Consider the following 576716-nt stretch of genomic DNA (forward strand, 5'->3'; position numbering starts at 1 on the left):
TCCTTTATTAATATAAGCATTTACAGCTATAGATTTCTAAGCTCTGCTTTAGCTACATCCTGTAAGATTTGGTATATTGTGTTTTCATTTTCCTTCACCTCGAAGTATTTTCTAATTTATGCTATTTCTTTCTTTGATCCATTGGTTATTTAGAAATGGTTTTTCTTTTTAATTTCCATACAGTTGTGAATTTTCTAAATTTCCTTGTTATTGATTTCTGATTTCCACTGTGATTAGAAAACAAACTTATGATTTACATCCTTTTAAACTGTTTTGAGACTTGTTTTATGATTTCATATATAGTCCATCCTGTAGACTGTTCCATGTACACCTGAGAAGAACATGCATTCTGCTCTTTTGGGGTACAGTGTTTTAAAGTTGGCCTTTAATTTACAGTGCTGTTCATTTCTTCCATTTGTTTATCTTCTGCCTAGTTATTCAATCCACTATTAAACCTGAGGTAACAAAATCTCCAATTGTTACTGTTGAATTGTCTATTTCTCTCTTCAATTCTGTCAAGTTTTGCTTTATATATTTAGGACTCTGTTGTTAGATGTATATATGCACACATCTTTGTGATGTATTGACTTTTTTCCATTACAAAATATTTTTTATCTTTAGTAATAATTTTTGCCAAAGATTATTTTGTCTGATATTAGTGTAGGCACTACAGTTCTTTTGGGTACTGTTTGCATGGTATATCTTTTCCATGTCTCTACTCTTAATCTATTTGTATCTTTGAAACTAAATTGGGTCTTTTAAAAAAATTCTAATTCTTTAATCAATGTAATATATACTGTATATATTTTTTATATATATATGGAAATGACATTAATAAACTATATGTGCAGTTTTCTACCTCATGTACAGGAAAGGAAACGTATAAACGTTGCACAGGATTTCATAGTCTGTTTAAAAAGCAAAGGATAAAGCCAGGTTTCCATTCTCTCTCTCTCCTTCTCACACACACACACACACACACACACAAAGTGATCCAGTAGTTCAAAGGACTCCAAACCTTAGAAGGGTCACAGGTAGTAGTGCTGAATATCACTGATAGACAAGGAAATATGTGCTCATTGTTAATATTGAGCCATCTGATATAGTGTGAAATTTAGGGTCTTGCCTAATTTATTTTTTCTTCTAATCAAGGAAGCTCTACCTACTAACTGTATAATGTCTTAAAAAGAAAGCATAACACTTTAGCTTATTCATTTTTTTAACCAATCATATTTGCATCAGAAACTTTACCCCACTTGCTTACAATCCTTCTCTAAGGCTGCCAAATCCTCCCCTGGTGTCTGAGAACTCCCACACCTCTTCTGATATACCGATGTAGAAACGCCCTCTTGGCATACATGTGGTCAAACGTGTGGTCTAGTAGGGTTAAGGCCTTCACAACTGCTGTGCTGTTGCTCAGCATGCAGATAGCCTTCTGGACTTCAGCCAGGTTAACTCCTGGCATCACCACGGATGGCTGATTGTTGATGGCCACCTTGAAACCATTTGGAAGCCAATCTATAAACTGAACAGAGCTCCTTGACTTTATGGCTGCAACTGTTGCATTCACACCCTTGGGAACAACATCCCCTTTGTATAGCAGGTAGCAGGCCATGTACTTCCCAAGTTGAGGATCACACTTAACCAGCTGGTTGGAGAACTCAAAGCAAGCAGTAGTGATGTCTGAAATGAAGAGCTGCTCCTGGTAGGTTCTGTCAGCAGACATGATGGGGGAAAGGGTTGTCATGGGGAAATATATTCTCAGATAAGGTACTAATTTGTTCTGGAATTCAATTAGGTACCCATTCAAAGGCCCTTCAAACCAGAAGCAAGCAGTAACAGAAGACCCGTCAGCCTATTAACGCTAACAGAAGAGGTAGCATTATACACCAAGCATATGATGGCATATGTCACAGATGGCTTCATTGTCCACCATGCAGCTACAGTCTGTGTGCTCTTAGAGCTGTAAGACTCTACAGCAGTGAAGATACTGAAGGCTGAATATACAGATAACTCAATTTAGTCTTCCTGCTACATTCTATCATGAGCCACTCTATTAAGAGAGATGTAAATCCTGATTCGATGCTTCCTCCAAAGCTTCAGAAAGTCAGAAACTGTTCTGCCAGCTTTCTGACGCTCTCTAGTCAAAGGCAGACAATCTCTGACCCCATAGTGACCTCAGACATAGTTGTTCCCACTACCCTCCTTTCTGCTAACATGCTGCTCTGGGTAAAAGAGTGACTGGTACTTCCCTGTATGAATCCCATCTCTAACAGTTGGTTCTAGGTTGGGAAGAGCGCTCTGGGCACATGATTCCCAGCTCTTGTCTCACAAAAGATGCATTCATATGCTCTATTTTAGCATTTTCCTACTGATCCTTTTTACTGCCAAGAATGACGCCATCTGGCTGAATTCCATACTCTAGGCAACAGAGTTTCCAGCACGTGCCCTCAATCTAGATGTCAGCTTGGCCAATATGAATGCAAAGGCACTCACTCCCTCATGCTGATCTGAAGGTGTCAACACCACTCTGTGGTTATGACATTAAAACTGCATCTCTAGGGCTTCCCTGGTGGCGCAGTGGTTGAGAGTCCGCCTGCCGATGCAGGGGATGTGGGTTCGTGCCCCGGTCCAGGAGGATCCCACATGCCGCGGAGCGGCTGGGCCCGTGAGCCGTGGCTGCTGAGCCTGCACATCCGGAGACTGTGCTCCGCAACGGGAGAGGCCACAACAGTGAGAGGCCCGCATACCACAAAAAAAAAAAAAAACTGCATCTCTTATAGACAGCATATAATTTGATCATATTTTAAAATATATTTTTCCAGTTTCTATCTTTTGACTGGAAAATTTAATACACTTGTACTTAATGTAATTACTATAGCAGATTTACAGCTTTCATTTTGCTGTTTGTTTTCTGTATGTCTTGTATCTTTTTTCTCTGTATCTCCACCACTGTCTTCTTTATTGTTAGGTATTTCTAGTGTACCATTCCTTTGTTGTTTCCTCTACCATACTTCTGATTTTCTTAATGAACCATACTTCTGATTTTCTTAATGGTTGCACCAGTTATTACAATTAAAATCTTAACTTAAATCAATCTAGTTTGGATTAATACCAACTTAATTTCAATAGCAAACAAAAACTTTGCTCCAATATACCTCCATTTTCTCCCCTCTCCTTTGTCAGAAAAATTACATCTTTCCACATTATAAGGTCATTAACACAGTCTAATGATTAATGCTTTATGCAGTTTTCTTTTAAATCAGATAGAAGAAAAGAGTTACAAACAAAAATACATTAATACTGTGTTTTATATTTACCCATGCATTTTCCTTAACCAGTGCTCTTTGTTTTTGTGTGTGAACTGAAGTTACCATCTAGTGTGCTTTCATTTCAGCCTGAAAGACCCCTTTTTTGTTTTTGTAGGGCAGATATTCTAGTAACAAATTCTGTTTATCTAGGAATGGTTTAACATCATAAATCTAAATCTTAATAACTCCTTCATTTTTGCTGGATATACAATTCTTGTTTGACAAGGCTTTCTTTCTTTTAATGCTTTGAATACATCATCCAACTGAATTCTAGCCTCCATTTATTTCTGATGAAAAATCAGATGTTGCTCTTATTGAGGATGCCTCGTGGTCAGTAAATCATTTCTCTCTTGCTACTTTCAAGATTCTGTCCTTGGTTTTAGCTTTCAGTAGTTTGATTATGATGTATCTAGCTGTGAGTCTCTTTGAGTTTATCCTACTTGGAATTTGATGAGCTTATGTAGATTTATGATTTTGTCAAATTTGGAAAATTTTCAGCCATTATTTCTTCAATATTCTTTCTGGCCCTTTTTCTTCTCTCCTTCTAAGACTCCCCATTATGCTGTTGGTATGTTTGATGGTGTCTCATAGACCTCTTTAGTCTCTTCATTTTTCTTCATTCTTTTTTCTTTCTGTTCCTCAGTCTAGATGACTTAAATTGACCTACCTTTAAGTTCACAGATCTTTTCTTTTGTTAACTCAAATCTTCTGTTGAGCCCCTTTCATGATTTTTTTATTCCGGTTGTTGTACTTTTCAGCTCCCTAATTTATATTTGGTTCTTTCTTATAATTTCTGTCTCTCTATTGGCATTCTCTATTTGGTTAAACATTATTCTCACACTTTCCTTTAATTCTTAGAAATGATTTCCTGTAGTTCTTTGAACATATTTTAATAGTTGATATAAAGTCTTTATGAACTTAAAGTCGGACATCTAACTTCCTCTAGGACAGTTTTTATTGGTTGCTTTTTTTCCTTGCATACAGACCATACTTTCCTGTTTCATGCCTCACCTTTTTTTTTTGCACAAAACTGGACATTTTAAACAGCAATCTCCAACTTTGAAAATCATATTCCCCACACACACCAACACAGAGATTGTTATTGCTAGTTGTTATTGATGACGATGATGATGTTTGCTTAGTGACTTTCCTGGACTAATTCTGTGAAGTCTGTATTCTTTTCATGTGCAACTTAGCTTCGTTTGACAATTTTTGCCAGTGTTCTTGTTGCTTTTATGGAGGAGTAGATCTTCAGAGGTCCTTACATTCCAGAACTGCTTCCACATGTAGTTTTGATGGCAGAAGATATGGTTATACTAACAACTAAGAAATGATAAAGCATGTCATTTGTTGAGTTAAAAGAGAGATGCTAAAAGGAAACTTAACAAATACTGACATTTAAATATACACTGAAATGACTTAGCACTGATACTATGAAATCTATGAAATGGACCAGAGGGTCCCCATAAATTTCTTTTGAGGAACAGTTTATACTCTTAATTCTCTCCTTTTCAATACTTTGATCTAAAACAAGATGTTTTCTTTGCCTCAATTACTTTAATGAAATATGCCATCCTTGACTTTTCTTTATTTCCATTATTTCCCAAATCATTCTCTCTAGTTAGCTATTTTATTCTAAAATAAACATGACTGTGTGATTCAGCTGCTCATACATTTATAATAGAGTCCCATCTCTTATAAGCAACTCACGACCCTCTATGATCTGCCCCCAAAATACCTTAAGCTTTTTTTCTCAGCTACCCCATGAATATCCTATACTCTAGCCAAATTCTTGCCCTTTCCCAAATCTACCCTTTGAGCTTTCTTAATTTCCTTTGTATGGAATACCTTTTTCCAGTTCTAAGTAAGCAGAATACTACTGCACCTCTAAAATGAGTCAAACAGCTATCCTCCAAACTCATATTCCACTCTTCCCTTCCTCTTCTTTGTGAAGACATACATTTCATTCTTGTAGCTTATTACATACTGCATTATTCTCAGACTGCCCACAGGGCCGTGAACACATTTTTTTGCCTCTGTATTGCCCTTATACATATATACACATATCTCAAGAAACATCTGTGGCATTGAAGAGACACATGAATTTGTCTCTTTCCGCCACACGTTAATACTTGCCATTTTAAAACAAGAAATAAAAATAAGTACTATCTAACTTGGTATGCCACAAAATCTGAAACTCTAGTTTCACAAGAGAGAAGTTGCTAGGTATTATGTGAAAAAACGGAGGTCTCATTGTCAATTTTGGTATATGCTGGCTAAATAAAACTAAACAGGTTTCCTTTCTGGAAAACATTTTAGAACCTTTACCCTCTAATATGCATGATCAATCTCCAATTTAGCATTCATTATTTTCCAAACAACTAATCACAGAATTCTTTTTGTAATGAACATCCCAAGGGACTAGTGTTCATTCAGCAGAACACATTTGGAAAATGATAATCTAATTCTTTATTTAAAATAGTGAGTATAAGTAAAGTGATCTATTCTTTGCCCTTTTAAATTATCCAGGTTTATTTTAAACCTAACTGCTGTGTCTTTATTACTTAATCAGGTAGAATTAAGTTCTGCTATAAAACAAGAAACCCAAAATGGAACAATAGCTTGACCGTGTGGCAACAGTTCTCTTTCGTATGTATTACAATGACTTAATAGTGCTTGTTAAAACACAGATTGCCAGGCTCCACCCAACCCCAGAGATTCTCATTTAAAAAATCTGGAGTGGAGCTGAGAATCTGCATTTCAAATAAGCCTCCAGGTGATACTGAGGCTGCTGATATAGGGATCACACTCTGATGTAAGGGTTTATTCTCACAAATAACATGAAATCTTGAGACTAGTACAAAGGCTCCAGAATTATTAGGAACATCAGTTCCTTCTAACTTGCTGCTCCATCATCTTAGTTTCATGAGTTTCCTCAAAGTCACCTCATGATCCAAGAAGACTGCTCAAATTCTAACCACCATGTTAACTTCTAGGCAATAGGAAAGGGGTAAGGGTGAAAGGGCACATCTCCAAGCTAAGTCAGCTCCTTTTAAGGAGTCTTATTTGCAAAAATTTAGTCAAAAAGCTTCAACTAATAGAGAAGATGCTAAATGTAGTCTTTTAACCAAGTACACTGCAACCCTGAATAAAACTGCTATGTACTACTAAGGAAGAAAGAAAGACTAGATTTTGAATAGGCATCTAGAGACTCTAACATATTACTTTAGTCTACATACGCTTCAATCACCAAGTCCGACAGAACTGCCTAACTATTTCATAAATTGGACCCGTATGTTTCATCACTGTTTCTTTCTCCTCTGTACATCTTATTTTCATTGCTGCTCACCTACTTTATCATAATATCCTTCTGATCAGTCTCTCTACCACTTAACCTGGTAGTAGGTATAAGACAGATTTTGAGGGAGCTAAAGCTGTTTAAAATTCTTCAATGGCTCCACATTTCCTATAAAATTATAAGGTATGAGCATTTTATTGCTTCATATAAAGCCCTCATCTACCTATATGACTATTCCCTATTAAACACACAAACTGTTTCTCCCTTCAGTGCTTTCATCATGCTTTCTCTGCTAGTAAGATACTCTTGATCGTCCTTCACCTTCACCACCCATCCTTTATGATTTAACTAAGGTAGTATCTCCTCCAGAAAGCTTTCCATGACACCCCTCTTCCATAAGATGAGTATCCCTCCTGTGTAATCACATAAAAGCTCTGTCCAGAACTATCATTAGATATTCTATACTGTATTATGAAGATCTGTTTAGATCTCTAACTTTCTCAATAGATTTATGTGCTTTTTAAGTGTAAGGACCACGTTTAACTTATCTTTATATTCCCAAAACTGGGTACAAAGCATATGCCAACTATCATCTGTTAAAAGTATTACCCTTCATAATGAGCTGGCCTACATACTGAAAATCTGTGTAGGAGCTGTCCAACAATCTAATAACCTTTTCTATTACAAGTAACACAGTTGTACTATACAATTTCAAAAAGTAACTACAGACAGAAAATCCTCCCTTAACAACTCTAGTTAAATGAAATTTCAAAGTATACAATTTTTTTGCATAACCAAACATCTTTTATTTTCACAACTGGAATACCAAAGACACACCCAACTAGCTCCAGAACACTCCCAGATTTTTTTCTGTTTATTTAACCAAACTAAACAAAGTTTTAAAAAGGAACATCTGCAACAACAAAAGAATATTAATCAATCAAAGCTGGCTTCACCATATCTTGTCTTTTCCTTATCTTTATCCAAGTTCTCCACCTTTAATTATTCTTCCTCTTTTTTTGGGGTGTATTCAGTATCTTTTTCTGAGTTTGGAGTTGATTTCCCCTTTGGTAGCAAGAAACATTCAGCATTGAAAACTTGCTCAGCAGTCATTGAACTTCTACAATAGATCAAGCTACAGAGGAGGGATTTGACATTATCGTCCTGTAAGAAAAAAGATGTTACAAAACAAAAATAAAATCAAACCAAATGAATGAAAGGACAAACTTGTAATAAGTAAGGAGTATCCAATTCAAAAATACTTTTAATCAATGATACAGAGCTAAAATCAATTTTTCCTATTTAGGTTTTTAAAAAATTTTTACCAAACTCAACTGGCTTTTATTGGAAAGGGATTAATCCAGTATTAAAACAATGGAATCAAATTACAGGGAAATAATATAAAAGGAAAAAGAAAAGAATAACAACTGAAATTGATCAAAAACAAGTGAAATTTTTTTTAAAAAACTGTATATTTTCCTTCTTTTTTAGGGCACTAGTCAGAATTTGACACTATGAAAATTTTACACTGAAGCTCCTCTGTCTGGAAGGGTAGCCTAACCTTTACTTTGTCAACTGCTTCTGGTTTCATCTGTGAAATGATCTCCTCTTGAAACATTTCTACCACCCCTAACACATTATCATCATTATTACAGAAGCCATATTTTATTATGTACCACAACTTCGAAGAATGTTATTTGTGTTATCACATGTAAATAACATTATAATGTTCCTCTTCCACTAGTTCCACCTCCCAAAGTATGCTTTTTTTCTTGCTCCCTATGATGAATCCAATCAGAGCACATTTCACACTGAATAAAAATCACCTATTTATTGGTAGTGTCCTCATTAGACTCTAAGATGCATAAGACCAGAAACCTTAGTTTCTCACTTCATCCCCAACAACAAGCACAGTGTCAGGGATATAGCAGGTATTCAGTATACATTTGCTAACTGAATGAATGCCAATGCCCATACTGAATTCTACAGAATATGTTTTTAAACATATTTAAAGATAATACCTTTAGTAAGTATAAACTGACTAAAAATTACAAAATCTAAATGAAAAAAACTAGCACACACTCTTGAAAGCCACAAAAATAGATTTAGAACAAGTAGAAAATCATATCATGTTCTTGGACAAAAAGGATCTCATCAGTAATGAGCCAATTTTTAAGTTAATTTATAAGCTTTACCTGATTCCAATAACATACAATCAGTTTCTCCCTCTTAGAACTAGATTAGTTAACTGTATAGATCTTTTGTAAGAATGGTGAGAACAGACATGAAAGTTCTGATAAAAAGTATCAAGAAGGAAGAAACTAGCCTTTCCAAGTATTAAAAGATATCATACAGTCTGTAAATTAAAGGAATATGGCAAAAGAATACGAATAAACACACCAATGGAACAAAACAGAAAAACTAAAAATACACTCTTGTACAAATAAAATTTTATTATAAGAAATACAACATTTCTAATGGGAAAAGGGGATAACTTTTTAATAAAAGGTACTGGGACAAATGGACCCAATGGAAAAAAATAAAATCAGATCTATTCCTCACACCAAACACCAGGATAATTACAAATGTATCAAAAATCTAAATGTATAAAATAAAATTATCTGATTACTAGGAAAAAAGTTTTCTCAATTCCCAAAAGTAACTATAGACAAAAAATTTCTACCTTAAGGTTATCCCTCTCGCAAATTATAAAATATTGTAAAATTATAAAACACAGCTAAAGAACAAAAACAAAAGCAATCTCTAAATGTCAAAATTAAACAAATGAACTATGTATCAGGTAACATAATCACACAGAAAATTATTTTAACTGACTTTAAAACAAGTATTTTGGCTATACAATCATAGTGGGATAAGGATCTAGTGAGATACATCCTAAAGAAAGACCTTCAAAGAAATGTTAAAGTGTACTCAATAACCTTACTGTTTCTAATAATATCACTGTTATTTTCAAACTATCAAATTTATTTCAAGATGAAGCAATTATGTAATTGTTAATATCATAAAAATGAATATTAGTATAAAAGGAAAGAGTGAATTTGTAATTAAAATTAAGTAAAAAGCCTATAATCTTGAATTTTATTTGGAAATACCTATACAAAATATGCATTCATTTTTCTTTTTCTAAAACAAAAATGAACTTCCAATAACAATTAACAACCTTTGCAACCCATATTTTTGTCTCTAAATTTCCTGCTAAAAGGATACCAGCTTCCTTGGGAAAATGGCTAATTCCAGTCATTGGGCAAAGAATGTACAAGATAATAAGGGACATCTTATGCAAAAAGCAAGTTATAAAAGACAATTCAATTTGCGACAAAGGTCACAGGATCCATCTTGAATAGGGTTCTCAACAAATTAGAATTTGAGCAAAATACTTTTTTAAATGACTTCAACAAATTGAGACACATTAAAATATGTTTAAATCCACAAGACTATAATCATACCATTAAAACAAAATTTTAAAATTTGATTGATACCTTTTAGAGGTTGCCAAGACACCAACTAATTTTTCTTAAAATTTCTTTCCCTGAACGAACTAAAATGTAGGGTAACGCAATAATTGTTGAGACAAAGTTTATCAAAACATTTCAATTAATAAACACAGATGCAATAACAGAACTGGAAAATCACCAGTATTCAACAAAACGAAGTATCTAGAGGACCATCACTAAATGATGCTAAAATCACTAGGCAGTGAATGGAAAAATTAAATAATGAATGGAACAGTTTAAGAAATAATGAATGAAACAGTTTAAGAGATCTTTGAGATAATATGAAGCATACCAACATTTGCATTATAGGAGTCCCAGAAAAAAAAGAGAAAGTGAAATGAGTTGAGTTGAAAATATATTTGATGAAATTATGGCTGAACACTTCTCAAACCTGAAGAAGGAAACAGATATACAGGTACAGGAAACACAGAGGGTCCTTAACAAAATGAACCCAAACAGACTCATACCAAGAGGTATCAAAATGTCAAAAGAGAAAGAATTATAAAGGCAACAAGAGAAAAACAAAGCATCACATACGAGGGAACCCACATGAGACTATCAGCTTATTTTTCTGCAGAAATTTTTCAGGCCAGAAGGGAGTGCAATAGCATATTCAGAGTAATGAAAGGGGAAAATCTTGAACCTAGGATACTCTACCCAGCAAGATTATCATTTAGAATTGAGGGAGAGATAAGGAACTTCTCAGATAAGAAAAGCTAACAGTTCATAGCTTAAAGATTTTTCTCTAAATGGAAAAGAAAAGGCTGTAACAAGAAGAAAGAATCTACAGGATAGGAAAAATCCCATCAGTAAAGGCAAATATATAGTAAAGGCTGGGGATAAACCACTTAAGCTAGTAAAAAGATTAAAAGACAAAAAATTCTAAAAGCAACTGTAACTACTAAGAGTTAAGGGATAAACACAAAGATGTAAAATATGACATAAAACATACAAAATGTGGGGGAGGGAAATAAAAATATAGATCTTTTAGAACCTGTTTGAACTTAAGTAACTACCAGTTTAAAACAAGTAGATATAGTTATAGGTCAGCATATATGTACACCATGGTAACCACAAATCAGAAACCTTCAACAGATACACAAAAACTAGAAAGAAAGAAACAGAAGCAAACTACTAAAGAAAATCATCAAACCATAAGGGAAGAAACAAAAAGAGAAGAAATAAACAGAAAAGAACTTCAAAAGTAACCAGAAAAAAGTAACAAAATGGCAATAAGTACATACCTATCAATAATTACTTGAAGTGTCAATGGACTAAATGCTCCAATCAAAAGACACAGAGTAGCTGATTGGATAAAAATTAAGGCCCATCTGTATACTGCTTACACAGAACTCACTTCAGAGCTAAAGAAGCACACAGACTGAAAGTAAGTGGATGGAAAAACGGTATTTCGTGCAAATGGAAACAACAAAAAACTGGTGGTAGTAACTCTCATATCAGACAAAATAGACTTTAAAACAAACTCTGTAACAAAAGACTAAGAAAGGCATTATATAATAATAAAGGGATAAATACAAAAAGAGGATATTACACTCATTAACATATATGCACTCCACACAGGAGCACCTAAAGATATAAGGCGGGAGAAACTGACAACAATACAGTAACAGTAGGGTACTTTAACACCCCACTTACATCAATGGACAGATAGATCATCCAAACAGAAAACCAAGAAGGCCACAGTGGTCTTACATGATACAATATATCAGTTAGACTTACTAAATATCTCCAGAACATTCCATCCAAAATCACCAAAATACATGCTTTTCAAATGCACATGTAACATTCTCCAGGACAGATCACATGCTAGGCCACAAAACAAGTCTCAACAAATTTAAGAGGACAGAAATTATATCTAGCATTTCTTCCAATCACAAAAGAAGCTAGAAAAAAATTACAGAAAAAAAAATGGGAAAAGTACAAATATATGCAGACTAAACAACATGCTACTAAAAAACCAAGGAATAAAAGAGGAAATCAAAGAATAACTCGAGAAGTGAAAATGGAAACAAAACTTTCCAAAATCTATGGGACGTAACAAAAGCAGTTCTAAGAGTGACACTTATGGCAATGAAGACCCATCTCAAGTAACAAGAAAAATCTCAAACAACCTAACCTACAATCTAAAGGAATTAGAAAAAGAACAAATGAAGCTCAAAGTCAGTAGAGGAAGGAAATAATAAATATCAGAGAGGAAATAAATAAAATTTAAAACTAATTAATGAAACCAAGAGATGGTTTTTTGAAAAGATAAACAAAACTGACAAACCTTAAGCCAGGTACATGAAGAAGAAAAGGGAGAGGCCCCAAGTAAACAAAATGAGAAGTGAAAGAGGAGAAATAACAACCAATACCATAGAGACACAAAAACAACAGAATACTACAAACAGTTTTATGCCAGTAAATTGGACAACTAGAAGAAATGGACAAATATCTAGAAACATAAAACCTAGGAAGACTGAGTTGGGAAGAAATAGATAATCCGAACAGACTAATCACCAGGAGTGAAACTGTAATTTAAAAAACTCCCCATATACAAAAATCCAGGAGTAGACAGCTTCACAGGTGAATTCCACCAAACATACAAAGAAGAGGTAATAACTGTCCTTCTCAAACTATTCCAAAAACTTGAAGAGGATGGAACACTCCCAAATTCATTCTACAAGGCCACCACTGCCTTGATACCAAAACCAGACAAACACTCTATGAAAAAAGAAAATTACAGGCCAATATCTCTGATGAATAGAGATGCAAATATCCTCAATAAAATACTAGCAAACCAAATCCAACAATATATAAAAAGGATCATATACCGTAATCAAGACAGATTTATTCCAGGTATGCAGGGTGGTTCAATATTTACAAATCAATCATTATGATACACCAGATTAACAAAAGGAAGGATAAAAATCACATGATCATCTCAGACACAGATAAAGCATTTGACAAAAATTCAACATCCATTCAGGATAAAAACTCTCATCAGAGTTTGTACAGAGGGAGCATATCTCAATGTAATAAATGCCATTTATGACAAATCCACAGCTAACATCATACTCAACAGTGAAAAGCTAAAAGCCTTCTAAAATCAGGAACAAGACAAGGATGACCACTCTCACCACTTCTATTTACAATAGTATTGGGAATCCTATCCATAGTAATCAGACAAGAAAAAGAAATAAAAGACATAAATTGGAAGGGAAGAAATAAAACTGTCACTATTTGCAAATGACATAATACTATATATACAGAACTCTAAAGTCTCCACCAAGAAACTATTAGAACTAATAAAGTAATTCATTAAAGTTGAAAAATGCAGGATTAATATATAGAAATCTGTTTATTTCCTACACACTAGTAACGAAGTATAAGAAAGATAAAGCAAGAGAACAATCCCATTTAAAATCACATCAGGGACTTCCCTGGTGGTCCAGTAGTAAAGAATCGCCTTACAATGCAGGGGATGAGGGTCAGGGAACTAAGATCCCACATGCCACGGGGCAACTAAGCCCACGCACCACAACTACTGAGCTTGTGCACCTCAACTAGAGAGCCTGCATGCCGCAAACTACAGAGCCCATGCACTCTGGAACCTGCGCACCACAACAAGAGAGAAGGCAGCATGTCACAACAAAAGATCTCGCATGCCTCAACAAAGATCCCACGTGCTGCAACTAAGACCTGATGCAGCCAAAAATAATAAAATAAATAAATAAATAATAAATCTTTTAAAAATAAATAAAGAAAACCACATCAAAAAGAATGAAATACCTTGAAATAACCTTAACCAAGGAAGTGAAAGACCTATACTCTGAAAACTATAAAACTCTGATGAAGGAATCTGAAAATAATACAAAGAAGTGGAAAGACATACTATGTTTTTGGACTGTGAGAATTAATATTGTTAAAATGACCATACTACCTAAAGCAATCTAGAGATTAAATGTAATCCCTATCAAAACACCTATGACGTATTTCACAGAAATATAACAAATAATCCTAAAATTTATGTGGAACCAGAGAATAACCCAAATTGCCAAAGCAATCTTGTGAAAAAAGAACAAAGCTGGAGGTATCACACTCCCTGACTTCAGACTATACTACAAAGCCTCAGTAATCAAAACAGCATGGTAATGGCACAAAAAACAAAGACATAGGTCAATGGAACAGAATAGAGAGCCCAGAAATAAACCCATGCACATATGATCAATCAATCTACAAAGGAGGCAAAAAAAAAAAATACAACGGAGAAAAGACAGTCTCTTCAATAAGTGGTGCTGGAAAACTGGTCAGCTACATGTAAAAGAATGAAATTAGAACATTCTCTAACACCATATACAAAAATAAATTCTAAATAGATTAAAGACCTAAATGTAAGACCTGAAATCATTAAACTCCTAGGGGAAAACATAGGCAGAACATTCTGTGACATAAACCCCAGCAATATATTTTTTGGGTCTATCTCCTAAAGCAAAGGAGATAAAAGCAAAAATAAGCAAACAGGACCTAATTAAACTGAAAAGCTTTTGCACAGCAGAGGAAATCATTGACAAAATAAAAAGACAACCTACTTAATGAGAGAAAATATTTACAAATGATATGACAGATAAGGGATTAACATCCAAAATAAACAAACAGCTCATACATCTCAACATCAAAAAAACAAACCCATTTTAAAAATGGGCAGAAGACCTGAAAAGACATTTTTCCAGAGAAGACATACAGATGTCCAAGAGGCCCATGAAAAGCTGCTCAACATCACTAATCATCAGAGTAATGCAAATGAAAACGAGACATCACCTCACACCCATCAGAATGGCCATCATCAAAAAGAGCACAAATAACAAATGCTGGAGAGGGTGTAGAGAAAAGGGAACCCCCCTACACTGTTGGTGGGAGTGTAAATTGGCACAGCCACTGTGCAAAACAGTATGGAGGTTCCTCGGAAAACTAAAAATAGAACTACCATATGATCTAGCAATTCCATTCCTGTGTATATATACAAAAAAATGAAAACAATTCAAAAAGATACATGCACCCCAATGTTCGTAGCAGCATTATTTACAATTGCCAATATATGGAAGCAACATAAGCGCCCACTAACATATGAATGGATAAAGAAGATGTGGCATATATATTCAATGGAATATTACTCAGCCATAAAAAATAATGAAATTTTGCCATTTGCAATAACATGGATGGACTTGGAGGGTATTATGCCAAGTGTAACAAGTCAGACAGAGAAAGACAAATACTGTATGATATCACTTATATGCGGAATCTAAAAAAATAAAACAAATTAGTGAATATAAGAAAAAAGAAACAGCATCACACATATAGAGAATAAACTAGTAGTTACCAGTTTATTGGAGAGGGGAGGGGGGAGGGGCAAGATATTGGTAGGGAACTCAGAGTTACAAACTACTATGTATAAAATACATAAACTACAAGGTATATTGTACAACACAGGAAATATGGCCAACATTTTATAATAGCTATACATGGAACATAACCTTTAAAATTGTGAATCACTATGTTGTACACCTGAAAACTCATAATACTGTATATCAAATATACCTCAATAAAAAAAATAAAGTGAAAATGCAACCCACAGAATGGGAGAAAATATCTGCAAATCATATATCTAATAAAGGACTTGTATCTAGAATATAACTCTTACAACTCATTAATATAAAGATAACCCAATTTAAAAATGATCAAAGGTTCTGAATAGACATTTCACCAAGAAAATATATATATATATATATATATATATATATATATATACACACAAACAGCCAATAAGGAAATGAAAAGATGCTCAACATCGTTAATCATCAGGGAAATGCAAACTGAAACTACAACAAGATGCTACTTCACACCTACTAAGATGGCTAGAAGCAAAAAGTCAGGTAAAAAACAAGTGTTGGGGAGGATGAAAACTTGGAACCTTGCCTGATACACTGCTGATGGAAATTTGAAATGGTTGCAGCCACTTTGGGAAACAGTCTGGCAGTTCCTCAAACAACTAAACACAGAGTTACAGCTTGACCCAGAAATTCCACTCTGAGGTACATACCCAAGAGAAATGAAAACATATGTCCACAGAGAAACCTGTATACCAATGTTTACAGCAGCATTATTCGTAATAGCCAAAAGGTAGAAACAACCCAGATGTCTATTAACAGACAAAAGGATAAATAAAATGTGGTAAATCCACACAATGGAATATTATTCAGCCATTAAAAGGAGTAAGTACTGATACACATTAAAACTTGGATAAACCTTGAAAACAGTATGCTAAATTAACGAAGCCAATCATAAAAGTTTACGTATCATATGATTCCATTCATATGTATGTCCAGAATAGAAAAAATCTAGAAAGACAAATAGTACATTAGTGGTCATTTAGGACTGGTGTGGCTGGATAGTGACACAGAGTGTCCATAACTAAGGAATATGGAATTTCTTTTTGAGGTAATGAAATGCTCTAAAACTGACTGTGGTGATAGTTTGCATGCATCTTTGAATATACTAAAAATCACTGAGTTGTAAACTTTAAATGTGTGAACTGTAAGGTGTTTAAGTTATTTCTCAATAAAGCTATTTTAAAATGATTATAAAACTTCACTGAAAGACATGCCATATTTCATTTAACATAAGGGACATTAAAACACTAAGGAATTAAAATATTCCCAATAAAACTATGAACCATGATAAAAAGACTTCGATTATGAGAAATAGCCTAACTTCAGAGATAATAAATTGTTTTAAAAATAGTAATACTGGGACTTCCCTGGTGGCGCTGTGGTTAAGAATCCACCAATGCAGGGGACACGGGTTCGAGACCTGGTCCAGGAAGATCCCATATGCTGCGAAGCAACTAAGCCCATGTGCCACAACTACTGAGCCTGTGCTCCTAGAGCCCGCAAGCCACAACTACTGAAGCCCGCACGCCTAGAGCCCATGCTCCGCAACAGGAGAAGCCACTGCAATGAGAAGCGCACGCACCGCAATGAAGAGTAGCCCCTGCTAGTCGCAACTAAAGAAAGCCAGAGCACAGCAACAAAGACCCAATGCAGCCAAAATAAATAAACAAATAAATAAATGTTTCTTTAATAATAATATTGTATTTATATTTGAAAGTTCCTAGAAGAGTAGATCTTAAAAGTTCTCATCACACACACACACAAAAATTTGTAACTGTTATGGTCATAGATGTTAACTAGACTTACCGTGGTAAGCATTTTCACAATGTATATAAATATTGAACCATTATGTTGAATGCTTAAAGCTAATATAATGTTATATGTTAATTATACCCCAATTTTAAGAAATGAAAAAAAGAATCAATTTTTGCTACATGATATATGTACCTTTGAATATAATTAAAACTACTTATGTAATTAGTTAGAACAAAAAATATTAGTAATAATAATAAAATCTATCTTACAATCAATACAAGTAAAATAATAATGTCCTAAACAAATGGAGAGCTATTATTTTCCCAATCACAAAAATAGTGTATCATTAAGATAGCAATTCTCCTTCAAATTAACCTATAAATTCAATATACTTTCAAAGTCTCAACAGTGTTTTTCGGAAGAGTTATTAACAAGTTGGTGCCAAAATTCATATGGAAAAATAAAGTGACAAGAATAGCCAAGGCAATGTTAAAGAAAAATGTGAGGAAGGAAAGCCAAAGCCCTCTACAAAGATACAGCATTTAAAATAGTGTAGTGCCAGCACAGGGATCAATAGTCAAAGAACAGAATAGGCCCAAAATAGGTTCATGAATACATGGAAATTTGATACAGCATAGACTGGCATTATTAATCAATGGGGAATGACCGATTATTGAATAAATGGTGCTGGGTCAACTATCTGTCCACATATAATAAGATAAAATTAGATCCTTAACTTCATATCATACACAAAAACTGATTTGAGAAGGATTAAAAATATAAACGGGAAATGGAGGGAAAAGGCAGGTCCAAGAAACAGCAGATGAAGATCATTTAACCAGAAAAAATATAATAAAGCAAGATTCATTCATTCAAAAATATTTATTAAGGTCCTACTATGTGTAAAGCAGTGCTACAGACACTGGGGATACAATGATGCATAACACAAAGTCCCTGCTTTATTGAGCTTACAGACCAAATATAAATTTTTTTAAAACTTAATGAAACAATTATCTATTTTTAAAAGGATACATACACAGACTTTTATAGAAAGATTCACAAGAAACTAGCAATAACAAGTGTTTCTAGGGAAGGGACTTGGATAGCTGATGGAATACAAATAGAGAGATTTCTAACAGCATGTGCTTCCTCTTGTAACTCTTGAATTTTGCATCATACACGTTATGTGAAGGAACAACTATTTGAAGGAACTAACCTTATAATAAATATAAGAGTTGTACAATAGTGAAATGGGTTGCTCCAAACTTAAAGGTATTTAAGCAGAGAATGAAGGCCATCTGTTAGGGATATTATTGAAGAAATTCTCCCAGGAGGCTGGGGACAAGTGAATTAATTATCCTCTCATACCTCTTTCATTGCATAATTCCATGATTTCTCTCCATTTGTGACATGGGCCCTGCAAAGTCCAGACAAGAGCTCCCTCATTTGTTTGATAACTATGCGGGATCACAAAATGTGGGTAAAGACAACACCATTCCCAGCACTAATGGCTGCCTCAGATAGAAGCAAATACTGCACATGCCAAGTATTCTTCTAATTTAATGTCCACACATAGCTACCCACATTAAAGAGAGACTTCTTGTGTTTATTCATCTTCCTTACACATACAGCTAGCAGAGTGTCTAGCACATGGCTGACAGATTACAACCTGTCGTAGGCAGACCTCTAAGATGTCCTCCAGTCAGCCCTACTTCCCAGTATTCATTTTGTTACATTATCCCATCCCTTTGAGTATGGGCTTGACCTAGTGAAATGGCTCTAACAAAGAGGAAAAGTGATGGATATCACATCCATGAGCTGGTTATGAAAAACTGTGACTTACGTCTAACTAACACACTCTTTTCTACTGCTTTCTCTGCTTATGCACTTTGATGAGAAAAGTTGCCATGATGGAAATACGGCAAGCTCTGGTCAACAACTAGAGAGAAACTAATTCTGCCAACAACTATGTGAGCCTGGAAACAGATCCTTCCTCAGTCGACCTTTAAGATGACTATAGCCCACCCAACAACTTGACTGCAGCCTGTGAAAGGACATGAAGTAGAGGATCCAAATAAGCTGCACTGCTGGCTCACAAACTTTTAAGACAATAAATGTGTGTTAAATCACTAAATTTCTGGATAATTTGTTACACGGTAATTTTTCTATCAAACCTGAAAGAACATGAGTTTCAAGTGTTCGCTTTGGGTGAAGCTGTAACCTGTAACTGCTAGTTTTTTAATGGCAAAAACTCTGTATCATACATTTTTCAAAAATGTAAAACATTATCAACCTTCTTCGTTATTCCATTCTATAGAGATGGCCGGTAGGTGTAATGAATAGTTTCATAATCTCCCAAAAGTTGTCTCCAATGTTTTTTACTACTGCCCAAGAAGTGGGGCAAAACTCCTTAATAATCATTCTTAATGTGTGTTTAAAAATTAATTTCATGGGCTTCCCTGGTGGCGCAGTGGTTAAGAATCCTCCTGCCAGGGCAGGGGCCACGGATTCGAGTACTGATCCAGAAAGATCCCACATGCCACAGAGCAACTAAGCCCGTGTGCCACAACTACTGAGCTTGCACTCTAGAGTCTGTGAGCCACAACTACTGAAGCCGGCGCGCCTAGAGCCTGTGCACTGCAATGAAGAGTAGCCCCTGCTCACCGCAACTAGAGAAAGCCCGCGTGCAGCAATGAAGACCCAATGCAGCCAAAAATAAAGTAAAAAAAAAAATAGATAAATTTATTTAAAAAATTAATTTCATGGGATAATAGTAGGTACTACAAAACAAAAACTTTTTGGTCAAATAAGAGACCATACAGAGTTAAACAAAACTATGTGTGTTCCTTCATTGCAGTTCAAACTACCAAAAGAATATGAGGTCATGTCAGCTGGAAGGAAGAAATAAAACTGTCTTCGTTCATAGATGACATGACTGTCTATGTAGAAAATATGAAAGCATCCAATAAAAAACTCCTAGAACTAGTTGAGTGACTATAGAAAATTTGTAGGCATAAGGTTAATATACAAAATTCAATCATCTTCCTATATACCAGCAATGAACAAGTAGAATTTGAATTTTAAAACACAATACCATTTGTATTTATACCCTCCAATATTAAATACTTGAGTAGAAATCTAACAAAATACGTACAGGATCTATTTGAGAAAAAAATTATAAAACTCCGATGAAAGACATTAAAGAACTAAATAAATGGATATTCCATGCTCATGGAAAAAAACACAACATTGTCAACATATCAATTCTTCCCAACTTCATCTATAGATTCAATGCAATCTCAATCAAAATCCCAGCAAGTCATTTTGTGGATATCAACAAAATGATTCTAATGTTCACACTGAGAGGCAAAAGCCCCATAATAGCCAATACAAAATTAAAGGAAAAGAATAAAGTTAAAGGACTGTTACTATCCAACTTCAAAACTCACTGTAAAGCTAGAGTAGTCAAGACTATGTGGTATTAGTAAAAGAATAAGCAAATAGATCAGTGGAACAAAACAGACCCACATAAATATAGACTGATCTTTGACAAAGGAGAAAAGGCAATACAATGAAGAAGATAGTCTTTTCAACAAATGGTACTGGAACAACTGGACATCCACATGCAAAAAAATGAATCTAGACACAGATCTTATACCTGTCACAATAAATAACTCAAAAAGGATCACAGACCTAAATGTCAAATGCAAAACTATAAAACTCCTAGAAAACATAGGAGAAAATATAGATGAAGCTGGGTTTGGCAAAGATTTTCAAAATACAATACCAAAAGCACAATCCATGAAAGGAAAGAATAAACTGGACTGCATTAAAATTAAAAATTTGTTCTGCAAAAGACACATTCAAGAAAATTAGAAGACAACCACAGATTGTGAGAAAATATCTGCAAAAGACGTATCTGATAAAAGACTGTTATTCAAAATATACAGAGAACTCTTAAAACTCAACAATAAGAAAACATGATTAAAAAATGTGCCAAAGACCTTGCCAAATACCTCACCAAAGAAGATATACAGGTGGCAAATAAGCATATGAAAAGATGCTCCACATCACGTGGCACCAGGGAAAAGTAAATTCAAACAATGAGATACTAGTACACATCTATAAGAATGGCCACAATTCAAAACACTGACCGAATGCTAGTAAGGCTGTGGAGCAACAGGAGCGGTTACTCATTGCTAGTGGCAATCAAAAACAGTACAGCTTAGAAGACAGTTTGTCAATTTCTTTAAAAACTAAACTATTTAAATATATTATTACCATACAATCCAGCAGCTGCACTCCTTGGTACTCACCCAAGGAAATAAAAAACTTATGTCCACACAAAAACCTGCACATGGATGTTTATTGAAGCTTTATTCATAATTGTCAAAACCTGGAAACAACCAAGTTGTCCTTCAGTAGGTGAAGAGATAAATAGTGGAACATTCAGACAATGGATCAAGGCTAAAAAGAAATGAGCTATCAAGCCACGAAAAGACATAGAGGAAACTTAAGTGCATATGATTAAGTGGAAAAAGCCAATATGAAGAGGCTACATACTGTATGATTCCAACTATATGACATTCTGGAAAAGGCAAAATTATGAAGACAGGAAAAAGATCAGTCTCCAGGTGTTTGGAGAAAGTAGAGATGAAAAGGTAGAGCACAGAGGATTTTTAGGGTAATGAAAATACTCTGTATGATATTATAATGGTAGATACATGGCATCATACATGTGTTCAAACCTGTAAGAATGTACAACACCAAGAGTGAACCCTAATTTAAGCTATGGACTTTAGGAAATAATGATGTATCAATGTAGGTATCAGTTGCAACAAATGTATAACTCTGGTAGGGGATGTTGATAATGGATAAACTGCATATGTGGAGGAAGGAAACCTATGGGAAATCTCTACCTTCTCATTTTTGCTGTGAATCTAAAACTGCTCTTAAGAAAATAAAGCCATAAAAGCAGTTGTAACATAAAATAGTCTCTTAAAAAAATGGCAAGAGAACTTTTACAGCCTGATCATTATGACTTTTTTAACATCTTTATTGGAGTATATTGCTTTACAATATTGTGTTAGTTTCTGCTGTATAACAAAGTGAATCAGCTATACATATACATATGCCCCCATATCCCTTTCCTCTTGCATCTCCTCCCAACCTCCCTAACCCACCCCTCTAGGTGGTCACAAAGCACTGAGCTGATCTCCCTGGGCTATGCAGGTGCTTCCCACTAGCTATCTATTTTACATTTGGTAGTGTATATATGTCAGTGCTACTCTCTCACTTTGTCCCAGCTTGCCCTTCCCGCTCCCCCAGTCCTCAAGTCCATTCTCTACATCTGTGTTTATTCCTGCCCTTCCCCCAGGTTCATCAGAACCATTTTATTTTTTTAGATTCCATATATATGTGTTAGCATATGGTATTTGTTTTTCTCTTTCTGACTTACTTCACTCTGTATAACAGACTCTATGTCCATCCACCTCAGTACAAATAACTCAATTTCATTTCTTTTTATGGTTGAGTAATATTCCATTGTATATATGTGCCACATCTTCTTTGTCTATTCATCTGTCGATAGACACTTAGGTTGCTTCCATGTCCTGGCTATTGTAAATAGTGCTGCAATGAACATTGTGGGACATGACTCTTCTTGAATTATGGTTTTTTCAGGGTATATGTCCAATAGTGAGATTGCTGGGTCATATGGTAGTTCTATTTTTAGTTTTATAAGGAACCTCCATACAGTTCTCCGAAGAGGCTATATCAATTTATATTCCCACCAACAATGCAAGAGGGTTCCCTTTTCTCCACACCCTCTCCAGCATTTATTGTTTGTAGATTTTTTTGATGATGGCCATTCTGACCGGTGTGAGGTGATACCTCATTGTAGTTTTGATTTGCATTTCTCTAATGATTAGTAAAGTTGAGCATCCTTTCATGTGTTTGTTGGCAATCTGCATATCTTCTTTGGAGAAACATCTATTTAAGTCTTCTGCCCATTTTTGGATTGGGTTGCTTGTTTTATTGATATTGAGCTGCATGTATATTTTGAAGATTAATCCTTTGGAAACACAAAAGACACTGAATAGCCAAAGCAATCTTGAGAAAGAAAAATGGAGCTGGAAGAATCAGGCTCCCTGACTTCAGACTACACTACAAAGCTATAGTAATCAAGACAATATGGCACAAAAACAGAAAATATAGATCAATGGAACAGGATAGAAAGCCCAAAGATAAACCCATGCACATATGGTCACCTTATCTTTGATAAAGGAGGCAAGGGTATACAATGGAGAAAAGACAGACTCTTCAGTAAGTGGTGCCGGGAAAACTGGACAGCTACATGTAAAAGGATGAAATTAAAACACTCCGTAACACCATACACAAAAAATAAACTCAAAATGGATTAAAGACCTAAATGTAAGACCGGACACTATAAAACTCTTAGAGGAAAACACAGGAAGAACATTCTATGACATAAATCACAGCAAGATCTTTTTTGACCCACCTCCTAGAGAAATGGAAATAAAAACAAAAATAAACAAATGGGACCTAATGAAACTTAAAAGCTTTTGCACAGCAAAGGAAACCATAAACAAGATGAAAAGACAATCCTCAGAATGGGAGAAAATATCTGCAAATGAAGCAACTGACTAAGGATTAATCTCCAAAATATACAAGCAGCTCATGCAGCTCAGTATCATTATACTTTTATAGACATGTTGCTGCCATATTTAACTCCTTAATATCTAGTCACACTGGGGACTATTCCATTTCAAAAGATCAACGTTGAAGATTCACCTCAAATAACTATTTGGTGGCATTTTTGAACAGCCTCTTCCCTCCCCTTTTTTCTGCCAAATTAAAGATCAGCTCCCTCCAGAGTACTTTCTTAATATTCTATATATAAATATTGGTTGTTTACTTGTTCACATTTCTAAATTATTAACTCCTTCAATGCTGTAATCCTATAAAGCAGCACCTAGTTCAATTCCTGATATAGAAGATACTCAAAATAGGTTGTTTGTATATCTATATCTATCTATCTATCTATCTATATATATATATCAAAGCAGTATGAATGACACAGATGTACGACAAAGAAAAGATACAACCAGGTACTTATAAAAAGTAGTAAAAACACTAATTTTAATATAATGTGATCTTTGAAGATATAGCAAAGACTGTTTTTCCTTAATTATTACACAGATTACACATACAATTTGTGTGACAAACATACAATCCAGTAGTACTCTCTAGCAGTAGTTTTCTGGCAATAGTGTAAGTTCTGCACTTAAATTTTTTCAATACTTCTTTACTGTGAATGCTATTTTGTATTCTTACAAAAATAAGAGGACATCTTCAGTCAAATATTTAAGTTTATATTACTGTTACACACCTGTATCACAGGTTTCCAACCAGTAAATGACAAAAAGGTAACATACCAAATGAAACTGATCCACCTTTGGGATTCCATCCTCATTTGTCTCAAATTTCTGATTTTGAACAGAGAGCTGTTAAAGAGAATGAGAATGAATAAGTTCCCAATGTACCAAAATACTGATCCTATAGCAGAGGCAAATCTGGAACTTTTTAGGTTCTAGAGAGAAGAGCAGAGCTCAAAGAAAGCACATTAGTTCTTGCAGGATAAAAAAACTTCCATAATAACAACTACCAAACAGTCCCTGGGGCTCCTAACATATCAAGCAGAGTTGATGTACACACTATAAGCACTTTTAATACTTCCTCACTTTATAAGCAAATATATTAAAATTTTGTAGCACTCCCATTCATGGTTCTACTTTATGTCCACAACCATTTTCTTCTTTCTTCTCATCTTCAATTTATAATATCTTGCTCTGTTTTCAAGTACCCCTGCGAACTGCCTTATATCCTTTCTGGAACAAGATAAGGTATTTAATAAATTAAGGTAAAGTCAGCCAAAAGGAAGGCATATATACACAAGGCTGAAACTCTGGCAAGAGGACTAGATTACTCTCATAAGTGTAAGAACTGCAACAAACAGGTGGTACCAGAAGCTATGAGAGTAAACAACAACACCCAAGGAAGGGCTGTACAGTGAAAACTTTAGTAGGATGTGGGCTAAATCCTTCGGAACACTAACATTTAACAGATAGGTAGTAAAGAGGAGTAAAAGAAATGCCCAGTCACAGAGGCAAAAGAAGAACTTAGAAGGTATTGTGTCACAGAAAACAATGGGTAAAGTAATTACTGTGGATATTTTTTTCCTGATAGATCAGACTTAACCATATTTCTAGGCTAAAGGAAAGGTGAAGAATAAAAAGAAAAGAAATAGACTAAAGATACAGTGAAGACAGAAGAATGGTAAAAGTGAGGTATTGGAACAGGAGAGAGAATGGGGTCAAGGTCACATGCAGATGGCTTACACTAGAGAAGGAGCACTTTAATTCTCTGAGATAGGAGTAGAAGACAGAAGACCAGGTAAAGAGGTGACCAGTTTGTAGACAGAAGCACTGAAATTTTATGGAAAGCACATATCTCAGTTTAAAAAAAAAAAATTAAGAGGCATGGTCTACTGAGAAGAACGGGTATAAGATTTAGGTAGGGGCTTGAGGAAAGCAGTAAAAGGTTTAAAGTAATCGTTGAGGGAAATATGAGAATGAACTGACTGTGGGCAGGTGAAAGGACTAAAAGAAAGCACTGAGGACCTAACAGAAGTAAGACTGATATGGTGGTGACATTCTGCAAAAGCATTCAGTTCCCAAGGTGTTCAAGGGGTCCCATTCCATACCAGTCTCCCCTCTTAAAATAAAATCTAAATATAACATAACCAACAAACCTAAGAAGACTCTGAAAAGTGGAAATAAGAAGCTAAAGAGGAAAGAAGAAAGTGAAGTGGCTAGGAACCTTGGGATTTAAGAAATGACACAAGGGTGAATTCCCTGGGTTTTATTTCTGACTCTCCTATATCCCACAATGGATGCTAGAGAAGCTTGCAACCCAGAAATGGCAAGAGTCACAGACCAAAAGAGCCCCAAGAAAAGCCTGCTCCATCTAGCTAAAGGACTGTGAATAGGGTAGTCTAGCAGAACAGAAAACCTTTTTGGTAACAGCCTCTACTCCAGCCAAACACCAAAGGAAAAACTGTCAGCGGGGCTGTGGGTACGAGTGGGGAGCTGAACTCCCACCCGTACTCATCAGCGAAAAGGCAGAACAAGGTTGTATGTGATGGCACTAGTTGGCAATCTACTCCAAGGGTTACTGTCAGTGGGACCCAGTGGAGAGCTATCTTCTACTACCACTCAACAGCAACAAAGTGGAAAAAGCAGTGTGAGGCAGTGTTAGCCAGCACTCTATTTTTCCCTCTCCACTCCCCAGGTGACAGGAGGACCCAGCGGGAAAGGAAACTTATATCCTCACCAGGTAGCAACAGGTACACGGAGATGGAATAAGGCAGTGGTGAAGCAGTAACAGTTTAACACTCTGCTCCTCCTGCTCCCTGCACTCTGTTAACAGAGAGATGAATTTCCATTCCCAACCATCAGGAACGAGAAGAGGCAAAGTAGTACAAATCAGCATTCCACTTTTGCTGAGGTGGTGTCAGCAGAGCTCAATGGGGAGCTGAAGATCTAAAGTCATCTGAAACTGTACACTACACCTAAACAAGGTAACTGTCTGCAAAAAAGGAAGATTAAATAGGATGCAGAGTCTCAGAACATAATACCCCAAATGTTCAGGCTACAATCAAAAATCACATGTCAAGTTTAAAACCAACAAAATCTTAAATGACAAAAAGACAATCAACAGAAGACATCAAGAGGACACAGATGCAAGGATTATCTGACAAGGATTTTAAAGGAGCCATCATAACAATGCTTAGAGATCAATTAGAAACATGCATGAAAGAAAAAAAAAGTAGAAAGCCTCAGCAAAGAAGACAGAAGATATAGAGAAAACCAAATAGAAATTTTAGAAATGAAAAACAACAACAGAACAACAGAAATAACTCACTGGATTGGCTCAACATTGGTAGAATGAATATGACAGAGGAAAGCACTGATGAAACTGAAGATAGAAAAACAGAAAATATCTGGATTGAACAACAGAAAGAAAATGAACACAGCCTCAGGAACCTGTGGGACAATAACAAAAGATCCAAAATTTGTATCATCAGTCTCAGAAAAAAAGGAGAAAGAGTGTAGGATTAACAAAATAGTTATATGAATAACAGCTGAACCAAATTTCACAAATTTGCTAAAAAACAAAAACTGAAGAAACTGAGCAAACCCCAAACACAAACTGAAGAAACTGAGCAAACCCTAAAGAAATCCGTGCTAAGACACATCATAATCAAACTTCAGAAAACTAAAAACAAAGTCTTAAAAACAGGTGGAGAGAAACATCACATTACCTATAAGAGGAATAATGATTCAAATGACAGTGGAGTTCTCATGAGAAACCATGAAGGCCCAATGAAAGTGGCACAGCATTTTTGAAGCACTGAAAGAAAAGAACTATAAACCCAGAATTCTTTACGCAGCAAAAAACATCCTTCAGAAATGAAGGCGCAATTAAGATGCTCTCAGATGAAGGAAAACTAACAATTTGTCACCAGCAGACTTACCTTGAAAGAATGGCTAAAGTAAGTTCTTAAAATAGAAAGGAAATGATAAAAGAATACTGAAACATCAGGAATGAAAAAAGAATTGAAAAGAGTAAAAATATGGGTAGATGTTATAGATGATCCTCATAAATAACACACTTTGAGAAGTGAACTCCAAGCTCTCTGCACTTGGATCCAATAAGAAAGGAATAGTGAGTCTGAGGTTCTTGGGTGGGTCTCAAAGGAGGTCCAGAAACACATGAAATTCCTGCACAGAGGAGGGCATTAGAGATGTTAGTGGCTCCATCCAGCCTGGAAGCCTTAATCCTCCTACATACAATTCGGTAATAATGAGATCCATTCCACTCAGTCTGCTTAATTATGATATTAGCATCACTTCCAGATTTTAGGGGGCTGCCACCCATTTTCCTTCTCTTGAGATTTCTCTTAATTGGAATATTTGTGAAAGGCACTCATCATAGGCCACATCAGCTGTATCTAAAGGAATGACAGATATGGAATATTACTTTTCCCCTTGTCTCTTAGTTGGGGATTAAACATCAAAACGAAGCATAATGTATAAAAAGTACACCTGACCTCTAAACAGAAGTGTTACTCACATCCATGTAAGGCTTTCTAAAAGGAGGACTTCTCACCAAAGAGCTCATAGAAGACAAGGTTAGAGATGCCTTAATAGGGCATTGTAAAATATAAGAGACTTCATTGTAATCAGTGCAATGACACTTATTAGTAACTTATTTCCAAAGCCTGGGCCCCTTCAGCAATTGTTTATCATTGGCTTCAGTGAAGACTGCACCTTCAAGGCTTAATATGTGATGTGAATGCAGAAGGTGGTCTTGAATGCAGCCTCAAGACACTGAAATTCTGAGATGGGACGTTACTTAAGAAGTGATGTCCTTCTCTGACTTTCACATGCCTCACGTCTACACTTAGGATGATGATGTGCTCCCTCACATGGTTGTTTAGGAGGATGCAATAAGATGAAGTTCATAAAGCACTTATTAACTAAGTTCCAAACATGCACTATGTGTTCCCAGCAAGGGATGTTATCACCATGTTATAAATACACATAATAATGTCCTTAAATTAATAAATATAATGTTTGGTCACACTCTGGAGAAAAATCAAATATATGTGTCTTTTATAAAAATTAGTCTCACAAAGAAATAAAACCTTAAAAAAATAGAATATTTTTAAAATCATATATAGCAGACCACAAAACATATCTAGAAACGAGGTTTGTCTAAACAGGCTAAAGAGATGAATAGGAGTCAAAGGGGATACAGGGTAGCCTAGATGTTATATGATGGGGTCCAACGCTGAAGAAGAAAGGAAGAGAAGCTAGGAGGTTGCTGATAGACTAGGGAGAAAGGGAAGACAGTGGACAAAACATATTGGAGATTTAAGAGCAGTTATAGTAAAATGAGAGGGTAGGAAGTCCTGTCCAGATAAAAATATACTGGATTGGATTCTTTACTTCTGTAAAAGAAAAACTATAGGGAATCACAAAATCCTGGTTTCGGAAGGTAACTGAAACTGCATGAAGGTATGGGTCTCAAATTGTTAAGGAGGTCCAAAAAATGCATACCTAAGAGAATGGCTAAAACAGAAAACAATGGCAATAGGAGGTATTAACAATCGTGAGAGTCTGAAACTCTCATACAGTGCTGGTTCTGAGAATGCAAAATGGTACAGCCACTCTGGAAAAGTTTGGCACCCCCTTATAAAGTTATATATACAATTACAGTCTACTCAATAATCGTCCTCCTATTTATTCTAGAGAAGTAAAACTATGTTCACACAAAAACCTACACACAAATGTTCCTAGCATCTTTATTTGTAATAGCCAAAAACTGGAAACCCAAATGTCCTTCAACAGATAAACAAAGTTGGTACATCCATATAATAGAGTACCACTCAGCCACAAAAATGGAATGAACTATTGATATACTAAACAACCTGGATGAATTTCAAAGGCATTATGCTGAGTGAAGAAGCTAGTCTCAAAAGGTTACATACTGTAAGATAACATTTATATAACATTCTTAAAAAGACAAAGCTGTAGTGATATAGAAAAGATCAGCGGTTGCCAAGGGTTAAGGGTTAGGGAGAGGGTATGACTACAAAGGGACAGCACATAGGATTTTTTTTTTTTTTAGAGTTAGGGAACTGTTCTGTATCCCAGCTGTGGTGATGGGTATACTAATCTATACATATGTTAAAATTCATAGGACTGAACACCAAAAACCAATCAACTGTACTACATGGTAATTTAAAAATGAAATTTTTAAAAGAACTCAGTCAACATTAAAGAAGAGCAGGAATTCAGCACAATAGTGACTTTACTCATAAAGCTCTTTACTACCAGTTAATGAAGAAAGGAAACTGGTGGAATAAAGACTGCTATTACCATACTTAAGTGATATTTTATGATAGCTCTCAGGAACATAAGAACATCTGAGACATTCACTTTCGTCCTGATGTAAAGAATAAAGAGATTACTAAAGCAATGACAAAAATGATGCCAGTACAATAATTTCTATGGCTATGATGGTTCTATGAAACCACACAAATTTAAATACATATGCCAGCATAAGGCTAAAACTTGTGAATAATTAATTGTTGAATGGGATTCCCACTGATCACCACTTGGGTAGGTATAAATACTCTTTTTATAACAGTTTTATTGAGGTATAGTTGATATACAATAAACTACATGTATTTAAAGTATATAATTATCCATATTTTGATATATGTATCCTGCTACAAAATCATCACCACAATCAATCTGGTGAACATGGTGATCATGCCAAAAAAATTTCCTCATGCCCCTTTGTAATCTATCGCTCCCTTCCTCTCTGCCCTCAAACTCCAGAGCACTCCTTTCTATCACCATAGATAAGTTTGCATTTTTTAGAATTCTATATAAATAGAAACATAAAATATGTACTCTTTCTTTCCTTTGGCTTTTTTTAGCTTGGCCGAATTATTTTGAGATTCCTCCATATTACTGGGTGTAGAGACATAACCTGAGAGATACTGAGGATTCAGTTCCAGACCACTGCAATAAAGTGAATACTGAAATAAAGTGAGTCATGCAATTTTTTTTGGTTTCCTGTAACATAACAGTTATGTTTACACTATACTGTAATTAAGTATGCAATAGCATTATGTCTAAAAAACAATGTAAGGGGGGGGACCTTCAAGATGGCAGAGGAATAAGACATGGAGATCACCTTCCTCCCCACAAATACATCAAAAATACATCTACATGTGGAACAATTCCTACAGAAAAACTACTGAATGCTGGCAGAAGACCTCCGGCTTCCCAATAGGCAAGAAAATCCTCACGTACCCGGAGAGGGCAAAAGAAAAAACAGAGACAAAAGAATAGGGACGGGACCTGCACTTCTGGGATGGAGCTGTGAAGGAGGAAAAGTTTCCACACACTAGGAAGCCCCTTCACTGGCAGAGACGGGAAGTGGGCAGGGGGGAAGCTTCAGAGCCACGGAGGAGAGTGCAGCAATGGGTGCAGAGGGCAAAGTGGAGAGATTCCCACACAGAGGATCGGTGCTGACCGGCACTCACCAGCCTGAGAGGCTAGTCTGCTCACCCGCTGGGGCAAGTGGGGGCTGGGAGTTGAGGCTCAGGCTTCGGAGGTCAGATCCCAAGGAGAGGACTGGGGTTGGCTGCGTGAAGACATCTTGAAGGGGACAACTGCACCACGGCTAGTGGGGAGGGAGTCTGGGAAAAAGTCTGGACCTTCCTAAGAGGCAAGAGACTATTATTTCGGGGTGTGCGAGGAGAGGGTATTCTTTCCCTGTCTGTCCACAGAAAGCAGAGCAAAACCTAAACGAGCTCCAGAGATGGGTGCGAGCCACGGCTATCACCTCGGACACCAGAGACGGGCATGAAACGCTAACTGCTGCTGCAGCCACCAAGAAGCCTGTGTGCGAGCACAGGTCACTATCCACACCCCCACCCCAGGAGCCTGTGCAGCCCACCACTGCCAGGGTCCCAAGATCCAGGGACAACTTCCCCGGGAGAACATACGGCGCGCCTCAGGCTGTTGCAACGTCACGCCAGCCTCTGCCACTGCGGGCTCGCCCTGCATTCCAATTACAACTACCGTACCCCTCTCTCTTCCCGATCTGAGTGAGCCAGACTGCCCTAATCAGCCGCTGTTTTAACCCTGTCCTGTCTGGGTGGGAACAGAGGCCTGAAGACAACCTACATACAGAGGCGGGGCCAAAACCAAAGCTGAACCCCAGGAGCTATGCAAACAAGAAGAGAAAGGGAAATTTCTCCGAGCAGCCTCAGGAGCAGCAGATTAAATCCCCAAAATCAACTTGAAGTACCCTGAATCTGTGGAATACCTGAATAGAAAACGACTCATCCCAAAAAGAGCTTGTGGACATTGGGAGCAACTGTAGACTTGGGGTTTGCTCTCTGCAACTGACTTCTTTCTGACTTTTATGTTTATCTTAGTATAGTTTCTAGTGCTTGTTATCATTGGTGGGTTTATTGAGTTGATTGCTCTCTTCTTTATCTTTTTTTATTATTACTACTTTATTATTCTAATAGTTTTTTAAAAAATTTTTTATTTTCATAATTTTTTTAACTTTCATTATTTACTGGGTTTTTTTCTTTCTTTTTTTCTCCCTTTTCTTCTGAGCTGTGTGGATGAGAGGGTCTTGGTGCTCCGGCCTGGTGCCAGGCCTGAGCCTCTGAGGTGGGAGAGCCAAGCTCAGGACACTGGACCACCAGAGACCTCCCAGCCCCACATAATATCAATTGGCTAGAGCTCTCCCAGAGATCTGCGCCTCATCGCTAAGACCCAGCTCCACCCAACAGCCAGCAAACTCGAGTGCTGGATGCCCCATGCCAAAAAACTATCAAGACAAGAACATAACTGCACCCATTAGCAGACAGGCTGCCTAAAATCATACTAAGTTCACAGACACTCCAAAGCACACCACCGCACACGGTTCTGCCCACCAGAAAGACAAGATCCATCCCCACCCACCAAAACACAGGCACCAGTCCCCTCCACCAGGAAGTCTACACAATCCACTGAACCAACCTTACCCACTGGAGGCAGACACCAAAAAAACGGGAACAATGAACCTGCAGCCTGCAGGAGACCCCAAACACAGTAAGTTCAACAAAATGAGAAGACAGAGAAATATGCAGCAGATGGAAGGAACAAGGTAAAAACCAACCAGACCAAACAAATGAAGAGGAAATAGGCAGTCTACCTGAAAAAGAATTCAGAGTAATGACAGTAAAGATGATCCAAAATCTTGGAAACAGAATGGAGAAAATGCAAGAAACATTTAACAAAGAACTAAAAGAAAAAAAGAGCAACAAAACAATGATGAACAACACAAGAAATGAAATTAAAAATTCTCTAGAAGGAATCAATAGCAGAATAACTGAGGCAGAAGAACAGATAAGTGACCTGGAAGATAAAATAGTGGAAATAACTACCACACGGCAGTATAAAGAAAAAAGAATGGAAAGAATTGAGGACAGTGTCAGAGACCACTGGGACAACATTAAACGCACAAACATTCGAATTATAGGGATCCCAAAAGAAGAAGAGAAAAAGAAAGGGTCTGAGAAAATATTTGAAGAGAGGATACTTGAAAACTTCCCTAACATGGGAAAGGAAATAGTCAATCAAGTCCAGGAAGCGCAGAGAGTCCCATACAGGATAAATTCAAGGAGTAACATGCCAACACACATAGTAATCAAACTATCAAAAATTACAAAGAGAAAATATTAAAAGCAGCAAGGGAAAAGAAACAAATAACTACAATGGAATGCCCCATAAGGTCAACAGCTGATCTTTCAGCAGAAACTCTGCAAGCCAGAAGGGAGTGGCAGGACATATTTAAAGTGATAAAAGGGACAAACCTACAACCAAGATTACTCTACCCAGCACGGATCTCATTCACATTTGACAGAGAAATTAAAACCTTTACAGGCAGCAAAAGTTAAGAGAATTCAGCACCACCAAACCAGCTTTACAACAAATGCTAAAGGAACTTCTCTAGGCAGGAAACACAAGAGGAGGAAAAGACCTACAAAAACAAACCCCAAATAATTAAGAAAATGGTAATAGGAACATACATATCGATAATTACCTTACACGTAAATGGATTAAATGCTCCAAGCAAAAGACACAGATTGGATGAATGGACACAGAAACAAGACCCATATATATACTGTCAACAAGAGACCCACTTCAGACCTAGGGACCCACAGACTGAAAGTGAGGGGATGGAAAAAGATTATTCCATGCAAATGGGTATCAAAAGAAAGCTGGAGTAGCAATTCTCATGTCAGACAAAATAGACTTTAAAACAAAGACTATTACAAGAGACAAAGAAGGACACTACACAATGATCGAGGAATCAATCCAAGAAGAAGATATAACAATCGTAAATATTTATGCACCCAAAATAGGAGCACTTCAATACATAAGGCAAATGCTAACAGCCATAAAAGGGGAAATCAACAGCAAGACAATCATAGTACAGGGCTTTAACACCACACTTTCACCAATGGACAGAGCATCCAAAAAGAAAATAAATAAGGAAACACAAGCTTTAAATGACACATTAAACAAGATGGACTTAATTGATATTTATAGGACAATCCATCCAAAAACAACAGAATACACTTTCTTCTCAAGTGCTCATGGAACATTCTCCAGGATAGATCACACCTTAGGTCACAAAGCAAGCCTTGGTAAATTTAAGAAAACTGAAATTGTATCAACTATCTTTTCTGACCACAACGCTATGAGACCAGATATCAATTACAGGAAAAAACTGTAAAAAATACAAATGCATGGAGGCTAAATATGATACTAAATAACTAAGAGATCACTGAAGAAGTCAGAGGAAATCAAAAAAATACCTAGAAACAAATGACAATGAAAACACGACGACCCAAAACCTATGAGATGCAGCAACAGTTCTAAGAGGGAAGTTTATAGCAATACAATCCTACCTCAGGAAACAAGAAACATCTCAAATAAACAACCTCACCACACCTAAAGCAATTAGAGAAAAAACAAAAAAAAAACCCAAAGTTAGCAGAAGAAAGAAATCATAAAGGGCAGATCAGAAATAAATGAAAAAGAAATGAAGGAAACAATAGCAAAGATCAATAGAACTAAAAGCTGGTTCTTTCAGAGGATAAACAAAATTGATAAACCATTAGGCAGACTCATCAAGAAAAAAAGGGAGAAGACTCAAATCGACAGAATTAGAAATGAAAAAGGCAGAAATACAAAGGGACACTGCAGAAATACAAAGGATCAGGAGAGATTACTACAAGCAACTATATATGCCAGTAAAACAGACAACCTGAAAGAAATGGACAAATTCTTAGAAAAGCACAACCTTCTGAGACTGAACCAGGAAGAAATAGAAAACATAAAAAGACCAATTAAAGCCCTGAAAATGAAACTGTGATTAAAAATCATCTAACAAGCAAAAGCCCAGGACCAGATGGCTTCACAGGCAAATTCTATCAAACATTTAGCAAAGAGCTAACACCTATCCTTCTAAAACTCTTCCAAAATATAGCAGAGGGAGGAACACTCCCAAACTCATTCTACGAGGTCACCAACACCCTGATACCAAAACCAGACAAAGATGTCACAAAAAAGGAAAACTACAGGCCAATATCACCGATGAACACAGATGCAAAAATCCTCAACAAAATACTAGCAAACAGAATCCAACAGCACATTAAAAGGATCATACACCATGATCAAGTGAGTTTTATGCCAGGAATGCAAGGATTCTTCAATATACAGAAATCAATCAATGTGACACACCGTATTAAAAAACTGAAGGATAAAAACCATATGATAATCTCAACAGATGCAGAAAAAACTTTCAACAAAATTCAACACCCATTTATGATAAAAACTCTCCAGAAAGTAGGCATAGAGGGAACCTACGTCAATATAATAAAGGCCATATAAGACAAACCCACAGCCAACATCGTTCTCAATGGTGAAAAACTGAAACCATATCCTCTAAGATCAGGAATAAGACAAGGTTGCCCACTCTCACCACTATTATTCAACATAGTTTTGGAAGCTTTAGCCACAGCAATCAGAGACAAAAAAGAAATAAAAGGAATCCAAATCTAAAAGAAGTAAAACTGTCACTGTCTGCAGATGACACGATACTATACATAGAGAACCCTAAAGATGCTACCAGAAAACTACTAGAGCTAATCAATGAATTTGGTAAAGTAGCAGGATACGAAATTAATGCACAGAAATCTCTTGCACTCCTATACACTAATGATAAAAAATGTGAAAAAGAAATTCAGGAAACACTCCCATTTACCACCACAACAAAAAGAATAAAATATCTAGGAATAAACCTACGTAAGGAGACAAAGACCTGTATGCAGAAAACTATAAGACAGTGGTGAAAGAAATTAAAGATGATACCAACAGATGGAGAGATATGCCCTGTTCTTGGATTGGAAGAATCCACATTGTGAAAATGACTCTACTACCCAAAGCAATCTACAGATTCAATGCAATCCCTATCAAATTACCAATGGCATTTTTCACAGAACTAGAACAAAAAATTTCACAATTTGTATGGAAACACAAAAGACCCCGAATAGGCAAAGCAATCATGAGAAAGAAAAATGGAGCTGGAGGAATCAGGCTCCCTGACCTCACACTATACTACAAAGCTACAGTAATCAAGACAGTATGGTACTGGCACAAAAACAGAAATGTAGATCAATGGAACAGGATAGAAAGCCCAGAGATAAACCCATATGGTCACCTTATCTTTGATAAAGGAGGCAAGAATATACAATGGAGAAAAGACAGCCTCTTCAATAAGTGGTGCTGGAAAACTGGACAGCTACATGTAAAAGAATGAAATTACAACACTTCCTAACACCATACACAAAAATAAACTCAAAATGGATTAAAGACCTAAATGGAAGGCCAGACACCATCAAACTCTTAGAGGAAAACATAGGCAGAACACTCTATGACATAAATCACAGCAAGATCCTTTTTGACCCACCTCCAAGAGTAATGGAAATAAAAATAAACAAATGGGACCTAATGAAACTTAAAAGCTTTTGAACAGCAAAGGAAACGGAAACCATAAGCAAGACAAAAAGACAAACCTCAGAATGGGAGAAAATATTTGCAAATGAAGCAAACTGACAAAGGATTAATCTCCAAAAATATACAAGCAGCTCATGCAGCTCAATATCAAAAAAACAAACAACCCAATCCAAAAATGGGCAGAAGACCTAAATAGACATTTCTCCTAAGAAGATATACAGATTGCCAATAAACACATGAAAGGATGCTCAACATCACTAATCATTAGAGAAATGCAAATCAAAACTACAACGAGATATCATCTCACACTGGTCAGAATGGCCATCATCAAAAAAATCTACAAACAATAAATGCTAGAGAAGGTGTGGAGAAAAGGTAACCGTCTTGCACTGTTGGTGGGAATGTAAATTGGTACAGCCACTATGGAGAACAGTACGGAGGTTCCTTAAAAAACTAAAAACAGAACTACCATATGACCCAGCAATCCCACTACTGGGCACATACCCTGAGAAAACCGTAATTCAAAGAGTCATGTCCCACAATGTTCACTGCAGCACTATTTACAATAGCCAGGACATGGAAGCAATCTAAGTGTCCATTAACAGATGAATAGATAAAGAAGATGGTACACATATATACAATGGAATATTACTCAGCCATAAAAAGAAACGAAATTGAGTTATTTGTAGTGAGGTGGATGGATCCAGAGTCTGTCATACAGAGCGAAGTCAGAAAGAGAAAAACAAATACCATATGCTAACACATATATATATATGGAATCAAAAAAAAATGGTTCTGAAAACCTAGGGGCAGGACAGGAATAAAGACACAGACACAGAGAATGGCCTTGAGGACACGGGGAGGGGGAAGGGTAAGCTGGGACAAAGTGAGAGAGTAGCATTGACATATACACTACCAAATGTAAAATAGCTAGTGGGAAGCAGCTGCATAGCACAGGGAGATCAGCTTTGTGCTTTGTGACCACCTAGAAGGGTGGGATAGGGAGGGGGGGAGGGAGATGCAACAGGCAGGGTATATGGGGATATATGTATACATATAGCTGATTCACTGTGTTATACAGCAGAAACTTTACAACACTGTAAAGCAATTAATACTCCAATAAAGATGTTAAAAAATAAAAGAATAAAAAACAATGTACATCCCCTAATTTAAGAATATATTTTATTGTTAAAAAACGTTAACCATCATCTGACATGCAGGGTTGCCACAAATCTTCAATATATAAAAAAACACAATATATGTGAAGTGCAATAAAGTGAAGCTCAATAAAACAAGGCATGCCTGTATTAATAGTTCATTCCTTTTTACTGCTGAGTAATATTCCAATGAATATATAGCAGACTGTTTTTCCATTCATCTGTTTATGGACATTTGGGTTGTTCCCATTTTTTGGCTCTTACAAATAAAATGTCTTTGAATATTTTTGTACAAGTCTTTGTGTGGACATATGCTTTTATTTCTCTTGGCTAAATATCTAGGAGTAAAACAGCTGGGTCATATAATAGGTATATGTTTAACCTTTTAACAACTGCCAAGTTGTTTTCCAAAGTGGTTGTTACATTTACATTCCCCTCAGCAATATATGAGAGTTCTAGTTGCTATACATCTTAGCCAACACTTGATGTGGTTAGTATTTTTAATTTTAGACATTATAGTGGGCGTGTGGTAGTATCTCCTTTTGCTTTTAATTTGTATTTCCCCAATGACTAATGATATTGAGAGCATGTTTTCACATGCTTATTTACCATCTGGACATTTTATTTGGTAAGTGCCTATTTAAATATTTTGTCAATTTTTGAGTTGTCTTCTTATTATTCAGTTGTAAGAGTTCACTGTAAGCTGTATAGAAGTCTTCTGTCAGATATATGTTTTGCAAATATTTCCTCCAAGTTTGTGTATGACTTGCCTTTCATTTTTGTAACCGTGTCTTGTGAAGAGCACAATTTTAAATTTTGATGAAATCCAAATTATTTTCTTTTATACTTGATGTTTTTTGTGTCCTATTACAAAAAATCTTTGCCAAACTCAGTAAGATTTTCTCCTGTATTTTATTCTTGAGTTTTAGAGACTTAGGTTTTACATTTTGGTCTAATATACATTTAGAGTTAATTTTTATACATTGTGCAATGAATGAGTCAAAGTTTATTTTTTATGTACAGATACCCAATTGTTATCCATTTGTTGAAGACTATCTTTTCCCTCATAGAACTGTCCTGGTACCTTGGTCAAAAATCAACTGACCATATTTTAGTGGGTGTTATTTCTACTGTCTCTATTCTGTTCCATTGATCCATGTCTAACTTTACATCAATATCACACTGTCTTGATTTACGGTAATTTTATTAAGTCTTAAAATCAGTTAAAATCCTCCACTTGTATTCTTTTTCAAAATTGTTTTAGCTATCCCAGATCCCATGTATTTTCATATAAACTACAGAATCTGATTGTCAATTACTGTCAAAAAAAAAAAAAAGTAAGCCTAGAAGGAGTTTTGTTGAAATTGTATCAAAACTATGACCAATTTGAGAAGAACTCACATCCATACAACACTGATTCTTCCAGTCCATGAACATGGCGCATCTCTCCATTTATTTACACCTTCTTTAGTTCCTCTCAACAATCTTTTGTAGTTTTCAGTATAAAGATCTTGCAAATCTTTTGTCAATTTAGCTCTAAAAGCTCCATATTTTTTATACTTCTGTAAATGACTGTTTAATTTCAATTTCCTAGTATAAAGAAACCCAATTAATTATTATACTTTGTATCCTGCAACCTTGCTAAATTTGTTGGTTTTAGTAGCATTAATGTATGTAACATTCATAAAGATTTTCTACATAATTAATCATGTCACCTGCAAATAAAGATGGCTTTACTTCTTCATTTTCAAACTGTATGCTTCTTGTTTTGCTGCCTTATTTGACTAACTAGAACCAGGATTAGCAAACTACAGCCTGTATGCCAAATCCATCCCACTGCTTGTTTTCATGCAGCATGCAAGCCAAGAATGGTTTTCACATTTTAAAATGTTTAAAAGAAAATCAAAGAATAGTATTTCATGACACATGAAAATTATATGAAATTCAAATTTCAATATCCATAAATAAAGTTTTATTGGAACAGAGGCACTCACTCATTTATGTACTGTCTATAGCTGCTTTCAGGCTAAAGCAGCAGAAACCGTATGTCCCACAAAGCCTGAACTATTTACCATCTGGCCGCTTATGGAAAATTTTGCTGACCCCTGGGCTAGAACCTCCAGTACAATGTTAAACAGAAGAAGTGAGAACAGACATCCTTCCCTGTTAACACTTAACCCCTCATATTTCACAGAAAGAACGGGTTTAAACCATGGATTAGAAATAGCTATTTGGTTTACACTCAAAGCAGGAACTTTTACTCAAGGCTTATTTAATATCATTTAATATTTATTTTCCATATATGCATGAATTACTTCCAGATTAATATAGGACAAAACCATCCTCACTGTTAATCTTGACTTCAATAAAACTAAGACAGTAGCATGCTATGTAAAACATATTATCAAGCCAATTTTTAGAAAGTACACAACAGATGATAAGAAGTACAGCTGACTCTTGAACAACATGGAGGTTAGAGGTGCCGAAGCTTGGCACAGTTGAAAACCCGCATAGAATTTATGGTTGGCCCTCCATATCCCTGGTTCCTCTGTACGTGCGCAACCATGGATGGAGTGGTACTATGGTATATACTTCTGAAAATGAAACTGCGCTTAAGTGGACCCAGGCAGTTCAAACCCATGTTGTTCAAAGATCAACTGTAGAGCAACAGTTTATGACAACCTTTTAAAAACAAGTGGGAAGAAATTTTTTTCTACTAAAAATCTACCACTATTTTTTATTCAGAGTAATATACTGAGGAAAGCCACTTCAAACCATCACTTTCTATACTGAAATATATATAAATGAATGACTTATCTGTTTCAATAAAAAAATAACATACCCACAATAAAAGGCAGCCATAAGCATATAAGTCAGAACTTGGAGAAGCAGGTTTTCCCATTTTCAATTCAGGTGATAGCAAACTCAAGTCACCAATCATCATGTTCACTGAGGCTCGCTGACTCTACAAAAACAGTAGGTTAAATATTTTAAAGGCAACACAGTTGAGGCAGCATTCTGTGAAGTAATCTGCATTTAATCAACACAAAAAATATTCATTTGAAATATTTTATTCTCTCTTGCTTTCAAATATTTTTACCTAATTTCCACTATTATAAATTGCTCTTAAAATCAGTCTCATGAAATTAACAGTGAGACTATGGTTACATTTCACATTGTAGATTCCAGCAGATTAAAAACTAAGAACTAGTGATTCTTTAAGAATTTGGTACTCTTTTGTAAAAAAAACACACTTCATAAGGGCTAGAGGCAGTGCTATTTTCTAATTCTGAAAATTCTAAATAACTTTTAAAAACCACAAGTCTACAAAGTACTTCCTTACTGACCATTTTCTAAGTACACCATTTCCAATGTGCCAAAGGATGATGAATGACAAGAACATGAACCCTGGATTCAGACAAACCTTGACTGCAATTCCCACTCTGCCATTTATTTGCTATGTGACCTTGGGCTTTAACCACTTTGAGCCTAAATTAATTAATTTGTAAAAAGGAAATTAATTAATTTGTAACTACTTTACAGAGTTATTGTAAAGGTAAAGGTAATCAGTACAATAATTACCCAGTACATATCACTACCATCATTATCCTTGCTTCTCAGAGTGTGGTCCAAAGACCAGCAGCTAGAGTATCACCCAGGAGCTTGTTAGAAATACAAAATCTCCATCCCAGAAATGCTGAATAAAAATCTGCATTTTATGTACACCTGAAACATATAGTATCATATACTAGTTTTAACTCAATTTCTAAAAATTGCATTTTAACAAGATCCCCAGGAGATTCACATGCAGTATGATGTATGAAAAGCAGTGTTCTTGACTACAGTCTGCTTTTCAAATTACCCTTCCTGATTAGTACTTCAATCTGAGAGTGGGTGAAAAATGCAGCAAAAGGTGAGTTTAATCAATATTTCAAAGTAAATAATTTTAAATAGAGATTAAAAACAATGTTTTGTTGGATAATAACAGCTGACAAATCAGTATAAAACAGGAAGAATTCTTTGGAGTCATATCTATAGTTGTGCAAATGGCATGTTCAAAAGGTAAACTAACCAGGATCCCTATGAATTGAGAACTTTTTAAAACTCACAGTTCAGTTATTTTTCTTAAGATGTTATCCTAATTTTCATTAAAATAAACATTTCAGCAAATCTACTATGTATAAATCCTCTATAACCCAGCATTTCATTATAGTTTCACATTTTTATTTTCTCTTCTTTTTGGGGTACCACATGAACACCACTGAAACTGTATACAGACAGGTGGCATTATCCTATAACTTGCAGACGACCAACAAATAAAGCATTATGGGGACTTCCCTGGCAGTCCAGTGGTTAAGACTTTGTCTTCCAATGCAGGGGGTACAGGTTCGATCCCTGGTCAGGGAGTTAAGATCCCACAGCCTCGCGGCCAAAAAAACCAAAACATAAAACAGAAGCAATAACTGTAACAAATTCAATCAAGACTTTAAAAAAATGGTCCACATCAAAAAAAACTCTTTAAAAAAAAATTAAAAAGCATTATGACTTTTACTAGTCAAAAGGGAACTCCTCAGACAATAAAATATTGGCAGGGATGTTGAAAAACTGGAATCCTCATACATCGCTGATGAGAATGAAAAACAGTGCAGCCATTTTGGAAAACAGTTTTGTTCATTAAACGGTGAAACACAGAAGAGTTACCATATAACCCAACAATTCCACTCCCAAGAAAACATATCTCCACACAAAAACTTGTATACTGATTTTCATAGCAGCATTATTCATAATAATCAAAAAAGTGGAAACCCAAATGCCCACAAACTGACGAAGGTAAAAACAAAATATGGCATAGCCATACAACGAAATATTATTTGGGCATTTTTAAAAGGGAATGAAGTTTAGACACATGCTACAACATGGATGAACTTTTAAAACATTATGCAGAGTGAAATAAGTCAATCACAAAAGGCCACACATAATTCCATTTATAGGAAATGTCCAGAAGAGGCAAATCCATAGGGACAGAAAATGGATTAGCGGTTTCCAAGAGGCTGAGTAGAGAAAGAAAGAGGGAGTAACTGCAAACCGGTATGGGGTTTCTTTTTGAGGGTGATAAAAAACGTTCTGGAATTAGACAGTGGTGACTGATGCAGAACTTTTTGACCATATTAAGATTAGTAGTGAATTATACACATTATGGTATGTGAATTATATCTCAATAAAGCTGTTATTTTAACAAAGAGAACTGCTCCCTCGTGATTGTATATATATATATTTTTTTTGTGGTACATGGGCCTCTCACTGTTGTGGCCTCTCCTGTTGCGGAGCACAGGCTCCGGACATGCAGGCTCATGGACCTAGCTGCTCCGCGGCATGTGGGATCTTCCCGGACCAGGGCACGAACCCGTGTCCCCGGCATCGGCAGGCAGACTCTCAACCACTGCGCCACCAGGGAAGCCCCTCGTGATTGTATTTTGAAACTGCCCATTCTACCAAAAAGAAAAAAAAAAAAAGATCACAATATGCTCTTTAATTGTCTGATATTGTTATTCCCACAAATTGCCTCTTCTGAGGTAACATGACACCAAAATTCACAGGCAATGTCATCAAACTCGAACTTGAATTAAGTGGAAAAGTCCAAGGTTCCCAAGTTTCTAAAAATGCCCATTAATCAAAAAATAGCAAAGTATGTATATCTAAATTTAATCTATCGAGGGGAAGGGCACCAGTAGACTGGGAGACAGGAGATGGCCACCTAGTTTTCCTTGTGTACTTCCAGCAACTAAATGTTTCTTGATGAATTAACTGATTAATGCTAATGCTGTCAATGCCATTGACTGTAATTTCAGGCTGCTCCTAAGACTTACAGTTAAAAAATATAATGCACAACTTTAGAAACTCTTGTTCCAGCACCCACCTGATAACACATAATTGCTTGCACTATATGACACACCTTAACTGAAGGCAAAGGTCTTATAATAAATTACCATATGATATAAAAGTGCTGAACTACTGCCTAATAATACTAAATGAAGTCTAGAACTTATTTACAAAACCACTATATTTTACCACAGATTTGGTGAAGTCAAAATCTCCAACAATTCCCTGTTGACGGTTTAAAGCAAATACATTGTTCTGATGAAGTGATCCATGAATTATGTCAGCCTTGTGCAATGTATGCAGGCCCTGGGCAACACCTTTCATGACCTTTAAAGCTTCCTACAGACAAGTACATACAAAAGAAGTCAGGAAGTAGACAAATCATTTTAACAGCTGAACATTTTCTCTAATTAAAAGACTTTTCCAGAAGTGACTAAGCTTCCTCCAAATGAACCTTTAAAAAGAATACAGCAATAGAGAAAGAATTAAAGGACAGAAGTCCTGATTATGTAACTGGTAATACCGTGTGTGTGTGTGTGTGTGTGTGTGTGTGTGTGTGTGTGTGTGTGTGTGTGTGTGTGTGTGTGTGTGTGTGTGTGTATGACTTAGAGACTACAGTCTCTAAGAAGACTTGGATTACAAATAATGAGCAGAAGGCATCTAAAAAAGAAAAAGAGACTGAAAAAGTGTTACTGGGTAGCAAGAATCTGGGCATCCTTTATTGTTATTACTAATATAAATTTACAATAGAAATTAAAGCTATTGCTTAAAACTTAAAATACCAAGTGCTATACTACACAATTTACATACAGTACAACTTAATAGTTATAAGGATGGGCTTTGGTGCCAAAAAGACCCAATTCCAAGTCCCAACTCAGCCACTGGATGAGGGACCCTGTGCAAGTCACATTAATCTCTGTGAGCCTCATTTTTCTAATCTGTATATAATAGGATAACTCATATCACAGGGCTGATATGACAATTAAACAAAATGAGTCAAAACTGTACACTGTATAAAGCATGTAGTATATCCTCAATAAACTTTAGATGTTATTTTTCTCATTTAATACATCCATGGAAATAAGGTTTTTTTACTTACTTCTAAAGTTAAAGGCATGCTGGATTGAATAGCACTCAGGTTTGCCCTAGGATAGTATGGGACCATCAGATAAGCCATAGGATCAGACTGAGAAGCAAAACAGAGAACGAGAATCTAAGTGAAAAATTCTTCAATATATTTTTAGTATACAATGACTGTACAAAATAACTTTTCTGGAAAGAATTACTTCTGTGCTGTGCAAAAGCTTTTAAGTTTAATTAGGCCCCGTTTGTTTAGTTTTGTTTTTATTTCTTTTGCCTTGGGAGACAGATAGGAGAAAATATTGCTACAATTTATGTCAGACTGTTTCTTCTACGTTCTCTTCCAGGAGTTCTATGGTTTCATGTCTTACATTTAGGTCTTCAAACTATTTTGAGTTTATTTTTATATATGATGTAAGGGAATGCTCTAATTTCTTTGTTTTACATGCCTAGCACCACCTTTTGAAAAGACTGTCTAATTAAACTTAAAAGCTTTTGCACAGCAAAGGAAACTATCAACAAAATGAAGACAACCTACGAAATGAGAGAAAATATTCACAAATGATGCGATTAACAAGGGGTTAATATCCAGAATATACAAAAAGCTCATACAACTCAATATCAAAAAACACCAATCAAAATATGGGCAGAAGACTTGAATAGACATTTTTCCAAAGAAGACATACAGATGGCTAACAGGTACATGAAAAGATGCTCAATATCACTAGTTATTAGAGAAATGCAAATCAAAACCACAATGAGGTATCACCTCACACCTGTCATAACGGCTATCATCAAAAAATCTACAAATAACAAATTCTGGAGAAGATGTGGAGAAAAGGGAGCCATTATACATTGTCAGTAGGAATGTAAATTGGTGTCGCCACTATGGAAAACAGTATGGAGGTTCCTCAAAAAACTAAAAATAGAACTACCATATGATCCAGCAGTTCCACTCCTGGGTATATATCCGGAAAAAACAAAAAAAACTTATTCTAAAAGATACATGCACCACAATGTTCATAACAGCACTATTTACAATAGCCACGACATGGAAGCAACCCAAATGCCCATCAATAGATGACTGGATTAAGAAGATGTGGTAGATATACAATGTGATATTAGCCATTTAAAAGAATGAAATACTGCCATTTGCAACAACATGGATAGAGAATATCATGCTTAGTGAAATAAGTCAGAGAAAGACAAATACTATATGATATCACATACGTAGAATCTAAAAAATAATACAAATGAACGTATATACAAAACAGAAACTCACAGACATAGAAAACAAACTTGTGGTTACCAAAGGGGAGAGGGAAAGTGGGAGGGACAAATTAGGGGTATGGGATTAACAAATACAAACTATTATATATAAAATAGGTAAGCAACAAGGATTTACTGTTTAGCACAGGGAATTATACCCATTATCATGTAATGGAATATAATCTGCAAATATACTGAATCACTGTGCTGTACACTTGAAACTAACACAATATTGTAAATCAACTATATACTTCAATTTTTAAAAAGTTAAAAGGAATTAATTACTTCTCTAAAGCTTGGAGCTAAAACGCACTTTAAATAAAATGTTTTCTGCAAGAGATTAGCATAAAAACTTTACCTTACACAAAAATAGGAATATCAATGGTAGCAACCCAGACTCTTCTTTAGCTTCTCTCCAAGCTCTGTGATACGCGGCTGCTCTCTGAATTACCCTGGCTTCTGTGTCGACATCCACAGAATAGCCCTTGTACCAAAAAAAAAAAAAAAAAAAAAAAGAGGGATTGGCAATTCCAAGATTAAAAATCTCACTCTAATTATATATCATTTCAACTTAAATTAGATTTTTATATAAGTTAAAATATAACTAAATTTATTTTTTTAATACTTTTTCTATCTGCTTTAAATGATATGATATAGAAAGAAAAGAACATTTCTACCAGTAGCTTAATATACACTCTACAATATGCATTCACTAAAGCCAAAGTAATTATCCTACTATCATGATTAACAGTTTTCCAGGTCAATGAAGAGAAGAAATCAAAGAACAGAAGACTGTGTTGGCAAAATAGTTGAGATTTCAAAGAGAAATGTAAGAAAAACAAGAATTTTAAAAGGCTCTTGGCTAGAATGTAATAAGTTCACCCGAAAAAAGGAAAGCAAGTATATTCTATTAAAGACATACATTATTTAGGGAAATGAGAGAAACTTTAAATTCAAAATTAGTTCCGGCAACCACACTGGAAGCATAATCATCATACCAGTCAATTCACATAATTTAGAAAATAAACAGTGGGTCTTTACTTTCCTGAAAAGTACCACCACCACTCCCCTTTGTACTTCTGAATCTCCCACAAGACCAAAGAACTTACCTTTAAAAGAATTATCTGCCCGTTAACCTCAGAACATACCAAAGGACGCTTCCCGCTAAGTTCCTTCATGGGCTCAGCATCAAGAAGATCCCTTTCCAAGCTCATTGTAAGAAGACCACCAGAGTTCTAGGCACAAGTTTTTGTTACAGTTGAAGAATCCAAATAATCCCAGCACTTTTAAATAATCAACAAAATTAGTTACATACTATTAGATGGACTGGACATCAACCCTACTGGAGACACCAATAAATAAAAAGATTTAAAGTTTCATATTTTTTCTATTTCCTGACTCTTGAACTCCCACCCAAAATGTAACGACCATACGTTTAATCATTGCAACAGCTCTCTAACAGATTCTTAAGATGACTGGGAGGAACCAGACGTGCTTCCAAGGGACCCTGATGTTTACTTGGAAAACTTCATGTGTTTCCTAAAAAATATTAAAATGATGACAAATAAAAAGGAAACTGTACAATGGGAATGAGATGTCTAAAAATTATGACTACTGTGAACTCTAACACCCCTGCCTCTGAAGTGGAATCCTCAAAAGTGAAAATGGCTTTTAAATAATTTAACTCTACTAGGTATTTCTGCTACTTTTTAAAAGGAATAATTTTTTTGCACTAAAACATGACTATCAACATTTTAAATCAAGCTGAGTTTTACTATGGTAGAGTTTTAGTAAGAGGGGTTGTGAAATTATTTTGTTTTTTTTTTTTAAGTGTTGTCAGCATATTTAAGTAAGCCACAATACATAATCCACAGGGGTTTCCTAAGGATACATCACAGGAAAACATCTTAAAATAATTAAAGGCATCCATAAGCCACAATTCGAACCTTTTATAATCTTCCACAATAAAACAGATTAGCATATTTTTAAAATTAATTTTCAAGTCCTATATAGCACCACATATTCACTCACCCATCCTATAAGAGAGAGTCTCTAAGCAAGAGTTAAATAATTGCAAGGAAAACACTACATTATTTTAAAGTTCAGTCTGAAAAGATTATACAGTAATTGCTTTAACAATTTATGGGACTTATTAATCTTACATATTTATGAGTTCACAAGTCTATGTGAACATCCCTTTATGTACTGTATTTAAGCTATTATCATGGACTTAATGACAATCTTAAAGAATACACATCTTGGGCTTCCCTGGTGGCGCAGTGGTTAAGAATCCGCCTGCCAATGCCGGGGACACGAGTTCGAGCCCTGGTCCAGGAAGATCCCACATGCCGTGGAGCAACTCAGCCCGTGAGCCACAACTACTGAGATTGTGCTCTAGAGCTTGCGAGCCACAACTACTGAAGCCTGCGTGCCTAGAGCCTGTGCTCCACAACAAGAGAAGCCACCACAATGAGAAGCCCATGCACCGCAACAAAGAGTAGCCCCCACTCGCCGCAACTAGACAAAGTCCCACGCGTAGCAATGAACACCCAATGCAGCCAAAAATAAATAAATAAAATTAAAAAAGAAAAAGAAAAGAATAAACATCTCATCTAGTCCTTCATCCCTAGCAGACAACATAAAACACAGAGCTAACAGATTCTGCTCTGAGAGCCGAAGTTTACCAATCCTGCTCCACAGAGTCCTTCTAATACACTGATCTCCCAGACTTTGAATCCTGCCTGCTTTAACTTAAAAGATAAATTCTGTTTAAATTCCTCATGACTATCAGTGTCCTGCTTTTTTTTGTGTGTGGTACACGGGCCTCTCACTGCTGTGGCCTCTCCCGCCGCGGAGCATAGGCTCCGGACACGCAGGCCCAGAGGCCATGGCTCACGGGCCCAGCCGCTCCGCGGCACGTGAGATCTTCCCGGACCGAGGCACGAACCCGCGTCCCCTGCATCGGCAGGTGGACTCTCAACCACTGTGCCACCAGGGAAGCCCAGTGTCCGTCCTGCTTTTATTCTAACCTGGAACAGAAGCTAAACTGCTTCATCACTTCAAAAAATAAACACCTGTAATTCAAATAAGTGCCATGCAATGTATTGAGTGGGTATGAGGAAAAGAGAAAACAAAGGAAAACATGCAAATTGATATAAAAATTGACATAAAAAACAGGCAAATTGATATAAATATAGTATGCAAGTATTAAAGACAGTCTTGAGAAAAGTTCTAATAATACCTAAAAACCACTCCTCAGGAACATTTTCATAAAGTAAGGATATTATAAATTTAACACTAACATATAATGTTAACGTCATCACTTTTCAACACTCTCTGCAGAATAGTAATTCTCAGGGGAAACAAAGCTTACCATGTACTTAAGTAATCCTATTTCAGGATAAAGTAGAGGAAGCTCAGGGAACCATTTCTGTACCAAGCTATTCAGCTTCTCCTAAATTTAAAAAATATTTTTATTATAGATCAATATATATTCAATTGTGACATGTTGGTAACTCCCTTATTATATATCTAACAAGATATATAATCTAATAATATATATAACCTCATAAAATATATAATCACTGATTTGGCCTTCTGCTACAAGAAATATTAAACGAAAACCAAGAGTCATTTGGTTCTAAATTACCATCTTACTAACAGAAGAAAAACTTAATTACCAATTTTAAGCTTAATATACATATACAGGCACAAAAGCTTGCCTAAGGTCAAAAGTCCATACTCATTCACAAGCTAAAATGAAAAAGTGTCATGAAAAACCAATTTGAGTCATAAAATTGTGACTATTTCTCAAAATAGTAGAACACAGTACAAACACAGAACAAAACAGAACACAGTAACATTTTAAAACAATGGCTATTTCATGTTAGGAAGAAAAAAATCATAAAAGCCTTGAAAGAAAAAATTAACATGTAGCTCTGCAAAAGCTACTTTGAAGCAAATGTGTAAATTGAGAATCCTTAGAAAAGTCACATCACATGTTTATTCAGTAAAACTTCTAGATACTTATCAAGTTCCTGGGAGATAGCTATTTTATCCAAGGTTCATAAGGTGAACAATGAAGCACACACTATCAGATAAGTTTGCTAAATAATGCATAACACTTAAAATGCCTATTATTTTCATAGTATTTTTATTTTTCAGAGGCACTGTTTCTTATCTTCTTTCCCATAACATCCCTGAAACATAAAATACAATATTCTTTCCATTTTAAAGACAAAATATGCTGACTAACTCTTCCAAAGTCACAAAAATTCATGGTAGAACTTTCCCCCAACCCAGTAGTTTTATTTTGTTATATTCTTCAACTAAATTATGATGCCCTATTAATGTTTTCATTGCAGTTTTAAGCTAAAATGATGTTCATACAGATTTTAATAAAGGAAAAAAACTTTAGGCTTTATCTTCAACAGAAAACAAGCAATATGCAAAAGTGTCTGTTATGATCTCGATTCTTGTAAAAAGAAGCAGAAAGCAAACTAAAAGGAAGTAAACTCAAAAGTTAAATGTGATTATACTACTGTTACCACTGAGTGAGAACATTACAGATGATGTTTCTTCTTCCTTATACTTTTCTGTAATTTTCACATTTGGCACAATGGTTATGAATTATTTTGTCATCAGAAATTAATTTCTAAATTCACAAACATTACTATACCAACTTAACTATGCCAATATAATCTCTGATCTTTTGATTATAGTACACTTCATAAAAATGGATATTTGAATTCAATTTTTACAGTAGAAACTAATTCAAAATTTCAAAGCATCAAATACTTACATATTCCTCCCGCTCATGATAAATTTCCTGAAAGACACTATTCTGCAACTGAGTTATTTCTTGTTTTATTTCCTCAATCTCAGATCCATCATGGTCATCGGACTTTAATCAGAAAGAAAAAAGTGACCTTATAGACTTATGAAAGTAGACTCAAAACAAGTCTTCCTAGTAAGAATTAATGCAACTTCTACAGCAAATCACTCTGTCTGATTTCTATTCATCCTTCTATACCTAGCACATAACAATCTCTCATAACACTTGTCGAATTAATATTTATTATTCTAATCCTGACTTTTCCAAAACCTACAAAAAGGAATTATAAAAATAAAGTCATAAAATTAATTACATAGATTTTTCTTATCTCTTAATTTGCTGTACATTTTCTCTAAGATGACCAACTGCCACCATAAAGTAAATGTCAAGAATAGGAACCAGAATACAATTAAACTCCCTGGAACCTTTTTCTATGTAAGATTTGATTTTTAAAAAATTAGTAAACATGTGGCATGTCTACTACAAGAAAGACAATGTAGGACTCACAAAGACTCCATAAAACTCTAAGATAATTAACAAGCCTCCTTAAAAGGTACATGTTTTCAAAGTTAGATGTTTCTATAAAAGTTAAAAAATTAAACTAAAAAAGACCCCATTCCCCACAGCCCAAAATAGGATAAAACAAGAAAAATTTTAAACTATTAAATTAGCTCTACTCCATGCTTAAATGCTCCAATGAGGAAGAAAGCTAACTCAAGTTGGATTAAGATATAATGTAAATCCCTTTGACAAGTAAATTCTTTGTTCAAGGAAACAAAGAATGCCAGTTTATTCACAGTTTCAAGCCTAAAGAAGGAGGTTTAGTCCAGTTTAAAGTGTCCTAATTCTTCCAGTTCTATTATAATATGAAAACAACTTAAACTATTTGCAAGAAATAGTATGTCCAGCCATTAAAAAGAGAGCTAACAAAAGACATCCTGATCTTTACAACAAAATTCTGCCTTTGGGGGAGTACCCCATTGCCTTGCAGCATGTAGTAGGCTTGTTTTTAATAGACATTATAACAGTCCATTATCAACAGTTTTTTAAATTATTCGAAAATGCTTATCTTACTAACAACCAAGGCAAAGATGTAAAATGTATTTTTAAAGCACTTCATGACATGGGAAAATGTTTACACTATTAACGTAGTAATTTTATTTAAACACAAACACAGAAGGGAAAAATAAAACAAAATGTGAATAATTTTAAAGAGTGTATTTATGCATTACTCTTACGCATAAATAAAATGAGGTACACACAGAGTTCAGTAAGAACCAACTGTTTCCTTACTTCTTCCAAATTATTCTTTTCAACCAATTTCCATCTCAGTCGAGCCTTTAAGCTTTTCAGTGTCTTTTTAATGGACAGCAAGTGATCCACATTGGGGCTCTTATTTAAACATTCAATAATCTGTTTCTTAAACTAAGTGAGAGAAAGAGTTGTTATATTTTCAACACACAGACAACAATATTAATCGAACAGTCGCTTCCTGACCACTCATTAATTTTCTATTAAGATTCAACTAGTATTTACTGAGTTCAGATTGAAATAAGAAATTCTTCAATTTTCAACAAGACAATTCTACCCACTGATTTCTTAATTATCCACATATCTATTTAGAAGAGTATCATTCTAGCAATCAAAGAAACAACGGGAAAAAATATTTCAAGCTGAGACACGCAGTGAGACACACTTTGCTACAGAAAATGCAAATTGAATTTCTAGTGAGGATGTAAATTGAAATTACCCTTCCCAAAAGTAGTTTGACAATATGTATCAAGTTTTAAGAATGTTCATTCCTTTTGACTTAGTAATTAACAATTTTTAGGAATCTATTTGAGGAAATACACACAAAATTATGTACAAAGATTATGTACAGGGCTTCCCTGGTGGCGCAGTGGTTGAGAGTCCGCCTGCTGATGCAGGGGACATGGGTTCGTACCCTGGTCCGGGAAGATCCCACATGCTGTGGAGCGGCTGGGCCCGTGAGCCATGGCCGCTGAGCCTGTGCGTCCAGAGCCTGTGCTCCGCAACGGGAGAGGCCACAACAGTGAGAGGCCTGCGTACCAAAAAATAAAAAATTTAAAAAAAAAAAAAAGATTATGTACAGTGTTATTTATGGTAAAAAAAAAAATGGAAGTAACCTTAACATCTGATAGATGAAAGGTTAAATAACACTGTACATCTATGCAAGAGATGATGTTTTAATCACTCAAAATGACCGTATACAAGAATTATTAATCATATGGGCAAATGTTTATAATACACAATTAAATGAAGAAAACATTTTCAAAACAGTTTACAAAATGATGCAGTGTACATAATATTCATACATACATATAAGTCACCATTCACAAAGGAAATACTCTGAAACTAGCAGTAAGTATCTCTTAAGCAAAAGGGACTATAATCAATGTTTTTATTTCTTATCTTTCTGTATATAGCAAGTTTTCTACTGTAAACTTGTATAGGCAAAAAGAAAATGAGGGCTTCCCTGGTGGCGCAGTGGTTGAGAGTCCGCCTGCCGATGCAGGGGACACGGGTTCGTGCCCTGGTCCGGGAAGATCCCGCACGCCGCGGAGCGGCTGGGCCCGTGAGCCATGGCTGCTGAGCCTGCGCGTCCGGAGCCTGTGCTCCGCAACAGGAGAGGCCACAGCAGTGAGAGGCCCGTGTACCGCAAAAAAAAAAAAAAAAAAAAGAAAATGATAAAAGTTATGTTTTAAAGGACATAAGAAAATCAAAGATTTAAGACAATAAAAAAATCTCAATATATTTATATCAGTGAAATGTCATTTCCACTACAGGATGAATTTAATTATATACCAGCTAACAATGGCTATAGTGTTTTTCTAGCAATAGTAAATAATTTATCTACACACTGGGTATTAAACTACTTGAGAAAAGTTTAAGTATTAAAAATTTCAAAGCATCAGTATATAAGACCAATAATATAAAGCATAATCCAACCTCAACACTGTCCTTGTACTTGGATTGTACTGTGGCAATAAGCCTTTCCTCTGAACGGATCTTTTGTACTACTTGACTATATGCATTTAAAGTGATCTCCTTGTCTGCATCACCTTGCTCCTAAATGAAATCATACACACAGATTTATATACAAAGGAATACAAAATAGTTAAAACCTTCGATAATAATGGATACACTTTAAAATGATATCCTTAACGAATTTCTATATCTATTTCAAAGTATTTCTTAAACATAGATATTTTTCTAGGGAGAAGAGAGATTGATATCAAAGATGTTCATACAGGAAATTTTATTCCCATAACGCGATTATACTTAAAGCTGTCTGAAGTAGAGTGTTAAAGGAAATCAGGGATACTGTTATGCTAAATGTAAGAACTAAACAATATATAGAACTTCAACACTTTATTTTTAGATATCTGTTAACAACCACTTCTAAAATCAAGCCTGACTAAACCATCTAAATAAGGACAATTTGACAATAGGGAAATATAGTAATGCGTATTTTTTAATGCCAATCTTTATAAAATCACAAAAGGTAAAGAGAAACAAGCAAAATAAAGAACATAACCAATGAGACTTTGGTAGGCAGCCTGAGAAACTGGTTAAGAGTTCCAGTGAGCAATATTAACATTACAAAATACACTAATTTTTTTTTTTTAACATCTTTATTGGAGTATAATTGCTTTACAATGGTATGTTAGTTTCAGCTTCACAACAAAATGAATCAGTTATATATATACATATATTCCCATATCTCTTCCCGCTTGCGTCTCCCTCCCTCCCACCCTCCCTATCCCACCCCTCCAGGCGGTCACAAAGCACCAAGCTGATCTCCCTGTGCTATGCGGCTGCTTCCCACTAGCTATCTACCTTACGTTTGGTAGTGTAAAATACACTAATTTTTAACTTTACACAGCAAAAGAGAGTATACACAGTAGGGAAAGGGAGCTACTAATCAAACTTGTGTATCCACTTCCAAGAGCTGTTTCAGATTTTATTTCAAGTTTTCACAAACTCTAAAGAGTCTTATCTTACACTTACAGTCACTGGGTATGACGGACTCAAGAATCAAGTGCTAACGAAAGCTGACACACTCAGATTAAGAGTTGTTTTCCTGGGGCTTCCCTGGTGGCGCAGTGGTTGAGAATCTGCCTGCTAATGCAGGGGACACAGGTTCGAGCCCTGGTCTGGGAGGATCCCACATGCCGCGGAGCAACTAGGCCCGTGAGCCACAACTACTGAGCCTGTGCATCTGGAGCCTGTGCTCCGCAACAAGAGAGGCCGCGATAGTGAAAGGCCCGCGCACCGCGATGAAGAGTGGCCCCCGCCTGCCACACTGGAGAAAGCCCTCGCACAGAAACGAAGACCCAACACAGCAAAAATAAATAAATAAATCTGTTAAAAAAAAAAGAGTTGTTTTCCTGGAATTAAACATTAGATTTTTTTTTCATGTGAAATATCCTACTAAAATCAAAATACCAACCACCCTGTGGAAGAATAAGACTTCACACTGTATTTGGATTAGAACTTGACGGTGTTACTATCTCAAATAGGCCTTTACGAGGAAAGCTAAGACTAGTCTTAACACTCTACCTAGTAAGGAAACCACTTTGCTTCAAAGGAAGCAGTAATAAGACTATCAATACTCACAATCAGAGATATCTCCAGCTCTTTGCAGACACTTGACCCAGCCTTCTCTAGGATTTCATCAATATTACCAATTGTGTCTTCAGAAGTCAGTGATTCTTCCACAGATAGATCAAAGGCCTCGTGTGCAAAAATAAAAAACATGAAGTATCTCATTTAATTATTTCAATTAGTATTGTGTCCTTATACCTGGAGCAGAGCATTAACCTATGTACTGGGCAACGAGGGGGAAATAAACACAAGAAACTTAAAGTACAACCCTCACAAAACTTATGCACCAGAAAGAAAAGGTATACACACCTCACATGCCTAAAGAAAACACAGATTTTTGTTTAGGTAATTAGTGATTAAGAGAGATGAGAGGACAATACAGAGGAAAATTATGAAAAAAAACAGGGACAAGACCAAGATGTTTTGGGGGAACAGTAAAAGAGGCAGTCTGACTAAATACTGGTAAAGAAACTTGACTGCTCAGGTAGCAAGTTTAAATCTGACAGGTAGTGGGCAGACAATATCAGCATTTATACAAAGAAGGGGTATGATTATACCTGGTACTTAATGATGACCCACTAGCATTAAGGAATATGAAGATTCAAAGTTAAAAATTAAACCCTGATAGTTTCCATCTCATTAGGAAAACTAAGGTGCTTTCTATCAGGAAACAGACTTTATAATAAGGTGTTAAATAGAATAGACATCAGGGGCCCAAACTATAATACAGAACATAAATGTCATAAGCAGTCACTCGGCTTTCAGAGGTTCAGATTTGTGTTTATGGAGGTCTAGATTTGGGAAACGGATACGGAAATGAAAGAAAAGGATAACAGATAATTAACCTAAATGGAAAGACAATTATGATCAATAACAAAAGAAGACAAAGAAATAACTTAGTTACATTAATGTATCCATAAGAAAGTACCAAAAATGAAGAGTTCTAGAAGTAGCAGGAGATTAAAGATTTTTTTTTCCCCAGACAAAGCTAGAACTGCATATTTGGAAATCATTCACACCGAGAGATAAATGACACTATAGGTGTCTTTCCCTTTGCTCAGGAGGATGTAAAGCACACAGAAGAACACAGAATCAATAACAAAATTAGGCCAAAATTTAATTAAGGTTCTGAGTACACTACACAACGCCACATGCCTCCAAGCCTTTTAGAAAATTACATGGTGTTTTCACAATAATTAAGAACTAAAAAAACAAAAAGATATGCAAGATACCTTTTCTAATATCTAATATCAAATGAGACTAATATTCCCCATTTACTTTAGATATCTTTAGGATATTTAAGATAACTAAAACTTAAAAGATTTACACTGCTAAACAACATTGTAATCATGGCTAGTTAGCCAACTAATGTTAAAACACATATGTCTTGCTAAAAAAGAAACCAAAAAGAGGAAAGCTCTACTACCCTCAAAGCACATACCCTTATCTCTATACCATAGCTGTAAAATATACACTAGACTTGTAATAAACTCCACTGACATTATCTTACACCTGTAACTTGACTGAAGTTGTTTTCATATATGTCCTAAACAGAGAATGTAAATGTGTAAATCCCTCACTCTTCTATCCCAGCATTCTCATTCATATTCTCATTAATATTTTTTCTCTTTTTTATCTCTCTCTCCCTCCCTCCCTCACTCTCTCTCTCAGAAAGAAGTAAATTACATGTGGACAATTTAAAAATAAAACATTCCCTGGTTTATGCTACGACACCACTCGGCAACAGCTCGTTACCTTTAAGGTACTCTGAAACCATGTTACAAGATGTTGTAGAGAAACCTCTGTTTCACTTCTAACGCTGGTGAACAACTCTCTTTTATTACACTTCCAGTCATAAAATTTCTTCAGTATTTCTTCAGAGTTTGTCCCTTCTTTGGCCTGTCCATATACTGCTTCTAAAGACGCTGACAAATCCTGCAGAGAGATACTTCTGTTTTTTAAAGTTTATTAATTTTATATTAGGATTCAAGCACCATATTAGAATCTGAGAGAAAAGTAGTATGTTGAATCCCTATCTTTGAGCATTTTATAAATAAAACTTAGAATAATTAGACATAAAAGCATAAGACTACGTATAAGGTGATTTATTTGGACTGTAAGAGTAAACGTTAAGTGAATTAAGGTTATAAATAGAAGGTTTTATATTCTTAGGTTTTTAATCAAGTAGAAATTATCCTTTTTTCTCTGACTTTACATAAGAATCACTACTATTTTGTCCTGATATGGAAGTTTCTAAGAGCTACTGCTAAGTAAAAATAAACATACCAAAACATTCAAATAATTCCAATTAAGGAAAGACATTAAGCATATATGTGTGTGTGTGTGTGTGTGTGTGTGTGTATGCACTTAAAAGCATTTTTAGAAAGGCTTAGAAGAGACAAAAGAGCTTGATGGCTCTCTCTAGGAATCAGACTCTAGAAATGTCACAGAGACAAGAGGAAAACTTAATAGACCCCAGAAATTTTTATCACAAAACTCTGAGAAACCCTTGGAAAGAGAGAGGATGGCTGGTGCTTGGCATTGAATGAATACGGTCATACCAAGTGGGAGAAGGCCTGTACCACAGCAGAGAATATCCTGTGGGACAAGAACTGTCTTCATACGCCCTTCTTTCTCCCTCACATTGGGCAGGAAAGCAGCAGCACAAGCAAGAGGCAAGGATTTATACAAGTACAGTATAAGAACCTAGATGAGGCAGAAACTAATAACCAATACAAAAGGATTGGCCAAGCACTCTCTTTTCTTCCCTTTTGCCCTGAATACCTGGTAGCATTTACACCCATGGGTAGCAGCCCCTGGAAAAGAGCAGTGGCTCTTTTCCTCCCAGGACTGGGAGGTCCTCTGAAGAGTAAGATCACCTAGAAGAAAAGCCAATAAGAAGTAGTTGAGCCCAGACTGCAACCCTAGAAGTTCTGAGTAACAACCCCATCCTATTCCCTAAACCCATGTGAAATTACGGTCCAAGCTTTCACCCCTCCCTAGGTCCCATTACCACACTATCACATATGTATACAACAGCACACTAAGGCAGTTTATAATTCTCAAGAGAATATGAGGTCCTGAGGGGAAGTACAGGGGAGGATGAAATGTGTGAATAATACAAGCATTCCGAAAGAAATATAATAAACTAAGCCACCTTATAAAAAGGAAGCAAAATCAGTAGCCCAGATAATAGTAAGAACTCAAAATAAACATAACAAATATTCTCAAAGAAAGAAAATTGGAAACATAAAGCAAAACCAAGTAGCTATGAATAACAACTGAAATTATTAAGTATGAAAGAAATAATCTTTGAAATAAAGAACACAAGGGATTGGTTAAGTGGCAGAAGAAATACAGCAAAAGAACCAATTAGTGACTAGGTGGTTAAGTCAAGGATCCTTCCAAAAAGACACAGAAAGGGATAAAAAGATAGAAAAAAATGAATGAACAATTAAAATATGTAAAGAACAGAAGTTTAAACACCCATCTAACAGAAGTCTCAGAATCAAAGAAAATGTAAATGAGGTGGGGGGGGGGGAGACAGTATTTTAAGAAATAATTATCAAATATTTCCTAGAGTTAAAGAAAAACCTCAAACTGACTTGCCTCAGATTAAATCTAAACTTATATATGTTTCAGTGCAATTTAGGAAATAAGTCAAGAGAAAATGTTCAAGCTCCAGGAGGAAAAAAGGTAACAGAAGAACAAAAATCAGACTCATATCAACAACTACTGAAATAAGAAAACAATGGATTATTATTGTCAAAGGTCTGAAGAGAAAATGGACCTAATATTTTGTAGCTCATTAAACAATTATTTAAAGAGCTTAAATGTAAGCAATTGTTTAAATATTTAAATTGTTTAAATACAATATCCCGAGACATTCAATACGTCACAAAGTCAACCACTCAAAGCCCTCCTTGAAAGTACTCTCAAAGAAAGTATTCCAATACAGAGTAAACCAAAAGATATCCAATAATTTACAAAATAAATAAGAGTGAGAAAATAACTCTAAAGTCTGTTACTTGAGTTATCATATACAGTATCTGTAACAATCTGTAAGTAAAATCCTAGACAACAATTGTGGTTGTTAGATTCATGGGAGGGAGGTACAGACAGACAAAAAGGCACACCAGAGGCAAGTGAAAATGTTCTAAGATATCAGGGGTAGAAGGTGAAAAAAAAGGGAGGAAAAAAAAGAAACCATGATAAACAGAAACACAAAAATAATCACAGAAATAAGTTCTAATAAAACAGTAATTATAAATATATAAATCAAGCTACCCATCAAAAGGCAGATTTACACGTTGGATTCTTTTTAAAAATGATCTGTTAGTGTGTTGTCTCAGAGAGACATTTAAAATAAAGGGAGAAAAAAAGAAAAAATATATAAAGCAAATATTAACCAGAAAGACAGGTGGGTAAGAATTTTAAAAGAAAACAAAAATAAAATTTTATCCCAAAACATCATAAGGGAAAAATAATGTTACATAACAGCTTAAAATACATAACAATCACAAATTCATTAACACTCAACAATACAGCAATGAAATATTCTGAACAATTTAAAGAAGCAGAATATATAACAATATATTAACTAGAATATATAACAAAAATATCCCCAAACTGATCAGATAAAAAAACTAAGCAAAGATACAGAAGATTAAAGCTTAAAATAATAGCTATAGGTCAGAAACTGCACACAAAGAAAACCTAGAATATACTTTCTTTTTGAACTTAAAAGGAACGGTCATGAAAAATTAACCATGTATTGTAGGCCACAAAAAAAATCTCAATAAATGCTGAGGAAATCAAAATCATGACATTTCACTTCTTTGACCCTCATTATCAAAGTATATTTCTTAAGTATTTACTTGAAGAATATAAAAAAAAAATCTAACTATTTTTCAGCAAACTAAAGAGAAGCTTAAAGAATAATCCGGTGCCCAGGAGTGGAATTCCTGGATCACATGGTAACTCTTAGTTTTACAAGGAACCTCCATACTGTTCTCCATAGTGGCTGTACCAATTTACATTCCCACCAACAGAGCAAGCAGGTTCCCTTTTCTCCACACCCTCTACAGCATGTATTATTTGTAGACTTTTTGATGACGGCCATTCTGACCACTGTGAGGTGATATCTCATTGTAGTTTTGATCTGCATTTCTCTAATAATTAGTGATGTTGAGCATCTTTTCATGTGCTTTTTAGCCATCTGTATGTCTTCTTTGGAGAAATGTCTATTTAGATCTTCCACCCGTTTTCTGACTAGGTTGTTTGTTTTATTGATATTGAGGGGCATGAGCCATTTGTATATTTTGGAGATTAATCCCTTGTCAGTTGCTTTATTTGCAAATATTTTCTACCATTCTGTAAGTTGTCTTTTCATTTTGTTTATGGTTTCCTTTGCTGTGCAAAAGCTTTTAAATTTAATTAGGTCCCATTTGTTTATTTTTGTTTTTATTTTCATTACTCTAGGAGGTGGATTGAAAAAGATCTTGCTGTGATTTATGTCAAAAAGTGTTCTGCCTATGTTTTCCTCTAAGAGGTTTATAGTATCCAGCCTTACATTTAGGTCGTCAATCCATTTTGAGTTTATTTTTGTGTATGGTGTTAGGGAGTGTTCTAATTTCATTCGTTTACATGTAGCTCTGGAGAAAACCATAATTCAAAAAGATACATGCACCCTAATGTTCACTGTAGCACTGTTTACAATAGCCAGGACATGGAAGCAACCTAAACGTCCATCAACAGAGGAATGGATAAAGAAGATGTGGTACATATATACAGTGGAATATTACTCAGCCATAAAAAAAGAATGAAATAATGCCATCTGCAGCAACATGGATGGACCCAGAGATTGTCATACTGAGTGAAGTCAGAGAAAGACAAATATCATATGATATTGCTTATATGTGGAATCTAAAAAAAGGGTACAAATGAACTTATCTACAAAACAGAAACAGAGTTACAGATGTAGAAAAATATGATTCTGGGTGGGGGGACATATACACACTACTATATATAAGATAGATAACTCATAAGAACCTACTGTATAGCACAGGTAACTCTACTCAATACTCTGCAATGGCCTACATGGGAAAAGAATCTAAAAGAGAGTGTATATATGTAACTTATTCACTTTGCTGTACACCTGAAACTAACACAACATTATAAATCAACTATACTCCAGTAAAAATTTTTAAAAAAAGAATAAACTGGTGACCGAGGGGAATAGTAGAAAGAGAGACAAACCAGATTTGGCAAAACTTCTTTTAAGATTAAACTTTAAAAAGAAAAGAGCTTTAAAAATGACCTTGTTTGCCGATCCTTCACCTCTGTTTTCTAACAGTTAATGAGAAGAAATAAAACTTTACAGGGTAAAGCAGAAGCTGCAATGCAGAGAGGTGAATTCTTTCAACACTATCCTTTTATATGAAAAGCTCACTTCACCATTCTGGAATAACCTGTACTATTTATGCAATTCCATTTAAGAAAATGTTTCAAACCAGGGCTCCAATGGCTCCTGAACCATACACAGTAATATGAAAACTACACCTTCATCTACGTGGACAAAAAGAGACCATGCCCATGTCCTGGCTATTGTAAAAAGAGCTGCAGTGAACATTTTGGTACATGACTCTTTTTGAATTATGGTTTTCTCAGGGTATATGCCCAGTAGTGGGATTGCTGGGTCGTATGGTAGTTCTATTTTTAGTTTTTTAAGGAACCTCCATACTGTTCTCCATAGTGGCTGTATCGATTTACATTCCCACCAACAGTGCAAGAGGGTTCCCTTTTCTCCACATCCTCTCCAGCATTTATTGTTTCTAGATTTTTTGATGATGGCCATTCTGACCAGTGTGAGATGATATCTCATTGTAGTTTTGATTTGCATTTCTCTAATGATTAGTGATGTTGAGCATCCTTTCATGTGTTTGTTGGCAATCTGTATATCTTCTTTGGAGAAATGTCTATGTGTCCATCATCGGATGAATAGATAAAGAAGATGTGGCACATATATACAATGGAATATTACTCAGCCATAAAAAGAAACGAAATTGAGATATTTGTAGTGAGGTGGATGGACCTCACTAAGAAAATTCCGTTTCCTTAAATGGAATTGCATAAATAGTATAGGTTATTCCAGTCTGTCATACAGAGTGAAGTAAGTCAGAAAGAGAAAAACAAATACCGTACGCTAACACATATATATGGAATCTAAGGAAAAAAAAAAAAGGTCATGAAGAACCTCGGGGTAAGACGGAAAAAAAGACACAGACCTACTAGAGAATGGACGTGAGGATACAAGGAGGGGGAAGGGTAAGCTGTGACAAAGTGAGAGAGTAGCATGGACATATACACACTACCAAACATAAAATAGATAGCTAGTGGAAAGCAGCCGCATAGCACAGGGAGATCAGCTCGGTGGTTTGTGACCACCTACAGGGGTGGGATAGGGAGGGTGGGAGGGAAGGAGACGCAAGAGGGAAGAGATATGGGAACATATGTATATGTATAACTGATTCACTTTGTTATAAAGCAGAAACTAACACACCATTGTAAAGCAATTATACTCCAATAAAGATGTTAAAAAAAAAAAGAGACAGTGCCCAGATGTCCCTGAATATCCTTTTCTCCAATTCTCCAGCAACCTTATTCCCTACAGTATAAAACAAGACAGCTATTATTCAACTTGGTATTAAAGATACTGACAAACAGTAAAAATTCTAAGATACATAAAAGGTAGAAGGAGTAGAAGAGGGTTATTGTATTCAAATGATATGACCACACAGAAAGCTCAGAGTATCAACTGACAAAAACTAAAAGAGAGTTCAGCAGAGTTGCCAGAGAGACATCAATATATAAAAATCAGTAGTATCCCTCTACACCATCAAAAATAACTAGGAAATGGAAAATAAGATAACATTCACAAAAGCAATCAAAAGTATAAATGTCTTGGAGTTAAATGAAGAAAATGCATGAGGCGCTATGGAGAAAACTTTTAAACATCATTAAAAAACATAATAAAAGATGTGAATAAGTAGAAAGACTATGTTAACAGGCGGAATGACAACATTGTCACACTCATTCACTCCAAATTAGTCATTTCTGAGCTGAAAGGATAGGACTAAAGACAAGGTTCCACAACATCATACAGCTACTGTACTCTATCCCCTATCACAAATCTTAAAAGACCTATAACTCAAGGATCAGGATCCCTCTCCCTAACTCTAACATATGGCTTTACTAGATTTTCTGCTAGAATGCAGTGGGTAACAGGGACTCACCTGCCTGCTACTGCTCCTGTCTCTGTGAGTTTTCCCAAAGAATGCTGCTCTAGCAAGCCTGACATGCCTGATCATTTTACCTTATTTGCAGGATAAATACATATACATACATAAACACGTTAAATATATCAATATAAAATTTTAACACCATTAAAAAGAAACTAGGATTTATCAGAGAAAAACTTTTGCAGCCATCAGTACTATCTGAAGTCTAAAGGTAAATGCTAATTTCACCTCTCAAACAATAAACATATTTTAATGTATATTTAATGTATATTTAGTATCTTTTAAAATTCCAACCTGTAATGTTTTCAAGCGTTTATTAAGAGGTAACTCATCAACTTCCAGAATAAAAACTTCTACTGCCATGTACAGCTTCTGTTGTACTTCATTTCTTTTGGCTATCAAAATATTCCCTTCATTCTGGAGGAAGGAGAAAAAGAATAACCATCATTAATATATCAGGTGTTTTTTTCTACACACTGACCTCTATGAAAAAAACTGATCTCTTAAAGTTAGTAAAATTTAACATTACATTCTCCAAACATAGTAAACACTTCAGACAAACACCTGTCTCCTTAGATCACCAAAATGACAGAGTTTTCTCTCCCTTAATTAGAAATAAGATTTACGTTCAACAATTCTTCTCTGTTAATCTTCATCTTTTCCTATCATTTCTGCAACAATAAAATTTTTCCTTTTCTTAAGAAAATTATACAAGTATCTATGGCTAATTACACACTGTCTCCTTCCTACTCTCAGCCCACCCTCAATTCCTTCATCTACTTATCTTTCAAGATTCAGTTAATCTCCACCATGATAAAACCTCCAATTCACCCAAAAGGCTATGTTTGGAAATAGATATGAGAGATATCCAAGAATGCTGTGAATTACCTCTGTTATATATAGTACTTACCAAACTATATTAAAACTATCTATTTATATATCCGGCCAATACCCAAGGTAGATAGAGGGATAGGACCACGTCTTAAACAAATGCATGTGTCTACTGCCTGTAACAGTGTCTGGCACATACACTTAAAAGCCTGAATGTTAGAATACTCTTTTTTGTGTAAGCTCAACCAGACCATTATATAACTAATTATAAAGACAAAAGAAAAGAATCTCTTTCATCAAAAATACACCTGGTGGGCCTCCCTGATGGCACAGTGGTTAAGAATCCGCCTGCCAATGCAGGGGACACAGGTTCCATCCCTGGTCTAGGAAGGTCCCACATGCCACGGAGCAACTAAGCCCGTGCGCCACAACTACCGAGCCCACGTGCCACAACTACTGAAGCCCGCGTGCCTAGAGCCCGTGCTCCACAACAAGAGAAACCACCATAATGAGAAGCTCCCACACAGCAACGAAGAGTAGCCCCTGCTCACCGCAACTAGAGAAAGCCCACTAGCAGCAATGAAGACCCAACACAGCCAAAAATAAATAAATAAGTAAATTTATTAAAAAAAAAAAAGTACACATGGCAATCAAGTTAAGGAACTGTGCGAAATATATAAATGAAAATAACAATACTGACCCAAATTACGTACAAGCAGGGAAATAAAATGACAACTTTATCTGAGGGACAATTATGACTCTCTATTTATCCAATAATCTACTCTTCAGTCTGTCAAATGAACTTTAGGGTAATAAAGCCTAAAAGTAAGTCCTGAAACATCAGCAGTAGCGGAAATAAATTGCTTCAAAAAAAAAAAATCACATTTGTTCTACTAGAATACCAAGTCCTAGGTATATACTAAGCCCTCTCCCTCCCTGTGATAAATCACTTTCCTATGCTCAAATGACAAAAACAAAACAAAAATTAAAAAGTAGTCCTTTTTCATCTTTTCATCTTACTACCTGAAAATACATGATGAAGTATTTTAATACTGGCAGTATGGTTTAAATGGAACTAGAATACACTTTGTAATCAGACATACCTGGGTTCAAATTCCATATTAACATTTAGAACTACGTAATCTTGAGCAATTTCCTTAAACCCTGTGGGCCTCAGTTTCCTGAGGAGCAAAAGTGCCAAGTGCCCTTTTTTTTTTTTTTTTAATTTCGCAGTACGCGGGCCTCTCACTGTTGTGGCCTCTCCCATTGCGGAGCACAGGCTCCAGACACGCAGGCTCAGCGGCCAAGGCTCACGGACCCAGCCGCTCCGTGGCATGTGGGATCTTCCCGGACTGGGGCACAAACCAGCGTCCCCTGCATTGGCAGGCGGACTCTCAACCACTGTGCCACCAGGGAAGCCCCAAAAGTGCCCATATTTAAAAGTTAGTGTACGAAAAGTTTATAAAGTATCTATAACACTGCCTGTGTTTCATAGAGATTCAAAAATTATTACTTCTGTCACTTTTTTTCTTCCATAATCAGAAGTAACCAGTAACCAGGTCTAATATGTAAAATAACCCAAATCGAATCCTTTATCCAAATTAAACATTCCTGGCATTTTCAGAGGCCTAGTTATTCTGTTTACTTTTCTCATTCAGAGCCAGTTACGCTGCCAACTGGCCAACCTAGAAGGAATAGGAAATAAGACTTTCAGGGTACAATCCCCAGAGGCAGAAACCACCGATACTTAAGATAGGACAACTCCAAACACAAGTTTAGGGCTCATAGGTACTATGGAAAGCTATGATTGTTGTACCAAATATCTTTATATGAAAAAGAAGGAGTTCCATTCAGCTCAATATAATAAACTAAAGAAAATTCCAAGAGGAAATAAATATATTTTTACCTACACTAATGAAGAAGTCACATGAAATATTCCATTCTTCATATCCCTCCCCTACCCACACATGGATGGCTTAGATAGCATTTAACAGTAAGGCAGAGTCCTATAATGCAGCATAAAACACGCCACTCAGACCAGAAGACAAGATCCACATTAGCAGTTGTGGGAGCCACTCTGGCTTACAAGCCTCATGCCCCTCAAAAGCCACCATCTCTTATAGGTATAGCTGCCAGGGTCCCTCAAGGGGTATGCCCAGTTGCAAGTATTTGTAGTTTACAGTTCCTCCCAGTCCAGATACAATTTACCAATCAGGGGTTTTATTTTTACCTAAACAATGTTGCCAGTAACATGACTGAAATACCATTTCATCAAATTACCAAGGGAACAGAGAGAGGTAAATTCTCATGCAAAAGGGACTGCAAAAGGGTTAACTAACCCTTTTTCCACAATCACTACTTATCTATCCTACCTTTCTTACAAGGCAACAAAAGAAATCAAATTATTAATATGAAAATATGTAAAAGTTAAAGATTTCACATAAAGTATCATTCCAATATCTGCAGTCCTTCTGCTTTCTTGAAAGTGATTATCTTCTTATGTTCAACAGATAAAAATCATCATAGAGAAAAATTCTTAACCCACCATATTCTGACAAGCTTGAATCTTCCCCTGAGCCAGACAGTATTCTGCCCAAATTATCTCTAATTCATTCAGAGAAGCTGGGAGAGTAAAGCAGCCTTCATCCAACACTTGTATAGCATCTGACAGGTCATTTCCAAAATGAGCATTGATATTGACACATCTATTAAAACAGCAAAAAGGAAAAGATCAAGAAATTTTTAAGGTGCTGTGAGAAAAAAAATTACACTTAAATACTAATGGTCTAAAGTTACTATTTACAACACTGGCTATGAAGAGGTACTTTTTAAAATCATATAAAATCATAAATAACTTTGATACAATTAAAAACATAATTGAGAAAAAAATTTAAATATCTTTTTCAGAAAGCTTTATATAAAAAGACAACTTCAAAAGTCTGCAGATTTTAAATGATATTAAATTAGATTTATAAATAATTCTGTAAAATTTTATACTTAAGCCAATCTTGCTTACCAAGATGACAGGCACATAGTCCTTGTACCTTAATAAGCAGACTAGCATTTGCAGAGTTTTTTAAAATATCCAAAAAGAAAAAGCAATGTGAAAGACCAAATAGCAAAACAAACAAGGCCCATCATTTTCTTTTTTCTAGCTTCCAGTTAGACTGCCACCATTCTAACAGCACATTATTTCCTCAAATATGGGTTAAAATATTTTGAACTGTTTTGGTCCAAAGTCTGTCTCACAGCTTTGCAAGTGTAGTCACCTGAATTTTTGGTTATGCATTAAAAGTTGATTAAGCTCTAGAGAGACTTACTCAAACTATTTAGAAACTTATAAACCAGATACCGATTGATGGATTTATACTGGAGAATATAAATTCCCACTGGACAAAAGACGAACGTGCACGATTAATTCAGGGCAACATCTTCTTAGTGTTTCAAAGTACATGAGAAAATGAATTACTGATTTAAGTTGTATGTATAGCACAAAAAGAGAACTAGGTTGTTCTGAGAACTATTTTTTCCACATTGCAGAAAAGGGTGAAAAATTATCCCTAACCAATAATAAAACAATCCTCTATAAAGTACAATACCTATATAATTCATATATAGAGTCTGAGATATGCTGAATAAACTCTGCACAAAACTTGCTAACCAATTTCTTCTGACTCCATGAAGATCACTTTTCTTCTAACTCCATGAACACTACTTTCTTCTTTCTTTAGATGGAGTATAATTAAGTTATATTACTGAAATCTAGTTTCAGTACAGGACTGAAAATAACCCCAAGCAAAACAAGAGGACATAGTAGTTTCTCATCAAACTACCACTTAGAAGTTGTGTTGACTTTTTAATTTCATTCTCATAGATGACTTTTAGGACACTATCATGCCACACAATGTCAACAGAACACTAACAAAAACAATAGAAAATTTGTCTCAGGAGTAACTATTTTTAGTTTCCTTCTTTAAAGTAATAAAAATACAAAGATTAAGTTACAAAGCAAAAATGTCAGGCATACAAAACAAAGCACCAACTAATTAGCATTTGTTTTAAAACTATCCTTCTTAAAAATATGCTTTTACCTACCTAATTTCTTTCAATATTTCAACCTTAGCTGCTAGATTTTTCATTCTGGTACCTACACAAGTCTTAAGAGTACTTTCTAAATGTTTAGTCAAATCCATGGTAGTTGCTTTCTCTTGCTGAAGCAAAGAACAAATACATCTTAGTTAGACCCAAATAGGAAACTGTATTTCTACTGTTATTTAAATGATTTTTAGGCGTAATTAAAATTTTAAAGGCTAAAAAATACTAGGCGACAGGATAACAAACACTGATTTCCCTACTAGCTAGGATCTGAAAAAGATAAACTATTCCAGTCTTCTGCCTTCACACAGAGACACTCTTATATTGCATCCTAATAAGAAACCAAATAAAAACAAAATTTCACATATTATATGTCTTAATACTTAGATTTTAAAAAGAAAAATAAAAGATACCCTTAAAAACCAAATGATAATCAATGACAATTTGTTTTCTGATGAAGTCTGATATCATTCTGCATTTTAAAAGAATCAAAAACATCATTTCCTTGACCCAAGCTACATTAAACTGCTTGATTCTGGTACCTTAACAATATGTCTAATATAATTATTCAAAATAATGCATAGAGCAGTAATATGGATAAAGACCTGCAATTTTATTCCAATTATACTACAAACCAGGTATTACACAGTTAAACACAGAACTTTTACTCAATCTTTAAACACCAGGCTCTCTGGTGTTCACATTCTCTCCAATGCTTCAGTTAAATAAAAAGAGAGCCAATACTGAATGCTGATTAATAGTAAGTTACATTTGGGAATGCTCATGCCCATCTGCTCCCATTTGCTGAGGAGGATGACCATGAAGAAGCAGTTATGTTTGTTCTTAAATCTGTTTATATCCACTGTAATTGCTATGATAATTCCTCCAAAAATTACATAAATCTAAGAAACAGAAGTGGGAAAATGAAAAGTTGCTGAATCTTTGAAAATGTGTTTAATGCTTTACAAAGACTCGATAAAAGCAAATTTTTAGTACAAATTGCTAATGAAATACATGTGGATGAGAACTATAAAATTCTGAAGAATCATTTAAATCTAAAAGAAATGTCAACTCAGTTTATTTATCAACTGTCTTAAACTTATTGTTAATCCACCTGTAAAAAAAAAAGAACCAGAGCTCAGATGAAAAATAATTAGTATTGTTTTTAAGACAAACAACAAATAAAACAAATAGAAAAGATGCCAAACTTAAACCCAACCACATTAATAATTACATTAAATGAAAATTAGCTAAACACTCCAATTAAAAGATGTGAGATTATCAATCTGGACAAAAACAGCTTAGACTCAACCATATAAGCTGCTTATTAGAAACACTTATTAGATATAAAGAGACAGATAAAAATTAAAGGATGGAAACTATATACAAGGCAAACATTGCTATATTAATATCAGGCAATGTGGACTTCAGTACAGGGAGCACTCCCAGCAATAAACTGGGATATTTCATAAAGACAAATGAATTAATTCATCAAGAAGACACAACAATTCTAATTGTGAATGCACCTAATAACAAAGCTTCAAAACCACAAAGTAAAACCTGACGGAACAAAAGGAAGAAATACACAAAACCACAATAATAACTGGATATTTTAACACTCCTCTCTCTGTAACTGAAGGAACAAGTAAACAGAAAATCAGTCATGATACAAAAATCTTAAACAATACTATCAACCAATTCGACCTAACATTTATGAAACACTCCACCACACAACTGTAGAATACACATAATTTTTAAAAGCATATGGAACATTTCTAAGGACAAACAATATGCTGGATAATAAAACAAATATCAATAAATGTGAAAGGACTGAAACCATACTGAGTATGCTCTCTGATGCTAAGAAAATAAAATATCAGTAACAAAAATATACTGGAGGGAAATCTCCAAATCTGTGGAAATTAGGCAACACACTTCTAAATAGCTCATGATTAAAAAAAAAATAAATAATGGGAAGTTTTTAAATGTTTGATTAAATAATAAAAAAAAATATCAAAATTTGTGGACTACAAGTAAAGTGATGCTTAAAGGGAAATCTTTAAACATTATAAAAGAACAAAAGATTAAAAACAATTATATGATAAAAAATAAAACAATGATACAAATTTCCATCTAAAGAAGCTAGAAGAACAAACTGAAGGAAGGAAATAATAACAATAAGTAAAGAAATTAATAAAGTAGAATAGAGACAAACAATAAAGAAAAAAAAAATCAACAGAAGCAAAAATTAGTTCTTGAAAAATGTTAAGAACTTCCAGTTTCCAGTCCAGCATGTAAGAAGAAAAGTCACCAGTCCATCCTAACAAGTAAAAAGTTGAGCAACTGAAAAATCAACAATTTTTCTTAGATTTGTCACAGAGGTAAGGTCACAAGGCACAACTGGAAAGACAAGACAGGCTAATAAAGGAAACTCAAAACTTTCTGGAGCAGCAATCCCCACCGCCCAGGGAAGAAGTCTGGAGTAGGGAAGCTGCAACTGTAACTGACATATTGCTAGAGGCTCAGTATGAACAACTGAAAGTTAAGAACACCAGGGGGACCCCATCATCAGGATGCCCCCACATTTTTGTGAGTTTTACCTCCTCGATCTCCCGCAGGTTCTCACAGTAAATCCCCTCAAGCTTCCAGCAGGAGGAGGGGAAAAGGAACCATTTTGAAATATGTTAGAATATTCTGTACTTAACAAGATCTGCCCTCAGTGGAAACCATTTAAACAGAGCCTACCTGCTAGGATTTTATCCAAGCCTAATTAACCTGGGGGAAGGGAAATACCCAAATCCAGCCCACTCTAGCCATCCTCCTTTCTAAAGGGAGTGGGGGAGAAAACTAGTTGCAAGTGCGAAATTCACAGTCCGGAGGCACAGGCTCACTAAAAGACCTTCTTAGTCTTTTCAGACTATAAAACGCTTCTCCTTCCCCCACAACTAATCATCACATTTACTAAATTCCTATTTATAGAAGTTCCTTTCACCAAACACATCATGCCTGGCTATCAAAAAAAAAAAACTTCTAAGACATGTTAAAAGACAAAAACACAGTTGGAAGAGACAAAGCAAACATCAGCATCAAATTCAGATCCGGCAGGAATATTGGGATTATCAGACAGGAACTTCAAACATGGTAGGACAAATATGCTAAGGGCTCTAACAGATGAAGTAGACAGCATGCAAGAACATACAGGCAACGTAAGCAGAGAGATGGAAATTCTAAGAAACAAACAAACAGAATATGCCAGAAATCAAAAACACTGTAGACAAAAATGAAAAATGCTTTTGATGGGCTTATCAATAGACTAGATATGGCTGAGGAAAGAATATAATCCAAAATACGTGAATCCATATATCCACAAAAAGACCTGTAGAAGAATAGTCACAGTGGCTTTATTTATAATGGCCAAAAACTGAAAACAACCTAAATGCCCATGAATAAGAAAATGAGTAAATAAACTGCGGTATATTCATAGAATGGAACACTACTTTGCAATAAAAATGAACAAACTACTGATAAACACAACCTCAATAAATCTCACAAACATTATTCTTTAAGTGAATGAAGCCAAACATAATAGAATACGTATCAGAGGATTATTCCATTTATATGAAGTATAGGACCAGGAAAACGAAACTGTGGTTATATGTAAATCAGCAGAATGGCTGCCCTGAGTGGGAGGAAGAGAGGATAGGCCAGAAAGAGATACCAAGGAAATTTCCAGGGTTGAAAGAAAGGCTTTATATCTCCAACAGGCAACGCCGTTGGCCTATAATCCATTTACTCTCTTCATGGAAGGGGACGAGGACACCCATAGAGAAAATAAAAGGCAGGTGACTAGTCTAATCTCCTTGTCAACTAAACCTTTAAAAAGAAAACAGACTGTTTTCTAAGAGGAAGAGACCTTATCTCTGAAATGCACTTAGCGAGATGTTCCTGGCTATAGGATTAGTTATAATGGATAAAACCCACAGTTTATGGATTTATGAATCAGAGTTCCCTGAAGAATGCCACATATGAATCTAGGGGCTGGAGATTGAGTTCAATCACCAATGGTCAGTGACTTAACCAGGCCTATGTAATAAAACCTTGATTTAAAAAAAACTCAGAAAAAAATTTAAAAGTTCAGAATGATGAGCTTTGGGGGAGCTTCCAGACTGGTGAACAAATCCATGTGCTGGGAGAGTGGCAGGCCCAGAGACCCCCCCCCCAACCCCCTTCATAACTTCCCCTATGCATCTCTTCCTTCTACTTGGCTGTTCCTGAGTTTTATCCTTTATAATAAAACGGTAACCATAAGCATAGCACTTCCCTGAGTCCTATGAGTTGTTTTAGAGAATTACTGAATTGAGGGCAGGGGGTGGGGGTGGGGTCATAGGAACCCTCAAATTTATACTCAGCCAGACAGAAGTGTGGGTAGCCTGGGACGTGATTTGTGGCTGGTACCTGAACTGGGCTAAATCTTGAGGGACTGAGTGCTTACCTTGTGGAGTCTGAGATAACTCCTGGTATTTAGTGTCAAAAATGAATTGGTGGACATCCAGTTGGTGTTAGAGAATTGGAAAATAATGTTGGGATAACATATTTAGTATCAGAAAAAGCTACATATTTGAAAACCACAGTATTCTTGGGGGGGAAAAAAACTGCCCCAAATGTGAGCAAACCTCGAGACCTAACTACCATAAAAGGAAACACATGGAGATACAGGAGCCTGTTAAGCAACACAAGGATGCAGATGAAGCAATTTAAGAGATCTATCAACCAAAATTCAATGTGTGGGCCTACAGGAATTCTGATTAGAAGAAACCAACCGTAAAAGGACATTCACGGGAAACCTGAACACTGACTGGATATTAAATGATATTAAGGAATTATTGTTAATTTTTAAGTATAACAGTATTATGGTTATGTCTTTTTTTTTTTTTTTTTTGCGGTATGCAGGCCTCTCACTGTTGTGGCCTCTCCCGTTGCGGAGCACAGGCTCCGGACGTGCAGGCTCAGTGGCCATGGCTCACGGGCCCAGCCGCTCCGCAGCATGTGGGATCTTCCCAGACCGGGGCACGAACCCGTGTCCCCTGCATCGGCAGGCAGACTCTCAACCACTGCGCCACCAGGGAAGCCCTGGTTATGTCTTTTTTGAAGTTCTTTTCTATTAGAGAGACATACAAAAGCACATACATTAAAATATTATGAATGGGATTTGTTTTAAAATTAGTAGATTTTAAAAAAGACTGCTGTGTATTTAATAATTGTAAAAACTGGGTGATGAATACATAAGTATTAATTATTCAATTCTCTCTTTTTAAAATGTTTGAGGGACTTCCCTGGTGGCTCAGTGGTTAAGAATCTGCCTGCCAATGCAGGGGACACAGGTTCGATCCCTGGTCCAGGAAGATCCCACATGCCACAGAGCAACTAAGCCGGTGCACCACAACTACTGAGCCTGCACTCTAGAGCCCGCGAGCCACAACTACTGAAGCCCACGTGCCTAGAGCCCATGCTCCTCAACAAGAGAAGCCACCGCAATGAGAAGCCTGCGCACCACAACGAAGAGTAGCCCCCGCTCGTCGCAACTAGGGAAAGCCCGCACACAGCAACAAAGACCCAACACAGCCAAAAATAAATAATAGATTAAATAAATAAATAAAATGCTTGAAAATTTCCATAGTTAAAAATTTTAAAGAACATAAGAGGAAATGTAACTGAGAAATTATTAATCTCTCAAACATCCAATGAAATCCAAAGATGATTAGCTTGTAGCATAAGAAAAATATCTATAAACAAATATAAAAAAAGGAGAGAATAAAGAATGGGGAGATGAAGGGAAGGAAAGGAAAGGAGACAGAAAATTAAACAAAAAATAAAAGCAAATGAATATAAGGATTTCCCAGTTCATCATTCTTTACCTTACACCATTGAACATACCATACCTGAAGCTCCTGGACAGTCTGTTCTACTTTCAATTCTAATGCCTTATACCTTTCAAGAAGAACCTCCTTCTCTGTTTTAAGCCTTTCATTTTCTTCAATCAGTTTCTGGTCCTGCTTAATTTTTGCCAGGCTGACATTCAACCCAAAATTAAAGCCACCAACAGCCAAATTTTCCCTATTAAAAACAAATTCACTCATTGTAAAAAACAAACTGTGTAAGTGTTACAGGGATCAAACCCTAAAATTCTCTTGGGTTTTTTTTAGCATGATATACCTTAAAGTTAATTTTGGAAACTAATCTAAAACCTTTACCTAATTCAACATTAAAAAATATTTTTAATGCAAACTAGATTTTATAACTGAAGAAACACTTCAAAAACAATCCCTCCAAATCTCAAAGAATACATATTCCAACTTCTTCATAGCAATATCAACTCCAGGAAATACAGTAAAAAGCATTTCTGTATCAGTTTCTTCCAATCCCTCCTCCCCATCACCTCCACTCCATCTGACAGTTTAGTTCCTAGAGCACTGATAAGGTCCCAAAAAACAGCTATATTACCCAAGACATGGCATCATGGCCTAGATCATGATACAGAAGTATAAGAATGGTTTGGTAAACATCAAACCTGGCTTTTTGCTTCAAGTTTATATTTCAAAATTATCTAAAAAGTGAACACCTTTGGTAATAATCAAATTCTATCACAGTACATTTTCACAGGAAGAACAAAGAGCCTCTCTTTTGTTAAAAAGGAAAGGCAATTCCCTAAAACTCATTAAAATATTCTTAAAGCCAAAGGAAAAACTTCAAGTTTATCTGAAATTCTGGCTCTTGGCTGAATCGTTTAGATTTAGGGGTAGATTTTTATTTTTAATAAATGTATTCGAAAGAGTTGGAATGAAGAGTTGGTATGTGAACTTCAAACAATTCAAGAATGATTTTTCTTTCAAAATGGCTTTTAATTAAAATATTCCTGCTAAAGAGGAGAGGAATACCTGCTTGAGAAAAACAGAAATAATCAGTATCATCCCTCAGAATCACTGACATAGTTGAGGACTCCAAAAACATAAGCCTTGACTCCTACTATGACAAGGGCTTACACCATACATCAGAAATTAGTTAAGACTAAAAATTCCAACGTAGTCTTACTTTGGAAATGTCACATGATTTCCTGCATCATTTTCACTCTTCAAGTCAAGAGACAGCCTCCCACTTAAGTGGTCCTTTGGCCTGATGAAAGGTGACTGGTTTGAGCTATGCCCCCACAAAGGAATGGGGCTTTTGAGGTTCCTGAGGACAAGCTGACCAGGATCCGATTTTTTTTGCTCACAGATGTTAGTGCTGGAAGTAAGTTTGCATTTTTCTGCAAATCCTTTCTTAGCCACCTCTTCCCCTATATCCACACTGCCATACTCAGCCTGAGCAATAACTGTTCCATCTTGATAGGTTGCTTTAATTCTCATTTTTATTTGCTTTTCAAAAATCAAGCTCCCCAAAAAGATTCTGCCCTAAGAAAGATTAAAAAAAGAAGACATAAACCAGCTACACCAACATGTTTTTCTCCACTTATTTTGTTTCTACCTAGTTTTTCCAAAGATCGTATTTCCTCATTCTGAAATCTCTGTAAAAGTGGTCTTACCTTGTTGTTGGCTAAATGCAAATATACTTCTGCATGTGTATGACTATATTCCAATTACACACTTGCTAAAATCCTTTCCAGAAGTAGAGCTGAGACCAGTATAGGCAGCCATATTTATACGTTGTTAAATGTGTACCAATTAAATACCCTAGAATAATTTTTTTAAACCAAGCAGATTCTGTTGACACTTTGGCCCTAACTACATATAATGGTGCCCTGAGGAGCTACACCACATAAAAATGAATTTTGGTATCTAGAAAAAATGCTCAAATTCAACAAAACTTTAAAAATCATTTTATAGGCCTAATCAGGTACTCTCATTTCAAAGTAAGACAAGAGCAGAAGCAGAAAACAGAAACTCAAGGCATAAAACATCAACAATTTTTTTTAAAAATCAACAAACTGCAATTATGAAATATGAGATGTTAGAAATTCCTAAATTAAAACTCTCTTAAATAGAATTTTGTCTGAGGGAGCAATACCTGTATAACTGGCATATGAGAAGACGTGAGTAATTAGGTACTTGATAACATTTAGTTATAGATTATAACTAAATTATAGTTATATAGTTATTATATAACTATAATTATATAACTAATTAACTATAACTATTATATAATTAACTATGTAATAGTTTAACTAATTAACTAGTTTAATTAACTATAACTATTATATAATTATATAACTATAATTATAGTTATAACTAAATTATAACTTTGCACAGCACTGAGCAAAGACATACCTAAAACATATTTAGAATTGAAGATATCTTGAGATTTAATTTTAATAAGAACTTGCTTACATCTCCAGAAATCTGAACTCCTAAAATTACTTTGATATGATCCAATTTGATAACTATTCCTCTCTTCCCAAATTTCTCTAAATTCCTTACCTAACTTTCATCCTATAGAGGAAATGAATCATTTCTCAGAATATATAAAGTATAAATTTGAGACAAAAATATCTTGTTTCATATCTTCCTTGGAATCCCTGATGTAATTAATCTTATGGGCCATAACTCTCTTAGGGAGAAGCTTTATTTTTAGCTATATTCTCACTAGGTAAATATGACAAACAATAAAGCTTATGCAAATAAAACCGAATAGGTAATCATACCAATAATAATCCAGGCAACACGAGCATAAAGAACAAATTAAAAACCAGAAAATACAAGCTAGTCACATTTAAAAAAAAAAAGAAAAAAAATGTTCAAGGTACAAGTAACTAAATAATATTGATAGGGAGTAACTATTTCCTTTTTAACTATATGGTAGTATAGTGGGTAGAAGGGAGATCTATGTAGGAGTTCTTAACTTTTTCCATGCCATGGGCTCCTTTATCGATCTGGTGAACCCTTTGGAATCCTTCTTGGAAAAATGTTTTTAAATGTATAACATAAACATAAGGAGAACTACAAAGAAAATTATTTCACCATGATATATTTTAAGCCCAGGTTAAGAACTCCTGAGCCTAAAAGGATGCATCTGAAAGGGTACAGGAGATTCAAACTACACAGACTCAAGGATCACCAACCATCACTACCAAAAAGAAAAAAGAATTTTTTTAATCCGTAAACCAAAATGACAAAGTATTCTAAGTTACCAAAAACACAGGTTTAATAAATTTTTCAAATCATAAAAATTTTAAATACACACATATTGAGATACTTGAATTCACCAAGAACACCAATATACAAAGCAAAGACGGTCCAGAATGTATCACCAAAAAATGAGATCAAGCAGGCAAAGCTAACAAACTCAAAATATAATTCACTGAAATATATCTAAGATTTTGATCAATCAGAATATAGTTTTTAGTTAACCTCTTTCATTAAAAAAACCTTAATTTCAACCCTTAATGTTGAAAGTCTATCTAAAATTCAAGTATAACTTCCACCCCTAACCAATCTTAATGGAAGTGACAGTGTCTGAAAATTATTGCTGCAATATGTGAAATTCTTAATACTTAACACTTCAAGAAACTCTGTCCTTGGGCAACATATGAATTTAAGTGGAAATAAATCTACTTTTTACAAAAGTTCCAATTACCTAATGCTGAATGTTCTAAAGGTATACTGTTTATTTAGAAATTTTTACACATAAACCTGATTTTCAGACTTTTCTCTGAAGTCAAATTCTTTTTAGTTATGGTCATTAATCACAATTAGTACAAAACTGTTCAACCAGATTCTCCCTGAATCATATATAATTACAGGTAGAACCCTGAATTTGGAATAAAATCTGAGTTCTCCTAAATACTAACAAAAAGCTTTATTCAGAAATAGGAAAGCATCACTTGCTTTCTTAGTCTACCCAACCTTGTCTGGATATATTAGAAAACAGGTTAAAAGACCTTTAAACTGTTAAACCCATATTCCAATCTCTACCTCTCACTGCATGATTCTACATGAAAATTTTCAAAGTAAGAAAGGCATTTAGGACATAATTTAATCTTCTTTGATCTTCAGCAATTTTTACCACCATTTTGAGTTACAGTTTCAACTGTGCTTCAGCATAGGTGTGAAAGTGTTGGTTTAAAATGTGTTGAAAGTATTTCAGTGCCCAGGACACCCTCTGGAAGTCTCTTTTTTTAAAATTTTTTTTATTTTAACTGAATCCCTACTTATCCATTCATCCATTCAAATGCTAGATAAACTGGATGCTCATCTAACACCTAACAGGCAGAAGCAGGGAGATTAGGCATAAAAAATGAATAAAATACTTGTCTCTACCAAGACAGTCTTGTCTCTACCAAGCTCACCATCTTGTGGGGGGAGGAAAAAAATTACACCTCTACATGCCTATACACTGAACTAAAACAGCTGCAGGAGAATGAATGGTGGGTATCAGCAAAGACTTCTTATAAGAAATTACACTTGAACCTTCAGCTGAGAATTAATGGCTAAACATGGACTTTCTAAGCAGAGGCACTCAAGAATAACCATTTCTTTCCAGAAAACATTCAGTTTGCTAATTAGTTCAACTCCAATGAATAGCCTTTTTATTGAATGTAAGCATGCAAATACAAATAATACCATCTATTAAGAATCTATGAAGCACATAAAACATTCTCAATACTGAAGTTTATTTCTTCAGTTCCAAAAATAAATTTTGAAAATGACATTTTCTTTGATTCATGTTTGTTTCAATCTACATAAATTTTATATCATCTTACTACGAGAACAGCAATGGACTTGAGTTCTAGCCCTAGCTCAGCCCTAATTAGCTTTACGACTTTAAATAACTTATTTAATTGTTGTAGACCCAATTTCTTTATTTGCAAAACAATAAGATGAGAGCAGATGAATTCTAAGGTCTGTAAATTTAAAATTCCAAGGTTCTAGGCATGCAAGAAATTCAAAACAAGCCTCTACCTTGGTCAAGGTATTTTAATATTTATATTAAAAAAAAAGTAATAAATTTTAGATTTTAAACCAAAAATTTAGGGTATAATTTTACAATAATATCTATGCTTTACTCTATTTATGAGAGTCTAAAGTACAGAAACATTTCTTATAAGTAACTATAGTGCAGACAAAACTACACCCAACGGCCTAAAAGATTCTAAAAACAACAAAAAGAGAAGGTTTTCAAATTTTACTGTTCCTGGGCTTCCCTGGTGGTGCAGTGGTTGAGAGTCCGCCTGCCGATGCAGGGAACACGGGTTCGTGCCCCAGTCCGGGAAGATCCCACATGCCGCGGAGCGGCTGGGCCCGTGAGCCATGGCCACTGAGCCTGCGCGTCCGGAGCCTGTGCTCCGCAACAGGAGAGGCCACAACAGTGAGAAGCCCGCGTTCCACAAAAAAAAAAAAAAAAAAAAAAAAATTTCACTGTTCCTTCTAGTACTGATTAAATTATTTCCAAATAAGTCATTTGAGCTGCTAAATATACAATACAAATCTGATTACTTTGCAATGTGATATTCCCTCAATGGCAGTATCAGCTACCAAAAGAACATCACTGTTGCACAGATTTAAAAGGAGGTAGGATTCTTGTTAAGACTACCGCTGAAATTATTAGAGGTCTTCCAGAATTAGGTTGCTAACCCAAAATTTAATGGAAACGAATACAAACAGTAGTCTAGATTAGCAGAACATCACTGCCAATTACTATATCGAACAGTATGAGCCTCTGCCAAAAAGATACAACCTAATTAATTTACAACTCCACTAATTTCAAATTTGTGATATTTATCGCCAGGGCTAGATTAAAGAGCACTTTTATTTAATAAATACTTTCGCAAAAGCAAAAAACAAAATAATTAGATTCATCATTCTCTCCATCATAAAAGAGACTATCCTTTGAAGCTTTCACATCAGAAGGAACTACTTACATTTATTATATGTGTGCACATATACATACACACACACACACACACACACACACATCAGTCTTATCTGATCAAGAATGTTTACCTAGCAAAGATGAGCACAAATAAATGTCTGTGAATTATTCTATAATTTCATATTTTTCATTAATTTATACAAGCTTTTACATCAAAGAAAATTAATGGATTTTTAGCACACTTATACTGCATTTCCAGCACATAGTTTTACTTTCATTAGCAAAAATATTTACAATCTTTGACTTGCCTGATCAAACTGGGTAACTTCTTGGCCAGAAGGAATCTGTAGTCCCCAAAGTCTATACTTTTTGGCAACACTAGAAAACTGTAGATCTAAAGGAATCTCAGCTATATCAGATCGACTTAGAATTTCACTATTTCCATAGTCAATATATCTCACCAGATACTGGAAAAAAATGAGAGAAATGCTAATACAGAACTTAGATTAAATATCTCCAAAGAAACTACCCATTTGCTGCTTTCTGTTAACTACCTGTAAATCATGATAGCATTTTACCTGAAACTGACAAAATGCATTCAGAAATGAGAGCTCCAGCAATATCCTCAAAATATAGAAAATCCATAGTCCATGAGATCCCAAGGATTTCTATATTTGGTACTAGTTCAACCAGTACCAAACTACTATTTCCAACAGTACCATTTCTCACTTTGATTTTTTTTAAACTATAGTATTTAAATAAAACATAAATCTGTGAAACTTATGACTCTCTCCTATCTCAAATGTTAAAATCAATCAACCTTCAAAATCAATCAACCTTCTTAAATTCAAGTTGGAAACAATAAAATCTGAAAATAAAGGCAAAGTTATGAAACTTTCTTTGATAAACTTAAGCCTACTCTAACTGTTAGATCTTGGAAATGAATCAAATTCACCCTTACCTCCAGCTCTATATCTGTGTGAAAGGTAAAAAAGAAAAATAGTTTATTACAAGGTCAAAAGCCGTCTCGTCCTTTAATTTAAAAAAGTTACAGCCAAACCAAAAGCAAACACAAAATATCATCTCCAGTTGTCAAACTGTGGAGAAAAGGTCTATTTCACTAAGATAAACCACTACCCATGACAGTAATAAATCACGAGATTTTTTAAAGATATTTGGAACATTACTCAAGGTGTTTCACCTTACCTTCTTATTACACCAAGAACAATATTTACAAAACATACATATTATAAAATATTTTAAGTCCAGGAAAGTAGACACAGAAAAAAACAGTAAAAGAAACCCTACAGAGATGCTTTTACAGAGCCTGCAATGTGCAATTGCCAGCAAACAGCTACTCAGAATCCTATCTCCACAAATTCCCTTAAAAATCTCCCACAATTTCACAACGTAAAAAACAAAATAGCTAAATGCAAAGAAAATTCATCACATTTAACCAAGGCATGAGAAAGTGGCAAGCCAATCTTCATTATTAACAATATGCATATCAACTAAGTAAAAGATAACCATAACTTCAGGATCAATCAAATATTCTCTTCCTACTCAACCTTAATAGAATGAACTTTTAAGTTACTCAGCAAGAATCAAACATAATTATTAAGAACTGAGGTACAAAGGACCAACTGGTCACCAAAAATAATCACAAATTATGTAATCTATACTTGGATAATCTGGGGTGATTATACAACAACTTAAAATCAGAAGAATATTCCTGAATCTGACTTGTATTTTTTTAAGCAATTCTTTTGTGTTCTCTACGGGGAAAAATTTATGTTTTAATCAGTTTATAAGTTCATTCAACCATATTTTATTACTACTATGAATAAGCAATGAAGAACTAAATAAGCATCAAATTTTGGAACCAAAATAAATATTCCTCAGAGCAAAAAAATTGAACACTTGTTCCTGCCTTTTCATCACTGATTATTTTCAGTACTTTGCATCTGTACCAACATTTATCTTCAGAAAATAATCCTCCATAAATCTACAAAGAGAAAAAGAAAGTAAAATTATTTGGCATTTTAATGAATTTAATGCTAAGTAGATCAGAATAATAATTAGCGTTTATTAAGGACTTACTATACACAAATAAGCACGTATAGATAACAACCCTATGAGGCAGGTACTTTGTTTTCACCATTATATGCCCAAAGTCATAGTAGGCAGCAGAACCAGGATTCAAATTCAGGCAACTGACTTCAGAGTTCATTATGTTTTTCTGCCTCTCCAAAAAACAGGAGAGAGAAGACGAAAGACATAAAAACAGAAAACTCAAAAAAAGGCCCAAGCATCAAAGACTTAAAGTCATGCTGTTTTGATGTCTGAAGACATAACTGGTACAATTAATTGTTCTTAAAACACAAACATGCCAAGTACATGCCACTTAAGTCTAATTCTCAACCATGGTAGGATCCCTATGTCCAACCAGACAAGAAAGATTCTTACACTTTTTACTTTATACAGAAAGACTTCAGTGTTATTGTAAATATAAGTAAATAAATTACATTAGATAATATCCTTCATACTGAACCTTCATATATTTTAAATTTATATTTTAATTTAATTATGTTTAATAGAGAACAAAGAGAAAAATTTACATACTTTAAGTCAGTGTCTCAACCTCAGCACTACTGACATTAGAGACAGGATAATTCTTTGGTCGGGGGACGGAGGCTGTCTTCTGTCATATGCGTTGTAGGATGTTTAGCAGCTTCGCCCCCTGGCCTCTATGTACAAGATGCCAATAACACTCCCTCCAGTTGTGACAACCAAAAATGTCTCCACGCATTGCCAAATGTCTCCCGGGGGTGGGAGTGGAAGATACAAAGTAACCCCAGGTTGATAACCACTTTAAATCATACATTCTCAATGGGAGAAATATTATCCCCATGGGAGTAAAAACTGGTTCTTGGAGCATGGAGGAGAATCTTAGATATTACAGTGGTTTGTAGTCCTCCAAAGTTCAACCCTACCTGACAACATAAACAGATATCCAGTGTATCTGTGGTGTTAAAATGTCTTGCAGAGAGGAGACCCATTAGGGAAAAAAATGCCTTAGAAGGGCATAATGAAAAAAAGGTTGAGGAGCATGGCTTTAAGTGATGGAGTATAAAATTAATTTATCACTCTGAACTAGGACAAATTCACAGATTTTAAAGCAAAAGGAATACAGAGGGTGAAATGTAAAAATCCTCAACTCCTCAAAGCAACAAAGTACAAATCAACTTAGACACACAAATGGATAGCTAAGAAAGCAAATGCTACAAAGGACAGGTGTGTTCAATTACCACTTAACTCTGGTTCCCTCAGCTAACACTCAACAACTGAAGGGCAAGAGACAGCACAAGTGGCATGGTACCCTCTCCTAGCCATCTTACTTCATTTTTCAGCAAGCAAACAGGTTTAGTAGCAGAAATACCTGATCATCAACCGTCCTATCCAATTTCAAACCTTGCAAAAGATCACATTACCGTTAGTTACGATTTTGTAATATATACCAATAAAATTAACAATTCAATACAAGGCAAGTGACAGAAATGGTATATCATTGTAACCCAGTCTAGGTAGGGGTGGGGATACCTCTAGAAATAGAGCTCGAACCCAACCAAACTGAGCAATCTAAGGTCCTTGCCTCTGTTAGTGTGAATAATCACAACCACCATCATAAATACAAATCTATCCCAAACAGGTTTGTCTTGAGAGCACAGTCAGAACTATATAGTCATTCCCACTGTGCCTAGTCCCAATCTTCTCTCACGACTCCACAATTCACACCCCATGTCCTGACTACATGGTAAGAGGAAGAGAACTACTCAATCACTAAAGAAAATTTACACAGTATAATCCATTCACAGATAATCAGAGGTGGCTAAGTAATCATTTATAATGAGAAGTCTATTACTGACAATAGGTTGAATTTTTTGTAAAGTAAGTAATTTATTTTGCATTCAACAGAGGAAAAACGGATATGTCTTAACTCATAATACTATTAAACACAGTCACAGACTACAAGGATGTTTAAAAAAACCCCTAAAATCTTTACAAATTGCATTATCTTATCCATTCTGATGCTCAGCTCCAAGCTACAATCCTTTCTTCCTTCTAAACTTCTTTTTATACCTTTTTATATATGTCATTGGGGTTTAAAATTATTTTTAAATAAAACTAAATAAAGGCACATTATTAAAAGAAAATCAAAGTATACCCAAAGAGGTAAAGAGTAAGACTTCCTTCCCAATACTCTTCCACTTCCTGAAAATTTTTTGGAATGTTTTTGATCCACAATTGGATGAATCCATGGATGTGGAACCCATGGATATGGAGGGCCAACTGTACAGAACTTCCTACAAATCAATCTAGACAAACAACCTTGAAAACTGGGAAAAGATCTAAATAGGTACTTCACAAAACAGGATATCCAAATGGGTAATAAAACCTGAAAAGCATGCTTAAGCTTAGTACTCCTCAGGAAAATGAAATTAAAATCACAAAATAACAATACACACCCACCAAAATGGCTAAAATTAGAAAGACTGACAATGAGAAAGGTTGGTGAAGACACTGAGGAACTGGAACTCTCATACTTTGCTGGTAAGGATGCAAACTAGTTCAATACTTTTCCAAACTGATTGGCCAGTACCTACTATAGTGAAACATGCCTACCCCATGACTTGGCAATTTTACTCCTAGGTATATACAAAAAAGAAATAAGTTAAAATATCCATTAGAAGGCTTGTATAAGGATTTCACAGCAGTTTCATTCACAGTAGCCAAAAACTACAAACACTCCAAACGCCCATCAAAGGAGAACAGATAAATTTTGGTATATTTATACAGTGAAATACTGCATAGCTTGAAAAAGAACAAACGCACAATAATATAGATGCACACAATAATATGGATAAATCTCAGAAATTACGTTGAACAAGCCAGACATATACAAAAGAGTACATATTGTATAATTTAAGAACAGGCAAATGAACCTATGGTGATAGAAGTCAGAATAATGATTACCTTTGTTAGGGGACTACTGACCAAGAATTGACTGAGAAGGGGCCTAAGGGAATTTTCTAGGGTGATAAAATTGTATCTTGATCTGGGTGGTGATCACACAGATGCATAGATATGAAAAATTCATCAAGAGATTAAGAGATACACTCTTCACTGTAAGTTATATGTCAATTAAAAAATATATGTACATATATATATTGTCCAACTGTTCTCCATAAGTATGTCTCTTACAAATTTTTATGAATCAGTGTCAAGGGCAAGGATTCTATTTTGTTCACCACTGTATACTTAATGCTTAACACAGTGCCCAGTACCTAGCAGATAGTTCATAAGTATTTTTGAAAAAGTAAACTTATTATGACTGTAGTTTATACAAATTCTAAAAACTTGCCTCTTCCTTTCAAATATATTAAAAATTCCAAAAACTATAAAATCTGAGACACAGGAAAGCTAATAAGAAAGATAGAATAATTATACCCAAGAATATGGCTCACCTTCTTTGGATCAAGTTTCCCAAAAACTGAACTGGCATGGGGACAGACTTCAGACAGTGAACAACCAATCTTCATAATATCCTTGTTTCTACTGATACTCTAGAAGGAAGAACAGATATAGTATAAGATTCAGTAAAATATTATTTGACAGTGTTATGCAAATGAGGGTTCTACTATGCATAATACTTAAAAGGTTTTGGAGCATTAGAAATTAAATCAATTCTTATGTCATTATTTTTTCATAATTCAAAAAAGTTCTTTGTAAGAAATGGAACTAGGCTATAGAAAATTTTTACTTCTCAATGAGTTCAAATTACTTGGAATTCAAACTAAGATACCAAATATTATTAATATCATATTAAGAGGTAACTTTAAACAATTGTCTCTGGGTTTTACTTTAGCTCTAATTGCTCAAAATAGATACCATATTTTGGTCAAATGACATGGATCTTCTCACATATTTGTTGTTGTGTAAAGGAAACAGATGTAAAAACAATTTCAAAATGTACAGGTTCTCTGTATATAAATACTGTAATCTAGTTAGTAAATTTATTTCTCACAGGGGCATGGGCTAACAATTTTGAAACTACTTTAGGTGTATACTAGGACTGAACAAGTAAGTAAATATGTTCTAGATAATGAAAGCAGGGAGAGAGAAATTACAAATAAGGAAAGAAGGCTAGAATGAACCTGCAGTGTTAGATTACAATTGGAAAGTATCAGTATGAACTCGTGTGTGTGTGTGTGTGTATACATACACACACACATATACACAAACACACATATATATGTGCAAGTGTATACATGTTTGTGTGAATATATGCATATATGAAAGAGACACACAGAGATACAGATGTGTATATGTGTTAGTTATATATTTGTACTTATATAGTATATTTATAAATATATATATAGTTCCTATCTCTGTCCACTGAGAGAGCCTAGAAACAATGACACTCAAGTAGCAATAAGCACACCTAGTGCCCAGATCTTGATTTTTAAACACCATTCTCCAATAAAAGGAACAAGAGTTCTTTGGAGAGTGGTTGAATCCAGGGCTAGGACAGGGAAATAAAAGATGATCCTGGAACATCTGGTGATGCCAGAAAGTAAAGTAATATTCAAAAAAAGAATGGGTGCATTTTAAAGGATACAGTAGCTAATGTAAACAATCTCCTATTGGCCAAAGCTGGAACAATTTAAACAACAAAATAAATGATAGTATGGGATTATAATCCATGGAATAAATACCCATGGATTTATATTAATATAAATAATTGAATAAATAAATACATAAATGCTGGAGAGGAAATAGCTCTTCCTTAAAGAGGAATTCCAATTAATAAATGTAGAAGGAATGAGGAAAATAGAAAACCATCATTAGGCAAAGCCCATAGCAATAAATAAAAAATTCGTGGGTAAAAAGTTTAAGAGAAACAAGATTAGATAGTCTCAATGCATCTCCCTCTAAAACACTTATTACTTACAAAAGGAAACACAGTAACTTTACAATTAAGAAACCCAGCAGTTACCACCTTAACCAAGTGGATCAAGGTTAACATCATCAATAGTGAAATATAACAACATCATAAATCCCCAATATGACATACTTTCAGTACACATCACTTCTGTAGTATTACTGCCAATCTATGAGAAATCATAAACAAATAAAAACTGACCAGAATTCATTAAAAATGTCAAAATCATGAAAAATAAGTATAAATAAAGGAACTATCAAAGGTTGGAAGAGACTAAGGATACATGACAACTAAATATAATGTGGGATCCTGAATTAGATCCTGGAATAGAAACAAAAAAAAAAAAGCGAGGCGGGGACGGGGAACTGGTGGAATTTGAATAAGGGCTGTAGTTAAGATTTAACAGCATTGTACCAATGTTAATTTCCTGACTTTGACCCTTGTACTTTGGTTATGTAAAATGTTAGCAACAAGGAAAGCTAGGTGAAGGGTATAAAGAAATTAATTTTACAACTTTCCTGTAAGTCTAAAGTTATTTCAAAGTAAACTGTTAAATATATATATATATGTTCTTTAAAAATATATCAATAACGTGAAGTCAGAAAGAGAAAAATATTGTATATTAACGCGTATATGTGGAATCTAGAAAAATGGTACAGATGAACTGGTTTGCAAGGCAGAAATAGAGACACAGATGTAGAGAACGTATGGACACCAAGGAGGGAAAGCAGGGGGGCGGGGGGGGGCGGAGGGTGGGATGAACTGGTAGATTGGGATTCACATGTATACACTAATATGTATAAAATAGATAATAAGAACCTACTGTAGAAAAAAAAGTAAGTTAAATAAAATTCAAAAAAACAAAAAACAAAATATATATATCAATAACATATTCAATAAGACTAGAAAGAACATGGTTATCTCTGTAACAAAATAAACTCTGAAAGAGCAGTTCAAATGACATCATGATGAATATAAGTACTGATAAACAGTAAAAATGGGAAGTGAATTTAAACTGACCCCAAGACACACTTGAAGCAGCCTTTGTAAATAAACTCCTGGAATGAGCTCGCTAAAGTTCAAAATACACCAAAGTACTTTACATAATTAGATTTTGTAGGTATATGGACTAGCATAAATGGAAGCTCTTTTTTTTCAAAGGTCAAACACTTAAGATTCCTTCAACTGCCACTCATCAAACTAGGCCTACCAAAATTTCTGAAGTGTTTTCATGTAAATGGCTTAAATGGCAGAAATCCATAGTGGTAGAAAAACAGAGACTATGTGTGAGCAAACCTTCAACTTGACCTGCCTCCACGTGTTTCTAAATCTCTATTTACTCTTCATCTACACCCTATCCCAACCTAAATAAATGTTAAAATTTGCATCTTTTCTCTCCTGCCATATTCTTTCTGTAGGATTACTATTTTATTGTCGCCCTTCCTGTTACACAGGATGTACACAACTGGTGTTAAAAAGTACAATACATTCTACAGCTGAGCACCACTTTCTGTAACTGAACAGGCAAAGAAATTATACCGAACATCAGCATCTGGCAGTATTTTTCAGAAAAAAAAAGTGTCTAAAGTGGGTTTAAATTGATTAACACTATTAAATCACTTCTAATATTTGATATTATATGATTCAATACAGCCATACAATTACATAAAATGTGTTAACATCAAAGAATACAACCAAAATTAAGATAGCAAACAAAGCCTATATAACTTTTTTTAACAGAAAATACTCTTGAAACTTGCATGTAACTGCCCATTCTTTTAAAGAAAACCTACTTAAAGCAAAATTATCAACCTCCAGAAAAATCACACACAGTAAGCCTATCCCCACAAAGTGTACAAAATGCACACTTGAAAAATACAAAATTAAAACAACTGTAAGCAACAGGTGAGCTGCATATTTATAAGAATGTGAAAAGAAGTCCTCCCATTTTTAGCGCTGTTGTATAAAGAACTGTCTTTTCATGTGAAATTCATGAATTGTCCTGTTGGGACCACACTTTACAAAAATACCATGTTTTTGAAATGAGATTACAGAGCAAGATAGAGCATCTTAGCAATGTCACCTTACTAAAGTTTTTTTCTTTGATTTTTACTACTTTATCAAAATATATCAAAACTTTATCAAACATCAAAAGATGTTCCTTAGATATGTAGGATTCATTTTTAAAATTCTTGCTTAGAAACAATATACAAAGGAGAAGCATATTTACTCCCAATCACACTCCTGAAAGATGCTTCTCAAGGTTGAGAAGGGTCTTCTCTCTTTTTCTCACTGGTTGTTTTCGGCCTTAGCATGTGTTAAGATGTGAGATTTCAGGTTAGTCGACTGAGCAAACTTCTTATTACAACCGTCGAAGGGGCACATACAGGACGTGGCTCCGGTATGGATTCGCACATGTGTGCACAAACAATTTGCTTCTCGAAAAAAATCATTCGATTCATATGGACGCCTTATCAGTTTTCACTTAATCTTTTCATCCAATTAAGATATTTTCCCTCACTTTTTGAAATATGTTTAAATTTCTACAGGGGCCTCAACTTCATGGTTGAAATCAGAGGTTGGCAAATTATGGGCTCTCCTACCTGTTTTGGTAAATAAAATTTTAATAGATCACAGCTATACATATTTATTTATGTATTGTCTATGGCTGCCTTTGCACTACAATGGCAGCTTTTGTAGAGCTGAACAGTTGCAAAAGAGACCCACAAACCTTAAAATATTTACTATCTAATATTTCACAGAAAAAGTTTGCTGACTCCTGGTGTAAATCATAGTTCCAAATTCAAGCAACAGCTTCACATAAAGGTCAATAAAAATCAAAGTCTAGAGCTGCAATGACCAATACAATAGCCAATTCTTACTTGAAATATGGCTAGTCTGATTTAAGTTGTGCTGGAAATCTAAAATATACACTGGATAGGAAAAAAAGGAAAATAAACTATCTTGGTAACATTTGTATTTATTATATTTTGAAATGGTATTTTGGATATGCTGAGTTACATAAAATATATTTATTAAAATCAGTTTTGCCCATTTCTTTTTACTTTTTTATGTGTCTACTAAATTTTAAATTACTTATATGGCTGACATTGTATTTCTACCAGACAGTGCTGGTCTGAAAATCTTATTTAAGATAATAAATGTTTTTCCTACATAATGAGCTTAAAAATATCATTTATCATCCAACCTGGAACACTGTTGAGAGGGTCACAGGTGCTATTAATGCAGAGACAATGGGCATTGAACCAGAACATTGTGGGTAACCTTTAGAAAATATGTTCATAAGCAGAGATACAAATTTGCCAAAATTTTTCTATGACTATCACCCTTCTAAAATGTTTTCTATATAGATTTAAGAACACTGAGTTAATCATATGTCTTCTATAACCTTTCTTCTCATAAATCCTATTTCCCACATTGCCAATTCACTCTACCCGTACAAAAAGGAGTTCTCAGGCTGTAGAAGTACAGAGAAATGTTATTCCCTTCCCTCCTATATCATGTAGTTCACAAAATTAAAAATTAGTGAGTAATTGTGTACCTCTGAGGGATTCACCTTTTAAATTCTGGAACATAAGCACTTTGGTGCCTTGCTTTGTATTTAAAACTGAGTAAACTTATCTGTCCTGACGCATGCCAATGTAAAATTATAAATGTTCCATTAGTACTTCCAATTATATGATGAGAAAAACATTGTACCTCAAATTCAAAATTAAGCCAATAGAAAAAAATGACTGAAATTTTAAAACTTAGTATCACTTAAGAAACAATCTTATCAGAGACCTCTAGATGGGGCTGTAACTTCAGAAATACAACAGTTTTTCAGCATCTTCAGTAATTTATGCAGCCTAGATGTGTTAAATTGAATGTAATTCTAAAACCACTACAATTTTGCTGTTTTCTTTTTTAACTCAGGGTATTATGAGCATACTACTCATAATTCTGGTATTAAGTTCCAGCTGTAGCCATTTGTCTTCTAATACTGCCCTGTGTTAAATAATGTTCAATAAAAATTAAGCATTGAGAATAACAATGATATATATACATTACAGGGTTTTTATTTTTATTTTTGTTGGGGAGGACTTGGATTAGTGGAGGAAAGGGTGGGAGAGGAAATCAACCAGGCTACTATTTACCTGGGCCCAAAACGTTACTGCATCTTCTACATGACTTCCAATCACATCTTCAACTAAAACCAAATCACAATGCAAAGAAAATTAGAAATTAATCAAGATCATCTAGCTCTTACAACCAAAAATAATTTTTAGTGTCAGTACCTTTACTGTAATGTACTTCTTCATCCATTTGCACAATTCCTGAAAAACTAAAACAATTCAATACTTTGAATTAGGTTCTATTAATCTGTCCATTAACACTGAATAAAGACTAAACCATATAATGTCCGAATTCCTCCAAATACGTTTTGTCCTAAGTTATCAAAATTTAAACTCTATATTAAAAACAACCCCAAAGATATTTTCTTCAATAATTGTTTTCAGTATATTGTATTTTGCAATTTCATCATACGCAATTTCTATCTTTGAAATTATCTCTTTAGCCAAACCTTTACAAATTTACATTGAAGTGTATAATTCATGCACACTTTGATCAGTTAAATAAATACTTCAGAACAATGTGCATACTCTTTTAAAATAATTGATGCCCTCCCCAAACATGAGTAGGACTTCCATAATTTAAACAAAAAGAAACACTACAAACATATGTAAAACAAATGCTTCCGACTGGTATTTAATTTTTAAATAAACATATCTATTTTATTTAAAAGGCATAGTTGTTTCTGCTTTTGAAGATACCCTGCATTTAAAAACTGCAAAATGAATCAAACTTTATACATACCTTCAAAAATAATTTTCATTAATTTGCTTTCCCAACTGCAAAATATTTCAAGATAAATGTCTACAAGTTTATAAATTTATCCTTAAAACACCAGAAGATTGCACTTTACATGCATAAATGTTATTTTTTTAAAGGAAATGGAAAACTATAAAATTTTTTAAAGAAATTTAAGAGTTAACTAAACATCACTACACCAAAGCTCCAAATACTCTCCCAACTATGGGGGGAAAAGTTAACCCTATGGGGGGGCAGGGGGGAAGGTCGTAAAAATTTTTTAAACTTTATTCTTATTTTCGTTACAACTTTAAAAAACATTTTTCGCATACACTAACACATCTTTAAAAGAAAGATTCTTCCTCAAATACTGGCCAAAAGTAATTTTTAAATTGAGCAAAAACTTGTAAAACCAAGTTGGAATCTGTTCAGGGAAACTATATTTCACTGGAAGACACTGGCTTAAACTTAGTAAAAATGAAAATGTTTACTTTGGAAATCGCACCACACGATCTAAAAAGCCACAGCTAGAACAACGTTTAAATGTTACTTTTAAAGGGGTCAAAAAAGACTTTTCCACATGGTTATGAAGGAAGTGATGCTGCACCCACTTTCTGCAAACCTGGATTACCAAACGGCACTTCCAATTCACATCGAGAGTTTCGAATAAGTTAAGTCCAGGTCGCTCCTTAACACCTATTTCAGGAGGGATTTCGAAGCTTAAACGGCACGTAGTTTGCGGGAAGAGAAAATTCCACCCGACAACAGGCCTGCAGGTCCCTGTCTTCACCCAGAACACGCAGGCCTCAGTTATTTGCAGGCCGGCTTCGCCTCCCGGCACCACACTCAGCAACTGGGGTGCCTGTCACCCTCAGAAGTGCGCCGGCGGCTCGGAGACCAAGAAGGCCAGGAAACGGGCCGTGCCCATACTGGTCAGCCCTAAAGACCACCAGAGGTGAAAATACGGTCCCTGAAGCAGCCACCATCGAACCTACCAAAAAGGCTCCTACTGACCTCGCACTTTTCGCCAGAGAAGTTCTAGAAAAGTGCCCCCGGCCCACACGCTAGGCCCTCAGCCCTCCGTCCCTAGGCCGTGGCTCGCCGTCAGCTCGCCGTCAGCTCGCCGTCAGCTCGCCGTCAGCTCGCCGTCAGCCGGACGTGACGCAAGTGCAGAGGCTTACCTCGCGTGCCCCGGCCATTCTGGCCCCACACTGCGCTTGCGCGATCTTTGCTGCGCCTTCATACTGGCTCAGCGCGAGCCAGAGCCTCGCTCACGTGACCACCAAGGCCTGGGGGCCTAGGGCGGGGCGTGATGGCTGAGGCCAGGCACCCGGCAGGCAGTGTGCGGAGACTGCGCCTGCAAAATTTATGGGCGGGTATTCCCAGCACCTGCGGGCTAATGGCTACTTCTTTAACAAGCCATCAAATAATGATATAAGGTGGTGGCTTGGATTTTGTGGCCTTTCCTAATTTGTACGCAGTGATTAAAATTTTAAAGCAGCCAAGTTACAAGAATCCCGGCATTCTTTTTTACAGGTGGAAAGGAGAAAATGACTTTAGTTAATGAAAATGTGGTTTTCAGATCGGTAGCGTTACAAGCATTTCTCGGTCCAGCCTAGCGTCAGATCCCTCTCTTGTGTTGCAGCGTTTTTCACATTAAGGGGGAAAAACTAATATAGCTTATCTATCCGGTTATAAGCAGATATTACCCTTTGTGGCAAACCTTTCGTAACAGTAGAAAATTATCTGCATTCTTTTTTTTTTTTTTTTCTGGTACGCAGGCCTCTCACTGTTGTGGCCCCTCCCGTTGCGGAGCACAGGCTCCGGACGCGCAGGCTCAGCGGCCATGGCTCACGGGCCCAGCCGATCCGCGGCATGTGGGATCTTCCCGGACCGGGGCACGAACACATGTCCCCTGTATCGGCAGGCGGACTCTCAACCACTGCGCCACCAGGGAAGATCTCCATTAATTTTTTTTTTTTTTTTTTGGCAGTACGCGGGCCTCTCACTGCCGCGGCCTCTCCTGTTGCGGAGCACAGGCTCCGGACGCGCAGGCCCAGCGGCCATGGCTCACGGGCCCAGCCGCTCCGCTGCATGTGGGATCCTCCCGGACCAGGGCACGAACCCGCGTCCCCTGCATCGGCAGGCGGACTCTCAACCACTGCGCCACCAGGGAAGCCCCCCTCCATTAATTTTTAACTGCTTGATTGAAGTATAATTAATATACAATAAGCTGCAGGTATTAAAAGTACATATTTAGATGGCTGGACATATTATATACTGTTGCAGTCATCCTCACTGTTAACGAAGATAACAGTCATTTCCTTTACCCCCCCAAAAGTTTCCTCATGCCTCTTTATAGTACTTGGCTCCCCATGTCTACCCCAAAGAACAGATTCTGCTTTCTGTCACCATATGTAAGTTTGCATTTTCTAGAATTGGATGTTAATGAAATCATACAGTATGTCCATTTTCTTTGTTCTCTTTCATTCAGCATAATTATTTTGAGATTCATCCATTTTTTCACATGTATCAATAGTTCGTTGCTCCTTATTGCTAAGTACTATTCCACTGATACCAGCTGTGGGGTTTTAGTAGATACTCTTTATCAGATTGAAGAAATTACCTTCTATTCTTAGTTTGCTGAGAGCTTTTATCATGAATGTATGTTCAATTTTGTCGAATACTCCTTCATCTATTGTGATGATCATGTGGTTCTTTTTTAATTAGTTAATTGATTAGTTAATTAATTAGTTAATTTAATTAGTTAATATGATGAATTACACTGGCTAATTTTCAAATGTTAAACCAACCTTGCATCCCTTGGATAAAACCCACTTGGTCATGATGTATTATCCTTTTTATATATTCTTATATTAGATTTGCTAAAATGTTAAGAATTTTTGCATCTATGTTCAAGAGGGATATTGGTCTGAAATTTTCTTTTCTTGTAATGTCTTTGTCTGGTTCTGATACAGAGCAAAGTAGATGACCTTCCTTCTGACATATCTTTAGGAAGTCAGTAGTAGCCCAATGCTACATCACAATGCCTATGCCATTCACTTCACTTCATCTAATCATGTAGCCACTGTATCATCTCACATCATCACAAGAAGAAATGTGGCTACAGTAGAAGATTGTGAGAGAAAATTTTTATCACATAATTTTTTATAGTATATTGTTATAATTGTTCTATTTTGTTAGTTATTGTTAATCTCTTACTGTGCCGAACTTATACATTAAACTTTATCATAGGTATGTATGTATAGAAAAAATGTAATATTTATAGGGTTTGGTACCATCTACGGTTTCAAGAATCCACTAGGGGTCTTGGAACATATTGACCAGGAATAAGGGGGGACTACTGTATTCTGCTGTCATTTGGCTGAGTGTTCTATAAATGTCACTAAGATCAAGTTGGTTAATAGTTGTCCAGGTCTTCTATATCCCTACTGACTTTATATCTACATAACCCATTGGTCAGGGAGGCCCTTAGGTCATTAACTCTGACTCAAGCCTGCAGCACCTGAGAAGCATCTAGGGCAAAAAGCAAGAATTATCAGCTTCTAAGTTGATCTATCCCAATTATATATATTTAAGGACTGTAGAAATAAACAAAGAGTGTGGCCAGACCCACTGTACCCACTGAGATGGACTTCGGCCAGGACTTCATTTATCATTGGGCTTCCATAAAACCAGAGGACCATAATGGTGTTTTGGGTCCTTTGGGATCCGTATCAGCTCAGATCCTGTCCAATAGTCCTTGGTTTAAAATCTTAATATTCCTCTTTCTCTACTGCATAGTTACCCTGGTAAATGGTGTTAAATGACTGACCCTTTGGGGAAGCATCAAGGCGATGTTAATCATATATACTTGAGAATCCTTCCTCAAAGGGATCTGGGCTTGCCCTTCCATCAATGGGCTCTAGATCTGAACTGCCTTAGATTCAGAAATTGAGTGAGGAACCATGGTTATACAAGTCAAATAACATCCTAATCAGCCGTGCTTCTATCTTTCCCCTTGGAACATCATGATCTTAACCTTCTTCACCAATCCATGCCTTCGTACCTATTAATTATGTCCATTGGGCCTCTGACAGTTAAGTTCCACAACCTGGCCTTTGACATTTCTGCATCCCATCATCTACACTTATATAAAGGAGCCCAGTATCATGGCAGCATCTTCTACCATCAACTCTACCCTGCAGAGGTTAGCCACTGCTGAACTTCTGTGTTGCCAGTATATTCTTCACCATTACATTTCTTATTGCCTTAGTTACAAGCATCATCTGAGCCTTCCCAAAGAAAACAGTCAAGTGGTAGCTTCTCCAGTTTTAAACAACGAATCCATTCTAACATTGCTGTTTTCTTGAACTTTCTGACCCCCTCCTCAATACTATGCCAAATAACTTCTGGCATTTCTACCATATCTTCCATATGCTATCCTAGCAATGTGTTAGGACCAACTCCAGATACCCTTGCCAGGACATTAAAGCCTGAGTCATGAGTAAGTGCTACTATGTCACTCTTTCCTGTCAAGCCTTATATTCCACTCCCTGATCCAACACCCTCAAGATCTATTCCCAAACATGTTTCCTAGGTTTCTTCCAGTACATTTAGACCAGAACCTGCAGTTCATGCAAATTGTAACCTATCCTCCTATAGGAAGGACTGTATATCTGCTCTAAGGGTATGCTGAGATCTGATCCTAGTTACCAGTTCAGAGTCAATGAGGCATAGCAGGGATGGGTCTTAAGGAGAACAAGTATTATCTTGCAATGCAAGTGCCTCAAATAGTCTTTGCAGGATCTCCAGGCAAGGGCAGACTGCTCTCTAGCAACGTGGAGGAGACTGCTTCGGCCAACTCAAAGGTTCAGGAAAACCTGAGGGTTCAATATTTCTCAGGCTCACCAACACACATGTCCCCATTGCATGTTTCAGGGTTCCTTTTCCTGTAGGCATGCTAACGTTGGTGGAGGAAATGATCAAGGCTGTGCATTCAGTTTCCTTTGCAGCCTTGCCACCTTTACTATTAAATTTGGGCTGGAATGTCAGCACAGATGGCCTACATCCGCATGAGATGAGATTTTTCTTGAAAGGTGCTATTGAGGCACTCTGGTTTCCACAGCATGCCTTAAGTAGCTAACATGAACCTATGCCATTTTCTTTTTTCAAGGTTTCCAAAGCAGTTAACAACGGCTAAAGAACACCTCCATCTTTATAATTTCCGTTAGTCCCATTCCACAGTAATGTCACGGCTACGGTATAACCTAACACTTCACCTTCCACCTGCTATTCACGCAAATCCACTACAGTAACTGTGGTGCATCTACATGCCAGGAGTTATCGCTACCCCACTTATCACCAGCTATGGGTCTTTACTGTCATCTATTCAATGAATATTGCAGTCACAGAATCCCATCCTGAGGGTTTGCTTTTTAAGGCCATTCCTGATACCTGTCATAGGCTGGGTTTACCCCTCACAAAAAAGCAAAGCCTAAGACAAATGTTCAAATACAGGTAAGTATATTTGGGAAGTTATCTGAGGGAACCAGAGGAAGGAGTCAGGGAGGGGAAAAGGGGAAAAGAGAAAGCTAACATAAGGATGTGGGGTTGACCATTGCTATGGGTGACTAGTGCTCAATCCTATTTTCTGAGAAAGATTATGAAAGGCATCTCAGAACTGTCTTCCCAGCAGAAGGAAGGGGAACTATTTATCTATCTATTGGCTTCCACCTCCCATTAGTCAAGTCTGGTCCCAAGGTCATTAACCCACCCGTGTATTTCATACATGTATGATGCAGAAGGGTTCCAGTGGGCATCCCAAGCCACAGTGTCAGAGGATCTTTAGAGAAGACAGCAAGACAGAGTGCCATCAAATGGCTTCCACGTGAAGCTGTCAGAAGCCTGCTTGGAAGTGTCTCACAGCAGTACTGGAGTTAGAGGTGCACCAAGAGAATGTGAAGTGGCACACGGGAGGCATCAATACAGTTATAAACAATGCATAGTTAACAAAATGACTTAAAAATCATTAGATACCACTAGAAAATGATTATATCATTTTAAAATACGCTTTTTTATTTTAAAACAAATCAACATTACAAAGTTTGAAAAATAAAAATTAAGGATATTCATGTAACTATTTTGAATGAAATATATTTGTTCAAAACCCTCAATAACATCTTTAATTTTTAAAATAGCCTGAAAAAGTTAAACTATTATAAACTAAAAATATTTACCGTGCTTTAAGCTTTTGGCTAATATAAAAATAACCTCATTTGTTAGGAGAGATAAAAAGTTTATATAAAGTAATAAATCATGAATTTTGACAGAAGTAGTATAAGGTATTTTCACTTAAATAAATTAAGGAAACATTCAAAAAGATATTTTTACACAGAAAAAGAAGTAAATTATTTGAGGAAAAATAAATTGTATTATTATACTTAAATAATTAACACACAAAAGACATATTCGGATGCTGGTTTTAATTTCCCCAGTAGTCTTCATGAAGATTTTGTAGTTGATGGCAATGGTGCTTTTCCTTTCTGCTTAGCAGCCTTTTCCATTTTTATCTGAAAATTTAAAATATTTGTTGATATAATAATTTGTAAAGCATCCTAAAGAAAAAAAAGGTTGCACATACCTCATTTGGGTTCATGTCTTATTTATCACAGCCATTTTACACACCTAGCGGTTATTAAGCTGCTAAATACTAAAGCCACAATCTGATTGTTGAAGGGACCTAACTGCATTTTTAAAATATGATTTGTTGGGGTATGCAAGCTCCCAACTCCTCTCCCTCCTGTGTTTCCTCTCTTCTTCTCTCTCAGAGACAGGGCACACTTCATTAACACCTTAGAGACAGAGAGAGAATGGGTCAGAGGGAGAGGGAAGAGGCAGAGAGTCTCACATACACACACACACACCCCTTCACACACATAGCCCAGCACACGGGAGAGATTTGAGGAGTGCTGACTGAATAGGGGACTCAGAGAATGAGCACAAAAGCGAGAACCCTGCAGAGAGGGGTCCTGTCAAGGGCTCTGTCTCTATCTCAGTGTGTGAGTGTGTGTGTGTGTGTGTGTGTGTGTGTCTCAAACACAGTCAAAGAATGACAAAATTTTTTAATTAAAAATGTACTCAGGGACTTCCCTGGTGGCGCAGTGGTTAAGAATCCACCTGCCAATGCAGGGACACGGGTTCGAGCCCTGCTCCAGGAAGATCCCACATGCTGTGAAACAACTAAGCCCGTGCGCCACAACTACTGAGCCTGCGCTCTAGAGCCCGCGAGCCACAGCTACTGAGCCCACGTACTGCAATTACTGAAGCCCACGTGCCTAGAGCCCGTGCTCCGCAACAAGAGAAGCCGCCACAACTAGAGAAAGCCTGCACACAGCAACGAAGACCCAACGCAGCCAAAAATAATAGTTTTTTTTTAAAAAGTCATCTAGTACTGTTTGATTTCAACTTTACAAAAGCATTTTAACAAAAATAACATATAATGAATATTGCTTTGGAGAAATGATTAAATTAATTTTAATTGCCACTAAAGTTAAAAAAAAGAAAAGCTTAAATGCCTAACCTTACATCCAGCCTATGCACATTCCCTACAGCATTACAGGATACACCTAATCCAGTTGGATTATCTCTGGAACACATACTGCTTAAAGGACAGTTACCTATAATTCTGATTTCTACATTTCAACAGTTACCTTCCTGAAGGTTGTCCTTCTCCACTGTAACTGAAACAAAGAAGAAGCCTGCATACCCTAAGCAGCAGCCTTCTGATCTTTCAGAAACATATAAATCCTTTCCTTGGGAAAAAAAAAAAAGACTCCATAGAACACAAAACCCACGTTCCTTTTACTGCCACTCACACTCACACACACCAATTCCAAGGCAGCACCACTGCCTTACCCCTGCAAAAGAAGGGGAGAGAAAATATGGGGCATGGTGGGTGGCGGTAAGGCCTCTTACTTCCTAATATGACGGGAATAATACAAAGAAACCAGAAGAGGCCTGGCAAAACCAGTCTACCCAATATCACCAAACTGCAAGTAACCTCCTAAAAATAAAAGTGAATGAATCTCACCTCTGTCTCTTCCCCATTTTCTCCCTCTCTCTCTCTCCTCTTTGAGTTCGCTGGGAACCTCATTCAAAAATCATACACTCGGGACTTTCCTTGCAGTTCAGGGTTAAGATTCCACACTTACCTGCAGGGTGCACGAGTTCGATCCCTGGTCAGGGAACTAAGATACCGCATGCTGCACAGCACGGCCAAAAAAATAAATAAATAAAAATCGTACACTCATATCACTCTTGTACACTGTAAAGGTCAACAGGTCATCTGGAGGACCCCCAAAGAACACTCTGTTCTGAGGCAAAGATTATGGGCCTCGGAGTCAGAAGAATACCTGAATCCTACCTCTACTGTTGATTAACCATCTGAGGCAAACTACTAACCAACAGTTTTGTCCTTTGTAAAAAAGTCATAGTAATAGGCACTATGTAATAGGGTTGTTCTAAAGGTTTAAATAAGATTTTATATATATATACACACACATACATATACACATATATATATATACAGACACACATACACACACACACACACACACACACATATATAAATCTAGGTACTTAATAAGCACTCAAATGCTAATCCCCTTACCCCTCTCATTTAGGGCCAAGTGTTACATTTGCAGTAACATCAAAAAAGATCAAATATGCTAAACAAACAACAAAAGCTAAAGCAGTGTTTACTCATTTCAAATAGTACTTAGCAAACACATCCACCTAATACATTATCCAAAGAGCAAAAACACCTCCTCTTTCTCTTCCCTAATTTTTTTAAATTCTTTTATACAGCAGGTCCTTATTAGTCATCAACTTTATATACATCAGTGTATACATGTCAATCCCAATTGCCCAATTCATCACACCACCACCCCCACACCCCCGCAGCTTTCCGCACTTGGTGGCCATACATTTGTTCTCTACATCTGTGTCTCAATTTCTGCCCTGCAAACTGGTTCATCTGTACCATTTTTCTAGGTTCCACATATATGAGTTAATATACGATATTTGTTCTTCTCTTTCAGACTTACTTCACTGTGTATGACAATCCCTAGATCCATCCACCTCTCAACAAATGACGCAATTTCGTTCCTTTTCATGGCTGAGTAATATTCCATTGTATATATGTACCACATCTTCTGTATCCATTCGTCTGTCCATGGGCATTTAGCTTGCTTCCATGACCTGGCTACTGTAAATAGCGCTGTAATGAACATTGGGGTGCATGTGTCTTTTTGAATTATGGTTTTCTCTGGGTATATGCCCAGTAGTGGGATTGCTGGGTCATATGGTAATTCTATTTTTAGTTTTTTAAGGAACGTCCATACTGTTCTCCATAGTGGCTGTATCAATTTATATTCCCACCAACAGTGCAAGAAGGTTCCCTTTTCTCCACACCCTCTCCAGCACTTGTTGTTTGTAGATTTTCTGATGATGCATATTCTAACTGGTGTGAGGTGATACCTCATTGTAGTTTTGATTTGCATTTCTCTAATAATTAGTGATGTTGAGCAGCTTTTCATGTGCTTCTTGGCCATCTGTATGTCTTCTTTGGAGAAATGTCTATTTAGGTCTTCTGCCCATTTTTGGATTGGGTTTTTTGTTTTTTTAATATTGAGCTGCATGAGCTGTTTATATATTTTGGAGATTAATCCTTTGTCTATTGATTCGTTTGCAAATATTTTCTCCCATTCTGAGGGTTGTCTTTTTGTCTTTTTTATGGTTTCCTTTGCTGTGCAAAAACTTTTAAGTTTCATTAGGTCCCATTTGCTTATTTTTGTTTTTATTTCCATTACTCTAGGAGGTGGATCAAAAAAGATCTTGCTGTGGTTTATGTCAAAGAGTGTTCTTCCTATGTTTTCCTCTAAGAGTTTTATAGTGTCGGGTCTTACATTTAGGTCTGTAATCCATTTTGAGTTTATTTTTCTATATGGTATTAGGGAGTGTTCTAATTTCATTCTTTTACATGTAGCTGTCCCGTTTTCCCAGCACCACTTATTGAAGAGACTGTCTTTTCTCCATTGTATATCCTTGCCTCCTTTGTCATAGATTAGTTGACCATAGGTGTGTGGGTTTATCTCTGGGCTTTCTATCTTGTTCCATTGATCTATGTTTCTGTTTTTGTGCCAGTACCATATTGTCTTGATTACTGTAGCTTTATAGTATAGTCTGAAGTCAGGAAGTCTGATTCCTCCAGCTCCAATTTTTTCCCTCAAGACTGCTTTGGCTATTCGAGGTCTTTTGTGTCTCCATACAAATTTTAAGATTTCTTGTTCTAGTTCTGTAAAAAATGCCATGGGTAATTTGATACGGATTGCATTGAATCTGTAGATTGCTTTGGGTAGTATAGTCATTTTCACAATATTGGTTCTTCCAATCCAAGAACATGGTATAGCTCTCCATCTGTTGGTATCATCTTTAATTTCTTTCATCAGTGTCTTATAGCTTTCTGCATACAGGTCTTTTGTCTCCTTAGGTAGGTTTATTCCTAGGTATTTTATTCCTTTTGTTGCAATGGTAAATGGGAGTGTTTCCTTAATTTCTCTTTCAGATTTTTCATCATTAGTGTATTGGAATGCAAGAGATTTCTGTGCATTAATTTTGTATCCTGCAACTTTACCAAATTCATTGATTAGCTCTAGTAGTTTTCTGGTGGCATCTTTAGGATTCTCTATGTATAATATCACGTCACCTGCAAACAGTGACAGTTTTACTTCTTCTTTTCCAATTTGTATTCCTTTTATTTCTTTTTCTTCTCCGATTGCTGTGGCTAGGACTTCCAAAACTATGTTGAATAATAGTGGTGAGAGTGGACATCCTTGTCTTGTTCCAGATCTTAGAGGAAATGCTTTCAGTTTTTCACCATTGAGAATGATGTTTGCTATGGGTTTGTCATATATGGCCTTTATTATGTTGAGGTAGGTTCCTCCTATGCCCAGTTTCTGGAGAGTTTTTATCATAAATGGGTGTTGAATTTTGTCAAAAGCTTTTTTTGCATCTATTGAGATGATCATATGGTTTTTATTCTTCAATTTGTTAGTATGGTGTATCACATTGATTGATTTGCGTATATTGAAGAATCCTTGCATCCCTGGGATAAATCCCACTTCATCATGGTGTATGATCCTTTTAATGTGTTGTTGGATTCTGTTTGCTACTGTTTTGTTGAGGATTTTTGTATCTATATTCACCAGTGATATTGGTCTATAATTTTCTTTTTTTGTAGTATCTTTGTCTGGTTTTGGTATCAGGGTGATGGTGGCCTCATAGAATGAGTTTGGGAGTGTTCCTTCCTCTGCAATTTTTTGGAAGAGTTTGAGAAGGATGGGTGTTAGCTCTTCTCTAAATGTTTGATAGAATTCACCTGTGAAGCCATCTAGTCCTGGACTTTTGTTTCTTGGAAGATTTTTAATCATAGTTTCAATTTCATTACTTGTGATTGGTCTGTTCATATTTTCTATTTCTTCCTTCAGTCTTGGAAGGTTATACCTTTCTAAGAATTTGTCCAGTTCTTCCAGGTTGTCCATTTTATTGGCATAGAGTTGCTTGTGGTAGTCCCTTAGGATGCTTTGTATTTCTGCAGTGTCCGTTGTAACTTCTCCTTTTTCATTTCTAATTTTATTGATTTGAGTCCTCTCCCTCTTTTTCTTGATGAGTCTGGCTAATGGTTCATCAATTTTGCTTATCTTCTTAAAGAACCAGCTTTTAGTTTGGTTAATCTTTGCTATTGTTTTCTTTTTTTTTTTGCTATTGTTTTCTTTGTTTCTATTTAATTTATTTATGCTCTGATGTTTATGATTTCTTTCCTTCTGCTAACTTTGGGTTTTGTTTGTTCTTCTTTCTCTAGTTCCTTTAGGTGTAAAGTTAGCTTGTTTACTTGAGATTTTTCTTGTTTCTTGAGGTAGGCTTGTATAGCTACAAACTTCTCTCTTACAACTGCTTTTGCTGCATCCAATAGGTTTTCGATTGTCATGTTTTCATTGTCATTTGTCTCTAGGTGTTTTGTTATTTCCTCTTTGATTTCTTGAGTGATCTCTTGGTTATTTAGTAGTGTATTGTTTAGCCTCCATGTGTTTGTGTTTTTTACGTTTTTTTCCCTGTAATTCATTTCTAATCTCATAGCGCTGTGGTCAGAAAAGATGCTTGTTATGATTTCAATTTTCTTAAATTTACTGAGGCTTGATTTGTGACCCAAGATGTGATCTATCCTGGAGAATGTTCCATGCGCACTTGAGAAGAAAGTGTAATCTGCTGTTTTTGGATGGAATGTCCTATAAATATCAATTAAATCTATCTGGTCTGTTGTGTCAATTAAAGCTTCTGTTTCCTTATTTATTTTCATTTTGGATAATCTGTCCATTGGTGTAAGTGAGGTGTTAAAAGTCCCCCACTATTATTGTGTTACTGTCGATTTCCTCTTTTATAGATGTTAGCAGTTGCCTTATGTATTGAGGTGCTCCTATGTTGGGTGCATATATATTTATAATTGTTATATCTTCTTCTTGGATTGACCCCTAGATCATTATGTAGTGTCCTTCCTTGTCTCTTGTAACATTCTTTATTTTAAAGTCTATTTTATCTGATATGAGTATTGCTACTCCAGCTTTCTTTTGATTTCCATTTGCATGGAATATCTTTTTCCAACCCCTCACGTTCAGTCTGAATGAGTCCCTAGGTCTGAAGTGGGTCTCTTGTAGCCAGCGTATATATGGGTCTTGTTTTTGTATCCATTCAGCAAGCCTGTGTCTTTTGGTTGGAGCATTTAATCCATTCACGTTTAAGGTAATTATCGATATGTATGTTCCTATGACCATTTTCTTAATTGTTTTGGGTTTGTTTTTGTAGGTCCTTTTCTTGTCTTGTGTTTCCCACTTAGAGAAGTTCCTTTACCATTTGTGGTAGAGCTGGTTTGGCGGTGCTGAATTCTCTTAGCTTTTGCTTGTCTGTAAAGCTTTTGATTTCTCCATAGAATATGAATGAGATCCTTGCGGGGTAGAGTAATCTTGGTTGTAGGTTCTTCCCTTTCATCACTTTAAGTATATCATGCCACTCCCTTCTGGCTTGTAGAGTTTCTGCTGAGAAATCAGCTGTTAACCTTATGGGAATTCCCTTGTATCTTATTTGTCGTTTTTCCCTTGTTGCTTTCAATAATTTTTCTTTGTCTTTCATTTTTGCCAATTTGATTACTATGTGGCTCGGCGTGTTTCTCCTTGGGTTTATCCTGTATGGGACTCTCTGTGCTTCCTGGACTTGGGTGGCTATTTCCTTTCCCATGTTAGGGAAGTTTTTTACTATAATCTCTTCAAATATTTTCTCTGGTCCTCTCTCTCTCTCTTCTCCTTCTGGGACCCCTATAATGCGAATGTTGTTGCGTTTAATGTTGTATCAGAGGTCTCTTATGCTGTCTTCATTTCTTTTCATTCTTTTCTCTATATTCTGTTCTGCAGCAGTGAATTCCACCTTTCTGTCTTCCAGGTCACTTATCCGTTCTTCTGCCTTAGTTATTCTGCTATTGATTCCTTCTAGTGTAGTTTTCATTTCAGTTATTGTATTGTTCATCTCTGTTTGTTTGTTCTTTAATTCTTCTAGGTCTTTGTTAAACATCTCTTGCATCTTCTCGATCTTTGCCTCCATTCTTTTTCCGAGGTCCTGGATCATCTTCACTATCATTATTCTGAATTCTTTTTCTGGAAGTTTGCCTATGTCTGCTTCATTTAGTTGATTTTCTGGGGTTTTATCTTGTTCCTTCATCTGGTACATAGCCCTCTGCCTTTTCATCTTGTCTGTCTTTCTGTGAATGTGGGTTTTGTTCCACAGGCTACAGGACTATAGTTCTTGCTTCTGCTGTCTGCCCTCTCCGTAAAATTTTTTTTAAATTTCCGGGCATTTACACAGTGTCTTGCACCTAGCTGACCTTTAATAATTGTTTCCTTAATAAAATTCTCTTTTATTGAGGAAAAGAGACCAAAGGCCATCCACAATGGAAGAAAATAATTTGACCTGATATATTACAGAAGCTAAGAAGCAACTCTTTAATATGTAAAAGTAGTTAGTAAACTATGTTACCACAAAGGCTTCAATTATCAAAACCAATTCACACTAACCATGGATTCTTCCCCACACCCAATGATACCAATGAGTAGCAAAGGATACAACCAAAACCAGATTCAGATGTAGCGCTGCTTTCAAATGGGGCCCTGAAGCCATCAGATTTAGTTTCCTAATCATCCTTTTTCCCTCAATGGTGCTTGTCATAGTTTTTTGGAGTAAAAGATGAGTACTAACAATGTGTATGATACACGTCAGCTCAGAGGAAGTTGTTTAGGTTTGAGTTTCTTAGTTTTTATACTCCATTCATCACAAAGGCTGGAGAGGTTATAAGCTGTATCTCATAAATCCATAAATCACACAGGCTGAAGAGTTATAAACCACATCCCATAAATCCATAAATTCTAGGTCTATTTATAATTAGTAGTCTGGATGGGCCAGGTATATCCCCTAAAACATTCACAGATGAGAACTACCCCCTTTACTTTGCCACAAGCAAATACCATCAGCATGTTTTTCAAGGCAGTCAACACTACCCAAGCTCCTGGAGGAGGGAAGGAAGGAGTTCTAGAACCCTGTCCCTCATAAGCCTATGAGGAAAAACTAAAGTTCAGCTGGGAACGTGTGTGTTCTAAGAACACAGATTGATCTGATTAAAAGTCTATCCTTGGGCTTCCCTGGTGGCGCAGTGGTTGAGAGTCTGCCTGCCAATACAGCGGACACGGGTTCGTGCCCCAGTCCGGGAGGATCCCACATGCCGCGGAGCAGTTGGGTCCATGAGCCATGGCTGCTGAGCCTGTGCGTCCGGAGCCTGTGCTCCGCAACGGGAGAGGCCACAACAGTGAGAGGCCCGCATACTGCAAAAAAAAAAAAAAAAAAGTCTAGCCTTGATGATGCTGCAAACATAGCCTCTTCTTTCCTCACTCTATTTCATCCTCCCCCCCGAAATTCTACCACCACCTCTTTCTCTTAGATCAGAGCTTTCCAAAAGAACTTTCTGCACTGCCCAACACGGTAGCCACTAGCCACATGTGGCTACTGAGCCCCTGAAATATGGCTAGTGTGACTGAGGAAATAATTTTTAATTTATTTAAATTTAGACATACATAGCCACATATGATGAATGGCTATAGCACAGACAATATTTATCACTGCCTTAAGTCATACCAAGGACTGTCCCCCTATACTTTAAAGTTCTTCATTAGGAAAGACATGCTAATCTCTCTGTCCCCTACTCACTTCCTCTGCCCCTGGATGGTGAATTTATTTAATGGTCTCCTTTTCCCACACCTTTAGTTACTCAACAAGCTCTTGTTTAAGAGTTGTAGAGAATACAACAAAAAGTGATGAGTGTCTTTACTTTCATGGCACTTACTACCTAGTCAGAGAGACAATGAATGCCCACAAAGCAACTATGAAATAATCCTAAGGAAAGCACTTTGGGGAATGTACCATATGGCTGGATACAATCCCCCATGCCTCATCAAGCCAGCATCCCCTCACCTGGCAATAAACAAGAACAAAACAAAATTTTCAAATATGAACACTGACATGAAACACATCACATGTGCAAGTAGATGACGTGTGAAAGCAAATATCAATTATACCTGTATTTATCTTTTCAATTTTCCATAAATATTTATTGAAAACATGTTATGTACAAGGCACTGTACTTAGTTCCGGGGAAAATACAGATAATAAAAAATACTATACTTATCCCCAAGGAGTTTATGGTGTGGTGGTGAACTGATGAAAATTATCATTACTGAAAGCAGGGAACACATCAACACTGTAGTTGTTGAGCCCTGAAAATTGTTAAAATATGTTTATGTTTAGTGTTCTGCTTCTTAAAGGCTATTGGGTAATTCTAACTTGAGTCTGCCTATACCTAGAAGCCACTAAGGAGTAAAAATACTATACATTAAGAATTCAATATACAGGGACTTCCCTGATGGCCCAGTGGTTAGGAATCCGGCTGCCAATGCAGGGGACATGGGTTCGATCCCTGGTCCAGGAAGATCCCACATGTCATGGAACAACTAAGCCCATGCACCACAACTACTGAGCCCGTGCTCTAGAGCCCACAAGCCACAACTAGTAAGCCCACGTGCCACAAATACTGAAGCCCGCGTGCCTAGAGCCTGTGCTCTGCAACAAGAGAAGCCACTGCAATGAGAAGCTCGCACACTGAAACGAAGAGTAGGCCCCACTCACTGCAACCACAGAAAGCCCGCGCGCAGCAATGAAGACCCAACGCAGCCAAAAATAAATAAATTACTTAATTTTAAAAAACGAATTCAACATATATATAATTTACAAATCTGCCCAGGTTGTCTTTATTATTGACAATTTTATGTGTATATTTAGTCAATCTTTATGACCTCCATAAATTATCATATTCATTAGTCCTGCTTCTCTCTGAATTGTTCTAAATAAGCCTCAAAGCCTAACACTAGCTATAAGTAGACGTTATAAATTATTTTTAATGATGATCCACAATCAATATATAGTTGCTCTACAGTGCCTCTGTTACAAGTAAATGCTTAATGTAAGCAGGTTTTCCTACAGACTTACCCTTTCCTGGTATCGTCTTTCAAAGAAAGCCATATCGTCCTCTTCAGGTTTCCTTAAGGAAGAAACTTGACTGCTTGTACCTACTAGTAAGGAAAAAGAAAAATCTAAGTACAGTTGACCCTTGAACAACATGGGTTTGCACTGTGTATCCACTTATACTCAGATTTTTTTCAAAAAATACCTACTACACTACTGCATGCTCCTGGGTTGGTTGAATCTGCAGATGTGGAGGAACTGTGGTTACAGAGGAACTGTGGATACAGAGGCCCAGCTGGAAACTTATACGAGGATTTTTCAACTGCACAGGGGTGGGGGGTCCCTAACCCAGCTGTGTTGTTCAAGAGTCAACTGTACTCATATAATTACAAATTCTTCTGAAATAAAAAACAGAAAAAAAACTTTCCTCCTTCTGAGTGATTATTTTGTGTTTTTCAAACCAGAAATGATCTAAATGAATCATTGATCCTACTCCCTCTTTTTCAGAAAGCAGGGCATCATAAGACAAAAGTAATGTTCATTGGTAAACATTCTCCAAATATTCAAGTGGTTCATATTAAATTACACCATATAGCTATTTCACATCAGAGCTCATTTAGCTTTGTTCAACTACTTTTTAAATTTTACAGCTAGAAATTCATGTACCACTGTAACAGATAATGCGCAGAAGTAACTATTGAAGGTTTGCACTAAGGTCTGAATGTTTGTGTTCCTGCCCCCTCCCCCCACCACCCAAAATTCATATGTTGAAATCCTAATGCCCAATGTGATGGTCCTAGGAGGTGGGGCCTTTGGGAGGTACTTAGATCATGAGGGTGGAGCGCTCATGAATGGGATTAGTGTTCTTATAAAAGAGATCCCATAGAGAGTCCTCAACCCTTCTACCATGTGAGGACACAAGGAGAAGGCACTGGCTGTGAATCAGGAAGAGCACTGTCACCAGAACACAACCATGCTGGCACCTTTATCTGGGACTTCCCCACCTCCAGAAATGTGAGAAATAAGTTTCTACTGTTTATAAGCAACCCAGTCTATGGTATTTTGTTACAGCCACCTGAACAGACTAAAAGAGTTTGTGTAGGCAACCAAAAGTGATGCTACTTCCTGCTTTGAAATTTTTCAAAACGAAAATAATTTTAACCATTTCCATGGTATTTACTCTTTTATACCTTGTCAAGAACTAGTTTATGTGCTGAAAGGAACTTAAAATCGCTTCAGGAAGGAAAATCTGGTTTTCCTTGTAGGTAAGCCAAGCACCTAATTCCATGGAAAAGTTCACCTTCATTTCAGGTGAATGTCTTGGTTGGGTCCCTTCACATCCAAAATAGAATATCAACCTCAACACCTGTTCTTGTTTTTAAAGCATATGAATTCACCCTCAACCAGCAACACAAAAATCATATGACTCCAGATGATCACCACAGAGTATAACCACACTGCCAACAACTACCTAATACAAATCTTTTGAGAAAAACAAGAAAAATTGCTTAGAATATATGCTCTCTATCCATTCGTCTGTAAACCCTGGGTCTTTCCCTGGATCACACTGGACCACCTGAGCTAAGCTTCTTGCAGAATCACCTTCACTGAGCTACATTTTAATAAATGGTATGTTACCATTTATCTGGTAAAATGGGATATTACCACTTTTTTCAAAGGTAAGTATCAGAATTAACCAACCAGAGGCTGCATTTGCTGAAAAAAAGTTTTTAAAAACCTTGGGCTACTGCATCATTGAGGGTCACTACATAAATTTCTTTAAAATCCAGCATTGGGGGGCTTCCCTGGTAGCGCAGTGGTTAAGAATCCCCTGCCAACGTAGGGGACACGGGTTCGATCCCTGGCCCCGGAAAATCCCACATGCCGCGGAGCGACAAAGCCCGTGCGCCACAACTACTGAGCCTGCGCTCTAGAGCCCGCGTACCACAGCTACTGAAGCCCACGTGCCTAGAGCCCGTGCTCCTAACAAGAGAAGCCACTGCAATGAGAAGTCCGCACACCACAACGAAGAGTAGCCCCCGCTCTCCACAACTAGAGAAAGCCTATGCGCAGCAACAAAGACCCAACACAGCCAAAAATAAAAACAAATAAATAAATAAATTTATAAAAAAAAAAATCCAGCACTGGTACAACTTTCATGTGCACCGAGGAATTCATGGCTCCTCCTTTCTGATAAGGAAAAGTATTTAACTGATCTCACCTTCCTTTTTGTACCTTGGCTACCACTACAACTCAGTCAAAACTGCAGCTTAATGTAATAGTTACATCAACTTTGAAAGTTGACACAACTCACAGATATCGAGAATGAACTAGTGGTCAGCAGTGGGAAGAGGGAAATTGGGGAGGGGCAAGATAGGGGAAGGGGATTAAGAGATAGAAACTACTGCATATGAATAAGCTACAAGGATATATCGTACAGCATAGGAAATATAGCTAATATTTTATAACAACTTTAAATAGAGTATAATCTATACAAATTCTGAATCACTATGTTGTATACCTGAAAGGAATATAATACTGTAAATCGACTATACCTCACTAAAAAAAAGTGACCCAATTGTGTCCTTTTGTTTTGATTTCTTACTTCTATCTACATCTTATAATTACTTCATTGTGCAAATCCCTTGCGCAAAAACTCAGTGTACGTGAAAAGGTTGTATGAAAACACAAATAAATCAGAGAAAATTCTCATTTCAGAATATTTTAAAATATTAAATACCTCATAAATCATACAAATTCCTTCTTCGTTTTTATTCTTGTTTTCAATAAAGGAAATAGAATACTTAAAATGTATAAAAATGAACTTTATTCATTTTTATATGCAATTTATAAATGGTAAAACCTTGCTAATCTATAATTATCAAGGGATTACACCTTGTCTGGGAGAGCCTAAAGGATCAAGGCAATCAGTCCACTAGAGGGCTCTCTTATTCAGATCAAAGCAATAACATGTCCCAGAATAAGGTTTTAAAACTCCAAATTTTTGTATTATCAGAATCCTCATAATTCCAAGATTTAACAATTTTTTCCCAATTAAAATGAAGATTATTGCTTTTTCTCAGTGCCTGGACAATATAAAAGTGAAATGATAATCAAATTGTGGTAATACTGGAAAAAAAGAGTAATCTGGAAAATGTATCAATCTATATTCTTGACTACATCCAAAAATATTTCTCAATTTAATTTCATTACCATCTGTTAGTGTTTCTGGAGAAGAGCTAGATGATGCTTGAAATGCTTTTAGAAATGGGTGGTCCATGGCTGTAACTGGAGAGTCTAAAAATTCACCTGAAGGTGCACCTGAGAACAAAATATGTGAAGAATGAAAATTAAATCTTTATTTGTTAGGATACAAAGAAGTTATTTCAAATGTGAAATAAATTAGAGCCCCAAGCAGAATCATTATAAAAATCCTTTCTGTACAATGAAAATTTTTGTTTATATAAATTTTTGCCATATAAAGTAAAGGCAAATGGATAAAAGTACTTCTGCATTTCTCAGAGACCTTTCTCACAGAAAAAAAAAAATGCACGAATGTAATTGTATGTCAGCAAAGAAGTATAAGACCTTAACATAATCACAAAACATTATCAAAAGCAAGACATTCAGAATTTAAAAACCTCTAGTTAAAGAGGATAGAATAAGTGCATTTTTCCTCTATTCCTTACTGGGAAACCATCTAAAAACAAAATATGAAAAAATAAAGAAAACTCCTTCAATGAAATGGGGAAACAATCATAATCCTAAACCACAAACTACAAAGACCAACTGCTACATTCACTTTTGGACCGAAAGGAAGGAAGCTGCAGAAGAAATTAATAAGTCCTCTACTTCTTCACAAACCAGCCCTCCCCCACATGCCTATCCCCATCCACGGGTAGAGAGAAGGAAATAAACTCTTAGTCCTTTCCTATAAAGTGAATAGTGTGGGACAATTGCTCAGCCTTTCAGATTCCTGCACCCCTCCTTCCCCAGCTCCTCCCTCTTGTGACCTGTGGGAAGATCAGAGAAGGGGGCTCAGGTCCAGCCAGGTCCTTGTGTGTTCTCTGGTGGCCGTGTGCGCTACTGATCTCAAACGCTAAAGACTGGCAAAAGTTGCAATTTAGTCTCTCAGCTTGGTAGGGCCTGGTAGCCTCACACGCTCTCACTAGAAGTACAGACCTCTCAGCTGCCTGCCACTTTTTCTACCGAATCCCCCAGAGCTCAGGGGAACCACATCTAGCTCTGCTCTGCAGTCACCTTTGGCCCCTTGCTATGACAGATGCTATGGCAGGCCCACTGCCTCACAGCTCACCTGCCTTCCAAGCACCCCACAGGAGCTGGGAATTACTACGGGCTCCTTCAGTATCACAAAGGAACAAATTCCAGCAAAAGATCATCTCTGTCCAGGACTCTACATGGCTAATGGAGCAGACGTCCCTCTGCTCTGGGCTCCCCTACATCTAAAATCAAGACAAAAACATCTTATGTTTCCTCTCCTCGTTCTCATCTTTCTTCACCCCACCTTCCAGCAGAGGCCAGAAGGAAAAGTTTTTTTTTCTTTCTGTGATAAAGATACTTAAGTGATAAAATACCAGAAGTCACAAAAAGGCAAAGATGCCGGCTACTAACACTATTACTTAGCATTGTTCTGAAAGTACCAGTCATTCTGATTGGTCAAAGAGTAAGAAGAGTCATAAACATTGGAAAGGAAGAAGCAAAACTATCATTACAGTTGACCTTTGAACTGTGCAGGGGTTAAGGGTGCCGACCCTTCACGCAGTCAAAATCCACATATAACTTTACCATCAGCCTTCCGTTATCCACGGTTCCACATCTGCAGATTCAACCAACTACAGATTGTATAGTATCATAGTGTTTGCTACTGAAAAAAAATCCATGTATAAATGGACCCTTGCAGTTCAAAGCCCTGTTGCTTAAGGGTCAACTGTATATGCAAAATCAACTAAAGATATACATTTAAAATCTTAAGATTAAGTAATAATGATTGGTAACAAAAGCAGCATACAACATTTCCTTTTTCATAAGCAAACAATAATCAGCTAGAAAATATAAAGGAAGGGAAAAATCCATATATGATAGCTATAAAAACGATGAAGTATCTAGAAATAAAATTAAGAATTGTGCAGGACTTTCATGAAGGTAACTTCAGAATTCCACTAAGCTACACAGAAGAAAAGAAATGAAGAGACTCAATATTTTAAAACAGCAAATCTTCCTATATTAATCTACATATTCAACTAAAATAATAGAAAGTTTTGTAATAATAGAATGTTTTTAAAAAACAATGCCAAAGGTCTGAAAGAATTAAAAGGGAAGAATAGGTCAGGAAAATTCTAAAGTAAAAAAATGAAGTCATACATATTAATTTATTATAAAGCTGTAGTAATGAAAACAATAAGGTAGTCGCACAGAAATAGACAATAATGAGTCTGACTAATGAGCCCATAACAATTTTGGGGTTGAACCCAGTCCTACCACTTACTAGCTGAATAACACAGAACAAGATGTTTTACTACTCTGTGCTGAGTTTCCTCATCTGCAAAAAGGATTAATAATAGCACCTAACTCAGAGCTGTTGTGAGGAATAAATGAGGTAATAGATATAAAGAGGCTGGAACAAGCCTCGCAGTACAAAGTCGTAATTATCATCAACAACATCATTACCATCACTTTTGTTTGCCACTGATAACTGGGTTTTCTGTAACTGTTGCATGAGCCTAATACAATCATGTATTCATAAAAATTGAAAAAGGATTTATTTATGGAATTTAACAAGCTAGTTATAAAATAACCTAGAAGAGAAAATGCACAAATATATCAAGGCAATCCTGAAAAATGAACACAAACAGGAAGAATTTACCATATCAATTATCAAAGCACACTATGAAGAACAATAATTAAAAATACGAAATACTGGCACAAAATATGCAATTAAGGCCAATGGCACAAAATAGAAAGTACAATAGAATACGGTAAAGGTAAAGTTTCAAATTACTTGGGAAAAATGGTGTTTGTGTAACTTGCCATTGATTTGGACAAAAACCAAAGTTATACACACCTCACACTTTCACAAAAAATAAATTCCAGATACATAAGAAAGCTAAACATAAAAGCAAAAAAATTAAGCATTAAAGTAAAATGAAGGAGAACATATTTATAAAATTAGAGTAGGGAAGGCCTGTTTCCTACATTTAAAAACTGTAAAACAACAATAAGAAGTAAAAAACCCAAAAGACAAATGACATATTGGAAGAAAATATCTGCAAAATAAATACAAAGGATTAGTATACAGAATATATAAGAAGACTTCTTATAAATCAATGAGAAAATAGAAAAACATAAAAATAAGCAAAGTATATGGACAGACAATTCACAGAAAGTAAAATGGACACTAAATATAAGAATACTCTCATCTCACTAATAATGAGGGAAATCAACTGAACTGAAACAATGATAACATTTTCACACATTAGACTGGCAAAAAAACTAAGTTTAATGACATCAATGATCAGCATAAATGTTTGGAAATAGGTAAGCTAAAACATCACTAAAGGAAGTATAAACAAGTACAGCATTTTTGGAGGGCAATTCGACAGAACGTATTACAATTTCACACGTGCACACTCTTCAACCCAACAATTCTACTTCTCTCCATCTGCCTTAGAGTCAAATTCACATAGTACACAAGGAAGCAAGTTCAAGGATTTGGGGGGCACGATGTTTGTAAAGGCAAAAAAATAAAATGGAAACAATCTAAATGCCATGAACAAGGAAATGGTTCAGAAAACTGATATATATCTATAATGTGGAATACTACGAAGCAGTTAAAATATAAGTAGATTTGTATATCCTGATATAATAGGCCTTCAAAAATTATTCTAAGTTAAAAAAAAGTAAACTATAAAAATGTACGTTAAAAAGAGAAATACAAATCAATTGATGACAGCAAATTACACTCTAGGAAAGAATCTGGGGTTAAGAAAAGTGTTCAAGGGGGACTTGTTTGAATCTGTTTTAACAAGAAAATATTGATTTATGTTTTTGTAATCTTTGTAATGAAAAAAATAATAGTAATACAAGCTTTTTATGAAAAAAAAATCCACACACATAGAAGTATTTAAAGTAGATAGGAACCATAGTTCTTTTTCCCAGAAGGATCCAGCTACCTTCAATAGTTTGAGATATATCCAATTAAACTTCTCTGTATATTACTTTAAGTTTTTATATATGCAAGTGGATATATTTGTGTGCATACATGTAGACATACATGCATATGATCATATATTACTACAGATGTGATAACATGTACACACATGCATGTACATACACACATGGACAAAAGCCTATGTTTCCAAAATGAGATGGTTATAATGGCAAAAATTACATACAATAGGATAACAGGTAAACTGTATCATATCAAATAAAACAAATTATTATTCCGCTATTACAAACAATGGGGTTGTGAGTTGGGATTTCGGTATGAGTATTGGGGTAGGAGTGATCTTTTATGTTTTCTAATTTTTCTGTAATAATCATACATCAGATAGTGATAATAAAATATTTTTAAAAAAATAAAAATCAAATGAGAGAATATTTTTTGAAAATAACATGAAGAACTTAAAGTGCAAAACAAATACAAGGCTTCATTATTGTTAGCACACATAACACATATTGTGTTAGCACAATATGACAAGCTCACAGTTCATATATCGTCACTTACCAATTCCACTGTCATCTAATCGCATGTAGTCTTCTGCCAGCGAGCTAAAGCCAGTTAATCCTCCCATTGCTGCGTAAGGAACGTCCCGTCCCACTGGTTTTCTCTGAGCCAGTCTTTCTTCCTTAGTTTCCACTACTGTGTAATGGGTATATGCAGGCTGACCACAAGCACAAGTGAAGGAGCTATGGAATCCTGAACACTGAGAACCTGAATCAAGATGTAAACCAAGTTAAACATTTTAAAATATAGGTAATGAGCTGTATGCCCTATAAACCACTTAGCTTGGCCAAAATCACCTGAATCTGGATCCCTCATACACTGTGCTCTGGCCCCTGTACCTCTTACCCCTGGCCCCTGAACTCACTCCCTCCCAGCCACTGCTCTTACTTTTAAAAGCTGCTAAAATGGTAAGAGAGTCCATAGCAAAAAAAAAAAAAATTGGAAAAACCAATCAGGACTAAAGGAAACTGAGGTAAACATTGGAGAGCCAGGAAATACAGGCCCTCTCCTCAAATACTGAGTTAAAAGCAGGTATGGGGGGGGACAGCCCAGTGGTGAAGAAATAATGTGGAAACGTCTCTGTGGGTCAATTCCCCATAAAAGCCATATTGGAAGGCCAACCCAAAGACATAGAAAGATGCAACAGAATACTGTTTAACAACAAAAAGGAAAGAAGTACTGATGCATGTTACAGCATGGATGAATCATAAAAACATTACACTAAGTGAAAGATGCTAATCAGAAAAGACCACATACTCCATGATTCCACTTATATGAAATGTCTAGAACAGGCAAATCCACAGAGACAGAAAGTAGATTATTGGTCGTCTAGAGCTGAGGGGAGGAAGAAATAAGGAATGACTGCTAATTGATATGGAATTTCTTTTTGGGGTGATGAAAATATTCTAAAATTTATTGTGGTGATGGGTGCACAATTCTGTGAATATATTAAAAACCATTAGGTTGTACCCTCAAAATGGATGAATTATATAGTATGTGAATTATATCAATAAAATTACTGTTTGTAAAAAAAAAAAAAAAGCCACATTGAAATGGAGTCCAGAATACACCATTAACAAAACCTTTACACACTCACACTTCTGACAGATGTGTACGGGAACCAAGGCACATAATAAATAAGTTTTATTCAAATACTTCCATACTTCATCAGTGAAACATATTTATTTCTGCCACTGTCATTAAAAATGTTTTATAACATATTTCATCATAAGATTTCAATTCAAGATACTACAAAAAGAACTGGAAAAACTATCTCCTGAAGAAATATATTTTACCCATTTTTTAAAAAATCCTACCTACGGCTTCCTTGGTTGCACAGTGGTTAAGAATCTGCCTGCCAATGCAGGGGACATGGGTTCGAGACTTGGTCTGGGAAGATCCCACATGCCGTAGAGTAACTAATCCTGTGCACCACAACTATTGAGCCTGCACTCTAGAGCCCGTGAACCACAACTACTGAGCCCGTGTGCCACAACTACTGAAGCCCGCGTGCCTAGAGCCCGTGCTCTGCAACAAGAGAAGCCACCGCAATGAGAAGCCAGCACACCGCAACAAAGAATAGCCCCAGCTAGCCAAAACTAGAGAAAGCCAGTGCGCAGCAATGAAGACCCAATGCAGCCAAAAATAAATAAGTAAAAATAAAATAAAATTTTTAAAAGAATTTTAAAAATATATCCTATCTATTTCAAAGGGTTTCTAAAAGGACGATGAAGAGGAAGGGTATATGGGATGGTGGCTGGGATTTGGGTACAGGTATCGAGATAAGGGTGCTATTGCCTACAAAGTGTTAAAAGCATCATGTTACATTTTGCTTTTCCCATCAATCTATGTCTTAGGCAATAACATAATAATCTGCCAGCAAATTATACAAATTTTTTAGACTTATAAAATCCTTTTTAAGGATTATTATTCTGTAAATCGAATTCAGTTGGTAAAACGTCCACGATTCAAAAATTTGAATCAGATCACATCTAGTGATTCTTTAAAATCTATTACTATTACTTATTTGAATTACATGAGATTAAGGTTGAGATTAGAGATTAAGGTTGATGACTGCAAAGCATATAAATAACTGAGATTTTCCACAAAAATAAAATTTTAGAGTAGATATCCATCATCCTAGTTGTTTAATGTCGCTGTAGCTGAATGAAACTGGCACAGAGACACATTTAATGTCGCTATAGCTGAATGAAACTGGCACAGAGACACATTTAATGTCGCTGTAGCTGAATGAAACTGGCACAGAGACACACATTCAATAAGGAGATAAAAGCATTCTGTTTGTATGTTTATCATAATGTAACTCACAGGCATTGCACATAAAGCCAGGCCCAGCACTATGCTGATCAGCAAAGTGCTTGCACCTGCAGCGAATGGGCTGCCTGCCATTCAGAGGCACGTAGAGGTAAGCCCTGCATGGGCAGCCCGTCACTTGACAAGGCAGGCTGATGGGGCGCTGCTGAGGAATCGTTTCAAAGTCAGTTTTATGTTGCTTATACCTAAAAAAAATAAAAGAGAAGAAATAAAAGCACAATGCAGGTACTGCCAGAAATGACAACTGCTGTTCTGTTAAATGCAAAATGATTCTTTTTCATTTTTATTTTTGTTTCATTGTTCTTATCAGTAAGGTTGAAAATACACTCCCCTGCATGCAGTATTTGTCAGCTCTGTTGCTTTGGTCAGAAAAATCTTCACCCATCTAGATTTTTATTTTTAATTATTTAAGAAGAATTTTCACAACAATATACAAAGAAATAGCAAATAATTATCTTAAAATACCACTACAGATTCTTTAATAAAGAAGCACAACCCAAGAGCATGAAAAAACTTCTTCATGAAAATTCTTTCTATCAAAGTGCATTATTTACATTTATTTTCACAGGTTTGCTACTTAAAATTGAAATAAGTTCAATAAACGTATAATAATGCTATTTATTTTAATATAATTTAATTTTTAACTTTAAACTTCAAAATAAATTATCAACACCTTTCAAAGCCAAAGCTCTTTGTTAAAATGCTGTACCTAATTTTCTCAGGCCACTGGCTTCCTTCTCATTAAGTGATACTCAGTAAAATAATATTAAATTTATTATTCTCAATATTATCCTAGGTAACAGAAGTTAAAATAACGAGATACCATTTTTCACTTAGCAAAGAGAGCCAAAGTTTTCTTAACTGTACATATTTCACAGTGCTGTCAAGAGTGTTACAAAAGAACCAATCCCATTTAATAGGGTTTCAAGAAACATAAAAAGATGCATCCTTTAACCTACATGGTTCATTTTTGAAGAATATACCCTAAGAAAATTATTCCATGTATATAAAGAGCTTTGTGCATAAGAATAGCATTAGCAACAGTACTTACAATAGCAATATATATAAAGCATACTCATAATAAGGGAATGGATAAGTATATTACTAGAAGACAGTTTTCAAACTCTTTTACCAGTGAAAACTTTTCTTTAAATAAAATCTTTTACAGAACCATAATACTATACAAAATAGATTAAAGCAGAATTGGTTAAAGCAAGGCGAAGAGCCATAATTGGAGTCTGTCCTTCCCCTAACTTGTCCTTCCACCTGGTACGCCCCTGAGACTCCGTCATAGCTCTGGGGAAAACACAGTGAACACCACTGGACTAGCTGGAATATCAAGCAGGTATTAAAAATCTTGTTTGCAATTACTATGAACCATGTGGAAACATTTCTGTGACTCTGTAATGAAAAACTGGTTCAATATTCATACATACATATAATTAACTAAATGAACTATGTAAAGAAAAAAGTACATGAACATAGTAAAACATATTAACAGCAGCTGGCTTTAGGTGGTGAGTCTTCTTCCTACGTTTCTATATATCCCTCATTTTCCTTAAATAACCAATGTTTCACATCCATAATAGGGAAAAATTAATTCAGACAGAGATCTCACTGAGTGACTGGTACTAAAGAACTTTTCCATCCAAGTGGGGTTGGGTCACTTTTGAAGGTTAATTCCATGTTGTACAATTATACATAGATATGAAACTGGCACTAAATTTTTACAAGGATAAATGATAAAACTAACATAAATTTACCAAAGTCCTCTTCATTTCTGAAAGATATCAACATAACCCTCATCCTCCATTCCTCCACAGTGTTTTTATTTGGGGTTGCTAAATAAATTTCAAGTCAATCTATACACAACATTACTTATCCTAGCAACTGCCTAACAACCTCCAGCAAGCTGCAAGTCTGTAAACAGCAACTACCTCAGGAAAGAGCCCCAGAAACTATCAGAACAGGGCGGCTCTCCCATGGTTCCTTTGGAACAGAAAGTTGAAGTCGTTACCTAAAACCACGTAATAGTTTCTGTGATTTTTCCTTGAAGCAGCTTTGTCCTTTTGAGCTTTACAACTAAGACCTGTGACAGTCATAAAATTTAAAGTAGAACAGGATAAACACAGCAAAATGCAAACCTCAGGTATCAGTAACACACATCAATGGTTGGAGCCTCATGTATTTCCTTTCCTCCATGTGCTTTTCTCAGAAGAGGACCACTTGTAATAAAAAGCTGTGTGCTTGTATTTTTGTTTAAAGAAAGGTATATATATATATATGTACACACACACACACACACACACACACACACACACACACACACACAGAGAATTGACCCCTGAACAATACAGGTTTAAACTGCAGATTTTTTTTTTCAGTAAATATGCAGTAGGCCCTCAGTATCCATGGCTTCCTCATCTGGGCATTAAACCAACCACATATTGTGTTCCTACTACGTTTATGATCTGAGGGTGGCTGAATCCACATCTGCAGACAGGAGGGCCCAGCTATGGGACTCGAGCATCCCCAGATTTTGGTGTCCGCAGTGGGTCCTGGAACCAATCCTTCACAGGTGTGTATGTGTGTGTGTGTGTGTGTGTGTGTGTGTGTAAATAAAAGAGAAAGGTATTCATACAACACACTTCTTAAAGTGTAAAGGGAGATTAGTAAATGTGAGGAGAAATGCTTCTATTTGTAGATTGGTAACCTGTTCAGTGTAGCTCAACTCAAGCAACTCTAAAATCAGTTCTGCATAACTTATGTAAGCTGAAGAATGGCTATGTGGGGGTCGATTACACCATACTCTCCAATATTGAGTGTGTCTGAAAATGTTCATAATGAAAGGTGAAAATGAATAAATAAAATAAACTCTTTCTGCAGAGAAAAAAATAAAAATAAAATCAGCTCTGCAGTCTGATGACCCATCCTCTACTACCTTGTCCAGTGGTGGGAGAGGCAGACTCTGCTCCCCAGCCTAACCGAAAGACCCCTGACAAAGCCACAGGGGCACCAATATCTTTCTAACCAATGGTAAGAGAAAAGATGCTTAAGGTGATAAACTCCATAATGAGTTCTAATCTGATACAACAGAAATTTTTCAAATATAGCCCCCAAAAACCTTAAATAATTTCTGGCATATTATTGGTATATAAAAGCCTGTTTTCAAATGTTTTCCAATGATCACCAATAATGGTATTTATAGAAGGAAGATATGCTCTGCTACAGTTTTATACTTCCTAATCACCAGAAACCTTAGCAATAAAATATCTTACCTATGGGTACAAAAACACAGTGTCTCTGGACCCACAAGTTTACAATCCATTCCAGTTGGTGATCGCCAGCTCACGAATAATCTGTTCTGTAAACGCATAGGTAAGACTTTTCTTTTGTATTCTTCATATTCTTCAGGAGTAAAAAGTTTCCCTCCATCATCCTCACCAACAATTCTATAACAAAAAAATACTTCTCTTAAGCCTTGTGGATTTATTTTCCAGGTTAAAAATACTAAAATTAAGCTATACTTGTATAGTCAAAGGAAACGCTGCTTCGGCTTTTTTTACTTAGGCTCATGTTAATAGCAAAATTACACACAATAGTAATAATAAAGCTTTTGCTTCCCATATAAAAGAGAATTATGAATAAGAAAGTCAATGAATCCATAACATCTGACTTCAATGATCCATGTTTACCACTAGAGAATTACCACATATTCATCTCAGTTTCTCCTTTGATTCTGAAGCAAACATGCTCATTTTTCCCGTTAAAAGCCGGAGCCTAAACTGCTAAAAAATTCTAATAGTTTCCTCCTTAAAAAATAGCCCCCCCCAAAAAACAAATGGTACAAAAAACATCGATGCTGAAGACAACATGACTAATGCCCACACTTGACTCCAAACCCTGGCCAGGAGTTTAAACTAAGATGGGACCCACAAACACCCTTGGATCTGCACCAGCTCAAACCCAACATATGCATTGAGTAATCAGGTGCAACACTGTTTAATTCCAGAAGACCGACCTCAAAATTTTATGGGAAAAATTAAGCCAACACTATTTCTTAGGAAATTAAGAATTGGACTCCCTGGAGGAAAAGGAAGCACAATTAAAATTGAAGAAATAGCTCCTTGAAAATACCTCCTTAAAAAGTCATGAAAAATGTTGTTTGCAGAATGCTACATAATTTTTGGTGGAATCCATACTCTTTTCCATACTTTCAAGCCTTTAGCTGAGGTAGATAAATAAAACCAACTCAGAGGCTATGAAACCATTACAAGCTTCTTCCTTACTTAAATAATTTAGATACACAATAGTAAAAAAAATAAAAACAAAGGGCATTTTATTCTGCGATAAATTTTGGGCCACTTTACTTTATTATAGCTACCAAGAAGTATACCAACAGGTACTAAAAAGACCTTAAGATCAATGCAGATCTTTAAAGAAAGAGATCATTTAATTTTAAGTTCTAAACCAGTGTAGCTCAAACTTTATTTACAGAATCCCGAAGAAATCTAGTTCAAATGCAGATTAAGATTAAAATGCCTGAAGAGGGCCTGGTGATGCTCCTTGGTGATGCCATGACTGCTACACTTTGAGCAGCAAGCCCCTAACTTTTAGAGAATTATTCCAGGTAGTTTATGTTTGAAAAATAATTTCCTCCCAGGCCCTAACATTTTCTGGGCCAGGCAAGAGACTACAACTGAAGGCCCACATTCCACATACCTGAATATCTAAATATCTAAGTTATCAGTCAACATCAGGACCCAGCAACTTGCTCCCAAGGAAATGTAAGACTTGGAGCCTCAAAGAGCCCGCTCTGCCCTACATGAGGGCTGGGTGGAAGCTGTTCTGGGCACAAGTCTCCTTGCGTTACCCGAACCAGGAATGAGGCCTGACCCATCAAGCTTCTCACCCTCACTTTTTCTGGCTCAGAATTACCAAGACATTTCTAGGCATTACCCAAAAGTATGTCACCTAGACAGCCAGAGGGAAGTGCAGTCAGATAGGAACTCATTTGCCCAAGTAATTTGGGGCGACCACCTTTAAGCAGAGCAACTCCTCTGGCTTGGGTTTCAGGCCGCTCAAGCTTCCCAGGTGAGGATACGATCGTCTCACTTCTCCTTTATACACACACACACACACACACACACACACACACACACACACACACACGCGCCTCAACTCCCCTTCCTCCTGCCTGTCCCTCTCCAGTAATTCCCACTCACCCAGTTTCCCAACTGTCAAAAACAAATACCGTATGCTAACACATATATATGGAATCTAAGAAAAAAAAAAGGTCATGAAGAACCTAGGGATAAGACGGGAATAAAGATGCAGACCTATTAGAGCATGGACTTGAGGATATGGGGAGGGGAAAGGGTAAGCTAGGACAAAGTGAGAGAGTGGCATGGACATATATACACTACCAAACGTAAAATAGATAGCTAGTGGGAAGTCGCCGCATAGCACAGGGAGATCAGCTAGGTGGTTTGTGACCACCTAGAAGGGTGGGAGGGAGGGAGACGCAAGATGGAAGAGATACGGGAACATATGTATATGTATAACTGATTCACTTTGTTATAAAGCAGAAACTAACACACCATTGTAAAGCAATTATACTCCAATAAAGACACACACACACACAAAAACCTTTCTTGGGAGACCGGAAAAACACATCGCTACAGGTGCATCGGTCTTTGTCAGGGCCCCAGGCAGTGAATCACTCCCTAAAGCCCTAGGAGCGGCTGCACTTCCAGTTTCCAGAGAAGAGTTTCTCCAGAACCACCAACACTACACCAGTGTCTTTCTCTTAAAACCTGCCCCTCGGGGTTGGGAGCACGTTTAGAAGTTCACAACTTACCCTATTACTAAGTTAACATGCAAACTTGATGTCTGCTTTTACAGGCCCCGAGTACTAATGTGTAATCTACACTGGCAGTTTAGAAGAAAACAAAAAAAAGGATCTTTGCATAAATCTAGTTAATAATCCTTCCTCAAAGAGGTCAGAGCGGGAGGCCTTTTAAATTGCCTCGGAAGAAACTTATTAGAATAGAACTGCGTGTCCGTACAATATTTAATTACAGAAAGAGAAAACCTGCAATCAATGTAAGCTTCCCCCACCAGCCCGGGAAGGGATTCCGGGAGCCCAAGCGAGCCAGCGCTGGGCCCCTGCCTGCGCCTCCAGCGCTCCTCCCGCGACGGGGGCCGGGCCCGCCCGCGCCTCCAGAGCTCCTCCAGCGAGAGGGACCGGGCCTGCCCGGGGCCTCCTGGCCCCGCGGAGCCACCGCCTCACCTCCGGTACTCCATGTACTCGTCCACGGCCGCCGCGCTGCCGGCGGGCAACGTCAGCCGCTCCATGGCGGTCGGGGAACCGGGAGGCGCCGGCTCTGGGGCCCCAGCCCCCCCTGCGCACGTGAGCAGAACCCTGAGGAGCCAAAACCGGTCCTGCCCCGGCCGGCCGCGCCCCCTCCCACCCGCCTCCCGATTGGCCCGCAGGAAGACCGCGGTGACCACGCAGGGCGCGCGCTGCCACCTGGCTGCCCACGAGAAACTTGGCCTCCACGCTCAACCCCGCCGCGCTGGGGATGCTGTTTACCGGCCTCCGCAAACCTTGTCCCTCTCGTTTTCCCTGGTCTGGCAGGTGTCCTTGTAAAATAACGAGTGACGAGGGAGTGCAATGCCTTGCATGTAATGGATGCACAGAACATGGGTTATTTCTTTGTGCAGCGTTTTTCTCTGGTTGTGAGAAAGTTCTGGAACGTGTGAGGCCCACCTCTCCATAATCCCCAGCCGTGTTTTCAAATTTGGCGTTTAAAAAACTGTGATGTAAAATCAGTAGTCCTGAGTGTCTGCGTCCAGTTTGGTTGTCGCTAAAGCAACATGTTCTTCAAAGAAATTGAGTAGCGGTTTAAGCGGAAACAAAGAAACACAATTCAGTTAAGATTTTTTTAAACCTTTGGAAATATTCTCCACAAAATTCTTTTCAAGGTTGAATTACAATGCGATTGGTAATTTGCACAGAATCTGGTTTATAACCTGGAAAAGAGGTAGGGAATCCATCATTATTGAGTCAAACTCTGAGGCTCCCTAGGGGTCAGCTTAAGCGCCCTCTATAAATTATCTGGGAGGGAGAATCCACAAACAATAAGACAAATAATTCGTTGAGCTCCAATACTTTATTTCAAAAATACTTCCCTGGATAGTTCAGGTCCCAAAGGCAAAATATGATATAGACAGATTGCTTAAGTGCCCCCCTTCCTTTTCACTGCCCTTTCTTCCGTTCTAGAGTCGGTCCTCCTCCATAGGCAGTCAGGCAGGTCTGTTCCGAACTTTGACACCCTTACTACTTTTTGTTAATTACTCTCTACCCAAAGCGTTACCTCCTAACTCAACCTTAGCCAATAAACTTTGAAGCCTCCCAGCCACATTTGCATTTTTATAGAGACGTTTTAAGGTTAAAATGCTTTCAACAGTTGGGTCAAGGAGTGATCCTGAAATTAGGGTTATTTTAGGGGAAGGAGCCCTGCTCAGTACTCTCTCCAATCACACCTATGGGCTGCTACTGCCAGCTTTTATCTCTTTATGAACACCTAGCCCTGCTTTTAGGCAGCAGCTAAACTAACAAAGATTAAATAGCATAAAGTGCCAGGCTATGTGAGCTTATAGAAAGGTGGCAGGGGAATGGCTATGCAGGCAAGTACAAGTTAATGAATCTAGAGAGAAAAAATTAAAATAGGCTTAGTGCAGTTGTGGACTCTTCCAGGAAGATTCTGGAGCAGAAAACTCTTCTGACCAAAAGAGTCAACAAAAATATTAGGAATGACAAATAAGAGTTCGGAACAAAATAGAAAATGTTATCCTAACCTTGGAGAAAACTGACAACTTTGCTAATTAGAATATTGTATGTGTTTTTGACCTCTGCTTTAATTTTTTTTAAGTATAATTGAACTATAATTTATTCCCAAAGGTATCTAAATTGATCTAGGATATATGACGGACCTAGGGACATGAAATAGGGACACTTGCCTTGGCAAGTATTAGACATTTTACATAGTAAGTCCTCATAAAATGAGATTGGAAATATCAGCATTTTGCAGTGATGTATAAGTTAGGAATGCTTTCTTCTGCAAATGACAGAATAATCTAACAGTGGCTTAATTAAACACTAGGTTTTTGTTGTTGTTACTCTAAAGAAGTGTTGGGGTAGGTGGTTGCTGGAGTTTGTTCAGGGCATTTTCCCCATAGTTTCAAGAACCCCTGAAATTATATCCAAATTCAAAGAAGAAAGAAACGGGGCAACCAATATCAGCTATTCCTTTTATCAAGTACGAAAGAGTTTTCCTAGAAGCCCCTCTAAAAAATTTTCACTTATGTATCATTAACCAGAACTATGTCACATGGCCATCCCTGGTTGTACAAAGGAGACTGGGAAAGCAAATACAGGACTAACGTTTCCCAGGGTCTATGATGGAGGTGGTCAAGAAGAGAGTTAGAAATGTGTGTTTCGTTAGTCTGCCCAGCTCACCCCTTGAACTGTTAATACCCATGCACACCCTTCTCCCCAATGTAGGCATTTTACATTAAATGTAGTCGTCAGACCCCTAAGGAAGGCAACCCCAAAGTCTCAGCCAGCTACTGAAACTGGTTTGAAGTCTTCTCTGTCATTCAATTTTTTTTTTTTTTTTTTCTTTTTGGCCACTCCGCGCAGCATGCGGGAATTTAGTTCCCCGACCAGGGATTGAACCGGTGCCCCCTGCAGTGGAAGTGCGGAGTCCTAACCACTGGACCACGAGGGAAGTCCCACTATCATTCACTCTTCACGGTTTGGCAGTTGAGAGCTAAAGGACAAGAAAGTCGCTTCTCCCCCATCACAAAATACCTAATATTATAGTAATGAGGGTAGAATAGGATAATTACAATACAAAGTTCTCCGAAAAGGAAAGAATGGGAAATACATAGAAGACAAGAGTCCATGGCACATATCAAATACTGCTGGGCAGGTGGTAATGACTCCCACTTCCAACAGTGGAGAAAGTTCCTTGCAGGGCCGGTGAGATTAGGCAGCCTCTGATTCTGTTATCTGGAAGGATCTCCCTTACCTATCCCCTCCCAGCTCTTGGTGTACCTCTTTTGAAGAAGTTCTTATTCCAAAGCCACGTATGGCAGCATCTCTTGTGGGCTTTGGGGAAAATGTCTTTTTTGGGGGATAGGCACAACTTTCATAAGCCACTCCCGGTTGGTACAAATACAGAATCCAGGGGACAGTAAGTGTTGAAGAATCTCGAGTTTTCCAGGCAAGCTTAAGATTTTTGAGACAATTTTCCCCCAAAATTTAGTAGCTTTCAAGTGTTTTTCTTTCTTTTGATCAACTTTTTTGTATGAGTGTCCACAACCAAACACCTGTTTAGACAAAATCAATGTTTCTTCTTTTTATTTAACTATATTATTCATACAAAAGCACATATAAACATATATGCAGTTTAGTTTTTTAATAATAACACCCAAGTAGTCATCAACAAGCTTAAGAAATAGACCAATACCAGTCTTTTTTTTACTGTTTCCTTTCTTTTTTACAGAAAATTTATCACTAAGTCATATGTTTAATTTTGCACGTTTTTGAATTTCATAGGATTTGTTCTTCTGAAAATCGTTGAAATCTTTATGTTTTTGAGATTCATAAACATTGATGTCTGTATTAGATTGTCCTTCATTTATGAATAGTAATTAAGCAATTATATAAAATTTACTCATCCATTCTACTGTAATGTACATTTGGGCCCTTTCCACTTTTTATAAACATTGCTATTATGAATGTCCAAAGTACATCTCTCCTGGTGCAAGTGTTTCTCTAGGGGGCGCTTAAAACAATTTTATGATATGTAAATTATACCTCAATAAATTTGCAAATATAAATATAGATATATATGTATATATATACATATATATTGTCTTAAAAAGTATCTCTAGGACAATCATTTTTGAATTTTAGTGTACATTAAAATCACCTGGAGGGCTTGTTAAACTAGATTATTGGCCCCATCCTCAGAGCTTCTGATTTAGAAAGTCTGGGGTAGGACTGAGAATTTTTATTTCTAATGCTTGTTCTGCTGGTCTGGAGACTCCTCTGCAGTATCTATAGAGGTGTGGAATTGCTTAGTCATATGATATGTGAGTGCACTCCTTTCTAGATAATGTCAAATTGTTTTCCAAAGTGATTGTGCTCCAAGCAGCAGTATAAAAACATTCAGATTGCTCTGTATCCTCACCAGCATTTGAAATTGTCAGACCTTTTTTTCATGCATACCAACATCATTGTATTAATTTGTATCTCCCCAATAATTAATGACATTGAGCACTTCTTCATCTTTATTAAGCATTTCTATTTTCTCTTCTGTGAAATGCCTATTCACCAATTTCTCCCATTCTGATTGTTTCTTCCATTGATTTATAGGAGTTCTTTACACATTCTGTATAATAATCTTTTGTTGGTTGTACATACTATAAATATCTTCTCCAGGTTCTAGCATAAATGAACAAAAATTATTTAATGTTGTCAAATTTATCCACCTTTTTGTTTATGGTTTGTGTTTTGTGTCCTCTTTCAAAAATCATTCTCTAACCAAAGGTCATAAATATAGCCTTCTACATTGTTTTCTAAAAGGTTGACATTTAGAGTGTTAATCCACCTATAATTGACTTTCCTTTATGGTGTAAAGTTAAGGACCTAGCAGGTATGTTTCTGCTAAATAATTTCTGCTGATTCTCATTCATGTACAATTGCTCCTTAAAAACAACTTTTGAGGATTCTTAAAGGCCTAGTTTGAAGTTGCTTTCTTCCAGAGATGTTTTGCATTTGCTTCTGCCAGGTGCTCAAAGGAACTACTAGTCTGGAACTATTTTGTTTCTTACAAAATTTTATAATAGAGGGCTTCCCTAGTGGCGCAGTGGTTGAGAGTCCGCCTGCCGATGCAGGGGACATGAGTTTGTGCCCCAGTCCGGGAGGATCCCACATGCCGCGGAGCGGCTGGGCCCGTGAGTCATGGCCGCTGAGCCTGCGCGTCCAGAGCCTGTGCTCCGCAATGGGAGAGGCCACAGCAGTGAGAGGCCCGCGTACCGAAAAAAAAAAAAATTTATAATAGAAATTTTAAAACCTGCAAAAGTAGAGAAAATAGTAAAGTGGACCTGTCACCGAGCTCCAAAAATTATCAACATTTTGCCATTCTTACTGTCAGAGAGGTAATTGAAAAGAGATAACCACCAGTTGACCCTGGAGCTGGACCCAGGCAATTGGAGGCCCCTTGCCCCCTCCCCTTGTTAGTACAAGTTTGTGCACCTGACACACAGTGAGGCCAAACAAACGGAAATGTCAGAGTTTGGAGCAGAGAAAGGTTTACTGCAGGGCCATGCAAGGAGACAGGTGGCTCATGCCCCTCCAAAACCTGAACTCCCTGAAGGGTTTCAGCAAAGCATTTTTAAAGGCCAGGTGGTGGTGGAGGGCAGTCTGCAGAGTATGTGATCAGCTTGTGCACAATTCTCTGATTGGCTGATGGTGAGGTAACAGGGCAGTGTCACAGGGGTTAACGTTATCAATCTTTAGGTGTCAGTAGGTCTGGGGGCTACATGCTCATATGATCATCAAGTAGTTAACATCTTCCACCTGGTGGGGGGTTTCCACATTTGTAAAAACAACTCAGGAATGTGCATTAAGATACTGTTATCTAGGTACTTCAGAGAGGAGATAAACCAGAGGATATGAGGGAAGGGCCCATCCTGGGAAGCCCAGTAGGTTCCTGCTCAGTTACACCCTGTCCTTGGAATGTACAGTTCTACCCTCCATTCCTGCAGTGGGAGCTGTTTCAAGGCTGCAGCCTTAAGAGAGTTGTTGAGACCTTCTGGATAGTATATGTGACTGAACCTACTTAAGGCCTCTATGTAAACGTTAAGATTCTATAAGGCTGGTGCGGAGACCTACCTGTCTTGTGGCCACTCAAGACAAGCCTTGTAAGGAAGTTCCCTTGCTTATTAAACCTGCCACCTGCAATCTGGAGTGGTCTGCCTCTTTCTTTAGTCTCTCCTTGCCCTCTGTGTATGGGGGCCAGTTTGTGAGTAAACAATTTACCTATGCTCCTCCTAATATATTTTTAAGTGTTTTATGTCATACATTTTTACTCATAAATATTATACGTCGGCATGTATCTTTAACAAATGACTTTTTAAAAAATCCACAATATCATTATTGTAAGGCCAACTGGCCCGAGGCAGGAGAACGCAATCAGACTCACAGGTTGAAACTGACCTGGAGACTTTCCGGACCACCCAGTTCCAGGAACTGACCTGGGGACTTTCCACCCGGCCCAGCCTTCCCGCCTTTCGAGGGGCGGGACTAACGGTGCCAAGACTGATGCGACCGGCACCAGATATTGCCACGATACCCGAAAAGACCACCAAATAAGGAATACCCTGTGCCCGCCTGGATTCACCACACCCTTTTCCCTTCTTCCCCTATAAATTCTGCCCAAACCTTCGCCCGGGCGCGACTTCTCTGGCCCCTTTCTCTCGAACCCGTGAACCTCGCCCGGGGGCGTTCCCAAATAAAGCTTGTTTAAGCTCTCCTCCGTTTCTTGGTGCCGTTCCTTACAATTATGATACCTAATAAATTAAGCAATAATTCCTTGATATCATCTAACAGCCAGTCCTTATTCAAATTTCCCTGATTTTTTTCTTATTAGAATCCAAGTAAGGTCTACACTTTGCATTTGGTTTATATGTGCTTAATATATAACAAGTCTTTTGTAATCTTAAACAGTTCCCTGTTTCCCACTCTGACTTTTTGTGCCATCTATTTGTTGAAAAAAACTGGGTCATTTTTCTTGTAGAATATCTTTCTGGATTGGATGGTTTACCAAAAAGTGTCATTTAATATATTCTTCTAGCCCCTATCTCCTATAAATTCATACGTAAATCTGAAGACTTCACTGGGTATTAAATTCAGAAGTTCTTTTCAAAGGAGTACTTCACTGATGATGCTGTGTCCTGAATTCATGACTTTTGGGGACAGGCTTGCCTGCATAAGGCCCACATAAGATGGTGCTGTATACTTAGGAACCAGTTTCCCTCCTTTCCCCATCCCTCAACCCAGCTCAGTGCCAAGGCCATTTTCTCTGTAGTTCTCTGTGGATGAGGGGGAGATTTTCGATATACGTCATTCACCCTTACTCTGGGCCCTTTGGTGTCCCAGGTTAATGTGGAGAGGGTCTCCTATTAGACTTCTCCTCTTGGGCTTTGACCTCAGTCCCCCTCACTGAGCTAAGCCATCAAAACCAAAGTTCCGGGACTTCTCTGGTGGTCCAATGTTTGGGACTTCGCCTTCCAATGTGGGGGTGAGGGTTCGAGCCCTGGTTGGGGAGCTGGGATCCCACATGCCTTGCAGCCAAAAAGCCAAGGCATGAAGCAGAGGCAGCATTGTGGCAAATTCAATAAAGACTTTAGAGATGGTCGGCATCAAAAAAAGAAAGAAAGAAAGAAAGAAAGAAAGTGACTTCTCTGGTGGCGCAGTGGTTAAGAATCCACCTGCCAATGCAGGGGACACGGGTTCGAGCCCTGGTCCGGGAAGATCCCACATGCCGCAGAGCAACTAAGCCCGTGTGCCACAACTACTGAGCAAGCTCATGCTCTAGAGCCCGTAAGCCACAACTACTGAGCATGCGTGCCACAACTAATGAAGCCTGCATGCCTAGAGCACATGCTCTGCAACGAGAAGCCACCGCCTGTGCACCACAACGAAGAGTAGCCCCTGCTCACCACAACTAGAGAAAGCCTGTGCACAGCAACGAAGACCCAATGCAGCCAAAAATAAATAAAATAATAATAAAAGAATTGAACTGTAAGGAAAATAAATTAACTATTAAAAAAAATCTTAAAAAACCCGAAAAACAAAGTGCAAGTTTGCCTGGAACGGCTAATGTTCTCAGGACTGTTTTATTAGCGTAGGAAACTGCTTGTTCTTCATGTACGGGCAAAACCCAGAAGGGTAAGTTAATGCCCTGGGAGCAAACTTTGACCAGTGGGGAATGTGAGCCGATAAATTTTCCCCTCTTTCTCCCCTAGGATGTTTCAGAAATGTGTTTCATATGGCGCCTCAGAAGATCCCATGGGATTGAAAGATTTCCTGATCAGTAACCTGTCTTTACTCTTTTTCTTTCTCTGTTTTACTTCCTTAATCTCTGGGTTCACACTCCCACGTAAAATATTCACTTTCAGGAGGACCCAGGCTAAGACAGTGTCCTAAATCTATTTTAATGTATACATTTGTCCTTTTCTCCCCTTTAAATGTATTTATTGAAGACACTGGGCCCATTTGTCCTGTGTTTTTCCACATTTTACTGATTACCTTCCTGTGGTTAGGCTTTCAGGCTTTATCTGTTCCTCTGTACTCTGTATTTCCCATGATCTAGAGCCTTGATCAGATTGAGGTTCAAATTTTTAGCAAGAATACCTCATAAGTGGTGGTGTATACTTCCATGTGCAATGTACAGATGCGGTTTGGTTGTCTCTGTAATGTTAACATTGATCACTGATTTCAGTTCTTGCCAGCCTGACCCATAATATTCCCCTTCCACTTTTCACCTAATCATTTCCTTCACTTTCTGCTTTATACATTTTGAATACTAAACTTGTTTTAGGCAAGTATTAGGCAATACGAGTTTAGAATTGTTATAATTGTTACAACTGGTGCATTAAGCTATATATCCATATGAAGTAAATCCATTTCTAGTGAGGTTTTTTTTTTTTTTTTTTGCGGTACGCGGGCCTCCCACTGTTGTGGCCTCTCCCGTTGCGGAGCAACAGGCTCCGGACGCGGAGGTTCAGCGGCCATAGCTCACGGGCGCAGCCGCTCCGCGGCATGTGAGATCTTCCCGGACCGGGGCACGAACCCTGTCCCCTGCATCGGCAGGCGGACTCTCAACCACTGTGCCACCAACGAAGCCCTCTAGTGAGGTTTTTTTTGGGGGGTTCAAAGTCTATTTTACTTGACATTAACAAAGCTACACCAACTTTATTTTGATTGTATATTTTTTCCATCCTTTTATTTTCAACAACAAGAAGTAGTCAACACACATGAAAAACCTGAGATTTTCCAAACATTTCTCCCAAAACTGTAGCCTTGTTCCTTAGTCCCCAAACACAGCAGATGATAATTTGACCAATTCTTCCACTGTTATCAGCAGCCTAGGAAAGTTGTAGGTCCTCACTGCCCACTATCCTAACCCCTCTACCCAACCAGTTCCATATTTTAAAGCCTCTTGCTTTTAGTACTCCGTTGTGGTATTGGATTCTCTAGAGTTAGGAATGCATTTTATTAAAAATAATAGAAAACTCAGCTGAAGTAGCTGAAACAAATTCAGCTGGTTCAGCAGCTAAATGATGGCATTGATGACATCTGTGCAGTGTTTGGCCTTTCCTTCACCATCACACGATGGCTAATGCAGCATCAGCCCTCCTTCCTGACATCTCTACTTATCCAACTCCCATCCTCAGGACTCAGCTCAAATTTCCCCTCCTCTGGAAAGGAGGTAACTCTATTTCCCCGCCCTGCAGTATTAGGACTTTTAAAAACATAGAGATAGCTAAGCATATGAAAAGTTTTCACTAATGTTTAGAATTTTCAAATTTCTAGGTCCTACTGCTTGTGCTGACAATATTTCTGGAACACCCACCTTTTTCTTCCCTTGTCCATCATACAAACTCCTCCTCACCTCTAAAATTCAGGATGAACATTCAGTCTTCTATGATGTCTTCCTTGATTTTTTTAAACCATTTCAAAATTGAAGTATTATTTACAATTTTTTATTAGCTTCAGGTGTATAGCAAAGTGATTGTTATATATATATAACTTTTCCATTGTAGGTTATTACCAGATATTAAATACAGTTCCCTGTGTTATATAGTAGGTTCATGTTGTTTAACTATTTTATACCAAGTAGTGTGTATATGTTAATCCCAAACTCCTAATTTATTCCCTCCCAACCCTCCATCCCCTTTGGTAACCATAAGTTTGTTTCCTATGCCTGTGAGTCTATTTCTGTTTTGTAAATAAGTTCATTTATATCATTTTTCTTTAGCTTCCACATAAAAGTGATATCATATGATATTTCCCTTTCTCTGCCTGGCTTACTTCACTTAGTATGATAATCTCTAGATCCATCCATGTCGCTGCAAATGGCATTATTTCATTCTTTTTTACAGCTCAGTAATATTCCAGTGTGTGTGTGTGTGTGTGTGTGTGTGTGTGTGTGTGTGTGCACGTGTGTGTGTGTATACATACACCATATCTTCTTTTCTTTTTTTAAAATTTTTATTGGAGTATAGTTGACTTAAAATGTTGTGTTAGTTGCTGCTGTACAGCACAGTGAATCAGTTATACATATACATATACACTCCTTAGATTCTTTTCCCATATAGGTCATTACAGAGTATTGAGTAGAGTTCCCTGTGCCATACAGTAGGTCCTTATTAGTTATATGTTTATATATAGTAGTGTGTATATGTCAATCTCAGTCTCCCCATTTATCCCTCCTCCCCTTCCCCCATGGTAACCATAAGTTTGTTTCCTACATCTGTGACTCTGTTTCTGTTTTGTAAGTAAGTTCATTTGTATAATTTTTCAACATATAAGCGATACCATATAATATTTGTCTTTGTCTGACTTCACTTATTATGATAGTCTCTAGGTCCATCCATGTTGCTGCAAATGGCATTATTTCATTCTTTTTTATGGCTGAGTAATATTCCATTGTATATATGTACCACATCTTCTTTATCCGTTCATCTGTTGATGGACATTTAGGTTGCTTCCATGTCTTGGCTATTGTAAATAGTGCTGCTATGAACGTTGGGGTGCATGTATTTTTTCAGATTAGAGTTTTCTTCCGACGTACGCACAGGAATGGGATTGCTGGATCGTATGGTAGTTCTATTTTCAGTTTTCTATGGAATCTCCGTACTGTTTTTCATAATGGCTATACCAATTTACATTCCCACTGACAGTGTAGGAGAGTTCCCTTTTCTTCACACCCTCTCCAGCGTTATTCTTTGTAGACTTCTTGATGATGGCCATTCTGACCGGAGTGAGGTGATACCTTATTGTAGTTTTGATTTGCATTTCTCTAATAATCAGTGATGGTGAGCATTTCTTCATGTGCCTGTTGGCCATCTGTATGTCTTCTTTGGAGAAATGTCTACTTAGATCTTCTGCCCATTTTTTGATTGCATTATTTGTTTTTTTGATTTGAGTCATATGAGCTGTTTGTATATTTTGGACATTAATCCCTTGTTGGTTGCAACATTTGCAAATATTTTCTCCCATTCTGTAGGTTGTCTTTTCATTTTGTTTATGGTTTCCTTTGCTGTGCAAAAGCTTTTAAGTTTAATTAGGTCCCATTTGTTTTTCGTTTGTTTGTTTTTATTTTCATTACTCTAGGAGGTGGATCCAAAAAGATATTGCTGCGATTTATGTCAAAGAGTGTTGTTCTCCCTATGTTTTCCTTAGGAGTTTTAGAGTATTGAGTATTACATTTAGGTCTTTAATCCATTTTGAGTTCATTTTTGTATATGGTGTCAGAGAATATTCTAATTTTATTCTTTTACATGTAGCTGTCCAGTTTTCCCAGCACCACTTATTAAAGAGACTGTCTTTTCTCCATTGTATATTCTTACTTCCTTTCTCATAGAGTTATTGATCATAGGTGCGTGGGTTTATTTCTGGGCTTTGTATCCTGTTCCATTGATCTATATGTCTGTTTTTGTGCCAGTACCATACCATTTTGTTGTTTTTTGTTTGTTTGTTTGTTTTTAGCGGTACGCGGGCCTCTCACTGTTGTGGCCTCTCCCGTTGCAGAGCACAGGCTCTGGACGCGCAGGCTCAGTGGCCATGGCTCACGGGCCCAGCCGCTCCGTGGCACATGGGACCTTCCCGGACCAGGGCACGAACCCGCGTCCCCTGCATCGGCAGGCGGACTGTCAACCACTGCGCCACCAGGGAAGCCCCATACCATTTTGATTACTGTAATTTGTAGTATAGTCTGAAGTCAGAAAGCATGATTCCTCTAGCTCATTCTTCTTTCTTCAGATGGTTTTGGCTATTTGGGGCTTTTTGTGTTCCCATAAAAATTTTTAAGTTATTCATTCTAGTTATGTGGAAAATGCCATTGGCAATTTGATAGGGGTTGCATTGAATCTGTAGATTGCCTTGGGTAGTATAGTCATTTTAATGATATTGAATCTTCCAATCCAAGAACAAGGTATGTCTTTACACTTGTTAGTGTCATCTTCAATTTCTTTCATCAGAGTCTTATAGTTTTTGGAGTACAGGTCTTTTGCCACCTTAGGTAGGTTTATTCCTAGGTATTTTATTCTTTATGATGAGATGGTAAATGGGATTGTTTCCTTAACTTCTCTTTCTGATATTTCATTGTTGGCATATAGAAATGCAACAGATTTTGGTATATTAATTTTGTAATCAGCAACTTTACCTATGTGCTCTGGTAGTTTTCTGGTAGCGTCTTTAGTATTTTCTATGTAGCATCATGTCACTGCCATCAGTGACAGTTTTACCTCTTTTACAATTTGGATTCCTTTTATTTCTTTTTCTTCTCTGATTGCTGTGACTAGGACTTCTAAAACTATTTTGAATAAAAGTGGTGAGAGTCGGTATACTTGTCCTATTCCTGATCTTAGAGGAAATGCTTTCAGCTTTTCACCTTTGAGTATGGTGTTAGCTGTGGGTTTGTCATATATGGCCTTTATTATGTTGAGGTAGATTCCTTCTATGCCTACTTTCTGAAGAGTTTTTATCATAAATCGGTGTTGAATTTTGTCAAAAGCTTTTTCTGCATCTATTGAGATGATCATATGGTTTTTATTCTTCAATTAGTTAATGTGGTGTATCACATTGATTGATTTGCAGATATTGAAAAATCCTTGCATCCCTGGGATAAATCCCACTTGATCATGATGTATGACCCTTTTAATGTGTTGTTGGATTCTGTTTGCTAGTATTTTGTTCAGGAGTTTTGCATCTATGTTCATCAGTGATATTGGCCTGTAACTTTCGTTTTTTCGTGGTATCTTTGTCTGGTTTTGGTATCAGCGTGATGGTGGTCACACAGAGTGAGTTTGGAAGTGTTCCTTCCTCTGCAATTTTTTTGGAACAGTTTTAGAAGAATAGGTGTTAACTCTTTTCTAAGTGTTTGGTAGAATTCACCTGAGAAGCCATTTGGTCCAGGACTTTTGTTTATTGGGAGTTTTAAAATTACTGATTCAATTTCAGTACTGGTAATTGGTTTATTCATATTTTCTATTTCTTCCTGGTTCAGTGTTGGGAGATTGTACCTTTCTAAGAATTTGTCCATTTCTTCTAGGTTGCCCATTTTATTGGCATATAGTTGCTTACAGTAGTCTCTTATGATCATTTGTATTTCTGTGGTGTCAGTTGTAACTTCTCCTTTTTCATTTCAGATTTTATTGATTTGGGCCCTCTCCCTCTTTTTCTTGATAAGTCTGGCTAAGGGTTTATCAATTTTGTTTACCTTTTCTAAGAACCAGCTTTTAGTTTCATTGATCTTTTCTTTTCTTTCTTTTTTTTTTAGTCTCTATTTCATTTAATTCTGCTCTGATCTTTATTTCTTTCTTTCTTTTTAGTAACTTTGGGTTTTGTTTGTCCTTTTTCTCTAGTTGCCTTAGGCATAAGGTTAGGTTATTAACCTGAGATTTTTCTTGTTTCCTGAGGTAGTCTTGTATTGCTATAATCTTCCCTCTTAGAACTGCTTTTGGTGCACCCACAGATTTTGGATCATTGTGTTTTCATTTTCATTGTCTTTAGGTATTTTTTGATTTCCTCTTTGATTTGTATCTGTGGCCACAGTAGAGTCACAGACTGTTCTACCCATGAGTTATTGGATCCCACTGACCTCTGATCTTCTGAACCAGCTCCCTGGAGCAGGGTGCTTATAACTTCTTATAACAAGGAGGCAAGTGGAAAGCAGCCTTCCAGACAAGTCTCAATCAGTATCAACATATTGCAATGTTGTTTGGGTTGTAAAATACCTTTACTTCTTTAAGTGTTTTATGGCCTGCATCTTGGAGGACTTCATACTGACAAGATTGTTGGGTTCCTAACACTGCACTCTTTTCAATCTGACATCTTATGGGTTTCTGACGGCTTATGGCAGCATCACCTGCAAGCCAAAATTGATACAAAATCAAATACAAAAATCAATTTCATTTCTTTACATTAATAATTAACTCTCAGACAGAGAAATGGAGAAAACAATCCCACTTACTATTGCATCAAAAAGAATAAAATAACTAGGAATAAGTTTAACCAAGGAGGTAAAAAATGTGTACACTGAAAACTATAAAACATTGATGGAAGAAATCAAAGAAGACACGAGTAAATGGAAAGGTATCCTTTGTTCATGGATTGGAAGAATTAATATTGTTAAAATGTCCATAGTACAGATTCAATGTAATCTGTATCAAAATTCCAAAGACATTCTTCACAGAAATAAACAAAAAAATCCTAAAACTTGTATTGGACCACAAAAAGTCCAAATAGCCAAAGCAACATGGAGAAAGAAAAACAAGGCTGGAGGCATCATACTTCCTGATTTTAAACAATATTACAAAGCAATAGTAATCAAAACAGTAGAGTATTGGCATAAAAACAGACACATCGATCAAAGGAAGAGAATAGAGAGCCCAGAAATAAACCCATGCATATATGGTCAATTAATTTATAACAAAGGAGCCAAAAATATACAATAGAGAAAGGACAGTCTCTTCAGTAAATGGTGTTGGGAAAACTGGACAGCCACATGAAAAAGAATGATACTAGACCCCTATTCTAAACCATACACAAAAATCAATTTAAAATGGCTTAAAGACTTAAATGTAAGACTGGAAACTTATAACACTTAAGCCTAAGACCTGAAACGAGGAAACATATGGGATAAGCTCCTTAATATTGGTCTTGATGATGACTTTTTGGAATTGACACCAAAAGCATAGGCAACAAAAGGAAAAATAAATAAGTGGGACACATTAAACTAAAAAGCTTCTGTACAGAAAAGGAACCCATCAACAAAACGAAAAGTCAGCCTTCTGCATGGGAGAAAACATTTGTAAATCATGTATCTGATAAGGGATTAATATCCAAAATATATAAAGAACTCATACAATGCAATAGCAAAAAAACAAAATAAAACAAAACACAAAAAATAACAAAAAACCCCACAAAACAAAAATAAAAACCCACAAATAATCCAATTAAAAATGGGCAGAGGAACTAAACAGACATTTTTGCAAAGAAGACATACTTTTTTTGGCTCTGTGAATGAAACCTTAATAATGTATAGCAGAAACTGGACAGACTTATTCTTATATGAAAACAAAGGTTTCCTACATTACATCTTATTTATATTTGCATACTGAAGAGGTGAAGTGTCTAAATGGCTATTTTGTAGTTCTTTCTAATAAAATGTACAAAAACAAACAGAAGTAGTGAGAATGTCTTTTGGGGGCCTTGATGGTGACATAAGAATGGGCTTGGACTTGATCTGTGAATCGAAAATCCAGAGGTGCAGGTAGCCTTATGAATCAGGGTTAGCCTCAGGGGGTCAAAAACTATGGCTTTAGTTTCTCTCCAAACCTGTAACTCCTAACTCTTGGTGTGGCGGGGCTGGAGTGGAAGCTTCCCCCCAAACTGCTGCAGCCCCATGTTCATTGCAGCGTATTCACACTATCCAAGATGTGGAAACAACTGAAATGTCCATCAACAAATGAATGGATAAAGGAATAGTGGTGTGTGTATATATATTGGGTTGGCCAAAAAGTTCGTTCAGTTAGGGAATACGTTGTTCAATAAAGTTCTTCATGAAAATGAAAAATGTGTCTTATTTTTACTTAAAACGGAACGAACTTTTTGGCCAAGGCCATATATATATATATATATATATATATATATATATGTGTGTGTGTGTGTGTGTGTGTGTATGTGTGTGTGTGTGTGTATCTACACACACACACACACATACACACACACACACACACTGGAATATTATTCAGCCATAAGAAAGAAGGAAATCCTGCTATTTGTGACAACGTGGATGGACCTGAAGACATTATAAGTAAAATAAGTCAGACAGAGAAAGACATACTGCATGATATCACTTATCTGTGGAATAAAAAAAAAGTAAAACTTATAGAAATAGAGAGTAGAAACATGGGTACCAGAGGCTGGGAATGGGGGAAACAGAGGTTGGTAAAAGCATGCCAACTTTCAGCTATAAGACGAATAATATCTGAGATCTAATGTAAAAAATGGTGACTACAGTTGATAAAAACGGTATTAAATAGAGATTTGCTAAGCATAGAACTTAAATATTCTCATCAAAAAAAAGAGAAATATGCGAGGTGAGAAATGTGTTAATGAACTAGCTAGTGGGAATCAAATGAAAGAAGAAAAACAGCAAAATTCCCACAACTATGTAGATATATATATGAAATAGGAAAGATGTTGCCCGAAATGCACTACCTTCCAAGAGATTCAAAGGAGATTGTGTCCCTATAGGATGGGATGCTGTGTTTTGAAGTGCTACTGAGACAAGCTTATTCCCACTCCTCTGCCCCCATAACACATTGCTTGGGAAACTGTAGCTTAGTGCCAGAGGAATCTTCTCACTTACCTTGCCTCTTAGGAGGTCCATTCTGTCCCAGGGAGATGGAATGGTTTAAAGGCATGTATTTATTACATTTAAAAAACGTGCAAACCCTGTGAACCAAGCAATTTCTTGTTTTGGTATCTGCCTTAGAGAAATGCTCACAACACATGCGCAGGGAGGCATTGCTCGTAACAGCAAAATATTTAAATTTAAAAATTGTGGGGTATACTTAGAGAAGCAGAACAGTTACAAAACCTGTAAAATTAATTCTCCCAACTGAGAGAACTGGGGTAAGGATTTGGGTCCATAATGCAGGGAATGAAGGTAAAGGGCTTTTCCAGGCCCTTGGGTTCTAGTTTTATTTTACTGTAACTATTATGGAAACTTCTGCATCAAGGTCTAAAGTGTACTATTGAAATTTCGTAGTCCTTATTCAGGCTTCAGTTGCATGTCATATATAGAATTCCTAAGGGTCTCATTAGTTGAAGATTTGGGGGAAATTTTTTGAAGTGACAATAAGCTCAGTGAGATGTGGTTACTGAAATATGATAGATTTTTCTCTTAGGCAAGAATTTAGGATAACAGAAAAAAGAGTCCCTCTCTACTGTTTGCTTGGGAAACCATGTCTAAGTTGTATTTAATTCTGGATAACACAATTGGGCTGGGACACTGACACACCGGAGAGTATTTTCAAATCACCATGATGGTGCATGGACTTGAAACCATGTCAATAGAGGCAGGGACTAAAAAAAAAATTCTTCCAGGGAAGGAGGAAAACATCTCTGTACTGTACAAAACGGTATTCACTCAATATATCTGACAGCAGTTGCCTCATACCCGTGTCCTTCACTGTTGTGTCCCTTGCTCTTGTCAACTGCCATGCACATAGTAGGTGCTCAAACAATGTTTGTTGAATGATTAACTTACCATGTACTCTTGAGGGCATGATTGCCTGGTAATAATTTAAATTAACTACTAAATCTGCAGGAAACATTATTACAGTTCTTTGGGGACGCAGTGTCTGAATCCCGGCTCCCGCGTCGGCGCATTCGGGCATGCTTGGTGCCCGGAGGCCTTGCCAGCGATGACCTTTCTTTCTTTCGACCTTTTCCGCCCTCCCGTCTCCAGTTTGTAGATGACCCTGTGCTCACGAGGTCGCGACAGTCCGCGCCGTCCTGGAGATGAGCGGGAAGTGGAGAGAGAACTACATTTCCCAGCTGACTCTCGTGCGCGCGCCCCTGCCCGCGCACGGAGGAGAGTGCACCCGGCGCTCGCTCCCCGCCGAGCTCTCGTCGCCCGCCGGAACCTCTGCCAGGGGATGAGGTGGGTGGCGCTAGAAACCACTTAGCTACAGCCAACCGCCCAATGCAGCACTCGCTCGCTCCCCCCGCCAGCGGAAGCTCCCGCGGAGCACAATGCAGCACTGAGGCAGCGCCGCGGTGGAGGCTGCAGCGCCGCGGTCGCCGCAACACCGGCCGAGGCTGGGAGGGGGCGGCCCAGGCGAGCCGGGGCCGCGGGGCGCGGGATCCGGACGCGGCTGCCCGGGCATGAGGAGCTGAGCGTCTCGGGCGAGGAGGGCTGACGGCTGCACCATGCAGGCGGCGGCGGCTGTATCCGTGCCCTTCTTGCTGCTCTGCGCCCTGGGGACCTGTCCCCCGGCGGGCTGCGGCCGGGCAGGTAAGTTCGCCGCCCTCTGTGGCTCCAGGACGTACCATTTCCCGGGCATCTTTGCAGCCCTCAAGCGCATTTGTAAAGAGGCATCCCCATTTCCCGAGTGCGTAGGGAGATTTTTTTGTTTTTTTAGAAGGGTGGAGAGAAGTGAAGCAAAAATACGGTGTGGATGCATTAGAAGCTTTAGGTCAAATGCCTGTTTTTCTTCTGAAGTAAAAGAGGAATGCGGAGGATGGGAGAGGGGTGCTCTGCTTCTGGGCCCCGATCCTGGATGCTGTCAGATTAGCTGGTCCAAGGCTCTGCGTCTTGTGTCTCTGCATCCTTACCAGATGGGGTCCGGGAGGGAGGGGGAGGTGGGATCTTCATAAGGGAGACGTTGGACCGCAGGATGGACGATTGTGGGTCAGGGTCATTATTTTCGCCTTTTCTCCCCAATTCCTCCTTCCCCCTTTCCTGCCTGGAGGAGACGCCTCGTTGACGGAGCTGGAGAGGAGGGAAGAAAACCGGTTCCTGGAGCGCCAGAGCATCGTGCCACTCCGGCTCATCTACAGCTCGGGCGAAGACGAAACTGGGCACGACGCGCTCGATACGCGGGTGCGGGGCGACCCCGGCGGCGGGCAGGTGAGAGGCGTGGTGCTGGGGGTGGTCCTCCGCGCGGCCCGGCCCACCCCGACCCCGCGTTTGCTCTCCGTTGCCCTGGAGATGCAGTGTCTTGGGTGAAACCAGTGCAATTCTAATGCGAGTCATGCGTGGCGCTCCCTGTGCAAAAAAGAAGAGAGAGGGGCAACAAACCCCAAAAGAGCCACAGGCCGGGGGCTTTGCTGGAGAGGAGTTTGTGCGGGTTGCCTCCAGTTGTGTGGCAACCTGAGCGAAGGGGCGGAGACCCTCTCACCTCTGCCAGGCAAAAGCCATGCATAGGCAAGAAGGGATATAATATTTGAGCAGGATTTGCATCATCATTATTGTTGTTGTGGTTGTTTTAATTTTCAGAGAGAAGACTTTATGTGATTTAAGCCAAGATTGGTACTGTAGGAAAATTGGAAAAACAAGCCTAGACATCCCTAACTAAACTCAAACCTTAAAATTAAGCTGAACTGCAAGGTTCTCAGCTCACTCAATTTGTGGACATCAGAGATGTACCCATTCACCTCCACCTTCCAGAAAAGGTGTCCGGCTCCCCCCTTTCTTCATTGGTAGCAGTCCTCTGGGTGTAATTAGGGCCCTGTTGCTTATTGGGCATTTATAAAGTATGTTTTTAAATAAAAATCTAACTGCCGTTTACCCATATTTAGGTCAATATCACACATCCACAGATATACTTGAAAATTATTTTGAATTTACTGGTTAATTTAAGTAAATATTTGGGGGCTATGTAAGCATTTTTTGTATTTACATGTATCAACCTGGCAACCAGTTCACCCACCTGTAAGTACATATTAAGGTAGAACTTGTTCATGTAGTTGAAAATTTTGCACACTTCACTGAAGCAAAGGCAGGCTGAACACTTTCACATGTATAAATATATTCTTAATATTTTAAGATGTATCTTGATGATGTGATACTCAGTAATTTATCTGTAAGTGTAAAATAAGTAAAAATAGAAAAATACTACTTAAATCTGTATTTGTAGCCAAGTACTTAGTTCTGTTAACATTTTAACATGATAGAAATTAATTTAAAGGGCTATAGTAATATCCATTAGTTACATTATTATAGTAGAAAATCTAATATGCCAAGCATTAATGAAGAATCCCATCATTTGAATTGTTTGGTAAATACCTATTTTATTTATTTTTTATTTGAATTTTATTTACTTATTTGAATTAATGTTTGAATTAACCTTTTCCATTTTGACTTTTTTCCATAGTAAGACTGAAAAAGCATAGGACACTGTCTTATTTTTCAATACATTAGAATTATTTCTGTAGGGGAATATTCTCGTGCTCAGTTACAACTTTTGATTATAAAAAATTTCAAACACACACACAAAAGTAGACAGACTATTATAATGGACTCCCAGCTTCAACCATTAGCATCTCATAGCCAATCTCATTTTATCTACATCCTACCTATTTTTTCTCCCTTTCTGTATTATTTTGAAGCAAATCATATCATTTCAGTTATAAAATTTCACTATGCACCTCTAAAAGATGAAGATTTTTTAGAAAATGTAACCATGATATTATCATAGCTAATATGTATTAAATATATAAATGTGTTAAATATATGTAAATATATAAAATATATAAATATTATATATATATTTAAGTTTGTTTGATCTGGGACCCAGATAATGTCTATAAACTGCAATTAGGTTTTTTTTTGTTTTTAAAGTCTCTTTAATGCATGGTTTCCCCCTCCATTTCCTTGCTTTTTTCCATGCAATTTATTCGTTGAAGATGTGGGGTCTTTTATCCAGTAGAGTCTTTCACAATCTGAATTTTTACTGATATAGACAGTGCTTCCTCAGAGAGGAAGAAAGTAGAGATGCAGAAAATGCTGCAGGATTGCACCTCTAAACTCCGGAGTCTCTGTCTCATGCTGCTGATGTCTTTAGGTACCCTCTGCCCTTCTCTGTGTTGGTAAAGACCACCACTCTTGGACAACAGGCAGTCAGTCCTCCTTTTTCTCCCCATTTCTGAAATCCCACTTCTGTAGATTTTTTGGTTCCTAGGCCTCTCTACTTGGGGCAGAAGATACTTGGGGCCTGTGCAGCTTCTACTTCCTATAAGAATAAACCTCACTATTGAGAAGAATGACTCTGGCTTTTGGTGAGGTGTGAATGAATCGGTAGGATTTAGGTTAAACAGTGTGAGTAGATTATTCATTCAAGTCAGAAATGACAGTGAAGATCCTGTCTTATCATCAAAGTAATTATGACAAGCAATTATCTCACATGGTGAGGTATACATAGTGCATCTGGTTGGATGCCTGGATCACCTGGGAGCTGTAGCAGTTTACCATGCTCCTCAACTACAGTTAGTGATTACTGACTAGTAGGAATGAATCTGGCAGTTAGAGTTGTAAAGACTTAGTTGTCATAAGCCAACACTTTCTACAGTTAGGAAACTAAGGAGTGGTCCTGCAATTTGTCATTTCTTGTTTCGTTGAGAGCTGTCAATGAACCCCAAAACATAAGTTAATTCTGTATGGACCTTGTTATTTCTTTGGTGATTAAAATAGACATAATTTATACTCATAAATATGTTTAGCAACTTCCTTTCTACTTCAGAAATAAAATTAGGATGTTTTTCTATCAGCTCACAAAGGTATATACTGATTTGTTTATTTGTTTATTAAAAAGGCATTTATATACTTGAGCTCATACTGTGTACCAATTTTTGCAAGACCCTGGGGATTAAGAGATAAAAGACGCAGTTCTAGCCTTTAAGGAATTTACAGACAGGTAGGAAGATGGATGAATGGATAGGCAATTACACTCTGTACTTGTGTGTGATTTTCTGGAGGTGATCACAGAGAGCTGTGGAAGAGAGAAGACAGTGCTTAACCCAGGTGAGCCGTCAGGGCTCTCAGAGAGAGGTGTTACCTGAGCTGTGTTTTGAGGGTGAGTAGGAAGTGGCCAAATTAAAGGGAAGGGGTGGGCATATCAAACAGAAGGGGCAGGCGGTACATGGGCATGTGACATCAAGACACATTTTAAACTGCAAATAGTTAGGATTTAAGGGACAGATGAAACAAAACAGGAAACCAGAAAATAGATGCTGCAGCACCTTCATGACTTGCTGAGGAATTTGGACTTGTCCTGAAAGCGATTCAAGGATTTCAGTAAGGAGAGTTACCAGATTCATGTTGTCGTGGAATAACCGTAATTGTTAGAAATGAATAATCTTTTTGTTTTGCTGCATTGGATCTTCGTTGTTGTGCGTGTGCTTTCTCTAGTTGCGGCAAGCGGGGGCTACTCTTCATTGCGGTGCATGGGCTTCTCATTGCGGTGGCTTCTCATTGCAGAGCACAGGCTATAGGTGTGTGGGCTTCAGTAGTTGTGGCACGCAGGCTCAGTAGTTGTGGCTTGTGGGCTCTAGAGCACAGGCTTAGTAGTTGTGGCGCGGGTGCTTAGTTGCTCCGTGGCATGTGGGATCTTCCCAGACCAGGGATCGAACCCATGTCCCCTGAATTGGCAGGCAGATTCTTAACCACTGCGCCACCAGGGAAGTCCCAGAAATGAATTATCTTAATTTCAAAGGCTGAGTGAAAGTGGTTGTTCACTTTAATTCATTGTTAAATGCCAATTCACATACTCATTAAGCTTGTAAGAACTTAGTTACTAAGTATACTTAGCTGCTTAGTATAAATGAGTTAATATTTATAAAGCACTTAGAACAGTGCTGCATATTCTGTAAGCACTATATGAGTTTTTGTTAAATAACATTAACTCCCCCAGGCTGCTTGAGTACTGTTTAGAAATTTTATGACATGGCCTTAATGCAAAATGGTGCCCTAATTACCTGAATTTAACACATTCCCAGAAGTTACAAATTACTGGAATTTACATAAGTGGCATCTTAACAGTTGTAGAGATGGAAGAAATGTTATAAGTCATCTAATCTCATTCAAGAATCACTTCTCACCAGGTAAGATAGAGCCATTTACCTAGAACTGTGATGGTATAAGACACCTTAATTTTACTTTTAATGTGTCCTTACTTCAGTTTTCATCACTAAATGGAACTGCACAGTTATATTTTTGGAAAAAATTTTAATATTTTAGTTCTGTGGAAATACTGGCAGTTTGATTGGTGTGAAATAATCATTCTGTTTGCATGAGTCCATATTGTAAAAGATTTCTGTACTATCTGGCCAGTTACTTGAACGCATACTTTATTTTTATCCTGAATCAGATGATCAGCCCATACTGAAAGCTTATTGTGCCATGAAGGTCTAGAAATGGTAGTCAAAGAAATTATATTTGATTGTGGGTAACCTTGCTGTACTTCGTCTGCCTAGTCTGAAGTAATTTCAGCCCTGTAAAATAGCACTCAGAACTAGAATATTCAAAGTATTTCAGTCTTCCTTTCCTCTGACTTGAAATGTTTTGTGCTGAAAAAATTGTATGTTGCAGATAATAGGATAAAATATATTTTTAATTGGACACCCATGTGGCCAAGATATCACCTACTGAGTCCTACTGTTGGTTTGATACTGATGATCACATAATTTCTGTTTCTAAGAGTGAGCACCTTAGTTACTCCTTCTTTGCTAGCCAGGCATGATAGTTTTACTGTAGCATCAGAGGTTATTTGGTGGTTTACTTTGCTGTGTGGTCACCCCATACATTTTCAATAATTTGTTTTGCAGCCAGTAATTGCTTTTCTCTACAAGTAGCAGAATTTCTTTTTGTCAGAAGTCTTTATTGCCGGTGAATAGAGGGGCTACTTATTTTTCTATCTCATTCCCTGGAAAGTGTTGTAAGCTTCTCAAGTAGTCAAGTGCCAGGAACATAGATCTACCATTTATTATAGTTTTGGTAATTAGTAATGAATGGGGAAATGCAAGATGGTCGCAGGATGGCAAGCAGTAGCTGTGCTCCATTCATTTTTTAAATAATTAATTTTTGGCTGCGTTGGGTCTTCGTTGCTGTGCACAGGCTTTTCTCTAGTTGCGGCGAGCGGGGGCTGCTCTTTGTTGCAGCGCGCGGGCTTCTCATCGAGGTGGCTTTTGTTGCAGAGCACAGGCTCTAGGCCGGGGGCTTCAGTAGTTGTGGCACGCAGGTTCAGTAGTTGTGGTTCACGGGCTCTAGAGCTCAGGCTCAGTAGTTGTTGTGCGTGGACTTAGTTGCTCTGCAGCATGTAGGATCTTCCTGGACCAGGGCTTGAACCCATGTCCCCTGCTTCGGCAGGCAGATTCTTAACCACTGTGCCACCAGGGAAGTGCCTGTGCTCTGTTCTTATGAATATAATTATCCATATGCCTAAGCATGGATGAGCTGTACTTAAAATTGGGTTGTTTCACTTGGGAGCACTGAGTCAACTTAACCATAAGTTGTCTGCAGTACTGCTTCCCTGGCGGAAAAGGACTCCTAGGAATTACAGCTTTAGAAGTATTTTGCAAGGATAGCACAAACATCTTCTTTTTTCCTTAATGTGCATTTGTTAAACCTAAGTAGCTCAATATTGATAAAGTTTGCCACCAATCAAAACTTTGTTCCACTGACATTAATAGGAAGGAGACATTTCCCAGCACGTTTTTATTCTCCTGTCAACCTTCTCTTACAGTTAAATAGTTAAAGGAAAATAAAATTTAGAATTGTAGGAGTTTTCCTTACATCTTGCTTTTAGTCTATGAGATCCCAATTTGTATATATTTCTTTTGGGCATCTTTGAAATTCTGCCCAGTGGTTTTACCATGCATTCTGTGCACAGAAGAATCTTGTCTTTCATTGCTTCTTTACAGCTACACATGGAAAACTATGAATGACTCTAAAAGCTTATGGGATGATACAAATTGTCCTTAAGTTTTATTTCTTTCCTCTTATTTCAAAGAATGCCAAGTGTCCTATCATTTTTAATGATTAAAGCCCCTTCTAAAAGTACATGGAGGGAGGTCTGCTTTCTTGTCATATAGGGTTAGTAGTACTCTATAACTCCAGTGGGGCCCAGATATTGCCACATTTATCATTGAGGATTATGCATAAGCCCCAAAGGGAAAAAGGATGTTATTAAAAAGAGTGGGGGAGGGCAGAAGAAGAGGAAGAGACCTTGAGAATGGCAAGAAGGAGGAAGGAAAGAGAAAACCAGGAAAAGAGAAATACTTATAATAGTGTTGTCATGTTATAGTATACACTAAAATATTTAATAATATTTAATAAATGGTAACTCATGTGGTTACTTTTTATGTGCTGAACAGTTTTCTGAGTACTTTTGATCTGTACAGTCTCATTACATCCTCACAAGAATCATGTGACAGGTAATATTTAGCTGCAAAATCACAAAGCTGGTAGGTAGCAGAGAGGGTATTTGAACCCAGACACTTCAGCTCCACTGCACTGCCTATGTGCTGAAGCACTCGGCTAACCTGGCCTTAGCACAGGAGGTCACCAACATTTCCTTAGATATCTTTCAATGGCACTGGGGTAAAAGATGTCTTACATCTGTCCCATTGGAACTATATATTTCTTGCAGCACTTGAAAATGTTTTTAAAAGTTGTATAGTAGTGAAGAAACTTGCGGAACACAGTAGGAATGCTTCATTTCTACTACCTTGAGAATGAGAATGGAATATATAAAGATATTTAACATTTAAAAGGTTAGAAACACCTCTCAAAGGATGTATGTTTTGTTTTGGAACTGCATGTGAACATTGATTGTTATAATCTTCCTTCGTAAATCAAAGATTTCAGGATCCAGTTGTCAGTACCAAAATTATACATGCTCTTCTTCTGCTTTAAGTTTCATAAAGCAGAAACATGAAATGTTAAAAAGGAATCCGTGTTTGTGTATCCTTCTCCAAATGAAAAGATACAAAATATCTTTTGTGTCTTCATAGAACAAGTAACTCTAGAGTCCCAGATGTCAAAGCATTCAGGTCAAAGACAGATGTAATAATAACCAAAATGATAGCTTCTGTGAACATCTAGCTGGATGTGTTTACTTTGGTAGTAAAAGCATTAGAAAGCAAATATTGAGGGAAAGAGTTAAAAATAAGAATTAATATTTACTGAATATTTACCATGTGTTAGACACTGTGCTGAGCGATTTAAATGTGTTATCTCTCACTATGAGGTAGATATTATTATACCCATTTTATAGATGAGGAAACTGAGGCTTAAGGAAGCTAATTAACCAGCCCAAGGTCATACAACTGACAAGTAGTAGAATTGGGTTAAGAATTCTCAAAGAAAATGTTAGAGATCCACATAAAATAAGCCTCTTGTAATCTTTCTTATTTAACATGTGGTTACTGTGTCATCTATGTATTGGAACAGACCTAACACTTCTTTAAAACTCTTGGCCCTGCCCTGGTCTCCTCCCTCACTAGCTTCATTCAGGGGTGAATTGATGTCCTGTTTCACACTTGTTATATGTCTTCATTTCTAGAAATGGGTATAATTTCTACCTCTACCTCAGATATTCTTTTAACCACATGGAAATATCTGAATCTTCTTCTAAATGGCAGCAGAGAACATCTGCACTCTGAATACTTGTTGGAGGTTAATCTGCCAGAAATTCACTTAACAGAAACTATTTATGGAGAATTATCATCTATTCCTCCATAGTGCATTCCGGGGTGGGAGTATTTTAAAAAGTCTCTCCAGGGGATTCCAGTTTGTACCCAGGGTCTAGGAGCTCTTTGTATTCTCAAGGTTTAAGATATTTTTTCTTAAATCTGCTTGGATTTCAGTTAGTCACAAGGGAGTTTGGTATCTGAATTGGTATCAGTTTTCTCAGTCACTTCCCTGACCTCTTCAATCACCTTCCAGGCTTTTCTAAAGGATATTTTGAAGGATATCCTGTAAGAAATTGTAAGAAATATTGTAAGAAATATTCCTGAGAAACCAGTTACATTATTCATTGAAGTCTTGGAGAACATTACACATGGTGTCTCAGCATGACCAACAGGAGAGATCTATCTTGTAACTGTGTTTCCTTCCTTGACTTGGATGCCAAAAGTTTCAAGGCGAATTGTGTCCTCCTCCAAAGCGGAAGTCCCAGCATAAGTTTTCATAGCAGCTTCATTCCTAGCTCATTGTCCTGTTCTTTCTCATCATCCCTATTTCAATGCAAAAGTCATCTGAAATCTCTCTCGACTAGTGATAATTTATCAACCTGGGAAGTCATAACTGTGCACATTTTCAAGCGCACGTTAGACTAAATTAATATTAGGCTTAAAAAAAGTGATCTCAACAGGTTTCCTCTGTCCACTTTTCTAAAGTATTCCCATTCCACTCCCCTCCTTGTCACCATTAGTCTTTTTTCTTCCTAGCACTTGACATTCTTTTTTTTTTTTGCGGTACTCGGGCCTCTCACTGCTGTGGCCTCTCCCGTTGCGGAGCACAGGCTCCGGACGCGCAGGCTCAGCAGCCATGGCTCACCAGCCTAGCCGCTCCGCGGCATGTGGGACCTTCCCGGACTGGGACACGAACCCATGTCACCTGCATCGGCAGGCGGACTCTCAACCACTGTGCCACCAGGGAAGCCCCTGACATTCTTTTTAACGATTGACTTGTTTATTGTCTTTCTTTCAGTATGCCATCACTGGATGGTAAACTACATGAGAATAGTGATCTTGTCTGTTCCGTCACCACACATCTCCACTGCCTAGAGCAGTGACTGGCACAGAGTTGGTGCTTAATAAATATTTATTGAATTAAAGAGTTTTCCGTCTCCCCTGGGTTCCTCATCTACTTAAACATTTTATTTTATCTTGTAATTGTCCACATAAAACAAGCTGAAATCTTTTTTGGAATAAGGTTGGGCTCCATATGAATAAATGCATGAATAATTTTAGTCTTTTCAAATATTGAATTTACAACCCCTTTGATAATTACAATTATTTGACATAGAAATGAAGTTCAATATGCTGTATTTTTAAAAATATGAAAACATCATATAGAAAAACTGATTTTAAACTTCTAGGTGTCCTTTACTTTTTTTTTTGCAGTACGTGGGCTTCTCACTGTTGTGGCCTCTCCCTTTGCGGAGCACAGGCTCCGGACGCGCAGGCTCAGCGGCCATGGCTCACGGGCCTAGCCGCTCCGCGGCATGTGGGATCTTCCCGGACCAGGGCATGAACCTGTGTCCCCTGCATTGGCAGGCGGACTCTCAACCACTGCGCCACCAGGGAAGCCCGGTGTCCTTTACTTTTTGATTTTACCTTCTGGTTGCTTTTAAGACAGAAATCTGTTTTCCCTAGAGCAGAGTATTATATATAACTTGATTTTGAAGATAAAATTTAAAATGTTGTACCATGATTCAGAAATATCAGCAGTTCTAAAGCACGACAGAGAAAGAGTAAGGAGCTTTAATCCTTCCCTCCTGCTGCTCCATCCTGTCTCACAATCTATTTGTTGTTTGTATTGAAACGATGTTTCAGAATCATATTCATCTGTAAGGGTAAATCAACATTTTTATTCTCCTTTTTAAAAATCAATTTTGTATGAGGGGATTTTAGCACTTAGGAGTAGTTGCTCTTTTGCTGCATTTTTTTTTTTTTTTGGTCCCAAGTAAGGAACATTAGATGACTCTTCGAAGATGGGAAATCGATGATACTTCCCTGAAGCTAGACCTCAAGAGCTCACATTTTGCAAGTCGTTTTAAAATTTTCTGCCCAAGGCAGTAGAACCGGTTGACAGTTTTCTTCGACCTCTTATTCTGTTTGGCACTGAATCATGCCCCTAGCTGGTCAATTTCTATTCTTATGTATTTTTTTGTTTTAATTTGCCTTTTAAGCAGGGTTCTTTGGGAGAAATTGCCTTCATTTCCTCCTCTAGTGAGGTGAGGATTTTGGGGTCAGGCTGGTACACACCAGTTGCTACTCCTGGTCAGAGCTCAAGCTTTGCTCTCAGTGGTTTCTCTTTCTTTGGATTTGATAGCAAGATGCTGCACAGAGAGCTGCCCCTTCATAGACCTGGTGTCCATGAATTCCCTGGTGGATTTTGAATGCCTTTGGACTATCCTGTCAGGAGTCTGGCCTGGAACCTAGCTGTGGATCCTTAGCAGTCAAGGTCATGCAGGGTAGTATTAACCTAGGGTAGGCTGGAGTCGTAGCAGTTTGCAGAAGAGTAATCTTGGGTCATCAGGCCATGGGGCAGGAGCAGGCTATGGGTAAAAGGGTAGTGGAAGGCGAGGCTCAGGGAAGTAAAAAAAAAAAATCAGGTCTAGAGAGGGTCCACTGGGTCCACTGTGCCAGCTCAGTCCAGTATCCTCCTGGCTCAACTAGAGAGAGTAACCTGAAAAATTCTGAGAAACTTTCTGAGTTTTTGATCTCAGCCCATTGAGGTTTCAGGGGTTGGCTCCACTCTTGACTCAGGTCTCGTGTTTTTTTTTAACCGTGTGTGTTTTAGCCAGACTCGCTCTAATGGCCCTTGGGATTGTTTCCACGCCCTCAGGAGCTTTAAGTGTTTGGTTCAGAGGGAGGGACCACTTTCTCCTCCTTCTGCCCCCCTACTCCTGTCCCCCTCCCTCTTCCTCCACTTCATTCTCTTCTCCGCCTCCTCTTCCTCCTCTTCTTCTCCTCCTTCCTATTCTTCTTCTTCTTTATTCCTTATTTTCCCTCCTTCCTTCCTCCCCCAAGATCATATTCTTCACTGGTCTTGTCTAAGGCTCTGCAGGCTAGTGGGAGGGGGCTTTCAGGGGCCCGCTCTTTTCCCCACTAACGTAGTTCAGACTGCAGACTGTGCCTGCCCTGGATCAGGAGATGACACTTACATAAAGATTGATTTCCTAACTCATGTGACAGCTGATGCTCTGAAAAATCACACTTAGTTTGTGCAAAATGGGCAACAAGCTCATTTTACATGGCATGTGGTACGTGTTTAAAAAAAATGTATGTTAATAATGGAAGAGTGTTTGTAAGTGGGAGTTTGGAAAATTTGTTCCTATTGAGATGGATAATTTTGGTGTCAGTCTCCATTTGCTATAAATAGTGGGTTATTTTCAAGATTAGTTTGGTATCACCTGCAGTTTAGCAGTAGTTAGGAGTACTTTGATGTGCTTTTCAAGAAAACTTTAGGGAAGTGTTTAAGAAGAAGAATGGGAAATTTTTTTTTACAGATACATTAACAAATTTACCATTGTGTTAAGTAATCAAGCCATCATTTCTTAGAAAGAGTTTTATTGACTATGATAGAAACTTAAACATCTTTTAAGGTAATGGAAGTTTTGATGCAGGACAGGAAAATCGTTCTTATGTTTTACAAAAGTATACAGCTTGTTTAGCTATAAATAGCACATTGCTTTTTTTCAAACTGATTTCTTCATAAAAGTACCTGAAAGCTTGGACAGATACTGATTGATAAGAAGGTGGGCAAAATTCAAGTTGTGTTCATTGCTATCACCAAAGGTGAAGCCATTTCTGACTGGATGAGTGACTAGAGACGAGGCTATTTCACCATGGTGTGTAGCAACTTTTGTTGGTCCTCAGCATCCTCCAGGGTAAAAAGAGGTGCTGAGATACTATGAATTTTTCATTTAATTTAATTTCTGAGGTAAGTTTAGCATGATGTCCTTAGAGTTCTTAATGATCTTGCATGGACAATGTTCTCTCATAATTAATGAAGGGAAGGTACTATTCATTCATAACTTAACCAATTTAATATGAAATCTACTTGAGGTCATTGACTAATGAGTTTTTTAGGACTTTTTTTAAGTGTTCTGATTATGAAATCATGAAGTTTGCAGTTGTCCCAGGGTGACGGGGTAAGAATTATTTCATTTTAATTTAGGGAAAAACATGGTGTGAGGGCATAAATAAAAAAATACCCATTTTTATTTCTTCCCAGCGTTGAGCTCAGAGCCTTGTACATAGCAAGTGCTCAAAAAGCAAATGAGAACTGGATGACATCATTGATGCCATGACTTAGAGAGCCCTGTTCCATTCTTATGCCTCTAGACCCCTGTTGTTATATCAGGTTTTCCCTGGTCGATTATTTTTTTTCTTTTCTCTCATCTCTTTCTGTTCTCATTTCTCAGTTCAGGCTCTGTCACGTTCCTGTTGCCTCTTTCCATTTATCGTTTTCCTGTGAACATAGCCTTGCTCTGTTCACTTTCCCTATGACCCTTGGTTTATTTTGTATTTTTTCCCCTACTCTCTTTCTGTCAAATGCCTCTTTTTCTCTTAGCAACTAAAGTAAAAACAAGTCTCTGAAAGGTTATTTATATTCAATGTTGGGAACCATCCCTGTTGCTGGACTGACTTATTTTGGGATTTGCAAAATGTGTTACAGTTCAACAAGCTTCCCACTCTACTACTTACCTTTAAGCCTGTTTTTAATGTGGTTTTTCTTTTTCATTTGTTGTTTCTTTTATTCCCCTTAAATTGTCCCTCATTCATTCCCTTCTTTGGGTGTGGATTGCAGTGAGTTTCACTTCTGCTCTTTGCTGTTGGAATAGTCGCCTTCCGAAAATCATTCTCCTTGTTCTCTCTGCTCATAATCCCCTGGACTTAAACTCTGAGTTATGTGTCTGGTCCATCCTCCACAATTTCTGAGCGTGTCACTTCTCAGAGTCTTCCAGAGGGGTCCATTGCTCCATTGCTGCAGGATTCAGACTCAGCATTGAGCAATGACGAGGCACTTTTACAGGTATACTAATAGTTCAACTTGCCTCACAGGCTTGGCATAAAATTATTCCTGCTCGTGTGTGTGTGTTGGTGCAGGGGTATTGGTGCACTGATCGTTTGGGTGGGTTAATAGAAGGTGTCCCCATGAGATGGACCCTAATGTTGGACTGGAGCTTTGTCATTCGTTTTCACCATTATTTGTTCACTGCTTAACACTCTGCCTGATGGATAGGTGGTACTTAGCCAATATTTATGGTCTGCCTTTGTTTCAATTTTCAATCTCAAAGATGCAGAAAAAGTGTTCTGTGACCATTTATGTTCTTCTGATGTATTTCCAACCATCACAGTATTTCTTTCCTCCGGATTGTTAAAATCTTTTGTTGGGATGGGTTCAAGAGGAGCACGGGCCTCCTTCCACATTTATACCTTATCCCTGACCTCTTTCTTCCCCTTCCCTCCGTGTACATTCTTTTTTTATTATTATTGAAAAAAAATTTTTTTTCCCTCCGCGTACATTCTTGCCGGCCCGACAGAGCCACCCTGTCTATATAGAACGCCCAGGTTCTGTGAGGATCCCATCACAGTGAGCACCTGAACTGCAGTAGCTGTCCCCCTTGCTTCACGTGTGAGGCAGGGCCACGAGGATAGGAGAGAGAAGACTGGAGAAAGCAGTGGGAACTTGGACAATGATTGGCAGACTGATATTCTACCATATAAAGCCGCCTTGCTATCTCCTGGCTGCTTTAATCACTGTGACAAAATCATTCATGTCAGTTTCTAGCCCTGTCTCTCCCAACACAAATAAATCCAAGCTATTTAACCTTTGTGTGTGACTTTATTCATCAGACTTTGCCATTTGCTGCCTGGAGCTGCATTTTCTTTAAGACAATGATGTCTGTCTTCTGGGAAAGTGACATATAGTATTTCTGATAGTTCTGAACTCGTATGACATATTTAGCTAAGGAGTTTTTCTGATATTTGTTCGTGGAGTTTTGATTTTTTTTTTGAACCAAGGACAGCATCCTCTTTTTCTCCCTGTAACTAAGCCTCCAATACTTTCTTGTCTAATATTTTGTTTTATTTTTATTTTTTTCTCAATCTTTACCTCCCTATCGTGGACTAACAAGTTAATATAAAATATTTACTTTCTGGAACTTCCCTGGCCATCCAGTGGTTAAGACTCTGCACTTCCACTGCAGGGGGCACGGGTTCAATCCCTGGTTGGGGAACCAAGATCCCACATGCCAAGTGGCAAAAAACAAACAAACAAAACTCCAGGGAATTATGCTGAGTAAAAAATATTTGCTTCCTTTATTTCTTAGGTGGTAGATACTACTCTTATAGAACTATTACTCTGTGAAACCTCCATGCTTTAAAAGATATGCACATTTGATTTAAATCAGAAAACACACCACTTGAGAATAGCCACTTTGGTATAAGTAGAGACCCTAGAGAGGGATGGCCCTCTGAGCTGTTTTCAAGCATTAATATCATAGTGTGAATGAAGGATTGATCTGAAAGTAGGTTTATGATGAGAAAATAAAGTAAGGGCTTGTGTCAGGAAGGGGGTCCCATGTCAAAATGTTAAGATTAAGTAACTGGCCCACAAAAATGAACTCTTTAACATGGCTTCAGCTGATTTAGTATAATCTCAGGAACAAAATAATTCATATTTTCATTATATATAGTTATAAGGCCATTATTGAAGTATAATTTGCGTACCGTAGAATTCACTCATTTAACATTAGTGTACAATTCAAAGTTTATTAGTATATTCAAGCAATTGTGCAAGCATCACCATAGTCAGTTTTAAACATTTTCCTCACCTTAAAAAGAAATCCCATACACATTCCCCAGACTCTCTCCTGCCCTGCCTAGCTGCACCCCCAGCCCTGGGCAACCACTAATCTACTTTCTGTCTTTATAGCTTTGCCTATTCTAGACATTTCATAAAATGGAATCATAGACTATCTGGTCTTTTGTGACTGGCTTCTGTTACTTAGCATAATGATTTCAAGGTTTATCCATGTTGTAGCATGCGTTTTTACCTCATTCCTTTTTTAAAAAAAGTTATTTATTTTATTTATTTATTTTTGTCTGTGTTGGGTCTTCGTTGCTGCGCCCAGGCTTTCCCTAGTTGTGGCGAGTGGGGGCTACTCTTTGTTGTGGTGTGTGGGCTTCTCATTGCAGTGGCTTCTCTTTGTTGTGGAGCACAGGCTCTAGGCGTGTGGGCTTCAGTAGTTGTGGCATGCGGTCTCAGTAGTTGTGGCTCGCAGGCTCTAGAATGCCGGCTCAGTAGTTGAGGCACAGGGGCTCAGTTGCTCCGCGGCATGTGGGAATCTTCCTGGACCAGGGCTCGAACCTGTGTCCCCTGCGTTGGCAGGCAGATTCTTAACCACTGTACCACCACGGAAGTCCCCCCATTCCTTTTTATTGATGAATAACATCCATTATTTATCCATTCACTTTGATGGAGATTTGGGTTGTTTCCACTTTGGGGAAATCATGCATAATACTGCTATGAACATTTGTGTTAAAGTTTTCGTATGAACAAGTGAAAACACACACATACACCAAAGATCAAAACAAGTGTGTTGTGAAACAATACTTATCCTTGAAGCATGCAGTGTATGCTTCTCATTCTACTCTGTTCTTTGACATTTTCTAAAAAATCCTGGCATGGTTCATTAAAGTGATCTCAGAGCCTTCTAATGGGTCATGATCTGATCCACAGTTTAAAAAACTGTTCTACAGGATTCCTTACAGGGGAGCCTAGCAGTACCTGTGAGGCAGCTCAGGCTAAGGTTTTAAAGATTGAGTCACGTGCCTCCTGGCAGCTTCCAGCTGTTAATTTTTGTTTCTTATAGTTTTCTTGGCAACAGTATTAAAGACATCTCTGTGGCTGTGTTACTCACCCCTGAGCTGTTATGTGTGGCATCAGTGAAATCAGGCACGTGAAGGTGCATATGAAAATTTCTTCAAGACAACTTTTGTTACTTTTTTTAATTTTAAAAAGCTTATGTTTTGAAATAGTTTAAATATACCAAAAAATAGATAGAATAATGTGACAGACTTTGATTTTCAGTCTCTTATCTTGATGCAGGTAAAGTAATTGAATTCATTCCTTTTTATTGCTGTCTGGCTTACCATTTTATAAACCTACCCTCATCTATGTATTTATTTTCCTGTCAATGGCATTTATAGATTGACCCTGTTTTTTTTTTTTTTTTTTTTTTTTTTGCGGTACGTGGGCCTCTCACTGCTGTGGCCTCTCCCGTTGCGGAGCACAGGCTCCGGACGCGCAGGCTCAGAGGCCATGGCTCACGGGCCTAGCCGCTCCCCGGCATGTGGGACCTTCCCAGACCAGGGCACGAACCCGTGTCCCCTGCATCGGCAGGCGGACTCTCAACCACTGCACCACCAGGGAAGCCCAACCTTGATTTTTTGATGTTATAAGCAGTGTATGCCATAAATGCATACATGTGCATGTGTTTCTGTGGGGCATATATTTAGAAGTGAAATTGTTGATTCTTAGGGTTTGTCCCTTCTCAACTTCTCCACATATTGACAAATCACACAACGATATACCAATTTATACTCCACCTATGGTGCATGAGAATTTCTGTGTATCCCCATCTTTATCATCATTTGGAATCATAAGACTTTAAAATTTCTAACAATATTATGGGTGTGAAATAGTGTCTGATTACTTTGCTTTCCATTTCCCTGATGACTAATGAGGTAGAGCACCTTTGGTAATCTGTATTTCTTCCTTTGAATGGCCTAGTTATATACTTTCCCCATTTTTCAAGTGTCTTTTTCTTATTGATTTACAGGCATTTTAAGTATGTTATGGATTCTCTCCTATTGTTTATCTCTGTTGCAAATACTTAAAAAATTGTGGCTTATCTATTCATTCTCATGGTATCTTTTGTTGTAACAGATTAAAAAAAATTTTCTTGGTGTTATCCATATCGATTCTTTTCTACATGATTGTGTTTATGTATTACTATACTACTGCCGAATCTACTATAGTTTTAGAATAAGTCTTCATTTTTAGTAAAACGACTCCCTGATATATAGTTTTCTTCTAAGAAGGTATTGTAGGATGGTGATTAAGAGTTTAAGAACCTGGAATTAGAGTGCATGGATTCAAAGCCCACCTTTGCCACTACACTTAATTTCTCTAATCCTGAGTCTTTACACCAATAAAATAGGAATAAGAATAGCGCCCAGCTTATATGTTGTGAGGATTAAGGAGATAAAATGCATAAAGTTTGTAGCTGAGCATTTGGCCTATGGTAAGGGCTCCATACATGTTAGCTCTTTTTTTTGTTGTCGTTTTTTTAGCTCCCATAATGATTATATCTTGGTATAAAACTGTTTGCCCAGTTTCTTGTGTACACAGATCACTGGATTTCTTCGATTGTTTTCACAAGAGCTGTGATTTGCATCAAATGTTCCAGGAGGGTAGAACAATTTGGACCCTCATTCTAATTCTGGGTCCCAGCTTTGGTCTCACTGCATTTTTTCCAGGAATTTAACAAACCAAGTTAATCTTGTCCTCCTACTCCCCCAACCCCCAATATAATATTGGTTCAAACATCAGGTGGGATTTTTTTTTTTTAATTAAATGAGTAACAATGCAGCTCCATTACTTTGGGATGGGAAGCATCTCTGCCTTAGTTGAGCCCTCAATAGTCTGTATCCTCATAGGGCTGCTCCCAGCTTGGAAGTGAGGAAAGGAAGGGAGGGCACAACATGAAGAGATTAACGGGCAGTGAGATAAAGCTTGGACTCATAGTTCCCAAACTAGGCTGAGTGTTGGAAGCTATATTTTTAACTTTAGTAGAGGATAGGATGCTCCATTTAATAGCTTGTTTTATTTTATTTTTAAAAAACATGTTCAAAAGACAAAAATCGGGCTTCCCTGGTGGTGCAGTGGTTGAGAGTCCGCCTGCCGATGTAGGGGACACGGGTTCGTGCCCCGGTCCGGGAAGATCCCACATGCCGCGGAGCGGCTGGGCCCGTGAGCCATGGCCGCTGAGCCTGTGCATGCGGAGCCTGTGCTCCGCAACGGGAGAGGCCACAACAGTGAGAGGCCCGTGTACTGCAAAAAAAAAAAAAAAGACAAAAATCTAAGAACTTCAAAAGACAAAAATCTAAGGGAACAGACAGTTGAGGAAGAAGGGCTCCCAGAATTTTATAAAAGGTAGCAGTTATTATAACAAAGACCATTCCTCTTCTGCATTTGAATTATGTTTATGACCACAATCTTAATTTTTAATATAGTTTTTTAATAACAGCTTTATTGAAATATAATTCATGTACCATAAAATTCATCCTTTTAAAGCATACGATCAGTGGTTTTTAATATAGCTTTTAATGAAACTTTTAGTCATCCTCAGTTCTCAGTTTTCCCTTTCTCTTTTGGCTCTCTACTTTTTGTCATTCTATTGTTTTTGGTCCCGTTGTAAACCAGTCATGATAATCAGTTCCTTTGCTCAGCTCTTGCTAAGCCGACGCAGCCCAGCCTTAGATGTGGCCTTCAGCTCCATGGAAGAACTTCCATTTTCTCGTAGTGGATTCCCGTATTTAATAAATATTTTAACACTTAATCAATCAACCATGTGTTCCTGAATATCCAACAGTTTTCAACAAACAGTCTTTCCAAAATCTGTTATTCCAAAGTTAATTGTTTGTGTTATTTCTCTTTCTCAAGAAATAATTGGGTTAGAAGAAGCCCATATGCTTTTCTTTTAGCATCATATGCTCACTGCAGAAAGTGTTCAGAAAGAGCAGCTCCAGGTGCAGATATTATTGTTGCTGGTGGGGTGTGTGTGTGTGTGTGTGTGTGTGTGTGTGTGTGTGTGTGTGTATCTGTCTGGAGAGTCTTCGTGGAATAGCGCATCTCCATAGGGCCATTGAGTCTGTTTTAGTTCTCACATTTCGCTCAATGAGAGAAAAAGCTACACTTGTCTCTGCACCTTCTGGCCCTTGTGCAGTTGGGTATTTTAGTTATGTTTGAGCTATTAATCATGCCTTTTTATAGCTCCTGTTCTCTGCAGCGTGTTTTCACTAGAACTAGAGATTCTTGATTTCTCTTTTCCTTGTTCTATCTTTGAATAATGAGGGAACTGAGAAGACTGAAAATATTTAATAGACTTAGATTCCTGTTCCTTTTATGATAAAGTTTAAACTTGCCAGATTTGCAATTAAAATTTTTCCATTGGTTCTTTTATTTTTCAGATTAAGGCTCAATAACTGTTTTGGGCAATTTTAACATTGTGTGTGTGTGTGTGTGTGTGTGTGAGAGAGAGAGAGAGAGAGAGAGATGGAATTAATTCCTGTGATTTGGTTTTTGAACTGATGTTACTCCCCAAATATTTATTGAGGATCTACTACAGGCAGGCAGTATCTGACTTCTTATGATACATCAATGAATTAAAAAAAAAAACAAATTTGTTTCTTCATGGGACTTATGTTCTAGTAGATAGACAAAAACATAATAAAGGATAAATTATTTAGTATATTAGAAGGTGGTAAGTACTATGGAAAAGAAAAGAAAAAATTATAGCATGGTAATGGACATTGGGAATGCCGGGGTTGTAGGGGACATAGGTTGTAATTTTTAATAGGGTGATCCAATAGGCCTCACAGAGAAGGTGACATTGGGAAAAGCTTGAAGGGAGTGGGAAGTGAGCCAGGCTCTTCTGTGGAAGAGCCTTTCTGGAGGAGAGAACAGTTGATACAATGACTCCAAGGCTAGAGCATGACTGTCAAGTTTGAGTAACAAGACTACTACTCCAAAGAAGGTGGGTGATGGAGGATCTCAATGAAAACTGTATTGGGGGCTTTCCCAGTGAAGTTATTTGAAAGTATCCATATCTCTGGCGGTATTTTCAGTTTCATTATATGTTCTCAAAGGATTGTATTATCTTACCAAAGAAGACCACAGAAATTTTCACTTGAGTGGCTGAATGTAATTCATCTGCCACCCCCAATGTATTGCACTTGGATTCTTCTTTGCAAGAGGGTATTACTTTGGTGCACTTAAATGTACTTCTCTTTTATGTTTATACATGCATGGCTATAGATCAGTCTTTCTGCAGGATGTTTTATCCTATGTAGTTGGTAGATATTTTTAGTGCTAGCCTGCCATAAAGCTTACAAAGTAACACATAGTTTCTACTGTGCCTAACAGATGAGAGGCATACTTTCAAGTCATCTTTGAACGTATCCTATTTCACAAATGGAGGAAATAGGTCTAAATTGCATTAAGAGAGTTCTGTTAGCTATTGAAGAGGGGAAAGAAGATGATCCAGCATTGGGACAAACTACAATTAGAGGTTGAGGAACTGTCTCAAAAACATACAAAATAGGCTCAGCAATCGTTTTTTCAAGATGGTTTTGAGTAGATGTTTTCTCACAGGTGGGAACTGAATCACATAACTCATTGAGGTTCCCTAAAGCTCAAAGTTCCATCCTTCTCCCTCTGAACTATAGATAATACACATTTCAAGTCATGTAGCCAAGTGGCTACAAACTCACCAACAAATGTTGATTGAATAAAATGAGCACAGGGACACAGATAAGAAATTTTTTTTTTTTTTTTAAGAAATTTTTAAGGAATAGAGTGCATATGCTGGTAAAGGTTTTACCCTCTGTAACAGTGATAGTGTTTATAAACTACTGGAGAACTAACAAAGAAACCAATAAAATAATTGGTTTAACTGACGGTATGAAAGCAACCTTTGTTAGGGTTATATTCCTGAGAACTAGCAATGCTTCCCATTTTGGGCTAATTTACAGTTTGCAAATCCATCTTATTGTTGGGTAAGAGTCGTCAGATTTGTTTTAAATTTGTAAGTGAGCATGTGCTTTGTGTCACACGAGGTACTGAGTGCTGGGAATACAGAGGCACTTGGTCCAGAGTTGAGAATGGAGGGTGGTGTAGCTGTGAGGAGTGGACCTCCAGGAGAGAGGAATAGAGGAACTGTCGTCTGGAAGTGACAAGGGGGAAGCAAGAATAATTCTGACCTCTGGACGTAACACAGAATTCTTGTCACGCACCCTCAGACTTTGGCCGCTCATGTGGTGTAATAATAAATAACATTGAGGGAACTAGACTGTTCTATATACTTTACAGGTATTCAGTCTTCTCAGCAATCCTCAGAAGTTGATACTGTTGTTCCCATTTACTAAATGGAGAAACGGAGGCACAGGGAGCTTAAATGACTTGCCCAAGATTGTTCAGTTTGGGAAGGGGTGGAATTTGAAACAGAATCTGGAATCTGGAGTCTTAGCCACTACCCTCTGCCACTTTTCATAAGTAACTGCTCACGGTTCTAAAAGAGAGGGAAAACTCTTTAGGACAAAAGAGTTTAGTACTACTGGATTACGTTACTGCCTTGTACAAGAGTAACATGTTTTACCAGACCATACAGATCTGTGGGCAGGGGTTGTATCTTTCATAGCATCCGCTATGGTCCTCATGGAGTCCTGAGCACAGGTAGGGTTCAGGACGTGATGGTGGTGAGGGAGGGGATGGGACCCGCAGGGGAAGCCAGAGAAGGACAGAAAGGATGGCTTGGCGGCAGTTTGCTGAGGATGCTGATCTAGGGAACATTTTGGTCAGGAGGCTTTGCCAGGAGGCAGCTTCCCAGAAACTCGGTGGGGTAGTTCAGAGTGACGACGTACACACTTCTCAGAAGTAAAGACATTCTCCTATTTTCTCCCCCAAAGACATTTCAATTAATAAATGAATTGAAAAGTGACTTCTGTGTTACTTCAAAGTATTCATTTGCTTCAGAGCAACAAGAAGTAAAAAGAAACAAACAAACAAAAGCTATTATAAAACGAACAGAAAGAAAGGCTGTGCCCAGAATTTTTCCTTTATAAAAGAGAATCAGGATATCTTGTAGGAATCCTTTCTTTAACCCAGTGTGTCAGAGGCACAGAGGCCTCATTAAACTGCCGTAATTTGCCCCCGATAGAGGCAGCAACTATAGAGTTTGGTTTATTCAGCTTTATGTCAAAACACATCAACAGCGTAGAAGGCTGAGTCATGTATGGAACATTGAAAACAATTCAGTGCCCCTGCATGCTTACTCCTTTGTTAAGGCAGAGAGTTTAAACAGAGGGAAGTATGAATGGCTCTAATCAAGCTATTGGCTCCCAAGCTCCACCGACGCGCCTTCACAAGGTCGTGGCTCCCTGTGATCCTATCTGTAAACCTTTTCTGTTTTTTGGATCATTTTTTTTGGTGGTGTTGTTTTGGTCACACCACACGGGTTGTGAGATCTTAATTTCCCGACCAGGGATTGCATCCAGGCCCTCAGCACTGAAAGCACCAAGTCCTAACCACGGGACACCAGGGAATTCCCTACCCTTTGTTTCTAACACAGAGGAGGTCAAGTTCCATCAACCTTTGACATGATATTGTTCCTATCAAGAGCCGAGTTCATGCCAGTGAAGAAAAGAGTGGTCAGACCTGGATTTTCTTTCTTTTTATTCAGACACAAAGTCATAACAATAGTTAGAAATCTCTGAAGTTTTGTCTTGGTTTTTTCTTGTAATGAAGACATATTTCAGGCCTAAGGGATAGTCTACATTTGATTCTGACTTAACATCACTAGACACTGTTACCTTGTCCTAGGTCTAGAGACCCTCCAGTGAGGATTTATATCCTGTCTCCATTTTAGAGCAGCAGTTATTCCTTCTATTAGATCTTTTTAGAGTTGAACTCACCAGCACTGCAGAGTTTACTTGTTTTAAGTAGTAATTATTTTCTAGGTTACAGCTGACTACAAGCTATTCCTGCCATGATGTGTACACAGGTATGCACACACATGCACGTGCGAGCATTATTGGATGTACAATGGATAATGTGACTTGGTTTGGTGAGGTTTTCTATCTCTCTCAATAGCAGTATCTCTTAGAATTCCTGCTTTTAGAGATTATTTCCAGTCAATGTATTTTTAAAAGGCATTTCACTTTTCTAGGGAAAGTGTTTAGCGCTAAGGATTAAGTAACACGATTGATCTACTTATTGCAAGGGGCAGTAGTCACTAGTGCCAATAAATAATGGAAGTGCAAGGAAAAGTAATGTCTAGAGTTTTTTCATTACTCTTGTCCAACAGAGTAATTTCATTATTTTGCTACCCCTTAGATATTTCCTAGTAGCGTGTTTGAAAATTTTTACTCTTTAATTTCTTTAGATTCAGATGCTTTTGAAGTCCATATCCCAGAAAAACTATAGATCTGATACATGTAATGCAGCACATTTAACAAAAATTTTCTCCTTGGGTATTTGTTTTCTAATAAACATGCATCATGAATGGATTCTTTCAATTTCCCTATAATTTAAGGGCAAGGAGTTACCCTTCAAAGCAGCTTGGAGACACCAGCTGGTAGTATGCGGAAGCCCATCAATTTAAGAATTTGGGGGGCAGATTCATGTCATACTAAATCTCTGTAGCAGATTCTTGCTATGTTCTAACCTATGCACGCATTGAAAGATTCCATATTTCTGAGACATGGTTTCCTTAGGGATGGCTGGTAATCTGCATGCTTGCTCTTAATTGGTCAAGTTCCCTCTCTCTTTCTCTCTCTCCCCCTCTCTCTCTCTCTCTCTCTCTCTCTCTCTCTCTCTCTCACACACACACACACACACACACACACATATCCATGCCTTCCTTCATTTCATAATTGTGGTAATTGAGATAACTGGTGTGTTCTTCCAACCAATCTTCATTCTAGCTACTTGGGAAATCCCCAAAAATAAATAGATATTTTTGCAAGGTTTGTGTCTCATTTTGTGTCCCAGTCTTTCTTTACTGGGACACAAAACCTTGGTGGGTGACTGTCAAGTTACAGATAAAAAAACATCTTTTGAAGCGTCTTGATATTAGAGACTTACTGCCTTTTCCTTCTTTTTCTTTTAAGCAGGAGCTTTGCTCTTGCAGTATTTTACTAAGATTATTTCTCGACTGTGTTCTTGGAAAACTCTTGGACAGTTGAGATACTAAAGAAAGAATCTGCTCCTTCTAAAGTTTAGTATGCATGTGTATATATGTATATGTGTGAGCAGAAAGTCTTCTATAATTAGTAGTGTTAGTCTTTAGTTCTAGGAGAGAAGAAACTTTCTTACCCTATGTAAATTTGTTTCTTAAAGAAGATACTATGGAATTCTTACATGTCAGCTATTTATCATGGCATTTTGGTCAGCGATAGCCATGATTTTTCTTTCCTCAAACACTGGGAGCTGGCCCTTTCATGGAAGTGAGCCTTAACTCTCAGATGCCTCTAATATCTATATAAGGAAGGTGAAATTAAGCAAGCAAGCAGACAAAAAGCCATTGCCTTGACGACTGGGTGAAGTGAATGTTGATGTGAAGAACTCACCATTCTTAATTTTCTTCTTTAGACTTGGCCTATTTCTGATGTTGCCTCCAGGAAAGACTGTGACCCAGCTGGCAGAGATGACACTTATTTCCAGGCCTGCTTTTCTTTTTCTTTTTTTCAACAAATTTTATTTATTCATTTTATATCTTTTGGCTGCGCCGTGCAGCATGTGGGATCTTATTCCCTGAAAAGGGATCGAACCCACGCCCCCTGCACTGGAAGCGCGGAGTCTTAACGACTGCACCACCAGGGAAGTTCCAGGCCTGCTTTTCAAATCATCCGATTTAGAGCGGAACTGACTAGTTATTCATTTGATAATATAATAGCTTAACTGCTTTTCCCCTCCTCTGTTCTTTTTACCTGTGTTTTATTTAACTCTCAGTAGTTACATTATTCTTTGCAACAAGATTTTATATACTCTTTCACCATAAACAAAAATATAAGGTGTTTTTCTCACAGCATTCTATAATTCATACTATTTTCAGGTCACCTTTGGGGAAAAGCAGGATGAAGCATAGAAAGTTTTAGTAACTCCAAAAATCAAATGTCAAGTCAGCAGTGAGGCCAGGAAGACCTGTAATTTTTCTCCCAAGCCTTTCTTGCATTAAGGTAGAGTATCTGTTTCCCAGGGCTGGTTCATCTGAGGGATTTTGTCTGCTGATTTTGTTGCATCCAAACGTTGGAGTTCCTTGCACTCAGATTAAATTACAGCTCAATATGACTACATATGGTATTATTCTCAGGATGCTAAAGATCATAAAGGTCTGCTCCGACTTTCAGGCTTCTGAGAGAAAGTGTTTTCTTGTTCAGGCCCGAAATGAAGGCCTAGTAATGGGCGGTTAATAGCCAAGATGATGGAGAGACTGATGTATCAGAAGATAGCAGAGCATAAATAGGTAATGAGGCTGCCTGACTTCCTGAATGGAGAGGAGAAAATCAGAGCTGAAGCCAGTGTTGGCCCAGCCCCTCCACCTCCATTTTGTTGGAGCAGGGGCCACTGGAGAGAGGGGTCCTCTGCCGCTAGGAATCACAGAGTCGAGGGCTTTCAGTGACGTCAGAACTGGAAACTCAGCAAGGCAAATTCACAGAATGCCTCTCAAGAACTCACCTAAGAAAAGCCTTTTTTTTTTTTTTTTGGCAGTGTATGTGGCTTCACCTAGGGCTCCTGGCTGCTGAGATCTATATGACATAATCCCTGGCCTTGGGTAATACATCCCCAAACAGGCACATGTCCACAACAGTGGAACACGTTTACATCAATTGTAAAAATTTTTGCTTCAAATAATAGCAAGAACCAGCATTTGAATTATAGAGCAAGTGTGACTAGAGAGGAATTCCATGGGAATTGGTTACTCATTAGGCCGACATGGTTAGCTCTTTAAAAATTCCCGTGGGAGTTACAATCCATTGCTCCTTGTCCTTCCTTTTTTTTCTTGTAGTGTGTTGAGAGTCTGCTGTGTGCAAAATAGTGTGCTAAGGTGCTTGTAGAGATATTTCTTGGCCCTCACTTAATTTATCTGGGGAAACCACCAGATGGAATCCCTTTTACCTCCGTTTTTGGCCTTCTCTTGCTCTCCCGCTCCTTTTTTTTTCTTTTTTTTAACTTTTTTTTTCCTTTTTTACATCTTTATTGGAGTATAATTGCTTTACAATGGTGTGTTAGTTTCTGCTTTATAACAAAGTGAATCAGTTATACATATACGTATGTTCCCATATCTCTTCCCTCTTGCGTCTCCCTCCCTCCCACCCTCCCTATCCCACCCCTCTAGGTGGTCACAAAGCACCGAGCTGATCTCCCTGTGCTATGCGGCTGCTTCCCACTAGCTATCTATTTTACGTTTGGTAGTGTATATATGTCCATATATACACTCTCGCTTTGTCACAGCTTACCCTTCCCCCTCCCCATATCCTCAAGTCCATTTTCTAGTAGGTCTGTGTCTTTATTCCTGTCTTACTCCTAGGTTCTTCATGACATTTTTTTTTTCTTAAATTCCATATATATGTATTAGTATACGGTATTTGTCTTTCTCTTTCTGACTTACTTCACTCTGTATGACAGACTCTAGGTCCATCCACCTCATTACAAATAGCTCAATTTCATTTCTTTTTATGGCTGAGTAATATTGCATTGTATATATGTGCCACATCTTCTTTATCCATTCATCCGATGATGGACACTTAGGTTGTTTCCATGTCCTGGCTATTGTAAATAGAGCTGCAATGAACATTTTGGTACATGACTCTTTTTGAATTATGGTTTTCTCAGGGTATATGCCCAGTAGTGGGATTGCTGGGTCATATGGTAGTTCTATTTGTAGTTTTTTTTTTTTTTGCAGTACGCGGGCCTCTCACTGCTGTGGCCTCTCCTGTTGCGGAGCACAGGCTCCGGACGCGCAGGCTCAGCGGCCATGGCTCACAGGCCCAGCCACTCCGCGGCATGTGGGATCTTCCCAGACCGGGGCATGAACACGTGTCCCCTGCATTGGCAGGCGGACTCTTAACCACTGTGTCACCAGGGAAGCCCTATTTGTAGTTTTTTAAGGAACCTCCATACTGTTCTCCATAGTGGCTGTACCAATTCACATTCCCACCAGCAGTGCAAGAGTGTTCCCTTTTCTCCACACCCTCTCCAGTATTTATTGTTTCTAGATTTTTTGATGATGGCCATTCTGACTGGTGTGAGATGATATCACATTGTAGTTTTGATTTGCATTTCTCTTATGATTAATGATGTTGAGCATTCTTTCATGTGTTTGTTGGCAGTCTGTATATCTTCTTTGGAGAAATGTCTATTTAGATGGTCTTCCCATTTTTTGGATTGCGTTGTTTGTTTTTTGGATATTGAGCTGCATGACCTGCTTTTAAATTTTGGAGACTAATCCTTTGTCAGTTGCTTCATTTGCAAATATTTTCTCCCATTCTGAGGGTTGTCTTTTGGTCTTGTTTATGGTTTCCTTGCTGTGCAAAAGCTTTGCAGTTTCATTAGGTCCCATTTGTTTATTTTTGTTTTTATTTCCATTTCTCTAGGAGGTGGGTCAAAAAGGATCTTGCTGTGATTTATGTCATAGAGTGTTCTGCCTGTGTTTTCCCCTGAGAGTTTGATAGTTTCTGGCCTTACATTTAGGTCTTTAATCCATTTTGAGCGTATTTTTGTGTATGGTGTTAGGGAGTGATCTAATCTCATACTTTTACATGTACCTGTCCAGTTTTCCCAGCACCACTTATTGAAGAGGCTGTCCTTTCTCCACTGTACACTCCTGCCTCCTTTATCAAAGATAAGGTGACCATATGTGCGTGGGTTTATCTCTGGGCTTTCTATCCTGTTCCATTGATCTATATTTCTGTTTTTGTGCCAGTACCATACTGTCTTGATTACTGTAGCTTTGTAGTATAGTCTGAAGTCAGGAAGCCGGATTCCTCCAACTCCGTTTTTCGTTCTCAAGATTGCTTTGGCTATTTGGGGGCTTTTGTGTTTCCATACAAATTGTGAAATTTTTTGTTCTAGTTCTGTGAAAAATGCCAGTGGTAGTTTGATAGGGATTGCATTGAATGTGTAGATTGCTTTGGGTAGTAGAGTCATTTTCACAATGTTGATTCTTCCAATCCAAGAACATGGTATATCTCTCCATCTATTTGTATCATCCTTAATTTCTTTCATCAGTGTCTTATAATTTTCTATATACAGGTCTTTTGTCTCCTTAGGTAGGTTTATTCCTAGAGATTTTATTCTTTTTGTTGCAATGGTAAATGGGCGTGTTTTCTTGATTTCACTTTCAGATTTTTCATCATTAGTGTATAGGAATGTCAGAGATTTCTGTGCAATAATTTTGTATCCTGCTACTTTACCAAATTCATTGATTAGCTCTAGTAGTTTTCTGGTAGCATCTTTAGGATTCTCTATGTATAGTATCATGTCATCTGCAAACAGTGACAGCTTTACTTCTTTTCCAATTTGGATTCCTTTTATTTCCTTTTCTTCTCTGATTGCTGTGGCTAAAACTTCCAAAACTATGTTGAATAAGAGTGGTGAGAGTGGGCAACCTTGTCTTGTTCCTGATCTTAGTGGAAATGCTTTCAGTTTTTCACCATTGAGGACAATGTTGTCTGTGGGTTTGTCATATATGGCCTTTATTATGTTGAGGAAAGTTCCCTCTATGCCTACTTTCTGGAGAGTTTTTATCATAAATGGGTGTTGAATTTTGTCAAAAGTGTTCTCTGCATCTATTAAGATGACCATATGGTTTTTATTCTTCAGTTTGTTAATATGGTGTATCACATTGATTGATTTGCATATATTGAAGAACCCTTGCATTCCTGGAATAAACCCCACTTGTTCATGGTGTATGATCCTTTTAATGTGCTATTGGATTTTGTTTGCTAGTATTTTGTTGAGGATTTTTGCATCTATGTTCATCAGTGATATTGGCCTGTAGTTTTCTTTCTTTGTGACATCCTTGTCTGGTTTTGGTATCAGGGTGATGGTGGCCTCCTAGAATGAGTTTGGGAGTGTTCCTCCCTCTGCTATATTTTGGAAGAGTTTGAGAAGGATAGGTGTTAGCTCTTCTCTAAATGTTTGATAGAATTCGCCTGTGAAGCCATCTGGTCCTGGGCTTTTGTTTGTTGGAAGATTTTTAATCACAGTTTCAATTTCAGTGCTTGTGATTGGTCTGTTCATATTTTCTATTTCTTCCTGATTCAGTCTTGGCAACTTGTGCATTTCTAAGAATTTGTCCATTTCTTCCAGGTTGTCCATTTTATTGGCATAGAGTTGCTTGTAGTAATCTCTCATGATCTTTTGTATTTCTGCAGTGTCAGTTGTTACTTCTCCTTTTTCATTTCTAATTCTATTGATTTGAGTCTTCTCCCTTTTTTTCTTGATGAGTCTGGCTAATGGTTTATCAATTTTGTTTATCTTCTCAAAGAACCAGCTTTTAGTTTTATTGATCTTTGCTATCGTTTCCTTCATTTCTTTTTCATTTATTTCTGATCTGATCTTTATGATTTCTTTCCTTCTGCTAACTTTGGGGGTTTTTTGTTCTTCTTTCTCTAATTGCTTTAGGTGCAAGGTTAGGTTGTTTATTCGAGATGTTTCCTGTTTCTTAAGGTAGGATTGTATTGCTATAAACTTCTTTCTTAGAACTGCTTTTGCTGCATCCCATGGGTTTTGGGTTGTCGTGTCCATTGTCATTTGTTTCTAGGTATTTTTTGCTTTTCTCTTTGATTTCTTCAGTGATCACTTCGTTATTAAGTAGTGTATTGTTTAGCCTCCATGTGTTTGAGTTTCTTACAGATCGTTTCCTGTAATTAATATCTAGTCTCATAGCGTTGTTGGGGGAAAAGATACTTGATACAATTTCAATTTTCTTAAATTTACTTTATTTTTGACCCAAGATATGATCTATCCTGGAGAATGTTCCATGAGCACTTGAGAAAAATGTGTATTCTGTTGTTTATGGATGGAATGTCCTATAAAAATCAATTAAGTCCATATTGTTTAATGTATCATTTAAACCTTGTGTTTCCTTATTTATTTTCATTTTGGATGATCTGTCCATTGGTGAAAGTGGGGTTTTAAAGTCCCCTACCTGAATGTGTTACTGTCGATTTCCCCTTTTATGGCTGTTAGTATTTGCCTTATGTATTGAGGTGCTCCTATGTTAGGTGCATAAATATTTACAGTTGTTTTATTTTCCTCTTGGATCGATCCCTTGATCATTATGTAGTGTCCTTCGTTGTCTCTTATAATAGTCTTTATTTTAAAGTCTGTTTTGTCTGATATGAGAATTGCTACTCCAACTTTCTTTTGGTTTCCATTGGCATGGAATATCTTTTTCCATCCCCTCACTTTCAGTCTGTATGTGTCTCTAGGTCTGAAGTGGGTCTCTTGTAGACAGCATATATATGGGTCTTGTTTTTGTATCCATTCAGCCAGTTTGTGTCTTTTGGTGGGAGCATTTAATCCATTTACATTTAAGGTAATTATCGATATGTATGTTCCTATTCCCATTTTCTTAATTGTTTTGGGTTTGTTATTATAGGTCTTTTCCTTCTCTTGCGTTTCTTGCCTAGAGAAGATCCTTTAGCATTTGTTGTAAAGCTGGTTGGGTGATGCTGTTTTTTTTAACTTTTAAGACTTTTATTATTTTGGTTGAACTCAACAACAAAATTCAGGCAGTAAATTGTCAAAAGAACATACATTTTACTTGCAAGAAATATAGGGGGATTCAATGAGTAGATCATCAGTTTCAAAGCTAAACATATTTTGTCGTAAATTGTGAAGATAAGGGAAAGGAGCTATTGTTTATTGAACATCTATCATCTCAAAGCCTTTTACATCCGTTTCTTATTGTTTCCAGGGTAAGGAGTACATTTCTTTCATGGTTTTATACTAGTGGTTCTGAACCCTTGGCCACCCCTCAGAATCACAGCGTAGCTCTTTAAAAAATATTGATGCCCAGGATCCATCCCAGACTAAAAGAATTAGAATCTCTGAGTTTGGGGCCCAGGCAGTGGTATTTTTTAAAAGCTTCCTGAGCAAGCCTCATATGCAATGAGGATTGAGAACCACTGGTTTGGAAGTTCTATGGCATTGGGGTTCCAGCCTGTTCTCCCACAATAGATGCCTCACATCTTCTGTCTCAAGAATATAGCATTTCCTACAATCCCTGAGTGTGTTGAGTTTCCCATTTTTGTGCCTTTGTCGGGTCTTTTACCAGGAGTGCTTTCCCCTGCATTCTTGGTCTGAGGAGCACCTCCCCAACTCTCTGTAATCCTATAGTCAGACGGCTGCTGTTATACCTTGTACATATATCTATTGTTGGACTTTCAAATATTTTGTAATAATTTGTGTAGCAGCTCCCCGTTTTGACTGTGAGTTTCCTGGGTGTAGGGGCCATGTCTGACTGTTCTGTGTATCCCCAGAGCCTGGTGTATTTCCTGAGGTATGGTCAGTTCTCCATAAAGGTTGAATGGATTGTAACTTGTCCTTTAGTTTTCACAATAAAGCTACAGAGTGTGTATTATTATTTTTGGTCTTTTAGAGACAAGGACTTTCAGTTCAGAGACATTAAACAATTTGCCCTAGTTTGTTCCATTAATAAATGGAAGACCCAGAATTCAAACCCAGTTCTGCCTGGCTTTAAAGGCTATGCTTTTTTGTTTTGTTTCATTTTGTTTTAAAATGTCCTGTTGCTGGACACTGTTTGGTTCTTGCAATACTAAATATAGAAGTTTGGATTTTAAGAGCCTTTTGGTTAAAGGTAATATGTAAATTAAATGCAATATATGATACAGATTATGACAACTATGGACATGATTGAGTTGACCACATGAAAAGAGGGAGGCATTTAACATAGAGTCATAGATATACAATTATGAATAGAAAACACTAATGCTCTTACATATGTATTGTGCTAATTTATGTATTAGGTAGATCTATTTGGTAGAATCCTGTGTTAAAAAAAGCCATTGTTATACAATTCTGCTTCAGTAAGTTCCATATCATGAGTAACAGACAGGGGAAAACAATATTGTTGATGTGGCTACAGGAAATTCTAGAATGAGGAATCTTAATAGGTTGTAGTATCAGTCTTTTTGAACTGTTTTGTCAGAAGTCCACATAAGGCAATGGAGTAATTACAGTCAGGTTATGGTGATTCTTCAGTTGCCTTGTCTGATGTAGAAGACCAGGGAAAAAATAGTTAAAAGTAATTATTGGTATTTTGTTTTTTACTGAGCTCAAAGTATTGGATACCAGGAATTACACTTGTATTTTTTAAAAAACTAAATAGAAGCAATCAAATGGCAAAGAAGAACGTAGGATGCAGAATAGCTAAATATTCTGTTACATACATTGAAGACTTCATTTTAATTATGTTAATTATTTTCAGAATTATCCTGTTGTATAATACTGTTTGACTGGTAATACTCCCACGCCACTGATATTCATTGATTCATTATTCAGGTTGGGCTTAATTAAAAACCCAAACTACCTGTCTTTCTCCTTGTGTCAAAGTTCTGATTCTACCATGACAGTTTTAGTGTCATCTTTGCTTTAAAAAAAAGGTTGTAAGGACTTCCCTGGCCGTCCAGTGGTTAAGACTTCGCCTTCCAATGCAGGGGGTGTGGGTTCGATACCTGGTCGGGGAGCTAAGATCCCACATGCCTGGCAGCTAGAAAAAAAAGCCAAAAACGTAAAACAGAAGCAACATTGTAACAAATTCAGTGAAGACTTTAAAAATGGTCCACATCAACAACAACAAAATCTTTAAAAAAAAAAAAGGTTGTAAGTAAGACAAGCTTGAAAAAATCATTTATATCTGCTCTTTGTAATATGTAGGGTTGCTCTAGTTCATGGCTCTAGGAGATGTGAGGAGAAAAAGACAGGTTGTCAAGAAGCAAAATGCATAAGGAGCTTGAGGGTTATATTAACTTCACATTTAAATTTCAGTTATTGCCCATGGATAATAAACAGGCCTCAATCTGGGGATTGTATCAGGTTCTTCTGGTCCTAAAATTCTATGATTCATTTTTGAAATTTAAATTATCCTTATGTAATTATATTGATTTATTAAGTTTTCTTGCCATCTCGATAGTTATTTTATATTTTTGCCTTTTTCTCCCTCAGTCTTTTTTCACAGCTATGATCAAAATCAGCCTTACTGCTTAAAACACACACACTTTACCATACCTGTGTAATTTTTTCCCTTAAAAAATGGATTTCCATGTGTATTGTGAAGTATAATGCTTAATTTCTAAGGTTGTGCTTTGTGTCAGATGTGATAATGTTATTGACTTTTCTGATGAAGTCAGAGTTCCAAAGATTGTTTTTCGTGGTTTGATTTTCTTCTAAATGCTCTAGAAGTGCTCTTTAGAACCCAGTAAAACCTGCAAGCCACCTCCAAACTGCAGAATGATAGCAAAGGTGAAGCATGATGGAAGAGGCCTGCCAGGAGGTGAAATGCTGCCCTACCACCAAACAGGGTGATTTGGAAATGACATTTACTCACATGCCTCAGTTTCCTTATTTGTAAAATAAGGATGTATATTATATGAGCTCTAGGTTATTCTAGGGTAACAAAGCATTTGGTTAATAGATTTTAAAATCACAAGTCATTCTTATATAGTAATTTGAAAAAATGCATTTCTGCAAAATAATAATAATTTTCAAATGTCTCTAAGAGCCATTACTACCTTTTAATCTTCTTAATAATCTTCTTAATAAAAATAATCTTCTTAATAAATATTAGATATCAAATAATAACTAATATTAGTTAATAAATATTAGAATTTGGGGGGTCAATATATGTTAGGCACTCCCCCACCAAAATAAAGAGGAAAATCCTGATTAGACTAGTTCTCTCTTCTTAAACATTTTCTTTTCTTTTGAGCTAAGAAGGTAAGGTCTAAGATTAAGGTGTTGAATAATAAGCTGGATTGTTAATTGCATGAGTTCAGTGTAATTCTACTTAATTTATAATTTCTCCAAGATAACCTAAAGAAGTAAATATGTTTCTTCTCTTCAGCCTACTTGTTAAGTCAGACATTTGGGGATGGCAGGTGCCTGAATGGTAGATGACCATCCAGAATGCAAGGAAACCAAGCTAACATGTATTTTCGTGATTACTACTGCAAATTTGTTTTGGCTGGGAAGTCCTATGTTTGGAGTTTGATCCTTTTGCCTTCATGAGTGTCAGTTCTACTGGTGCAGGTGCCTTGGTTTTAACCCAGCCACGGAGGAAAATGACATTGAACACTGATACAATCCACTCGTTATTGGAGTTGCTTTTCTAAATGTTCAGGGACATTGCCAGTGATGCTGTATTAGTTTCCCATTGCTGCTGTAACACGTTATACCACAAACTTAATGTCATAAAACAACTAACATGAATTTTCTTACAGTTCTAGAGATCAGAAGCCTGAATTAGGTCTTAAAAGGCTAAAATGAAGGTGTTCTCAGGGCTGTGCTCCTTTTGGGGGCTTTAGGGGAAAATTGTTCCTTGTTTTTTCCAGTTTCTGGGGGCTGCCAACATTCCTTGGCATGTGGCCTTTTCCTAACCTCATTTTAATCTCTACTTCCATCATCACATCTCCTTCTCTGACTCTGATCCTTATAAGACTCTGGTGACTACATTGGGTCCACCTGGATAATCCAGTATACTCTCCCCATCTCAGGGTCCCTAACTTTATCACATCTGCAAAGTCCCTTTTGCTGTGTGAGGTAACATGTTCACAAGTTCCAGAGATTAGAGTGTGGTCATCTTTGGGGCCGTCAGTCTGTCTGCCATAGATCCCTTCTAATCATCCAGATGTCATCTCCTCAGAGAGGCCTCCATACCACCTAGAACCCTGTCTACCCTGGTTACCTGTTTACCCTGTTTTATTAAATCTGAGAACAGTGTATTTATATTCTAACTTTATTTTTTATCTAATTGTTCATTTTCTGTCATTTTATTTGTCACTTTCTATCTCCTTCCACTAGAAGATAAGCCCCACTAGAGCGGAAACATGATCAGTCTTCTTCATCTTGCCCCCCAAATCAGAAGAGTTCCCAGCACTTGGTAGACTCTCAGAAGATGTTTGTTGAATGAATCAATCTGTATACAGTCTAAGGAAGCCTTCCTTACATTAAAACAATATTAATATAATCCCGTTCCTATTACTATCAATAATGCAAACATTTTTCACTAACGGCAGTTAAACATGCTGTCAATAGATTTTCTGTTGAATTTACATAATGGGTTTCTCCTTGGGACATGGATGAGATCAATAAAGTAAAATACCAGTTGTAAACTGAAGCTGCAGGAAAAAGAAAATATCAGAATTAGACAGAATTAATGCAAACAGTAAATATTCTGCTAAAAAAGAATAGTAATGTTATTTTGATCCAGGCTGTAATCATGATGCCGTGATGAATAACATGTGTCCTCTGCCATGTTCACAATAAATGCTGAGAAAGAATGGAGGAGAGAGAGGTTCTTTTTAATTGAGACAGAGCTTTCCCCAGGCTGTTCCCCAAACATGGTTGTTAGCACTTCAGGAAACTCAAAGAGCTTTTAGAGAAAAGAAATTATCCATCGAGGTAGCATTAAGAACAACTTGATGGAAGGATGTCATTTCTGTAAGCAGGTAATTTATAGCTGTGTAATTGTTGTTCATGTGTGCATCCAGGTGATTGATCAAACAAACCCTCAAATGAGTCAGTCAGTCAGGAAATACTTATTGAATACCTGATGCTGGTCAGTACTGAGGCCCTCATATCAAAATGAACCGTATTGGGGAAGAGGAGAGAAGGAAGCTAGAAGGGTTTGGGAAGACTTCCTGGGAGAGGAAAGTTTGGATTGAATTATCCAAACTGGAGGGGACTCTCCAGAATTTATATATTGAAGCCCTAATGCTAATGGGACTGTATTTGGTGACAGGGTCTTTAAAGAGGTAATTAGATTAAATGAAGTTGTAAGGGTGGATGCTAATCCAATATGACTGATATCCTTAGGGGGGGGGAGAGAGAGAGAGAGAGAGAGAGAGAGAGAGACACCTGGGGTACACATACATAGAGAGGAAACCATGTGGCCATCTGCAAGCCAAGGAGAGAGGCCTCAGGAGAAACCAAATCTGCCAACACCTTGAGCTTGGACTTCCAGCCTCCCGAACTGTGAGAAAGCAAATTTCTGTTGTTTACATCATCCGGTCTGTGGTACTTTCTTATGGTAGCCCGGGTAGACTAATACAAAAAGGAACTTGATCTAAGTCTTGAAGGATGAATAGGGCCATTTCTGGGAAATGGCCATGGTGAAGATCACTACCCCGGGTCTGGTTTGGAAAAGCACAAGTGATGAATGAAAGCTATAGAAAGAGTTGGAATGCACATAGTTTGTGGAATTAAAGAGTAGAAGAGAGAACTGAGTGTGAATGGGATATGGGTGGGTCCTTGGGAACTTGTGTGCTGTGATGTCTGGGGTGCGGGGAGGTGATTGTGGAGGATCTTGATATGCAGAGGGAGAAAGTTTCTATTTGATGTAGTAGAAAATATACGACTTACATTTGGGGTTTTGGTAAGGAGTCAGTTTTAGGAAAATCAGGGAGGATATGAACTGTGGCAGATATGAAATGAAGAGTAAAGTGTGGATCCAAGAATCATCATAAAAAGAAAAAAGAAGCCAGAATTTGGTGATAACCTGGGTGTTAATTGGGAAGAGTGAGGAGTTAGGGTTGGATGTTTAATGAGGCTGAGAAGTATCCAGATAGTTCTTCATTCTTGCGGTTTCACGAGGATTGGAATGTGTTAGCAGCTGAGGTGTGGCATTCTCCCACTCCCACTTATTTCAAAGATTTTTAAATGGAAAGGTTATCCTTTGTTTCCAGAAAGCTTTATGATTATTAAGCACTGTCCTTTCTCCTGATACCATAGGTTAATGAGTGTGAAAATCCTAGGTATGATTGAGGTGCCCTTTGTGCCCCACAGAATCCTAGAATGTCCCTTCCTAAGATGCGCTGGTTCTCAGGGAGCAGCACGACCATCTGCCTCACTTGCTACATAAATACAGTTGCTCAGATGGTTTAGATCTCTAACATAGTGTATGTTTGCTTTTCTCACTGCAGGAATTATACATGTTTATTGTAGAAATTTTGGATACTATAGACAAATATGAACCAAAAAATCAAATAATTTATAGTTCTACTGCTCAGGTATAGCTACTGTTAATATGGGAAGTCAAAATAAATAGTTCTGCTTCCTTCCTCCTTTCTTTTCAGTTATTACATGTGGTTATTCAATACGCTAATATTAATGTTATTGGTAACACTGTATGTTTTTTAGAGTCCCTTGTGATTTTCTCTGGGAGTCCCTAGATTGGCATAGGAAATAGTGATTTTTTTCCCAATAAACTTTTGATGGGTGATGTTTGCAGTAGATGGGCAGAGGCTCAGTTTTTCTCTTAGGAAATTGTGGAAACCTCTATGAAATTACATTTGGTAAATTAGAACTGAACTATTACTTCGAAAGTATGTATTTGAGATAGGATGAAAAGGGTTTTTTAGACGTTCAGATGTCTTCCTTGTAAATAGATCACATTCATCATCTTAATTTACTCTTGTATTGAACATATTTTTCCCTATTTCTTTTTTAATGTACAAAGCTTAATTTTAAAGGAGTCAGTCATCTAAAACAGAATGAAATGTAGTTCAGTCTTCTTGGAAATGAAATGTTTAACCACTTGAGATAAAGCAGAAAGGGAGGGTACTTGCCCTCCTTGATTAAGTGGTACTTTACTTTAGATTAGTGAATAGCTTCTAAGAAGGTGCAAATTTTACTCTGTTTTTATTTAATTTCTATGTTGAACTGTTTTTCTAATTTATATTATAAAACTTTCAAATGATCATGAGACGTGCTTATCATTTGATCTCTATGGCTGAATAATAAATACCTTTTATCTTTCTGATATTGCAGTTGACTCACGTTGACCAGGCAAGCTTCCTGCTGGGTGCCTTTGGAACATCCTTTATTCTTGATGTCCTGCTAAATCAGTAAGTTTTTCTTGAGCTGCACTCACTGTTTTCAGATACACATTGAATCCAGTTTCTTATCCTGCTGTAAAATTTTTTTTCTTAGTATATTTTACTTTGTTTTCTAATATCAGTTAAATGCTATATTTAAAACTATTGTATCTACTGACTGTAAGTTATAAAGTCTGGTAAATAACAGAAAATGTGTATCCGCTTGAAAGTGAACAACTGTAACAGCTTTAAGAATGTAAAATTGAGGGAAAGATTTACTCCAATATTTTGCATAAAGATATAGATGACCTAAGTTCCTATGAATGACAATAAATTATGAAAATAATACCTTGAGTATTAAAACATCTTTCTTAAGAACAGCAGAAAAGGTAAGTTACCCTTTTTGCTCAGTGAGTCAGGGGACTGGTTGCATGATAGTGTGATTCCAAATAATGCCATTAGATGCTTTGATTTGGGAGTTGAGTTTTGTAAGGTTTAAGGTACTGGAATTATTCTGTAAATACTATATAATTTTGGAAATTGTCATTACCTAGAATTTTAGGTTTGGGATAGTAGAATTTTAAGTTTGGGAGTGGCTTTTGATAAATCACTGGATTTAAGCTCTTCCCTCTGGGTTAGTATCTAAGAAGTCTTACAGGACATTTAGTTGTCTATTCACTTTTTAAGAAAAGCATTAGTATCCCACTTCTTATCCTGGGCAAGCAGGAAGAGACCAGGGCTCTGTCAGCCAGTGTTTCTGAGCTGAGCAGCACTGGACCACAGCTTTGCTGAAATCAGCTATGCAACAACTTAGGAAGAAAGTTTGAGGCCAGGAGGACAGTATGGTAGACCGAGAGTGAGAAGTAGAGCCTAGTTTGTCTACAGTGGGGAATCAGCCAGGTGGAAGACTCTGAGTTAATTAAAAAAAGGATGCAAGAGGTAGTTCTTAGAGCTGTACTATCTCGGTAGGTAGCCTCTAGCCTCTTGCGGCTGTTTAAATTAAAATTAAATAATTAAAATAAAATAAAAAATTCTGTTTCTTAGTTGCATGAACCGCATTTCAAATGCTCAGTAGCCATGTGTAGTTAGTGGTTACCTTATAGGACAAGGCAGAACATTTCCAACATTGCAGAAAGTTCTGTTGCACAGTGCTGGTTTAGAGATTTCCTTTGAGGAAAGGGCACATGTGCACTGTTAAGATTATTGAGCGAGGTCAATCAGTATTCAGGAGAATTCACTTCTTCCTTTTAGATTTTAGTCTATGTTTAATAGATTAATTTAATAATTAATTTTACTAGTATCCTGATTTTTCTGGAATTTATTTACAAAGTTGTCATCATACCATAGTTATTGTTTTAGTGTTTAAGTTATATATTAGTTTATTTTTTAATTAAGCTGCCTTGTAGGTAGGTACATTTTGTAAGTAGTGCTTCCCTCTCCCCACATTTTTGTTTCACAAACAATTTAAATACTGAAAAGCATGTGTTAGATGGCAGTCTGTTATTTGGATGATCTAACAATGGGAGTGTTTTGTTCTTTGATCATGCACATTTAAAAAATGTAACATAAGTTGTATTTCTGCAATACTCATTAAAATAGTTTCTTTCTTATTTTTAAAATTTATGGCTTAGAACATAAATATTAGATGTTTTATACCACACTGTATTTTACCCTAATTTCATAGGGCGTGAATAAGATTGTGTTAATATGATCTGTATCTTATATTCCTGCTTGATGTAAATACCCTAAAATTTACATGTTTGTATGACTCATTTCAGTTTTTCAGCAATTGTAATGTCATAAAGTTTTAAAAAACTCATTATGAAGGAATGCATGCTCCTTTGAAAAATAATGAAAGAGTAGAAAAACAATCTCATATAATTCTACCACTTAGACACTGATTGCCCTGTTTTAAGTTGTAACCCTCTCTGTGCTCACTTTCCCATACACCCTACTACCTATTCTCCCTTGCTTAATTTTTAAAATATTATCACAATTTAATATAAAGGTTGACTCATGAAATTACCATTTTTGCAGGTCAAAAATTTGATGACCATCATTGTCATATGGTCAACTAATTCTCTGTATTTTAATTTTTAATTTATTAAAAAAATTTTTAAATTTATTATTTTTTTATCTTTTTCCTCCATCTAGAATTTAAGCTCATTGAGGGCTGAGATGTTTTTTCATTTATTGTTGTATCCTTAGCCCAGAATAGGCACTAAATTCTAGGTTGGGAAGTCATATTGACTTAGAAACTAAAGGCTGGAATAGGCCAGGAGACAGAGGAGATGATGGATGAGGGTGGAGGCTGTCAACTGGGGAAGAGTGAAGCAGCAAAAAAGAAAGAGGGCAAATGTTTGGGGCTGGCTTCTAAAAAAGCTGAACGTACACATCTAGGTATGATTTGGAAAGTCAGGTTCCTAGGTCTCTATTTCAATGACTCCTTTCCATTCCTTCAAATCATGGTTCTGCTAGATACCCGCTGCCTTGTTTTCTGGTTTCTGACATTTGTAATGCCTTGACTTTCAGTACCCCAAAGAAGAAAGGATATTTATTCATTCTGCCCAAGCCATCTCATTTCCTCTGGAGGAATCCAAGCACTATAGTTTTCTGTTCCTGAAGGGGAGACACATATGGCCATACTTATCAGAGCATGAAGCTTAGAATACTAAGGGTGAAGCAAAATTTCTTTCTAGATACTGGCAAGAACCTCCCTTCTTCTTATTGCAGTACAAAGAAGCTCCATTCTTCTTATTGCAGTACAAAGGATAAAATAATAGCATAAATAGAGATTTCCTGGGCTGAGAAATATGCAAAGTTTTTTGTTTTTTGGCCTGGGATCTATATTAAACATACATGTCAGGTATCTATTTTCTTTATGCTTTATGGTCTAGGATGATTTGATACAAAGGTTTTTTTTCTTATTTTTATGGAGAATGTTTTTATTTCATGGTTTCACTTTATATATTGTCTAGTGGTTATATTGGTTAAGGAGCAGAAAGATGAAAAATCGATGATGCTCTTTAAGTTTTCCTTCCTTCTTTCCTCCCTCCCTCCCTCGCTCCTTCCCTCCCTCCCTCTGTTCCTTCCTTCCTTTCTTTTTTTTCCTCACTCATATGCTTACTAACATCTATTTAATGTAGTTTGTTGATTGTTTTTTTTTACTTTTTCTTCTTAAAACGATTTTTTTTATTGAGGTATAGCTGATTTACAATATTATAGTCGTTTCAGGTGTACAACATAGTGATTCAAAACTATACTCCATTTAATGCTATTATAAAATAATGACTACACTCCTTGTGCTGTACAGTATATCCTTGTAGATTATTAATTTTATACATAGTCATCTTTACCTCTTAATCCTCTACCCCTGTGTTGCCCCTCCCTGCTTCTTCCCTAGCCCCACTGGAAACCACTAGTTTGTTCTGTATATCTGTGAGTCTGTTTCTGTTTTGACATATTGATTCATTTATTTTATTTTCTGGTTCCACATATAAATGACAACATAAAGTATTCGTCTTTGTCTGACTTATTTCACTAAGCATAATACCCTCTAGGTCCATCCATGTTGTGGAAGATGCAAAATTTCATCCTTTGTATCTGGTAGGTTGGTTATGTTTCCCAGTGTTAGAGAAGTGGCCTTTTGTAGGAGATATCTTATACGTTCCAGCAGGTCTGCTCACCAGAGCTATGTACTCTAGGGGTTCCCCCATGTGGGCTGTGTGGGTCCTTCTGTTGTGGTGGGTGGACTACTGTGGACGTGCTGGTCGGCATGGCTGGCCCCCTGTTCAGCTGGTTGTCAGGCCCTGCCTTGTGTGGAGGCTGCTGGCCACTGGTTGGTAGGGCTGCGTAACGACAAGCCTGGCTGTGGAACCCCAGCGAGTCCCAGGGCTAGTGCTGGCTCACTGGTGGGTGGAGCTGGATCCTGGAGACTCTGACTGAAGGGCCCTGGGGGGTCCCAAAGCTAGTGGGTGGGGCTAGATCCCAGGGCCACTGGCTGAGGTGCCCAAGGTGTCCCAAATCTGGAGTTGACCTGTTGCTGGGCAGGGTCTAGTCCTGGGGTCTCTGGCTACAGGGTCCAGGGTTCCCAGAGCTGGTGTTGGATCACTGTTGGGTGGGGCCAGTTCCTGATACAGCTGGCTGCAGGGTCCAGGGTATCCCGAAGTTGTGTCTCCCTGCTGAAGAATGGGGTCAGATCCTGGGGCAACTGGCTAAGGGCCCTGAGGTGTCTCAGGGTTGGGGCTGGCCTGCTGGTGAGAGGACTGGGCCCTGCCATGGCAGGCTGCAGGGCTACAGTTGTTTGGGCACAGATGTCCACCTGCTGGAGGGTGAGGCTGGTACCAAGGCTAGAACTGGCTGGCTGATGGGCAGGGCTATAGCCCAGGGGGTTCTGGGATTGGTGCCTGTGCACTGCAGGTGGAGCAGGCTCCCCATGTCTCTAGCTGAAGGACCCTGGGGGGTCCCAGATCTAGTGTTTGCACCCTGGTGTGTGGGGCCATGTCCTGGAATCTCTGATGGATAGGGCTGTATCCAGGATTGGCTATGGGCTCAGCAGGTGTTCAGGCAGCTGGCCTGCTGGTGGTGGGTCTGTGTCCCCTCCCAGCTAGTCGCTTGGCTTGTCTAGTCTCAGTACTGGTGCCTGCAGGCTGGTGAGTGGGGACGGGGCTGGTTCTTGGAGCTAATAAGCTAGAGGGAGGGTTCCAGAATGGTGCCCGCCAGCACCAGTGTCTCCGTGGTAGAACGAGCTCCCCAAAATGGCTGCCGCCCATGTCTCGGTCTCCAGTTTCCTCCTGCCTCTCTGGAACACTTTCCAATATCAGCAGGTGGGTCTGCCACAGGTTCCTTTCAAATGACTACTTCTGCCCTGAGTCCTAGAGTATGTGAGATTTTGTGTGTACCCTTTAAGAGTGGAGTCTCTATTTCCCACAGCCCTCTGGCTCCCCCAAAAGTAATCCCTGCTGGCCTTTAAAGCCAAACATTCTGGGGGCTCATTTTCCTGGCACTGGACCCTTGGGCTGGGGAGCACAATGTAGGGCTCCAACCCCCCACCCCTTGGGAAGAATCCCTGCAGTTATAGCTATTCTCCCGTTTGTGGCTCGCCCACCCATTGGTATGGGTCTGGACTCTGGCAATTTTGCCCCTCCTGTCTTGCTGTGGTTCCTTCTTTCTCTCTTCAGCCGTAGAAGGTCTTTTCTGATAGGCTCTGGTCTTTCACATTGGTAGTTTCTTGTATATAAATTTATTTTCATTTTTTGGCTGCATTGGGTCTTTGTTGCTAGGTGTAGGCTTTCTCTAGTTGCGGCAAGTGGGAGCTACTCTTCATTGCAGTGCGCAGGCTTCTCATTGCAGTGGTTTCTCTTTGTTGTGGAGCATGGGCTCTAGGCATGCACGCTTCAGTAGTTGTGGCATGCAGGCTCAGTAGTTGTGGCTTGTGGGCTCTAGAGCACAGGCTCAGTAGTTGTGGCACATGGGCTTAGTTGCTCCGCGGCTTGTGGGATCTTCCCGGATGAGGGCACGAACCCATGTCCCCTGCATTGGCAGGTGGATTCTTAAACACTGCACCACCAGGGAAGCCCAGTTTCTTGAAAACAGTTGTCATATTGGTGTGAGAGACCCTGAGAGAAGGTGAGCGCGGGGTCTTCCTACTCCACCATCTCGGGAACTCTTTAACCTAAGCTTTTTTCCTTATGAAGCAATTTATAGGGCTATGGAACAGGTACAGTTTTTTGTCTTGTTTGAAACTGGGGACAAATTAAGTAAGTCCTTGTGTAGCTGGATTCCAGTTGCAGGATGGATCCAATAATACATATTTTTAGATTGGAAGGAAGGAAAAGTATCATTATATAATATTCCTTCTGAATGTTCAGTAAACAAGGTTATCTGTAACCAAATTATATACTAATTCAACCTTTAGGTTGTAACTTGTACAGGAGGCAGATAAAGACTATGGGATGATTAAAAATGAAAAGCACAGCCAGTTCCTGTGTTATTAAGACTATGAAGGGTGGGAAGCATTTCTCAACTCCTTCAAGGGGTCACACAGGTGTGAAATTTCACTCTTTGTGACAGATATGTTAATAAAACCAATCATATGGCCTGGCCTGGTCAAACTAGTCCTGCGGCCACATTGGATCTTTCTAGAGGTCAAGAACTGGTGTTATACTTTATTGTGAAAGATTCCTCAGAAGGAAAAGGCTCAAGAGGGCAGACAGCAGGAGCGAGAAGAACTACAATCCTGCAGCCTGTGGAACGAAAACCACATTCACAGAAAGATAGACAAAACAAAAAGACAAAGGACTGTGTACCAGATGAAGGAACCAGATAAAACCCCAGAAAAACAACTAAATGAAGTGGAGATAGGCAATCTTCCAGAAAAAGAATTTAGAATAATGATAGTGAAGATAATCCAGGACCTTGGAAAAAGAATGGAGGCAAAGATTGAGAAGATGCAAGAAATGTTTAACAAAGACCTAGAAGAATTAAAGAACAAACACCAAGAAGAATTAAAGAACAAACAAACAGAGATGAACAATACAATAACTGAAATGAAAAATACACTAGAAGGAATCAATAGCAGAATAACTGAGGCAGAAGAATGGATAAGTGACCTGGAAGAGAGAATGGTGGAATTCACTGCCATGGAACAGAATAAAAAAAAAAAAGGAAATGAAAACAGTCTAAGAGACCTCTCAGACAACATTAAACGAAACAACATTTGCATTATAGGGGTCCCAGAGGAGAATAGAGAGAGAAAGGACCAGAGAAAATCTTTGAAGAGATTATAGTTGAAAACTTCCCTAAAATGGGAAAGGAAATAGCCACCCAAGTCCAGGAAGTGCAGAGAGTCCCAGGCAGGATAAACCCAAGGAGAAACACGCCGAGACACATAGTAATCAAATTGACAAAAAATAAAGACTAAGAAAAATTATTAAAAACAACAAGGGAAAAACGACAAATAACATACAAGGGAACTCCCATAAGGTTAACAGCAGAAATTCTACAAGCCAGAGATAGTGGCACGATATATTTAAGGTGATGAAAGGGAAGAACCTACAGCCAAGATTACTCTACCCAGCAAGGGTCTCATTCAGTTTCGTTGGAGAAATCAAAAGCTTTACAGACAAGCAAAAGCTAAAAGAATTCAGCACCACCAAACTAGCTCTAAAACAAATGCTAAGGGAACTACTCTAAGTGGGAAACACAGAGAAGAAAAGGATCTACAAAAACAAACCCAAAACAATTAAGAAAATGGTCATAGGAACATACATATAGATAATTACCTTAAACGTGAATGGATTAAATGCTCCAACAAAAAGACACAGGCTCTCTGAATGGATATAAAAACAAGACCCATATATATGCTGTCTACAAAAGACCCACTTCAGACCTAGGGACACATACAGACTGAAAGTGAGGGGATGGAAAAAGATATTCCATGCAAATGGAAATCAAAAGAAAACTGGAGTAGCCATACTCGTATCAGGTAAAATAGACTTTAAAATAAAGAATGTTACAAGAGACAAGGAAGGACACTACATAATGATCAAGGGATCAATCCAAGAAGCAGTTATAACAATTATAAATATATATGCACCCAACATAGGAGCACCTCAACACATAAGACAAATGCTAAGAGCCATAACAGAGGAAATCAACACTAACACAATAATAGTGGGGGACTTTAACACCTCACTTACACCAATGGACAGATCAGCCAAACAGAAAATTAATAAGTAAACACAAGCTTTAAGTGACACAGTGGACCAGGTAGATTTAATTGATATTTATAGGACATTCCATCCGAAAACAGCAGATTACACTTTCTTCTCAAGTGCACATGGAACATTCTCTGGAATAGATCACATCTTGGGTCACAAATCAAACCTTGGTAAATTTAAGAAAACTGAAATCATATCAAGCATATTTTCCGACCACAACGCTATGAGATTAAGAATCAATTACAGGGAAAAAACCGTAAAAAAACACAAACACATGGAGGCTAATTAATACGTTACTAAATAACCAAGATCACTGAAGAAATCAAAGAGGAAGTCAAAAAACACCTAGAGACAAATGACAACAAAGATATGATGATCCAAGACCTATGGGATGCAGCAAAAGCAGTTCTAAGAGGGAAGTTTATAGCAATACAAGCCTACCTGAAGAAACAAGAAAAATCTCGAAAAACGATCTAACCTTACACCTAAAGGAAATAGAGAAACAAGAACAAACAAAACCCAAAGTTAGTAGAAGGAAAGAAATCATAAAGATCAGAGCAGAAATAAATGAAATAGAAACCAAGAAAACAATAGCAAAGATCAATAAAACTAAAAGCTGGTTCTTTGAGAAGATAAACAAAATTGATAAACCATTAGCCAGACTCATCAAGAAAAAGAGGGAGAGGACTTAAATCAATAAAATTAGAAATGAAAAAGAAGTTACAACAGACACCGCAGAAGTACAAACCATCCTAAGAGATTACTACAAGCAACTCTATGCCAATAAAATGGACAACCTGGAAGAAATGGCAAATTCTTAGAAAACTATAACCTTCCAAGACTGAACCAGGAAGAAGTAGAAAATATGAACAGACTGATCACAAGTAATGAAAGTGAAACTGTGATTAAAAATCTTCCAACAGGGCTTCCCTGGTGGCGCAGTGGTTGAGAATCTGCCTGCTAATGAAGGGGACACGGGTTTGAGCCCTGGTCTGGGAGGATCCCACATGCCACGGAGGAACTAGGCCCGTGAGCCACAACTACTGAGCCTGCGCATCTGTAGCCTGTGCTCCACAACAAGAGAGTCCGCGATAGTGAGAGGCCCGTGCACCGCGATGAAGAGTGGCGCCCGCTTGCCACAACTAGAGAAAGCCCTCGCACAGAAACGAAGACCCAACACAGCAAAAATAAATAAATTAATTAATAAACTCCTACCCCCAACATCTTCTTAAAAAAAAAATAATAATCTTCCAACAAACAGAAGTCCAGGACCAGGTGGTTTCACAGGCGAGAAGAGCTAACACCTGTCCTCAAACTTCCAAAAAATTGCAGAGGAAGGAACACTCCTAAACTCATTCTACGAGGCCACCATCACCCTGATACCAAAACCAGACAAAGATACTACAAAAAAAAGAAAATTACAGGCCAATATCACTGATGAATATAGATGCAAAAACCCTCAACAAAATACTACCAAACAGATTCCAGCAACACATTAAAAGGATCATACACCATGATCAAGTGGGATTTATCCCAGTGATGCAAGGATTCTTCAATATATGCAAGTCAATCAATGTGATACACCATATTAACAAATTGAAGAACAAAAACTATATGATCATCTCAATAGATGCAGAGGAAGCTTTTGACAAAATTCAACACCATTTATGATAAAAACTCTCCAGAAAGTGGGAATAGAGGGAACCTACCTCAACATAATAAAGGCCATATACGACAGACCCTCAGCAAACATCATTCTCAATGGTGCAAAACTGAAAGCATTTCCTCTAAGATCAGGAACAAGACAAGGATGTCCACTCTCACCACTATTATTCAACAAAGTTTTGGAAGTCCTAGCCATGGCAATCAGGGAAGAAAAAGAAATAAAATAATATAAATTGGAAAAGAAATAAAACTGTCACTGTTTGCAGATGACATGATACTATTCATAGATAACCCTAAAGATGTCACCGGAAAACTACTAGAGCTAATCAATGAATTTGGTAAAGTTGCAGGATACAAAATTAATGCACAGATATCTCTTGCATTCCTGTACACTAACAAGGAAAGATATGAAAGAGAAATTAAGGAAACAATCCCATTCACCATGGCAACAACAACAAAAAATACCTAGGAATAAACCTAGCTAAGGAGGTAAAAGACCTGTTCTCAGAAAACTATAAGACACTGGTGAAAGAAATCAAAGATGACACAAACAGATGGAGAGATATACCATGTTCTTGGATTGGAAGAATCAATATTGCGAAAATGACTATACTACCCAAAGCAATCTACACATTCAATGCAATCCCTGTCAAATTACCAATGAGATTTTTTACAGAACTAGAAAAAAAATCTTAAAATTTGTATGGAGACACAAAAGACCCCAAAGAGCCAAAGCAATCTTGAGGGAAAAAAACAGAGCTGGAGGAATCAGACTCCCCAACTTTAAACTATACTACAAGGCTACAGTAATCAAGACAATATGGTACTGGCACAAAAACCTGAATATAGATGAATGGAAACGGATAGAAAGCCCAGAGATAAACCCACGCACCTATGGTCATCTAATCTATGACAAAGGAGGCAAGGTTATACAATGGAGAAGACAGTCTCTTCAATAAGTGGTGCTGGGAAAACTAGACAGCTACATGTAAAAGAATGAAATTAGAACACTCCCTAACACCATACACAAAAATAAACTCTAAATGGATTAAAGACCTAAGTGTAAGACCAGACACTATAAAACTCTTAGAGGAAAACATAGGAAGAACACTCTTTGACATAAATCACAGCAAGATCTTTTTGACCCACCTCCTAGAGTAATGGAAATAAAAAGAAAAATAAACAAATCTGACCTAATGAAACTTAAAAGCTTTTGCACAGCAAAGGAAACTATAAACAAGACGGAAAGAGAACTCTCAGAATGGGAGACAACATTTGCAAATGAATCAATGGACTAAGGATTAATCTCCAAAATATATAAACAGCTCATGCAGCTCAATATTAAAAAAACAAACAACCCCATCCAAAAATGGTCAGAAGACCTAAATAGACATTTCTCCAAAGAAGACCTACAGGTGGCCAAGAGGCACATGAAAAGCTGCTCAGCATCACTAATTGTTAGAGAAATGCAAATCAAAACTACAGTGAGGTATCACCTCACACTGGTTAGAATGGGCATCATCAGAAAAATCTATAAACAACAAATGCTGAAGAGGGTGTGGATTGTTGGTGGGAATGTAAATTGATACAGCCACTATGGAGAACGGTATGGAGGTTCCTTAAAAAACTAAAAATAGAATTACCATACGATCCAGCAATCCCACTGCTGGGCATATACTCAGAGAAAACCATAATTCCAAAAGACGCATGCACCCTAATGTTCATTGCAGCACTATTTACAATAGCCAGTCATGGAAGCAATCTAAATGCCCATCAACAGACGAATGCATAAAGACGATGGGGTACATATATACAATGGAGTATTACTCAGCCATAAGAAGGAATGAAATTGGGTCATTTGTAGAGATGTGGATGGACCTAGAGACTGTCATACAGAGTGAAGTAAGAAAGAGAAAAACAAATATATTAATGCCTATATGTGGAATCTAGAAAAATGGTACAGATGAACCACTTTGCAAGGCAGAAATAGAGACACAGATGTAGAGATCAAATGTATGGACACCAAGGGGGGAAAGTTGGGGGGTTGTGGTGGTGGGAAGAATTGGGAGGTTGGGATTTACATATATACACTAATATGTATAAAATAGATAACTAATAAGAACCTGCTCTATAAGAAAAAAGAAAAGAAAAAAAAAGATAAGGGTCAATAAAGATATTTAACTCTATTATTGAAGTAATTCAGGCCAGGTGTGTTCCTGTAACTTTCTCCTGTCTTCTTCATGAAGTGGATAATTAAACTGCCCAAAGTAATGCAAGAATATTGAAAAAATTTCTTTTCAGAGCTCCTTGATTTTTTTTACAACTGGTGACCTGACAGAAATAAACCACATATACACATACACACACCCCACACAACACACCATGCAAAGAAGCAAATACTCCACGTGGACTGTAGTTGGTTGTTTTAGAATGTGAAACACATACGATAAAGAGAGAACCCATCTTTTTTTGTCAATAATTTATAAAAATATTTATTTTATATTGAAGTATGGTTGATTAACAGTGTTGATTATCTATTTTAAATATAGTTGTGTGTATGTGGAAGGGATTCTGCTGTCCAGCTATCAGATCTTGAGATGATCCAATGCTTAAATTTTGGCTTTTTAAAAAATAGATTTTTTCACTTTTATCTTATTTCAATAACAACAAAAATAGTTTCTCTCACTCTGTGATTCTTATATCAGTCTCTTTTTTTTCCCTACTTCACAGGGGCACAGGGATGTAGGGAGGGCATCCAGGGACTCAGACGTGACAGCTGTTGGGAGATGGGTTGCCCGTGCAGATGGGAGGTGATGTAGAGCCAGGGGTGGGAGATGAGGATGGGTGGGAGGAGAAGCAGGAGCCAGGTCAGACAAGGAACACCCAAATTCTATTCAAATGAGCAAGTCCATCTTGTCTTCTTTCATTTAGGGAATCATCTGCCAATTAGTCATCTTTCGCGTGCTTTCCACTGGGACTCTTGAATTTGCAAGGAAAGTAGGAATCACAATAGGTAAAAGGCAGGGAATGAATTCAGTTGGAATCGAAGGTTAAGTTTGGAAGAGTCTCATTTACTTAACCATGCCCTATTTTCAATGTGGTAAATAGAATGCTTACAGTGTAGATAAAAATAAGTGACGAGGATAAGATTATAATTAAAAATGATGATGTTATGTGACGATAATGAAAAGCATGAGATCTTTCACTGTTATTAATGAATCTGTAACTATCTTGCTGTTTAAATTCATTATGGTATTTGTTTATACGTACGTTTAACACAAAATTTTTGTGTAGAACACAAATCTGTGTTGAATAGGTCTTATCAATAATCATGTGCCCATATGTTTATACACGAGGCACACACATGTATGTACACAATGCATATGAATGCAGACACACATGTACATACATACATACATATGTATACATATATATTCATTTCTTAAGCCTCTAGTAATTTCTAAGAGTTCTTCTACACCCTGAGGTCTCAGGACAAACAAGGAAATAAGTACCCTAGTCTTAGGGAGTTTGCATTCTAGTCAGAAAAACAATGAACATGTAAACAAAGAATTTCAGAGTGATAGTGCCATTAATAGCAAGTGCCTGATATGGAGGTGAGGGTGCTATTTGAGCAGTGGTTGTCAGGGACAGGCCATCTCTGAGGAGATGAGTTTTGACTGAAGGGGCAGAGAGAACAGCAGGTGTCAAGGCCCTGAGGCAGGAACAAACAGTATATTTGAGACACAGGAAGATGGCTTAGGAGGTTGGAATGGAGCCAAGAGGTTATTAAATGAGGTTGGAAAGGTAAAAGGGCCCAAATCATGTAGAAAGTTAGAAGGATCCTCTTAGGCCACAGGAAAGACTTTGGATAACAGTCTAAGCAGAGGTAACTGGTATTTTCTGCACCATAAGTTGCGTTATTCATTCTTTTCTGCACTGACTTATGATCCTTTATTCATTGTATTTACTTATTGTGTATTTTAATGTCTTCTCAAAGCAATCTCTTGTAAAGTTCTATTCATTAGTTATTGGGCCTAGTACCACCATACTATTTATTGTAGCTATATAACTGTTTCAGTATCTAGCATGGAAAACTCTCGTTATTTTAGTTTCATTTTGCAAAATTTCTTAGATATTTTTGCCTTTTCTTAGGTGGAAATTTAGGGTAATTTTGTCACTTTCTTTTTGGAATTTTAATTGGACTGTCACTAAACCTATAATTTAATTTGAGAAAAGTCCACCTTTTATGGTACTAAGTCCTTCCATCAGTATCGTGGTTGTTGTTGGGTTTTTTTAATTTAAGCAACTTTTTTCTGTCTATCGATAAAATTTAGTACTTTGGTTTTTGTAGGTCCTGCACATTTTATGTAGAACATATTCATGGGAATTGTATTTTTTTTGTTGCTACTGTGGATATTGTTTCCATCATATTTTATAATTAATTATTGGTGTCATTCTTAATATTGCTAATGATTTTTCATTGTTTCTTTTGGGTTTTCTAGTTTGACAATAACATGACTGGAAAATCATGAGAGCTTTATTTTTCTTTTCAAGATGATACTTCTTATTACTATTGTGCACCTTAGTGCGTTTTCTAGAAGTTCCTGAACTCTATTATTTGATGATAATAGCATTTTTGTCTTGGTCCTTTTGGTAATAGGACAATCTCTAGAATTTATTGTTAAGTAGGATGTCGATTCTTGATTTTTGAGAGCTAGTCTTTATGTAGTTTATCTAGTTTAACTAGTCTTTAGCTAGTTAAACCAGCATCCTATATCTTGTTTAAATTTTCTCTTTTTTTGAAAGGAATGGGTATTAGATTTTATTGAATGCCTTTTTAATCAATACAAGTGAACATATGGATTTTCTTATTTGACTTATTGTGATTTAGTACAGTAATGTTTCCTGTTATTAGAAATTATTCTTGACTATAGGGGATAAACTCTATATTGTTACGTTAGATAACTCGTTGTTCTTGGCCTCTCTCCTTGTGATTATCAAATGGAATCACACCTCCTGTTTTTATCTAAATTACTATGGCACAAGTCCCAGCTGGCCTTACTTCTGTAAATTACCTCCATCTCCAAGTGTTTTTTTCCCTCAACTGTTTGTGAGGTTTGTTCTCTAGTCTTTTATCTTGCCACTGTATTCTTGCCTCCGGTAGATCCCCGGCATTGACCCTCATGACAGCTGCGCTGCTGGGCACAGCTGTCCTCCACCAGTGATGGCTGCTTATATCTGCCAGGAGTGGTCCCGCTAAGAACCCACAAGTCCAAACCCATCCACAAGCCTTCTTGAAGAGGTCATTGATACCACTGGGAGCACACAGACATATCCTCTGCTCAGAGCCAGGCAGAGAAAAGGGAAAGTCCTTACTTTTCCCGGTCCAAGGTACCTTACATTTTCTTTCAAGGTGAAAAGCAATGGGGACATCCACTCTCAGAAGGTGAAACTGAACCCCTGCTTTCAGGGTTATGATCTGACTTGACTCCCATGGCTTGACAATACCTTTCCCAAAGGATGGCTTATTTAACTTTAAACAATATCCCATGTGGGGTGCCTATAGCTCAGAGCACTGAATACATTTCCTTGTCACAGTTGTTCCTCCTGCATTAAGTGAAGAAAAGATCAGGATTGCACAGCCTTCCTACTTTAACTCGGGCCCCTAATTTCCTCTGCTCCAGTGCTTAGACAAGGACAGACAGTTTTTGGGAGTGGAGCAGTCTGACAAGCAACAGACCTGTAGTGGCTTAACTCTGCAATTAACACCTTGAGGTGAGTGTAATTGGTTTTCTCTACTGGTTCAAGCTTTCCCCACAGTTCAGACAACTCTGAGGGTTTTCTAGGGGGACCTGCCCCTCCAAAAAGGGAAGGTTGCCCAATCACAAATTCTAGTTTTCACTTTAGAATGCTGCAACTGACTTTAAGGAGTTTTATAGCTTAAAATTACAAGATCCAGTCTCTTTAGGTACCCCATTACTAGCTACTAAAATAATTTTGCTGTTACATTATTTAGAATTTTTGCATCAGCAATCATAAATGAGATTGGCATTAGTCTTTTTTTTTTCTTTTTTGGTATCAGAGTTAAAAAGCCGTAAAAAATGGTATTTTTCACTTACAAAAAATTCCCTGAAACATTATCTTGTGTGTATAGGACTCATACATATATATTTTAATGTTTAAAAGTCCTTATCTTTATCCTGACTGGTCCTGTAACACTTTTAATAGATAAGACATTGATAAGCTATTTTTTGATGGGTATTGATGTATTCATCTACTTCTTGTTAAGCCAACTTTGGGAAATTGCATTTTCCCAAAGAATTTTCCACATCATTGAGCACGGCTTACGGGATCTTAGTTCCCCAACCAGGGATTGAACCTGGGCCCCTGGCAGTGGAAGTGTGGAGTAGCCACTGGGAAGCCAGGGAATTCCCCACACATGCTTTCTAGAAAATAATTTCTAAAATTTCTTCTGTATCTATTATTATATCTTCTTTCCCAATGCTACTTTTATTTGTGCTTATCTTATCAAATATAACCCGATATGCACAAACTTTTAGAAACATTTATTGCATAAAATTAAAGACTTTTCATTAAAATTTTTTATTGAGGGACTTTGCTGGTGGCTCAGTGGTTAAGAATCTGCCTGCCAATGTAGGGGACACGGGTTCGAGCCCCGGTCTGGGAAGATCCCACATGCCGCGGAGCAGCTAAGCCCGTGCGCCGCAACTACTGAGCCTGCACTCTAGAGCCCATGAGCCACAACCACTGAAGCCCTCGTGTCACAGCTACTGAAGCCCACACGCCTACAGCCCGTGCTCTGCAAGGGAAGCCACCACAATGAGAAGGCTGCGCACCACAATGAAGAGTAGCTTGCGCTCGCCACAACTAGAGAAAGCCCGTGCACAGCAACGAAGACCCAACACAGCCAAAAATAAATAAATTTTTTTTTTAAAAAAAAAAGCTTAAAAAATTTTTGTTGAGGTATTTTTACTTGTCATAAAATTCATCCATTCCACGTTATACAATTTAATGATTTTTTAAAAGTTACTTTACTGAGTGGTGCAACCATTACCATAACATCAGTTTTATTTATTTATCTATTTATTTAAATTTTAATTTAATTTATTTTTTTATGGCTGCATTGGGTCTTTGTTGCTGTGTGTGGGCTTTCTCTAGTTGCAGCGAGCGCGAGCTATTCTTTATTGTGGTGCCCGGGCTTCTCGTTGCGGTGGCTTCTCTTGTCGTGGAGCATCGGCTATAGGTGAGCGGGCTTCAGTAGTTGTGGCTCGCGGGCTCTAGAGCGTAGGTTCAGTAGTTGTGGTGCATGGGCTTAGTTGCTCCGTGGCATGTGGGATCTTCCCAGACCACGGCTCTAACCCGTGTCCTCGGCATTGGCAGGTGGATTCTTAACCACTGTGCGTGCCACCAGGGAAGCCCTACCATAACATCAGTTTTAAAACACTTTTCATCTCTCCAAAAATATCCCTCATTTCCATTTAAACTTAATCCCCATTCCTATCTCTAGCCCCAGGCAATCACTAATTTACTTTTTTATAAATTTGCCTTTTCTGTACATTTCATATAAAGGGAATCATACAACATGTGTCTTTTTTCTTTTATTTGGCATGTTTTTGAAGTTCATCTCTGATGTAGATGTGTCAGTACTTCATTCTTTTTATTGTTGAGTGTTACTTCATTGTATAGATATACCACATTATATCTGTCCATTGTTGTTTCTAGTTTGGGGCTATTATGAATGATGCTGCTGTGAACATTCACATGTAAGTCTCTGTGTGGATGTAAGTTTTCATTTCTCTTAGGTAGATACCTAGAAGTGGAATTTTTGAGTCCTGTGGTAGGCTTCTGTTGAATTGTTTTGAGAAATGCTAAACTGTTTTCCAGAGTGGACTTTTGAGTTTTTAATGGTGCAGTTAACAGCTGTTTCTCTGTAAGCTCTATTTCATGGGCGGGGTGGTGTCAAGTATAAACAGTTGCTAAGCTTTCAGGTTTTCCATTCCATGTCCGTGGTGAATCTGGAAAGAGTTTCATACTTCTCGTGATTATGATCTTAAGCTCTTTGGTTCATAATAAAGCTCTACCTTTGAAATATATCTTGAACTTTTGACACTTTTTGAAGGGTAGGATTCCACTATTGGTAGAATACCCTAAGGAACTTTAAGTAGACCTCACAACTCTTATGCCTTAGCTAAAGCATATTTCATTTCCTCTTGTTTATTCTGAGTTGAAAAGTGGTAGTTTTAATCTAGGAATCCTAAAACTAGACTTTACAACTTCCTCTCACAGGCAGAAAGTCTCCTGAGCTTAGCCCAGGGTAGCCTCGGTTGTTAGTGGGACAGCTGCGAAGCCCAGAGTAAGGGGGAACTGGGTTGGAAGTCACTGGAAGGGCCATTGGGTATGTCTGACAAAGAGCCAGAAAGTGACCCAAGGCAGAGAGCCAATCCTAAAGCTAAGACATGAAGTTGTTTTGGAAGGGGCATCTGGAAGGAATCCTAGAGGCAATCGGACCCTAGGGGCTGGAGCCTTTTATAGGGTTTAGAAGGCCAAGCTCATGGGTGAGGAGGAAGCTACTGCAAGGCTCAGGTCAGCCCTTTTATAAGGAGAGATCGGAGCTGAGTAGTGGAGTCAGCTCCCTGTGCATCTTCTTATTAAACTGGTCTATTTAAGCTTTCTGCTTTCTGGCTGGCTTTTTAAAGTACAGCCTTAGTGCAAACACATTGTCTTTAAAATATGATCTTGAGATGTTTTTAGCATTATCTGCTCTTTTAATAGGGGAATCTGGAGATTTCAGCATACTTGTAAGCACATTATTTAAATTGTAAATAAAATAATTACAGAATTATTCAATATAACCAAGACTATTTATGGTGTTAGTTCTTCAAGGAAAATACCATGTAAATACTATTTTTATAGTTAAAATGATTAATGTATATTTTTGTATTACAGATTTATTAGATGAGCTGAAAATGTAATTTGCTAGATATAGTAAATAGTCTTAATGTACAACAGTGAAACGTGTAATGTTTTTGCATAATTGCATAGAAACTCTTTTGTGCTTTTATAGTGATTAGGAGACATGTTGGAGATTAAATTATCAGCTCACTGCTGTTTTTCTCCCAGGTGCCAAATTACTGAACTCTGTTAAATTATCTAGCAGTGATAGTGGTATAGCCCAACCACAGGGAACTGTGACAGCAGGTACAGCAAATAGGATTCCCTAGATTTATTTAATATAATTTAAGTTTATGATACGATTGTTAAAATATTGGGTGAACAAAATCTTTGCAGTTTGAGTAACGGGACACCTGTTCTGTAATAGCGATATTTGTTTTATAGTAAAGAGTATGTAGAGTGAGGTGTAAGGTACATGCTTACCCAGGTGACACCATCTGCATAGAGCCTGCTTGTTGCTCTTTGTCTCTGAAATATTTTCTCACACATACAAAAGACATGTAAGAATCTGTTATCACACCCTGTGAAAATACCTGTTGGCATACGTTCTCAGCCAGTGAGATCTGATGTGTCAGGTTGTACTGTATACTCTTGTCCCGTGAGTGTTAACCTTAACTATTCTCAGGCAGAGGGTAATATCTATTGTGTGTCCAGAGGACCAGTACAGACTGGGTACAACCTTTTATAAAGTCCATATTTATACCATTATATAGTTTTACCCCTTATATATGGATCCCTAAACACAAAGGTACATCTCTCTTTTAAAAAATTTGAACATAGGGTGGTAGACTTGTGCATTTTTATTTATGAAATGTTTACATTCGATCACAGTCATTAGTCTTTGTGATGCTCAAATTATCCCAAAGTTGGCTAGTGGGAACGCTTTCATTTTGGTTCCTATGTCCTTTTGACATGAACCGATTAATGTTTAAGTGCTTCTTTGCCTTCTGGGCCAACAAGAAAGACTTCTTGGGGCTTCCCTGGTGGCGCAGTGGTTGAGGGTCCGCCTGCCGATGCAGGGGACACGGGTTCGTGTCCCGGTCCGGGAAGATCCCACATGCCACGGAGCGGCTGGGCCCGTGAGCCATGGCCGCTGAGCCTGCGCATCTGGAGCCTGTGCTCCGCAACGGGAGAGGCCACAGCAGTGAGGGGCCCGCGTACCGCAAAAAAGAAAGAAAGACTTCTTGCCTTCTGGGACAACCAGGTTCACTTTTTAATTTAGAACTGATTTCTATTTGTTAATAGACTGATCCTTATCTTCATTTTGCTAATTCAATTGTATATCATCATCACCTTATTACATAAAAAAGCCAAGGACTGACAGCTATCACTTATTCTTATTTTTAATCAAATATTGAACCAACACATGAATCAGTAACAAAAGCATTCCAGTTACTTGTCTTTCGGGAGGATTGCCTTACACATAATAATTAAATTAGGTGAAATACAGGATCTCAGATATATCTGCTTTAACAATATTATAATAGTTAGCCATAAGTAGGGTTTGAGGTGATAATCAGGATTTTAAAACAACATTAGAATTCTAAGGGAATAAGTTCTTAATATCCTTAAGGTTGAAACAATCAATTAAAAAAGAGCTACATTTGTTTCCCTACCTACCAGTGAAATTCTTCATGTCTTTTTCTCTTCTAACCAAAAGAGATTTGATTAGAAATCTGTAAACCCTAATCAGATTCAACTCAGATCAGAGAAATGATCTTGGTGTTCAGGTTACTCTTGACTGTGTGGAGGAAACGAATACCTATCCAGTGATCTATAGTGCAAGATGATCAAAGCTGATTCTAGTGGTATCAATCCAGGGAGGGAATGAATGATCTTGCCCATTAAAGGGCTTTTGATAAAACTTCACAGAAAAATTGATATTTTATTCTGAATATTAAGCGGTGTAAGACTTTACTAGGACATGGTTTATCTAAAGCAGAGAAAAGAGAACAATGATGTGGTCATGTGAAAGTGCCTTGGGGCAGAGTTGTATAAAGTTCAGGCAGCTGGGGAACTAGGAGATTAAGCTATTGTATTAGGTTGGGGGCCTGACAGGTATGTCTAAGTGAGTTCTTGATTGCCATACTATCTGGACTTTATCTGGTTGGCAATGGAGGACTGTCAAAGTTTTTAAGCGATTAAGTTGTAAATTCAGAAAGATAACTTTGATAGTAGTATGGAAATCTGATTAATCGTGAAAACAAAAACCTGGTGTGCTTTGAGCTACATATTAAGAAGCTTCTTTTATTAGTGGCTTTGATTCTCAAAAATAATTCCTGAATCCCATAGGCAGTATAACTTTTTAGGTTTACTGTAGGCGGTGATTTTATTCATATTATGAAATTGTTTACCTATAGCACATTTTGATAATGAATTAGTTGGGATTTTTTGGGTTAAAAATGATGGAAAAGTCTGACTCAAAGAATCTTACATAATAGGAGATTCTTATCTCACACAACTGTTAGTCCAGAGGTTGGGCAGCCCCAGGCGTGGCTCCAGCTCTGCTGCTTTGCCACTCTCATGGCCAGAGGAGACAAAAAGACCTCCTCCCCTCTGTCTCACTCTGGGGATCCAGGAAAAGCTTTTTTACTGAAACTTCCAAAGTCTTGTTGGCCAGAATTGAGTCAAACCGCTGTTAAACCACTCCTTGGCAAAAGGAAAGTTGTCTCTGTGATGAGTTGATAATAATCAGGGTTACCCTGGAGATGGGTGAGTTCATCTTTCTCCTGTCATATGGGAGAAGGGAGGATCTCTGACCCATTCAGGGTTCTTCTCTTAGCTAGTGGCATATGGAGTGGATATTGAGCGGTAGCCAACAGAGTCTGCCAAAGAGAACATTGGGTAAAGGTGACCTTCAAAGAATAGATTGGAGTGCTATTGCAATACTGAGGCTGAGTTCATTCCACAGACTTGCTGACATGAGAACTCTCTGATCTGCCAAATGCACATCCCTTTATCCTTGATCCGAGAGGGACTGCCTTAACCAAAAATAACGAGTCATGTGACAATAAAACCTGGGAATTCCTACTGAATTTTATTCTTTGGCTTTTGTAATCCCATGTACATCTTCTTCTTATTCATATCCACTGAAACCCTGTAATAAATTGCTTTAACTTTTTTTCATTTTAGTAACTTCTGCTGTAAGTAGGTGAGTGATCAGATTAGATGTATCAAATGTCAGGTTTCCTCAGGAAAGCTCTACGAATGCTGTGAAATTCAGCCTTGCGGCTGCCTGACTCTGAACCCCACCAGAGCCCATCACTTCCCTCTGTAGGAAAGTCAGTATGCCTTAGGCCTTTCCAGCCCTTGCTTTACCCTTTCCATTACCTCACCCATCAAGTACACTCTGTCTTGTCCCCTGCTGGGTATCACCCAGCTACCTTGGTCCTGTTAAGAACCTGTTCTCTGATAAATTATTCCATGATGATGTGTTGTTGCCTGGTTCGAGTCCCCTTCTTAGCCCATGTATGTGACTTTTCAGCCTCTTTGGAGTGACTCCAAGGATTGACTCTAAAATGTGGTATTTCAGGCCACCTAGGACTACACAGAAGGATTTTAAGCACTTTGATGTCTCTTAATTTTCACTGCACAAAAAGCATGGTATGCATAGAAGTTGCCCTATTCAAAGGATGATTTGAGCCCATGAACCCAGATTTACACTAGAGAGATTCTGAGAGAATCTGAGAGATTCTGAGAGATTCTGAGAGATTCTGAACACTTAAGCAATAATCATTTAGAGAAAAAACAAAATCAAACCATCTTAATAATGAAAGCTTCTAAGTTTTCTGATATAAATAACATACTTAAAAAAAACCCTCTCCTCTTTTTACAAAAATTATTTTGAGGGCTTCCCTGGTGATGCAGTGGTTGAGAGTCCACCTGCCGATGCAGGGGACACGGGTTCGTGCCCCGGTCCGGGAAGATCCCACATGCCGCGGAGTGGCTAGGCCCGTGAGCCATGGCCGCTGAGCCTGCGTGTCCGGAGCCTGTGCTCCGCAACGGGAGAGGCCACAACAGTGAGAGGCCCACATACCACAAAATATATATATATATATTTTGAGTAGTTTTGTATTAATTCAAGTCAATTCCACAATGAAAATGATTGATTGTCATTCTTCAGCCAAACTTCATTGCAGAGATCAGGTACCCTGCTGTCGCTTGTGTAATTCTTTCCCCCAGTACTTTCTGCCTCTCTGGATCTAATTTTGATGCGGATGTAATCCATATCTCTTTTTTAAAAATATTTTTTTCTCACTCTGGTCCCACCCCAATTCCTCTTCTAAAGCTTGTGGCTCAGATTGTAACAGACAACAAAGCTTAATAGAGGTCACAGAAAATCCCATTTCTCACTTTGCTATGTACCTTGCATTTAAAGTGCATAATCACATAAACTTCCTAATTAAAGTTTATCATGCGAATAAATATTCTTCAAAGTCAAAGTGGTGAAATGGCTTTGAAACAGCCCTCTGGTAGTGGTTTTTTAAAGGTCTTTTATTTAACTAGTAACACATGGCCATGGATATGAATACCAGAGGATTTTAGAGAAATAGCAGATGTGGATTTACTCCTCCCTCTGCAAAATTGATCTTGGAAATTCCAGTGCCTGGATGGAGATGCTTAGGGTTTTCCCTGAAGTACACTGCTGATTGCTACTGGGCAATGTCCAGAAGGGCACTCCTTTTGATTCCAAAAGGACTCTTCTCACAGGCCATGAACTAGCCTGCAAGCCCACCCTCAGGGACATCTTACCTTTTTCATCTTTCCCAGTCATGCAAATTCATGCAAAATTTCTACATTAATGTCTTCCTCATTAACAGTTTTCCTAGCCCAGTGATCTCAACTCTGGCTTCATATTACAGTTACTTGGGGAATTGTAAAAACTACCAATGCCTGGGTCCTATTCTAGACCAGCTAGTGGTTTCCCAGTTTCGTCCCTGGACCAACAGCATAGCAGCATCCACATCATCTGGGAACTTGTTAGAGAGGAGCATTCAAGATCCTCACACAGACTTACTGAATCAGAACTTCTGGTGGAGTAGGACTCAGGAAACAGTGTTTTAACAAAAGCCCTCTGAGTGATTTTGATGTGTGTTCAGATTTGAGAACCACTGATCTAGTCTATTTTCCCTCTGACACTCACCTCCTGCTATCAGTTTTATTTCTCATGATCTTGATATAGTCCAGACCCCAACCCTGTATCTGTGTGCCACCCATCTCCTTATGTATATTTCAATAGGAACTTTCTGTTGTTATTGTTCAAGGTTCAATAATTTAACTGTTCTCACTCATATCATAATAAACATAGCGTCTTGTGGATAAATCCTGTTGAAACCTATGAAGATTTCTTGCTGTTGCTGTTGATTGATTTTTATTTTTATTTCTTTGGCGGTACGCGGGCCTCTCACTGTAGTGGCCTCTCCCGTTGCGGGGCACAGGCTCCGGACGCGCAGGCTCAGCGACCATGGCTCACGGGCCTAGCCGCTCCACGCCATGTGGGATCTTCCCGGACCGGGGCACGAACCCGTGTCCCCTGCATCGGCAGGCGGACTCTCAACCACTGTGCCACCAGGGAAGCCCGTGTTGATTGATTTTTTAAAAAAATATGCTTGGTTATTCCAAATTAGGTGGAAGAAGACTTCCTGCTGGGCCTTGTATAGCTTGCTTTGACCTGAGGTGTTGTATCCTTGAGCTGGAAGATTGTGAATTGATTCCCATGGTGAACTCAGCCAGGCACCATGAGTTTATTTTGCACGTCCCTATTATTAATAAGGACACAGCCGTGACACAAGGTAATCTGGGATTTTCGATCCAGTTGTAGGCATGGCTTTGCAGAATTTCACACTGTGATAGGAGGAAAGGCAGCAGATTATGCTGGTTGGTTGGTTAGTGTACTGCGCTTCCTAGAGGAAATATTATTAGGACTTGAGGGGTCAGTGCGAAAGTTTGTGTAGAGAAAGATTTAGCCTGTAGATGCCAGGGGAGCAGGTACTTTGTACTTACTGTGCCAGCTGTAGGTGTGTGATTAAATGGTGCCTGTGCCAACAGAGAGGCAATGTAGCCAGGTGGTTAGCAGCAAAGCCTTTGCAGCTGGACTGCGTGGGTCTAGAAACTGTTCTGCTTCCTAGCTGTGTGACCTCGGGCAAGTCAGTTAGCTGCTCGGTACCTGGACTTCTCCACCTGTAACATAGGAAAGGTAGCAGTACTTTTCTCATGGGGTACTCGACAGGTTCAATGGGCGAATGTATATGAAGAATCCAGAACAGTGCCTGGCTGTCGAGGTGTTCAGTAAGTATTGGCTATTATTAGCTAACAGAGGCACTGTCCTTTAAAGAGCTACTCTGAGGCCAGCTGTCTTGAAGGGACTGGCTAACATTGAAAGCTTTACAACTAAAAGGGACTTAGGTATTGAGATTATCATTGGAGTGTTTTTCTTTTTTAAATGCATATAGAACAAGGTTTTATTGAAAGTTTCAAAGCCTAGTTAGTATTTATTAACTTGGTAAGCTCACTGAACATATTTAAATCACAGAAGTCAATAGTTCTGAATCCCTTCTGTGCAATTCTGAAACCCCAGAAGCTCTGAAAACGGAAAGGTTTTGCACATTTCCAGCAACTCATTTGGACTTAAAAATCTCACTCGAACACACACATATTAGTTTTGTATTGCTGCCATGACAAATTACCCTACATTTAGCAGCTTAAAACAACAAAATTGGGCTTCCCTGGTGGCGCAGTGGTTGAGAGTCCGCCTGCCGATGCAGGGGATGCGGGTTCGTGCCCCGGTGCGGAAGATCCCACATGCCGCGGAGCGGCTAGGCCCGTGAGCCATGGCCGCTGAGCCTGCGCGTCCGGAGCCTGTGCTCCACAACGGGAGAGGCCACAACAGTGAGAGGCCCACGTACGGGGAAAAAAAAAAAAAAAAAAAAAAAAACAAAATTGATTATCTCACAGTTTCCAAAAGTCAGAAGTCCGGCTCAGCTGGATCCCCTGCTTAGAGTCTCACAGGCCTCTGTCAAGGTGTCATCCAGGCTCTGCTCCTTCCTGGAGGCTTTGGGGAAGAATCTACTTCAGGCATTTTTAGATTGTTGGCAAAATTCAGTTCCTTGAGATTATAGGATTGAGGTCCCCACTTCCTTGCTGGCTTTTGGCCATGGACTCTTCTTCTAGGGGCTGTCCACATTCCTTGGGCAGTGCCCCCCTTCCTACACCTTCCAAGGCAACAATGGCCGGTCCAGTCTCTCTCTCTGTCCTCCCTTTCTGCTTCAGCCTTGCTTTGCCATTCTCTTCCACCATCCCCCTTCGACTGACTTCTCAGCCTTCCTCTTCTTCTTTTATTTAAGGGCTCTTGTGATTACATTGAGCCACCTGGATAATCTAGGACAATCTAGGGTATCTCCGTATTTTAAGGTCAGCTGATAAGTAACTTTAATTCCATCTGCAAAGTCTCTTCATGTAGTACCTAGATTAGTAGCATTGACCCTTGAACAACAAGGGATTGAACTGGGCGGGTCCACTTAAGGCGGATTCTTTTCCAATAAATATGCAGTCTGCCCTTTATATTTATGGTTTCCCGTCTGCGGAACCAACCACCACGAATTGAAATTTCCATCCACAGTTGGTCGAACCTGAGGATGTGAAACCTGTGAATATGGACGGCCAGCTGTATTCATTGTACTATGACTTTTATGTAAGGGACCTGAGCATCTGTAGGTCTTAGTACTCGTGGGGGCTTCTGAAACCAATCCCCCGTGGATACCAAGGGATGACTGTATTCGACTGCCTAATCAGAGAATGGGAATCCTAGGGGGACGTCTTGAAAACTGTGCCTATCTCAATGCAGAAAACTATTTAATAGTCTTTAGCCCACTTTGTGTGACTCTCATTTGGTACAGGAATCCCAAGCATACCTCAGAGATATTGTGGGTTTTGCTCTGGACCACTGCAGTAGAGCGAATATCAAAATAAAGCAAGTCATACAAATTGTTTGGTTTCCCAGTGCCTGTAAAAGTTATATTTAACTATACTGTAGTCTGTTAAGTGTGTAATAGCATTATGTATAAAAAACAATGTATATATCTTAATTTAAAAATAATGCTGCTGGAAAAATGGTACCAATAGACTTGCTTGACACAGGGTTGCCACAAGCATTCAATTTGTAAAATACAGTATCTGGGAAGCACAATAAAATGAGGTATGCCTGTATCAATATGTTAGATAAAGGGTGTTGTCTTTGATCCTTTCATCTTGCTGGGAGCATTATGTAATATAGGATATATGCACATTGTTACCTTTCTAAAATTAAAACATTTCTAAACTCCAAAACACGTCTGGCCTCAAGGGTTGTTGAAGGGATTGTGTTGTAAAAAGTTACAGGTAAAAGATATTTTTTAAAGCATTTATATTTATATTTTAAACTACTGTGAAATGGTACCTGTGTAACACTAACTTCTTGAGAAAACAGATATTAATGTGTTCTCCAGATTCATACTTAGAGAACTAGAAGGGACTTTCAGACAGACTCATTATTTTGAAGATTCAGAAGGGGACATCAGTATTGTAGATAAGAAGGGAAAGTTTGGAAGAAAATAACATGTAATAAACACTATGCTATTGGTTTTATGTACATTCACACAAAGTCTTTGTGTGTGTGTGTGTGTGTGTGTGAGAGAGAGAGATTTAATGTTTACTACCTGTGTGTGTTGTTAGTTTTTCATTTTACACGTGCTGGAGTTAAGAATCAGGGAAAGTGAGTAACTTGCTCAGGGTCACATGGCTGGTAGGTGTGGAACTGGAATTTGAACTTAGTTCTGACTTCAAAGTCTCCATTCGTCAAAGAAGCTCCTATTTGGAAGCTGATCTGGGATTTAAACTCTAGCCTCCTGCTTCACCCTGTTAAGGTAATTGTTTTTAATATATAACTATTGATTTACAAGTGCTTTTTGAAATATTTAAAACGTTTTAAAACTTCTTACAGGGGCAATTTAATGATGCTTGGTTTGTTACCAGAATTAATTTGTATTTAGGATTATCAGTTATGTGGGATTACAAATTTCCTTTTTGTTAGGATTTTTTTTTATCAGTTAAACCTTGAAATTAGAGTTGCAATTGAATATTTTATTCCTGGATGAATTCTCTGTTAAAAATGATTTGCTGTAAATTGCCATCTCTTAAAATGAGACAGTTTACCAATTTAGCAGCCATTATTAAACGCTGGAAACATTATTAAATGTTCCAGTACTGGAACATTTCTGTACATTCATTGTTGTTAAGTAATCCCTTATTGTTCCTTGGATATCTAGTTTGTTATTCCTTTGATGTAAAGTATTCTCTTTTGAAAAGTAAACAGCTCCCCTGCTGATTTCTGTTTCATTTCCTCCTTGCTGTTTTGGTCTCTGTTTTCTCTATATAGTAAAGTGTTGACGGAAAGCAACTGTACAGAGAGATAAAAATATGCATCAGTTAGAACAGCAAATCACAGTGTAGTTTTCAAGAAAAGTATTTTAGCTAAGATACGAGAAACACAGCTGTAATAAGTATCTGAATAGGAATTTCTTCCGAATTGTTACTAAAATAATCTTATTGTTTTTCATTTTATAATTGTCACAGGATTAAAAAAGCTGGAATAGGCATGCATATTCAGGATTGTGCGCTGTTTTGAAAAATAAATGTGAAATGAAGACTAAAGATTTTTCTGGTGTCTTCATTGTGTTCCTGTTATTTTGTTTTCATATCCACAAAGAAAATATTCTAACTTAGCATGATTTATTATGATAAAATATTTTAAATCTTGGCTGTTAGGGAACAACTTTATGATTCAAAAAATAAATTTCATTTTACATAACATGGATTCCTTAACAAAAATAACTTTACAAATGAAGCTTTGTGATAGGTGCCTATACTGAATATGATTATTTGAATATTTGTCCATTTAGACTAAAGGTTAGGAAAATTCGTATTTCTTTCAGTAAGAATAAATACAATTTTAATTAACTGTGATATGTTGGGAAGGTAAGAAATGGAATAGTTAACAAGAGACAACTAGGTTTTGTTTTTATCCTGGTCTTAAGGAAGGTTGCTCTCCATTTCTTTTGTTTGTTGTTTATAATTTGCTTTAGCTTTATAGACAAAATGCAGGTCAAGCACTAAGATTATATTATTTTGGAATTGCTTCTATCTTTTTTGGGCTCAGACAAATTGAGATTGGTTATATTTTATGCGATATCATCCAAGGAAGGCAATTTTTACTCTGGTACCTGCTTATCTTTCAGTGACAAGGTATAGAAACATATGCAGAAAAATAATATATAAGCTTTGGGCCAAGATGGCATGACAGACAGCAGAAACTCAAAGATTAAGATATTTAGGAATAAATAATTCCATCTTCTTTAGAGATCTATTATATCATTGTCTCTTTAGAGAGAGGACCGAGGCTCTCTGTTTTCCTGGTTTTATAGTCTTGTGTTTATACCTGGGGAGTCTGCTGCTCACTCCAAATCCTGAGGAGATATCATTTTGAGCTTTAACGCTGGAATTGATGTGTGGCACACCATGTACTTTCACTTAATAACTTTGTATTTTCAAGGTCCAGCTTATAGTATAGAAAACAGTGATCATTTCCCCTTTGTTTCCCATGGTGCCTAACAATGTCTGTGATTCTCTTAATTACCAACATGTTAGTATTACAGGATCTAGCACTTGGAGAGAGAGCAAGCAGGGTGAGACAGGTGAGAGCAAGCACACTGGAAGTTTCTATAAGAAAAATTATGACAGAGCAGGGACTCAGAAGACCCAGGTTTGAGTTGTAGCTCTGTAACTTACTAGTGATGCAACCGTGGCCATGCTGTATCATCTCTGTGGAGATCAGGTTCCTTGGCTTTAAAATGGTAAGTGTTCTTACTGTACTTGACCTGGCAGAGTTGTTGTGAAAGGCAAATGTTTGTAAACTTTGCTGTGTAGTCAAATGTGATGTGTATCAGTTGGGAACCTTTCATTTGCAAGTGACAAAACTTTAACTCATCTGTAAAGGAAAATGAGATTTATTGGCTTATGCAACTGAATCCAGGGGCAGGCCTGGTTTTCAAGTCTTGGGACCCTGTCACTCTCCACTCTCCACAGAGGAGCTCTGCTCCTCTCCGTCTTCAGTTTCCAACTCAATGTATACCTCTGGCCACAAGCCCTGATGTGCCTCAAGTTTAGTCCAGTAGGGAGGACTGCCTGCCTCTGTCCCAGTGAGTCTCATTGTCTTCCAGCGGCTTTGATTGACTCACATGCCCATCCCTAAACCAGGTACCAAAACCAGGAAATAGGATGTAGCCATTGCCTGAGGTTAGTCTGGACCTACCCCTGGAGCTGGGGATCCTTCCCAAACCACAGGAACTGAATGTGGGGGTAGGTGTGATTCCCCGAAGGACTTTACCAATGTCAGGGAATTCTGTCACAAGAACAACTTTCTGCTGAACAAGATACTGTTGTTTTCTTCTCTGTGAAGAGAATATTTAATGGCTTAAAAGAAAAGCTAAATAGTTCATGTGCATTTATGAAAGCCAAGAAAGGACACAATTTCGAAGGGAAATTTTATTTGATAAACCAGAGAGGAAAAAGACCAGACATGATTGAGGACAGATAAAGTCAATGAGCTGGGTGAGGCAGGACCCTCTCCTTTAGGCAGCTTGGAAGAGGTGAATCATCATACCTAGAGAAACTGACCTCCACCCTAGTAGATGACCATTTTTTGAGACCATTTCCACTTCCTTCTTGATCCTAACCCAAGAAACAATTCATTTTTAGGGAGGTTGAGCTCAGTCCAAAGGAGTAGGATTAGGAAAACTTCACCCTTGGCTGAAATAAGAGGAGGATGTAATTTGTGAAGTGTTGGAAGCTTTAGTTAGAACTAGTAATTCTTTGTGAGAAAAGCACACGTTATTGCCAGCAAAGTAGCTACACGGATTGCAAAATTGATTCTGATTTTCAGTGACTAAGTGGGGTCAGAATGAAAAAGAGTTGTAGCAGGAAATTATGAAAACGAATAAAATTTTCTTTGGGAAAGGCAAACAGCTGCAGGAGGCATGCTGTTGCTGTCCCTGTGGAAAACAAGGAGTCTTAGGAGATCTGGAAGAAACAAATTTAAAGGAGCAGTAGGGAGGCAGAAAATTAAACAACTATAACTCAAGAAAGAAACTGACCATTTAAAGTGGTCTTCTTTGTGGATTTCCCTGGTGGTCAGTGGCTAAGGCTCCACGTTCCCAATGCGGGGGGCCGGGGTTTGATCCCTGGTCAGGGAACTAGATCCCACATGCCGCAACTAAGAGTTCACATGCCACAACTAAAAGATCCCGCATGCCGCAACTAAGACCTGGTGCAGCCAAATAAACAAACAAACAAATATTTAAAAAATAAATAAAGTGGCCTTCTTTGTTCCAGAAACTTATGTATATACACCATCTCATTTAAACCTCATGATCATTTTCTTTTACAGATGGGGAAACTCAAGCTTAGGGAAGTTAAATAACTTGCTCAGTTATTACAACTATGAATTATTACATTTACAGCTGCTCAAGGTTAGACATGTGGCTTTACCTGGGAATCAAGTGGATCTGTGGTGCTACCGCTGTAGCTCAAATATTCTATGCAGCTTCCAAAGGATTAGAATGAACTTCATTCATTTGGATTTTCCTTCAAATTAGATGTATCCTGAAAATCATTCTTTGAATTTTTCCAAGACAGAGTTGTAGGCCAGAATTAAATAAGATATTGTAAAATATTTGACTATTTTAAATTTGGGAAACAAATAGAAGACAGATTATCGTGTCCAAAAGCAGAGGAATCTTGTTCAAGGTAGAGAAATCTTGTTCAAAGTAGGGAAATCTTGTTCTTTAAGAAAAGGAGACTCTTTGAGTCAAAAGACAAGTATTTTCAGAAACTTTGAAAAAAATCTTATCACTGTTTAAGGGCAACTGATATTTCTGGAGATGATTTTCAGTGTTCCTAAAGAAAAGTTTCAATGGTCAGAGAAATTTGGGAAATTCTCTGCACTGTATCTGCCTCTTGGATTTGTATACAGATGAGCGTGTGGTGCCTGGGGAATGACCTTGATCTACCTGAGAGTCTCAAATGAGCACTCAGCAATGTACAGGATTGTTTTTGGTTGCTTACATCTATCTGGTAGACAGGCAGACACAAGGCCTGAGACACAATAGTTAGGAGGGTCTGGGAAGAAAATATAAGAAAGACTTGAAAACCTAAATGAATCTTACACCATTTAAGCAGCACTGCAGCAGCTGGGGCTTTCTTGGAGATTTGAGGGCCTGGGAAGCTGATTTTTCTTCCTAGGACATATAAAGTCAATGAGCTGGGTGAGGCAGGAGAAGCCCTGAGGTAAAGAAACTTGCTTAATTTAGCATTTCTCAAACTTTCTTGGTCATGTGTTACTTTGGGAGGGGCAGGCAGAGGTGGTGAAAACACCTATTAACATATTCTGGACCACAGTTAGGGAAATAAAGGCCCAAGATATCTAGGATCAAATTATGAATTTTGAGGCCGGAGGCACTGAAGAGAGGATGGTGACCATGTAAAATGTCATTTAAAATAATAGAACACTAAGCTGTAAAATAAGGAGGTCCCACAAAGTTCTAATTTTCTAAATGATGAAAGCACTTACCACTTACTGTGTGCCAGGCACTGTTCTAAGCATTTCATGTATATAAATGTGTTCAAAATTTACAATAATAAACCGAGGCACAGAGAGATTAAGTAAATTTTATAAGGCCACCCATGAAGTTGGTGGTAGAGCTGAGATTCAAAACAAGACAATTTAGTGCCAGAGTTTATGCTCTTAAGCAATATATATTCTGCTTCTTAGATTAACAGTTTCAATGCTTTTGCAAACATAAGTTGAATTTTTAGTAAAATATTTTTTTTCTCTATGGTGGGGGGGTGTCTTGCTTTCTAGAGCCGTCGTAAGCATCAGCATAGATTGACTTTTGGTTAATTTAGTACTGAATGTGGGAATTTTATGCTCTATTACTATAAAGCAATAATTACCCACTCGCTTCCCAATGCATTTGTATATTATAAGGATAGGAGAGTGCCTGGTTGTCCGGTTGGTATTGCATTTTGTTCTGAATGAAGGAAAATGAATCAGCGTGTTCTGGGGAAATGCCAGAGCAGAAGAGAAGGCCACTCTGGAGGGAAGGCCAAGTCTACATTTGGGTGGATCATTCCCATCTTCAATTGAAAGTCATTAACCAATAGTGTATAATTCAAGGCTTTGGGGATTGTGAATGGTAGGCTCAGATTAAACTGATGACTTGGTGTTAATGAGGAAGTTATTGGTGACAGTGTGACAAGGAAACGGGGCTTGGAGGAAGGAGATACAGGAAGGGCGCAGCTCCTTAATGTATAGGAATACAAGGCTGCCACCTTCTGCATGTCGGGGCCTGGGGAAGCAGGGAAGCTTCTGGGCATTGCAGGAGGTGTAGAAACTGTCTAAATAAGCAGAAGTTTCCTACTGAGGAGGGAGATTTTGGAGCCTGTGGGCCCAATGCTGTTGCCATCACCATGGGATCTATTGCCTTTGAACAATTTGACTTTTAAGGCACTAGAAAAGTACTCTTTCCAGACCTAACTTGCTTTTGGAGGTTTGTATCAGAATATTAACAGGCTCAGATCTTGATTCTTGGACTGGATGGATATGAGATCATGGGAGCCAGAGGCACTGCCTAATTAAACACAGATGCCAGATTAGGTGGGTGAAGGGATCAGGCAGAGAGAGATATTAAATCTGCCACATTAACCTTGACTCATGTAGGCTTAACTTGGAATTTTATTAATATGATACAGGTCTGGATCCATGGTTGGCTGCAGGTTTCCTAAGGCCTGAAAGTTACATAATTTTGATGACTCTTTTAAAGAAAAAAGATACAAAATGATAAATACAAAGTTAGGTATGGATATGAACATTTATATAGAATGAGAAAAGAAATTAATATTTTTAAAGGCCAACAAATATAGGAAACATCACAAAATATGGAAAAATAACATTAAAAAATTAATTGCCTGACACACCACTTTACTACTTTATTTTAATTCTATGTACAGTGGCTGCATACTTTCTAATTATCTCTCTTCATATGATAATCATTTTGAAATATAATTTTCTATAGAGAGAATCTAGAGATAATTCATTCTTTCCAGTAGCAAGGTTGATTGAAATTGACTTTCAATTATTGGTAATTTAGAATATTTTCTTTCAGCTTTCCGTCTTGTCATTAATAATGTCTTGTAAATTTAGGGGACTTTGGACCAAATTTGGGAAAACCTCTGTCATAATAAGCAGCAAGATTTTATGGCATTTCAAGTTCTGGGGGGACCATGACTTATCTTAAATACTCTGAATTAATGACCCTAATTAAATGGTTTGTCATCAGTGTCTTTTTTTAGTGACATACTATGAGTTTTGCATTATCTTCACTCATGTCAGTATTTCGTATCAAATTAGTAAGATATTTAAATCTTTTTCTAGTATGATCATATGATTAACTCCTCTTCATAATTATAATTTTTAAACAACTCAAGGACTTATTCATTATTTTTATTTCTTTTTGATGGATTGCTGCCTTTGTTACAATACGAAAAATTTATAACATTTCCTTATCAGTGTCAAGATAATTTCAATTGGTTACATGGCTGTTCTTGGTCGCTTTTGTTTCAGATTCCATTAATTTTTTTTTGCGGTACGCAGGCCTCTCACTGTTGTGGCCTCTCCTGTTGCAGAGCACAGGCTCCGGAGGCGCAGGTTCAGCGGCCATGGCTCACGGGCCTAGCTGCTCCACGGCATGTGGGATCTTCCTGGACTGGGGCACGAACCCGTGTCCCCTGCATCGGCAGGCGGACTCTCAACCACTGCGCCACCAGGAAAGCCCCATTAATTTTTTTAATCTAAATTTTCTTTTAGTTGTTTAATAAATTTAAAAACGACAAAAGAAGGTACCCTTTGTATATATACCCAAATCAAGCATCATAATTTTCTCTAGTTTTATTGAAATAGCTTTCAAATTGCAGTTAAAATGATGTATTCAAACTTTATAAAATATGCCATTTCCCGTTAAAAAAGAAAAAAGAATAGTGCATTTGTATTGAATATATTTCTGACAGGAGAGCACTTTGAATTTTGACTAGGCATCAGTGATAATGGAATCCTCTGCCTGTAATTTTAGACCTCGGTGACTGGAAAAATTTCCCACAGATTAGCTTTTATTTCAAACCTTCCATCTCCACCACTGGTATCCTTCAGTGTCAGCTGTCACAGGGCACATCCTTTCAGTGATATGACTTTGGCCCTGCACCTTCTTGTCATATTGATGACTGAGTCGGCATAAGGCTGTGGGAGTGTACCTGGATGCCGTCTCTATACCACTAAGACTAGCAATAACTTAACCCTACACGAAAGTGATGGGAACGACATAAGTGTTTTCCCAATTCTACTTTCCCTTTATCTGGATGCCAGAAATGCCCACAGCTATTCCAGCCCATTGTGGTTAAATATCTTTTGCAAATACAAAAAAAATATAAGACCATGTGAACGTATTGCTGAGGTCTTCTGTAGGACTTGGAAGAAAACTGTGCTTGGAAGGGGTTCTTAGATTCAGGATAAACCTGCCTCTGGCTGTACTTCACTTTGAACAAATCGTTTAGGGTAACCATGAAAGGACAGCCAGTGGGACACTCTGGCTCGAGGGTGCCAGAAACTGACCTACTTTCAAATATATCTCATGTGAAATGATCAGAGATCTCTTGTCTGAATTGTATGTTTATGAATTTGGCTCAAGCCTCTTTTGGTTGCATGTGACAGACACCCAAATTTAACTAGTCATGGCTTTGGTGGAAAGAACTTACTGTGCAAGATAACAGAACACTGAAAGGTACACAGGTTGGAGCTAGCTTAAGGGTCATCTGGATATAGTGATTTGAATAGCTTCACATCTATTCATTCTGTTTTTCTTTTCTTTTCCAATCTGTTTCTCTATGTTAGTTTTTTTTTTTTTTTTACGGTACGTGGGCCTCTCACTGTTGTGGCCTCTCCCGTTGCGGAGCACAGGCTCCGGACGCGCAGGCCCAGCGGCCATGGCTTACAGGCCCAGCCGCTCCACGGCACGTGGGATCTTCCCGGACCGGGGCACGAACCCGTGTCCCCTGCATCGGCAGGCGGACTCTCAACCACTGCGCCACCAGGGAAGCCCCTCTATGTTAGTTTTATTCTTCACTCCTGAAAATGATATTTTTCTAAAAAATGATTGCAGGCAGCAAGGGGTGGGGCATTGTGATTGACAAGTGATAGTTGGGAGGGAGGAGCAGGTCCCCTATAGAAGCAGGGTACCATTTTGGTCAGACAAAACCATAATTGTCACTGCAGTAGCTCAGGCTAAGGCTTGGTGTGGGGGTGGGCATGGAAGTCGTACAACTGATGAAGCCCACTGCATGGAGTGTGCCATTCCTCATGTAGAACTGTAACTTATCCCCACTTTGAAGATAAATTTAGGCACAAAATTCACTAATTCTCAGAAAGTGACTTCTCTGTGTTTGTTAGGTGTGTGCCTTTTAAAGCGTGTCATAGTGTTTTAAGAGTTAATTCATATAACCTTTCCTTGATGTATAGGTAAAATGGGATGAAATTAGTTCTAAAAATGATTCAAGGCTCAAACTCATATAATTTGGAATATAGCAGCTTGGTTGGCAGTTGGGAAACAAAGAGATTAGGGGCCAAGGGACTTTTAGAAGCAGCATTGTTAATATTTATACTAAAATGGTTAAAAATGGAGTGTTTACAGAAACATAGACAGGATGAAAAGGCAGAGGGCTATGTAACAGATGAAGGAACAAGATAAAACCCCTGAAAAACAACTAAATGAAGTGGAGATAGGCAACCTTCCAGAAAAAGAATTCAGAATAATGATAGTGAAGATGATCCAGGACCTCAGGAAAAGAATGGAAGCAAAGATCGAGAAGATGCAAAAATGATTAACAAAGACCTAGAAGAATTAAAGAACAAACAAACAAAGATGAGCAATACAATAACGGAAACGAAAATACACTAGAAGGAATCAATAGCAGAATAACTGAGGCAGAAGAACGGATAAGTGACCTGGAAGACAGAATGGTGGAAGTCACTGCCATGGAACAGAATAAAGAAAAAGAATGAAAAGAAATGAAGACAGCCTAAGAGATCCCTGGGACAACATTAAATGTAACAACATTTGCATTATAGAGGTCCCAGAAGGAGAAGAGAGAAAGAAAGGACCCGAGAAAATATTCGAGGAGATTATAGTCGAAAACTTCCCTAACATGGGAAAGGATTAGCCATCCAAGTCCAGGAAGCAGAGAGTCCCATACAGGACAAACCCAAGGAGAAACACGCCGAGACACATAGTAATCAAATCGGCAAAAATTAAAGACAAAGAAAAATTATTGAAAGCAACAAGGGAAAAACGACAAATAATGTACAAGGGAACTCCCATAAGGGTAACAGCTGATTTTTCAGCAGAAACTCTACAAGCCAGAAGGGAGTGGCATGATATACTTAAAGTGATGAAAGGGAAGAACCTACAACCAAGATTACTCTACCCAGAAAGGATCTCATTCAGATATGATGGAGAAATCAAAAGCTTTACAGACAAGCAAAAGCTAAGAGAATTCAGCACCACCAAACCAGCTCTACAACAAATGCTAAAGGAACTTCTCTAAGTCTGAAACACAAGAGAAGAAAAGGACCTACAAAAACAAACCCAAAACAATTAAGAAAATGGTCACAGGAACATACATATAGATAATTACCTTAAACGTGAATGGATTAAATGCTCCAACCAAAAGACACAGGCTCGCTGAATGGATACAAAAACAGGACCCATATATATGCTGTTTACAAGAGACACACTTCAGACCTAGAGACACATACAGACTGAAAGTGAGGGGATAGAAATCAAAAGAAATCTGGAGTAGCAATATTCATATCAGATAATATAGACTTTAAAATAAAGAATGTTACAAGAGACAAGGAAGGACACTACATAATGATGAAGGGGTCATTCCAAGAAGAAGATATAGCAATTATAAATATATATACACCCAACATAGGAGCATATCAATACATAAGGCAACTGCTAACAGCTATAAAAGAGGAAATCGACAGTAACACAATAATAGTGGGGGACTTTAACACCTCATGTAAGCCAATGGACAGATCATGCAAACAGAAAATTAATGAGGAAACACAAGCTTTAAATGACACAATAGACCAGATAGATTTAATTGATATTTATAGGACATTGCATCCAAAAACAGCAGATTACACTTCCTTCTCAAGTGTGCATGGAACATTCTCCAGGATAGATCACATCTTGGGTCACAAATCAAGCCTCAGTAAATTTAAGAAAATTGAAATCATATCAAGCATGTTTTATGACCACAACGCTATGAGTTTACAAATGAATTACAGGGAAAAAAATGTAAAAACCACAAACACATGGAGGCTAAACAATACACTACTTAATAACCAAGAGATCACTGAGGAAATCAAAGAGGAAATCAAAAAATACCTAGAGACAAATGACAATGAAAACACGACAATCCAAAACCTATAGAATGCAGCAAAAGCAGTTCTAAGAGGGCAGTTTATAGCAGTACAAACTTACCTCAAGAAACAAGAAAAATCTCAAATAAACAATCTAACCTTACACCTAAAGGAACTAGAGAAAGAAGAAGAAACAAAACCCAAAGTTAGCAGAAGGAAAGAAATTGTAAAAATTGGAGCAGAAATAAATGAAATAGAAACAAAGAAAACAATAGCAAAGATCAATAAAACTGAAAGCTGGTTCTTTGAGAAGATAAATAAAATTGATAAACCATTAGCCAGACTCATCAAGAAACAGAGGGAGAGGACTCAAATCAATAAAATTAGAAATGAAAAAGGAGAAGTTACAAGAGACACCGCAGAAATACAAAGCATCCTAAGAAACTACTACAAGCAACTCTATGCCAATAAAATGGACAACCTGGAAGAAATGGACAAATTCTTAGAAAGGTATAACCTTCCAAGACTGAACCAGGAAGAAACAGAAAATATGAACAGACCAATCACAAGTAATGAAATTGAAACTACAATTAAAAATCTTCAGCAAACTGAAGTCCAGGACCAATTGGCTTCACAGGTGAATTCTGTAAAGCATATAGAGAAGAGCTAACACCCATCCTTCTCAAACTCTTCCAAAAAATTGCAGAGGAAGGAATACTCCCACACTTATTCTATGAGGCCACCATCACCCTGATACCAAAACCAGACAAAGATACTACAAAAAAAGAAAATTACAGACCAATATTACTGATGAATATAGATGTAAAAATCCTCAACAAAATACTAGCAAACAGAGTCCAACAACACTTTAAAAGGATCATACACCATGATCAAGTGGTATTTATCCCAGGAATGCAAGGATTCTTCAATATACGCAAATCAATCAATGTGATACACCATATTAACAAATTGAAGAATAAAAATGATATGGTCATCTCAATAAATGCAGAAAAAGCTTTTGACAAAATTCAACATCCATTTGTGATAAAAACTCTCCAGAAAGTGGGCATAGAGGGAACCTACCTCAACATAATAAAGGCCATATATGACAAACCCAAAGCAAACATCCTTGTCATTGGTGAAAAACTGAAAGCATTTCCTCTAAGATCTGGAAGAAGACAAGGATGTCCACTCTCACCACTATTATTCAACATAGTTTTGGGAGTCCTAGCCATGGCAATCAGAGAAGAAAAATAAATAAAAGGAATACAAATTGGAAAAGAAGAAGTAAAACCATCACTGTTTGCAGATGACATGATGGTATACATAGAGAATCCTAAAGATGCTACCAGAAAACTACTAGAGCTAATCAATGAATTTGGTAAAGTTGCAGGATACAAAATTAATGCACAGAAATCTCTTACATTCCTATACACCAATGATGAAAAATCTGAAAGAGAAATTAAGGAAACACTCCCATTTACCACTGCAACAAAAGGAATAAAATACCTAGGAATAAACCTACCTAGGGAGACAAAAGACCTGTAGGCAGAAAACTATAAGACACTGATGAAAGAAATTAAAGATGATACCAACAGATGGAGAGATATACCATGTTCTTGGATTTGAAGAATCAATATTGTGAAAATGACTATACTACCCAAAGCAATCTACAGATTCAATACAATCCCTATGAAATTACCAATGGTATATTTTACAGAACCAGAACAAAAAATCTTAAAATTTGTATGGAGACACAAAAGACCTTGAATACCCAAAGCAGTCTTGAGGGAAAAAAATGGAGCTGGAGGAATCAGTCTCCCTGACTTCAGACTATACTACAGAGCTACAGTAAACAAGACAATATGGTACTGGCAGAAAAACAGAAACATAGATCAATGCAACAGGATAGAAAGCCCAGAGATAAACCCACACACCTGCAGCTAACTAATCTATGACAAAGGAGGCAAGGATATACAATGGAGAAAAGACAGTCTCTTCAATAAGTGGTGCTGGGAAATCTGGACAGCTACATATAAAAGTATGAAATTAGAACACTCCCTAACACCATACACAAAAATAAACTCAAAATGGATTAAAGACCTAAATGTAGGACCAGACACTATAAAACTCTTAGAGGAAAACATAGGAAGAACACTGTTTGACATAAATCACAGCAAGATGTTTTAACCCACCTCCTAGAGTAATGGAAATAAAAAGAAAAATAAACAAATCTGACCTAATGAAAATTAAAAGCTTTTGCACAGCAAAGGAAACTACAAACAAGACAAAAAGACAACCCTCAGAATGGGAGAAAATATTTGCAAACGAATCAACGGACAAAGGATTAATCTCTAAAATATATAAACAGCTCATGTAGCTCAATATTAAAAAAACAAACAATGCAATCCAAAAATGGTCAGAAGACCTAAATAGACATTTCTCCAAAGAAGACATACAGATAGATGGCCAAGAAGCACATGAAACGCTGTTCAACATCACTAATTATTAGAGAAATGCAAATCAAAAGTATAGTGAAGTATCATCTCACACCATTTAGAATGGGCATCATCAAAAAATGTACAAACAACAAATGCTGTAGAGGGTGTGGAGAAAAGGGAACCCTGTTGCACTGTTGGTGGGAATGTAAATTGATACAGCCACTATGGAGAACAGTATGGAGGTTCCTTAAAAAACTAAAAATAGAATTACCATATGACCCAGCAATCCCACTACTGGGCATATACCCAAGGAAAACCATAGTTCAAAAAGACACATGCACCCCAGTGTTCATTGCAGCACTATTCACAATAGGCAGTTCATGGAAGCAACCTAAATGCCCATCAAGAGACGAATGGATACAAAAGATGTGGTACATATATCAAATGGAATATTACTCAGCCATAAAAAGGAATGAAATTGGGTCATTTGTAGGGATGTGGATGAATCTAGAGACTGTCATACACAATGAAGTAAGTCAGAAAGAGAAGAACAAATATCGTATATTAACGCATATATGTGGAACCTAGAAAAATGGTACAGATGAAATGGTTTGCAGGGCAGAAATTGAGACACAGATGTAGAGAACAAACATATGGTCACCAAGGAGGGAAAGCAGCAGGGGCCGGAGTGGTGTGATGAATTGGGAGTTTGGGATTGACATATATACACTAATGTGTATAAAATGGGTAACTAATAAGAACGTGCTGTATAAAAAAATAAAATTAAAGAATTTTAAAAAAAAGATTTAAAAAATGGAGTGTTTAAATTAAATTATTATTGATTTAAACTAATTAAATAAGACAACTGATATTGAATATTGAAATGATAGACGCAGCATTTTTGTTCTAGTAAGTCAACCTGGTAGGGAACATTATTAAGTAATATTTGTGTTTGAATGGAAGGTGATCCCTGCAAATAACCTTCCTTCTATATCAAATATGACTTAAGCTAGACTGCATTATAATTTGTTTACATTATTAGTTTATAATTATCTCTTAATTATTTGATATTCTTTAGTAATAACATGGTCATACATTCATTTAAAGAAGTGCAGTTGACTTTGAACAACGCAGATGTTAATCTGAGTATAATTTATAGTCGGCCTTCTGTATCCTTAATTTCTCCATACCCATGGATTCAACCAAGTGCAGACGGTGTAGTACTCTAATATTTACTATCGAAAAATATCCTTGTATAAGTGAACCCAGTGAATTCAAACCTGCATTGTTCAAGGGTCAATGTATAAACTTCATGAAAATATAACATAAATTAAACTTCATTCTTCATGTATTAGATCCATACTCTTGTTCTGGAAGAAATATATTATTCATTGGATGATACCTTTGTGAGAAACATTCTCAGTGGTAGAATGTTATAATGATATTGTCTTATTCTAGTAGAAGAGAAATAGTTTCATAACTTTGAATGAGGTGACATAATTTAGATTTTGCTGGGTGTTATGCATTGTCAAAATAGAATATAAAATGTCAAAATTTGATCTTGAAAAAGCATATTTAACACTGTGTATAGATAATTTGTATACTTAACATTAAAAAATATAACTGCTCTTATGGGGGAAAACATGTTTTTGAGTTATTATATTTTACTTAGAGAAAGGGGTTTGTGAAATAGCAGTTTTAGCAGGATAGACCTTGGAGGGGTCATGAAAGAAGTTGAGTATTAGTAACTAGAAAGACATAATAAAATTAATAATAGGCAGCATTTGTTGAACTTTTACTATGTGTCAGGCCCTATTCTAATAGTTTAACATGTACATATCCTAGTTAATGTAATGCAATAGGTACAATTATTACCTCCATTTTGGAGAAGAAAAAATTGAGGCTCAGAGGGGTTAAAAAATTTACTCATCACCCAACTAGTAAGTGGTGGAGCTGTCTTTGAACTCAACTAACTTGGCTCCAGAGCTCTTAACTATGCATTGGAAATATCTAGAATGAAAAAGATACTTATTTCTAGATTTAAAAAAATACATTTAAATTTTGGCCTTATTGTAATATGAACATTACTATATATAATATGGTATATATTATATAATTATTATACAATATCATTAATAAATATTGTTTTGAAATAGTTAATTACTTCTCTGTTGTTGAGTATTTGAGTTTTCTTTTTTTTTTTTCACTGTTAAGAACAACTCTGATGAATATCCTTCTACGTAAATATTTGTGCCATCCCTAAAAGTTTCCTCAGGATGCATTCTTAAATGTAGGTTTGCTGGTTAAAGAGTAGGAATGTTTTAAAAGTTCTTGACGGGGCTTCCCTGGTGGCGCAGTGGTTGAGAGTTTGCCTGCCGATGCAGGGGACACTGGTTCGTGCCCTGGTCCTGGAGGATCCCACATGCCGCGGAGCGGCTGGGCCCGTGAGCCATGGCCGCTGAGCCTGCGCGTCCGGAGTCTGTGCTCCCCAACAGGAGAGGCCACAACAGTGAGAGGCCCGCGTAAGGAGTAAATAAGCTGCAGAATAGCTGGCTTTCAGGGCAATATTAAGGGTTGGCTAAATAGAGCAATGCAAGAAATAAATGTTTAAAAAAAAAAAAAGTTCTTGACGGTTGCTGCGATGTTCTTCAGAAAAGTACAATGAGAAAAACACCACCACAACTTATATGTGAGGAAGGAGGGTGAGAGAACATTCCATGTGTGTCCTTTTTGTACAGATACTTTTTACAGTAGAGAAATTAATTAGATTCTTCACCAATATTTAAAAGACAAAGACCAAAACAAAACCCTCCTAAGGAAGAGTCGAAATGATAGTTCTTTAGCTAGAAGAAAATAAAATTGAGAAAATGTGGTTGAAAAATTTTGTTAAAAATTTATTTCAAAAGATTATAAACATTTGTTTTTGTTCAGAAGAATCCTTTTTTTCGTTCTCGCGTTTAGACAAAAAGTATGATTTGTGGGAGAATGATGATGATTAAATTTTTCTTAATTCCAGCCTGACATGCCTTGCTTTTCTAGGCACTGAGGCTTTTATTTCTCTCTTATTCACCATTAATGATGATATTTTAAAATGGATTTCTGGAGGGTAAGAATCACTGTTTTTTAGGCACAGTTGCTTCTTATTTATTTTTCAGCCATCAGGAAAGGACTGTTAACGAAACAAATTGGTGGATAGGTTTTCTCCATCCCTTTATTTTTAAAATATCTGTGTCTTGGGACTTCCCTGGTTGCTCAGTGGTTAAGAATCTGCCTGCCAATGCAGGGGACATGAGTTCGATCCCTGGTCCATGAAGATCCCACATGCCGCAGAGCTGCTAAGCCTGTTTGCCATAACTCCTGAAGCCCAAGCGCCTAGAGCCCGTGCTCCACAGCAAGAGAAGCTACCGCAATGAGAAGCGCGTGCACTGCAACGAAGAATAGCCCCCGCATGCCACAACTAGAGAAAGCCCGCGCACAGCAACAAAGACCCAACGCAGCCAAAAATAAATAAATAAATATCTGTGTCTTTATATGTAAATTGGGTTTCTTGTATACAACAACTTTTTTTTGTTAACGCAGATGATTTCTGTCTTTTAATCAATATATTTAGACCATTCACATTAAAAGTGATTACTGACATAATTGGATTGATATCTATCATGTTTCGAATGTTCTATTTGTTGTACTTATTCTTTGTTCCTTTTTCTCCTTCCCCCCTCCTCTTTTTTGTCATCTCTGGTTTTAATTGAACTTTTTATATAATTCCATTTTCTCTCCTCTGTTAGCATATCAGTTATACTTATTCAAAAAATTTTTTTTGGTATTTCTCTAGAGCTTACAGTATATCTTTACAACCAGTCTAAGTTCACTTTCAAATAAAACTATATCACTTCTCCAGTAGTACAGATATCTTAGAGTATTTCTAATTCCTACTTCCTGTCCCTTATAATGTTGCTGTCATTCATTTCATCTATCCATATGGTATATATTGTTATCATTATTACTGTTAGATAAATTAAAAATAAGAAAAATTGAAGATTTTATTTTACCTTCACTTATTCCTTCTCTGACACTCTGTCTTTACATAGAGCTGAGTTTCTGGCGTATATCATTTTCCTTCTCTCTGAAAAATCTCTTTTAACGTTGTTTGCAGGACAGGTGTGCTGGTGAGGAATTCCTTCAATATTTGTCTGAGAAAGTCTTTATATTTCTTCTCTACTTTTAAGAATAATTTAGCTAGATATAGAATTCTAGTTTGCTAGTTTTTTTTTTTTCTTTCAGCTTTAGATATTTCATTCCACTCTCTTTTTGCTTGCATGGTTTCTGTAGAAAATTCTACTATAATTATCATCCTTGTTTCTCTATAGATAAGGTGGATTTTTTTCCCTGTAGCTTCTTTCAAGATTTTCTTTGTCTTTGATTTGCTGCAGTTTGAATATGAAATGCCCAAGTATAGATATATTGGTATTTATCCAGTTTTATAGTCTCTGAACTTCCTAGAGCTGTGGTTTGGTGTCTGTCATGTTAATTTTGGAAATTGCTCAGCCAACATTTCCCAAGTCATCATTCTATTGAGAAATGTGATATTCCAATGACCTCCAAATGCTGATTCTCAGACTGACTGCAGCAGAATCACTTGGGGGACTTTTGGAGAAATGATTCCCAAGCCGTGTTCCACCCACAGAGGTTCTGATTCAGTAGAACTGTTGGGGAGGACCTGGGAATCTTCTGGCTTGTAGAGCTCCCCAGGTGATCCCCATATAGAGCCATGACTATATATGCTCAGGTCTATGTAGCGATCATTGGTATGGGGTAGAAACATTATCTAATAGTTCAACATATAGTGTGAAACTTCTGACTTCTCATTCTAAATAAAGTACCAAGGATGTAATTAAAAAGAAAAAGAAATCGATTGTGGGTACTGAATATACCATTCTTCTGGAGAGCAAAAGAACTTTAAAAACCATCTCAGAAGGAGTTAGGGAGTTAAAGTTGGTTGAGCTGATTTGAACCCTAATAAATGTTATCTGCAGGTTGGTATTATGGACTGAATGTGTCCTCCCAAAATTCATTTGTTGAATGCTTATCTTCCAGTGTGATGGCATTAGGAAGTGGGGCCTTTGGGAGGTAATTGGGTTTAGACGAGGTCATGAGGATGGAGCCTCTGGATGGGATTAGTGCCCTCATAAGAAGAGGAAGAGACCAAAGCTTTCTCTCTCTCAGCTATGAGAGGATAATCAAGAAGACCACCATCTGCAAGCTAGGAAGAGTTGTGCTCACCAGACACTGAATCTGTGGGCACCTTGACCTTGGACTTCCCAGCCTCCAAAACTGTGAGAAGTAAATTGTTTAAGCCACTCAAGCTCTGGTATTTTTTTTATAGCAGTTTGGGCAGACTAAGACATTGGGAGGCCCTTAATAAACGGTGATTAGCTATGAAGTAGAAACATCTTGATCTCCTTTTAAAGAGCTAGAAAGATAGTAGTAAAATACCTAAACAATTTCCCCATATCATAGCAAAGTAAAGCAACTGTGGATTCTTGCTCTGTCCATATAACTCGGCTGTCTCTGCCATCCCTGACACCCTTCTCTGTACATTTGGAATCAATCATCACAGGCGTGCATAGCTGCAAGCATTTGGTTTCAGGAAAGAGGTTCAGAGAAGCTAAATGGTAAAAGGAATATGTTGGATCAAATAAAAAAAGCTGCAATGATGCAACTTAAGGAGGAAATGGAACCACACCTCCAACCATCACATTTCATCTTAGTGCATTAAATCTTCTTACCAAAGCCAAGCAAAGCCCAGGAAGTATTAAGAGCTTGACTTCTGAAGCTAGACGGCTTGGATTTTTCCTTGAGCACATGTCCCGGCAAATGATGAGGTTTAATATTCTCATGTATTGTTCTTTTATTACTAATCTAAAAATCTCTGTGATTCATTTTGCTCTTTGTGGGGTGAAATTTGTGGGGTGGAGCAGAGGCATTTATTGTTTTTTCCCTTGGAGTTTTTATTTTTAATCAAGTTTATATATATGTAAACACACACACACACACACACACACACACATATTTTTTTGTGGCACCACATGGCTTGCATGATCTTAGTTCCCCGACCAGGGATCGAGCCTAGGCCTCTGAAGTGAAAACCCCAATCCTAACCACTGGACCACCAGGGAATTGCCCAACATATATGCACTTTAAAATGAATTTAATAGTTGTCCACTTTCCCATGAGGCAACCACTTTCAATTCTTCCTTTTTCCTCATATATAATAAATATAGAAGGAAAGATAGAACTAGAAAATGTCTGTTATGCTTTCCCCTAAAACTGTGTTTTTCAAACTCAGTTCTCTGATCACTGTCATCAGTATTAGCTGGGATGATCGTTAAAAATGAGGAGTCCCATTCCAGACTTACTAAGTCAGACTTGCTGGGTTGTGGGACCCAGCCATCTGTATTTTAAATAGCCTCAAAGTGATCCTTACGCAAATTAAAGTTTGAAAGTTACTTTCCTAAAGCTTCTTGATTTTTGCCAGGGGATGTGATGTTTTCTGATTTTATTTCTGTCTTCTTATCTGTTGTCATGTGGGTAGGGGCCTTCCTAACAAAGATTATGGCTTTCATGTATGATATTAACACAAACAAGACAGAATAGGAAGTTCACCCCTCCTAGAGCAACGGGAAATGGCTCTGGAGACTGAAATCTGGATCCTGTATGTGTTTATTGCTACTGGGGTATTACTTCTAGGCTCTTTTATGGGACAGATTTAAAAATTGTGAGTTATTTTAAAATTAGAATTATCAATAGGTACTTTACAGTGTATTAAATTCTATATAGTACATCTTTTTTCTTATACTAAAATTCATAGTTCCTTAAAAAAAAAGTAACCTAATTACTTCTTGCTAATCATAAACTGCTGAATTATGTTTAAAGATTACTTTGTATCTTCTTTGGGTTTTAGATTTCCCAGTAAGGAAGTACAGTCAAAGTACTATACTTTAAATTTACTTTAAATACTTATTTTCTCTGTTTAGTTGTATTACCAATTTGGCATATACAAGTTATCTGTTTCAGTTTGTTTTTGGATACAGCCAACATTTTCTCTTCTGATTTAGTTTTTGAAATATCTAAGACATATACATGTTAAAAACTAGGTAAAATATATAAAGTGTATACTCAGAGCAGTTTCATCTACATCTGTTTTTTCCATCCAGTTTCCACCTCTTCCCTTCTTATAGGTTACCATTTTTTAATTAATTTCTCACTTATCCTTTCATTAGTTCTTTTTAAAAATGCAAGCATATATATATATATATAAAGAAGAAAATTGCATAATTACTTTGCAACAAACGATTAGATATGTAATAATGTTTACATAAAGCTTGTTTCTCATACCTTTTTACAAAAAGTACAAATTATTGCTCTGCGCTTTTTTCCTCACATTTTTCCCTCCATATATATCCTGGAGATCAAGGAGAATCCTTGTGAACTACCAGTTTCTCCCAACTCCCTAAAGATTCTGAGATGGTCCCATTAAGTTAATGGTTCATTTTGTTCGTAGATCTTCTCGTTTCAGATCTCTAAACTAGACCTTTACTTTATAAAGAGTTGTTGTCCAGGGTCAGCATTTACTACCCATGCCAATGAAAAGGACTTAAGAAATAGCACAGTGTATCTTGTTTGTGTGCTATCTCATACGTAGATTATCCAAACAATATTGTTGTCAGGTGGCCAAGAAAGAAGTGGTTTTACTTACTTTTGTCCTCTGAAAATAAAAGATCCAGATGTAGCATCCAGAAACCACCATATTACCTGTTGTTTCAGTTTTTTCTAGATCCCACAGTCTATTGTGTGGCTTTTCTTCCTTAAAACATTGTTGAGAACCATTACAGAGCAGTGCCATTATTTGAGTCCTCTATAAGGGACCTTTTATTTTGTAAATAAATTATATTAGGTAATCTATAGATTTTTTTTTTTTTGCCCATCACTAGACTGTTCTACTAAATTTGCATATTCACGTTAAGTAGAGCAGAAAAACGTGAAAAAATAAATAAGCCAAATCTAATAGAATACCAATATGATTGGGATTTGGGTAGAAATACAAAGCATTGCCTTTTTCCTTATTTGCAACATGCATTGACAATAAGGCACATTGTAAAGAAAGAAATCTTTCCAAAAAAAGATTTTCCAATTGAACTCGCTGAGACTCCCAATGGTATGTTCGCTTCCTGTTTTCCTGTTTCAGGCACACAAACTTGGAACATGAAAACCCCTGGAGGTCAAATGTTATTTGAATGGTTTCTTAGCAGTGAATAATGGCTCCTTAGCAATAAATAGCTCTGATTCTTACATAGTAATCTTAGAAAGAAAACTGCATAATTACTTTGCAACAAATGATTGGATATATATAATAATGTTTGCATAAAGCTTTAGACAAAGGTGGTATCATTGCACATTCCCTTTGATAGATGGCTTACGAGCTCTAAAACTTTTTGATATAAAAAGATTGAGCTTATTTATAATATCAAAATATATATCATGGTTTATATCAAGGTATACTATATACCATGATATATCATACATATTGATTTTCTTTTCTGAAATCTATTAAAAATGTGTAAAGAATTAAACTAGAAAAAATCATTAACTTTATTCCATTAACTAGCATTCCATTTTTGTATGGTGGGAAAAAACTCAGGCAATTTAGCATTGGGCTAAGGGCAAGATATATTAGCCCTTTTTAAAGTTCAGCATGCTGATTTTGAAATTTTTGTGGGGGAAACTTACTTTTAATTATATTTTGTTCTTGGGGCTTCCCTGGTGGCACAGTGGTTAAGAATCCACCTGCTAATGCAGGGGACATGGGTTGGAGCCTTGGTCCGGGAAGATCCCACATGCCATGGAACAACTAAGCCTGTGCACCACAACTACTGAGCCTGCACTCTGTAGCCTGCGAGCCACAACTACTGAGCCCACGTGCCACAACTACTGAAGCCCGCATGCCTAGAGCCCGTGCTCTGCAGCAAGAGAAGCCACTGCAATGAGAAGCCCGCGTACCACAACGAGGAGTAGCCCCCGCTCGCCGCAACTAGAGAAAAGCCCGTGCGCAGCAAGGAAAACCCAACGCAGCCAAAAATAAAATAAATAAAAATTAAAAAAAAATTTCCTTCCTTTAAATAAATAAATAAATGTATTTTGTTCTTAAAAAGAGGAAACCTTAAACCATGAAAAACTAGTGTTGTCATCTTCCATAATACTGATGACAGTGGAATAAATGTTAAGTTCCTGAAGTTGACAAAGAATTTTGAAAGCCATCTCTGATGTGGATAGTAAGTTTTTTCTGGGGAATACTAATGATTAATCAGAAAAGGCTGTGCTGTGATACCTGTGACTTGACTGCATTCTCATGACAGCTGGTATGGTATTAATGAGCAAGCATTAAGCATTACCCTTGGTGGGCTCTCCAACTACCAATGGGAAAGAAATTGACAATGAGAATGACAAGCTTGTTAGTATCTTTTCTCCTGGGGCCTCATTCAGGCCAGACCCATAGTGCGCTTTAAACGGAAGTTGGGACTTGCTGGCGAAAGCCTCATAAGTCTTTAAATGCTCAGCCCATGGTGTGCAGAGCACGTGTAACACTCTTCAGGGGGCGCTATACCTCACAATGCATCTTCACCCAGAAAGGAGTGTTCTTCTCTGCTAAGTGGGTGGATTTGTGATTGTACTTCCCAGCTGTCACTGGGAGAGCAGAAGCAACACTCTTGTCTTCTTGTCTGGTTTGTTTCCTCCAATTTGTATGGACCTTGGCCTCACTCCATCCTTCCCTATTCCAAACTACCTTGGCAGTACTGCTGAAATTTTACCAGGTGACTTCTCATTAAATCTTTAACTCCTTCGTCTGCCTCCCAGTGCGATAGGCCCAGGTAGTCACCAAGTCCTGCAGATTTTTTACTCCAAGATAGCATATATTAAAAAACTTTTAAATTTATTTATTTTGTCTTCACATAGTATATAATTCAAAATATGAAAAAGAGTGAATCAGTCAGGGTCCCAGCAGGAAACAGATGGCATTCAAAATAGGTTATTCTGGGAGGGTTAACTTATGATGAAAACTTTTACAAAAGCAGGGGGTAAGGGAACTTAAAGGGATGATGCAGTAACCTGGCAGTAACCTGGTTAATACCAAACCAGTTGGGGATGAGGGGAGGGAAGGGTATCAGAGCTAAGGGGGTAAGGGAACTTAAAGGGATGATGCAGTAACCTGGCAGTAACCTGGTTAGTACCAAACCAGTTGGGGATGAGGGGAGGGAGGGGTATCAGAGCTAAGGGGGCAAGTCCTATGGTAGAGTGGTCAGCCCTTGAGGAGCTGTAACCTGTGGAGAGATGGCCAACTTCACGGAAACTTGAGCGGGAGAGCCCAGAAAAAATACTCTGTCCCTACTCTACTCCCTCCCACTGACCTTCTGTCCTGCTTTCCATTGTCCAACCCAGCCGAATCCAGAGGGCAGGAAACCCTTGATGCTACCCCTGCAGGTCAGCCTCCTGGGGCACAAGCACTGTGGCAAGTGGGATCTCAAGGAGCAATTAGAAGATACCTAGCACACAAGCTATATGGGGAAAGTCTCTTTCCTGCCCTGGTGCCCAGTTCCTCAGTGCAAAAGCAACCATTTACCCAAACCTTCCAGAGATCTTAAATCTTGGTATTTTGTAAGTAAACTGAGGGGTGGAGATTCTTTTTACAGATTTGAAAATTTGCCTAAAGCAAACCTTATTGCTGGGAATGATCCCCCTGATGTGTGCCAAAGGTTTGCTGAGGGTTACTTCAGACAATATGACACATATCCTGTTCCTGTGTTCTGGGTGCTTTGAATGGTCCATTTTGGCCTTAAAAATGCTAAATAGGTTAAGGATTTGTGTTATTGCCTTATGTTTCCTATTAGTGATCTGGCTCAGAAATAAAACACGTAAAAATATATTGGCTCTTTTCAGACAAGTGGTTATAGCATTTTTTTCTTAAACAGACTTTTTAATGGATCTAAAGCACAGTTTCATAACCTGCTGTTTAGATGGACTCTGACTTTCTGGAACTCCTAAAATCACATATAACATGTGACATTCAGGACAGCAGGGCCACAGCTTTCATCAGATTCTCACTGAGGACTTTGTGTCATGAAAGACTAAGAACATTGATCTAAAGGAAGTTTTGATTCATTTGGAATTTCTTCTTCCTCTTATTACATATTTTTAATGTGACCTCTGCATTCTTGGGTTTCAGTAGCCTGGACAAAGTGAATGATACCAGATGTTTCCTCTTTTTTTTTTTTTTCCTTTCTTTTTTTTTTAAATTTTTTTATTTTTTAACATCTTTATTGGAGTATAATTGCTTTACAATGGTGTGTTAGTTTCTGCTTTATAACAAAGTGAGTCAGTTATACATATATCCCCATATCTCTTCCCTCTGGCATCTCCCTCCCTCCCACGCTCCCTATCCCACCCCTCTAAGTGGTCACAAAGCACCGAGCTGATCTCCCTGTGCTATGCAGCTGCTTCCCACGAGCTATCTATTTTACATTTGGTAGTGTATATATGTCCATGCCACTCTCTCACTTTGTCCCAGCTTATCCTTCCCCCTCCCCATGTCCTCAAGTCCATTCTCTAGTAGGTCTGCATCTTTATTCCATTCTTGCCCCTAGGTTCGTCATAACCTTTTTTTTTTTTTTTAGATTTCATATATATGTGTTAGCATACGGTATTTGTTTTTCTCTTTCTGACTTACTTCACTCTGTATAACAGACTCTAGGTCCATCCACCTCACTAAAAATAACTCAATTTCGTTTCTTTTTATGGCTGAGTAATATTCCATTGTATATATGTGCCACATCTTCTTTACCTGTTCATCTGTCAGTGGACACTTAGGTTGCTTCCATGTCCTGGCTATTGTAAATAGAGCTGCAATGAATATTGTGGTACATGACTCTTTGTGAATTATGGTTTTCTCAGGGTATATGCCCAACAGTGGGATTGCTGGGTCATATGGTAGTTCTATTTTTAGTTTTTTAAGGAACCTCCATACTGTCCTCCATAGTGGCTGTATCAATTTACATTCCCACCAGCAGTGCAAGAGTGTTCCCTTTTCTCCATACCCTCTCCAGCATTTATTGTTTATAGATTTTTTGATGATGGCCATTCTGAATAGTGTGAAATGATATCTCATTGTAGTTTTGATTTGCATTTCTCTAATGATTAGTGATGTTGAGCATACTTTCATGTGTTTGTTGGCAATCTGTATATCTTCTTTGGAGAAATGTCTGTTTAGATCTTCTGCCCATTTTTGGATTGGGTTGTTTTTTTGATATTGAGCTGCATGAGCTGCTTGTAAATTTTGGAGATTAATCCTTTGTCAGTTGCTTCATTTGCAAATGTTTTCTCCCATACTGAGGGTTGTATAGTTGTCTTGTTTATGGTTTCCTTTGCTGTTTTAACTTTCATTAGGTCCCATTTATTTTTGTTTTTATTTCCATTTCTCTGGGAAGTGGGTCAAAAAGGAGCTTGCTGTGATTTATGTCATGGAGTGTTCTGCCTATGTTTTCCTCTAAGAGTTTAATAGTGTCTGGCCTTACATTTAGGTCTTTAATCCATTTTGAGTTTTTTTGTGTGTTTGGTCTTAGGGAGTGTTCTAATTTCATTCTTTTACATGAAGCTGTCCAGTTTTCCCATCACCACTTATTGAAGAGGCTGTCTTTTCTCCACTGTATATTCTTGCTTCCTTTATCAAAGATACGGTGACCATATGTACGTGGGTTTATCTCTGGGCTTTCTATCCTGTTCCATTGATCTATATTTCTGTTTTTGTGCCAGTACCATACTATCTTAATTACTGTAGCTTTGTAGTATAGCCTGAAGTCAGGGAGCCTGATTCCTCCAGCTCCGTTTTTCGTTCTCAAGATTGCTTTGGCTATTCGGGGTCTTTTGTGTTTCCATACAAATTGTGAAATTTTTTGTTCTAGTTCTGTGAAAAATGCCAGTGGTAGTTTGATAGGGATTGCATTGAATCTGTAGATTGCTTTGGGTAGTAGAGTCATTTTCACAATGTTGATTCTTCCAATCCAAGAACATGGTCTATCTCTCCATCTATTTGTATCATCTTTAATTTCTTTCATCAGTGTCTTATAATTTTGTGCATACAGATCTTTTGTCTCTTTAGGTAGGTTTATTCCTAGATATTCTATTCTTTTTGTTGCAATGGTAAATGGGAGTGTTTTCTTAATTTCACTTTCAGATTTTTCATCATTAGTGTATAGGAATGCAAGAGATTTCTGTGCATTAATTTTGTATCCTGCTACTTTACCAAATTCATTGATTAGCTCTAGTAGTTTTCTTATAGCACCTTTAGGGTTCTCTATGTATAGTATCATGTCATCTGCAAACAGTGACAGCTTTACTTCTTCTTTTCTGATTTGGATTCCTTTTATTTCTTTTTCTTCTCTGATTGCTGGGGCTAAAACTTCCAAGACTATGTTGAATAATAGTGGTGAGAGTGGGCAGCCTTGTCTTGTTCCTGATCTTAGTGGAAATGGTTTCAGTTTTTCAACATTGAGGACGATGTTGGCTGTGGGTTTGTCATATATGGCCTTTATTATGTTGAGGAAAGTTCCCTCTATGCCTACTTTCTGCAGGGTTTTTATCATAAATGGGTGTTGAATTTTGTCGAAAGCGTTCTCTGCATCTGTTAAGATGATCATATGGTTTTTCTCCTTCAGTTTGTTAATATGGTGTATTACGTTGATTGATTTGCGTATTTTGAAGAATCCTTGCATTCCTGGGATAAACCCCGCTTGATCATGGTGTATGATATTTTTAATGTGCTGTTGGACTGTTTGCTAGTATTTTGTTGAGGATTTTTGCATCTGTGTTCATCAGTGATACTGGCCTGTAGTTTTCTTTCTTTGTGACATCTTTATCTGGTTTGGGTATCAGGGTGATGGTGGCCTCGTAGAATCAGTTTGGGAGTGTTCCTCCCTCTGCTATATTTTGGAAGAGTTTGGGAAAGATAGGTGTTAGCTCTTCTCTAAATGTTTGACAGAATTCGGCTTTGAAGCCATCTGATCCTGCGCTTTTGTTTGTTGGAAGATTTTTTTTTTTTTTTCTTTGCGTTATGTGGGCCTCTCACTGCTGTGGCCTCTCCCGTTGCGGAGCACAGGCTCTGGACGCGCAGGCTCAGTGGCCATGGCTCACGGGCCCAGCCGCTCCGCGGCATGTGGGATCTTTCTGGGCCGGGGCAGGAACCCGTATACCCCTGCATCAGCAGGCAGATTCTCAACCACTGTGCCACCAAGGAAGCCCCTGTTGGAAGATTTTTAATCACAGTTTCAATATCAATGCTTGTGATTGGTCTGTTCATATTTTCTATTTCTTCCTGGTTCAGTCTCGGAAGATTGTGTGTTTCTAAGAATTTGTCCGTTTCCTCCAGGTTGTCCATTTTATTGGCATATAGTTGCTTGTAGTAATCTCTCATGATCGTTTGTATTTCTGCAGTGTCAGTTGTTACTTCTCCTTTTTCATTTCTAATTCTATTGATTTGAGTCTTCTCCCTTTTTCTCTTGATGAGTTTGGCTAATGGTTTATCAATTATGTTTATCTTCTCAATGAACCAGCTTTTAGTTTTATTGGTCTTTGCTGTAGTTTCCTTCATTTTTTTCCCATTTATTTCTGATCTGATCTTTATGATTTCTTTCCTTCTGCTAACTTTGGGATTTTTTTGTTCTTCTTTCTCTAATTGCTTTAGGTATAAGGTTAGGTATTTTATTTGATATGTTTCTTGTTTCTTAAGGTAGGATTGCATTGCTATAAACTTCCCTCTTAGAACTGCTTTTGCTCCATCCCATAGGGTTTGTGTCATTGTGTTTTGATTGTCATTTGTTTCTAGATATTTTTTGATTTCTTCTTTGATTTCTTTAGTGATCTCTTGGTTATTAAGTAGTGTATTGTTTCGCCTCTATGTGTTTGTATTTTTTACAGATTTTTTTCTGTAATTGATATCTAGTCCCATAGGGTTGTGGTTGGAAAAGATACTTGATACGATTTCAATTTTCTTAAATTTACCAAGGCTTTATTTGTGACCCAAGATATGATCTATCCTGAAGAATGTTCCATGAGCACTTGAGAAGAAAGTGTATTCTGTTGTTTTTGGATGGAATGTTCTATAAATATCAATTAAGTCCATATTGTTTAATGTATCATTTAAAGCTTGTGTTTCCTTATTTATTTTCATTTTGGATGATCTGTCCATTGATGAAAGTGGGGTGTTAAAGTCCCCTACTATGATTGTGTTACTGTCGATTTCCCCTTTTATGGCTGTTAGTATTTGCCTTATGTATTGAGGTGCTCCTATGTTGGGTGCATAAATATTTACAATTTTTATATCTTCTTCTTGGATTCATCCCTTGATCATTATGTAGTGTCCTTTGTCTGTTGTAATAGTCGTTCTTTTAAAGTCTATTTTGTCTGATATGAGAATTGCTACTCCAGCTTTCTTTTGATTTCCATTTGCATGGAATATGTTTTTCCATCCCCTCACTTTCAGTCTATTTGTGTCCATAGGTGTGAAGTGGGTCTCTTGTAGACAGCATATATACAGGTCTTGTTTTTGGATCCATTCAGCTGGTCTATGTGCTTTGGTTGGAACATGTAATCCATTCACATTTAAGGTAATTATCGATATGTATGTTACTATTACCATTTTCTTCATTGTTTTGGGTTTGTTATTGTAGGTCTTCTCCTTCTCTTGTGTTTCCTGCCAAGAGAAGTTCCTTTAGCATTTGTTGTAAAGCTGGTTTGGTGGTGCTGGATTCTCTTAGGTTTTGCTTGTCTGTAAAGGTTTTAATTTCTCCTTTTTCATTCAGTCAAATTTCAGTCAAATCTGAATGAGATCCTTGCGGGTAGAGTAATCTTGGTTGTAGGTTTTTCCCCTTCATCAATTTTAATATGTCCTGCCACTCCCTTCTGGCTTGCAGAGTTTCTGCTGAAAGATCAGCTGTTAACCTTATGGGGATTCCCTTGTGTGTTATTTGTTGTTTTTCCCTTGCTGCTTTTAATATTTTTTCTTTGTATTTAATTTTTGATAGTTTGATTAATATGTGTCTTGGCATGTTTCTCCTTGGATTTATCGTGTATGGGACTCTCCGTGCTTCCTGGTCTTGATTAACTATTTCCTTTCCCGTATTACGGATGTTTTCAACTATAATCTCTTCAAATATTTTCTCAGTCCTTTTCTTTTTCTCTTCTTCTTCTGGGACCCCTATAATTCAAATGTTGGTGCGTTTAATGTTGTCCCAGAGGTCTCTGAGACTGTCCTCAATTCTTTTCATTTTTTTTCTTTATTCTGTTCTTCAGTAGTTATTTTCACTATTTTATCTTACAGGTCACTTATCCATTATTCTGCCTCAGTTATTCTGTTATTGATCCCTTCTAGAGAATTTTTAATTTCATTTATTGTGCTGTTCATCATGTTTGTTTGCTCTTCGGTTCTTCTAGGTCCTTGTTAAACCTATCTTGTATTTTCTCCATTCTATTTCCAAGATTTTGGAACACCTTTACTATCATTATTCTGAATTCTTTTTCAGGTAGACTGCCTATTTCCTCTTCATTTGTTAGGTCTGTTGGGTTTTTACCTTGCTCCTTCATCTGCTGTGTGTTTTTCTGTCTCCTCATTTTGCTTAACTTACTGTGTTTGGGGTTTCCTTTGCAGAGGCTGCAGGTTCGTAGTTCCCGTTGGTTTTGGTGTCTGCCCCCAGTGGCTAAGGTTGGTTCAGTGTGTTGTGTAGGCTTCCTGGTGGAGGGGACTAGTGCCTGTGTTCTGGAGGATGAGGCTGGATCTTGTCTTTCTGGTGGGCAGGTCCATGTCTGGTGGTGTGTTTTGGGGTGTCTGTGACCTTATTATGATTTTAGGCAGCCTCTCTGCTAATGGGTGGGGTTGTGTTCCTGTCTTCCTAGTTGTTTGGCATAGAGTGTCCAGCACTGGAGCTTGATGGTTGTTGAGTGGGGCTAGGTCTTGGCCTTGAGCTGGAGATCTCTGGGAGATTTTCACCATTTGATATTATGTGGAGGTGGGAGGTCTCTTGTGGACCAGTGTCCTGAAGTTGGCTCTCCCACCTCGGAGGCACAGCCCTGATTCCTGGCTGGAGCACCAAGAGCCTGCCATCCACATGGCTCAGAATAAAAGGGAGAAAGAAAAGAAACAAAAAAGAAAGAGGAAGATAAAATAAAATAAAATAATTAAAATAAAAAATAATTATTAAAATAAATTTTTTTAAGTAACAAAAAAAAAAAAAAGGAAAGAAGAGAGCAACCAAACCAAAAAATAAATCCACCAATGATAAGAAGCACTAAAAACTATACTAAAAAAAAACAACAATAAAAACGGATAGACAGAGCCCTAGGACAAATGGTAAAAGCAAAGGTATACAGACAAAATCACACACAGAAGCATACACATACACACTCACAAAAGGAGAAAAAGGGGAAAAAATATATATATTGTTGCTCCTAAAGTCCACCTCCTCAATGTGGGATGATTAGTTATCTATTCAGGTATTCCACAGATGCAGGGTACATCAAGGTGACTGTGGAGATTTAATCTGCTGCTACTGAGGCTGCTGGGAGAGATTTCCCTTTCTCTTTTTTGTTCGCACAGCTCCCAGGGTTCACCTTTGGATTTGGCCCCGCCTCTGCGTGTAGGTTGCCTGAGGGCGTCTGTTCTTTGCTCAGACAGGACGGGGTTAAAGGAGCAACTGCTTCGGGGGCTCTAGCTCACTCAGGCCGGTGGGAGGGAGGGTACAGAGTGTGGGGTGAGCCTGCGGCGGTAGAGGCTGGTGTGACGTTGCATCAGCCTGAGGCGCGCCGTGCATTCTCCCGGGGAAGTTGTCCCTGGATCCCGGGACCCTGGCAGTGGCGGGCTGCACAGGCTCCCCAGAAGGGAGGTGTGGAGAGTGACCTGTGCTCGCACACAGGCTTCTTGGTGGCGGCAGCAGCAGCCTTAGCGACTCATGCCTGTCTCTGGTGTCCATGCTGATAGCCGCGGCTCGTGCCCGTCTCTGGAGCTCCTTTAAGCGGCGCTGTTAATCCCCTCTCCTCGCGCACCAGGAAACAAAGAGGGAAGAAAAAGTCTCTTGCCTCTTCGGCAGCTCCAGACTTTTTCCCGGACTCCCTCCTGGCTAGCTGTGGCGCACTAGCCCCCTTCGGGCAGTGTTCATGCAGCCAACCCCAGTCCTCTCCCTGGGATATGACCTCCGAAGCCAGAGCTTCAGCTCCAAGCCCCCGCCTGCCCTGGCGGGTGAGCAGAGAAGCCTCCCGGGCTGGTGAGTGGTGGTCGGCCCCAATCCTCTGTGCGAGAATCTCTCCGCTTTGCCCTCCGCACCCCTGTTGCTGCGCTCTCCTCCGTGGGTTCGAAGCTCCCCGCCTATGCCACCCGCAGTCTCCGCCCGCGAAGGGGCTTCCTAGTGTGTGGAAACCTTTCCTCCTTCACAGCTCCCTCCCACTGGTGCAGGTCCTGTTCCTATTCTTTTGTCTCTGTTTTTTTCTTTTGCCCTACCCAGGTACGTGGGGAGTTTTTTGCCTTTTGGGAGGTCTGAGGTCTTCGGCCAGCATTTGGTAGGTGTTCTGTAGGAGTTCCACATGTAGATGTATTTCTGATGTATTTGTGGGGAGGAAGGTGATCTCCACGTCTTACTCTTCTGCCATCTTGAAGCTCCTCCCCAGATGTTTCTTGACATGGAAATTCAAATGCTCTCAGTAACCTGCAAAGTAAAATTCTCTAATGTGATCAATTATGTGCTGAATGGTCCTTGAAATAAAACAGTGTGATCTTGGTCAAGAAATCCCACTATGGTCAATTTACAAGATGATTTGTGTTCAGTGAGAATACTTCATTTGCATTTATCCCAGAGAAAAATGTTTTGCTTACGTGATAGGAAAGAGGATTTAGATAAATGAAAAAGTTGCATACTATTTTTTTCTACATGAAATTGTCTAGCAATTTTATAGTATATTCTGTTGTGTGAAAATTGTCATTTTCTTCATATGCATATGTAGACTTGATAAATTCAACAAAGACTTGATAAATTAAACATATTTAAGATGTTTATCATAAAATTATCATTGCTTTCTCTGAATGATTTCAAAGGTTTGCCATATTTTGGATTCTTGCTTTATGTACTCTGTCCTCTGGCCAAATATTTTTCTGAGAAGAAAAATTCTAATTTAATATTGAAAATCTCTTAGTGAGTTCAAGATATGATTTTCTAACAGCATTTAAAGGGATGAAACTGTTAACGGAGCAATATAATTCCTATTACACTGTAGCACATCGTTAGACTAGATTAGATGTATCAACCCCTTACCTTCCTTATTGCACTTTTCATTTGCTTAGGACTTAGACTACAGATGTCTGAAACCTTACTAACTTAAACAAACCAGGGAATTTCTCTTTATTTACAGGAATTATATTCAGAGCAATGGAGGCCAAGCTGGAGTCAGGCACGACAACCAAAGTCCCAGTTTCATCAAGTCTCTTCCTTTTTATTTCCTGGCTCTTCTTCTGTCTGTATCAGCCTCATTCTCGCTCTCTCTCTTTTTTTTAAAAATACATTTATTTATTTAGTTATTTTTGGTTGCGTTGGGTCTCCGTTGCTGCGTGTGGGCTTTCTCTAGTTGCAGCGAGCGGGGGCTACTCTTCGTTGCAGTGCGTGGGCTTCTCATTGCGGGCTTCTCCTGTTCCAGAGCATGGGCTCTAGGCACGTGGGCTTCAGTAGTTGTGGCACGTGGGCTCAGTAGTTGTGGCTCACGGGCTCTAGAGCACAGCCTCAGCAGTTGTGGCGCACAGGCTTAGTTGCTCCGCGGCATGTGGATCTTCCTGGACCAGGGCTCGAACGTGTGTCCCCTGCATTTGCAGGCAGATTCTTAACCACTGCACCATCAGGGAAGTCCCAGCCTCATTCTCTTTTAATACAGTTCTTCTTCATGCTGAGAAAGACATGGTTATAGAAAGATCCAGACTTGTAGCATTCCAGGAGCCAGCAAACAATGTAGGAAGAAAACTTCCTACATTGTCGGAAGAAAACTTTTCTTTCCTCACTTAAGTGTATATAAAAATCCAAGGGAAAGAACTTTATCAGCCTAGCATGTGTCACATGTCCAATTGTTGGATCAAGTGATAGTGCCAGCAGCTTATCCCATGATTAGTAGTCCATTCACTGAATGGTGGAGCCAGTTCCCAAAGGAAGGGGAGGAATACTATTAGCAGAGTAAGGGAATAAGGTTGCTGGACTGACCTAACTAGCATATGTCCAGTGAGTTAACATATACATGTGTCAGAAAATCCTGCTGCTGAATTAGTAACTAGAATGCCATCCTCTGGGCTCTGTGAGCTAAGAATTAAATTGCTTGTTCTGTTTTAAGTATAAAAGCACAAAGTCTGGGAAAATAAGGATCTGTTTCATCTCCACATGTTGTTGATCTTACTGTAGAAGAATGTTAAGTAGATAATACTTAAATATAATCACCACATAATCTTTATTGTCACAGAAGGCTTTTAAGTTGCTGACTAGCTGGTAAAATCAAATATGAATGCAAATGAAAAATAAGTAGCACATTATGTCTTATGCTTCTGAACACATTTGGAAATAACTCCTGCATGAGTATTTTGAATACGGTAGGCCTTCACTGCTCATTTTTCCGTATAATCTTCCTTTTTTTATTTTTGAAAATTGAGAAAAACCTTCACTAAAGAATGAAAAGAATCAAGAGTCATAATTGATGCAAGGTTTATTGCCCCTCCCAAAGTTCAGAAGTCCTCTAGAGTGAATGTCTTCATTCCCTTAAGTATTTTGATGGAAAAAATCAATAATACCTTTCTTATGTGTAGCATTCTACTTAGGGCTAGACACAGACACTAAAAGGAATAAAGATACAAAATATGTTTCACAATCCCAGTTTCAATATATTAATTCATTTCCTCATTATATTTATTACAGTTTATTATCCTTGTGATACAGTAGCAATACATTAACAGTACAACCAGCCATATACACCGCCACCATGGACTAAAGCTGTGAGATAGTTTTCTTGCCACTATTTTGCAGTTCATTGGAGCAAACAAAACTGTATCTTTTCCTCTTCTTTGATGTAAAGATCTCTGAGGCCATCCTTTGTCTCTTTTGATTTTAATAATTGTTCTTTGTCATCCCTCCTTCCCACCTGAATGATGAGAAGTGAATTACAATAAAATGAAAAATTCTCCTGATTTAGTCACCCTTTTTTTTTTAAACATCTTTATTGGAGTATAATTGCTTTACAATGTTGTGTTAGTTTCTGCTGTATAACAGAGTGAATCAGCTATATGTATACATATCTCTCCATATCCTCTCCCTCTTGCGTCTCCCTCCCACCCTCCCTATCCCACCCCTCTAGGTGGTCACAAAGCACCGAGCTGAACTCCCTGTGCTATGCAGCTGCTTCCCACTAGCTATCTATTTTACCTTTGGTAGTGTATATGTCAATGCTACGCTCTCACTTTGTCCCAGCTTACCCTTCTGCCTCCCCGTGTCCTTAATAGTCACCCTTTTTTGAATGATTGTTTTATAAAAGATGCCTACAATTTATGACAACAATAACAGAAATAAAAAGAAAAAAAGACCTCTTATACAATCTTACTATCCAAAGAAAACAACTGGCTTTTCCCTCTTTCTTTCTTTCTTGTCCTTTTCCAGTGAGGGTTTGTGTGTGTGTGTGTGTGTGTGTGTGTGTGTGTGTGTGTGCGCACACACACACATATATATAGACACACACATAAATATATATATGTATACATATATACACAGGTATTTTATGTCATTGTCATCATATTTAGTTAGAATTTGTATTCTGCCCATTTCCTTTAACATTTGTTGTAAATGTTTCCATATGTTGCACATCCAGTTTGGCTACATATGATCTAATTTGCTGATGTTCCATAATTTGCAAAGGAATTAACATTTTATTGGACATGTATATTATTTCTGGACTTGAACTTATAAATGATGCTATTATGAACATATTTGTGTATTAGAGCCTTTTGGAGGATTATTTCTTCAAGAAAAATTCTAAGTAATGGGGTTACTGGATCAAGGAGTAGAGCACTTTTTATAATGTAATTTTACAGTGAATTTGAGATATTTTAAAAATTGGAAATATGTAGCTACCATTACAGTGTTTTAAATTGAGGTTCATGTGAGTGTAGTTTTTATTATTCATTGACTCCATCCCACACGTTCTACCAAATTACCTGTTTTAACTCTGTTAATTATGTGGGGAAACAATGAAAACCTAAAGCATAGATTCACATGTGAAAGAAAGAAAAGAGAGAGAAAGGTGAGGGCCATGTATTGATTTTTCTTTTCACCCTGCTGTCTAATTTCCATTAGGTCTGCCCTGATTTCTTTTATCCTTTTTTTGCCCATTGATAAGAGCTTATTTCATGACTGTATCTATGTGTTAACCTTTCAACCCAGTCATTGGTCAGTGAAGAATGATGATTTAATATTTCCCCACCATCTTTCTCTTTAAAAGAAGCTTTTGGATGATTACCCTACCCCTCATCCTTACCATACATATACACACTCTTCTGGGATTTTTTTATGAAACTAGGTATTTTTAATTTTTTGTGTGTGGTATAATCATGTATTCCATCTCTCTAAGGCTTTCAGTGGGAAACATTGTGCCAGTATTGAGAAGTCTTCAGTGCCTGTTGGACAACTTGGAAAACCAAGATAATGGATTAATTCTGAACACTGTACCTCATTAGCAGTTTTTTTCACCCTGTGGACATTGGATGTTGTGACATACTTCATCTGACATGGAAATGTTCAGGAGTTGTGAGCCACCTGATTGCAGGCTTGGGAAATCAGATATCATCTTGTATTTCATTTTAGCTCAGTCCCTGGCAAGTATGACTTTTAGCATTCTCCACATCTCTTGGAGAGATAAGTATATTCCATCTCATTCTGTGAGAGAGAATATAGACTATAAAGGGACAAGTCCCATGAACAGTTGGCTTATTTTGACTTAGGATAAAAAATTATTAAAAAATTAGTTCATTCTCTCAACATTTTTAATATACAGTATAAATTCCAGAACATGTTATCTTATGGTTGTCAGACATATTCATTGCCTTGTAAACTACAAAGTCACTGGATAAAAACGTAGGCTAGAGTCTCCATTTATAAGCAAGGTCCAAAAATTTACATGAACAGAAAGATACCATCTTTGTTATTCTACCCAGTAATTGCATGCATACATTTCTTAATCCAACTGGCCATTTCCAAATTTTTTCCCAAGACTATAGATCTTCAGAGGATGGTAGCATAATCAACTTTATGAGAAGGAATTCTAAATTAGAAAACAAATAGTTTCCCATAGGGTAGCTATAATCCCACATCTTTCCAAATATTGAAGAATTCAAGAACAGGAACAGATAATAGGATTACACTTGAAATGTTTTTCATTCTTCATACATATGTGTATATTCATTTATAGAATGGTTGTGGTGATTATTATCCAGTATTTATTACCTCTCTAAAAAAGAAAAAATAATGAACCACTTTTTCCTTTTCTGTCTGGTTTCTGCCAGTATTATTCTACTGAATCTGCTCTCTCCCACATTACCAGTAACATACTCGTCTTCTAATTTGATGCCCGTTTTTGTCCTTGGCTTCTAAGTACTTGAAAAGGTTGATTCTCTCACCCTCAGAACTCTTCTTAATACTAATTCATGGACTTCCCTAGTGGTGCAGTGGTTAAGAATCCACCTGCCAATGCAGGGGACACGGGTTCGATCCCTGGTCCACGAAGATCCCACATGCCACGGAGCAAGTAAGCCCATGCGCCACAACTACTGAGCCTGCGCTCTAGAGCCTGCAAACCACCACTGCTGAGCCCACGTGCTGCAACTACTGAAGCCTGTGTTCTCTACAGCCCCGTGTGCCACAACTACTGAGCCCATGCACCACAACTACTGAGCCAATGTGCCACAGCTACTGAAACCCACGTGTCTGGAGCCCATGCTCTGCAACAAGAGAAACCACCACAGTGAGAAGCCCGTGCGCCGCAACGAAGAGTAGCCCCTGCTCACCGCAACTAGAGGAAGCCCATGCGTAGCAATGAAGACTCAATGCAGCCAAAAATAAATTAATTAATTAAAAAAAATACTAATTCATCCTTCCTTCTCTCCTACTTCTTTAATATCACTTCTTTCTCTAACTGTGGGCATATCCAAGCCTGAGTCAATGTCCTTTTTATTCTCCCACTTATGTTTCTGAGGATACTTCCTGAACCTGACCTCTTTCATGAGTTTTCTCCCCACACCTCCAGTTCTTATTGCTACCTCTCAACAGACCAGGTTTTCTGTAATCACTTCTGGATCAACATGTTTGTTGCTGAAATCGTCTTTTTCAATATTTTCATATATCTGTACATGGTTCTACTACTTCCCCAGACATCCAGGCTTATTAGATATCTGTTGCAGATGATTTGGTAAAGAGAAAATTTGAATTTTGATTAGGGTTAGCTTTCTATTGCTGTGTGACAAATTAAACGTAGAGGCTTAAAAGAGCACAATTTATTATCTCATCGTTTCTGTGGGTCAGGAGACCATTTTCAGATTAGCTGGGTCTTCTGCTCAGGTTGGAATAAAGGTGCTGGCTGGGGAGGTCATTGCATCTGAGGCGCAGGGTTCTCTTCTGAGGTCATTCAGGTTATTGGCAGAATTCAGAATGAACTTGAGATTATATGACTAAGGTCCCTGTTTTCTTGCTAGCTGTTGTCTGGAGACCTCTCTCAGCTCCTAGACATCACCCTCAGGTGCTCGCTACATAGTCCCTTTCATTGGCAGTTCATAGCATGGCTGTTGCTCTTTCCTGGCCTGCAGGAGACCTTCTGCTGCTGCTTCTCGACCTGATTAAGTGCTCACCTGATTAAGTCAGGCCCAAGGCATATTATCTCCCTTTTCATTAACTCAGAGTCAGCTGATAAAGAACCTTAATTACATCTGCAAAATCCCTTTTTCCATATAACGTACCATAATCATGAGAGTGATGGCCCACCCTATTCTCACTTCTACCCATACTCAGGGGGAAGGGATTATGCAGGGTGTACACATCATGGGGTAAGAATCCTGGGGGCCAACACAGAATTCTGCTTATCTCGGGATAGGTGGAAGCAAGCATGGTCATGACTGCCATCATGTTATTTAAATGATGACCTTAAAATAGTTACACTAACATAGGTGGTGCCAATATAATACCAGTTTAAGATTTCATTTGTGTGTGTGTGTCTGTTTATGAAAAATTATACTATTTATATATACATATTGATATGTATTTTTAAAAAGCATACCTAGAAAATGTTTTAATATGCATGCATCGTACATTACACTGTACTAATTTTATCTTCAATCTGTCTTTAATGCTTATTGGTACACATTTCCCACAACTCAACCATATTTGAATGTGAAATTTAAGATTACTTTTGGAATTATTATGTTTTTACTGAGAGATACAAGTGAGTACTTTTCACCCTTATTCTTTGTTATAAAATTCTGGAAAATTATACGTGTTTTTTTCCCTAGCTAACCTGGGTAAAGTATGAGGTGACTGTCTTCATCTATTCTTCCAGATAAGGCTAATTGCTTCTGGTGAATAAGCAGAGTGTGGCTTTCATCCTACTTCACCCTCTGACCTTTGGAGGAAAAACATTCCTCTTATTTTCAGTTGTTTTGCATGTATGTGTGTGAGCCAAACTACATTTGAAATGTTTTTTTTCTTAGCAACACATCTGTTACGAAAAGAAATAAAAATGTAGATTTCTTATTTGAATAAAGAGAATAGTGTTTCTGCTCTGGTTTCCCAAAATATATTTATAAATAACATCTGTTTCTACATAAATATAGCAATTTGTTGTTACTTATTTTTTGCTTGTGTTGCTAAAATTGGTGGTAGAGCCTTTCTTTGAGTCATATCTATTTTGTATCCTTTGCTCTGCTGTCTAAACCATTTCCCCAATCTAAGAAGAAGTACCTCTTTAGGGAAGCCACTGTTTTTTGTTGATTTTGCATAAATCAGAGCCTATTGCCAATTTTTGCCTATTTATTCAATAGGCTCTGAAAAAGGAGGTATTCAAACTTACTTCTGTTTTACAGAGGCTGGGATTCAAAAATTTATATGATTTTTTACAAATATGGTATATTAGCCAGAGTATTTTGCAGGAAAAAAGAGGAAGAAGTAAACTTTGTTTTATTTTCAAATCAGTGGGTTATGCTGATAAGGTATTTTGCTGAAATGAAATTAAATACTGATACTTGAAGACCTGTTTTGTTTGTTTAATTTGGAGCTTCTATAGGTATCAAAGCCACTATGTGGAACATTATTTTACATATGTATTCATAGATTACTCTGCTGTAGTCCCTCTAACTTTGTACTTGATCTGAAGGCTTTTAAAATGACACTGGAAATTAATATGCTTATCTCTACCCACATACACATTCAGTCCTCATTTCTCTTGATTGGTTTTGCATTTCTCCTCTCTTAGGGAAGAAAAAAAAAGAAAGATTCATGGCTCCATCAGTAATTGTATTCATCTTCAAATTCAAGTCTTTCTTGAACTTGTTCAGGTCAGGCTGACATTTTGCCACAATTAAGGAAGTCTTGATGATTTTAAGATAATGTCTTGTTCTTGAATGTCACTAAAATGTGTTTCTAACCCAATCTCAAGGTGTTTGATGTGTTTTAGGCCCTGGTTACCTTGTTCATTCATCGGTATTTCTTCCTATTTTCTGAGTGTTGTACCAGATCTAATTTTGAGGATATTAATAGCCTTCTAAGGAATGGAATACACCACAGCTGTAGAAGGGAGAATTTGTTGCTACTGGTAGCAAGAAGGTGGATGAAACACACTTCTTGGTGCAGTGGTCACTTTTCAAGTAGCTTACTTGTTTTTTCTCTTTGTAAATGTTTGGTGCTGGTTGCATTTTTCAAATCTGCAGTTTCAAACAATAGTGCCATTTCTTATCTGAAACATGCGTATTAGGGAAGTAACTGTTGGGAAAGTAATGAGTAATTTAGTCGTTATTTTATTAAATGTGTACATTAGCACAGATATATGAAAATATGGATAAGGAATGTTCTATTCTTCATGGTAAGGTTGTAGTATTCCATATTATAAAAAATGTACACTTAGAAGTGTACATTCCTTTTCTATTTGAATAAAGATATACGCAACCTACTAAGGAGAGCATTTATATTATTTCAGATATATCCGTGCACATCTACACATATTGACACGTGGGTGGACACTGTGGAAAATTTTTCATCAGTATGTGTACAATTTAGAAGTACAAGAGATCCCAGGGAAAATAATTTCATCCTTAGCATCAAAGATACTTCTTTTCATCTATTTTTATGTATGTGCATTATATAAATCAAATATGCCATTCTTTTCATCGCTACAATATGGCTTATATTAAAACCAAAGAGAAGTACTTCTTTTTGAAATTGGAATAGGGAAGTGAAACAATATGCAACCTATTAAAAAGTAAATATTTTAAATATTTGTCAAAATTGTAGTCATATTATGGCCGTTTATAACTCTTAGATATTAAGCTGCAGTTTCATTCTTAGTTAAGCTATTGGTACTTACATTATTTAAAGAAAGTGGTTTAAAATTAATGTAGAAGTTATTCTTCTCTTTTAGATTATAGATAGTGCATTCACATATCCTCTGTGACTATGATGATAATGGCACTTTTTAGGATGCTCATGAGCTACCATGTTATCTTCTCTTTTAGATGTTCTCATAATGATAATACACAGATGAATATGTGGAATTCCACTAATCTACCTTAAATTGGAGAAATTCATTCTAATGCATGTAATAGAGACTTTTTTATCATGAGTCTCCTTTGCTAACCCTCTAGCTACTGCAGTTAGGTTATTTTTAATAGGACTTTCATCTTGAAGAGTCCTTTCATGTTCATTGGCCATCTTGTTGCTAGAGGATAAAACCCTCAGTAGCCTGTTTTTACCCTTTTCCATTAATAGAGGGATGTGGTTGTTCAGAGTGTGGACTCAGGAATAAGACCTACTGGAAATGAATCTGGTGCTGTCATTGACCAAATGGGGAACTTTGGGCTTCCACTTGACCTCTCTAGGCTTCTGCTTCTTACCTACCAAAAAGGATCATATTTATACCTACCTTATTGGTGGATTATGTACTTCAGTGAGCTACTAATGAATGTAAAGCACCTAGCATAGTACCTGGCACCCAGTAAGCCCTCCACAAACACTAGCTGTTAGTATTATTTCCTCAACTCTAGTCCTCAGGTCTAGGCAGGCTTATCTTTTCACTACCTCTGGAGTTACTTGCAGTCTTGTCTTTCCCACAACTCCACTTTTGTTATTCCTCTCATTTGAAATGTCTTTCTCTGCTTCTCTCCATCCTACTAACATTCTGTCTATCTTCTAAGAATGAACTCTTATCCCCTTGGTGAATCCTGAAATGATTGTTCTAATTCACCGAGATCTTTTCTTTTTGTGGATTCCATGTGCCTACCATCAGTTCCATTTACCGTGACTCTCAATACATAGTGCTGAGATCTGTTCTTTGTATTTTCTTGCTTCCATAATAAGACTTGAAGTTTCATGGGTTCAAGTGCCCTTTAAATTCTCACATCTTCCTGAGAACTGAACATGCAGTCATGTTGCTGAACTGTGTTTTGTCTTAAAAAAAAAATAGTTTTGTGTTATTTACCATTAACTGTATATATTTGCAAATGAAAACTGAATATTCTACTAAATATTTTAATTGTTAACAATTTTATTAAATATGTGAGTTTGGAATACATTCATGTAGAAATTTCCTTTGTCACTTATTTTGGCAGGGTCTTTCACAAAGATTTATTTAAAAAGTAAAATTTTAGATTACACATATGTAGGGCACTATGTATTTATAAATAAATCAATGGATGAAATAAATACATCAAATGTATACATTTAAATAAAATTATGTGTAATACATAAGAAAAAAATTAAATGTTTTTTTTTCTTTTTTTTTTTTTGTGGTACGCAGGCCTCTCACTGTTGTGGCCTCTCCCGTTGTGGAGCACAGGCTCCGGACGCGCAGGCTCAGCGGCCATGGCTCACGGGCCTAGCTGCTCCGCGGCATGTGGGATCTTCCCGGACCAGGGCACGAACCCGCGTCCCCTGCATCGGCAGGCGGACTCTTAACCACTGCGCCACCAGGGAAGCCCTAAATACATTTTTTAAAAAGTAAAAGATAAAAGTGGGACTAAGAAAGGTTAGGGTTTTATTTTAGATTCCACATAAAAGTGATAGCATGCAGTATTTGTCTTTCTCTATCTGACTTACTTCACTTAGCGTAATGTCCTCAGGGTCCATCCATGTTGTTGCAAATAACAAGATTTCCTTCTTTTTTATGGCTCAATAATATTCCATGGATACATTTACATTTTCTTTACCCATTCATCTGTCAGTGGACACCTAGGTTGTTTCCATGCCTTGGAAATTTAAAATAATGCTTCAGTTAACATGAATATATTTTTGATATTCTGTTTTTGATATTTTATTTTAATAAAAGTGAAAATGGAAGTCCCTTGAACATCTCTGCCTCCTGGTATTCTTCTTCTGCTATGTTTTCTCAGTTTTCTCCTCATGTCCTGCCCTGTTTCTGGACTGCTGCCAACTGCTAAAACAGAATAATGGTGTTCCTTGTTACATGTGTAAAAAGGACAATATTTGTGCTGTTCTGTTGCCTTTTTTTTTACTAACTTTATTTTATAAATATTTCCATATTAAAAGTAGATTCATATCATCATTTTTAGTGGTTAAATAGTATGCCAATATATGATTGTTCTATAATTTATTTAATAAGCTATTAGTGGATATTTTGATTGTTTCTAATATTTTGCTATTATAATATGAATATCATTATTCATGTATATTAGTGTTCTTGACCAATTATTTTATTCAGATACATCCTTTATTTATGATGCATATTGTCAAACTTCTATCTATAAATGTTCCCTGGAGGTCCAGTGGTTAAGACTCTGCACTTCCAATGCAGGGGGCGTGGCTTCGATCCCTGGTTGGGGAGCTGGGATCCCACATACCATGCTGCATGGCCAAAGAAACAAAATTTTCTCTCTCAATATTAGTCTGTGTTCCTATACCTTCATTAATCTTTCAAAATCCTTGCCTATGATAGGTTACTTTTTTTTGTTCTTTTAATATTCTTTTCTTTATTCTTTGATTCTGGAAAGGTTTAACATATCTTTTGATATGTTTATTGACCATTTGTAGGCATTTTATGAATCACTTCTTCATGTAATCTGCCTGTTTTCTATTGGGATGTTCACCTTTTTCTTGCTGACTTATACATTAAGAATATTAACTCTTTGTTTGATATACAGGATTGTCACCAAGTCTGGAAACACAGAAGAATATATGATGAATTTTTTATAGGTATTATATTATAATTCATGATCAAATAATATTATCTTTGTTTCCATATGTTGTGGCCATCCTGTATCTTCTACAAAGAATTTACCTTTCACTCTTTACCCACCAGTGTGTCATTTATCATTAACTGAGTTTGATGTAGCTTGTCAAAAGGACTACTTAAATTTTTATGTAGCAAAATCTATTAGATGTTTTATTTTCAGTTTTGGTTTTAGAAAGGTCCTCTTCATTGAGGAAATTGAGGAAGTAGTCATTCAAGTTTTCTCCTACTACTTTATGTTTTTATTTTTAATAATTGTCGGTTTAACCCATGTAGAATTTATATAGGTATTAGTGTGAAGTAAGTCTCCAGTTTTACTTTTTTGAAAGGCCTGCCAATTGTTCTCATTGGAGGCCTCTTGAAGTTTTTTTTTTAATTAATTAATTAACTTTAGGCTGCATTGGGTCTTCATTGCTGCATGCGGGCTTTCTCTAGCTGCGGCGAGCCAGGGCTACTCTTCGTTGTGGTGCACGGCTTCTCACTGCGGTGGCTTCTCTTGTGGAGTTCAGGCTCTAGGCGTGCCGACTTCAGTAGTTGCGGCTCATGGGCTCTAGAGCTCAGGTTCAGTAGTTGAGGTGCACGGGCTTATTTGCTCTGTGGCATGTGGGATCTTCCCGGACCAGGGCTCGAACCTGTGTCCCCTGAATTGGCAGGAGGATTCTTAACCACTGCACCACCAGGGAACCCCCTCTTCTTGACATTTTAATGGCTACTAACAGGTTACGAGTTCTGGGAAGTTTGACTCTCAGTTTTCTTATTTTAATATGGGGAGCTAGGTTATTTCCCATCTTAAATCGAAGTTCATGGAAGGTAGATTACTTGTCCAGGGTCTGACATATCATCTATTCTGGAACAGAACTTTTCCATGTATACTCTTCCATGTGCCATTTGGATAACTAAAGTTTGGGGTGAATGGGATTTGTCTATCATGACATTGATCATAAATTGAGAAATCCAAGGTTAGAGTTGGTGAGTAGTTGGGACGTTGGTGATTTAATCCATCCAACACATTCACTTTATAAAGTGAAAAACAAAGTTTTTCATCTTAATGTTCTAAATTCAAAAGCAGCAATTCATTGCTTTACTTTTCTTTAAGGGAAGAACTAAAGCCAGTTGTTTTTTACTTGCCTCTGACTCTTTTTCTCTGGATTCAAATCAGTACCCCAGTACTACAGCCCTTGATGTGGAGGGTTTTTTATAATGAAATATGCTATTGTTTCTTCAAACTCAGCTAATATCAAAGACCTATCTTTTGCTTCTTTCCATTTTTTTTATTGCTCAATTATCCTTTGTTCTCCAGACCTTATTTGGAACAAGTTTCCTAGGACCTACCCAAGTTTGGAAGCACTGAGAGATAGACAGGAAGCTGGAGAGCAAAGAATCACTGTTTTTTTCTGATAAAAACATCATGTATTAGTGAGAAGGCCAGATGATCCTATTAATGCTTCCTGTCTCCATGTCCTCCAGTAACGTCTAGACTCTGGTATTTAGGACAGATTTTGGTCTGTGGAGTGGACACAGTTTCTCAGAATCTCCATGTTCACATTGGTTGGAGCAGAGAGGAAAAGAAAAGAGAGGAGGTCCTCAGTGTTTACAATCTTTTACAAGGTTAACGTTACCCAAGTCAGAAATGTGGACCAGTGTATACCTAACCAGGTCAACTCATTCCTTCAAGACAGGGAGAAGGGTAGGAATCCAGGAAAGAACCCAGTGCTGAGCCCTCACATGAAAATGAGGAATATGGGAGGGAAAGTGAGGCTCCCAACATGTTTCTTAACCACTTCCCATGTTTAGTTATGGCTCTTTTTTTTTGCCCATACCTTTTTTATGTGTTTTGAGTTTTCTCTGTTTGAACTGTAATAACCCAGTTTTCTTAGTCTCCAGCCTCTCGCCATGACAAATGTTTTACCTACTGTTTGAATTGCTAGTCATCTTTACAGGTTTTCAAACCCTGATATCATTCCTCATGGCCCCTATGTATAAGAAAAACCCCACATGACTCTCAAGCATTTTGAGAAATGTCCTGTGCAACCTCTAATTCCCACTTCAATTTCATTTAATTGCAATTTTTTAATATTTATGGAGTCCCTGCTAACTGTTACAGTTTTATACTTCTTAGTAGATCTGAATAGAATATTCATAGATTCTTTCTTCTCCACCCTCTTTATTTAATAAGCAAGAGAAATGCTTAAGTTTTATTAAAACATTCCCTCCAAATGCCTAATTCATTTGATACTGAAACCTAAAATTAGAGCAAAAACAAGACAGTGCCATGTGGGAGATATGTCAGCCTTGTGGATATATGTTGGGTCTTTTTCATTTACATATGGGTATTAATAGAGATTATTTTGTTTCAGGATCTCTGCTTATTCCCCAGTAACTGAACATGAAGCCTACCGTTATGCATTGAATTCTCTTTTATAAAAACATAATTTGAAATTTATGAATGAAAAGCAGCACTGAAAACACTCTTTTTCCTTTTCCTGGGTTGGTGGCTGAATTTAGATTGAGAGGCATACAGTGGTTCATCAGATAATCGTGAAAAGAGGCGCCGCATACAAAGGCCTTAGATAATCAATCCCTCTGTGTTTGGAGTATAGACATGCACAGCTGATATATATGACACTTTCTCCTTGGCTTTCTTATCTCCTTTTGCATATTTTCAAATGCAAAAAGTTCAGTAATTTTCCACAAGATAATGCACTCCTAAAAGGTTTCCCTAGAGGTTATTTTCTAAAATCTAAGAGAATAGGAGACCAAAACATCCTTAACTTTTTTTAAAAAAATTAATTAATTAATTTTTGGCTGCGCTGGGTCTTCGTTGCTGCGCACAGGCTTTTTCTAGTTACGGTGAGCGGGGGCTACTTTTTTTTGTGGAGTGTGGGCTTCTCATCATGATGGCTTCTCTTGTTGCGAAGCGTGGTCTCCAGGTGCGTGGGCTTCCGTAGTTGTGGCATGCGGGCTCTAGAGTGCAGGTTCAGTAGTTGTGGCACACGGGCTTAGTTATTCTGCAGCATGTGGGGTCTTCCTGGACCAGGGCTCGAACCCGTGTCCCCTGCATTGGCAGGCATATTCTTAACCACTGCACCACCAGGGAAGTCCCCATCCTTAACTTTTATGTTCTCAGTTTTGTGTTTTGATTGTTAGCTCTTAGAATATAGACACTAACTCTGGGTCAGGTCATAGTGTCAAGATCCTGATTAGTTTTCTTTTCATTTATTGCTCATTTAAGCCAGTTTGAGGAGTGACTATGAGATGATGAAGCTCTTTTGAAATAAGCTTTTCAAAACTTGTGCAGCCAGGTGAGTTGTCCCATTCAAAGTTGTCACCACAGGAAGGCATTGCACTTATTACAATAACAGCTTTATTGCTCAAAGCAATGTTAGATCTTTTGAGGAGGATTGCTATAAAAGTCTATAGCACATTTTGGGAATCTTTTTAGTGGTGACATAACATCAGTAAGTACAGGTAAATTTGAATCTCCAAAGTAGCCAACAGCCACTCACAATCATCTCTTCAGTAGGATGGGTGATTGGCCTATTTATTATTTTGAAGATATGGTTAGGAAATAATGAGACTGGTTTTCTTATGTGTCACATAAATCATCTCTGAAGGCAATTCCAAAAGGGAAAGCTTAACAAAGTTTTCAACCGTTGCAGTATTACTGGCATAAGTGAAGAGGATCTCAAGAAGACAGTTTGGAAAGTGACAGCATTCAGCTGGTTATTTAGTTCTGCTACAATTTTTAAAAACCACTCACACTCATTATTAATTGTAGCATTCTGGTATTGTGAAGAAACAAAGGCATTTTGGTGGAACCAAAACAAAGTAGTTTGACTTGGTGTGATTACCATTTGCACGTTAGCTGGAAATGGCCCTTGGAATTGAAAGATAGGTAAGGAAATGACAGCTAATGGAATAGAATGAAATGTGTGAGAGCAGAAAGGGCACCTTTTAAGGACTTATTGCTAGAGTTTTGAGACATGGAGAGATATAATTTTCTATCTTTGGTGTCAATTTCATACCCATATGGCCTAGATTTCCTTAGCTCAGGTTTACTCTAATAATTTTCCATCATAACAATTATATGAGCATGATAGAAAAAGAAACATTTCAAATGCCCTGCATATATATCCGGCAGATTCAACCCTTACATATATCTTTCCTCCGTTATAATGACAGTGAGGGTGTAATAAGCTTACAAGAACAAAGCAGACAAGAGACATCAATAAAATTTTGGAAGATGTAACAAAAATGGACAAGTGGTAACTGACTTAACCAAGTGGAAAAAGCTGACTCCTAATTGCAGTGGGAAGCAGAACCTGGGAAAGACTCTGGAGATGTAGGCTCCAGATAGCTCAGAAAACTGGGGTGTGGTGTGGGGCTGAAGAAGGTAGGTTTACCAGCTTAAAAAGATATTAACTCTACAACTTTGTTTTATAGTGGCAAGTCCAACAGTCATACTTTTATGTTGTTTTACATCTATAAACATATGGAAGAAGATGGAAGTGCCAGAGATATTCTTTTGGCTTAACAATTATTTGTGCTTTACAGAAAACAGATATGTCTGTTAAATATTTTAATAGGATAACAGATTATTAAGTAAAGCAACTAAATAGAATTACTGACTTGTTGTTTCTCACAGAATATTCTAGATATTGGATATTGGCAAATTCTGAACTCACAGCACAAGCATGAGTTGAGATGGCAGTGCTTTTCCCACTGCTTACAAGAAATACAACTCTCTCCTGCCCCAAGAAGTTTGTGTGGCTAGTAAGGAATTCCTGCCTGATGTTCTTCCCTCAGAAGCAGGGCTCCTGGCCTGGATTCTAAAATAAAAGTCTGTCTCATGTTCAAAAAAAAAAAAGAATTACAGACTTTTTTTTTTTTTTTTTGGTGGTACTGGGGGCTCTCACTGTTGTGGCCTCTCCCGTTGCGGAGCACAGGCTCCGGACGTGCAGGCTTAGCGGCCACGGCTCACGGGCCCAGCTGCTCCACGACATGTGAGATCTCCCCGGACCGGGGCACGAACCCGTGTCCCCTGCATCGGCAGGCAGACTCTCAACCACTGTGCCACCAGGGAAGCCCTAATTACAGACTTTTTAAAGGTTATACTTACTTTTATAAGACATAGCAACACTTTTTCACGTCTGGATTCTGGATAAGAATCTATTGTTGGAAATCATGTTTTCTAAGACTATTCTATGACTTAGATTAGTATTTGCTTTCCTACTGCTCTAGAAGAAGGAATGTTTTCTTTTCATCTTGACAAACTTTCTTTCACCAATAGTTGGAAGAGCCTATCTTGTTAAAGCTGAGTGTTGGAATTCCAGTAGTTAGAAAAAAGCAGGTTTGAAATGCATGAAGCTTATAATATGGATTACCAGATATTTAAGGAGAATATCTAACAAAAAAGGAGGCGATCAAAACAAACAGATGAAAAGAATTCAGTTGAAACAAAGCAAATGAAGGGAACAGAAGAAAATCTTTAAAAACTAACTCAATAATAACATATTCAGAGGTATAAGTACTGCATCTATGAAACAAGAAAGTGCTATTTAAAAATACAAAGAAAAAAATTAGAAAAAATATTAGAAACAATAAAAATCAATAGAAGTGTTGAATGATAAAGTTAGGGGAAAAAAAGTCTCTCAGAAAACAGGACTAAAGGTGAAGAAATAGAACATAGGAGAGAAAAGATAAAAATTGTGAGAGGATCAATCCAGGAGATTAAACATCTGACTAGTAAGAATCCCATAAAGAGAGTAGAGAGAAAATAGAGAAAGGAAATTATCTAAGATTATTCTTCATAACTGAAGGACATGAATTTCCAGATTGAAAGGTCTCAAGTGTCCAGAATAATGAATGAATGAAGACCCACATAAAGACATATAATTTTGAAGTTTTAGGATAGTGGAGATAAAAGAGAAGGTCAAAAAAGCTTCTTTAAACAAGAACTAGGTCACATTGGAAGGAACAGAATCAGAATAACATCCGATTTCTCATTAGTAATACTAGATGCTGGGAGACAGTGGAGCAATGCTGTGTCAATTCTGAGGGATCTCTGTACTTACAAGTCCAAACCAGCAATCAAAGGTGAGTTCTCAAAAAATGTACATGCAAGGTCTGAAATAAATGAACATCATGCATTATTTATTTGGAAGGCACTGGAGACTGAGTCCCACCAAAATAAGGGGGAGAAGATCAAGAAAGATGAAGATGTGAGATATGGAAACAGGTTTACAATGAGAGAATCAAAGAGGATTCCAAGGATCATGGTGAATGAGAGATATCAGGATTACAGCTGTGCAACGAGCTTAGAGTCCATTAGTCCAGATATGAGCAGGAGGATGGAGGGCCACAGGCGGGATGTAGCTAAGAAAAAAAATGAAATTGATGTAGTTCCTGACGTGTTTGAGCACATTGAAGGCTTTGCGGCTCTGTGGGAAAGTTTGGGCTGATTTAGTAACATACGTAGAAAATTAAATAAATAAGAAGAGAAGGGAAAGTACATGTTGGGGTTGGGTTTCACTGGGCAAGAGGATGAACTCTGGAGTCAGACCATCTAAATTTGAATCCTGTCTCTACCACTTATCACACTTGAGTATCCTTCAGTAAGTTACTTATCTCTCTGTGCTTCCGTTTCCTCATCTGTATGGAAATACTAATGATACCTACTTAACAGGATTGTTGTGAAGATTAAATGAGTTAATGCCTGTGAAGCTGTTAGGTCAGTAGTAGTAGTAATAGTAGTAGTAAGGGCTCAAAATTATAACCATTATTTTATTATTGCTATTAATTTTAAAATTAAAAAAAATCCAGACATATAAGTTTAAGCATACTTCTTTTTGAGAAATGTGGTGATAAATACCCAGAAGAAACTGCTTAACAAACTGAAAACAAAACAAAAAATTTTAATATCCTATAGGGCCATCACTCAAAGGTGAATTTTTTAAACATTTGGTTGCATTTCCTTCCAATTGTTTTTTCTATGCATTGTTTTATTTATATAATTGTTCCATTCTTTCTGTATAATTTCATGTACTGCTTTTTTGTGTGTGTGTGTGGTACGCAGGCTTCTCACTGTTGTGGCCTCTCCCGTTGCGGAGCACAGGCTCCGGACGCGCAGGCTCAGTGGCCATGGCTCACGGGCCCAGCCGCTCCGCGGCATGTGGAATCTTCCCGGACCGGGACACGAACCCATGTGCCCTGCATTGGCAGGCGGACTCTCAACCACTGCGCCACCAGGGAAGCCCTGCTTTTCTTTTTTAACTTAAGAAGCATTCGCCTGTTAATACAAACTCTTATTAAAACATTTTGTTGAATTCATTATTTTCCACTAAATGGATGGAAAAATAATTTGCTCAACCAATCATCTCTTTTTGTATGCTGAGGTTGTTTTGTGAATAACTTTGGGATGATGGCTTTGTGAAATACATTTCAAATTTAGTTTTGTTTATTTCCATGAAATTAAATATGTAACATTACTTTAGTTTCTTAAATGTAAAACATGTTTATTGTAGATGTTTTAGATAACATGTAGAAGTAAAACAAGTAAAATAAATGTAGCAGTTAACTAATTACCTGGAGATAAACACTGCTAGCATCTTTTTTTTTTTTTTAACATCTTTATTGGGGTGTAATTGCTTTACAATGGTGTGTTAGTTTCTGCTTTATAACAAAGTGAATCAGGTATACATATACATATGTTCCCATATCTCTTCCCTCTTGCATCTCCCTCCCTCCCACCCTGCTAGCATCTTAATGTATGCTTTATTCTCTTTTTCCTTCATACATATATATTTTTCTTTTTTTTTGCAAAATTTGGAACTTTTCTTAAGTAGACATTATGAAAAATCTTTTAATACCTTCAATGACATGTTAGTGTTAGCAGAATTTTCAATTCTAAATTGTTGTACCCTATTTACTTAATTGCTTTTCTGCTATTTCCAGTGTTTCTCCATGATAATGTTGTATTGACAATCTTTATAACTAAACATCTGTACACATTAAAAATTATTTTCCTAGGTTACATTCTTAGAAACAGAGTTGCAGTTAAAAAGGATACACATCATAAAGCAGAAACTAACACACCATTGTAAAGCAATTATACTCCAATAAATATGTTTTAAAAAAAAAAGGATACACATTTAATATGTAGTGTCAGACTGTCCTCCATGAAAAGTCTACAAAACTATGCTCACAGTTTTTGTGCTAGTGGTTCTCTAGTAGCCTTTCAACACTAGGTTTTCTAATAAAAATTATTTATAAAATGGCATAAAACAACTTCTATGTAGTTGTTTTCCTTCATTAGATTCCTGGGTACGAAGAATATCAGAATTTTAAGACGTTTACTAAATTTTGAAAGATTGCTTTCTCAAAAGATGGCAGTAATTGACCATCATTAACAGTGGGTAATAATGCCTATTAATCTGTGTTCTCACTAAGGATGAGACTGTTCTATTCCTTGCACAGATTAGTAGGAAAACATTGACGGGTTGACAGAAAAAGGCATTGTAATAATCCAGGCAAGATACCATGGTGATTCAGAGCAGAGTGGTAGCAATGAAAGTGGTCATATTCTGGATATATTTTGTAAGAGAAATTGAGGAGACAGTGACCACTCCTTGGTTTTTGGCCAGGGTGACTGGAAAGACAAAGTAGCCATTTTTGAAGATGGGAAGACTGTAAAAATCCTGTTTGTCAAGCCAGATCAGGGGCTCAGGTTTGGACGTATTAAGTGTGATATGCTTATTTGGTAAACGGGAGGAGATGTTGAGTATGGAGCTGGACATATGATTCAGGAATTCAAAGGAGAATTCTAAACTGGAGACATAAATCTAAGGGTCATCAGAATATAGTTGTTATTCAAGGGGAGACATTAGATGAAATCACCAAAAGAGTGAGAGCAGGATCAAAGACTGAACCTCCAGGCACTACAATGTCTAGAGGTTGGGGGAATGGAAAGAAACTAGCAAAGGGTATGGAAAAACAGCAGCAGGAGAAGTAGGAGAAAAACCAGGAGAGTGTGGTGCCTGGTAGGAAGTCTAAGGAAATATTTCCAAGAGAAGGGGGCGATCAGCTGAGTCAAATGCTGCTTATAGGTCAAGTAATATGAAGATTGAGAAGTGACATTAGATATAACAACATGGAAAGGTAATTAGTGACTTAAGAGTGGTTTTGGTGAAGTGGTGTGATGAAAATCTGATTAGATGGGTTCAAGAGATAAGGGAGGAGAAAAAGGAAAGATAATGACTATGGGTAATTCTCTTGAGTGGTTTTGCTTAATGGACAGAAGGATATATAGCAGTCGTTGGACAGGAAAATTGTGTTGATAATTGTTTTGTTTGTTTTTGGAAATGGGAGAAATAACAGAGTTCATACAGTTAATAGGAAAGAGCTAGTAGAATGGGAGAATTTGATGATGCAGGAGAGGGAGGGATATCTGGTGCCATGTTCTTGGATAGGCAAGAAGGGATGGATTGTGGTGACCAGTGTGGGGACTGGCTTTGAATAATTACATAGACAGCTAATTCCTAGGATGGGAGGAAAGGCTGAGCATATGAGTGCAGATGCTGGTGTAGAGAAGTGGTGATGGGAGTCTATGGAACTTACCTTTTGATTGCTTTTTTCTCAGTGATGTAGGGAACATAATCATCTACTCAGAACGGATGGGGAGTAGATGTTAGAGGTTTGAGAAAAGAGGGAGAAGGTGTGAAATGGTATTGAGACACAGTTGGGGGAGTAAATGTCTTAGAAAAATGGAGTATAATTGCCAGGCAGCTTTAAGGGACGCCTTGAGGTTAGTGGTTTTCCGTGTAAAGTGAGCACAGTCAGCCTGATGATATGCTATTCTTCAGCCTCATTCAACTGCACTGAGCGGGCATGAAGCCAGTAAAGAGTTTGTTTCAACTAGGCTTGGTTTAGGGAAGGGAGAATCAGATGTTAGGAGATGGGTAGGGAGATTTGCAAAGCACTGAATATTAAGATTGAATTTAATCCGAGCAAGGAAGGGAGTGAGACATGAGGGAGGTGAAGAAAGTGAAATAGTAGTAAGTTTGTGGGTTATGGGTCTTATTGGGGTCTGAAATGGGGTTTTGAAAGAGAAAGCTAGGATGGATGGAGTTGGTCAGAGAGTGAGATGCTTGAATTTGAGAATATGTTGGGTGGGTGATGTAGGGGTGATGTAGAATGGAGAAGATCATTGGAGGAGATGAGTTCAAGCGGCTGAGAAGACAGAATTGGAACAGTCGCCTAAGTAGATATCAAAATCACCAATAATTGTATCAGGGGTAGCGCTGGAGAGTGTGATTGTAAACTAGAAGTTAAATCTTTAGGGAAATGCGGGGAAGTGACCAGGAGGCAATAAATTACTACAGGAATCAATGATAGGTGGTACAGTCTGATGATACAGGATATAAAGTGGGGTTGTTTTTAGTGGAATGAGGGAGAATGGCATGACATGGCAATGAGAAGCAAGAAGGATACCCCACCACCACCACCAAACGTGCAGGGTTTGCAGGAGAAGCATTTCCTCCACTGGAGAGCTGGTTCTCAGGGTAAGATGGTGAAGGAAATATTCAAGGAAGAGACTGGAGATAGGGGATTTTGCTAATGGCATGTGTGAGTTCCAGAAAGCATCATCAAAGGGTATCTGGAGATGGTTGGAAAGGGGGACAGAACCTTATGTGGATTAGGGAGCTGGAGATGAAGGATGATTTGGGAGCCTGAGCTTCTTGAGGTGGCAGACATGAATGAGGATAAAGGGCCTCATTAAGTTAATCTTGATGATTTTAAAGCATATTGCCGTGATGAGACTGAGTTTTGATGGTAGGTAGATGTTCTCTTGCCAGGAACTAACAGAATTTGGGACTCCCACTTGACTCCATCTCATAAGGTCATGAAGATGGGGGTGGGGAGCAGTCTTATTTTGAGCCCTGGGCTGTTGATCTCTGAGGATGGAGTCTGGCCAAGGGATATGGTCTCACTCCTAGAATGTGGATGTGGAGAGGAAGGAGATAAAGAAGGTAAAGATGTTTATCAGTCAGATGGCAATAGAGAGAATTTGAGGCTAGCTCTGCCTTGCTGATTTTCAACTAATTAATATTATAAAAATTTAATCTTTAATTAATATAAATAATTTATTTGAACCACACCTAAAATTTGCAACTTTATGAAAATACCAAAATCTCCCATTTCTAGGGTACTCACACAAAATTTAAGTAAGTTTTGAAGTAAGTCTGGCAATTGTCTTCTTAAGAAATTAGTTCTTGATTAGGTTGTAATGGAGAGGAACATGTCTCCCTCTGTTGATTACGTGCCGTGAGATTTATCACGGACTTCTTTTAATTGCTTTGCTGTAATGTGTTCCCTGATGTCTTTGGCTTTCAGTGTGGTAATGAGTCACAATGATCAGAATATGTCAACACACCATTATATTAATAGAATTTTACTAGAATGTTTGTAGACTTAATGTGATTATACTTTCATGTCCTGGTAACATTTTTTATATATCAGAATAAACTCAGGAGATTCTGATTTGGTAGGTGTGGGGATGCCCAGGCATAAGGAATACGGGTTTTATAAATAAGAGCTAATGTTAATGATAGTGCCTATTTCAACTTTCATAACCACGTTTACTTTAAGTGCCCTAGTCCTGGCATACACACTGAAAGCTCCCTGAAAATTCTCATCAGATTATGACTTCCTCAGTAGAATATAACTAAAATAGCTTCCCCTGTAGCCACAAGGGTGTACAGAAAATCTCTTGTGTGTGTATAAACAGGAAAGGAATTTTCATGTTTATAAATTGGAAAACAATAAAATGAAACTTTCATCTAAAAGGCAAATTTTGGAAAAGCTTTTAAATCACATTTGTAGTTTCCCTTTAATTTAGTTCAAACAAAATAGGAATTTTAAGTACTAGTTATTACATACTGAGGACATAGATATCAGTTTTTGCACAAAACAAAGCTAAAAACTGGATGATTAATTCTCAGTGGTATGAAAGTTCAAGACATTTATCCATTTTCTGTAGTGAGGATTCTCAGCAAAGACTAGTTTGCCAAAAGGATCTGGAAGGTTAATGCTTGGCTAGACAGAATAAGAAAATAAAGAGAGAGAAGATGAAATGGGGGGAGCGATGCATAGAATGGAGAGAATGGGAAAAATGTTTTCTTTCAAAAAACTTTCTAAGCTTGTAATTTTTTATTCCTCTTAAGTAAAATAAAATAATGAAATTTGGGTCCTTAAATTTTTCCTTTTCCCAGTTCTGTTCTTCTGAAAAGCTTTTCATGACTTAAATACCTAATGAAATCTCTTAATTTTCCATTGTGACCCATGACCTATGGGAATTTTTACTACTTCACTGGGTGGATTATAGTCATATTTGAAGCTTTTATGATTCTGTTGCAGATCTTCCTCGACTTATGATTGGGTTATGTCCTGATAAACCCATTGTACATTGAAAATATTGTAAGTTTAAAATGCATTTAATACACCTAACCTACTGAACATCATAGCTTAGTCTAGCCTACCTTAAATGTACTCAGAGCACTTACATTTGTCTACTGTTGGGCAAAATCATCTAACACACAACCTGTTTTATAATAAAGTGTTGAACATCTCATGTAATTTATTGAATACTGTATTGAAAGTGAAAAACAGAAAGGTTGCATGGGTATGGAATAGTTGTAAGTGTATTGGTTGGTTACCATCGTGATTGCGTGGCTGACTGGGAGCTGCTGCTCAGTGCATCATGAGAGAGTGTCACACAGCACACTGCTAGGCCAGGAAATGATCGAAATTCAAAATTTGAAGTATGGTTTCTACTGCATGCATATAGCTTTCGTACCATCATAAAGTCGAAAAATCCTAAATTGTATGTTAATATTATCCAAAACAAATTACATTGTACTCATTTGGAGGCTGCTCTTTTTTTTTTTTTTTTTTTTAATGGCCTTGCCATGTAGCTTGTGGAATCTTAGTTCCCCGACCAGGGATCGAACCTCGGCCCCCCGACAGTGAAAGCGCCAAGTCCTAACCACTGGACTGCCAGGGAATTCCATGTAGACTGCTCTAAGGAAAACATGATGTTGTGCAGTAAAACAATCATTGAATGTTCTAATAAGAAGGCATGATCAACCTATTGCCTTACAGTGTATTATTTTGTACAATTCTGTGCGTTGACTGGGCAGTTTTGCTTCATGTGGTGTTAGCTGGGGCATTATCACATCTGGAAGTTCCAAAATGGCTTCAGTCACATGGTTGGAAATCAGTGCCAGCACTGGCTGGAAATTCAGCTGGGTCTATCAGCTAGGGACTTTGGTTCTCCTCTACAAGGGTCTTGTTACGTGGTTGCTTAGACTTCCTCACAGCATGGTGGATGGATTCAAATATTCAAAGATGGAGAGTTCCATATGCATGGAAGTGGAAGTTGCAGATCTCACATGTTATGCAATATTACTTCTGTCTCATTGTGTTTGTTATAGGACCAGCTCAGATGCAAGGAAAGGAGAAATGGTCTCCACTTTACCATGAGAGGAGTCACAAAGCATTTTTAGACATTTTTGTTCAACCACAGTCTATCCTTTGACCACAAATTATTTACATTTCCCATATATGTAAAATGCACTAATTCCTCCAAAGATTTCCTGAAAAATCTCATTCCATTATACTATCAGGCTCAAACTCAAGGTTCAAATTCTTATCATCTCAATCTGATTAAGGCTTTTAGATGAGGTAACACAGGTACAGACCTTCGAACTAAAATGACAAGTTATCTCTTCCATATACACTCAGTATACAGTGGGGAGATAAGGACAGGATGATTGCAGTAGATATTCCTATTTAAAAATGGGAGAAATAGGAGGTACCTAGATATCACTGGTCCTCTGAAATTCTGATATTCAGCCAGGTGTATGTCACCAGTTTCCTCGTTTTGGGAAAGGGAATGTATGTTGAGTAAAGCTCTGTTCTACTTCCTCGTACTGGTTGCCTACGGTTCTTGGTTCCACCCTTTGAGTCACCATTTCTTTTCCATGAGAAATCACGCAGGCCTTAATCTAAGTATATTTCTAGGTCTGCTTCCTGACAGTAAAAGGTTTGAATTGACTTATCCATTTTAATCCAAGCTGGTGGTGTTTCCATTGGTGGGTTTCATGTGAATCTGAGGGATTTATCCCATCAGAAAAAAACACATCCACAAATCGTCTTGAGATAGGCCTTTCTCTACTTTGGACTGTGAGTTAAGATGCCCTTAAGATTCTGAGAAGTCTTTTGTTTAGGTGAGAATATCTATGAGTCATACCTTAAGGTTCTTAGAAACTTTATGGTGTCGCTGAGGATCTATCAATAATAGGCAGGCTCTTAAGAATCTTAGAAACTTTTTTAATATAGATGATATAGTCTAGGCAAAACAGCATTAAAAGTCCTTCTGAGGTCTTAACAAAGTGTCTTACAACCATACCCTTGATTTGATCTTGACCTTGAGGTCACATTTGAATGGCAGCACTTTGGATTAGATCTTTGCTCTGAGGCTATTTCTTTGAAAAGCTATTGCTGATTCAGGTTTCTCTATTCATTTGTTTCTTTCTTTCTTATGCATTTTTAGTGGGAATACTGTAAATGATTTATCCTTCTCAGTGCATCACTTTGGGAGCCCATGATTTTGGTTTCTTCCATTATTGGCAATGTTAACTATGATCACTCAGTTAAGGTGATGTCCCCCAGTTTTCTTCACTGTGAAGTTACTAGTAGGATACATTTTGAGTAGGGAATTGACTATTGCGATTTGGCTGAGAGAGTTATGCATTAACCATGTTGAGTTTGAGATGTCTGGCTGCTCGCACCTCGAAAGCCAATACTGGAGAGGCAAGTGTTGCTAGAAAGAAAAGTTTGTTTTACTGCGGAGGCTGGCAGCTGGGGGAGAAGGCAGAATCATTTCCAAAACCCAACTCTCCACTGTTGATCAGTGGGCAAGAGCTTTTAAAGGGGAGTTTCAGGGGTGTATATGCAGAGGGAAAGGGCTACATGCAGAACAGCACAGTCAGCTCTGATTATCATCTTGAAATTAGCCATGTGGTGGTCTGATCAGCATCATCTTGATTGTTTTAGGTACAGTTCATCTTCAGTTGGAGCGTTGGTTTTCTTGAGTCCAGTGCTCAGAATTGTGGCAGCTCATGTCATGGCTACAGTCTGGTCATCCTGTAGTTAACTTCTTCCCCCTGGTGGGGGTTTCAGTATCTGCAAAACAGCTCCAAGGATGTGGCTCAGAATATTATTTATAGCCCTTGAGGATGAACTAAAGGTCCTTGACTTTTCTTAATGACTAAACTAGTATTATTTGGTATTATTTGACTGTTTTCCTTTGCTTCTGCATTTTCTCATTTCTCTCATTAAATTTATTATTTGGCTAAAGTTTTTCTACAGACAAAAGGCGGGCGGTGGACGTGGAGGAAGTTCTGTCCTGGGAAGGCCCCATAGTGTCTTGCTCTGTTTCAGAGACTGGTTCAGAAAACAGGGGTGTTGGTGGATTGGAAAGATGAAGCAGCCCTTTTCTGTTTCCACTTTCTCAGTGGATACAGAAGTGAGGTCATCAGCAGGGAGTGATGATCAAGAAATGCCTTGGAGATTTTAGGAGAGAAAAGTTTGGAGGGGTCTTCTCAGAGTAAATTGTCTAGTAAAATGGACTAGTGGATTTATGGGCAGTATTGTGTTAAGGGGAACCACTTGACATTGTGGTCATAAATTACGTGGTTCAATGTACGACCATTCAGGATGTTCCGCTTCTAGGGGGTCAGACATTGATTCGTAGAAGAGTTAAGTTTTAGCATGGTTGAGGTTTGGCCAATGAGCATAGTGGAGAGAGAGAGGAGGAAGGGAGTGATTTTCATGATGAATCATGGACTGTAAGCTAGATTAGGGGGGTCAGAGGGAGGTGAAGGACAGTGAAAAAGTAGTAGGTAGGGTCAATGGTTTAAAAGTCTCCAAATGAAATGGAGCTGGACCCCGTGGGGCCCTCCTAGGTATAAATCCTTTCTGTTTCCCCATTTCTTGTTTGTAGGTGATGGGTTTCATTCAGCCCCCTTGACCTTCCTCAAGTTCCAAATGGCAAACAGTTGCTTATCAGGGAATGAACGGAGGGAATGAAGAAACAAAGGAGAAGTAGTCAAGAAACAATAGTGCAGCAATGCAGGAAGGTTCTGGTTCCTCCTCAAGGAATATAATAACCAATACCTTTGAGTTCTTTTGTAGGAACTAAGGGCCCACGCAGGTGGAGGATGGTAACTTCAGGCTGAGCACAAGATTCCTGGAGCACCGCCCTGTTACCTCACTACCAACCAATCAGAAGAAAGTTTGCACACAGTGGAAGATAACGAAGACTCTGACCCCCTCCCCAAATGATTCTCTCTTTAAAAACTTTCATGGTCAAGCAGAATCTTCGGAGTTGGTTTTTGGTCACAAGTCTGCCTTCTCCCCAGGTTGCTGGCCTCCTGATTAAAGCAGGCTTTTCTTTCCAACCAACACGCATCTCTCAAGTACTGGTTTTCCAGCTGAAGCTGGGTTCCGTAACACAAACAGTTAAAGTGCGAGTTCTAGAGAAAGATGGATAGGAGATGATGAATAAGGAGTGGGATAATTGAAATCAGGATTTGGGAGGCCTTTCACATATGTTCTGATTTAATACCGTACCAACTTTATAAAGAAATTTTTATTATCTTCATTTTAGATATGGGCAAATTGTGTTCATAAAGATTAAATAACTTGGCCAAGGTCACATAGTTAGTAAATGGCCGCGTTTGGATAGGAAATCAGAATATTTGCTCTTTTGTTTTTAAATTCCAAAACCTTTGTACTATACCAGCTGCCTCTGATTCAGTAGCACAATAGACAAAGGATAATCATTATTATGACTGAAAATGTTTACATTGTATTTGTTTTGCTTATTCCAGGCATATTATGGCACGCAAATAAATTTTAAAAAAGGGGCCTCAGAATACATTTCTAATTTTTAAAACATCTCCTTATTTCCTTTAGAAAATGAGAGGGTTTAGAATTTGACTGAAAATGATTTTCACTTCCATCTTTCAAAATTCACAAAGAAGCATTCACACATTAGTTTTGAGTTAGCTGTTAACAGGAAGCAAATTCTACCCGGTCAGATAAAATTTCCCATGTGTTAAGAAGATCCTTCATTTTCCCACACTTAAAATTAAGTAGATTCCTACTTAATGATAAACAATGATCTTAAAAAAAAAAAAGAACTTAGGGTAATTTTGATTACCTCTACTTTAGGAGGCTTCAGAAATTTTTACTGAGGTTCTAAGTTGGTGGTAGTAAGGATTTTATGCTTCAGTAGAAGAAAAAATGACTTTTTTTTTTTACACATCTTTATTGGAGTATAATTGCTTTACAATGTTGTGTTAGTTTCTGCTGTATAACAAAGTGAATTATCTATACATATACATATATCCCCATATTCCCTCCCTCTTGCGTCTCCCTTCCACCCTCCCTATCCTACCCCTCTGATCTCCCTGTGCTATGCAGCTCCTTCCCACTAGCTATCTATTTTACATTTGGTAGTGTATATATGTCAGTGCCACCCTCTCACTTAGTCCCAGCTTACCCTTCCCCCTCCCTGTGTCCTCAAGTCCATTCTCTATGACTGCAAACAATGACATTTTAAATAGAAGGTTTTTCAGCCCAATAATTAAAATAACAATACTTAGCAGACTTCCACAATACCGCAAACAAACAAAACCAAAAATTGCATGGGCTGATTTTGGTTTAAATTACAGACAGCCCTTTCTAGCAATACTTGTAGGTATAGAGGCTTGATTGAAATAGCTGCATAATTCCTGAGCAGAGGCTTTTCTTTGCTGTAATTCATGTGGTGACTCATACTCTCTAAATTCCTAGATTTTATAATTCAAAGAAAAATATTCCCTTGAAATTTGAATACCTGGAAGACTCAAAAGCTGTTTGTTTTTTTAAAAAAATTATTATTATTATTACTCCTACTACTATACAATTCTAACCGCCCCCCCCCCCGCCCCCCGGCCCCGCTTTTTTTTTTTTTTTTTTTTTTTTGCGGTACGCGGGCCTCTCTGTTGTGGCCTCTCCCGTCGCGGAGTACAGGCTCCAGACGCGCAGGCTCAGCGGCCATGGCTCACGGGCCCAGCCGCTCCGCGGCATGTGGGGTCTTCCCGGACCGGGGCACGAACCCGTGTCCCCTGCATTGGCAGGCGGACTCTCAACCACTGCGCCACCAGGGAAGCCCCCTCCCCCTTTTTGATCTCACTCCTGCTGGCTCCAGTAATGGGGGTTTACTCACAGGGCAGTGAAGGAGAAAGGTATCCAACATCACGGCTGGGCTGGAGGAAAAGACTAGATATAGGTTTTTGACATAGAAGCCATTTATGATCTAAGCCTGACCACAGTGCTTACCCTTGAATAGATCTCAGTAATAATGATCTTAAGGGAACAAAGAGTAAGCTGTTTTCAGGCAAGAGAAGTAACAATAGCAAAGATAATAAATCAGTTGTAAAGACTCCTAGTTCTGTTTCAGTGGTAAAGATTAGCCTCAAGCACTTTCTTGAGCTGTTTTGAAGAATTTAAATCCCCCTGGAGCACTCAACCACCCGATCAAATGGAACCGAAGGAATGATGATATTGACCTTTTCTGACCCTCATGACTTCAATCAACTAAAGTGTGGACTCTGTTGACCATTGCCCCAATTCTATGCTGAATTTTCTTCACCTCAAGCCCTTTCATGAATATGCATGTAACCGTAGCTTAAAACTTCCCCAGTTTTGCTCTTGGGGGAGACACTGCTTTGGGAAAGATCCCTGGTGTTCTCCTTACTTGCTGCAAGTAATAAATTCTTCCTTCTCCCACTCTTTGGCTTGAGATCCACCAAGAGAGGAACCACTCTTTGGGTAACAGGATTCACCACTGGCACAGCCCAGTTTCTCTCAAGTGACTGCTTATTTTTGACTTTCTGTTTCTCTTTTCTTCATCCACTGAATGATTCTTTTTTTCTGAATTTACTAGTTCAGATTCCCAAGAGAGGGAATCTGGCTGGCTCTGCTGATAAACGCTGACTCTGTAGGGTAATTTTTCGCTCTCACTGCTGGAGAAGTTGTTGGAGACTGATAGCAAGGTTAGGGGGCAGTTTTTTGCAGACATCTTTCTGGTACCTCTCCTGTTGAGGGTATGGTCTTGGATAAAGAGTGGGATGTGGATGGTGGAGCAATGATAGGTTTTGCTTCAGCATATCTTGACCATGAAGCTTCACTATTTTGTTCGAAACCTTGGGAAATTTGTGAAGTATCCAACATACTCATGATAAAAATTATATTAAAAAAAAAAAAAAAGACAGGGGCTTCCCTGGTGGCGCAATGGTTGAGAGTCCGCCTGCCGGTGCAGGGGACACGGCTTCGTGCCCCGCTCCGGGAGGGTCCCACATGCCGCGGAGCGGCTGGGTCCATGGGCCGTGGCCGCTGAGCCTGCGCGTCCGGAGCCTGTGCTCTGCGACGGGAGAGGCCACAACAGTGAGAGGCCCGCGTACCGGGAAAAAAAAAAAAAAAAAAGACAGCTGTCTGTTGGCTATACAACACCTATTCTCTCCACCCTGTAGTGTTGTTCACCTCTCTCTGAGTAGCCATGATGTTCATGGGAGGAGGAGAGAGGGGGGGAGGAGAATCTTGATTGTTCAGAGACAAATGTCCTTGTCAAAAGACTGGCTTTGGGGGCTTCCCTGGTGGCGCAGTGGTTGAGAGTCCGCCTGTCGATGCAGGGGACACGGGTTCGTGCCCTGGTCCGGGAAGATCCCACATGCCGCGGAGCGGCTGGGCCCGTGAGCCATGGCCGCTGAGCCTGCGCGTCCCGGCCTGCGCGTCCGGAGCCTGTGCTCCGCAGCGGGAGAGGCCGCAACAACAACAACAAAAAGACTGGCTTTGGCAGGGCCAAGTAATGTAATCCTGGCAAAACATACTTGAGAAGATGAATGCTAGAGGCTTTTCGTGGAGAGTTTGCTGACTTGTAAAGAAATACGAGGCTTTTTTACCTTGGGATATCTTTATCTGCATGAGATGCTTAGATCTGCAGCAGCCATGTTAGGGTCATGAGAGGAGCCAGTTACAAGTACACGTCACCCACCATTCTAATGGCAGAGCAAAAGGATGGACATGCTCCTGGTCTCATTAATGGTGCTGAGATACCACATGAACCAGCCCTGGAACCGCTGTGATGTCCAGTGGAAAATTACTCTGCTGCAATGGTTGCCTACAAGTATACTAGCTAGCAAGCTATCCCAGAAGTAAGGGAACAAACAGCAAGCCCTCACAGACCAAATTAAAATCCTCAAATCACATAATTTGCTAAATCAAATTAAAGCACACAGTGAGAAGCAAGAGGAAAGAAAAGGGTAGGTTAGCACGCTTAGGATAGGGTGCAAGTGGGGTGGAAGGACCACTCTAGCTAATGTGTACTGGGATACCCTGTATTCTTAGGATCTGCTTCTCTCTCTGCTGCATCTGCCTTCGCTGCTGATATATAGTTACAAGGACCAGAGATGAGGTTTGGGCAAGCTCCACAGATGCAAGGTGGCCTGAGCTAATGACACCCACGTGCTGTATCTGAGAGACACAGGGACAAATATGCTTGATCAGGAGCTACAGCCTGCCAATTAGCTTGATGAACAACCATGAATTCTGTTGGTTCGGAGAAAACATGGGGCAGGAATGGGTGTCAGTAGCAGTTCTTAACCAGGGTAGTTTTACCCCCCAGTGTACATTTGGCAATGTCTGGAGACGTTTGTGATTGTCATGGCTGGTGTGTGTGTGTGTGTGTCTGTGTGTGTGTGTGTGTGTGAGATGTGGCATCTAGTGGGTGGAGGTCATGGATACTGCTAATCATGTGACTATGCATAAGATACTCCCCAAGACCAAGAATTATCTGGCCTGAAATGTCAGTATTGTGGAAGTTGAGAAATCCTGGGTGTTACCAATAGGTGGTTGAAATAAGACCTCATAAATATTAACTGTTTATGTATAAGCATATCTTGCATATATAGCGTCTTTTATATATTTGTTATATCATGAACACTTATTACCCAGGTGCCTTAAAAATGTTACGTATCTTTGGTCATCCATCCCTTTCTATCAGTGTGAGGTACACATATGATCTTCTTACTTATGCTTTACACATCTTATGCATTCTGCCCACATCTAACAAAATTTTGCTTAGTAGCTACTTATCTATATTTAAAACATCTTAAAAAGTGTTTTGCCTATATTTTGTAAACTTTAAATGTATTCACCTACCAGAATTGAAGAGTTGCAGAAGCAAATTCACATCACACCTGCCCTGGAATTTCTAACAAGAAATGATATCAATGTCCTGATTATTTAAGCCACTTTTAGTTGTGTTTTCTACAACTTGCAGCTTAGAGTATTCTAGCTGTTTCCCCGTAAAGTCAATAGGAAAATGTATTCCAAAGACAAATGAAACAAGGACTTAGACTATAATTATAGGTTACCTAGATAGAGATGCAAGCATCAGATACTATAAGAAACTGACTCTCGTGCCTGCATTAATGTAATGCGTGTTTGATCTTTCTGTTTACATTCCAAGCAACTGTAGGCATAGTGCTTATCATGGTAGCTCTTGTGCTTAGAAATTCACCTTCTTTTATGATTGGGACAATTTTGGATGGTGACCTTCAGAGCACTGTGAAACACAGTTTTTTAGTTGGGTGAATGTTTATTAATAGAGGGGTAGATTTAGAAGTTTATATTTTTATTAATGTGAATTTTATCTACATTTTACTGCTTTAAAAATTTAAAGACTTTAAGACTGTTTATTGGAGTTGTGCCTTGAGGTGCCTCTGTTAAAGGGGAAATTTTTTCCTCTTATATAGAATTAAAGAGAAGTATATTTAAGATGATGTAAACATTTAAAAATTATACAAGAAGGTGGTGGTTGTTTAGGAGAGATTTCAAAAAAGCTTATGTTAAAAGGCTGAAAGTATATTCTTTTTCATTTCTTCTAACTTTCTTTGCCTCTGTTTAATTTTTTTGTGGGGGAAACTAATATTTTGTTAGATAAAATATCACACGTAATATATGAGAAATGGTAAAGTATGGTAGTAAATCAAAAGTGTTTGATAAAAAGCTAAAACAAGGATGTGGGGTGTGAGAAGAGTCAATAATTTCAAAGTTCTGGGGAAAGCAGTTGAAATGATGGTGTTGATGTTAGCTGTAGTGGAAGGCTGTGGGCTGAGCAGGTGGTGGGAATGGGTGAGGGTCAGAGAATTCAGCCTTGGCATGTTAAGTTTGAGATGCCTATTAGATATTTAAGCAGTGATGTCCAGTAGGCAGTTACATCTACAGTTTGAGAAAAGGTCTGAATTGGAAATATATATTTAGAAATTGACAACATCTTAATACTTAAAGACATGAGATAGGAAAAGAGCACCAAGGAATGTAGGGAGACTAGCCTCCTAGGAGTACCCCACTATTCAAAGGTTAGGGGAGAGAAACAGCAAAGAAGGATGTAAGGTATAATAAAAACTTTTAAAATCTTCACACACAAAAAAGCTAAAGTAAAAAAGGGAAGAATAAGGTGTCTTAAAAATAATGGTAGTTTCCTAGAATTGCTGAACTAGATTGGTGGAACTAGCTCTGCTAAGCAACGGGGTGACAGGTGATTTAGTCAGTTTAGCCTCATATGCTTTTACAAGTACTAGGCTGTGTGTGTGTGTGTGTGTGTGTGAGAGAGAGAGAGAGAGAGAGAGAGAGAGAGAGAGAGAGAGAGAGAGAGACACGTATAAAGTTTTATTTTTGTTTTAAAATCTGGATTAAAGAATCATTCAAGCTGGGCTTCCCTGGTGGCGCAGTGGTTAAGAATCCGCCTGCCAATGCAGGGAACACGGGTTCGAGCCCTGGTCTGGGACGATCCCACATGCTGTGAAGCAACTAAGCCCATGTGCCACAGCTACTGAGCTTGCATTCTAGAGCCCGCGAGCCACAACTTCTGAGCTCATGCGTCTAGAGCCCGTGCTCTACAACAAGAGAAGCCACCGCAGTGAGAAGCCCGCCCACTGCAACAGAGTAGCCCCCACTCGCCGCAACTAGAGAAAGCCCACGCCCAGCAAAGAAGACCCAACGCAGCCAAAAATAAATAAATAAATTTATAAAAGAAAAAAACAAAACAAACAAAAAGAATCATTCAAGCTGGAATGTTGTAAACTTAATGGTGATTTTCAAGGTCCTCTTTCATCATCATTTCTTTCTGTTGCAGTGATTTGCTGTCCTCTGAATATGTGGAGAGACACATTGAACATGGAGGGAAGACTGTGGAAGTGAAAGTAAGTAAAATTTTTCTCTTGGGGGAAACTTTTGAGAATCTTTTAAGTACTGATTATGATTTTAATCTTCAGTGATACTTCCAATGTAGTTTTGGGGTTTTTATATTTCAGAATTTATCAAGAGAGGGTGTCACTGACTTAGGGAAAAATAATTAGTTACCAGAAAATGAATTCTTACTGTACTACCGGAATTGTTGGAGTTATGCTTTGTGGGATTAATATTACTGCAAGTAGTTCTCTTTTAGATTATGTCACAGAATATAATTTCTGAAATTTGCTTTTAAGGTTAGCGCTGAGAATCAAGAGATGAAATCTTGGGTCCAGGGTAGGTGCCTGGCTTTGCATTCATTTGGGAAAGATTTCTCTGGTAAAATTATGAACTTATTATGTCAACAGGGATGTCCCAGGGAGTTTTAAATCCCTGGAGACAAATCTCAAGATATTGGTTCTTGTCAGGTAAGTTCTGAAAAAGATTACATACCCCAAAAAAAAAAAATTTCTCCAGTTATAGGCATAAGAATGTATGTGTCTTTCATATCAGTGATGATGTTGTCTGAGGTATATGAGATCAAACCCCACCCAAGAGTTTCTTTAGAACCAATGTTTAGTATAAAGAGTTTTAGCTAAGTGTTTATTTTCTTCTGAACAGCATTCAGACTGTCTATTCTGCCTTATCAGAATTATAACGCCATATATATATATATATATATAAAAAGAAAGCAAATATGTATATTTGCTTTCTTTTTCTGATATTCATTTAATTTGTACTCATTTTAGAAAACTTGTTAGTGGAGAAAAATGTATCAAAAAAGGAAAAATCATCCATAAACTCATCACTGACAGATAAACTTTGTTTTCATTTTGTTGTATTTCCTTCTAGTATTTTTTTTGTCCTGTGCATGTATTTATATTTTCATATTTTACAGAGTTGGTGTCATATATATTTACAATATAGTATCTTGCTTTTTAACAGTAAACATTATATTGTAAACATTTTCTAAAGTTACTTTCCTTTAAACTTATGTCTACTGCTTTTCAATTTAAATGTATTACTGTAACAAAGTGTTTTATTTAAATTAAACTCTGTTATCAATAACCAAAATAAATTACATTGTCCTAGTCCAGTGACAAGTGAAGGGGATTGGATTTTGCAATTATATGTTAACTAAAAAAAGAAAACTTTTTATTACGGAACGTCTCAGTCATATACAGAGGTAAAAAGAATACTACAATGAACTCCTACATACCCATTATCCAGCATCAACAGTTATAAACATTTTGATAATCTTTTCACTCTCTACGTGTGTGTAGTATTTTAAACTATCAAGAGGAAGAAATTTTTCTCTACCCTTCTATATTCTTCTAGCTGCTCTGTGAATTAAATATACATGAGACAAATTAACAGGACAAAAATCAAGCAAAAGTTTGATAACATGTATACATGGGAGAGACCAAGAACTGAGTAATTTGCCAAAAAGGATGAAATCCTCACCTTAAATACCATCTTCAGCTAAAGACAAAAGATGTTGAGGGTAGTGGTTTGGTTTGGGACTTCAAAGAGGGGGAAGGCAATTCACATGGAGATGGAAAAGCAAATGTTTGGTAACCAGATGTTTGCTGGGTCACATAGAGACAATGGGACACAGAGAGGAGTTTTAGGAACAGACTTTGCTAGGTTCCTCCCTGTCTACACACCTAGTTCATCCTGTAGTCATCTGTGGTGATAGCTCCCTTCCTGGAACAGGTCCTCTAACCACACTCTTCGGGTAGTTTTAAGGAAGGTCCAAGTTTCTTCCTGAGTCAGTTGGGGTCTTGATTATTTTCAGCTCCAAATAATCCATATGCCAAAGAGACATTTTGGAGTGGCAAATTTTGTTCCTCTACAAAAGCAAATTCCAGACATTGGGACATTTTTCCCAGGAAATAAATCTTCACACATCTATACATCTCTAAATGATAAACACTTAAAGCAAAATGTTAATTTTTAAAAGTGATCTAGATATAATAATTATGCCAGTCCCTCTACAAGGTTATTCTAAACTTATTTGAAAACTGACTAATTGAATGTTTGATTGATTTATATCACTGTGTTACATCAGAAAGCATATTAGGATTCTTCTTAGTATGACATAAGAAAATGGAGCCATTTTGCTTATAGTTGGAAAAAATATTTAACTAGATTTAGAATCTCTGGACCCCTTTTAATCTCATCCTTGTTTATTTGATTTCATTTTCTATTTTGTATGATGCTTTTCAGAATGCAGAGTATATCTTATTCCTTTGCTAAATTAGAGAAGAGAGGAAACAGGCAGTTCACAATTTATTTCCGTTTACGTCTGTCAGTGGAATGATGAAATGCAAATATAAGCATGGAAGTTTGGAGGGTGTATCCAGCAATAGCTATCTGCTGTCTCTACAGTAGTATCCCTTTGCAGGAAACTTATATTAATCAACAAAGCATAGTCCACTCAGATCATTAGGCTCCATGGGTATATATAACACGCAGAACACGGGCTTCACCACACAACCACTGCTGATTCTCCAGCCTGAGAATTGCATTTTCTTCCTTGATGGTTTGCCTAACTCCCAAGCCTATCCAAACAGGGAAATGTAAATCCAAACTTCATCCAAACCCTAGAGCCAGAGGAATTTCTCCCATTAAGAAAACCACTTTGGGGCTTCCCAGGTGGCACAGTGGTTGAGAGTCCGCCTGCCGAAGCAGGGGACACGGGTTTGTGCCCCGGTCCGGGAAGATGCCACATGCCGCAGAGCGGCTGGGCCCATGAGCCATGGCCTCTGAGCCTGCGCGTCCAGAGCCTGTGCTCCGCAACGGGAGAGGCCACAACAGTGAGAGGCCCACGTACCGCAAAAAAAAAAAAAAAAAGAAGAAAAGAAAACCACTTTGATCTCACCCATCACCTCAATTTGTTTTTAGTCCATTTAAAACTCAAAACTCTCCTCTGGGTTTTTTCCAGAAATCATATTGAAAGCATTGAGTCCTGTCCCATCAAATCAAAGTCAGTAGCCAGTTATTTTCCTGCTGGTTTCCTCATGTCTTGCCCTCTGTGCTTAGCTCTTTGGGTGTTTCTTTTTACATGGAGTCTGTTAGGTCTCCATTCTTTACTAATGACTCAGAACTTTCTTAAGTTTCTCTATTTACTATACATTATGAGTCGAGTAAAACTGTAAAATTATAACATTTCATATTTTTCTTTTTCTTCCCTCTACTACTTAAAAAAAAAACCCAGAATATTTTATTCCTCTTTTACCTTCTACATTAGTTTGCTAGGGCTGCCATAACAAAGTCCCATAGACAGGGTGGCTTGAACAGAGAAATTTATTTTATTTTCTTACAGTTCTGGAGGCTAGAAGTCCAAGATCAAGGTGTCAGCAGGGTGGGTTTCTTTAAGCCTCTCTCTTTGGCTTATAGATGGCTGTCTTCTCTCTGTGTCTTCACATGATCTTCTTTCTGTGTGTATCTGTATCCTAATTTCTTCTTAGAAGGACACCAGTCCAGTCATATTGGATCAGGGCCCACCCTAATGACCTCATTTTAACTTAATTACCTCTTGAAAAACTCTATCTCCAAATATAGTTATAATCTGAGGTACTAGGAGTTAGGACTTCAATGCACGAATTTTAGGTGAATACAATATAAAATTCAGCCCATATCACCTTCCCTAAGAGGCCTATGAATGTTTTTCTAAATTGGCTTTTCTCCTGGCATTGAAGTGTTTGAAAGGGTATATGGGATCAAAGCAAAACTGTAGGTAAGAACTTTTTGTTTTTGTCAGTTGGCACAAACATCATATTGATCTTTTTTTCATATAAATTTATTCATTTTATTTATTTATTTTTGGCTGTGTTGGGTCTTTGTTGCTGTGCACAGGCTTTTGTCTAGTTGGGGCGAGTGGGGGGCTACTTTTCCTTGTGGTGTGTGGGCTTCTCACTGCAGTGGCTTCTCTTGTTGCGGAGCATGGGCTCTAGGTGCTTGGGCTTCAGTAGTTGTGGCACACGGGCTCAGTAGTTGTGGCTCACGGGCTCTAGAGCACAGGCTCAGTAGTTGTGGCGCATGGGCTTAGTTGCTCCACAGCATGTGGGATCTTCCCGGACTAGGGCTCGAACCCGTGTCCCCTGCATTGGCAGGTGGATTCTCAACCACTGCACCACCAGGGAAGCCCAATCATATTGATCTTGAGGATGCAAAATTAAAATCAAAATAATTATCAAGTCTGATTTAAACAATGGCTAGAAACCAGTCTGGTAAATGACTCTGCTCAGGTGTCATGGAACCTTTATTTGTGAAAATTCAGGTGCAGTGCATTTGATTTAAGGGTGTGAGTATGTATGTAGGAAAAGGAAGACATTTTCATGAAAAAAAAATACTTAATAGCTACTTTGGTGAATCTTTTAGATTGCAATTTTATTTTTAAAATCTTTTTAATTGTAAAATATAACACTGACACAAAAATGACTAAAGGGTGAACACCCGATAACCACTATCCAGTTTAAGAAATAGACCTTGAAGGGCTTCCCTGGTGGCACAGTGGTTGGGAGGACGCTTGCCGATGCAGGGGATACGGGTTCGTGCCCTGGTCTGGGAGGATCCCACATACTGTGGAGCAGCTGGGCCCCTGAGCCATGGCCGCTGAGCCTGCGCGTCTGGAGCCTGTGCTCCGCAACGGGAGAGGCTACAGCAGTGAGAGGCCTATGTAGCGCAAAAAAAAAAAAAGACCTTGGCCCACTTTTCCATGTGCTGCTTCCCAAGCCCAAGTCCCTCCCTCCTCCTCTTGTAAGACATGTAAACACTATCCTGACTTTTGTGGTTATTTTTTCCTTAATTTTGTTTATAGTTTTATCACCCAAGTGTGTCCTAGAGTTTAGTTTTGTGTGTTTAGGTTTTTTTTTTTTTTTTACTAAGTTTTTAAAAGTCTCCTTTAAACCATTGGTTTCCGCTTATCTTTCTCTTTTTATTCTTCCTTACAATTTATTGATATTTGTTGAAGGAATCAGTTGTTTATCCTATACAGTCTCTCACAGTCTGGGTTTTGCTCTTGATTGCAATTTTATATTTACAGTAAAAGGAAATATATTTTAGTGATCTTTCCTTAAGATAATGATTTGTATTATCTGCAAGACATTCTATGTCTCATGGAAGGTTGTTTTATTCCAATCATAGAGGTGAATAATCCTGATCTTGAAGTTCTATGTAAACCTTTTTTTTTTTACCCAAAGTTTACAAAGAAAGGCTTTAAGCAGAAAAAAACATGATAGATACTTTTTATTTGTTCCTTTAATAAAACATATTAATATCATCTTTCATTTCATTTATTTCCAACTCATTTAAAAATTAAATTTGAAATTTGCCCCTTAGTTGAGGGAGAACTTTTGTGTGTTTGACATAAACTTTAAAAAGAATTTAAACATAAAACCTCTATTAATGAGAATACCCTGGGAACAGAATCTTTTTATTTTGATTGTGGCCAACTATGGTTCTGGCTTCTTAAGACAAAGGAAACTGAAATTGATGAGTAGCAGTGAATGAGTCTAAACCATGCAGTTTGCTGGTTTTTTTTTTTTTTGCGGTTCGCGGGCCTCTCACCGCTGTGGCCTCTCCCGCCGCGGAGCACAGGCTCTGGACACACGGGCCCAGCCACTCTGCGGCATGCGGGATCCTCCCGGACCGGGGCACGAACCCGCGTCCCCCGCATCGGCAGGCGTACCCTCAACCACTGCGCCACCAGGGAAGCCCCAGTTTGCTGTTTTATTGTTAGCTAACTTTTTTATCTTGAAGTTGACAACTGCCAATATCTGGTCGGTCTAAGTCTCCCATTATATAGGCTCTGGTTAATCAGTATTATAATCCTAATAATAGTAATCACTAACATTTATTGTTCATGATGTGACAGGCGTATGAATTTACATATATTCAATCCTCAAAACAACCTCCGATTATAAATATAACTATTATCCCACTTGACAGGAAACTGAGGTACAGAGAGGTTACATAACTTGCTGAAACTAGCACAGTAAGGAGGGGTAGAGCTGCAGTTTGAATCTAGGTTATCTAACTCCAGAGCTGACTCTTAAACCATATTATCTATATACTATAGTATGTAAAATAGGATAGCTATACAAATTGATAGGTATTTTATGTAGGCTTATTATATACATATCTCATTTTTTGGAGGTCCCTAACAATTACTCCTTTATAGTCTTCTCTTTAAACTGAAATGGTGGTCTAAGTGAAGAGCCTTTAGGTATCCCTCTTAAATTTGGTTATGCAGTTGGGTAGCTTTTTTTTTTTTTTTTTTTTGCGGTACGCGGGCCTCTCAGTGCTGTGGCATCTCCCGTTGCGGAGCACAGGCTCCGGAAGCGCAGGCTCAGTGGCCATGGCTCACGGGCCCAGACGCTCCGCGGCATGTGGGATCCTCCCGGACCGGGGCACGAACCCGTGTCTCCTGCATCGGCAGGTGGACTCCCAATTACTGCGCCACCAGGGAAGCCCGCAGTTGGGTAGCTTTTAGATAACGTCAGTTGCCTTAGGCAAAAATGGTAAAGACACACTCTAGTACAAAGTCTGTTTTATTTTTCATATCTCAGGAAAATAGCCATAGTAGGAGTTTTAGAATACTAGGAGAGGAATGGTAAATCCTCTAGATATGTATGGATGGGGGAGGAAGTGGATTTCCTTGGAGTCAAAAAGTAAAAATAGACATCTTGGTAAAGATATGATTAATTGTATTATTACCAATGAAAGATCATGACCAGTCATCAATATTATTAGTTCTGATAGTGTTTTTTTGGTTAAATTATTTGATCTGTTATGATAATAATCAAAAGTAATAGCTGCTGAGTGTCTTTTTTTTATTCAAATTATTTCTAAACTGTATGTGAGCACTCCCAACTCATCCTTGAATCAGGATACCAATCGTTGAGGATGGATATGTAGAGACACACATTTTCCAGTATTGACTTTTGACTGGCACTTAACTGGTTACTATCCATCACTTAATTGAATTGAGTGCACTCAAGGATCATTGTCTCAAAGTCTTAATTATGTCCATAGTGGCAGTAAGAAGATGGATGAGAAGTCAAAAGCAAAGGGTCAAGGTTGAAGTCTGGAAATGGGTGAAGGAATTGGAGAGAGTGTTATGTGTTGGAGAGCAGGTGTCAGGGGAGAAAGTGTCTGCTTAATGGGTGGGAGAGGTTATTGTGACTCTAGAGAACCTTTTACTCTGATGGAATGGTGGTGTAATTTTCCTTAAAAATATTGTTTAGGCAAACTGAAATGGCCACAGTCACTTCTGGAAACAGAGTATCAGGGATGTTGATATAGAAGCAAGTAGAAAGCCTGAGTGTTTTTTACAAGATAGTTTTTCTTCTGGTGGTCACATCCATCTCCCTTCCCTGACGTTGGAGGTCCATGAAAGATTTTTAGCTCAGCACCATATCATCTCCCAGCAGGTGGTTGTGCTACCAGTAGCCTCTCTAGGAATACAAATTCCTTTTGCATTCATTTTTCTAAGTCAGATTTCCATTTCAATTCTATTTTCTTAGAAAAAGATATACCTTTGTTTTTTTTCAAATCCCACCTTAATTTTTTTGTCTTCCACAATGAGTGTGTCAATAACAAGCAAAAAATACTAGTAGAGGACAGCTATAAGAAATCACTTAGAAAAATTTATGTATGCTGACTGTCAGGATAACAGATACCTTCCTGGCTCACGCTAACTCTCTAGCTTCTATAAACCTAAAAAGCATCCATAGAAAATTGCTTGTGATCTTGAATTGTATTCACACTTTCTCATACTGTTTTCTAGATTTCTCCATGAGGACTGTAATTCTCAATACTTGAACACTTCAAATGTGCACAATGTGTTAAAAGAATAATGTTTCTTAAGGTGTCTTTTTTTAAAAAATTATTTATTTATTTATGGCTGCATTGGGTCTTCGTTGCTACGCGCCAGCTTTCTCTCGTTGTGGAGAGCGGGGGTTACTCTTCGTTGCAGTGCGCAGGTTTCTCATTGCGGTGGCTTCTGTTGCGGAACACGGGCTCTAGGCACGCAGGCTTCAGTAGTTGTGGCACATGGGCTCAGTAGTTGCAGCGCCCAGGCTTAGTTGCTCCACGGCATGTGGTATCTTCCCAAACCAGGGCTCGAACCCGTGTCCCCTGCATTGGCAGATGGATTCTTAACCACTGTGCCACCAGGGAAGCCCCAATTAAAGATCTTTAGTTGGTTCTTTGAGGGGCTCCTGCTGCAATGATAGGAATGTTTGGCAGATGCAACTACCCATATGTTAGAATCTGTATTTGTTTTCTTCTGCTGCACTTTCTGGGAGATTTAGGTTAAGGACTCAGAGCACTGAGCCTAAACTCTGAGAGCAGAACCTCTGGTGCAGGATGAAGGAAAACTTCAGATGCAGGTGACACAGGTTGTGGGATGGGCTGCAGGTACCTCACACAGGTTCTTTTGCCAGAGCGAAAATTTCGGATGTCATAACTATGGACATGATATCTTTTTACACTACTAAAAATCAAATTAACCACAAATATACACATTTTAAAATTAGATGACTTGGAGAAATTTCTTAAGTCCATTCTCTGAAACAGTTTAGCCATGACTTAACATCAGTATAACTAGTAATAAAATTAGAATGATTAAAAAATATTGATCAATGTATTTTCCTTATACACAATATTTACTTATTAGCTGTAGCTAAACTAGTTTTAAATTGTATTATATTTAATGACTTCATTAGCTCCTAACTGCTGACGTAAATGATTTTTCTTAAACCTCAGGATATAAGAATCCTACAAGAATGAGATCTAGACTTTCTAAAAATAAATATACAAATAGGGTTAAACTTCTAGTAATTTGATAAAAAGTTATTGAATTGAATTTTAGGGATGGTGGGATTCAATTCCAGGATCTTCTAATTTAGAGATGACCAGCACAGGAAACCTTGTCCTTTGGGTCCTCTGGGTTTGAGCTACTGTCCATTTTTAAATACTTTCATTTTTAAGTGGTGAATTATATCAGAAGGAGGATTCACTAGTAATTTTCTCTATTACTATTAGAGAAAATAGTACTCTACTAATAGAGAAAATAGTAATTTTCTCTATTACTATTGCAAGACCCATGATATCCTCACAATAGTATTAGAAAGTATTTTAAATGCTGAACAGAAGTATAGCGGAAGGGCTGGGCTTCCCTGGTGGCGCAGTGGTTGAGAGTCCGCCTGCCGATGCAGGGGACACGGGTTCGTGCCCCGGTCTGGGAGAATCCCACGTGCCGCGGAGCGGCTGGGCCCGTGAGCCATGGCCGCTGAGCCTGCGCGTCTGGAGCCTGTGCTCCGCAACGGGAGAGGCCACAACAGTGAGAGGCCCGCGTACCGCAAAAAAAAAAAAAAAAAAGTATAGCAGAAAAACCATATATTTGATGGTTGATGTATGGGAGTCCTAGTGAGCTTTCACTGGTTGATAATTACCATATGTTACTGTGTTACTGTACTGTGGAAAGACTAGGCTTTGCTATCTATTAACTCCAAGGCTACATCTTATCTTAGAGGCAAATAACAGCTGCCAGTGGTTTAATGCTAGTCACTTGGAAGAGTTAACCACTTCTCACAAAGCCAAACTCATTTTGGTTCCTTAAGACTATTGGTGGCATGTTCTCTCCAGCTAATGAAACACTCACTTTAACTGAATTTTTAAATATAATGACTTGCTATGATGACTTTATATCATTCTCAAAATTTTGTATTTTTGCAAATAAATAATTATTATACCCATAAGTGTTCACTTTACCATTCTGGATTTCCCATTTTGTACAATCTCTACCTCTTTGAATAATGTTCATATTTTCGATGGGATCACCGCTTGTAACTGGACTGAGGAGTCCTAAGAGTAGAATTACTAGTAGCAGTTGGAGAAATAGCAAACATTTGTATGGTACTTACTATGTTCCAGGCACTAGTCTAATAAGTGTTTTGCATATTTTACGTCATTTAATCCCTCAGTAGTACCATTGATATCCTCATTTTGCAGATGAGGAAACTGAGCACATAAAGTTTAACTAACTTGCCCAGGAATTTGTAGCCAGGCAGCCTGGTGCCGGAATTCATGCTAATATCCACTGTAGTCTATCCTCTCTGTGGAAACCAATAATTATAGTAGCAGAGGAATCGAAACGCAAATATTTAAGTTACAGCACTTCATTTTACCATTTGCAATTATATCTTCCTTAGTAGATGTTTTAGTAAGACATGAATTGAAGATGTAACTGTTTGGTTCAGGTGAGTCTCTTATTCTAAACATAAAATTTCCATTATCCTAAAGAAAAGTAAATGCCTTGTAAGGAAGCCCTGTTTTTTCAACTGTTTTCTCTTGAAGTTTATTTTTAGCTCTTCTCTGTACTCCTTAGAAGTTAGACTGAGTATTGTTCAGTAGAGGGAATTGCTGTGGCTTTTAAACTGTAGCCATATGAAATATGTGGCCATTTTGCACATGGCAAACACATGGCTCAATTCTAATGCCCATCGTACGCTTATGTGTACATTTGTCTGCGTGTGGAGGAAATGTGAAGTTTTATGGACAAGAGTAGCGAAGCTGAAACATGTCATCATTCTGCAAAAAGACTAGAAGATGTTTGGTTGTATCCCTGCCAAGGTGCTTCAAAATGCCTGTCCCCCTTCCTTCCCCGCCCCTCCCCCCCCCGGCACCCAGGGAAGAAAGTAAAAGATCTGCACAAATCTAATAAACAAACTGATAAAATATTTGTTTCTTCCTCACATGCAACAGTTATTCCAGGTATGTCTCCTAACTTTACTTTTTATCTGCTGGCAATCATCCATTTAGCATCTTTTTGATGAGCTGGACACTGTGCATTTTTCCCCTGGCAGGCTTGTGCAGACATATGTTCCTCTGCCATCTTGTAATCAGTGTGGTTTCAGGGAGGTCTCAGGTTTCATGATTTAGTTCTCTTTATATTATTGGAAAAAATTCTTTGGGGATTAAGTAAATTTTGCTTTCCCTTGGGACCAAAGCAAGGTTGCTCTGGGTCCATCACCATGAATAATGCATCAGCTGCCTTAATGGCATTGTTAAGATTGCAAGTAGTCTTGACTCTGTAGCCTGAAGAAAATATATTGGCCCATTACCAGTTTATACAGGTCAGGTATCTTAGTGCTGGGGGTAAGGAGAAATGGAATGTGACAGCTGGTGTCAGCATGAGTTCTGTTTCTAAGCTCTGTAACCTATTTCAGTAGGAAGTCCTCTTTATTTTCTTTCCAGTGTAAGTTTTTTTTTCGGTTAAATATCTAAAGAATTATTTCATCTGTTAATATTCAAGATGTTATCTATAAACTTAAAAAGACATGTTCAGCCATAAATTTAAAAACATTTGAAGTAGCACTAATAGTATTTCTATATATGGAGCCAATTAACTATTTTATAATAGAATATTGTTCCTATTTTAATTCTAATTACAAAACTAATCTTTGTATTATATAATGTCTTATACAAATATACTGTCAGAAAATTTTTTGAAATTAGAGTGAACTATGATTGAGCAGGAAATTGCGGAAATGTTGTTTTTGACGAGTTTGAAACTGGTTTGAAGCACCCCCCCCCCCAAAAAAAATCACAAATTATTCCCTGGGTGTTGTCCCAAACTAGTATTATTTTCTTTTTCATTTATAAAAAATTCTTATTTTCTGGTGAATAAGTGGCCACTGTAAAAATAAGAACAGGTAATAAGGACCAGAGAATTAGTACCTTGGTATTGAGTAGTTTGGGTGTTTTCAGCCATGTTTGGGAGTAATTGATTAGATTTCCAGTTGATGTTTTATCATAGTAAACTTTTTATTGCATCTATGAAGTACAAAAGGAGGAAGGTGTAGGTGCACTTGATTATCCCCATAGGAACTCCTAAAAATTTAGGCATGTGGAGATTAAGTGACATTAGACACTTAATGGAGACAGTGGTACAAGAGGGAGAAAAGCTACACTGTTGCTGGGAATGTAAATTGGTGCAGCTACTATGGAAAACAGTATGGAGGTTCCTCAAAAAATTAAAAATAGAGCTACCATATGATCCAACAATCCTACTCCTGGGCATATATCTGGACAAAACTGTAATTTGAAAAGATATATGCACCCCTACGTTCATAGCAGCACTATTCACAATAGCCAAGACATTGAAACAATCTAAATGTCCATCGGCAGATGAATGGATAAAGAAGATGAGGTGTATATATATATATATACACACACACACACACACACACAATGAAATATTATTCAGCCATAAAAAAGAATGAAATAATGCCATTTTCAGCAACATGGATGGGCCTAGAGATTATCATACTAAGTGAAGTAAACCAGACAGAGAAAGACAAATATTATATGATTATCACTTATATGTGGAATTTAAAATATAACACAAATGAACTTATCGAAACAGAAACAGACTCACAGACATAGAGAACAGACTTGTGGTTGCCAAGGGGGAGGGGGTTGGGGGAGGGATGGGTTGGGAGTTTGGGATTAGCAGATGCAAACTCTTATGTATAGGATGGATAAACAACAAGGTCCTACTGTATAGCACAGGAACTATATTCAATACTCTGTAATAAACCATAATGGAAAAGCATATGAGAAATTATTAATTCTTCAATTTTATATATATATATAATTGAATCACTTTGCTGTACAGCAGAAATTAACACAACATTGTAAGTCAACTATACTTCAATAAAATGAATTTTTTAAAAAAAGGGAGAGAAAGCAGGAGTATAACATTTGAGCAGAGCCTCGACCTGAAGAAATCAGGTATGACGTAATGGAAACATGACCAAGTATGCCTTTGGACTTCATATACTGATTATTTTCTTCCTTTGTTTTCTCTTCTCTCCATATTCTCAAAAATCTGAAAGTGTACCTCTGTCTTTAGAAGGCAGAGTGGTTTCTTGGGTAATTCTGAGTGGGGTCAACAGGTATCCCACACAGCAATGTGATCTTTGGACAGAGTAAGTGCTGTCTTCTTGAGGTCACTGCTACCTTTCTGATTTAAAAAAATTTAAAAAAAAATTTTTTTCCACTAGTGTTAATAAATGAAACTAGTCATTTCTTTTGTTTCTAAGTCCAGGATAAATCTGTAGTTTGAAGGCAGTAAACTTAGAGACCAAGGATATTGTTAGGGATAGATAGACCTAAATTCAAATCCTGACTATGCCAATCAATTTTCATGTGACCTTGGACAATTTACTTATTTCTTCCATGGTTCATTTTTCTCATCTGTTAAATGAGAAAGACAGACATGTAGCTCAGAGCTTTGGGTATGGGAAATGCTCCATAAATATTAGTGTTGAAATCATTATTGAGGTAAAGTGGAAATTTGTAAAGAATTTCTGGCTAGGTCTTTGGTGGCCTGTACTTCTTACTGCTAGTTTCTGATTCTGCTTGAGATACAGGAAGCACGTCAGGATCACCCACAGCACTTCTTCATGCTCTGCTTCATATGAAGACAATCTTCTATGCCCCTAGACTATGTATAGTAACTCCTATGAGAAGTTACTCCAAGAGTAGACTCCCAGGGGGACTTGTACTGAGTTCCTAGCTCTTAGCATAATATATGTACCTCGAAAACAATAATTCAACAATTTTTGTTGTTGAACAGAAAAATTAAGTGAGTGAATTAAGCCGCATGTTAGGAAATTGGGTAGTTTCTTCTGTTCACCCAACGCTATGTGGGGAGAAGTCCAGTTTGGACAGGTCTGGGAGAGCAGATTATTCCCCCTGCTATGAAAAGATGCAGTGAATATAAACAGGAAAAATAAAAATGTTCCATCTGCTTACCTGATGCTAAGGTCATCCTGTGTACTGAGGCTCATATTCACGTGCTGTCTTTGGAAGGTATATTAGAGCCACTTCTAAATCAGTTTTAAATTTCAGGTCATGAAATACCAGCAATTGACCTATGATAAAAATTTCAGTAACTTTGAAATATTCCAAACATTAAAAATTCTATAAAATGTTGTAAAAGATACATGTGTAGATACATGTTAGCATTTTATTAAATTTGCTTCAAGTCATTTTTGGTTTTTAAAGTCTGATAATTCTGTATCAGAGTATCTCCTGTTTCATTTCTATTATACTTTATTTGTGCCTTTACTTTTACTTGGTTAATCTTGTTTGAGTTTTTTAAGATATATTTTGTTCAAGGAACTAGCTCTACTTCTGTTATTAATGTCTACTTTCTTTTACTTAAAAAAATTCTCCTTTGTTCTTTTCATAACTCATTGAGTTAAAATTTAACTTATTCATTATCAATCTTTCTTTTCTATCAGCATCTAGGGATGAAGAATTTATTCTTAAGTACCATTTTAGCAGCATCCTAAAAGTTCTGATACATACATTTTTTCACTGCCCATAAATATGTATATTTTGTAATTTATACTATGATTCTACATGACTCGTTAATTATTTGAAATTTTAGAAATAATTTTTAAACTGTTTAAAATTTTTGTATGTAATATTTAAAAATTTTCCAAACACATGAGTATCTTTTGTTGTTGGTTTAATTTTTTTAATGGTAAATGCAGTGTAAAAGATATTAATTCCTTGAAAGTTGGCCTGATTATTTAAAAGAAATAAAAAGTTGGTAATCTTTGAATTTTTAAAAATAGATTGCAAATCGTAGAACCAGAAAGAACTTTAAAGACCACAAAATTCAACTCCTCCTTCATTTTACAGGAAAATACCCCCAAAATGGCAAATGACAATCATGCGCTCATAGAAACATTGCTGAAAGAAAAGCACTTAATTTTTTCAGGTTTAGCATCACTTCTTGTCAGATACAACCCTTAAATACTACTTTGCCTCCCTGAAGGAATCGTTTGAGAAGTTCGTCCGTAGTAAGCCAACCCTTTGTTTGTACCTTTAAATTAATCCTGGGCTAATGCAGAATCATCCACTGAGGAATAAGAGTGACCACTGGATGCTAGTGTTGAGTTCTTGAGCACAGTGTTTAAGGTTCAAGTATAACAGGAGAAAGAGATGCTGCAATGCAGCCTTCTTTTGGCAGCTAGAAGTTTTCCCTGTTTATCCTTCCTTTTCAAAAAAAGAGTGGATGGGAGGATGATAGAATGGAAGTGAAATTAAAGGAGAATAAGTTCTTGGTGGTAGTGGGAAAAAATGTCTTTTTTTCTTTACCTCTAACCCTCATATAGTTACACCTTCTGAAACAAAAACGGAAGAGAAGAAAACAACAAAAATATTTTTCGTTTCAGATGGAACAGAAATGTTTTTCTTCCTTTATTTTAGGGATGCCAAATATGTTTTCGTTTTCTGTAACTGTCTTCTAGACAATTATATTTTTCCCTATTGATATTCAAACACCAACTACAGAAGAAGGTTTTAGGTAATACGCATGTCTTATGCTAAAGCATTCATATAGAGCAATACATTTAAGCGTCTATTATTTGTTAAAAAGATACAGTAATGTAGTAATTTCCTGGAAAGAGTTATAATTTCATGAGTTTATAATTATACAGTAACTGTATGGGGTCCTCATTGACTTTCCATTCTCTCAATTTAGAACTGCAACGTAGAGAACCTGCTAAGTACCCTCTCTGCATTACAGTAATTAGTTGCTGAGGAGCATTCTGTGGGAACCTAAAATGTTTTCGTAGTCTGATCAGACATTGTTATATTAATAGGTCTGTAAATGATTACCTGACAGCTGAAAAATAATTTTTCTTGCCTATTTTCAGGTTAAAAATAAGCAATTTTGGAAGCTCTGTTCGACTTAATAAAAGAACTGAAGATCAGGTTTACCGTATTATTTGTGTAAAATAATGATGAGTATTGTTAAATTAAGCTATGGGAAACTAGAATGTCTGGCTAGAGGTAATTAAGATACGGGTTAATCTTTTTAGATGAGGGCTGCTGTAGTAGATACCTGCAGTTTATTTCACTGAGCCAAGCTTCTTAGAAGCAAAATCTCTGGATTAGGAATATAAAAATTCAATTGGTCACATTGAAAGAGATGAGAAATTGTACTATGTTGAATAGTGTCCCCTCAAAAGTCATGTCCCCTGGTACCTGTGAATGTGACCTTTTTTGCAAACAGGGCCTTTTCAGGTGTGATCATGTTAAGAGGAGGGCCCTAATCCAATGACTGGTGTCCTTATAAGAGGGAAGTGTAGACACAGAGATGCAGAGACAGACGCAGAGGAAGAATGCCATGTGAAGAAGGTGGCAGAGATTGGAGGTTGCATCTCCAAGACAAGGAACACTTAGAATTGTTGGCAACCACTGGAAGTTAGGAAGAAGCAAGGAAGGATTCTTGTCTAGAGGGAGCACGGCTCTGCCAACACCATGATTTCAGACTTCTCATCTGCAGTACTGTGAGAGAATAAATTTCTGTTGTTTTAAGCCTCCCAGGTTTTGGTAATCTGTTATGAGAGTCCTAGGAAATGAATACAGAAGGCATTTTTATTATAACTGATGTAAAAACAATTAGAGCATGTGCTGGAGGTGCCTGAGCCTACATACAAGAGGAGAGGGAGTAAGTCTTTAACTTTTAAAAATGGATTGCATCTCAAAAAGACTTTAACAATTGTTCAGTTAGGATACTTGTGAGCTTTAACTCCTGGAAACCTATCATCATTTTTATGTTTTGTTTTCCACAGCTGACAATACCCAGGGGAAATCAGTATAAGGAAAGATTCCTGCACAACAATAAAAATAGATTTTAAGTTCACTGTGTCTCTAGTGGACTTTTTTTTTTTTAAAACTTGAGAGCTCATAAGACATTTATGGTTCCTATTTTCTGTGGTGTTCACCATTTTCCAATAAGAAACTTTTGCTTATCACTTTTATTTATATCCAATGGCTGGCTTTCTAGTTCTGTCTCTTTTCTCCTTTCTTGTAGAAACTTTCGCTACAATAATATTCAAGAATATTTGCTGCAATGATATTCTTATATATCTTTCCTCTTCAACAGGAACCATGCATATTTTTAAATGAAATTATTTCCTTTTTTGTCAGCTAGATTTGTCTTCTTTTAGTTTTTAAAATGTTTTTCAGTTGATGACTATGCTGCAAGATCCTAGTGCTTATTGATGAGTATTAAAATAGTGGAGAGTTTTTTTTTTTTTTTTTGCGGTACGCGGGCCTCTCACTGTTGTGGCCTCTCCCATTGCGGAGCACAGGCTCCGGACGCGCAGGCTCAGCGGCCATGGCTCACGGGTCCAGCTGCTCTACAGCATGTGGGATCCTCCTGGACTGGGGCACGAACCCGTGTCCCCTGCATCGGCAGGCAGACTCTCAACCACTGCGCCACCAGGGAAGCCGTAGTGCTGAGATTTTGAAGGACCATTTAGCTTTCGATGTTGAAATGAGGTGATAATTTTGATACTGCTTGAACGCTTGTATCCTGGAATGGGATGGCGAACACAAATGTCCAAAGGTGTCAACTAGTGGTATAAATGAGAGACAGGCTAGCTGTAATAAGATGGACAATGTGTATCTTATTCTTATCTGCAGCTGATTTGTATCCTACAGCAAAATGCAGATGTGGGAATGGAGGCTCACTGTTAACAAATCTAATCTTCAGGGGAAAATGGAAATCCGAGTTTCAGCAACTGTGAGGGTCTAAGATTTTATCCTGCTTGCAAGTTAACAAGTTAGCCTGTTGCAGTTTCATCTATGCTGGCGGAAGACAGGAGATCCTGGGTCAAAGAAGTAGCCAGAATATCTGCATTTTCATATGCTTGTATCGTGAGCCTCAATCCCCAGAGGGTGACAGAGGAAAGGGCCGGGTGACACCTGCACACACAGCATGTTGTGTTACTAGAGAAATTCTGAATTTAAAAAACTCGAATCTTTTATCGTAGGAAGTAAACATGCTTCTTTTTTGCTCTAGAGGGAGATAGCTCTATCTTCAAAGGCTTTTCACTCTGCAAACATCCTTGAAAGGACAGTCCAGAACAATTTCAGGCAGTGAGGAGTCCTAGATTATTGTTATAGAAAAGTGTTATTGAGTAACCTTTCAGAAATTATCTCTATGGGTTATATTAAAAATTACATTTTAATAAGTCGTTTAAATTAAGCTTGTTTACATAAGGGTAGTTTTTAAAAAAACTTATTTTGAAACCTATAGTGCTCAGTTAGAGTCTAGGAAATATTCATTCATACTCTTGATAATGGACTTGCATTTCATAGCCCAGTATACTAACAAAACAAATTTTAGATCAATATAGGGTTGCCAGTCTTTTTATTTTACTGTATATGGAAACAGCCCCTTCAAAATACCTAAATTCTATTTACTGTTGCTCCCAGTGCAAAAAGAATGACTGTGACAACTAATGCAATATGGTAACCTGGACTGGATCCTGGAACAGAAAGAGGAAGTTAATGGAAACACTAGTGAAATCTAAATGTTCAGAGCCTAGTAATCGGTAACATTCTGATATCAGTCTTTTAGTTTTGACAAACGTACTCAGGTGATGTAAGATGTTAACAGTGGGAGAAACTGAGTGATAGATATACTAGAACTCTCTGTACCATCTTTGCAACTTTTCTGTGAATCAAAATAAAAAAGCCTATTAAAAATTAAAAATGGATAATTTTAATAAAAAAGGCAAGAATAAATCTCAAAACAAAGGACAGTTATATGAAAATTAAATGCATTTAGCTTTATGAAAAACTGACTGAATTGCCCTTATTTTTCTTATTTTGGCATGAACTGGTAAAGACTTTGACATGCATAGTGTAGATCCATGGATCATCGACCATGTGATAGCTTTATTTAATTTAATTTACTGTAAAATAAGATGAGATTGCTTTTCTGTCTATTTTCCTTGGAAAGCCTGTAGAATCAGATAAGCTTACATTCTGTAACTGAACAAATGTTTAAAATATGTCCCTTTTATGAATCCCATCTGATTCTATATAATTCCAGGTTATACATTTTAATCAGGGTAGGTTGCTGGATCCTCTCCAAAATAAGATTTAGCTTTTCTAGGAATTTCCTTGATGCAGATGACCCTAGGGAGACTTGGAATATTCTTGACTTTAAAATGTCATTTCTCACTATTGGGAGGGAGAGGCGCGTCATGTCAATGCCAATCAGGAGGAAATTGGGAAGAGGCTATTGTAGACAAATGCCCGGCAGAACAGATTCCAGCCATGCAGCCACAAACAGAAGTCTGGCCAGTGCACGTGCCTGGGTGCAGAAGAGTTCAGGGACAGGTCTTCAGTTCCTGCAAAGGGGAAATTGCCTAGAGCATAGCTTCTCAACCTAAGGCAGCATGTTGGAATCATCTGGGCAGTTTAAAATAATGTTCGGGTTCCACCCCTAGAGGTCCTGATATAAATGGCACGGAATAAGCCTTGATCTTTTTTAAAAAAAACTTCCCTCGTGGCAGTAACATGACACTAATGTGCACCCAGGGTGGCGAACTTCTAGAGTGAGCAAGGGTCTCACGTATGGAAGAGGATGACTGGCATGAACCCCAATCTGCAGGGCAGAAGCCAGTCCTGGGACTGGTGCCCACAGAGGGGTAGAGAGCTATGACTCAGGGAGCAGAGCAGGAACACAAGGGTTACAGGCTGGTGTTTGGGTCTGGAAGTGTCTGCAGTAACCCTGTCCCTTTTGGGGTGACCAAACTCACGGTGATTTGCCTGTGACTTTCATGGATGGAGCACTGAATGACCTGCATCCTGGGAGACCCCTTAGTTCCAGGCTAATGGGATGTTGACTGCTCTAGTCCCTTGAGTCCTGGCAAAGCATCCTGTATGGTACCCTCTTACCAGCACCTACAAAGAATAGCTCTGCTCTTCCTGGCTCTGTACATGGTAAAATTCTCACATAATCTTTTTAAAATATTTTTATTTATTTATTTGGTTGCACCAGGTCTTAGTTGCAGCAGGTGGGCTTCTTAGATGTGGCATGCATATGAGATCTAGTTCCCTGACCAGGGATCGAACCTGGGCCCCCTGCATTGGGAGTGCAGAGTCTTATCCACTGCGCCACCAGGAAAGTCCCTCACGTATTCTTATTTCACCTTTTGCCCTCAATTCTGTTTCTGATAAAACCAGCTGGCTTTGGGAGAAAAAGAGAAGTGGAGAAGAGCTATGGCTGTTTATATCTTTTATGCTTCAGTTAGACTTTGCTCAGGAACTGGTGTAGGATTTCAGGGAGCTCAGCAAATGAGGAGCTTTAAAATGCAGAGGCAGATGTAGCGAAAAGCAGTTGTTCTTAAATTTTGAGTGCCTGGAAGTCACTGGAGAGCTTCCAGAGCCTCTGATGGAGTATGTCTGGGGAGAGGCTTAAGAATTTACATTTCTAATAAGCTGATGCTTTGGGGCTGGACACCACTCTTTGAGAACCACCAACGTAAAGAGACTTGACTCTGCATCAGGCATACCTGGGTGTGAAGGCTCACTTTAAATCTACATTTTCTCACTTGTGAAATGGAAAAATTACTATTCACTTCATCAGTCATCATGAAATAGTACATTCATCACGAAGCAGAATGCCCAGGATGTGGCAGACACTTTCATTCTCTGAAAGATCTCAGTCTTTCTGGGATCCTCTACCTGGGGATGGTTTGGTATTGGGTTGCATATTTTTAGGTTAATAATTCCAAATATGATCATCAAAATCAGCTGGGGAACTTTCTGCAACCCTCAAAAGCCTAGAGCCCTCTCTCCTTGGAGATTTGGATCCAGTAGGTCTGAGGGAATGCCTGGGAACCAGTGGGTGATTCTGGGAGTCACGGTGATTCTGATAGTCAGTTTTGAGAACCCCTGCTGTTGAGCAATATTTCTTTAGGGCAGGGACTCTCAGACACTGTAGCTTCATTGAATCATCTGGAGCACTTAAAAAGATGCTGAGGCCTGCGTCCCGTCTCCAGAGAGTATGATTTAATTGGGTTGGAGTACAGCCTGAGCATTGGGATTTTGAAAGCTCCCCAAGGTGTTTCTGATATGCAGCCAAGGTTGAGGACCACTGCTCTAGTGTATTCTTAGAGTAAGAAAACCATGGGATATTTGTTAAAATGCAGATTCTTGGGTCTAACCTCAGAGCTGCCTAAACAGACTCTCTGGGCGAGAGACACAGTAAGCTGCATTATTAATTAGCTAATGCCCTGAATTTAACAGTTTGTTAGTCTTAACAAATAAAGTATGAGAATCATAGCTAGAGGGACATATAGAATCCCTCACTGAGTAAATATTGCCTGACTGCACCTAATTATATAGCAGTTTACAGTGGACTTGACTTTGTATCTCATGGATTCCACTGCATCCTTTTGTGAGGCAGTGTGGGTTGTTATTTTCCCCATTTGATTGATGAGGAAGCTGAGATTCTGGGAGACTCTCCCCCTAACAGCACACTTGGGGATGTAAATCAGGCACCTGTGCTTCCCTGAAAGGAGACCATAGTTTAGTGGGGGCATGGGACGGAAACAAGAATGCAGGTAGAAGGAGATAAAATATGAAAATTCAGAGAAAGAATGGTTAGCAAGGTTAATTTTATGAGGAGGAGGGAATCTGAGAAGGCTATTTGGAAGAGGTGGCCCTGGTCCATCTTGGAGCTGATAAAGTTGTAGTTTCCTTTGAGGGTCTGGATGGAGAGCAAATGACCATGGCCTTGCAGCTGTGCTCTAATTAGTTTCTTTTATTGGGTTTTCATAGTTTTATAACCCAGGCTGTGTAACTTCCTTTGCATTATCATCTCAGCATATTTGTCATAAATTCTGCTTTTCTTTTGAATGCTTAATAAAAATGTGGTTTGTGTTTGAATTTTTCAAATAAATGATTATTTCGACTCCCCTAGAATTAAATCTCAGTAAGCTTTTTTTCCACAGGGAAGATAAACCAATATGACATGTGAATTATCATATAGTTCATTTTTATAGAGGTGGGTAGTTTTTTTAGCTACAACTATCTAATTAGCTAAAAATAAACATCTGTACTGTTACGACTGTGTTATTAAATCAAGGAGTATGAAGAAAGCTTTAAGGACAATGGATTTATTTCTGGAACAAGAGACAGTAAGGAATAAAGCCAAGACTGGCAGTTGGATAAAGAGCTAAACTCTGTTGGGATGTGCTGGCTTTTTTCTTTTCCTACAACATCTGTCTTAGGTTATTTTTTATAATACCTACTTCCATAAAGCATCTCGTTCCTTAAGAAAGTCGTGAAGATATGGAGAATCTTTATTATTGATAAGATTTGAGAAAGTTGGTTTAAATGGTAGTCTTTATTAAAATATGTAATTTTTAATAAAATGCAATTTAGGGCTTCCCTGGTGGCGCAGTGGTTGAGAGTCCGCCTGCTGATGCAGGGGACGCGGGTTCGTGCCCCGGTCCGGGAAGATCCCACATGCCGCGGAGGGGCTGGGCCCGTGAGCCATGGCTGCTGAGCCTGCGCGTCCGGAGCCTGTGCTCTGCAACGGGAGAGGCCACAACAGTGAGAGGCCCGCGTACCGCAAAAAAAAAAGCAACGGGAGAAGCCACAACAGTGAGAGGCCTGCGTACCGCAAAAAAAATAAAATGCATTTTATTATTTTAAAATGCCATGCATCTTTTAAAACAGATATGTGTAAAGAAATACAATTATATTTGTCTTTTAAACTATCCACTAAAATTTTAAATGCACATATTCTTTGACCTACATATCTGGTAATCTATCCTACATATATACTGACAGAAGTGCACAGAAATATATGAAACAATGTTTGTTGCAATAACCTCAATGTCCATTTGTACAGGATTGTTTAAATGAATTGTGGTTCACCCCTGTGGTAGAATATTCTGCCACAATTGAAACAATGAGGTTGATGTTAAGGTTACCTTAAGGAAAAAACTCAAGTGGCAGAACAGTATGGGTAGTGTAAACTCATTTATGCACTGAAAAGGATATATGCATATTTATGTATATATACATTTCCTTAAATATGCATAGACAACTCCTGATGTGGTACACAAAATCTGTCAAAAATGCTTACCTTTTAGGAAGCAACTGCAGCCTGGACAATGTGTAGGAAGGGGATATTTTCACTCTTTACCATGTACCACCTGAATTCTTAGGATTTTTGCCATAAGCATTTATTATTTTAAAAATAATGTGTGAAAATACTTATTTAAAAGCAAAAATCTATTAAATTTATTTTGTCTATTTATTTTAATAATTTAAGTATAGATTTATATAAATTAAAGAAGCCCTTTAACATTAAGGCCTCTATTCTGGACTAAAATATTTCCAGGCATGTCAAAGGAAAAAAACAATCTACTTTAGCTCTAAGTTGAAATAATTATTGATTTATGGCAAATAATTCCTGAAAAAAAACTTAAAACACAAAAATTAATTTCCACCATTATTTAGAAGAATTACATATAATGCCAGTTGAGACCCTCAAGATTTGAATTACAATAGTCTGAATTGAGGAGATGTCCCCCCCCCCCAGTGTTTGTGCTTCTCTTGAAGTGTCATGGAAACATGTGATAATGATTCAGCCATATTGAGCTCTTCACTTCATTTGCAGTGTTAGGCTTTTGTGCACATGGATCATGATCATATGCTGTTTTTGGATTGACTCCTATTTATCAGAATCAGAAATTAGTGAAAGATTGTTTTCTATTATCTAATCATCTATTTAGCCCCTATATAATGGATTGTTTCAAAACATGAATTCTTTGTCCTTTTTTATGATTTAAGATAACATGTTTCCAAAGTTGTTTTTTTTTTTTTTTTTTTTTGCGGTACGCGGGCCTCTCACTGTTGTGGCCTCTCCCGTTGCGGAGCACAGGCTCCGGACGCGCAGGCTCAGCGGCCATGGCTCACGGGCCCAGCCGCTCCGCGGCATGTGGGATCTTCCCGGACCGGGTCACGAACCCGCGTCCCCTGCATCGGCAGGCGGACTCTCAGCCACTGCGCCACCAGGGAAGCCCCCAAAGTTGGTATTTTAAAGAAAACTTTAGTAATTTATAAAACATGTCTTGTATGCCTTTACCTCTGATGTATTTTCCCCACATACAATGACTTGTCAGCTTCCATTGTTTCCTAACCTGATACCGTAATTCTTGTGATTATCTTCCTGGTTTCTGCTTCTCTTTGTTTCTACTATCTTTCTACCTACTCTTCACTGTGAGTTTTAGACGTCTGAGAGAGATCTGATTGGGTCTGTGTCCAATTAGTCTGTGTCCAATTTAAAGAAATGCTGCTCTGTCTTTCCAGGTCACCCCATTGACTGTTGGCTTTTTGTGTCTGGCCAATCAAATGCTAGAGTTTTGATTGGTCCAATCAAATGTGTCCAGGAAATCAAGGTCATTTGAAACATAGTAACCTGTCCTCCACTAATCTTTTGGATAGTTCACCAATCCAACGGAGGGAATTTTAAGTCCTGTTAAATTTACCCCCCAGCTTTACTCCAAAAATTAAAAACAAACAAACAAACAAAAACAGCCTAGGGGAAGCTTGCATTGCATAACTCACAGGTTCTAGGTCCAACTCATAAGTAATGTAGGGGGAAGGACACAGGCCTCGCATTCACACATTCACACAAAGTCTGCACCCCTACTTGGCAACTTCCCAGGTGGACAGCCTTGACTCTCAGAGATTGTGACCTCCTATGTGAAATAGAGACGACAATATTTCTTTGTAGAAGCGATGTGAGGATTTAAGGAGATTGTGTGTGTAAACTGAGTAGGGCAATAAGAGACACACAGTAATCATAATGGTAGCAAACATTTACTGAGTGTGTACCAAGTGCCATGCATTATTCTAATCCCTTTATGCATGTTAGCTCTTTAATCCTCTGAACAACCCTATGAGATTATTACATAGGGAGGCTCTGTGATTTGCTTGAGATTACACGGCTAGTAAGTGAAAGAGCTAATAGCTCACACTGTTAAATCCAAACCAACGCTACCCCGGAAGTCAGGAACTGGCTTTGTTTCTCCCCTTAAGTCTATGGCCTTCTGGGTTCCACTGCCTGTCAGAATTACGTGTGAAGTACCTCCCTATCTTATCCTCCATCCGATCCAACCCCAGTCCTCAGTTCATGATTCTCAGTGACTCCCTTGGGAATTTGGAGGTGTCAGAGCGTCAGGGCTTGTGCTGCGAGCCATTTTGCCTGCTCTCTGCTCCCTCAGCAAAGCTGAGCTTCACCCTGTCCTGTGGGATTATCTCATGAGGAGCAGCAGGCTCCGGCCAGGCTGCCTTCCTTGGAATCCCAGTGAAGAAAGTGTCTTCAACCTTGTTCCATCATTATGTCTTCCTGTTCTCTCCCCTGCCCTTGTCAAGCACTGAGTATTTTAAGTGGGGTTAGTCCTTAAGCCAGACTGTGAAGTAGGTAACATTTGCCCCTTTAAACCACCCATTCCTTCAGTCCTTCCTACATTGCTCTTTCACATATCAGTGAGTCAGGTGAATTAAAAGCTTTCAGCTTCTGAGGAATTGGGAGATTAGTGGGGGAATGGGAAAGGTCATTTAGACCAGTGCTTCTTAAACTTAAATGTGCGCTATGAATCACCTAGGTACCTTGTTAAAATGCTGATTCTGATCCAGTAGGTCGGGGGTGGGCCCTGGTATTCTGCATTTCTGACATGCTTCTGGTGATGGCAGCGCTGCTGTTTTCTAGACCACAGTCTGAGTAGCAAGCATCTAAAGACTGGGGTACCACCTTGAGATGCCAGAGGCTCTACCCTGTTACCTTTTCCAGGAACATTTAATCCAAACAAATGAGTCTCTTAGTGGAATTTCATTAATGTGGCTCACTTCTAGAAGAAACTTCTCAATTTCAAACCCTACCCTAGACTGCTTACCAGTAAAGCCATTCCTGGTTGGAGAAAAGACTAGTGTAAATTTGTCAAGTTTTGATAACTGTAAAAATAGGCATTTTTCTCCATCAACTTAATTTAGTGACTCTCAGATGATTTATATTCATCTTACTTCACTTTATGGGAAAGCACACCATTTTGCTGCTACTCAAGGTTGAGTTTCTCAGGACTGGGGAAATCGCCGATTGAACTTTTCCTGGTGCTGGGGGCCACATATGTATTTCAGAGTCTGTTTCTTTGTTCCGTCTATCATCATCTACATAAAAGGAAAGTTAAGTCAACTTTTATTTCCCTGTCTGTTGATTTGCAGTCAGCTCGCTGGGAGTGTTTATGAATAATTCTGTTAGAAATGGTTTGATAATACTAGCCTGGATAGTGAAACATTGTACAGAGCTTTGCACATGGAGGTGCAGTGTGGGCAGAAACCTGTGAAACGCTGTGGCAGAGTCTCTTTGTGATGGCAAAGGCTTATGTTCTCTATTTCTGCTTTCAGGGAGGAGAACACTGTTACTACCAGGGCCACATCCGAGGAAACCCTGCCTCATTTGTGGCATTGTCAACATGCCATGGACTTCAGTAAGTGTCCCCCAATTTTTTGTATCATCCATTTTTTTTCCAATCACTTATTTTCTTTATTTTTAATGCACCGTGGTCAAATCTCTATTTTATATCAAAAACTAATTTTAAATCAGTGGTGGACCAAATCTTTTTCTCCTTTGTGGTTTATAAACCAAGCAGATTGTTAAATTAGAGATGCGGAAACCAGGGGCTCTGTGATTGTAATATGCATCCTTAGTGGTATTTGAAACATTTTTCTAGTTTCATCCAGATGGAGACAGGAGTGGTTTGGGTAACTTTGTTCTCTGTTTCCGTGGGTGTTTAGCCCCTTGGTACCCGTTCTACCCCTCATACTCCTTGATGTTCATTTTTACATTTGTATGGAATAATAGAGATTTCAGGAGGTAGAAACTCCTGACTCCTTGCACAAAGACAAGGGCTGCAGGTGACCTCAAGAGCTCATGTGTTTTAGCCCTTTATTCAGCCAGAATCCCATCTAACTCACAGCAAACTCGTGGGAGGGTTCATTTGTTCTCAGAAATCTCTATGGAACGAAGTTCATCCTTCCTCAGGGCCTTGCTTCCTTTTACATAACCTTCACTATCAAAGTAGGTTTGCTGATGTTTACTGTGGAAATAGATCAGCTTCCTCCATCCTGTCTATGATGGTGATACCCAGGTGGCTGTCTGTCTCTTACTTGTCTTGTGACCCCTTATAAAGATACTGTGTCAGCCCTCAGCATTCTACTTAGACTAAATCATCCAACCTCCTTGTTACTTTTTAGGGCCCAGAACCAGCTAGCACTTTAGTTTTGTGAAAGTTTTGTTTGGAAGCTTTAAAATACTTCCTGTCTGTTACCAAGTTAGAGACGTGGATTTTTCATCTAACAAACAGTTATTGAGCATCTGGTGTGTGCCAGCCACTTGGAATATTAAGGGGATTAGAACGTGAGCCCTGCCCGCAAGAGCTCCCAGTCTAGTGGGGAAGCTAAATCTAGCCCAGCTTCGTGCTATGGAATGTGGTAGGTATATTTGTTTTCTTTGAGAGAGAAAAAACCTGAGAAAAACGCAAGCTGAGAGTGGGCACTGAATGAGGTCATCCCTGAGGGCTCCAGAGAGATGTCACCTGAAGAAGGTGGAGTGGGCCCTGGAACAGGCTTTGATAGAATCTTCCAGGAGGAGGGGTTCGACTGACAGGTCCAAAGAAAGTGAGGAAAGAGACCTAATGGGAAAGGCTGGGAAATCTAGCCAGTCTGCCTAAGTGGTGCCTCTGGTCAGGTTCTGGCAGTAGGTACGTGAGAGGCAGGAAGGAGAGAGCACAGGGATCAGATAAATAGCCAGAGAAAGGAGGTCACATGCCTGAGAGCAGGATAGACCTCCATTTGCTTATTGTTTTCTTCTAAAGGACAATTTTACTAATTTTAAATAAATTCTTTGAATAAGGAGACATTTTTACAAACATGGAATCCGTTCCTAATATCTGAGAGCCTCAGCATTCTTAATCTGGAAAAAGAAACGTCGATATCCCCTTCAGCAGTAAAATTGTCATCTCTGATCTCAAGATGAGCACAGCTGTCAGCCAGGAATAGTACACTGGGCTTGCCGACTTTTGTGACAACAAATGTCTGTTCTAGGCTTTTTCCTTCCTCTCTCTTCCTCCTAAAATCTCAGTCCAAAGTCACAGTGTAAGTGTCTTGCCCAGTACATGTTCCAATTCCTCCTTGCCCCTCCCCTCCCCCACCCCCCAGTTTTCCAAATGGACACAATATTGTGAAAATAAGAGAGAAGGTATTACTGCCTTCTAAGGACCCTAACAGACCTGAGACCCTCAGACCAACAGCTACTAATCCTACACAGTTCTAAGGATGGAAAGGGAACTTTAAGGATGTTTTAGTGACTAGTTGAGGAGTTGAACTCAGAGCCTGATTCTGTTGTTTTAACTAAGTTAAATTTATTTCTCCCTTTAGAAACTTTTTCATTTAAGACTAAACAAGAAGAAACAAACAGAAAACCCACCATGTGTAGGGATACTGTCAGGACTGTGTACAAGTGTATTTTGGTGTTCTTAGACTTTTATGAGCATGTTGAATAATTCACTCTTGTTCCTTTTTGTTATTTATTATTACTTTTCATCTTGATTTTACCTTCTGAACAAACATTGCTGACAGAAATATTTGGGGGAGCTACTTCTAAATATTAAATAATTTATGTTGTCTCAATTGCAGTGACTTAGATATGAGATATATTATTTCATCCATGACTCATCTTCTATAAATGACCAAGTACATGTTGAGATTTTTCATTTTTCTTGATTTACTGAATTCCATTAAAGAACATAAAGGGTAAAATAATCAAACTCATATCTTTTCCATAAAGAACCTGCAGGAGCACATTTTTTTTTCAAATTCGAAGGACTGATGGGCAATATTTTGGTCCTGGTATGTCTGATGTTTTGACAAAATCCTCTAACTATGGGAACATTAAAGAATGGAATCAAATGTAAGTTTATTGCCCTCTTGTGGCAATTTGTATGAATGACATTTCCTTTCAAAATCTTGTTTTGATGCAGCCTTTTAAAATTTTAGCTCAATCAATTGGCCGGTAATGACTTGGTCCTAGCTATAGGATTTTATCAATTATAAACTCTGTGATGGACTCAGTATACTATTTGGAATTTATATAAATGTAACAGAAAGCTTTCAGTCCTCAAACAAAGTAAATGAAACACACATGCTTTTTAATTGTTAAAGAATCAAAAATGGCATATCTTCGTTTAGGGAACCAGGACTTCCCTGGTGGTCCAGTGGTTAAGACTCCACACTTCCAGTGCAGGGGGCATGGGTTTGATCCCTAGTCCGGGAAGTTCCACATGCCCTGGGGACAAAAAAATAATAATAATTCATTTAGGGAACCAGAATCTTCATGGATGGTGTCAGAATCTGCTTTGTTTATACCATGTATCATGATGTTTAAATCCAATAAAAAATAACTGATTTTTGCATTGGATACTAACCTAATTCAAGAGGAAATAGTACCCAATACTATTTAAACAAAACAATCTGCTTGCTACTTAATCAGTGTATCCATGTGAACTTTGGCAAAGGGTGATGGTTTCGTACAGCTTTCTGGTTGGGTCTGGCCTGTTATCAGCAGAATGTTCACTGCCATATTTGGTGTCTACTGTTCTGAAAATGCTCCCTTCACTGATTCCTTAGGCATATATTGTCAGTAATATCTTACAAACTGCATCTGTTTATCTTTAAATTCCAAATGCAGTGTCATCCAAATTCAGAAAGTGCACTTTGGGTTGAAAACATTACAGATGTGAAAAGGGCATTTCTAATGGTATATGAAAGTAGAGGACATGTGGAAGATGTTACTGCAGGAGTGAATAAATTTGGATAGACACGGAGCTGGAGGCCATTATAATTATAGCTCAGGAAACCAGCCGATTTCGCTAAGCGATCAATGAAAGACACATACTATTCTATGGTTAGCAGCTTGGGTATAATGCAGTCATTTCCACCTAACGCTGGAACGTGACTGCAGAAGATCACAGCTTCACCCCCCTCAGACACCTGAGTGGTAACACAAGTTCCTTCAGTATCCGAAGGGACATGATCTTAATAGAAAAACCACATTACTCTAAAAGGGACGGCTATCGGATCTCTCCGAGTGGGAGCTGAGGCCATATGTAGCTTAAGATGCCCTCCAGAGGATTTCCCAATTGGCTGACAATCATCTCTAGCCAGTGAGGTCCAGAATTGAACTTCAGATTTGCGCCCTGTTCCCTGCATCCTGCTGCCTTGTGCCCGCCCTATTCTGCTCTTCCTGCAGCTTTTGTCATCTTATTAAATGTATATGATGTGCGTGTATGTATGTGTGTGTGTGAGATACGTGGAGTGAGGTGTGTGTCTTGTGTGGTGTGTGTGTGAGTGTCTGTGGTATGTGGTGTGTATATGTGTGGGGCTGTGGGGTGTAATGTACGGTATAATGGTGTGTGTATGTGGTATGGTATGTGGGTGGTGTGTGTGTGTGTATGATGTGTGTGTGGTGTGTGTGTGTGTGTGTGTGTGTGTGTGTGTGGTATGGGTAGTGTGTATGAGTATGATCTGTGGTGTGTGTGGTGTGTGTGAGTGTGTATGATGTGTGCTGTGGGTGGTATGTGTGTGTGTGGGGTGTGCTATGTGGTGTGCACCCCATGTGATGGGTGGGACTGGGAAGTGGGCATTGAGAAGTAAACTGGTCCTCCGGCTGCTGCTGACTTTAAAATGATCTTGTTCTGAGGCAAGAGTCAATTGCCAGCCCTAAGTATTTTCTTGTCCTTGGCAGTGGGATGTTCTATGATGGGAACCACACCTATCTCATCGAGCCGGAAGGAAATGACACCTCCCAAGTAAGTGCTCCTTCTGTTTGCTGTGGCAAATGTAAATGTTGATGCTGGGAGCTTTTTTTCCCTCTTTTTTCTCTCTATTTTCATTTTTTGGGGTCAGGAATATATGTATACATGTATACGTGTAATATGTACACATATACATTTAAATTAAATAGTGAATAAGGCAAAATCACAGTGATCTTTTATAAAAATATCTGCCTGTTACTCTTCCATTCAGTCGGAAATACTTTCCTTCTGAGGTGTTCTGAAGCCTTCATTTCTATCTCCACCATAATGTGCTGTGGTCTGTCTTAGTCTGCTCAGGCTATCATTATAAAATACTGGGTGGCTTAAACAACAGAAATTTATTTTTGCACAGTTCTGGGGACTGCAAGTCCAAGATCAAGGTGCCAGCAGGGTCAGTGTCCATTGAGGGCTCTCTCCCTGGGGTGCAGACAGCCACCTTCTCACTGTGTCCTCACATGACAGAGAGAGAGTGTGAGGTCTGGTGTCTTTTCCTCTTCTTATAAGGGCACAAGCCTTATCAGATTAGGACCTCACTCTTGTGACCTCTGTTAACCTTTATCACATCCTCAACAGGGCCTGTCTCCCAATATAATCACATTAGGAGTGTAGGGCTTAAACATGAATTTTGGGAGACACATAGTCAGTTCATAACAGATCGAATCCATAGATAATGTGATTTTCCAACCTTTTTCTTTTCTAGATTCCAGATTTTTCTCTATTGCCCATTTTCTTTAAGGCCCCGTGGTGATGAAGTTTAGAGAAATCTGGGTTTTCTCAATTCTCTCTCTCACTTTAGTTGAAACATTCATTTTTCACAAATTAGAAAAGGGTTACTATTACTGACTATAGAGAAACATAATGCACTTCCATCCTAGCTCTGTACACACAGATATTCTTCCATGTATCATGGAACATTGATCAAACACTTAGAGAGGCAAATAATTTCAAGAAACACACATTGTTTTGCCACTCATAAACAGTCTTGTGTGGGAAACTATCTGTTTTGTGTGTTATTTTCTGGGTACCCACTGAGAGTTGTCCTGTCACTTTGCTTGACAGTGTGATTTTTTTTTTTAAATACATTTAGTTATTTATTTTTGGCTGTGTTGGGTCTTTGTTGCTGTGTGTGGGCTTTCTCTAGTTGCAGTGAGCAGGGGCTACTCTTCATTGTGGTGCGCGGGCTTCTCATTGTGGTGGCTTCTCTTGTTGCAGAGCACAGGCTCTAGGCGCACGGGCTCAGTAGTTGTGGCTTGCGGGCTCTAGAGTGCAGGCTCAATAGTTGTGGCGCACGGGCTTAGTTGCTCTGCGGATCTTCCCGGACCAGGGCTCGAACCTGCGTCCCCTGCATTGGCAGGCGGATTCCTAACCACTGCGCCACCAGGGAAGCCCGACAGCGTGATTTTTTTAAAAAGTAATATGAAACTTGACTCTTCATGACATTCTTTCTTTGGTAATTGAAGGAAGCCAGATGAAGTTATTTGAATGTTCATTAAGTTTTCTTAGATGAAACATGGCTTTTTATCTGTTGGTTTTTCGCAGAAGTTTATGTGACACTTGAATGTTGAGGCAGGGTCTGCTTTGGGCGTTCTGCTTGTTCCAGTCATCTGGCTCCCCAGTACAGGGAGACTGTGAGCTCTGCAGTGTGCCTAACAAAGCTATCGGGCTCTAAAAGGGGGCAGGGCTCCGTGGAAAGGAACCAGTTGTAAAAAACATTCACCCATTTCCCCAGGCGTCTTGCTTCTCCTTGGGGGAATAGGTCCATTCATTTCTTTTTGATTACTGCAGGCTTTGGCTTCTCTGTCTGTGAAGGTGTTTTGCTTTTAATGGGCTGCCACTCTGATGCTGGGAGAATACAGGAGTGAGCTGGAGGGGTTGTGCAATGGCTCTTCGCCTTTCCAAACCCAAGAGAATGCGTAGTCAAGCGACGGTTCTTTTAAGGTCTAAGCTCCTCCAGCTATGATTGCCTGAGCCTGGAGATATCTGGTTGTCCCTGCCTCATCTCTCTTGTTTGTGTTGTTTCAGGAGGATTTCCGTTTTCATTCGGTTTACAAATCCAGACTGTTTGAATTTCCCTTGGATGATCTTCCATCTGGTATGATCTTCTTATAGTGATTTAAAAAAAAAAGACTTTAGTAATTCATTTTAATGCTTTAGAGCTAATTATATGTGGAATATCATCAGCCTGTGACTGCTCGTAACAGTTTTAGAAAGTCAAGTAACATCAAGAGAGAGAATAAAATGCAAACCTACCTCATGTTTATAGTGGATGAGTTTGGAAAGATACAGCTTGAACATGATGAAGGAAAACTTCTTAAAATTATAAGACTCAAAGTAAGGTATTCCAGGAGAAATAATGTTAAAGCAAAAATGGGTCTGCATACATAGAATATATAAAATTCATTCTTGGTGAAATACTGAGTTTGTAAACATAGAGATGCACCCTTAATTATTTTCCCGTTTGTTGTTTCCTCATCTCTTTTTGCCCCAGCATTTTAAGAAAGAACTATTGTAGATTAACATTTATTATGATGATGTGCTATTTGTGAAATTGGTCTTCCTTCCCATGTGTGTTTATGGGTCCATCTATTTATAGATTTGATTGGAGAGTTGCATCCATGTCTTGTCTTGGCAAGAAAGGCAGAGTACTCAGGCTTTGGCCTCATTAGTGGAGCAATGATTATGCAGAGTGCATTTATCTTTGGCTATGCTAGACTCATTCATGTTCTCCTTCTAAAGATAGGGCACACTTTGAATATCTGACGTGGAGATGCTTCCTCCCCTATTTAGTGAGCCCTGACTATGACCATAGTACATTCTAATTTTTAAACTCTTTTTAATCTTTGCAACAGCTCTGTGAGGTCAATATTATCATTCCCATTTTATAGATGAAGAAACAGAAGCTCAGCTAGTTTGTTTTCTCTAGGGTCCCACAGCTAGTAAGGGGCTGAGTGGGGGGTTGGATTATGGCACTACGAGAATGTACCCTGGGAGAGAGGCACAAGGGCAAATGGAAAAATTACTAGACTAAAGCAAACCCTAAACTACTACTTAGGAAAATGACTTAAAGGCTGCATTGTCTTCTCATTGGAAAATGAGATAAGTGTTTTCTAATGTTCCTTCCTCTCTGAAACAAACTTGTAACTCCTTGACCTTCTGCGGTTACCCCGAAGAGAAACAGAACTCACCCCCTTTTCTCCTGCTGCCAAAGAAATAGAAGATCCTATTTTATAGAATTCACTATTTGGAAAAATCTGCAAATGAGCATATAGCTAGCTGATTTTACTTTACATGGAAACTTTAGACTGTTCCTTCGTTATCTTATGAAACTTATTATAATCCCTATTATGGGAAGAAAATAAATCATGGTTAGCTGCCTGAGAACAAAGTTACAATCTTATATAGACATTACTGGAAACAATAAACATTAATTAATATTTAAAGTAATAAATAAAGAGTCCCCCCTAAGGACTTTATTGTAGGCTTGCTTTGATACAATCTTATAATTTTTTAAAAACTTTGTTCAGGGTTTCTTTACAACAGAAACTTTGGAAGTGACTCAGCAGTTTTGCTGTTATTAAAAATGAGTTTTGAACATATTCTTTGAAAACTCAAGTCTGTCTCAGTTTGTTACTGGTTTTCTTTTCTTATCAGAAGTTTACAGTGTTGATTTTGAGTGTCATTTGTCTCTCAACATATTTAGATTTACTATGACAAATTAGAAGGAAACAAAAAATAGACAAATGTTAAAACTACAATTTTTGTGATATAAGCTCAAAAGGAAGCTTTTTTATTTTAGATTTAATAGTGTCACTGAGTTATGGATTATATTATGTCTTTTTTTTTTTTTGCTATGCATTATGTATTTGCCAGAGATAGAAATATGATCAGGTGCTCCTCAAACGTGTTTGACTGTGGAACGTTTTGTTTCATTTGACACATCTCTCAGGACTAGTATTCCTAAGAACACATTTTGAGAACAGCTTATTTATTTAAACACTGACCACTTAGCCCTCAGTGTTTTAAAAATTACTACAATAAAAAACAAAACAAGCAAACAGAACAGAAATAGACTCATAGATACAGAGAACAGTTGGGTGATTGCCAGAGCAGATGGGAATGGGGGCCAGGTGAAATAGGTGAAGAAGGTGGTGAGGTACAAACTTCCAGTTATAAAATAAATACGTCATGGGGATGTAATGTAAAGTATAGGGAATGTAGTCAATAATATTGTAATAACTTTGTATGGAGACAGATGGTAACTAGACTTACCTAACCATTTCAAACTATATACATTCTATAAATATCAAATCACTGTGATGTACACCTGAAATTAATATGATATTGTATGTCAATTGTACTGCAATAGAAAATTACTATGATGAAATACACAAAACTAGTATACTGTTTGCTGAGTTTTGACACCCATATTCTCCCCTGGTGAGATATAGAGCATTTCTGTTACCCCAGTAACTTCCTTTGTGTCTGTTCCCTGTCAGTGCCACCACTTCTGCAGTTCCTTTTCTGACTTTTTCACCATAGATTAGTTTCTCCTGTTGTAGCTCTTCATACAAATGGAATTATGCATCATGTTCAGTTTCTTTTGCTTAGCACATGCCTGAGATCTATGTTGTTGAGGGTAGCAATTGTTCTTTCTTTTATATTATTGAGTATGTTCTTATTGTATGAATATACCACAATTTTTTATCTCTTCCGTCGATGGACATTTGGATTGTTTCCAGTTTTGGGCTATTATGACTATAACAACTATGAAAATTCTTGTCAAAAATCTTTTTTGTGGACACACGTCTACATTTCTCTATCAAATACCTGGGAGTGAAATCACTGGGTCATAAGGTAGGTATATGTTTAACTGTATAACATTGTTCTGAAACTTCAGCATGCATCAGAATCACCCGGAGGGCTTGGTAAACACAGATTGCTGGCCTCGTCTTTAGGGTTTTTTTTTTTTTTTCAGCTGCTTTATTATGGTATAATTGACATGCAAAAAGCTTTATATGTTTACTGTATACAACTTGATGAGTTTGGAGATAAACATACACCCATGAAATCATCATCACAATCTCTGCCGTAAACATATCCATCCATTCCAAAAGTTTCCTCCAGCCCTCTTTATTTATGATGATGATAAAAACACTTAACATGAAATCTAATACAATACAGTATCCTTAACTATATGCACTAAGCTGTACAGTAGATCTCTAGGACTTACTCATCTTGTATGACTGAAACTTTGTGCACTTTGACTAATAACTCCTTATATCCCCCTCCCCGCAGCCCCTGGCAACTACCATTCTAATCTCTGTTTCTCTGAGTTTGACTATTTTAGATCCCTCATATAAGTGGTATCATATAGTATTTGTCCTTCTGTGTCTAGCTTACTTCACTTAACAAAATGTCCTCTGGGTTCATCTGTGTTGTCGCAAATGGCAGGATTTCCTTTTTTAAGGCTGAATAATATTCCATTGTATGTATATATCATATTTTCTTTATCCACTCATCCACTGATGGACATTTAGGTTGCTTCTGTATCTTGACTGTTGTTAATAATGCTGCAGTGAACATTAGAGTACAGATATTTCTTTGAGATCCTGATTTAAATTCCTTTGGCTATATACCCAGAAGTGGGATTGCTGGATCATATGGTATTTCTCTTTTAAATTCTTTCATGAACCTTCATAATGTTTTCCATAGTGGCTGCACTAATTTCTACAGCTTTTGATGAAGTATACCTTGGGTGGGTTATGAGAAATTGCTTTTCCAAGTTCCCAGGTAATGCTGATGCCACTAGTCCAAGGATCACAATTTAAGAACTACTGTTGGAAGAGAAATGGCAGAACGTTTTCCCAAAGTGGTTATACCATTTTATACTCTCATCAGCATTATATGAGAGTTCTAACTGCTCCGCATCTTCACCAGCATTTGGTGTGTCATTCTTTAGTGAAGGTCAGTGGTGGAAGTGAAGGTCAAGTGGCTATTCAGACAGTTCCCCATAAAAATGTGATGGTATTTGTAGGAGAATTTGGAGAAAAATTTTGAGATAAATTAGAACAGGAGTAATGTTTGAGATTTTTTTTGAATTGTATTCCTTCGTGGTATGTTTATTTAGTATTAATATGAATGCAGTTACTTAGATCAATGTTTTGTATTTTCCTTAAGCACAATATTATATATTATAAAATTCATAATTAGTTATAATTCTGTAATTTATAAATTATAATACTCATTGATGATTAAAGTACAGTTATATAATTTGTACTAAGAAGGGCTAGTAAAACTTTGATTACCCTTCGTGAAAAAAACCTGGCAAATGCACTAAGTTAAATTTAATTTATTTTTATTTCCTTTTAGAATTCCAACAAGTAAACATCACTCCACCAAAATTTATTTTGAAGCCAAGACCAAAACGGAGTAAAAGACAGGTATGTATTCACAGGTATATGTCATGATGTTTTAAAAACATTTGGCAACTGCCAATCAATTTAATCTACATGAAGTCTGTGAGGGATAAGAATTAGTTCAGGCATTTGCTATAGTGTGGTAAACAAGAAGGGTGACACATTCGTAGGAGCAGTGGAGTTGGGGCCATATTATTTCATAGACTCAAAAGCACTCATAGGGGTGATAATATGGTCATTCATCATACAGACGGATTATGAGGCCCCTGCTGTGGCATCTCAGGTTCTTTCTACCATAGGCTTCTTTCCTTGCCTGGGGGTACACCACAACATGGAGTCTACTTGGGTGGTACACGTCCTTGTATTTATCCCCTTAAAGATACCCCCTTAAGAGTGACTCCATCAGGTTTTGAAGCCACAAAATGGTATTTTCACACTTGAGCTATCAATACTTTGTGGAGTCTAGGATATAAAATCCGAATGTCTGCTTTATGAATGTTCAAAGGGTATTGAACTTAATAATAACAACAGTTCATACAGTGCTTTTAACCACGTGAAGTAGGTGCTATTATTTCCCTTTCACAGCAAAAAAAAAATGATGTGTCTGAAATGTGCAAATGACTTGCCCAGAATCGTAGAGCTGGTAAATAGTTTAGACAAAATAAGAACTCTGGTCATCAGAATTAAGATATTATGACAGTTGTGGTGGTGGTTGGTATGAATGTGTGTGTATGGCATAAAAATAGGATGAGAGAAATAGATCTCTAATAAGATAAAGCCGTTGAAGGAATGAAGTATCTTCTTTTTAATATGTGTTTAGTAAGTATGAAATAAAATGTGTTTACATACAGATTTCTAATATGAATGATAATTCCTAAATTTTATTGAGTACTCACCATGTTCAATTGTATTAACGTACTTAATCCTCATAACAATCTTTTGAGGAGGGGATTATTATTAATATTATCACTGATTTACTGATAAAGACATTGAAGCATAAGAGGCTTAAGAAGCTTGCCCAGGGTTACATTGGGTTACCCAGTGGTGGAGCTGGGATTCTGACCTAGAAGTCTGGTCTCAGAGCAGTGCTTATAACCATGTATGCATTACATACTGCCTCTCAGAAGCTGTTGTGTCCCATGAATTACTACTATGAGCTCTATATGTTTTGTGAATGTACACATATATTGAAGCCCAGTTAAATAGATAAAAGTAATTGCCGTCAGGATTTAATTTGAATCAGTATTTACTTTCATGACTTAAGAACCAAGAGAATGGGATGATTTTCTTTTGACATGATCCTTGAAGTTCTTCATAAACATCTGCAACATCCAGTCATTTGCTAAGCAGACAGACCCTTGATTTCTCTTTATGAGAAAGCTGTGGACCCTGGAGGCGAGGTGTTATAAAACCGTGTGGCCAATATGGCAACTCTCTGACACTAAGAAAATACTGGGACTTGTTATAAGTCTACTTGTTAGAAAGGCTCAGGTCTCTACCACAATTAACAAAGCAAATACTATCATCCTAACAACATCCTTTTCTTTTTTTTCTAGGAATGTTTTATTATTTATACATTTGTGAATTTGATTTCTAATAATTGATATAAATTTTATTTTAGTATTACATGTGTAAAAAATCCATTAAGAAAACTCTTGTCAGTGGATGCAGTTTATGTTATTTTTTGGATTCCAAAACCAGAATTATAGTCTATTATTTCCTATTAATTTGATGTTTTAAGGGATTTTGAAAAGTAAAGTTTTTTAGAATTTGGGAATGCATTAGCAATGAAACAAAATCCATGTGGCAGAAATATTTTAGTTTAAATGCAATACTCGAACATTCATGTATTTTTTTAGGTTTGATTGTATACCCTTATGACAAAAATGGCCCTTGGGCAAGTGAACAAAAAGGTTTATTGAAAAACTAAATGTGTGTCAAAGTATGGCACAAAGGAAGAAGTTAATTTTGCAGATCTTGTTAAAGATTGTGCTATAGACTAATTTCAGAGAACCAAAGGATGTGGCTGCCTTCGTGACTCTTGACAGTACCATTCATTGGTCATGATTTTGAAGGTGGAGAAAATTTGTGGTTGAACAGACAGATATAGCTGTACTGGGGTAACCAAAGACTGCCTGAGAGCTCTCCAAACTATCCCAACAGAGCTCCTATATATCACTTGGGGCATCCTCTGAAGCCTATCAGCAGAAGGGGCATGTCTCAGAGCCTGATTTGGAGATTATATAGTAAAAGTGTCAATCATTCCACTCCCTATGTAGAACTCTCAGAGATTCTCAGGAGCTTAAACCATGTGTTATTGCCGGGGACCAGCCCCAGCTGAACAGGTTTCACCGAAAGGGGAGACGGAGTCGGCGTGGACAGAACACAAGACACCTCAGAGGATGCAAGGATCTGCCAAATTTATTTTCATAATTCCGAAGCTTTTATACTGTGAGGCAATCTCACTTTCAATCTTAACAATTTAGTTCCCTAGCCAAAAACCCCTTACAAGCCATAAAACAAAGATCAAAAACAAAGGTACAAAGCCATAAAACAAAGGTCGTTTTCGTCAGCAGATTACATCAACAGGTTAAACAGGTTTTTATGGTCAAGTAGTCTTCTGATCTCTATAGTCTCTTTCATCCCCTGTGGTTAGGTACATCTTGGTCACATCTAGGTCAGGAACTTTATCTGCGGTTCCATTATTCTTCCCAGAAGTAAATGTTCTTATACCTGTAAGTTCTGTTTAGTTAGCTGGTTACACAAAACACAAACTCAAACACATTACTCTTTTACAATCTGTAAATGCCTTCAGGCCGTAACATTTTACCTTTAACATCAAAACAAGGTGCTATAAACGTACTAACCCTAGGGGGTCTTTGTGGAGGGCATTGTACCTTAAATCTGTCATCAAGGTCCTTTGCAAAATATTTACAAAATATAATTTGTCCCTTATATCTATTCTTATAAAAAGAGCAGTAAAGCTTATATATATTTGCCTTAAAGCTTACCCTATCTAATTTCGCATATACCCATTGTAATAAAAACCTTCCCCGCCACCAAACCCAAGAATTTCCTAGTATATCTTTAACTCCCCAGGGAGGCCATAACTCATCCAATTTACTTTGTAAAGTAGGTTCTTGCCACAAAAACATTCCTGTCGTACTTCCCCGAGCCCAATGCCCTGGCCTGGGAGTGGGGATCTCAGGTGTAGTCATCAAGGGAGCCGGAGTGATTACAATCTTTCTTGGCTTTTCCCTCGTTTGGGATCTTTCCTTAAACCCTCCATCGGAACTGGGAATATTTCCCAACCCCAATAGCAATCCTACAAAATCACTTTAGGCAAAGGCAGGGGAAGACAAGGGGAACCACACAGAGCAAAGCCTTGCTACCACACAGAGGAAAGCTGTGGTCCACGGAGGAAATGGGAAACAAAGCCCTGCTGCGGCGGGAGAGCAGTTGCCATTGGCCAGGTCTCTTGTCTGCTACCTGGGTTCCCATCTGAGCTGGGCGTGGGAAGCGAAGCAGCCATGGGGACAGGGTTCAGGCTCCTGCAAAGTTGGGGGGTGAGGGTCTATGCCCCACCTCTGTTGGCCCCCAAGTTCTCTCCTGATGGCCCCTCTGCGACTGTGCCTGTCTTAGGTTGTTCCTTCCCTGAGGAATCTTACCCGTCTCTGGCTAACCAGCCATCCTCCGGGGCCAAGCAGGGAGATGTGAGGTGTGCGAGGTGCAGTGCCCCCAGAGAAGGTCAGTTCTCTGTCACCTTGGTAGCCTATGCCCCCGTGGCCTCCACGCCCAGCACCTGCCCTGGGATTCCCTCGCCAACTGGCGGGGCCCCGGCTCTGGTCACATGACTTCGGGAACCCAGGTTTCTCCTCCAGAGAGGGCCCAGCTTACAGCACTGGGCAAGAGAGACCAATTGCACGGCACCAGCCACCAGGAGGCCTCAACAGGGTAGGGGGAGTGTAAAAAACCCTATGTTCAGGAAGCTTTGCTTTTCCATATATGTGTCTGACAGCATCAGCTTTGCAGAGGAGAACTTTGCCTCTCCATATTTGTACCCGATAGCATCAACTTTGCTTGACACTACGGGTCTCGTCTGTGCTGTAACTCAAAGGCACTTCCTATGTGGCTCCCGACATGTTATAATCTCCAAGATATACTGTTAAATGAAAATAGACTGATGCAAAAGAGAAGGAGATAAGTGGAAGTACAAAATAAAATATATCTCATATTTGATTTTATATGCATAAATATTTCTGGAAGAAACCAGTAACTGTGCTGTACCCATTGTGGGGGAAGGAGTAGCAATTGGTAGATGGGGGACAGAGGTGAGAGGAGAACTTTCATCCTATACCTTTTCATAATTCTTTAATTTTTGAACCATGCAAATTTATTACTCACTCAAAAACTAAGTAAGTTGATGAAAATGAAAAAAATACTAAATAAATAAAAGGGGAGGGCTTCCCTGGTGGCGCAGTGGTTAAGAGTCCGCCTGCAAATGCAGGGGACACAGGTTCGTGCCCCGGTCTGGGAGGATCCCACATGCCGTGGAGCAGCTGGGCCTGTGAGCCATGGCCACTGAGCCTGTGCGTCCCGAGCCTGTGCTCCGCAACGGGAGAGGCCACAACAGTGAGAGGCCCACTTACTGCAAACAAAAAAAAAAAAAAAAAGGGGAAATTTTGTTTTGTTTATTTCTCCCATATTTAAAATTTTTTTAATTAAAAAAATTTGTTTCAGCTTATTGAAGTATAATTGACAAAGGTAAGATATTTAAAGTATACAGTAGGATGATTTGATATACATTATATTTGTGAAAGGATTCCCCCCATGGATTTAAATAACATATCCATCACCTTATGTATTTCCTTTTTTTTTTTTTTTTTGGTGAGAGCATTGAAATTCTACTCTATTAGCAAATTTCAATTATACAATATAGTGTTATCAATGTAAGTATCCATCAGTGGATGAATGGACAAAGAAAATGTATATATATATACACACACACAGACACACACACACACAATGGAATATTACTCAGCCTTAATAAAGAAGGAAACCCTGTCATTTGCGACAACATGGATGAACCTGGAGGGCATTATGCTAAGTGAAATAAGCCAAACAGAGAAAGACAAATATGGCATCGTATCACCTACATGTGGAATCTAAAAAAAAAAAAAACCTCAAGACAGAGTGAAAAAGCGGTTGCCAGGGGCTAGGTAGTGGGGGAAACTAGGTAGGGAGAGGTTGGTAAAAGAGTACAAACTTTCAGCTAAAAGAGGGATAATATCTGAGAATCTAATATGTAACATAAGTTTCCCATAGCCAAGATCAGAGGCTTATTTACGAGTTATTTCCTTTATTATATTGCAGCTTCGTCGATATCCTCGTAACATAGAGGAGGAAACCAAATATATTGAACTGATGATTGTGAATGATCATCTCATGGTAGGATTTGCTGAATTTTGTGTTGTTTGAACTTGTCTGTGCCTGGGGTGAAACTAGTGGGTGCAGGAATATGTTTAGAAGAAAGAAGTCCGTAAAGTTGTAAGTTGGAGAAGGTATATGTATAAAGAAACATGTCTGTTACCCAGCAACAACCTGTAAGTAGGAAACACTCTTAGGTAAAGCAATTAACAGTATTTTGTGAGGTTCCAAAAATATTTCTGTGACTCATAATGTTAACTCTTTGGATTCACTTAGTTAATGTAGGGGCTAATATCTTCTCTTACAAAAATCGCAAGGTTAGAAAAAAAAAGGGAAACTTCTGTTTTATATTGAAAAAGTGAAGCAGCAATAATGTGATTCTTTAGTTTGCAATGTACAGCTTTATCCTAATAAATGGAAAGCAATTTTTCTATTTCTGTCTTGCTATGTAGTAAACCATTTGGAAAGGTTTATAAACTTATTTACAAAACAGAAACAGACTCACAGTCTTAGAGAATGAACTTATGGTTACCAGGGGAAAAGGGTGGAGGGGAGGGATAGATTGGGAGTTTGGGATTGACATGTACACACTACTATATTTAAAATAGATAACCAACAAGGATCTACTGTATAGCGCAGAGAACTCTGCTCAATATTCTGTAATAACCTAAATGGGAAAAGAATTTTAAAAAAAGTAGATACATGTATAGTATAACTGAATCACTTTACTGTACACCCAAAACTAACACAACATTGTTAATCAATATATGCTGCAATACAGAATAACACTTAAAAAAAAAAAACCTTATATAGCCAAGCAGTGAAGATTTTTAGGATAAAAACCTAGCCAAACTTCCTTTTTTGTTGAGTCAGGTTTTTTTTAATACTCAATTCATGGGCATGTTGTATATTCAGTTCATGAGCACGTTGTATACTCAATTCATGGGCAGAGTTTTAAACTAAAAATATTCAGTGATGCACGTTGCTGAATTTTACTTAATTTCAGGTACACATACATTTTAATTTACTTTGAATTATTTATTTGGGGGAAAATGTGTCATTTATTTAAATATGATTAAACTAATAACATTGATTATTAATTAATAATAATTATTATTATTGAGTGCTTCTTCCTTGTTCAGGGTAGGACTAAGTTCTATCTTCCTACCGATTTGATTTTGTGAATGTTACTTTTTCCTGAAATTTTTACAGAATAAAAATAAGTTGCAAGAACACATATTTTAGACATTTTAGGATATCATAAATTCAGATGTCTGTAAGGATCTGTAGCAGATAATTCAAATAAAGTGAGCCAGGTATAAAACAATAGGGAGGGGTGAGGCCTGTGGCAAAAGAGAAGTCACATGGTCTGCCCAACGGGAGAGTCTGCTTCTCAGCCCTTGCCAGTTATTACCATGTGGGGATACTAATTTTGAGTGAAGCCAGAAATCATGATATTTCCTGATTTTTAAAACAGCACTGAGGCCAAACCAAAGATATATGTCATTCACATCAAGCCTATAAGCCACCTCCTCGTGACCATTAGGGCTTTCTTCTCTTTACTGAGTAAGTCTTGTGGAACTTTTTATACTTTCAGCATTATTCACATGCAGTTTTTCTGGCTTTCACCCTACCTTTATTTGTATGTCTTGCAATTTATCAACAACTTTCATATGTTTTATCATTTTGAATTAACAGTCTTGTGATGAAAAATAAACTTTTGAAATGGATGGAATGGGTGTTTTCTACTTTACCTCAAAGTGGGGTAAGGCCTCAAACTTTTAGGAGGCCTCAAACTTTTAGGAGCGTTGCCTCAGGCTACGCAGCATCTAAAGAACTAGGTGTCAACTTGCAGTTTTTACAGAAAGCTTTAGAGGCCTTTCAATTACACCGTATTTCCTCTGCTGAGATGAGTGTTTGCTGATGATCTTGAAGCCCTTCACTTGTTTTCTTTTGCTTTCAGTTTAAAAAACATCGGCTTTCAGTGGTACTTACCAATACCTATGCGAAATCTGTGGTGAACCTGGCGGATTTAGTAAGTATGAACCCGATTCAGTATTGCCACAGAGGAAGTTTATCTCCTGATTGCTAATAAATCGGATAATGTTCTTATATTTTCACTGCTCTAAATTGCACTTTAGCCAAGGTGTCCTGTTAAGTCCCTGGTAACTTTGCCATGAACTTTATTGACTTTGATCTCTGGCTGGGAAAATGATAAAAGGAAGTGGTCAGAGTTACAGCTTTATGCCTGAAGTTTTTTATGCCTGTATTTTTGCCTGTATTTTTATGCCTGTATTTATGCCTGTATTTTTATGCCTGTATTTTTCACACTGGAAAAGAAAAGGTTGAGTCGTAGCCCCTAACAAAGATATTCACAGTGTAGTTCTAGCAATGGAGAAACAGTTGTGCCTCTTCAAAAGAGTGCCTGGTGCCGTTGGAAAGTTGCAACTAAATAATTCTACTGAAACTGCTTTCCAAATCTTCCCGACAAGGCAATGCCAGTACCTTCCCCATGAGTTTAATTAGGGCCAGCTAGGGTGTACAGAAATTATCTCCTTCATGAGTGTTCCACTTTTTGCTAGTGTGAATCTTATAGGGTGCCAGAAAATGGACTCTGGGGGAACCTTGAGCAAGGGTGCAAAGATTTGTCAAAAAGCAATATTTTGTTTCTACCAGTACTCTATTCTTTGGTTATGACTTGGTAAACAATTGGATTCTCTATTACTCAAGGGAAATGCATGTAAGTTAGAAAAACAATTATCTCCCCTAAAAACAGTGGAATTTCTCACATTTAGCTAAAACTCGAGGAGTTTCCATAAAAGGAGCTTTGTAGTCCTGTTCATAAATCAGTTGATTTTTACCACATGTATAGCTGTGTGTTCATTTTGTTAATATACTAGATATATAAAGACCAACTTAAGACAAGGATAGTATTGGTTGCCATGGAAACCTGGGCGGCTGACAACAAGTTTGCCATATCTGAAAATCCATTGATCACCCTACGTGAATTTATGAAATACAGGAGGGATTTTATCAAAGAGAAAAGTGATGCAGTTCACCTTTTTTCGTACGTAACTTTTGTAATGATTTATTACTTTTTTTATTCCATGTTGAATACTGTATTACTTGTGGATGAGATGTATTCTTTCTACTGCATAATGCAATTAGGATTTGATGTGGCAGATATATTTGAAGGAAGTTTTAGAGTACAGATTGTTTGAAACTGTCATGAATATTCAATAGATTTAATTCTGAGTTATTTTATTATTGCATGTACATTTCATATAATTTTTTTCAAGAGATTTAATCAGAGCATTTACTGAATGAAAGTACTATTAATTCTCATAAAGAGTATTCTTAACAACAGATTATTATATATTCTTTAAAGTTGCTGTCTTTTAAATGTTAATGTTATCTTTGTTTTTGGTTTAAGGGGAGAGCTTAGTATACCTAGGGTACATTTTGTTTTTTATTTTTTCTTACTCTTATGGTTTTTCTGGGGGGTAACCTGCATATTTGATGTAAGAGCAAATCATAAATTGCAGCAATTTAAAAACCTACCATCTAAAGCCAGAGCTGTTGAAGAAAGTTACAAATGGAAGTAAAAGAGTATTTTTGAGGTAACTTTTTATTTTACACAATTCCAAATTTACAGAAAAGTTGCAAGAATAATACAAGGAAATACCATATGCCCTTTACCCAGATGCATCAATTGTTAACGTTTTATCCCATTTGTTTTATGATTTTCTTCTTTCTATCCTTCTTCCTTCCTTGCATCTATCTATCTATCAGTGTCTTTTTTTGTTTTTTTTCCTGAACTATTTGAGAGTAAGTTGGAGACATTTACTTACTGGGCCTTTACTACTAAATACTTACATATATATTCCCTAAGAATAAAGACATTCTCTTATATAACCACAGTAAACTGTCAAAACCAGAAAATTTAACATTGGTACAATGTTTTTATCTAACCCACTGTCTATATTCAGATTTCACCAATTGTTTCAATAATGTTTTATAGCTACCCCCCAACCCTTGCCCAAATCCAGGATCCAATCCAGGATCACACATTACATTTAATCGTCACGTCTCTTTACTTTCCTTTAATCTGAAATATTTCCTCAGCCTTTCTTTGTCTCTTTTGAGGTTAACATTTTTGAAGAGTATAGGCCAGTTATTTTATAGCATGTTCCTCATTGTGAGAATGTCTGATGTTTTCTCACTGTGAGATTCAAGTTATATGCATTTTTGATGGAAATACCACGTAAGTGTACCTCATGTTAGAGATCCTTTTTTCATAGGTATAGTTCTATTTAAGATATTTATTGATCATGTGGGGAAACATTCCTCAGAAACCTTTTCCTTTGGTTATGCGTGCCAACAATTTTCATATTCCTCCCTTACCTCAGGAGTATATAGTAGAGAAATGTATGTGCATTGAGAAAATAAATGTGGTAACTTAATAATGAGAGGTGCTATGATATGTGGACTGTCAGCAGTAAGCCTTTTTCATTTCCTTTTCTGAAAGGGGAAGTCAATTTGAGAGTAGCCGGAGCGGGGCAGCTTATATTGGTGGGATTTGCTCGTTGCTGAAAGGAGGAGGCGTGAATGAAGTAGGTGTGAACATCTGTAAGATACAAAGTGATATGATGGCTGATGATGTTTTCCTAATATTTAAGGGACAGTTTCTCAGTATTCCACATACTCCAGATATTGTTATTTTATTAACAACCAACATGGTTAGTGCCAGAGGCCGGAATAGGGAAATAAGGAAAGATAATATCGGATAATTCTGTTCATGTTCTACTTAGAATAATTTCCAGGTTTAGCTATATACAGATTAGATAGAGAAAATCTTTACCTTTACCTTTATTGAAAATAAGGCCCTATTTATCACGTTGACTCTTTTTCCAGAGAATTGAGTAATTCCCTGAAGCACTGGGTTACTACTTAAGAACTCAATTGAAAATTGTCTTCCTCAATATTTGGCAAATTTTTGGAGGAAAAAATAGACTAGGTTTTCCAAAGGGTTAACTTCTACCCCTAGGGCACTAAACCTGATGGAAGTGATCTAAAAGAAAAATACCTGAATCTTTGGGAGGCTGCATATCGAAAAAAATATCCCTAGGTCTTTTCAAGTTTCTTGTGGCCAAAGATCGTCACCATTTCCTATGACTCATACCATTGGTTTTCTGAAGCCAAGTTCTATTCAGTTTGGGGATTTTAGGAGTGCTAGTGGACACACAAGGATGAACAAGTTCCAAATAAATTATACATTTATTTTATTTTCTCTTATCTGAAAGACTGGCTTAACTGTGGTACAAGTATTCAGTTTTTCAGGAATGTCACCAGTGAAATTTGGGCTCAAAATTAGATGTAAGTTTCCATATCTGAAAGTCGATGATTCCCTGGCTTCTAGTCTTCTCTGTAAGACTTAGTCAAACATGGATTTATTTCTTACTACTTCTTCCCAAATGCTTAGTAGTTCAGCACTAGCTATTATGTGTTTAACCTCTGCTAAATAAAATGCTCAGAAATTACTTATTTTCAATTATATTGTGACATTTTCTCTGGCCCATCTTAAATAAAAAATAATTTGCATTTACAAGTATTTTATTTTTGTCTTTCAGTTTGGGAAAACGGATTTAATGGCAGTTACACTTGCCCAGTCGTTAGCCCATAATATTGGTATTATCTCAGACAAAAGAAAGTTAGCAAGCGGTAAGTTTAAGTACATGTGTGGTTTAGTTGTATTTAAAGTAGACTATCTGAAAAATATTTTAGAGAATGAAATTCTTTAATTCAGTTGATAGATCAAAAGAGTTTAAGTGATAATATAAAGATATCCAGGACACAAAATTTTTTTTTTCCAAAAGTAATACAAATGTTAATATTTACATTACAGATGAATTTTCTCCATGTATAATAAACATTTAAAGCCAGGTGATGTTAAATTCACAGTTGAATTTAATCTAAAAAAGGACATAATTTCAGTTTGGTAATTTTAAATGGTCTGGGCATAAAGGTTTAAGGCATACTGTTGGTTTTTTTTTCTGTATTTTTGTACCATATAAGTCATTTGCTTTTCAGGTTTATTATTTATTGACTATCTCCTGTGCTAGAATGTGAGCTTCCTGAAGAAAGGGCCCTTTATTTTGATTAGTTATGTATCCCAGTGCTAAGAACAGAGCCTTGCACGTAGGAGGTGTTCAAACCAGTGTCGTTGAATGAATAAACTTAGAAGTAAATTGCATTAAGTTCACAAGGTGGGTTATAGAGGTGGGTCTGTGTAACTCCAAAACCCAAGCATTTCCACTAAGCCTATGCTAATATAAGTTATTCATAAGGCATACTACTTTATTACAGTTTATTTAAAACATCTTTTAGTATTGCCACAGAGGTAGAATTTGCCTGCCAGGATCAGACCTGATAAAGGGCTTAATACAATATGGGGCTAGTAAAATATGCTAGGTTTAGCATCTATGATGAATATATTTTCCCAAGTAGGTAAAGTTACTTTACCAGGAATGGATAAACACTATATATTTGGAGTAAGTTGATTATAATCATATTTATTGTATTATTTTAGTAATAAATATGATCGTTTATATTAACTACAACTATTACCATTTATGAAGTACCCATTATGTAACAGATAATTGAATGCCAGAATTATATACATCTAGATGCTCATTTAATCCTCAAGATAATCCTGCAAGATATTCATTATCAGCTCCCATTTTACAGATAAAGTGACTAGATCTTAAAAGTGTAATGTCTCCAAGATTACACATATATTAAGTGGCATACCCAGATTTTGAACCTAGGTATTTCTGATTCTGAGGACCTTTTGCTTAACCAATATACTATACTGCCTTCTACCAGAAGCCTTGGGTGCAGAGGTTTTTTTTTTTTTTTTTTTTTTTTTAACATCTTTATTGGGGTATAATTGCTTTACAATGGTGTGTTAGTTTCTGCTTTATAGCAAAGTGAATCAGTCATACATAAACATATGTTCCCATATGTCTTCCCTGTTGCGTCTCCCTCCCTCCCACCCTCCCCATCCCACCCCTCCAGGCTGTCACAAAGCACCGAGCCAATATCCCTGTGCCATGCGGCTGCTTCCCACTAGCTATCTACCTTACTGCGTTTGTTAGTGTGTATATGCCCATGACTCTCTCTCGCCCTGTCACAGCTCACCCTTCCCCCTCCCCATAACCTCAAGTCTGTTCTCTAAGAGGTCTGCGTCTTTATTCCTGCTTTACCCCTAGGTTCTTCATGACATTTTTTTCTTAAATTCCATATATATGTGTTAGCATACGGTATTTGTCTTTTTCTTTCTGACTTACTTCACTCTGTATGACAGACTCTAGGTCTATCCACCTCATTACAAATAGCTCAATTTCGTTTCTTTTTATGGCTGAGTAATATTCCATTGTATATATGTGCCACATCTTCTTTATCCATTCATCCGATGACGGGGGTGCAGAGGTTTTAAAAATGGATGAGAAATTGTTAGAATTCCAATAAAGGCTTATGAAACCAGAATCCTGTAGTGGTACATCACTATTTCATTGGTATTTGATTGTTAAGCCATTTTAAGTGAGTGCTTTACAAATATGGCCACTTGTTAAAATATGAAAAGATTTTATTTTAGTAAAAATGATATAAGCTCGATAGGGTCAAAGTACAATAGATTTTTGTTGCTATGCTTTACATAAAACAGAACATATACTTTTTAAAATAGTAACTACTCTAATGCATCTGTTTTCACTTTGTAACAAGGCATGTGTATTCATTTTCTCTTAGGTGAGTGTAAATGTGAGGACACGTGGTCTGGATGCATAATGGGAGACACTGGGTGAGCCACTTCTATTTAAAAATAACTCACTGTTCCTTTCTCTGCTGTGCTGTTGTCTTAGGAGGATGACACTCAATAACTTAGTGCCTGGAACCTTACCACAGGCATTTAAAATTGGAAGTAGATATTCTCAATGGCTCTGTAGGGAATATATTTTCACGAAATAGTCTCTTATTTATGAAAACAATTGCTGTTCTTTAAGCTAGTAGGTCAAAGTTTTTTTTTGGCTGGGGGAATTTGAAATGTGGTAAGTCAGGGGCATGCAGGATATATGGTTCCACCAACTTCAGGTAAATATAATAATTGTTTTAAAGCATTTCTTTCTTTTTTAAAAATTTATTGAAGTATAGTTGATTTACAGTGTTGCATTAAGTTCTACTGTACAGCAAAGTGATTCAGGTATACATACATATATACATTCTTTTTCATATTTTTTCCATTGTGGTTTATTACAGGATATTGAATATTGTTCTCTTTGCTATACAGTAGGACCTTGTTCTTTATCCATTCTACATATAATAGTTTGCATCTGCTAATCCCAAACTCCCAATCCATCCCTCCCCCCGGCAACCCCAAGTCTGTTCTCTATGTCTGTGAGTCTGTTTCTGTTTTGTAGATAAGTTCATTTGTGTCATATTTTAGATTCCACATATAAGTGGTATCATATGGTATTTGTCTGTATCTTTCTGACTTACTTCACTCAGAATGATAATCTCTAGTTGCATCCATGTTGCGGCAAATGGCATTATTTCGTTCTTTTTAATGGCTGAGTAGTATTCCATTGTATATATTACCACATCTTCTTTATCCATTCATCTGTTGATGGACATTTAGGTTGTTTCCATGTCTTGGCTATTGTAAATAGTGCTGCTGTGAACATTGGGGTGCATGTATCTTTTTGAATTATACTTTTGTCTGGATATATGCCTAGGAGTGGAATTGCTGGATCATACGGTAATTCTATTTTTAGTTTATTGAGGAACCTCCATAATGTTTTCCAGAGTGGCTGCACCCATCAACAGTGTAGGAGGGTTCCCTTTTCTCCACACCCTCTCCAGCATTTGTTATTTGTAAATTTTTTAAAGATGGCCATTTTGACCAGTGTGAGGTGGTACCTTGTTGTAGTTTGATCAAAGACTTTTTAGCCTTGAATTTAGTCTGGAAATATAAGAAATGAGCAACAACTTTGTTCTTGAAGGCTTACTTTCTAATTCCCTTTCCTTTTATCTTCTTCTATTCTAATTAAATGAGTTATAAACAGATGTGTGTCTCAAAAGCAAAAACAAGAAGAGAGCCCTGATGAGTAGTTTTCTCAGATTTCCAGCAGCCTTCTACCTTATGTAGAAGCCTATGGTGTAAATGCTCCCACAGTGGCTGATTTCAAGCTACCTGTGTGAATTAAGAGTGGGAAGTGGTGTGCTCAGTCCATTTCCTAAGAAAAGTTTTCATTTTTATACTGTTATACCCTTGACACACTATCAGGCATCAATCTTTTATTCTTTCTAAATAAATTTTACAGCCATCCCTTTCATGCCAAGCTTATCATTACCACCTTACTTTAAACTTTTATTATCTTGTGCTGTTATTATTTTGATAACATTCCAGCTACTTACACAGCTTTCAGGCTCCTTCTCTCCCCTCCTGAACTCCACTTCCATCATAATTGAAAGGTATAAAGAATAAAAGAGTATACACTTGTATACGATCACCTAGATAAAAACAGAACAAGACACTGTCTGCACCGTTAAATCCCCCTGTGTTCTGTCTTATCGGTTCCCAACCCCGGCTAAGGTAACCACCATCTTGAATTTGGTTTATATCATTCACAGGTCAAATTTGGTTTACATCATTCACAGGTCAAATTTGGTCTATATCATTCACAGGTCCTTTTTTATACTTTTACTGTATATGTGTGTGTGTGTTGGAGTAATACATAGCATGGCTTTGCATGTTTTCAGTTTATATGAAAGGCATCATACTATATTTATTTTTCTGTGACTTACTTTCTTGATCAGCTTTATGTTTGTGGGGTTCATCCATGCTGATGTACATATATATATATATATATATAGCTCTAGTTCATTGAATGTGTACAGCACAATTTCTCCATTCTTCTTTTAATGCACATGAATTTTTATGTCAAACAGACGAATCATGTCATTTTCCTGCTCAGAACTTTTGTGTCTCCATTGTGTAAAGAATAAGGTTCACATTCCTTCCTTCAGTATTTAGAGGTCCATAATCTTTCTTCATACTCATTTGCAATCTCATTTTCTACTACTATTTATGCAGTTTGTTTACCATAATTGTATATGGGTTTCCACCTTTTCTGATTTGTTAACCGTAATCCTACATGGATGTTCAGCCTCTGAAAAATATGCTCATCATAATTGTACATGAATTTCCAGCTTCTTTTGATTTCTTTAATATATTCTCTTCATCTGGAATTCTCAGTTTTTTTTCTATCTAACCACATTTTTAACCACTTGAGATTTATTATAATTTTTAACTCCTGCATTATAATTTGATTCTGTATGTCTTTGTTTCCTCTCACCAATTAAAATTTGTAAATTTTTTAGGATTATATATTGCACTAATTTTTATTTTTGTCAGACCTCACACCATACTCTCTTGTACAGACTTGTTTTTCAATAAATATGTATTGATTGCATTTGAAATGTGAACTCCCAGCATATGCATGACAAGAAGAATAGATGATGGATATATATATATATATATATATATAAAATATATATATTATATATATATTATATATATATATATAATATACATGCAAATATTTTTCAAAATATCTTTGGACTTTTTGTGTTTAAAATATTTTTCAAAATATCTTTGGACTGGGCTTCCCTGGTGGCGCAGTGGTTGAGAGTCCGCCTGCCGATGCAGGGGACACGGTTTCGTGCCCCGGTCCGGGAAGATCCCAGATGCCGTGGAGCAGCTGGGCCCGTGAGCCATGGCCGCTGAGCCTGCGCGTCCGGAGCCTGTGCTCCGCAAGGGGAGAGGCCACAGCAGTGAGAGGCCCGCGTACCACAAAAAAAAAAAAAAAAAAATCTTTGGACTTTTTGCTTAGTATTAAGAAGAAATGATAAAAGTCTTTGTAGTTGTAATTTTCTAACAATTACTAAATTCCATGCTAGAGGTTCTTGTTTTTTAATCTTGTCTGATTATTCTGATTAACTAAAAGAATTATACAGACAATCTGCTTAGCACTAAGCATAATATGCAGCAAAATCAATGGCTACACTTGAATATGCGTAGCTCTTTGCATTGGAACTCCTTACATCAAATAGCTGCATACAAGAGAAAAGCTCTTTACATAAAACATTGTCTGGTATGATGCCAGATATGATTTGATCTGTGCCAAACATCACCTATCAGCACTAATTATGGACATATATTTCCCATGGGTAAATTCCCTCCCATTTCTACTTTCCGAAGTTCCTCTGTATTGTTAAATGTTGGAAAGCATTGTTGAAATGAAGACTGTCGGTCCTATTTAAAGGTATAAGAATTAAAAATGTAAGAATGCATTGAATAGATTTGTTACCCTGCAAAAAAGAAGCTTTGGGGCCAAGCTTAGGGAGAGAAATGGTATCTGCTTTCAGGTATTGGAAGGGCCATGGTATGGTAAAGAATTAGTCTCATTGATATAGTTAACAATACAGGACTGTGTGCGGCAGTTATAGGAAGTCAGATGTGGCATAGGGAAGGTAATTGCAATGTACAGATTTCAACTCTTCATGTGTAAAAAGAGCTTCCCTATCTGGGAAGAGTTTCTTGTCACTACTGGAGAGCAGACTGAGCTCCCAGCTGTGTAGTGGGCAGGAGGCTGGGCTAACCTGAACCCCCTGATGGTGCCTTTGCAGGGCAGGGGCTGAACTAGACTTTGACTTCTAAGGGTCCAACACTGAAAATCAGTGACTTTCTTCTATAGCAGTAGAGAACCACCTCCGATTTTGACCAGTAGAATAAAGAGGGAACTTGAAGAAATTCCTGTTTAAATTCCATAATCCTGACAGGGATATATACAATGGATTATAGATAAGGCGATAAAAACATTGGCTGAAGTGTAGGCACTGAAAAGCAAAAAGGAAGTAATATATATAAGAAAATTTTAAAATAATAAAGTTTATGACTTATTAGGAAAATGAAGCAAAGGAAGTAAAGTAGTTCAGACAGTTTAAACCCAAGACAACTTTATTTGGAGAGTTTGGCATGAAATACTTGGTAAATGAGTTTAGGGTAAATAATCGTAAATTCCATTAGTCAGTTCACTTAAGCGTTAATCGTTATGCTAGGAAGAAGTAGGCATATAAACGGACAGGCTAGTGGGAGAGACTTTCCATTCTTATCTTAATTGTGTTTTCACTTTTATACAAAGCTCAATGTAAAATAATTTTTGAAAAATACAGAAAATAAAATTTGTATCACCTCTTTTCTCACCATTGGGTGACAACTGTGGTTAATGTTAAAATACTGCTGCTTAAATCTAGCAGTTTTGGGACTTTGCTAGCGGTCTAGTGGTTAGGACTCTGTGCTTCCACTGTTCAGGGCATGGGTTCGATCCCTGGTCAGGAACTAAGATCCTGCATGCCGTGTGGCGTGGCTAAAAAATAAAATAAAATAAATCCAGTAGTTTTTTCTCTTTACATGTTTACTGTTTTATAAAATTTGGATTATGTTGCATATAACAGTTTATTCATTTTTTACTTAACATTATATATAGTCAGCATTTTTCTGAGCCTTCATTCTTTAACACTACCATGAATACTAATAAGTACATGGTATTCTATTTTATTAATATATCACAGTTTAGTTAACAGTTTTCTACTGTTGAACATTTAGATTATTTTCATGTTATTTGCTACTATAAATTGTGCCACCATAAATATCTTTATTCAGACATCTCTGCACACATAGCAAATCAACTCCTCAAGAAAAATTTCTGAGAGTAAAATTACTAGATTTAAGGATATTTCACATTCTGAAGATTCTTAATGCATAGTTCCAAATTGCTCTACCGCGAGGTTTCTTTTTTCTATTGACCCTTGATTATTTTGGGGGGGTATAATTTTTTTTTTTTTTTTTTTTTTTGTATTTTGAAGCAGTCTGAAACTTGAAGAGTTAGAAGAATAGTTACAAAGAACCTTTTTGTCTCTGAATTGCAAGTTTTTACATGGTGCCTATCACCTCCAAATACCTAACTTTATGTGCCTTTCTGCAAACAAAGGCATCTTCCTATAGGACCACAATACCACCAAGAAAATCATCTAATTCTTATCCCTCATTCAAGATCAGCCCTGTGTTTCTTCCATGTCATTTTAGCAAACGCTTCAGAATCAGGCATCACAGTCAGTTTTTGTTCTCTTCAATCTGGAATAATTCCTCAGTCTTTCTTTGACTGTCATGGCTTTGACACATTCGGAGATTATAGGTCAGTTATTTTGCAGAATGCCCTGCAGTTTGGGTTCCAGCCCAGGTTTAATATTTAGGAAAGACTCATTGTGAAATAAATTATTTCTAACTCTCTTTGATGGAAATTACAGGTACTATAGGTGTGTTTCCTTTGAATGGATATGCAGATAATGAGCAAACCGTAGTTACCATTAGCCACCTAATGAAGAATTTAGAAAACTGCTTGTTGAATAAACTCTTACGGATTGAATGCAAATGTTATACATAAGTGGAATTTATTATTTATTTATTCTTTTTTTGTTTTTTAGGAATAATGTACAATGTTAACAGTGTTCAGTTTTAAGACTAATCTACAAACAAGGGAGACTAAAATTGTACCCAGCTATTGCTTTTCTTCTCTTTTATAGCTATTATCTTCCTAAAAAGTTCACCCAGTGTAATATTGAAGAGTATCATGACTTCCTGAATAGTGGAGGTGGTGCCTGCCTTTTCAACAAACCTTCTAAGGTAATAAGTGTGATCAGAGTTATTAGTTATTAATCTTTCTAAAGTATTGTAAACACAGATTTTCATTCATTGTGTCTTATAGAAGAAAGCTTTTCAACTAGCTTATATATACACATTCTAGATACACTAAATATCTACATTTCTAAGTTCAATTAATCTTGGGCATTTGGGGTTATTCTGATGGGAATAAAAAGCAGGTAGAAATTAGTTTTGCTTTCTGAAAAATGTCCATTTTCTTTTTATATGGCCAAATGAGGATTCAGGGTTAGCTTACAAAAATGGTTTCACTTTGCCTTTCTTTTTCATGTTCTTGATACATTCCCCCTCCCCTGCCTTTGGATACCGAATCACAATTCATACTGGTAGAAAAGGACGCCTGTCTCCCCTCTTTACTCCCCACCACTGCCTTTCAGAATGAGCAGTATGATCAAAATTACAATACTTCTCAATATAAAAACTATCAAAATTACAACACTTCTCAATATAAAAACTAAGTCTGCTCAAAAGGAGAAGGTCTGTACTGAGACTGTCAGAGGCTTTCATAGCTTGCTGAGCATGCTCTGGTTACTGACTAGAAAACAGGTCTTCATCATACATTTGGAAGACTTCCCATGTTAAAGAAGAGTGTTTTATCCTCAGTAATTATGTGAACTATGAAGTGCTTCCCTACATCACAGTGATACGTGGCATTGCCTTTGTAATCATTTACCTGGTTTCATTCTCTGTTCACTCCAGTGAAATTTAGGAAATTTCATACTGCACTGAAAAGCAAATTGACAATTTTAAGACTCTTTCCAAAAGCTTCAGAAGGGATATTGGAACTAAATTCCTGCTTCTATAAATGAAAAACAATTCAAGTCTTTTAACCAAACTAATTGATTATTCTGAGCCCAGAGTAAGAGAATAACTGTGTTTTTTCAGCTGGAGAGTTTTAGTTTTGGCTTTCAAAGCTGCCTCATTCATTATGATCCTTTCAACTAAAAATGAAATCTAGAGATGAGCTGATTCTTTTGTAGGAGAGGAGAGAGTATTTGAAATTAGGTGGGGACTTTTGTTGTTGCTTTCTTGATTTTTTTGTTTGTTTGTTTGCTTGTTTTTTCCTTCTAGTTGGTTAAGAAAGTGTGTGTGTGTGCGTGCATGCATGTGGGTGTGTACTCACTTCCATTCTATAATATGTAAACTTGTATTAACTTTTGAATGAATATTATATATCTGGAACATAGCAGCTATTTACTATTTACTAGTTTTACCTATCACCATAAGATAAATTATACTCAAAAGATAATAAAATCAGCAGAAAGTTAAAAAATATAAAAGTCTCAAAATATACTCTTGTACAGGCCAAAAACTGCTTCCATCTCTGGGGCAAATTATTATTGCTGTTCTCTGCAGAGCTATCTTAATAGGAAGAGTTGTATTTTATATTAAATAAATCAGTAGATTTATTAATTTTTGTGATGTTTTCCTTATTGTCCATGAAAAAACTTTGTTTCACAAGGAAATAACAGTTAATAAAGGGCTTTTCGCAGGTAATTGAACTTGATCCTCATAACAATTCATTAAGTAGATGGGAAGCCAATATTATTATTATTCCTGTCTTAAATACGAAAACACTTGGGCACTGAGATGGCAAGCCATTTGCGCAAGATAAGTAGCTGAGCCACAATTTGAATCCAGATGTCTGACTCCAAATCCCTTGCGTCCTGTTTGAAATGAAATTTCAGGAGTCCATCTGGCTTGGTTTTAGTCAATGCCAAGATCATCTTTTATTTTGATGACACTTATCAGACCCTGCTTGATAGGTATGTTATATATGAAAATATGATTAAATATGAAATGGAAACAATATTAGACACTATGTTCTAAAGTTTCCAGTTCTAAAATTCTGAAGTCATACTTTGCAGTTTAGGAAAATAAAAATATATTTTGGAATGACTGACAGATAGGCCAGAAGTGTAGGTGTGGCACTTGTGGTCTCTCGTAAGGTCTTTGATGTTGATTTTTCTGCATTTTAGTGCCCTTTTTGGTTTTCATTCCACAGCTTCTTGATCCTCCTGAGTGTGGCAATGGCTTCATTGAAACTGGAGAGGAGTGTGACTGTGGGACCCCGGCAGTAAGTCTCTGGGTGTTGGGATGATTTCTTTAGGTTGTTCGGGGTTATTCCAGGTTCACACACTGAAACATGAAGAGCAAGTGTTATGCCTAGAAATTTCATAAGATTTGTGGAAGAAAGATGCTTACTTTGAGGCTGTACATTGGTTTTAGAAAATATCCTGGTACTTTCAGGAAAATGACACCATTCTCTGACGTTTTGCAAATGTTTATATTCCTTAGGAATGTGTCCTTGAAGGAGCAGAGTGTTGTAAGAAATGCACCTTGACTCAAGACTCCCAGTGCAGTGATGGTCTTTGTTGTAAAAAGTGCAAGGTAAATAAATGTTGAGTAATAACCAGCTGAAAGAAAAGAGGACATATTTGATTAAATTGTTAAGGCTAGGTAAATATAACCAAATAACAATAGTAAGACCTAACATTTGTTGAGTGACTAAGTGCCAGGTGCTTTACAGGAGCCTCCCAAACTTTGTCAGGAGTAGTTACTATTTTTATTCCCATCTAACAGATGAGAACACAGAAGCTTGTAGTGATTAAGTAGTTTTCCCTGGGTCTTATACCAAGTCAGGAGCTAGGGCCTGAATGTTTGTAATCCCCAGAGTTTGTCCTCTCTCTACTGCCTCTCTGAGGAGCATGCACATTAAATGAAACCATTTAATGTGCTATCATATATATGTAATAACAATAATAAAAATCAAATGTAATATAATTTAAATGAAACTATTTTTTGAATGATGTGTTTCCTTTATTGTAAAGCCAAGTGGATATTCAATAGATCCTTCCCTTCTTGGTGCTCAGCTTGGTATTTCTCTTGCATTAGCTGTTGAGGGAACAAAAGAAATCCCTTTAGACATTAAAACACCTTTCATGTGTTGTGCATGAGAGTTTAATGCATCGTTATCCACCTTGTCTGTTTTCATCCTCCCAACAGTATCCTATACCTGCCCCCAAATATTTAAGCCTCTCCATCAAGACTACAGTTACTTGGGGCTTACCTTGCTCAAAGAAATCTATCTTTTTTCTCTTCTCATATAAAATCTGGTACAATATTCTACATTATTTCTGAGGTTCAATATCTCCCTCTCCCTCAGGTCTGTACATTTTATGGAGGCAGAGCCAGGCACTTACACTGTAATTGGTACAGGTCTTCAGTAAATAATTGTTGAATGAATGAATAAATATGCACAGCACTCTCTTACTGATTATTTGCTGATTGACTAACTTTAATGAGTTACGAGAGGGTGAAATATGAACCTATCATATTAAATACCCTACTGTGTGCCAGAAACTGTACTAAGCACTTTCAAATTATGTCATCCTATATCCAGGTTTCATAACCCTGGCACTGTTGACATTTTTGGCCAGATAATTCTTCATTGTGAGGGTGTGTCTTACGTCTTGTAGGATATTTAGCAATATCCCTGACTTCTATCTACTAGTTGCCAGCAGCATCCTTCCAAATCATGACACGGCAATGTCTTCAGACATTGCCAAATGTCCTCTTGTTGAGACTGCTGTCTTAGATAATGCTCATGGCTACACTTTGGGATGGGCATTATTATCCAGATTTTTCCAATAAGCAGTGCCAGTCTCCAGGAAGTGAAATAACCTGCATAGGCTCCCTCAGCAGTAAGGAATAAATGTGCAGTTACATCCCACATTTGCTGGCAGCAATTTCTGTTGTTTCCACGTTACCACTGTGTCTCTGGCAGCGTTTTAATAGAAGCAAAGCGCAGGCAGAGATCTCTGAAAGCGCTCTCTAAAAAAGGAAGATTAAACCAAATGTTAAACAGACATTCTTTCATTTTGGCTACCTCAACTGTTTATTCTCTCAGTTCCACCAACTGCTTTCCAGGGATCCCCAATCATTTATTTTAATTCTCAGTGTTTTAAGTCTGCCCATCCATAAAATGCATTTAATTATGCCATTTTTTCTTGGATTTCTACAGTTAGACTCTTTGTGATATAATCATTGACAGGAACAAGTACAAAATAATAAAATTAAAATATACAATAAAATGGCAGGGTTAACTATCCCAGAATATAAGTTACAACTTTACCAGTCAAGTAAGATCTCTTCTGCCACTTTCTCTACACCACACCCCAACCCTCGTCCCTAAAGGAGTCAGGCAGAAGAGTGAATGGAAAGGAGGGAACGGAAGAACAAGATGAGAAATCATATGTATCTCTGTTTTCTTCTGTATGTATTTATAATAATGTATCTGTAAGTCAGAGTTGGCAAACACTTTCTGTAAAGGGCCAGATAGCTAATAGTTTAGGCTTTGTGGGTTATAAGGTCTCTGTTTCAGTTACTCAACTCTTTCTTTGAAAGCAGCCATCGAAAATACAGAAGTAAATGGGTGTGGCAGTGTTCCAATAAAACTTTATGTATAAAAACAGGTAGCCGGGCTTCCCTGGTGGCGCAGTGGTTGAGAGTCCGCCTGCCGATGCAGGGGACACGGGTTCGTGCCCCGGTCCGGGAAGATCCCACATGCCGTGGAGCAGCTGGGCCTGTGAGCCATGGCCGCTGAGCCTGCGCGTCCGGAGCCTGTGCTCCGCAACGGGAGAGGCCACAACAGTGAGAGGCCCACGTAGCGCAAAAAACAAACAAATAAAAAACAAACAAAAAAAACAGGTAGCCAACCAAAGTTTGTCCTCAAGCCATAATTTGGGGACTCATTGGTTATTTACTTCTTTACTCTTTTTCTCCTTTTATTTGTTTGTAAATTCCAAGAGGGCAGGGATTTGGGTTGATTTATTTACTGCTTTATCCCAGCAGTTAGAACAAGTTCTCCTTTACTATGCTTTCTTTCAGAGGTTTCCTGACAGTTCTTGAACATTTACACTCTCACATAAACTCTACCTTAAATCTGCTCGAACTTCTACCTCAGAAGTTCTAGAATTGTAGCTTGCACCAGTCCCAAGGAGGAAGAGAACCAGAGTTTATGAAATTAACTTATCTTGCTTATTTCCTTATTTTTATGGCTTATGTACTCCCACAGAAATGTAAGTTCCTTGCCAGCAGGATTCTTGTGTTTTCTTCTCCACTGAGTCTCCAGTGGCTAGAGAGTCCCTAGCACATTTTAAGTGCCTAGCAAACATTTGGTGAATGAATGAATGAACACAAGTTTTGTTCTGATCTTCTGAAAAATGTCTGTTGAACTCCTGCTTGCAGTTGGCAGTGTGCTGCTCATGTTCTATGGACAGCAGGAAACTGAAATGCCTGGAGGGTCGTGAACAAGGGAGAGAAGATGAAAGTTGTATGTGTGTGTGTGTATGGATGGGTGGGGAGGGGTCCCAAATACTGTGTATGTTTGTGTGAGCAGAGATAAAAGCATGGAAGGATCCCTCCCCAAATAGTAACGTTTTGGAGCAGGAAAGAGAGTGGGATTAAAGAGGGAAGGAGAAGGATGATAATTTTATAGATCTCTTTGTTTTGTTATAATGAATACTCTTGCAATTTATGAATCCAACAAGTATAAAATTTAGTTGTACAACTCCCACACTTACAAAAAATACTTGAGTTGAAAACAGACAAAAAACTCTCATACACAAATACAAATAATAGAAACATTAAAAAAGGAATAAAAGACCAAGCTATAGATCTGTATAAAAATTAGGCAGGAGAGAAGATGGTAAAGGAAAGCATGGGAGGAAACAGCTTTGCCAGAAAATCTAACTTTTACAATTCAGTCCAAAATGTAACTTCCAAATTCTTGGCTGATGAGGTAAAAAAGAAAAATATGATAAAGGTGCCAGTAAGAATGAAGGGTAAAGTGTAAATCCAAAAGCTCTTTGGAAGGAAGAATTACTAGAACTTGGACTGACTGTCCTTCTGGTACAGATGTACCATCAAGCACATCCTATTTTAACAAGATCTTGTAAAGCTTATGTGTGATGACTATGCAAATTACTTTATATGTGAGAAACTCTGAGAACAATTAAGTTGACATTTCATGCAGTAACTGTGGTTTTCACAGATTTCCATCTTAAACTAGTTTAAGCTATTCCTATCCAAAAAAATATTCATTTCTCTTTTTTTAAAGATGATACTGTGAGAGTTTTTTTCCTTTGACAGCTTTGCACATTGATTTTTGTTCATTTTAGTTTCAGCCTATGGGAACTGTATGCCGTGAAGCAGTAAATGATTGTGATATTCGTGAAACATGCTCAGGAAATTCAAGCCAGGTAATTTACGAATAATTTCTCTAAACCCGATGGGGGAAAAGTAGGAGTATGTTTAGTGTGCTGACCCCCAGGTGAAATGGAAATGGACAAGATACTCATGTTTCTCTTTCATGTCAACTCTCACCCTCCTTTTATTAATTTTTTGAGAATTGAAGTTTCAGTAATCAAAGCTTGAGCAGATGTTCGGCGTGATTTTGTCTTAATGTTGAACTAATTTAAGACTGTATACATACGTGCCTTAACTATTTTGTTTTTGTTTAAAGTAGAGGGTAAAAGGCATTTGCTTTTTGTCTAGTTAGTGAAGGAGGAATCAAAGAGACTCTTTCCCTTCAGCTGGTTGAAACAGGAGTCAGCCAAGGCAGAGAGACCCACGGGGTATTGGGTTCTGAAAAGGGACCTGTCTTGACTCTTGTTTATCTGACAGAGGTTGCCACTAATAGCTGCTCTTGAATTTAATATCATTTAGTTGTCAATAGGGAGGATAGGGAAGTTGATAAACTTTGTCAGGGGTTCACAGATTTCAGTGTACATGTATGTAGGCAGTCTTACTTTGCATATTAGTGCAGGAACACAAATGACCATGCAAGCTGAAACCACGTAAAGTTATTCTAGTAATCAATGGAAAAAGTTACAGTTGTTCTGCGATCTTTAAAAAATGTCAGATGATTAAAAACTCTCTTACTGTTGGTCTTAAATGAATAGGGAAACAAAAAAAAATCCTAACATTTATTTAGCATATTAAATTAAAACAGAAACACTGAAAATTATAGTATTTTATTTCTTTGTTAAAAAACTTACCAAGAGTAGTTTGAGCTGTGCTTACCTTCTCCTGGTCATAAACCTTATGACACTTGGTGGGCATCTTTTCTATGCCTTGTTGAATTGCCACACTCCTTTCTAAGTTTGTATCAGCTTTTGACATTTTATCCTTTGTGCTTTCAATGTCCTGAAATATCTCCAAGAGATGTGAAGTTGTGAATGGGAAGTTTTTGCTGAACAGTGGTATCAACATTCCATTCCCATAGTGATTTTTTTCTATCACACCATTTACATTTGACTTGAATTTCTCTTCCAATGTCATCACTTTTCATTTCTTTGGTGCACTTTCATCTTTGTTGGCCAGTTTCCTCTTGCAATTATTCGATTTTGTAAGATGTCACATGGTATCACCCAGAGAGAGAGAGGTAACAATCTACATTCTCTGTTGTCCGTGCATGAACTGAATGAACAGATGCTCAGCGAGCAATCACCAACAGACTTTGAAAGAAGTGACTAGATGGGTTATTGACTGTGATGGGCATCTCTTGTTTACCTAGTGATCAGTGGACTGAAGAGCTAGTAGCAAAGTTTGTACTTCATGCAATTACTCACAGTTAATCTATTGTGGTAACTGAAATTGGAACTGTGTCCTTGGGGTACTGGTGTTGTTTAACAAAACCACGGTGAGTGAAATTCATGCTCTAGTGTGAGTGAAATTCATGCCAAATGAAGACTGCCCACATCTTTTTTTCTCTAGAGAAGAGGGATTCAGTAGTGGTATATCTACTTTAACCATTAAAAATGCTTTATTTTAAAGGTAGTCATCCTAAGGGATTAAAGATCTTTTGTGTAAAAGTACTTTCCTTTCCTACTATCTAATTAGCATTATGCTTCTAAGCTAACACCTAGTGATGATGGAGATACAGTGAATGGGCTCTGGGAATGAAAGTATATTAGAGCAACTTCTTTGAAATGTGATTATATGATAAGCAGGGATTTTAAAAGAATTCTAAATCCGAAAATGATGTACGTACAAAGATGCTCCTGTTCCGTTGGTTGTAACAGCATAAATTGGAGATAGTTATAACTAAATATTTTAGTACATTGATTATATGGTTTGTTAGCTCAGGGCAATGTGTTACAGCTATCAAGATGATACCTTCAAAAAAGTTTGTTATGATGTGAGGAAACTTGTATGATGAAAGTAAAGGGCTGAAACAGAATATAAAACATTATCTATAACTTGATTACACTTATGTTTAAATATATCATATTTTGGGCTTCCCTGGTGGCGCAGTGGTTGATAGTCCGCCTGCCGATGCAGGGGACACGGGTTCGTGCCCCGGTCCGGGAAGATCCCACGTGCCGTGGAGCGGCTGGGCCCGTGAGCCATGGCCACTGAGCCTGCGCGTCCGGAGCCTGTGCTCCGCAACGGGAGAGGTCACAGCAGTGAGAGGCCCGCGTACCGCAAAAAAAAAAAAAAAAAAAAAAAAAAAAAATCACATTTTGTAGAAAATGGTAGAGGAAAAAAATGTACCAAAATATAAAAAATAGTTGTCTTTGGGTGGTAGGAAAATGAGAGACTTTAATTTTTCACATTTTCTAACTTTTCTCAAATGAGTATGTAATTACTATAATGCTAGAAAAGAGGTATAATAAATTTTAAAATTACACTCTGTTTCTATCCACATAAGAATGCTTTGCAGTCTTTTCTGCAAGTGCTACAAGGAAAGAAAAGGGGTGGGTGGGCTCTAAAGCATGTCTTTTTCTAACATGTCCAGGGTAGACCTTTGCTTGAGAGTCATTTTAAGGGTAAGGGCGATGTTACTTCTCATGGTGAAAAAGAGGAAACCATACCTATGGCTCCATCTGTTGTCATCTTCCTTGCTTTTGTCTTGTGCTCTTGTTTTTCTTGCTCTGAGGAATAGTGTGTCTGTGTAAGTTAGCTGAGTCATTGCTGTCAGTTCTTTTTATTTGTAAATAAGGATTTACAAATCAACTACTTTTGCCTCTGGTCGATCCCTATTTTTAGGGGAAAGTGCACCAATTGTTACATTTCCTTTTGATTTCTCTTGATCTTGTTTGTTTTTATTTTCAGATGGTTTGGGAGACTATCCTATATTATCAGACTTTATTTTTAAAATGAAAATATTTATAAAGGGATTAGCTCATCTTGATATTTTGCTGTGCATTTGGTTCATACTTCTGTTTTCTTTTCCTAGTGTGCCCCCAATATTCATAAGATGGATGGTTATTCATGTGATGGTGTCCAGGTAAGTTACTTCATCTTTACCTAAATGTTTCACGTGTACCAGCGTGAAAGAAATACTGAAGTCTTATCAAAGTAGGAAGATCATATTAAATGTTTTGTAATCAACTCTGAAGATAAAAGGCCTTTATAATACTCATCTACTAGTTTTCCTAGTCATATTTTCTTTTTCAGTTATCTGACAGAAGGGGACGTCGTGTCGCTAATGGGTATGCTTTTCCATTTTAGGGAATTTGCTTTGGAGGAAGATGTAAAACCAGGGATAGACAATGCAAATACATCTGGGGGCAAAGTGAGTAAATAGTATGGCTTGATCCTTTTCAAAGTATGGTATCTGGCCCAAAGACATGTGAGCTGGAAATAATTTTTCAACTACTTTATGACTAGGGGATTTTCAAAGCCACTGCAGGTCTTAGCAGGGGCACTTTTGTGGAAATTAGAGAAAAGCACCTTCTTTGAGAAGATACAGCTCCACACCTCTTGGCTAGCTGGCAGTGTCTTTGGACAGAAAGTGTCTTTGCTTCCAGGCAGGTAAAGTCCACTCTAGTGCATGCAGCTTGGAGAATAGAGCAAACCTGGGTTTTAGCTCCTCTTATGCTGCCTTTAGCATCCTTAGGCAAAACCCATCAACCACATGGAATGGACATGGACCCTTGGATAAGAACTGTAGCATTTTAGCTAGAATTGCTTTTTCTTCCTTAACTCTCTTTCTTAAACTCCAGCTGGTTTTCCTAGTTATAGGTGAATTTCTGTTGAGGTATTTCTGCCATATCATAAAGATATTTTAATGTTATTTCTTTCAAAATTCATCAGATTTTCAGGGGGAAACATATAACATTTATATCTAAAACATATTTAACTTGAATGTACATTTAAATGTGATATATTTTCCAGAAGTATTACTGGCCCTTTTGAAAGCAGTTTTTGTTTTAAACTCTTCCGAGAGATGATTTGTATTAGAAAGCAAGCTATAAATATAATGATAATCCTTAATTGTCACAAACAGTGGCTATAATCCTTTTGGGAGGGGAAGTGTATGCTCTCTTTGGAACAACTAGAGAAACATGGGGATGGGAGAAAAATTTAGTTATGTAGGTTTATGCTCTGGACAAAGAAATATGGTTTGTGCTTCTTCCCCTTAAGAAAAATTAGTGGCTGACAGCAAGAAGTAGGAAAAGAAACTACCAATATAATTAGTTTAAAATATATCTATATATACATACCGACAATCATCTTTGAGTAATTTGCAAAAGTCGTTTTGATCTAACTCTTGGATGGCTCCATCTATCAACCTTGGCTTTAGCAAAAATAATCCTGACAAAGATGCTGACATGACTTAAAAATGTGATTTGACTTTCAGAGATTTAACCGGAATTCAAGTTTGTTTAAAAGTAGAGTAACATTTTTCGATAGCTGTTAAGAATTAATAAACAAGGTGGAAATACTGCTGTATCTTGAATCTTTAATTATAGTACATCACTCGTTTAATAAAATTGTCTTTATGATTCATAAAACTTGCTGAGTGAGAAATTCGTGCTTTATATTTGGCACTGAGATTAAAGCATTGAGTATTTATTCAATGAAATATTTGGTAGCATCTTCCCCTAATGACTGGCCAAATTCTGAGGAGTGTTGTTCTTAGAACCTATAGCCTGAGTCCTGTCAAAGATCTAAATAGATTTGTTTTCCAAGTTTCAAAGGAGCAGTTGTGAAAAATGTACCTGAGTGGTGGATGCTTTTGATATAGGGAACTCTTGTGAACTATAGCTACAATTTTTGGAATTGATAACATTGTAGTGAAGGAGAGTCCGTCGTGCGTGTTTTCCCCTTACTGCAGACATGCTGAACAACTCGTGGTGTATCTCTCACTGATAGAAAACTCTATTCTGCTTCAGAGGTGACAGCATCAGACAAATACTGCTATGAGAAACTGAATATTGAAGGCACCGAGAAGGGTAACTGTGGGAAAGACAAAGACACATGGATACAGTGCAACAAACGGTGAGATGGAGAAATTAGCTAGAGTTTATACCTCAGTTGCAGGCACTACTTTTTGAACGACCAGGACTTTCCTGTTTTCTGCATCCTGTAAAGCATTCTCTTCACCTCATCTCTTCCCACAGTTCCAGCATCACCTTTGCAGAAAGCTCCCAAATCTTAACACGCGTTCTGACCTCTCCCCTAAGGCTCAGGCCATGCCTATAGCTGCCTCAGGACTTTCTCACCTAGAAGGTACCTGTCAGCATCTCAAAGGCAACAAAAATGAAAGCCAACAGAATATGTCCTCAGTGCTGGTAGATTGAATTAACTGGCTCTGACTTTTATAAAGGCCTATTTTGCCAAAGGTCTTAATATCTCACTGTCCTTCTGTCTAGAAGCCTCAGGGTGATCCCTGATGCCACCTGCCCTCTGGCTCCTTGTCCAAATGCCCAATCATGTTCATTATTCTCTTTTACTCCTCTACCCTTTGTCTTTAATTCATCCCTTCATTTCTACTTCTATTGTATTACCCCAACTAAGACCTATATCAACCCTACAACTATTACAACAGCCTGTTACTAGTTTTCAATGCCAGCAGTCTCTAGCATGCTCCCATCAGAATAATCTTTTCCTGAATCTTTTTGACCATGTCAAAAATTCTTTGTTCAAATTTCACTGGTTCCACATACCTAATTAATAGTAAGAATAATACCCAACATCTATTGAATGCGCACTATGCGTTAAGCACTGTATTACACTTTACATAAGCTATATCATCTAATCTTTATGGCAGTTTGCCCTGTTTTATGGAGGAGAAAACTGAGACACAGTTAATTAATTTGACCAAGGTCATGTAACTAGGATATAACAGAAGCAGAATTAGAATTCCAGCAGTCTGATTTTAGAGCTCCCTCTTAACCACTTTGCTGAATGTCGTACTGTCCTGCTTAACAAACAAAATCGAACCTTAGCTTGGCTCTGTACCTCTTCCTCAATTTGGCCCCAACCTACATATTTTGTTTTTTCTGCTCTTCCAAAGTCTAGCAAACCTGGCTATTTCTAATACATTTTATTGTCCTACCTCCACGCCTGTGTGTGTGCTATTCATTCCTTAGGAAGCACCCTCTATACTCACTCCTTTACCAGCCAAAAATTTAGCCATCCTCAAAGCCCCGCTTGGACAATGCTCTCTCTGTAAATTATTTCTGGATTTACTCTGGAAATAAATCCTCTCCCTATTCTCCACTGAACTCCCACAGCCCTTTGTACTATTTTTATGGTCCTTTTTGCCAACTCTATGTTTTATAAGTGTTTAATGTATATGATTCTCTTCTCATGCAGAGTATAATTTCCTTGGGGATAAAAATCATGTCTAATTTTTTTATATATCCTAAAGTATTTAGTAAACTCCAACAAAAAAATGTTCAGTGCATATCTCTTCTATGTTAAGAAAGCATTTTCATTTATGATAGATATAATAAAATGACATAACTTAAAAAAAATATCTTTTAAGAATGAAATAATACATATTTTTCTGTGTTGGTGATAGATACAAGTCTTAATTTTTCTCTTTTTCTATCTGGTAAAGCCTAATATTTCCATATATAGTCTTGCTGGCCTGCTGATCAGTCTTTGTAAGATATTTATTAGAACATGTGTTTATCATTATTCTATTAACAATTAAAATGTGTTAAATATAGAGAATAAGTAAGATAGTATTTAGCACAAATGAAAATATTTTACAAGTTAAACTAGAATTGTATGTGATAGCTGGGGGAGTAGTGACATATATTGAAAAAGGGATCATGAGCCTATGTTGTTGAGAATCTACAAAGTATATGAAATGTGTAATCTCTTCTTTAATTCTGGTGCCACAGGTTGAAGAAAGCACTGTATTCTAAAAGAATACTCATCCAAAGATCATTCATTCACTTATCAAATATTTTTATAAATGTTTTAGTATATCCAGTGATGTGTTATGGGGAAAGAGATTTGGATATAAAAAAAGTCTATTTCATGGGTAATTTCCTTTAGATAAATACTAAATGGACAATAAAGGAAAGGCTAGAACACAGTTGGGATTTTGGTGCACCAACAAGAGTTTCAGAGAAGACACTTTTTAAAGCAGGGGTAAACTAATTTGAGCTCATTTTATTTTGCTTATAATTGGAGGAAATAGTATAGTTGATAAAAAACAAATGCTAAAATTAGATAAGGTTATTGTTCTAACTTTACGTTATGTCTTTGGAGAAAGAAGTAAAGTAAATACTTCATACTTTTTTGACACAGGGATGTGCTTTGTGGTTACCTTTTGTGTACGAACATTGGTAATATCCCGAGGCTTGGAGAACTCGATGGTGAAATCACATCTACTTTAGTTGTACAGCAGGCAAGAACATTAAACTGCAGGTAATGGTCTAACCATTCTATGAGAACATTAGTCATCTTATTTCCCAGGAATATAGCTTAGGATTACTTCTGTTTTCAGTCCATGTGTATCTTAGTAAGATGAAATGGACTCTAGTCCATAGAGGTGATTAAGGAAATCTTGACAGAAAAGATATGAAAAGAAGAGAATTAGTTGACTGCGGAATGTTATATGGTGGCTAGAGTTATGTTTAATTGGTCAGTAAAATCTTTCAGGGTTTAGTTTGCATTTCATTCTTACTAAGGGAAATGAAAGAGGATTTCTGGGTAAAATCAGTAGATTAAATATATGCATCTTCTTTTGCTCCCTTCTGAAATCCCACTAAAATGACACCAAATGGATCTTTTTTAGAATTCATTTATCCACAGGGAAGCAGAGAAAGGGAGGGGAAACAACAGCAACAAAATTTTGGAATGTGGAGAGCAAATGGATGTGTGGTAGATGATTATCAAAACTAAGAAAGACAAATATACGATATCGCTTATATGTGGAATCTAAAAAAAGGGTACAAATGAACTTATTTGCAAAACAGAAGTAGAGTCACAGATGTAGAAAACAAACTTATGGTTACCAGGGGGTAAGAGGGATAAATTGGGAGATTGGAGTTGACATATACATGCTACTATATATAAAAAATAGAGGGCTTCCCTGGTGGCGCAGTGGTTGGGAGTCCGCCTGCTTATGCAGGGGACACGGGTTCGTGCCCCGGTCCGGGAGGATCCCACATGCCGCGGAGCAGCTGGACCTGTGAGCCATGGCCACTGAGCCTGTGTGTCTGGAGCCTGTGCTCCACAACAGGAGAGGCTGCAACAGTGAGAGGCTGCAACAGTGAGAGGCATGCGTACCGCCAAAAAAAAAAAAAAATAGAGAACTAATAAGAACCTACTATATAGCACAGAGAACTCTACTCAATACTCTGTAATGGCCCATATGGGAAAAGAATCTAAAAAAGAGTGGATATATGTATAACTGATTCACTTTGCTGTACACTAACACAACATTGTAAATCAACTGTACACCAATTAAAAATAAAATAAAATAGATAAACAACAAACAAACAAAAACTAAGAAAGCTGAAGTCCTAAGTCAGTAATGGGGAAAACCAAGAAATGACCCAATACATACTGTCAGTCCCGAAAAGCTCAAAAATGGGCAGTGTCATCTACTTCTGGAAGAGGGAGTAAACGAGTTGGAGATTGGGAAAGGATCTAAAATAAAGAAGATAGGTGAAGTCTGTTAGAGAAGCTGCTAGATCCACAGATTGCTTCCCTGACTCAGCTAAACTGGGGATTGCTCACCCTCCCATGAAAGATTTGAGCGTTACAGTCTGCAAAAAATAAAACAGAAGGTTTCCAAACTGAAGGACAGCAGGAAATATCAATATCAGATTTGTATAGAAGTGGTCCAGCCTCATTGGTATTCAGTCAGAAAGTCCTAGAATTTCTAATCATCTGTCTGGTTCCCCAACTCAAATATGAGCAGATTATCAGATTTGTGAAGAAAGACTCTAACATGAAAAAAGAGAGAGAGAGGGAGAGAAACCAACAACAGAAAATACAGCAACCAGCTATCAACATTTATCAGAGATAAGACATTTCTATCATGAAACAAGAATAGAGTGCTATTTTTAAAAATGAGGAACATTAAGAAAAGAAAAGAAAGGCTGTTGGAAATTAAAAACACGATGGCAGAAATTAAATTCAATAGTTGAAATTATCTCCCAGAAAATAGGGCAAAGAGGCAAAGAAAGGGAACATAGAGCAAAGCTCCCCATTTTGGAATGGAAATAATAAAGAACAGAGAAAACAGCAGGGAGGAAATTAGCAATGAGTACCTCCAAGAGAATTATCTAGAACTGCTGGACTTGAATTTCCATATTGCCAGGCTCACCAAGTGCAAGGTGCAATGAGCGAAAGTAGAGACACATCAAAACTTATCGTTAGGAAATTTCAGAACCTTAGGACAAAGAAAAGGATCCCAACTGTTTCCAGAGAGGAAAGAAAGAAAGGATCAGGCATTAGAATGGTTTAGGGTCTATCAACAAGAGCCCTGGGATCCAGAAGACAATGGAGAAAATGATTTCCAAACTAGAATTCTGTACCCAGGCAAAATATGAATCAAGTGTGAGGGTAGAAAATAAAGTCACATTTAAATATGCAAGTTTCCCCCGAGTTTACTCCCCTATGTCCTTTCTCAGGAAGCTATTAGAAATTGTGCTGCACAAAATGAAGAAGTAAACTAAGAAAGAAACACAGGGAATTTAGGAAACAAGATACTCACCATGGAGAGAGATATGGCAATCCTCCAATGAATCGTGAGGGGAAATCCAAGATGTCCAGCTCTGAGCCATTTACAGGAGCAGAGCCAACCAAATCAGATAGGAGCAGAGGAAACTTCAGGTGGAAACTGCAGGAGAGATTATTTCAGGAAGGTGAACTGATGTTCAGACACATCTTAAGTGGAGATTTTGACAGCAGAATTGGACTAATTTTGAAGTAGTGATACTTCAACAAACAAATAAGAGACTTGCTAATCTGAGGGAAAACAGAAAGTTGTACAAGGAAAAGAAAGGGGTTTAATTATGGCGTACTATATCACTCAACTAAATAACATTTACATAATCATAATAATGCACAATTTGTTATTGATTTAACTATCGATCAACAAAATATGTGATGGAAGGTAGGGGAGAGAAGAATTCTCAAATTCCATAGAGGGAAGTCAATTGATAATACTTAAAATGGAAAAATTAAAAATAGTGATACAAACTCATTATTTAAAGATATGTACATAAAAAACAAATGAGTCAATTAAGAGTAGAAACTGGTTTCCTTCAGGGAGGGAAATATGGAGCAGTAGGGGGCAGTGGATCACTTTATTGCATTTTAAAAACCAATTTGTCTCCATGTGCATGCATAATTTTGCTAAAAATAAAAAGAATGGAGATTTTTATAGTAGCACTGACATGGTACCATATGCATAAATTGATTATGAATATACATTTTCATTTCCCATCCTGTTTATTTATTTATTTTTATCCTGTTTATTTTTTTTTCCTGTATATGTGGGCTTGCTATTTTAAATAGCTGTTGCAGTAGTATAGTCTTCTCAAATATACAGTTGATCCTTGAACAACACTGGTTTGAACTATGAGGGTCCACTTTTACGTGGATTTTTTTCAATAAATATGTGCTACAGCACTACACAACTCCCCATTGGTTGAATCTGTGGACGTGGAACTTGGATTTCCAACTGCGGGGGGGGGGTGGCACTCCGAAACCCCACCTGTTCAAAGGTCAGCTGTAATTTGTTAATAGAACAATCTTTTTTGGGAAATGTAAACCCAAACCAAAAATTCTCATCCTTGTTTGAAATATATTTGACATCTTGAAACCTACTTATTTATCAAGTCAAATGCTAGTAATAATGGCTTACTTGACTTGTACGTGATAGCCAAGGCAAAATGATAAAACCATTTCAATTCAGGCCCTTGTTATAATAATTATGTTTAAATCTTAAGATATATCAATATCTCTGAAAGGAATTAGATCAAAAGATTCAATTTCTGTCTCCATTTAAAGGTTGAAAATGTTTATGCTACTGTTTTTTATTAGTAATAAAGAGAAAATAGAGAAAGTGATATTGCCTACTTTTAAGTTTTTAAGCATGTTCTCAAGATGAATGAATTCACGGAATCCCATTTTCTTTTTGCTCTCCATTTATTTTTAGTGGTGGGCATGTTAAGCTTGACGAAGATGTAGACCTTGGCTATGTGGAAGATGGGACACCTTGTGGTCCCCAAATGATGTGCTTAGAACACAGGTGTCTTCCTGTGGCTTCCTTCAACTTTAGTACTTGTTTAAGCACTAAAGAAGGCACTGTTTGTTCAGGAAATGGAGTAAGTATTCAGTACCTCACCATGGGGAACTATTCAGTCCTTTTATATCACAGAAACAGACAAGACCCTAAACTGCTTATTTCTGTAATGATCGAAAACATGCTTGTCCATGTTTCTCTAGCTGGTATGTGAACCGTCATGTGGTCATAGTCATTTGAATATGTCTGCCGTGTAATCTGTGAAAGCCTGGGGATATGAAAAACTTTAATGTTCCTGACCAAATTCTTCCATCTTCCTCTCCTATTAGGTTAAATTGATCTTTAATATAATGCTAGTTTTCTACAAGTGACTTAGGAGACAAATTTTAACAAACTATAATGGGATAAAAAAGGGAGTGCAAAGCAGGGGCAATGGCCACAATATTTAACAACTGGTATGATCCAGGCACTGACTGGTTAGAACAGACCATAAGTAACTGCCTTGGCCACAACAGTAGGTACCTGCTGAGGATAACTTCTAGAAATAGAAGCAGAATAATTAAGGAAATGTTTCTCAGAAATAAATGGAAAGAATGGTGGTATTTAAAAGACCAAATTCTATATGTTAAGTCATATATCTGATAATGTAGGTCCTGTATAAGTAAATTTATAGGTTAAATAAACATGCTCTATTAGTGATTCCAGTTTTGACATTTTCAGTTAGGAATTCGTACACTAACGAAAACTTCCTCTTCTTTTTCTTTTGGCATGTGCTATGATTTTCTTTTTATTCTCCTTCTGGATTCTTTGCTTAAACTGGTTATACTATCCAGTTGAGGTAAAGGACCCCTGTCCTGGAATTGTAAGCCTTCAATCCTGGTCATTCCATGTATATCCCTAAGGGATATGCCAAGAATTTCCTTAGGGAGGTATTAGTAATTGTTACTTTTTGCCAAAGGATAGGGATTCTGATGGCACAGGAGAATAGAGAAGACATGTAGTAAGTTGTTCTGCTCCTATAAAGAGATCTGCTAAGTCTTCTTTCCTTAATAAAGAAGAGAATGCTAGGGAGAGATGCTTTTTGGGGGGATGGGAGAAAAGAATAATGGAATTCTTTCTTGATCATTATGCTAATGAATAACTGTATCTTATTCATCTAGAAGTCCTGAGTGTGAAACACAGTTGTGTCAATTAACTATTTGTTTATGGAATGAGTAAATGAGTGATAGACACAAATAAATCAGGTGGCAAATAGCATCCAATAATTTTTAATAATTATGCATAATTATTATAAAAGTTATATTCTATGTATTTTTAATATAACTCTGTATATGTGACAGAAATTAAAATGAGAAATACAGTAGATATTCTCTATATAGTATACATCAGGTAGGTTAAGAGTATGGGCTTGGAATCAGTCTGAGTTTAAATCCCAGCTCTACTCCTTACTAACTGGGTGAGATTGGGCAAACTACTTAGCCTCTCTGTGACTCACTTTCTTCCTCTGTAAAATGGGAATAATAATATTGCCTAGTTTACAGGATTGTTGTGAAGCATCAATGAATTAACACCTGTAACTTATATGTAATACTTAAAACGATCCTTGTGACATAGTGAGTGTCCAATAACATTAGCTATGACTGGGTTTATTATGATCATTGTACATCGGTGTCACTGTTCTTGTCACTATGTCACTGGTGCTGTTGTATGATATGGAAACATACTTGGAGAAACCAGTTGGCCTCGTTATGGTCTGTTGAAAAGATAGTGGTGAAGTGGGGTCTCAAACCCAGGCCTTTTTTTTTCTTCCTGCATGTTTGTTAATCTGCAGAAATTTGCTAATCTGAATTAATTTGAAATCTGCACTTTGTTAATCATATTTTATAGTTACATTTAGATCTGCATGTATGTTGTCTTCTGGCAAATTCAAGCAGACAAAAGACAAACCTATCCAGTCAAAATCTGTCTCCTGAAGCGCTTCTCTGATCTTAACCCTAACTGAATTCTCTCCTACTTCCCACTCCTTTCAAAGTTGCTTTGAATCACAGGATCTTAGGTATAGATTCTGTTTCCTGGCTATATAAATGAAGACATTATTGTCTGATAATTTTTAAAAATTTGGTGCCATTTTATGTGAATTTTTTTCCTAGGTTCTGTTTGAGGGAATTCTCAGTTTCCATGACCCTGAGGTAGCTAATCTCTAGAGCTTGGGCTGAGGTGCCCAGGTTACGGTTTTGTGAAGCTTTCTTCTCAGACCACTGCAAAGCCTCAGGCCTCCCCTCTTCTTTGTCAGATTTCTCTTTATCTCATCTGCTTCCTAAAAGATGAATAAAATTTTGGTATAAAGATCCTTTCTTTAGAAGAAAGAAAACTTTAGGGACTTCCCTGGTGGTGCAGTGGTTAAGAATACGCCTGCTGGTGCAGGGGACACAGGTTCAAACCCTGGTCCGGGAAAATCCCACATGCCGTGGAGCAACTAGGTCCATGCTCCACAACTGCTGAGCCCACACGCCGCAACTACTGAAGCCCATGCGCCTAGAGCCGGTGCTCCGCAACAAGAGAAGCCACCTCAATGAGACGCCTGCACACCGCAACAAGGAGCAGCCCCCGCTCGCCGCAACTAGAGAGAAGCCCGCACGCAGCAACAAAGAAAGACCCAACGCAGCCAAAAATAAATAAATTTATTTTAAAAGAAGAAGAAGAAGAAGAAAGAAAACTTTGTATTGGATAATTGGCAAATGATTATAATTCTGCTTAGTTTTTTAAATCTCCCTCATAAAATTTCAGTTAATGAAATTCAAACCAATCATTTCATTGATTTTTGTTTTAGACGTATAAATTCATTCCTCTGTTAAAATTCACTGTTCCCTCTGGGTCAACTGTTGATCTCTAGAAAATATTTTTTTAAGTACTTGAGTAAGATATAAAGTAGTAGTAGGAAGCAAGTACCAATAAATTTTCAGGACCATCAAATTCTAGGCATATAATAATTAGAAATTAATGTTTATTTTTCATGCCTCTGCACCAGAGACTTGGCATTGACTCTAGGTTGATTTTGGATTTCAGGTTTGCAGTAATGAGCTGAAGTGTGTGTGTAACAGACACTGGGTAGGTGAGGACTGCAGCACTTACTTCCCTTACAATGATGATGCAAAGGCTGGCATTACTCTGTCTGGCAATGGTAGGTACTTAATTTGGTCCCATTATGTTGTCGTTATGCACAAGGAAGGAGAAAACTGCCCTTCTGAAAGTTTCATTTCGATTATTCTTATATAACTCAAATATAAGTTAAATCCGCATAATAATGAATTACGATATACACTTGGGGCCCATATTATGAAACTGATTGTTTCCATTAACTTGTAATGATATGAAATATTGAGTATAACTTAGTCACCTGATTTAGCTGGATCTTGTCCTATATCAGACGGAGATTTTCCAAGTATTGTACTCATTTGGTGCTGACAACAAACCCTACCATTTCTTTTCAATGAAGAAAGTAGTCAAAATTCTTAAGTGTCTGATTTTATATTTTATATATTTTGTATGTTTATATATTGGGACTGAATAAATGAGGAAAAATTAGAATTGATTTTAAAATATTTTGTTGACTTTAATATTCTTTCTTAAAGAACCTCATCTATATTCAACTCCAGTTCTGTAGCCTGAACTGTAGGTAATTCTAGAAGTAGTAACCTTGGCCAAGGTGCCTGGAAGGGGTTCGACATGTGTAACAAACAGTGGGTGCAGTTCTAAAAGCTAGAGTGGCCCAAATGGAGAAGTAGAAATTAAATGCAGATAGATACCTTGGAGATGAATGTCCCCTTTTAAACTATTTTTATCATTTCGTTATTGAGTATTCTTCTGCATAAAATAATGCTGAAATCCTGATGTCCATTCACCTCCAAAGAATGAGAAAATGATTATTTTCATTCTAATCATCCATACAGGTTAAACATCTTAGCCAATGTGACTTTAATAATGAAACTCACAGAATGATTAGGGTTTTGGCATCCTCAGTCTTAGCAATAGTAGTGTGGTTCCAGCAGTTAAAACAGAGATGAAGCTATTCACGTCCGTGGATTTAAGTAACTCGTCAAAAGTCATACCATTGCTTAGAAGTAATCAGGAATAGCATTCAGGTTTATTGATCCCTGTTAAATCCCTGGAAGGAAAGGAAGGGTACACAGATAGGCTAGGTCTTAGAGTAGGAAAATCCCAATGTCCCGGCGTGCATCTGTACCCACCCATCCCACAGAAGACCTGGGCAGAGTGGAGTTGGCCAGTCTCCTAGATGCCCGAGCCATGCTATCCCCCGTGACTACTGAGGGCTCCCAGATAGAGAGGCTGCCATTTCTGTCATGGGGAATTGGAATCTGCTCCAGTCACCCATGATTACTGACCTTTGATGTCCAGAAGGACTCCTCAGGAGTGCAGCAGACAATGAGATGTATGAGCTGCTCTGGGTGAGAGCCCTGAAATTTAACATGGGGTATAAGTCATTATCAGCAAAACCGGTCTCCTGGTATCAGAGCCAGGCCTTTTCTGCTCTTGGGCTCTCACTTGCACTTATTGTCCAGGCCTTTGACTCACTGGGCCGCTCTCACTGCTGTGATCCCTTAAAGATTGCAGCGCAGCCTGCCTGACAGTGGATGCTGCCAGACACAACAGTGCCATTGCCCAGTCCTGAGCTCCAGCCCTGCCCTGGCTTCCTGTTAGTCTGGTGTAGCCTCGCTCTCACACCTCACCAGCACCAACCTCCAGCTCACCAGACTCTATCTTACCTTTGGTTTTTCCTTCTCTAGGATGCCACAGCCATTACTGTCAAGACTGGGAACTACAGTCTTCTATCATCTACACCCCCTGAGCCCTGATTCTGTTCATCTGTAGGCATGTTTTCCCCCTTTAGAAGCTTATATTTACATAGACAAAATATCACACAAAATAAGGACCTTACACTGGTTGTCAAAATGGAGTGATAGGAACAACAGCATTTCTAGAATTTCTGAGAAAGAGGTCAGGGTCAAAAAGAACATGGATTTCTAAATATTCCTCCCGAGAGGATGCTACGCTATATGGTGATACAGTAGTATCACCCCTCCTTTCTTCCCCTTAACTTTACTCTTCTTTCTTTTAGTTCAATGACCTTATTATATTTTCCAGAAAAATACATGGAAAATAAAACTGTGCAAAATGCACTTGGACAAGAATTAACAGGGAACATACAGAAATAACTATTTATTTTAAAAAAACAATGGATATGGATTGCTAAGTTATGGTCGATTTTTCTTCCCTTGAAAAATACCTACTTTTAATTTCAAGGTATATACGAATATCAGAGCATTGTCATACACCTGAAAGTAATATAATGTTATGTGTCAATTATATCTGAATAAATAAATAAAATTTGAAAAAAAAAGTTCTCTAAAATTAAAACTGTACAAAGAAAAAAATACCCACTTTTTAAAACAAATAATGTTATTAGTGTGATGATTACAGATCTGGAGAATGAAGTTCCTGAAAGAATTTTATATCAAAATTTCAATTATATACACTGATCTTCATTGTTTCTTTTTTCCCCCCAGGTGTTGCTGGTACCAATATTATAATAGGCATAATTGCTGGCACCATTTTAGTGCTGGCCCTCATATTAGGAATAACTGCATGGGGCTATAAGTAAGTGAAATGGCTCAGTATGTTACTGTCAAACTATACTTTAAAGTATTTATCTAAACGAATTAAACATCTAGAAAGTTTTGTATCATTGGATAAATATACCTGCAGTGAAAATAAGTCTGGCTTAATATTCAATCAATGATTATTCTTGGCATGATTAGAGGTAATAATAATTTATCATTTTTTAGATTTTGAGATAACTCCCTTCTATTCTAAAAATACTGAGTATTTCTTAAAACCATTGCATGAAGTAAAATCAATCTAAATCGTGTCTCATACAAAGGCCGTGTTGGTTTGCTCTTTAGTGATGCAGGTTCTCTTGACTTAAACCCATTCCCCCAAATCTAGGCAAGATAGTGAATTAGAGAGCATAGCGCTTTAATAACAAAGGTCATATCAACAAGAACAACAGCAGGATCTGCTCCTGAGTGCTTTCACTGTGGCCATGCATCCTGCAAAGAGCAAAACCTCTCCACAACCAGTATGAAGGAGGCATTGTTATTTGTTACATATGTGGGTGTTTTTGTGTGAAGAAAAAACTCCTCAGAGATGTAATTTATTAAAATTGAAATTCAACTGTAAGTTACAACTTTTAGAAACCTAATTCTTAAGCTTCAAAGTTCAACTTACAATTTTTTGGTTCTATTTATAAACTTGAAAAAGTTACACATTTTATAACTTTTGAATATTGGATCCCCTTAGCTAGGCATTTAGCTAAGTAAATGACTTCACACATTCCAAACTTATTTGTATACTTAATATGTTCATTTCCCTTTTCAAGTACTTCAATCTTACGATGTGAAAAATTTCCTTAGTATTCAAATAGCTTATTTATGTTTAATAAAGTAAAACTTAAATGTGACGCACCTTAAGTTTTTAAAATATTTCAAGTTAAAATCATAGTCCTGCTGATCTCTGAAATGTTGTATCAGGTCCCCAGGCTTGGGGTGTTTCTCCTTTTGGAAAGAAGTCCTGCAAATTTTGCTAGACTTTCTGCCTATTAGCCCATTTTATAGTTTTTTTTTTTAATTCATAGATCAAATTTGGCTTACTAAAAGACTTGGGAATTAGACTTTTTTAGACTTTAAAATTACCCAAAACCTTTCAATAAACTAGGCATTATATAATCATTTGTTGCTGTTGTTGTTATTATTATTATTCCCTGACATGGTTTTAAGCCAACTGAATTAACAGAAACTTCCTTAAAAGTGTTTGTGGCTCTTGCTTGTTGTGAGATCAAAACCCGGAAAGTTTCTTTGGCTGAAAGGAGAGGGCAATTAGTTGACTGCCAGGATAAACTTTGTATGTTATAAGTATTAAAATGCAGAAAGACATTTGTGCAAGGTTGTATTAACGAATAGCACAGACAGCAGGGTAAAGTTTAGCGTAATGTAGTTAACGTGGCATAGCACAGCGAAGGAGGGCACAGCGTAGTGGTAATGCTTTGCCCTAATTAAATGGGTACCTAGCTCTGTACCAGCTCATAGATACTCAGTACCTATATGCCTTTTTAATGTGCAGTTCGTTAGGCACATTGCATACTTACATTTGCACAGGCTGATTTCAGCATAGCGTTTGGAGTATAAAATTACATGTCTGAAAGAAAGGCTTTTCTGTATATATATTGTTTGAGCTCTTCTCACACCTCAGGTGAATTAACCCCATCTTGGAGTCACACTATTTCCTTGACTTCCCTGATACAAGACTTATGTAGTAATTGCCGTCACAACCTTGCTGTTTTGAAGTAGTTCAGTGGTTTCATTTGGTCATGTGAGAGGGAAAGCAAAATTGTTAGTTCTGTGGTGTGTGATTTTCTGCCACCTACTGATGCAAATTGATATTTCATGTTTACAATTTTGGAAAAAATTACCCTTTCAGAAATATGAAACCTAAACATCTACTCCTACTGCTAATGAAATTACCTGTGTCTGTTTGTTTTAATGATTAGAATGAAAAGTACTTCTTTCTGTATATCATTTCTTAGTTTTACGATATTTAAGTGGTTTCACTTTTTTCATTTCTGAATGTATGTACTTTGCAGATTATTAAGGAAAAAGACAAATCTTGTTCATACCACAGTATTCTCTTCATAAATAATTTGAACCTGACTGATGAAAGTTTTAGTGTTACTAAATTTATTCAAATATGTGTAAAAATAGAATAAGGATGTAGAAATTTTAATACATGAATTAAATTCATGAATATGCTGTTACACATATTCTATTTCAAATTCCAAAATGAATTTAGGACCTGAGAACTCATTTTTTCATTAATCCTTCCAATTAAACTTTCTACCCCTTCTCCAAGCCTTGGGGGAATGGCAGGAATAGGAAATGAGGAATACTCATTTGGAACTGGTGGACCACTCAGGTAATCAGATTGAGAGAATAAAAAGTAAAACATGTTGAATAGAAAGATTTTGGCTTATTTTTCTCTTCTATCTTATGGTTTCAGGAATTAAAAATATTAAGTATCAAATTGACACTTTTACTCTCATGAACTCATTATTAAATGAGATAGACAGTGCATGGAATAGATTGGCAGGTGAAAGTGCTACAAACGAAATCCATATGGAAACATTAGCCTTGATCTTGGAGGAAGGAGCCTACTGCTCAGTTGCTTGACCTTCCAACACGTCTTCAAAATATTAACACCTAATTAGGTCATGATAGAAAGTTTTAAATGGACTTTTTTGATTTAAAAGTTAAAAATCATTGGCACCTCACTACCACACTCTCTAGAACACATTTTTGTTTCAGAATGGTTTATTCTGAAACTAATGCAATTTTATTTTAGGAGATGGCCAAATAAAAAACAGAGACTTTGAACAAAGTGTTTCCAATGTAGCTTTCAGTGAAGCTTCAGTGAATAAGTAGTGATGACTTGGGAGGTCCATAACAGTTGTGAATTCTATTATTATTCTTGTGTATGATAAATTAATTACCTGTTTAGCTGTTATGATAACTAATTTATCATATACAAAATGTTCTTGTGTCCAGTTATGTTTTCCTATTTGAAATTCTTAGGAAGAGCTTAGTTTGGGGTATGTATTCCAAAAAGAATGATTGTAATTTTTATTTGTATGAAAACATAGTTAATATATATAAGTAACTTGACTAATTTCCTGATTTAAATCAATGTACATGTCTGAAAACCTGTATTTGAAATAGGGTTGACTTTAGGACATTACTAAATGTTTAATATACAATTGACATTGAGGAAACAATTACTTTTTAATAACTGAAGCTTTATGCTTTTAAACAATGGTTACTTGAAGATACTGTCACTAACCCTTTGGTGTCACTTCCTTGAAAGATGAAGTGAAATTTGTGTGTGTGTGTGAGAGAGGGAGACTGTGTTTTTATTCCCCATTTTAATTCTGCAGTTAGAAATTCTAGTGGAGACCTTTCAACGAATGCTAGAGCTCTTATGTTTACTGGTCTCTCTTAATGTACTTTTGTAGGTAACTAATTCTCTCTCTCTCTCTCTCTCTTTCTCTTCTTGTCCGTAAAAAGAAACTATCGAGAACAGAGGTATGTGATGAGAATAATCTGAACATAGAACTGAAAACTGAAAGGTTTAAATCCTGTTAGCATCTTTGGAATTCATATATACAGTTGTAAATCAAGTTCACTTTGTTTTTATGCTGTAGTGGTCATAAACTAATCTTGATTTTTTATGACCTTAAAATGATAATTTTAGTAATGTTGCTGTGGAATGTATTAATTTAAAATAGATCTGTCATTATTTAGTTTTCATGGTTCTGTCATCCAACAATAGTATAATTAATAGTTCTTATTTGTGTTACTTTTATAGTAATATATATTTGGAGTTGATTTTTTTTTTTCTACCTAAAACAAAATTCCTTTATGTTAAGGTGTCACCTTTGTTTACATTGGTTGATTGGCTTTTGTTCATGTTTATAACACCCTTATTACCTAACACTTTCTGAGGGAACTTATTTTTTGTTACTGTTGTTATATTAGTAACTTTCATTCATAAATGATAAAATTTATACGGGCACAGTGCTGTGGTCAGGAGAATGTCTTGGCATTTGAAGAGTCTGTTTTAGCGCTGCATAAGAAAATATTTTTTTGTATGGATTAGGTAATTGCACAGGTAGTGAAAGAAATAATTTGCATAGTTGGAATCTCTGATTGCCCAGTGCACTTTTTTTTTTAATAAAAAAGCCCCTAAAGTCAGGCACTCCATTCATCATAACCTTAAAATCTATGTTTAACCAGCAGTGTAAAAAGAGATACAAAGCATTCATGTAGTCCTGTAAGACTTGCCTATTTTTTCTAAATCTAAATTAGCCCATATTGGGGTACATCCTTCACTTTTTACATTTAAAAAATTATGAATACTATTAGCTATTGCTATAAAAAATTAAAATATCCTGGAAATTGATAATCTAGACCATATCATATGGTACTAGTTTTGTACTCAGGATACCTATGCAGGTTCCTAACTTACTTACCTTTTCCAACTGTTCCATTAAATGCCTGAGGCACATTAGGAATAAGACATAATAAATGTGGTGACGCTTTTTCAGGACCCAGCCACGGCTTTAATTTTTTTTCAGAAATTAGAACTTTAAACTTGTTCTATTTCTTTCTATGTTGTAATTTAAAATCCCTGTAAGGTTTTATCCGTAAGAGATACCTACAGGGTACCCATTGAGATCCTGGTCAGTTAGCCATAGATATTAGAAAATATTGACCTTGCCCTGGAGTAACTGACTTCTACCATTAGTAGAGAAAGTAAAATTGAAAGAAAATTAATTAAATTTAAAAAACCCACAAAACACTAGACTTCTTTGTGACCCGTTTTAAACTCTTGTGTCCAAAAAGACTGGAGAAGAGCTGGAGCTATTTATGCTTTCTGTTGGGTAGAAGTTGATCAGCCATATCAGAAGTGTAAGTTTGGTGGCTTTCTTCAGTGAAAAATAAAGTCAGAATACCAAGATCAAAAACTGATGATTTAGCTCCATTTCCATAGGAATTAAGGCTATAATGTAATTTAATATTGCTGACTATATAAAAAGGAAAGCACAGTGTCACAAATAAGTAACATAAGCAAAGCTGTTATGGTGCTCTAAGATGTGTTCTCACCAGGGATATTCTCCAGAATAAAGTAATTGCCCACACTACAAAAAATGATAAATATGTAAACCTGTGCACCAATTTCCTATTCTAACTAAATATATGCATAGGTACAGTTAAGAAAAATTTTATGCTAGAAATCTCTTTTTTGTGCCTGATGTAATTTCATGCCTCCTGGTATTACTGAGTCACCATTTCATCAGTCTGGCCACTCTGTTGGAGTCTAGTGCATATTTTGAGAGTTGTCGCATTTCAGCAGATATAATTTTTTATATTTTGCTATGTTTCAGCACAACATTTATTTGTTTATTTTTGCCCTTGTCCATAGCTAATGAATCTCAGGGTTGTATAATAATTCTTAAAATGGAGAAACAGCAAGGAAGGGACTTTAGATCAGGAAGTTGTGAGTGTATAAATATCTTCTGAAGGGTTGTCCTTTTTTAGAATATATGTTAGTGGTTATAGAGAATGTGGTAAGGCCAATAGACCAAAGCATGCATTAGGAAATTTACAATCTTGTGAAAATATCTGAAGATATTCCAATAAAGATGTGCTAGGGAGTAGAAATAAGAATTTTGAGTTTTGAGTTAAATTAAGTTTTCCTTTGAGGTTCCATGGTGGGAGAACCAATTGAAAAAGAATCAGAAATCCACTTGCTAGTATGTGGTCTTGGGAAACCATTTAAACTTTCCTCAACTCTAAAAACAGACAGAAGTTCTTTGTAATCTGTGAAGCATTCTAGTAAGGAAAGTTATTAATGTGTGGTCTCTGAAGACTTTGCATTTCTCTAATCTTCAAATGAAAGAGGTAGGTAGGTATGGCTGTCCTCAAAGAGGAAAGCAGCATTCCTGACATGAGTAAGGCCTGTACTTGCTGGTATGAAAGCATTGGTGAACATATGGGTTTGCTTTGACATTGAATGCATATTAAGTATATAGCCACTTCTCAGATTCTTACTGATGATACAGTGGCTCAGAAATGCCAAACTGAACATAACTTTCAAATTACTGGAAACGTCAGGCAAGTAATGCTGTGAAGAAACCTGATAACCTGGTAAATTTTCCCACCAGAGAATGTGTCCTCAAGGTTTTCTTTATATTGAAGGAATGTGTGATAGGTTTAATTTCATGTCTGGCAAAAAGATGAGAAGGAAACCCATTTTTTTCTTTTTGTTTACCAAGTGCCTAATAAGAAATAGAAGTCCGATTCTGGGAGACAGAATGCCATACATGAACGGTATCACTTTAAATTTGCCAGTGTCGTCTTGTGAAGGGTAGGACCATGGGACTGTGGAGCCATGGAGAATTCTTAGATGTCATATAGTTGGAAGGACGGCTATTGATTATTTACTTTAAAATCTCCAGGAACGAAGACCTCCATAATTTTTTTTCAGTTGATGCTATTGTTTCTATTTTACCATAATTGCTTTAGGACTTAGCAGCTGTGTACTTTGTAACAAGAATTAGAAATTTGAATTTTGGTTTTCAGGCAGGTTTGCAAATAGCAATAGGATAAGAAAACATTCATTAAACTTGGATTTATAAAGCATCCACATTCCTCAATGTTCTCTTCCTTTGTCTGAAATGAACATACATCACTGAACATACATACTGTGAATTAGAATAAATAATTAGATCATGTCTTCCTGATCCATACCTTAAGCAGAAACCCCCTTCCCCATTTCTTTTCTATCTCTCACCTGTTTTAGCCACTTTACTTTCTGCTTGTGAACCTCCCTCCTTATTTTTTCAAGCCTTTCTTAGTTTTTTAAAAATATTATTATTATTTCAGTGATACTCATGCATCTGTCAGTGTGACTTAGTACACATTACACAATATTTCTTCAAACAGAAAAGTAACAATTCCAATAGCAGACAGCCCAGACACCTACAAAGCTTTGGAGAAATGGCTCCTTCAGCATTAAGGTTAAGACTTAATTTTTTTCATTGTAATCTCATTTTGAGTATGTGTAAGGATTATTAAGTTAAATATCATGGTTCAGTGGACTCTTTAAGGAAACATTAGACTTCCCTCATAACAGGAATCCTTTCTGAGGAAAAAGAATTTAGTTAAATAAGCTTTTATTTTCTTTTGGTCATTATTTATAAAAGAAATTCATATATATGTCTAAAATATTTGCATGTGATATTGGAAATATGAGGTAATTTTTCCATTATAAAACTTAGCATTGGTCAGGCCACCTAATTTCAAAATTCTATTGAAACTAGCAAAATTTAGGAAGGAAACTATAAAGACTAGAAAAATAAATTCAATTTTAACAAATTTAAAGCTATTACTTAGTTGGTCATTTATGATCTCTTATAATAAATGATGAAATGGTATTTTATTGATCACGGGGACCTGATACTCTCTATCTTCACTAAAGGTTAATCAAGAAGAAATAGGTTTGTAATAATATGTAATTGGATATTGAAAAAAGAATAAATTTCTGGACAGTGAAGGATGTTAAGTATTATTCTTAAAAGATCTTTAACAAAGTTCCTCATCTATTATTAACATTTTAATGCATTTATTGTGTGAAGAAAGTTACATGCATTCCTTGTGGAATTTTAAGGAGAATGCAGAGTAGTTTCTTTATTTTGGAGACTTCACAGTAGAGATAGATAGGAATCTAATCTGCCTGGGCTGATAAAAGCAAGGCTATACCCCCAGAGTTCATTGAACTTAAACTTTCCTTTCAACCCTTTGACTGAAGCCCATAGTTTATGATATGTTTAGCATTTAGAATGTTTGTGCACAGTGTAAAAGATGACAATGGACTGCAGAGAAATTACATTGAAGGACTGGTAAAATGTGCTTAGGTAAAACAAACAAACAAACAAATGAACAAAAAATTAAAAAAAAACACCATCCATTGCGAGAGGCAGTTCGTTTAATCCTGCAGTCTTAGCTAAGTGAGCCCTTGGTAAGTGCCCCAATGTCAGAACCATGTAAAGAGAGAGTAGTTTGGGGGATAGATTAATGGGCAAGATCAAGTGTAGTCAGAACTTATCTTTATTTAATTTGAATTTAGTGAGGCACATCTCATCAGTTTATAAAGATTATCATTAAAGGTAATAGTGACAGAAATGACTTGTTAGCCGTAAGGATTATTACTGGAAATGTAATGTTGATAGGATGTTCTTTGGCATTCTTTTATAAATATTAATATGATACAAAAGGGAATTTTCCTACCTGAGGCAACTTACAGAATTTTGATTTTATTGAGAGCATTTTTCAAAGAATTGATAGAGTATTTTACTGATAGGAGGCAAGACAGAAAATATGAGTCCAGAGATTTAAAGAGCTCTTGCATAAGCAGATATATCATTTGTCCTGTGTTATTAACACTATAAATATGGGGAAATTGCATTGTTTTTCCTATAAAATTAATGTTTCATAATACACTGGGAAAAAGAAAGATTACATTGCATTGCTTTTCCTATAAAATTAATGTTTCATAATACACTGGGAAAAAGAAAGATTACGATTATGAGCTGAAGTCACTTAAAGGGTTAAAAATATTTTGAAGGAATATGTATCAAAGAATTATAGGTAAAATCAATCTTACATACAAGTCTAATGAGAAATTTGATTTCTTTAAAGGGGAGGAGTAGATTTAATCACACAAATTAATATAGGTGCTTTGTATCAGTTGAACAATTTTATTTGTAGAGATGTGTGAATATATAGCATTGAAAGAGTATAAGAGAGCATATTCAGTCATTCGAAAGAATGAATGACCAAGCATTTTAAACATTTAAAACAATGTGGTAGTTGGCATAAGCAAGGAAACAGCCGAAACATTTTAGGGATTGAATTTAGCATCAGCAAGTAACCATGACTAGTGTGGTAACTAAGGGAAAAATAAATAGGAAGAGGTGTTAGCAAATGTGGGCCTTTGTTGAAGACTTAGTTAAGTACAGCTCTGTTTAAAATTCTCAGTCCAACACTAGTTTGTACCACCTCCAACTTTAGTGCTGAATGGAACCAAATCAAGTTTGAGGTGCAGTTGTTTGTCTGGGGGCCATGCACTGGCAAAGGATCAGATTAGCTACCAAGGTAGGAGGGTTGACCAGGCGGTCCTATCTAAAGTTTTCTACCCTGTTCCCTTAGGAGAAGTAATAAAAATCTGTTCCAATCTTAGTTAATTCAAACTCAGAGTGACTGGGGTCAGTAATAGTGCAGACTATGTAGATTTTCCCTTGTTGGAGATGAAGAATGGAGATCACCCACCAGCCACCTATAAATATCTTCCTCTAGTCTCAACAAGAATTCTGTTATTTTTTCAACCCTTTCTTCCTTTTGCTACATTATCTTCCTTTACACATTCTAGTGTGCAGTTATAGAATTACATTTTTGATTGCCCTTTGAATCTCTTTCAATTATATTTCTGTTAAATGAACAGTGAGGCTCCAAATTGAACAGAAAACTCGAATAAGAATTTATTTGGATTAAATTATAGAACATAGTTTAGAAATCAATCAGTTCTTTTAAGACCAAATCAAGGTTACATTATATAATATTTAGAAATTATGAATAGTTTACTCACCACAGTGAGAAAAACGATGCCTTATCTGGGCAAGGACTGTCTGTCTCAACATGTCTCCTTCAGCACCAGGTTTTTTTGTGTGTCTTTTTTTTTTTTTTTTAAGACAAAACAGCAGTTCACATCTCTAAGTGTAATGAAGTTACAGTGAAAAACCTCATCTTTTCCTGTATTTCCCCTGAAGCAAGGATTTGTTCATCCAGACTGTAAAGACTTCAGTGATTGCATTTCTGACCTCTACAGTTAGAATGACTTTAACTTGTCACATTTATTAATAATCTTACATGTTGTTATAGACTTGATTCATGGAGCTCATTATCCCTACCTCTTTTTTCCTAAAATACTATTTGTATATGTCTGTGCTCATGTGTGTGTCTTGTTTTCTGACTCTGAAATGTTTATTATGCCTTAGACAGTTACCCCAGGGAGATTATGTAAAAGAGCCTGGAGATGGCGACTCTTTTTATAGCGACATTCCTCCTGGAGTGAGCACAAACTCAGCATCTAGTTCTAAGAAGAGGTCTGCTTTTCTGTCGCATTTTCAGATTTCTACCTGTTCCATCACACATTATTCCATTAGTCAGAACATTTCATTATTTTGCAGCAGGTTTGATTACTTCTTCCTTCTTTCTTGAATGTTAAAAAAAAATAGTATCCTTTGTTCTTTGATTACTCTACTTCAAAATGCCATATGCTCAGAACCACTGGTTTAACAAATCAGGCCAGAAATCCAAACAAAACAAATCTAAGCAAATAACAACCCTAAATCTATATAGAAACCCCAGGGTTTTTCAATCTTGCTCTTATACTGCCTAAGAAACGACACATAGTATTTTATCGTATTTTAAATGGTGAGCTTTATGTCATGCTTGGTAGTCAAAGAAAAAGGTTACTGTCACGCTTCAATAAAAGCAGTTGTTAAAATAAATTGGTAATATAATGCTGCATTGAATATTTTTTTAATTTTAAATTTATCAAGCTAAGCTTGGTGTGAAAAAAAAAGATTGCTTCTCTGTGAATCATATATTTGAATATTACGATTTTGCCTTTCATTCCTGGAATGACTAATTCTAGACTTTATAACTTAGAGCTTGGTTGCCAAATTAATTTAAGCATATTTAATGTTTGCCTGAGTTTTATAACAGTCCAAATGGGGTTAATATATTATTTATATCTCTTAAACTTGGATGCTGTATTCTTGCTTTAGGATCTTAAGGTGTATAAGACCATTTAAAATTCTGCATGCTTTATAACTGCTTAATAAAATAAGCTGACAGAAGAAATAAATAGTTGGAATGTTCTAGGAAATGAGACCTGCATTCACATTGAAAAAAGCTAAAATATTCCTGTGGAAGAGTTTCTTTAAACTTATTGGTAGGGGTGTAATGTATAGAAAAAAAGATTTGATAGCCCCCTGCATAACTTTGGGCACAGTAGTTACTTTGTAGACTGAAAGGGAAATTGCTAGTTTATTGAGAAAAAACATGATCTCTTCTGGAGTTCTAAATAGAGTAAATACTCTGTAAAAATTCTGCAGTGGATCTCACTCTTTATAAACATCAGGAAAAAGAATAGAAGGAATTAGTGAGATCTGGGAACTCTCTGTGGAACTGTCCTCAGCATGAAGGATGTTTTTACTCAAATAACATAGCCTAAAGCAAAAGTAAAATGATTAGTTTCTGCATAAGGAGTACAGTTCTATAGTAGGATGTTCAAAAATTTTATTCTTTTAATTTATTGGGGAGTTTTTGGCTAAGAGAATAAGATTTACTTAAATTCTGTCACTATATAATTATTTTCTTGGTCAAGTATTTAATTTTAAATTAAATAATATGGTAAAGAAGTGTAGAAATCAATGAATTCCAGCAGAATTTCTGTTGTTCTTTTGTACAAAATAGGAGTCATTCTATACTTAGCAAATGGTGTTGAAAAATCTAGGGAATTATGTAATAATTGTGCTAAGTTCCATTTATTTTCATTCATCAGTAGAAAGTTCCTTTTAAAATAGACATTGTTAGCAATTAACTGGTATGATACGTGGAAAAGATTTAAAGTCCAGTGCTATTTTCTAAAGTACTTCAAGAAGAGCTTAAAATATCAATTTGAATCATTACCAGATTTTAGCAAAATCTCAATGGGTTTTGACTTTTAAACAGTTAAATATTGTACCAAATTATGTGACTCCTCCTAAGCATATGTAGTTTGTCAAAATGCTTTTCTTATGTGGTACAAGGTGGGTATGTAAATTTTGCTTCTTGTAGACAATTCATTTAAAGATGGCAGGACACAAAGAGCAGAAGGTCTTAACGGTACATGGACTTTGTGAGAGACACCTCCATGATAAACATCTGACTCATTTCAGTTATTGGACAGTTAACCAACAGTGTCACGTTTGGGGGGAACATATTTGTGGAGAAAAATGCCAATTCTCAGAAAATAATTTTGTTGTTTAAGAAAACCTAAATATTACTTTGATAAAGGCAGGTTCAATTGAGCAAATCTTAATGAAATCTCTTGGAAGTCCATGTTCTCATAATATTTGAATGGAAGCCATTGCTTTACAATTAAGAAACATCTATGGTGGGACCCCATTATAACTCTGTTGCGTGGGTTATGTAACCGAAATATGTAGTGAATTTGCTATATATGGTTCTTGGGAATGTAATTGGCTTGCCTTGCATCCTGATACTTTTCAATTACAAACTCTTGTAATGGGGTTCCATTGTATTTGACTTTTCTTAAATTGAATGTTGTGTAATTCTGCCTTCTTCATGAAGACTTTCATGTTCTCTTCATTCTTTCATTTCAGATTTTTTCTTTCTTGATTTATTTTAATGCACAGTAATGCTTAGAAATGTTGCTTACTGATTTCAAAACATTCATTTGATTATATTTTTGAACAATATATATACATTTTCAATTTCAGGTCAAATGGACTCTCTCATTCTTGGAGTGAAAGGATTCCAGACACAAAACATATTTCGGACATCTGTGAAAATGGACGACCTCGCAGTAACTCTTGGCAAGGTATAGGGCAGCATTCTGAACCCGTCTGTCCACATAACCTAAAGTCTATATTTTGTGGTTCCTGGTTGTAAAGACTTGTTCTTTTTTGTTAGGTCTTAAGCTCTTCTCCCAACAGAGAGGAGGGCATTTATTATGAGAGAATCCAGTTCTTTTTTCTTGGATGGGAAATGATGGGATTTGGTAGCACCAGCTCACTGGACACATTGAGAAGGCTGCACAATGCTCTAAAGCCCTCTGTTCTGGGCTGGTGCTGGTTGTGAATCGCACCCACTTGAAATACCGTAATTAAACACACAGCGATTGTTTTATTTATATTCAAATCTAGCCATAAACCATCTTTTTCAGGTAACCTGGGAGGCAACAGAAAGAAAATCAGAGGCAAAAGATTTAGACCTCGGTCTAATTCAACTGAGTAAGTCTGAACCTCTAATGGAAAAAGACACTCCAAGGTCCTGTGCAATTAGTGTGAAAAGTTAATTAACCAGATCATCAAAGAACTGTAAACCATGCCTCTTGGTCTTGGTTTTGTCTTTTTAATTCTTTTTTTTTGCCGTTTTAAAATTAACCATGGCTTTTCTCTTTTACATAGGCATCTCCGCAACTGTGCCCAAACCAATACTCCTTGATAGTGGGGGTCTCACCCTCGCTGCAGGCTTTGTCCTCCAGTAACCTGCCATTGTGGTGTTTCAGTTCCGTTTGAAGGGAATTTTGATAACATTCCTTTCTTCTCATCACCCGGGGGTCCAGCCATTTAGAGGGGTCACCCTTCCTCTTCCCAGTATTCACACAACCTAGAAGCATCAGGGGAAGATTCCCACTGTACTAGAGCATGAGAACTGCTCACAGTGTGAAACCACCGCTCCAAGGGCTTCATGGCTGCCATCTAAGCATTCTCTCAGACTACTGGAATATGGTTCCCTTTTAAATTTTCCTTCTGAGGACATTTAAAAGGGCATTTACCTAAACTTGCTCTTTAACGGAATCATTGTCACTAAATGCAACACTATCCATTTTAAATGATAGCCACACTTTTTTTTTTTTTTATAGTGGGGATAGGGTCAGCAGTTACATTTAAAGTCACTTATAATGAAGTAAACACCATACACTTTTTTTGTTTGTTTCTCCACTTAAGAAAGTTCAAGCAAAACCAAGCTTCCTGAAACCTTTATCTCCCATCATGGAATAAAACACATCCTTAGTTTCCTTGTGGACCTTGCCACCTGGTTTTAATTAACTGTACTCTTTGCACCCACCTAAAAAAAAATTTTTTTTTTTTACTGATTTCTCACTGCAGTGCTAGTGATGATTCCCTGCATCTCTATTGCTTCTTCATGCCTTAATACTTAAAAAAATCTGAATAGCAGATATTTGTTAACCGCGTGTCAGAAACTCACGTTAGCTTTTCCATCATATACTCTACCTTTTTCAGTCCAGGACAATAACATTGCCCTGAAATTTGGAGCTTCCTGCTGATGGTATTGTCTTGTAAGTGGCTTGTCAAAGTTTACTAGAGGATACTTTACCTTAGAAACAATAGATAGGTTCCAGTGATACCACTGCATGGTCCAGACTGGCATCATAGAACTCCATCACAAATAACTAATCCGTTAGAGTTTATCTTATACATCCCCAAAGCGCTTGAATGCTTTAGGGCTCATTGTGGATAAACTCTTCTTGGAATGTTGTTTGATTTGTTTTGCATGAGGTCACCTGGTAAGAGCTTCTTAGCTTATCTCAGTTGCTCACAAGAGTCCAGGTAAAACTGCAGAATGTTCTTCAGAACTTCCTTTGTGTACTGTTTAGTGTTCTAACAGTATTTCCTATAACAAGGCTTTGAAAACTCTTAAGTGAACAACAACCAAATATCCAATATTGTATTAAAGCTATGAGTTTAGGACCCAAGGAACACTTGGTGTTTAGCAACATTTTCTAGCATAATCACTTATTTTTTTTTTAAAAAAATTACGTATCATGTAACAAATATTATGATATATAGATACCCCTTGAGAAATCTTGCCTGTGAGATAATTATTACATTTAATAAGACATTATAATGAAGTCATCTTTATGAAGAAGAAGGGTTCAGGACGCTCTCAGATTTTTCAGACTTTCAGATTTGGTTACATGACTCATGTAACCTAAATGGAGCCAAGTCCGTGAAGCTGATCACTGTTCTCACATTCTCACATACCTTATTGTTCGGACACTATGTTTTATTTTGTTTTTCTTAAAAGAAATCCTAATACACAGCATATCAAGAATTATGTCGACAGGTTTTTAAAATACTTTCCGTATTTGTTAAATAATCCCATTTGCTTCTGATATAGCAGTATCACTTGTGTAATTATAAGAGGAGCAGAATGACCACGGACAAACATCTCTTTTAAAATTTTTTTTAGATAATGAGGTATTATCGGGTCCCTTATTTCAACATTATTTCAACATTCCCTTTAGTATCCCAAAGGATGATGAAACATCAGGACATGCCCCCCAAATGCATACTCTGCTATAAAATGTCCTTGTTTATTGTACTGTTTTTCCACTCAAAGTTTTGCATCTTCCTCACTGTTGTACATGATGTAAAGAAAGTTTTTGGCTTAGACTTTGTATTATATATTGTGTTTTTACAGGAGGGAGCCCCAAGCACCTGAGCCTGGGCACTCCCTCGCCCAGACAGTCCCATCCCAAGGCATAAACCCAGGGGGCTCTGACAGCCCCCAGACAGGGAGTCTGGATCACAGGTCAGTCTCCACCTGCCCCTTCATTTTGGGCTGCCACTTAATCCGCCTCCAAGTCCCTTCCTTGGCTGAGAACAGGGTCATTTGGTCTGTGACTGACCCCCAGCGTCTGCTCGGAGGTGGTCCTGGTCCAGCCAGCATCAGCTAATTTTCCTCTGCCTTTCCGTCATCCTGGAGAACACAGAGAGCTCTCCTCTCCTGTCGAACGCATTTTTTTTTTTTTTTTTGCATGTTGCGCTACAAGCCAAGTCAAGCCACGTAGGCAGATGTATCACAGTTCGATGAAATCCCATCACTCCAGTCAGCACTACCTAGAGATGTTAGGAGGCCCACTGTGAAGACACTTTCACGGGCACATCCCCAGAGGGAACTACAGTTGAGAGCTCTCTTCAGTGACCTCTAGTGAAGTGATCACAGCTTTCTGAGATGTTCCCGGACACAGAGAGAAAGGTCCACCATGTGCAAGTCAGGCCATGTGGCTGTAGGTTTCCTGGAACATCCATGGCTGTCCCTTAGAGCTTCTGAGATTGACAGTGAAAGGAACACATGTCTCCTCCTGGAAGTGGCCGACTGCCTGTGGGTGACTCAGTTTGCTGTGCGGCTGTGTTTCACCCGGTAACAGCTGCATGGGCTTTTTCTATGGTTTTCCCCAGGCCAGAGCATTCACTAGCCTTTATGTGTGGCTGCACTTGCTTTTTGACTTTTTTCTTTTTGTTCAGAGTCTCAGTGGAAATCTTTATGCAAGTTTTAATTGGCTATCTCTGTCAAAAGCACAAGTTGGCAATGATTGTGGCTAAAGGCAAAAAGAAGTGCGAGTTGTTCTCAAGTCAGGGGACACTGTCTTAGCAAAAATGGTCGTGTAAGCATGAAAAACAATCAAGCCCTTCCCTCAGGAGGGACTCGTGATGTAATTTTGTGGCGTACATTGGTTATAGCTAACAAGTTGAGGAAAATCACTATGGAAAATAATCTAATTTTGTTTGTTTAACTGTGGAAATGTATCTTGATTTAAATGTATCTACTAACTAAAACTAAATATGGAGGAAAGAAGCAGACTTTAACCACAAAAAAAGCAGTGTTTTTTATCACTTTCCCTGGTTTGTTTCCAAATAACTTTAAAAGTTTTATGGAGCTCGAATCTTTATTGTCTATAGCATCTCCAGAAGTTACCTTTTAAATGAGAAAACTCAGTAAAACCTCCAAATTCTTCCATGAGTGAATTTGTTGAAACTGTATTTATTTGACAAGGGCATATTCTAAGAGAATGTGATTTTGCTTGGCTCCCAGGGTAAAAATCAAAAGAAACTGAAAAAAACCAAAAAAAACCCAAAAACCCTTGCACTCATAATTTTACTGCCTTTAACATTTTTCTTTATGCAGTAATTCTGATGGAGACTTTGGCCAGATCCATCAGGGAAGTGTTAACTAAGGTTGTTGTTATCCTCTGGCAGTCACTCCTTAGTGATCAGACACTTGGAAGGCAACCTGTGAGGGCCATTTCCTACTGGAAACATGAGTGTGGAGTGCACAAAGGGGAGGAAGGGACATCGCAGCTGCACCTAAGTTACTAAACCCACCTTCAAGAACATGGAGGCCTCTTGGGACCACACTTACTGTGCGCTGGGGCTCCAGGATCAGAAGAGTGGGTCCCTTTCTGCTCCTTATAGAGCCAGCTGGGTCACCTTTCTCGTTGACTCCAGCTTGGGATCTGCTCTCAGGAGTGAGACAGAGGCCGTGTAAAATCTTTCCTTTCATATTGGAAAGAGAACGTGGCCCCTTTTAATTGTTCTTGGGGTGTTATATTCCCAAACACCAGGTTGGAATTGCAGCCATCTGAATATTCTCAAAAAGGCCCATTATCATTTGAAAACCAAGAAGCCAAATGAGTGGTGGCGTGGAAAAAGCCACTTTGGAGGTGGGTGAATGGGACTGCTGACAGATCTCTGAGAGAGAGCTTCTGATCCACTTTGGGAAACCACTGGAAAGGCTTTCCCTGAAAGGTTGAATGCATTCTAGAATGCCTTGAGCCTTGTTGTAGCTGAGTTTATTGCCATGTCATTGTACAGACTGCCTCATAATCACCCAGCATCCATCCTGGTTTATTTGCCATAGTCATTAGTGTTTGGAGGGTGAAGAACATCCTTGCTAAGCTTGTGCTGTGTATTTTCAGATTTTCTATCTTGTTCTGCTTTCTTTGTTCCTTCCATTGCTTTCTGCAGGTATTTAAACCCATGGTTCAAAAGAGACTATAATGTAGCTAAGTGGGTAGAAGATGTGAATAAAAACACTGAAGGACCATACTTTAGGTATTTTATAAATTAATTTTATATCCTTTTCAAACTCTCCCAGCACATTCAAATACTGTAGTGTGACTGGCTCTCTATCTTGTATCTCCCAATACAAGTTCCCATAGGTGGAAAGGGTCCTTGTGTATTTGCTGCCTTTTGATCTCTGTTTTTGGCTTCGTGAGCAAGTCTAGTTCTTTTCTGAACGTTTCAAATGAAGCCATTTGAAAGGGTTGCCGTTTAGTGCATGTCCCTATCCCCATCTTGAGCTTTTTAGTAGCTTTCTCTTCACGCTATGCTATGTAGTGTTCTATGGGCATGAAACATACTTTCCACTAATAAAGAAGCACTATTAACCTGAACAATTTAATTTCTAGAATCTAGCGGTTTCATAATGCATTTTTCCTACTTACTGCCTGAAGAGTGCATAGTGCATACAAAAACTCAAGGAAAAACGTGAAAAGAAACCATATGAAATGTGGTGGAATTTTACTTTGAGTAAAAACACTGATTTGATGGAACTTGAAAATTGTTGAGATAATATTGACCACATGAGAGTGTGTGGAATGAGTTTAGGCTTCATTTGTTCAGTACAACCATTTGCTATCAGAGAAGGCTATGCTGGAAAAGGGTTTTACAGATTCTCAAAAAAGCATCTAAAGGAATTTTTTATTCCAGTAAGAATGTCGTTGTCTTACCCTTCAGACAGAACAGGAAACAGATCAGAAACACGATCTTGATTCACAAAAGAGCAGACAGAATACTCCTACATTTTAGAAACTAGCAAATTTACTCAGTTCACTGCAGCTCATGTAACATTAGAGGTCAGAGAGAATTTCCACGGCTCTTAATGGCATTTTTTTCACTCTTTATAATATCAAACTGACTTCCTAGATGTCAACATCGACTTTATATCTGACTACTTTGTGGACAACTAATGTAAAGAAGCAATATAGACTCAATTACTACCTCTTCTGAACATAACTTCAACAATAAGCTTTCAGATTACTTATTACCATGACTTGGGTCAGCATTTATCAGATATCAAAATATGTATGTGTTTTTAACTCTCAGCACCCATATAAGGTGGACTTTCTCTTCCAGTGTACCATTTAGTTTAGACATGTATAGTTTGAGAAAATGATTAGACCTACCTGCGTTTTAATTTGATCCATACATTTGCATATAACCCAAGGGAAGCATAACCCCTGCCTGCTCACAAAAATACCTCCTGCTTTTATACCCCATCTTTCCCTCCTGCCCTGTCCCTCTGCTAATACCACTTTCGCACTGAACCTCATATACATACACTCACATTCAAACATCCCACCCTCACCTGTAGCTCCCAAGATGGCCAGCGTCAGGAAGACAGGTAAGATGATTTTGAATGTTATTTGGAATCTTGGCTCACCTGCAGTCCTATTTCTCTTTTCCTCAGGCTTGTGGGCAGATTATAATTTGTATTAGCCGTGGAACCAAAACACAATGACTTTGGTCCCTTATGGGGTAGGGCTTATATACCTAAATGGACTTAGCATTTTGCAGCCGTAATTTGTGAAATGGTACTCCGGAAGAGTTGATTCACCTCCCTGGGTAAGCTGAGTAGTTTACGTGGCTCCCAGAGAAGAGTTCACATTTCTTAAAACCAGCCCCCAGGTCTGCCCAGAAGCTGCATGACTAAATGTAATTTGGATGGGGAAATACTTCAGCTCCCCCAGGTGCACGTGCAAAGCTGCAAGGGCAATTGTAGAGGGTTCCTTTATCTCCTCTTGTACTATGAGATGTTGGTCCTACAGTGGACAGTCATAGGAGGAATTCCTTATTAAAAATCCATATTTATGTTTAAAGGCTAGATATAATTCAGAGGAGGGTTACAAGTTAACTGTCATTTGGGGGTTAATAAGGGTTATGCCTGTAAGACTTGGAAATCAACATAGAATTTTTGTGGAAGTGGTGAATAATTGAGGTATCCCAGGGCTTGCAACGCAATGATTCTAACGCAACAGAGTGAATTTCATCCACTGTCTGTCCACACCAAGCCTCATGTAGGAAGCACAGAGCATCCACACCTTGGCTTATGCTCTGCCAGCCCTATGGTTAAGCTCAGGTCTGCTTCATCTGCCGCCAGGTCATTCAGGGCTACTTCTCCTGCCAAAACCACCAATGAGGGCAAAGGTCACTTTATTAGTCACCCACGGGGTGTGGGGTTTGTGGCATCCTTATCAAAATGCAATGTGGGGACTTCGCAGAAAACTGGTCTGAAATACTGCCCAGCGTTAAAAAAAAAAAAAAAAAATTGTATCCATTTCACTATGAAGAGCAAAGCAAATGCCAAAAGATTTTGAGCGATCGGAGTGCCTCACTTGGGCTCCCTTAGCCAGTTCTCATAGGACAGCATTTGCTCAAATTGTGGTCAATATATATTCAGATCATCACAAAGGAGCAGGTGAGGTCAGAGTGAGAGCATTATCTTCTCATACCTAGATCCTGGGGGCAGTTCTGTTGGTGACAGTGCTTTACAAGCTCTTAGACGGTTTCCTTACTATTGGGTATTATCCACTGGATTACTCACTTCATCAGCGGTTTGTGAGTTCTCTTCCGTGATCTTGTGGATATGCAGTTAACTCTGGAAAGAGACTAATGATAATAACTGTCTGAGTGCCTGCATTGTTCCTTTATTTCTCACAACATCATGAGATGTAGGCATTCTTATTCCCTTTCTATGAAGCAAAAGAGTAACTCGAGATAGCACAGCCAGTAAGTGTCAGAACCCGAATTACGAGCCTGGCTCTGACTCCAAAATCTCTTCTTTTTCCAACCGACTACTATAAAATTTGCACATGAGCACAGCCGAGTGAATAGGTGGTAGGCGTGTGTCCCACGTGTGTGACTGGCCTGGTTTTTGCCTGTTCTGGGGGACAGAAGTGAGATAGGCCTTGCCTATCTACAGAAGGCAAACCCAGGAGGTCTGATGCAGCCCCAAGACACACCACAATCCATTGGCACAGGACGTACCTTCACTGTGTAATTCTAAATGGCACCCACTCTGGTTATTACGGTTTTTAAAAACGCAGTAATGATAACGGTTAGCATTTGTCCAAAATTTACTTTGTAAGTGAATGAGCTGGGCTGGTGCCTGGTTTTCAGTGGAAGCCAGATTGGAACCACCAACCAAGTAGCCAAGGTCAGAAAAGAGCCTGGAGGTGGTTTTGAAGAAATGTCTTTCGTAGACATTTGTGAAATATGAAGTTTGTTGTTTTCCCTAAACTGATTTACCCTGCCTTGTTCTCTACTCTTATTTTGACGCCTGCTCTGGTGCTGCCCATTCCCCCCAAGATAATTCCCTTGATACTGTCACACACTACCCAACCTCACACCTGATGCCCCTTGCTCCTCCTAAACTGTGCTGCTTGTTTTCTCTTCCCATTAGGGTCCAAAGTGTCAGTTAAACTAGTGTGTTAGTGTGAGAAGTAGTAAATGTGCAGTTTCTGTGGGGTTCTGGAGGACACCACTATGTTTGTTTTTAAAAAACTCATTGGCTTTGGCCAGGGAAAGCTATTTGAGGGGAAGACTGGACTTCCAGCACCCTCACTGGAATGGCCCTGTATGTATACAAAGCTGGTCACTTGGACCCATGGCCGAGTGAATGGCTGGCATGACTTTGAAGCTATAAGCCAATAATACCTCATCCTATGGACACCCACACACACTGCAGAGAATGAAAAAGAGGACTCAGTTTGTATGATCCCCTAAAGTAAACAAGATTTAGCTGTTTGCGTACCTGACTCGTTTTTCTGAACATGGATATCTTATCAGTAGTGATTAGGCTAAAATCCAAACCCAGGTTAATATCCCTAGTTTTAGAAAGATATATTTAAATCTTTACATACAAAAGTATGTGCTCATTCTACACATACTGAATTTGTTTCCTAAAGATCATCGTCCTATTTGAAATGTCTTCCTAAAATTGAAAATAATCATGAATTTCTGAATTAGAAAAAGATGTGGTAGTACATTGCTTTAATAGTACTTTAAAAAAAATAGTACTTTAGAGGATTTGAAGTACTTACATTCTAAGTTCCAACCATCTCCTCCGCGATGGATAGCATTAATACAGCAGAGGTCAAACAGCTGCAATATTGGGACAGTTCACATTAAGGAGTGAACATTTCTCGACATTTTCCAGAAACAGAGGAAATATTAGGAATTACAGATTTAAAGTAAACTGAATCACTCTTGAGTCTTAAAATTGAGCCAAATCTCAGGGTTTGTAGGAAAAACTATTTTCAAATCTTAGCTTGAATTTAGTGTCCATAAAATAGAAACTGATTTGAAAACTACAGCAGAACCAGAGCAAAGAATGATATATGGATAGGAACGGAAATTTAAAATCAGGGAGAAAAGGACATCTTCATTTGGTGCAGGCAGTACAGTAACTAGATCTCCCCCCTACAGAAGGCTACCACACCACAAGCAGTCGCAGGCTGAGTCAGTCACTTACAGCAGATGCAACGCACCCCACTGAAATAAGTACCTGTGCTTCAGCATGGCAGTGCCACCAGTTCAGTGATGTGGTCATTACCGCCTTGCACCAGGAATTGAGGGGTCATGGATGTGTAGTGGTGACATTTGTGAATGGGTAGCTACTGCCGAATTATCATGTTTATTTTTCATTGACACAGTGTGAATCGAGGCTTTTCACTCTCAGCTGTCTTTTTTTCACTTTAAAGACAAAATAGCAGATATGGTCTCTTCCAGTGCGCTCTGCTTAGTCACAAATATTACCACTGTGCATGCAGAATCAAACAAGAACAGCATAATGTACCAAGAGCTTATGCAGATCTTTCATATGGAATATCTCCATGATGAGAACACATTATCCAAATAGGAAGAATTTTTGTTGTTGTGTTTGGTTTTAGTTTTAGTAAAATTCCAGTCATTAAAGTGTTGCCACCTTATTGACATGACAAGTATACCCTACATGAGTTACCAAGGTCTATGTCTATGGCTTAGAATCCTCCCCTATACAGAAATGATGATTGTAGGGACTAATCAGACCATTTTTGTATGTTCTCATCAGACTCTTTGTTTGGCTGGAACTCTGCACTCCTTACCGCTTGCATGTTTACTAATGTGTTATTAAAACCCTCGTATTTGCCTTTGTTCTTTCACGACTAACACACTGGCCTCTGAATGCATGAGTTTTGTGTAAACTGGTGTGTGACTTAGTAACTAATAAATGTATCAGTTGTACTTTCAGATCTTAAAACTATAATTGGAATTACTGCACTAAAAACATTTTTTACATTAAGTGATAAAAATAAGGTAGATTATTAATATATCGTACACTTAATTTACCACTATGAGCTCTTAGAGTATTTTTTGATCCCTTCTTCATTTTAGCTTTTTAAAAATCTATTCTATAAAAAACCTCATTAGTGGCTTTCTAGCTGAAAAGTATTCTGTGTACTAATATTTAAACAATCCATTGCAGTTTTGAAGTTAGGAAGATAAAATTCTAGCATTCTAGTGTTGTGAATGACAGAGTATGTCCCAGTAGTTAAACCTTTGCAGTAGTGGCCTATGAAAGTAGAAATCAGAGGGTTCTTTCTGAACCCATTTTTCAGATATTTGAAAAGATATTAGGCAATCACATAATATGTATTTCATGTGTTCTCAACGTCTCAGGACTTTATCTCCTGCCAAGTCTCCTTCTTCGTCAACTGGGTCTATTGCCTCCAGCAGAAAATACCCTTATCCAATGCCTCCCCTTCCCGATGAGGAGAAGAAAGTGAACCGACAAAGTGCCAGGGTATGTGGGAACTTCTTCCATATGCTAACATCCTCAGTCATGATCGTTTATCTGTGAGTTGATGTTTTAAAAGAGAGAGCCATTTTTCCTTTTTTTGTTCATAAGAACATGAGAAAAATTGAGTTTGGAAAATAGTAGATTCTTGGGGCTTTTGGGCCCAGATTTGTATTGGCAAATTTGTTTAATTATTGATGAATTCTAGAGATACTTGGCTTATATTAATTATTCACTGCTATATATTTACATCTTTTATTATTCATTGCAGCTACTATATTACAACCTGGAAGACACAAAACAGAGAGTGTATTTTGCTTTATCAGTTTTTACATATACCTTGAAATGCCAGAGATTAAGTAAACCAGCCTCATTTCCATGCCCAGTTTGCTAACTCAGGCCTTTTGTTGGCTAATAACACCCAGTAGGATTTAAAAAATAGGAACCCATGACAGAAAGTCAGATCAGTGTCTTGGGGATGGGGGTGGAATTTGGATAACTGTACAAGGAAAGGAACCTTGAAAATCTGTAATACTAAGAGTATGGCGGGGGCTTCCCTGGTGGCGCAGTGGTTGAGAGTCCGCCTGCCGATGCAGGGGACACGGGTTTGTGCCCCGGTCCGGATAGGCCCGTGAGCCATGGCCGCTGGGCCTGCGCGTCCGGAGCCTGTGCTCCGCAACGGGAGAGGCCACATCAGTGAGAGGCCCGCCTACCGCAAAAAAAAACACAAAAAAACAAAACAAAAAAAAAGAGTATGGCCAAGGGTATGGTGAAATTTAGCAACCTTTTATTAAAAAAAAACATTAAAAACATATTTGGAATTTACTATTTTTATAAAAATGATTCATCAGAAGTTTCATGTAAATACTAAGTCCTCCTTTACATTTAAATTATGATTTTATTTAGTCTCACATAATTCCCAGAACACATCCATTATGTGAAATTTGAGATACAGTCGAGTTTAGAGAGGCAGACCAACCCTCAGAAACTTAACGTGAAAGATATAACTAAAGAATAATTACCTTTATTGGTGTCCAGGCTCTGTTGTGGTCAGTTACACTATAATTTTGATCTTCTCAGAAACAATGTTGCAAAAAAATAAAGCTTTAAAAGCCTGGACAGATTTATCTGCTAGTGGGTCCTTGGTTCCTAGACCTTTTGGTTTTGAAAGATATTTCAGAGCCTCTTGGACCCTGAACTTACATTATGGGGTCCAAGGTAAACATGGATCATTCAAATTTTAACTTGATCAATTCAGAGTCAGTAAGAAAACATGTGCTGGTTAGGTCACTATAATCGAAAAGACTTTAAAAACAATCGGTGGTATTTTATTAACCATACAAAAAATTACCTTCATATATTAATATGGGCAATGGTAAAAGATGGAAAGGAAGACGATAACTCAGATTCCCAGCACTCAGCTTTTGGCCTTAAAAAAAAAAAAGACTTGTGAGTAGGCATCCACTTGTTTGTGATATAAGTATGTGGTAATGAAACCTTAGGCTGATGTCATTCCTTCCCTCCCCAGGGAATTGCTAAAGTAGAACACCTCACATTTTCTCCCTGATAAATTGTCTACATTGCTGTTTTGTTCTATCTAACTGGGGACATTCTTTTAACTGTTGTCATGCCAGGGTGCAGGTTTTTGGAGATGTTCCCACATGAGAGCCCATGAAAATGACATCCTCCGGAAGAAATGGCTGGCCCTTGACCTTTTCTCTAGGCTGAGTGGGGCAGCTGTGAAGACTGTAGCCTTGGGGACAGTTGTGTGAAAGGTCTGCTTGGTTCTTGGTTCCCATGAGCAAGTAGCAGAATCCTATAGAATAGGCAGCCCCTGTCTCTGGGCTGTCTTTGTGGTCTGTGGACAATCTAACGAGCAGATCTTTCTATCAGCAAGCCTTCTGTTACAGCTATCCAGACACGGCCAAGGTCATGCCTATTCTTAAAAGTGATGGCTTGGCAATTCTTTGCTCCTTTTTCCTCACTGGGATAATCGTCACCTTCAGATTTCCCCAGTGTCATTCCTTTGTTCCTCTCTTCTTTCTTCGAGCTGTCATTTATTATTTAATCTTCGTAACCATTTGTGAAGAAACTGGGCTCACTGAAGGTGAAGTCTGGACTCTTAACTACTCTGTATCATCATCTGAGCGTCAATCCAGATCTTCTTTCCCTCAGACGCCCTGCACACCTCCTGCTTAACCATTCATTTTCACTTGTCTCCACCAACAGGTGTCATCCACACACAAAGATCCTCACAGTTGAGAGATTTGGTGTCTTTTTTTAATGAAAAGGACATATAAAGTGGACCTAAAGTAGGTAACAGAATATTTCCATGAAGAGTCAAGAGAACATATTAAGAGAATCTGTAGAGAAACATCCACTTAGTCACTTAGCTATTTCTCCTTTTTTTTTTCCTTAGAAACTCATTGGGTATCATACTATGACTGGCCCCAGATTTCCAGTAAAAATGGGATTTGGTTGGAAATTGGATGCAACCTATGTTACACTAATCTTAGTCTTTCTTTGTTCATGTTCATAATAATTATACCCACATGATATTGCCTGGAAACATATTTTATCAGCTTGATCTTTTTTCTTTTTTTTTAATTGGCGTTCCTTCTCTGGTGAACTGAATTGCACTTATATTTGATCATGCCAAACTTGTATTCAGTCCATTAAGGCAATTACTGAGTATTTTAGAAATTAGATATCAATGGGGCTGGTAAAAAGAAATGGTGGCAGAGGCCAGGAGAGGGAAGAGGTGAGGGAATTACGAAATTGACATCCTGCCCTGGATACATCATTCTACTCTGATATGTCCACTCCTGAGAGAGGACAATTGTTTAGCAGATAGTGATGGATTTGGAGAGTGTATAGCCTGACCACAGGCCCAGAGCAATGATTTTTAATTGGGTGGTGGTGGTATTAAGGGACTCACACTTTCCTAAGGTCAGTAGTTCTCAGCATTGACTGTACTGAATTGTCTGAAGGACTTTTAAAATATACTGATGCCTGAGTCCCAACCAGAGAGATTCTGATTTAGTTGGTCTGGTGTGCTGTCTAGGCAGTGGGATTTTTAAAACATCCCCAGATCATTGAAAGGTACAGCTGGGTTGAGAACCACTGTTCTAGATGGCTGTATCAGAATCCTGGGGAAAATAAGGGTATGTGTAGTTTAAAAAAAATAATATTTTAAATTATTTCATTTGAGACACAATATTTAATTTATTCAAAATTTCAAGTAATATTGGGTGGGCCAAAAAGTTCGTTTGGTTTTTTCCATAAGATGGCTCTAGTAGCACTTAGTTGTCTTTAACTGCACTCGAAACAGTTTTGTTGGATTGGATTGTGACAGCTGTCATGTCAGCGTGCATTTAAAAAAAAAACGTATCAAAATTGGTGAATTTTTGTGTAGCCATTTTAATTTTTAAGATGGAAGAGAAAAGCAACATTTCAGCATGTTATGCTTTATTATTTCAAGAAAGGTAAAAATGCAACTGAAAAGCAAAAAAAAGATTTGTGCAGTGTATGGAGAAGGTGCTGTGACTGATCGAACGTGTCAAAAGTGGTTTGTGAAGTTTTGTGCTGGAGATTTCTCACTGGATGATGCTCCACAGTCGGGTAGACCAGTTGAAGTTGATAGCGATCAAATCGAGATATTAATTGAGAACGATCAATGTTATACCACGTGGGAGATAGCCAGCATACTCAAAATATCCAAATCAAGCATTGAAAATCATTTGCACCAGCTTGGTTATTTGAATTGCTTTGACGTTTGGGTTCCCCATAAGCAAAAAAAAAACCTTCTTGACCATATTTACACATGCGATTCTCTACTGAAACGTAATGAAAATGTTCCCTTTTTAAAACAAATTGTGACAGGCGATGAAAAGTGTATACTGTACAATAACATGGGACGGAAGAAAGTGTGGGGCAAGCGAAATGAACCACCACCAACCACACCAAAGGCGGGTCTTCATCCAAAGAATGTGATGTTGCATATATGGTGGGATTGGAAGGGAGTCCTCTATTATGAGCTCCTTCCAGAAAAACTAAATGATTAATTCCCACAGGTACTGCATACAGTTAAACCAACTGAAAGCAGCACTCAACAAAAAGCATCCGGAATTAGTCAACAGAAAACGCATAATCTTCCATCAGGATAACGCAAGACCGCATGCTTCTTTGATGACCAGGCAAAAACTGTTACAGCTTGGCTGGGAAGTTCTGATTCATCTGCCGTATTCACCAGACATTGCACCTTCGGATTTCCATTTATTTCGGTCTTGACAAAATTCTCTTAATGTAAAAAAATTCAGTTCCCTGGAAGACTGTAAAAGGCACCTGGAACAGTTCTTTGCTCAAAAAGATAAAAAGTTTTGGGAAGATGGAATTATGAAGTTGCCTGAAAAATGGCAGAAGGTAGTGGAACAAAAGGGTGAATATATTGTTCAATAAAGTTTTTGGTGAAAATGAGAAACGTGTCTTTTATTTTTACTTTAAAACCGAAGGAACTTTTTGGCCAGCCCAATATTAAATGAGGATGTGAGGGTTTTGTGTATTGAAAGGTGGCCGTTGTTAAAAACGTTGAGACTCAGGTTTAGAGGAAAAAGAGAACTAAAAATTAGAGTGTTTATTTTATCCATTATGAGACTTCGCATCCACAATCACATAAGTATAGATGAAATTACCGAATCTTTTTCATCTTTGTAGCTCAGAATATGTCTGTTTCCTGCTTTCGCAGTGTGAAATTTTGCTTTTCTCTGTTGTGCAGCTATGGGAGACATCCATTTAAGATCAGCTGTTTACATGTGATACATCGAAACTGTTTACTTCAGCTTTTATAGAAACTCAGCCTCACTGAATCACTGCAAATCTATCTGCTCTTCAAACAACTCAAAAACATCTCTGAATGCCACAGAGGAGAGGAAGCCGAGACTCACATCTGGATACCATTTTCTTTTTGTCATTGGCTTCAGATTTAATTGAACCATGAAAAGAACTACTAAAATGTTACACTATAACATGGAACAACTAAGGTACTGGTATGTTAATGGATAATCCGCATGACAGATACATGTAGAAATATCACTGAAATTAACTCACATGACCCAAATGTAGCAAGTTTCCTAAGGGACAATAATGGATTCAGAACTCGACATTCTGAAGCACATCCTCATTGTAGACAGTAATGCTATGTGCATGAGGCTTCTGTTTATTGTTTTCCACATTTAAGGAAACAACATCCCATAATAGAAACTAGCATGCTGGGCTAAGGCATATAGGATTTCTTCTGCAGGACTTTAAAGCTTGAGAGGCCAATATCCCATATGCTAACTGTAAACATGTATTTTTCTTTTTTTTTCTTTTTTTTTTACTTTTCATATTTATATCAGCATACAAGGACAATTGTACATATGTAAACATTTTTAAAATTTAAAAAAAAAGCAGCTGTTACACACAAGTGTATTTTGCCAGATGCCTAAAAACAATCAGTCACAATCACGTCATCATCGTCCATCGAATGGTCTTTCAAGATTATGACCGGATGATGTTGTAAATATAGTGGTCAGGGCTGTATGTGTGTCTCCCCATAACTGGTATTTGTCCAAACCATGTGCTATCCCTTTAAAGTGTGCACAGTCTAGAGGCAGTTTTATTGAGTAATTAATTGAACAAGAGAACGAAATGTCCGACAGAACTTAGGGCCTCCACAGCTTGCTTACTGCCTCAAGGCGCTCTGCTAGCAGCTGGCTGCTCCCTGGGAATCCTCCAGCCTGTCCATCTTCCTTCTGGGGGCTACAGCGCCTGCCTCAGTGGCTATTCTTTTTCGGTGCCAGAGCACATCTGCTAGTCTCACCTGGGGGGTCCTGTGAGCCCCACAGCAGTGTGTCCTGCTGAGTTAAACAAATGCACCAAAGACACAGGAGGCCACAGCTGCTGATGCATTGGTAGCTTCCAACTTGCCAGTACTCTAACCTTTTGTGGCCTAAACTTTTGTTCTTTAACAAAGCTTTTTAGCCACCCTTCTCTGTGACATGAATGACGTGTTTTAATGAAAACAACTTTCACACTGTTTATTGAGGGTATTTATCATCGGTGGGACGTGAGTCCCAGCAGGTCATTCTGCACTGATTTGTAAGTAAGATATGGAAGGTTCTACCAGCTGGGCTGGGAAGCCTCAACAGGTTGCAGAGGGTTCAAAGAAACCTAAAACCCCAAGGGTGCAGCAACTGTGAAGTTATCCAAACAGCCGGCAAGGGGTAGAATCTGATGTTCTGAACTCTCTACGTTTTTAATCCATAGAAAAGTGAGAAATCTATGTTAAATCCCCTTCTTTAAAACCAAAGTTCGATAGCTGTCATCATGCAGCTCTGCCATTCTCAAAGAAAACTTCTCTTGGGAGGCGACCCTAAGTGAGCTCCGAAATTAATGGGATCAATCAGATGCTCTGATGTAAAGAGTACTTTCGAATTTTCTAATTTTCTCTCCTTTCTCTTGAGAGGAATGGAATCTGCAGACAAGATTTCAGAAATATCCTCTAAATTTGATCTCTGCCAGTAGTGTCCGAGAACAAAACCCATTTCATCTCCGTGTGTAATCATCTTGGAGGCCCAAACTAAAGGGCCCATTAGAAGGCAGTGTTTTCTCCTCTATGTGTCTATGTCTTCCGTAACGGACCTCTCTTCTGAAAGTCTTTGAAAACATTTGAAAAGCAGTTTAATTATCCAAAATGATAAAGTATAAACAGCAGTTTTCATGACAGGAAGGGATGTGATTGTCGAGACTATGATAAAATGATCCATCAGTCTCAAGTTGGGTGATGTTGCCATGTAGCCCAAGCCAAGGACAGGAGGGCAGACAGATTTAAAGATGTAGCAAATAAAGTGGCTTTTGACCAAGATCACTTTAATGTGCACTGAATGTTTTCTGATATTGAGTGTATAAAAGGCTAATGTTAGAAGGTTTATTTTGACTATAAAAGAGTTCTAGATTTGAATGTAAGATACCTTATGTAAATATGCTTCCTAGTTATGGTTACACGTCCCTCATTTGAAAGAATCCACAAATGATTAGCTATGTAGTCAATGGATCCCTTCACCCTTCTGTCTTTCCTCACCTTCTGAATTATTTTTACATGAAGATTATTATTTCAAGTGAAAAAATCATTATTTGTGCCTTTTGGGAGACATGGTTGCTCTAGAGGTATACAGTTTATAGTCATCCTCCTCGATAATAAACTTCACATAGAACTGAATGAAAAGTGCTTTGTTTGCAGAGAGACTATGATTTGTGGGCTCTCCCGTTGCGGAGCACAGGCTCCGGATGCGCAGGCTCAGCGGCCATGGCTCACGGGCCCAGCCGCTCCGCAGAATGTGGGATCTTCCCAGACCGGGGCACGAACCCGTGTCCTCTGCATCGGCAGGCGGACTCTCAACCACTGCGCCACCAGGGAAGCCCCGAGAGACTATGATTTTATAGTACCTTTGATGTTCTATTCTAGGTATCTACTCTATCTAGGAATGTGTAAACATTCTTACAGCCATTTGCCGCATTCTTTGACAAGTTTATAATTTCAGTGGCTAGTTGTGAGAAGTACCTATATGTGAACTCATGGTTGGTGTTCTAGATGTATTAAATCTAAATATCTATGACTTTTCATCCACTGAAGCAGGGAGAACGGACCCATGGCACTAAACGCAAGCACAGCATTATTATTATTATTAATTTTTTTTTGAGTATCTATTTTGGAGAGCAACTTTGAGGCCACATAGCAGTTTGTATCATGAAACTAATATTTATAGCCCCCAGTCAACTATAGGACTGTTATACTAAGCAGAGAAGAGCAGCTTTTTGGCCTTTGTGTTCCATTGTATGCCTTTTTCCTCTCTTTCTGAAGTTTTGTGCGTAGATTAGACTTCAGATTGACAACTCTGCAGCCTGAGATGTTCCATTTATCCATATTTGTTACAGTATAGTAAACCCTGATTTAAAGCAACACATATCTCTCCCCTAAGAGTGTCAGCAAAGGAGGTGTGGGAAACGTGGAGCTATAAATGAGCTGGCTGGTCAGATTAACTGGTCTCTGTGTCCAGCCCCTCATTCTTTAGACAGGAAGTGGCACCCTCCTCTGGGGTCTCCCAGCTAGAAAGTGGCCCCCAGGCCACATGCAATCGGTGGAAAGGAATAAACTCCTCAAACAGTGCAGCATCAGGAGGCCTTTCAATTTCTGGTTGCTGTATTTTTTTAAAGATACCCAGTGCTTTTCCTTAAAATAAAATGTTGACTAATAAAGTAAATGCCAAAGCTATTTTCCAGGTTGATATATAGGTGCTTTATTAAATGATACTACAGTTTCACTCCCCTGCCCACCTCCACCCCCCTTGCTTTAAAAAGGCTTTTAAAATTGTGTTACTGCGTAAAGTCAATCCAGCATAGATTTCTGAACATAAGATTGATAGGGTTTCTAAAAGAAGTTGCTGAAAAGATAAAATCAGGTATTCTGTGTACTTCCACAGAAGGACTATTTATGTTTGAATTCCCAAACAGTCTTAACATTTCTCTATTTTTTCTGTTGATCCCCTTGCAGATTTGCATAATTTAATCCCCTCTATTGTCTCAGATCTTTTTGTGTCTGCTTTACCTTTTACCTTCTTAGGTTTTCTTTAATTTTTATAGTTACCTATGGGCTAGAGGAAATATGGTATTTCTGTTCACTTTCAGTGTTTCAAAATTGTTCATTTATTAATCTCATCCATTCTTCATTTCCTGCTGTCATGTAGTTCTATTTTAACATATATATTTAGTGCTTTAAATATTTCCTTGTGTTATTCGACATGATAATAAATCCTTACGTAAAGAGAAGACTATTTTATTTTACTTTATTTTACTTAAAAAGGGAATATACTGGAACTTACCGAGTAGCTTGCCGAGTGTATGGGAAGGGGAGCTGAATAAAGGCAGTGAGGGAAGGAAAGGGAAGCAGGCCTGCTGCCCCCGCAGCCTGATAGACCACCGCCCCCTGCTACCAGGACGCCCCCTATGGGCAGCATTTTTTTTTTTTTTTGGCCAAGCCGCATGTGGGATCTTAAATTCCCCCACGAGAGATCAAACCTGTTCCCCCTGCAGTGGAAGCGCAGCGTCTTAATCACTGGACCGCCAGGGAAGTCCCTGGGCAGCATATTTTAAGTACAATCGTACCAGTTGGTAAGTTGACATGAATTTTACATGAAACGTTCTGACTCCCATTTGTAGCATAATGTCTACTTTTTTATGCTCCTAATTATTTTTTTCTATCCTGTCTGTGTTTCCTCTAAAACTGACACTCAAATACTTCTTTTCTTAAATTGAGTCAAGATGAATTTCTCATTCTATTAGCTTAAAATATATACGAAGCAAACAGGGCTTAATTGGAGGCTCAAACTTTGAATTTTTCTCCTCTGAGATATTTTCTGAAGGGCTAAGACTTCTGATTTCGGAGGCAGCAACTCTCTTCCAGCCTGGGAGAGCTAAGAACTTTCCTAAACAGCTTCCCCTGTTTATTGGACCCTGAGGAGCCCAGCCTGCTCTTGTGAAAATCAGCTGAGAGGGAGCAGCCTATCTGGCTCTGGGTGTGTGCTGGGGTCTGGGCGTGGGGGTCGGAGCAGCCACACCTGCTGGGAACCTTCGGGGCATGCTCCTAGCATCTGCTCTGTGGGCAGGTGCTTTTAATTCCGAGAGGAATTTTCCACCCCACCTGCAGATGCGGAGCAAAGATGGAGCCGGATCTTAGAAATCAGGAGTATTTCTTCTTTGTCAGAGTCCCCCAAATGGGGCATCTTATGGTTCAGTTTGTAGGTAGAAAAACAAAACATTCGGAAATGACAAAAACCTGCCTAGTGTTTTTGTCCTTTATATCCATAGCCTGACAAACAGTAAGCATTCTCACTGTGGGTTTGAGAGATGCTTCCAGACCCTTCCTACTTCCAGAGTCGCTCTGTCTTCAGTAGCTGTCAGACCTTTTCTCCTGACTAGGAACTTTCGCTGTCATAGAGGTAAGTCACTTATTCGCCTGAATTGGCACTTGGGGAACCATTGGGGCGTGGAATTAGGGGAGAGAGGCACTTTTAGCCTTCCGTTGGCATCTGGGCATGGATTATGCAACTTGGGAAGTCACTGAGAGATTGGTTGTCAGGGTATGTTTCAGGCTGGAGGGAAGATAAGAAACAGCAAGTCTCGGGAGGTCATGGGGCATTTAGCCCTGGATAGGAGCAGAATGGAGAGGCGCAGGGAGAGCTCAGAAGCCAAGACAGTGGAAGAGCACAGGTCGGCCACTGGTGGTATGATAGGGAGAGGTGCTGCGTGCCTAGGGCAGACCTGTGTGCTTTGCAGTTTTACTGAGTGTTGGCTGTGTAAAGCCTCATTGTCTAGTCATAATGGGCCAATGCCTGGTGTGGCTGTCCCTGTTGCATCGTTCATAGGACCTGTATCGTACCTGGAGGTGCTTCAAGGCTGACAGAGGTTTGGCTTAAGGACATCATCATTTCATGCTTTTAGGTGTCCCTGAAATCAAAACCAGGGAAAAAGTGGGTTTTTTTTTCTTTTCTGTTTTTCGTTTTTTACAAAAAGGCATACAATGAGTCTAGCAATGTTGAGATAATATGCTTAACAAATTCATCAATACTGTTTTTGAAGAGTTATGAGTTTTTGAAGAAACGCGCATTTTCCTCTCGTTAAAAAATACATATGCATACAATACTGTACTATACTATGATACGTTTACTTTAGGGCTTAGTCTCTCGTTTTATGAAGTTTCAGATGTGGATTTGTGTTTTGATGGTCAAGCTCTTAAAAAATGCAAAGAGCCCCCAAATCTTTAAACACAGTGGTGCTAAGTTACACTAGATAACACAATACAGAAAGTGCTGATAGGAATTAATACATTTATTCAGTAATAATACAAGAGTTCTTGCTAAATTATACATGTGTATCACTGCCTGATGAGAATCCCCTTTTCTAATCCAGTACAGAATCAAACTGTGATTCTACAGCCAGTCTTTTTAATGGGTAAAAATGACCCAACATCTTTGTTTTGTATGGAAAACTTTTTTGTTTTTACACTAACTTCAGAGATGCTTAGCAAAGGTTTATTCAGAATAATAAGCACGTGCTCCTTTTTTAACTTGCTGGAAGAGGCTTGCCTCTCCAATTTAGCATCACAAAAAGACAACTTCTTTTAAAAACTGAGCGTTTTTACCTAAACATAGCAGTTCGTATGTTAGGCAGTGTAGGTCTGCACTGGTGTTTTCCACATCTATCATCTTCAAGGGGTGATGTCGCATCTACAGCTAGTGGAAGACACTGCGTGGGGAAGTGTTAATGGCGGCACCGTTTCACTTTCGGTAACCAGGTAACCAGGTGTATATAGTTTGGCTTCATTTTAACATTATATTCTCTCGGCTACTCTGCACTTTGGGTTCTTAAGCTACTTTAAACATTATTACTGGGTTTTGGCAAACAGCAACTGAAATATATGGCGACTGCTTTCCAGATCAAGTGCGATTTGTTTCATGGCTGTTCAAGTTATAAAGTTGTTATATGTAGGTAAACAAAATCTTGCTGTTTTTAAAGGTCACTGTAACTTAAGGTTCAGATTTCTGGCACAATTTTATTAGTATTCACTTCTGAAGCTAATAAGGTACCACGCTTTTCTATGTTACTCTCACTGTAACATCAATAAAGTGACTTTCAATAAAAGATTTATGTTATTTTGATGCGTGACTCCCTTTAATCCTGCTTTTCTCCCAGTCACTCTCTCTTTCAGAAGCTCTGTGGGCATGCTGCTGGGGGTTCTTTCTTTTCTGTTCCACGCGGTTCTAGAATGGACCATCGGCATGGGGAGAAATACCATGATCTTTAGTGAAGCCTGAATGTTTACTTTGTTGGACAGTTGCCCCAGCTGGGTGGCATATGGAGTCTTCTCTATCCACCTGCCTTATTTCATGAACACTTTCTCCCTCACCCTAATAAGGATCAATTTACTATAGTCTGTCCTAGAGCCCAGGCAGTGGTGCTTATTTAATGAGTTCACTTGTGTCAGACTGTAAAGCATTGCACCTTGGATGGGCTCAGTTTGGGTCCATGAATTCACTGCCTAAAGAATTTTTCCACCCGGCCTTTTCATCATCTCCCCAGCAGCCCTTTCATCTACCAGTCTTTACCCTGGCACTTGGAATTTCCTTGCCTTCAGCTCCTAGTCTGCTGAGGAAAAAAGCAGTTATAAGTAAAGTACTGTTTTAATGTGAGAAAAACAGAAGTCATTGACTAAGGGTTTGTACATTTATTATGAGATTAAAAAAATGGTGATTACATATAGCTCCATTTCTTCAATTTATAGTATTTTAGGCATATAATAATCCACTAAGATAAACACTGAAACAGTAACACACTCAGCGAAGCAAAAGCAAAGTCTAGATCAGAGATAGCATTAGTTCTCGCTCACATGCCATTTCGTGGACTGACGGTACCGCCTGGAACATCACGCTGAAGTGGAGTCTAGACTTTTTGGCTCAATAGGAGTGAGAGCTCTGATTAATATGACTGCTGTGGGGCAAATCTACGCCAACTGTCCCCGGGGAAGCACAGGCCTCTTGCGGCCACATTCCTATGGAAGTGCTCAGAAAGGGCTGTAAGTACTTTATCATCACAAATCTCTTGACACACCATGATAAAGCACTCATCGCCAAAATTAAATTAAATCTTGAGTTGGGGTGATTTGAGGAACTTAATTCTCCAAATGACTGAAGTATTCAAGTTTGAGCTCACAGCTTTATTATGCTCCCACTACATGCTCTAAGAAAAGTAGACCAAAAAAGAGTTTTGAAGAAGGCGGTGAGGCTGCACTGGATGTATATAATGAGTAAAACAGAACCCACCATAAAACAGAAATAAGGCAACACGAGATTCACTTGTAATGAGGATTTTGGCTGTGTTAAAGAAAGAGGATGGATACGTCACATTTGTCGAGGGGAAGGAAACTTTCTAACTGCAGGACATACTGAAGACCAGGCTGTACGCTTTCAGAAAGAAACAGTGAAAGTAGAAGTGGAGGAGATAAGGATATCAATAATTAAAGCTGAATTATTTCCAGAGACACAGTTTTGTAACACTTGAGCACTTACTCAAAAGCAAATTCAGAACCATGATTGATGCAACACACCTTGGGACCTACCAAAGCAGTCAGATGGTGCAAGAATGGTGCATAACCTTTGGTCAGCAAGGGCCTTCTTCCTTACCACCTTGGTCACCCAGCAAATGACCATTTCCTTAAACTACGATTTCCTCAGAGGAGCCTGATGAATTTGAAGCCTCTAGGTGCTGGGACTCTTAAGGTGAGTTCCTTGCCTCCTGGTCCTCTGAGCCCCCATTAGTTCTCTTCTGTACAGCTCAGGCTCAAGCCAGGCTTTGTGACCTCACAGACAATATATCCGGAATGAAACCTAGGCTCACCATGAAATTAATAGAAAGCAGGTTGACTCACATTCTGAGATGTAGCCTGAGTGTGACTACATGACGGAAATACGTAAGTTAGGGTTTAATAAATGTTTGTTAATGTATATATCTGTGTGTGTGTGTGTGTATACACACACACACACACACACACACACATATATATATATATATATATATATACACGGGGAGAGAGAGAGCGTGCACGCAATATTTGAAAAAAGTTAGTGGAATGAGGCTAAAGATGCTTAGAAAATGTTTTATTTTTCTTTCGTTGACAACGAACTGATCATCTGAACGGTTACTCTCACACTGTGCCCTAAAATAAGAGATATTTTGCTGGCAGGGAGACTAATTTCATTGTTTTATCTGTTAAGCTCTTTTGCTGAAAAGAGCAAACCAGGCCAGCTTTAAATTTAAGAAACAGAAACATTACTGGTGCTTATCATGCCAGCACTCTTTCATATTCAGACTACCCCAGGAGGCATATATTACCTCCTTTACAAGATGGGGAAGTTGAGGCTCTGAGTTTATCTAAAATGATCAAACCACGTATTTAGTAAGAGGCACAGCCAGCATTAGAATCCAGACCTTACTAGTACATGGTTTAAAAATTAAAACAAAAAATGTCTTCCATTATAAATGTAATACTTGCTTGTCAGAGAATATTTGGAAGAGTGGCAGGAAGGGGGAAAATGAGCTCATAATTCTGACTTGCAGTGGAAGCCACATCAACATTTTTATATACTCTTTCCAGTCCTTTTACTGTGTATATATGTATTTTTAACATCTTTATTGGAGTATAATTGCTTTACAGTGGTATGTTAGTTTCTGCTGTATAACAAAGTGAATCAGCTATACATATACATGTATCCCCATATCTCCTCCCTCTTGTGTCTCCCTCCCACCCTCCTACCCCACCCCCCCCACCCTCCCTACCCCACCCCCCCACCCCACCCCTCTAGGTGGTCACAAAGCACGGAGCTGATCTCCCTGTGCTATGCGGCTGCTTCCCACTAGCTATCTAGTTTACATTTGGTAGTGTATATATGTCCATGCCACTCTCACTTTGTCCCAGCTTACACTTCCCCCTCCCTATGTCCTCAAGTCCATTCTCTATGTCTGTACTGTGTATATTTTTTAATGTAAGTGTGAACACATGGCATATCAAAATGGATGTATCACCGTTTAAAAATTAGCATCTTCTGATTTTAAAAAGAAAGCACACACATTATAGAAAACCTGGAAAATACTGAAATGCATAAAGGGAATTAGTCACCTAGAATCCCATTAGCCAAACATAACCACAGTTAATATTTTCATACATTCCTTTAGTCTTTTCCTATCAATTTTCTTTTTTACATAGTTAAGCTCATAATGTTCAAGATTTTTAAGTATAGTTAGCAAAGGTCTACGTGGATGATGACAAGAAGGAACCTGATGACAGGCAGTATTTGCCACTCAAATTATTCAACCAGTTTCCATTTATACAGCCATCAAAATATCTGTAAGCCTTTAAACTGAGTTAAATTTCCACTCAGGAGACTCCTGACATATATTACCAGGTTTGTTTTTTGGTTGTTGTTTTTTTTGCATCCAAGTGGGTCTAAACCATTTACATGACGAGAATACTCCACACATAAAGCTTTCAATACCACGGAAAAGCCCTTCTAAAAGAGGGACGACAACAGCTGTAGTCTGATGAAAAGGTTTTAGTAGCTTACAATGAAAAATACATAATGTGCCTTAAACAATTTGCACCCTTAAATTTACATAAAAGAGGCTTAGCAAGAAAATAAGGCATGATTAACAATGGCTCAAGGAAGTTCTAAATGGTGTTTAACTGACCGGATCTGATATTAATAACATTCCAAAGAATATATTATCAAAACTAAAAACTTGAGTTGTACATAAAGTAATAAACCTTTACAACAGCTGTTACGGAAAAGTGGCTGTGTAAGTTTGCACACAATTACTGAAGGCAAAGAGCAAAGGAGAACTCCAGTTGGAATGAATGTGGATTATCTTCTTAGGTCTTCCTCCTGACTTAAACACTCATGACGCACTGGATGAACTGAAAGAGAAAAATCAGCATTACACTGCAGACCTCAGAACACAGAATACACCCTAGCTTATTTTTAGGCAGCTTACCTTTTGGTATTCTCATTTGAATTGTGGATTAAAAAAAATCCTTTTCAAAATAGGAGTAAATGATGAGTGGAAAGGTTCATTTTTTTTTTTTTTTTTTTTTTTTGTGGTACGCGAGCCTCTCACTGCCGTGGCCCCTCCCGTTGCGGAGCACAGGCTCCGGACAGGCAGGCCCAGCGGCCATGGCTCACGGGCCCAGCCACTCTGTGGCATGTGGGATCCTCCTGGACCGGGGCACGAACCCGCGTCCCCTGCATCAGCAGGCGGACTCTCAACCGCTGCGCCACCAGGGAAGCCCAAAGGTTCATTTTTTGAAGGAAGCAGTCTAATATAAAACCCAATGGGTTTCTCACATCAAAGCTTCTTACAAGAAGCTCATCTTACCCCAATGCACAAAGAATTATTTAAATTCCAAATAATATCTTAACTCTAGACATGGTCATGATCAAAGGCACCTACTTACAAATACAAGTAACAGTACAGTTTATACCATTCTATCCCATGGGGAACTTCAGAACTGCAGTTTTACCCCACTGTTCTACCAGACTGCCTTTAAAAAGGTTTATTCCCTTAAAATCTGCTTTATTAAAATAAATTCTAGTGTGCCAGTATATGGATGCACAGAAACAGAATATCTGACCCTTCCCTTGCAAATCAGAAACCTCAGTGTAGAAGCATCAGTATTTGCTGTGAAATGTTTGCTTCACCACCAAACACACAGCAGTAGACTCTGCCTTTGCTCTCAGTTTTCTTTCGCATTCTTCCAACACCACTGAGGCCCTGGGCACTGCTAATTCCTGCAGCATTCCTGCAAGGCTGGGCTGATTACCCCTCTTTCAGGGAAAATGGAACTTGGGTCAGGGCGTTCAGCTATTCCTTAAGTAGCCCTTCTGAGGCCAAAGCCTATGCACTTTCTGCTCTACAGGCCAGCTCTCCGTCCTTGGAAACTGAGCGGGACTGTCACCTGAGAAGTTAATGCACACTGAAGAGAACACACCTTTAAGCAGAAGAAATAAACATGTTTACACACAAGCCTTTTTAAAGTGTACTCATAACTGCAGCAACTGCTAAACCGAAAATATGTGCATTTTTGTATTTTGTCAGTTCCAAATTTACTGAGACTTACATCATCATACGGGAAATTCACAACACCTTGCTGAGCAGTATCCCGTCTTCGAAAGCTGTCTGTGAAACACCACAGTAAAATTTATGAGTTTTTTTTAAGCATCTTATCTGAAATTAAAATAGTTAATTATGTTGGCACTGGGTTCAAAATGCAGTAACATTTAAATTGTACCACCAGCCAGCATAAACAAAAGACCAAAGCAAAGAAACCAACTGTACCAATATGAATAGATTTAATATGCAACCAAGTAACACAACATGCAGAAGTTGGCCAACTGTCTTTCTCAACATAGAGCTGGAAGGAAACACCTCATCCGAAAGTCAGTAAAAGCTGCACTGACTTCTGAGACCATTCCTTAATTGTGATGGAAGCACAGAATTTCCGACTTCTTAATAACATAGATATTGCTTAATTAGGAAATAGAGGGATGGAGTCCTTAATATGACAAACAGCTGTGATCAGATATTCCACCCATTTGAGCTCTGTCCTATTAAATGAAAAGGATTTACTTTAGTAAGAAAATCCACCCTCAAATTTGTGTCAGGATGCAAAAAAAAATCATAAAACCAGATATTAAAAACGGTAAAAAGCTAAAGAGAGGAACGACACCAGAAAAAAAAATACAAAAGAAAGTAAAAGAATAGAGGGGAGAGAAAAGTAGAGATTATTGATACAGCTACATATAAGAAGGACATCTGAGAGAGACCACCATTTTAAATCTTTCCAACAGGAGGAAATAGGAAAGAGCTACCAATGGGTAATTTCACTTTTTTCAAGTATTTCACATTCTGGGGAGAAATCACAGAATATTGCTGATACTCTGATCAAAAACGTTATCAGTTAGCTTGTTATGTTTTGAAACATTTTAGTAAAGTTTAGTTAGGATTTTTTTTGGCCACGCCGTTGGCTTGGGGGATCTTCGTTCCCCGACCAAGGATCGAACCTGGACCCTCAGCAGTGAGAGCATGGAGTCCTCACCACTGGACCACCAGGGAATTTAGTTAGGATTATTTTAACGGCAGATTACTTAGTAATGTGAAAAAATTTTCTGAGAAAAGAGTTATCCTGCCAGACATGCTTAATAGTGATCACAAAGGACACACCTGTTAGAGCTCGCAGCTTGACGCAGCAGGCGATGTAATCATCGAAGGTGATCTTTCCATTGGTGCTATATCGTTTTGCAATTGAATTCACAGCCTGGGGACTCAACCTAAATCCTGAAAGGAAGAAAAATCATCCAGAAAAAAAAAAAAAAAAAATCAAGGATTACAAAGAGACCATTAAAAATAATCAAGCCCCCCCCCCCAGATTTATAGGACTGAGAGGGCTCACTGAAACCACCTTCATGTAGCACTTAGTTTTAGAAATTAAAAAAAAAATTACTCCTACCAATGAACAGAGAGGTGGAGTCAGTCATACCCACCCATTGTTGTCAGGGCCTTCTGCAATTCCTGGGGATCCACTGTTCCACTCCTGTCGCTGTCAAAACTGATAAAGTGTTGTCTCCAGCCGTTTAGTACAGCCCAGAGTTCTTTAAACTCGCTGAAACCCATTGTGCCTGACATATCTCTCTGAACTGTAATCAAGGATTAGCGCAACTTTATTTTGCAACATTTTGTAATGATTAAATCAAAGATCAAGGATAAGGGAATTTAATATTCTTTCTGCTGAAAAGGTTAAAAATGTTATACATTCTTTTGGACATGATAGGACAATGGACTAATGATATAATAAAAAGGGCCCATGGAGAAAAAGCTCTGAGTGCCTATTTCCCCTGGGGAAAAAAGATAATTGATACGATGTGATTACAAGGAAATAACGAGGCCATTGTGAGCCACCTGTAACAACCAAACTGGGCTGCACTTTCTGGGTGGCCCAGGCTATGCTGCTTGTCCTTCTGTCCCGGGTCCTCTTTAGCCCTCACACTCCCTTGGTAAGCCCTCCCAGACCCACTGTTTTTACTTTTGGAAAATGAGGTGGGATGAAAGAACCATACCATCAGCACTGGCTAAACTAGTTTAAGAACTGTGATGTGAAAAATCCCATTGCTTGAAGGCCAGGTTTGAATCATGCAGGGCAATCGATGTCACGGTGAAAAAGCCTCCCTGACTGCTCCGGTTTCTATACTTGTTTGTCTTTGATGCTTCCTCAAATTCTTAAATAACGAATGGTCTACTTACTAAACTTCCTTCCTTTTTCACACCAAATACCACCTTGAAAGCTAATGATTTCGGAAAACTTTTTTGTGGTCATTTGTCACTTTGTGTTTACCGGGTATTAATCCTTAGATGAATTCCTTCAGGAAGGATTTTTTTTTTATCCAGAAAAAATACTCTAGGCCACAATCAAGGTAAAGGATACATCCAGCATTGAAACCATAAGCCGGCAAGTCTCCAGGTTAAAAGCTGTTAAATCAAGAAAAATACATACACATTAATACAATTTCAAAAATTCATATTACATTGGATACATTCAAATTAATTAGGAATGTGATCATTTATACACTTTTATTTTTATATGCTGCTCAATCTACATGGAACTAAATTCATGGAGCTTTGAAGTAGATTTTTTTTTTCCAGCTAGATAGGATTCCTTCCAGAACCCAAATTTGATTTTAACAACTTTAATAGAAATCTTTTAAAAAAGTTTTGCATTGTACTGTTAATATTTTTAGGTACGATTTATCGTTTTGAAATTGGGGGAAAAAAGTGTCCTTATCTTTAAGAAAAGTATACACTGAAGTTATCTGTAGGTGGAATAAATGTTAAGAGATCTGGAATTTGCTTTAAAAGAACATGGGCAGGATTACAGATAAAACAAGAATGGCAACACATCGATAACTGTTGAAGCTGAGTGATGGGTATACAGGAGTTCACTGTATAATTACCTCTATTTTTGGATAAGCTTAAACTTTTCTATAACATAGTTTTTAAAAAGTATTATATTCTTTCTTGCCTTTGAAACTGTAATATAGTGAGTTCAATTCACCATAATGAACCACAGTGTATTATTATCCACCATGGTGAATGGGAGGGTTAGTTTGCTTTGTTCCTACTCACAGTTGACTCTAGCTGGTTTTGCTAGTTCTGAGTCTGATCATTTGTTTTTCTTTCTTTTCCCTTTAATGTCAGACACTGAATGGTCACCTCCTACCCCAACCAGCCTATGGCCTCTTTTCATAGACAATAAGATAAATACGCTTGCTAGAATTGTGTGTTAAACAAGAGCATTCTGGACTAAGACCTGATGACCCACTTAGTGATGGCCACTGTTCAGAAACCTTTTTAGTTTACTTACAGTTCAAGGGTGTTCTGAGGGCATTTCCATACCTCACTTAGACAACCAAACTAGAATACACTTATTGGTTAATGGCCTACTGGTACTCTAAGCATTATCAAATTAAAAATAAAGAATTCCTTGCACCTTACCAATGACTTTGAGGAAGTGTTCTGAGGTACAAAGAAGCAGTAAAACTAGAAAGAAGTGACAATGGTCACGTGGGCAAAGCTAGCATAAATTTGACAAGTTTGTTAAGATGCACACAGAATTAACATTTTCTACAGCTGTTACTAGCTTCATTTTTATCTCTAACAAAAGTGAATTTAAAACAACTAAGCTAACTCTTATTACTGTAATGTCTCCAAACATTACAAACTATAGGTTTTCTACTTTTAATAGATTCCTCTGTTTGGCATATCCTGGAACCCTGAAATAAAAGGTTGGGGACTGTTTCTATTTTGGTCCTTCAACCTCCATCTGATCCACAGAGACAGTTCTCTGAGGTGAGAGGAGGCAACACTTTGCTACACTTTTGAGAAAGAGCTGGTTGGTTCTTCATTCTGATTTTTAAGTTGTGTGGAGGTATGAAGTCTCTCTAGTGGAGACCAGAGGTTCTCAAACCTGGGTGCTTATCAGAATCACCCAGAGGATTTAAAAGATCCTGACACCTGGGCTGCACCACAGAACAAATATTATTATTTTTTCAGCTTTATTGAGATATTATTGACATATAACATTGTGTAAGTTTAAGGTGTACATTGTAATGATTTTCTATATGTATATACTGCAAAATGATTACCATAATAAGGTTAATTAACACATCCATCACCTCACATAGCTACCTTTTGTGTGTGTGGTGAGAAGTTTTAAGATGTACTCTCAAAAACTTTTGTTAAGTATATTCACCACCACCACAGAACAATTAAATCAGAATCTGACTATGGGACTCAGGCATTAGTTTTTTTTTTTCTTTTTTAAAAGCTTCTCAGATGATTCTAGTGAGTAGTCAAGATTGAGACCACTCTTCTACTCCAAGTGTGATTCCTGGACTAGCTGTTATTAATATCACCTGGGAGCTTTTGTTCTTTTTTTTCTTTTCCTTTTTCTTTTTGTGGTTTGATGGTGTATGGTCAGGCCACTCAAGATGGCTCTTCTCTTGCTCTCTGTACATCCTCTGCCCGACCAGGGCCTGCGTCACCTATACCCTACGCACAGGACTGACCTTCCTACGTACTTGCCATGGGCCCCAGCTGGTGACAGTTCTTATCAAAGGGGCAGTGAGTGCCCCTCTGCTGGCTTCCCTGGTAACGAACGAGCCCACCTGAGGTAACCCCGCCTTATAACTGGCAGTCTCTCCTTCCCCTCTGGAGTGAAGCCTGCTGCCATGTCCTGCCCACCTTCTGCTGCACACGGTGGGGTGTTGCTCCAGGACCTTGCTTCAGATGTATAAGCTCCACCATCCATTAAACCACTGATGTCTCTGTGGCTGACTCTGGGCTCTTTCTTTGGTCTTAAAACTGGGCAAGTGCAGGCCTTGTAACAGATGGTTTTCTTTTGTATTACGCTTGTGTTCAGTTCTTTTTGGTTTTTGTGAATCTACTGTATGTTTCTGATTTGTGGTTACCCTGTTTTTCAAGTTATGTTAACCCACTACTATATCTAGTTTCTTTAGACTGATAGTCATATAGGCTCAAATACATTCTGAAAAAAAAAGAACACATTTTCTTACTGTCCTCCCCCACATTTTATGATTTTGATGTCCTCTTTTACATCTTCATGTTTATCCTTTTGCTGTTCATTGTAGTTATCATCGCTTTAAAAACTATTTTTTGGATTTTTTTTTTTTAATCTGGATACTGGCTTATTTAAATGATTTACTTTCCAATTGTGCTTTTCTCTTTCCTATAGATTCTTGCTTCTTTTCTATTTAGAGAAGACCTTTCAATATATCTTTCAGGATATGTTTTGTATTGCTGTATTATTTTAGTTTTTGTCTGTCTGAGAAATCCTTTCTCTCTCATACTCTAAATAATAATCTTGCTGGGTAGAATATCCTAGTTTGCAGGGTTTTCCCTTTCAAGACTTTGAATATATCATGCCACTCCCTTCCAGCCTGCAAAGCTTCTGTAGAGAAATCAGCAGATAGCCTTATGGGTGTTCCCTTGTAATTAACTCTTTGTTTTTCCTCACCTGGGAGCTTTTAGAACTGCAGCATCTCAGCCCTTAACATAAACCAACAAAATCAGAATCTGCGCTTTTAACAAGATCCCCAGGGGATATATGTTCACATTAAAGCAGCTGGTTCAACCTGGACCAGCAGGCCCGGAAACCTGTTTAGAGATGCAAATTCTCAGGTCTCACCCCAGATCCTAATGAGAAATGCTAGAGCAGGGCCCGGCAATTTGCTAAAACCAGAGCAGGGCCCTGGTTTTAGCAAACGTTCCAGGTGATGCTGCAGCTGCTGCAGTGTAAGGACTACTACTCCAGAGGGCCTGACACCACAGGACAGGGCCAACTGTGTTTGGATGTAAAGCGAGGCTTTTGGCGGCCAGGAAGCAGCCAGTCCCTGTCTCCCAGGTCTATGAATGACACCATGACCCACTCAGCCCCCTGAGCCAGAAACCTGGGAAAGTCCACAATTCCCTCTCCCTTGACATTTGATCACCTTCCGAACAGCCTTAGGATCCATCCAACTCCAGTCCCACTGTCCTATCCCCAGTGTAGTCAGCACTTCTCTCATCTGTTTGACTCCAAGGGCCACCCAACTGGTATCCCTGACTCTCCACGTTCCCCATACCCATACTCCCCAATTTGGTCGTACAGCCAGGGAAATAGGTGCTCTTCTACTTAAGACCTAGTGTAGGTGTTCCACTGTCCTCAGGATAAAGTCCAAACACCTTAATTGGCATATAAGGTCATACACTTATTTTCTCAGTTCAGCGCCTTTCCTACTGTTCATTCAACCCCATAAGCGACCTCTGGTCAATTTCTCTCAGTTCCTTGATTGAACCATCCTCCCTCTCATCTCTGGGTACACACTGTTCTATCTGCCCGGAACACAGCTTCCCTACCTCACTCACTTCTTGGTCTGCATCATTTCTGCTCAACTTTCATTTCTCCTCAGTTGAGGTATCGATTCTGCAAGGAAAACTTTCCGGATCTCTGTCTGGGTTACTGGCCCCTCTGATGTGACCCCACAGCTTACGGTAAAAGGTAAACCCGTTACCTACCCCAGTGCTTTTCACCGTGTTCCCCAGGCACTGTTGGCGCTTGCAGACCCCAGCACCTACCACATGGTAGGTGTCCATTAGAAATGTGTTGGTTGGCCAAATGAATGAACATGTGAGACTGAATTCTAATCCCTATGTAGGAAGCTGTATACCCCTCTCAAAGAGCCTAAGGAGGATATGGTTTTTAAATGGACTCTTCTGATTTTCACTGATACTTAAAAGTAATGTATAATCCCTTAGGTAAATATCAATCTTTCTTAAGTCAAAATGCAAATATGGGTATATGATTTTTCCATTTTAGGAAGTCTTCTATACTCATTAATTCATCAAATGCCTATTAAATATTCATTATGTGCAGGGCTCAGGGTACCAGGGACATTGGAGATACAAACGTGACACTAGAACCTGGCCCAGCTGACAGTGTAAAGTTAAAGATAAGTCATGTGCACAAGGTAGAGGATGGTAAGCCGTAATGGAGGCACCAAAAACTACCAGATGTTGAGGAGAGGCTCCTTCTTGGTAAGGAAGACTTCGTAGAAGAAGCAGCATATAAGCCAAATTTTGAACAACAGAAAAGATTTGGGACATCTGGTGACAGCCATGTAGAGCTAGGGACCTGCATAAGCAAAGAGAGAAGCAGTGAAGTCTGGAAAGGAAAGGGGAGAAATTACCGTTAGATGAGGCTGCATCACTGAGGAGACTGAATTCCTGGGAGGCTGTCTAGCTTTTGTTTTATATGGGCACCATGGAGCTACTCAGGATTTTTAGAGGAGGAGAGTAAAAGGTTAGAGCTCTTTGCCAGGGAGAACAGAAATCTGGTCCTCTTTTGTGAGAGGACTGAGAAGGGAGAGAATGAGGTAGGCAGTGAACAAAACAGAAAAGTCACCATTCTGGGCAGTTCCAATGAGTTAGAACACTGACATCTGGTAAGTTTGGGTGAGGAGAACTCTTGTTCCATTTTAATAGTTTTTTTTTTCCCCCAGAAAGAGCTTTCACTAATGCTAATCCTATTTTAAATAATTTCAAAAGAATCTTTGTTATAATTTTATCTTGACTCTCTATCTCCTTCCTCCTGTTCATTCTGCTAAAATACCTCAAACAACTTTTCTTCTAGTGGAAATCCACAACGTAACAGACCTAGCAGGAAAATCCCACCTGCAGTTGTTTCTCTCAACCTTACCACAGAGGAACAACTACTACACTCCAGGAAAAAAGAGCAACTTCCCTCATCAGCGCCACCTCTAGGCATGACTGCTCCCTCTTAAACTGGTTAAGAAGGTGCCACAGGTTTCTCTATCCCCCCTGCCACCCCTAGCGCCCATCCGCACTTTCTGGCTTGGAAGCTGGCTTGAAAAGACCAATGGCTGTATAACTTCTGCATTACAACACTCACTCTGACATCTCACAACCAAGATGGTTTTGTGGTTCATTACAGCCTCCATAACCAGATGACAGCAAGCAAATTAATTCAGTCACATGATCCAGATGATTCAGGATATGTCTTTTCTATAACTCAGTGATCTAAGATCTTTAGTAAATGCAGCTTTCGCAAATGAAGTTTTTAAAAGGACTGCACTCCAAGGATATACTGCCCACTTTGTTCGATTTGAAAACTGGCCATACCTCTTCTACTGAAAGGGTGTAGATAACAGTTTATGTTGTGACATGGCTCACTTCTGTAAACCCTGCTTTTAGACCTTCTTTGTTTACCAGCTCCAATTGCTTGAGGTTAACAACTAATGATTTAAATGTATTGCCTACAATAGTTAAAAAAAAAAAAAATTCCCTAATCTAGAAAAGGGCTTCTTTTTTGTTTAGGACCAGGGTAGATGACAGAAATGCAAAAGGTTCCTCTTTTGTATTAATTCCCACAACTAGGAAATGTTAATTGGATACTGAAGTCATAAAACAAAGGATGATAAAAATGGATATGCAAGTAGTTTAAAAAGAGAGCCACCTAGTAACTGTGCCATATCAAACAGTCAAAAATGGCCACTACGGGTCCTCAATTGTGAATTCTAGTTTGAGTGTTGTTTTTTTTCTTTTTTCTTAAGGGATCTTAGTTCCCAAACAGGGATCAAACCCGGGGCCACCGCAGTGAAAGCACCGAGTCCTAACCACTGGACAGCCAGGGAATTCCCTAGTTTGAGTGTTTTAATTCACAGCTTACTGGGAAGTTGAGGCTTCGATCTGATGTTCTGTCTCAATTAACAACTGGCAGAGAGGTTGGTAGGTCATGTACATTAGCCAAGACACTATTCTCTATCATGGTCAAGACATGATTTGAAGAGAAGCATGTGGCATGTGTGGGATGCAGCATCTTGGCAGGAGTTCCCTCTCTGCAGCTCATGCAGAGTCAAAAGGCAGGAAGCAGGTGTAAGTACAGGGGCAGTCTGTGAGGAACTGGGGGGTGGCAGGAAGGAGGATTACTGTAAAGAGTTTAGAAATTAGGAAGGGCACGTCTTACTTAGCCTGATGTAGAAAGAGGAAAGACCTGGGGGATGTCAAGGTGAGCGTTCATGCTGCCAGGAGTTGAGACCAGGAGTGCAGAACTGGCTCCCTGAGGACTAGGGGTTGGGGACCAGGCACCGGGGAAAGGGAGGGTAGGACCAACTACTCAGAACTAGGCATGCAGGACAGGCCACTCAAAGCCCTAAGTGCCACCAGGCTCAGAGACAGAATAAGCTCTTGGCAAACAGTCAGCAGTGAATGTTAGCTCCTATCATTAACAACACCTGACCTGGTGGATTTCATTTCAGCACCTTACCTCATTTTCTGAGGAGGCCATACAGACTGTCATTGGTTTGAACGGTTCCAGATACATGGAACCCAAATCCAAGAAACCCACTAAATCGGTGGAGAGTGTGGAATGATTCAGTAAGAACTGTTTTCAAATTAACATTTTAAAATACAAAAGAACCAACCGAATTCAGCTTTTGAAATTCTTAACTTTGCTGGATCAGAAAAGCTCAGATTCCTTGAAGGCTACAATAATCACAAGTAACATCTGAAATATGAAATACAAGAGTATTTCTAGAGACACTTTGGGGCTGCTAACTTACGTTTGTATCCTCCAGCAATGCCCGACTGTGTCAGGCATCTCTGCAATTCATCAGCATCTATTTGTCCATCCTTTAAAAAAAAAAAAAATAGGAAAAGGAATCACAATCGTGATTTGTACTTTCTAGTTCTTTGTTTACATTCAGTATTCAGTGTAGCAATAATGGTAAAGAAAATGAATATTATCATGCATGAGACTTTTTTTAAAGGGATGCCTGCTAAAAGTAGGCATTCTTTTTCCTCACTCTACTTCCCATAACAATTTAATTACAGAAAGAAAGACAAATTGTTAGGGCCTCTTCCACAAATGTATAATTAGGGCCATAAACAAAAAATACATTTCTTAATACCTTAGGTAAAGTGGGCATTCAATTTCAGGCTTTATTTTAAATAATCATTACACAAGAATTAACCAAGTCTGAAAGCTGCTTACACCTATACTTCAGAGGAAATGATGAAAAGGTATTGGTAGTACTAAATTCCCGAATTAGACTTGGCATAAATGTTCTCAAGTATAAGATTCCTCTTTTAATAAAACAGTGAGGTGAATTCAGTTTCTTCCACTGAGACATGAATAAAACTAGTTTCTGTCTTGAACTACTCTCAGTCTGAGCTAGGAATCTGCCACAGCAAGCATTTTAAAATAAAATTATTTATGTAGTTGATTAAAAGTCTTATTACTCTTTCTAGCTTTTTTTTTGTCAGGGTGTATGGAGAGCAGGGTACACACATGACATCAGTAAATGAAAAGTCTGGTTCCCACAGAAAGCGTCCTCTGTGATCACCTTTGCTTATGATGTGATGAACTGTGTTTTTTTTTGGATCACGATTATACCTGGGAGACAGAGGTTCCCCGTGCTTATTCACTGGCTGACCTAGGTCAGAATTAGATACATGTTATTTATAGGGATTTTAAAATAAAATACCTCAATCCTCAAGTCCATGACTATTATATGTTCTAGACGAGGGGCATGATCAATAATGTGAAAAACGATGGGCATGCTGCTGCAGGCCAGGGCTGCTGAAAGCTAAGCAGGGGGGGTCACTTACATGGCTGCAGGCACAGGCAATCTAAGAATAAGGAGTCTTGAGCTTTGCCGTGTCTTGTGGTTTCAAAGATACTGATCACTAACAGATGAAGCAGATACTTAAAGGGCAGCTCTTTCAGTTTTAGACTCAATTTTCCAGTGTTTCTCAAATGGTATTTCTTAGAGTGCTATTCTAAAAGGTGGCTGTAATTCCATAATAGTCTAAGGCATTTTCACATTAAGATCGTGTTATTTCTAGCTTTTGATCAAAACAAAGCTAAGTTGAATTCATAAGCACAGACACCCCCTCTGGACATGTTTGGGTTATACCAACAGTATATTTACCATATACATTCACTGACCTGGGAGCTGGGGAAGGGGCCTCCCTCAAGATGCACTACCGCCTGTCATATGACTTAGAATGTAAAGAAGTGAATGGTCTTGGGGTGCTGACCTTAATTCTCTCTCTGGGTCAACAGACCACAACACCACCTGATAAGGACATGAAAGATGTGACCTGGTAACAGCATCTGCATCAAAGAGGAACTAAACTGTTCAGAAGATTAACTTCCTGATAGTAAGAAGAATATAGTACCTTTCTTATTTTGAAGCTGGTGGGTTTTTACCATACATACCTATTTCCTAAGGGGGTAACTGATTAACAATCAAACTCTACCCAAAGAAAGTGTCCCCTAGAATCTGGCTACAGAATTACAAGTACCACATGCTTTTAATTGTACAAAGAAGGGTTTAACGTTCAGCAGATCTGGTATTTCTTCTCTGGAAACCACTATGGACCCTGACAATTCAGTTCTAAAGACATCTTTCTACCTTACATATCTTCAAACCACATTTATACTAGCCTGTTCTGTTGAATCTGACCCTAATTCAATCACAAGTTTAGTTCTGAAAGTAACATAAACACGAGTAAGCCTTTGTCCTTATTTGTTCTGAACATTCAAAAATAAGTAACTGCCTATGAACTTCTTTCTCTTTTTTTTTTTCTTGTGCGGAAGCAAAGGAATTCTTTTCCAGAGGAAAGTCTGTTTTTCTGTGCCACTCTAACTAAGGTTAATACAAATGTAGAATCTGACAGTCCTTTAATGTTAAAGGGAAAAGCTAACCTGTCCAGCTACAGCAGCAAAGTAACCATACAGCGGATCCTGAGTTTGTCCGGGAAACGCAGGCCCTCCGGGAGCCCCTCCATACTGTAAGACAGGAAACAAATGCATCATTCCGCTGACCAAGTTTTATTCTTTCACCACTGAGTGCCTCATGCAAAGCCAGGCAATTGCCAGGCCTTCGCTGTCAGTCGTTTGCCACCCTGAACTCTCTACCTGCAATCACTCCTCCCCTTTCTCCCATTCTCACCCCGTTATAATTTAAAAACCGGCAGCTAGCATCAAAATGAGTAGTCTTGACAGTGACATCAGTGTAAGTGAAGCAACTTTACAAACCCCCATTAACCCGCAGGCTACTGAGATAAACGCAACCTGGGCATGCAACTTACATTTTTCTAGCGTTTACGGTATTTTTAAAGCGTTTTGAAACAGGTGTAGCCTCGGGAGGGGTGAGGTGTGTCAAGGCGAGGGAACTTTCTCTTTTGGAAACAGTTCCCACGACGACGCGCATCCCTGACGCGGGGCGAGGCGGCCTTCCTCCCGGAGGTCTTTGACTCTAACGGACTTTCCCTGACTTTCCTGTTTTTCCCACTTTCTTTCAGAGAGGGAGAAGTGAACCGCAGGACCATTCTAGATTAAAATGGCTGTTGCTCTCAGGGAAGGCGGCGAGGAAGGCAACACCCCATGTGCACGATTTCACGCCGCGGATCCGGGAGTCATAGGGTGGGCTTCTTGGGTCAAAACCACCCGCGCCCCGGCCCCGCGCAGCCAGCCGAGGGTAGAAGGGACAGAGGGAAAGAGGGCGCTGGAGACAGAGGCCGGTCGGCAGGGGCCTGGGGAGAGGCGGCTGGCAGGGCGGGGGCGCCCGGGAGCCGCCCCGGCGGAGTCGCCACGTGTGGCCTCTCGGCGCCCCCGGCGTCCAGGGGTCGCACCCCGGCCGCGAGCCCGGGAGGGCAGCACTCACCCCGCCTGCGTAGTAGCCGCCGCCGGCACCAGGGTGCCCGGGGTACGCCATGCTGCCCTCTGTGCCTCAGCCCTGCGCCTCCCGCCTCCCCGCCGCGGCCGCCTCGGGCCGCACCACCGGAGCCCACGGGGGACGCGCTTCAGGCCAGCCGGCCCTGCCTGGCTCCATTTCCGGCCCCTCGCCCCTTCCTCCACTCCGCCCGGTCTTTGGTGTTTTATGTACTCAGGCCCTGACGAATCGGAGGTCCGGTAAGTGACTTCAGGCCCGCGATACAATTCGCACCTGGGACTTTCCTCCCTTCGAAACGAATGGAACATTCCGACACTAACCCAGTTCCCGGGGTATTCTTTTTCTCTTCCTGCTTGGACATCTTCTGTTACGCTTTTTATTTTAAATAACTTTACTGGACAGGCCTACGGGCTCTAAGCAGAGTTTGGTATTGGGGGAAGGGGCTGAAGGCTTTAGGGCAGCTCTTAGATGCTTCCGGGGAAAGGAGACGTCGTCGAAAAATCAAAATTTGAAAGCGCCCTCGGGAAACTGGAATAAACTCGAGGAACAGAGGGCGGGGGAGCGTTGGCTGAGGGTTGCACTTATCACTGAACAATAAGGGCGTGTTTCCTTTCTAGGGGATACTGTCATCTCCTGGCTAAGCTGGGTGTGACTAGGCTGTGGCCTGGGGAGTATAGAGAGCATTTACTGGGCAGGGCAGCCTCGCCCAGAGTGTTATTAGAAATTGAGTTGTTTGAATTATCTGGATGATTTAGGCAAAACAATCCCATTCTCCAAAATTACTCAGCTGCTTTTTATGCAAGAAAAGTTCAGCGCAAGCTGAGAGTGTGCTGGTAAATATTCAGGAGGGTGAGAGAGCTGGAACTTGGAACTTGACTCAGTTGATTCAGGAAACGGTTTTCTTTACTTCACACAGTTTTCTTTTTCACCTAAACAGTTTGAAGCAATTCAGATGTGAGATTTTTGTTTGGTTTTGTTTCATGTAATTTAAGTCACGCAGAATGTTTTTCTGAATTTTAACGTTTTAAGAAATGCAATAACGAGCAAGATTCGCAGTATTTGCTATGGAGGTTGCACAGAAAAATTGAATGAGTCATGAACATTTAACAAATATTGGAGCACCCGCTGTGCGAGGTACTGTGCTTGTTCACCGTGGTGGACCGAGTTCCTCCATACTGAGTTCCTGGTCTGTGTTCTCACTAGAGTCATTGTTTTACTCTTATGTATAAACTTCCCTCTCAAGTTCTCTTTTTGGATACCCAAATGCTAAAAACCAAAGTCCTGAATTGTGAGAAAATTCTAATAGTCCCTGTTGTCTTATATCAAGTAAACTATGTATTACTTGCTTTGTGTTTGATTCAGGAAGTTGATTACTGTTTTCAAATACCACAGCCATCATCAACGTAGATTAGACATATGAGTCCTCTGGCCTATGTAGAGTTTTGGGTTTTTTTCTCCCTACTATTTTTTATTGTGGTAAGAGCACAACATGAGATCTACCAGCCTAACGAATTTTTAAGTGTACCATGCACTATTGTTAAAAGCATGCAGTGTTGTACAGAAGATCTCCAGAACGTTGCCTCTCACATGACTAAAAATCTATACCAGTGAACAACTCCCCATTTCCTCCTCTCAGCCCCTGGCAACCACGATTCTACTTTGTTTCTCTGAGTTTGACTACTTTAGATGCCTCATATTAGTAGAATCATGCAATATGTGTCTTCTTGTGATTGACTTGTTTCACTTAGCATACTGTCCTTGAGGTTCAGTCATGTAAAATATTATGGGATTTCCTTCTTTTTTAAGGCTGGATAACAATGCACTGTATGTACATACTACATTTTTAAAAATCCATTCTTGCATAGATGGACATTTGTGTTGCTGCCACATCTTGGTTACTGTGAATAATGTTGCAGTGAACATGGGTGTAAAATCTCTTTGAAATCCTGTTTTTAATTATTTTGAATATATACCCAGAAGTGGGGTTGCTAGATCATATGGTAGTTTTCATTTTCTGAGGAACTTCCATACTGTTTTCATAGCAGCCTCACCATTTCTAACTCCCACCAATAATGTGCAGGAGTTCCAATTTCTCCAAGTACTTGCCAACGCTTATTGTCTATTGTTTTTGTTTTGATAATAGACATCCTGACAGGTATGAGGTGATATCTCATTGTGCTTTTGATTTGCATTTCCCTGATAATTAGTGACATTGAACATTTTTCCATATACCTGCTGTTCATTTGTATGTCTCTTTTGTAAAATTGTCTATTTAAGTTTTTAGCGCATTTTTAAATTGGGTTATTAGTTTTGTTTTTTTTTACCATTGAGTTGCGGGAGTTCCTTATGTATTTTAGAGACTAACTCCTTGTCAGATATACGGTTTGCAAATATTTTCTGCCATTCCATGGGTTGCCTTTTCATTCTGTTGTTTCTTTTGCTGTGCAGAAGCTTTTTAGTCTGATGTAGTCCTACTTATTTATTTTGTTTTTGTTGTTTGTGCTTGTGGTGTCATAGCCATGAAATCATTGCCAGGACCGATGTGACAAAGCTTTCCCCCTAAGTTTTCTTCTAGAAGTTTTAGGTCTTACATTTAAGTCTTTAATCCATTTTGAGTTGATTTTTGTGTATGGTGTAAGATAGGGGTCCAATTTCGTTCTCGTGCATGTGGATATCCAGTTTTCCCAGCACCATTTGTTGAAGAGGCCATCCTTTCTCTATTGTGTAATTTTGGCATTCTTGTCCAAGATCAGTTGACTGTATATGCATGGATTTATTTCTGGGCTCTGTATTCTGTTCCTTAGCCTCCGTTTTGAAGTCTGTGTTTTCCAACTATAAGGAATAGAGGTGAGGGCTGAATTCAAAGTTGAGTGTAAGTTCCTTCAAGACTCAAGTTTGAAAGAAGTATATAGCATAAAAAATATTTGTAAGAATGCAGAATTAGTTTTGTGGAAAAACATCTATGTTCATTGTCATTTCAGTTGTCTTTAACACCTTCCTACTGCCCCGCTGCTAAAGAATTGAATTTAATGGAGTGCTACAAATGAAATTCTCACAATTATTGCTAACAAATTGGTAAGCTGCTGCTGCTTTAGTCTATGCAAGAAATTGTGGCAGCTAATAGTAACAGACACATATATAGTACTTAATATGTGCCAGACCCTCTTCTAAGCGCTTTATATATTTGCTTAATCCTCATAAAACCCCATGAGATGGATGCTGTTATCATCCTCTTTATCCAGTTGAGGGTACAGAGGAGGTGAGAGAACTTGCCCAGAGCTGAATTATGCTACCGGGCTGTCTGGCTCCTGGAGTCTGTACCCCGTATCAGGGGGCAGCAAACTTTGTAAAGGGCCAGATAGTAAATAAATTAGGTTTTGTGGGACGTACAGTCTCTGTGGCAACTACTCAGTTCTGCCCCTGTACCATGCAAGCATCCATAGACAATACACAAATGAATGGCTGTGGCTTTGTTCCAGTACAGCTTTATTTATGGACACCAGAATTTGCATTTCATATAATTTTCATATGTCATGAAATATTACTCTTTATTTTATTTTTTCGATTATTAAAAAAAGTATGTATCATTTAGGTCCCAGGTGTATAAAAGCAGGAAGTGGGCCAGATTGGTCCCTTGTGTAGTAGTTTGCCAACCATTGTTGCAAACCGCAAACACTGTTGCAAACCCCTCCAGGATTCTGGTTTATGACTCTGGGAGAATAGCATGTTAGCAAATGATTATTGGTTTCAAAATAAAGCTTATAGGTACTGGTGGCTGAGTTACCCTGAGAAATGCTGACCTCCCTGGGGTAGGATCCTATGTATAGAGTGGCTTCCAGTAAGATGGTCAAAAGGAAAACTCTGAAACTCTGACTCATTGGTCTCAGTCTTGCCCTTTGTAGTGGCAGCCAGGGGCGTGCACCATGACAAAGCTGGATGCAAAGCTAGCTTTTAAATGTTATTCATGTAACGTGGATTCTTTATTTATGGCTGAGTATTGCCAAGCCTAAAAAAAAAAAACAGGAAAAAATAAAGATTCAATAAGAACTCTACAAGAAAGAGGTGAATACAGACAATTTACTTTTATGGTTTTGATATTCATTCCCATGGAAGGGGTGAAAGTGGAGAGTGAGGGAAAAGAGCAGCTCTACTAAGTTCTTGGTTTGTGCTAAGTGTTGGCTTAGGTACTTCCCTATGGTTGCACTTCAAGAACATCACCTTGGAAAAGAGATGCAATTATCCACATTTTATAGATGAGGAAATTGAGGTATAGGTAACTTCCCCAAGGTTACAGACCAGGCCTTGAGCCCAACTGGTTTATCCAACTCTAAAGCATGGGTGTTTAAAAGTAAACAAACTACAAAGATGCTAAACCAAGCTTACATTTTCCCCATCATTGTGCCGCTTCCTGAGGAATTTGGGCAGAAGAGGGGCTGCCAGAGAAGAATCTTAGGGGTAGAAAAACCCTCCAAAGTTTATAAGAATCAGCCTTGGGCAAGAACACAAATCAACAAGGAAATAGTTCAGAGCGAGAGAATCCAATCTTTGTGTCTGTTTTAATTTTGAACCAAATAAAAACCCCAGTGAAATATGAACTCGTTCTTATCTTATTCCTATGCCTTCAAATCACAGAATCCTAGATATGGACACTAAAATCCTCACGTCATTTAAAGAAACTCAGCAACAGAGCACCCGAACTATATAGTTAGAAGAGGGATTCCTAACTGGTATGGACAGTCTGGGGAGCTGGAACACTGTGTTATTTGTCCTAACAATTTACTAAGTCCTAGCAAAAGACTGTGAGAGTTATGCAGCTGTACCACAATGATTGAGGGTCCTGGCAGCAGTGTGGGTCAGGGAGAGAGCTATGGGAGGTTTATATTTATTTATTATTTTTTGAATTGAAGTACAGTTGATTTACAATGTGGTGTTAGTTTCCAGTGTACAGCAAAGTGATTCAGTTATATATATTCTTTTCCATTATGGTTTATTACAAGATATTGAATATAGTTCCCTGTGCTATACAGTAGGACCTTGTTGTTTATCTATTTCACATATAGTAGTTTGTATCTGCTAATCCCATACTCCTAATATATCCCCCCCTTTCCCCTTTGGTAACGTAAGTTTGTTTTCTATGTCTGTGTGTCTGTTTCTGTTTTGTAAATAACTTCATTTGTATCATATCTTAGATTCCACATATAAGTGATATCATACGACATTTGTCCTTCTCTGTCTGACTTACTTCACTGAGTATGATAATCTCTAGGTTCATCCACATTGTTGCCAGTGGCATTATTTCATTCTTTTTGATGGCTGATTATAGGAGGTTTCTAGATAGGCTATGGGTCATAGTCATTTTGGAAAGTCATTGGAATCACAGAAGCCTTTGTGATCAACTTCCCAACCATGTTGTTTTACAGATGAAGAAACCAAGCCTGGGAGAAGGTACATGGCTCAAACCGTTGAAGGGCTGGCCTAGCCTGATGTAAATATTTGACTCTTCCAATGAAAGTTGTGGCATTATCTGAATATACCTCTCAGAGAGGGTCTTGAGTTTTTGTGGTGTACCTTCCCCTATCCATCTGTATTCATACTTTGAAGACAAAAGACAACGTGGACACTCTCTGCCCCTGGAGAGAGGTTAACATAAGGTACTGCGTGTGGCATCCAGAACATTCTCACTCCGAGAAGTGGTGAAAGAAATAGTCTAGATAAGTAACTGCCATTCTTTCACCATTTCCTGAAGTTGAATTGCTGACAGGTCTAACATATCAGGAAGAAATGAGCAGTAACCTTTGCCAGATTAAGGTCTCAGCTTTCTTTTAACTCTCATCTGAGTGTGTCACTTCATGATTTAAAAATCTCTGCCTTAGAGAGAACTCAGATCTCCAAGGATGTGGAAATGATTGTTTATAACAATATATATAACTAAGAAGTATTATTTCTATTTTCTTAAGATGGATGGGAAAGAATTTGAAGACTAGAATCTTCACTTGGGAGTAAAAGACACCCCTTTTCTCTAACTGCCCAGAGTAAAAGCCCGCTTAATCGTGTAACTATAGTATTTTAAAGGAATAGTAAAACTTACATCACTGATGTTTTAGTGCTCTCATGTAAAGTATTTAACCAGTTCCTGGCACATTGTGGGTAATAATGAATTGGAACCACAGCTGTTCAATAGAACTTTTTGCCATGCTGGAAGTATTCTGTATCTGTGTCATACAATACCATACTCAATAATCACATGTGGCTATTGAGCGTGTGAAATGAGAGACTAAAATTTTAATTTTATTGAACTGTATTTATTTAATAAATTTATTATAATTTTAATTTTATATTGCAATGCTCCCTATTTTTACTTATTTTTTTGTATCCCCAGTTTATCATTAGTCATTTAAATTTAAGTTCAGTGACATTGCAAAGTACATTGCTTACTACTCTCTTCCTCTCTTCTTCATAGGCCCATATTTTAACTATTCTATTCACATTCATTTATTGTTGGGAATCTTTCCTTGAGTCTTTCCTTAAATCAGATATATTTTCTGAATCCTTGCATGGCCACAAATCTACTGATATGTTTGACATGGGATAGTTGGGCTCCAGGACTTTTCTCTCACCGGTCTTTGGATGCCGATCTGTCTTCTAACATTGCAGATGAGATGTTCATTGCCAATCTTATCAATAGGCAACTCGTTTCTCCTTTCTGAATGCTTATAAGGTTTTCCCTTATTCCTTGGAGTTTAGGAATTTGTAGAATGTACCATGAAGTGTGTATATACATACATATATGTGTGTGTGTATATACTTTATTTTTATTAATTTTTTATTGAAGTGTAGTTGATATACAATGTTTCAGGTGTACAGCAAAGTGATTCAGCTATATATATATACACACATATATAGGTATTGATATTTATATATTTTTCAAATTCTTTTGTTATAGGTTATTAAAAGATATTGAATATAATTTCCTGTGCTCTACAGTAGGTCCTTGTTGTTTATCTATTTTATATATAGTAGTGTGTAACTGTTAATCCCAAATTCCTAATTTATCCCTATCCCACCCTTACCCTTTGGTAATCATTAATTTGTTTTCTATGTCTATGAGTCTCTTTCTGTTTTGTAAATAAGTTCATTTGTATCATTTTTTTACATTCCACATATAAGTGATATCATATGCTATTTGTCTTTCTTTGTCTGGCTTACTTCATTTAGTATGATAATCTCTAGGTCCATCCATGTTGCTGCAAATGGCATTATTTTTCATTCTTTCTTATAACAGTAATATTCCATTTTATATCTATATATATCTATATGTATATATCACATCTTCTTTATCCATTTATCTGTCAATGGACATTTAGGTTGCTTCCATGTCTGGGCTATTTTAAATAGTGCTGCTGTGAACATTGGGGTGCATGTATCTTTTAGAATTAGAGTTTTTTGTCTTTTCCGTATATATGCACAGGAGTGTGATTGCTGGATCATATGGTAGCTCTATTTTTAGTTTTTTAAGGAACCTCCATACTGTTCTCCATAGTGTATATATGTGTTAAATCAGTCCTTCCTGGATCTTGTCGAGGTCTTCCTTCAGCCCTGGGAAGAATTCTTCTATTATTTCTTTAATTATAACCTGTTCCTTCTTTTGTTTCTGGAATGTTTGTTTGCATATTACATCCCTTGGATTTATGCTCTAATTCTCTAATATTTTCCTTCATGAATTTGTGTGTGTCTCTCTCTCCTTTTTTTTTTTTTTTTCTTTTTTCTTTTTTCTATGTGGTTTGAAAGGTTTCTTCCACTTGATTCTCTAGGCCATGTTTGGCATCTCTTAGGCCTCCATACCCTGCACAGCTTTCAGTACGGATACCCAAGAGCACTAGTTAGTGCCTCTGAGTAAAAACCAGCTTATGTTCTCGCTTACCTCCCAAGATAAAAGGTCTAAAGAATGCTATTTCACATTGGAAAAAAACACCCCAGATTACCAAGAATGCCTAGTAGTCATTAACTTTTATGCAGGAACAGTACGGTCTCAGATTTCATGAAACAAAACAGATAGAGCTACAAGGAGGAATGGACTAGTACAGCCTGCTGGCAGTTTTTACACATCTCTCACAGACAGTAAAAGATCAATTAGGCAGAAAATAAGAATAGAGAAGGCTAGACTGATGTCATCAACAAGCAGAATCTAATACACAGACTACTGTGCACTCAGCAAACAGGAATGCACATTCTTTTCAACATAGAATATCTTTGAAAATTGACCATGCAATAGACCACAAAGATAAAACAAACCAAAAAATTAATTTGAATTCATTAATAAAATCAAAAGTCAGTTATTTAAGGAATCTAATAATGTAGAAAACTCTTGGGTGTGATTTACCAAAGAGGAGAGAGCGATGGGAGCCCCCCGCCGCAAAAAAGAGGAATATACATTTTAACACAATTTATGGTGGATTGTATAATTGTTCTTAATTCTTTACCCCTTCTTAAACCAGTAAGCTTTGTCACGTAAATTTGCAGTTCCTCCTGGTAAAGTAGAGTATATCCACCTCCATTCTTGATACAGGGCTGGACCATGTGACTTACTTAGGTTGATGAGCAAGAACTGACAGTGTTCCAGTCCTGAATCTGGGCCTTGAGAGGCATCACCTATTTCCACTTATCCAACTTGTACTTTTGCCATCACCATGGGAACAACATCTTGTGTAGCCAGTTGGTCCAAGAAGGTTATGAGACATACCCTCAGATATGGAGCCAAGCCCAGCCGAGCCCAGAGATTAGCCAGTGTCCAACTGTCTTACAGGTGTGTGAGCTGGATTAAATGTTGCCTATATCACTAAGTTTGGAGTGGTTTATTGTACAGCATTATTGCAGCTATGCTAACAATAAATTTGAAAAACTAGAAATCCAGATAATTTTAAAGAAATACATTTGGGCAAAATAGACTGAAGAAGAGGTAGAAAATTTGAATAGAGGAATTATCACAAAAGAAAAATTAATGATATTGCAAAATTCTGCCATGCTCAAATGACATGTTTCACTAAATCTTCAAATAACAGATTATTCACACTTTATACAAACTATTGCAAAACATGGAAAAAAATGAGATGCTATGCAGTTCATTTTTAAAGAAAGGCAATATGATAAAAACAATGCAAGACTAGAAGAAAAAGAGAAGAAAAAATCATTGACCAAGTCTAATTGAACATGCATCCTCAATTAAATAGGAGCCAAAAGTTATAGTTAGGAACAAAAACAGTATGTTAAAGGATCATATAGTTAGGAGCCAAAAGTTAATAATAATGTTTATTAACAGTAAATACTGCGACAGGGAAAATCAAAGTATTCCTTTGTTCACACCATTTTTTCATCAATAAATGTCCCTCCTCATCTATGTTCTACCCCAAACTCAGCTGAACTCTTCTTCCGTGATGACACCTAAGGATTAGTTAAATCTCTTTTTTTGTAATTTAGCTTATTAAGTGTATGTGAATCCTCAAAAAAATTATAAAACTTCAAAGGCGATCACTGGGAATTATTCATCTTCTCAAAGTATCTTGCAAAAACTAGACCCTCAGTAATCATTGTTTGCCAGATGCATGCAATGGGCTACTTTAAATTTCTTTCAGACAAAATTCAAAAATAAGTAGACTCATGAGTAAAGATACTAAACATAATACATACATGTTTTTCGACTCCTTGTATCTGTATAATACTTTATAATACATATTTTCTGTTCATTTTCCTAGTCAATATTTTAAGATTTGTGAGTCATGTTTTTAATCCCCATCTTACAGATGATTATATTCAGGCTAATTAAACTGAAGTAATTTCCCCCGGTCTCTAATAAATAGGAAGGCTACACTTGAATTTAGGGCTGCAAACTAAGTCTCTTGTTTTCTAATATGTTAGTCTACTAAATTTCTTTCCATATTAATTTAATTTTAAAACATGAATTGAGACACAGATGTAGAGAACAAACATGGACACCCAGGAGGGAAAGCAGCGACAGGTGGGGGTTGTGGTGTGATGAATTGGTAGATTGGGATTGACATGTATACACTGATGTGTATAAAATGGATGACTAATAAGAGCCTGCTGTATAAAAAACTAAATAAAAAATTTAAAAAGTGATTTAATTCTGTTAAAATGGTAGTTGGCACACACATCACAAATAGTAGTAGAAGGTTATTAAAAACCAGAATTTTATTTATTTATTTAATTAAAAAATTTTTTTATACAGCAGGTTGTTATTAGTCATCAATTTTATACACATCAGTGTACACATGTCGATACCAATCGCCCAATTCATCACACCACCACCCCCACCCCCCTGCGGCTTTACCCCCTTGGTGTCCATGCGTTTGTTCTCTACATCTGTGTCTCAATTTCTGCCCTGCAAACCGATTCATCTGTACCATTTTTCTAGGTTCCACATATACGCGTTAATATACGATATTTGTTTTTCTCTTTCTGACTTACTTCACTCTGTATGACAGCTCTAGCACCATCCACGTCTCAACAAATGACCCAATTTCGTTACTTTTTATGGCTGAGTAATATTCCATTGTATATATGTACCACATCTGCTTTATCCATTCGTCTGTCGATGGGCATTTAGGTTGCTTCCATGACCTGGCTCTTGGAAATAGTGCTGCAATGAACACTGGGGTAAATGTGTCTTTTTGAATTATGGTTTTCTCTGGGTATATGCCCAGTAGTGGGATTGCTGGATCATATGGTAATTCTATTTTTAGTTTTTTAAGGAACCTCCATACTGTTCTCCATAGTGGCTGTATCAATTTACATTCCCACCAGCAGTGCAAGAGGGTTCCCTTTTCTCCACACCCTCTCCGGCATTTGTTGTTTGTAGATTTTCTGATGATGCCCATTCTAACTTGTGTGAGGTGATACCTCATTGTAGTTTTGATTTGCATCTCTCTAATAATTAGTGATGCTGAGCAGCTTTTCATGTGCTTCTTGGCCATATGTATTTCTTCTTTGGAGAAATGTCTATTTAGGTCTTCTGCCCATTTTTGGATTGGGTTGTTTATTTTTTTAATATTGAGCTGCATGAGCTGTTTATATATTTTGGAGATTAATGCTTTGTCCGTTGATTCATTTGAAAATATTTTCTCCCATTCTGAGGGTTGTCTTTTCGTCTTGTTTATGCTTTCCTTTGCTGTGCAAAAACTTTTAAGTTTCATTAGGTCCCATTTGTTTATTTTTGTTTTTATTTCCATTACTCTAGGAGGTGGATCAAAAAAGATCTTGCTGTGATTTATGTCAAAGAGTGTTCTTCCTATGTTTTCCTCTAAGAGTTTTATAGTGTCTGGTCTTACATTTAGGTCTCTAATCCATTTTGAGTTTATTTTTGTGTATGGTGTTAGGGAGTGTTCTAATTTCATTCTTTTATATGTAGCTGTCCAGTTTTCCCAGCACCACTTACTGAAGAGACTGTCTTCTCCATTGTATATCCCTGCCTCCTTTGTCATAGATTAGTTCACCATAGGTGCGTGGGTTTATCTCTGGGCTTTCTATCTTGTTCCATTGATCTATGTTTCTGTTTCTGTGCCAGTACCATATTGTCTTGATTACTGTAGCTTTGTAGTATAGTCTGAAGTCAGAGAGTCTGATTCCTCCAGCTCCATTTTTTTCCCTCAAGACTGCTTTGGCTATTCGGGGTCTTTTGTATCTCCATACAAATTTTAAGATTTTTTGTTCTAGTTCTGTAAAAAATGCCATTGGTAATTTTATAGGGATTTCATTGAATCTGTAGATTGTTTTGGGTAGTATAGTCATTTTCACAATATTGATTCTTCCATTCCAAGAACATGGTATATCCCTCCATCTGGTTGTATCATCTTTAATTTCTTTCATCAGTGTCTTATAGTTTTCTGCATACAGGTCTTTTGTCTCCCTAGGTAGTTTTATTCCTAGGTATTTTCTTCCTTTTGTTGCAATGTTAAATGGGAGTATTTCCTTAATTTCTCTTTCAGATTTTTCATCATTAGTGTATAGGTATGCAAGAAATTTCTGTGCATTAATTTTGTATCCTGCAACTTTACCAAATTCATTGATAAGCTCTAGTGGCTTTCTGGTGGCATCTTTAGGATTCTGTATGTATAGTGTCATGTCATCTGCAAACAGTGACAGTTTCACTTCTTCTTTTCCAATTTTATTCCTTTTATTTCTTTTTGTTCTCTGATTGCCATGGCTAGGACTTCTAAAACTATGGTGAATAATTGTGGTGAGAGGGAACGTCCTTGTCTTGTTCCTTATCTTAGAGGAAATGCTTTCAGTTTTTCACCATTGAGAATGATGTTTCCTGTGGGTTTTTTCGTATATGGCCTTTATGATGTTGAGGTAGGTTCCCTTAATGCCTACTTTCTGGAGAGTTTTTATCATAAATGGGTGTTGAATGTTTTCAAAAGCTTTTTCTGCATCTATTGAGATGATCATATGGTTTTTCTTCTTCAATTTGTTAATATGGTGTATCACATTGACTGATTTGTGTATATTGAAGAATCCTTGTATCCCTGGGATAAATCCCAGTTGATCGTGGTGTATGATCCTTTTAATGTGTAGTTGGATTCTGTTTGCTAGTATTTTGTTGAGGACTTTTGCATCTATATTCATCATTGATATTGGTCTGTAATTTTCTTTCTTTGTAGTATCTTTGTCTGCTTTTGGTATCAGGGTGATGTTGGCCTCATAGAATGAGTTTGGGAGTGTTCCTTCCTCTGCAATTTTTTGGAATAGTTTGAGAAGGATGGGTGTTAGCTCTTCTCTAACTGTTTGATATAATTCACCTGTGAAGCCATGTGGTCCTGGACTTTTGTTTGTTGGAAGATTTTTAATCACAGTTTCAATGTCATTACCTGTGATTGGTCTTTTCATATTTTCTCTTTCTTCCTGGTTCAGTCTTGGAAGGTTATACTTTTCTAAGAATTTGTCCATTTCTTCCAGGTTTTCCATTTTATTGGCAAAGAGTTGCTTGTAGTAGTCTCTTAGGAAGCTTTGTATTTCTGCAGTGTGTGTTGTTACTTCTTTTTCATTTCTAATTTTATTGATTTGAGTCCTCTCCCTCTTTTTCTTGATGAGTCTGGCTTATGGTTTATCAATTTTATTTATCTTCTCAAAGAACCAGCTTTTAGTTTTATTGATCTTTGCTATTGTTTCCTTCATTTCTTATTCATTTATTTCTGCTCTGATCTTTATGATTTCTTTCCTTCTGCTTACTTTGGGTTTTGTTTGTTCTTTCTCTAGTTCCTTTAGGTGTAAGGTTAGATTGTTTATTTGAGATTTTTCTTGTTTCTTGGGGTAGGCTTGTATAGCTATCAACGTCTCTATTTGAACTGCTTTTGCTGCATCCCATAGGTTTTGGATCATCGTGTTTTCATTGTCATTTGTCTCTAGGTATTTTCTGATTTCCTCCTTGATTTCTTCAGTGATCTCTTGGTTAATTAGTAATGTATTGTTTAGCCTCCATGTGTTTGTGTTTTTTATGTTTTTTTCCCTGTAATTGATTTCTAATCTCATAGCGTTGTGGTCAGAAAAGATGCTTGATATGATTTCAATTTTCTTACATTTACTGAGGCTTGATTTGTGACCCACGTTGTGATTTATCAATGTTGTAGTTTTCTTATGACAGGGCCGAAAGTAAGCTCATCACACGAGGTGAATTTTGCCGAAACACAGCAGTAGAGGGCTGCCGCTTGCTCAGGCAAAACAGTGCCGTCTGTCCTGCTGTGGTAGCTTTTATTTAAGCATTATCTATGTTTACATCTTAAGACTTAAAATTTTAACATTTCAGAAATGTCAAAGCAGCAACATATGGTTTTATTGATTAGACAAGCAACAGTGGGCTTTCTTGAAGACATGCCTTGCTTCGTCCTCGAGCTCAGAAGCAACACAAGGACATCTCCTTGTGTTCCCATCATTCTGATTATACTAAAGTAGCACAAGGACGTTTCCTTGTGTTCTGATTATACTGAGGTCATTTCATGGATCAGTGCCCAAAGTATCCAGGACTGCCTGCAGTCCTGGCTTATTCGCCAGCCCCCCGGTTTGCCAAGGGGGGGCTCATGGGTCACGTCTCCTTTCAATGTCCTCAGTTATTCCACTACAATGTCCCATGCGCACTTGAGAAGAAAGTGTAATCTGCTGTTTTTTGATGGAATGTCCTGTAAATATCAATTAATTCTATCTGGTCTGTTGTGTCATTTAAAGCTTCTGTTTCGTTATTTATTTTCATTTTGGATGATATGTCCCTTGGTGTAAGTGAGGTGTTAAAGTTCCCCACTATTATTGTGTTACTGTCGATTTCTTCTTTTATAGCCGTTATTAGTTGCCTTATGTATTGAGGTTCTCCTATGTTGGGTGCATATATATATATATATATGTGTGTATATATATATATATATATATATATATATTTTTTTTTTTTTTTTTTTTTTTTTTTTTGCGGTACGTGGGCCTCTCCCTGTTGTGGCCTCTTCCATTGCGGAGCACAGGCTCTGGACGCGCAGGCTCAGCAGCCATGGCTCATGGGCCTAGCTGCTCCACGGCATGTGGGATCTTCCCAGACCGGGGCACAAACCCACATCTCCCGCACTGTCAGGCGGACTCTCAACCACTGCGCCACCAGGGAAGCCCCAGGGTGCATATATATTTATAATTGTTATATCTTCTTCTTGGATTGATCCCTTGATCATTATGTAGTGTCCTTCCTTGTCTCTCGTAACATTCTTTATTTTAAAATCTATTTTATCTGATACGAGTATTGCTACTCCAGCTTTCTTTTGATTTCCATTTGCATGGAATATCTTTTTCTATCCCCTCACTTTCAGTCTGTATGTGTCCCTAGGTCTGAAGTGGGTCTCTTGTAGACAGCACATATATGGGTCTTGTTTTTGTATCCATTCAGCAAGCCTGTGTCTTTTGGTTGGAGCATTTAATCCATTCATGTTTAAGGTAATTATTGATAAGTATGTTCCTATGACCATTTTCTGAATTGTTTTGGGTTTGTTTTTGTAGGTCCTTTGCTTCTCTTGTGTTTCCCACTTAGAGAAGTTCCTTTAGCATGTTTTGTAGAGCTGGTTTGGTGGTGCTGAATTCTCTTAGCTTTTGCTTGTCTGTAAAGCTTTTGATTTCTCCATTGAATGTGAATGAGATCCTTGCCAGGTAGAGTAATCTTAGTTGTAGGTTTTTCCCTTTCATCACTTTCAGTATATCATGCCACTCCCTTCTGGTTTGTAGAGTTTCTGCTGAGAAATCAGCTGTTAACCTTATGGGAGTTCCCTTGTATTTTATTTGTCGTTTTTCCCTTGCTGCTTTCAGTAATTTTTCCTTGTCTTTAATTTTTGTCAATTTGATTACTATGTGTCTTGGCATGTTTCTCCTTGGATTTATGCTGTATGGGACTTACTGCACTTGCTGGACTTGGGTGGAGTTCTGAAAAAGGCTGAGAGCTGAACCAACAAAGTTGTTGATGGGCAATGCTGACTAGAGCTGGAAAATTGGAAGGAATGCTTTTCTCCTCTCCTCTTATCTTTCACCTCCCTTTTGTGTCCCTACTAATAACACTATAGGAAGTCAGTGGGCAAGAAGGTCTGGGAAATACAGTGTATAGTCTCAGCACAGAGCAGAGTGGGCTTGGAGGTGAGAGACTGTACATAACTAAGCAGCATGAATAAACATCCTTTCCCATGTTAGGGAAGTTTTCGACTGTAATCTCTTCAAATATTTTCTCTGGTCCTTTCTCTCTCTCTCTTCTCCTTCTGGGACCCCTATAATGTGCATGTTGTTGCATTTAATGTTGTCCCAGAGGTGTCTTAGGCTGTCTTCATTTCTTTTCATTCTTTTTCCTTTTTCTGTACCACAGCAGTGAATTCCACCATTCTGTCTTCCAGGTCACTTATCCGTTCTTCTACCTCAGTTATTCTGCTATTGATTCCTTGTAGTGTAGTTTTACTTTCAGTTATTGTATTGTTCATCTTTGTTTGTTTGTTCTTTAATTCTTCTAGGTCTTTGTTAAACATTTCTTGCATCTTCTTGATCTTTGCCTCCATTCTTTTTCCGAGGTCCTGGATCATCTTCACTATCATTATTCTGAATTCTTTTACTGGAAGGTTGCCTATCTCCACTTCGTTTAGTTGTTTTTCTGGGTTTTTTTCCCTTGTTCCTTCATCTGGTACATAACCCTCTGCCTTCTCATCTTGTCTATCTTTCTGTGAATGTGGTTTTTGTTCCACAGACTGCAGGATTGTAGTTCTTCCTGCTTCTGCTGTCTGCCCTCTGGTGGATGAGGCTGTCTAAGAGGCTTGTGCAAGTTTCCTGATGGGAGGGACTGGTGGTGGGTAGAGCTGACTGTTGCTCTGGTGGGCCAGAATTTTATTTTAAAAAGGGAAAATTTAGAAAAATTTATGGATGTACTATGATTATATCAGTGCTAATTTCATCATCTCACACAAAAACAGTTAGTTTACAGAAGTTCAGTTTTTCTGATTGACAAGTTGAAGATTTTAATAAAAATTGTATAAATCCACAGAGTATAACTAGAAAACATAGATCATGAATAGGAAAAACACTTTAATTCTGAGAAAAGGTGAGGATCAATGTTATTTGAAAAAAAATGCGGTCTTTAAACTTGGGAAATTTAAAATGACAGTAAAGTGAACTGGAGAAAGCTAGTCTTAAGGAATGATCTAGAACTTAGAATATTCACATTTTCAACTTTACTAGAAATTGCAGAATTCTAAGTTCCAGAAATTCATCTTATAGGTACATAGTTTGAAGAAACTCTCCCACATGTACACAAGGAGACAACAATGATGTTTAACAAAATCTTTTTTGTAACAGAAAAATACTAGCTGAAAACAAATTAAATAGCAAGAGAATGGATAAAGAAGTCGCAGTACATTCATATTATGGAATAGAGCAGTTAAATTGAATTTTAAAAAAAGGAATGATCTAATGCTGTAGCACAAGGAATATAAAAGTGATTTCACCAATTTATATTCTCTGTTGTCTTATGTTTGTTTGTTATTCATTTTTTCTAGCTTAACTAAGACACCTTTTTTTTTTTTTAAAGTTCCCAAATACCTAATATCTTTGGTGTTTGTACAGTATATCTCATATTACATTTCAGTGATGCTTAGGTCAGTGTTCTCCTGCCAGTATCCACGAGGTGTCACTGTAACATTATATTTATTTTAGAATCCGCGTGGCATTTCCACTCTTAGTAGTCAGCTACAGTTTGGGCTTCTCAGAGGGATGCCCCTGGAGGCTGCTAGCTGCTCTGAGGGAGACTGCCTAGGCTGGTATTGGGAGTTCTGAAAAAGGCTGAGAGCTGAACCAACAAAGTTATTGATGGGCAATGCTGACTAGAGCTGGAAAATTGGAAGGAATGCTTTTCCCCTCTCCTCTTATCTTTCACCTCCTTTTTGTGTCCCTACTAATAACACTATAGGAAGTCAGTGGGCAAGAAGGTCTGGGAAATACAGTTTGTAGTCTCAGCACAGAGCAGAGTGGGTGTGGAGGTGAGAGACAGTACATAACTAAGCAGCATGAATAAATCAAGCGACAAGACCTTATAAGGAGGAGGGGGTGGCGGCTGGCATAAACACATTATTGGTCTTTGTGTTATTTAGAAGGAGAGTAAAGACGTTGATTATCTTTAAACTTTTTAAAAGTTAAATACACATGTTGCAATCTCTAGGGTACTGACTATAATAAGGACACCAATAGACTATCATTTTCAAAGTAGGAGAAGGAAAAAGTGGAATGAGAGGAAATAGTCCATCAATCCAGCAGAGGGCAAGAAAGGGGAAAAAGGAGTATTACAAAGTAACATAAACAAAAAGAACAAAATAAGATATTTGAAATAAATCCAAATATATCATTAATCACAATCTCAATCAGTTTAAATGGATTAAATGCTCCAAATAAAATAGATTAAATTTTCAAAATATCTGTGTTATGCTCTTATAGTATATAGTCCTCAAAAATAGAGATCCAGAAAAATTAGAAATTTTTAAAAAAGAGGTAGGGGAGGGAGTAAAAGGCAAAACAAAAAGAAGGCCAATGTAAATGGGAGAAAAATCGGGTTATATGACAGGTTATATATTGGGTTCTGTTCAGTATGGATAGGAACTTAAAAACATCTAATTCCCAGTTGAACTATAATTCCAATCTGCCCTTTTGGGTCTCAGAAGTTGGGTACACATTGCCTGGGGAGACAGAGATAAAGATTCCTTTAATTTTATGGATCAAAGTTCCACAGCAGACAAACATTTGAATTAGGCAGAAGTGGCTGATACTCTTTCAATTCACTTCTCTCTCTTTTTTAATTTTTCTGAAGTGGTGTAAATAAATAATATCATGGCATTTTGCTCCTTAATGTGTTATTACCCATCTGTACACAATAAGAACATTTTCTCATATAACCATAATACCATTGTCATATGTAACAAAATTAACATTGATTTCCTAATAATTATGAATAATTCTAATACCCAGTCCATATTCCAGTCAACCCAGTTACCCCTTATGCATTGTGTTTCTTTTTCATTTTCTTAACTCTTTAGATCACAAAATGTTATGCTGCTCTTGTCCTGTCTGCAGGGAAATCATGAAAGGGCTGTCTGACCCCCAAAGTTGACTTGCTTAACTTTCCTTCACTTTAATCAACAATTTCAACCAACCTGTTCTTACCTTGGATTAAGGGAGAAAACAATCTCTAGGTTTAAAAATTCATAAAGAAGGAAGGTGTTATATGCATACCTGTTTTTAATTTCTGTCCCATATAAGATGCTCAGAAAATGTTAGTTAAAATCAAACTATTTATACAAATGTGAGCTGTACAGTTTATTATTTGAAAATCAGGTGGCTATAAGTTGATCATTTCTTGTATTTTTTTAATGTTCCCTGTAGAGTATGTTTTCAAATGCTTGTAAGTGGATAGATACTACCCACAGATGTAGAAAACAAATTCATGGTTACCAAGGGGGAAAGGAGGGGGGAGGGATAAATTGGGAGATTGGAAGTGACATATACACACTACTATATATAAAATAAATAACTAAAAAGAACCTACTGTATAGCACAGGGAACCCTACTCAATACTCTGTAATGACCTATATGGGAATAGAATGTAAAAAGGAGTGAATATATGTATATGTATAACTGATTCACTTTGCTCTATGGCAGAAATTAACACAACATTGTAAATCAACTATACTCCAGTAAAAATTAATTTAAAAATTTAAAAGTATTTTAAAAATGAATAGATACTGCATAAATACCAATTCCTATTTTCAGATTACTTAATATATTTAGACAAGTGTGAAGATATTTTAGAAAAATCATCACGGGTTTTCAGATCTAGTATTTTGTACTCATTCTCCACTTCTCCCATTTCCCCATCATCTCCTATTATTGGTGTTAAACTTCTTCACTGAATGAAATGACATAAAGTAAACCGTAACATTTTAATGTCTTCTACATGTTATTTAGAAATCTAGAGAGCTGTTGAAAATGTGATAACTTTTATCAAGCATAAACTCTGATATGATCTTTAGCTTAATTAAAACCACAGGAACAGATCTGAAAAAAATAAGCCAATTTCTAAGCAGGTATCTGGAAAGTCTACCCTGTGACCTCTGGTTATTTAGACATCCTGGAGGCAGGATGCTTCCTTCTGTAGCTCTTTTAGAAGCTAATGTTTTATGTTAGTCCTATACATTACTATCTCCTGCAGGCTCTCAAGTGAGTTTTGCTTTTATTTATTTTTAACAAAAAAATTACTTAAATAAACATAACATTCAGCATTAAAAGATTGTTTTCAATCATGTATGAAAAATCTTGAGTATCTCTAGCATTTAGGCAACTTGTATAGATTTTTCTTCCTTTGTGCCTTTGTCTTGCTTAATCAGAGAAATATAATAACTTCTTTTATTCTGTATTTTTAAGAGGCTCAACTACTGAAATCAAAAACACTTCAGAATTGTAGCATATATCTACATTTATTCAATAAGTGTTTATTAAGAACACGCCACGTTTTTTAATTCTCAGAGATACAGTGATTAGGGTTATGAGGGTTACCAGTGATTTCCATGTTGCCAAATCCAGTGGTCAGTTTTGAGCCTTTATCAGTTGAGCTTAAGGGACGCTCTTCTCCTAGTGATCACTTCCTCCTGCTTGACACTCTTTCTTCATGTGGCCTCCGGTCCTACCTCCGTCTCCTTTACTGGAGGTTCCTTCCCTCATCTTCCCACCCTCCAGGGTTAGGATGCACCACATCTCAGTTTTAGACCAGATTTCTTCTCCATATATGCTCGTGTCACAGGTGATTCATTCAATTCCAGATCTGTATGCCCAGGGCTCCTAAGTTTACGTCTCCAGTTCAGCTCTCAGACATGTACACCTACCTGCATATCTGATGCTTTTACCTGGATGTCTAATGGGCATTTCACATTTGACATGTCCAAAATGAAGTTTCCTCCCTTCAAGCCAGCTCCTCCCAAACCTGACCATGCCTCACCATATTCACTACGACCACTCCAGTCCAAACCACTGCTATTGCATTCCTGGATTATCGTCTTCTTTCTTCCCTTGCTCCGTCACAGTCTCCACCCGGCAAAGTGAGTGATCCTTTTGAAACAAGTCTCTCCTCCCTTTAAGACCCTGCAGTAACGTCCCTCGCAGAGAGACTGCTCACGGAATGGCCCCGACGCCTGTGACCTGACTCCATCTGTTCCCCTGCTGGTTCATCCTGCTCCCATCACGCTTACCTCCATGTTCTTCCACGAGTGCCAAACACCCTCCTGCCTCGGGGTCTTGTGTACCTGCTCGTCCATCTCTCTGGGCTTTCCCCTCAGTTCTTTTCAGGCCCCTGCTCCAGGGTTACCTTATGACACATGCTTTCCTGGAAACCCTATCTAAAATAGCAGCCTCCCTATCCTGTTCACTTAGTCTGGTTTACTTTTCTTTAATAGAATTTAACCACCCGACATGTTTTAATTGAGGTTTAATAACATAACATTAGTTTCAGGTGTACAACATAATGATCATCTGACATTTAAAAAAAATTGTTTATCAACTGTCTCCTCCTGCTAGAATGAAAACTCCGTGAAGACAGGGAATTTACCATTTTCTGGCACATAGTTGACTTTCAAAAACTAATTTGTTGAATGAATCATATTTTCCCTCTGAAATTTCACGTTTTGAGTTCTTAAGTATTCACTCATTTAACAAAATATTTGCAACCATTCTCTTTTTTAAAAAATTTATTTATTATCTTTTTTTGGTTGCGTTGGGTCTTCATTGCTGCACGTGGGCTTTCTCTTGTTGGGGTGAGCGGGGGCTACTCTTTGTTGCAGCGCGCGGACTTCTCATTGCGGTGGTTTCTCTTCTTGCAGAGCACGGGCTCTAGGTGCGTGGGCTTCAGTATTTGTGGCACGCGGGCTCAGTAGTGGTGGCTCGCGGGCTTAGCGGTTCCAGGGCATGTGGGATCTTCCCGGACCAGGGCTTGAACCTGTGTCCCCTGCATTGGCAGGTGGATTTTTAACCACTGCACCAGCAGGGAAGCCCTGCAACCATCTTCTTTATTTCATATATGGAATAGACAAATAGGAATTTCCAACTATAAATTTCATTAACTGGGAGTTGGAATTTTCTCGAATGAATAAAGAACAGTAGTTACAGTGATGTAGATCCCTTCACTGTATTTCTGCTGCTTAAAAATACTTTAAACAAATGATGGAATAGCTTTTTTGAGCCCCACTTCCACTATTTATAATTTAAAAATTTTATAAATTATGCTGTTTCTGATGCTTGGAATCCCTTTATAAAATACACACTAACCTCTGGTGAAACAACATCCAGTGACTTTGAGTTTAACCTCCCCTGAGATGATCCATTCTGTCTTCAGGCAGCAGTAACCCTTATGAAGAACAATCTCATCCTCAAGGTTCTGTGAAAAGTATCTCCTGATGACTTTCACTTATTGGTCCTAGTAATGGCCAACAGCTTCTCCTCGCCCCTTCCACCTACCATGAAAACTCATCAAATGTAACACTGAAGGACATCTATCATTTGCCAAGGTTTAAATTTTGATCTTCCCTTTAGAGTGCTGACACTACACTCTCCAGTTCAGTATCAGTTGTTGTCTTAATCATGACTTTTTTTCCCCCGAGAGCCTGGATATTTGTCTGGGGTTACAGCACTGGGTGTCTCTTGAGGTACTGCAGTACAACACTAAAAAAAGTGAACTTACTTCCTCTTCATCATTAATAGGCTCTTTCTTTAATATGGGCCACGAATTATGAACCAGGGATAAGAAAGTTGGAAAATAACTGGTCTATGTTTTTCTGTCCTATTGATTAGTAAGTATACTGTCTACCCAGAGTAAGGAAAAAACTGCTTTACTGAAACTGAGCACCAATGTCAGCCACTAGAATTTGATATAAAACACTCAATTATTTGTCTGGACTATGGCTACAGTTTTTACATTTCATAGAATTTTAGAACTAAGAGACATCTTAGAGACAGTGTAATCTAACTCACTTATTTCCCAGATGGGGATTCGAGGAAGTTATTCTGGTTAAGCTACACTTTCATGCTTTTTTTGTTACCCAGTTCTGTGCCCTCTGCTCACCTGAAAATGTACAGTCATATTACTTTCTAGTGATTGGAGGTAAAGATGAGACATAAAGTGGTCTAGTTTCCAGTCTTTACAGATCATGAGCTCTGAAAAGATTAAATGACTTGTCCAGATTCAGAAGATTAATGTGAGGGCCTGGCCCCAGGTTTCCTTCTGGACTTGTATTCTAGGGCGCTTTCTATAAGTGGGGCTTAGATTAAATTCTTAGGTGATTAGAAAGCAGTAATTATCCGTAATCTAGAATCTTCCATTGTACTTCTGAAAAAGTGACATGAAATACTTTAAAAAGTTGGCAGAGGTCTTTGGGCCAATTCTACTTTTAAAAATATATTTTGAAAATTTAAATATACATAAAAATAGAAAGGATAGTATAATGAATGCTCACGTGCCAGGTTCAGTAATCATCATCATTTTACTTCACCTGTTTCATCCATTCTTTTTTTCTTTTTCGCTGAAATATTTTGAGACAAGTCCCAATGTTGTGTTATTTTACCTTGACATATATTACTATGCTCTGTTAAAAAATGGTCTTAAAAAATCATGAAACCATTATCACCTCTAACAAAATTAACAGTTCCTTGGTGCAGTCTAATACATTCAATACTTATAATTCTCCAACTGTTTCAAAAATATCTTTTTATATTTGCTTTATTCAGTTAAGTAACTCACAAGGTTCACATTCTGCATTTGGTTAAATCTCTTAATCTAGAGTAGTTCCATACCCTCCTTGCCATTAATTTATTGAAAAAAAATTGGGTTACTTAACCTGTAGAATTTTTCATATTCTGGATTTGTCTGTCTGCTTCCTGTTGGTGACTTTTGACTTGTTACCCTATCCCCTGTATTTCCTGTAACTGAAGTGAGGAGTCAAGGCTTGAAGTGATTCAGGTTCACATCTATTAGCAAACATTTGTGGTCTTGGGTGCTTCATAGACAGCATATGGTGTTAGTGTCTAGTTATCACACTTTTGTGATGCTGACATGGTACAATTACCCAGCAACTTTTCATCTAGCCATTTCATCTACTGATGAAAGCATTTTCATTAGGCAAAGTTGCAGTTTTCTAATTTTCTCTTTCTTGTAACTTTCGTTAACTGGGTGTTTTCTGTGGAGGAGAACTTTCTCTCATCAACTAGGGCCCTTAAGTTACTCTGTAGTACAGAGAAGGAAGGAAAAATGCTTAATTCTTTTCTTTCTACTGTCAGTTTTCAAAATAAGGAAATGTTCTAAATACAATGGTGACCAACTAGATTTTTGCTTGTGTGTGTTTTGTTTTTTTAATTTTCATTTTTGTTAGTGTTTTTAGTGATAGAATGAATTCATGAATTCTGATTAATTAATTGCAGTCCCTATTTTTAATTTGTTCTTGTATTTTGCCAGTGGGATTCTTCCCTTATATTTGCTCCTCTTTGTTTATATTTGCTTCTGACATGTCCCATCAGTCTTTGACTTCCTCCTTGCTTTCTGGCATAACTTGTCACAAACCCATTTAATGCATTTTATTCTCCAAATCTGGAATCAGAATTCTACCATAGAGCTTTGGTTCCTTTTAGGGGGAAACACTACTTAGAGACCAAAATGTGGGCACTAGGGGCACTCTTGTTTTTGGGTGGTCACTGAGCTAAGGAATATATATTTTGAACAGAAAAAACAAAACCATACAATAATACTGATGTTCAATAGCAATATTCAATTCAAATTTAACATCATTGAATTTTAACTTGAACTTTAAACTCTTTTCTCTTACACCAATAATTTTAGTTCTTAGCAACATTGACACTATTATTTGACTTCATGCATAAATATTTGTGTGTATTTTCATGTTTGACTTCATGCATAAATGTTTGTGTGTATTTGCATGTGTATAAACTAGTTTCAAATTAATAATACTAATATTACTAATAAATACTGAATTAAGTTTAAGATTTATTTGAAGCTGTTTGGAATTAGAATTCATTCCACTTAAGATATACTCTCAAATACTCAAAAGTCACTATATCTATAAATATAAATAAATAAATCTATTCCCTGTGTTATAATGTCATGAATTTGATATTGATAGGTCCAATTATTTCCATTTGTTTTAAGTTTGGGGGCAAAGCGTGGTCTTCAGAACAGCTGCGTCAGCATCACTTGTGGACTTGTTAGAAATGCGAATTCTTGGGCGCCATTTCAGAATTTTTAAATCAGAAACTTTGGGAGTCAGGCTCTGAAGGTGATTTTTATGTACACTAAAGTTTAAGAAGCACTGATCTAGTGATAACCATTTTTATTAGATTTTTTTTTGCAAATATAATACATTTGTGTACATATTAACAATCTCTTATCTAAATGTTAGAATAGTACATATACTGTTCTGTATCTAGCCATTGGAAAAATACATTTTGCATACAAGTCATTTTGTATTTTTATCAGTCATTTTATGTATTTTTATTTTATTTTGGAGGTAAATTCCTAGAACTGAAATTGCTAGATAGATTGCTAGTAATTTTTTTTAAAGATATTATCAAATTCCTTTGCCGAGGAGTTGTACATTTTATATTCTCATCAGCTGTTTCCTATAACCTTGCCAATGGAATATGTTGTCAGACTTTTGGATGTTTGACAATCAGATATATGAAAACTTGTAGCTCGTGGCAGTATTCATTTGCATTTCCCTGAGTAAGAGCAAGTTTGAGCATCTTTGTGTACATTTAGGGGCCATTTTCATTTCTTTTGTGAATGTCTGCTCATATATTTTGCCACTTTCCTATCAGGTTGTTATTTTATTTCTTCTCAATATGTAGGAGCTCTTAATATTTTAAGTTTATTAACTTTTTAAATACAAATATATCTTCTCAGTTTATCACTTGTCTTTTAACTTTGCTTGTGTTGTTTTTGTGTCATGCCAATATTTTAAGGAAAATTAACAATTAGATTGATCAATATTTTATCTCATAGCCTCTAGTTTTTAAATTAGTAAGGTTATCTTCAGATCAGTTTATAAGGCAATTTTCCCGTATTTTCTTTTAGTGTGTTTTTAGATTGTACATTTAAATTTTGATTTATTTGGGATTTATTCTGGTATGAAGTACTGACCTGATTTTATTTTTTTCCCAAATTTGTGTCTAGTTGTCCTAATAATTATAATAACCTTTTTCCTCAGTAATTTGAGACAGTCCTTATTTCTAATTCTTGCTCTTTTTTCCCCAGTTCATTCTTGACATTTGTCAATTCTCATTTTTCTATCCTTCCATAATTTTTCCTGCACAACTCCTGGGAATAAGGAATGTTGCAATTCTTTAATTCTCTAAATCAGTAAACTCTTTATGGAGTTACCCCTTACCTAGCTAATAGCAGATTAATAGAGTGACTTATTCTCCTTCACTCTTTTATCAAGGCAGAATCCAGGGACTGTTTGGTGATTGAAGATGGTGAGGAGTCTGGCCCTGTGCCCTCGGTGGTTGACATCATTTTGGCTTCTCTGGGTACAGGATACTGCTGTTAAGAATTAGCTCAATTTAGGCACTTTGCTTTGGGTGGCCTTAGAGATGTTTCTTAGAGCATTTCATTCCAATGGCTAAAGATTCTTATTAAAACCTTTGTGTCATACCCAAGCTCAGCAAGACGGCTCACAGCATTTGTCATGCTTCATTCCACAGCCCTCATCCCTCTGTCTGCCTCAGTCTCAGGACAGAGGAGGGGTTAAATCCATACCTTTCTCTGAGACTTGGCCACTTTCAAGTTCTATTGCCCAAGCCTCTTACCTTCTGAACACATAGCCCATCTCAGAGACCATCAGCTTCACAACGTTCAGTGAAATTAGAAACACATTTTTTTCTTCTGTATATTTGTTTTTAAGGGTATTTTACAACTTCAGGCCTTTAGAAACATATTATCTTCTCTGTTATGACTAAGGGATTAGAGGTTGGGAAAGTAGATGCCAGCTCTATTTAGCACTTTACTAACACACTCTGTGATGAGTGTTTTCTCTCATTTATGCCTACCTTATCTTAATACACAATAGTCAATGAAACTAATTGTTAAAGGGTATATTTGGGTGAAGGACACAATAAATGGTATGATTATCAAGACATATTATCATAAAATAATCTATTTTGCAACTTTTCAGCCAATGATGCTTATCAGTTAGGTCCTCCAAGCAACGGATATCAAGATAGGATTAGAGATATATTGGAGGAAATGCCTTGCGGGATAAAGGAGGAGGGAGCTTTCATATAGCTTTCACACTGCACAAGTCTTACACCTGTGAAAGACAAAAGTAAGGGGAGGATTGGGTAGGAAGAGATTCCGATTGCAGTGCAGTTGTGAAACACACTTGGCTGGCCTGATGGGAAATGCCCAAGCAAATGTTGCTCATTAGAGGAATCTTGCGTGAGGAAGTAATGGTTCCGGTATCTCTGACATGCACAGTCATTGGCTGGGAGTGGTCCAAGGGCAACATGAATCATGAATCCAGTGAGTGAGGTGGTGCATTCCAAGGAGTGGCAGCTGGAGGCTGTCAATCAGCTATGTCCCCATGCAGTAGATTCTCTTGAAGGGACATGTGAGTATCTCCATGGCTGCCACTGATGTCTACTTGATGTATTTAGCCAGTTTCAAAGAGATATTTCTACTGTGAATTTCTTTTACAATATATTAAAGCCGGTTGACAGAGTCTCCTTCATACAGGGGGGAGAAATCCTAACAGGGATTAAATAATGGATAACTTTTTGTTGTTGGATATTCCTAAAATGTCTACTAAGAATTTTAATATTATCTCACTTTAGAGAATGTGAAAGGAGTTAAAATAACATTTTTTATTATTTAGCATTCTAATAATTATAGGCCATCTAAATATACCATTAGATAATACTATTCTAAAGTCCTATCATTTTTTTTTTTGCGGTACGCGGGCCTCTCACTGTTGTGGCCTCTCCCGTTGTGGAGCACAGGCTCCAGATGTATAGGCTCAGCGGCCATGGCTCACGGGCCCAGCCGCTCCACGGCATGTGGGATCCTCCTGGTCGATGTCCCCTGTATCGGCAGGCGGACTCTCAACTACTGCGCCACCAGGGAAGCCCAAGTCCTATCATTTTTTAAAGGTAAAGTAGTTTACCGCTTTAGCACTTACTGAAAAGTACAAAATTGCTAACTAGATCTACCTGTTTTGATCAGTCTGTCCTTTTGACCCTTTTGACCCTTTTGATTTTGATCTACAACCATTTTCAACTGAATCACTTGCTTCCAAAAGGACTGGAAAAACTCCTAGCCTGGGAATAAGATCATCTGTTGTCTAATTGTGCTTTGTCACCATGTAGCTGTGTGACCTTGCGGAAATTAATTTACCCCCTTGGGCTTCAGTTTCCAAATCTATGAAATCTTGTAGGTGAAGTTGGAGGTTATGGTTAAAATGTCTCTATATTTGTTATCAAAAACTAAAATAAAGATATGGAAGCTATATTTAAGAAATGTGTGGACAGCACATATATTGGAAAATGCAATTAATATTTAAAAAATCTTCCAGGCTGAAATGATAGGTTACTTTCCATAAGATAAACTTTAATAAGGATAGAGTGGGTTGTTTGTTTTTAAAAAATAAACCTTTTATTTTAAGACAAGTTTTAGATTTACATAATTGTGAAGATAGTACAGGGTGCTTATTTATTTTTGCTTTACATAAGTTTAAAAATATTGGTGGCAGTCAGTGTTGAGTGGGTGGTATTAGTGCTGACAGGGGGCAGGGATGGGGCTAGTGGGGCAGATGGTGGAGAGACTGGACTTAACATTTTATGTGAAAAGAATTTAGGCATATTATGGGATGTGATCCTGATACCATGTGACTTTCAAAAAAAAAAAACTAATAAATGCTTAACTACATTAATAGAGACTCATGATCCAGAATAAGGGAAACAACAGTCATATTGTACTCTAACTTGGCTACACCCTATCTGGAGTTCTGGTTTTGGTTTTAAAAGGAACATTGAAATGTTTGTAGGAGATCTAAAGAAGAGGGAGCAGGGTGATGAAAGATACGGAAATTATGTAAGAGAAGAGACTGAAGGAGCTGGAGAGGTTTAGTGTGAACGAGAGAAGACTTAGCAGGGACCCACAACCAATTACTTTTTAAATTAAGTTTATTTTAAAAATTGGGTAAATTATTCATATAATTAAAAAATCAAAATGATATAAAACATATATAGTGCTTCTGCTCTTATTTCTACTCCTCTGTTCCCCCATCCTGTTTAGGTATGATTTTTTTTTATTAGTTTCTTTCAAATCCTTTCATTGTTTCTTTAGGCAATACCAGCAAATGTACGTATACAAAAGGAATCAAACTTTACATGTTATTTTGCACCTTGATTTTTTTTTTTTTTTTTTTTTTTTTGCTTAATAATATATTTTGGAGCTTTTTCTTTATATGTATAAAGAAGGTGACTCATTTGTTTTAAACAGCTATATAGAATTCCTTTTTGTGAAATCATCATAGTTTACTTAATCCATCCTGAAGATGAATGCTTGAGTTCTTGCCTATATTTTGTTTTTACAATGTTGTTCTTGAAAAACAAGAAAAATGAATAGCGATGTCTATTTGTCATCTCAGAGGCTTGCAGGCATATCTATAATGCTCAGGAGTGGGGCCCCTGGGTAAGAATTAACTCTGCATTTTTAATTTTGAAAGATAATGCCTAACTGCTCTCCTTGGGTTAGTCCCAGTTTGCACACCCAAGAGTGATGCATGAGAATGCATGTTTCCACAGCCTCACCCACAGAACGTGTGCTCAAACTCTTGGATTCTTGCCCATCTGTGAAGTGAGAAATGGTATTTAAATGCAGGCTGAGTCTTCATGCATTTCTTTATGAATGAAGCAGAGTGCCTTTTCATATGTTGACGGGCCTTTTCCCCCCCGCTGTGAACTGTTCAGACTGGCTGCACAATTTTCTGTTGGATTGTGTAGCTGTTGTTAGTACTGAACGCTCATCCTCTTGGCATTCACCCCTATGAGCTGAAAGCTGCTTCTGTGAACACCTGTGACACTTTGCCTGCAGGATTTTTCCCCAGCCATGGTGGCATGTACAGTGAGCCTATGGGAAAACTCAAAAGAACCAGAAAGTTAGGGCCCTAGCAGCTTCTCTCATCCAGTAACAAACGGGAATTTGGTATATAAAACCCGCATCTTCCTTTCCCCTTGATGGAGATAAAAGGTATATATGACGCTGTTTCCCAGAGTTTCCCAGTGGAGTGGCTCCCACAATGGTAACTGGCTTGAAAACCCACACTTTATTCCTCCCTCGCTCTGTCTACTTCCCTACTCCATTCCCAGTACTTAACGATTTCATTTCCAGAATAAACTACACATTTGCTTTAGGATCCTTGCCTCAGAGTTGGCTTCTGGTGGAACCCAAGTCAAGCCAGGTTGTGAGGCCCATCTTTGAGTGCTACTCAAAATGTGGGCTGCAGCTGGTTTGTGACCTGTTTGTCACCTGTCTGATAAATTCAAAAATTGAGCTTAAAAGTTTAGAAACTCCTACAGCAATTTGATGTTGCTATATTTAAGTGTGGTGATTTTATGTTTTACACACACACACACATACACACACACACACACACACACACATGTCTATGACGAATTGGAAAAAACAAAAACACTCCACAGTTGGAGAAGGCACAACTTTAAATGATGGCACTAAGACCAGTGGATGGAAGAACAATTAGGACAATTTTGGTTAGATATGAGAGAATTTTCTAATTGCCCACAGTACCTAAAAATGGAAAGATTTCCTGTTGGTGGCAGTCAACACTTGGGAAAAGTTAAGCCCACTTGGCTGGCTGGGCTGGTGAGACTGTAAAGAATCCTTGAGTTTGAGGGCAGATCTTTCGTTTTAACAGATTTTACTACTCTGCCTTATGAAACTTGAACAGTAATTCACCTCTTTCTATGAAAGAAAAGATTAGTAAAAATGAAACCAATACCTGGTTTGTATTCCTTAATACATGCTGACTCTCTAAAAATCATAAGGGTTTAATTTTAGTTGATCTTGTTCTGATCATTTTTGATACATTGTGAGTTCCATTCCAACAGCCCTTCATATTTACAAAACTGAAAAACTGGCAACTTTAGGTAGTGGGACTGAATCTTTTTTTTTTTTAACACTAAGATTTCTTAACTCATGTTAAAATACTAAGTGAAAAGTGTTATGAGATTTCCTGGTGTGTCACTGGATCTCAAGAACAAATAAGTCCTCTCAGTACACAATGCACTAAGGTGAAACCAGAGAGAAAGAAAACATTTGCCTTGCAGCTTCTGAAGAGCTGTCCTCTCCTTGGCTACTCCTCTGAACCCTCAGGTCAGGGGTTTTTGCCTACCTCTACCTGAACAGAGGTCTCTCTGCTGATTAGGAAAGCTTGTGGCCAGATTGGACTAAAGTGGCACTTAGAGCTGAGCTCAATGCTGAAACCAAGGGATCACATGTCACTGCAACCTTAAAGGGCATCCTAAAATCAACAGTAGGCAAATGTGGAGTGCCAAAGATGGGGCAATCAGGAATATTTAAAGCTTCCTTTAAAAAGTTTCAAAAAAACGTTGCCAGTGGTTCAGTCCACTCAGCCTAATATATGGATCCAAAGGGACGTTTTGGAGGACAGCGTGAGGGTCCTCCATTGTGTTGTGGTGTCGAAAAGCAATGGCCCTGGACTCAGATGGCCTCAATTCAAATCCCACGTCTGCCTCTTACTAGGCCTCTTACTCAGATGCGCTCAGTTCAAATCCCATGTCTGCCTCTCAATGTTTTTAAGGCTCAGTTTCTTCTGAAAAGTGGGGATAATGAGAGTATTTTAGAGGATTGTTATGAGGAGTAAATAAGATAATGCATGTCAAGTGTTTATTGTTTGCTCATAGTATCATACAACCAACGTCATTAAAAGCCTTCCAAGATTCCCTCCTAACAGGAAACAGATAGAACCTTATGTACGTGGAAGGGGTCAGCTGTGTTTGGATGGTCAAATTGGTTTGATGGCTTGGGGAGGGAGAGATACTGGGAGGGAGGAAAGGAGGAGATTGGCTGGGCCAGGGCATGGGTGCACGGTCCTACTCGTCCACGCCCCCCTTTCCCCAGCCCTTGCTTTCCCTGCACCCTTGATCCCCCTCCTCCCTCAGCGGGATCTTCTTGCTTCCTTTTATCTGAGAGGTCAGGGCTTCACCTTCAGCTTCAGAAAAGTAATGAAGAGAAGAGTGACTTATTCTCTCCTCCTGAATTCTACTGAACGAATCTTTGGAAGAGTAGAGGGATTTTCTACATCATAATCTTAACTTACTGTAGAAAAGTGAAGGAGGATCATATAAGGAGAGTTTTGGTATGTGTGTATCAAACGGGTGGTGGTGTGGGTGATGGTGGTGTTGATGGAGAATGGACATTGAGAGCGGTGTGTGCAGCACCTTGACTGCCATTCCACCTTGATCTGGGGAGGAGGTCCAGAACCTTGTGAGCTCCTAGTGGTCAAACTCATTATATTTACATTCATCGTTATCATGGCTCTTCTGTGATCCCTGAAAAATAAATGCACAAAGAGCTCTTGAACGCAATTCCTAACTGAAGTAGCTTTCGAATAGGGACTTTGTTCTCTCTGCTTCTAGCTTACTGCAGGTTGCCGGCCCTCTCTTTATTTATCTGTTTTTATTTTGTTTTCAAAAGAATGATAACACCCATCAGGGCTGCAGCTGTTCAGTTGTCCAGGGCATTTCATGTCAGGTCCCACAGGTTGAAATCCAACTTGAAATCAGTCTACCCATTAAGGCATTTGCCCTGTCCGGGTGGCATCCATGTGGAGGGAGGAAGGAAAGCCTTGTTTTTCTTCCACAAAAGTCCAGTGTGGGATAGTCTACCCCTACTCCTGTTTGGCCAGCTGATGCTTTCCCTTCTCTGAGGGTAAAACTGAAACATGCAGGATGTTGGAATGCATCACCCTGCTGGGTGCAAGCTTGTGTCACATGAAGCTGCAAATCCATTAATGTGCTTTTCAACCCCTGTACTGCCTCTCCTTTTCCTTATCTCTGAAAGGAACTATTTTTAGTTCCAGATGCTGGAGCTACTGTGATTCAAAACCTTTCAGTCACTTTCTTTGGAATGCTGATGAGTCAAAACCAGAATGATTACAAAACTAGAAAGATTTTACAGAAGCAGTCATCCCTTAATATGGGGAAAACATACAAAAATAAAAGGTATATGATATCATAAAAATTTTTCTAGAATACAGGAAACATACCAGCAGTAAGGAAGTTTAGTCTCACTTTTTAATGTAGAATAGTTTGGAACAGTTAAAAGGAATATAGTTCACCCAACACACCTATTTCTATCTGTTTCAAACTCATTCTTTCCACCTTAAGTAAACTGGGGGAGTCAGCTGTGTTAGGATGGGCACATTGGTTTGATGGTTTGGGAAGGGAGGGATATTGGGAGGGGCGAAAGGAGGGAATTGGCTTCTCTGGTCAGCTGGTGGGGCTTGGAGCCCTTGTGGATGAGGCTGAGGGTCATGCCCAGCAATGCACTGTGATGCCAAAACACCAGGGGCACTCTGTAACGTCTGGCTTCCTGGATGCCCTTTGTGAAGTACCCAGGTAGAGCATTTTTACTAGGTTATAAAAGTAGAATCCTTTTTACTCTAGGTAAGCTTTTTTTTTTTTAACCTAAGAATGGCATTTTCTGTTTTTAGTAATGAACCATGTAGCCAGTAAAAACTTAACTCTCTTACCCAAAAAGGAGCATGGTTAATCCCAAAGTTTTTTTTTAGATCAGCCTGGATAGTACTTAACCTTTAATCAACCAATTCTCTAGCCAAAAGGCAGCTGCCAACCCTAGAATACTTGGCCGTTTTGCATCACATAGCGGGATGAGTAGTGACAATTTCCCTGTCTTTCTCACTGATGCTCTTGGGTCAGCACCACACACCACAGCTCTGCTCAAAGTTGCAAGCTTTTTTGTATCCTTGCTTGGGTGGATCAAGAATAATGTAATGGAGTATATATTCTGTTTATCTTCTCATTAACACAAATTGAAATAAAAACCAAAATCTGGTAGGGTATAATGAAACCAACACCCTCATTCAGTGCCAATGGTATTGACTTTAGAAATAATTTGGCAATATGCATCCAATGCTATTAAAAGTTCTTTACTTTTTAATCCCAATTCTTTGCAAGTATTCTGAGGAAGTAATTTAAAATATGGAAAAATTGTACATGCCAAGATACCCTATGAAATGTTTTAGTAAAAAATAGATATAACCTAAATGTTGAATTAGGGCAGTGGTTAAATAAATGCGTATTTGATGTAATATTATGCAGCCACTGATTCAATACATATACCATGTAAGTAAGCAGACAAAGCTACGATATATTAAGTGAAAAAGGAAGGGTACAAAATTGAATATACAGTATAGGTAGAACGATTTTCAAAAAGTTTTATAGAAAAATATCCTGGATTGTGGGTGATGTTTTAATATATTTTAATCATTTTGTATAAGGTCATATAGAATATATGATAATAAAAGTAAAAAGTAAAAGAAATGGCCTTTGTGGAGCAGGCAGAAAAATGTCAAACCCGAAGCCTTTTGGTTATTTCAGTGTGTGGGAAGGTCACACGTAAGGCTCCTCTCAGCTCCATGTGTGAGCCAGAAAGGCTAATCCTGCTGAAGGTCGTCTTGGAAATGACCTCATCAGCACACAAAAGCAGAGAGAACCATCCTGCCTTCCAGCAAGGATCTGAGAAAGAACCAAGTCTCCTATTACAACTACTGCTCACACCTCTCTCCCCGAAGACACCATAGTTCTCTCTCATCTATGTATCGGTTCAACTTACACGTTCGTTATTCATTTAATTTCACTGCTTAAATTGACAACAAACTATGACAAGCTACAGAAGCTACTTTTTTATACTAGAAATGCATTTCATAGGTGATTAACATTGAACAAGATTTGGAATATATTATTTACAAAGCATACCACAAAACCTAAACAATACCAAACCTGATACAGTGCAACTTTACAAAATTTATTTAAATTTTGGTTTATTTGAACTTTTTGCACAAGGGCTTTTATCAGCTCTTCTTTCTATTGTACATGGAGAAAATCCAAGTGGGTATCCCTCATTTTTAACTCAATCTTTCCTATACCTATTCCTTTGTAGAGGAAGGATCTATATCTTATGATATAGATTTTTATATATCCAACCCATGATTACTTACAATCAATTGTGATATTTTTATTGTTTTATAAAATAATTCCCCACACTACACATCCATATTGGTAACAAAATCAAAGAGCACACGCAACTACAGAATTCACCATGGCAATATTTATGATAACCTGCACTGCCAAAAACCAAACTAAAAATCTCATTCCTTTTACTTCCTCGGCCCTCTTCTTCAGACATATCTAATAAAGCCTTTATCAGTGGCCACGATCTTACTGTTTTCTCTTTCACTCCTCTCTGCCCTTGAACCAGAGAAGGAAAGTGCATGGACTTCCCCTAGATTTTGCAAGACATTAGGTCATGCATGCTGCCCACAACAAAGAAGCTTCCTAGTGTGAAACCACAAAGCGAATCGTGACCTCAGCACCCTCAGCTCCAGCAAAAGGAGAAGCAGGGGCCAACACCGATTCAACACCAGCCTGAGATCAAACGGTGTCCATTTCTCAAAGTCAGGCATGATTTCTTTCTCTGTTCACAAGCTTCAGCCCGTGGTGGGAGAAAAACACTTTCTTCACTGCACCCATTATTATTCTCTAAACATACAACACCATAGTTAAGAAGTCCAGGTGAATTGAACTTTGCTTTAAATATCTGATTTTCCATTCAATGCTGATTCTGAGAATTTCGGGTTCCTTTCCCAGCCCTTGCGGATCCGTGTAAGGGTCTTGTCTATACATGGAAGGATGAGGATGAACTTGATCACCAGCACCGTGCAAGGGATGATCAGTGCTATCACGTAGGCTGAAGGAAGATACCAGACGAGGCTTGAAGGACTGAGGAATCTCTTTCCGCCGTACACCAAGGTGTGGGCTGTGCACAAGATCAGGGTCAAATAACCCAGTTTGGACTATAAGCAAGAAACAAAAACATATACATTAGCACTGTTTACACTGTAAGCCAAAGAAGGGTATTTGTCAAAGCCACAAGCTTTTGAAACCTGTAATATTTAGAACACTGCTAAGTCCTGAAAAAGCATTAACTCTCCTTCAAGATGATCAGTATATCATTTAAAAAAACACTGTGCTGGGCTTCCCTGGTGGCGCAGTAGTTAAGAATCTGCCTGCCAATGCAGGGGACATGGGTTCTAGCCCTGGTCTGGGAAGATCCCGCATGCCGTGGAGCAACTAAGCCCGAGCACCACAACTACTGAGCCTGCACTCTAGAGCCCGTGAGCCACAACTACTGAGCCCATGTGCCACAGCTACTGAAGCCCATGCTCCTAGAGCCCGTGCTCCACAACAAGAGAAGCCACCGCGATGAGAAGCCCGCGCACCACAACGAAGAGTAGCCCCCGCTTGCCGCACCTAGAGAAAGCCCGCACGCAGCAATGAAGACCAAAAAAAAAGAAGAAAAAAACACAGCCAAATAAATAAATAAATAAATAAATAAATAAAAAGACTGTGCTTGCAAATGACATGGTGGTTTCATCTTAACCTAACTGGTAAAGATTAGGTTAGGAAAGATTCCCAGGAGTAAATACTTTTGCATTAGAATAAGTAATGTACCTTCTTCAATGGTAAAACTCTTTCCTGAATCACCTTTTCTGGAGGGCAGAGATGAGTAAGATACAGTATGTCCTCAAGAAGCACCACATTAGTATATGTTGCTGACTAAGAGCAGATGCTAGCTACATTCTGTCGCAATAAAGAGCATTTAGCAAACTTTACTTTTGGTTGGTTGTTTGTTTTGGCCTAAATACAAAGCTCAATGTTCATTTCTGTCTTAATGTCTTGAATAAGGGTGTAAACATGAGAAAATGTTGACTGCATTTGGTCCCTGGGAGAAACTGCAAGACTTCTGAAATTCAAATTGTTCTATAAAGTTCAAAGCTGATTTCAGTTATTAATAGTCTGTTCTGTTATGCTGGTTCACAAGGAGCATGCATCAGAATTACCCAGAGGGCTTGTGAAAACGAACTGCTGGGCCATACCTCCAGATTTTCTGAGTCATTTAGGTCTGGTTGGGGCCCGGGGATTTGCATCTAACATGATTCTAACATGCTTGTGATGCTGCCACTTCTGGTCCAGGTACCACACTTTGAAGACCACTGGTCTATAAGATACCAGCTGCTTTTAATGAGGTATCTGGTGGTTGATGTGTGGAAAAACCGGTTTTCCCTCTTACAGACCAGCGTTGAATCTGGTATGATGACAGTCTAGCGTATCTTGCTTTGAAGGTTTTAAAGATTATTTCATTATATGCCTTTTCATATCAATAAGTCCATATTCTAAAATTGGTTTTCAGAAGTAGAAATTTTATGTTTGGGTTTCTCTCCACCTTGCACCTAGTACATCTCCACACACAGAATTTAATAGTAGGTGGTGCTTTTCACTTTATACTCTTAGCTGTGGCTCTGGGAGTGGTCAGGAATCTTGGCAAGGGATGCCCTGCGAGGAAATTCAGCCATTATGGAATCTGCCTCTTGGTACCAGAGTTTAGCATTTTCTAATTTGAACTTGTTTCAGTTGCTATTTTTATGAGATTGCTAGGGAAGTGATGGAGTTAAATGAAAATTTATGCAGGGTATGAGAGAAAAATGAGAATATTTGTAAAGCCAGAATCATTTTGCACTGTAAAGTAGATTAAATCGTGAAGTCTTTTACCTGGACAAATCGGAACTCTCTCCAGTTGACCATGTTGCTAACTGATGGCAAGGAAGTGATTCCCAGGAGTACAAACAGGAAAAATCCAAGCATTCCCATAGCGATATATGAATCGCTGAGCCAGGCAGTAGAGGTACTAAATGGACTTTCTTTCTTGGCTATTGCCTAAGAAAAGTTATAAGCAATTTTTTAAAATTCCATTTTTTTACAAACTGCCCAAACTTTTAAGGGGATGAAGAATACCTCTGCATGGTTTCTTTGCTCAAAGAAAATTGTATAACATTTCTTAACAATCACTGAAAATAATTACACTTAGAAAAATACACTTAGATATTATATTTTTTGATAGAAAAAGTAATTGGTTCTATTGGGACTTTATTATGATAGTTGACTCCAGGAGTTGTATAGAGAATTTTAACTGACCCTATAAATCCTAAAACAAAATAAACATTTACTTAAACCTTCCTTACCATATGGCTTCTTGTTCCCCAAGCAAAAATCGATGTTCTCAAATGATTACATCAGGATTCTGTTTTCCTGCTTTATATGCTGATTATTCACACACATGAAGTTTGAGTTCTTTCATGTTTTTTTATGTTGTAATATGGCATCAGGTCTGTTGCATCACATCTTGAGAGAAATCTGGCCCCTGTAACATGACTCTTACCCATGGACATCCCATGTATTTGTTAGGGAAATAATGTAGAGAAATCCACAGACCCAGCACTTTGAGACTGTGGTAAGATTGATCGAAATCAATTATTTCCGAACGAGAACTGATGTATAGAACTTCCTCTGGGACAGCTTTAAGACTCCCTGAGCTGATTCTCTCTGACTATTTTGACTATGCAGAATATAGTATCTGACATTTGCTCAGAATTGTTTAGTTTTCTAGTTATTGAGGACAGCATCCCACAAGTCAAACATTAATGGAGTTACAAGCACCCTTTTTTGAATTTGTTTACATTCCTATGACACATGTTTGGACAGCCCCCTCACGTATAAGATGGTTGGTTTTGACTTCCAAAAGGAAGTAGCATGCATAAAGATAGAAACTTGAAAACACCTTGGCTTCCATTTATTGAAGTAACTCAAGTAGGTTCATTAAGTTTTCCTGAGCCTCCAAATCTGTTAGTTTGTCAGTATCTCAGTGAGTCCTGGGAATACAGATATGGACCCAAGTGGACCTGGGAATCTACCTTTCATTCTCAATAGGTGTATGAGGTTTCAACCAGATTCAGTAAAAAACAAAACAAAACAAAACAACAAACCCCTGAAAACAAACATGAGGTGTCTAGTTATAGCTACTTTAAAAAATAAAGATGCTTAGAACAGTGATTTTCTATAACTGTGAAGTGGAATATGGTGTAGCAGGATTGCTCTTTGATTTAAAGAATAGGAGAATACAAATGAGTAGAGATTTACCTGGGCAATGGTTCTGTTGGTCCATGTCCATCGTACATAATAACGAATAGGGATCACAAGTGTGTAGAGGACATGAAGGAAGGCAAATCCCAGTGCTATCAAGCCAAGCTGCTTTCTGCACAGCATCCAGTGGTCAAGCCAGTCTGGGAATCGGTGGTATTTTGTACCTCGGTACAGCTGCAGGATGGCCGCAATAACGCCAGGGAGGTAAACCAAGGCCAGCAGTGTAAGTGCTGCTATTGGAAAGACACGATTTGGAATAGAAATAGCCAGGCGGAATGTCCTATCTTTTTTTTCATAAACATAAGGGTAGATTACTTCTCTTATTACACAGTAGAAAAAGAAGAATACACACACAACAGCAGACAAATAGAAGGGGAACTTCCACATTGGAAACAGTTGCAGTGGGTAGTTTTCAATTTCATTGGCTGCCATGAGAGATCCTTTATCCAATGGAGTAAGTCCAAGACTACGAACAATATCCATTACTCTTTGCTTGGCTTTGCTGTCATTTCCGCAGACAAACACCTGGGTTAAAATAATTCATTTTGTATTTTTTCTTTCTTTAGTAATTATTTTGAAAGTCTGTATAAGCACTGTGCAAGACAATGCCATATGGTAGTTAACTGCTTTTCAAACAAGGCTGTAGAAAGGACATATTTAACAAGATGATGGTTTAGACTTGCACCTGTGTGTTGGATAGTTAAGTACCAGGGTTTTAAGTCGAGAGTGGCTGTAAGCATATCACACTGATATGATAAGACTTGGTTCTCCACAATGCAAACAGTTTGATCTCTCTTCCGTATTCTTGGGTGCCGTATCACTTATGGATTGCTTTTAATCTCAGTGAATAAATGGAACCCATTTCATGCAAGGTAATGGGAATAGAAGGGATACCCATCAACAATTTAGCAGTGTTATTTTCTAGTACTGACAAGAGGGCTCCAGAGACTGACACCATTGGGTTCCATCAAGCTAAAAGCTGAGGGTACAGACAGTGCTAAATAAATCGCTACAATTGGTTACCCTACCTGGCCAAGCCCAAGAAAGTTACCCATGGCACATATTAGCAGAATGAAGTGTTTTCTTTTGGAATTATGTTTTGGAATCTTTGACATAAGCACATATTAAAACATTCACTTTTTAAAGATGGAGTGTAAATTTATCATTTAGTCTTACCTGCCGACTTGCATCCAGTGCCCTTGACTGGAGAGCCCAGGCTGAGATGGTGTTAAATGCTTTTACCATGTGGGCTCCCGGCACCAACTGAGCAAGGTACTCTGCATTCGACTGCGGATACTGCTTGATTTTCAGGTTGTTGCTGACGTCGACCAGTATTTTCCCATTGAGAACCTCAGTTAATTCTGTGAGAAAATCGTAATGTTCCCTGTGGATTGCTATGATTATAATGTCAGATTTCTGGGCCGCTTCTGAGTAGCTCAGGACCTCTGCACCGTTGGGCAGCAGACTGGACATCTGGGGGTTTCGACTTCCAAAAACAATAGAATAACCACATTGGAGCATTTCAAGTCCCAGTGATCGTCCAAAATCTCCAGTTCCAAAAATACATACAGTCTCTTGCTTCTCTGAAGAATTCGTAGTGAGAAGAAGTACATCTGTAGTTTTCTCCATAACTGAAAGATAATAATGCAAACACCCAACAAAATATGAATGTTCTGGGAAAAATTAATGAGAATTATATCCAGGAAACAGTGATTGACTGATGTTGCTTGAATCTTTTACTGAGTTATCTCAAGCATATTCCCTACAAAATTTGGAAGGAGTAAAAACTGTCTCATATATTCTATGTCTTTGTTTTTTTTGAATTTTATTTTAATTTTTTTTTATATAGCAGGTTCTTATTAGTTATCTATTTTATACAAATTAGTGTATATATGTCTCATATGGCTTAGTAACAAAATCTTCTATTGGATAAAGAAATGCAGTAAAAACCCAAGACGCTTACTGGTTGCTGTCTTAAACTATGGACATGTTATCACAATGATACTGCATTTATTGAACACTTAACAGTTCCTAAAGTTCTCGAGAGCAAAATCTGACAAAGAATGCAGTAATAAGGAAATTACAGACCAATTCATTTATGTTTAGTGATACAAAAATCCCAGATTAACCAACAGAATCTGGCAGCCTGTTAAGAGACAGTGCACATTGATCACATGGGATTATTCTAGGAATGTAAAGATTAGTTCTGTAAATTCAATATTAGAAAATCTTAATAGAACTCACCATGTTAGAAGATTAAGGAGAAAATGTGGCCATGTTTATGTATGCTAAAAGATCAAGAACCTATATGTCTTCAGAAATTTATACAACATTGTAAATTAACTATACTTCAATAAAAAAACCCTAAAAAATGATATTTATTCTTGATTCATATTTAAAAAGGAAAAAATAGATATTTCCTTAACATACAAAGTATCTATTTAAATAGCCAAAGTATCTATCTAAATAGCCAGTTGGAAGAAAAAGTTTAATCTATACCTCACACTCCCCCCCAAGGTAAATTTAAAATATATTAAAGATTTAAATATTTTTTTTTTAATGGAACTATAATAGAACTAGAAGAGGCCATGGAGAATTCTTTTATAAACTTAAATGGGAAAGGCCCTTTTCCTATATCACAAATCCTTGAAATCATTAAAGAATAAAGGGACAAATGTGATTACATAAAAGTAAATAATACCTGCAAAGCAAAAAATCATGATAAGTGAAGTCGCAAGATAATCAAACTGGAAAAATATATATATATATTTTTTTGCGGTACGCGGGCCTCTCACTGTTGTGGCCTCTCCCGTTGCGGAGCACAGGCTCCAGACGCACAGGCTCAGCAGCCATGGCTCACGGGCTTAGCCGCTCCGCGCATGTGGGATCTTCTCGGACCGGGGAACGAACCCGCGTCCCCTGCATCGGCAGGCGGACTCTCAACCACTGAGACACCAGGGAAGCCCTGGAAAACTATTTTAAACTCATACAAACCAATAAAAAATTTGCCCACTAGACAATAGGGCAAAAGAATATGAGATGCTAGTTCATCCTAGGGAAATAGGACTTTTCAATATAGTAAAAGATTTCTTAATCTTACCCAAAGTAAAAGAAATGCAGGATAAAACTAAACTGAGATACTGTTATAAACCATGTGATTGTGTTGCTTTGTAAGGTTTTGAAATTTAAAGATCTTGAAGTTTTCATGATCTAATAAAATAATCTAGGATACTCTCTCCACTTTCAAAGAATATTATTTCTTCCTTCGGTACTGGATTTTTCTCAAAAACTTTTCTCTTCCCAATATTTAGCATTTAGTTTAAACTTTTAGTTAATCTTTTTTTGGGGGTGTGTGTATGTGTGTGTGTGTGTGTAGTCTCTTGTGTTCAGTGATGCATCCTCAGTGCTAAAAAAGAGCACTGCCTGTGATGGACCAGGCACTTCTTGGTAAATATTTGTGGGATCATATTAGAAGGGTGGAATGTCGGAGCTGGAAGCAGCAGTTTCCTCTGTGTGCCAGGCACAGCATGAGGTGCATGAGGAGGAGGAAGCTGAGTGGGTACAGACTGAGCACTGGGAGTTAGGGAGGAGTAAGGTGAAGCAGAGAAGTGGGGGAAGGTGTTGTAAGGACATTGCTTCTTCCACCCAAATGGGTTTAAAGTAAAACTTCGTGAATTTGATGTGGAGTTTCAAACCAGACCTAATCATTCTTCCATTCCAGCATGGTGAATTTCATGCAGATTGTAGAGCATATGAAGATTGGACCTTTTCCATAGGATTTCAGAAATTTGCCCTTTCCATTTTAGCCCATGGAAAACACCTGTTTTTTGTTTGATTTTCTTGAAGTATAGTTAATTTCCAATGTTGTGTTAGTTTGGGGGTAAGCAAAGTGATTTAGTTATACATATATATATGTATATATATATTCTTTTTTCAGATTCTTTTCCATTATAGGTTATTACAAGATATTGAATATGGTTCCCTGTGCTATACAGTTGGTCCTAATTGTTTACCTTTGTTATATATAGTGGTGTGTATATGGTTTTTTTTAATAAATTTATTTTATCTATTTATTTTTGGCTGTGTTGGGTCTTTGTTGCTGTGCATGGGCTTTCTCTAGTTGCGGTGAGCGGGGGCTACTCTGTTGCGGTGCGCGGGCTTCTCATTGTGGTGGCTTCTCGTGTTGCAGAGCACGGGCTCTAGGCGTGTGAGCTCAGTAGCTGTGGCTCACAGACTCTAGAGCGCAGGCTCAGTAGTTGTGGCTCACGGGCTTAGTTGCTCCGCGGCATGTGGGATCTTCCTAGACCAGGGCTCGACCCCATGTCCCCTGCATTGGCAGACGGATTCTCCACCACTGTGCCACCAGGGAAGCCCAGTGGTGTGTATATGTTAATTCCAAACCACTGCGCCACCAGGGAAGCCCAGTGGTGTGTATATGTTAATTCCAAACTCCTAATTTGTCTCCCCCGCCCCTGCTATCCCCTCCCCTTTGGTAACCATAAGTTTGTTTTCAATGTCTGTGAGTCTATTTCTGTTTTGTAAATAAGTTTATTTGTATCATTTTTTTTTTTAGATTCCACATATAAGTGATATCATATGGTGTGTGTCCTTCTCTGTCTCACTTCCCTTAGTAAAGGAACAAGAAATACAAGACTTCTCTGTACTTCCACAGAAACTCTTTGAATAATTTAATTAAGCACAACAAGTGAATCATTTTATAAACTAGCTAGTGACTGATATCCCGAACTTTATCAGAGTAGGAAATGACCTTATATGGGAAAGCACCTGGATATGATCAGGGCCTATCATATGGAAACACAGCTGTCCCTTTGAAAAACTCTTAGCAGCATCTACAAATGCAAACTAGTGTAGCAAATTCTATTGTATTGCTAATCAGTTAACAACTAATTGTTATGACTCAAACCCTAAACTGCTGAATGGTGCCTTAATTTTTCTACTTCATAGAACTGGTTTGTGAGTGTACTGACAGAATACCAGTGTGCCTGGCTATTCCCTCACTTTTTCTCCATTCTTTATCCTAATATATTATTTTTCTATCTCCTATATTGGGATGAACATTTGCAAGCAAGATATAGATTTGACAAAGTTGCCTGTGTCCTGCAATGAAATGGATGATGTCTTTACTGACATATTATCATTTGGATTACCTTAATCATTGCAGCGAGAGAGTCCAGACTTCATTTTGACCGTGTGGCCCCTACATTCATCTATTCTAACCTGTCATAAAATTTTTTTAAAAAAATGAAGATATTAACTACACTACACTACACTAGTATTTTTTGCTCCACTTACTGGCCACGTGACCTTGGGTGTGTTAAACTATTTACGTCTCAGTTTCATCAACTTTAAAATGAGAGATCTGTAGTACCTACTCTAGGGGCATTGTGAGGATCAGATGAATTGATGTACCTTAGAACAACTCCTGAGACTTAGTAAGTACTCAATAAGCTGTCTATTATTAGGAGAGGATTTCATATGCTATAATTAATTAATCAGTCTATTAATGATCTAATTAATGTAGTCTTTTTATAAATTCTATAAATTAAGGGTTAATTATGCTTCTATAACTGTGATTATTGGAATATATAAAATTTACCTGAAATAGTATTCAGTAATTCTTGAGAAGCTTCTGCTTTCCCCACTTCTTTCTCATAAATAAAACCTTATATAAAACGGCTTCAGAGCGTATGAATTTATCAAAACACAGATGTAAAAACAGCTCAAGTGTGAATTTCTCTCATTTGTAATTCTTTCACATTTTACTTTAATATTTCCCCCTTAAAATGCAGCTTGGCAATCCAGTATAACACACTTGGGCTGTTATCCCAAGCATTAAAATTTATTTTCCCTCTTAAATCTTCAGAGACAAACCGAAGATACAAAAACAGTAAGGAGATATTAAAATATCACTGGTGGAGTCAATAGAAAGTAATACAGTTATTCCATTGGGCAGTTAGTTACTCCGTATCAAGTTATAGAAGTTATAAGGTTGATAATTGTGTCACACACATCTTGAGTTCCCCTTCAAATCCTCCTGGTTCTATTTCCAGTCCTTGGGCAATAACTGGGCTCTGCTCTGTTTCCACTGCCTAACAGAGGCTCACTTTGGGGCTCTAGATCTTTTAGCTCTCGATCCTCGTCCTGGGCTTCTCTGATACCTGTGCCTGTTTGGCACTCAGACATGTACAGCCCATTGCCCCATCATAGACAACGGGGCACAGGACTCCATGGATAAGTGCTTCCCCTTTCATCTTCTGGAACACAGTTCTGACACATTTCATAAGGCTCCTATGAAAGTCCTAGAGGAAAAGAGTACCACTCATCTGTAACAGTGGCCTATTTAATGGGCTTTTGTCTTTCCCATGTTCCCTGGTTTAAGCCCCTTGCCCCTCACTCCTGTTCCCTGGAATCACTTCCGTAATAAACTATCTGCACACAAGCCTTTGTTACAGGCTCTGCTTGCAAATCAACCCAGGATAATACACTATTTTGATTATCATTATCTTTTCATGGTAGAAGAAAAATGATCAGACCTCAGGTTACAACTGGGATGATGAAATAACATGTAAAAAATTAAAAAGTTAGCTAATTCTTTGGAAGAATTTGATTCAGCACTCTTGGAAAAAATATCCTGAAAACAGATGTTCATGAAAATGAGATGTATGCACACTCTAAACCACACGGGAGATCTCATTGAGGGTGTATTTTACAGTAAGTACTAGGTAAAGAAGGAAGTTACAATCATTTCAGACTATTTGTAACTCAAAATAACTCCCATGTATAAACATGGATTTATGGAGGTAGTAAGGTTTCTTGTTCAAAGACTTGTAAAAAAACTTTCCTAGTCCTCTTTTATTCATAGAAGTAGGATGGAAGGAATAAAGAAAATAAGAAAGGTGGTAAACAGGAAGCGGAGTTATTAAGGGAAAGTTGGGGTAAGATGGTTATGGCATAGTGGTCTCCTCTCCTTCCTTCAGCGCTTTCCAAACCTCAGTTATGTAACAGGAATCAAAACAAGACTACCCCCTGGTTTGGAAAATCTCCAGGTTTTGCCTCCTGTGGAAGCATCTCCCAGAGAGGGAGGCCAAGACAGGCAAAGCGACCCTGCAAGAGTGTTTATATAGATTAGAGATTGGCAACCAATGATGCAGATGCAAAGGTGACAGAGACAACTGTGAGGGCCATGGTAGCAGCCACCAAGAAGTGTAAGCGTGAGTGTGTGTGTGTGTATGTGTGTGCGCACGCATGTGCCTATGTGATGAAGTGGTACTGGTGTGGGTCATGTAGAGTCTCGCCCATCAGTTCCCTCTGTCTGCAGATCCCAGCCCGGGTTCTGGGAACCTAAGGCAGCATTCCGCCGGATGTTCCCAGCTAGGTATCCCTTGAGGATGTTAGGGCCAGTCTGGTTTGTGCTTTTACTTCTCTCATCTCCCAGAGGTCAGAGGGCAGAGAGGCCCAGTTCTAGCTTTAGAGGATTCTAGCATATGAAAAACATGGAAATGTCCTAATGGAATACCAACATTTCACATTTTAAACGCTTGTATTGAACAAGCAAAGAAACCTTTTTATTTAAAATAATTATAGATTCACAGTAAGTTTAAAGCTAGTACAAGAGGTCCTTGTGCATCCTTTATCATTTCCTCCAGCGTTTACATTTTATATAGCTAGAGTACAATATCAAAACTGGGAAACTGATATCAGGACATTGGGTATGTATAATTCTCTGTCATTTTATCCCTTGTGTGGGTTCAGGTACCCACTACTGCAATCAGGATGCAGAACTATTCCGTCACTACCCCTTTATAGTCATACTTATCCCCCTCTCTGACTCCAGCCCCAATCCCTGGAAGTCATGAATCTGTTCTCTGCTCTGTAATTTTATCATTTTGAGAATGTTATATAATGAAATCACACAAAATGCAACCTTTTCATATTGGCTTTTTTTCACTTAGCATAATGCCCTTGAGATCCATCCAAGTTGGCGCATATGTAAATAGTTCATGTAAATAGTTCGTTCCTTTTTAGTGTTGAGTCCATGGTATGGACTTCTTCATTTGCTAGTTTGCTACCTGAATGTCCTGTTTGGAAATGTTGCAACAGCGTTACAAAATCTGCATGTTTTAAGTGTTTATACTTAACAAGTCAATGCTATCAAATGCTCAGGCATCACCTCCTGAGATTCTGAATCAATTGTTCTGAGGTAGGGCCCAGACATCTGTATTTTTAAAAAACCAGACCAAACAGATCAGTTCTAAAGAGCATCCAGAGCTGAGAACCACTGGAAATGGGAAAAGATAAGGGTATCTTTTTTGGAAAGAGATGGTGAGGAGGGAAAAGGCAGAGGGAGAACAGGCTGTGGATGAGCTTGTAGGGGGATGCAGAAACATTTCACCTGCTTTACAACTTCTTCCTCTAAGTAACCACTGGCTGGGTCTGATAGCCTAGAATTCCTACTTTTATGAAAACTGGAGGCAAAAAAAGAGTGTGTAGGCCCCCTATGGGAGAGGGTCAAGGGATGCCAGACACAAGACTTGGTAGGCTTTGCTCTACAATTCCCTTAAGGAAACTTTGATGAGCTGTCTTCTATGAGCCACAAGTTATGGTTTGATCAAATCCAGCCATGAATCTGCTATGGTCACTCCTTCATAGCATCTCTCATACGGTGCCAGACAACATCCAGTTTACATTCGGATGAAACCAGTATTAAAGACATTCTGCCCCTTTCTCCCTTTGAGAATTCAGCTTTGAATTCTGAAGCGATTGTTCACACAAGGTTTTGAACTCCTCCTACAGTACCCTCTCCGGACACCCCCTGCCCTCCGTCGGGGTTGTAGCACACAAGTCCAGTGATCTGGCCTGGCACCTCCAGGGAGTCAGAACACAAATGACACTTTTACCTCTATACGACGTGACAGGATTTTTCATTTTAATTTGATGCCTGTAAACAGGGATTTTTAAAATTCCTTCCTTCTGTTTTATTATCCCTTCTGAATTTCAACCTGAAAGCCCTAGATGACCTGACAACACATTTGTAGTGAGCTGACGCCCATCAATCAAATGTTTCTTTTAATTACCAGGCATACGGGCAGGACGGAGTTCTGCAACTAGGCCAGCCTTCCTCTGATTCAGAGCATTTGTTTTAATATATCCCAGGGACAATTGGAAAGCAAAAAATAGTAAAAAATATATATATATATATTTTAAAACCTTACAATAATACATGAACCCATCCAGTTTATTCACTGAGCTATTTCTGTATTTAGTGAGATCAAGGCTCTTTAGGGAAAGCAAGCATGCTCACATTTAAGCACATATTCTTTTACTAACAGGCATATATTACTGTAGCAAAATCAGAAGCTCTTGGTTTAAAAAGACCACTGATTGTAGTTTACAAAAAATGTAATGTGCCCATAATTAATGGAGTTTTCTAATTTTTTTGACAGTTCCATCTTCAGCCTATATATGTTATTTGAAAATATAATAGTACTTTTCTTATTTTAGCCTTGTAGTTAGAAGTAGCTCTGTCAGTAATAGCTATAGACTGACATAAATCTATCATTTAAAGCTCTTAATCTAAATAAAGAAACCACTGCAGGTTGGTTGCTGAAAAATTGATTAATGATTTCAATTGTTTGGGGAGAAAATGTTACGTATCTCATAGCACTCTAATTTACTGATGCTTAGTTTTTATGCTAGCCAATAGAATGACCCAAAAGGAAACTAACCTTAACTTGTACAGTCTGATTAAATCACAAGAGCATAACTAAATATAACCTTTACATTAATATTCTATGGGGATATATATCCACATGAATTGCTAATAAGTAAAACTAGCCATGACGTGCTGCAGCTAAAATGATTCTGTAACATTTCACTGCCACCCAATGAATACCAGGAGAGCAAGGTAATGCAGAGCTATATTATCGATTTTAATTGTACTTTAGGAGAAAATTTATTTCTTTTAAATATTGGTTCTTTGGTGAAATTCTGGTCCAACTAAAAATCTTTTTAATACGTGTTTTCACATTTACATCTCAGCTGCATCTGTCAAGATAAATGAAGATTGTTTTATGATTCCCTGGCTAAGAATTTTACCATGTAGGTTTATTACCCCCTGTCTAGGCTAGTTAGTTCATTTGATTAAAGCTGGGGCTCATGACAGCAAGGTCAGGGATTCAGTCATGGCTGAGTTAATTTACCTTGACCTCTGTTTGCATTCTAAATCCTGAACAGCTTATAAATCTGTCGTTCACCAAAGATTCAGCATGAGAATCAGGACCTGGATTGCCACCATCAGAAAAGCAACTCTGTCTCACTGACTGGGTGGCATTTGACTCGTACACAATACCTGAGCATTTGCTTTTTTTTTTTTTTAAGTAGTTTTTTATTTTTTTAATTTTTTTAAAATTTTATTTATTTATTTTTGGCCGTGTTGGGTCTTTGTTGCTGCCCACAGGCTTTCTCTAGCTGCGGTGAGTGGAGGCTACTCTTCCTTGCGGTGCGCGGGCTTCTCATTAGGGTGGCTTCGCTTTGTTGCGGAGCACGGGCTCTAGGTGTGCAGACTCAGTAGCTGTGGCTAGCAGGCTCTAGAGTGCAGGCTCAGTAGTTGTGGCTCACGGGCTCTAGAGTGCAGGCTCAGTAGTTGTGGCACACAGGCTTAGCTGCTCCGCGGCATGTGGGATCTTCCCGGACCAGGGCTCGAACCCATGTCCCCTGCATTGGCAGGTGGTTTCTTAACCACTGTGCCACCAGGGAGGTCCCGAGCATTTGCTTATTGGGTAATTTGGTGATCACAAAAACCCACTTAATATTTAGTATCCATTTGTGGGTTTTGCTTTTCTTGGACTGCTGTAGTCAGATATTTAAGAAGTGATTTGATCATTTCAGAATTAACTTTGTTTAAATAAATTTCCTGTGAATAGTTATTTATCCTCACCTTGAGGCCACTGGGAATTATCTCACTATTGATAACTGCCAACTCAGTTTGGAGATAGAGCAGTTTTGCTGTGGATCTGATCCCATTCCCTGGCCCCCAACCCTGCTGATGGGGTAACTCCAATCTGCTTCAGAGCATCTCCTCAGCATTTTTAGAAATCTCCTAGGGGTGGTTTACATGTCCTGTATATAGTCTCCTTTATCTTCTTTTGGGCACCATTTTCTTCTATTTCTAATTTGGCTCTGGAGGCAAGGACTCCCAATGGCCAGAGTACGTCTAATGTTCGCCAAGACCCCATGAGCTGGAGCTGCGACCATGATCTGGCCTTTCAGCTGCTTCATTTCTTACCCCAGGAGGGAAAGTACCCTTGAAACACCTTTCCGCCTCCTGTATTATACTTTGATATACAGGCCTGAGGGCAGTGCTGGTTGATCAATATAGTTTAGCGAAAGCAGCTCCTTCTTTTTAAGTCCTAGGTATTTAATTTCAGCTCTTTTTAGTTGTGTGGTATGACCAGAGCTGGCTTGCCAGCTGAAAGTTTGAAATCAGCCGTGGTGGGAGTTTTCACACCATGGAAATCAGCAAATGCTGTAATTCAGGACATTTTTTTTTTGCCTTAGCGAGCCATTTACCAGCATACCACTGACTCTTTCTCTCATCCCCTTCTCCCCAAGACTCTGCCTGTGACCATGGAAATGGAGAAATAACTGGACTGACAGGATGATATACTTTCCCACTCCTGACTTTGTACTTTAAGCCTTAAAATCTCTTTCCTTAGAGGCCTTCCTTCTAGGAAGGCTCCTAGGTTCTTAATGATAACAGAATCCTTGTGGCTTCCCTCCCTCAACAAATGTTCCAGACCCTCTCCACTGCACACATGGAGTTAACATGATTTTGGCTGTAAGTCTGACATCGCTAGATTCTTGGTTCCCTCAGGGAGATAGATACAGGGACCTCTTTGTGTACCATCATCCCTAAACACATATCTTCTAATTTTCCAGACATGCATTAAAAAAAAAAAAGAGCACAGTTTAGGATCTCAGTTGAAGATAACCATTATTAACTGCAATGAACCATTTACCAACTTGCTAATTGCTTTCTCCTCAGCCCCCTCCCGTATCTCATACCACCTACGTCAGGGCAATTGAATAGGATGAAGAAATCATTTTAGTACTTGGGTACTGGAGAAGAAACAACTAGAAGCATGATCATTTCTATAATAAGAATGATTTGCTGTAACTTAGTTCTTTTGAACTGTTCAATAGGCTTCATTTCTTGTGCCATGCCGTCAGGTATTAAAGAAGGGCTCAAGTGTTTTACTTAAGTTAAACTAATTAAAACCTTTAAAAATTCAATATTCCAACATTCATGACCTCAGTTAAATGCCTTAATCTCATTATGTCACTCTTTAAAATGAATTAAACTCCAAAGTATTATAGTTACAAATTTATTATGAACCTTACCCAGGATAGCAACATAATGGGGTTACTAAAATGAGAAGAAATACCAAGGTTGCTGCAATTTCTTTATCCTTTTAAAAATAGTTATAATAATTTCCACTACTTACTTTATATGTACTGTACAGCATACAGCAATCTCATGCTTCTTCCCAAAGGGCAGGACACTTTGACCCTATTAACTAGTACAGCTCAGGGGGCATCCATGCTTATAACCTCCTATGCCCATAATGATAAGCATCTTTCAAAAATAAAAATTAGTGTTATCAACAATGTCTTGGTAGGATTGCGTGTTTTTGACAGATTTATTGAACAGCCTCTCTGAACCAGGCACTGTGCTATACAAGAGGGATAAAGTGATAAACTTTAGACTGACCTGGTCCTCCAGGGGCTCCCAAGTTGGGGAAGATGTAGACACATAATCAAACTGCTGCAATACAACGTGTGAAGATGTTGCATATACAGAGGAGGGGAGCTATTCTACCTGGGAAGTAGGACAAGAAAGTTTACCAAAGTCTGTGCATAATTGCTTCAGACACTGCTTAATTTGGGCTCAAAACTGTTTCCACACCCTGTAAAATGAAAAGTATAGATGAAGATTTATAATCAATGTGGACCATTAGCCACACCCTCCTATTCCCATGCTTCTCAGTGCTTGTGCCATCACCAGTGAAACCCTGGTTAGAACACTTGGCCCTGTGCTTGATGCCATTTTTTTTCCTTCAATATTTGGAGCTAAAGTAAAAGAGATGTGTTCTAATAACCCCTCTCTAAGAGGAGTGCTATACAGTTATATTAAGTTACGTCTCAGCTTTCTCTTTTTTCAGAATTATAGTTCCTGACTTTTCAAAATTATCCTTTGCACACATTTACCTTCCTTATAAGATGAAAAGTGAACTTAACTTATCCTGACATGAAGACTGATCATGTAACCTACATTTCAAAGAAACATACTTTAGTCAAAATAACTTTTCAGAAGGATGCAACCGTCAAAGTTCAGTATGATAAGGCTTTTTTACACATGGCAGACTACACTCTTCTAGAACAATATGGAGAAGCATTCAGATTAGGCTGTCATGTCCTGCCTAGGTAATTAGGGTGGAAATGCTTCTTTGAGTAGAACATTGCATATTTTTTGCAGTGACGTATTTCTGAAAGATGATCTTCATACAGTGCAAGCATTCTTTGTTCCTTTTTCCGTAATGATTTTGGAAGAACAAATTGCTTACGTATGTTGGCCAAGTATGTTTTCTTACCATACATTGTTTTCAGCATTAATTATCCTTTAGTTATTTACTTAGCTTTATTCCTTCCAGGTCTGATTTCTTCTCAACAAAAGAACAAGTGTTAATTCAAATCATTTTGGAAATGACCTAAAAGTCATTCAAAATTCATGGTAGGTTGAATACATCATGTGGAACTGTTCATAGTTAACTGTCTTCATAGTTAACTAGTGACCCATTCTCTTTGGATGTGCAGAGCACAGAAGGACGTACAAAGCACAGAGTCAAACAGGTGGCTTCAGAGGCCTTGTAAACTTTATTTCTATTACTTCTGGCCTAACTACAACTTCAAAAAAAAAAATCCCACACAGAAAACTTCACTATCCACTTCACTATCCACAGCCTGTCCGAGATTCTTAGAGTAGGAATTACTCTACTTCCTTCCTTACTCTAATTCCTTCCTTAGAGTAGGAATTACATAGGTAGATGTAGTTGCAGACACTTAACAATTGACAAGGACAACCCAGAAGAAACCTACAAGTTGCCCTGGCAAGTCTTCAAGTTTGAAAGGTGATTATATCTTTTTTTTTTTTTTTTTGGCTAGCAGATTAACTTTGTGAAGATTTTAAAAGGAAATAATTTTTAAATAGCAGTTGAAAAAAGATGCAAATGACTTATAAAGATAACTGGATGGTAAGGATCATCATCTCCTTCAGGAGATGAGGAAATGTAGAGTGACTGTTCAGGATTTCTTCCATTTTGGAATTCTATGACAAATGAATCTATTTTTCTTAAAACTGTTCAGAATAAGGCTCAAGGCTTAAGGTCATCAATGTATGAACAGGCTTACAAAAACGTATTTGGTTACTTCGAACAACAGTTAGCAAGCTTAAGCAAGGCAGGAATCCGAAAATCATTCTCAAGTTAGGGGTCGGGCCTCGAACATGCTGGTTTCTGAACCTTCAGTTGCTGTGTGAACTTCAGCAGCACCATAAGTGTTGCCAAATGGACAGAGTGCTATGACCCAATTTCTCCATACACATGTTCCATTTCCTATACAACCCTGAAGCCTGATAAATAGGGAGTGCTTCATCCTGCTTTCTGGGTTGGCAGTGTTTGCCATGCAGGTAGAATACAGGCAGGTAGAATTTCATACTGTGCTAAATCAAAGCATTCTGAAAAACTCAGGGCCTTGCAAAAAAGTTACTGCTTCAAATAAATGTGCCATTTTATAAAATTACACCTACTGTATCAGAAAAAAATGTTCTTTCATATGAGTGACACTTATATCACTCCCATTTATAGGGAATAGGACATTCTCATACAGCAAGGCTGAAGAATTGGTTTGGAAAGCTGAGAGTATTCTCTGAATGATAAATGTGGTACAAGTCTAGATACTCCTTGGGGAAAGACTATCTCTCCACAGCTGGGTAGTTTCCCTATAAAAGTGAAACCTGCATTATTATGAAGAAAGTAATTACTTGGTTACACTTATAGCATTGATGAAATTTTCAGTGTATTTCAAACCTGCAGACATCTTTAGTCATGTGTTTTCGCCTTGTTAGAGTTGGATTTTGTGGCTGCTCTGGTCTAAGAGCCTTTTATTTTACATGTGTGGAAACTGAGGCTGAGGTACTGAACTTCTAATTAGAACTAGGAATAGAATTCCCCAATCCACCCCTGCCCTAGTCTCCATCCAATTCACTTTCCCTTACACTAGTCATCTTTTAAAGAAAGTTTCTAAATTACTATCCAGAGGGGAAAACTACCTGCTAGCTGCCTCTGGACAAACAGGGAACCAAAGGGTTTATTTACTCTAAACAATTACATTCCAAAAAATATTTCTCTGGAAAAGCAATTAATCACTAAACTGCAGAAGGACATTGGAATCAAGATCAAGGATGGAAGCGGTTGCAGATCTCAGGACACATTTTCAGCTCTTGGTCAAGAAGCGGACTCAGATCTAGATTGCCTTTATCCAGAAGTAAGATACAGAGAGGAATCCAAACCTCCAAGTCCTCTCCTTCGGTCTCGTCTGCACCCCGGGGATGAAAGTCTAGGAAGCAAGCCACTTGTTGAATTGCTTAACTCATCTGGCCACACACTTGGGTGGCCTTGCACCTTCTTCCCAGGGTGAGCAGGTTTGCAGAGTGGGGTCCTGGAAGCAGGGGTTCGAAGTGGGCGGAAGCTGATAAGGGAGGGGAGCCCTGTGACGAAAGGTACAAGGCGAAGGCCAGCAGCAATGTGACCCACCTGCGGGAGAGCTGTTTCCCAGGCAGCTGTGGTCCAGCGTGGCTGCTGCGGGGCGCGCTGAGTGCCGAGCCGAGAGGGGACGCTGTGTGGCGTTCAGGCTCGGGGCTGCGGTTCGCCGCTCTCGTCGGTATAAGAAGCCGGAGAGCGGAGGGAGGGGCCCACTAGATTGCGCAAGAGAAGCGGTGAAGAAAGCAAGCGTTTCCAGGAAGAGTTCAAGCTGGGAATCCTGGGCAGCTGGAAAGACCAGAAATTCCGGTGCTGTCACTGCCGCTATTGCTTCAGATGTTGCTGCTGATCTCTGGCCAGCGGGGTTTTTAAAGCGTTTTCCCCAAACCCCTTGGGATATGTGCATCCCAGGCAGATTGAGGCTTGGAGAGGCTGAGGAGGACCCCTTTCCTAAGGAGCCAGAGGGGCCGCTCTGAAGAGCTGAGAAAACACCACCTGATTTAGGCACCTAGGCATTTCCCCCTGTGCCATAGTGTCGATTCAGAGGTGACATCTTTCCCCTGTGCCTGGAAACCCTCTTTTTTTTTTTTTTTTTTTCCAGGGAGGGGTTCATAGCCTGGATGATCTTGAATTTGGAGGTCTTAATTTAGGTAGATTAAATGGCTCAAAAGAAACAAACCAAGTGAAAGAGAGGGATGATGATACCTTAATACACAATAATACATATTGGACTGATAGTCTTTCTACTTAGGAAGAGCTCAAAAAACACAGCCATGGTGGTTTAAGATTTAACTAACCATGATAATCTGTGGGACAGAGCACTCCTGCACTCCCATGCTCTGTGGTCTAGAGCCCAGAGTTTTCCCAGTCTGTCTCTCACCCAGTCACCTGGTCTTAATGGCATGCTTGCCAAGGCCCAGGATGTTCAGCCACGTGGGGGTCCTGTTCCCTGCACTTTTGAGCCAAACCCCCTTTTGCCTGGATTGCAACTCTCCCCAGAGCATCTCATGGAGTCAACTCAGATCCCATGTCTTCCAAGAGGTCTTCTCTGAGCCACTTGTTACAATTAATCTTTTCTTTATCCGTACAGTGTAGTTCATCCTTCTACTACAGAAGTTAGAATAATTTGTCTCTTAAGAAAGTTATTGTGTATCTCCTCTCCTGGTCTGCAAGCTTCGAAGACTGATACCCTATCCTTTTCAGCCTGGAATTCGCCACCACACCTAGCACAGTAGTTGGCATATAATAAGGTACTCAATATTTCTTGCACTCATTAATAAATCTACTGCCAATTATTATATTTTGCAAAAAGTTCATCTGGTAGTATTCTTTGGGCATGGAAGAACTTAAGAAGGTATTCATTGCTTTTATAGCATCTAATTTTCCCAGTTTGAAGACTCACAGGGTGAGAGAAGGGGTGTAACTAGGAAAGAAGGCTTCCTGCTGTGTCTCTAAGAGGCCTCACGGTTGATCAACACAGTTCCTGTGACTTGCCCCTGGTCCAGCATCTGCAGGGCTTGTGGGCACAGAAACTTGATTCTTAGCACACTGAACGTGGTACTTACAACTAGAATGCCGATTTGTTAGTTATCAATGGAGTATAAAGCAAATAGTTACTGTGAAATATGGTTGCTGAGGGCACCAGGCATTCTGGCCACCACATGCTCTCCCAGTAGGCACATCCTGTGGAAGCCATTTTATGTAGAAGGCTGCTCCATGAACAGGGGAGTGAGTTATGAGGTTGTAAGGTTGCTGGCATCTAGCCGTCCACCGTTCACACCATGGTGACATATATGCCACCAGAAGCAGACAGCTGATGTCTGTGGACCAGGTTACCCTGGTTTCTGGGTAGTGTTTGGATCCATTATGAGTTGACAGAATGGAAAATCATATTCCCAAATGCAGCCTCCAACTAATAACAGAATCATTTCTTTATGAACTTTTAAGATGGACAAAAATTTTTAAACCTGATTTTTATTAGAGGCAGATATATTTCAGTTATGTAAGCTCTTTTCTTTGCCAAAGGCAACTAGAGTCCCAAAAAGGGAAGATTAAAATTAATGGAATATGAAAGATAGAAAAAAAGTTGTCTTTATTAGTACCAAACTTAAGAGGTAATTGACTTATTTATCTTGTGGTTTAAGAATTGATTTTTCCCTTGGTCCTAGGAGGGACACACAATTCATAACTTTCCCAGTCTTTCCTTAAACCTTTACTGTAGGGGAAAATTAAGCTTTCAAAGACACCAGCCTCCAGAATAAGCAAGGATTTCCCCTTGGCAGGATTCACTCTCCTCCCTGAAGCCTTATCACTGGAACTCCAGATAAGCCTTCCCAGATGTTGCACACCATCAAAGAGGTCGTGTTCAGAGATTTCCACATGGACTGTGCCCTGAGTCTTTCCGGCTACATCCTCTCTTGCCAGCCTGCTACTTTCATTTCTCCATATGGTAGAACTTAGGAAAATCGACCTAGAGCCAGTGTTCATTAAGTGTTATTAAGTGATTGGATAAAAGTGTGCCTTTAACATCTTGTATCTCCTTTTTTTCTGTCATTTTCCTCCTCTCCAGGGACCCTCTTCTGTACAGTCCTAGGTCTTGCCCCCTTGGCCCTCACAGTGCACCACACATTTTTATGGGGTGAGGCTTTTAACACGTGCTGGCTCTGGAGGTTACTGACTTGATAGCCTATAACTAGCATGTATTGGGGAAACTTTCACTCACTAAAGATTTACCCTGCAGCTGTTTTGGGGGGGAAGAAATTGGGGAACCCCTAGAGATGTCTCTGCCTACTCAGAGAAATGAGTCTCTAAAGGTGTGGATTTCAGGTACTCTGAGCCATAGTTTTGAACATGGGTATATGAATGTTTTTGTTTTTTTTGTTTGCCCAGCATCCAGGGCCAGGAGGAGGGTGAGGTGAGTGAGGGGCACACAGTTTGAGGAGAAGCTCACTGTCAAAACCAAACTTTCATGAATCAGAAAATGCGTGCCTCTTTAAATTTTGCCCTGTTGGTGCTTCACTGACCTCCTCTAGTCCTAGCCTTGCAGGATCCATTCCCTTTCTGCTAATCATAGCGCTATTTTTCTTTGAGAAACACCCTTGCACAATCCTTGTGGTCCAGGTGGAAGTGGCAGCACTGCTGGGGTTTCAGGAATAGACCCATGACTTAGGCCTGGCCAATCAAAGCACACAACTTTGTCCACAGTGATTGGCTCAGTGATGACATGTGGCCTAAGCTGGGCCAATAGCAATCTTTCCAGGAACAACACACACTCTTTCCAGAGGGCTGTTGAGCTGCTGGAATGTGGCTGTGAGGAGAAAGTGAACCTGAGAAAGAAGCCACTTCAAGGGAAAGGAGAGCAAAGAGATGGGAAGAGACAGATTTCTGAAACTGTTGGAACTCCATACCTGAAGAGAGCTCTATACCCCGGGCTTTTAAGTTATGAGAGTCCATGTTTGTATGGTCTGTTTTTTGTATAGTCCTGCCTGATAAAATGGGATTGGGTAGGATGAGAAGGGCACCTGATCAGTCTTGGTTCTCCAATCATACTGCCTACTTAAGGTACCTTCATCACACAGAGGGATGACATTTGTTGTTCGGAAAAAGAACACAAGAAACAAAAAATCCCTGAGTTTTCTTGTAGCATATCTGGGACGTAGGTAAATAATCAAGCTCTGCGGCTGAAGCTTCTCAGCTACTTCCTGGTAGACTTGAAATTTAATTTCTTGTCCCAGCAAACTTCTTTTTCTACTTCTTTCCTGCTTTGCCTGGAGGTGGGCTAATTGAGCCACTCACCTCATATGCCCCTGAACTGTAAAACTGTAAGGGGTACAGTAAAGAAACACAGGCCATGGACCTGGCTTTAACATATTTTTAGGATTCCTGCCAACACACAGCAGGAAGCAAAACCAAACAACATTTTGCCACCCACCTGTACCCAAAAAAAGTCCTGATGGGAAAATATGCCAGACACTGACAGTAGTGGAGACTAGGCTAGGAGATGATGTCAGGAATGACAATAAAGAATTTAAAAATAAAACATGCCCTAAAGAAACTCTCACTAGAAATTCAAGAGAAGGTAAAAGTGGAAGAGTTGAGTGTGTGAGATAAGTAAATAGTTATATTTTTAAAAATCCCTGACTACGGGTGAGGGGAGCTACTTCTGGGAATTGGAAATGGGCAAGAAGTCCCCGTCCTCTTTATCTAGTTCTCTGATTCTCCAGGTCACAAAGTCTGTGCTAATGTTGGAGATTCCCAGGCCACTGGCAGGGTTATGAACTGATCATCCCCATTCGAAATCTGGATGTGACCCAAGCCTCACCTGCTGACCCCAGAGGAGGTCACTTAGCTATGATGTTATCAAAGAACAAGATGTTCAAAATAGCTTGAAGAGATGGAGAAACTTTTAAGTTGAGTTAATGTTTTGATAAACGCCACTGTTATTAACAGAGATACTCTATTGGTAATCCTGAAAGTGAAGATAAGCCATCTCAGCGTCACCCCAGTCTCCTGGTAGACCCGCTGACTTATCAGGCTGCTGAAAGAGCTACGATTCAACAGTGGATCACTGTTAGTACTCCAGGTGTTATTGGTAAAGGCAATTCCAGCCCAGCCAATCTACGCTTGGTGCCAGTAAAGGAAGGTTAGTTGGATTTTCAATTGCTAAAGAGGAGAAAAAAATTAGAGTGCGTGTAGCTTCATGCACTGTCCTGTTCACCTTCAAACAGAATTAGCAATGGGCAGATCATAGGAGGAAAAGAAAAGGACAAGAAGAATGAAAATATTAGGCATATGTTTATTTCTGCATAATTTTGACTGTTTGTAAAGGTTAATTGCTTCTAAGAGTTATTTTTCTTGGGATAACTAAAACTTTATCATGCTGGTAGGGAAATACCAAATCTAGGTGATTTATTTTATATTCACAGATTATTTGCTAAACCATTGATTTAACTACTATAGATTATTTTGGGTTATATAAAACAACTTCATTTTAAAGAATTAGTTAAAATATTTGACAAAATGATGCACAGGTACAAAATTCAAGATGTGAAAGGTGTACTTGAAAAAGCATCTTTCCCCAGACAATGAGCTTTCCTGCCTGGAGGCAACCATGTTGATGATTTATGGGCTCCTTTCACAGACAGACTGTGCATATAAAAGCACACATACTTATTCTTAAAAAATACAAGTGGCAGCCTACTAGTCACATTCTTCTACATCCTGCTTTTTTCACTTACTGTAACTCAGAGATCATTCAGAAAAGAGCAGTCAAGGCACTTCTGTTTGAAATTACACACATACAGGCCCAGCTCCCTTCCCTTGCTGCTCCTTTCTTTGTGTTATTTCTATAGCACTCATTACTTTGTAACACACTGTACTTGAATTACTCATTATGCTTATTGTTTGCCTTTCCCCTGGAATGCAAGTGCAGTGAGCACAAAGAATTCTTGTGTAATTTGTGCTTTGCTGTATATGTAATACCTAGAAGGTGACTAGTGCATAATAGGGTCTCAATAAAGGCATAATGGACTGGTCTAGATTTTTGTTTGTTTTTTTTTCTTTTTGCGGTACGCGGGCCTCTCGCTGTTGTGGCCTCTCCCATTGCGGAGCACAGGCTCCGGACGCGCAGGCTCAGCGGCCATGGCTCACGGGCCTAGCCGCTCCGTGGCATGTGGGATCTTCCCGGACCGGGGCACGAACCCGTGTTCCCTGCATCGGCAGGCGGACTCTCAACCACTGCACCAGCAGGGAAGCCCTGTTTTTTCAAATATTGTTTGAACTATTTCAACAAATATTGATGAATGAATGAGTGAATAGTTTAAAGGGAAAATGATGGACTGATAGAAACCTGTAAAAGAGGGATGTAGAAATTTAAGATCTTTGAAATCATTCATGTCAAAAACATTGGTGAGATTAACTGTGCTTCAGCAGCTAAAGTGAAATACTCAAGTAACTGCCTCTGCTGATTGCCAAACATTTTTGTGCTAAAGTTGTTCAGAAAAGGCCAGATGCCTCCGGCTGGTTTATCTCTTGCTAGTCCCAGGGTTCTGCTTTTTTTCAGACTTTTTTTCATCTATAATCTTTTCATTTAATTACTTCTTTCCCAACTCCATATCTCCTATGTCTGCAATAGCATTTTGTGAAAATATAATAGAGTTCTTAGACCTTTTTTTGGTAAGTGTCTCTGTAGTGAGATATTGCTTGCTAAGTCCCAGGAGTTACAGTTGTCAATAGGCTGTGGAATGATGTCCAGGATTCATTATATGACAAGGAATGGAGACCACCCACCTCTTCACATTTGGGAAAGGCACAGCAGCCACTGAAAGAGTTTTGATTTCTCAGAAATGTCATCTGTGTTTTTATGTAATAATTGCAGGAAAAAGAGATGTGGACATTTGCTTTCAATTGGCCTAAGTAAAAAATATTTTTATCATTGAAAAAAGGAAGTGGAGAAAAACAAAGTAAATGGCTTACTCTCCTAGTCTCCTTTAGATATCTAATTTGGTTGGACTAGTGGCCATTTGGGAATATTCTTAATTTCTATTTTCTTGCATTTTATAAAGCAGTGATAGATATTGTACATGAAAAAGGCCACAAGAGAAAGAATCTTTAGAGGCAGTGGGGAGGTAGGTTATAATTTTTTACGTCATTCAAATGTGAATTATATAAAACCCTAGATCAGAACTATTTTAACATTGAACTTAAACCCAGTGCCATTCATAACTTGATAGCTATCCCCCAAGAAGATCATTTATAAGCAAGAGAAGTATTTTAGTTGAACAGTAGAAATTTAAATAGAGAAGTTTGTAAAATCTCATCAAAATCCACTTGCTAGAAATAAAAGCTTATTAATTATTATTACTATTATTACTATTGTTAGTATCATCCGTTGATCCTGGTGCCCACTCTTCCTCTTTAAAGAATAAAGCATCATTTGACCAGAGGGAGGGAAACCAAGTAAAGGACACCTGAGAAAACCAAACTAATTCAGTCAAGTTCATGGACTTCAATTATAGGCATGCTTTTAAGACCCTCACTCAAGGATGTGTTAGTTAATTCTGAGAAGTCCAGTTTTCAGGCTACTATGCCTGAAAGGAACAAAGGAAGAGACAGGAAAACCTAAAAAACAAACAAAAAAAAACTCTAAAAAGCAGACTCAAGGACTCCAAATACAAGTGTCAGGAATAATTTATTGCAGGGGCAAAACAATTGGGAAATAGTGAGGGAATTATAATATACGTCATAATTAATCTTATGTTGATAACCTATTATGACCAGAAAAAATATGTTTGGCCTACTCCAATAATACAAGGAATTGTGTAAAAACCATCTTAATGGCATTTCTATCCAAAATGTATGTAATGAAAAATTTAAGGTCAGTTTTTGATATTGATCCACCCTCCTACCTTGGATACCACTTATGTAGTCACTACTTCCACCTTTTCATTACTAACAACTGCCACACTTTCACTTCAGACATCTCATTTTCTGATCATTACCTCTTGTCCATCCAGTTCACTTACCCTGTTTATCCCACTCTTGCAAGTTTCTAGCTTCATCAGTACCTCCAGTCCTCTGCCCTCATCACTTATTTTTTTATATTCATCAGTTGTTGTTGCTTCCCCTATCTTTTCACTTAACCTTCTTACCCAGCTGAGATTCCATGTACTACTGTGATCATTTTCTTGCAAAAGCATCCTGATTACCTTGGCCATCTCTTTGTCCACTTTCCTTGCCTGGCAAATATCAGCCCTGGTTTCACCCAACTAACTGCCCACTATGCACCTCCAAGCAGCTAAACGTTGCTGGAGAAAAGCTAACAGTTTCTGCCGGCTAGAGTCATTTCATAAACCATGACCATACGTGGCAAGGGCACACTAACTTAAGTGCCATCCTACTATACCTGCCAAACATATTCAGTTTCTAACTCTCTGAAATGACACCTTAAACCTCTATGTCCCTTCCTGCCCCTGTCATTCACATGTTATGATCTCACTCTAATTCTAAGAGTCCATCATATTCATACTTGACTCTGCCACATCTCTTTGCCCCTCTCTAAGGTCATTCCCTCCAGATATACTCTGGATCCCACTTCATGCTACCTTGATGAAGACTTCACTCCTCTAACTATCCTCTTCTTTCTCCCAGTCATCAGTTTATCTCTCTCCACTGGCTCATATCTGACACCATTCAGGTAATGACTTAATACACCAATCTTGAGCATTTGTTCTTTTCTCAGGATGTTTGCTTGTTGTAGTTTCTATCACTTCTGCTTGGAAAGGTCTTTTCTCAGATCTACAAACGACGGCCTCATTATTCTGGTCTCAGCTCAGCTTCTTAACCTTTGAGGATGTTCTTAGCTCAAAGTAGCTCTCCCATCCACCACCTTTCAGGCAGGCAGAGTATGTCACATTACACAATTTTATTTTCTTCATGGTACATATTATTTCATTTTTTAATCACTGTGTTTATGTATTTCTTTTCCCACTGGGGTGTAAGCTTATTGAGGGCAGGGACTGCCTCTTCTTCATTACCGTCTTACTGTGTTACTGGAGAACAGTGCCTGGCACAGCATAGATGCGAGATAAATACCAACTGATGGATTGACTGACAAACAAGACATTGTTCCCTGGCAACGCTCACTAAAAGATGTATTACTGTATTTATTCCTCCCAACAAACCTATTTCTGGAAGGCTAGTGAATAATAAGAAGAATATAAACACCACTACTAGTAAAAATGCTTATCTAGCACTCTCTACATGCCAGATACTCTTCTGGATGCTTTCCAAATATTAACTTATTTAAATCTCACAACACCCCTCGGAAACAGGTGCAACTATTACCCCCATTTTACAAATGGGGAAACTGAGGTACTGAGAGCACCAGCACAATTAAGGGCTGTCCAAACTCAGGTTTTATTGTCGCTTCAGTGGGAAAAATATTCAGCAGTGTTTATCTAATATGAATCCCTTCAGATAATCACATCTGTAGGTGGTCATTTCCATAAGAAGGAACTGCCATTTAGTATAAAGTATTAGGAAATCTTGTAGCTACGACTGATCACTGATTATACACTAGGAACAGACTATGTATTATGGGAGATACCAAAGAAGAATAAAACAAGGTCCTTTCTAGAAAGACTGGGCTAATCTATTTAGTAAGTCTAAGGACTGTACATCTACAAAGAACTGTATAATATCATTAAACAAAATGAACAAATTGATAAAATACACCTTTGCATGCATACTTCTAATTTTTAGATGATAACATGCTTTCTATTTTGAAGACATGGGAAATATTTATTAAGTTAGATATGTGGATAAAGGCCACATCACCATACCTTGGCACCAACTTCCCAAATCTTAGGATATATAAAGAGTGTTGGATCTAAAAGAACTTTCATATTTCACATCAGACAGTCTCCCCTCTTTGAACACTATGACTGCCAGTATTAGTTGGTTTACCTAGTTCAGATACTACTTTTCTTTGTACTACATTGAGTCTTTTTTCCCACTAATTTCAGACTTTGTGTAAACATAAAAACTTTAGGTGAGTAAAGTTGGCTACGTACCACTAGATGAACTATGAACTTTTAAAAAAAAAAAAACTCACAAAGAGGTAATTTAAGGACCAACATAGACAGCATATCTTAAACAATCCAGTCATAGCTCCTGCTTGGGTTGGGTGATAGCCTATTTCACTGAAGAACTGAGAATATCCTTAGGCAACAGTGACTAAGGGGCCATGTCTCTTCATCCTGTTTTTATATCCTACACTGGCCCACACCCTCCAGGGCCAGCCTGGGTACAGCTCGTTTCAGAGATGATTGCCGGGAGTTCCTGGTTTGTGTCTATAATTTCTCAAAGTTAAGTCCCTAAAATATCTTAACGTTCTGTCTAAACTACACAGTCTGCACTAACTGTGTTTCAATTCTGTAGACCCATATCCTCCCTGTGTTTACTGCACATATCTGCAATCCTAGGAATTTATGATGTGCAGTTTTTAAAAAAAATATAGAAGTATCCACTAATACTTGCTGTAAGGAAAAAAATGCTTTATGTTTTGTATTGCCTCTGATCATCTTTTATCAAAAGCCTCTGTATCAGGCTTCCCTGGTGGCGCAGTGGTTGAGAATCTGCCTGCCAATGCAGGGGACACGGGTTCGAGCCCTGGTCTGGGAAGATCCCACATGCCGCCGAGCGGCTGGGCCCCTGAGTCACAGCTACTGAGCCTGCGCGTCTGGAGCCTGTGCTCCGCAACAAGAGAGGCCGCAACAGTGAGAGGCCCGCACACCGCGATGAAGAGTGGCCCCCGCTCGCCGCAACTAGAGAAAACCCTCACACAGAAATGAAGACCCAACACAGCAAAAATAAATAAATAAATTTATTAAAAAAAAAAGCCTCTGTACCTAGAATGTGTGGAATTTTAGGCTGCTTCAGTGTAGTAGATTGAATTGTTCCCCCCACCCCAAGAGATATATCCCAGTCCTCACACCCAGTATCTGTGAATGTGACCTTATTTGGAAATAGGGTCTTTGTGGATGTAGTCAGTTAAGGATCTTGAGAGGAGATCCACCTGGATTTAGGGTGGGCTCTAAATCTAATAACTGGTGTCCTTATAGGAGAAAGGAGAGATTAGAGACACAAAGACACAGAGAGGAGAAAGGCAGGTGAAGACAGAAGTAGACAGTGGTTATGCCGTCCCAAGCCAAGGAAGGCCGAAGGTTGCTGGCAGCCACAGAACGTGAGAGGGACACGGAACAGATTCTCCCTCAGAGCCTCCAGAGGGGGCGAACCCTGCCAACACCTTGATTTTCCTCTTCTGGCCTCTGGAAGTGTGAAGGAATACACTTCTGTTGTTTTAAGCCCCCAGTTTTGTGGTAATTTGTTCTGGCAGCTCTAGGAAACTAATACATTTGGTTTTAGGTGGGCAAATAATAAACTCGGGATTGGGTAATGCCATGAAGATCCCTGCCTATTACTGATTATTGCTTCCCTTAGGGTTCTTTTCTGTGTCATATATCATCAAATGCCCACTTTGGCTCTAGTACCTGGGTTAGGAGCTGTTTCTCCCAACCTTTACAGTAAAGACAACCCAATACTAGCAACAATCAGCCTACCAACTAAACAAAAAAAAGCTGTACTTCTGTGGTTTTGCTTTTTAAGTATTTCATGTGTGTTTTACATATGCTTTTATTAGAAAATTCCAGTGATTATATTTTTATTAATATTTTAATGAACAATGCCTAACTTAGAATTTTGGTGAATTAAGTCTTTCTTCTGGTAGAATTTTAATCTAAATATTGCAGAGAGAAAGGTACTTTAGCAACGTGATCTTAGATACTTACGACTGTCATTTGCACATTACGGATTTTCAGGATACTTCTTCAGGGCCCTTCTGGGAGCCAGGTTAGTGGTAAAGTGGATTTCTTGGACCTTGCTTCTCAGAGTGTATCAGAGATTCTCCACATCCATGTATGTACTTTAATCTTTCCCATGCATGCTGGCAGCCTTCACAGTTCTATGTCTGCCCTCTCTGATCACTCAGTGAAGTCTTAGTAGTCGTAGGATTTAAAAACTTAATTTAGTTAATAATCACAGTTGGTGAACACCAATTGTATTTGTACTATTTTTGTTTTTTAATTTAATTTAATTTATTTTTTTATACAGCAGGTCCTTATTAGTCATCAATTTTATACACATCAGTGTATACATGTCAATCCCAATCGCCCAATTCATCACACCACCACCCCCACCCCACTGCTGCTTTCCCCCCTTGGTGTCCATACATTTGTTCTCTACATCTGTGTCTCGACTTCTGCCCTGCAAACCGGTTCATCTGTACCATTTTTCTAGGTTCCACATATATACGTTAATATACGATATTTGTTTTTCTTTTTCTGACTTACTTCACTCTGTATGACAGTCTCTAGATCCATCCACGTCTCTACAAATGACCCAATTTCATTCCTTTTTATGGCTGAGTAATAGTCCATTGTAAATATGTACCACATCTTCTTTATCCATTCGTCTGTCGATGGGCATTTAGGTTGCTTCCATGACCTGGCTGTTGTAAATAGTGCTGCAATGAACACTGGGGTGCATGTGTCTTTTTGAATTATGGTTTTCCCAGGGTATATGCCCAGTAGTGGGATTGCTGGGTCATATGGTAATTCTATTTTTAGTTTTTTAAGGAACCTCCATAGTGGCTGTATCAATTTACATTCCCACCAACAGTGCAAGAGGGTTCCCTTTTCTCCACACCCTCTCCAGCATTTGTGTTTGTCGATTTTCTGATGATGCCCATTCTAACTGGTGTGAGGTGATACCTCATTGTAGTTTTGATTTGCATTCCTCTAATAATTAGTGATGTTGAGCAGCTTTTCATGTGCCTCTTGGCCATCTGTATGTCTTCTTTGGAGAAATGTCTATTTAGGTCTTCTGCCCATTTTTGGATTGGGTTGTTTGTTTTTTTAATATTGAGCTGCATGAGCTGTTTATATATTTTGGAGATTAATCCTTTGTTCATTGTATTTGTACTCTTTGTGAAAGGGACAACCAGGGGTTCTTAACCTGGATTCTATAATTTTAGGTTCATAGCAAACCTGCTTTATTTATAGTAAGCTCAAACTGAGACTTAGAATTTCTTTCAATTATGAATTTAGGTTCCAAACCATGGAGCCAAGGAATGCTACATTGTGTTACTATATACCTGTGATTCTGTCACAGTAGAAATGATTAATATTTTTGCATTTCCTTACACATTATAGTATTTCTGAAATGTTGTTCATGCTAATTACTATATTGGAATTATAGTAGTTATTAGCTTCACAACAATGCTGTTATTTAATATATTAATAAAGAAGTGTATATTACCATATCACAACATTTTCTTTTAATATTTTGATAGTTATGTTTCAATTGCTTTTCAATTATAATTCGATTTCTGTTGCTTTTGTAAACCTGTTTCATTTTAAGCATTTACAAATTTTCTTCTGGGAGGAGTTCATAGGCTTCACCAGACTGTAAAAGAGACATCAATGGCACAGAAAATTTTAAGAACCCCTGCATTAGCTCTTAGAAAGAAAGACAACTGAGGTCTGAGGTCACTAAATCATTTGCTTCCTCAGAAAACTGGGTTATTTAGCATATTTCCTTTGAGGGCATAGACATATAGCAGTAAGTAATATTCCAATTTTCCAAAAATGATCCAAGCACTTGTTCTCCTTAATTACTTTACATTTTATTTACATTTTGTGTAACAACGTGTTTTTTTTTTGCTTGCTATAATATTTGGGCAAGTTTGATTAGGTTTTCTTCCCCGGGGGGAGTAGGTAATCATCATCAGTCATTGCCAGTGCTCAGTTTTGATCTGGAACATGTGAGAATCTTTACCCTGACTTACTCATAGACCTTATTTGAGAGAAAGGTTGTGTGAAAACAGGAGTGATGGAATTTCCTTTATGAGGATGAAAATGCTCTCTGTTTATATTACTTTGCCTTTTTTTTTTCTCTTACAAAGCCAATATTTATTTTATTTTCTTATGTACAAAAAGTAAAATCCAAATGTACATAAAACGCAATAAACTCCTTTCGGCTAAACTGACTTTAATTGCCCATTATCTTATTGTCACAATTAATCATATAAACACTATATAGACTATCACCACAATGTCACATTTGTTATACAGAAGGAATGAGATATTTGGCTAGTTAAGAATGTTAAATAGAGAGAAACAGATCATAAAGCAACTGGGGGAGTAGGTGGTGGTCAAAGGATTCTGAGATCATCCCTCTATTAAAAGAAGTAATCTAGGAACTTCCCTTGTTCTGCTGATGATATAGCTTCGGGGTGTATAGGTATGGCTGAATGACCTTGGATATGACGTGTAATTACATTCCTCTTCTCTGATGTTCAAGACAAGCCAGCTTATTGTTGTTTTTGGTTCTCCTTAGGGTGAAGGACTACAGAATGCTCTCTCTTTTCTGAACCAATTAAAAAAAAAATCGGCAACAAAAATACCTATGCATATATTCACACATACATTTTTTTTCACATCTTTATTGGAGTATAATTGCTTTACAATGTTGTGTTAGTTACAGCAAAGTGAATCAGCTATATGTATACATATATCCCCATATCCCATTTGAGTAGCAGATTCATTAATTCATCTGATAGACAGTTATTTGTTGAGTGCCAATTATCTGCTCAGCCTCTGCTATGGACTGTGATGTCAGTGCTGGCATCATCCCTCTTGGTAGACCTCTCCTGCGATGTTACAGAGAGAATGCAAGACATCATGCTCACTTAGCTATATTTCTCTCTAAATCACATTTTCTTCAGGAACACATTGGTGTTTTTTTTCCCTTCCAGGATTTGTTTCTTAAAATTTTGATTTTTCTAGTTTTACTGAGATGTAATTGACACACATCACTGTATAAGTTTAAGGTGTATAGCATAACGATTTGAATTACATACATCATGAAATGATGACCACAAATAGGTTTAGTGAAAACCCATCATCTCATATAGATACAACATTAAAAAATAGAAAAAATGTTTTTTCCTTGTGATAAGAGCTCTTAAGATTTAGTCTCTTCACAGCTTTCTCTTTTCAACTTTCAGTGTTAATTATCTTTATCATATTGTACATTACATTCCTATTACATATTTACCTTATAACTGGAAACTGTACCTTTTAACTACCTTCATCTAATTCCCCTCCCTGCACCCCCTGCCTCTGGTAACCACAAATCTGATCTCTTTTTCTATGAGTTTGTTTGTTTGTTTGTTTTTGAAGTATAATTAACCTACAGCACTGTAACTGACCTGGTACACAACATAGGGATTCGATATTCCTATACATTTCAAAATGATCACCATGGTAAGTCTAGTTACCATCTGTCATTATACAAAGATATTACCTAATTATTGACTATATTATCCACACTGTGTACTTCATACCTGTGACATTTATTTTGTAACTGAAGGTGTGTACCTCTTAATCTCCCTCACCTATTTCTCTCCTCCCCTCAACTCCCTACTCTCTGGCCACCACCTATTTATTCTCTGCATCTATGACTCTGCTTCTGTTTAGTTATGGTTGCTCATTCGTTTTGTTTTGTAGATTCCATATATAAGTGAAGTCGTATTTGTCTATCCCTGTCTGACTTATTTCACTTAGCATAATACCCTCTAGGTCTATCCATGGTATTGCAAATGGCAAGATTTAATTCTTTTTTATGGCTGAGTAATATACTATTGTATATATATACCACATCTTCTTATCCACTCATCTATTGATGGACATTTAGGTTGCTTAGGTCTTAGCTGCTGTAGATAATGCTGCAGTGAACTTAGGGGTGCATATATCCTTTCAAATTAATGTTTTTGTTTTTCTCGGGTGAATACCCAGAAGTGGAATTGCTGGATCATATGGTAGTTGTATTTTTAATTCTTTGATGCATCTGCACACTGTTTTCCATAGTGGTTGCACCCATTTACATTCCCATCAATGGTGCACAAGGGTTCCCTTTTCTCCACATCCTCACCAACTCTTGTTATTTGTTGTCTTTTTGATAATAGCCATCCTGGCAGGTGTGAGGTGATATCTAATTGTGGCTTTGATTTACATTTCTGTGATGATTAGTGATGTTGAACATCTTTCTGTGTGCCTGTTGGCCATCTGTATGTCTTCTTTGAAAAAATGACTATTCAGGTCCTCTTCTCACTTTTATTTTATTTTATTTTTTTTTGATGTTGAGTGGTATGAGTTCTTTGTATATTTTGGATATTAATCCCTTGTTGGATATATCATTTGCAAATACCTTCTCCCATTCAGTGAGCAACCTTTTCGTTTTGCCGATAGTTTCCTTCACTCTGCGGAAGCTTTTTAGTTTGATGTAGTCCCATTTGTTTGTTTTTGCTTTTGTTTCCCTGGCCTGAGGAGACATATCCAAAAAAATATTGTTAAGACTGATGTCAAAGAGCATACGGCCTACGTTTTCTTCTAGAAGTTTAATGTTTCAGGTTTTACATTTAAGTCTTTAATCCATTTTGAGTTTATTTTTGTATATGGTGTGAGAAAGTGGTTTTAAGTAAGATGAAAAGACTAAGGGCTAAGAATACAGCTATGTCTCCCAGGCCTGAGATGGGGATGGCAAAACCACTGGGTACTCTCTTTGTGTCTGTCCCTTGCTTCTCTTTGTGCTTCTCCTTCATCCTTCTCTCTGCCAACTCTTCTCCCACATTTGTTCTCAGGGAGGAATGAGGCCCCTCAGAGCTTCTAAGTTTGCATCCTTTATTTCCTGGCACGTGGAGAGAAAAACTCTCCTTATCTTGGTGTCAATTTCCAAAGTCTTCCTTTAGAGAATCTGATTTTCTGGCTTGGTTCTAGGTATACTTGAGGCCAATTAAATGGGCCTGAGTGGGGATGTTATATGGTACAACATGGCTGGGTACACCTATGAGGGTAATGAGGAGGACAATTCTCAGAGAAAAGAGAGGTGGGTAATAATTCATGGGCTGAGAGGAGGTTCCAAAGTGGATTCAGTGAGAACTGGGACTCCATTGTGGGATAACAGGAAAAAGCTGGCTTGTCCACTTACTAGACATGTGGCCTGGGCAAGTCACTAACCTTGACTAATATTTCACAGGGTTACTGGGGAATCAAATGAAACAATAATCTTAAAAAATGCTGTGTAAATAGTAAAGAACTATGCAATAGATGTTTATTATTATTGTTGACATCCTTGGTCAGTACTGTAAGATGCCTGTAAGAACCTAGGAATGAGGAAATTAAAATTTTTCTCTTTATAAATAAATTGTAAAATTAGACATTGTAAAGGGCAGGATGTTTCCAAGGCCAGTAAGACTAGACTCTCATATTTTGGATTAACTTACCGAATGGGTGAGTGTATCAATCACTTGGGGGTGAGTCAGACTGAAATCTTGATTGGTGGTAGATTCAATTAGTCGTCCTTTCAATGTCATTTCCTCCGAGAACTCTTTCATTATTGAATCAGCAGTAGTCTCTTCTTCTAAACTCCTATATAATTTGTTCAACTCCTTGGCCAACTATCGTCCTGGAAAATTTCCTTAGCAGGCTTGGTTTGACAGAAAGACAAAGCATAGATACCCTTTGAGCAAATCAAACACATTTTATTTATATTAGCAATGCAGTACAAAGTGCAGTTAGGATAAATGGTGGCAAGATCAGCATCATCATCTAGTACAAAGATGCAAGTTTCTGAGCGCCCCCATCTAACCAGGGATTATATGACTGTGAGTACAGACTGCACGTGTTTCTGGAAGTATACCTCGTCCCTTTCCTTGCCCAGTGTTTATGCAGAAGGCTGGAGAAGACCTACACGTTGTCTAGTCTGGATCTGTGCAGATCCTCCCTCACTCGGTCCAGGTACACCTCATCAGGGTCAGTGTTGTCTAATGCAGCTCAGGCTCTTCAGCTGATCCAACCACGTTCCTAAACTCAGGGTTATAGAAGCAGATTAGGCATCAGTTCCCCAGAATTCTTTGCATTCATTCTAGGAAGCTCTTAGATAATTTAAAGGGCGTAACGTAGAAGCCTTAGAGCATTTAAAAAAACATGTAGGCTTGCAATATTCATTTGTGTGTTATCTCCTCTCCTAGATTATAAACTTATTGAAAAAGAGACTATAATTTATTTTTATAAAAATTACATATTTTATATAAATTTTTATTTATAAAAACCTAGCACAAACCCTTGTGTATACGTGCACCAAACATTTTTTTATTAACAAATGAATCTTCATTATCCAAAACATGGATACCTAGTTACTCCTTCTGTCTCTCCTGTTTTCTGGAAATTCCTACTTGTTTTTAAAAAACTTGGGCTGCATAAAAAGAAACGAAGTTGAGTTATTTGTAGTGAGGTGGATGGACCTAGAGACTGTCATACAGAGTAAAGTAAGTCAGAAAGAGAAAAGCAAATACCATTTGCTAACACATATATATGGAATCAATAAATGGTTCTGAGGAACCTAGGGGCAGGACAGGAATATAGCCGCAGACGTAGAGAATGGACTTGAAGACACGGGGAGGGGGAAGGGTAAGCTGGGACAAAGTGAGAGAGTGGCATAGACATATATACACTACCAAATGTAAAATAGATAGCTAGTGGGAAGCAGCCACATAGCACAGGGAGATCAGCTCGGTGCTTTGTGACCACCTAGAGGGGTGGGATATGGAGGGTGGGAGGGACATGCAAGAGGGAGGGGTTATGGGGAAATATGTATACGTAGAGCTGATTCACTTTGTTATAAAGCAGAAACTAACACACATTGTAAAGCAATTATACTCCAATAAAGATGTTAAGGAGCCTAAGTTTTTGTTTGTTTGTTTTGTTTTGTTTTTAATCACCTTCTCTGGGGCATCTCCCTGTATTCTCCAAGAAGTTGGTGACTCCACTCCCATGTCCCCAGTAGCATTTTGATCATAGCTCTATAAGCATTGTTTCCACTGTGTTGTAATTACGTATCCTCCACTAGACTGTGTGTTTATCTAGGGCTTGCACGATGATTCATTCATTTTTGTGTTCTTTTCAAGCAGCTAAAGCTAGAATCATTTCATCATAAAGGTTTATCGAAGGAATGAATCCCTAGGATCTCCCTCCCCGCTGAGTGCTTGGTATTGTAATGGAACCCACAAGTGGATGTGGTTAGCAGGTCCTCTAATACAGAAAAGCAACATAACATACTGGGCAAAAATGTGACCTCCAGAATTAGATTGCTTAGGTTGAATTCTGAATCTGGTACTTACTAGCTGTGTGACTTGGGTCAAGTTACTTACCTTTTTTGTACCTCAGCCTTTTTTCTGTAAAGTGGAATGTTAATAGTACCTACCTCATTAAATTGTTGTATTAAATGAGATAATATTTGTAAGGTGCTTAGAGAAATACCTGGCTCATAATAGGTTCTCAGTAAACATTATCTATTGTTGTTAGAAAATTTTTCAATATATGGCCACTGAATTTGGTAAATTAGGGAATGGGAAAAGAATGGGATGAAGTATTTTGCCCTGTTGTAATAATGATTTTACTTGTTTTTTTTCTTCCATTGATTTCCCGTATTTTCCCCCCTTTTTTCCTTCTTTTTACTTTTCTATCCCCATTCCCTTTCTTCTTCTTACATGGTAGGAAGTGTTAGTAGTAATCAAAGTCATGATTGGGAGTTGAAAAAGCAACAGTTTTTGGAAGTCACTAGATTGAGCAGAGTAGACTGTGATAATAGCAAGAGTGTGATATATATAAGTCATTTGGAAAGATTTCCTGGATGTGGGCCTAAAAGGTTTCAGGAGGACTATTGAAAGGTGAAAGGAATGTGAATTGGCCAATGTATGAAATGCATTCGATATCCTTCACCCTTCTTAGCTATTTAACAGCTCTTTGTTTAATGCAAAAAAATGCCACTAACATTTTGGGTGAGCTGTACCTCCTTGTTTATAGATTTAGGACTTCAAGGGTCCAAGATTGAGATTTCCTTATTTTTAAAGGGGCTTATACTTGAAAGTGTACATGTATAAATCTTCATCTTTTGCCCATTATGTAAATTTCAAAATCTCTTTTGCCAAGTTAGAAAAAATCTTGCTGTTGATATAATCTTTTCGTTGGTAGTTGTATGAAATATGATCTGTTTGTATTGTTTGTCCTTAAAATTCTAGTTATATTTGACTACCTCCCTTCAACTCCTTGTAGTGTAGTAGTTGTATACTACACAACATAACAGGACTGCAGAATTTTTGATTGGAAACTTTGACCTGTTGTTTTTGTCTAGAAATTCCTTTTAGTTCTAGATGAGGATGGTGCCACAAAATATGCTTTACTTAAGGCCTTTAGCTTAAGCAGAACTGTTCATTGAAAAACAGGTGTTTGTACAGTCAGCCTTAACTTTTAAGTGTGTTTCCTTCAATCTCTTCAATAATACTCTCTTTCCTATATAACCAATTATTTGGGGAAATCAGGAGGGGTGGGCTGGGGCACAGGAGTACTGTCAAGCCATTATGTTTGAATGAGGTGGATTTCAAGATAAGAATTAAGACTGAGATGTTGAATGCATTATTCAAGCACTGTGAAAAAAGCCTAAATGTAAAAGATTTTAAAAGTGAATCTTACATGAAGTGAATTTGTTCTTAGTAAGGAGAATGTTTGGTTTGGGTATTCACAGGAGCGTGAGAGAGAAGTCTATATACTACGGTAATTGGAAACTACGACAGAGCTATCCACAAATGACTAGAAATGGATCCTGATTGCACATTAACTGCAAAGGTGAAGCTTGAGTGGCTTATAAGGCCATCAAAATTCAACAGGAAGAGCATATGCTTACTCAAAGCCTTCTTTTATTTAAGATGCTGGACAGATGCCTCGCAAGGTCAATGAGAAGCACATGTTTAATGAACGGCTCCCCTGGCTTTCTGTAAGGCCTCATATAAAGGAGGCGCCCAAATCAAATGTCCTTGTTGTCTCTTCAAGGTGTAGCCAAGCAGAAATTTTGAACAAGTCCTCTATTTTCATACTTTTTAGAACAGCATATTTATATAATTCTTTGAATATATTTTTATTACTTTTGACTGCTCAATTTGAGTAAGTCAGTGGGTTTCTGACCCAGAGCTTAAGTTACTATGTCAATTCTGGCATCAGGAAAAATATCAGGCTATTTGTGGATACATGTTTATTCGGGAGAACTTTTTCAGGGGGGTGGTTGTATGTGTGGAAACTTTTAAGTAAATAAGAGATTAAGAGGGATATTTCCGTTTCCTCTGGTTATTCCCCACAACCACAGAAATTAGCAAGTGGTGATGGATGACATTTAGATTTAAAGATCTAAATAACTAGCTAAATTTTACTTGACTAACAACTATAAAATGTAACACTTGCTTGTATTTTTTCTTTTTTTAGTAATGAGAGGGTGAGTTGGGAGGATTGTCTAAATGTGTAATCTGAATTTGAAAGAACTTCTATTTAATACTTTAAAAATTATTTTTCATTCGTGGTAAAATACACATCACATGAAATTTACTACCTTAACCATGTTTCAGTGCACAGATTAGCAGCATTAAGTATATTTACATTGTGCAATCCCAATCATCACCTTTTTAGAACTCTCATTTAATACTGTTTTGTGAAGTGAAAGTCTCACATCTCGAATTCAATCCACCAAAGTGTGGAAACCAAGGAGTAGAGCTACTTTATAAGAAATGTATCATGACTAAGGTAGAATGTAGTGATACACAATTGATATGAGTAGAAAAAGATGAGAGAGCAAGTGGACCATGGTTCAAGTGATTTTGTGGTGGGAGACAATGACCATTGATCTAAAAATATACTCCATCTGGCCTTGTTCCTGCAAAATTTCCATCCCTTAAACCTTGCTATGTGTTTAATAGTCCAGGATTCAGCTAGATGCTGTGTTGAGCGCTGCTTTGGCCACAAATTGGATGTGAGGGCAGGGACATCATTTCTATTCTGGGGCTGGGAAGAAGCTCCTTACAGCTCTCCAGGGGTTTGATGACCCCCTTCTTGCTGCAATCTTACACCTCCCACATTCACAGCTGGAGAACTTTGGGTCAGAGGGAAGACCGTCTTTATTTTCCCAGAAAGGAGCAATGATTCCCCACGTCCTGCACGTTCAGAGAAGCACTGAGAAGGATGAGTAGCTAATGTCAGGACTAGAGCTCAGGTTATTCTGATCTAGTTGGGAATTTTTGAGAAGATCTAGAAAAAAGACTGTTTCCCTTTGTACTAAAGGAGAGCTTAACCCTGGTACTACGGGGCAGGAGTGGGCTGAAGAGTGGCCAGAAATGGGAAGGGCACATATGTTTCCGATGAAATTATCTCATGGAAAGGATTGGTTATACAGTATTTTTTTTCAAACATTAGGTCATGAACCATTAATGATGGTGAAATCAGTAGAAGGTTTCTCCCAGTATATATATATATATATATATATATTTTTTTTTTTTTTTTGTGGTACGCGGGCCTCTCTCACTGTTGTGGCCTCTCCCGTTGCGGAGCACAGGCTCCGGACGCACAGGCTTAGCGGCCACGGCTCACAGGCCCAGCCACTCCGCGGCATGTGGGATCCTCCCGGACCGGGGCACGAACCCGTGTCCCCTGCATCGGCAGGCGGACTCTCAACCACTGTGCCACCAGGGAAGCCCTCTACCAATATTTTAATAAACTGAAATAAAAGACAGTAGAGAATATCACGAGTGCTGCTTCATGAAACAGTTTTTAGGTGTATATGTGCAAATATGTTTATGTGTGGGTGTGGATGTGGGTATTATAAATGGATGTCTGTGTGCAATGGAAAAGTTATTTCTTACCAAGAAGTCGATGAGAGAAAAGTTTGGATCTACTGAAGTCAGAACTGCTTGCTCCTAATTTTTACAGAGCTTAATCTCCTCAAGGTATTAACTAGCATCTGGGTGCAATTAAATCGTATCTGTAAACTCTTTCCAGCTTACTTCTGTTTTCAAATAATTCTTGTGAACTGAAGTTCATGGAGTACTAGTCAGTAAGTAGAAACGGTAATTCACTACTAAAAATAGTTAATATTCATCGTATTGCCCAGTATTGTTCTAAGAGTGTTATTTGTATTGATCCTTACTACAATTCTTTGGGATAGGAAACATTATCATCTTCATTTTACACATAAAAGAATGGAGACACCGAGAGCTTTAGGGAATTGTCCGAGCTGCATGGCTGGTTTGTGGCAAGCCAGAATTCCAGGCATCTAATTTCAGAGTCCATGACCTTGGCCACTATACTATGCTACTTTTCACTATATCAAACAGAAATATATTATAACCAAAAAAAAGTTATGTTTCTAACATCAGATTGTGGATTTGAGGTTTCAGTGACCCCTGATTCAAAGTGATTGAAGTAATGTTATCACCACTCTTCTCTGATAACTCCATTTCAGAATCTATTTGCCAAGGACTTGCTCCTTACTCATTGGTGTGATGCAAAGATACAGTGTAACACTGTCTAAAACTAGGCTAGCTTAGAGTTCCTTCCTCTCTGTGTGAAGATGAACAGTATCTGTGAACACTGAGTAGTGATTGTTGAACAAGTTGCCTATTTGTTCAAATTCTATTAGACGTTTCCAACTGGTAGATGGCTGCTTAATGGAGTCCAAGGGCATCTATGCCATTGTTTTACCCATGAATCAGGTAAGGGCTATTGAATGCTACTTTTCAGGCATTTTATGGTCTCATGAATTAAAAAATAATAATAATAACTTTAGAATTAGAATTGAACTTCAATTATTAGGATAATTGAAGCTATCCACTCTAGATGGTTTGAATCACTTTGAAGGATAAATATGTACAGTTTGTATCATTCAGAGACAAGGTCTCTTTATTATTCTGAGGACTTACTATTTCTGGGTGTGCCAGAAGACTCCCGTTTGGAAGCTGTACTACTGCCACCAGTGACTAGTACCCTGGCAGAAAATGATAGTTTATGAACTTCTGATTCCTGGTATGTTGCTTCAGCTCCCTTTCTCACCAGAGAGTAGAAAATATACCAGGTAAAACTGCAGAGAAATACTGATTGTTTTTGATACCCTGACAATGGGATGGGAGCATGTACGTGTGTGTGTGTGTGTGTGTGTGTGTGTGTGTGTATGTGTGTGTGTGTGTGTGTGTACAGGGGAGCCTGCAAGCTTAGTCAGGGTAGGGAGAAATTAAACAAAGGAAGTTACATTTGAAGGATAAATATATTCATAAATTTGTAGATATAATGATTTTCTACCAGCATCTTTTTCTAAAGAACTTTTGCATTTACTTGACATATAACTCTGGGACTATTAATATTACTTTGGCTTCCCATTGTGGCACTCTGACACTGCTTCATTGTAAGAGTGGTTGTTATTTATTATCATTTCAGAGTGGCAAGATAGAACTATTATTCTCTGTTGTTGCAATGAACAAATGCTTTTGTTTCTAATCTTCTGCTGCACACGATGTGCATTTCCTTTATCATACAGTTTAAAAATACACAGCTAGTGGGAACCTGCTGTACAGCACAGGGAGCTCAGCTCGGTGCTCTGTGATGACCTAGATGGGTGGGATTGGGGGCGAGTGGGAGGGAGGTCCAGGAGGGAGGGGATATATGTATACATATAGCTGATTCACTTCGTTGTACAGCAGAAACTAACACAACATTGTAAGGCAACTATACCCCAATTTAAAAAAATACATAGCACTTTTTAATAAAAGGAAATATACATTGTAGCTGATTTTTGGAGTAAGGGTATAGAGGAAATAAATAAAAATTATGTGTAATTAAAATACTTAGGAACAACCACTAATGATGTTTGGTATATTTCCTTCCAGATTTTTTCTTTGAGTAAATGTTTGAGTAAAAATGTACATTTATTTTTCAAATAAGTTGGCATTACAGTATATTAAAAAATAGAATACACTTTAAAGCTTAAAACTATATTGTAGTTACTTTTCAAAACCTCTAAATATTTTAACATCTCATTAATGGCTTCATTATGTCTCCTTGCATGGATGTTCATGGCTTATTTTTTTTTATTAATTTTTATTGGAGTATGGTTGCTTTACAATGTTGTGTTAACCTCCACTGCACAACAAAACGAATCAGCCATACACATACAGATATCCCCTCCCTTTTGGACTTCCCTCCCATTTAGGTTATCACAGTGCACTAGGTAGAGTTCCCTGTACTGTACAGGATGGTGACATCGGCTGCCTATTTTATACATAGTATCAATAATGTATATATGTCAATCCCAGTCTCCCAATTCCTCCCACCCCACCCCTTTCCCCCTTGGTATCCATACATTTGTTCTCTACGTCTGTCTCTGTTTCTGCTTTGCAAATAAGATCATCTATACCAATTTTCTAGATTCCACATATATGCGTTATCGTACAATATTTGCTTTTCTCTTTTTGACTTATTTCACTCTGTATGACACTCTCTAGGTCCATCCATGTCTCTACAAATGACCCAATTTCATTTCTTTTTATGGCTGAGCAATATTCCATAGTATATATGTGCCACATGTTCTTTATCCGTTCCTCTGTCGATGGACACTCAGGTCGCTTCCATGTCCTGGCTATTGTAAATAGAGCTGCTAGTTCACGGCTTATTTTACTCAGCCCCTTTCATTAGACATTTATGTTATTTCCAAATTTTCATGATTATGATTACACATAGTGCCAACATCTTTGTAAGTGAACTTTTCTGCACATTATCTTAGTCTAAATTCCCAGAAATCAAAGATCAAAGAGAAGTATATTTTTGAGGCTTTTGATGTATTTTTCTCTTGAAGAGATCATACCTATTTTCACTCTCTAAGAGCCCATTTTTATATTTTTGTTGCTTTTGGCAACATGAATTTTATATTCAATTGTCAACTAATATGATACCCAAAGACTGAGTAAGGATCAATCAATCTATCTATCTATCTACCTATTATCTACCTATCTACCTACCTACCTACCTACCTACCTACCTACCTACCTAAGAAAGTAACATAAGGACACATATATGTCATGTATGTATCCTCACATATTGTACTTTATAAAAGAAAACTGATATTTAGCAGTGGTGTGAGTTCATCTCTCTGGGACACTTTCTCCTCCAAGCCCCTTGTAACCTGGTCCTCCACCCATGCCCAGTGGGTTTGGTAAGAATGGCAGGAAAAGGACCTGTCATTATGTGGCTGTATCCCAGCCATATTTGTTTAGAGATCATTTGTAACGCAATGCATCATTGCTGTATAAGCCAGAATGACAGTTGTCCTACTTGCTTCAGCCCGCTTTACAGAAGTTTAGGAAACTCCAACAAAATTTATCTTGTGAGACAATTTAATATATAAAAACTTGATTTTTACTTTGAACCCAAGGGAAACTATTTTGCAGGTGGAGTGAGACTATGGAACAAACAGAGGTGAAGATGCACAATTTTGGCTAGATTTCAAAACTACAAGAGAATGTGCTTAGTTCATGTATGCAGAATTATTCGAAAAGCTGTTTAGCAAGAAGGAAAAGACGTGTAGGAGAAACCTTGCAATTTTCAGAGCAGATGTTTCAACAGTTAGCTAGTCGGACATCATTTTGCCTCTTTCCCAAGTCTTGTTTCTCCTCCTGCACCCCGACCTGGGATTGCCCTGGTCAGTACTCATTGCCAGCTTGCCCTGGTTGCTGCCATTAAAGCCAGCTGGTGCTCTACCTCACAGAGGCCCTCTACCTTCCTAAAGCCTCAAGGCACTCATCACGTGGTCCCATGGCAGGTATGTGCTGAAGTGACATCAGAAGGAGGGCTGCTCCCTGTTGGGCCTCGGCCTACTCTCTCCTCCAGGGGTATATGTCTGCGGTCGTTGTCTAACACAGGACATGAGGGACTGAAGCAAGGTCATTTTTAACCCTGCACATACACTCTTGACACTCTGCCTCCAAATGGAAATATCTCAGTGCTTAGATTTTAACTGTTTATTTATTCATCCAACTAATAAATATAAACTGAGAACTTTCTATGGGTCAGACACTTCTAAGTGGTATGGACTCCACATTGAACAAAAATAAACAAATTCATGACCGTAATGGAGATTACAATCTAGTAGGGTTGACAGATAATTAACAAGTAGGCAGCGGTTTATCATGTGACGTTAGGCGGTGACAAGCGCTGTGAAGAATAATTAAGTGGCATATGAGGCCAAAGGGAGAGAAAGGCTACCTTGCTGGATAGGAGGTCAGAGAAGGTCTTTCTGAAGAGATGGCATTTCAGCAGAGACCTGAAGGAAGAGCGAGAATAAGCCATGTAGATATCTGTAGGACATCTAGATGTCCTGCTAGGGGAAACTGTAAGTGCAAAGGCCCTGAGTGGAGTGTGCTTGACAAGCACAAAGCGGCCAGTGTGTATGGATGGAGTAAGTAAAGGGGTGGGTAGGAGGAGGTGAGGCCCGAGATAGCCAAGGGTCAGGTAAGGGTCCAGCCAATGTACAGCCTGCATTTATTTGAAGTGTGATAGGGTCCAGCCAATGTACAGCCTGCATTTATTTGAAGTGTGATAGGAAGCTAGTGGAGGGTTTTGAGAAAGAAGTGATGTCACCTATTAACCTTCTGTTGCTCTTCTGGAGTTTTCTAATTCTGCTTGTATGGTCTTGTTCTACGGCGTTGAGACAGGAGGATATTTTTTCAAATTCCCTTTTGCTTTTGTCACCATTACCACGTGGGAGACAGTTTACACAGATAGATGCTGTCTCTCTGCCAAAGGCATAATTAAAATGTCTGGGGCTTTATGGAAAACGTTACAGAGGACCTGGAGTAGCGAACCTTCTTTGGACTTCAAAGAACAGAATCCAACGCAGATTTCTTCAGCAAACTTCATCAGACCAACGATGGTGTATCTTTCAGAATCCACGGAAGAGGTCCATCTATGCCTTGGGAAGCAGGGCTGTTCCAGGGGTCTTCGCAGCAGCCATCTGTGGCCCCTTTTCTGCAGTTTCACATTACTGAGGCCAGCAGTTTCTGGGTGCCTTTGTTTAAAAGTCCAAATTATTGGGAGAGAGAATTTGATTGGTTCAGCCTGACTGAGCCATCCTCTTCCGAATCAATGAATTCTAGTCAAGGGGACGACGGCAGCAGAAACAAAACAGCTCTGAGAAGACCCGTGTGGGTGAGGGGCGTGGTTCCCAAAGACAATGCTGGACAGACAGCTTTCCAGTGGTTTGTGACTGTTCGGGGGGCAAGCACTCAGATGCTTCGTTTATGCACTCTGACGGAGGCAGACCCCTAAAGCAGGGGCTTCTGAGTAGTAGCTATGTCTCTGCTCTCTTCCTCTATGAGGAGCTGATATGCTGGGCAATTTGGTTGCAAAGTCCTTGATAGCAAGGGCCACTTTTATCCCCTTTTGTACCTCCTTGAACAAAATAAAGGGCAGAGGATATTTTCGGTGTTAAATTTTGTTTCGGGGCCCTGTTCTTTATGATCCTGAAGCTGCCCCACAGCTCTCTACAATTACAGGTCCTGCTTTACATTCTTAAAAGATTTGCTGATGACTTGGCAGACAGATACAGTTTTATTGTGAAGACATTTTTGCCCACTCTCGCATGAACTGCTGTGCCACGAACGTGGGATTTGGAGTCAGGAAACTATATTAAGTCTGGTTCCTGGGAAACCCTGAGACGGAGATTTGTGAGCAGGAGGTTTATCGGGGAATGTTCTGGGGATCAGCACCTGTGAGGGGTGAGGGAAGCAAGACTGGGCAAAAGGAGAAGCTGAACTGTGATACCGTGACAACAGAGACTCCAGCCCTTCCTACAGGGATCTCTGGAGCTAGGATGGACCTCCAGCATCATCTGCAAGGGAGACAAGGGAACCAGGCCTCTGTACCTGGCAGTGACCAGTATGGGGAGGGGGCTTACTTTGTGGGAGACAGCTACCTTTTGTTCCGAGAGGAATGTGAGCTCCCAGCCACCAGTCCTGGAAGCAGCTGGGAAACGAGTGCTTTGCTCAGAATGTGCAGGTTGGGGACACAGAGCATCTGGTTGGTCCATCATAGCATCTACTCCAAAGACTTAAATTTCAATTCTGCTCTACCATACTGGCCTGTGAGGCCTTGAGAAAATCCCCTAAGTTCTTTGAGTCATCATGTCCTCATTAAAAACAAAAATGGACCCAACCAAACCAAATAAACAAACCTCACTCTAAAAATGGCATGAAATAAAGAGTGTTGTGAGCACTTTGGAGGATGCTTTCATGTAGGTTGTATTGTTTAATTCTCTCTGAAAGCCCATGACATAATCTATTTTAGGACAACTGTACTGATAAAGAGACAGATCCTCAGAAAGATGAAAGTAGTTTGCTTGAATTTGTACAGAAAAGGCATACAGAAAATGCAGTCTCGTGCCTTCTGAACGTAAATCTTTATTTTGGCCAATTCACTCAGCAACAGAAATAACATTAATAATACTAATGCTAGTAATGACATATAACGCCTAACCTATATGGTTGTTATGAGGATTGAATGAAAGAAGCATAAATCATAAGAGGGACTTCCCTGGCGGTCCAGTGGTTGAGATTTCGCCTTCCAATGCAGGGGGTGAGGGTTCGATCCCTGGTTGGGGAGCTAAGATCCCATGTGCCTCGTGGCCAAAAAACCAAAACATAAAACAGAAACAATACTGTAACAAATTCAATAAAGACTTTAAAAATAGTTCACATCAAAAAAATCTTTTAAAAAAATTGTAAGTTGCAGAACAAAGTGAGTCAATATTACTGTTCTTCAAAATTGTTTTTCCCATCAGCAAGAGATGGGCATGGTCTAATCCATCCTGAAAGGGGGAGGGAAGCCTTACACAGGATCCTAGAAAATCTCTCCTAGCCAACCTCTAAAAGGCACAGGGCATCATGTTGTTTCCAAGTTTCTTTAATTGACATTTTGACTCTGCTTCTTCACTCTTTGAGAGCTTAAAAAATTCAGCTCACATATTCTGAGCTGCAGTGTACTCTCTGAGGGTTATGTTGTAGGGTAAGGGAATGACAGAAATGTTGTCCTTCAGAGATAAAAATAAGACCAATCAGTGACAGTCATGGGAACCCCTGTTCTGGAGGGAGAAGGACATTAAAAGAGCTTAGAGGAGGCTAGGAGGTTCTGGGAGTCAGGGCCAGATTGTCAAGGTGACTCACAGCACAGATGTCAGCTTAGGTTTTGAACTTTATTTGCTTTGACTTTCAGGACCCATTTTTAAAAGGTGAGGAAGTCATGGAAAAGAACCAGTCTGTGGTATCTCTACCAACTTGAAAAAACTAATGCAACTCTATATGTAAAGCTTCTTTTCCCATTGACACATGAAGTGTTTTACATGACATACAAAATCCAAAGGAAAATAAGTTGTTTTGAGCACACACATGTTCACAGATATATTTTAAATCACTTTGTAAATGATTGATATTCATGAAACTTAATAAAAAACTCAACAGCACATTTAAAGTGAAGTTGAAATAGTGTCTCCACATTATTGTGAAAGCCCACTTTAGCCTCATCTCATAATTACCTTTCTAAAAAAATTGCATGTTTGGTTTGAATTTTTACATATTCTTCTTTCTTGGAAAATAATCAGAAGTTACTACTAACATGTACTATTTGAACAAAAGTATTACTCCTGAACCATAAGGTCTAAAGTTCTGGGTTTTCTCATGTTTATTTCCCCACTCTGGCTTCATTTAGTAAATTTCAGTTTCCCCAAATGTAGCAAGTTCAATAGAGGTCAGTGGCCTCTCATGTCACTAGTTTGTTTACTTTTTATCTCCACTTGACCTAGATTAAAAAGTCAAGCCTTTTTGGCAGGAGAAATAATTTGAAAAAGTACTGTAATGTTTCCAGGATGGCTAATATGAATACGAAGATTCTATCTGTGATTATAGGCAGATGGAGTAAATCCAAAATTGTTAGTTTGTTTAATCAGAGTTTCACCGCGTGGCTTCATTGGCGATATGAAAACATGTCTATTAGGGTTATGTTCATTATCACTCTGTGAACCACAGTCAATGTAAATGACTGACAGTTAATTATGCTTTAGTAGTATAGACTTGGCTAAAGTTTTGGGTGTGATCTGGTATCCTACATCAAATTGTAAAACAATACAGTTATATGTGTAATAGCTAATGACAATTCTTGTGATTTGTAGCAGAGAAGAAAAAATAGTAAAATCTTGAACATGTTTGTTTTCCCCTTTTGTTCCCAAGGCTATTATTGTCTTCTTTTTTTTTAACATCTTTATTGGAGTATAATTGCTTTACCATGTTGTGTTAGTTTCTGCTGTATAAAAAAGTGAATCAGCTATGTGCATACGCATATCCCCATATCCCCTCCATTTTGTGTCTCCCTCACACCCTCCCTATCCCACCCCTCTAGGTGGTCACAAAGCACAGAGCTGATCACCCCGTGCCATGCAGCTGCTTCCAACTAGCTATCTATTTTACATTTGGTAGTGTATATATGTCAATGCTACTCTCTCACTTTGTCCCAGCTTACCCTTCCCCCTCCCTGTATCAAGTCCATCCTCTATGTCTACATCTTTATTCCTGTCCTGCCCCAGGTTCTTAAGAACCATTTATTTTTTAAGATTCCGTATATATGTGTTAGCATATGGCATTTGTTTTTCTCTTTCTGACTTACTTCGCTCTGTATGACAGACTCTAGGTCCATCCACTTCACTACAAATAACTCAATTTCGTTTCTTTTTATGGCTGAGTAATATTCCATTGTATATATGAGCCACATCTTCTTTATCCATTCATCTGTCAATGGACACTTAGGTTGCTTCCATGTCCTGGCTATTATAAATAGAGCTGCAATGAACATTGTGGTACATGACTCTTTGAATTGTGGTTTTCTCAGTGTATATGCCCAATAGTGGGATTGCTGGGTTGTATGGTAGTTCTATTTTTAGTTTTTTAAGGAACCTCCATACTGTTCTCCATAGTGGCTGTATCAATTTACATTCCTACCAACAGTGCAAGAGGGTTCCCTTTTCTCCACACACTCTCCAGCATTTATTTTTTGTAGATTTTTTGATGATGTCCATTCTGACTGGTGTGAGGTGATACCTCATTGTAGTTTTGATTTTCATGTCTCTAATGATTAGTGATGTTGAGCATCCTTTCATGTGTTTGTTGGCAATCTGTATATCTACTTTGGAGAAATGTCTGGTTAGGTTTTCTGCCCATATTTGGATTGGGTTGTTTGTTTTTTTGATATTGAGCTGCATGAGCTGCTTGTATATTTTGGAGATGAATCCTTTGTCAGTTGCTTCGTTTGCAAATATTTTCTCCCATTCTGAGAGTTGTCTTTTCCTCTTGTTTATGGTTTCCTTTGCTGTGCAAAAGCTTTTAAGTTTCATTAGGTTCCATTTCTTTATTTTTGTTTTTATTTCCATTTCTCTAGGAGGTGGGTCAAAAAGGATCTTGCTGTGATTTATGTCATAGAGTGTTCTGTCTTTGTTTTCCTCTAAGAGTTTTATAGTGTCTGGCCTTACATTTAGGTCTTTAGTCCATTTTGACTTTATTTTTGTGTATGGTGTTAGGAAGTGTTCTAATTTTATTCTTTTACATGTAGCTGTCCAGTTTTCCCAGCACCCCTTATTAAAGAGGCTGTCTTTTCTCCATTGTATATTCTTGCCTCCTTTATCAAAGATAAGGTGACGATATGTGCATGGGTTTATCTCTGGGCTTTATATCCTGTTCCACTGATCAATATTTCTGTTTTTGTGCCAGTACCATACTGTCTTGATTACTGTAGCTTTGTAGTATAGTCTGAAGTCAGGGAGCCTGATTCCTCCAGCTCCGGTTTTCTTTCTAAAGATTGCTTTGGCTCTTTGGGGTCTTCTGTGTTTCCATCCAAATTGTAAAAGTTTTTGTTCTAGTTCTGTGAAAAATGACATTGGTAGTTTGGCAGGGATTGCATTGAATCTGTAGATTGCTTTGGGCAGTATAGTCATTTTCACAATGTTGATTCTTCCAATCCAGGAACATGGTATATCTCTCCATCTGATCGTATCGTTTTAATTTCTTTCATCAGTGTCTTATAGTTTTCTGCATACAGGTCTCTTGTCTCCTTAGGTAGGTTTATTCCTAGGTATTTTATTCTTTTTGTTGCAGTGGTAAATGGGAGTGTTTCCTTAATTTCCCTTTCAGATTTTTCATCATTAGTGTATAGGAATTCAAGAGATTTCTGTGCATTAATTTTGTATCCTGCAACCTTACCAAATTCATTGATTAGCTCTAGTAGTTTTCTGGTAGCATCTTTAGGATTCTCTATGTATAGCATCATGTAATCTGCAAACAGTGACAGCTTTACTTCTTCTTTTCTGATTTGGATTCCTTTTATTTCTTTTTCTTCTCTGTTTGCTGTGGCTAAAACGTCCAAAACTTATTATGTTGAATAATAGTGGTGAGAGTGGGCTTCCTTGTCTTCTTCCTGATTTTAGAGGAAATGGTTTCAGTTTTTCACCATTGAGAATGATTTTGGCTGTGGGTTTGTCATATATCGCCTTTATTATGTTGAGGTAGGTTCCTTTTATGCCTACTTTCTGGAGAGTTTTTATCATAAATGGGTGTTGAATTTTGTCTAAAGCTTTTTCTGCATCTATTGAGATGATCATATGGTTTTTATCCTTCAGTTTGTTTATATGGTATATCACATTGATTGATTTGTGTAAATTGCATTCCTGGGATTCCTGGGATCATTTTAATGTGCTGTTGGATTCTGTTTGCTAGTATTTTGTTGAGGATTTTTGCATCTATGTTCATCAGAGATGTTGGCCTGTAGTTTTCTTTTTTGTGACATCTTTGTCTGGTTTTGGTATCAGAGTGATGGTGGCCTCATGGAATGAGTTTGGGAGTGTTCCTCCCTCTGCTTTATTTTGGAAGAGTTTGAGAAGGATAGGTGTTAGCTCTTCTTTAAATGTTTGATAGAATTCACCTGTGAAGCCATCTGGTCCTGGACTTTTGTTTGTTGGTAGATTTTTTTTTTTTTTTAGTGGTACGCGGGCCTCTCACTGTTGTGGTGTCTCCCGTTGTGGAGCACAGGCTCCGGACACACAGGCTCAGCGGCCATGGCTCATGGGCCCAGTTGCTCCGCGGAATGTGGGATCTTCCTGGACCGGGGCACGAACCCATGTCCCCTGCGTCGGCAGGCAGACTCTCAACCACTGCGCCACCAGGGAAGCCCTGTTGGTAGATTTTTAATCACACTTTCAATTTCAGTGCTTGTGATTGGTCTGTTTATATTTCCTATTTCTTCCTGGTTCAGTCTCAGAAGGTTGTGCTTTTCTAAGAATTTGTCTGTTTCTTCCAGGTTGCCCATTTTATTGGCATATAGTTGCTTATAGTAATCCATCGTGATTCTTTGTATTTCTGCAATGTCAGTTGTTACTTCTCCTCTTTCATTTCTAATTCTGTTGATCTGAGTCTTCTCCCTTTTTATCTTGATGAGTCTGGCTAGTGGTTTATCCATTTAGTTTATCTTCCCAAAGAACCAGCTTTTAATTCTATTGATCTTTGCTATTGTTTCCTTCATTTCTTTTTCATTTATTTCTGATCTGATCTTTATGATTTTTTTCCTTCTGCTAACTTTGAAGGTTTTTTGTTCTTCTTTCTCAAATTGCTTTAGGTGTAAGTTTAGTTTGTTTATTTGATATTTTTCTTGTTTCTTGAGGTAGGATAGTATTGTTATAAACTTCCCTCTTAGAACTGCTTTTGCTGCATCCCATAGGTTTTGGGGTGTTGTGTTTTCATTGTCATTTGTTTCCAGGTATTTTTTGTTTTCCTGTTTGATTTCTTCAATGATCTCTTGGTTTTTTTAGTAGTTTACAGTTTAGCATCCATGTGTTTGAATTTTTTACAGTTAGTTTCCTGTAGTTGATATCTAGTCTCATAACGTTGTGGTCGGAAAAGATGCTTGATACGATTTCAGTCTTCTTAAATTTAGAAACGCTTGATTTTTGACCCAGGTTATGGTCTATCCTGGAGAATGTTTCATGGACACTTGAGAAGAAAGTGTATTCTGTTGTTTTTGCATGGAATGTCCTATAAATATCAATGAAGTCCATCTTGTTTAATGTGTCATTTAAAGCTTGTGTTTCGCTATATATTTTCATTTTGGATGATCTGTCCATTGGTGAAAGTGGGGTGTTAAAGTCCCCTACTATGATTGTGTTAGTGTCGATTTCCCCTTTTATGGCTGTTAGCATTTGCTTTATGTATTGAGGTGCTCCTATGTTGGGTGCATAAATGTTTACAATTGTTACATCTTCTTCTTGGATTGATCCCTCGATCAATACATAGTGTCCTTCTTTGTCTCTTGTAATAGTCTTTATTTTAAAGTATGTTTTGTCTGATATGAGAATTGCTTCTACAGCTTTGTTTTGATTTCCATTTGCATGGAATATCTTTTTCCATCCCCTCACTTTCAGTCTGTATGTTTCCCTAGGTCTGAAGTGGGTCTCTTGTAGACAGCATATGTATGGGTCTTATTTTTGTATCCATTCTGCCAGTCTATGTCTTCTTGTTGGAGCATTTAATCCATTTACATTTAATGTAATTATTGATATGTATGTTCCTATTACCATTTTCTTAATTGTTTTGGGTTTGTTTTGTAGGTCTTTTCCTTCTCTTGTGTTTCCTGCCTAGAGAAGTTCCTTTAGCATTTGTTGTAAAGCTGGTTTGGTAGTGCTGAATTCTCTTAACTTTTGCTTATTTGTAAAGGTTTTAGTTTCTCCATCAAACCTGAATGAGATCCTTGCTGAGTAGAGTAGTAATCTTGGTTGTAGGTTTTTTTCTTTCATCACTTTATATATGTCCTTCCTCTCCATTCTGGCTTGCGGAGTTTCTGCTGAAAGAGCAGCTGTTAACCTTATGGGGATTCCCTTGTATGTTATTTGTTGCTTTTCCTTTGCTGCTTTTAATATTTTTTCTTTGTATTTAATTTTTGATAGTTTGATTAATATGTGTCTCGGTGTGTGTCTCTTTTGGGTTTATCCTGTATGGTACTCTCTGTGCGTCCTGGACTTGATTGACTATTTTCCTTTCCATGTTAGTGAAGTTTTTGACTATAATCTCTTCTATTTTCTCAGACCCTTTCTTTTTCTCTTCTTCTTCTGGGACCCCTACAATTCAAATGTTGGTGTGTTTAATGTTGTCCAGAGGTCTCTGAGACTGTCCTCAATTCTTTTCATTCCTTTTCCTTTTTTCTGCTCCCTGGCAGTTATTGCCAACATTTTATCTTCCAGCTCACTTATCTGTTCTTCTGCCTCAGTTATTCTGCTATTGATTCCTTCTAGAGTATTTTTAATTTCAGTAATTGTACTGTTCATCACTGTTTGTTTGCTCTTTAGTTCTTCCAGATCCTTGTTAAATGTTTCTTGTATTTTCTCCTTTCTTCTTCCAAGATTTTGGATCATCTTTACTATCATTACTCTTCTTTTTCAGATAGGTTGCCTATTTCGTCTTCATTTATTTGGTCTTGTAGGTTTTTACCTTGCTCCTTCATCTCTGACATATATTTTTGTCATTTCATTTTATCTTTTTTCTTTTTTTGATGGGTGGTGCTGTATTCCTGTTTTACTGGTTGTTTGGCTTGAGATGTCCAGCACTGGAGTTTGCAGGCAGTTGGATAGAGCCTGGTCTTGCTGCTGAGATGAGGACCTCTGGGAGGCCTCACTCCGAACGATATTCCCTGGCATCTGAGGTTCTCTGTTAGTCCAGTGGTTTGGACTCAGAGCTCCCACAACAGGAGTTTGGACCTGACCTCCAGCCTGGGAACCAAGAGCCTGCAAGTTTTGTGGCATGACTTAAAAAAAAAAAAAAAAGAAAGAAAGAAAAAAAAGGAGCAGTACAATATCAAAGAAAAAAAACAAAATAAAATTAGAAAGATTAAAAATATATTAGGAAAAATAAAACTATAATAAAGTACAAAGAATAAAATAAAATTAGAAAAATAAGATTTACTAAGAAAAATAAAAATATAAAAGAGTCAACAACAGTGAATCAGTAAGGTAAAACAGAGCCCCAGTCTAAAAGAGGAAAAAAAAAAGAAAAGGATATAGAAAAAGCCTTGGCGATGGGGGCAGAGTTTAGGCAGGGAGTGGAACTTAGGCCGGGGTGGGGTGTAGGGCGGGGTGGGACCTAGGTGGGTGAGGGGGTGACGTTTGAGCGTAGGGCCGGGCCTGTGCTTAGGACCTGTGCAAAGGGGGAGAGGCAGCACTTGGAAAGGTGGGTCTCTGGAGTGTGGGGTTCCGGAGTTTGGAGGTAGGGCCCTGAGTGAGGGTATGTGGGCGGAGTTTAGGCCCAGCATGTTGGAGGGTGTCTCTGAGTGTGGAAGTGGGGCCCTGGTGGGGGTGTAGGGGCGGGGCTTGAGCTCTGCACAGCAGGAAGGAGGCTCTGAGGGCAGAGGATAAGGCCCAGGAGCCCAACAGGCTCCCCGGTGCCTAAGTGGACAGGGAAAGCCCTGGCTGCATTCCCTTCCGTTCTTTTGTGTCCCTACCCCCCTTCTCCCCCAGGGTCTCCTCCATCCCCGCTGGACCCCTAATTGTGTGTGGGTCCCACTGGGTGTAGGAATTCCTTCCCTCTTCCAGCCACCCCTCAGGGGTGCTCTCCCAGATGTCTGGCCTTTACTTTTGCTCCCCCCTTCCCTCCCTCCCACTCCCTCAGGACCCGTGCAGCTGGAGGGGGCCTTGGTGGACAGAGGATCAGGCCTGGGATCTCAGCAGGTTCCTGGGGACCCAAGTGGGTAGGGGAAACCTGGCCATGCTCCTTTTTGATCCTCTGCCCTCCCATTGGTTCCCCAGTTTCCCCCTTTGGACGTGGGATCCCTTCCTCTCCCCCAGCTGCCCCTCACGGGCGCCAGTCCCGTTCCACCTCTACTTCTCTTCCCCCTTCACTTCCCCCACACCCCACGTTCTACCTGGTTGCTGGCGTTTCCTCCTGTCCCCTTAGGTGTCTTTGGTCCCGCACCACGCCTTGTTAGGTGCCCTAGTTGTGAGCAGATGCAAATTCCTCATTCTCCTAGTGCGCCATCTTGACTCGGCCCCCCCATTATTGACTTAAAAAATTTTTTTAAATTGGATTATAGTTGATTTACAATGTTGTGTTAATTTCAGGTTTACAGCAAAGTGAATTACTTATACACATATATATATCCACTCTTTTTTTTTTTTTGATTCTTTTCCCATATGGGCCATTACAGTGTGTTGAGTAGAGTTCCCTGTGCTACACAGCAGGTTCTTATTAGTTATCTATTTTATATATAGTAGTTTGTATATGTCAGTCCCAATCTCCCAATTTATCCCTCCCCCCCTTCTCCCCTGCTAACCATAAGTTTGTTTTCTACATCTGTGACTCTACTTCTGTTTTGTAAATAAGTTCATTTGTACCCTTTTTTTCTTATATTCCGTATATAAGCATTATCATATGACATTTGTCTGTCTCTGTCTGACTTACTTCATTCAGTATGACAATCTCTAGGTCCATCCATGTTGCTGCAAATGACATTATTTTATTCTTTTTTATGGCTGAGTAATATTCCATTGTATACATGTACCACATCTTCTTCATTCATTCCTCTGTTGGTGGATATTTAGGTTGTTCCCATGTCCTGCCTATTGTAAATAGTGCTGCAGTGAACATTGGGGTACATGTGTCTTTTTGAATTATGGTTTTCTCAGGGTATATGCCCAGAAGTAGGATTGCTGGGTCATATGGTAGTTCTAGTTTTAGTTTTTTAAGGAACCTCCATACTGTTCTCCATAGTGACTCTATCAATTTACATTCCCACCAACAGTTCAAGAGGGTTCCCTTTTCTCCACACCCTCTCCAGCACTTATTGTTTGTAGATTTTTTGATAGTGGACATTCTGACTGGTGTGAGGTGATACCTCACTGTAGTTTTGATTTGCATTTTTCTAATAATTAGAGATGTTGAGCATCTTTTCATTTGCTTTTTCGCCATCTGTATGTTTTCTTTGGAGAAATATCTATTTAGATCTTCCACCCATTTTTTGATTGGGTTATTTGGTTTTATTGATATTGAGCTGTATGAGTTGTTTGTATATTTTGGAGATTAATCCCTTGTCTATTGTTTTGTTTGAAAATATTTTCTCCCATTCTGAGAAATATTTGCAAATATTTCTTCCCATTGTTTTGTTTGTGGTTTCCTTTGCTGTGCAAAAACTTTTAAATTTAAGTAAATCCCATTTGTTTATTTTTGTTTTTATTTCCATTAATTTAGGAGGGGGATCAAAACAGATCTTGTTGCAATTTATGCCAAAGAATGTTCTGCCTATGTTTTCCTCTAAGAGTTTTATAGTGTCCGGCCTTATATTTAGGTCTTTAATGCATTTTGAGTTTGTTTTTGTGTATGGTGTTAGGGTGTGTTCTAATTTCATTCTTTTACATGCAGCTGTCCAGTTTTCCCAGCATCACTTATTGAAGAGACTGTCTTTTCTCCATTGTATGTTCTTGCCTCCTTTGTCATAGATTAGATGACCATAGGTGCATGTATTTATCTCTGGGCTTTCTATCCTGTTCCACTGATTTATATTTCTGTTTTTGTGCCAGTACCACACTGTTTTGATTACTGTAACTTTGTAATATAGTCTGGAATCAGGGAGCCTGATTCCACCAGCTTCATTTTACTTTCTCAAGATTGTTTCGGCTATTTGGGGTCTTTTGTGTTTCCATACAAATTGTAACAATTTTTTTCTTCCAATTCTGTGAAAAATGCCCATGGTAATGTGATAGGGATTGCATTGGATCTGTAGATTGCTTTGTGTAGTTTAGTCATTTTTACAATATTGATTTTTCCAGTCCAAGAACATGGTCTATCTCTCCAACTGTTTGTGTCATCTTTGATTTCTTTCATCAGTGTCTTATAGTTTTCTGAGTACAGGTCTTTTGGCTCCTTAGGTAGGTTTATTCCTAGATATTTTATTCTTTTTTGTTGCAATGGTGAAATAGTTTGTTTCCTTAATTTCTCTTTCTGATCTTTTGTTGTTAGTGTATAGGAATTCAGGAGATTTCTGTGTGTTAATTTTTTATCCTGCAACTTTATCAAATTCGTTGATGAGCTCTAGTAGTTTCCTGGTGACATCTTTAGGATTTTCTACTTATAGTATCATGTCATCTGCAAACAATGACAGTTTTACTTCTTCTTTTTCAGTTTGGATTCCTATTATTGTCTTCTGACTCAGAATTGTGAAGAAATGAAAGTGCCTCCTAGTGTACAATGCTAAGCCCATTAAACTCAAGCCCATTAACAAATGCAGTCACATTTTCACTTTCTAAAATATTGGAGTCAAGATATACTTAAAAAAACAATTAACTTTAGGAATGGATATGATAACAGCAGCATCCTTCCTGTGTGTGCTCTAGCCAGAATTCCTAATTTAATCTGAGAAGTGTAAATACAGTTATCCCTCTTATAACAGAGGATCTAGGTTATCTCAACCTCGGCACTATTGACATTTGGGGCCGGAGGTTCTTTGTTGTGGGGGCTGTCCTGTACATTGTAGGACGTTTAGTAGCATCCTTGGCCTCTACCCAGTAGATGTTGATAGCGCCACCAACCTACCCGCTTCCCCCCCATGACAACCAAAAATGTCTCCAGAAATAGTCAAGTGTCCCAGGGGTGGGGGAAGGGGAAAATTACCCTAGTGGAGAACCCATACACTGAAGACTTTCCTGGGTTTCATGGGTAGGTTTGGTATTACAATTTAAAGCAAATTTTACCTATGGAAAATACTTGAAAGATCCATAGTCTTTTGTAGGAAGATTAAGAAAAGGAACTATATCATACATCTGGCAGACATTGGCCAGTAAAAATGTCTTCTTGTGAACTTTCCAGTGCTGTAATTTAGTCAGACATTTAGAGGAGTAGGGATTTCAAGGCATTTCTGTTTTCAAGCCCACGGAACTCAATGGCATGTTTTTTAAAATTATGGTTAAAGTAACTGAAGTGTAAATTGTGTAATTCTCATATTGACTTCATTTCAAAAAAGAAAATAACATTTAGATTTAGGGAGAAACAAGCTGTCAACAGCTTTGGGAAATCTCTAGGTAGGTCTAACTATGCCAAAGTCCATGGAAATAAAATTAGGCCTTTTCTCAGTGATGTTGCCATGGAGAATCATGTTTTCATCCTTCTGTCCACATGATTTTCTAGTTTATAATATGCACATATAGGATTGAGAGTACCAGTATTGTTAATATTCTCCTGTCAACAACTCTTCCTGTACACTCTTTTGTTTTTCCTTTTATGTTTTTGTTAAGCTTATTTATATTTCTATAGAGTTAAATAAAAATTGATTCACAAAACATTGGCTTTAGGATTTATAACAATTGGCCTTACCATTAGACTTTTATGCATATATGAGAGTGTGTATGCATGGGTTCTCGGGAGGACCCCCATTTTGCCTGCCTTTTTATGTCCATTTATAAGCCTCTCCCTCACCATGTCTTCTACCTACAGCAGGTATGTTGTCCATAGGAAAAGGTATTTTCAAGATCTTTCAGTTTAAACTTAGCCAGATACAGATTCTGCATCAAAATGCATTGTAGAAGTCAGAATACCCCCAAATTACAAAAGCTCAGTCATCCTCCTCTCTCCTGTCAATCTCAGGTAAGATGTGCCTGCAGCAGTCTGGCTTTTCTGGGACTGACTGCTCTGGCCCTTCAGGGTGCCCATTTAGTGCCACAGCTGCTTGCCTGCCCAAGATTCCCTGTAGGGCTGCCCCACAGCAAGTCTGAGACCCTGACAAATTCTCTACTAAGTACGTTAGGCTGTGCAGTTTAGTTTCTCCCATTACCTTCAACACCACCACCCCCTTTCTTAAAGTTGAAGACAATTCAAATTTTTCAAAGCTTAAAGGAAACAGTGTAAATCTTACATTTGACTCTTGTCCCTCATCTGCCCATTTCCTATCTTCCTCCAGCCACAGGTAACCACTGTTGTTAGTTTCTTATGTGTCCTTCCAGAATTAATAAAAACAAAACAATTTTTTTCAAGCACATACCAGTATCGTCTTTTCTCTGTCTTACACAAAATAGAAGCCATACATTAAAGTTTACTGGGATTAAAGTTTTACTGAGCTCTGCCCACTAGAGCAATGCCCAGCCCTACCCAGCACCAGTCCCTTCCATCAGGAAGCTTGCACAAGCCTCTTAGATAGACTCATCCACCAGAGGGCAGACAGCAGAAGCAAGAAGAACTATAATTCTGCAGCCTGTGGAACGAAAACCACATTCACAGAAAGACAAAATGAAAAGGTAGAGGACTATATACCAGATGAAGGAAGAAGATGAAACCCCAGAAAAACAACTAAATGAAGTGGAGATAGGCAACCTTCCAGAAAAAAGAATTCAGAATAATGATAGTGAAGATGATCCAGGACCTCGGAAAAAGAATGGAGTCAAAGATTGAGAAGATGCAAGAAATGTTTACAAAGATTTAGAAGAATTAAAGAACAGACACGTAGAAGAATTGAACGAACAAACAGAGATGAACAATACAATAACTGAAATGATAAATACACTAGAAGGAATCAATAGCAGAATAACTGAGGCAGAAGAACGGATAAGTGACCTGAAAGACAGAATGGTGGAATTCACTACCGTGGAGCAGATTGAAGAAAAAAGAATGAAAAGAAATGAAGACAGATTAAGAGAACTCTGGGACAACATTAAACGCACCAACATTCACATTATTTGGGTCCCAGAAGAGAGAGAGAAGAGAAGACAGAGAGAAAGGACCCAAGAAAACCTTTGAAGAGATTATAGTCGAAAACTTCCCTAACATGGGAAAGGAAATAGCCACCCAAGTCCAGGAAGCTCAGAGTGTCCCAGGCAGGATAAACCCAAGGAGAAACATGCCAAGACACATAGTAATCAAATTCACAAAAATAAAAGACAAAGAAAAATGATTGAAAGCAACAAGGGAAAAACAATAAATAACATACAAGGGAACTCCCATAAGGTTAACAGCTGATTTATCAGCAGAAACTCTACAAGCCAGAAAGGAGTGGCTCAATATATTTAAAGTGATGAATGGGAAGAACCTACAACCAAGAACACTCTAGCCAGCAAGGATCTCATTCAGATTTCACAGAGAAATTAAAACCTTTACAGACAAGCAAAAGCTAAGAGAATTCAACACCTCCAAACCAGCTTTACAACAAATGCTAAAGGAACTTCTCTAAGTGGAAAACGCAAGAGAAGAAAAAACAAACCCAAAACAACTAAGAAAATAGTAATAGGAACATACATATCAATAACTACCTTAAATATGAATGGATTAAATGCTCCAACCAAAAGACAAAGACTGGATGAATGGATACAAAAACAAGACCCATATATGTGCTGTCTACAAGAGACCCACTTCAGACCTAGGGACACATACAGACTGAAAGTGAGGGGATGGAAAAAGATATTCCATGCAAATGGAAATCAAAAGAAAGCCGGAGTAGCAATACTCATATCAGATAAAATAGACTTTAAAATAAACAGTGTTACAAGAGAAAAGGAAGAACACTACATAATGATCAAGGGATCAATCCAAGAAGAGGATATGACAATTATAAATGTATATGCACCCAACATAGGAACACCTCAATACATAAGGCAAATGCTAACAGCTATAAAAGAGGAAATCGACAGTAACACAGTAATAGTGGGGGGCTTGAACACCTCACTTCCAGGAATGGACAGATCATCCAGACAGAAAATTAATAAGGAAGCACAAGCTTTAAGTGACACAATAGACCAGGTGGATTTAATTGATATTTTACAGGACATTCTATCTGAAAACAGCAGATTACACTTTCTTCTCAAGTGCACAGGGAACATTCCCCAGGATAGATCACATCTTGGGTCACAAAGTAAGCGTCGGTAAATTTAAGAAAATTGAAATCATATCAATCAACTTTTCTGACCACAATGCTATGAGATTAGGAATCAATTACAGGGAAAAAAAACACAAACACATGGAGGCTAAACAATACGTTACTAAAAAGCAAGAGATCACAGAAAAAAATCAAAGAGCAAATCAAAAAATACCTAGAGAAAAATGACAATGAAAACACAACGATCCAAAACCTATGGCATGCAACAAAAGCAGTTCTAAGAGGGAAGTTTATAGCAATACAAGCCTACCCCAAGAAACAAGAAAAATCTCAAATAAACAACCTAACCTTCTACCTAAAGGAACTAGAGAAAGAAGAACAAACAAAATCCAAAGTTAGTAGAATGAAAGAAATCATAAAGATCAGAGCAGAAATAAATGAAATAGAAACAAAGAAAACATTTGTAGCAAAGATCAATAAAACTAAAAGCTGGTTCTTTGAGAAGATAAACAAAATTCATAAACCATTAGCCAGACTCATTAAGAAAAAGAGGGAGAGGACTCAAATCAATAAAATTAGAACTGAAAAAGGAGAAGTTACAACTGACACCACAGAAATACAAAGCATCATAAGAGACTACTAGAAGCACCTCTTTGCCAATAAAATGGATAACCTGGAAGAAATGGGCAAATTCTTAGAAAGGTATAACCTTCCAAGACTGAACCAGGAAGAAATAGAAAATATGAACAGACTGATCACAAGTAATGAAATTGAAACTGTGATTAAAAATCTTCCAAGAGGGCTTCCCTGGTGGCACAGTGGTTGAGAGTCTGCCTGCCGATGCAGGAGACACGGGTTCGTGCCCCGGTCCGGGAGGATCCCGCGTGCTGCGGAGCGGCTGGGCCCGTGAGCCATGGCCGCTGAGCCTGCGCGTCTGGAGCCTGTGCTCCGCAACGGGAGAGGCCGCAATGGTGAGAGGCCCGCGTACCGTAAAAAAAAAAAAAAAAAAAAAAAAAAAATCTTCCAAGAAACAAAATTCTAGGACCAGATGGCTTCAGAGGTGAATTCTATCAAACATTTAGAGAAGAGCTAACACCCATCCTTCTCAAACTCTTCCAAAAAATTGCAGAGGAAGGAACACTCTAAAACTCATTCTACAAGGCCACCATCACCCTGATGCCAGAACTACAGAGATACTATATAAAAAGAAAATTACAGACCAATATCACTGATGAATATAGATGCAAAAGTCCTCAACAAACTACTAGCAAACAGTATCCAACACCTTACAAGGATCATACACCAGGATCAAGTGGGATTTATCCCAGGGATTCAAGGATTCTTCAATATACATAAATCTATCAATGTGATATACCATATTAATAAATTGAAGAATAAACACCATATGATCATCTCAATAGATGCAGAGAAAGCTTTTGACAAAATTCAACACCCATTTATGATAAAAACTCTCCAGAAAGTGGGCGTAGAGGGAACCTACCTCAACATCATAAAGGCCATATTTGACAAACCCACAGCAAACATCATTCTCAGTGGTGTAAACTTAAAGCATTTCCTCTAAGATCAGGAAAAAGACAAGGGTGTCCACTATCACTACTATTATTCAACATGTTTTGGAAGTTCTAGCCATGGCAATCAGGGAAGAAAAAGAAATAAAAGGAATACAAATTGAAAAAGAAGATGTGAAAACTGTCACTGTTTGCAGATGACATGATGCTATACATAGGGAAACCTAAAGATGCCACCAGAAAACTTCTAGAGCTAATCAATGAATTTGGTAAAGTAGCAGGATACAAAATTAATGCACAGAAATCTCTTGCATTTGTTTACACTAACAACGAAATGTCAGAAAGAGAAATTAAGGAAACAGTCCCTTTCAGCATTGCAACCGAAAGAATAAAATATCTAGGAATAAACCTATGTAAGGCGGTAAAAGACCTGTACCCAGAATACTTTCAGACACTGATGAAAGAAATCAAAGGTGACACAAACAGTTGGAGAGATATACCATGTTCTTGGATTGGAAGAATCAATATTGTGAAAATGACTGTACTACCCAAAGCAATCTACAGATTCAATGCAATCACTATCAAGTTACCAATGGCATTTTTTACAGAACTAGAACAAAAAATCTTAAAATTTACATGGAGACACAAAAGACGCTGAGTAGCCAAAGCAATCTTGAGGGAAAGAAATGGAGCTGGAGGAATCAGACTCCCTGACTTCAGACTGTACTAAAAAGCTTCAGTAATCAAGACAATATGGTACTGGCACAAAAACAGAAATATAGATCAATGGAACAAGATAGAAAGCCCAGATATAAACCCATGCATCTATGGTCAACTAATCTATGACAAAGGAGGCAAGGATATACAATGGAGAAAAGACAGTCTCTTCAATAAGTGGAGCTGGGAAAACTGGACAGCTACATGTAAAAGAATGAAATTAGAACACTCCCTAACACCATACACAAAAATAAACTCAAAATGGATTAAAGAACTAAACATAAGCCTGGACACTCTAAAACATAAATCACAGCAAGATCCTTTTTGGCCCACCTCCTAGAGAAATGGAAATAAGAACAAAAATAAACAAATTTGACCTAATGAAACTTAAAAGCTTTTGCACAGCAAAGGAAACTATAAACAAGATGAAAAGACAACCCTCAGAATGGGAGAAAATATTTGCAAATGGAGCAATGGACAAATGATTAATCTCCAAAATATATAAACAGCTCATGCAGCTCAATATTAAAAAACAAACAACCCAATCAAAAAATGGGCAGAAGACCTAAATAGACATTTCTCCAAAGAAGACATACAAATGCCAATATGCACATGAAAAGCTGCTCAACATCACTAATTATTAGAGAAATGCAAATCAAAACTACAATGAGGTATCACCTCACACCAGTTAGAATGGGCATCATCAGAAAATCTACAAACACAAATGCTGGAGAGTGTGTGGAGAAAAGGGAACCCTCTTGCACTGTTGGTGGGAATGTAAATTGATACAGCCACTATGGAGAACAGTACGGAGGTTCCTTAAAAAACTAAAAATAGAATTACCATATGACCCAGCAATCCCACTACTGGACATATACCCAGAGAAAACCATAATTCAAAAAGACACATTCACTCCAATGTTCATTGCAGCACTATTTACAATAGCCAGGTCATGGAAGCAGCCTAAATGCCCATCAACAGACAAATGGATAAAGAAGATGTGGCTCATATATACAATGGAGTATTACTCAGCCATAAGAAGGAATGAAATTGGGTCATTTGTAGAGACATGGATGGACCTAGAGACTGTCATACAGAGTGAAGTAAGTCAGAAAGAGAAAAACAAATATTGTATATTAACGCATATATGTGGAATCTAGAAAAATGGTACAGATGAACCAGTTTGCAAGGCTGAAATAGAGGCACAGATGTAGAGAAGAAAAGTATGGGCACCAAGGGGAGGAAGTGGAGGGAGGGTGGTGGTGGTGGTATGAATTGGGAGATTGCGATTGACATATATATACTAATACGTATATAATAGATAAGTAATAAGAACCTGCTGGATAAAAAATAAATAAAATTCAAAAACATTTTAATTATTATTTATTTATTTATTTGACTGCGTCGGGTCTTAGTTGTGGCACACAGGATCTTCATCGCAGCATGTGGGATCTTTCGTTGTGGTGTACGGGCTACTCGCTAGTTGCGGTGTGCGGGTTTTCTCTTCTCTAGTGGTGGTGGCGCGCAGGCTCCAGAGCACATAGGCTCTGTAGTTTGCGGCATGTGGGCTCTCTAGTTGAACCGCATGAGCTCAGTAGTTGTGGCACGTCGGCTTGTCCCCTGCATTGGATGGCGGATTCTTTACTCCTGGATCACCAGGGAAGTCCTTTACTCTTTGTTTTAGCTGCAAATATTATTCATTATATGAATGTTCAATTATTTAATTATTCCCTTATAGATGGACACTTGCATTGGTTCCATTCTTTCACTATCACATTGGTAGTTAAGAACATTTAACCATTATTTTTTGTGCAAGTGCAAGTATGTATGTAGGATAAATTCCCAAATGAAACTGCAGGCTCCAGGGGTATGTGCAGTTCTTATTCTGATAGATATTGGGAAACAGCCTTCCATAGGGATAATCTTAGCAGCAACATATGAGAGTGCCTATTTCCTCACAGCCTGGGCAACAGAGTATTAACACAATTTTAAATTCTAACAATGTGATAGATAAAATTGGGACAGTTTAAATTCACATTTCTGTTTTTATGAATGAGGGTGAGGTCTATGGCACAGTCTTGATTGGGTGGACCTTTGGAATTCCTGTTGGACTATGCCCCTTGAACTCTCATAATTTTATGCAATATGAAGTCATATGGGGGCTGCTCAGAAGGTAGGACCCTCCAGCTCTGTGTCTGGATGTCAAGGTTGACACAGCTCAGAGAATGTGCTTAAGTGTGTTTCACTATTTCTCTTAGAATGAGCCCATTATTTATCTGTCAAATTACTGAGTTTCATACCTACTAATTTGTATTTTCTTCTGATAGCTTATATATTCTAAGACTAGCAGTTTTATTAAATCACTTGTCTTTATCTGTGATGACAAACACTGTCTATTTCCTGTGTAAGTGCTCTGGAATTATGACAAAAGGATAATGAGTTTTCATTATGGCAAATCTGACATTCTCCCTCCATTTCCATCACATGAAGGACAAAATAATGGAGGGGTTTCTTTTCAAAAATTGTCCTCTGGGTATCATCTTTTCCACTGCATTCTCTTCTGTACAGGTGGATGTAGAAGATGCCACCAGGTGATTGTATTCATATAGGCATTCAATATTCAGCCAGTATTTATTGAGTATCTACTATATGCCAGGCACTGTTAGAAGCACTTACTAAGATCTGTTACAGCCCAGCAAAGACAGACATTGTGTATTCATCAAGCTTACTGCATTGTGTGTGAGTAGGAAGGGCTATGCATGGAGAGTACATATTGCACTCTATCAAAAGATCAAGACTAGCAATCGGGACACCAAGTTCTATTCTTGGATTTGCCCTTATCATCCTGTGAGTATTGGGCAAGTTCTTTCGTCTCTATGGGCCCCAGATTTCTCATCTGTGAAAAATGTAATGTTGACTAGAATAGATGATATTTACATCCCTTCTAGTTTTAACATTCTAAGATCATATTGCCCATATGCTACTTTTAAAATTTAAAAAATACCGAAGAATCCACATTTATATACTAACAAGAATAATTGTGCCCCCCCTCCCATTTGTGGATACACCTCCAAGTATTCGTAATTATTCCTTTTCCATCTGGAGGTAGCAGGACATATATTTTCCACAGGAATATATTAGAGCTTGTATGTAAACATTTGCATTAAAAAATCTCTCAGGATATTAACTATTCAACATTTATGACATATTTTTTGTTGAAGTATTTCTGAGTGAATAAAATGTCACAAAATATAAATCTCAGCAAAAATCTTTAACAGTAAACAGACTCTGGAGAAGCCAGAAGTACTCAGAACACGGATGTCAGAAACAGACATTGTGATGTTGGCCTGTGCCCTGTAGGACCATCTCACCCCTCACTCTTGAAGGATCTGGCTCCACTGGAGCGGAAGATATTGTAGTCTAACTCTTCATCTAGAACCAGGCTACCTGCCTATGAACCTGGAAGCAGTGGATTCATTTTTGAAAGATGCTTGAAAACATCCCACAATATCATTTCATCAAGTCACCCTTACCTCTGCTTTTTCCATACCCATCTCTGTTCTCTCTTATATTCACCCTGGGGTATTCCTCAGGTTAAACAATTTCATCTGACACTCAGTTTTAAAATGTAACCTATTTCAATGATTTTCAATCCAATTTTAAACAAGTGAAAGAATTTCATTGTTTATCTTTAATGCAAAATACTTAATGATATTAACTTATCACTTGTCACTTTGGATAAACAATTAGTATCACTTTATTATCTTCAAGTTAACATGATTTAGTGGAAAAACAATGGATTTTTGGAGTCTTGTTTTAAATGCCAGTTTCATCAATTACTGGTTGTAATTTACCAGCTTTATAATTTATATGAACTTAAGATTTTTTTTGCTCAGATGATGATACTAATAACTTTCAAATTATTATGAGCTTAGAAATAATATATAAACATACAAAACTATCTAAACACAGTAGGACTCAATAAATGTTAGTTGTTTTATCATTATCATTATAAACATTATTACGGCTTATCAGATTAGATATCTGCTAGCAATTTTTCCTCTAAATTTTTCATATAAGGCAAAGATTAGGAAATTAGGTCTTGCTGTTTTTATTTCTTATTGGTATCTGAGAAAAATTTATTTCTTATTGCTATTTGAAAACATCTAGCAACTTACATGATGAACATTCAAATATCGGACATATTCAAAGAGAGATGAATCACTGCTCACATAACTGGTAATTGATCACTGTGTATAGAAAGTAGTGTGTTTATTCCTAAAATGCCAACAATAGAGCTCTTTAATGAGCTATTTTTCTCATGATTGCATTTCTCAAATTCATTATCATGAAAATATCAACATCATATTTTATTTAATGCAATTGGCCTTTCTTAAGTTTGGAGACTTAACGAAGAAAGCAATTCTGTTTTTAGAGGAGAAAAGAAGACTGAAATGCCATAAAGGAGTGATCCAAACAGGGGCACAAGGATTCATTTCAGAACTCAGCCTGGCTTTCCAGGGACACAGCGCCACTGCAGAGCGGAGCCTCTAGATGGCGAAGGAACACCGCGGGCTTTGCACCGCCCAGCGGCGATAGAGCTCAGAGCCCGGTGATTTAACAGCCCGCACGCTGACCGGTCAGGATAGCAATACCAATTCACCAAGTTATTAATTATGCTCTCAACATAAAGGCCGAACTCGTATTTTCAGGCCACTGTGTACCTCCGCCTTAAAAAAAAAAAAATTGCTGAAATATAAGGGCGCACGATGTGTGATACAGCAACGCATCTTTTTTCTCAAAGGAAAGCGTTTTTAGGAGGTTGGCCTTTCATTGTTTTAGAAGCAATGACCTTTCTGGAGGGGAAGTGCGAGACCCTCAGAGAGCCGCCTGAGAGCAGAGTGGGTATGGTCCAGACCGAGAACTCCACAAGGTGGGTGTGGGTTTGATTCCCCGCTCCTCCACTTGCTGTGGGTACTTGTCTAAGGTATGGACTCTCTCTGAGCTTTGGTTTGTAGTCTGGAGATAACAAGGGCACCTACAGCATCAGGTGGTTGTAAAGAGTAAAAAGCTTGGCACAGAGCTTGGCATGTGGTAAGTGCCCCATAAATGGCGGAATTGGAGCCTGATGAGGTACTAGCACGAGTTGGATTGGTTTATTCAGGTTGAACAATCCACATCATGGAAAAGTGAGACATCACGAGAATCTGGAGCAGTGATCAGGCATCCCATCAGCTTTTTATACCTTGCTATTTAAATGGAAGAATGTGCCGACTTCTCTATTTCTGGCTGACAGAATGTCTTGGAGGGAGGAGGGGTGGCCGCAAAGTTCTGACAGGAAGCTCAGGGTACGCTTAAGCACACCACCCCGACGTAACTTTTTAGTAGAATTCTGGTGCCTCTTAAAAATCAGCGTAAACAATCTTGTCAACAGCTGATTTTCAGAAAGGAGAGGGAAGAGGAAGTGTGTTTTTCCGGATGCCTGGAACCCAGAGTTTTATGCTACCAGATTCTGGTTAAAGTTGCATCAACTCAAGAAGCATCTACCAAAGGAATCATAGAGAAGTCACAGAAAGTGATATTTTGAATGGTTTTCCTGTAACAGTTGAAAGACAGTGTATTACAGCTATGTAAATGTAGGAGGTTAGGGAAAAATATGACACGTTAAACAAGTAAAATTGCAGCAAGGGGTGAGAAGCAATCTGTTTTTAAATCCCATTGTCCTCATCTTTTTTTTTTTTTTTTTTTTTTTTTGCGGTACACGGGCCTCTCACTGCCGTGGCCTCTCCCGTTGCGGAGCACAGGCTCCGGATGCGCAGGCTCAGCGGTTATGGCTCACGGGCCCAGCCGCTCTGCGGCATGTGGGATCTTCCCGGACCGGGGCACGAACCCGTGTCCCCTGCATCGGCAGGCGGATTCTCAACCACTGCGCCACCAGGGAAGCCCTGTCCTCATCTTTTTATATTTTGGCCTAATCTTTTCATTCTCAAAGAACTTTCAGCCGTAAATCACCTGGGAAACACGTAAATAGTGATGCCAGAAGTTAAAGGAGGTAGAGATTTAAATACTTTCCTAGGTACCCACGGATCCAATTACCTGAAAATAAATGGAAAAAATAGGCACGTCTGGTTTGTATGCAGAAACAACAGCAGATCTAAATGCCAGTATTTAACTTACACCCTCTTCTCCATGTCCCAGAGAATCACGAAACAGGGAAATGTGTTCTGCAGGCCTCCCAGAGCCCGCATCCCTGGACAGCGGTGTGTGGCCGCGGGCCAGTCCTGCTTCTGTCCGCACTGCTCTGCTAAAGTGGCCTCTACCCTGTCCTTTCCCTCCTCACCTCCCGAGGTCAGTGGACCTGAAGCAGGGATGTCAGTGGCTCTGTGGGCCTGAAGCAGGGGCCCCTCCTTGCAAAGCAGAAGTTCCAGTTCTTGTCTAGGCCAGTGAGGTCTTCTCAGTGCTCTTTGGAAGGTTACACATAATGGAAACAATCCCTGTGTACTTAGGTTTTACTACATAAAACCTAACTACATAGGCTTCCATAGATTCTGCTCTAACCATGGTTTAAATTTGTTCTTTCCACTTGCACTTATTTTGTGCCTATTACATGCCAGGTCCTGTGCTATATGCTGTACAGACGCATAATAGAGTAGGATGTGGTCCCTGGTCTCAGGTGTTAATGGGAGAAACAAGCAGGGAAAGACAAAGAAGGCATTACAGTGCTGGCACACCTGGTATGTGATTAGCCTACTGCTTTTCTGGAGTCTGTCTTTGGGAATTGGGGTGGTTGGCGATGAATTAATTGTGCAGGTGGGGAGCTGGTGTGAGGGCAGAAAAAGGGAGAGGTCTCGACCTTACACATCATGTCGGGATTATCTCAGCATTACATATCACAGAGCAACCGTTCCATCACAGAATGTGGCGAGTTGGACCCTGTATATTATAATCTACTTTATTAGGGAATTACTTTCAGAGATGTAGGGGCAATCTGTAGTATTCACGATGACTCAGAATGATGATTTTTTTTCTTTGCCAAACGGTGTCTCTCTCTGTTGGAAACACCCATCGCTCTATGCACAGTGAACTTCCTGAAACCTGAGACAAGGCCGTAAGGAAAGAGATAAAATTATAATTTTTTTATTCAACTGAAAGGAGGAAGAGGGGAATTGGTTAGGATTTGGAGATGTTAGGTCTCTTGATTTCTTGTATGAATACCTAGTGTATGCGATTATGGAACAAACTCTGTTATAACTCGAATTGACAGCCTTGGAAATAACATATATAAATAGGTTTAATTGTCTTTTATTTTTTTAATTTAATTTTTATTTTATATTATAGTTGATTTACAATGTTGTGTTAGTTTCAGGTGTACAGCAAAGTGATGGTTTAATAGTCTTTTAATGGCACAATCTTAAGATAAAAGTCAATATTGGTACAATGTTTGGAAGTAGGCTTTTGGTATAAGGTCATTTTCAAATGTGAGGGGTTTTTTTGCCATTCCTTTTCTCATAGGTAATCATAATTTTACTGTATACATCAATACTACTGCACTGTGCCATTCAAGTTTCTTTGAATGAAATAGTAACACTAACAAGATGCAAGCTACCATCTAGAATGTAAGTGAGAACTGGAATCATTTGGTTACCATAGGCACATGAATAAATGGGGACCATCCGTCTTTCTTACAGAAACCCAGAGGTTGACTCTTTGGATGTTGAGAGCAATTGAATATGATTAATATGTGTGTATGTGTATGTGTGTGTTTGTGTATTCCAAAATTTATAATGTATTTCTGCCATCTTTATTAAAAGTCTTTAAAATGTAAAAATATGAAGAAACACATATTCATCTGAAACATGAAACAATCCCCCAGGAAAACCTTTCAAAACTTCATCGTAACACCCAGGAAGTATCAAGTCATTCGTCATGTATAATTAATACATCCCTTCTTCCCTTTCCTCCCTGAGCACAGACTAGTAAATAACACCGTTTTCAACAATTTGTTTCCATGTGTGGACAGATGTATCGCTTAATTTGTCAATTCTGAAAATTTATTTATTCTGATCCATTTTTGTTCTAGGATGCAAACATATACATACCTGCTACTGCAAATATGGAATAAAAATCTTAACTTTGTTATGTTAAAACCCAGCATTGTTTGTGTATAGCCTTTGCATTTGATTTATCAAAGCATCACAGTACTAAGTAAGGTGAGATAGTTTTATGAAATGCAGAAAAGTCTAGTTGCAGAAAGGTCATGGGACTAATATAAGCATAGTCTATTCAACTATATATATGTGCAGAGGCTACTGGTCAATGATTTCCCTCCTCCAGGATGGTTTTTGAATTAGAAATAAATTTTAGCATTTATTATGTTATATGATCATGCAGAGTATATGCTCAATTAATACATAGTTATTTAAAGTTAATTTTGGATTATCTTCCGTTAGGGGAAGTAGATTTTGCATAGCTAATCCGCAAATATTTGTTTTAGTGTCTTACTGTGTGGTTAGAAGTTTAATTATCAGTGGTTTTATTGAAATGTATGAGAATTCAAAACTTTATATCCAATGATCTAGTCATCTAACCTAAAACTAACTCAGCTGGGTTTTCTCAATCCCTGTGGAAATTTGATACTGTCATTTCTTAGAGAAATAAAAATCACCAGAGTAAGGAAAACTCTATCTTTTATCCCTTTCACCAGGTAGGATGGTGATAAAATATTTTAGTTTCAAACAGTAAGCAAAAGAACACAAATACAAATACAGCAGAAGAGTAATTGGCAAATGATTGTAATAATTTATTTATTTAATCATGGCAATGATAGTAAAACAGATTCTCACATTGTTTACCTTTTTTCCATGAATAATTAAAAGGTAGCTATATTATTTTTAAAGTTTTTCTCAGTCTTCGGGGCAAAGGAACAATAAAAGATAGTAGGGAACTAAAGCAGTTATTTGAGTTACTCTCTCAAAAATTCTAACTAGTTACATATGTGCTACATAATTGAAGCCAAGACAGATATTTTAACTGAAATAGATAAATACTTCCTTTGGTTTGCTAATATGATTAACATTTATCTGTATCTGAAAAAGCGTACTAATTTTCAATGTTATGTTTTCTATTAACTTCAGAAAAGCTCTCTTCTTTTTAGAGAAAGTTGTAAATTAAATTCAGTGTCTTTTTTATCCTTAAAACACATCTGCAGGCCATCCAGGTGACAAGCATTATCAGCTACACGTTGCTGAGAGATGAAATTGGATTTTATAAGCTGCCTTGAAAATTATGACATGTTGAGTTCCTCGCTTTAGTGGAAGCTCGGCTCACACACTACTGAGTTGAATGGATCTTTATCTTGTCTGTTGGGTGAGTAACTCCTTTTCCTTGAAACTCTCCTTGGTACCCTCAGAATCACAAAATACGAGAGAGTTCTACTTGTGGGAGGTGAGAAGCTCTTTGGTGTTAGGGGCTAAAGGAAGTTCATCCGTAAACTTCTCTGTTCTTTAGACCCATGTAGAGGGATTATACTCAAACTGACACTTCCAACCAGAAGCTTAGTTAAGGACAAAGATAGAAATAAAATATAAAGAAATTACGTTGGTATGCATTGGTTTTATAGCTCCAGGGACTCTAGGAACACAGATAATACATAATTACTCAAAGGATGATATTTTTGGAAAAAAACTTCGTCTCTGACCTGCATAGTCCTGTCCAGTACTATAATCCTTGATTCAGAAGCCCCCCTTGTCTTTCCTTCCAAATGGCCATCTTTGATCTTCCTGCAAGTGGGAAAATCCCAGTTGTGTTCTCATTGGATGTCTCAGTGAATTTATGAGACCCCGATTTTCTGGCAGGGAGTAAAAGAATGCATGCAGTTTGGTTTTCCTCCTTTGAGTCATTCCCTTTGGAGGTCTTGCTTAGAAGTTGCTCACTATTAATTTCAGCTGTGGCCCCGTGTGAGCTTCTGGCCTCCAGTATCCATTAGGATACTTGCCCTTTATTCACAAAGAACCCTAGTTCTGAAATGATGTAAACTCTTCTTTTCCCCCTTCTTTTGAATATATATAGACCTTTAAATGTACAAGTGTCAGCTCCTACATTTTCATAACTTCTGAATGGATTTCATAGAGGATACATGCCCAGCATGTCTGTGACCCCAATTTATTCCTCATTCTCTGTTCTGTACTGATACTTTACTGATGAAAAAGAAAATAATGCTGTGACTTGACAGCTCGCTGCATTTAGGAATCTCAGATATATGGATGAGGTAAGGTCCTAAGGAAAAGTTGCATAAACTGGAGTCATAAAAAAAGTACACTGCTGAGACTGTCTTTGAAAATGTGTACCATGGAATAAAGGGACTGATTTTGCCACGGCAGTAAAATTGCAATAGGTCAGCTCCTGCAGCTTTGATTGCTGCTTAGAAGTTCAGAATTCAGATGTTATGAAAATGCAGGAGCTATCACATGTGCATTTAAAAGACATATTTTAAAGGAAAAAAAGAGTTCAGATCACTATTGAATCTCTACTTGCACAAAATGTAACATTCTCTTATTTATATTTCAAATTGGGCTTTCTGTAACATGGGCGCACAAGAAATTGAAAAGCATGGAAATTGCATAATTTAATATTAGGGCTTTTTTACTTGCCAAGAATAGGACCAATTCTTATTAAATAGAACAGCTAAATGTTACATTATATAATGCCATACCTCACACAATAAACCAATTTCAACTTAAGAAATTAGTTTTGCATAAGCCTGGCTATTAGTATCATCTACCAGGGGACTGACGTGTTCATTATTTGTATTCTCCCTTGTTGACGTTTTACTGTAGTGGGATTTCTGTACATGAGTTCTTGAGAGAGTACGTAAAATAGTGAAAGGCTGAACATTTCTCTGAGAGGTTTGAGGACTGCAAAATTCCACCCTGACCTCCATGGAGTGCTCAGAGAGGTCAGCAACAATATTTTGGGGAAGCAGACACGATGGCTTCCTCACCTAGGCTAACTACTGAAAAACCAGGAACTTTCCCCACTAGAGAAATACTTTGAGAGGTAAGTAAAAAACAAACAAGCAGACTATTTATGTTTAATGTTCCCCTGGAGAATGGCTGCTCTTTAAAAAAATATTATGTGCCCAGGAGAGGAGAATTACTCAGTAGCAATCTGCCTCTTGACTGAGTTCTACCTATTTTGCTCACTGTTTCATTTAAAACAAGCTTTTAATTTGCTGTTTTCTTTTTAAAATATTGCTATCTGTTGATATTACCATGGTAGCCATGCTTTGGCAACCAAGCATGAGTGTTGCCCAAAAAGTACTCAAGAACCAGAGAGTAAAACAGTAATAACATAATATTACATAATAACAACAATTACATAATAACAACGTAATAACAACTGCCCGCATTCTCACCTGTGGAACCTCCATACAACTAGCTGGTAATGAAAAGATGGAGAAATGGAGGGTGTAACCTTGAGTGGAGACAAGTGAAAGGAAAAGGGTTTAAAAAAATGGTGCCCACTGAAGGCTCATATCTTTGAAGTAATCATGGCATTTTTTTAAAGTTTAACTGGAAGTAATCAGAAAATCTGTGCTTGGTGTGGTGGGCACAGGCAATTTAGAAAGCAATTCCAGTAGACCAGCTAAAGAACTGGCTAGGTTGGGAATGGGGGAGGCTGAGGAGAGAGAATCACCCAGACCATGGTGTTTGGACAGACGCCTTTCCCAACTCAATTGTAAGGCCATCATCTAATGGTAGAATGTGTGCGCGCACACACGCGCGAGTTTGTGTGTGTGAGTGTGTGCATGTACACGCACACGGGTGCCTGTAGGGAGTGTTTCTCTAGTTGAGTCTAAACTGGGCTTCAAAATCTGGTTGTGTTTGACAGAGCGTTGGTGTCCCCTTTCCTCTCCAGCAAATATTCGTATGTGAGTGTGATTCAGAAGTGATTCAATGAAAAAGTTCGTAAGCCATTTTTTTTTAGTGCAAGGACTCTTGAGAGAAGGCTAGAGGCTCCTGGTTGTTATTTCCTGAGTAGAGTTCTCCAGCAGAAGGTCTGTTTACCTCCTGTGTATCCCTTGAATCCGTTTTCTTCTCTCCGTTCCCACTGATAGTGCTTTTAGTTTTGGTTCTTATCACCTTGTCCTGATGGCAGTTGCTCTTCAGCGTTTTCTCCCTAGAATCCATCCTTCTATCGTCTGTTGGCAAAGTGATTGTACTATAATTCTGGGTTGATCACAACCCTGTCTTACTTAAAATCTTGTAATGAATTCTGGCCACGTTTAGGAACAAATCCTCACCTTGTCCTTCATGATAAGTATCTGCCTACTTCTGGCCTTGTCCGTCAGTTGATCTCCTCTCCTCATCACTTGTCCTACACCGTTAACGAATCTCCTTCTAGTTCCTGAATCCAGCTGATTTCATGCCTTGCCTTCTCTGTGTGCCTGGAACCCTGCCTTTTCCCCTCCCTCTCCAACCCACCCTTCCCTCCAACTAGCAAGAAGGGAGCAGTTAAGAAAGGAAACTGATTAGCTGGTTGGCTTTATAACTGTGTTTTGAAATGGTATCTGGTCAGAAAATATTTTCTGACTCATTTTCCAGATCAGTTTATGCAAAGAACTTTACGCTCTCTCTCAATTTTGTTAGGAAATTCAGTTCCATTTATTAAAGTACATTGAGATTTATTGATAAGGCTTTGTTCTTCTAATAATGACTATTATGTGCATGAAGCAGTGTAAAATACTAATATTTCTGAGAACAATCCACATTTGGTTTTGCAATATTTAAAAAACCTGGTCAAACTAGGAAACTCTGGTCAGAGTTCACTAATCGGCAACAACAGCAGCGACACTAATCTTCATCTTGTGGTTCTAGCAGAGGCATCCACAGTGAGCTAGTTGGGGGCAATATAGCTGTGAGGAGAATGACCAGATTCTCTCAGTTATTTGGGGGCTATTCATGTCATAAGAGTGTGTACTGGACAGTATCTGGGTATCCCTTCCTTATGAATTTAGAGAAAAATAGATGATTGACCATTCATTGATAACAGGTCAGTGCTGATGTTTCAAAAAGTCTAAATTAGTGACTTAGTCTGGAGAAATGGGATGTTGAAAATGGGGAGAACCTGTCTTGAAGTAGCTCCTAACCTTGGCTAAGTCCCCTTACCCTTCAGCCTAAAGCATTGCTTCTCAAACTTTCGTGTACATCAGAATCACCTGGAGGGCTTGGTCAACCATGGCTGGGTCCCATCCTCAGAGTTTCTGAATTAGTAGGTTTGGGGTGGGGCCTGAGAATGTGCATTTTTAACAAAGTCCCAGGTGGTACTGATGCTGCTGGTCCAGGGCTAGACTTTGAGAATTGCTGAGCTATAGAGTATAAAAATGCCTGCATTCTACTCCATTAATTAAGGGCATAATTATAAACATGCCACTGCTCTTTGAGTTATAGTCACTTTTGTAAAATGTAGGTAGGAAATGGTTACAACACACAATTTGAAAAGAGAACTAACATAGTTTGTTAGTCTCAACAAACAAAATTATTTAATACCTTTTCTCTAGAGAGAAGCAAATACTCAGAAGAGTAAAAGTAAGAGAGAGTTGTATCAAAAGTTCCCAGCAAGACTTGAGTTTAGGCAGCACACGGGAGGTAGTTTAAAAAAAACATGCACACGTACTCATACCGCTTTTTAATCTAGTATATTGCTGCCTCTTAATTGGCTGATAAATAAGCAACAATGGACTTAAGCAGTATCAAATTATAGTAGACACTGCTGTGTGAATTTCAAAATAGCTGAGAATTACATTTAATTATAGTAATAGAAAAGGAAGATTATTTTTGCTTGTTGGGGGAAATAAAAATATCATGTGTACTAAAATATCCAGCACATCCTTTTTGTCCCTCTCAATTATTCCTCGTGCAATAACACTAACAAGAATCAAACCCATTTTCTTTTGCAGTTCACTTTTTCATAATGGGATAAGTGATAATGGAATGAAGCAACATTAGTATTTTTTTTCAAAAGCAATGGTTAAGCTCTGAGATGAGTACATATCCAACACAATGTCATGCTCATTCTGTCACTTCCATTTGCAATACTGTAAAATTATTTTTAATTTCCATATGATCATCCTTTGTATTACCTGTCCTCACACAAAGATTAAAATATGATTTGCTATGGCAAGAACATCTATCAGTATATTTTCAACTCTAGGGATGGGATACTAAACCTTTTCTAGATAAGTCTCAGTTATCCAGAAAATGCAATTAATCAGAGCAACTCATTCCTTGAGATTTTGGTATCTATAAGATGCTTCATAGATGAAAATGAAATTAGTGGTCCCCAATGGTTTTGAGTTATTTTCTAAATCTGATAGTAGATTATGCTGAGATGCCCAAAGCAGCTATGTCTACAGAGCGATTTGACATATAGATCAAATACATAAATATAGTTTTATTAGCCTAGTATTCTAACCAACAGATAATTATATATATTCTAAATTCTGAAAAGAAGTATCATTCATATAGGAAGTGAATTAAAAAAACAAAATAGTTACTTTTATTATTCCCTTTTGTAATATTTAGAATTTATATATAATGCGGTCATATAGAAATTAAACCAACAGTATCTCAAATAATAAAAGCAATAAAAGGAGCATATTCGGTAGTATTGAAATCCGTATTGTCATAGTGAATGTTCTCAGATTTATAAGATTAATGTGTCATCACCAGATTTAGGGAGTGATTTAGATCATTGAAGTTTCTGGAAATCATTTTAGTGAGGAGAGTTCCCTTTATCTTATTGCAACCACACAACTTGCAGGAGCATCATGAGAGCATTCACTTCAGCTCAAAACATATGAGTTTATTAGCCTAGAAATTCAGACCTCGTGACTCATCTACAATATGTATTTGAGTGAGTTGCTGTTATGAATTCAACCTTTTGGAACTTGCCACCTCTCTTTTCAATTTCAGTGTTAGACTATTCTGTTGCTTACTTCTCATCAAAATTAATTAATTTATAAATAATTTATACCTCATCTTCTCCCAAGAAAGGATTTAGGGAGGCTGCATTTCCCTAGGAAACTACCATAAGTATGTAATGAGGTGGAGTTCAGTATCCTCTGTGTTCTCTCTTGGTGGCTGGAAGGTCACGCCTCCTTGTCTGGGAAAATAGTGCACCACAGCCTCCTTTTCCAGAACCCCTCTTCCTCCCACTCTGCCTGGCTCACTTTGGGGGGTGGGGTGGGCTGATTGTCCTTGTCCTAGTTATTAGGGACACAGACCAGGTTCAGATTCTGTTTCTTCCACATACTAGCTTTGTGGTCTGGGGCAAGGTACTTCATCTCTGAACCCATATTCTATCTTTACAACAGGGATAATAATTGCAGTTATCTTACAGGGTTGTTCAGAGGATTAATGAGTTATTATGCGTAGAATCTAAGAAAAATGCCTGGCAGGTAGCAGGCACCACTGGAGTGCTAGCCATTGTTATTCCACACCCTTCTGTTCTCAGCTAAGATGCTGTTTCTTCAAAGAGGCTTCCCTGAGACAACACCTCAAGCCAATGCTGTAGGACCATAGGAGCCTGCACTTTTCCTTATGAGTCTCATCATCATTTGCTGTTGGTATTGAAGGCACCATGAAGTTGTAAGCTCCAGAAAGGCTAGAATCTGTCTGCCTCAACACTCTATCTCTGACATTTGGGATAGTGCCCAGCACAAAGCAGTCACTCGGTTACTGTTGAATGAGTGAATCCAGGGAGTACCTGTCTGTAAACATGCTAACTGAGATGAGGTTACAAGTAATTATTTTGTTAGTTTTGCAAATTTTTATTTTCTAATTTTTAACAATTAATATTTGCTTTCTTTTTTTTTTTTTTTTTTGCGGTATGTGGGCCTCTCACTGTTGTGGCCTCTCCCGTTGCGGAGCACAGGCTCCGGATGCGCAGGCTCAGCGGCCATGGCTCAGGGGCCCAGCCGCTCTGCGACATGTGGGATCCTCCCGGACCGGGGCACGAACCCGTGTCCCCTGCATCGGCAGGCGGACTCAACCACTGCGCCACCAGGGAAGCCCCCAACATTTGCTTTCTTTATGTAATAGTAAAAGAAAGTAAGATTCTGTTATACCACCCTTATTGTGCTATTGTAAGTCACTTCAGTAAGGCAGCAAAGGGGCTGTAGGACGGAATTCACGTTACTGACCTCAGGTTCAGCTGCTCGCCACTCAAAAGCCAGTACTCAAGAGACAGGTGTTGATTGGAAAAGGGAAGGTTGCTTTATTCAGGAGGCCAGCAACCTGGGGAGAAGGCAAACTCATGTCCCAGAATGAACTTTGAAGATTCTGCTTGGTCATGAAAGTTCTTAAAGGGAAAAAGGTGAAGTATTTCATTAATCATTGAGGAAGGGGGTCAGACTCGTGTCATCTCCCACAGTGTGCAGGCTTGTTTACTCCTTGTGATCTTTCTTTAGGTGGTATCTTGTTGACATCATCTGCTCATGAGATTACTAAAGGGGAAGCTGGCCAAAAGATCTATTCATCTGTTAATTATGTATTCTTCATTTCTACTTCTTTAATCTAAGGAAAGAATCAATAGGTTAGGCAAGGCATTGAGTGATCAAAAGATTTGAAAGGTGTGCTTGGGATGGAGGTTAGTTAAGCATGGGGGCATCTGGTGTAAAGATTGGTTAAAATATAGCTTTACTAAAGTGACAAGACAAAAGGCCTCCTGCAGAGAGCTGCTTCCTGCAAAGAGCTACTTATATTTACATTTTTTTGTGTGTGGAACTTTGAAGTTGATTAGTGGTTCTCAATTGGGGTGATTTTGTCTGCTAGGAGACATTTGGAAATGTTTGGAGACATTTTTTGGTTGTCTCAGCTGAGAAGGTGCTATTGGTATCTAGTGTGTAGAGGCCGAGAATGCTTCTAAACATCGTGCGATGCTCAGGACGGCTTCTTCCCTTAATGAAAACCATCCAGTCTGAAACGTTAATAGTGCCAAGTTTAAGAAACCTTCACATAGATGGAAGGAGACGTCTACAAAAATTGAGTTTGTGTAACTTTCAAAATTGGCTGAGCTAAGTAATAGAACATCAGAATTTTGAAAATTAATAAAATTGATTGTATTTTTTTTAATTGGCAGTTTGTATTTGCTTTGTGGTATGATTTGCTGGTAATTAGGTAGAAATGAGTATTTAATGTAGTATGTTCACCAATATCGTCTGTGTCAGTAGAGAACTTTATAGTGTGCTATATGGGGTTTTCCCTTTACATCCAATTGAAGTGGTTTGGAAAGAAAAGTGTCAACTGACTGCTTGTTTACATACTTCTAAATGACCAATTTGACAGAATTTTTTTTAAGAGAGCAGTTTATGAGTCACTTTAGCTAAAACTGTTGGGCATTGCATACAAATAACCCTATTGCTTACAGATTGTTGTTTTATAGCTCTGGACTAATAAAACAGAAATAAGGTAGGGCTCTTTAATGTTTATGGAACTTGGTCTATTTGAATTTGAGTTTAACATCTGGGAGCGTATCAGCCAGGACAGGCTAGGTTATGCTGCAGTAACAACATCTCAGTGGCTTAACCCAACAAAGGTTTATTTCTTCTTTGGAGTCCACTGTGCATCTGCATGAATCTCCCAGACAATTGACCCTGTTTGACAACTCATGCTTCCAGGCTGAGGAAGGTACCGTCATCTTGGAACATACGGCCTTATTAGTCATGTGGCAGGGAAGATAGAACATAGGAGATTGCAGGTTAAATCTTTAGTGTTTTCACCTGGAATGGACATAGGTGACTTCCAGTCACATTTTCTTGACCCAGCAAATTACATGGGCAGATTTAGGCAGTTGGGGAAGTTTAATCCTCCCATGTGGCATTGGAGAAGGAGAAATTCCTGAGTGTGAGCTGACCTAACTAGCTTTCCTATTTGTTTACCTTTATATGTGGTTATTCAGGATGGTTATTAAGAAGGTATTTGCTAAGTGCACAGATGCCATATCTCACACCAAATTATTCTAATTTCATTATGCTCATTTGGGGTCTGTATTTATATTTCACTTAATGTATTTATAATTTGCTTCTAAATGTTTGGGCTTCTAAATGAGAGTCTGTACCAGATGCTACAGTCTCTGGTTTCTCAAATGGGCTAACACATTCCGTAGGGTATTGAATGCTAAAGGATAAAGATGGTGGCCTTTGCATTTTACATAATGGTAAGTAATCACAACATAATTTTTGTGGTAAAACAAACACACCTCAGAATGCCAAAAAAATGATGAATTTTTAAGAGAAAATATAAGACCTCAGTGAAATTTTATGCTGAAGCAGGTTGCTTATAGCTATGTCCCAGAGGAACGTATGTCCTTTCCTCTGCAACAAAGATTACTTCACTGGGCAGGGTTAAGAAACACTGCTTGTGCACCTACTTTGTTATTCAACTTTGATTTGGATATTTCCTTAGTTGTCTACATTTTGGTAGAAATGATCATATCATGTTTTTGAAAGTGGAGCTCCTTCAGGAACCCATTGTTTTATTCATCATGAAAATGAGGTTTTCTTTTGCAAAGAGGAATTCAGAATTTCTATTCTGTGTCCTACTAGTAGTTAGGTAGGAGAAACTGGATAATAAAATCGACCATTGTGTTTGTTATTCTAGACCACCTCATGGAACTGTGGGAAGATACTGAATTATACCCACTCTTCCTCATTTTACCATGTGATTCTATTTATGGTTCATACTACCTATAGCTATTTGAGTCTGTATTCATTCATTCATCAGACAACTTGGGAGCATCTACTGTGTATGACTGGCATTGCGCTAGGTGCTGAGGGTTAGGACAAGATGAGTAAGACAAGTTCTTACCCTCAGAGACCTTGTGTCTAGGACATAATGGCTACAGGGGTTGTGAAAAATCTCTCATTCATTTCACATATATTTATTGTGCACTGGCATGTGACAGGCATCCAACACTACAGCGAATAAGAAGCAGTAGAGTGTAGTGTAGAAGAGCCAGACAGCCTGGAATCAGATTACATTGTGGGGCTTCATGGAAGCTCTTTAAGCACCTTATGCCCCAGTTTCCTCATATGTAAAATTGGGGTGATGCACAATTTACTGATGTTATAGAATTCTTAGGAAGATCCTATGAGTTGGTATATATAAATCACTATGTAACTTTTAGCTCCTACTATTATTTGTCACATTTTTTCCCTCATGCTTTACTCCCTCCTCAAATCTATATTCTTTCCCATCTCTCCTTTCCATTCCCTTAGACCAAGCAAGCAGTCCCAGTAATGAACCATTAATTTGAATATTGTAGTTTATCAGTAACCTGTTAAAAATACTGCCTGTTAAAAAAACAGTGAAAAAAATATAGCTCTAGCATTTTCTATAACCCTTTCTTTTGTTTGTTTCTTTGTAGTCATGAAAAAAGCCATTGCAGATCACATTCTTCAACGGACTTAACCAGGTAAGATGTTTGATCCAAGGGCAAGACAACCCCAATCAGAAGTTGTGTTTTGCAGGAGCCTCTTCCACTTTGCCAGATGCTGAAAGTCTGGAATGTCTCCTGTCTGCCCCCATTACCAGGGCCCTATGCTTGTTCCACGAGCATAGGTGGGCATTCATCAGGGGGGCACACAGTTGTCAACAACCTGCGGGGCTACCTTGGCAGCAGAGCAGCCAGTACCGGCAACTTAAGAATTGTATACTGCCTTTATGAAGTGCTTTGCCAGTGTGGTTTAACTTTGCAAAGAAACAGGTGTGGAGAGAACTCAGTGAAGACCCATTCTTTGTCAGCATTTGCATTTTATAGGCAGCATACATATACATTTCCCATTTCTACAGTAATATGGCTTTAATCTTAACGAATGCCATTTTGGTGGTTCTCTTCAGAGAGTGGAATTAACATTCACATGTGAACAGAAAATGTTAAAGTATTATTAGTCTTCTGAGGGTTTTGCTTCTGGCTATGCAGTTTTAGAGATTTCATCTTGGTTAAGGGGAAGCAAAATACCACCATTTCTGCTTGTTAGAAGGAAACTCTCCGAGGTCTCTGTCTATTTCAGGCCAGGGTTTTGATTTTTCAAAGCAGAAAAAATGTTTTTTCCTGGACCCTGAATATAACCTGAAGTCAAAAATCAATTGAAAAGCCAGCAAAAAGTTGGCCGTGAGTGCTGTTAGAATCCTTTATTGGTAACAGTTTTCTGGTTATTACTAACACATTTCTTAATTAACTGCCTATGTCGTTAATACAGTTCTGTGTAATTTTAGAAGCTCTATTTTTTTGGTGCTTATATCTTGCTTCGCTCCACAAAGAGTGTAAGTTGACAAACCCCATTTTGTGCTGATGAGAACTTGGCTTTAAGAGTCATATAAAAGAATGGGTTTAGAGTACTGTTTAATTCCATGCCTTTGCTGCCCATCTTTTCTCTAAAATACGGAGCCCTTCTTGCTCAGCTACTCTCCAAGCCGTGATCGTTTCTTCTTATATAGAGATTCTTGCTTATCAGATAAACATGTGCATAGTATCCCAGATTTTGGTTATATAGTAGTCAGTATGGGGGTGTGAAACTTAACTTTTGTTAGTGTAACTTCACTTACACACACGTAGACACACATCTGCCTTTCAAGTGTAAAATTTATCTTATAGAATCTAGGTTTTCATCTTGCATACTTTTGTACTTAAAAACAAAGTATAACATTCCAAATCCTAAGGTGGTGTTCAGTCATAATAAAGACAGCCTTCTCACTAAAAGAATATTTATCAAGGGCCTTATTGAACCATGCAGTTATCTTTTTAAATCCTCCCAAGGGCTCTACAAGGTAGATATTGTTATCCCCATGCAAATGATAAGCTAACTGAAGGTCTGAGATGTTAAAGGACTTGGCTAATGTCACAGCTTTTAAGTGGTAAAGCTGGGATGGATTCAGTCACGGCAAGCTCTAAAGGCAGCATTGAATTTCAGAAGGCAGAATTTCAGTGTGGTCCTTGGACCAGCTGCCTCAGTGTCTCCTGGGAGTGTATTAAAATGCAGAATCCTGGGCCCCAGTATCATAGGATCTGAATCTGTATTTTAAGATGATCAGGTGACTTACATTCACATGAAAATTTGAGAAGGGGTGTATGTTTCTTTTTTTTTTTTTTTTTTTTTTTTGCGGTACGCGGGCCTCTCACTGTTGTGGCCTCTCCCGTTGCGGAGCACAGGCTCCGGACGCGCAGGCTCAGCGGTCATGGCTCACGGGCCCAGCTGCTCCGCTGCATGTGGGATCTTCCCGGACCGGGGCACGAACCCGTGTGCCCTGCATTGGCAGGCGGATTCTCAACCACTGCGCCACCAGGGAAGCCCCAGGGTGTATGCTTCTTAAAAAATAACTTCCGGGCAGTTAACTATCAGACATTGAAAGCATTCTATTTAAGACCCTTTTCATCTTTGGGCCTTTGTGATTTTTACCTAATTACAGATTAGATTATAGTTCATTATCCTTCAGCTGTTTTGCTTCTGTATCTGGCTTTGCGCTAGTCTGACAAGGGTCATGTGTCATGCTGGCTTCTGTGAAGTTCCTTAGTGATCTGTTTTGGTGGTATTATTGTTAGTTTATTATTGTTAGTTAAAATGACCTTATGACTATAAAACAAGAAAAATTGATTCTGTCCTAACTGCTTGATCTTTCCATGTATTCAGGTCATCTTCTTGTCACATTCCTTGCCAGACTTACCTTTGCTTGTTTAATTCTTGAAAAAGGTTGACTTTTTCCTTGTCTACTAGTTCACATCATTAGAAGTGACTTGCAATGATAAAACCTACTTAAAACAGGCAAGATATAAGGAAAAATTATAGAAACAAGTTTAAGAAGCTGAAACATATTTACATTAAATGAATATGAAATGAATTAGTTGCTGCCGTTGAAAACTGAATTCTCCTCTTTCGGGCAGTGAAGTCAAACAGGGGAGTGTAAGAGGCTGCCGAGCTCTCAAAGTAGGATGAATAGAATCATTCATGTTCATCTGGAGAGAAACACATTTTCCTGCAACTGAATACTAAGAGGAATATATTAGGTGTCTCTTTGTATAAAAGGTCGTAATGTAACATGACGTATAATGTCATATTTTTTGAAAAAGAAAATGAAAAGAATTTTAAAAATATACCTTTCTCATGTTAGTCTTCAATAAATGCTATGGTCATGAAATTTAGATTTTGTGAAGTGATTTTGGGGAGGGAATGAAAGCAGTATGATGATAGTATATTGTTTCTTGATGATTAAACAGTTGAATAGAGTGACAAGAGCTTGAGAACTTTATCTAAATGTGGAATTTAACATGACGTTTGGACTGAGCCTCCCTCTTGCATAAGGTATATCTGAAGTGGGCTTTTTTGGCAATCAATCCTGGATTTTCAGATGAGTGTGTAAAGTAATAAAATGTTCTGCTATTGGCTCAAGGAGGCTTAGAATACCAGGCATGTCGGTGGGAATGTTGACATCCCATTGTGAAAAGCATTTTTCTTTTCTTTGTGGGAACTCTCACTGTTGCAAACCTCTTCTGATTAGATCATGGAGGAGACCAGTTTTTTGAGAGCGTGTAGGTTAGTCGGCAACCCTGTAACAAAAGAAGCAAATCTCAAGTATCTTTCCCAGAATTGTTATGGATGATTATTAAAGACTATGGCTACATGAATATATATATTGGGTTAACCAAAAAGTTTGTTCAGGTTTGTCCATAAGATATGTTATGTAAGATGTTATATATTTGGCTGAAAGCAGAGTTTTTTAAAAATGAAAAATCCAGTCAACCATGTTTGGATCATTCAACATTAAACCATTTGGAGGCTCAGTTTTTTCCAGTTTCTTTCTAAACAGTGGAATAATTATTGAACAAAGCATGACTCAAATCTCAAGGTGTTCCCAAACTGGTAAGGGAATAAAACTCTCTTAACCCTTATATAAGTAGAAATAATGTTTTATACGTTTATATTGCAAATAAGGATACAGCCCTAAAAAAACTGGTTGATATTTTACCCCAGAATCATTGGAAATAGTTGCTAAAAGTGCAGAAAGATAATTCACGTGAGTACCAAAATCTCCATTTTAAACAAAACCCCGAGGTGATTCAGATGCAGGAGTCTTTGGTGGATGCTTTGAGAAATAATGGATGAGAATGGTAACCTTATATTTAATGGAATGACTGGTCATTTGGGGTACGTGGAGACCCAGTTAAAGTGTAATGACTAAGGTCATCTGTAAAGACTGATCTTAATAATCACCTTACAATTTTATTTGAAGCAAGTTATCCATGTTAATCTCCGGGCATGAAATGTAATGATCTGTTTTATTATTGTTAATTTATGCTCAAGCTTCCTTTCGCTCTTCTTTTTAACCATCATAACAATTATACAGGCTAACTATTTGCCTCAGGGAGATGCTGTAATAGGACTAATTAAATATTTAATATTTTAAAGGACTTAAACAACCTTGTAAGTAATACGTTAAGAGGAGATAAAATCATGATGTTCCCTTTAGTTGCAGGAATGTTAATGAAGCCCTGGGATCAGGCATCCCTTTAATGCCCATGTCTTGTATCTGTCCGGAGGCAGGAGAGCATAATGGTTAAATTAATGGCTTTGTAACTCATGGCAGATTTTCGACTTGCTATCTGTGAGGCCTAAAGCAAATTGCTTAGCCTTTGTAAGCCAATTTCTTTTTTGTCACCTATAGCGTGGTAATACAATACCGTCTACCTTTCTGGATTGTTGTGATGGCATATAATATATGTGTCCAATAAAAGAAAGTGGTTTTTATTAATATGAATTAATCTCATAGACTACAGATTTACCAAATTTGAGACTCTGTGCAGAGGATGGAGACTTATTGTAGATATGTATAGTCGGTACAAAAATGCCCTCACTGGGGCTTCCCTGGTGGCACAGTGGTTGAGAATCCGCCTGCCAACGCAAGGGACACGGGTTCGAGCCCTGGTCCGGGAAGATTCCACATGCCGCGGAGCAACTAAGCCCGTGTGCCACAACTGCTGAGCCTGTCCTCTAGAGCCCACGAGCCACAACTACTGAGCCCGCGTGCTGCAACTGCTGAAGCCCGCGTGCCCATGCTCCACAACAGGAGAGGCCACCACAATGAGAAGCCCGCGCACCACAACGAAGAGTAGCCCCGCTTGCCACAACTAGAGAGAGCCCATGTGCAGCAACAAAGACGCAATGCAGCCAAAAATAAATAAATACAATAAATAAATTTTTAAAAATGCCCTCACTGCCGTGGACAAATCACAGAATCATCAAATGTCAGCGTATAGAGATCATATAGGATATTATTCATTTTCTAGGTCACAGGTTAGTAAATGAATCTAAATTCATAGAATGTTTTCATCATGATTTTTTTTTAATGGCATCTTAGTTTTTCAAAGTTCACACAGAAAAAGGAACTAGACAAACCAAGATCTAGAAAAGTTATCCTTTTGCCAACTAAATCAGAATTAATTGAATAAGCATTTAAAATACGTAAACAAGTACGTATAACATTTTCTGAAAGCTTGTTCTCTGACTTATTAGATCTTTTTTTGAAGGTTTTTCCTTTACAACTAAAGATGTTTTGTGAACTCCTTTCTAAAGGAAAGTCTGAATGTAAAATTTGCCCATGTGGTTTTTCCTGATGATATGAATTGCAAAATTTGGGGAGGCCCAAATAATGAGATTTCATTGTACATTCCAAGTCCCCCAGCCTTGTAATTAGCTTCATATTCTATAGGCAAAGGAAGCCATGTTCCCAACTCTGTTCATTCATTCAACAAATATGATTGCTGCTGTGTGCTAGGTCATTAGAAAAGAGAGTGGAGCTTAAATTGTCTCAACAATTATGTATTTTTTCTGGTCTTCTTAATGTACCATCACTAAGTATTCTTGATTAATTCTTCAAAATTTATTAGCTACATATAGGTTTCATTACTGCAAAATCAGGGTGAGGTTCCACTTACCTTTCATGCAGGACAGGTACAGTTGATCCATATTGTTCATGGGTTCCATTTTTGTGACTTCTCCTATTCACTAGAATTTCTTTGTAACCCTAAAATCAGCTCATGGCAGTTTTTTTCTGATGGAACTGTCCTGTATCCTTTTTTTTTTTTTTTTTTTTTTTTGCGGTACGCGGGCCTCTCACTGTTGTGGCCTCTCCCGTTGCGGAGCACAGGCTCCGGACGCGCAGGCTTAGCGGCCATGGCTCACGGGCCCAGCCGCTCCGCGGCACGTGGGATCTTCCCGGACCGGGGCACGAACCCGTGTCCCCTGCATCGGCAGGCGGACTCTCAACCACTGCGCCACCAGGGAAGCCCTGTATCTTTTTTTTTTTTAATACTTTTATTTTTTTATTAAATTTTATTGAAGTATAGTTGATTTACAATGTTGTGTTAGTTTCAGGTGTACAGCAAAGTGATTCAATCCTTGAGTAGAGTTCCCCATGCTATACAGTAGGTCCTTGTTGGTTATCTTTTAATATATAGTAGTGTGTGTATTTTAACCCCAAGCTCCTAATTTAACTCTCCCCCATGTTTCCACTCTGGTAACCATAAGTTTGTTTTCAAAATCTGTGAGTTTGTTTTCAAAATCTGTGAGTCTGTTTCTGTTTTGTAAATAAGTTCATTTATGTCTTTTTTTTAAATTAGATTCCACATATGAGTGATATCATATGCTATTTGTCTTTCTCTGTGTGACTTACTTAGTATGATAATCTCTAGGTCCATTCATGCTGATGCAAATGGCTTTATTTCATTCTTCTTTAATGGCTGAGTAATATTCCATTGTATATATGTATCACATCTTTATCCATTCCTCTGTCATGGCAGTTTTGAGGTCATTCATGGACATGTGGGTGAAAAATTTGAGTTGACCCATGTACACGGTCCCAGCTGGGGTTAAACAAGGCTGATGCTCTGCTGTCTTGATTCACCTCTCCTAAGGTAAACACACGTCGTTGACTTGGTCTGTTTAGTGCCATGGTTATTGCATTCTCCAACTTTTTGTTGATGATTTAAAATGGACTCTAAGCTTAGTGCTGAATGGCTGTCAGGTGTTTCTGTGCAGAAGAAGCCTTTAATGTGCCTTATGGAGAGAATATGTGGTGTAAAATTCATGCAGGTATGTTGGCCGTGATTTCTACATTAATGAGTCAACAGTATACATTTAAAAAGGCGTCTTTAAAACTGAAATATACATAAAACAGAGTTTTGTATTGGTTGGTTGATGAAAATACTCTGATCAGAGGCTTGCAGGAATCTAACCCTCTATTTCTCCTGGGAGCACCCAGTGTTTCAGGGTTTTCAGTGACTTGATAAAATACAGTTACCATGAACAAAGAGAACCAATTGTATTTGCCTTTTTTGAGGAGTTTGAGAAATGCTTGTTTACCAATTATCCCTTTTAATGGAAGCCGAGACCGTGATTCTTTCTGACCCATAAGCAACTAGTAAGTAAATACAGAGGGATGGAAAAATGAAAATTATACATAAGGCTCAACTATAATTTTTGTTTCTTTCCTTATAAACTGAAAAAAACAGATAAGCCTGCTGCTCATGAACAACAAAATGAACCTAGAGGGTTTTGAAGCCTAGAAAAAAGTTTGTAACATGATGGAAATCTCTTAGTGGGTAGAGATTTATCTGTCCTGTTGGTTACTTTTTCACCTGTGCCCAGCACAGTTGCTAACACACAAGGAGTGCTCAAGGTGTTTTTTAGAAAATAAGTTAGACATAAATTGACACTACAAGTAGTTTTGACAGTGATTTGATAGGGCAAAAATTTAGTGATAAAAATAAAAGTTGGAGAAATACAAGAGGCATTTATCTGATGGAGACTAGAAGTCAGGAGGCAAAGCCTTTTAGGATTGGCTGGGAGAACCATCTCTGTCAGTGGGCCTGGGCAATGACAGCATGTGTGTCCCCAGATCTACATTACTGGGCTTTGTCATTAATTCTCTGTGTGATCTGGGTTAAGTGGTTCTGCTTCTTTGGGTCTTGGTTTCTAGTTATTACCTCGATAATCAACTTGATTATAAGACCACAGAAAAAGTCACTTACAAACTTTTGCAAATATATGTGAGAGCTGAGAATATAGTTAGATGTGAATTCTGAAGGTCTATACTGGAGAGAAAAAGGAGGAACACAATTTAAATTGAACTGAATTTGTTTCTATGAATTAAGTGTACTATCTTGAGCAGCTTGGGGTGATCTAACCTGTTTGCTTGTTCGCTGATGGAAACCTGTGTGGCCTACCCTGAAAGTAGCTGATGGACAAAATTCCTTGGCAAAATATAAAGAAAAGAATCCAAAGTCTTGGGAATATAGGAACACTGAAGTGGATTTATTACTAGCAACTGCTCACCTTCCATACTATGATCTTCAAGTAGCCTCAGTTTGACATTGATTTAATAGCAACTTTTGGAATAAGAAAAAAAAAAAAAAGGAAGAAAAAAGGAGGAAATGGACTCTAATATTTTTTCTTGTATTGTATTACAACCAGAATTTAAATCTAGACCAGGTAAACAACCATCAATCTAAATATAAAATTTTAAAAAATCATTTTGGCCAGCTGCAGTCATACCCAGCACTCCAATAAGCTACTACTCTCTGATGTCAGTATTTGGGATAATGATCTTTGTAAAGCACTTCTAGGATTACAATAAAGCATATCAAAAAGTACCTAGTATTTCTTGGTGTTTATATTTAGTTAACTTATGGTTTCACTTTTTTTAATGGAACTATGTCTTCTTGGACATCAAATATCACTTGAAAGTCAACTGGAAGCTTTTGCTAAATAAATGATCAATGCTTTGTGACAGGCTTTCACCACACATAAACTAGACAGACATTCCAACAACTAGCTTAGAATAACTTTTCTACAATTACCTTTTTTCCTCAAAGCTTTATACTAGAGTAATTTTTAGAAAGCATTTTAAGAACAACAAAAGGTGCAATGCCATAAAATATTCAATCATACACTACCCCCCTCCCAAATAAAACCAGCAACAACCTCAACTGAAGTGACAATTGGATAAACAGATACTGTAGGTGCCTGGCAGTGACAATTATTCTTCTGCATGGATACAATCAAGTTTTTTTAATAATAAAAATGTAAAAATTCCAGATTTCAGAAATCATAAAATGTGCAGCCTATCATTAAATAAATGGCAAGCATAAAATATATCATTGTCTTACTTAACCATCATAACAAACCTATAATATGGTATTACCATATCCTCTCCTTTTAAAATTAGATTAGGAAGTGAGTCTAAGGCTAAAAGATGTGAAATAACTTTACCAAGGTCACAAAGCTCATACGTTATGGGGCTGAGTTTCCAATGACCAAATGCCCAAGCTTGCAACCACTTTTGTATACTTTCTCTCAACTAGAAGCTAAGGAAGCGGACTTGGTGATCTTTTCCTGCTCAGAAATACTATGCTTTTCATTTATATTCACTTTTGTTATTTATCAATATATGTACAAACATTATAACATTTCTATAACCACTCTGCAATTCTCTTTTGTATTCTGCTCTTTTTTTACTTAACCTTATTAAGAAACAAAACTCCCAAATAAGTTGTCTTATTTTTCCTAATTTATTTGAAAAAATACATACCTAGAAATAAGTCCAACTGAATTTGAAAATAATGTTCTTTCAATATGTCCTGGTATGATCTTTATTTTCCTGTAAATGGTTAAACATGGAAGAAAGAATCATCCAATGTTAAAGGGCTTCAGCATGGTAGTGAAGCTGCCTACCTGTGGCAGATATGGTGCTTGACTCTCTCAATGTCTGTTTTGGTTTACCTGCAGTGCACTTTCCTGTCCTGCAGAGGCTGGTAGGCTAAATACTTCATTTCCCAGATACCCTTGCAGCTGGAAGTCCCCGTGTGGTTTAGGGTCTGCCAATCAGGAGCACCTGCAGGAGACTGGCATTTAGAAATGCAACACCACAGTCTTGGTGACAGCTTATTATTTCTCAGATTATGGTTAATTATGTTGTGATCCTGGGCACAGCTTCCTGGTTCCATCAGTGGTAATAGACTCTTTGGCAGGGCATTTCTTTGGCAGTGTTTTGGGCGTCACTCCTCCTCCTTCAACCCTTCTAAAAATGTTGTAAGGCCCTAATATGCAGCATTAAATCCATTCTTAGATGTAAAGGTGCTAGAATGGCTTCTGTTCTATGCAGTTGAGTCCTGATTAAGATGACTTCTCTCACTTCTGACTTTTAGATTTTTTCTCCATCCTTATAAATTGTAAGATTTGGGATAATTTTGGAGCAATAGGTTTTGGTTTTTGTTTTTTTAATCAAATAGGAGTCATATACTAAAATAATGGAAATTTCCCTTTCTTTCTGGATCTACTCAAGATAGGAATAAACTGCTCTCCTTAGGAAACAAGCTGAATAAAAATCCAGGATATTGGCCCTGAAGTTTAATTTCATAAATGTTTTTACTTTTCCTAATTTTTTTACCTTAAACCTCTGATTTGTGTCCTTATAGCTGGGCTCAACTAATTTCATAAGACTCGCTGTAGGTTAGTAACGCTAAACAGAAGACTTCCATTCATTATTATCTACATGAACTTACTGAGGAAATAGAGTAAATTTTTCTAAGTTCTTGAGTAGACTCAGGAATTGTTGTCTGGACACTAGAAGTGATTTAAAAAATCATTATTTAGCATACCATTGTGGAATATTGACAGTTAGTACCTGTCAAACATTGTAAAGAAATGGTTATGTTGTTAATCCCAACATGTCATATACAAAATGATTTTTTTTTTTGCGGTACGCGGGCCTCTCACTGTTGTGGCCTCTCCCGTTGCGGAGCACAGGCTCCGGATGCGCAGGCTCAGCGGCCATGGCTCACGGGCCCAGCCGCTCTGCGGCATGTGGGATCTTCTTAGACCGGGGTACGAACTCGTGTCCCCTGCATCGGCAGGCGGACTCTCAACCACTGTGCCACCAGGGAAGCCCTACAAAATGATTTTAATCTATTCCTTTATTTTTTTACTGTTCGAACGACAGAACGAAAATATACAGGGTAACCACGAGAGACCTAATTGTTTTGATGACATTTAGAGTCCTATTATTGTTAGACTCAAACATTTTTATTATCTTCGTATCAAAAATTCTATCTAAATTTACTTATGTATTGGCAATTATAATGACATTAAATCAATTGAAAATTGGCCTTCAGCTCCATTGTTATACTTCAACATATCCATTGATTGAAAAAAGTCAGCATCCCTTTAAATATGTCACTATTAACATTTAGCAATGAGCATTTGCAGCCTTATTGTGTTTTCTCTATAAATGCCTTCCTTGTAGCACCTAAGACATGGCTTTATACAGACTCAAAGTCAAGTTGTCTTAAAAGAGATATTCAGTAATGAGTTGATTATGGGTCAGAGCTTCTGAGCAGTTGAATTTTAGTTTTCAGTTGGAAATTTCCTTTACAAATCTCTAAAATTGCTTCGTCTATAGAGGTAGGTAATCAAAGGTAAGGAAGTCTTTATAATCTGCGGAGTACTGTGAGCCATGGGGGTGCTCTGCGTCTTCCTTCCATTCTGTCCTCAATGGTCAGGACTTTTCTATTTCTTACATCAATGTTTCTATACTGTCTGTCCTAGACTTCCTGGAATGGTTTTGGTCAGTTTCAAATGTTTTTCATTGGGTAATTGACACTTCTTATCAGAACACCGGAACAGAACCCACCTAGGCTCCCTCCTTTGCTCTGTCCAGTTTGCTCCCTCAGTCCCCACAAAGAGACCTAATATTAACTCATGTACACATTTTTTTGTTGTTTAAACATGATCTATATACCATGCTACAGGTAACATTTAATCAAGCTTGTATACTCCCCTTTTGTTGGGCATGTGAAATGTGTCCAGTTTTTCACTACTATGAATAGTTGTAAAAAGTCTTAATTTGTCTTTTAGGTTAATTCTTTTGTCCATATTCCCCAAGTGGAATTAACAAGTTAATGGGCAGGAAGCATTTCATTCACTCATTCCTTCATCAAATATTTATTCATTTCCCGATATATACCAGAAATTGTGCCTGCTGCTGGGCATATGATGGTGATTATTAAAAGTTAAAAACGATATCGTTTCTGCTCCTAATTTTACAGGTCTTGTCACAGATGCCTGATTGCTCTCCAGAAAGAGTGAGCAATTTGCAGAACCCCCCAACCTTTCTCATTCCCTCCAATCTTTCTAATGTTAGTTTTTAAATTTTATTTCCTTTTTTTTGCTAGTTTAATAATTGTGTCATGACATCTTAAATTTATTTTGATTTGCATTTGTTTGATTATTTTCAGGTGAAGATGTGCTTTTCTTTAAAAATCATCAATTCATCTTTTCTCTTTGTTTTAATAGGATAATTGGTAAATTATTTTCCCTTTTACTAAATAGGAATTTCTATTTAGGAAATTCTAATAGGAATTTCTGTTTTCCTGGACTACTATTCTGAATTTTATATAGACAGTAACCAGACACAGTAGAAGAGTGAAGTTTCACAATTCTAATAAGTACTCTTCTTGGAATAGAACATAGAATGAATTTAAAGATCATTAAATTAATCATAATACAGTTGGCTTAAATGATTAAAAAACCCCATGAGATCAAATAACATTTTTGCTTATCCATAAATATATTCACTCTAATTTTATGACAATATAGCTAGAAGAAGAAGAGCATAATGAGATAATTAATGAGTCCTTTAGGAAACAAAGCTAAATTAAACCCATTTTTATTTACTTCAAGAAATCTTAAAGCAAAAATTATCTTTATCAAATCATCATTGAATAGGTTTCTTCTTCAGGAGCCTACAGACACTGTGAATTAAAAAACCTCTTAGTCTGATAGTAACATAAACAGGTTTCCCGACCTATTAATAACAATTTCACAGCCACAGCACTCACATAACTACTAAGCAACTTTAAATTGTGGGTTCAGCAGAGACAGCCCAGCATTAGAGCACATCTACCCTGACTGGCTTTAGTGAGTCAGTGCCTTTCTTTCCTACAGCTTCCAAGTCTTCCCTAGGCTTCCTCCCCGTTGGAGTTCTGGAACCTTAGACCTCCTCTTTCATGAGTTCTCCTCCAGTAGGTTTTGACTTGCATTCTAAGGGAAAAGGTCGAATATGGAATATTCGAATATGGAATATGGAAATTTTGCTCCCTTTAGGGGAGCAAAACAACATACACAAACAAGCAACAAAAACGAAACTCACAAAACTCAGATCAAAGTAGAAGCTCATCCGTTTTTGATTTTGTTTTTTTTTAGTTTTAGAAACAGGCAACATAGTGTTTCAGCAGATTACTTCATTTCTCCCTCTGAGTTTCTCTCTCTGCCAATTTTCAGATTTCCTCATCCAATCTCCTGCTCTCCAGTATCCAAACACAAACATACACATCACAGTTGATGATGTGATGGGCTGACATTGATGAAATCTTCAAAAAGAAGTTCTTAGGTTGAGCCACATGGGATTACTGATATTATCTCACTGTTTAAACCAATACCAAGACCAACTGTGTATCTTTCTTTAGTAGGAATCCTCCTAAGTATATAAATGCTAATGGGGAGCAGCAAAGCAATGTGATAAAATCAAACTGAAACCACTGTCTGTCACCACCCAGGTTGATAGTGTGAAATACATAAAAAGTCAAACAAATCAAAATATATTATAAAGCAGACTTTTTCATTTGTACCTTGGGCATGAATAGAAGCAATTATTTTCCCTTGTGGTTACTAGAATGCTGGTGCTTCAGAGTAATGAATAGGTCCTTTTGTTCTGTTTACTCATTCAGTACTTTAGAAGCATTTATTGAGTGATGACTGCTGGACCCAGATTATGCTAGGATCCATGAGGAATACAAAAGGTGTCATGATTTCTTTCTGCCAGTGAAGTTCTAGTTGAGAAGCCCAAGACAGAAATCATGGAATAGTTTGAGAAAGATTCCAAGGCAAGCATATGATAGTAAAGAGCAGGATGAATTCCTAGGTGTGGTAGGAATTCAAAGTAAGAGAAAGCATAGGTGATCAGGCCTGGGAAGACTTCTTGGGGAAGACTTCCAGGGAAAGAAGAGCTTTAAGCAAGGAAGCTATCCCAGGTACCCTGCTCAGCGTTAAACACATGTTAGGAACTGGTTTAGAAAAGAGAGTGTGTTTAGGCTTGTCAAGAAGGCTAGTCTGCCCTTTAGTTAGTATACTGATGTTTCCATTTGCAGTACAGTCCCCTAGATACTTTGATTCCATGATGCTTCTCTGGATGGCTGATCATTGAGTGCTTTCTGATTCCATAATTGATCTGCCTAGCATTGTCAGTAAGTGTTTTTGTGGGTAAAGTTAAGGACAAAAAAATGTTAATCGTATTTATCAGGACTTTGTGCCAGAATTTTCAGAATGTGTAGAAAAAAATACTGAAATTTAGCCAAGAAACTAAAATTTTCCCTACACACCCAATATTCACGATTCCCACCAAAAAGAGATTGTTTTTTCTAATCCCTACTATCTGGGAGAGAAATTACAAGGCCTAGTCATTTAGCTTCTGGATAAGAGATCAACTCACAAAACATAATAAAATAATGCAGTAAATCAAGGAGATATTTAGGGCAGTGCTTTGCATTGAAGAGTGCATACAAATAAGGTTAAGCAAGGGTCTTCTCCCCTAGATTTTTTTTTTCTTTTACATAATTGCTTTGGGTTTAAGAGAAAAATAAGAGAAAAACTGAAAACAGTGAAGATACACCATGGCATGGGAAATTGCTGGAAGGGGACCAGGGAAAGGTTGATAACTAGTGGAAAACTGGGATTTAAGAATATGTGTCTCTTTTTCCCCCAAAAAACAACATCTATAAATCTATTAAATATATTCTTTGTGCCCGATGCTATAATAGGCACTTTTTTCTTTTTCATTTTTGAATTTTATTTATATTTTTATACAGCAGGTTATTAGTCATCCATTTTATACACATCAGTGTATACATGTCAATCCCAATCGCCCAATTCATCACACACACCCCCCGCCACCGCCTGCCGCTTCCCCCCTTGGTGTCCATACGTTTGTTCTCTACTTCTGTGTCTCAATTTCTGCCCTGCAGACTGGTTCATCTGTACCATTTGTCTAGGTTCCACATATATGCATTAATATATGATATTTGTTTTTTTCTCTTTCTGACTTACTTCACTCTGTATGACAGTCTTTAGATCCACCCACATCTCAACAAATGACCTAATTTCGTTCCTTTTTATGACTGAGTAATATTCCATTGTATATATGTGCCACATCTTCTTTATCCATTCGTCTGTCGATGGGCATTTAGGTTGCTTCCATGGCCTGGCTATTGTAAATAGTGCTGCAATGAACATTGGGGTGCATGTGTCTTTTTGAATTATGGTTTTCTCTGGGTATATGCCCAGTAGTGGGATTGCTGGGTCATATGGTAATTCTATTTTTAGTTTTTTAAGGAACCTCCATACTCTTCTCCATAGTGGCTGTATCAATTTACATTCCCACCAACAGTGCAAGAAGGTTCCCTTTTCTCCACACCCTCTCCAGCACTTGTTGTTTGTAGATTTTCTGATGATGCGTATTCTAACTGGTGTGAGGTGATACCTCATTGTAGTTTTGATTTAAATTTCTCTAATAATTAGTGATGTTGAGCAGCTTCTCATGTGCTTCTGGGCCATCTGTTCTTCTTTGGAGAGTGTCTATTTAGGTCTTCTGCCCATTTTTGGATTGGGTTGTTTGTTTTTTTAATATTGAGCTGCATGAGCTGTTTATATATTTTGGAGATTAATCCTTTGTCCGTTGATTCATTTGCAAATATTTTCTCCCATTCTGAGGGTTGTCTTTTCATCTTGTTTATGGTTTCCTTTGCTGTGCAAAAGCTTTGAAGTTTCATTAGGTCCCATTTGTTTATTTTTGTTTTTATTTCCATTACTCTAGGACGTGGATCAAAAAGATCTTGCTGTGATTTATGTCAGAGAGTGTTCTTCCTATGTTTTCCTCTAAGAGTTTTACAGTGTCCGGTCTTACAATTAGATCTCGAATCCATTTTGAGTTTATTTTTGTGTATGGTGTTAGGGAGTGTTCTAATTTCATTCTTTTACATGTAGCTGTCCAGTTTTCCTAGCACCACTTACTGAAGAGACTGTCTTTTCTCCATTGTGTATCCTTGCCTCCTTTGTCACAGATTAGTTGACCATAGATGCATGAGTTTATATCTGGACTTTCTATCTTGTTCCATTGATCTATGTTTCTGTTTTTGTGCCAGTACCATATTGTCTTGATTACTGTAGCTTTGTAGTATAGCCTGAAGTCAGGGAGTCTGATTCCTCCGGCTCTGCTTTTTTCCTTCAAGACTGCTTTGGCTATTCGGGGTCTTTTGTGTTTCCATACAAATTTTAAGATGAATTGTTCTAATTCCATAAAAAATGCCATTGGTAATTTGATAGGGATTGCATTGAATCTGTAGATTGCTTTGGGTAGTATAGTCATTTTCACAATATTGATTCTTCCAATCCAAGAACATGGTATTCTCTCCATCTGTTTGTATCATCTTTAACTTCTTTCATCAGTGTCTTATAGTTTTCTGCATACAGGTCTTTTGTCTCCCTGGGTAGGTTTATTCCTAGGTATTTTATTCCTTTTGTTGCAGTGGTAAATGGGAGTGTTTCCTTAATTTCTCTTTCAGATTTTTCATCATTAGTGTATAGGAATGCAAGAGATTTCTGTGCATTGATTTTGTATCCTGCAACTTTACCAAATTCATTGATTAGCTCTAGTAGCTTTCTGGTGGCATCTTTAGGATTCTCTATGTATAGTATCATGTCATCTGCAAACAGTGACAGTTTCACTTCTTCTTTTCCAATTTTATTCCTTTTATTTCTTTTTCTTCTCTGATTGCCATGGCTAGGACTTCCAAAACCATGTTGAATAATAGTGGTGAGAGTGGACATCCTTGTCTTGTTCCTGATCTTAGAGGAAATGCTTTCAGTTTTTCACCATTGAGAATGATGTTTCCTGTGGGTTTGTCATATATGGTCTTTATGATGTTGAGGTAGGTTCATTCTATGCCCACTTTCTGGAGAGTTTTTCTCATAAATGAGTGTTGAATTTTGTCAAAAGCTTTTTCTGCATCTATTGAGATGATCATATGGTTTTTCTTCTTCAATTTGTTAATATGGTGTATCATATTGACTAATTTGTGTATATTGAAGAATCCTTGCATCCCTGGGATAAATCCCACTTGATCATGGTGTATGAGCCTTTTAATGTGTTGTTGGATTCTGTTTTCTAGTATTTTGTTGAGGATTTTTGCATCTATATTCATCAGTGATATTGGTCTGTAATTTTCTTTTTTTGTAGCATCTTTGTCTGGTTTTGGTATCAGGGTGATGGTGGCCTCATAGAATGAGTTTGGGGGTGTTCCTTCCTCTGCAATTTTTTGCAAGGGTTTGAGAAGGATGGGTGTTATCTCTCCTCTAAATGCTTGATAGAATTCACCTCTGAAGCCATCTGGTCCTGGACTTGTGTTTGTTGGAAATTTTTAATCACAGTTTCAATTTCATTACTTGTGATTGGTCTGTTCATATTTTCTATTTCGTCCTGTTTCAGTCTTGGAAGGTTATACCTTTCTAAGAATTTGTCCATTTCTTCCATGCTGTCCATTTTATTGTCAAAGAGTTGCTTGTAGTAGTCTCTTAGGATGATTTGTATTTCTGCAGTGTCTGTTGTTCCTTCTCCTTTATCATTTCTAATTTTATTGATTTGAGTCCTCTCCCTCTTTTTCTTGATGAGTCTGGTTAATGGTTTATCAATTTTGTTTGTCTTCTCAAAGAACCAGCTTTTAGTTTTATTGATCTTTCCTATTGTTTTCTTTGTTTCTATTACATTTATTTCTGCTCTGATCTTTATGATTTCTTTCCTTCTGCTAACTTTGGATTTTGTTTTTTCTTCTTTCTCTAGTTCCTTTAGGTGTGAGGTTAGATTGTTTATTTGAGATTTTTCTTGTTTCTTGGGGTAGGCTTGTATAGTTATAAACTTCCCTCTTAGAACTGCTTTTGCTGCATCCCATAGGTTTTGGATCGTCGTGTTTTCATTGTCATTTGTCTCAAGGTATTTTTTGATTTCCTCTTTGATTTCTTCAGTGATCTCTTGGTTATCTAGTAATGTTTTGTTTAGCCTCCATGTGTTTGTGTTTTTTACGTTATTTTCCCTGTAATTCATTTCTAATCTCATAGTGTTGTTGTCAGAAAATATGCTTGATATGATTTCAGTTTTCTTAAATTTACTGAGACTTGATTTGTGACCCAAGATGTGATCTATCCTGGAGAATGTTCCGTGCACACTTGAGAAGAAAGTGTAATCTGCTGTTTTTGGATGGAATGTCCAATAAATATCAATTAAATCTATCTGGTCTGTTGTGTCATTTAAAGCTTCTGTTTCCTTATTTATTTTCATTTTGGATGATCTGTCCGTTGGTGTAAGTGAGGTGTTAAAGTTCCCCACTATTATTGTGTTACTGTCGATTTCCTCTTTTATAGCTGTTAGCAGTTGCCGTATGTATTGAGGTGCTCCTATGTTAGGTGCATATATATTTATAATTGCTATATCTTCTTCTTGGATTGATCCCTTGATCATTATGTAGTGTCCTTCCTTTTCTCTTGTAACATTCTTTATTTTAAAGTCTATATTATCTGATAAGAGTATTGCTATTCCAGCTTTCTTTTGATTTCCATTTGCGTGGAATATGTTTTTCCATCCCCTCACTTTCAGTCTGTATGTGTCCCTAGGTCTGAAGTGGGTCTCTTGTAGACAGCATATATATGGGTCTTGTTTTTGTATCCATTCAGCCAGTCTGTGTCTTTTGGTTGGAGCATTTAATCCATTCACGTTTAAGGTATTATTGATATGTATGTTCCTATGACTATGTTCTTAATTGTTTTGGGTTTGTTTTTGTAGGTCCTTTTCTTTTTTGTTTCCCACTTAGAGAAGTTCCTTTAGCATTTGTTGTAGAACTGGTTTGGTGGTGCTGAATTCTCTTAGCTTTTGCTTGTCTGTAAAGCTTTTGATTTCTCCATCGAATCTGAATGAGATCCTTGCTGGGTAGAGTAATCTTGGTTGTAGTTTCTTCCCTTTCATCACTTTAAGTATTTCATGCCACTCCCTTCTGGCTTGTAGAGTTTCTGCTGAGAAATCAGCTGTTAACCTTATGGGAGTTTCCTTGTATGTTGTTTGTCATTTTTCCCTTGCTACTTTCAATAATTTTTTTTTGTCTTTAATTTTTGCCATTTTGATTACTACGTGTCTCAGTGTGTTTCTCCTTGGGTTTATCCTCTATGGGACTCGCTGTGCTTCCTGGACTTGGGTGGCTATTTCCTTTCCCATGTTAGGGACGTTTTCGACTGTAGTCTCTTCAAAGATTTTCTCGGGTCCTTTCTCTCTCGATTCTCCTTCTGGGACCCCTATAGTGCGAGTCTTGTAGTGTTTAATGTTGTCCCAGAGGTCTCTTAGGCTGTCTTCATTTCTTTTCATTCTTTTCTCTTTATTCTGTTCCGCAGCAGTGAATTCAACCATTCTGTCTTCCAGGTCTCTTATCCGTTCTTCTGCCTCAGTTATTCTGCTATTGATTCCTTGTAGTGTAGTTTTCATTTCAGTTATTGTATTGTTCGTCCCTTTTTTTCTTTAATTCTTCTAGGTCTTTGTTAAACATTTCTTGCATCTTCTCGATCTTTGCCTTTATTCTTTTTCTAGGTTTTGGATCATCTTCATTATTATTATTCTGAATTCTTTTTCTGGAAGGTTGCCTACTCCACTTCATTTAGTTGTTTTTCTGGGGTTTTATCTTGTTCCTTCATCTGGTACATAGCACTCTGCCTTTTCATCTTGTCCTTTCTCTGAATGTGGTTTTTGTTCCACAGGCTGCAGGATTGTAGTTCTTCTTTCTTCTCTGTCCTACCCTTGGTTTTTAAAAAATGATTCACTGGACCTCATTATAGTTTGTGATGAACACAAATTTTATGCAGATTTTGGAAGAGGAGAAAAACGAGTATGACATTCAAATTTTAATATCGTCTTTTAAAGTATATGACTTGTCAAGATAGGACAGACCAAACTGCTTAGTTGACAGTTCCATAAAATGTTCATACTGTTGTATTCTGATGTAGAAAACATCTCTAAATATTTATAGAGAGCAGAAGAAGATAACGATACTTAGAGGTTTTCAAAACATGAAATGGACTCAGTTACCACGATGATTAGAAGCAGTCAGATAGGAAGAAAAAGTTTATCATTTGCTATACATTTTCCATATAATTTAATCTCTATGATGTTTATTCTCAGCCCATATACAAAAATACATTTTCATTTACGGTCTCCTACAGGGTAGATATGGAAATTATTTAATTCAAGATCTCTGGATTACTTGTAAATCATTGGTATGCTGATCAATGGTTTGCTCTCAGCTGAGAATGAAAGTTCCTAGAATTGAAATCTGGGCATCACCCCTCCTCTCTTTCCACTTTCAGGTTTGTGTCAGCTTCAATTCTTCCTATCTGTGGCAGAGAACACCTGAAACCTTGAAGCATCTAATAGTTTGGTGAGACTTATTAAAATGTCTAGACCAACCTAAGAAAGCCAAAGGATTACATGAGTTGGCACTTTATATGCTCTCCTATGTCCTTCTCAAAGTGTTTCATGCATATAAATGTGCCCTTCCAAACTGCCAGGCTCCTGGGGGCAGAGATTTTTGTCTTATGTTTCTTTTTCCTTACCTTCCTCCTTCAACCCATCAATGTGGCCTTTGCTTGTCCTACCCTTCTCCATAACCTCTCCTTAATTCAGAAGATAGAGATCATTCTTAATATTTACTGTTAAATTCCTGGTGAATTTAGTTCAAAATTACACTGACTAGGGAGAGAAAAAACTTGTGCCAACCAATTCAGTACATCTGTACTTTGTGGTTTATTCATTGTGCATTTGCATTTCATGGACCTCTTTACCTCATGGGGAAGAAGAGCTACCAACAGAAGGATAGAGCTGAAGAATATTAGGACTTGTAGCTGGAGCTGCCCCTAAACCTTTGTGCCAAGGATTTTGCAGACAAGTGAGACAGTTTCCTGAGGGAGCAATTGCAGGACAGAGAGAGGCAAAAGGAATCCCATTCAGGTGAACAGAGAAACGCTTATTCCTTAAGACATAAGTCGAAGGGAGAGGAGGTATAAGGGGCTACCGGCCTCTGAAGGAAAGAAATAGTTATAGAGTCCTGGGAAAAGATATTGTTGGAAAATTTGAAGTCTAAAGTACTAGCTGAGGTCACTGTATTGCTTCCTCTGGGGAAAAAGAGTCCTCGGGGTTCAATTCATTTGTTTTGGTCTAATAACAACAACAACAAAAAACGCTTCTGGCTCTACCCAGTGATTTTAAATATGAACAAAACATATCCAAGGAGGGAAAAGCAGGCTACAGTATGTGACCACCATTGTACTAAAGAACATTAAATTACAAATCAATAAGTGACTTGAAAGAAGATTAAAATTTGTGTTTGTTAGTCTGTTTTTCAGCCCTTCTTTTCTAAGGCTAGGAAAGAAGGTTATGTAAAGTTTAGCCAGCTTCTGGTAAGATAATCCAAATGCACCTCTTCCACCTTCTGTTCTCAGATCTGGCAGCACAAAATTGTTCCAATCACTGTTTCTTGAAGTATAATTACTTTGTCAAAAGAAAATATAATTAGATCTGATATTTTAAAATGTACCATAGTTGTATTTAAAGATTTAATAATTTGCTCACGTATGAAATGTTCTCTTAATTTAGCAACAACCAACAGTACTGGAGTCAGGAAATGATCAGACGGTTTTTCCCTTTCCTGTGTTAAAAATACCATCTCTTCTACTCTTTTGTCTATTCAAAGAGATACAGTCAGCCAGTGGATTGAATTAAATGCTTGACACAGCTTTATGGGCATCAGGACCATTTATTTCCTCTGTTCTACTGTACTTTTTCACACGTCTCATACCATTTACCGCAGCAGCATGACAACAAAAGTACCTCTAGATTCCAACACATCCTTTCTGGTCACTTCATTCGTAACCCCAATCAGCATAAATCTGTTTCTTGTTCTTGTTCCTCATTCCTGCCCTGAAAACTGTGGAAATCCCCTCCTTCTTTCTACTGTTCTCATTTATCACTTAAAAAAAAAGATTTCTTCTATTTGGCAACAATTTGATCATTTGAATTCCCCCCGAACGGTGAGTTCTTGTCGTGTTGCCCACATGCTGATTTGGATCAATAAATCAAAGCTATTGTAATACAATATTTCTTATGAATAAAGGGGCTCCTTTTCCACCAACTATAAAGCTGCACACAGGCATATCTCAGAGATATTGCGGGTTTGCTTCTGGAGCACCACAGTAAAGCAAATATCAAAATAAAGTGAGTCACGTGAATTTTTTTTCATTTCCTAATGCATATGAAAGTTATGTTTACAGTATACTGTAGCCTATTAAGTGTGCAATACCATATGTCTAAAAAAAACTAATGTACATACTTCAATTAAAAAATACTTTAGGGGCTTCCCTGGTGGCGCAGTGGTTAAGAGTCTGCCTGCCGATGCAGGGGACACGGGTTCGTGCCCCGGTCCGGGAAGATGCCACATGCCGCGGAGTGGCTGGGCCCGTGAGCCATGGCTGCTGAGCCTGCGCGTCCTGAGCCTGGGCTCCGCAACGGGAGAGGCCACAACAGTGAGAGGCCCGTGTACCACAAAAACAAAAAACAAAAAACTTTATTGCTAAAAAATGCTAACCATCCTCTGAGTTTTCAGTGGTCATAATAGTAACATCTGATTACAGATCACAATAACAAATATAATAATAATGAAAAGGTTTGAAACATTGTGAGAATTACCAAAATGTGACACAGAGACACAAAGTGAGCAAATGCTATTAGAAAAATGGTGGCAATAGACTTGATCAGCACAGGGTTGCCACAAACTTTCAATTTGTAAAAAACACAATATTGAAGTGCAAAAAAGCAAAGGGCAATAAAATGAAGCATGCCTGTGAAATATTGAGTTTCAGAAAGACACAGAGATACCAAGTGTTAGAGTGGGTAGAAAAATTAAGTGAATCTATTATTTTTCATTCCCATCAGCTAAAGTTAGAATTGTCAAAGCCAAATGAAATAGGTGACTTGTTCCTTTTTTTTTCTACTGAGGGCACTCTTCCTACTACGTACTTTCCTACTTTCTGGGACCTTGGTATTGAGATGTGGGTCTAGATTTGAGAACGTGTGCTGTTTGGACATAATTTAGAAGACTGTAAAGAGTGGAGGTCCTGGAGTCAGATGCCCTGACCTTGGGTCCTAACTCCCCCATAGAACCTTTGGTGAGTTATTTACCCTCTCTGAACTTCAGTTTCCTTACCTGGAAAGCAAGAGTAATGGTAGTACCTGCCTTTTTCAGTTGTTGTGAGGCATTTAGAGTGGTTAGCTAATACTATTATCATGCTGGATTAAATACTATCTAGCCAAATATTTTATTTTTTATTTTAAAAAATTTTAAAAAGTCTTTATTGAATTTGTTACAATATTGCTTCTGTTTTATCTAGCCAAATATTTTAAACCAATTATGAGCTAAGATGGCTCCTCTGGGACTGGAATATTTTCTCCTAGCATTTAACTTCTAATTAACTGACAGTGACCCTTAGTTAAAAATCACATAAATTTCTAGTTAATTTTTTTTCTCCCCTCTCCCTTCAACCAATTTCTAATTGAAATGAATCCTGCAATGGTCATTTTCCAGTTTTACATTTGAAGTAAAAATCTGTATATAAATTTTATGAATTGTGGAAATTAATAAACAGAAACCTCAATTAAAATAAAGTTAGAATGCCAGAGGGGGAGCTCTCATACTCTTCGATGATAGCAGAGCCCAAGAGGAAGAAGAAAGACTTCCTCTTATTGTCTAGTAAGAGCTCAGCCAATGAGAGACTGTCACAACTCAGCCAAAAAAACAAACAAACAAAAAAAACGGGCCACTGTACTTCAAACTCCCAATTCCTCCAATGGACACTTTGTTTACGACAGGCATCCCAAATTCCTTTCCCCTCTTTCAAGAGTTCTCCTCTCCTTGTGGCATGGGGATTTGAATGTGACTCGACATGGTTGCAGACCCCAAACTGCAATTTTTTGCTGATCCTAAGTAAGCCATTTTTGCAGCAGAAGTAACTGGCAGTATATTTGTTTAAGGTCAATGGGATAAAATAGAATTTTCTCATTACTGAGTTTTTGTCATGTGGTCTGAATTTCTAGTTGAAGAGAGAATAACTGGAAGAGCACAAAAATACATCTGAGAAATATAAATTTCAATATCTCACTCTGACTAGGCCTTTCTTACACATGATCTGATATTGATTTGCAGAAAGGAAATGGATAGAAAAAAGAATTATAATCAATTTAGGTAATTAAAATAATTGAGCAGAAGGAAATTTAATATTGCTCCATTTGCAATGCAGTAATAAATTCTCATTTGTGACATACACTGTTTAGCATGAAATTGATAAAGAATAGGGCTTTCTTCTTATAATAGCATTTAAGCCATTTATTGACTATACTGCTCATGTCTTTCAGGTTAAAAATAGTTTTAATTGCCAAAAAGTTTGTTTTCTATCAAATTATAACGACATAGGTAAATTTATGAATAACTAATTTTTAAGTATTATTGGATGATACTAGGTCTTTGAGAGTCTGAATTATTTTCATTTTAAAATAAATACAAATATTCTAAATACAAATATTCTAACCAGGTAAAACTGTAGAAACTGGACTTTTAAGTGAACACAATATCCTCACCTGGAGTTCAAAGACTAGGGCTTCAAAAATGTATGAAAATGCTTTCCTATAAAACTGTTAGTTTCCAAACAATGCAGGCCATTGAATTGGCTATGTAGATGGCCTTGAAACATAACAGCATGAAGATGAGTGTTTGGATTTAATCTTTTTCTGAAAAGTTAAAAAGTGTTCTTTTAGAATATTCTTAAAGAGTTCCTTTTTGGAAAGGTTAAAGAACGTTTATAGAAGTGGGTTTGGCCTAGCACCTTTAATTTTGGCTAAAGATACAGTGATTTTAGTCACAGAGTATGCAAGCTAGAATCATAATGTGTTAAAAAAAAGAAAAAGCAAAAGAAGCAAAGGATGGCTTTATGTTTGACCCTTCTGACCATTGACAGAACTGTATGGACTCTCTGTCATTTTTATGGGACTAGCTAAATACTCATTGTTGACTAAAGGGAAGTGGCACATTGGTAAACATTCCAGGACCAAAGGGTTATTAATAATGTTGTCTTGGTTTGAATTCCCAGAGGAAACATGAAACTGATTTTCTTTATTTGAATCTGCAGCCTTAAGCTGAAGAGATGTGGCCTGCTACAGTATATAATGCTGTGTTTGCCTTAGAGCACAATGTGACTGTCATTAAAAACTGTATGCTACATCTCCTTGGGAAAATGAGTTGTATAATTCCTTAAGGAGTCTCTGAAAGCAGTGGGTGTGGTTTCTGAGATGGTGGAGTAGGGAGACCCTGAGCTTACCTCCTTTCATGGGCACACCAAAATTACAGCTATTTACAGAGCAACTGTCCATGAGAATAACCTGAAGACTTTCTGCCAATAAAGATATATAAAGGAGGAATCACAATGAAATAGGTAGGAGGGGTGGAGATGCAGGATAGTTAAGACCCACGCCCCCAGGAAGATAACCCACAAACGGGAGGATAATCACAATTATAGAGGTTCTCCCCACGGAGCGAGGAGTTCAAGGACCCCAGTGTGGGGTCCTGCAACAGGAAGACATGCCCCCAGAATGTCTGGCTTTTAAGACTAGCAGAACTTGTTTATGGGAGAGCTGGAGGGCTATAGAAAACAGACTCCACTCTTAAGGGCTCACACAAAATCTCTCATGCTCTGAGACCAAGTGCAGAGGAAATAATTTGGAAGGAGCTTGGTTCAGACCCATCTGCTGATCTTGGAGAGCCTCCTAGAGAGGCAGGAGGCGAGTGGGATTCTCCTGGGGACCTAGATGCTGGTAGCAGCCATTTTGGGGAGCTTGTTCTACAAAGAAGATGGTGGTGCTCCATCATCATGGAGTCCTCCTCTAGTGGATTAGTGCCAGGGTCTTAGCTACCCACCATCTGGTCAGCACCAGTCCCAAGGTCCCTCAGGTGATGCAGACAGCCACCCTAGAATGTGGTCTCACTCACCAGAGAGGTGGTACCAGCCCTGGGACCACCTGGGCCTCACAGCCACCTGTGCTGTTACCCGGTCTCACCAACCAGTGGGCACAGAATTTGCCTAACACCAAGCATCACCACTAGCCATGCTGGATGCTGCCCTACCTACGAGCACACCTAAGCAACCATTTGAGGCAGGGCCTGGCAGCCAACTGGGCTGGGGGCCAGCATGCCTACTGGTGCACTGACAGTAGCTGGTCCTGCCATAACAAAAGGGCCCACACAGCCCACATGGGGGCACCCCTAGATCATATAGCACTGGTGACCAGAGAAGAGTATGTTGCTGGGCCTGTAGGACATCTCCTACCTAAGGCCGCTTTTCCAAGATTGGGAAACAACTGATATAGCTAATATACGGAAATAAAAACAGAAATAGGCAAAATGAGGAGACAGAGGAATGTGTTCCAGCTGAAGGAACAAGAAGAAGAACTAAGTGAACTGGAGTTTCAAAATCCTAGAAGAACTAAGTGAGGTGGAGATAAGCAATCTACCTGCCAAAGAATTCAAGGTGATAATTATAAAGATGCTTAATAAACTTGGGAGAAGAATGGGTGAATACAGTGAGAAGTTCAACAAGGAGTTAGAAAATATAAAGAAGAACCAAATGGAGCTGAAGAATACAATAACTGAAATAAAAAATACACTAGAAGGACTCAACAGTAGATTATATGATACAGAGGAACTTGAAGACAGAGTAGTGCAAATTACCCAAGCTGAACAGAAAAAGAAAAAAAAAATTACATGAAGATAGCTTAACAGACCTCTGGGACAATATCAAGCATACTAATATTTCTCCCAGAAGGAGAAAAGAGAAAAAAGAAGCAGAGAACTTATTTGAAGTGATAATAGCCAAAAACTTCCCTCACCTGGAAAATAGACATCCAGGTCCAGGAAGCAGAGAGTCCCAAACAAGATGAACTCAAAGAGATCCACATGAAGACACATGGCAAAAATTAAAGATAAAGAAGGAATCTTAAACTCACCAAGGGACAAGCAAGAGGTTACTTATGAAGGAACTCCCGTTGATTATGAGCTAACTTTCATCAGAAACTTTACAGGCCAGAAGGGAGTGGCATGATATATTTAAAGTGATGAAAGGGAAAACCTATAACCAAGAATTGTCTAGCCAGCAAGTCTGTCATTCAGATTTGAAGGACAGATAAACAGTGTAGCAGACAAGCAAAAGCTAAGAGTTCTGCACCACTAAACTGGCTTTACAAAAAATGTTAAAGAGACCTCTCTAAGTGGAAAAGACAAGACCACACTAGAAATATGAAAATTATAAAAGGAACAGTCTCATTGGTAAATGCAAACATACAGTAAAGGTAGTAGATCAACCACTTATAAAGCTAGTAGGAAGATTAAAAGACAAAAGTAGTAAAATCATCTACATCCACAATAAGGTAAGGGATACACAAAACCAAAAGATGTAAAATATGAAGTCAAAGATATTAAACATGGGTGGCGGGAGTAAAAATTCAGAGTTGCTAGAATGCATTTGAACTTAAGATGTCATCAACTTAAAATAATCATCTATCTATGTCTATTTATCTATCTATCTGTCTATCATCTATCTATCTATCTATCTAGCATTGTATATAAACTTCCTGGTAACTATAAACCAGAAGTCTATAATAGACACACACAAAAAAGGAAAATGGAATTCAAACATAATACTAAAGATAGTTATCAAATCACAAGGGAAGAGAGCAAAAGAAGAAGCTAACGAACAAGAACTGCAAAACCAACCAGAAAACAATGAACAAAATGGGGAATCTAAAAAAAATGATACAAATGAACTTAATTACAAAAGAGAAACAGACTCACAGACTTAGAGAACAAATTCATGGTTACCAGGGGGAAGAGTGTGGGGGAGGGATAGTTAGGGAGTTTGGGATTGACGTGTACACACTGCCATATTTAAAATGGATAACCAACAAGGACCTACTATATAGCACAGAGAACTCTGCTCAATATTATGTAACAACCTAAATGGGAAAAGGATTTGAAAAAGAATAGATACATGTATATGTATAACTGAATCACTTTGCTGTACACCTGAAATCAACACAACGTTGTTAATCAACTGTACTCCAATATAAAATAAAAAGTTAAAAAAAATAGTGTTGGGAAAACTGAAAAGCTGCATGCAAAATAATTAACCACTTTCTCACACTATACACAAAAATAAAGTAAAAATGGATTAAAAACTCAAATGTAAGACCTCAAACCACAAAACTCCTAGAAGAAAACATAGGATGTATACTTTTTGACATTAGTCTTAGCAGATATTTCTTTTGGATCTGTCCTCTCAGGCAAGGGGGAAACAAAAGCAAAAATAAACAAACCCCTTCCCTCTGGCAACCCTTTGTTCTCTATATCTGTGATCAGTGAAATAGGTGAAGCAGATCAAGAGGTACAAACTTTTAGTTACAGAAAAAATGAGTCTTAGGGATGAAATGTACAGCATGGAGAATATAGTCAATAATATTGTAATAACTTTGTATGGTAACAGGTGTTATCTAGACTGATTGTGATGATCATTTTGTAGTGTACAGAAATACTGAATCACTATGTTATGCACCTGGAAATGACATAGTGTTGTAGTTCATTTATACTTCAATAAAAAAGTATTTGTTTACTAAAAATTAATAAATTTAAACTAGTTAATTAATAAAAGCAGTGGGTTGTATATCATAGTAATTCAGAATGATAGTATTCCTTTCGGTTTCGTTCAAATTTGGTTAATATATTTTGGGGCCATACACTGTGCCAAGCACTTTGCTAGGCAGTTGGGGCTATAAAAATTAATATAACTCAGTCCAGTCCTGAAGGAATTAATAATACATGGGTGACATGGACTCCTAGAAAAAAAACCAAACAATCAAATTAAAATCACAAACTAAAAACACTAAATATAATGCGAGTTACTAGATTGAAGTGCAACTTAAATAAAAAGGCTTCACTTCATTTAGGACGGATTTTTTTTTTTTTTCAGGAGGAGGAAGGAAAAGGTTTTCCCAGTTGAGAAATATGATGTGTCAAGGCATAGAGTTATGACAGTTCATACTGCAATTAGTGTGTGGTCCAACTTGTGGTAAATTATAACATAGTTTGTTCAACACTTCTGATAAACTCCAAGAACTTGGTTCTCTTCTTTAACTGTCTTTCTACTTTATTTCTTATGAGTACTGCAGTGTAGCACTTGTACCACTCTCTGAATATCTATTTAAAAGATACAGAATTATAATCACTGAATACTGAATTAAAAACTGATCCATGGTGTCATCCAGTTTTTTTTTGCTGGAATGCACCATTTGACTTTATAAATGTTGCAACATTTATTAAAGATCTTGGAGTTGGATGGAAGTGCTGTTTATTGTCTAGTCAAAGAACCTCTCTTGAGGATTGATTATACTGTTGAGTTAGAGATTATGTCAGAGCTTTACTTTGAAGCACTGAGTAAAAAGTAGATCTAACTGTACTCACAGATGGCTTCACCTTGGAGGTCAAACTTTTAATCTCTGTAATTTTTAAATACCATTGTTCTCAGATTACAGAAATACCTGTATTGTATTTTTCAGAGCAGGTTTTTGACAAATATTTGTGGAAAGAAGGAAGAGAGGTATGAGGACACCACATCTCCCTTGGATCAGATAAAGTCATAAATATCTGCTTAGACTGTTTACATTTTACACTGGAGATAAATGTCATGATCCTTGGAGTCTCTATTCCAGAATAATAAAATAACCTCCCTGGCAGAATGCAAAATCCAACACTGAACTCCAGTCTAGACTGTGGGATAGAAAGAGTTAACTGTTTAGATAGGAAAGTTTTTAAAAGAGCTGTTAAAAGTAGTTTGTGGTGTAGTCCAATAATTGTTGATTATAAAAGTCACTAGCTTTTAGTATCTGCTTGTGGTTTTAATTAGTTTTAATGAATGTAAATCATGCAGTCCTCTACTGCCCTGCTCAAGTTCATTACTCACTAGGTTGTCTGCAGTTGGCTGTTTCCGGATTATCTATCATGCTTAGGAAGAAGGGGTCTTGTTACACAGCTTCAAGGAAGGACAGTTTTCTTCCCCGGGGAATGAAATTCAGTACACAGAGCATCTGACTTCAGTGTTTAGCTTGTATGTGTGACCCCACAGAAGGTGTGGGAAGACTCACAGATGCCAGGTGGGCATAGACCCTGGATTTCATGTATAAAGTGAACCCCAGAAATGCCTTTTGTGATATTTGCCTTATTGGTATAATATATCCATATTTATTATTGATTATACTGATGAAATTTGATCTCATTAAAAAAGCTGGGGGGAAGATTTAAGGCTTAAACTCAATGTACCATATCGTGGAAACATTTTACAGGTGAAAGTAAGTTCCTTTAGTTTCATGATTTTCAAGTCTGGTTGTGCTTTTGAATCACTGGGAGAGTTTTAAAAAATCCTAAATCCAGGTTTCACCCCGAATCAATTAAGTAAGAACTTCTAGGTTTACTGATTCTATAGTTCTGGGATTGGGAACTTTCCTTCTCTTTCTCTAATTTTTGTTTGGAAATAATTTAAATCTTACAGAAAGGTGATAGAACTCAATTATACTCTTTGTCTACATTTAACAATTTTTAACATTTTGCCACATTTGCTTTATTGTTTCCTCTTCCTATGTATCTTGATATTTTTTCTGAACTATTTGAAAGTATGTTTTTTTGACAATTTTATTTTTTTAAACTTTTAAAAAATTATAGATTTTCCCCAGGATTATTGAGATATTATTGATATGTAACATAGGTAAGTTTAAGGTGTACAACCTGATGATTTGACATATGTATATACTGTGAAATGATTACAACAATGAAGTTTACTGACATGTTCATCCTGTCACATCATTACCATTTTTTCTTTTTTGTGGTACTCACATTTAAGACTAACCCTCAACAACTTTCATGTATCTAATACAGTATTGTTAATTATAGTCACCATGCTGTATATTAGCTCGTTAGAACTTATTGATATTAATCTTACAGCTGGAAGTTTGTACACTTGAACCAACATCTCCCATTTATCCCACCACCCAGCCTCTGCCAACCACTGTTCTACTCTCTATTTCTATGAGTTTGGCTTTTTTTAGATTCCACTTATAAGTGAGAACATACAGTATTTGTCCTTCTCTGACTTATTTCGCTTAGCATAATGCCCTCAAGCGCCATCCATGTTGCTGCAAAAGGCAGGATTTCCTTTTTTATGGCTGAATAATATTCCATTGTGTATATACATACATATATCTTTCTTTCATTATAAATTTATTTATTTATTTTTGGCTGTGTTGGGTCTTTGTTGCTGTGCGTGGGCTTTCTCTAGTTGTGGCGAGCGGGGGCTACTCTTCGTTGTGGTGTGCAGGCTTCTCATTGCAGTGGCTTCTTGTCGCAGAGCATGGGCTCTAGGCGCGCACGCTTCAGTAGTTGTGGGCTCAGTAGTTGTGACTCACGGGCTCTAGAGCACAGGCTCAGTAGCTGTGGCACATGGGCTTAGTTGCTCTGCGGCATGTGGGATCTTCCCAGACCAGGGCTCGAACCCATGTCCCCTGCATTGGCAGGCGGACTCTTAACCACTGTGCCCCCAGGGAAGCCCGATGCATATATATCTTTATCCATTCATCCACTGGTGGACACCTGGTGCAATTCATCCATTGTATCCATGTCTTGGCTATTGTGAATAATGCTGCAATGCACATGGGGGTGCAGATATCTTTTCAAGATATTGATTGCATTTTTTTCAATATATACCCAGAAGTGAGATTGATGGATCATATGGTAGTATTTTTAATTTTTTGAGGCTCCTTCATATTGTTTTCCATAGTGGCAGCACCAATTTATATTTCCATCAGCAGTGCATGAAGATTCCTTTTTCTCCACATTCTCAACAACACTTGTTATTTCTTGTGTTTTTTGATAATAGCTATTCTGACAGGTGTGAGGTGAGATATTGTCATTTGATTTGCATCTTCCTGATGATTGGTGATGTTGAGCATCTTTTCATATGCCTGTTAGCCATCTGTATATCTTCTTTGGAAATATGTCTATTCAAATCTTCTGCCCATTTTTAAGTTGGACTATTTGTTTTTTGCTATCAATTTGTATGAGTTCTTTATATATTTTGCGTATTAATCCTGTATACTATATATGGTTTATACATATTTTCTCCAGTTTAGTGGTTGCCTTTTTATTTTGTTGATGGTTTCCTTTGCTGTACAGAAGCTTTTTAGTTTGATGTGTCCCACTGTTTTATTTTTGCTTTTGTTGCCTTTGCTTTTGGTGTCAAATCTAAAAAATTATCACGAACACCAATGTCTAGGACCTTATCCCTTAAGTTTTCTTCTAAGAGTTTTATGTTTTCAGGTCTTACATTCAAGTTTTTAATCCATTTTAAGTTGATTTTTGTGTATGGTGTAAGATAGTGGTCTAGTTTTATTCTTTTGCATGTGGCTGTCCAATTTCCCAGCACCATTTATTGAAGAGACTGTCCTTTCACCATTGTATATTCTTGGCTTCTTTGTCATAATTTAATTGACCATATATGTGTGGTTGATTTCTGGGCTCTCTGTTTTGCTCCATTGATCTATGTGTCTGTTTTTATGCCAATACCATACTATTCTGATTACTATAGCTTTGAAGTCAGGGAGTGAGATGCCTCCACCTTTGTTCTTCACTCTCAAGACTGCTTTGGCTATTTGGGGTCTTCTGTACAAATGTTATGATTGTTTGTTTTATTTCTGTTGTAAATATCTTTGGAATTTTGATAGGGATTGCATTTAATCTGTAAATAGCTTTTGGGTAATATAGACAATTTATCAACATGCTTATTTCTTCTTAGTCCTGAGTAGTATTACATTTTCTGGGTGTTCTACAGTTTATTTATCCATTTACTTACTGAAGGATATCTTGGTTGCTTCCAAGTTTTGGCAGTTATGAATAAAGCTGCTATAAACATCTGTGTGCAGGTTTTTGTTGTATTTATTTTGATGATAAAATTATCCTAGATTTGACCGGAGTCCCATCAAGCTGGCTGTAACTTCTGGTAAATATCATAATTTTTTGAGTACTTTCTTTTTTTCTGGCATAAGAAGGTGTTCCAGATGCATTTTGGATTCCAGCCTTGGGATTCAGCCATTCTTCCAAGGACTCATGGTTCTTTTTAGTGGGAGAAGTTATTTGGAAACCAAGACATGGGTGATATTACATCCTTTTAACAAAGTCAAGAATTAGAATGAGCATAGTGATGTGTGATTATGGGAGTACATATTCTGAAAACTAGATTGTTTATTTTGAAGTAAAGTTTGCTCACCGATTGCTGAAACCAAGAATACATTTCATTAAGGAAATAAATAGTTAGACCTTACAGTTGATTTTTAGTTTTAAAAGAAGCATTATTAGAGTCAAGAAAAGGAAACTGAAATTTTGTAATCTGTGATTTTCTTACCAGTAAGCAGTGTTATTTTTGTTACAAGAAACTGTCATAGCCACATGGGAACACCCACATTTCTCCCTGTTGGGGATTGATATGTATTCTCCTAAAATTCATATGTGGAAGCCCTAACCCCCAATATGATGGTATTGGAGAAGGAACATTAGGGAAGTAATTAGCATTAGATGAGGTCACAAAGGGTGAAGCCCTCATGATGGGATTAGGGACTTTAAAAAAAGAGGAAGAGAGAGATTGCTTTCTCTCCAGCATGGGAGGATACAGAGAAAAGGCTGGAAGCCAGCAAGAGAGCTCCTGTCAGGAACTGAATTGGTTGGTACCTTGATCTTGGGCTTCCCAGCCTCCAGAACTGTGAGAAATAAATGTCTGTTTCTTAAGCCAACCAGACTATGGTATTTTGTTATAGCAACCTAAGCAGACTAATACACCCCTGTAGTCACATGTGGGATGCAAACTCGTATTCAGAAACTGCTTTATTAATTTATCATAAGATATCTTAACAGGAGGGCTAGAAATACTTGAAGTCCTGTTCTTGATGAATTCTCCCTCCACCAGCAGAGTTACATGGAAAATCAGTTCTTAATCAGACAGTGATTGGGTGACCATGGAATTAGAACAGGAGGCGTTAGATGAACTGAATGTTAAATAGATGGCTTGACGATGGTGTTAAAAAATCCAAGGGGAAGTTTTGTCTCCTCAGTAGTTTTCAGCTCAGTTGATCATCTCCTTTATTTTTTGAGCCATACCTCTCTTTGCTCCTAAAACATCAAACATTCCCTGTTTTCCTCCCATCTCTCTGTACCTTCCCAGACTCCTTGGATAGCAGTCTTTCATTGGCCTCAATATATTGTTGTAAGCAAAACATGTGTTTTCACCTGAACATGTCTTGAATGTTCCTGCCTTTGTACTTTTCTCATGGTCCTCTTCTTTTCCTCAAATGTTCACCTTCCTCCTTTCCATTCCAGCAAACCAGCTACCTTTGAGAATCAGCTCAAGTTATACCTCCATTGTAGAATCTCTATACAGGAGTAAACTTGTTTTTAAATCTCCTATAACTTAACTTTTAGACTGGGGAACAGTTATGGGAAATCAGTGAACTGAATGTATTACAAATACGTGTAACAACATGGATGAAACTTGGAAATAAGTTTGGAAAAATAAGAAGTACATGCAATGCAATTCTGTTTTCATGGAGCTCAGAAACATGATAAATACATATACGCATATATGGTAAAACCATAATAAGAAAGATAGGAACTATAAGCATAAAATTTAGCATAGTGATTTCTTCACTATGGATTTGAGGATAGGATCTAGATGTAGCAAGCAGGTGGATGCAATGGTGAAGGTTATGGTGTAGTTAAGTTGGTGTGGGAATTCACAGATACTCATTTGATGATTATGCTTATAACTTACAATGCTACATATATTCTTGAATAAGTATCAAATATTACCAAGTGAAACGTGAAAAAGTTTTATTTGCTACATATCAGTTAAAATATTCATTCAAAACTTAATAAATTGCACTTTATTTAAAAATTCTGCTGCCTAACTTAATCACCTGGGTAGACTGGCTAGAGGCCCAGACAAGGTCTACTGGGGCACAGACCACTTTAAAAGGGAGCGTGGTATAGGGCTTAAAGACACAGGATTGGGAGCCAGACTCTGCCACTCACCAGCTGTGTAATCATAAGCAAGTTCCTCATTTTCCTTATCTGTAAAATGGGGCTAATAATAATTCCTACTGTATAGGGCTGTTGTGAGGGTAAAATATATTGATGTATATATAAATTGCTTAGAGAATGTCTGGCATATGGTAAGAATGAGTTAAATGATAGCTATTTTTATTTCTTGGGGAAGTTATAGGTGTGTGGTGCTCAGCTGTGAACTATGTGAACACAGTCACAGTATCATGGTGATAGATGTAAATCAACCCAGCTTGCATGGGAAGTTGTATAAACCCTATGGCTAACTTGCTAGTACTCAAGGAGTGGTAACTTTTTCCAATGATAGAATGCCTGTCTCTTATCCAGATCATCTACTTTCCTGGTATTGAGGGACCTAGAAAATTCAATTTTATTATCAAATGAATATTTGAGGTCATGGCTTCAGAGAAAAAGGGAAGTATTTATTCCAGGCCAGTGTAAGCCTTGATAAATCAATTCCCACCACCCAGCTAGCTGGATATGCACCTCTTGGTCACATGCAGAGTATTCCTCACCTGGAAAGTGCTGGGAAACGGTGTCCGCTTGGGGTCTTAGAGTTTCTTCACGTCTCATTTTTCCTTCCACGTTTGTGTTGACTATATGTCTTCTATTTAGTCTTTTTCCTGAAAGGTTAGAATGCAGTTGGTTAGTTTCAGTTCAGCAAAAAGCAATCACAGAGTTCTTTTTCCCTGAGGGGGTTAACTGTTTCTCTGTGTTTGAGTTTGGGGTGTTTCTAATCTCTTTAATTACACATTTAGGACATTCTTTTCAGCATTCTTCTAACCACAGGCAAAGCAAGGCCCACCTGTTTTGTGGAAGAGGCACATGTGTTGGGCCTTGGGCCTGAGCGAACATTCTGTAAAGGGTACGCTTATTCCTCCTGGTCCCAGAACTCCATTTCCCATCTGACTTTTCCAGGAAGTTCTAAAAGATGACATGGAGAAAGCAGATGCAGTTGGAGAGAAAGAGAAAAGAAGATAGATTTTAAATAGATGCAAAGAACAGGACCAGAGCGGTGAGTGAGCTACAACTTTTCAGTTATAGGATTTCAGGGAGAAAAAAAGGGATAATCCCTCCTCCCCCCCAAAAAAGGGATAATCCCTCCTCCAAAATTTCTTTCTGTTTTTTGGATAACATTTTCTAAATAGTTCTATTTTCAAGGAAATAAATTCCTTTTTTTCCCTCTGGGAAAATGAGGGAGTCTGTATCCTTTGTCCCCAAATCATTCCTCATGCTACTTTACGAAAATAACAGCAACAACGACAACAAACTATTACATGTCAATTTTACTGGCAGACTCATGACAGTAACTTATTAACAAGTTTTCAGGAGCTATTTCACTATCTCCTCATGAATCGTTTACAGGGAGCATGGGAGGAAAGTAATAAGGAGACTTAGGACAAGGAAATGGGGTCAGTATTATAGGAGCCCCCAAAGTGCTCCCAGAAAGTCATCAAGACCTGGGAACCTTCATCCTGCTGTTGGCTGATCAAGAGGTCCTCCCCTGGGAGAAGGGAGAGGGACGGACTGTTTATGGTGTGACCCAGGAGGTGCTAAAAGGACTGTCGGAAAATAACTTCCTCACAGGCTCGACATGGACCTGTCAGTTTCCACCATTGGAATGACTCATCATGGTCTCCAGAAAAACCTCTGTTAAACATAAATGTTATCTTTGAGGCAGTAGCACATTAGTAAATGCCAGCTTGAGTATAGCGTGCCCAGTAGCTGTACGTTGGAAGGGACTGGGGTGTGAGCAAGGTCGGCAGATTGTGTAGGAAGGTTTGGAAGATGGAGTGAAGTGAGCAGGGAGCAGTAGCTTCCCATTGACCCCACCTCAGCAGAGGACCTTGGATTCTGAGCAGCTGATGAAGGTGGGGTGGTGGTGGGGGGGGTCCCAACTCTGTGTCAGGTGGGACAACTCTTTGCTCCGTAGCCCTTGACTTTGCTTGTATTTAAACGATATTGCATGAGCTAGCCAAATCCTAGATATTTGTGCAGAGCAGACCATCACTGAACTTCAAAGGACATTTTTTTTTAAGTTTTCTAAATTCTACTTGGCAGTTGTTTTCATCTCCTGGGAAGAAAGCATCATCTATAGCCTGGCTACATTAAACTAGCTATACTTGGATGGCATTCTAAGTCAATTAGGCTGCTTCATTTCAACAAGGCCTTTCTCCAGTTTAGAGGTGTTATCACACAGTCAAGATTACATATTTTTCTGATCCATGGCTTGACAGATCCTGAGTGTTCCTCTTTAGTTTCAGAAAAATAGGAAAGGCTCTCACGGAAGACATCCCAAGTGGTCTTCTGGTCTGCGATCTTTAAATTGGAATGGAGCCTACCGATTTCCAAATGAGGCATGTGGTTTTCTCTTTTTTGGGAAGAGATATCTTTCATTATCTTAAAATTGATCATTTTATGAGTATGTGCATTATCTAAGTATCTACAAGTTTGTAGGAGTGTCTGTTTTTGTTGTTGTTTTGTTGTTAATTGTATAAGACCTAGCCATGACCAGGCGAATTGTTAGTATTTCACTTTCTATGACTCCAGGATTTAGTTCCTGCAGGATTGATAGTATTGTATTTACAGTGATATACTGTGTCCAAAAAGTAATATATCTCCACATGACTTAAGGGACTTGATATTTGACATAAAATTATGATCATGTACAGCTCTGAAGCTATGTACAAAAAAGCTGAAACAATAATTTCATTGAATACAGTACATTTTCTTCTCAAAGAAATTGATTTTACATGAATTCCCTTCATCTAGTCCACCCTGCTGGGCCCGGCTGCTTGCTGTGAGACACAGCTAAACAGGAAGGAGGCTGTTGTTATTTGATGGCAAATTAATTCAACGATTTCAACAAACATTTATCGAATGCCTACTATATGCCAAATATAATGCTACATGCTAGGCATACAAAGAGGACTCAGATACAGTCCTTGCTTCCAAGAAGTTCACTGTTGAGCGAGGCCAGAGAAATGTTTAAAATGAAGCACAGCGTAATGTGGTAAGTTCTGTCTTAGTGACGATGCACAGGGCACACAGGGAAGGAAACGATCTGTTTTCTCGGGTGACGTCTCCGCGGGACTTTGACTCCTAGCAGGTGGAAATTACAGAATGGATGTTTCAAGGAGAGGCAAAAAATAAGAACAGCATTCTGTAAACTCTAGGTCACCTGCTGGGTATCTGGCTACAGTGGGCCTTTGAATCTGGGCTAGGAAGAGAGATGAGGCTTTAAACCCTCCCTAAAATTTGTATAAAACTAACATTTATATAATGTCTTATAAGAGACAAAGTACTTTCCCATGAATTAGGTTATTTATGCCTCACAAAAAAGCCTGTGCAATAAGAATTACAAAGTTCCTCTGCTTACAAACTTCCATTTATGAACTTTTCCTAATCCAAATGGAGCTACTCTGCAGAGTAAAGGCACAGCAATTTGATTGCTGCCAACAGATGGTGATGGCAGCTGTTCACTATCTTCGTAGCTGCTCTGGGTCTCTGTAGTCGCTCATGGTCAATTGAAGGTGTTGTCTTTGTGCTTAGTTTTGAGTATTTCGCAAGTATTATTAACTACAGTATGTGGATTAAGTGCAAAGGCAGAGATAATACGGTCAATATCTGTTAAGGTAAGTGCAACAGATGCCTCTGGTGACCCTGTCATGTTCCCTTGGTCCACTTAATTTTTTTTAATTGAGGTATAGTCGATTTACAATATTGTATTAGTTTCAGGTGAACAATACAGTGATTCAAAATGTTTATAGATTATGCTCCCTTTAAAGTTATTATACAATATTGGCTATATTCCATGTGCTGTACAATATATCCTTGTAGCTTATTTATTTTATACATAGTAGTTTGTGCCTCCTAATCTCCTACCCCTATCTTGCCCCTCCCTCCTTCCCTCTCCCCACAGGTAACCAGTAGTTTGTTCTCTATATCTGGTAGTCTGTTTCTGTTTTGTTATATTTATTCGTTTGTTTTATTTTTTTAGATTCCACTTATAAATGATAACAGTATTTGTCTTTCTCTGTCTGTTTCACTTAGCATAATACCCTCCAGGTCCATCTGTGTTGTTGTAAATGACAGAATTTCCTTCTTTTTATGGCTCATATATACTATATCTTCTTTTGTGTAGTGGAGAAGCTCTGTGGTCTTTGCAATAAGTCATGCTTTCCAGTGACCATGTCAGAAGGGAGTCAGGGGTGGTCATCCAGGGACCACCATGTTAGAACTTAGTGCATATCAAGCTTTGCTTCTGGCCCACAGTCATCCACTGCTGCTCTCCTGAACCACCATTAGCAAAACTTTAAAATGAAAAACGGCTTCTTAGTTTATATAAGCAAATCTGTGTTTGGAGAATTTCCCAAGAAGCCTAATTTGGGGGAGAAACTCCAAAGTTAGAGTAATTAGAAATAGTCCTTCCTCTCCTGCACTCTCCCTCTAGCTTACATGACCAAAGACACTGCATGTCAGACTCCACACAAAAAAACACCCCCCCACACATACCATTACAACACACACACACACACACCATTACAACACACATGCATGCATTTGCACACAGCCGTGGTGAGAACAATGACAGAATGCCACTAAAAATATCTTTCTGCAATGTCTATCAACAGGTGAATGGATAAACAAATTGTGGCATAGAATATAATGGAATACCACTAGGCAACAAAAAGGAATAAACTATGGATACAAACTATGGACAAAAACATGGATGAATCTCAACAATATTATGTTGAGTAAAAGTAACCATACTTAAACATATGTGCTACTTGAGTCCTTTTACAGTAGTCCCGTTATCTGTGGCGGGATGCATTCCAAGACCCCCAGTGGATGCCTGAAACTGTGGATAGTTCTGAACCCCATATATTCTATGTTTTTCCCTATATTAGTTGACATGTATTATAGCAGTGGTCCCCAGTCTTTTCGGCACCAGGGACCAGTTTCGTGGAAGACAGTTTATCCACGGATGGGTGGTGGTGGGGGGATGGTTCACGCGGTAGTGCGAGCGATGGCGAGTGGCAGATGAAGCTTCGCTCGCTTGCCACTCGCCTTCTGCTATGAGGCCCGGTTACTAACCGTGGTAGTGGTCCGCGGTCCGGGGGTTGGGGACCCCTGTATTATAGCATATACAGTGTGGATATGCTACACAAAGGGTTGATTCACGTCCTGGGCGAGAAAGAGCAGGATGGCATGAGATTTCATCACTACTCAGGATGGTGCACAATATAAAATTTATGAATTGTGTATTTCTGGAATTTTCCATTTATTATTTTTTGGACCCCCCAGTTGACCACCAATAACTGAAACTACAGAAAGCGAAACTTTGGATAAGGAGGAACTACTGTGTATGAAATTCTAGAACAGGGGAAACTAATTTACAGCAATAGTGGATTAGTCGTAGTTTGGGGCTGGGGATTGGCAGACTGAATGCAAAGAAGTATGAGGGAACTTTTGGTGGGATGGAAATGTTCCATATCCGGGTTGGGGTGTTGACTAGTTGATCACATGGTTGTACACATTTATCAAAACTTATAGAACTCGTACACATAAAATAGATGCATGTTACTGAATGTAAGTTATACCTTAATAAAGTTAATCTAAGGAAGAAAACAGAAAAGATCTTTTGTGCCCCTTTTGACGTGGATGTTCTGGCTAAATGATATTGTGTGAAGCTCAAATAGTTAATGTTCTGAAGTACTATTGCCCTATATATGTAAGTTATTTGTATAATAGCATAAGATGTTAGAATACAGTAACAATAGGCTTAATCGTGCTCCCAAATTAGAAAACTTCATACATGTAAATTCTAAGTTTGAATTGTCGATAAATTTTGAATATAGTAGCTTCTAAAACTTTCTCAAAATATAGTTTGTCATAGGCTTAAAAACACCCATGATTTGGGGAATGTAAATAGTGGCCCACTCGTGACATTTTAAAGGCACTTCTAGTCATTTTGCCTGCAGGAGAGATGGGTATACACACATTTTCAAATGTTTTTTCATGTGTCTCAACTTCTAATGTTGTTTGTTGTAATAAAGGAAAAAAATGTGGCTCTCAAGCCATTCATCTCTCTGGGTACCAATGTGTTCTTAATAGCAGGTTGAGTGCAGACCAGTCCAAAACAAAGGAGGTCCACAAATTAGGTATAGGATGTATCTTCTGTTACATATAAAACTGTCAGCTCAATTCAAGGAACCATGAGGCATAAAATGTGACCTGGTATAAAAACCATCAAAACCCAGGCACTCAGTTGACATTTCTGTTTCAGGTAGAACTTCAGGATCTTGAAATAAATGTAAAACTAGATGAGTTCAAGCATTTTCTCAACTAAGCCCGATAAAAAATGTAATTCGTTAAGTGTGTCATATCCCATTGTGCCTGGGGAACTGAATGGAGTAGCTTGGAAAGTTATAAAAGAAGTTGAAGACTCAGTTCCTTCTTGGGCTGTGGCTTAAAGATAAAATTAAAAATAAGAGATGTTTGACATCTACTATTAAGCATTATGTTTGACATTGGAAATCCAGAGTGGGTAAAGGTACTGCTGAAGTTCATTTTCACTGAGTGCTAGAGATTTGGCCTGGTAACTCAGTGGATCCAAAGGGTGGAGGCTGCTTCATATGTTCTACCACTGCCTGATTTTCCCCAGCACCTTAGCTTTGAGCCTGTGGTTCTGGTTCCACTCATCACTTCCCCTGTCTTCTTCCCTTCCTACCCAGCCCCACTGCTGTGACATCTGGTAGAATGGTGACATTTGTAAGTGTCATTAGAACAAGTCAGACGTTTCTTGTTTACGTAGGTGTTCCCAGTGACAAGAAAAGTATCTGACACATAACAGTCATGAAATACATATATGGTGAATGAGTGAGTGGTGAGAACTACAAAAGAACAAGTGTGTTTCCTTCTGAATAATGATAAATGAAAAAATAATGGCTCCAAACTGACTCACACCATAGGAAACAGTCCAGACATGCAGGAGGGTGGGCAGTGGCAGAGGTGAGGGCGATGTGGAGAAGCTGGGGAGCCTAAACTAGATATAAGACCAGACTAGGTAAGAGTAGAAAGCAGGTACTAGAGGCTGAAGTTACATTTTAAATTCCTAAACTTCTGTCATAGAGGAATGCTACCATGAGAGTTTTTTTTTTCTTTCTCTTCTGAATGGATGAGTTGCCAGAGAGAATAAACAATAACTATATGCATCTGTTGTCTCCCCATATGCACACCCCACTTATAGAAGAGTTCACTTTATTTTCAAGGAAGGTAAATGTTGGAGTTTTCAAAGAGTGGTCAATCAGAGTGTCCTGCTGTCCATTGCCATGAAGTACATAAAATATGAATATTTACTTCATGATTTGTCACTAAAATTTGTCAGTAAGTACAAGCCTACATTTCAGTGATGTTACTTACACTGATAACCTAATGTGAAGAAAGCAATTGTACTACAATTCTTTAGATACCTTCAACTGTAATAGGATCATTATTGAATACACAATATTGTGTAGAAATTGATGACATATTCTGTCTGTTCTGTGAATCTTTGTTCTAATAGAGCTTCCATGTAGCAGACTCTGGTCAGTGACCTTCGTGGGAAGCTCTGCTTCTATATGTACACATACTGAGTATGTAGATATGGCCCATTTGTTTCATGCCGAATCAGTTCTCTGTCCAATTTAGGTTGACCTGCCATTATGGAGTTTCAGGTGCATAGATTTGATATACCCATTTTAATATGCATACATTATTTATTTCAGTATAGAAATAGACATTACATATATTTCCAGTAGTGTTGTACACAGTTGGTACCTAGTATCTTATTTTGAAATTGTGTGATGAGAACCATACATTTATGGAAACATGGCTGTGTTTTTAAATTGAACAATTAGGTAACACAAATTGCAGATGATGTGTAAGAAATAACTCACTGTAACTGAATATGTCAATATGTCATTATGCAATTAGATGGTACCTTATGTACCAACCAATTGACAATACAGCCAACTAATAACATCATATAGGACATAAATACTACATTTAGACCAGACAATAACCAGGTAGGAGCCTTGTGAAACATGGTGTGCGTTCATTAATGTTTAAAATGAAACAACCTTTCTATTATGCTATCTCTCACTGAAATCAACATGATAGGGGTAGTTTGTTTTCATTTTTTATCTAGCTAGTATATTTAAGGATATTTAGTATTTGAAATTTTAATATTTCTTAAAAATCTAGCTGTATTAACCAGTGGGATTGATCTGATGATCAATTGCACAACTATTAAGCAGACTGAGATAATTGATCAGTGGCTTCAAAATATTTTATTTTCTTCCAAAATACTCCTTTTGTCTAGTAGTGTTACCCTTTCTTCTCACCATGTGCTATTACAAGTTCCCTTTACTCAGCTGACATTGTCATATTCTCATTCTGATAAAATGACCAGCTTCTCTTTAAGGCAGAATATAACAATTCAGACTTGCTCATTTCCCTATCTTTAAATTCTCTGATTTTCCTCAGCATTTTCTTTGCTATTTATGAAGTGTCTTCAGCAATCTATTCTTTCTATGGAATTTCTCCAAGTATGAGGATCTTTTCAGAATGAGATATTTGCATTTGAAACCCTAGATTATTCCTTTAGAATATATTTAATTAATACAGCACACACACACGCACACACACACACACATTTTCTTGTTCAAGGTCCCAGTGTAGGAATTAAATGTGTATATCAATGTTAGAAAGTTCGACAGAATGCAGTGGTAGAATGATATATGTGTTAGAAAGGGAGCAAACTAAGAGGCACTGGTCTCAAAATAAACTTGGGGGCTTCCCTGGTGGTGCAGTGGTTGAGAGTCCGCCTGCCGATGCAGGGGACACGGGTTCGTGCCCCAGTCCGGGAAGATCCCACATGCTGTGGAGCGGCTGGGCCTGTGAGCCATGGCCGCTGAGCCTGCGCGTCCGGAGCCTGTGCTCTGCAACGGGAGAGGCCACAACAGTGAGAGGCCCGCGTACCAAAAAACAAAAACTTGGGATCTATTCTTAACTCACTTCAGTACTTTCGCCCAATAAAGAAAGCCCATTGGACTGCGGGTAGTGCAGACAAGAGGAGCATCAGGACCTTTCAGAGCCCGGATAAATCAAAATCTGCAAAGAACAGAGGCAATAGCATTTTATAGGTGCTAGGATCAAAAGCTTTCTCCTTCAGGGAAAAATTGCCCTATTATTTTCCATTTCTAGCCTTGGGGTTAGAATTCAGATTGATTCTCCCATGAGTGTAGTCTGGCTGGAGCCTTCTGCAAAAAAGGATTTCACTTACCTGATTCCTTTATGTAACTTTGGCTCTCTAGTGGTGGCTTCAAAATTTAGGACCTCAGTGGAGCAATTGCAGAAACATCCCAGGGATGTACAGTTGTCTATTATAGTATTTTATTTTTCAACCCCCTGAACATAGAGATTTATGGGCTATTATGGAAAATTCTTGAAATGAAAAGTGTGTCTGTGTGTGAGAGAGAGACGGAGAGAGAGAGAGAGATCAGTAAATAATCACCTATGAAAATATAAGTACTTGGCATTTAATTCCACATGTGTCCATATCTCTGTTTACACTGAGTCAATGATCAAAATCATGACTAATACAACTGCTGTAAACTCCATATATTTACTCATTAGAGACAAAGTTCATTTGCAGCCTATATCATACCTTTGTGTATGTGACTTGAAATATGTTTTCTTAAAGGTAGCAAAATATGAACACAGTTACTGTCTCCTCGCTAAGTTCATGCCTTCAAATATTAGGCTTCTATGTTAAGAACTTCCATAGTACGTTTTCTCCTTTTCTTAATTACAAGGTATCAGACTACCAGGGAAGGAATCTCTTCCTTTTAGAATCTTCTGGATGTAAATGCAGGGGATGATCATGCAGAGCACACAGTGCATTTTTCATCTGAGTGTTTAGAAGAGGATCCTGTAATCAACAAGATTTGAACCAAGCCCTTATAATTGAAAAGGAACTTAAAAATGACTATAACTCACTTCAGGGTCCAAAAGTAGCAACACAGTCTATAGCTCAGAAATGGAGGAATTGACCAGGTAAGATGTTCCAATTATACCCTCTCTAGATGAGGTCAAAATATATCTGGTGGGTATGTATGGATGTGCCATTTAGTTGGTTTTTCCAAGTGACAGACACTGTGTTATATTCTGTGAAGTAGGTATCATGACCTCCATTTTATAGTGAAGGAAATAATCCTACTGAAGTGATTTGTCCAATAACCAATAGCTTATAAGTGACAGAGAAGTAGGTTTCAGTCTTGATCTGCATGTTTCCAGATTTGTGCTCATAACTGCTTTACTTCTACAGACCACAGTAGTTTAAAGTTTGTTAGTAGCTTGCTGATGCAGAAATATTCCCACCTGTCTGTGGAATAACAGACTGCGGTCTGTTATTCTGAAGGCAATAATGGGCATGAATAATCTGTGTGGTTATTTTTACAGGCTCTATAATAACTTTAGATTGACCATATTATAGTTGATTTAATCAATATATTCTCTCAAATAAAATAAAAATAACTTCTCAGCTAGGTTTCTTGGGAAGTTGCAAAATTTAAACCTAGTAAGAAGACCTTAAAGATTATCTGGCCAGATCCTCTCATTTTATAGAGGAAAAGATTTCAGAGTTTTTGTTTGGTCATAACATACGTGAGTTTCCTGAGAGTCTGCTGCTGTGTGTTTGTATGTCTATGTTGGAGGTAAGAAGGAGGTTGTCATATTCATTGGGAGAAAATATAATTGTGTTGCATCTGAGAGCCTCCCATCCAAAGGAAATGGAAATCTATAGTCTGTCAGAGGAATTAACATGAGTCTGCTTCTTCATTTATGTTGAGGCAGTCAAAATCATGACTGAATTAATTTTCTGTAAACTTCATATGCTTACTTAATAGAGCCAGTATATTTGCAGCCTGTATTACACCTTTTTGTATGTGAATTTAATTTCATCATCTTATTCTAGCTCACTATTTTCCAATTTCTTCAAGTATGAGAATCACTTTTTTAAAAAAATCAAAACATTATTGGAATTTCCATATGATAGTAATAGTATTTTTAGCATTTACTAATTGAGAAAATATACAATTTCAAAAAGTTGCTTTTAATTCAATAACCCTTTTAAATACATGTATATTTCATGAATGTCAAAAGCATCTCCACACATGTGAATGATAGTAGTACATATATGTATGGGAACTATTTCTTCAGTATATAGACATTATCTGATGTGCACATGGAATTTTTTAGATTGCCAGAATACCACTTCATTCATTCATTCATTCGTTCGTTTATTCATTCATCCCATTAACTTTTCATTTAAAATGTATTGACAGAGCATGCACTACATGCTAAGCACTGTATAAAGCAGTAGGTATACAGAGGCAGCCAAACAGGCTGGTTCCTGACTTCTTAGAGTTCTGAGTATGAAATGTGCAATGGAGGAAGTTTACGTGGTACCAGAAGGGCATTAGTCATGGCGCTCTGCCTAGTTTGGGGGGTCAGGGAATACTTCTTGAATCAGTGACTCACCTGGTCCTTGAAGGATCTGCAGGTTTAGGGAGGTTGTAGGAGTATGGCCACAGTGCAAAGGGAGCCATTGGCTGCAGACCCAGCTGCAGTCCAGAGCTGTCTTCTACGGAGTAATAGAAGCACATATTATAGTCTCATTATTCTCCATTGAATGAATCATGTGGAATAATTGAGACCAGGTTAAAATGTCTAGCAAGGCCCTAGTGAAGGCGTGGGGTTATCAGCGTAGAGGACTTACATGGGAAATTCTTACAATGGGGGAGCCTCAATACGGATTCTTTCAGAGTCTCTGAGCCCAAGGCCCATCATGTGGCTGAGTCCCTCCCACAGGTAAAGGCTAGCCTTACCTCCAAACACCTGGTAGAACTCTCATGTAGTCATTTATTTAATAAACAAATCTTTATTAAGTGCCTCCTATGTGCTAAGCACTCTTCTGGGCAATGGGGATATATAAAAATCCCTGTCCTAGAAGTTTCTATTTTAGTGGGTAAGAGGAAAGAGATAACTATGAGGCATATAAGGCAGTGATAAGTATTATGAAGATAAAGCATATTAGGCAGAAGGGAAAGCTCCAGGTGGGGGTGGGGAGGGATGCTATTAAGTAGAAAGTGTGCAGGTTAGGTATCTCTGACCAAATGACATTTCAACTGGCAAGAGTAAGAAAGTCCCTGTGCTGCCTGGGGGCAGAGTCCACACTTCCCGCTCCCTGTCAAGTCAGAGAGAATAATATGACCCCTCTGTTTCTATTCTAAAGGCCTACCCTCGAAGGTCACATTTTCTGCGCATGATTTGCTGCATCTTAGGATGACTGGCAGTGTTAATATTTATTGCATTCAAGAGAAATCTGAAGGGAGGAACTAGTTTCTGAAGGTCTTTTGACCCTGTCTAGCTTCTAACAAATCTCTCAGTTTGGTCCACTAGTTTCAAATGGTTGCTGACGCCTATAATAAATTATTATAACCTTTGCTACTTTAAGGACAATTTTTGGACCTCACAGTATGGTTTTATTTTATCTTTTTCAATGTTACAGTCCCCTAAGAATAAGGTGGAACAAATAGAGCATAC

At 37.9% G+C, this 576716-nt stretch overlaps 5 protein-coding genes and 1 pseudogene across 24 annotated transcripts; 1 reads left to right on the forward strand and 5 right to left on the reverse strand.

Annotated features, from left to right (window-relative positions):
* Positions 1 to 1247: 1247 nt before the first annotated feature.
* Positions 1248 to 2403, reverse strand: LOC101271412 (tubulin alpha chain-like 3; annotated as a pseudogene).
* A 5057-nt stretch (positions 2404 to 7460) lies between these two features.
* On the reverse strand, positions 7461 to 69269 carry STK31 (serine/threonine kinase 31). Its single transcript, XM_033420551.2, has 16 exons — positions 69153 to 69269; positions 67603 to 67762; positions 64521 to 64643; positions 57682 to 57861; positions 55939 to 56055; positions 54268 to 54387; positions 52591 to 52722; positions 51265 to 51366; positions 49837 to 49917; positions 47573 to 47698; positions 46822 to 46947; positions 45214 to 45300; positions 44304 to 44453; positions 41077 to 41199; positions 24787 to 24855; positions 7461 to 7773 (listed from the first exon to the last, which is right to left on the reverse strand). The coding sequence occupies exons 1-16, from the start codon at positions 69248 to 69250 to the stop codon at positions 7612 to 7614; spliced, it is 1956 nt and encodes a 651-aa protein (XP_033276442.2). The 5' UTR covers positions 69251 to 69269; the 3' UTR covers positions 7461 to 7611.
* Positions 69270 to 99020: 29751 nt separating this feature from the next.
* FAM221A (family with sequence similarity 221 member A) lies at positions 99021 to 126085 on the reverse strand. Its single transcript, XM_004265684.4, has 7 exons — positions 125934 to 126085; positions 122920 to 123093; positions 119636 to 119826; positions 117308 to 117514; positions 112777 to 112884; positions 109588 to 109670; positions 99021 to 99461 (listed from the first exon to the last, which is right to left on the reverse strand). The coding sequence occupies exons 1-7, from the start codon at positions 125996 to 125998 to the stop codon at positions 99393 to 99395; spliced, it is 897 nt and encodes a 298-aa protein (XP_004265732.1). The 5' UTR covers positions 125999 to 126085; the 3' UTR covers positions 99021 to 99392.
* Positions 126086 to 143655: 17570 nt separating this feature from the next.
* Positions 143656 to 390286, forward strand: ADAM22 (ADAM metallopeptidase domain 22). 19 transcript variants are annotated; one of them, XM_049714741.1, is made up of 33 exons: positions 143656 to 144036; positions 144497 to 144651; positions 182119 to 182195; positions 276441 to 276507; positions 302858 to 302940; positions 307254 to 307317; positions 309346 to 309415; positions 313693 to 313763; positions 319113 to 319187; positions 321130 to 321201; positions 322067 to 322233; positions 323695 to 323779; positions 324797 to 324887; positions 326976 to 327027; positions 332871 to 332970; positions 335012 to 335083; positions 335305 to 335397; positions 339189 to 339269; positions 342251 to 342301; positions 342526 to 342589; positions 344193 to 344298; positions 346567 to 346686; positions 350435 to 350603; positions 353588 to 353702; positions 356107 to 356197; positions 359713 to 359730; positions 366264 to 366458; positions 368778 to 368878; positions 369224 to 369290; positions 373836 to 373922; positions 375244 to 375273; positions 379590 to 379713; positions 383781 to 384449. In XM_049714741.1, the coding sequence occupies exons 1-33, from the start codon at positions 143952 to 143954 to the stop codon at positions 383871 to 383873; spliced, it is 2991 nt and encodes a 996-aa protein (XP_049570698.1). In that variant the 5' UTR covers positions 143656 to 143951; the 3' UTR covers positions 383874 to 384449. The 19 variants fall into 19 exon arrangements, with proteins under 19 accessions (XP_049570698.1, XP_049570697.1, XP_049570699.1 ...); XM_049714740.1 differs by having other exon boundaries at positions 144494 to 144651; positions 383781 to 384448; XM_049714742.1 differs by having other exon boundaries at positions 143657 to 144036; positions 144494 to 144651; positions 366264 to 366371; positions 383781 to 384447.
* Positions 390287 to 394892: 4606 nt separating this feature from the next.
* On the reverse strand, positions 394893 to 409291 carry SRI (sorcin). The gene is made up of 8 exons (XM_004265632.4): positions 409152 to 409291; positions 408191 to 408274; positions 406041 to 406110; positions 398831 to 398874; positions 397893 to 398040; positions 397573 to 397686; positions 396470 to 396528; positions 394893 to 395269 (listed from the first exon to the last, which is right to left on the reverse strand). Exons 1-8 carry the CDS (start codon positions 409200 to 409202, stop codon positions 395243 to 395245), a joined length of 597 nt encoding a protein of 198 aa, XP_004265680.1. The 5' UTR covers positions 409203 to 409291; the 3' UTR covers positions 394893 to 395242.
* Positions 409292 to 442079: 32788 nt separating this feature from the next.
* STEAP4 (STEAP4 metalloreductase) lies at positions 442080 to 464123 on the reverse strand. Of its 2 annotated transcripts, XM_004265631.4 has the most exons (5): positions 463973 to 464123; positions 449259 to 449713; positions 448080 to 448607; positions 446655 to 446819; positions 442080 to 444898 (listed from the first exon to the last, which is right to left on the reverse strand). In XM_004265631.4, the coding sequence occupies exons 2-5, from the start codon at positions 449709 to 449711 to the stop codon at positions 444635 to 444637; spliced, it is 1410 nt and encodes a 469-aa protein (XP_004265679.2). In that variant the 5' UTR covers positions 449712 to 449713; positions 463973 to 464123; the 3' UTR covers positions 442080 to 444634. The 2 variants fall into 2 exon arrangements, with proteins under 2 accessions (XP_004265679.2, XP_033276433.2); XM_033420542.2 differs by lacking the exon at positions 448080 to 448607.
* Positions 464124 to 576716: the final 112593 nt, after the last annotated feature.

Source organism: Orcinus orca, chromosome 9 (assembly GCF_937001465.1).
Source record: "Orcinus orca chromosome 9, mOrcOrc1.1, whole genome shotgun sequence".
Classification (NCBI taxonomy): Eukaryota; Metazoa; Chordata; class Mammalia; order Artiodactyla; family Delphinidae; genus Orcinus; species Orcinus orca.

Excerpts from the sequence above, each read along its gene's own strand:
- STK31 (XM_033420551.2), bottom strand. The coding sequence starts at position 69,250 with ATGGATTTGACTAAACATTTAGAAAGTACTCTTAAGACTTGTGTAGGT. Across the intron at positions 67,763-69,152 it reads GAAATATTGAAAGAAATTAG|ATGTGTCAATATCAATGCTC; the intron begins GTAGGTAAAAGC and ends CTGTTTTAATAG. Across the intron at positions 41,200-44,303 it reads TTGACTTCACCAAATCTGTG|AGTCAGCGAGCCTCAGTGAA; the intron begins GTAAAATATAGT and ends CTGTTTTTGTAG.
- FAM221A (XM_004265684.4), bottom strand. The coding sequence starts at position 125,998 with ATGGAGCGGCTGACGTTGCCCGCCGGCAGCGCGGCGGCCGTGGACGAG. Across the intron at positions 123,094-125,933 it reads GAGTACATGGAGTACCGGAG|AATTGTTGGTGAGGATGATG; the intron begins GTGAGGCGGTGG and ends TTTTTGTTATAG. Across the intron at positions 112,885-117,307 it reads ATTAGATGACAGTGGAATTG|GTGCACCTTCAGGTGAATTT; the intron begins GTAAGTGACGAT and ends TTTTGTTCTCAG.
- ADAM22 (XM_049714740.1), top strand. The coding sequence starts at position 143,952 with ATGCAGGCGGCGGCGGCTGTATCCGTGCCCTTCTTGCTGCTCTGCGCC. Across the intron at positions 313,764-319,112 it reads CAAAACGGAGTAAAAGACAG|CTTCGTCGATATCCTCGTAA; the intron begins GTATGTATTCAC and ends ATTATATTGCAG. Across the intron at positions 323,780-324,796 it reads AAGGAGGAGGCGTGAATGAA|TTTGGGAAAACGGATTTAAT; the intron begins GTAGGTGTGAAC and ends TTTGTCTTTCAG.
- SRI (XM_004265632.4), bottom strand. The coding sequence starts at position 409,202 with ATGGCGTACCCCGGGCACCCTGGTGCCGGCGGCGGCTACTACGCAGGC. Across the intron at positions 408,275-409,151 it reads GCGGCTACTACGCAGGCGGG|TATGGAGGGGCTCCCGGAGG; the intron begins GTGAGTGCTGCC and ends CCTGTCTTACAG. Across the intron at positions 397,687-397,892 it reads GAAGGCCCTGACAACAATGG|GATTTAGGTTGAGTCCCCAG; the intron begins GTGGGTATGACT and ends TCTTCCTTTCAG.
- STEAP4 (XM_004265631.4), bottom strand. The coding sequence starts at position 449,711 with ATGGAGAAAACTACAGATGTACTTCTTCTCACTACGAATTCTTCAGAG. Across the intron at positions 448,608-449,258 it reads CACTGGATGCAAGTCGGCAG|GTGTTTGTCTGCGGAAATGA; the intron begins GTAAGACTAAAT and ends ATTTTAACCCAG. Across the intron at positions 444,899-446,654 it reads GAGAGTTCCGATTTGTCCAG|TCCAAACTGGGTTATTTGAC; the intron begins GTAAAAGACTTC and ends TCTTGCTTATAG.